This window comes from Balaenoptera musculus, chromosome 5 (genome assembly GCF_009873245.2).
Source record: "Balaenoptera musculus isolate JJ_BM4_2016_0621 chromosome 5, mBalMus1.pri.v3, whole genome shotgun sequence".
Taxonomy (NCBI): Eukaryota; Metazoa; Chordata; class Mammalia; order Artiodactyla; family Balaenopteridae; genus Balaenoptera; species Balaenoptera musculus.
The window spans coordinates 69648457-70225172 of NC_045789.1; the positions used below are offsets into that span (position 1 = coordinate 69648457).

General features: G+C 37.3%; 3 protein-coding genes across 5 annotated transcripts; 1 reads left to right on the forward strand and 2 right to left on the reverse strand.

The window, feature by feature from the left end:
• Window positions 1-436: 436 nt before the first annotated feature.
• On the reverse strand, window positions 437-390552 carry GABRB1 (gamma-aminobutyric acid type A receptor subunit beta1). 3 transcript variants are annotated; one of them, XM_036853537.1, is made up of 9 exons: window positions 390176-390552; window positions 389922-390013; window positions 389411-389478; window positions 259761-259981; window positions 89834-89916; window positions 21315-21452; window positions 21057-21209; window positions 17931-18175; window positions 437-2326 (listed from the first exon to the last, which is right to left on the reverse strand). In XM_036853537.1, the coding sequence occupies exons 1-9, from the start codon at window positions 390253-390255 to the stop codon at window positions 1982-1984; spliced, it is 1425 nt and encodes a 474-aa protein (XP_036709432.1). In that variant the 5' UTR covers window positions 390256-390552; the 3' UTR covers window positions 437-1981. The 3 variants fall into 3 exon arrangements, with proteins under 3 accessions (XP_036709432.1, XP_036709434.1, XP_036709433.1); XM_036853539.1 differs by having other exon boundaries at window positions 1982-2326; window positions 17937-18175; XM_036853538.1 differs by having other exon boundaries at window positions 1982-2326; window positions 17937-18175; window positions 389895-390013; window positions 390176-390306.
• Window positions 390553-424112: 33560 nt separating this feature from the next.
• GABRA4 (gamma-aminobutyric acid type A receptor subunit alpha4) lies at window positions 424113-489066 on the forward strand. Its single transcript, XM_036853015.1, has 9 exons — window positions 424113-424361; window positions 424765-424883; window positions 439954-440021; window positions 440993-441213; window positions 441386-441468; window positions 444128-444271; window positions 445724-445876; window positions 452844-453103; window positions 486577-489066. The coding sequence occupies exons 1-9, from the start codon at window positions 424276-424278 to the stop codon at window positions 487108-487110; spliced, it is 1668 nt and encodes a 555-aa protein (XP_036708910.1). The 5' UTR covers window positions 424113-424275; the 3' UTR covers window positions 487111-489066.
• Window positions 489067-552215: 63149 nt separating this feature from the next.
• LOC118895780 (ribonuclease H2 subunit B-like) lies at window positions 552216-553306 on the reverse strand. Its single transcript, XM_036853310.1, is given in 3 exon segments — window positions 552216-552380; window positions 552382-553090; window positions 553092-553306. Coding segments are annotated over 3 exon segments (1032 nt in total). The 5' UTR covers window positions 553280-553306; the 3' UTR covers window positions 552216-552245.
• Window positions 553307-576716: the final 23410 nt, after the last annotated feature.

A 576716-nucleotide genomic window follows, 5' to 3' on the forward strand; every position in this document is an offset into this window, starting at 1 on the left:
TACAACTGAAAACTTAAATGAAATTTGGTCCCAATGCCCGATTCATTTCTCATAAAACCACTGAGATAATTTTTCCAGTTAAAGCAGGGTTTTTATATTCTTACTAACATACATTAGCTATAGCATAACCATGTATTTATTTGGGGGTTCTCTTTTCCTCTTGCTTTCTAAAAGAACACCTCATAACTCTCCTTGGGTTTATCTGTAGAAATTCAGCTTCCTCTTTTCAATTAAGTTTATAATCTCTAGCAGCTGATGCTGTTGTAAACATGGGCCCTCATCACAACCTTAGGGAGAAAGCCAGATGGTCAAACAGAGGCAATCATCCCTATTATTACCTCAACTCTTATATCACATCCATAGATGAGGTCCCAAATCGCCTTCATGACTGTTTGGCCAACTTTGGGTTTCACTCAGTCTTGAAAATGAACACATAGAATTCTTATATGCTCAGGCTGAACACAAACACAAAAATAACGAGGCTTTAATGACATCAAATGAGATGAATCTCAACTCTAGTTGGTTGGATATGGTTAGAATTGTGTGCTGGGCTCTTGAGGGATGCCCCTTCTGTGACGAGCGAAGTAATCCATGAGCAGAGATGAGGCAGAAGCAGTAACGACTGTAGACAAGGGCTGTACTTTCAGAGCTGTTGTAAATGTTTGACGGCTCAGTGATGTTGTTGTTATTCTGTGGTTTTGCTGTTTTGAAGGTTTTCTTTAAAGTAGAAATCTGGCGTTGAAGGAGCATGATACCAAAAGGGGTATATGTGCATTTCCTGAAGCATTCGTTTCATGTGTTGGAATGCAGAGCTCAGAGAGCAGAGGCATAACATGCTAGCCGAGGAACTAGCAGTGTGCAGCTGCCTTGTCACCATTAGATACTGCTCTCTGGAAGGCTAAGAAATATATACTATTTGATTAAAGATTTGGCAGTTCAGGTAACTGCCCAGGCACCCTTTTCACAGCACATAAATCTCGCCTTCCTCATGGAAAGGACAATATTTTTCCCAAGGAAAAATTTCTTACCACCCTCTTCTTCAAAGCCCACCTGCCCCTGCCCCCTTTCTCTCAATCTCTCTAAAGGAGGAACGAGGGCAATGTGATGCCATGGCTTCATGACACAGCGTCAAGTGATTCCAGGCTAAGGAAGTAATAAGTTCAGGGCTGCTCATCTGAAATAGCTTAAAAATGGTCACTGCCCCCCAAACTCCTTATACTTAACAAGAAAAGAAAAATGTTCCCAGTGGCTACCAGGTTGGACTCTAATGTTAATTTTAAATCTGCCTGGAAGTCTGAGAAAGAAGCATTTTTCAGAATATCCAGTTTAAAGCTGAGGTGAAGATGGCAGATTGGGTTTGCACAACCTGGGGCAGCACTTGCCAGTCTCTCCCTCTTCCTCCGTGGAGCTGGGACCCCCTCCTACAGTGGACCTGGGGCAGCTTGAGGGTGGAGGGGAGTCTTCCTTCCTCTTCTAGGCTCCTTTTTGTTCTCCCTTCTTCCTGGAAATCTGTAACTTATCAATGGCTTTGTTTTGTCTTCTGAGATCCTGGAAATTGTGTTGTTTTTTGGCAGCATGAGATTGTTACAGTTGACCAGGAAGCCATGCGCACAGAGAGCTGGGTCCTCTTTTCATTTTCACTTAAAAAATAATCAAATCCAGGGCGGCTAGAACTGCTAAAGATCTGCCTATCTAATTTCTCTCGTTGTGTGTATTTGTTTGTAAACATGGCAATTAACAGAGCTCTGAAAGAGCCAATAACCTGGACCACAGTAGACTGGAAAAAAAATAGAGTTTTTTTGTTGTTGTTGTTTTTGAAGTAAACATGGTGCAGTAATAAAATTGATATGCAAGACCTAAAACCAATTGGATGACTGAATCTCTTACCTCAAAAAGCACAGCAGTACCGCTGCTGGGGACCTGTGGGATTAAAAACTAAGAGAAGAGGAAAGTAGTCGTTTAGGAACCACGGGGACCGAACTTAGTGTACATAGTAAAGCCAATAAACGACGTTAAAAAGAGAAAAGGTGATGGGGAAGAACATTCGGGACCACTTGTCTATGGAATTCACATCAGTCAAGTCGGGGATTTTGACCTTGAGCTGCGAGGCGCGCCTGCGGAGGCGCCCCTTGCTGTGGGCGCCGTGCCGGTCCAGCGCGCGCCCGTACGCCTCGCGGCTGCTCAGCGGCTTGCGGTACTGGATGCTGGCGCTGTCGTACGAGTACATGGTGGCCTTGGGGTCGCTCCCGCCCGTGAGCACTTCCGAGCCGCTCGTCTCGTTCCTGATCTCCAGGGTGCTGAGGAGAATGTTGCCGTGGGCGTCCACCTGGCGGAGAAAAGACGGGCTCAGGCACAGCTGCCCGGACGTTCGCGCGTTTTGGTTAACCTGTAACTGTTGATACTGCGTGGTGCTCCGTACACACCGTCTTGCTAGACATCTGGCTCTGTGCGCCTCCTGGACATCTATCTATCTACCTGCCTATCTATCATCTATCTATCTATCATCTATGTATCGAATCCATCATCTATCAATCCGTCTAATCTACTGTTTATCTATGATCTAATCCATCATCTAATTTACCATCCATCTGCCATTTAGCTAATCTAATCCATCCATCCATCTATCATTTATCTCCACTCACAAAACAGTATGTGTGTGTACGTGTGTGTGTAGAATATATAATTTTATATATTATATATAAAATATGTAATTTTTGTTTTTAAAAACTACCATTTATCGAAGCCATATAAATACATTACATATATACATATATTTTGTAACAAAAATGCCATAGGTATTTGAAAAAATAGCATATATATGTTTATATACATGACATTTTTTCTTGTTACAAAGTGATATATGGAAACATTCAAAACTATAAGCAGTCAGGAAACAAAAAATAAAAAGTAAAAATTCATAATTTCACCTTCAGTGTCGATTATTTTTAATATATTGCTAAACTTCCAGTCTTTTTTTAATTCATATATACTTAAAAACACAGGCTCACCTAGTATATTTTGCTTTGCAATCTGCTTTTGTCAGTTAATAGTATAGCCTGGTCATCTTTCCACATTAATAAATATTCCTCTGTGACAGCGTGTGTTCATAGATTATATGGATAAACCATAATTGAATCAATCTATTTTTAGGTGTTAAGGCTTGCTTTACTTTTATACTATTAAATAAACAAGCCTGCAAAGAAAACCTTTTAGCTAAGTCTCTGTGCATATCCATAGTTATTTCCTCTGGCTAAATTGCCAGAAGTGGGATGGATGCATGGGTTGAAAGGACATGCCTGGCTATACTTTGACTTTTGTGTCTCCACTGTTGTTCACTGTTGCTTCCTACCATTCCAGTGATACCTAGCCCACGTTTCCTGGTTTTTCTCTATGCTATGCCCAGATAAACACTTTTGGAACTGTAGGAATCGTGAGTACCTTTGGCCTACGATGTGGCTTTAACTTCAAGCTGATCTCCTTTGCAAACTGATTTACCTGGAGGGGACATGGCTCATTCATACAAATGAATTTGAAGTACTTCCAAGGACAATACAGGCAGCTGTGTTTAAATTTAGAGTTATTAGCACAGTGCCCGACTTACAGTCCGTGCTTTTAAATGCTTTCTAATGACCTTGATCTCAGTAAACACTTGTTGAAAGCCCTAGGTTTGGGTAGGCAAGCAAAGAACCTGGTGACAAAGAAAGAGCTAGAGAAAGGCTTGGGAAGAGGCAAAGACAAATGAGAGAAAGAAAAGTACAAAGGGTGAGATGTGATGGTGGTACACATTGCAGATGAGATAACTAAGATTTATTGAGTGTCCACCATCTGCCTAGCATTATGGTAGATGCTTCACATATATTACTTGTTTAATACTTACAACAACAAACCACCTCCAGTTTATGCCCCAGTAAGTGCCAGACCTGAGATTACAACCCATGTCTTGTCTGATTCAATGCCCATGTGCTTTTTTAAAAAAATTTATTTATTATTTATTTTTGGCTGTGTTGGGTCTTTGTTTCTGTGCGAGGGCTTTCTCTAGTTGCGGCAAGCGGGGGCCACTCTTCATCGCGGTGCGTGGGCCTCTCACTATCGCGGCCTCTCTTGTTGCGGAGCACAGGCTCCAGACGCGCAGGCTCAGTAGTTGTGGCTCACGGGCCCAGTTGCTCCGCGGCATGTGGGATCTTCCCAGACCAGGGCTCGAACCCGTGTCGCCTGCATTGGCAGGCAGATTCTCAACCACTGCGCCACCAGGGAAGCCCTGCCCATGTGCTTTTTACTAAGAATGAAACACTTCACAGTCCTCGGCCATCATCACATCCTGCAGTGAATTTAGTGACGCAGTTGATAGCTTTAAGCTTCAAGTTGGTTGGAGAAAGAAATGGTGACTGAATCTGGCCTCTGTCTCTCCATTCTCACCTATCATCATTTCCCTCTGTGAAGCATTTTGCTGTAGTCTAACTAGGCTACCCACTGTGCCCTCATTCGGGACATCTACTGGTTTCTTTATTCAAGGAGTTATTATTAATTTTTGTCACTGTTGTTAGTAACTACTCTTTATCGAATCCTACTGCGTAATTTATCAGTTATTTTTCAGACACTATGAAATCTATAATATTATCCTAGTTCAGCAGATGGGGAAACCGAGGCTCAGACAGGTTAAGTAAATTGCCTAAGATTTAACAAATAATAAGTACCCAATTTGGAATTCAAACATAGGATACTCTTTGTCTCAAGTATCATTTTTTTCCTCTTTGCACGTTAATCAATATGTTTTCTTCAAGGCTCAATTTAAATTTTACTTCCTCTGTGGACCTGTGCACCTTCCCTGATCATAGCGACCTCAAGAATTTTCTCTCTCTCCAAACCTTTATTGACTGCTTACTATGAGCCAGCTACAGTGCTAGTTGTCAAGGATGTGTGTGTGTGTGTGTGTGTGTGTGTGTGTATATATATATACATATATATATATATATATATATGTATATGTATACTATAGTGTAAATCTATGGTTAAAAAAGTCATGCATATGCAAGTTTATGTTACTAAAGAGGACAGTAGGGTTGAAGTGACAAGGAGCAAAGTCCTGGATTCATTAGAGAGGGGACAAGTAAGTTAGAAGATTAGGTGATGCACGTGATTTGCTAGGTACTGTGGAATGGTCAAGAGAATCCTTAAACATGGATTTTGTCCTTGAGATAATAATCTCCTTAGAGATACAAGAATATGACATAATATTGAAAGTGACAAGACTTTTAACCAAATGCTAAATGATACAGTATAGACCATGATTAGGGGTGCATGAAAGTGAGAAATCATTAGGGTTCATGGAAGGCTTCATGAGGAGCTGGGGCTTGTACTGAATCTTAAAGGATGGGTAGAGGATAGAACACAGGATTGGGAGTTGAAATCTGCGTTCTCATCCTGGTTTTGTTATTAACTCAGTTTCATCATCCATAAATGAAAGGTTTTCGCTAGGTAATCTCAAGGGCTTGTTTCTAATTTTTGGCAGATTTTGCTTATGGAGAATATTCCAGGCAGAAGAAAATACTTGTAAAACAGAATCACTTGATCTGTGCTGTATGCATCATTAAGTTACATTATTATGAAATCCCTCTTAAGTAAACAAGTTGCTAGAATTTAGAATTAGCCAATGAAGCACAGAGATGCTCCTCATTAAGCAGAAGTCATGACAAACAAGGTACATTTTATTAAGATATTTTGGTTAACCTTGGTGCAGGCTCAGAGGTACTTATAAATAGCATGAGGTTTATTAGTTTGTGCAAATCCCTCTAACTATTCTGTCATCAACTAGAAATCATAGCTTTAAGTGGTTTGACATATAAAATAATGACTCCCTTTCTGCAGCTACCCATGAAAGCTGATTTCATTACTGTATAGTTAAATCAACACTACCGTGTTCTTTATTTGGAAAAATTAGGAATGTTGTACAACTGTTATTGCCCATCTCCATTCTCTCTCCTACATAGTCTAGGACCTTTCCTAAAAGCTGGTGTTACAGGGTGTGTGTGTGCGTGTGCATGTGTGTGTGATTTTCTGTGTGTGATGGTGTGCACGAGCATTTCTTCAGAGGTATGAAATTTCGTCCTCCACCCTCCAAGATTTTGCTGCCTGGTGGGGTGGGGGTATAGTAACCACGTCACTGCTGACACCAGCAAGTTTCTGGTTGGCTTCTCCTTAACCCCTGCCCTTAGGAGAAGAGTAGCTTTCCCTTTGCCTCAGCCATATAAGGACACCCAGGGGATCCTGATATCCACAGTCAGCACAGCTTTCCCAAAATAATATCCACGGGGAAAGTGGCCAGTGCGTCTTCGTGTCGTCAGAAGCAGCAAGGAGCCATGCTGGGCATTGCTTCAGCACCTGCAGTGGTGACGCTGCCTCATTGAACAAGGAAATATTGACATCTGAGTTGGGCATGATCCAGACATCGAAGATTTTCAAATCTTGAAACACAAGGAAGTGAGGCAAATGAAAGTGTTGACACACTGGATTTCTAGGGCAGACACAGCCTAACAGATTTCCTAAAGCGTTGCTGATTTTGGAATAACTGTTCAGTGAGATAATCATTCCCCACCCCTCATGCTGCCGTAGAGGAAGAGACCTGCCACTCCAGTCCCCGGGAGACAAGCTCCGGGAGGAACACTTCAGGCTCTTTCACTGCTCGCCACTGACCATAGTGTCTTATGGACATATTTTTTTTAATTTTTATTTATTTATTTATTTATTTATTTATGGCTGTGTTGGGTCTTCGTTTCTGTGCGAGGGCTTTCTCTAGTTGCAGCAAGCGGGGGCCACTCTTCATCGCGGTGCGCGGGCCTCTGACTGTCGCGGCCTCTCTTGTTGCAGAGCACAGGCTCCAGATGCGCAGGCTCAGTAGTTGTGGCTCATGGGCCCAGCTGCTCCGCGGCATGTGGGATCTTCCCAGATCAGGGCTGGAACCCGTGTCCCCTGCATTGGCAGGCGGATTCTCAACCACTGCGCCACCAGGGAAGCCCATTATGGGCACATTTGGAAGGAGGGCATACGTGGCTCTGAGCCTCCTGGACTCTTCTCTCCCTCTGATCTGCCACCAGAGAAGGTGCAATCCATTTAGGACCGTGCATGTTAAACCCACTGCCTTGGTGGGTAAAGCCTGCAGTTGTTCAGGGTTCTGGTGATTGGGGAGGTAAGTCTGTCTAATATTGGGGGGTAATGACTTAATTATATGACCACGTAATCCTCAAACCAACACCACGGATTCTCTTTGTTTTAAGTTTAGAGCATCACTCAACCTAAATTTAGAGAAAAATGAATATAATTATTATTAAGGCTTCAGGAGGGCCAATAAATAATGCTTTCTCTTCCCCTTCAGATAGATGATCAACATGCAAGATGTCTAATAAAGGGAAGCAGAGAACGTGGCTTTAGATCTGCAGCCCCAAGGTCTTGCTAATCTTTCATCCTCTCCCCACTTCCTATTAGACAGTTATATTCATGGGTTACAAGAGGTAATTTTAGGTGTAGAATGGATAAATGTTAAAACGTTAACAGTTCATTCATTCCCTCACTCATTTATTTAGTAAGTGTTTATTGAGTGCCTACTCTGTGTCAAGCACTGTTCCCGACACTGATGAAGGAATCAGCCCCTCCACAAGCAATAGGACGTCATGTCCCACGTTTTAGAATTTCAGGGATCTCAGTTAATAAAGCTCCTTAATCTTGTACACTCTCCTGTACAAACCCTGTGACTGCTCCCATCTCCTACTGGTTCTAAATGTTTTACTGGACAAATACTGTGACCTTTTTCAAACTCAGGTTGTTAGTTCTCTTTCTAACAGACTTTTTGAAATGCTTTCAATTGTGACCATGGGATCTATCTTCTCACTGCCTGCTGAGTCTTTCTCTCATCTTCCTCCTGAAGGTCCCTCCTGAAGATTCTCCTGACCACAGGCAAATCTTGGACGGGCTCACATATGAGGGCGCACCTGGGATTTCACTGCATAAAGACCTGAGATGGGGAGAGACAGCTTCTGGCTGGTGAACCCTCTCTTTCTTTCCTGCAGTACAGAGGTTCTCAATTACAATATCTTGCTTTTAACTTCTGAGAACGCAACAGTCTTGGGAAGATAACAGTGAACAAAAGAGATACGGTTCTTGAGTTGGCGCTTATACATTCTTATAGAGGAAACAGGCAGTACCCTCTTTCCCCATAAAATTTGTTTTCAAAAATTGAGTAGCATTATGAAGAAAACGAAACAGTGGTATATATTGCTTTTCATGTATTTAGGAAAAATCTAACCAGCACACTAACTTGGTTATTTTGTATGTTTTTCTTAATATTACACTCATCCTATGTCATTATAATGAGTGACAAATTTAAAGTAATTCACATTTCCTTTTTTTTTTTTTTTTAAATCCTGGACCTTACTACAGGACAGCCTATACATGGATGTTTAAAGGCATCTCAGTCTTCAAATGGCCAGATCAGAACTTTTGATCCTCTCTCTTGTTATCCAACTGGTTCCTCCCCCAAGTGTCCCACTAGAGTGTCGCTCCAGGAGGGCAGGGACTTTGTCTTATCCACTACTTCCCAAGACCTGAGAAAATTGCTTGGCACTTATAGGAGCAGTCAGTAAATATCTACTGAATAAATGAATGATAGTACAGGGGGTAAAAAGGCATGATGGTTAATTTTATGTGTCAACTTGGCTAGTCTATGGTGCCCAGTTATTTGGTCAAGCACTAGTCTAGATGTTGCTGTGAAGGTATTTTGTAGATGTGATTGACATTTTCAATCAGCTACTGTAAGTAGAGGAGATTCAGCTTGATGATCTGCATGGCCTCATCCTAACCCTTAAAAGTCTTAAGAGCAAAAACTGAAGTTTCTCAGAAAAGAAATTCTGTCTCAAGCCTGAAACAGAAATCCCACCTGAGTTTTCAGCACACTACAGATTTTGGACTTGCTTTCTCTACAACTGCACGAGACAGTTCCTTAAAATAAATATCTTCTTCCGTGTATGTTGGTTCTGTTTCTGTTGGTTCCATTGGAGAACCCTGACTGATACAAAGGGGATGGCAAAAATCAGGAGGGTGACTAAAGCCCAGGAAACACTGACATGCTGGCTGTATTTCTTCCCTCTATAGAAACCCCAGGTGAATGTACACGTTTATTTTCTAGTTTGGGTTTCACTTTTCTCCCATCCGTCCCATCTCATTCACCCTCCCCTTCTCTCTGCCTCCAAAATATCCAAAGGATGTCTTAGACTGGGAAAAATGTCACTCACTGAACTGAACTCTTCTGGATATTTTCAATAGGGAAATATACCAGAACTCATTTCAGTGTAATTGGAATAAAATATAATCTTGTTTTCAGTGGCAGTTTTAAAACCCTGTTAAGAAATACCTCTGGCCTCAATCTACTTTGCAAACAGAAAGTGATTTCCTTACTGTTAACCAATTCAGTTAGATCCCCATTTACTGAGTGCTTCTGAAGTACAGAGCAGGAAGCCAAGTGAAGTGGTGCTGGCCACGGAACGGGCTGCCCTCCAGAAGCCTACAGTCGAATGAATGAAGCTGTCCAGTGTGCTCAGCTGCCTTCACCTGCAGAGCACAGAGAGCCACACAGCCACAACCTCCGTCTGCCCATCCCGCTCCTGTAACCAACCGCATTTGTGATGTCACTGTCAGTCATTAGCTCTCAATGACTCACGCACATATGGCCACCTTATCTTTGATAAAGGAGGCAAGAATATACAATAGAGAAAAGACAGCCTCTTCAATAAGTGGTGCTGGGAAAACTGGACAACTACACATAAAAGAATGAAATTAGAACAGTCCTTAACACCATACACAAAAATAAACTCAAAATGGGTTAAAGACCTAAATGTAAGGCCAGACACTATAGAACTCTTAGAGGAAAACATAGGCAGAACACTCTATGACATAAATCACAGCAAGATCTTTTTTGACCCACCTCCTAGAGAAATGGAAATAAAAACAAAAATAAACAAATGGGGCCTAGTGAAACTTCAAAGCTTTTGCACAGCAAAGGAAACCATAAACAAGATGAAAAGGCAACCCTCAGAATGGGAGAAAATATTTGCAAACGAAACAACTGACAAAGGATTAATCTCCAAAATTTACAAGCAGCTCATGCAGCTCAATATCAAAAAAAGAAAACAACCCAATTGAAAAATGGGCAGAAGACCTAAATAGACATTTCTCCAAAGAAGATATACAGATTGCCAACAAACACATGAAAGGAAGCTCAACATCCCTAACCATTAGAGAAATGCAAATCAAAACTACAATGAGGTATCACCTCACACCAGTCAGAATGGCCATCATCAAAAAGTCTACAAACAATAAATGCTGGAGAGGGTGTGGAGAAAAGGGAACCGTCTTGCACTGTTGGCGGGAATGTAAATTGATACAGCCACTATGGAGAACAGTATGGAGGGTCCTTAAAAAACTAAAAGTAGAACTACCATACGACCCAGCAATCCCACTACTGGGCATATACCCAGAGAAAACCATAATTCAAAGAGAGTCATGTACCACAATGTTCATTGCAGCTCTATTTACAATAGCCAGGACATGGAAGCAACCTAAGTGTCCACCGACAGATGAATGGATAAAGAAGGTATGGCACATATATACAATGGAATATTACTCAGACATAAAAAGAAATGAAACTGAGTTATTTGTAGTGAGGTGGATGGACCTAGAGTCTGTCATACAGAGTGAAGTAAGTCAGAAAGAGAAAAACAAATACCGTATGCTAACACATGTATATGGAATCTAAAAAAAAATTTGTTCTGAAGAACCTAGGGGCAGGACAGGAATAAAGATGCAGACGTAGAGAATGGACTTGAGGACACGGGGAGGGGGAAGGGTAAGCTGGGATGAAGTGAGAGAGTGGCATTGACATATATAGACTACCAAATGTAAAATAGATAGCTAGTGGGAAGCAGCTGCATAGCACAGGGAGATCAGCTTGGTGCTTTGTGACCACCTAGAGGGGTGGGATAGGGAGGGTGAGAGGGACACGCAAGAGGGAGGAAGTATGGGGATATATGTATATGTATAGCTGATTCACTTTGTTATAAAGCAGAAACTAACACACCATTGTAAAACAATTATATTCCAATAAAGATGTTAAAAAAAAATAGATGACAAGATATGCTCTCTGATGACATTGTTTGAACATATGGGCCAAAAAACTCCCCCACCCCTCTTTTTTTTTAAGCTAGTTAGATTTTATTAAGCCAGTAAGTTAGATTTCTCTCTCATTCACAAAAGAATCCTATCTGTTTGATTATAGAAGAAATTGGAGACTAGATGCCAGAAAGAAGAAGAGAGAGAGAGAGAGAGATTTTGAGATTCCTGGAAAGGAAAATTAGACTCTTAGGTTGCTGAAGGCCCTGAAGATTAGCTAAATTAAGCCATGACTAGAGAACAAAACATGGACCAAGCCAGATTTGGGCAGGGGTTTGAGGTCTAAAGAAGTTCATGAACTGTTAACACAGGCCGTCATTAGAAATCAGAGGCCCTGCCTGGATTTCTCCAGAATCCAAGATACTAAGTCAGAATGGTTAAAGTTTCATTAAAGGCTGATGGCAAGACAGTGATGTGGGGTGGAGCCCAGGCTCAAAGTCTAATATGCGTATCAAGCTGGTCCAAGCTAGACTTGAGAGAGCTGTTTACATTTATGAAGACTGTTTTCACATGCATTGTGTATCCTGGAATTAATCACAGTACAGAGTTTATTTACATTTAGAAAGTTATCTGAAGGTATAGATGATTCACCATAGAGAATAGGAATGGGAGGAAAAGAAGCCAGATTACAGTATCAACATCTGGTTCTGAAGGGAAAAATTCTTTCTTGACTTTTGGGGTTCCAACTGCCCATCGGGTATGACTCTTCAGCAGATTTCACCAGTGTCCCCCATGACTTAGAATGATTTTGAGTCAGTCTCTGGTCACAGACCACCCATGCAACCATTCCATCTTAGGTGGATCTATTTGCAAATGGGCAGGCATTGTGGCCAGCAGATACAACTATATTTGCTCCAGGTTAGTACAAAAATGGCCCTGAAGTAGCTTACTTACAGCTTAGTTGTACTGAGTAATCTATCTTTCAAAACTCTAAATTCCATCTCTAGCTTCAAATGATACCTGAGGGTTTTGTGAATCTATTGTCTTTATCACATTGGAGGTTGAAACTCTCCTAATGTCTCTCCTAATGTCTGGATTGAGCACCTGTACTCATATAAAAAGATGCTTCAGTGCAGTGGTGGAAATATAAATCAAGACAAAGCAAGCACTTCTGCAGCTTCAGTATAGATACCCTTGACAATACTGCCCAGCCAAGGCTACCAGAGTAATGTGTACTAGGATACTTGGTACTAGGGTACTAGGGTACCAAGGCCGATATTAGGGATCCCTCAAATAAAAATTGTCTGGGACCAACCAGAACATATATGTCATTTGAATTCAACTGTTTATAAGCATCTAAAAGGAAAGGAGAGGATCATCTAACCATTATAGTAAAGAAAAAATATAATATTTTCTATTTCTTAAATTTAACCAGGGGGTAACATTTTTAAATACCACTTAGGTTACATCACTAACTTCACTGCTGGAGATGATGCACTGAATAGATGAAGTGATACACTTGCTTTGTTATTGACTCATTGTCTGCCTGAGCCCCTGGTTTTAGAATAGGATAAGGAAGTCAGGAACTGGAAAACCTAAGCAGCTACAGGCATGATTATAATTTCCTTGAGATAGTACTGGTCTATTATTATTCCATCTAAATATGAAGAAGTTTATAAAATCTTATCCATAACATTTTTTGGGAGACTGTATTTATCTGATGATATATCACTGTGATTCAGAAAGAATAGCAGAGGTTGATAGAAAGTATGCTTGAAAAAATATCAAAAATCAAAGTGATAGAAACAGTAAGTAAGTTTGGAGAAGAAGCTAAAATGGACTATAGATAGTCCCCCTTTCTTACTTATTATGAATACATAAGAATTTTATAAAACATTGTGATGTAACACTCAATACATTGTGTGGTATCTAAGAACTCATCTTGAATGAAAAAGGCCTCTCTAGCAGTCATTCATTCAAAAAATTCCTATTTGGTATTTTCTCAGTTCTAACCACCAAGGAAAGAACAATAAACATAATAGACAAGGACCCTGGTGCCTATCTTTGGGAAGCTTGGAGATTAGCAGAGAGATAGAGGTTACAAAAATAATTACACAAATAAAATAATTACACATATACTCGATATTGTGGTAAGTCCTAAGGTGGAAAAGCACAAGATGTCATGAGAACAAATCACAAGGGTACAAAATATAAACCAGCAGCAGACATGTCAGTTAAGGCATTCCTGAGGTAGTAGCAATTATGGTAAGAACTGGGACAATGGAAAAATTGAGAGAAGGCCAATATTACCTTCAATCATACTAATTTTTTCTTCTGTGGTATAAAATCTGATTCTAATCCATCTAATAAAATTTTCAATTCTATGATTTCCACTGGGTCTTGTTTATAGTCTCAAATCCTAGTCTGATACTTCCCATCTCTTCATATATTATGTTAATCTTTTCCTATGGACTTTATTTTAAGCTTTTAATTTTGAAATTATTGTAGATTCCTAGAAAGTTGCAAAGATAGCACAGAGAGAGCCCAGGTACCCTTCACCCAGTTTCTCCCATTGATTATATCTTACTTAACTATTGTACAATATCAAAACCAGGAAACTGATATTGGTATAGTGTGTATAGTTCTATGTAATTTTACTACATGTTAGAGGCCCATAACCACCACTGCAATCAAGACACAAAATTATTCTACCACTGCAAAGATTTCCCTCAAGCTACCCCTTTATGATCAGTCACACCCATCTCCCTCTCCCCACCACTGTCACTAAGTCCTGGCAACCACTAATCTGTTCTTCATCTCTATAATTTTGTTATTCCAGGAGTATTATATAAATGTAATCATACAGTATATAATCTTTAAGATTGGCTTTTTTCACTTGGCTTAATGCCCTTGAAATCCATCCAAGTTGTTGCCTGTATCAATGGTTCATTACTTTTTATTGGGCTAGTACCCCACAGTGTGAATGTACAATAGTTTGTTTAACCATTCACTATTTTAGGATATTTTGGCTAATTCCTATGACCTTCTAAAGATATTAATTATAGTTATTATTATTACTTATAGCCCTTATCTTTTAACCCAACATCTAAGATTTTTGCAGGTCTGTTTTTTTGGCTAAATTTCTTTCTCTTGACTATGGGCATTTTTTCCTATTTCTTCTCATGTACAGGAATTTTTTATTATTATACTAGACATGTTGATGATGCACTGTAAAGACTGGATTTTGTTATCTTCCCTGATGATTTCTGGGTTTTGTTCTCAAAGGCAGTTAAATTACTACTGGATCCCCTAGAATGTGTAGACTTGGTTTTATGAGTTGTTAGAGTGAGTCTATTTTAGTTTTTCCCTTAACTCAAGGGGAATCTCTTATTCTTGTGACTTAGTCTTTACTCCTAAGGGTTTTAGTGGAAAGCCTAATGTATTTACCAACCAGTCCTAAATGCTGGATTCAAACTCCGAACCTTGACTTCCATATGGCGGGTAACAGCTGAAATCTCTGTTCATTCCTTTTTTTTTTCCAGCTTTTCAGCTGTTGTTGTTGTTGTTTCTCCTTCTGGATTTCTTGGCATTTTACCTGTACATGTGTAGTTCAGGGATCAACCAACAATTCATGGGATTTTGAATTTCTCCTGTGGCTTCACTTCTTCCTAAAATTTCCAGGAACTCTGGAAGTATCAAACTCCATGCTCTGATTTATCAGATCAATAAAACTTCAGTTTTTTGGCAGATGTTTCACTGTCCCACATGCCCCTAGACTGGCGCCTGGCCTCAGGGGAAAAGCTGTATAAACACTGATTTCACACAGTGGAGTTCCCTTCATTGGAGAGTTGATTCTCTCCTAGTTTTTGCTTGTTTTCAGTTTCTCTTCCATGTCTTCAAGCAGATTTTTAAAACTTTTGCTCAGGGTTTATAATTTTTAATCTCCAGGAGGGTTAGTTTGATATAAACTACTCTGCCATGTCTTCACGTGATCTGTTTTTGAATTTTGGCATAAAGTTGTCTATTTATGTTTCTGTGAAAAGCATCTCTGGCATTCCTAGTCTAGCTTTCCATGGATAAAAATACATCTTTATTTTCTTTATGTGTTTCATCTTCTGACAGTTGAGGGATTTTTCTATGCTTTCTCTTGGAATTCCAATAAAATAAAGTAAATTCACCTGGAATAAAAGTTTCCTGATTTGAGATCCAATGTAACATTACTTTGTTTAAGCCCAGTGTTGTTCAAACAATCTGCTTATAAAATAAAGATCAGCTAGATGGGAACATCCTACTTATCTATTAGCTAGTCACTAAGGCCTCTTCAGAGCAGTATATATTATGCATCTAGATATCATATGGAATAGGAGGCTTTCCTCCAGCCTTTATTTGTCCCTTAGCACCTTAGAACAGTTCTCTGATATCCTAGGGTGAAATCAAGGCAAATGCCCAGAGTTTGGTTAAAGTTTGTTTTATAATCTCTTTACTTTATCTGAATAATTCGATTTCAGTTTGCCCGACCTTTCCATTTAGTTACTGACTCTGGACAACGTTGTTTTTCTAGCCAATGGAAAAGCCCTGTTTTCTTCATTTTACCTCTCCAAATTCTACCTATCTTTGAGGGTCTATCCAGTACATATTTTCTGAATTTTCCTACCAGTGTACCTACACCACTTTATTTATCTATGTAGGTCTTTCGTCATGATATATCAGTGCACATTCCAAGCTCTACAGGGGACCAGCTAGTAGGTTTAGAAGCACTTGAGATGGGAATGGGAGTAGAAAAGAGGTGCTCTTGAAAACTACTGCTAAAGTACTTTTTTAAAATACTTTTTTTGCTAAAGTATCTTTATTTATTTTTGGCTGCGTTGGGTCTTCGTTGCTGCGCACGGGTTTTCTCTAGTTGCGGTGAGCTGGGGCTACTCTTCGATGCAGTGCGCGGGCTTATCACTGCCGTGGCTTCTCTTGTTGTGGAGCATAGGCTCTAGGCGTGCAGGCTTCAGTAGTTGTGGCACACGGGCTCAGTTGCTCCGCGGCCTGTGGGATCTTCCCGGACCAGGGCTCGAACCCGTGTCCCTTGCGTTGGCAGGTGGATTCTTAACTACCGTGCCATCAGGGAAGCCCTTCCTTTAAAAAATTTATTTTTATTGCTAAAGTACTTTTAAAGCTGGTATGGCTACAATCAGATAATAGGAAGCTTCAACCTTTCTTCAAGATAAATGCTGTCCTGTCTTATTTTATAATCCATTCATAACTTTCTTTCCAGCCAGATCAGAAGATTCTCAAGGGCAAGTATCATGCCTACTCCTTTTCCCATAGCATTGACCATAGTGTTTTATACAAGAGCATAAATTTATTTGAGTGTGTTGCTTTGAATTTTGCCCATTTGGCTGAATCTGTATGTTTTCCTCGTTTGTAATTTTCTAATTACCTGACAGTGTTTGTCAAATTTTGATATCCTACTAAAGAGCATGAACAAACACCTTGAAGATTCATTATTTGACTTCTTCCTGATTCTCCAGCCACAACTCAAATTATTCTCTTTCTCCCTCACTTCCTATGTTCTTGCTGCATTGGTCTTCTCTCAGTCCTTTAACACGTCACACAATTCTTTGCCTAGAATGGACATGGCACGGTTGCGGCTTCCATCACTTAGGTGTCACATCAAATGGTAATTCCTGAAAGCGGTCTTCCTGATCACTTGGTCAAAGTTCCCTGTTCCCTTGAACCTGACCCCAAACATTCCCTTGCCCATTACTCTGTTTTACTTTCTTTGTAGCACTTCCTATTACCTGAAATTATGCTCTCGACACTTGCTTGTTTGTTTACTGCCTGTCTTCCCACGTTAGCATCTAAACTCCATGAGAGCAAGGAACTTCGTCTCATTCAGAGCAGTACCCCCAATGCTCAGAACCGTGAATGAATATTTGAGTCGTCACCCTGTGTGCCATCTTGAAAACAATTTGTCATGGATCCAGTATTTCAATGCACATAATTGTCAAATGATTTCAGTGAAAAATGCCACAGAAGTAGAGACTATAGGGATTTTTTAAAAGAATAAACAAAGCGTTATTTTAATGCACAGTGAGAACACAGGTCATAAGATCTACCAGTGAAAAGCAAAGGAAAAATACTGACAGTGTCTTGTATATAATAATAGCTAATACTTATTGAGTTCTTACTATGTACTAGGTATTGTTCCAAATAATAGACTTTAAAAGAAGTAACAAAACTCATTTAGTCCTTTTGATAACTGAGAGATAGGTATACTATAGTAATCTCCATTTTATGGTTGATGACACTGAGAACAGAGGTTAGATAAGGAGTTACATAGGTTGATTGGTCTGAAGTTCTAAAGCCAGTAAGTGGCAGACCTGGGAATTAAATCCAAGCAGTCTGATTCCATTCTGTGGTTGTAACCACCGTGCTATAGTGCCTCATTGCCACTTAGGAGTAAGAGTTTGTTCACTTTAGTTCTCTCATTTATTTATTAAGTAGATCTGGAATTATTCTTTTGTGTATAGTTTCACAACTATATAGTTTAAAGTAAAGAATAATGGACTTAGGGTTGAGTTGCAGGCCCAGGTATATTATTAATCTATGTAAACTTCAACCTAACATCTTCAATTGTCAATTTTCAAATATGTGAAATGAAGGGTGGTCGGAGCCTTCTTAAAGATAAACGAATATTTCATAATTTTTTTCTGTTATGAGAGCTCTGGGCACCATGCTGCTGCTGAATTTCAGAAGAAGATTGTTAAGAATATTTAATATATTACCTGGACTTTATTCATCTCCAGTTTGTTCTTCTCATTAGCGCTCTGGTCTTGTTTGCCAGCTCCTTTTTTCTGAGGGCCTTTTCCAAAGAAGATGTAATTTACAAAGGCATATTCCAGCAAAGCCAGGAACACAAACACAAAGCAACCCATCAGGTAAATATCAATTGCTTTGACATAAGGGATCTTTGGCAGGGTCTCCCTGAGGTGAGTGCTGATGGTTGTCATTGTCAGCACCGTGGTGATTCCTATGAAACAGAAAGACACAGCTTAGCTGAGCGCACTTGTTAAGTTCCCTTTTTAAGACTGAGAGGACAGATGCCGATCTCTTGTTGGTGCTCCAGAATGATGGCAGTAATGCGATAAACCACGGGGCAAAAAGGGCAGACAATTTGAAAGACAAAGCTGCAGGCTCCCTACGCAGTCCATAAGTAAATCATAAAATGGGATGCTCTGTGAGTGTTGGGTTGAAAACTGTTTTTTTAAAAAAAATAATGCACAAAGGAAAAAGAAAAGTAGAGGGAAATATTCAAATCTCATTGATATGCCCACTGCTTACTGTCAAATGTCCCTCATTCTGCTACATGCCACATCCTTCTTTCCTTCCTTCTCTCAGCATCTCTGTCATGTCCCTCCTAAATCTGTCCTTGTAATACTAATCACCACAGCACTCACTACCGAACTGAAAGTTGGTGACCAGTTTGAGGAGACCTATTTCGTCGCATGCAACTGTAATACACTCAGGTCACAGGGTCAGTACGGTCTTTTAAAATTATAATGCATCATTCATAGTGAGTCAACATGAAAAGAAGAAACAAATAAGAAAGTTCATGATTTGCATCAAGTATTTGATATACGTATTTTAAAATATAACATAATCTTATTGCTTTTTTTTTTTTTTTTTTCAAATATTACCTCTAGTTCCTTGATTCCAGAGACTAGAATGAATTAGTTCCCCGGAGTCAGGAAAAGACTTCCTAAAAATTCAACTTGTTAAAGAAATTTAAGAGTGTAGTCTTTTTAAAAGGAAGATTCTGCTTTGTCTACTTTGTTAAATATGGCATTCTTAACAATATAATGTTTTTGTGTCTGTATAATATTTTGTGTTGATTATGGTATGAAATGATAATTGGGAAAAATAGGAAGTGATACTTATATCTAATACTAAACTCTGCTGTAATACTAATATTACACATTTGTATAGTGTTTTTACAGTTTTAAACACTTAAACAGCTATGAATTATATGGCTGTCATAACAGCCTGCTGAGTGTGATAAGGCAGGTATATAATTCCCATTTTATATCTGAGTAAACAGAAACTCTGAGATTAGTTATTTTGCTGTAGATCACCCAGCTAGGGGCAAAAAGCAAGGAGGTATGAAGCAAAGGCATTTAAAATAAAAGCAGAGAGATGAAAAAGTAAAACGTGAAACTTGACGGAGGTCCTTAAAAATTAAGATAGGAAATGTGAAATGGATATTGAAGACAAAGGAGAACTGGCAAAGGGAATGTAAGTTAGAAAATGAAAAGGGAAGAAAATAGTTTAGCACTCATTTGCCAGCCAGATTATTCTATTCAGATTCCCTGATTTGACTACTAAACTTCAGGAGAACAGATAAAGTAGGAAGTCAGAACTACCATACAAAAGTTTAAAATAGTTCAGATCAGTGATAAATTTAAATGTCTGGACTGATATTAAATGTCATCATGAGTTGTCCTATTTATTTCTTTGAATAAAGTTTTAAATTTCCCCTAATATAATTCTACCTAATGTTCTGTACAGAAGCAATAATTCATTAAAATCTACTAATTCCACTTCTGCTTCTACTCCTTGGCTTAAATTTTTTAAGCAAGAAGGGCTAGTAAATAAATGTCTTTTCACTTAGATAAGTTTTTAAATACCTTAGGTTTTACATTTCAAAGAACAGGTTTATTCAGCATCTCTATATGCTGACACCTCTAATCAAAATATTATTAGCTTTGAGGATAGATGTGTAAAGAGAGCCACAATTCATGACCTTGATAGTTCATATTCTCTGCTGTAGACACTGTCTGATGTTTTTTCTTTAACCATAGCGTATACACATATTCATGTTCATATTCAAATAATATGTGCAGATACATGTGTATGATATGATAAATTATTTGTCTTCTTTCCTTAGTCTTGTAATGTTCAAAGGTTGATAAGGGGCTGCCAGCACTTGACTCTGTGAGCCTTATATACTCAACCAATAGAGATGGGCTATAGAGTTGACAATTAGTCTAGGGGTGAAAGGGTATATGCTGATCATCTAATCCAGTTCCGTAGTCTCAGAAGAGAAGAGCTGTATATGTTAGCTTAGTAATAAATGATGTTCTTTTGCATGTGTGTGTGTGTGTCTGTAAATAAGCCCCAGAAAGTGATAACTGAAATGGCTCTAGGGTTAAATACGAGGCAGACCCACACATACCCAGATACATCAGACAGACCTTACATATTCTAACTTTCCAAGGAATCCTTTAAAATCTCAAATATAACCTTTTAGCTTACAGCAATTACTCAACCATGGCAAGACTAGTTCTGAATTCTGTTTCCCCGGGAAGGAAACCATTTTTTATTCTGTCCTGATCACAGATCATTAATATAGCTGATGAACTGTCTGTGCCTTATTCAAGTAGAAGGAGCTCTATTTAAGGGAGACAGAGTGATACAATTTAACTATAGTTAATATTTGAAAGATAATATTGACATGGCTTGTTAATGGTCACAAGGTTTAGCTTTCTCCAAATCCATTTGAGAATAATGCAATAATGTTCTCCACTGTAAAGAGAAGGAACCAAAGAAGAAATCACAAAGTTAGTAAAATATTAGTGTAATGAGAATTTTAAAATATTCTCTAAGAAGCACTTATATAGCGTTGAGTGTACTCCAAGATTTGTTTTTTATTTTGGTAAAATGATAAAAAGATATTACGTTGTAAAACATTCACCCTGTAAGTGCTTACACATAGATGTTTTATTATCCAGCAGTCTTATGGTAATCTCATTCTCTGGCTCTCTGTGAGAGACACCCTTGCCTGTAATTCTCATCATTGGTTGTTGTTTGACGTTAAATCCCACCAGCTCTCTGTAGTGCTGGGGATGCATTACCTAGTGCGACTCTGGCTGCAGAGGCATCATAGTTGATCCAAAACGACACCCAGGACAGAATTGTAATCAGTGTGGAAGGCATGTAGGTTTGCAAAATGAAGTAACCAATGTTCCTCTTTAGACGAAAACTTAGTGACAGTCGTGGATATGCCCCTGAGTGAAAAAAATAAATAAAAGAAAATAAAATCAGATGGTCCTTTGGTGGGAGCCATCTCCTTTCTCATCATCGCTAGTTCATTTTGGGGGAGACATCCTCACCTGTTGTGAACTCCACCTTCTTGGACACCATCTTATAGTCAACAATTGAAAACTGAGGAAGCTCAATTTTATTCACTCCTGTTACTGCTCCTTCTCCTCCATTCCAGTAAAACTCAATGTCATCAGTGGTGTAGCCATCTGAAACCAAGCAACAGCAGAGTTAAATAGAATTCAGTTGGCCTAGAAATTCATTTTGAAGACAGTTGGGGATTTGGAGAGAAATTTCCCAGCAATTGATGATAAGATGATTTTGCTTTAAATTGGGATAACATAAGAGGTTTCATGTTGAGTGCTGTTTCTGACAGGCTGGTTGTGGCTGCCTTGAGAAGATGGATATACTTGGCTGTACTGAACATAACCTCTGTGATCATTCAGTGATATCTGATATCACTGCTGCATATTTATTCTCATTGTGTCCACTAACGGGCACTCTTCGGTTAGATTGAGGGATGCCTGAATTCTAGGTGCCTGGGCATAGATTTTGACTATGTGTTATTTAACAACAACAAGTATAATAATTGAGCACATATTTGTTAAAAGGGGAACAGAAAGGATAAAGGGATGGAGTATAATAAAAGATCAAATTAGTACGGACCCATTAAATGATCAAGACATTCAAAAAAGAGTATACATTTTTCAAAGAAAATTAGGTAAGCTTCTCTTTATAGCCTTTGATTGTAGCTAATATATAGGTGAACATTTTAGGAAATATGTGAATTTTTGATCATATTTTTATATCTTAATACTTATGGTAGTGAGGTTTAAGTAATTTAAGGCGAATGTGTAGAGGATTGTAGATTGTGGTAGAAGGATCTATCTTAAAATCTATTTCCCCTTCCATTTCTGCTCCCAATTGCCATGGGTCTGCTTGGGTTATGGTCATATATTAGAGTAGCTTGCATAAAAAATGTATTAATATATTAAAAAATCTAAAAATCATTTAAAACATATAGAAGGCTTTATATTTGTATCTTTCTATCTGCTAGAGACAAAAAAAGATCTTTCTAAGGTTATTTCCTATTTTTATTGACCTCAAATAAAAAAGCATCAAATCCTTTTCCATTAGAATTACTAGAGCTTATGTTTCAAAAGTAACCATATAGGGCGTCCCTGGTGGCACAGTGGTTGAGAATCTGCCTGCCAATGCAGGGGAGACGGGTTCGAGCCTTGGTCTGGGAAGATCCCGCATGCCGCGGAGCAACTGGACCCGTGAGCCACAACTACTGAGCCTGCGCTCTAGAGCCTGTGCTCCGCAACAAGAGAGGCCGCGATGGTGAGAGGCCCACGCACCGCGATGAAGAGTGGCCCCCCGCTTGCTGCAACTAGAGAAAGCCCTCGCACAGAAACGAAGACCCAACACAGCCATAAAAAAAAAAAAAAAAAAGTAACCATATAATGTAGTAGGTATTTTGCCTACTAACTTTTGATTAAACCAGAAACATTTTCTCAAGAGATAAAGAGTAATATATTTAAAATTTAGAAGTTGAATGCCAAGTGCCAAAGAATCACCAACAACATATCACTGAAAGAATGTAAGAAACTTTAAGGTCTTCTTCCTTTTTATTTTGAGGGGAAATAAAATTATCTTCACTATATTGCTTTAAACACTTCTAGCTTCTCTTCAAAAAGCTCTTTTTTGAATTCTTATCCCTGAACTCATTGCACTCACAACTGTCTTGTATTTGTTACTTTTGCCACTCTATACAGGATATTATTTACTATAATATGTTTCAATTTGTTTTATTTTATTTCTCTTAAAACCATCTTCTTCTAGTTCAAGAACTTGCCCTTTCTTCAAAGGGTAATCTTTCATATTCAGTAACCTATTTTACAATGACCCAAGTAGAGCATAGCAATGGAAGATATTTACTTTTAGATATAATCTTCGGTGTCTGAGAGGCTGTGAGACCCTCGATACCCACTGGACTTAGAGCAATTTACATGGAACTAATTGGCATGTTGGGGATTTCCACCAAATTTGGGTATGGCTCTGTAAGACTGTGATTCTTAACATCTCTTTGAGAATCTGATAAAACCTTCTGAACTCAAGAGAATGAGAAGACAAGCCACAGATTGGGTGAAAATATATACAAAAGACACATCTGATAAAGGACTGTTATCCAAAATATACAAGGAGATCTTAAACCTTGACAGTAAGAAAACAAAAAACCTGAATAAAAATGGGCCAAAGACCTTAACAGACATCTCACCAAAGGAGATATACAGATGGCAAATAAGCATATGAAAAGATGCTCCGCATGACATGCTGTTAGTGAAACGCAAATTAAAACAATAATGTGATGCTACTGTACACCTATTAGAATCGTCAAAATCTGGAACACTGACATCACCAAATGCTGGAGAGGATGTGGAGCAGCAAGAACTCTCATTCACTGCTGGTGGAAATGCAAAATGGAACAGCCACTTTGGAAGAGAGTTTGGCAGTTTCTTACAAAACTAAACACGCTCTAATCATATGACCTAGCAATCATGCTCCTTGGTTTCTAGCCAAAGTAATTGAAAACTTGTGTCTACACAAAAACCTGTACACAGATGTTTACAGTAGCTTTATTCATAATTGCCAAAACTTGGGAGCAACCAAGATGTCTTTTGGTCCTTTGATACTGTCATACACATAGGTAATGGTATATTGCTCAGTGCTAAAAGGAAATGAGCTATCAAGCCATGAAAAAACATGGAAGAAACTTACATGCATATTATAAAGTGAAAGAAGTCAATCTGAGAAGGCCACATACTGCATGATTCCAACTATGTGACATTCTGGAAAAGGCAAAACTATGGAGACGGTAAGATCAGTGGTTGCCAGGGGTTGGGGGTGGGGAGGGATGAATGTACAGAACACAGATCTTTAGAGAGCAATAAAAATACTCCGTATGTTACTATAGTGGGAGACAAATGTCATTATGCATTTGTCTAAACCCATAGAATGGACAACACTAAGAGTGAACCCGAAAGTAAATTATTGACTCTGGGTGATAATGATGTGTCCACATCATTTCATCAATTGTAACAAATGCACCACTTTGGTGGAGGATGTTGATAACAGGGGAGGCTATGCGTGTGTGGCAGCGGGGAGTATATGGGAAATCTCTGTACCTTCCCCTCAATTTTGCTGTGAACATAAAACTGCTTTAAAAAATATTCTTAAAAAAACTTCCGAAAAAACTCTACAGAAAAACATATATATAATACATATGTATAGATAGGTAAATAAATACAATTTGATGGTAATTTCAGAGAATCATGGCTTCCCCTGGAGCCCATTTAAGTGTTCTAGAATAAGAACCTCCTCTCAGAGGGGAAATGGTTAGTGGCAACACGACAGCTTAAACTCAACCCTGATGCTCTTCCTTCCACTTCCGATACAACTATGAACTTCTAAGCCCAGCATGAAGTGGGATCTGGGGAATGTGAGGTCTCAGCTCTGTCTGGATCTAGTAGACAATGATGTCATGGGATGTTTTTCCCCTCAGGGATAGGAGAGAACTGGGGGACTACTGGCATGGGGTACTTGGATGGGGTTAGAACAGTGAGATTAAGGAAGAAAGCTGGATGCAGGGATTTGGGGGGACTATTAAATGAAGTCTGCTGCCACTTGTGTGACTATTTGGAGGAACTGCTGTTTTCACAGTCCTTTAATAAGATGTAGGAGAGTTTAAAAAGTGGGGAGAGAGAGGAAGAGAGAGAGAGAGACTACCTCCTGGTGCATCAGTAGGGGAATGACAGCTTGCCTGGAGCCCACCATGCTTTTCATCTAGCTAGAACACTTTCCATTTACAGTGCTCTGGCAGCTGGGTCCCAATCCCAAGGGATATTCAAGAGAAACACAACGATATTTATAAGAGAATCCAGTCATCCTACAGAAGGAAAACAAGCATAAGGTCCAGAATAGATGGCTCCTCGTGAGAAGAGCTGGTGGAGGAAGCAGATGATAGTTTGAACTTTTCATTTCCCATCCTTATTCAAAATTTGGAAACATATAAGGATATCTGATTAGAGCACAAAAACGTCCTTACTTCCTTGTACTAAAACCCATCGTTTTTAATTAAAAAAGAGTGTTAGATAAATTGAAAAGAAGATGGCCACTGATGAGGCCAGATTAGTGGATTGGAAGACAGTTTGAACAAAATTATAGAGATTTGGAAAGCATAAGGGCTTTGAAAGACTCATCTAGGAGAGCTAACATATGAATAGTGGGCATTCTTGACAGAAGAAGAGGAGCCATAATACACAAAAAGAAAATACAAATTTCCCTGAATTTAATAAACTGTTTTGCATATTGAAGGGCTCATTATATTATGTTACCCTGATATCACTCCTGAACTCCAAGGGTAAAAGAATAATTTTACAATCTTCCAGACACAAAGTACAAGGTATTTTCACAGGAAAAACTATCAGACTTCTGAAAGGAAAGGATTATAGAATAACAATTCAGAACATCTAGAGTAAAAGCAAAAGGACAGCAACTCAGAGACTCAAGAGTCCCATTCCCCGCCAAAATACCACTTCTTTCCAGAGAAGAATTCCAGAGAAGAATATATCACCCAGGGACCTGTTTGAGGAAATTATTCTACAGAAGACTCCAGTCAAACAAATGAATCAGGATGGATAACTAAGACATCATCAGGGAAAGCTCATTGGAAACAGGAGGGGTGTAAAGAATTATAAGACTACTTTGCTCAAATCTATGCAAACAAATTTGAAAATTTGAATAAAATGGATAATTTTCTCGTAAGAAAAGCATTTGCTAAAGCCCAAATCAGGAGAGGCAGAAGATCAAAGTAGCTTGATGTTACCCCCTACAAACAAATAAACACCAGACTCAAACATTTAAGACTGATAATTCTATTTCTACTTAAACAGTTCTAAAGTATAGGGGAAAAATGAAAACTTCCAAATTGTTTTCATAAACTAAGGAGAACATATTAGCAAAACAAGATCCAGCAGTACATTAAATAACAATGCATAACTAGTGGGGTTTATTGTAGGAGTGCAAATGATTCAATATTAGAAAATCTAGTAATATACTTCATTATATTAACAGATCTAAGGAGAAAAAAGCATATGATTATATACACAGGTGCTAAAAAGGCATTTGACAAAATTTAATAGCCAGTCTGTTTGTTTTGTAACAAAACAAACATCACTCAATAAATACGCATAGATGGATATTTCCGTAACATGGTAAGACATATCTATCTCACGCTCAAAGCCAGAATCACGCTTATTGTGGAAACACTAGAATATTCCCATGAAAGTTAAGAACAAAATAAGAGTGTCCACTACCATTGCTATTATTTTTAACATTGTTCTGGAAATACTAGCCATTAGGGAAAAGAAAGAAAATTGAACTATAAAGTTGGAAAACTGCTGGTTAAACTATTAAGATTTGTTAACTATACAACTGTATATCCAGTAAACCCCAAAGAATTCACTGAGAGACTTTTACAAACAATAGAATTAGTATGATTATGGGGTACAAAATTACTACACAGAAATGGGTAGCTTTCATATATAAAAACAAAAATTTATAATGGAAGAAAAGACCCTTTTTAAAATAGAGACAAGAAATATCTAGTAATAAACTTAGAAACAGGCAAGACTTATATGAAGCAACATTTGAAACAGTTTTGAAAAGCACAAAAGAAGCCTTGAACAAATAAAAAGACATACCATGTTTTGAATAGGAAGACTCAACATCATTAAGTTCGTTTATAACTTAATGTGATTGCCTAGTAATACCAATGAGCTTTTCGTTTTGGGAACTAGACAAAGTGATTCTAAAGTTAAAATAAACAGATTGGAAAATCTAAGACAGCTCTAAAAAATAAGACTCCTGGCTTTGTGCTACTAACCTTAACTTGACAACCAGGCACTAACCTATTTGTGTGTCTTACTCATTCAATGAGTAGGTATTTATTGAGTGCTGACTATGTGCCAGGGGGTGGAAAGTTACCCTGGCTACAGTGGTGAATAAAACTGACATGGCTCCTGCCCTCTTGGAGCTTGCATATTTCATGTAAATTGTTACATATTTCACCACAAAATTCCTTTCTAAATCCTTCTGTATGGATTGGCTTTCTTTAGCATGTGTTTTAATCTTCAGGAAAGCTTTGCAACAAGGTAGTGGATAAGATTTAGGTAGCCTTATTAAATGAAGTTAAGTGATGTCAAAGGTGATACTTGAGGCACTCCTTTTGTTGGTGTAGCTCATACAGTATAGATGGCTCTGGAACCAGGAATCCTGGTTTTAGCTTTCTGTGGTCCTGGAGTCAACACATGGCAGGAGCTACCTGACTACCAGCTTCCCGATTGTGGTGAAGCCATCAGTCCCCTTGGAGGGCCAGTCTGCACTGTGATACTGGAAGTCATTTCTAGTTGCCCAGCCTAGAGCCTACTACTTCTGTCTTTTAATTTTGTAAGCACCACTTCCTTCTATTGAATCTCTTTCTGCTTAAGCTAGCCAAATGGACTTCTGTTATATGCAGCAGAATCTGGATTGATACATTCTCTTTCTCTTCTGGGGAAGAATTATTTGCCCCAGATTTGGAATTACCAGAGCTTTCCAGGAAAACCTCTGTTGGCTTGTGCTGGTCATTCATGTGCTGTTTCTGTGCCTCGCCTGCTTTCTATACTCTGCTCTGTACCCCTGGGGCTGGGCTTCCTGTCTCTCTGGCTTCCTGTTAGATGCTGCCCCTAGGAAGAATAGGCTAAAGATTAGAAGGTAGAAGGAGGAGGCGAGGCTCTTGATTCTGTCTCTGGCAGTGTGGCCATGTTGCTGGTGATTGCTGCCAGGGCAGTGGGGTGATTCCAGACTCTCACGGCCCCTCTTCTGGAAACTCTGCAAACAACCAGAACAGCATTTCTAATAGGATCCAACAAGTTCAGGCTCATGGGCACTTGTTTCTGGCTTTTCCGCCTTTAACACACTTTTTTCCTTCTCTCTTTTGCTTTTCCAGCTCCTCCAACCTTTGTAACCAATTCTCTCTATTAAATTCCCTATTTGAAAAAACTTGAGTGGTTTCTGCTTTCCAGTGAGCTCCTGTCAGTCACATAGTGTATCTTATCATGCAAATATTTCATCTGTTTACATAGCTTTGTGTTTGTCTCTGCCTTTTGTCTCCTTCATCTCTCATTATATTATACACTTTTTGAAAGCAAAGACCTTCTTTTATTCTTTAAAAAATTTCCTGATGCCCAGAACAGATTCTGTCCACAGTCATGTATCCAATATATATTTGTGAATAAATGACTTTGTGAATGTTGTTTGCTGCTTAGGGGTCTATGTTTATTGTCTCAGACAGGTAGCCTGATATATAACTTACTTGGTAGCATTCTTGAGCCAGATTTATTCCTTGCTTAAAGTGCTTCTACTCACAAGGGCCTTACAGGTGGGTCTGGGCACCAAGAAAATGGAAAAAGCTGCTTATTAATTTGAGGCTTACTGAGTAACTAGGTGATAAATTACAACCTCAGTCTGATCTTCAAATTGTAGGATTCTAGGGGAGAACTATGTAAGCAATATCTAGAGTTGAAGGACCAGAGATGTTTCGCCGTTTGGGATTGAGAGGGGAGAAGACGGTGGGTGAGCCCAAACCTCTCACTGTCTTCTGCTTTTGCAGGGCAGCAGAGCCCTTCAATGCCATGCACAAAAACAGAGCTGGAGTATGGCTATCAATCAATGTGAATCTTAATAGGATTCAACGATTTATACAGTCAGTGGTCTGGGTCTGTATTCCCAAGCTCACTGGCACTTTGTTCAACTAAAACCCTTTAGGCTTAGTGTCCAAGGTACTGAGATAATTACAGATGATTTTGGGGAAAAAAGAATGCTCACTCCATTTCAGGTGGAAGTGTGAGTTCTCATGGGAACAATAATGGCAGCTGGATCCAAAGGGGAGAGCCTAGAAATAAACTATTATTCAAAGATTACACAAGAACATTTTGCCACAGAGAGCAAACATCAATTTTCTCACACCCAAGCAACCTATTTACCAAAGGTTTCCTTTAGGAACCAGTGACTTCATACAGTGTCTCAAAGCCCGAACCCTTGGATACCAAGGATATTGTTTCCTAGCAACAATAACTACACAGAAGCTCTCAGAATTTCCTCTCAGCCCCTGGGGACTTCTTAGTGGGGCAGAAAGTACAGATAAAATTAAGTTGAGGTCATTGGTTAAAGATGCATGGAGCTAGTACAAATATACAAGCATCTGGATGTTAGTGTTTCTCTTTGCTATTTGAAACACTCTATTTTTGATGCATTTTTCTAACCTGGAAATAAAAATTACTCCCTGTCCTGCTTAATAGAGCTGGGAGGATGGTCTAAAATTGTACTGAAATGTGTTTTAGAGAATGGAGAGATTTAAGCTTCTAATCCACGAGTGGACATGAGTAAATGCATTCCCCTTTGTGGAATGGCCATGGCCTCATCTCAAGTTTCACAGTGTGGGGCTTGATTGACTTAAGCCAATTGTTAAAACACCATCCCCTTTGCTATGGTGACTGGCTAAGGGTTAGGCAATAACCCAGGTCTAAAATAATTAGGTCATAGCAGGTCCCCTGCCCAAATTAATTGCTTGGAAATAGGCATGTGACCCAAGTTGGTCCAGTCCTAGAGAAATCTAGGACTTGTGTTCAAAAGTGGGAGGAGAGAAGATTTCCCTCTCTCTTTTAGCTGTTGGTAAACAGGAAATGCTGAGTGGAGAGTGGCCAGTCCAGCTATAAGAGCCAGTATCTTCCCTTCCTGTTTACATCAGTCATTACTAGCACCTAACTGAAGTCACACTCATGATCAACATTTCAGCTGACCTACTGAAATAAATTTAGTAGTCTTCTACTCTCCACTTCCTCCTGCTCCTTCCATGTGGGGGCAGAAATATTAGGAGTTTATCAATATCTCTGCTCCAGGAACTGTGTAGATCCTTCCTCTTTCAAGGTTATTAGATATTTGTAATGGTGCATCTCAGAAGCAGATAAGAAAGCCAGTTGGGTTTAATCCTTCCCGTGGCTCCAAATCTGCTATAACATTTATTCTAAAGGCTACTTGGGATTCCTTTCTCACCCATCTCTGTATCTCCTTGGTATCCTAAGAAGCAGTAAACCGACCATGGAAGCCAGATTTTTAAAGCATTCTCACAAGTATTAAGAAACTGTAGGTACAACAGCAGAAACTAACACAACATCGTAAAGCAACTATACTCCAATTAAAAACAAACTAAACCAAAAAAAAAAAAAAAAAGAAACTGTAGGTACAAATCTTTGCAACAAACCACTTAATAATTGACTCCTACCTGACGACCCACCATTTGAGTGGTCATCCTGTCCCTAGGGATGGACCTCTTGATATTTTCTTAGTCAACTCAATAGTTAATTACATTTCTGGGTAATCATTAGAAAATACGTCCTTATAATAAGTAAAAATTCACCTTCTTGGAGAGCATTCACCAGCTGATCCTTGTCTACCCCTTGTGCTAATAGAAAATAAACCCAGTACATTTTCTACATGACAGTACTTCCCATTTTTGAGGACACGTCTCACGATCCCTTTCAGTGTTTCCTTCTTCAGGCTTTGGTCTTTCGCAGGATGTACTCAACCTATGAAGCTTTTCTCCTCTCAGTAGTTTCCAGTTTGCTGATATGCCCTTTGAAGCATGGAAGCCCCAGGATGAGAGGTGGCCATGTCTACCTCGGCTCTTCTCCCTCCTTTGGATTTATCTGGAAAATTTTCCTATTGTGTAGACTCACCCCCAAGATTAATCCTGTCCTGGTTTAATCTGACCAAACATAGGAGGCCATGGCACCTCCTATGTTTGGCCAATATGTAAATTTCCAGAGTGACTTTCCAAGAGTCCTGCCCCTTCATACCTGACTGCTTAATACCACAGAGTCCATTAATCCTTGTCTACGCTAGATCATCCCCATTTAAAGACTTTTAGATCCCAGGTACTTTTGTTTTTGGAGACACCTTCCCATGTTATATTAAATACATTAAAGTGCATTCACATCCCATGTTAAACCTAATTTACATGTCACTGTAAAAGCACTGGATTGCAGCTGACTTGTTAACATAATGTTATATTAGTTTTAATATTGTAGTTTTCCTTATGCATTTTGGAGCCAATAATTTAAGACCCTTGATAAACTCGTAGTATGTAGACATTTTGCCTATAGTGCTTGTTGGCAAAATGGCTTTGCTGGAGCCCAGATACCAACTGGGCTCAAGTGCACTGCTTAAGATCTCTTTCCATGCATTCTTTATTTGGAATATATCCAGCTCCTCTTAAATTTATGACTGATGGGAATTCTGCTGTCATCGTCAGATCTTCTGACCCTGATTGTGGCTTGTCCTGATTTCTAAATTGGCTACCACCTGGAACTTCTCATGATGAAATTGTCTTTCAGGTTGTACTGCATGCAGTAGCTACCCCCTTGGGTTGTTCAGGTGCCCTCTCTGAGGCTGAGCCTCTGTCTGACCCTGTCTGGCCTCCTCTACCATTTTTCTGGCCCCATGCTGATGGGGTTCATATATGCTTTCCAACATGCCTGTCCAACTCATGATATTCTTGGCGTAGCCAGCTAGTGAAGAGCAAGAATTTTCTTATTCTAGTCACTGGTCTTCTATTAAAGCAGCACAAGTTCAAATTAGCTTTTTGACAGTCACATTACTTTTTCTTCCTTGGACTCAAACATAGGATCTAATATAGTCCCCATTAAATTTTATCTAATTCAATTTGACTTGCTGTTGAGGTGTTTTTTGATCTTTATTTGCTCACCCTCCTGGTTTCATGTTCTCTTCAGGTTTGATAAACATGCCTTTTATCATTATTCCCTTGACTGAGACAAATGTGGGACGGCAGAGACAAAGACAGAGCCCTGTTACAATCTCTTGGCAATACTCCTCCAGGTTGATAATAAAAGTCTTTAATCAGTGCTTTGCTGGGTGGCACCATCATTTATTCATTATATTTTTTATAATTAATTAATTAATTAATTTTATTTTTGGCTGCATTGGGTCTTCGTTGCTGCACGCAGGCTTTCTCTAGTTGTGGTGAGTGGGGGCTACTCTTTGTTGTGGCGCATGGGCTTCTCATTGAGGTGGCTTCTCTTGTTGTGGAGTACAGGCTCTAGACGCGCAGGCGTCAGTAGTTGTGGCTCGTGGGCTTCAGTAGTTGTGGCTCGAGGGCTCTAGAGCATAGGCTCAGTAGTTGTGGTGCACGGGCTTAGTTGCTTCGCAGCATGTGGGATCTTCCCAGACCAGGGCTCGAACCTGTGTCCCCTTCATTGGCAGGTGGTTTCTCAACCACTGTGCCACCAGGGAAGCCCCCCATCATTTATTCATTTAATATTTGCCTAATAGTTTTAACTTTGAGTCTGTATCTCTGTATTTATCACATTTTCCTGATTCAGTGATTTTACAATCCTATCAAATAAGGAAGTGAGGTCTATTTTGACTTGTGTTTGGAGAAATCGAGCTGCTTCCATAGATTACTGAGCCCTCTTCTTTGGGATCCAGGACTAGAATATTTCCCAGACTGAATCAAGTCTCATCAGCCTAAGTGTCTTTGAATTTATCTTTCTTACCTTCTGGAACGTGGAATGGTGTATTCCATTCTGTCAATACCAATAATCATTAGGTATACTGATGATGTGTAAGCTTATGATAATCACCTTCCCTTCACAATGTCCAGCTTCCTTTAATATGTGCTAATGGAGCTATATGGCATTAATTTGTGTGGGTGCATATGTTTTAGGCAAATTATTGGTTAAAAATTAGAATCAGCGTTGCTGTATGCCCAAAATCAGTGGTGAAGTAAAAGATAATCACACCTGGAAATGCTAAAATCTTACTATTAAGTGTTTGTTATATGTTTTTTATCAATAAATGTTTCTCAAAACAAACAGCTACTAGCTATCTACATTTTTTTTGTCTTAATAGTCAAAGGAGAGAATATTTTATGTCTCAGAAAAAATCCATATCCAACTCTTTCTAATTTGTATTAATTGCGAAGTAGATTTTTCTGGGAAATCTATGGTCAAATTTTCTTTTATAGTCTTGAAACCCTTTTACATTATCTATACATTTAATGAACATCCCAATTTTTTGGACCCTCCCTACTTAAAAAAAATAATTGGGGCGAAAGATGGAAATAAATTGTGACTGTTAATGCTTGTTCCTAAGTTATGCCAAATCTGGGCACAACTTTCTCAAAAGATAAATTTTACAGTATGGCAACAATGTCAACAACAAAAACCATGTACTTCTTACAAAGTTCTGTGAGAAATCTCTGTTCCAAAATTGAGACAGTCTTTTGCTTAATATTACTGTATGGAACAGAGAAGGCCTTGCCTGTTCAACTCAGCTCAAATGAGGTCTTGGAGTTACTGGGATTGGATGTCATCTCTACCCATAATTTCTGCTCTGATAAAAAGGAACATCAAAACCCCTCTCCACTTTGAAACAGTTGTTTGGTTGGGGGAAAAATCCATTATGCCTGTTTTCTCCAAGCATTGGAACGACCATATTGACTTGAACATATGAAAAATGAATTAACTGCATAAGGAGAGAATCTAAACCAGTGTGTTAATATAGGTGTGGTTTAAGATTGTTTAACAGTCCTATTTAAGATTGGATATTGTTTAAGAATGCTTGATCTATTAGACATCCTTAAAGGTGTGCATCCTTGTTTTATTAAGAAGAATAAAAAAACAAAATCAGGCCTAGTCTAGAGAAGGGAGTCGCCTCTGATTATGACAAGCACCCAATATGCCACTTGTGCCTTTATCTTCTAAAGTGTGAATGACCTTCAAGGAAAAATAAGACCAGGAACAAGTAAAGTACAAATGAAGGTGATTATCCAGCTAATTCAAATGCAATATTATGTGAACCTTTCTGTTCTGGCAATGTTATTGTTGGTCTGAAACTCTAGATTAATAGCTTAGATGATAACCCCACTTACCTAATTTAATTTTTATGACCACATTGCATCATAAATATGGAAAATTATTCAGAATATATTCATGGTATTTTATTTTGAAGAGTTATGTGCATCTTGCTTGCTTGTGAATCCACCCCTGAGTGGTTACCGAGTTTTGCTTTGTTTTAATTCTTCTTTTCTTTTTTGTAGAGGGTCACTTTTCACTGAGAAATTCTGATGATAAGAAATGGTGATTTGTCAATAAAATACATTCTTGGAGAACTCATTAAAAACTTAAAAAAACCCAACTCAACCAAACCAGTTATGGTAAAATATTTACAATATGAGGTTAAGAGAAAACAAACATAAGAAAAATGTATGTGTATGTGTATGTGTATATATAACAAAGGATATGTATGAAAATAGTTAATAGTGGTTATCTCTGGATGTTAGGATCATGGGTTTTTCTTTATTTTAAAAATTTTATGTGGTGAACTTGTAATGCTTTTAAAAATAAAACCCCAGTAAATTATTTTTATGTTCTAGAAAATGCCTAAATATTGTATGAACTTCAAATCTGTGAAGATTATTTGAATGACCTGTAGAGGGCACTCAAGACCTTCCAGATTCATAGGGAGAGACAGGATACTGTCTGAAAATTTTATTCCTTTCAGTTGCAGGAGTTTTGCATTTTTCCTATTTTAGCTTTGGATCACTGATTCTCACAAGGTTCTATTTTAAAATTCATTTATGTTAAATAACACTAGTACAATTCTGATTAATATACCTAGTCACAAATTCATATTTTTAGCTAGAAATATCTGTTTATATTTAAATAATGCAACTCTAATTGTTACTAAAATGATTAAAACAAATGACCTGTTTTGGTATATTTAATGCTTGAGTTGTAATCTTTTCACTAACATCTTCAAAAGGACAGTCTATGCTAGTTTAGCTATGCATATGAATTAACTAATATCTATGTGCAGCAAATGCACCTATTCTTCACATCCTTATTATTATTATGCAGCTGGTAGCAATAAAATGCATTAAATTAAAAATTAGCCTTCTATCAGGTCAGAGTTTATTTTCAATTTTTATTTTATTAACTAAGTTGCCTAGTTCCTGATTTCTTTTAGCTATAATCTATGTATTTTAGTCTCATATACCTTATCAATCACATTCAGATGCCATTAATTGAGACCCACTCTATTCAGTTTCTAAACCTGATGCCTTCCCCATTTGTGGATGCAAAGTATGTAGTCCCTGCCCTGGGTTTTCACAAATGTGTTGCACACAACCTATGATAATAATACAGTACCAAGCTATAGTATCTAAAAAAGGTGGATTTTATTTTCCAACAAGATAGATTTTCTCTGGCAATTCTCAGCCATCTTCAAATATTCCATGTTCTTTTGGATTCCCTTTAGGATCAGGTTGGATAGCCTTAGCAACTAGGAGGCATGTGCTTTTGTGGCTCACAAACTATGATATGTTCTTGTACAATTTCTTGGCTTTTGAAATCATGTGAATAGAATGTTGAAGAGCTGACAGTTCACAGTTGTTTGTATCTACAGCTTATCTGCACTCATTCCCAAGTGCTAGATTGGTGTCACAGAGGTTACTGTGGTAGGCTTTTTGGGCACATTAATATCTGTGTTTTAAAAAATTGCATCGTGTCTGGGCATGAGGGAAAAAAAAACCTATCCGATTATTACTGGTTTTGCTGGAATTGATTTTTCACTCCGTGTAACTTGGCAGTTACACTGATGAAACATGTGGCTTGCTGCCATTTTATTTATGTTGAGGGCTTTATTTCTGATGCCCATGAAATAGGAAGACAGGCACATATAAACTTATCTTTGAAGCTGCCTGGTGTAGAAGTTTGGGAACAGCAGTTAGGAAAGGGCATTGTTGTAATGTTATTGCCTGATCTCAGGCCAGGGAAGAGAAACAGTGAGTATCATTTTCACTTTTCACAGGGGGGAAATAAAAGTACAGATTTCCATGATCTGATTGGGAAAGCGAATGCTTCCAAGTTTCTATCTGTGGAAATGGGGCCAATAATCTGCAGTACCTGACTCACAGGGAAGATAAAAAAAGGTTGTTTTGGGCTTCCCTGGTGGCGCAGTGGTTGAGAATCTGACTGCCAATGCAGGGGACACGGGTTCGAGCCCTGGTCTGGGAAGATCCCACATGCCGCGGGGCAACTAGGCCCGTGAGCCACAACTACTGAGCCTGCGCGTCTGGAGCCTGTGCTCCGCAACAAGAGAGGCCATGACAGTGAGAGGCCCGCGCACCGCGATGAAGAGTGGCCCCCACTTACCGCAACTGGAGAGAGCCCTAGCACAGAAATGAAGACCCAACACCGCCAAAAATAAATAAATAAATAAATAAACTCCAATCTCTAAAAAAAAAAAAATGTTGTTTTTGCAAAGTTAACAGCTACAGAGTGCTTCTTAGAACAGGGGTTCCCAACCCTGGGGCCGTGGACTGCTAGCAGCCCGTGGCCTGGTAGGAACCGGGCCGCACAGTGGGAGGTGAGCAGCGGACAAGAGAGGGAAGCTTCATCTGCCGCTCCCCATCGCTCCCCATCGCTGGCATTACCACCTGCACCATCGCCCTCCCCTCCCCCCACCCCCGTCCGTGGAAAAATTGTCTTCCACGAAACTGGTCCCGGGTGTCGAAAGGTTGGGGACCGCTGTTAGAAGCAATCATCATCAAAATACTTAGAAGCATTACACAAGCATCACCTGTCACTTCAGGATGAGTCTATAACATTGTTCTCAACTGAGGGTGATTCCCCCTGCCCAGGGGACATTTGGCAACATCTGAAGGCATTTTTGGTTATCACAACTTGGGGGACGGATGCTACTAGATCCAGTGAATAGAGGCCAGGGATGATGCGAAATGTCCTACCATAACCAGCCCAATGCTCCACATGAATTATCCAGCGAACCTGCCAATAATGCTGATGTTGAGAAACTCTGGTCCTTAGCTAGATGGTACCGTGGTTGGTAGAATAGGTCATATTAAGATTATTGGTATTGGCGATGTGACAAGTGGTTTGCAGTGTTACCCAGATCTCATTCTAAGCCGATAGCTCTTTTGGGAAAGAAAGATATAGAATTGTTCTGTCCTCAAATAGCAAATAGAATTTCTTTACTTATAATCCAAGGACCTCATGCCCACCCCTGGCCAAGACAGTACGATCGTGGTTACACACTACTGGGGACTGGGTAGAGGAAAAAGAGACCCTTGGGGAACCTGACTAACAAGCATGGCAGATTCTTGCCTCTTTGGTTTAAAATAAACTAGCCTGAAAGTCAGAAGGATGTCTACATATGCGAACTTTCTGAAGAATTCTTTTCACCCTGAACTCCCCCAACTACATACACTAAAGACACTTCAAGGAAAAGAAGAGGGGGGAAGAGAAGAAGAGAGGAAAAAAGAGTCAGGTGTGAATTGGGGAAGCCCTGTCTGCCTCTGCCCCTTCAAGCTGGGTTCTGGGGTTGGGGTATGACGCTAGACAGCCTCTTTAAAGTTCAGGATAGGAGTGGAGCCTGCACCTTATGCTGAAGGCAATCAAGCATTGTAGGAAGAAGGTTTTTCATTCCACTATTTAGGACAACAGCATGCTCTGTTAAAGCTGCAGAGTGCTAGAGACAACTCCATCTGTTGTTTCTTGTGGGTTCTTAATAGTGAGGGAGGATTTCAGAGGGTTGCTGGTGGCAGATGTGCACTGGCAGAGAACCTGTGGTCCCATAAGACATCTCAGGGTTACTTCATTGGAAGGATACAGCATGGACAGTTCCCACCAGGGCTCAAAGATTCAGTTAAGTCTTGGGCACATTGCTAGCGCTATAAGAGCTCGGTGGGACTTGGGTCAGCACCCACAGAATGTCCAGTGGCCATTGGAGTGAGACCTGATTTCACCTGTGCTGTGACCCAGACAGGACCAGTTATCTCTGAAGTCAGAGGCTGGCCCAGGAACCAACAGATTGAGCATGAAAGTAGAACAACCCCTCCCTGACCCCCTGAGGTGATGTATCCATAAGCATCTCCAGAGCTTAGACTTATCCCCAGGGGGAGGAGTGGCACAAAAGGGAGACAGTGCAAACAGACCAAGGCACATCCCCTCTGCTCCCCTGGCATTTGCTCTGGTGCCCTCCGACCTCCCCATCAATGCTGGGGCGAAGAGCAGGAAGAAAGAAACAGTCCTGGTGTCACCGCAGCTACACCGGAAGTGTCTGAGGAAGTGCTGAATTTGAGAGAGTATGTGGAAATTACTAGATTAAGCCACACACTTTAAAATTAAATTGACACACTTTGGTTTGTAGACTGAAATTTTTACCTATTTTAGCTGTACCTATGGGAAAAAAAATTACAGAGATTACGAAGTCTAGTGTCTCGCTCCCACTCTCCATACAATATCTAAAGGCCATATTAGAACTTGAGCAAAAAGATGTACAGTTAGATTCTCATAAAACAACATAGCTGGGGCTTTAAGAGTAGATTGGATTATATCAGTTTACATTCCCACCAACAGGGTAGGACGGTTCCCTTTTTTAAACTGGTACAGCCACTATGGAGAACAGTGTGGAGGTTCCTTAAAAAACTAAAAGTAGAGCTACCATATGATCCAGCAACCCCACTCCTGGGTATACATCCGGAGAAAAAAATAATTCAAAAAGATACATGCACCCCAATATTTATAGCAGTGCTATTTACAATCTCCAGGACATGGAAGCAACCTAAATGTCCATCAGCAGAGGAATGGATAAAGAAGATGTGGTACATATATACAATGGAATATTACTCAGCCATAAAAAGAACAAAATAATGCCATTTGCAGAAACATGGATGGACCTAAAGATTGTCATACTGAGTGAAGTAAGTCAGACAGAGAAAGACAAATATCATATGATATTGCTTATATGTGGAATCTAAAAAAAAGTACAAATGAACTTATCTACAAAACAGAAATAGAGTGACAGATGTAGAAAATAAACTTATGGTTACCAGGGGGTAAGGGAGAGGGAAGGATAGATTAGAAGATTGGGGTTGACATGTAATAAGGACCTACTGTATAGCACAGGGAACTCTACTCTATACTCTGTAATGGCCTATATGGGAAAAGAATCTAAAAAAGAGTGGCTTTATGTATATGTATAACAGAATCACTTTGCTGTACACCTGAAACTAGCACAACATTGTGAATCAACTATACCCCAATAAAAATTTTTAAAAAGAGTAGATTGGGTTACATTTTCTCCCCAAAGAATCTCCATTAGATGAGTGCTCAATTTCCAGAAGCTCATGTTACTAACACATGGATTTTAAAATAAAATTGTACTAGAAGAATCCTTTATCATAGTCTTTTTATGCTACATTTTCAGATTTTTCAGCCGTATTTTGGTTTAATCCATATACTGCTGACCAAAGGACCATGAAACTGAAAATAATGGTACCCACTGATCTAGACTGCTTTGAAGCAGCCGCTCTGCTTATTAATTTTCATTCAAAAGGAAGATTTTGGCTAGGTTACTTTTCTAGAGCTTAGAGCAGGCAATGCTCCTGAGAATTCTTTGAGAAATTCCATATAAATATTAATCCGTAAAACCCCACTGCTTGGCTATCTCTTCGCTGTTGAAGATGACCTTTTACTAAAAAAAGTATTAGCAGGCAACTGTTTGTTGATACCTGGTTAGATGTTCCATGCAGCAGACCTTTTAATTCTGAGGCAAGCAATACACATTATCACAAGAAATTTCGGAGACGTTATTATATTAAGAATATGTAGGGCAAGTTAGAAATTCTTCTTCAGAATAAAACCTGGAAATAAATACTAGTGATTAAATAAACACCCTATATCAAAAGAATCCATGTCCTCTTGTGATCATATTATTGCTGCCATTGATTTAGTGCCTTTTATGGGTCAGGTCTGGAGCTAGACATTTTACATACATGACCACTACACTCAATTATTACAAGAGCCGTTTAAGAACAAATTATTAGCTCCATTATAATCATTAGGACACTGAGGTTTAGATGGTTTAAGGAACACGGTCACAAACCTTGTTAGGGCAGCATTTCTAAAATCTTTCTTCCTCACCACACTGCCTAGTTTCATACTTGTTAATTTATACAATTTGTTCATACTTTTTGTTTCATACTGTAGAAAGAATTAGTTATACCCTACTAGGTTGAACCTTATGAAAGTGCTGAGATTTGACCTTTTTTGGACCCAGAACAGGAATTTCATATGCTTAATCTTAATATAGTATAGTATGCACTGGCTCAGCTTAGTTAAAATTGTGGGAGTCTCTGGACTGCTTTTGATCCATTACCCTATTCATATCTCAGATTGTACTGCTGGTCTGTAATCTTGAATAGAATGAAGTATTTGAAAAGTTATGCATAAGTCATTTTGAATCCATCACCCCAGAAGGAAAAGATGTCAAAGCAGTTCTGGTGTGATGGAGAGAAACAGACATGGAATCCAAAACCTGGATTCTGGTCTCAGCTCCGCCACTTACCGCTTATGACCTTTGCCGAGGTGTAGCCATGCTGAATCTCAGCTACTTTCTCTGTGAAACGAGGCTAATCATAACTATCTCACAGAGCTGTGAAGAATGAATCATTTAATTAAAAAGAAGAGTTTTTATTGCGTGCCTACTACACCCAGGCATTGTGATGAGCTTTTGGTGTAAACAGATCAATAACATTTTTACCCTGCCTTTATCCCAAATGAGTTCATCGTTTTAAGAGAGCTAGGAGAAATAAATACGATATGATGTTAAAAGCGCTAAAATAAACGAATGTACAAAATGTTACAGAAACAGGGAGGAGGGAATGTAACACTCATCCACTAGAGCATCTGAAGTGTGTGGAAAGCTCATGTGTCTTGTTCATACTCTAATAAGCCTTTACTAAATATTAGTTGAATAAATGAAGGATTCATGGGATTTGAGGAAGAAGATTGGAAATAAAACTTCACTTTCTTTGCCTCTTTCATGTCCTCACTGCCCTCTCACTGCTCAAATCATGTCAGCCTAGCTGGTGTCTCCCTCCTCCTTTCATGAACTTCTTTCTGCAATAGCTTCTTTTTTGTCTTTTGGCAATTCAACAAAGAAGAAAAATATATTCCTGGTATGATTTTAAACTGGCAAGACTAGGAAATATTTCAAATGCACAGCAAAGAAAGCAAAAGAATGAAAAGGCAACCTACGGGATGGGAGAAAATATTTGCAAACCATATATCTGGATAAGGGGTTAATATCCAAGATATACAAGGAATTCATACAACTCAATAGCAAAAAGCCAAACAACCCAATTAAAAAATGGGCAACAGACCTAAATCACATTTTCTCACAGAAGACATAGAAATGGCTAATAGGTACATGAAAGGGTGTTCAACATCATTAATCATCAGGGATTCACAAATCAAAACCACAAGGACATATCGCCTCATACCTGTTAGAATGGCTATTATCAAAAAAGATAAAAGATAAGTTTTGGTGAGGATATGGAAAAAAAAAAACAAAGAACTCTTGTGCACTGTTTGTGGGAATGTAAATCGGTACAGATTTTATGGAAAATATTATGGAGTTTCTTCAAAAAATTAAAAAAAGAAAATACCTTATGATCCAGCAATTTCACTTTCAGGTATTATCTAAAGCAAACGAAGTCAGTATCTCAAAGAGATATCTGCACTCCCATGTTCATTGCATATCTATCTATCTATCTATGTACCTACACACACATATGTATACACATACACACACGAATATTGTTCAGCCTTATAAAAGAAGGAAATCCTGCCATTTGTGACCACACAGATGAACCTGGAGGACATTATGTTAAATGAAATAATGACACAGAAAGACAAGTATCACTTGATCTCACTTACATGTGGAATCAATGGCTTCTTAACTTCCAAATCAACCGGGCCCTTTTTACCCTCTAACTTACCTGATCTCTTAGGTGTATTTGTTGTTGCTGATTACATTCTCTCAGAACCTCACCTTCTGTCACTTTTTTGAAATGACATTTCTGGGTTCTCTTCTTGCCTGTCTCTGACAGTTTCCCTTCCTCTTCTTGGGGTTTTCTCTCAAATCAAAAACTGTGATGTTCCTTAAGGAGCATCCTACAGTTCTTGGATAATATTTCCACTCTTGGTTTTAACTATTGATGATGATTCCAATCTTCTTTCCAGGATATAATTCTCCTTTGAGATTTAGACTTCAAATTTCCAACAATCTGCCTGTCATCCTCAGATGAAAATTCCTCACATAAAACTCAAAATGTTCATCATCTCATCTCCCAAACATTTTGTCCCTCTTCTGGAACACCCACACTCCCGGTTCATGGCACTATCATTCACCTAGTCACTTGTGGGAGCCATCCTTGATTCGTTCTTTTCCCTCACTTACTGTGAATGATACTACCAACATTTGGTTTTCCTCCTATTCCTGGAAACATGGAAAATCACATTTCCCAGACCCACTGCAATTAGTCAGGGCCATGTGACTAATTCTAGTCAGGGGGTTGTAACAACCTCAAAAAAATGACAGATATTACTTCAGGCCAAAGACAATGTCTGAATGTTCTTTCCTTTTCTGTAACGACCCAAGAAACACTCTCTCTGAGATGGTGTTGCTACAAGATTATAGACTCTCCATCCGTTGGGTCCCTGAGTAATTCTGTGGAGCAGAATCCCTCCTCCACGTCAATTTATGGTAGACAGTTAATGTAAACAGGGTAGAAACCTTTGCTGTATTAAGTCATTGAGATTTCGGTGTGTGTTTCTGACTGCAGCATGACCTAGCTTTCCCACTGATACATTTACCTCATCTGATACATAAAAACTTCTTTCAAATTTGCCCTTCTCCTGTCTCTATTATCTTACTTCTATTCATGGTTGCTTTCTTGGATTGCTTCCACAGTCTTCTGGCTGGGTTCACTAAATAGTCACATTTGTATCTTTTCAGATTCAACTTCTGCACATCTACCAGCATGTTTAATTTAAAATACAAATATGACATTGTCACTCCCAGCTTGAGTCTTTTAATGATCCCTCATTACCTATAACAGTAATTTAAAAACTTTGTTCCCTGGAACAGGTAATTGGTGTTCTGGAAAAAGAAATTCCTAAAAGACTAATGTCTCTGGGTTCAAGAAGATTGTGTGGTAATACACATCATCTTAGAGGTTTGCAAATGCACTGCAGTAGGATATCAAAATATCGTGAGGTAAAGACATTAGTATAATTTGTTTTAAATAATCCTTTCCCCCAATTTTTGGACCCCTAGGCATTTTAGAAGAATACCTTCTAGTATCAGAATATCAGAATATTATCTAAGCTCTTCCCCTGGCCCCAAGGCTCTTTATGATCACCCTCTGTCTGTCCCTTGAGCTTCTTTTCCTACCACCTTCTGCTACACCATGTATACTTCAGCAACATTAAATGTGTACAGATCTTGCAAACACTGTCCATGGAAGAAATTTGCATTTGGTAGTGCTATTTACTTCAACTGGAATGTTATGGCCCCATGCCAGTCACTCATATACCTTACGGTTAGTCTCTCAGACTGAGTTCAGAGGATGTTTGCTGCAGGAGGCTGTCATGTAAAACCTAAAATTAAGGCTCAGTATTATGTGCTGCCTTGACATCTCATGAAATCGGGGTGGGGGGGGCTTTGACCTGCTCCTGTGGATAAGATACCCTAGACAACTAACCCTCCTCATCATGGGTACCGGGCACAGGCCCTGCACTTCCCTGAGTAATGGGTTTTTGTTCCCTGCCCACTTGTGGAGTTGTTCAAAGAAGCCAGTCATATCCACCCCACTCTGTGGAAACCCATCTCTCCCTCTTAATACTACAAAGCCTGTCTCCCACAGCCCCTGATGCTTCACTCTGTGCTGAGTGCAGCCCTCGTGTGGTCTTGCATGGTATATGGTGTCCTCCCCTATGTGACTCATAAACTGCTGTTGATCTCTTCTGTCCACTGTCAGGTGTCACATGTTCAGCTACCCCCAATACCGTAGGGCAGGAATCCCTCTCTTGCCAACAGAAAGAATAGGAGGCAATTAAAAGAGAGATCTTCCTATACATCTTGTTTCACAGCTACCCTAGTTCAGTCTGTCCCCATAATCACTTTGAATGTATCTTTCTTTACACTTGCCACCTTTCACTGTATTTATGTCTTTATGTGTCGGTCTCTATATTAGATTGTGAACTCCTTGATGTCAGACACCAAACCTTACTTACCCAGTGTCTTGCACATTGTTGCCACAATGCTGCTTGTGAATCTGGTGAAAATAGTAACTAATGTATCTTTTGAGCACTTTTACAAGTCACAGCTCAAGGCTCTACAAGGTTGGTATTGTCCTTAATGCTAGGGATGAGGAACTTGAACCTTAATTGAGCAATCTGCCTTAAGACCACACGACATGTTAAGAGGCAGAGCTGGATCTTGACCCAGGTATAGCCCTTAAGACTGTCATCTTTATATGTAGACAGATGTAATACTCAGTCACGGAATCTGTGATATGCCAAATGGCTTGGTGATGTGAGAATGAAACTCATGCAAGTGAGACTTTCCCTTTGTCCTCAAGTTGGTGAATAGATTCTGAAACCGCAGCAAAAGAGGCACAAAGTACCTTGCATTCTGAAGATAATCACAAACAGGTGGAACTACATGTCCCTTCTTGGGTATCCTGGGAGGCAGCAGACATTGTAATTTTAATCACCATTCCCACACCAGCCAAATAAAAAGGAGAGAAGGAAGAACAGAGAAAAGAGGGCATGAAGAGAAAGGAAGTAAAGGAAGAAAGGAAAGATTGAGAACATTGTCAGAGTGTGAGTTGTCAGCTAGTAGAGAACGTTAAGCCTTTCTCTTCACTTCTTTAAGGGGAGAAAAGGGAAAACCATTCAAAGATTGGGAATACCTGCAAGACAGGGACACCCTGCACTTCATTTCCCTGTAGTGATTGTTTCCTTAGGTGCAGACTCCCTAATAGGCCCCTGTGCCTGCAGGGAAAAGGCTATGAGATTGCTACCCTGGTAGAAAGAAAGAGGGTCAGCAGAGGAGGAACCCGCCTTCCACTATTTGGCAATGTTAGGTTTCCAGTGGCTCAAGTGGTCCATCTATGAGGGCTGCCTGCAGGGCAAGTGGACTCAGCAGAGAGAAGTTTGGTGATTCCCAGGGTCAGGGTGTGTGTGTGTGTGTGTGTGTGTGTGTGTGTGTGTGTGTTTGCATGTATGTGTGTGTATGGGGGGGAAGGTTGGGGAAGGTGGTAGTTGGTGGTGATAACTGTTTATCTGCGTATCAGGGAACTGTGTAATGCAGAGCCCCTACACCTCCCCAGAGCTCACTCATGTACCCAAAGAGAGAGGCAGTCCTTGGATGCCTGTCGTACAGAGGGCATGTTTGGTCAGATAGGGTTAGCTGGAGATGCACTGATGTCTGGCACAGGACTACAATCACTCAGCCAGTAAGCAGCAATTGTTTTCTTCCTTTATGTACCTTCCTCCCCCCAGGATCTAGTCCCAGAGAGGAGGGCAGGGTCACAGTGCAGACCTCATCCCTTTCCTTCCTGCAATTCCTTGAGCTACAGGGTGCAAAAGGGGGATGGGTGGGAAGAGACTGGAATTTTAAACAGGACTGAGTTTTTTGGTAAATAAATGAAAGTGGTCAGAAAGTTATGAATCTGGCTTGAGATGCTACGAAAGAGAGCTTCATCAGCACATAGGGGGCCAGGACTGGGGGAAAAATAGAACTTCTCTGTTGTATCCAACAAGTTCTGACTGTCCAACTAACTAGTCACCTAAGCAGACTGTTAAAGTGATACCCTGGATTGCTTTACAAAGTGAATTTAATGGAATCGGTGGAATGTGGAAGAAAGTTTTGTCTGTTCCTTAGGGGAATGTCTCAGAACTCGTTCCCGTCCACTGATTATGACCCACTTATAAGCAGCTTGACGGTGTCCTTGGGAGGTCGAGGCCCAGAATTTAGTGGCAACTACTTGCTTCTACTGTAAGGGGGACCAAGACAAGCCGGAAGACAGGCCGCTGAGCACTGCTGTCTGTTTCTAATATCCTAGATGTTTACCCACCTTGGAGCACAGAACACACCTGCCCATCACCAGGTGTGCCCAGAAACCTCCCAGAAACCCAGAAGTCACAAATATTGTGAAGTTTCTTTCATCATTAGCCTTAATTTTAGCCAATTTAACCTTTAATTTATCATTATTCCAAGCATCACCTGAAGCCCCTGGTGATATATCCTTAAATTAAAGGTGAATTACTGGCATGCCGAAAGATTTGCTTACCAGATTTGAAACAACTGTTGTTGTGTAGCTTGAGGACAAACATAAAATTATATGTGTGTCTTTTTTATGATACAGGAAATCAGGTTTGGGTCAGTTACTTAGGAAATTGAAGAGAAGCATCGCTATGATATCTCTATATTTAAATTTGATTTTTTTGCTGTTTCTTTACTGTGGGCTGTAAAATACAGTAAAAAAGGAAAACAAAGACTGCAAAGATAAAGTCACAAAATAACCACCTCTTTTTGCCTGTTTTATGGTCAGTCATTATTCTTAAAGTTATGAAAAATAAGCATTTTTTTTTCCTATTACCATTTTATAGAATGCTGAAATCTTCACTTGTGAGTGTTACTATATTTTCGTGAGACTAATCATCACACATGCTTAAGAGGGTGCAAGGTTAAGCCAGAAGAAGTTCTGGGTAGGGAAAGTATATTAGAACTAGAAGGGGATTTGGAAATTAACTCTCTCACTTTGCCAAGTAGAAGCTAAGGCCCAGAGAAATTAAGACTTGGCCAAGCTCACACGATTAAGTTGAGGAATGGTAAATTTGAAATTAGAAAAGAGAATTAGATGAGGATATGGATAGATTTGCCTGTTAGCTTAATAACTGTTGCTGCAAACTGCTGCTGGTTTAATTCCAGGGATGTAAACTTAGCTGAGGAAATTAACCTCTTTTGTAGAAAAGAGGATGTGTGTGTGTAAATAGAAAAGAAAGAGAAGGGAAGAGGTAATTATTGCAACTGGGGACTAGACACTGCAAGAATCATTTGATGTTTTAAATGAGTCTAACTCTTCATCTTACCAAAAGGGAAAACTGAAACTCAGAAGGACTGTGCTTTGCTCATGACCACATAGCTGGTTAGCGGCAGAACAAGGTCAAGAACCTGGTCCCCAGACCTGTGCTCTACTCCTCAACCTAACTGTCTATTATTCCTTCTCTGTTAGCATTGAGGACAAATTTTAACATTCCCTAAAAGATTTTAGTGAAAATTTTATTTCACTAAAAAAAGACCAACTTATACAATGTTAGTTGTTATAGACTACTGAGATTATTAGCTTTTATAAGAACCTAGACTAAAGGTCTGAAGCAATGTATGGTGAGAAAAGCAGGCCATAGTGTGGATAAAAAGCACATTGCTGACTACAAGAAGCAATGTAAGATTTGAGGGAAGAATCAGAATTGCCCTAGAGCAAGGTTTCTCAGTATTGATGCCATTACATTTTGTGTTTGATACGTGTCTGTCATGGGGGTCTCTCCTGTATATGTAGGACGTGTAGCAGCACCCCTGGCCAGTAGTACCTCCCCTCTCCTGTTATGACAGCCACAAATGTCTCCAGACATTGTCACATGTCCCTGTGGGGGGAAGCAAAAGTGCTCTGGTTGAAGAACAACAGGTTTGGAGTATTAGGCCTGAGCCCATGGGTGCTGGGGAGTAGATAATACCAATTAGGTCAGGGCCGGGAGACTGGAGAAAGGGAGCGTGGCAGCCTGTGACACCTTCCATTACAGGATATTTATATATTAACTCATTTTTAGGCAGCATATACCCCACAAGCTGTGATCGTGATGCTAATCATGGGATACATTTGTAGGTGTTGACAAACAAGGGCTTCAGGTTTCTGGGTGGTAGTAGTTGTATGATACTGGGCTTGGAGCATCTACTCCAAGAGCACAAGCTACTTTCCTGATGCCCATACCTAACCATGGCTGACAACCTGGGGTACTAAGGTCCTAGTTAAGAAGGCAACTTTACCTGGGGTAGTAGAGATGGTGCAAAGGAAATTGGTCATCCTCCACTTCCTTTTCTCCTACTTCCTGTGACCTAGAATGGGGGTGTGATCAGCCAGCCTTGACCACGTGGATAAGGGCAATTGCTTATGGGATGGCACAGCCAAAAAAAAAGAGAAAGGACTCTGGGTCTCTGGACATCCTTTTGGAGCAGAGTCACTTACTTGCCCTGGACCACCCACCTACCTCTGGACTGTTATCAAGTGAGAAACAAGTGTCTTGTTTGAGCCGGTAAATTGTGGGGTTTATTTGTGCCAGCAACATATTCCATGTCCTACCTAATATACACGGCAACATGACAAGATGAACACCAAGGAGATTAAGGTTGAATCTGGATGGGAACTACAGAGAGCTGCCCAATGGCACAGCAAAGGGATTCTTTGGAAAGAAGAGCCCATGAAAAGGAAAGCATAAGATTGACTTGATTAGACTTTTCCTGTATTTGTCGACTCTCTTCAGGTGGAAGGTCAATTATTCACACTTTCCTTTTCTGGAATAGTTTAGGGTCCCTATGAGCAGATAAGAGAAATACAGTGAAGTTATCCGTCTTCTGTCAGGTTGAGAGGTCTGCCTCCTTAGAGCTGCTTTTTGTAGATAGAGGGAAGCTTTGCCTTTAGCTATAAATTATGTATTGAGCTTCCATTTTCTGTCAGTTCCTGGGGTGGTATGCGGATGTGGGATGCAAAGAGGTATCAGATGTGGTAGCTCCCGAAAGGTACTTAGAATCTAATCAGGGAAGCCTGACCTGTATTGAGAGACACATGCTATAATGTGGTATATGACAAACTCACTGGTCAACAGTACCGTTTCTAGAGAATAGTGCTTGACATGAGTTTTGAGTGGCAGGTAATAATAATGGTAATGCCTACTAATTATTGAGCGCCTGACATGTGCCAGTAGTTCTTGGAGGAGCAGAGAGGAGGATAAAAGACATTTTAGGTGAGGGAATAAAGAGGCTTGGAAGGAAGTCAGAATGTACATGGTGGGTATATCCAGGTCTTGCTGAAAGAAGACTTTATGCAGTAGTGGGTTTGGGAAACATTAGACAACCTTGGTACCACAGATTATAATTCCCTTACAATGCCACAACCTAATGTCACAAAATCTCAGAAAACATTAGTTTAAAAAGCAATAGAATTTGAAACTTGATAGCACATGAAATCAGCTAGGTAAACTGTGAAGCCTAAGACACAGTGCTATTTCTCCATGGCAGTATAAGCCTTCCAACTTTTCATCATGATAGAAACTAAAGGCAAAGAAAAATTATAAATGCTATCTCACGGAGGCGTCCACGCCTGCTAAGTAATATCATTCTTCTGTTATTGAAGAAAACAAGGAGGAAATGTTTTTAGGAAGTAGGGGAGATGTTCAGGATCTTTCCTGTCCCCACCTTATTCTATTCTCTTAATGCTATAGGACACTGTAGTGATGGATGAAGCTGAAGATTTGTTTGGAGCCAGACTGTGGATCTTAAATGCTTGAATTTATCCCATGGACAATGAGAGACAATTGAGGCTTTGAAAATCAGTGGGTAGCATAATGAGAATGTCTTTATAGAGAAATTAGTCTGGTTGCAATGCTTAGAATAAACGGGTGGAGGACAAAACTGGGGGAAGAAATGCTAGTTAAATTTTTTTTTGATAATAATTCATTCTGATGTAATTTGAGAGCCATTAGGGAACATTCTGCTTACCTGGGTGAGAGATAATTCATCTTCTGGCAGAGATTAGTTCTACAGATTCATCTGCATGCACACTGAAGAGATCTGGGTCCTGGGAAAATGGCTCAATATACAGATGTGTTCGGATGGAGGAGGAAGTCAGACACATTCTAGATGACGCAATGGCTTTGATGAGCCCTGGAGGTATGTCAAAATGGGGAGACCTATGGGCAGCCTATGGGTAGTAAGAGAGCACTGAAGTTAGGGTGGCAAATGCCAAAGTTAAATTTGCCTATGCCATACTTTTACCTACTCTGTCAATTTGCATCCCAGCAGGAGACAGATGGCACACTCAATGTTGGGGAGTTAATAAAAGGGCTATTTACAACCTTGAGGACAAGACTAAGAGAAACCAACCAGGGACGATTAAGCATCCGAGGGCTAGCAACTGGCAGGGAGCCAGTTACCAACCACTCCTAAAACGGAAGGGTCAAGAGGAGGGAGCAGATTGTCTGTGCCCAGAATCCAGAGGGAGTAGCTGCAGGGGAAGGCCATCAGGCAGGAGGCGTGGGCTTGCTAGGGGGATGGAGTCAATCCATGGGAGTGAGGGCACCACAGGAGTAAACACCTCAATCTCGGTCTCTTCTCATTCTCCAGTATCTTGCCCATGTCTCCCATTGGTAAAATCAACCAGAAGGCTGCGGGTAAGCAAACCCATGGACACAGCCCATAAAAGTCAACCTCCCAGAGCACAGAGCAGAGTGGAGAAGGGTAGAGAGAGATAGTGGGATGGGAGGGAGGTGTTGGGGGTAAAGCAAAAGGGAAGACACCTAACATAAATCTTTGTGGTGCTGCTAATCACCAAAAACCAGGATGAGAAGGAAGGATCCTTGTGCAAAATACCTCTCCAATGGGCTTTCTTTAAAAATGAAAGTTATCCCAGAAAAGGTAGAATTAAAGTAACTTAAACTAAGTGGTAATTAGCTAATGAATGAATGATAGATTAAAGGGTTGGAGGATATTGAAAGGATAAACAAGCAGGTGAAAAAACCAAAATAGACTCTATCTTCTGCAATTTTACACAGGGCTAGACAGACTTCAGCTGTCTGTGCAGATGGGAAAGCTGAGCTGAGGATTAAAGAAATATAGTAATTTGTTTTCAGATGAGGACTGGAGAGGTGGAAGGAGGGATAGGAACCAAGGATAGATTTTCAGCACGTGGTTTATAGGAGTTTGCCTCTTTCCCTTCTTTGGCCCATTGCTTTTGTTTCCTTATTACATCAAGAACACAGGCTCAGGTATAAATCAGCATCTCAATATTATTTTAGAATTTCTTGTTGCCATGGTGTATGTTGATTACTTAATTTCCCCCTATTTCCATTTTAGTTTGTTTTGCTTAATTCTTTATGACTCTTGTTTCCCTTGTCTTCACTTTCTGTCTCAAATTCTTTTTTTCTATTCTATTTTAAGAAGAAAACTTTTAAACAGTCTTTAAAAGACTGTTTTATGCTCAACTTCTAAGTATTGCTTTTAACTTGGATTTGCTTGTCTTAGCTTTGATTTTTCAGCCCTCTGACTTTCATGTTTCTAGCTTGTTATTTCATTGGTTCTAGCCCTTTTATGTTTTTTTATTTATGCCGGTTTTATTTTTAATCTTTTAACCTTCTTAATTTCACATTTTGATTTATTTTTATAATCTCACTGGTTTTAGTTTTTCTTTTCTTCTAGTCTTTATTGAACTCTATATAGTTTAGGCTAATATTTTGTTTATTATATCGTCTTTTAATTTTATCCTTAGACTTAATTTCATGCTTTGATTCGCCCCTTAAATTTCTTCTCTGCCGGGATTTCCCTGGTGGCGCAGTGGTTAAGAATCCGCCTGCCAATGCAGGGCACACAGGTTTGAGCCCTGGTCTGGGAAGATTCCACATGCTGCGGAGCAACTAAGCCTGTGCACCACAACTACTGAGCCTGCGCTCTAGAGCCCGCGAGCCACAACTACTGAATGCTGGGCGCCTAAAGCCCGGGCTCCGCAACAAGAGAAGCCACTGCAATGAGAAGTCAGCGCACTGCAACAAAGAGTAGCCTCTGCTGGCGGCAACTAGAGAAAGCCCGCGCGCAACAACGAAGACCCAACGCAGCCAAAAATAAATAAATAAATAAATAAAAAATTTCTTCTCTGCCTTCATCATTTTACTATAATGTCCTTAGTCCTTCTCCTCCCCCTCTCCCCCACTTCAGGCAAGAAGCTTGGCAGCATGAAGGAAACCCATATAATAAATTGAACGGTTTGGGCGTCTTCTTCCCCTCACCTGCCCTGTAGTCACTTTTCTACTATCCCTTAATGACTTCTCAGTTCATTAATGATAATCTGCTCCAAATCTTCACTCCAGAATTCTCAAAAAGAAAAAAAGTCCACAACAATACAGCCTTTTCTGGTCCCTTCTCTGGTGGTTATGGTCCTGTCAGTCATTTTGGCCTGCTATAACAGAACACCGTAGACTGGGTATTTTATAAACAACAGAAATCTATTTCCCACATTTCTGGTGGTGTTAGCAGAATTGGTGTCTGGTGAAGGCCTGCTTCCTGGTTCATACACGGCCATCTTCTTGCTGTGTCTTCACATGGTGGAAGGGGCAGGGGAGCACGCTGGGGTCTCTTTTATAAGGACATGGATCTCATTCATTAAGGATTGGTCCTCCTGACCTAATCATTTCTCAAAGGCCCCACCTCCAAATACCATCACACTGGGGATTGGGTTTAAATATAAGAATTTTGGGGGACACAAATATCCAGTCCATTGCGGATCACAAGGGTAAAGCTTTTGTTATGTTCCTTTCTTCCCACATGCAATTTGGACTGTGTGATTTTAGACTATTTTTTATCTCCAGTGATTAGATAAGAGTATCATTGGCGATAAGATTAGTCTCTTTCCTCCCTTGATCTCAGAACTGTTACTAAGGTCCTCAGCTCATAAGATAGAATTTTCTTCTGTCTTGATTTAGTGTTTTGGAAGTTAAGCATGATTGATCCCAATATCTACCTGCCCCTGTCAAGGTGAACACTGTTTCTCTTTTACAGTCTTCTGTTTGTTTATTCTTTACAGCCTACAGTGGTATTAATCACCTATGGTGCCCTGAGTGCCATGACTGCCAGGTGGTCTGATGGAGCCTAACTTGCAATCATTAGGAAAGGAGCAGCATTACTTCTCTGTGAGCTGTTTTTCTCAAGATGGGCTTATTAACCTAAATAGAAAATTATCCTCTAGTTCATCCTTACCAAACTTTACTTTGAGATGTACAGAACCTGTTGTTCATTCTATTTCTATTCTATACTGGTAATTTGGATACCAGAATGACAGATTATACTATAATAAGCCCCTTTCTGCTTTCTGATATCCTAACAATGACCTGGGAAAGTGGTCATATCTCCTTTTTAACTCTGGGATAGCTGTTTCAGCATCCTGTGATCCGAGTGAAATTAGAAAACAGGGAAGAGTAAGATGAACTGATTTTTAGGCTTGGGATCTGTCCTTCCTGCCCCCATTAGCAACACACACAAAGCTCGGCTAATCTCTAATTATATGCCATGGTATATGGTGGTCCATGGTGTGTGATATATGACATGGTGGTACAGAATATAGGTTCTGGAGGAAGGCCGGGTTTGAATCCCAATTCTCACACTCATTAGATTGTGCTACTATGAACAAGTTACTTTAACTCTTTCTGCCTCCATTTCTTTATCTCTAAAATAGGAATAAGTTAAGATGTAAAGTGCTTACCACTTTACCTGGCACATTATAATTTTTCAATAAATACAAACTCTTAATATTATTTATGACTCAGTTCAGGAGTCTCCATTTCCATGAAATATTCCATGAGTGACCCCCATGGACAAACACACACACACACACACCCCAAGGCTTACATACATATGCTTTTCTTTCAATCTGGTGCTTCATATACCCCTTCTACATAGCACTTTGTGCATCTCTCTATATAGCATTTTACAAGGTACTAGTGACATGTTTACATGTATTCCTTTTTACATGTATTCTTTTTCTGTTATTAGATAAACATCTTGAGGTCAGGAATTGTGTCTTTTTTACCTTTATATTCTCAACATTGAACACAAGAGCTGGTACACAGTGTGTGTTTAATAAATATTTAATAACAATTGATGATGAATGGTTGATGCCTGAGAACTTTTAAATAACCACGTCTTAGGTGCCTTACGGGAAAGTTTCTTCTTTTTACTTCCTAAGCAACAGATGGACAAAACCTAAACTTTTATATGAACCCTGTTCTGTCTTCTGAGAACAGGATAAGGCTTCTCTGTAGTCAAAATCAAGGCCAGGTTAATGGATCTCTATATGAAAGAAAAAGAATCTCCTAGGACCGTATACAAATTTATGATCATTTGAACTATTCCTTTCTTTGAAAATGTTCAAATATTACAAATCTGTGCTTGATCAGTAGTTTAGAAATGTGGGAAGATTTTGAGATACTGTCACTAGAGATTTGACTTTGATGTCTGAGGTCATTCCCTTTATTCCATTATCTCTCACTTGCTGCCACTCTAATCCCTCTCTCTGCGTCACAGCAGAATTTCTAGAGTTGTCTACAGTTCCTGCATTGCTTTACTTTCCATTCACCCTACTCTGGTCTGACCTCTGGTCCCATCACTCCCAAACAGTTTATGTTAATACCGCTGTGACTCTTACTCTCATTTTGCTATATTCAATTTTTCAGTCCTCATTTTACTTGACTTCTCAGCAGCATTTGACCCTGTTGTCTTTGCTTTCCTTCTTCAATTCTACTCCCTTAGCTCCCCTGACACCATTTCTGTTGGTCATGCTCCTACTTATTTGGAACCTCTGTCTTATAATTCTTTGTAGACTTATCTTCTCCGAAGGCTGGGTCCTGGGCTTTCCTCTCTTCTCACTTATTTTATATTTTGTCCCTGGATGAAGTATCCAGGCCGGTGGTGTTTTACAATTCTCTTTGCCTTGATAACCTGCAAATGTATACATACAGCCTAGACCTCTCCTCTAAGCTTCAGACCCATAGTCTCACTGTGAACTTGACAACTTCAGTGGATAACTAAAGCCACCTCAAGTTCAATATCTTCAACATGATCCCTTGATCTCCTCATCTAAACCTGTCATACACAGAGTTGCACTAGCCAGAAATTTGAGAGTCCTCTTTGACATTTTCTTCCTTATCTCCAATATCTAATTAGCCATCATTCAAAAAAATTTTAACACAGGAACATCTCTTGAACCAGTTCAATTTTTTCCATCTTTACTGATACCTCTGCTTTTATCATTTTTGGCTGATGCTACTGCAATATTTTTTAAACTGGTCTAGTTGCTTCTACTCTAGACCTCTCCAAACTGTTTTCCAGGGTGGCAGCCAGACGACTGATTTCAAAGTGCACATCTGTTCACATCACCCCTCTGCCTAAATTCTCTCAGCGGTTGCCCACTTCTCTCAGGACAGCATAGCCCCCAAAGCCCTGAGTAGAACGCTTCCCTGCTTCTCCAACCTCTTCACCTTCAGGCTCCCCTCACTCTGACGCTGGCCACTCTGGCTTCAACTTCAGCTCCTCAAACACCCAAGTTTCTACTTGCCACAGGTCCTTTGCATGTGCTGTTGTTTAGGCTAGAATGTGCAATATTTTTTATGCCTGTCCCTTTGCCTAGGTTACTATGAATCCATGAGATATTTTCATAGGCATGTTTTCATTAAGTCCCCAGAAGAAATTTCTTTCTCTATTAAGGCCTCCTCCCCCCAAAATCATTGGCATTCTCTTGACCTCCTTGTTTTATTTTGTTTTATTTTAATCTTTTAGACACAGTGAACCATATAATGTACCATGTTTACTTCTTGCCACTAGTTTCTTGAATGTCTGCCCTGTATTGTGGTTACTGGCCTGGGTTCTGCAACCAAATTAACTAGGTTTGAATTCTGGCTCCTGTAGTCACTAGCTGTTTGATTTTTGTCAAGGTACTTAACATTTCTATGATTTTATTTTCTCATTTATAAAATAGAAATAATAATACTTATTCTCAAAGGGTTGTTGTGAGAACTAAATGAATTAACAGGCACAAAGCATTTAAAATAGTGTCTGGTGCATAACAAGCACTTAGTAAAAATTGGTGGTTTTATTATTTCCTATCTCAGCACAGCTTGAATTGCCAGGGTGCTTCATGGGAAGGTGACTTTTGGGTCTTAATTGGATGGGTTCTTGACCCAAAGCTCTATTTTGCTTTGCATGTAATAACACATATAGTATTTGATGAATAGTTTTGATTATTCAAATTCAGGTTCTAAGGAAATATATTAGACTCCCCATTGTAATGATGGATATTTTATATTAAAATAGGAGAGATGCTATTTGTAGGACTAACTATAAAGGCATTATGATTTGCTCCATAGAACTGTATAATCAAATCAATAGCAGAAAGTATCTTTGAAGTAAGGTTTTATCTTCACTCCCACCTCAACAGAAACATGGCTGCACACTGTAATTAGAACCAGGATTAGAGACACATTGTATTATCAATACAGGTAGTGCCTTCACACTTCTTATATGAAATTAGCTCTTTCTTTCCTTACATATTTTAGGAGACTGAGTTTCATTTTTATTTTCTAACACCAAATAAATAGGAAAAAAAAATCAACTCTGAATTGCAGTACTCCTGCAATCAATCATTTGAAAAACACATGGGCAAAGAATCAGGTTATTTCTTAGGTTTTAAATCCCCCCAAGATGATCTTTTTACTTCACTCTTTGTATTCAGAAAAAATGATCTTCCTTATCTCCCATCACAGATGTCTCCTTAGCTATAGACTCCACCAGCAGAATAACAAGAGGATTTTCAAGATTATTTTGCGTCTGTTCATTTTTTTTTAAAGCTTTCCTGCAGAGGGGCGAAGCAGCCAATGCCTCTGTTGTACATTGTGTGACTAGACTTGAACAAATTAGGTGATTCCCTCCCACGCCACCACCCATGTCGGTCAATGTAACAGGCTCCCAGAGTGAAACAAAATACAAATTCATTTTTACTTCATGTCTGATGCAGAAGGTACACAGGCAGAAACACAGATCACTATTTTATTTAAAAAAGAGATCACCATCTGCTTTGTGTAGGGAGAAATATTTGGGTCCCGTCTAATTGTGACAAGTATTTTTAGTTTAGGATCTTTTGACAACAAATTACCTTCAGTTTTTCTTTAAAGGGAATATATAGGTTTGGCTATTAAGAGAAAAGCAGAATGGGAATGGAAGCATGTTTTTGTCTGAAATTTTTAATAAGGTAACGTTGGACTTAAGAGCTTAGCCTTACAGAAAATGGTGTTAAAAACAAAGTAAACAGTAAGGGATTGAAAATCTTTGGGTAATCCCCACAATTCCCTTAAGGATTTAACTCAGTTAGTTAGCTTCACTATTTATGACTGTATTTAATAATGGTTCCTTGATTTTACAGAATGATTTCAGCACAATTTCTTCACTTTGGGTCATGTTTTTTCAGCTCATATAGTGCTCTCTAAGATCACTAGGCATGCTGGGAAGCTGATTTAACTTTTAGGCCAATCAAGGACCATTTAGATGAAATGAACTAATGAGTGTACAGGTACTTTAGAAAGTACAAAGAGTTCTACAAATGCAAGATGGTTTGGCTGCTATTAAATAACTGATGGAAGAGTTACGGTGGCTTTTCCAAACACTGACCTTCACTTGCAACCACTGAATAACAAATCTCCAGTTGAAAAAAATGACAAATGTTCCCACCACTATGTTCACTGCTAATAGGTGTACTTCAGACCTCACAATGCTGTCTGGCCCCCTTGAGGTTTGAAACCTTTGCAAGAGCTGTGAGATTATAGCCAAAATTCATCAGTACTTGAAGGAAAAGAATATTTTCAGTAGCTGCTTCACTGTGCCATAGTGCAGTTTATTTCATTTGATTCTCCTGATGGGTTTAAGTACTGGGAAACTGTAGGGCAACCAGTTCTTGTACTTCTGGTGGGAAGCACAACCTAAAATTTCCTTGTAGCTGGCTATCACCATTTCTAAGCTATTTAATTAAGACATAGGAGACTTTGGTTACCCATAATATTATATTATGGTTACCATTTTGATGGTGGCTCTGGGCAGGACTGGTCTTTTAAAAACTGACAGAGCCCCCAGATGCACTATAGATATATAACCCAAACTCAGAAAATCCCTGAGACTACATGTACATTTAGAACACTTTCCAAAATGTTGTGTTGAAATTATACTACTACTCTTATGGGCTGAATTATGTCCCTTCCAAAATTCGTATGTTGTAGTCCTAACCCTGAGTATCTCAGATTGTGACTGTATTTGGAGATAGGGTCTTTACAGAGATAGCTAAGTTAAAATGAAGTCATTAGTGTGGATCCTAATTCAGCATGACTGATCTCCTTGTAAGAAGAAGGGATTTGGATGTAGACACCTGCAGAGGGATTTTTGCTCCAGACCACTTCTGGACTTGAGCTGCAACATTAATCCTCCCCTAGGTCTCTGGCCTGCTGGCCTGTCCTGCAGATTTCAAATTTGCTAGCCCTCATAATTTCATAAGCCAATTCCTCTCTCTTTCTATATATGTACACACACTCAATTCATTTTGTTTCTCTGGAAAACCCTAATACAACTACCTATAGATGTTTACATTTAAAAAAAATATTGAGTGCAAACTACTCCTAAAGTATACATTCAAGTTTAGTGGATGAGTGAATAGGTTTTGGAGTCACACTGGTGGGTTCAAATCTTGGCTCTGCCACTTTCTAGCAAGATGTCTTTGAGCAAGCCACTTAATATCTTAGTTTCTTCATCTGTAATAGAGGAATTATTGGGTTGCAGTGAGAATTTAAGGATTAATATGTTTTCAAAGCACTTAGCAGAATTAAATCATAAGCTATCACGATATGCTAGTTATTAGCATTATTGTTATTATTTATACTTTTTTTCAGTCAGGATTCTTAGTTTTAGGCAGTAGGAACTAAGTTTAAATACAAAGGAATTTATTAAAAGATGTTGGGGAGCTCACATATTTCCTGAGAGTGTCAGGGAACCAGGCTCTGAGGTGAAAAGCCAGGAACCACTGCTGAAATGGACGCTGTAGAACTGATCCTATGAGGCCCCACTGCTTCTGCCCTGGACATTGCTCCTACCATCAACAGCACTGAGCCTGGAGACCAGAACCACTCCAGCAGCTGTGTTATGGGGCTGCTCTTGCCATGATGGATTCTCTGTGCTCCTTTCTTCTTTACATCACTAAATTTTGATTTGATGTTTGCAGTAAGTATGAGTGAGTGAATGATGGAACCTACGTCTGTCTCATGCCCAGATGAAAGGAATGCTGGGAAAGTGAGTATCAGCTATTTTCAGTTTTGATAGTGAGAGACAGGCTCTGCTTTATAGATGGGGGTGGGGCAGAGGTATGGAAGGCATAGGAGTGCTGGGTATTCAAAAAGTGACCAATGTTCACCACATATATGAATGGACGTTACAATCAGCTGACCACTAGTCACAGAAACTCTTCTTTTTTTTTTTTTTAACAATTCTTTTCTAATCCTCTCTCTGTTTCCTTCTCTAACCACTGCTGCCTATGATAATTCCTAAACTCTTACTCCTAAACTTCTTACCCTTTTTGTATGTATTGACTTGGTTTAGGAAATTTGGTGTGGTAAGTGTGACATGAGATGTCTAGCACTATTTTATTGCCTATGAAGAGATTTCATTATGATGGCTAGGGAAAAACACCTCATTACAAGAGAGAAAGGTATTGAGAAACATGAACTTTGGAGTCAGAAAGAACAGGGTTTGTATCCTGCCTTTCTGCTTAGCACTATAGTGATCACTGGCATTTTTTTTTTTTTTTTACGGGTCTCCATTTCTCAATTTGTAAAACAGGAATAACGGTACATTGCTGATCCTGAAGGATATTTGTGAGAATCAGACATAATGTACATTGTGTAGAGTAGGACTGGGCAAAAACAGGACCTATTGTAACAATTTTCAGCCTTCAGGGGCATCAAAAAGACCAATGAAACAATATTTTTAATCTGATTTTATCAGATTTTTACCCACAAGATGACAACAACAAATAAATGTCAATTATTTTGAGTGGTTTCTTTTTTTCTGGGTGGCATTATTATTGAACATTACATGATGGAAACTTTCTGGATAAAAATACCAGTTAAAAAATAAAACTAGATCAACATCTTCCATGGCATTTTTATTAAGGTTTATGACCCACTCTCCCCTGCCAAATCAAACCAGCACCTTCATGACACAAAGGTCATCTTACCTATGACAGATACTTTCCAAGTACTAAACACAGCATTTTCTCACTTCTCCCTTTGTCTTAAGTATAAATGCAGCTAGAGAGGGTGAAACAGGAGAGAAGGGGGTAGGCAACAACCTTTAAAAGAATGATATAGCCATAGGACATGACAAAGACTGATTAGAAACAACTGGGTCCAAGATGGCAGAAGATTCGACTTCCAGTAGACCTCGAGCCTCATTATATGCTCACTGTGATACATTAGCATGCTAAATGACACACCCAGCAGCGTCATGACAGTTCTGAGGCCAACCATAAAAGGTCAAAAAGTGGGCAGCGGCCCAATTCCTGGAAATCCCTGCCCCTTCCCCCAAATCCTCTCACTCATTAGCCTATGAAATTACCCAACCCATAAAAACTAACCACGCCATATTTCAAGGCTCTCTCACCTTCTGAGATGGCCCACACTCTGTCTGTGGAGTGCGTTTCTCTCTAAATAAATCCACTTCTTACCTATCACTTCCTCTCCGAATTCTCCCGCGACGAGGCAAGAACCTTAAATTCACCAAGAACAAGGGCATGGTAGAATAAATTGAGTGGGTATGGTCAGGCAAGAAATATTTGCTTAAAATTTGCTCCTTAGAAGAGTGTTTGGAGACCAAATTTGGAGGAGTAGTGGATCTTCCTATAATAGCAAACTGACTTTCCTAAATACATACACATCAGAGTTGTCTTGAAAAAAAATTTTTTTTTACATCCTGAGAATGAATGTGAACAAGACGTATCTATTTGCTCCTTCCTTTATTGAAAGAGTTATTTAATGAGTATTTGTCAATTTCTGCTATGAGCTAGGTACTTTGCTTGGCACCTGCTAAAGAGGAGGAATAGAGGCAGGATCTCTTTATTCATGGAGTTTTTAGACGAGTTGGGAAGACAAATGACAATATTGTGATATATAAGATATACATATTTGATCATTCAAATGACCAAAATATATTTCACATATATTTTTTGTCTTTGTCCGTGGTTCCTGGCTCACAGCTCCCCAAACCCTTGGAATTTCCTTAGTGATAAGAGCCATGGGAACATTTTTATAATAATTAGCCCTTTGTCCTTAGTTCTTGAAACCATAAAAGTGAAATGGGGGTCTTATTATTTACAACAAGATGCTTCTCACCACAACTAGGTTTATGTTAATGAACTGAATTTTGGAAAGCACCTAAGGATGGAGGCTGGTTGCCAGTGGAGCCAATCATGAGATTAGAGGGTTGGAACTTTCAGTCCCACCCCTCCACCTCAGGGAGAAGACTGGAGGTGGAAGTTGAATCAATCACTAATGCCAATGATTTAATCAATCATGCTTATGTAATTAAGCCTCCATAAAACCCCAAAAGGACTGGGTTCAGAGAGCTTCTGGGTTGGTAAACATGTGGAGATTCAGGGAGAGTGGATGGAGACAGTATGGAAGCTCAGGGTCCTTTCCCCATACCTTGCCCTATGCATCTCTTCCATCTGGCTGTTCCTGAGTTATATCCTTTTATAATAAACTGGTTATCTATCATTAGTATGGCAAATGTTGCTCAGAGTCCTGTGAACCCTCTAGCAAATTAATTGAACTCAAGGTTGGGGGGATCATTGGAACCTCTGATCCATAGCTACTCAGTCAGAAGCACAGGTGATAATCGACTTTCAACTGGAATCTGGGGGGGGTGGGTGTGGGTGGGGGGACAGTCTTGTAGGACTGAGCCCTTCACCGGTGGGATCTGCTGCTATCTCCAGGGAAATAGTGTCAGAATTGAGTTGAGTTGTGGGACATCCAGCTGGTGTTGGAGAATTGCTTGGCTCTGTACTAGTTGCTTTACATGCAATTCATCTTCACAAAAAACCTATGAGATGCACATTATTTTATAGACGGGGAAACATAGGTTTAGAAGGGTTAAGTAACTTGCCAAAGGTGACATAACTAGAAAGTGGAATAGCTGTGGGTTCTGTCTGATTGCAGGGCACAAATTCAACCACTGCTCTACAGCCTCATAAGAGAAGTCCATCCTTTGACTCATACAGTTGATGAACCAAATGACTATATCAATTGAAGTGTACAGCAGGAGAACTACTGCTCCCTCAGGGTACTTGATGTGTCTGCACTGACAGTGCTAACAGTGTCTATAAATTAGGAAAACAGTAATCAGGCTTACCAAGTTGAAATTCAGGGACAGAAATGGTTCTGTAATAGGTATAGCCATGGATAAGGAGGCAAAAGCCATAGAAAGAAATTCATCGCCTTGCTGAATGACCCCAGGAAGTCTTTAGACCATACTGTTCATTCGTGGAAACTGAGTCTCTTCATTCTGAAAAGGTATGACCAAAGTCTGGAAAAGTAATGTAGAAGTATACAAGAGGAGAGTGAACTTATTTACAGACATCTAGACAATCAAGGAAGGGTTCCTTCTGTTTGAAGATGATACTGCTATGCTACTAAGTGGTGAAAAAAAGAAACTGTGGGAGCTAGAAAGCAGAGGGACAAGTGGGAAATGTCCTAGCACATGCAAGAAAACAGAACCTAAGCTGGCAGTGGGGAAAAGTTAAGAAGCACCCAATTTTCATTACAGAGTCTCAAAAAATCTCAGCAGTTGAGAGCACCAGGTACCTTAAAAATTCGGGGTGATGTGTCCAGCAATAGGGAATTTCTTAACCGTAGTATATCCCCACAGTGGAACATGATGCAGAAGTAAAAAAAGAAAAAGAAATGGGGAAGAGAGCTATGATAAGATATGGAAAGATGCCCAAGATACAGTGTTAAGTGAAATAGCAAGGTGTAGAATGATGTATATGAAATGCCACTTTGGGGAAAGTAAAATATATATTTGTAGCTGCTTGTATTTGCATAAAGAGACCCAGAAGGATAAATCAGAAAATAATAAAAATGATGAAGGAAAAGGGTGAATTTGGAAGGAGTGGGGGGCAGTGAGACTTCCCAATATTTATGATTTAATTTTGTTTTTATTTTTTAATTATGTAACTGCATTACTATTAAAACAATTTAAAAGTAAAGTGGTGTACAACACATTTCCGATAAAGGACTGGTATCCAAAATACATAACGAACTCTTAAAACTCAACACTAAGAAAACAAACAACTCAATTAGAAAATGGGCAAAAGATCTGCAAAGACCTCACCAAAGAAGAAACACAGATGGCAAATAGGTATATGAAAAGATGCTCAACATCATATGTCATTAGGAAACTGCAAATTAAAACAGCAGTGAAATACCACTATATACCTATTGGAATGGTTAAAATCCAAACACTGACAACACCAAATGTTGGCAAGGATATGGAGCAAAGGAACTCTCATTCATTGCTAGTGGGTATGCAAAATGGTACAGCCACTTTGGAAGACAGTTTGGCACTTTCTTACAGAACTAAACATACTCTTATACTATCCAGGAATTGCATTCCTTGGTATTTACCAAAATAGGTGAAAAACTTATGTCCACACAAAAACGTGTACATGAATATTTATAGCAGCTTTATTCATAATTGCCAAAACATGGAAGAAACCAAGATGTCCTTCAGTAAGTAAATGGACCAACTGTGGTATATCCATAAATAGAATACTACTCAGTGCTAAAAAGAGATGAGCTATCGAGCCAATATTGCTGAGTGAAAGAAGTCAATTTGAAAAGGCTACATGTTATATTGTTATAGGCTTAATGTTTGTGTGCCTGCAAAATTCATATGTTAAAATCTTAATGCACAATGTGATGGTATTAGGAGGTGGAGTCCTTGGGAGGTGATTAGGCCATGAGAGCAGAGCTCTCATGAATGGCATTGGTCCCCTTACAGAAGAGGCTCTAGAGAGCTCCCTTGCCCCTTCTACCATGTGAGGACACAGAGAGAAGACGGCCACCTGTGAACCAGGAAGCAGGCCCTCACTAGATACCAAATCAGCTGGCCTCATGATCTTGGACTTCCCAGCCTCCAGAACTATGAGAAATAAACTTCTGTTGTTTATAAGCCGCTCAGTCTATGGTATTTTGTTAGAGCAACCCCAAAGGACTAAGACACTTACGATTCCAACTATATGACATTCTAGGTGTCTTCAGATTGAAAGTCCAATCTGATACTTAACATGATCAAAAAGGCTCACAATAAGGCTCATCATTATGAAATTTAGAATCTTGAGAAGCAGAGAGCATATCCTAAAATGATGCAAAGGAAAAAACTATCCATATATAAAGATTCAAGAATCAGAATAGCATTGGCCTTCTCAGTAGCAATATCAGAAGCTAGAAGACACTGAAATATTGCCTTAGAAAACCCAAGGGAAATTGATTTCTTACATAGGAGTCTATATACACAAAAATTCAATCAATTTTCAGGAGTGAATAAAGGCATTGCCAGACATGCAAGGTCTCAAAACGTTTATCTTCCCTCAGCCACTCTTAGGAAGCTAGGGGGGAAGGCTCCACCAGGATGTAAATTAAGGAAGAAGATGATGTGGAATTCAGAAAACAGAGGCTCCCCTACAAAAGGTAGACAAGAAATTCCTAGGATGATGGGAAAGGAGATCTTAGGGTGAGAGTAGTGCAGGCGGACCCAGAGAGCAACCAATTAAGATGGGAGCAAGAGAACACAGAGTTCTTGGAGAGACATCCCTAGGAAGATTAATTGGATATATCACCTGTGTGTTCAAGAAGAGACGTACACCTAGAACAAAGAGTTTGTGGATGACTGAGTAATGGTAAAGAGGCTAAGTTGTACAGGAAAGTGAATTTAGTCATAGTATACTAAATAGCCTACCTGTGAATAATGTTCACAGAGTTGTAATAATATGAGCATTGAATGTCAGAATAAACAAAAATTGTAATATAACCTGGAATTATATGACAAATATTAAATTTTTACCAGTTATTGGTCTGGTATGGGCCACAAACCAAAATATACTGGACACTGTCTAAAGCTGTGTCGGGTATTACTCCCTTCCTTGTTGGATTGTGGTAGGAAAATATCTGGGAGGTCTAGGGGTGGTCCTGGGCTCGAGAGCTTCAAGGCAATAGCTATTTTCCAACCTAAAGGGAAGTATTTCAATATTTTAATACTAATGGATATTGATTGATCAGTAGACACCAATATTAGGGAGATGAACAGGAAAGAAGTATGTGTATGTGTGTTAGTGAGGGGATATGGGAGTGTGTGAAAAACGTACAAGGTATTAAAGTGAAAAACCAAGAATTAACAGTGTAGTGCTATTATTTAGACATGTGAAGGTACACATTAAAACAAACTGAAAGAGTTGAAATCAGTGACTGCTGGTTAATGGGAGTGGAGGGAGATGGGTTGCAGAGACAAACAGGAGACCGCTGTTTTTATAATAGACCTTGGAAAACTACTGCATTCTTAAACCATGTACCTGTATTACTGATAAAAATAAAAATAGAAAATGAATGCCTACTATGTACCAGTCTCAATGATATTTCAAGATAAGTATTGCCATTCTCATTTTACTATAAGGAAGAAAAAAATAACATACCAATTCATCTCTCAAGGTGGTAAAGGGAATATTCTTTTACATATTAGAAGACAAATTCAAGGCATTTATATCAAGAAGGCTTACAAAAGCATTCACTTAAATTAATTAAAGATTGATCTTGATTCACCTTAAAAATAAGTTAGCAATGATTACGTTATGTACTTGTGAGGGAAACATCAAAGGAATCACTTAACATGAAATGTGTCTTAACCTCACTGTCAGAGAAAATACTTAAGTGGGAGGAACTTTGATGGAATTCATTATTACATTTTTATATTTTTAGTAGTTTTGGCTTAATTAAAAAACATTGAAGAGAAACTAGATAGAGAAGTATGCCAGGAAAGATCTCTGAACTTTCTATACTTTCTCCTTATTAAACACTTACTACTGTGACAAAATAAACAAAATATCCAAAATAAGCAGTTCCAAACATGCAAACCAAAAAATGTGAGTGTAAATATATCAGTAAGGCAATAGGCAAATTAGAATGTACCTATATGCTCAGAATCTAGAAGAAAACAGTACATTAAAGAAGATGATATCAATATGTATGGTGAAGTTAAAAGGAACAAAATCAACAATTTGGATATTGTTTTGCTGGGGAAATATAATAGACACTCTTGGCCTAAAATGGAAGGATTAGATGAAGATTAGATGAGGGGGGGACAACTTTATTTGACTAGCTTTGGAAACAACCTTGTGATTATCTGGTTCATGATTTTCCTATCTGACACTATAAGTCTGTAGGGCAGAGACCTATGACGTGATTTTTTTTTTAACCATCATGGCACCTAATATCATAGCAACAGAATAAAGTACTTTATCTATTGATTAAATGAATGATTGTGGAACACACCATAGCACTGAGTTTTCCACAGAACTGTGAAATTTGCAAAATCAGCATAATCTCTAACTTCTATGCATTTCCTAAAATAAGGAAATAAACTTTTATCTCATTCTGTTTCACTCTATTCATTCACTCCACACATCATTATTGAAGGAATTCTCTGTGAAAACCTCTTAGTTGGGCATCTTTTCCTGAAAGCTAGTGCAGGAGAAACCATCACTTTCTTTGCTCAAATCATATGGAAGTTAACTCTCTACATTGATGAGGATCATCAAATGTTTTAATTCACAAGCTATGAGATGACCATAAACTCAGGGTTGATTTGTTATCATCATGTCATTAGCGCTCATAGCACTCTGAATATATTGAAAAACATGTGATTATTTTTCTGGATGGCATGCATGCTAGTTCAACAGCTTACAATACAGTCATAATTTGTTCTGATTTCAGGTGGCAACTATTCTGTCATATTATTATTGTGATGTCAAGAAGGCATTAACATTTATTGAGTATTTATATGTGGTAGACATTTTCTTAAAGAAACCTCATGAGGTTGAGTATTGTTCTCCATATTTCACAGAAGAAGCAAATGAGACAGAGGGTGGTATAACGACAACCTGCCCAGGTAGCAAATCTGGGCTCAAACCCAGAGATGTTTGATTCTTACACCATGCCTTTTCCACTATGGTATAGAGGAGTTGGCCAGTAGGGCTTGTTATCTTTGCAATACATTAAGGCCAGATATATTAAAGTTGTACACATAAATTTAAGTTACTTGAGGAAATGTATATTGAAAATCCCACCTTTAATAGATTTAGATATATATTAATTAATGAATGCCTTAAAACCTCATTATATATATCTATAGTCTAAGCCCAAGAGGAAAATACTTTGAATGAAAAAATAAGAACTGATGTAAGGTAATAAATTAAATATATTTTTTCAAGCATGAAGTTAGTTGAGACCAATAAAGCATATTGCAGTCATCCTGCAAAAGAATTTCTTATATTCTGAAAAGTACAGGTTATTATACTATAATATCCTTAGCATTTTCATGGATACAAAGTCAGAAAGTATTTCTAAAGTTGATAAACAACTTACAGAAGCAAAGTCAGTACATATGAGAGGACTATAAAGTGTGTATGTTTATGTAAATAGATTCTGACATTTCATAATTTTGTTGAAAGAAATATATCACAAAGACTGAACTGACTAAGGTCTGAGAGTTAATATCAGAACTGGAATTAGAAATCCATGCTCTTTGCTTTATTCCAATTTGAACTTGACTAGAAGTTTGTGCAATGTTGCTGATGAGACAAAGCCATATATATATATACATGCATATATATATATATGTATATTTCAGGTTAGAGCTTATTGAACCCAGGGTTTACTTTACTTCGTTTCTTTGGCTTCTGCAACTCTGCACTTCATGGTTTTCTTCCTATTTCTCTGGCTGTTCCTTCCTTGTCTCTTTTCCATTCTTATCTTATTCTACCTAATCATCAAATATTGGAGTTCCTCAGGCCTCCTAACTCTTCATTACTTACTCTGCGTCATCTCCTCAGGGAAATTCACCTATGCCTATAGCTATAATTATCAAAAATATTCAGATGATTCACTAATTTATATTTTCAGGGTAGACCTCTCTCCGTGCTTCGGACCTATATCATACATCAAGAAATCAAAAATTAAACTTGTGATCTCTTCCTTGCCCCCAACTCAGAATCCAAAGCATTCCCATTATTCCCATTTTGGGTGAATGACATCCTCATTCATCTACTAATCCAAGCAAAAATCCTTGTTAATCGTAGGGGCCATTTTTTGTTTCTCTATCTTTCTCATTCATATTGAATTCTTCACTAAGAAGAATTTGTTTTTCCTTCTAACTCTCCCTTGCATCCGTCTACTCCTTTCCATTTCCATCCTGATTCAAGCTAGCATCTTTCTTTCCCTCGTCCATTCTGATAGTCTTCAAAATGGTTAATCTTCTTTCTCTACCTGCATCTTTTCTCAATACCACAGCGAGAGTGATTTTTCAAATACAAATCTGATCATGTTAACCCGCCTTCCCCCAGCTCAAAAATCCTCCAGTGATCCACTCTTCCTAGGATAAATACAAAGCTCTTTTTCTTTTTTTTAAGACAAAACTCTTATAAGATCCTGCAAGGTAAGTCCTCTGCCTATATTTCCAGCTTCAACTCACACCATGGTCTTTCTTCTCTTGCTGCTACAACTGCATTAGATTTATTTCTGTCCACCATGTTTGCCAGGATCCCTCCTGCCACAGGGTCTTGAATTTGATGTTCTCTCTGCCTGGACTATATTTTTTCTCCTGTTTGCCTCATTAACTCCTTACTCAGCATTTAGATCTATAAACAGTACGTATATTCTCAAGGAGACTCTCTTGACCACCATAAGTCCAATCCCCCTCATTTACCCTCTAATAGTATAAAGTACCACTAGCGCATAGCGATGTATTGGTGTAAGTCTTTGCTAAATGCCTATCTTCCTCCCCTACCTGGACACTCCATTAGGGAGGGTAGGGACCCTCTCTCCTTTTGCTCACCACCGTCATCTAGCACAGTGCCGGGTACCATCCAGGTGCAATGAATACTTGTTGAATGTATTACTGAAATAATTAACTAGTTAACCAAATATTTCTGATTATTTGATGCCAATTCTAGAAACTATGTATGTTTTTAAGGGAAGATACTCAATTGTTCAGAGAAGGGAGGAAGTCACATATTTTGGTAAGATCAGATGTACATTTTAATAATGCAGATAAATGCTTCACCAGGCACTAAAAGACAACAGACAGATGGAGGGTTACACTTATGAGAATGCTGAGTGGCAATAACAGGTTGGAGATACCCTACTGACACTTAAGAAGATTTCAACAATTTCTCAGTCTAACCATGAAAATTGGCAGTTGTGCTCGTGTTCACTGCTGAACTCAAAGAGGTGGCGGGCTGAAACAGATCAGTAAGTTTGATTTTAACCTGGTTATATAAGACTCTCTGTATGTGATTTTTCCCCCTCCAAACTATTAACAATTATCCTTTAATATTCTCTGGGTCCTTAGGATGTTTTCATTATAAAAGCAGAAACCCAACGTCTAGTTCTCTAACCATATAATTCCACGGTGGACCTGACTGAATGTGGTAAAATGTTTAGGTTTCTTTTATACCCAGGCTCATTTCTTTTCTCACATTTTACAACTAATTGTTGACCTGCCCCAGAGCAGACAGCAGGGGCAATGTTCAGGAGCATGATGTTGTGAACTGGACGGCCTGATTCTCCATTAACCAGCTGCAGAACTCTGGACAGCTCATATTTGGTATCACCCTTCAGGATCTCACATCCAGAATTAGAGGGTTGGGCTAATGATTCTGCAGGTCCTTAGTTAACCTTCAAATTCCCTGATTCTTCACCAAGGAATTGCGCTTTTTTTTTTTTTAAATTGGGCTTTACACTGCCTAACAAAGTACTTTAGTAATATAATCTAAAGTAATGGCCCCTACAAGGCTTAGAATCTGTATTATGTAGAGGTTAAAAACACTAGCTTTTTAAAAAAATTTTTAGTATATATTTTTTATTCGGCAGCACCGCACAGCATGTGGGATCTTAGTCCCTTGACCAGGCATCGAACCCGCGCTCCCTGCAGAGCAAGTGCAGAGTCTTAACCACTGGACCACCAGGGAAGTCCTTAGAACGCTAGCTTTTGAGTCGGAAAGACCTAGGTTCAAAACTTTGGCATTAATGAGCTGTGTAACTTTAAGCAAGTTACTTAAAGCTTATGAATCTTTGTTACTACATCTAGAAGCTAGTGATACTTCTTTCTTCATGGAGAGGTTGTGAGGACAATATGAAATACGTAATACATGTGAAACACAATACCTGGTACAGCGTTAGCCTACAATGAAGCATTAATGTAATTACAACTTTCACTTAGAAGAGATAGTGCTTATGGCTCCCTCTGACCCTATGTTTGCTCTCTAGTAAGACAGACATCATTTTCTGGTATGTACGAGATGTGTCAGGTTGCAAATTTCTGAGCCTCATTTTGGAACCAGAGTCCATCAGTCATTCTCAGCCATTCTCTGAATCAGAGCAGCTGACAGAATCTTCAGTGAGGTCATTATTTTTAGCTTTGGAACCGTTAGAAAGTCTGCAGGGGATTTTCACGGCATTCAACAAATTAGCAAAGGTCATCAAAACAAACCCACTTACTGAATTCATGGGCTTGAAATCCTGTCAAACCAGTGCTGTCATATCAAATTAAAGAACTTTCTACTCGCAGTATTGCTATAAAAAAATCAAGCTGAATTATGTTTAGATTTGCTCCATTGTTACTGCATTTTAAAGTCACACATTTTGATGGCAAACCAACTCATCTCCTATCTGTAACCCCCTCACCACGTGATCATGTGATTCTTTCAACCTAAAATTTCCTCACTTCTCTTCTCTGTCCATCCCAGTTCAAGTCCCATCTCTTTTCGAAGGCCACTCCTAAATTCTCTGACCTGTGGTCTCAGGCCTGCTTTGCTCTTGACTGAGAACAGGCCATATATATATACTTTAAGTTAGGTGGGTGCGATTTTGACCTTATTTGGCCCTGTACAAAGGCATTAAACGTGACAATTAGGTTCTTTCAGTTTTACAAATGCCCTTAACGACACTCAACTCTGCTTGGTTGATTAACTAGCTTGTGGAGTATCCATCACCCAGCATGACAGACTATACACACCACTGGCTCTTGACAAATAGTATATATACCACGAGCTCCTTGCTTTCCCTATCACCACAAATAATATTTTGGAAGAAATACTTTGGGGTCAGGTAATTGATCCATTCTCTACATGCTTTGAATGATGCCTTTGAATCAAGCCAGACCACAAGACTGCTGGATCCTTCAGCAGCATCATTTTGGATTTAATAGAACTGCTTTACTGAATTGTACTTTGGTGTTATGCCAACAGAGCACGCCGGTGGATTGTGTAAGGAAGAACTGGATAAAACTCCGAGCCCTCTTTCTGAATACTTACTAGAGAAATACTACAGAACAGTAAATTAGGTTTGGTTTTATGGACAATTTGACTCTTATAAGTTGATTGTGTTTACTTGCTTTGGCCATTAGAAAACTTAGTGATAAATCTGGGGTCCATTTCTCTCAACTGTATGGTCCACCCTAATAACAGGTTTTGCTTTATTATTTTTCCACCCATAGTTTCCCTTTGTCCTGGTCACCGCAACTGCTTACTCTAATCCTTTTACACTGAAAGTATTTTTTGTGAAGTGCCTCACATCTTTTGTAGAATAGGTAGAGATTAAAAATAAATTCTTGATCTATTCCCTTAGGGAATTACAGCAATTACAGCTTACAGACCATTATTTTTCAATTATTTCCTGCTTTGTATTTTTCTTTCATTGTTTTATGTCTCCATAACTTGGTTTTAATCCAGAGAATATTCTTAAAATTTTCCTATACTCCCCCCACACTGGCAGCATAGCATGGGCTCACGGAATCTTTAAAGCTGACTTTTGTGCACAGGTCTGCATCTAGGTAACTAGCTGTGTGATTTTGACCTCAATGGCACTGAGACTTGAGAATTACATTCTCCTCATCTGTATCTGACAGAAGTGGCCTAAATAATCTTCAGTGTCCTCTTCTAGTTCTAAGATTCTGTCAGAATTGCGTGAGTTCCCTAAAAGGATTTTTGTCAGACACAGATATTTTAAGACAGATCTGACTTAATAAACTACTCACAGATATGGATATGACCAAGTGACCTATTTATTGCAGAAAATGTCCATAAAAAGAAGGATTCTGTCTAAGGGAGATTTGTTCACTTTTTCATTAACAAAGAAGAGGACACTTCCAGACACTTTGGTTCAGAATTTAAGCTGGAAGAACAATTACAAGTGGGCAATAAAAATGATTTAGAAGGCCTGGGCCTTTTTAATTCTGTAGTTTCACATCTAGCAAGTCCTGATTCCAGTTCTTTTAGTACAAAAGAGGCAGTGGGATGCTGTAAAAGGACCCTAAATTGAGATCTAGTTTCAAGTCCAGGATTGGTCTTTAATAAAACAATGGATTGCCCCTCTCTGTGTCCTCAATTTTTCATTAATGAAAAGAGAAAAATTATCTGCCCATACCTGCAAGATGATTTGTGAGGGTCAAACAAGACAATGCTAGAGAATACCTTTCAGTAAGTACAAAGTGCTATACACATTTGCATATGTGAGCATGGCCATGAATCAAGAAATGACCTCTGATGACTCAGTGGGTATTTTGGATTGCTTTTATGACTGAATTGGGTGGTTTTGGGAAGTTGGTTGTTAAGATGGCTGAGCCAGCCTCAGAACCTTGATGTTACCCAAATTTGTGAATGACTCAACAGCATATAAATCCTCCCCCAAACGCAACTTCAAAGGAGTTGAGGACAAAGTCCTATCAAGATGTAAGCATGGTCCGGGTCCACGTCTGTTTTGTTCACAGCACATAAAAAGATAGAATCTAATATTTGTCGATTACATGGCGGGGAAGCTGGATGAATGATGAGGTACCCTCCCTGGCTGTGTGGCTTGCTCCTTTCCTATGTCATTTAGGGGATAGGATTCCAGGTTGTGTTTCAGAAAACTTATAAATAGTGAGACATGGAAATCTGAGATCACTTTGACATGCTTGTGTTTGTTTGTTTATTGTCAACTTGGCATCACCACCCCAAGTATCATTGAAGAGAAGCTGGAAACAATTTTCCCAGAGGTCTCCTTCCCCAGGATAGAGTTTGCCAAAGAGAGGCATTGGTACCAGATTTGGAAGATGGCGGAGGAGAGGCCATTACTTTCTGGGGACAATTGCTGCCAGATGCATGGGAAGATGAGATTCAGTGACTTGTTGGGGAGCCCTTGAGGACCTCTACCTTGCTACAGAGACAGAGATAATTGGTGGGGCTTCCGAGAGATCCTGAGTATTGCAGCACCTTCACTGCTTGGGTACTCCAGGCTGAAGTTGCTGAGGTTGATTTCTTTCACCTCAGCTCATCAGCTTTTCCAGTCTTCCTGTATGCTCTTAGTTCCCTATATTAAAACCTTCTATATCTTGAATATATTGAGTGGTTCTTCTGTTTTCTTGATAGAAACTTGACTAGAAACAGAACCTCAAATGTTAAATTTGGGAATGTTAAGCTTCAACTAAATGCATTTATATACACAGAGTTATAATTAGCACCTTGGGGAAAAACCGTTAAGATTTTTTTAAAAAAGCCATCTAGGTATTATTTAGTAAACTATTGCTTTTCAACATTCAGGAATACCTTTGAGACCTAAGAAAGTCAATGAAGTTTTCCAGAGTGTCTTATTTTGTTCTCTTAGAAGAATTTGGTTCAACAGGGCATAATTTCCTGTAGTGGAAAGAACAGAATTTAAACTCATATGGCCCATAATTTAGTCGGGGCTCAGCCACATTTTAACCCTGTCTATTTGGCAAATTCGTTTAACTTCTTTTGGGCTTGGGGACTGCATCAGCGTGATGGGAGCCATGATAACTATCTTACTTTTCTTGAGAACCCTTGAGAATGGCATTCATGCGTCTGTACAAATGCTACTTTAGGAATGTATTCTTTGGGGGACTCAAATGAAAATGTATGAAAGCATTGTGTGTGTATACATATATATGTATATATATATGTGTATATATATACGTATATATATATATGCTATTATTCTCTAGACTCACATTCATATTTAGTCAAATGCAAATAATGATGGAGATTGATAAAGGTTCAATAAAAGCAACTTCCAGAGAAGTGACGAACTTCTACTATGCCTGAGTGTAATTATTATGGTGATTATATGCACACCCACCTCCAGGAGACTTAGCCCAGTGTGGCTGTCAACGTACAGGGCAGTGACTGAGAGAGGACATCATACTGTGGGGCTGAGACTCCATGGGACAATGGAGGGAACCTTTATTGCTCCAGTATAAGATAGTTCTCAGACCACACAGAATGGAGGTGTGAACTGTTCTCCACTTAGAAGGTCACTGTTGCAGTCTCATCTTACCTTGAGCATTGGGAAGGGGAAGGGGCACATCAAATAAGCTTCCCAAAATCACTGAGATAACTTCTAATTCTACTTACTCACTGGCAGTGACGTTATGCTGAAGTTATTGAATGATCATGGTTAGGGTTTCACATATGTGATTTATTTAAAGCAGACGCTGTGTTTTCATTGCACTGAGGCCAGACAGGACAATGGACTGAGCAAGGGGAAGACTGGAGCCCACAGTTTGGAATGGCTGAGTGTCTTGGTGGAACTGAACAACTCTTTCAATACCTATGAACCGTAGACACACTCTGGCTTATCTCTCCTTGTGTTAACATGATTGGATTTGCATAACTTCCTGATCCCAAACAGTGTGCAAATGTGTCTGCCTCTACTCACACACCTCTCCATCCCTCTACCCCGTCTTTCTTTTCTTCAACACACTTGTCACAGCATATCATACTCCTGCATTATATTTTATACCAGCGACTTTGTTTTGATTTTTTTCTATCTGTCTATAATAGATTGCAAGGTACATCTGGACAGAGATTTTGTTCTGCCTGGAATAGTCCATGATAAATGATAAGGATTATAGAAAGTGTGTGGGTGAATAAACATTTGAATTATTAACCAAGTTTTTTTTTTTTTTTACTTGACATTCTACTTGATTCCCCAAACTCTTAAGTAGAGACTGTTAAACCAACAAAGGGACATTTCTGGAAAATTTACCAATGGTTGGACATCCCCCCTTTCCTCTCTTAAGGAAATGGAGACTCTACCTATAGTTGTGTAGGGGCCACAGTTTTTCAAATGCAGCAAATAATGGAGATTTCCTTCCTGAGAATTAGGGAGAGGAATTGTGGGCCAAATTCTTTGTCACGTCACTTCCTTGTCTATAAAGCAGGCTGAGAAATCATCTGCATGGTACTTCATAGGTCACACAATAGAATGTTGAAAAGTGGTCTGTTTAGCAATGAGATGCACAGGAATATGCTGAAACCAGTAGCTGTATTTAAGCTGTCAATGTTAGGGAGAGAGATGTGCCCACAGAGTGTTTTTAAGTGATCCCAACTTAACGTAAAAGGAATTGAGTCACTGGCCTGTGAACCTGACAAAAAAGTGCATTGGACTTTGATGCTAATTTAAAATAGCAACAGAATGTTGCTGGTGGATGAACTAGTTTCTAATAATCTAACTCTCTTGAGAATGGCATTCATGCATCTGTACAAATGTTGTTTTAGGAATGTAGCCTTGGGTGACTATGATATAGTCATCTTGCCATCCTAGAAGTACTGACAGTGTCAGGAATGGTGCATGCACAATAAACACTTGCATATGATGTAAGAATCAGAAACCTCTGGGAACCTAGAAAGAGGCAAATAGAGCCAACAAGAGACACGTGGTTGCTCCTGGCCCTCTGTCATCAGTCAGCTCAAGAGGCGAGGAGAAGAGGGCTTTGATTGGTTAGTGATGTACAACATCAGGTTTTAAGGTGAAAACCAAGAGATAGGAGAAGATGGTTAGAAATGAAGAGGGGACAGCGATGAGAACATTGACAACAACAGTGGCAACAATCAGAATGGTAAGTGTGACAAAACGGAAGAAAGGAGTACTTACAACTAATACAAAAGTTGAAGCAGTTCAGAATTCTCTGACAGCAAATAGCTGATTGCCCTGCACTCCGATGATGGCTATGACCACCATTTATTGAGTAGTTAAAATGTGCTAAGCACTGTACCAGGCACTTTACAGGTAAGGCCACTTTCTCTTCTCCTATCCTCCTTTACATCTACTGCATTTAGATTTTCACTCCCAGAACTCCATGTTACCAAATCCAATTATCAGTTCTCAGTTCTTGGTTAACTTGTTTTATCATATGTATTTGACCCAGATGATCACCTCTTTTTTTCTAGAATATTTTTTTACTTTCGTTCCAGAATACTCTTCTCTCTTAGGCTTCCTCCTACCCCACTGATCACACCTCTCAGTCTCCTTTGCTGATTTGTCTCTGCCACTTACTAGATGTGAACATGGACAAATTAGGTGATGCCACTGTGACTGAATTTCCTCATTGGTAAGATGGGAACAATAATGGTACCTATGACAGAGCCATGGTATAATTTAAATGAATTATTATATGTAGTGCACTTGCAGATAGTAATTGCCATACTTGAGTTTTCTATCATCTTCCTAAACTCTAAGTATTGGTTTGGCCAAGGCTTAGCACTTGGACCTCTTCTCTAGCTACACTAATTACCTTGGTGATATCATCTAGATGCATGGGTTTAAGTACATATAGAAGCTCATGAATTGTATACTTACATTTCCAGATAGGGCCTCTACCCTGAACTTTAGACTTTCAATTGAAAACTTGAATCTCCACTTAGATGTCTAATAGACAATACAAATTGAGTATGTCCAAAAATTTTTCTGGGCTCTACCTGATGCTGTCCTCAATTTGGTTGATGGCAAGTCCATTCTTCCATTTTTTCAGAGGATTGAATCAGAGAAGATCAATTTACTTATAAGGTAGATCTTTACTGGCTAAGAAAGAACTTTCCACTAAAAGGTGCTTCTCATGGGCTGGTGTCCTGTGTAATCTTTGTCATGTTTAAACCTTCTGCATGCATTCATACCTCCAGGTGTACTCAAGCTACTGCTCACCTTGACCAAGGTGATACTGCTCACCTTGACCAAGGTGAGCTTGGCTTGACCCAGGTGGACTGTTTTTTTCACGATCTACATTTTGGCAAGTGAATGTAGTATCTGAGACATCCTATCTCAGCACGCTTTCGCTTTAGCTTTTGCTATTTATATTCTAGCACTTCTAGTCATATTATTATTCGTAGTAATATTTATAATATTCAATCATTGTTATTCAATAATTATTATTGTTCAGCCCCAAATGGAACAAAATATGGAATTTTAAATACTGCTCATGCATGAAATTCTTTTCAAAGTAAAATTTTAAGAAGAGTAACTATGACCTGGTATCACAATAGCAGAAGGATACTTCTTAAACTTCATGCAACCTAGGAAGAAAATTTAGTTTTATTATAACTCTACATACTGGTTAGGAAACTGTGAAAATTTAGCAAACTCAGGCTTGTCCCTTTGATTATGCTACTAGATTAAAGGTTTGAAGTAAATAATCAGTACATGCAAAAATCATAATCGTTTTGCATTTCTTGGGGGAGACACTTCCTAATACTTCCCATCTACAGTCAGATGACAATTAAGTAAAATATCTTCCCTCTAAAGACCAAGGTACTGTTTTGGCATGTATAGCATGTACAAATTCAAAGAAGAAGAGATAAAATAATGGCAGAAACAGCGAGAATAGGGTATTACATGTAAAAAACCTGCGTAACTCAGTAACTGGACATTGCATGAATGCAGGTGACTTGAGAACCAATCACCATGGCAGTAAGGATGGAAGAAGGTGATGAAAAGGTGACACTGAGGACCTGGACAATGGCTGAGATGTTGAAATGAATGATTCGTGAAGGGCTGTTACTGATCCCTAATGAAGAGACTATGTTACTTAAAATGAGAACTCTGCCAGGAAAATGCCTTTTTTTTTTTTTTTTGAGTTATAGAAATATGCCTAATTGACTAGAGATAGACATTTCTTTTATTGACACATTAATTATGTAGAAAAGGGCCTTCATCTCTCCACCAAGGAAGACTCTTAAAAAAGTAGGTCTTAAATTAAGGTCACCATGAGGATCAGAGTACAAGTCCTTATACCTCCCTTTGCTTCAGATGAAGCTAGAGCTTCATCACATCATGAAAAATGATCACAATTATGACCCTGAATAATCAGAAAAGAATAAATGATTTTTAGAGTTCTCTATTGAGAAAGATTTGCGTCAAAATAGTTAAAGTCTAGCAAACTTGAGTTCTTCAGAATGACTCGTTAAATCCCAGATCTCTAGATAGTGAAGGTATAACTCTATGCTCCTTCCACTAAAAGGTCTAGTTTGGAGACATGAAAATCAAACATATGGATACCAAGGGGGAAAGTGGGGGGTGGGATGAATTGGGAGATTGGGATTGACAGATATACACTATTGTTACTATGTATAAAATAGATAACTAATGAGACCCTACCATATAGCCCAGGGAACTCTACTCAGTGCTCTGTGGTGACCTAAATGGGAAGGAAATCCAAAAAAGAAGGGCTATATATATATATGTGTAGCTGATTCACTTTGCTGTACAGTAGAAACTGACACAACATTGTAAAGCAACTATACACCAATAAAAATTTTAAAAAAATAAAATCAAATAGAATATTATTTATTATTTTTTCCTTCATTAAAATTAAATCCTTTCTAAGTACAAAATATTCAACCAAATATTATTTTTAGTGTGGGCTTAAGAGTACTAATGACCTACCACAGCTGGGAATCTTCCATATATTAAAGAGTAAGCCAGGAATGATACACGCCCAGGGTGCCTAACAGCATCTAAGCTGTTCAGATTTCAGTGTTTGGGAATTATTCAGGTCATCTGGAAATGACTTTTCTGCCTCAGTTAATTTAAAACTCAAAACTCTTTTGAATCAAGTGCTGAGCAACCACTGTGACAACGGCTAATTATTTAAATCTCAGTAGGAAGCAAACAGGCTGGGAAAGCAGATTGAGGAGGAACACAGGTGAGACAGGGTTTTTTGCTTTTCTTTTTTTAACTTACTCCAGATTCTTACTACTCAAAGTGTGGTCCATAGGCCAATAGCACCAGCATCACCTGGGTATACGTTAGAAATGCAGACCCTCAGGCCCCAGCCCAAGCTCATTAAACCAGAATGCATCTTAACAAGATCCCTGTAAGCGCATGAATGTTTGACAAGCACCTCGGGGAACATATCAGACAAGTGATGGATTTCCACTCTGACAGTTTTTAAGGTAAGAGCAGGTGACCCTTTAGCTCTACTCAGTGAAATTTCTTGTCTGAATTGTAGGTCTACGTAATCCCAGTCCTGGGAATACGATCTATTTGGAATCAATGCAGTCAGCTAGTGGGAGCGCTACGACAAATCTGCTCTTTTCACACAATCAAATGAGGACAGTCAGTGCCTATGAGACCGGGTGTGGGAGATGAAGATGTACACAGAAATTATTGTTTCATTTTTTATGGTTGAAAGAAATGGACCTTGCTCAATTTTGGTTTGATAAAACTATTCCTGTAAAAAATACTGTATGATATCACTTACATGTGGAATCTAAATAATTACAACAAACTAGTGAATAAGACAGAAAAGAAGCAGACTCACAGATACAGAGAACAAACTAGTGGTTACCAGTGGGGAGAGGGAAGGGGGAGGGGCAACATAGGGGTGGGGGGAAAAAGGGTTATTATGAGATTACATGAAATCATGTATGTGAAACTTTTGAAAACTGTAAAGCACTATAGAATTTAAAGAATCTTTCATTCAATTAAAAAAATAAAATAAAGTGAAATAAAAAACAGAAACAAACAAAAAACTATTCCTGTAAAGCCTGTTGCTATGTATTCATTCAGGAGTAAATGGTTAACTAATTTTTTTTTTTAACATTATAATGTTACAAAAACAGCTGATGCCAATGCCTCTCTTTCCCAAGTAGATAACTCCATTTACCACAGCATCATAATACAAATTAAAGTTTCACTGAGTGCATTCATACCAATATATGGTATATATATCAGGGCTTTTAAAATAGAGTAGCATCTTGTAACAACTTGACTCATTACATGGATTTGAAAATCTGATTGAAGCACTTAATTCCAATGAAAGGCAGTGTCCCTTGGTCTACCTATTTATGTCAAGACATGCACCTTTAAAGGAAAAAAACAATGGAGTCTTCTGCCAGAGGGGATAAAGGAAAGAGTAGTTTAAATTTTTTTCCTTTGATCATTTCAGTGATTTTTTTTTTTCTTTGAAAGAAATTGTGCTATTTTCTGTTCTTTGCTGTACTTTCTTCTTTCATTTTTATGTCTCCATTCTGTTTCCCATTTAGAGAGCTGGGTCTATTAGAAGGGATGGTGAAAAAAATTGAAAAGCAAAAATTTAAAGCATGACAGCCTTAGAGCAGTGGCAGTCATACATGGCATATTAAAATCACCTGGAGAGCTTAAAAAAGTGCTTGCCAAAGGGCTCGTCTTCTACAAATTCTGATGTTATTGGTCTGGGGTGGGGTCATGATATCAATATTTTTAAAAAATCTCCCTTTTAAAACCTTTGATCTTAAAGATAAGAAAAAAGCAGTTTAACATGGAAATTGACACTGAAATGAAAACTAAATTATCTATATTAATTATATGGTTCCTATATGGATGTGGTTCACAGAACAAACCAAGTCAAGACCTCTCAGGAATATGTCCATTGTCAAGGTTATAGATGTTCATGAACCACAATTATGAGTAATGGATGGACTTTGAAACTACAGCACCACTGCAGTCAGTTAAGCCTAACACTGTACTAAAACGATTTAGGGAAGCGTATCTCTAGCCGTTTAGAAGAAGAAGGGTTTCTGACCATTGTATGATCTGTTGCAATTGTAGAAGTGACTTGGTAAAATAAAAGTTTTTCTTAAGTTATATCAACGTTCAGCTTCGTTGGCAAGAATGTCAGAAAATAAATGCCCATGTAGGAACCGAATTGAGACTGATTCAGCAGAGAGGAGAAGGACCAATTAAAACCTGCTTTGTTTTCAGGTGTCTGCTTTGCATTCAGATAGAGCATACCCCCAAACCACCCAACTCCCACACAGTGGGGAAGCTAGAAAGGAGTTTTCTGAGGACAGTATGAAGGGGGGGTAAATCGTTCAAGTCAGATTGCTTGAGTTCAAATCCCTTTTGGACCACTACAGTTTTGTGACCTGGGCAAGTAACTGCCTTGGTGCTTTGATTTCCTTCTCTGTAAAATGGAGTAAAACAATAGGGTTCTGGTGAACGTTCAATAGGAAATTTTTGTTAATTGCCTGGCCCATAATATATAGTCAATAAATATTAGCAGTCATTATTATCAAGTTTGGATCCTAAGTGAACCAAAGCCCTCAGTTTAGCAAGGGTGTCCAGTTCTAGAAGATCAAAGTTCCATTCAAAATTGTGTCTTTAAGTGTTTGGTTAATACCTAAAACCTTTAGACAAAACAATACCCTTTATTTTGACTTCCTCTTAGGAAGCTAGTAGCAAAATGGTCATCCATTAGAGCATCAAGAAGAGAAGAAATTTCCAGAAATCTAAACCTGTAAATCAGAGATCTCCTCATCCATCCACATAGCCACTTATCCATACATGGAAAATAAACTTAAACTGTCGATAGGGTAGAAGTGAACAGCTAAATGGCTAACTTTATAGACAAGTTGATTATGAAACTAATTTTAATAAATGGAACTCCATTCCCCCACTGGCTTTTATTTTCTAACTTTAAAAGATCAGAGACTTTTCAGAAAGACTGCTTTCCCACAGTTTCAAAAAAGCAGCCTGGAAAAAGGAATAAATTAATTCAGAAAAGATTCCTGTCTTCCGTACACCCACCCCTCTGCTCAACAAAAAAGCTATGGGCACTAAAATTCATTAACAATTCTATGAACATAAATGTGAAATATTCATTTTCATTAAGTAGTCTACTGAATATGGCAAAATCAAATTTATCTAAGGAGATATCCAATGCTGCTAATTTCCTTGACAATGGAAACGCAAGGGAAGCCATGAATCATTCATGAAGTTCAATTTACTTCTGTTATTTTTGGTGTTTAGTATCCATGAATAGAAAGTGTGCAGCATGTTGTAGATGCTATTTTTAAGTTATTGCAGATCAGAATTAATGATGTGGAAGGCAGCAATAAAGTAAGAATGATTCAAAGGCTTTGCTTATAATTGTCCTACATTTCATATTTTTCTTGTGAGTATTTATGTTCATGTATTCATAACTTTTTTTAATGTTTTAATATCCTTTATAAATCAGGATCACTTTATAACCAGTATCTCAGGCAAGCACATAAAGTAATTTACTGGTAATGTAACTAAATTGAACAAACTCCCAGAGTGCTAGATTTTAGGGCTGAAAGAGATCTTTAAGGTTATATAATTAACAGCCCTCTCAATGAGGAATGTTTTCTACATTAAAACTGGTAGGTGGCCATTTCCAATTAATTGAAGTGTCTCTGTTGGCGGGGAAGTCTTTCTTAAGGGGGGGCTTTTTTCATGAATGGGCCCTTCTGCTCATTGGACAGTATTTTTTTTCAATTCTACATCTACCTTCCCGCTACTTCTGCCACCTGTCTGCTCGGTTGCTGCTGTACCACCAGCACTTACTTATTTGCACACAGAGTTGCTTGTGGTCACCACTTAAAAAATGCTATTTGAATTGAATGGGTTCAAATCTAGCACTCTGGGTGTTATGCTTAATTTTATGTGTCAACTTGACTGGGCCACACAGCGCCCAGATATTTGGTCAAACATTATTCTGTGTATTCCTATGAGGGTGTTTTTGGATGAGCTTAGCATTTAAATGGCTACACTCCTTAATGTGGGTGTGCCTCATGCAATCACTTGAAGGCCTGAAATAGAACAAAATGACTGACCCTCTACAGGGTAAGAGAGATTTCCTCCGGCCTATCTTTGCACTGGGACAATCAGTCCTTTCCTGCTCTCAGACTCAATTGAAGTATCGGCTCCTCCTGGGTCTCAAGGCTGCTAGCCTTCATACTGGAACTATACCATCAGCTCTCTAGTTTGCTGACTCACCCTGCAGATTTTGGGACTTATCAGCTTCCATCACTGCATGAGCCAATTCCTTGTAATAAATCTCGTTCTCTCTATCTGTATACATCCCATTGGTTCTGTTTCTCTGGAGAATCCTGATTAATACCCTGGGAAACACCAAACATAAGATTTCTCTTCTATGATAGCATTTAAACATTCAGAAATGGCTATTATGCCTCCCTAAAATTTTCTTCCTAAATATCTTGGTCTCCTCCTCTGAAGGAAATTATCTTAATATGGCATTAAGAACTGGGCACCATTCTCTACGTGTGACTTTACAAGAGCAGGCTTTTGTAGAACTGCTCCTGCCTCATGTCTGGACACTATACTTAATGTTATTTCCAGGTGTTAATGTAACATATTATATAATGAAAACTTAGCATTTCAATTCTGTAAACCTCACATTTTCTCAGGGAATTTTCCACACTTAAGTTAGGTCATTTTATTAGACACGTTTTTCTTATCACTTGCTATTTTTGTGGACAAGGAAAAAAATTATTTTGGAAATAAACATGACTATGGCTTGACATTCTGTGTAGATGTTGCTACTACCAAGACATTGAAATAAATACAATGACAATATTCTGAGACTAAGAGATGGATTGAATAGATGCTTCATTAAACTGAATACATTAAGACAATGCCCAAGTTAAAAGTTTCCAAGCCATTTTTTTAAAATAAGAAACAAGTATAAAAATAACCAGGTATCACTAAATGTTACCTTTGTTTGATAAATTGGTTGTGGCTCAGGTGGGAGGGATGTAGACAGTTCATGACTGAAGTGAAGCAAAAAGACCCTAGTGGTTTATCACATTTACCAGCCTTTGAAAATTCCTAAAATAATTAAAATGTTAGGTTTTCCCCTATCTGGCTCTTGGTTGAATATTTACAATCTTAAATTTTTGAGATGGTCTTAAAGCATGAATATAAAATTGTATAAATGAAAGAATATTTTACTGCAAGTCAAAAAATACCTTCCTTAAATCATATCTGAAAAAAATTAAGACTAGACTTATCTTTCAAAATTCAAAAGACTCAAAAAGTTTGGAGCCAAGAAATTTAGCATACACTCACTTCACAGATATTTAATGTCAGGTACTAGGCTGGGTTTTAATTATTGTGTTGTGAACAAAACAATGATCCTTTCCTTCATGGAGTTTCTAATCCAGAGAGGGAAGAAACAATAAACACAGAAGCGAACAAACACTACTAAGTGCTATATGGGAAAGTAACAATTTTGAAAGAGAATACCGGGTGTTCACTAATTAAGGTTGGATTCTCAGAAAAGCCTTTTGTTGGAGGTGGCATCTTAAATGAGAACTGAAAGATGAGGAAAAGCTAAAAGAACCATCATGGGGAAAAGCATTTTAACCAGAAGGAACAAGATGGTGAAGATAATGAGATAAAAGAAAGATCAGTCTGCAAGAAACAAAGAACCTGTGGTGCTGGAATTTAGTGCAGTAAGCAAGGGAAAGATGGTTTCAGAGGAAAATGGAGATATTGAGGAAGGGTCAGTCACTCAGAAGCTTGTAAGTCAAATTAGGAAGTGTGGAGAATTTTCCTGGTGCAATGAGAGTCTTTGAGTATTTTAAAGCACAGAATAATATGATCCAATTGACATCTTGCAAAGACGACTCTGACTACTGGGTAGAAAATAAGTTGGAGGGAGTCAAGGGTAAAAATAAGAGGACCAATAGCAAGACTGCTACAATGATTCCGGCAAGAAGTCATGGTGGTTTAGAGAAGATTGGTGGCAGTGGGCTGGAGAGAAATGAAAGGCTTTGATAAATATCTGGCAAGTAGAATGGATGGTACTTGACAATAGATTGGATGGGAGGAGGGTGAGGGAGAGGAAGCTGTCAACAGTTAATCCTAGGATTCTGGCTGGATAGTGAGATTAAGGAAGCTGGAAAGGAAACTCACTTGTGAGGGAAAAATTGATAATAAGTTTTGAGAAAATTAAGTTTAAGATGCTTTTGAAACATCAAAGTAGATATGCCAAGAAAAGTGCGATGTGCATCAATCTGGAGCTGAAAAGAGATCTGAGCTGGAGCTATACATTTGGAGATCATTGGAATAAAGATGTTATGTAAAGAGAGATCCTTTGTGACCTTTCTGAGAACAGTGTCAGTGGACTTGGGAGATGGGTAGGCAGGGTCCAGATTACAGTGGGTTGAGGGGAAGTTGAGGCCACAGACAACAGATATATACCATTATTTCAAGTAGTTTTGAGAAAAAGGAAGTAGAGAGATTAGGAAAAGCTGAAGGGGAGGTGGGAGGGTAGAGTAGAGATGTTTTGTGACGAGAGGAGTTTTCAGCTTGTTTTTAGGCTGTGAAAAAAGAGGTAGCAGAGAGGGTGAGACTGAGGATGTGAAAGATCAGGGCTGGAGGTGTGTGTGAATTTGAGAAAATCAATTACCAGAGGAGGAAGAAAAGGGTCAGGGTCAGCTTATAAAAGGAAGAGGAGCATCCCTTCCTCTTAAATACAGGGGGCTAACTTAGAATGGTGAGGATATAAGGGCATTTAGAAGAAGACGGGTGAGACTGCTGAGAGATTTCGGAACCGAAATGGATTCTATTTTTTTGGGGGGGTGAGGGAGGTACTGAGAGGTGGCATTATCTGCTGACAGTGAGGGTAAGATTAGGGTTGAGATTTTCTTCAATAGTTGCTGCAGAAAATATATAGGAAGAGGCATTAGACTCCTTCATGATTGTTGTCCCAAAGCCTTTCTATATTTCCATGAGGCTTGTGGCTATCAAACCTTTATGTGATAGCTTTATTGATTTCAAATTCCAAATCCTCTTAATACTAAATTCCTTGATTGATTTTTTTCCATGTGCCATTAACTCATTTTATAGCATCCCAGGGCTATGAAGCTATTAATGTGCTCCAAGTTCAAGGAAGTTTTCAATTTAACAAGGCTTTATGGCCTTCCTCATTTTACTAGAGTAGATGATGTTAAAGAAAGGCAAAACATCTTTAATTTGTCTCAAAGGACCTGACCAAGAAAAACATTTCCCCATCCTTGGGATTGTAATGGAAGAGAATACAAACTAGTAAATTTCGTAAGGTAGGTAAAGTTTCTACTATATTGGTTACAAAAGTATGATTGGTTCAATCTTATATTGGTGAAATGTCTACTTTATCATTCCTTTTCCCCAACTGACACTAGAACCACTCATTTGTAATCACTTTAAAGCTCAGTTATGGTCTTCATAAAATGACAGTTCAGGGAAATCTGTTTCAGCAAATAATGTTAACACATGTTTTTTCTTGAAGAGTTAAAAAATAGATGGATAACAGATTCAGTATTTATTAACACTTAGCAGCATATCGATTATGTACTTAGGCAGGAATAAGTAAAGCTCATTTGGACTCCATATAATTGCCATATGTTACTTTGTCATTTGAAGTTATTACCCTTAAGATTTAAGATCTCTTTACATTGGTTTATCTATTGTTAAGAAGGGATCTTAAGGAAAGTATTAGAGCTAAGCAATGTTGTTATTTGAGGCTTAAATTTTTTTTTTTTTTTTTTTGGTAATGTCAATGGAATCAGGACTACTTGGTTTCCTGCACCCACAGACTACCCTTTATCCACAGTTGCAATCATTTGACCCTTGCCCTGAGCTAAATTCTGCTTCAGCTTCTGGGATCGACTCTAACCTTTATCGGGGATAATTTCAGGAAATATAGACCAGTCTTTGGTTGATTCAGCATCCTCAATCTAGCTGGGAGTTGTTCTGATTGGTGCTATACTTCTAATCATTGACGTTCTGCTTCCTTGCTCAGCAGTTGATTACAAGATTCTATTATAGAGAATATATTACCTGGGCTTGAATCCTCACTTTACCAGTATCCTTGCCTTGTTGCCCTGGGTAAGTTATTTTACTTCTCTGAGCCTCAGATACATTATCTCTTAAATGCTGTTAGAAAGACTTCTGTTACAGAGGTGTTTTATTAATGCTTAGCTTTTGTCTGGCAAATAGAAGGCAGTTCCCTGTTTTTTCCCTTTCCCCCAAGTTCCTGTCTTCATACACTCCTCATTACACAAATTCTTGCAGGCCTGAGTTTCTGCTTTGCTTTAGGTAAACATCTTTAGGGACTAGAGTTCTGTGATCTACTGCTGGATCACTTTATGATGGTCACTGTCTGCCTACAGTCCTATATATTAACTGATCTTAGGGTCCCAGTTACCATGCCTCATCCATCTGCCCAGATAACTGATTGCATCTTACTGAATTGCCTCAATGATTGTCATATGCCTGGGTCACTACTTATTGCCTGACACCATATCTTATGATGACTTTGGACTCTCTGATTGTTTTGGCACCCCTCATCCCTGCTCTGCAAAAGTTATGTTTAATTCTGCCTCATTTATAGTTTTGGTCATTGTACGATATGATAAATGGACCTAAAAGTCATCTATTTTCTAATATGAATAGAGAAAATTGCCTTCTTAAAGAAAAATGTAAACCTATAATAATAGAAAGACTCAATATGCATTATAACATAAAATATGCATTTTGGGAGAAAATGTTGATAATTTTAGCACTTGTAATTTATGCACAGAATCAATTCAAGTACTCATCAAAATTCATTCTTCAAGTGAATGATGTAAACATAAGATCTTGGAATTTTGACAGACTGTCATATCCTTCCGGCATAGGCAAAGGTAAAAAATCACAATCAATGGAAGAGAGGTCAAGGGTAAAAGATAACTTATATGAATGAGCATCCTTGTCTTTCCATGTCAGTTTCAAAAGCTAATGATTTACTTGCTTAGATAAAGTTCTGTCTTATTTATGAAATATTATTAACCAGTAATAAATGACTGAGTTTGTATTTCATTCCTATAGTTTGAATTTGGTTGTCATTGGCATTTAAACCAAAAGTCACCATTAATACTTTCATATATTAATAACTTTCAGCCAATGTATTTATATAATACATTTTAAAATTAGAATATTAATTAAAGAATAGCTCATGAATGTTATTCATTCCAGGTTCTAGTGGTACTAGATTAATGTCTAGGTCTGAATCTATATATCTACATAAGCATCTTTATCTATTTCTATGTCTGTATTCAGTAAAACTAGAAAATGAATGTAATTACTTAATAATCAGACAATGGGGAATACATTTATTGTTTAATAATATTAGAGGATCACCTGGAATTTTCCCATTTTTCTTTACCATTTTGATGTTTAGATCTGGAAAGCATTTTAAATGATCTAAGTAAGTATCTGTCTATTCTCACATTACATTAAGTGGCATTGCAATGCTCTTAATTACCTATTGCACTTTCTGTGCCCCTGAAAACCAGGAAATAGCCTTGGCCTGGGACTTCCCTGGTGGCGCAGTGGTTGAGAGTCTGCCTGCCAATGTAGGGGACACGGGTTCGAGCCCTGGTCTGGGAGGATCCCACTTGCCGTGGAGCAACTAGGCCCGTGAGCCACAACTACTGAGCCTGCGCACCTGGAGCCTGTGCTCCGCAACAAGAGAAGCCGCGATAGTGAGAGGCCCGCGCACCACGATGAAGAGTGGCCCCCGCTTGCCGCAACTGGAGAAAGCCCTCGCACAGGAACTAAGACCCAACACAGCCATAAATAAATAAATAAATAAATAAAAATAAAATTAAAAAAAAAATAGCCTTGGCCTGGTATTCACAATACATGGGATCAAATGTCTGCACGTTGATGGTTGAGAAACAATGAAACCAAGATAATCAATCAGATTAAAACTTAGTGACTAAAATATTCTAACTGCTAAGAAAGCAATCAATGAAAAAACAGCTCAAGAGGACAAAGCTAAACCACAAGCCTCATGAATACCATTTATCTTCTTGTTCTTCCCATGAAGAAAGACAATTGCACACAAGACTTTACCATAGTGTTTTTCTAAAAGACAACAATTTACAGTCCTTCAGGCGGACAGACTATAGAGCCAAAAACAATCTCACAAAGTCTTTTCACATTGAAATATTTTTGCTCTCTTATTAACGCAGCTTGGGTATTGGAAGGTCTTAGGAGAAATTTGATTCTGAGGAGAAAGCATGAGTTTATAAATTGTCCAGCTAAAATAAGTGGACTTTCCTTAATGGTTCAAAAAGATAATTGCATTGAAATGAACCTTAAGCCTCCAATACAGAGGAAAATGTTACTGTGAACCCTTTGAAAAGTTGGCAGGGTAGTGTAGCTAAAAATATCCCAGTATCAATTACTCAGTACAAGGTGGAATTTAATTGGGTCAAGCAAACATCCCTCTTTTTTGTTCCCCTGTCCAAGTAACTCACAACTTTCAATCTCCAGGGTGCAGTTTTGTTCATCCAGAGGGTATCTTCGTAGATCCATCATACACGCAGCTGTGGTTGTGATCCTGTCAGAGTGAGAGAGAGAAAAGACAACATCATAATGACGATGACTTTCAGTTCCAGGCTTCCCAGCCCTGAATCATGCCTACCAGTTGGCATCAAAATTTTGTGATTAAAAATTCTGAAAGCAGGCAGATTGAATTTGAGTCTTTCTTTGCTGCTCACTAGCGGTGAGAGGTTGAGCTAGTTAATTTATCTCCAGGAGTCTCAGTCCCCTTATCAATCAAAAAACCAACTGCATAGAATGGCTGTGAGGATTAAAAGAGATAATACATGCGAAGCCCTGAGCCCAGTGCTTCATACTTAGTAAGTGCCCCACAAATGACGGCTATTATTATAGCTATTATTATCCCAGGCCCTTCCTTTATTTACTAGCCTCCTAACAATGTCTTTGCTGGGATCTGCAGCAAGTCTGGCTTTATGAGGAGGAGAACATCTATGTTGTGTGTCAAAGCCCACCTTCCTCTCCTGCTACAACCTAATGATAAAACAACAAAAGCAACAGCAACAACAAAATTCGTCCTTCATGGCTTTTGATGCCTCACACTCCCCACTATTAGGGACATTTGTCAGATTCACCTCTGAGGCCCTGGTCTACCTATATTCAGTAGAGAGCATATAACCAGTAAAGAAACATTATCCTAGGATCAGTGTTTACACCACATTTACCAACTCCAGTTTAGCTTATGTATCTATGCAAACCCAAGGATCCTGACTCTAGATATCCTACCTGGGTTTCCACTATCCCTCTGTTTTCTCATGCCTGGGCTGGTTTTCTGGACTGTGGTGTCTGAGAGTAACTTAAATTCACATGGCTCGTCCACTCATACAAACATTTGATATCACGCTGGAATTGACAAAATACTTCTCTTAAAAAAAACTATTTACACGGTCCCTTTTCACAAAGTAATGTATAATCAAAATTTTAAAAATTCAAAATTCAAATTTAATAATAAGCTTCCTTTCTACCTTAAGCCCCAGGAGCTACAACATTGGAAAATTTCCATACATACTCTGAATGCAAATAGAAGCCCAGCTATATCTCCTTATGGGGGAACTTCTTAAGAAGACTACCGCATACCCTGTTCTGAACCTAGCTTGTTTTCATTGACAGTGCATCTTGGATTTGGTTCTATGTTAGTAAATAATAAGCTATTTGTGAAAAAATTTACTACAGTGTATTAAGTTGTATGGAAATGCCATAATTTATTTGCGTAATCACCCTGTAGGGGGCATTTATGTTGTTTCATATCTTTTACTTTTACAAATAAAGATGCTGTGAATATACTGGTACACTCTACTATATCTGACTACATTGACTGGCTATTTCTAGAAAGGGAATTGTTGAAAGAAAAAAGGTATATGCATTTTAAATTTTGCCACATTGCTGTTCATAGAGATTGAGCCAGTTTACGCCCTCATCAACAGTGTATGTAAATTTGACAAAGTTCTTTTCATACCTTTGTTTTTTGAGGCTGTCAAGGCAAGTTATTGTTTTGGTCATTTGTGTTAACCTGACAGACACCTTCTTCCTAAAAACATTACTAGGAATAACCCTAGACCTTCCCAATTTCTCTTTGGCTTTCTTTATGAAAGATAAAAGTGAAGATCCTCTTTGAAGCCTTTCTTAGACAGGATGTTGGTCAATTAATCAGATTGATTTGAGCATTAGGCAAGAGCAAAAGGAATTTTAAAGTTTAATTAAAAATTTTTTAAAGTGTTTTACAAAAACTTTGAAGACTGGCTGTATTCCAGAATTTAGGACATAAAAGGATTTTACTAGATTACTTTTTGCTTCCTGCTCCCATAATCATATGACTTGATTAATTTTTTCATTTCACAACATGTCATGAATATCTTTTGTTGTCTGAAAATACAATTCCACCACATTCTTTTTATGGTCTGCAAAATGTTTCAAACACACTCAATAAGCCAACACAATAAATATTTTAAAATTGCTTAAAAACATCATCTCTCTACTATATTCTTTGTTTAATAGCTGCTTATGAATAAAAAATTGTGAAGATGTGAATATTCTCTAGGAATTACTGAAGTGTGGCCATCCTTATGATCTTATGAAGTAGTCAATTCTTTTCAACCGGGATAGTTTTTACCAACAGGGGACATTTGACAATATCTGTAGACAGTTTTGATCGTCAGGCTGGGGGTGGAGGGTGGATACTGGGCATCTAGTGGGTGGAGGCCAGGGGTGCTGCTACACATCCTACAGTGCCCGGGACAGCGCCCAACAATTAAGAATTATCTGTTCCAAAATGTCAGTAGTGCTATGGTTGAAAAACACTGCTAAAATGGTGCTTTCAAACATTTTTCCTCTGAGGAAAATTATAATAAAATGAAATCTTATAGAGAACCTCAACATATAAAATACAAATGAAATAAGTGAAAGCCATATGTTGTTAATATAGATTTGCCATATAAGTTCAAATGTTGACATCCATTTTAATGAGCACACACATTTGAAAGCAGGAATTATGATGAGAATTATGGTCTTAAATCTCCCTCAGCACCAATTATTTTTGTGTTATATTTTATTTGTATGGTATTGAGAAAATCCTAACAAACAGGGAAACACTTGCTTCTAAAATCTTACATGACCAGGCATGGGCTACCCTGAATTAGGGGGGAATATTACCCGTCTGCTTTGTAACTGCTGCTATTATCAATGGCACCTTTGCAGATGGTTCAGATACATTAATAGGTGGTTGGTCTCTAGTAGGTACTTAGCAGTGGATTAAAAGGAAGCTTTACCTGGTGTTGCATGCTCCGCATAAGCTAACCGGGCAGCACAAGTTAATATTATGATGGTCTTGAATGCATTAAAATGTGGCATAGGCTCTAGGTCCATCTACCTCGTCAGAAAGAGAAAAACAAATACCGTATGCTAACACATATATATGGAATCTAAAAAAAAAAAAAAAAAGGTTCTGAAGAACCTAGGGGCAGGACAGGAATAAAGACACAGACGTAGAGAATGGACTTGAGGACACGGGGAGGGGGAAGGGTAAGCTGGGATGAAGTGAAAGAATGGCATGGACATATATACACTACCAAATGTAAAATAGATAGCTAGTGGGAAGCAGCCGCATAGCACAGGGAGATCAGCTCGGTGCTTTGTGACCACCTAGAGGGGTGGGATAGGGAGGGTGGGAGGAGATGTAAGAGGGAGGAGATATGGGGATATATGTATATGTATAGCTGATTCACATTGTTATACAGCAGAAACTAACATACCATTGTAAAGCAATTATACTCCAATAAAGATGTTAAAAGAAAATGTGGCATAGGACACATTACAGTGTACATGCTTATAGTTTAAAAATAATTATAATATTTAAAAATAAAATTGAAATAAGATATGTGTGGAACTGTTAAAGAGCTTTTGGGATACTTGATAACATCATTTGAGCTCCACTGGTCAGCTTTCCTCATTTAATTGACATCATTTTTAGACACATGTCATCTGGTTAGTTAACCACATCATATGAAAAGCAGGACATGCTGAATCACTGATTCACACAGTATAAGGCTCCAGAGTTTTTACAAAGCAATTTGAAAAGTCAACAAAACATTGTCTGTAAAATGAATAACGTGTCTCAGGTGTTTGGGTACTACAGTTGTAAGTGGTAAAAAAACAGCTTTTGGAAAGCTTAACTGAATTGACTGTTGCTATCTATCATGATCGATCTTTTCAGCAATCAGTAAATATGAGAAATTTAATTGATATCACCTTGGGAAACTGCACATCACACCAGAAGCTTGCCCATGACCTGATGATTTTTCAACAATGATCGCCTGTGTGAGTTCACTTCTCCTGCCCCAAATCCCATTAAGATACCAAAGAGAGTTGAGTCATCACAACACAGAAAGAGAGGAAACTTGGAACTTGAGCTGCAGGAAGTGCCTGACTTTCTCTGTAGAGCACTGACCTTAGTGAAACAACTTCCTTCTTGGGATCTATCTTTTCCAAATTTTGAATTCTCAAGAGGATGTCATTGGCTCAACTTGGATTAGGTGCTAACACTCCCCAAATTATTTATTAAGGGCTGGAAGGAAAGCTACACACATACAAATATGGTCACCAGGGACCTGAAAGGGTCTCTTATCTAAGAAGAGAGGGATCATTGAGACTCACTCAGACAGGGACCCCTCTACAAGTAGGTACTCATAAATTCATGATGTGGCCCACAGAAATTTATGCAACAGAATGTCAGTCTCTGCTAATTTAAGAGTTTGGCATTTCTAGATTTTGTAATATGTATGAGTGAGTTGACAATCCTGAGCTCTTTGTGAGAAAAATTACTAAGCCAGAATTCCCAGGTGCATCAAGAAAAAGAGAGATGTCCCCGGGCAGAATGCTGTCCAGCTCTTGTCTTCTGGGTGTGAAGCAACAATGAACATCTCGAAGAATGACTGCTCCCTGTGTTCCATTTGTTTGCCTTGCCTAATGCAATTGCTCAGCAGTGGTTAGTCACCTCTACAACTAATTAACACATCTTCATGGAAGTGTTCTCACATCGTGGCTAAAGCAGCCTGGTATTCAAAATCTTCTATGGAGTCAAAGGTGCCAAAGATCACAAAACTGGATAGGTTGAGGGCTTCGAGACTGAAGCAATTTTTTGAATTTTGTTTTTAACTGTTCACACTCAAGTCATTCATTCTCAGTGTGTGAAAATATGATTATTGGCTGATAGCAAATGAAAGTATAATAGAGTAGAACCAGCGAAAAGCAAAAGTATTAACTGACTGTTTTTCTGAACTCAGACTTCCCAGAGGTACGGATTCATGACAGCGTAACAGTCATGTCTTCTTTCAAAGACATTTAGAATGACTTACATTATCATCCAATTTATTGACATTTTGACGGCTAGGTCAGAACACTGTAATAGGCTGTTAGTTAGAAACTATGGTCCCACGATACTTTGGAATGAACGGAAATCATGTTGCTGTAGTATTTATGTATTAAGGTGTATGCTGCAAGGTCACTGACCCTGAGTCACTGTAATCACAACTCATGCGTATTTGATGTCTAAGGGTAGCATGACTCTCATTGCTGATAAGACACGTCTAGGAAGTCCTGGCCCTTAAGTAGCTTAAAACTTAGCTACAAACACACACACACATACACACACATGCACGCACACACACATATATACATATGGAGTGTGCACTTTTGCAAGTAAGAATGGGGACTTAAATGAATGAATTATGTATGTATGGTTGAGATTTTCCTATAATCTTCAATCTTATAGTGATGAGCTCTAATTTTTAATGTGATCTCTGTAGAGCATAGCTGTACAATTTAATAGAATCTATATAAAAGGAATATGAGAAAGGAGAGAGGAAAAAAGCCTGAAAATGCTATATCCTAATCACACTCCTAAGATTGGTGAGATTGATAGTGAGTAGCAGTATAAGATTGACATCAGTATCACTTTGTAAAGTTTGTTTGAAGAATGTCCCATGGCTTCCTTTGGCCTCTAGGCTGTACCCTTAATCCATGCTAGACTCATCCCCCAAAGAAACCAATGAAAGATGAAGGATGGGTTAGCCTAAGTCATGACCAATGAGTACATAGATTTTTTTCCTTAGCTAACACTTACTGAGTGGTGAAAAGAATATGTATTATCTTCATAGTTGGCACCAAATTTTATTTTAGGTAAGCTACTATGTTTAGGAAAATACCTTAGTATTGGAAGGTGAAATCTTGAGAGCATGAGACATGAATGATAAACAAAAGGAGATAAACTGCTGTGAGATTTAAGAGGAATTAGGTGTGGGGAAGCAAAATGATGGAGTAGCAAAACATTTTGAAGAATGGTACTCAATTTTAAGATTTTTACATTGCTCTTATAATAAGTTTTTCTTTATTTACCTAAACCACGTTCTCTCCCCAGCAGCCCCACCCCAGTAAATCCTTATGCAAATGTTTTATTTTTATTCTTGTAAAGTGGCTGAATTCCATATCTTGACAGCATTCATGGAACAGTAGTCTATAAGATAAACCAATTCAGCAAAACCTGAACTTCAAAGCTAGAGACGGCCAAATCATGAAGCCCTTTGGGAAGCCTCAGCAACCCTGGGGAAGGTGTTGGACTCCCACAAATAATGGGTTGCATGTTTAAGCTACTCTTACCTAGATCTTAAGGGGCAGAGTGATCTTAGCTAATATTATGTTAGAATCCTATATAGTGCTAAGCACCATATTTACTGTATTGGTTACCTATTGCTCTTGTAACAAGTTACCACAAATTGAGTGGCTTAAAGCAACACAAATTTATTCTCTTACTGTCCTGGAGGTCTGAAATTCTAAAATCAAGGTTTCAGTAGGACTGTGTTCCTTTTGGAGGCTCTACAGGAGAATCTATTTCCTCGCCTTTTCCAGCTTTTAGAGGCTGCTTTGCATTCCTCAGCTCATGCCCCTACCTCTATCTTTCTCCATCATTCCAATGTCTGCTTCTGTCCTCACGTCTCCTCACCCTCTGACCCTCCTGCCTTCCTTGTATAAGAAGCCTTGTGATTACACTGGGCCCACCCCAGATAATCCAGGATAATCTCATTTCAAAATCCTTACATTAATCCCATCTGCACAGTCCCTGTTGACACCTAAGGAAACATATTTACAGGTCCTGAGAATTAAGACGTGGATATCTTTAGAGGGCCATTATTCCGACTACCATACATGCATTATTGAATTTATTATTTACAAAAGCTTTATTATGTTGATGTCATTTTTATGCCCATTTCAAAGATAAGGAAACTGACATCTGATGAGGCTAGAAAAAGTTTCCAAGTTTATATAGTCTGTAAATGAGGTTCAAATTCAGATATGCTAGACTCAGGAGCTAAGGTTTATTATCTTTCCAGTTATTATATTCAGGCCAGATAAATCTAAGCAGAGAACAACTGGTTCAGTAAAATTTCTCCCACAAGCAGTAAAACAGATTAAACAACTAAGAGTTGAACTTACTATAAGTTTTTGGTGTTCATTTAGTTATCAATAATTTAGGACAACGTTTGTCAACTCAATAATGAGTATAGACATGATAGAGGACTTATTAGGAATCAGGTAATACTATAAGCATGGCGGTTACAACAGTTAAAAATATCCAACTGCACCTTCCTGCTGTCATAATTTTTGTTTTGTTTTGTTGTTTGTTTTTTAGTACTGTCAGGTAGCAGAAGATAGAGGATAGAGCCATTGTCTACTGGTTTAAAGAAATAACCAGGGAGGATATGCTTATCTCTCATTTGGGACTACTAGCTTTGCCATTTTTCTAGAAATACAAATATCTCACATTAGAGAAATGTTTACATTATCAAGAAAACATGACAATCACTCAGGAGGGAGAGAGTTCAATCTTACACTTATTTATTTGGTGTGTCTGGTTGGTTTTTGGACGCCTTAACTTAAGTTTGTTGTATTCCATGAACAGAGGTATTCTGCAGGTGGATACAGGGTAGAACAGGCAAGAAGAAGAGGGTTATTATATGCACATACAAGTTCAATGCTTGGTACATAATAGTCTCTCAATTAACTATAGCTATTATTATTTTTAAACTATATGCTTCTAAATACATACACACATGTAAGATTGCTAATACAAGTGCATTGTAAGATTAATGCAGGGTCATAGTAAAACACCTGAAAAATACAGAAAATTATAGATAGAATAAAAATGATCCATAATCTCATCACCACAATCTGATTATTAACTTCCTTTCTTCTAAGTATATTGTTTAATAAAGTTGAAATTACATTGTATTTAACCATTTCATTTGCTGCTTTTTGCTTGAACATTCCTCTGTTGGGTGACATCAGAGGGTACTCTTTGGTGATGCTTTAAAAAAAATCTACACTGAATAAATAGCATTCTTGTTGCTCCTCTTATATTTTTATTTTTTGATTCTACTTTCTTTTCTCCCTCTGTTTTGTACTCTTTGTGCTGAATGTTAATGACACTCTTCTCGGTGCAATCCCAAGCCGTCATTTTCAGGTAATTAGCTACATACCAAATGTTGTGTAAATGGGCTCATTTTTATTCATTTCTGTTGGAAGAGAGTGATTCATGAACCACTTTGTGAATATGAAAAGCTGTTCATAAATCAGAGCAGCCTGGGGCAGGGGAACAACAGCCACAAAAAGTACTCACAGGGCAATAGTAATTAATAGACCCTTGTCAAGGACCCAGTGCTAATCTCAGTTATGTTTATGTCTCGCTGAGTTCAAAATAGACTATTTTCCCCAAATTATATCACTATATTCATATATCTGTGGAGTATAAGAACATGTGTTAAATTTCTACCATGCTTAATGTTTCCTAGGAATAGTTAGCTGAGATATGTGTTAGGTGGCAGAAAAACCAAGACTACCCCTTCTAAATCAGAGCATCTTTATTACATCATCTTGATCATCAGCAATTTCTGTAATAGACAAACTGTGAGGAATTAAAATAATAATAAGCCCGTAAACAAGCGAAATGGACTTAGAAATGATAGTAAAACTCAAATTCAAAGAAAATGTTTACTTCTGATGGAATGCCGTGACTTGGTAAGTGCAGGATAGTTAAATAAGAACTCATAATTAGGAGACAAAGCAAAGATATGGGTCTTCTTTCACAGCTATTCATTTTTTTTTTTTGACTTAGTTGCAGAACTGCTCTGTTGCGTTGCCACATGGTGAGTTCTCTCAGAATAAAGAGGTGACACATTTACTGAGGGGTAATCTGAGTAATCTTGAAATGGTATTCCTGAAGGAGTGAAATAAGATTCTAGAGTGATAGAGCATTAAAATACTGCATTGTCTTAGGACAATGGCTTTATGTAGGGAAACAAAACAAAGCAAAAAAAAAAAAAAAACCCAAACAAATACAAGTAAGGCAGTAGTATAAATTATGCAAAATTTCCAGCTCCCCATGAGAATAAGAACGGGGCTTGGGACATCATCCTTTTTCTTTTTAAACAAGTAACACATTAAAAAAATTCTGAAATTTGTGGGGAAATATTACTTCTAATATGACTACTAACAGCATTGTGGTATATTTATTTTCACCCCCTCCTTCCCCAATGGCTGTGGGACTTTTTGCATGCTTGTAACCATGTTTAGGATTCTCTCTTCTTCCCTTTGAATCTTAATATATAATAATCAGGATTGCAAATCTTTCAGTGGGAAACAATATACTGGACATTTAAGTGGTTTTCAATTTTATTAGTTTAAATGAAAGCTAATAAACACTTACATGAATATATGGATTTTTCATGTTTTGGATTAATTCTTTTTTTATAACATCTTTATTGGAGTATGATTGCTTTACAATGTTGTGTTAGCTTCTGCTGTATAACAAAGTGGATCAGCTATATGCATACATATATCCCCATATCCCCTCCCTCTTGCATCTCCCTCCCACCCTCCCTATCCCACCCCTTTAGGTGGTCACACAGCCCGGAGCTGATTTCCCTATGCTATGCGGCTGCTTCCCACTAGCTATGTATTTTACATTTGGTACTGTATATATGTCAGTGCTACCCTCTCACTTTGTCCCAGCTTACCCCTCCTCCTCCCTGTGTCCTCAAGTCCATTCTCCATGTCTGCGTCTTTATTCCTGCCCTGCCTCAAGGTTTTCAGAACCATTTTTTGGTGCTTTTAGATTCCATATATACGTGTTAGCATATGGTATTTGTTTTTCTCTTTCTGACTTACTTCACTCTGTATGACAGACTCTAGGTCTATCCACCTCACTACAAATAACTCAATTTCTTCTCTTTTTATGGCTGAGTAATATTCCATTGTATATATGTGCCACATCTTCTTTATCTATTCATCTGTCGATCGACACTTAGGTTGTTTCCATGTCCTGGCTGTTGTAAATAGAGCTGCAGTGAACACTGTGGTACATGACTCTTTGTGAAGTATGGTTTTCTCAGGGTATATGCCCAGTAGTGGGATTGCTGGGTCATATGGTAGTTCTATTTTTAGTTTTTTAAGGAACCTCCATAGTGTTCTCCATAGTGACAGTATCAATTTACATTCCCACCAACAGTGTATGAGGGTTCCCTTTTCTGCACACCCTCTCCAGCATTTACTGTTTGTAGACTTTTTGATGATGGCATTCTGACTGGTGTGAGGTGATACCTCATTGTAGTTTTGATTTGCATTTCTCTAATGATTAGAGATGTTGAGCATCCTTTCCTGTGTTTGTTGGGAATCTGTATATCTTCTTTGGAGAAATGTCTATTTAGGTTTTCTGCTCATTTTTGGATTGGGTTGTTTGTTTTTTTGATATGGAGCTGCATGAGCTGCTTGTATATTTTGGAGATTAATCCTTTGTCAGTTGCTTCATTTGCAAATATTTTCTCCTGCTCTGAGGGTTGTCTTTTTGTCTTGTATGTGGTTTCTTTCGCTGTGCAAAAGCTTTTATGTTTCATTAAGTCCATTTTTGTTTATTTTTATTTTTATTTCCATTTCTCTAGGAGGTGGGTCTAAAGGATCTTGCTGTGATTTATGTCATAGAGTGTTCTGCCTATGTTTTCCTCTAGGAGTTTTATAGTATCTGGTCTTACATTTAGGTCTTTAATCCATTTTGAGTTTGTTTTTTGTGTATGGTGCTATAGAGTGTTCTAATTTCATTCTTTTACATGTAGCTGTCCAGTTTTCCCAGCACCACTTATTGAAGAGGTTGTCTTTTCTCCACTGTATATTCTTGCCTCCTTTATCAAAGATAAGGTGACCATATGTGTGTGGGTTTATCTCTGGGCTTTCTATCCTGTTCCATTGATCTATATTTCTGTTTTTGCGCCAGTATCATACTGTCTTGATTACAGTTGCTTTGTAGTAGAGTCTGTAGTCAGGGAGCCTGATTCTTCCAGCTCCGTTTTTCTTTCTCAGGATTGCTTTGGCTATTTGGGGTCTTTTGTGTTTCCATACAAATTGTGAAATTTGGGGTCTTTTTTCTCCCATTTCTTCTGAACCATGTGGCTGACAGGGTCTTGGTGCTCTGACCGGGTGTCAAGCATGAGCCTCTGAGGTGGGAGAGCCGAGTTCAGGACATTGGCCCAACAAAGACCTCCTGGCCCCTCGTAATATCAATCGGCAAGAGATCTCCCAGAGATCTCCCTCTCAATGCTAAGACCCAGCTCCACTCAACGACCAGCAAGCTCCAGTGCTGGACACCCCATGCTAAACAACTAGCAAGACAGGAACACAAACCCACCCATTAGCAGAGAGGCTGCCTAAAATCATAATGAGTTCACAGACACCCCAAAACACACCACCAGACATGGTCCCCACCAGAAAGACAAGATCCAGTCTCATCCATCAGAACACAGGCACCAGTCTCCTCCACCAGGAAGCCTACACAACCCACTGAACAAATCTTACCCACTGGGGGCAGACACAAAAACCACAGGAACTACGAATATGCAACCAGTGAATGAGGAGACCCCAAACACAGTAAGTTAAGCAAAATGAGAAGACAGGGAAATACACAGCAGATGAAGGAGCTAGGTAAAAACCCACCAAACCAAACAACTGAGGACGAAATAGGCAGTCTACTTGAAAAAGAATTCAGAGTAATGATAGTAAAGATCATCCACAATCTTGGAAATAGAATGGAGAAAATACAAGAAACGTTTAACAAGGACCCAGAAGAACTAAAGAACAAAGAAACAATGATGAACAACACAATAAATGAAATTAAAAACACTCTAGAAGGAATCAACAGTAAAATAACTGTGGTAGAAGAACGGATAAGTGACCTGGAAGATAAAATAGTGTAAATAACTACCACAGAGCAGAATAAAGAAAAAAGAATGAAAAGAATTGAGGACAGTCTAAAAAAAGAATGAAAAGAATTGAGGAGAGTCTCAGAGACCTCTGGGACAACATTAAACACACCAACATTTGAATTACAGGGGTCCCAGAAGAAGAAGAGAAAAAGAAAGGGACTGAGAAAATATTTGAAGAGATGATAGTTGAAAACTTCCCTAATATGGGAAAGGAGATAGTCAATCAAGTCCAGGAAGCTCAGAGAGTCCCACAGAGGATAAATCCAAGGAGAAACATGCCAAGACACATATTAATCAAACTACAAAAAATTAAACACAGAGAAAAAATATTAAAAGCAGCAAGGGAAAAGCAACAAATAAAATACAACGGAATCCCCATAAGGTTAACAGCTGATCTTTCAGCAGAAACTCTGCAAGCCAGAAGGGTGTGGCAGGACATATTTCAAGTGATGAAAGGGAAAAACCTTCAACCAATAATACTCTACCCAGCAAGGAACTCATTCAGATTTGACGGAGAAATTAAAAGCTTTACAGACAAGCAAAAGCTAAGAGAATCCAGCACCACCAAACCAGCTTTATAACAAATGCTAAAGAAACTTCTCTAGGCAGGAAACACAAGAGAAGGAAAAGACCTACAAAAACAAACCCAAAACAATTAAGAAAATGGTCATAGGAACATACATATCGATAATTACCTTAAATGTAAATGGATTAAATGCTCCAACCAAAAGACATAGACTGGCTGAATGGATACAAAAACAAGACCCATATATATCCTGTCTACAGGAGACACACTCTAGACCTAGGGACACATACAGACTGAAAGTGAGGGGATGGAAAAAGATATTCCATGCAAATGGAAATCAAAAGATAGTTGGAGTAGCCATTCTCGCATCAGACAAAAGAGACTTTACAATAAAGACTATTACAAGAGACAAAGAAGGACACTACATAATGATCTACGGATCAATCCAAGAAGATACAACAATGGTAAATGTTTATGCACCCAACATAGGAGCACCTCAATACATAAGGCAAATGCTAACAGCCATAAAAGGGGAAATCAACAGTAACACAGTAATAGTAGGGGACTTTAACACCCCACTTTCACCAATGGACAGATCATCCAAAATGAAAATAAATAAGAAACACAAGCTTTAAATGACACATTAGACAAGATGGACTTAATTGATATTTATTGGACATTCCATCCAAAAACAACAGAATACACTTTCTTCTCAAGTGCTCATGGAACATTCTCCAGGATAGATCATATCTTGGGTCACAAATCAAGCCTTGGTAAATTTAACAAAACTGAAATCGTATCTAGTATATTTTCCGACCACAACACTATGAATAGACTAGGTATCAATTACAGGAAAAAAACTGTAAAAAGTACAAACACATGGAGGCTAAACAATACGCTACTAAATAACCAGGAGATCACTGAAGACATCAAAAAGGAAATCAAAAAATACCTACAAATAAATGAAAATGAAAACACGATGACCCAAAACCTATGGGATGCAGCAAAAGCAGTTCTAAGAGGGAAGTTTATAGCAATACAATCCTACCTCAATAAACAAGGAAAATGTCAAATAAACAACTTAACCTTACACGTAAAGGGATTAGAGAAAGAAGAACAAAAAACCCCCCAAATTTAGTAGAAGGAAAGAAATCTTAAAGATCAGATCAGAAATAAATGAAAAATAAATGAACAAAATGATAGCAAAGATCAATAAAACTAAAAGCTGGTTCTTTGAGAAGATAAACAAAATTGGTAAACCATTAGCCAGAGTCATCAAAAAAAAAAAAAAAAAGGGCAAAGACTTGAATCAACAGAATTAGATATGAAAGAGGAGAAGTAACAACTGACACTGCAGAAATACAAAGGATCATGAGATTACTACAAGCAACTATAAGCCAATAAAATGGACAACCAGGAAGAAATGGACAAATTCTTAGAAATGCACAACCCTTCGAGACAGAACTTTTCTTCAGGAAGAAATAGAAAATATCAACAGACCAATCACAAGCAGTGAAATTGAAACTGTGATTAAAAATCTTCCAACAAAGAAAAGTCCAGGACCAGATGGCTTCACAGGTGAATTCTATCAAACATTTAGAGAAGAACTAACACCCATCCTTCCCAAACTCTTCCAAAAAATTGCACATGAAGGAACACTCCCAAACTCATTCTATGAGGCCACCATCACCCTGATACCAAAACCAGACAAAGATGTCACAAAAAAAGAAAATTACAGGCCAATATCACTGTTGAACATAGATGCAAGTATCCTCAACAAAATACTAACAAACAGAATCCAACAGCACATTAAAAGGATCAAGTGGGGTTTATCACAGGAATGCAAGTATTCTTCAATATACGCAAATCAATCAATGTGATAAACCATATTAACAAACTGAAGGAGAAAAACCATATGATCATCTCAATAGATGCAGAAAAACTTCTGACAAAATTCACCACCCATTGGTGATAAAGCCCTCCAGAAGGTAGGCATAGAGGGAACTTTCCTCAACATAATAAAGGCCATATATGACAAACCCAAAGGCAACATCATTCTCAATGGTGAAAAACCATTTCCACTAAGATCAGGAACAAGACAAGGTGCCCACTCTCACCACTATTATTCAACATAGTTTTGGAAGTTTTAGCCACAGAAATCAGAGAAGAAAAAGAAATAAAAGGAATCCAAATTGGAAAAGAAGAAGTAAAGCTGTCACTGTTTGCAGATGACATGATACTATACATAGAGAATCCTAAAGATGCTATCAGAAAACTACTAGAGCTAACCAATGAATTTGGTAAAGTAGCAGGATACAAAATTAATGCACAGAAATCTCTTGCATTCCTATACAGTAATGATGAAAAATTTGAAAGAGAAATTAAGAAAACACTCCCATTTACCATTGCAACAAAAAGAAGAAAATACCTAGGAATAAACCTACCTAAGGAGGCAAAAGACCTGTATGCAGAAAACTATAAGACACTGATGAAAGAAATTAAAGATCATACAAACAGATGGAGAGATATACCACGTTCTTGGCTTGTAAGAAAAAACAATGTGAAAATGACTATACTACCCAAAGCAATCTACAGATTCAATGCAATCCCTATCAAACTACCACTGGCATTTTTCACAGAACTAGAACAAAAAATTTCATAATTTGTATGGAAACACAAAAGACCCCAAAAAGCCAAAACAATCTTGAGAAAGAAAAATGGAGCTGGAGGAATCAGTCTCCTGGACTTCAGTCTATACTACAAAGCAACAGTAATCAAGACAATATTGTACTAGTAAAAAAACAGAAATATAGATCAATGGAACAGGATAGAAAACCCAGAGATAAACCCACGCACATATGGTCAGCTTATTTTTGATAAAAGAGGCAAGAATATACAATGGAGAAAAGACAGCCTCTTTAATAAGTGGTGCTGGCATGAAAAGATGCTCAACATCACTAATTATTAGAGAAATGCAAATCAAAACTACAATGAGGTATCACCTCACACCAGTTAGAATGGGCATCATCAGAAAATCTACAAACAACAAATGCTGGAGAGGGTGTGGAGAAAAGGGAACCCTCTTGCACTGTTGGTGGGAATGTAAATAGATACAGCCACTATGGAGAACAATATGGAGGTTCGTTAAAAAACTAAAAATAGAATTACCATATGACCCAGCAATCCCACTACTGGGCATATACCCAGAGAAAACCATAATTCAAAAAGACACATGCACCCGAATGTTCATTGCAGCACTATTTACAATAGCCAGGTCATGGAAGCAACCTAAATGCCCATCGACAGATGAGTGGATAAAGAAGATGTGGTACATATATACAATGGAATATTACTCAGCCATAAAAAGGAACGAAATTGAGTCATTTGTTGAGACGTGGATGGATCTAGAGACTGTCATACAGAGTGAAGTAAGTCAGAAAGAGAAAAACAAATATCGTATATTAACGCATGTATGTGGAACCTAGAAAAATGGTACAGATGAGCCGGTTTGCAGGGCAGAAGTTGAGACACAGATGTAGAGAACGGACATATGGACACCAAGGGGGGAAAACTGCGGTGGGGTGGGGATGATGGTGTGCTGAATTGGGCGATTGGGATTTACATGTATACACTGATGTGTATAAAATTGATGCCTAATAAGAACCTGCAGTATAAAAACACAAACAAACAAAACAACTAATACTAAACTTTCATTGGGTTATTTGTATGGAAATATGTTAATATAAATGTTTCAGACATTACATGAAATTTCTAAAAATTTTATATGTTCTGGTATAATGTTATAAGTCATAATCCTAGTTATTACTTTAAAATGTATATCTCAGAAATAAAAAAAAAAAAAGTGGTGCTGGGAAAACTGGACAGCTACATGTAAAAGAATGAAATTAGAACACTCCCTAACACCATACACAAAAATAAACTCAAAATGGATTAAAGACCTAAATGTAAGGTCAGACACCTTCAAAGTCTTAGAGGAAAACATAGGCAGAACACTCTATGACATAAATCACAGCAAGATCCTTTTTGACCCACTTCCTAGAGAAATGGAAACAAAAACAAAAGTAAACAAATGGGACCTAATGAAACTTAAAAGCTTTTGCACAGCAAAGGAAACCATATACAGGATGAAAAGACAACCCTCAGAGCATGAGAAAATATTTGCAAACGAAGCAACTGACAAAGGATTAATCTCCAAAATATACAAGCAGCTCATGCAGTTCAATATCAAAAAGCAAACAACCCAATCCAAAATTGAACAGACCTAAACAGACATTTGTCCAAAGAAGATATACAGATTCCCAAGAAACACGTGAAAGGATGCTCAACATCACTAATCATTAGAGAAATGCAAATCAAAACTACAATGAGGTATCACCTCACACCAGTCAGAATGGCCATCATCAAAAAGTCTACAAACAATAAATGCTGGAGAGGGTGTGGAGAAAAGGAAACCCTCTTGCACTGTTGGTGGGCATGTAAATTGATACTGTCACTATGGAGAACAGTATGGAGGTTCCTTAAAAAACTAAAAATAGAACTACCATATGACCCAGCAATCCCACTACTGGGCATATACCCTGAGAAAACCATAATTCAAAAAGAGTCATGTACCACAATGTTCATTGCAGCTCTGTTTACAATAGCCAGGACATGGAAGCAACTTAAGTGTCCATCAACAGATGAATGGATAAAGAAGATGTGGCACATATACAATGGAATATTACTCAGCCATAAAGAGAAATTAAATTGAGTTATTTGAAGTGAGTTGGATGGACCTAGAGACTGTCATACAGAGTGAAGTAAGTCAGAAAGAGAAAAACAAATACCGTACGCTAACACATATATATGGAATCTAAAAAAAAAAAAAAAAAATGGTTCTGAAGAACCTAGGGGCAGGACAGGAGTAAAGACACAGAGGTAGAGAATGGACTTGAGGACACAGGGAAGGGGAAGGGTAAGCTGGGACGAAGTGAGAGAGTGGCATGGACATATATACACTACCAAATGTAAAATAGATAGCTAGTGGGAAGTAGCCACATAGCACAGGGAGATCAGCTTGGTGCTTTGTGACCACCTAGAGGGGTGGGATAGGGAGGATGGGAGGGAGATGCAAGGAGATATAGGGATATATGTATATGTATACCTGATTCACTTTGTTATACAGCAGAAACTAACACACCATTTTAAAGCAATTATACTCCAATAAAGATGTTAAAAATATATATACATTTCTTCCCATCTTTCCTTTTCTATCACCACCCCACAAACTAAAAATTAACAAAACAACCCCTCCCCTCAAATATACTTTATTCACGAAGCATACATGAGCACATGTATGGATTGCTGAAGTCAAAATATAGTCTCCTCATCAAGGGAAATGATATATAGAGATTTGCCTATGTTATATTAAACATAAAGTGATTCCTCTCACCCTTACCGTTGAGAATAATGACATTCGTTTTGACCATTTTCAGGTGTATGGAAAACCCGAATGTTCCAATTAACTCTGGTAATTAATTACTCTGAATAAAAACTGTTTTAGTACCTTGACCATTTAAATGAATAAACAAATGGTACAGTCCTATTATCCCAATACTGCATAAATTATAAGTGCATTTTAGTAGAGACATTTATCTTACTGAGTAAATTCAAAATACTGTACCCAATAAATCTTATTCTTAAATTCTTTTTTTTCTTTTATTCTTAAATTCTGATTATTTATTAAGAAAATATTGTGCAGTAAACATATAGAACTTAATTTTGAATATTTCATGTATCTAATAATATGGGTTTAAATAACATGATGCCTCATAGTAAACAATTTTTGAATTCTGTATTTTAAAAAATATTTGAATGCAGTTTAGTGGTTTAATATTTCTGAATTTTGTACTAATTAATCACCAATAATATAACAGTAAGTGGTACATTTGAAAACATTCACAACTTTTAATATCACTTATGTAAATAGAAGGAAGTATAAAGAATATATTAAGAATCATTTTTTAAATTTCACTTTCAAGTTTTCCACAAATTGTTATATTTAATAGAGAAGTTTACATGCTACATTTAATAGTGCAAATAGAAATATGAGAGTGGAAAGAACAGCACTAGGTACCTTGCACATATGTCTCCTCAAATCTTCACATTATCCCTCTATGTGGGAATCGTTTTGGGTTTAGAAGAAAAATTTGTTCCATTGGATAGGCAGATGCATTATGACCATAGTTTTGTGTTCCTAAGTTTACTCTTGACCTGTGGCAAAAGTGTAGATCTGAATTTATAAGCATTCTGTGTGTATTTGTATCTGTAATTCAGAAAGGACTTTACCTCTCCTTTTGTAGGGAAAATTGTGAAAGATTTTGAAATGAACCAGAAAGATTACTGGACATTTTGTCTAGAGGTCAGGGTCATCTCACCTTTCATTGTCTAAGAGCTATTTTGCAATTTTGTGCATTGTAGAAAAATGATAGTAATGCAAACAATTCTTATCCATAGAGTTGCAATGGCAGTTGATATTGCCCTGTGGATACTGGCCAATTTTGCCAGTTTGCAACTATTCATGAGTTTCAGTATACTATGCCTTTTCAGTATATCTACTCCTTGGATTCTCCTTGGAACTGTTTATAACATCTAACTAGTTCTCTCATTAATTAATGGGTTATTGAAATCTTTGACATATGTTTGTTTTATATTTTTACATGATTTTATCTTTTTAAAATGATCGCCCTTTAACAGTTTTGGAGGTAATCTATCAAGATGACCAATGGATTTACCTAACTGAGGCAGATAAAATATATTGCCAAAAAAGTGTACCTTACAGGCCACTTAAGCTCAGGCATGTCTTTTCTTTGTTCCCAGGGGTGAAATATGTATTTATTGTTTCATTTTAAGGTGAAACCCAAGAATATACCTTTGCTGACTCTTTTCTCTTTTTTTCCCCCTCATCTACTGATTTTTCTCTTTTGTTTTTGTTTCTAGTTTGCTTACGGCCAGTAAGTTATTCCCCATTGGTGACAGCAATGACTGAGGATTTGGTTTCATGGTCTGACCATTTAATGATTTCTGTAAATAGGTTAATGGATAATAGAGTTAGAGTTCTATACTCTGTTGGATGAGAGACAGCAGAGAATCTGGTTTGTTAGTCTTTTTTGTTTGTTTTATCTATTTGTCCATTTTGAGCTCAAGTCAGTTAAGAGTCTTGTGCCCAGTGGAATGGAAAGCAGCTGCTTGATATCTGGAACATGAGTTTTTGTGTTTCTATATTTACTCTCAACCTGTGGCAAAAGTGTAGATCTGAATTTATAAACACTCTAAGTGTCTTTGTTCTATAATTCAGAAAGACCTTTATCTCTCATTACACGGGAATACTAATAAATTAGATTATAAAGTCCTAATGTAATAATGCTTTATTCTAATTGATTTATTTAGATAAATAAGTGCTAATAAAAATCAAATGCTCCTAAATTCCCAGAAAATAAGGAAAACTGTACTTCAAATATTTTAAATGTTCTAGACTTAAATAAAATATTTTTTATAAAAGTTAACTCAGAAACACTTTAAGGATACAAGTTTAGCTAATTAAGATAAATCTTTGGTAAATGGACCTAGTGTAATAATTTTGGTTTAATATAAAACAGCCATGTCTTTTCTACTTTATCAATATTAAGTATAATATAAGCATACAGTTTATTCTGATCAAATATGCTGACATTAATACTACATATTTCTTAAATATGATTATGAAAAATGTCAATTTGTGTTCAAATAAATTGAATCACTATTCTTACAAACTTTATTTCAACAGTAATTATGTTTTGTAATATGTCAGCTTGGAGATAATTTTCATGGTGTCTAGCTTAAAGCCTTGGGTTGATATTAAATTGAGCTAATTAATGGATAATCATTGGGTACCTAGATAATTTCTAAGTAAATACTCAAACACTGATTACTAAGCATAATTTTAAATTTATATACCTTTGCTTCTTATTTTTTTGTGCGATGGAGTGGCTATAGCTTTGGGGATGTTAATGAACGTGTTTATTTTTGCCACTTTAAAAAGATGTTAAGAGGATGTATATGTCTGTAAAAAGTTGTGTTTTATGTGTTCATGAGCTCTGCTAGTCTGCTGAAGTCCTTTTGAATGACAGACAGCTGTCAATCTTGCACTCCCTACTTTTCTTTGTGAAATACGATTTCATTTCCTTGGTTAAAAGCTATAATTTATAGGACTTGCTGAGACTATTCTAGGAGTAATAGTGACAAAGAAATACATGTGTATATGTGTGTCTTTATTATTCAAGAAAAAAATAGTTTTGTCCTAAAGCCATGGTACTCAAATTTTTTGGTCTCCTGATCCACTTACACTCTTAAATATTATCAGTATTTACCACAGTTGAAATTTAAACTGAGAAAAATTTTAATATGTATTTATTGATTCATTTTGAGAGAGCAGTGATGAATGCATTACACATGAATATCTTAGTGTTATTATGAAAATGGTCCTGGCTGCATAGACCCCATGATAAAGAAGCACTGCACTAAAGTGAAGTCTGTGTACGTTCCAGAATGTGAAAGAGCATGATAAAGGACGAACTCAGAAAGTGAATTTTATTTGCTTTGATTTATAACACCTGAGTCTGAAAATAAGCTATGAAGTGTATTAAAATTTTAGCGGAGTTTGATTGATCTTCATGGGTTTGCTTACTTGACTTACTGATTAAATGCCTTTTATACAATGTAAAAGAGTCTATATCTGTATCATCTATATCTGTATCTAATCTTTTACATGCAAAACTATCTTGTTTTCCCAGAGGGCCTCTGAAAACATCACAAAGTTATTTTGTAAGAATTGCATGTGAAGAGTTGTCACGTAAGAGGATATGCTCATCCTGTCCCCAATTAAATTTGGAGAGGTAAAATGTTATTAATAGTAATATTTCAGGAAGTGTAAACTTTATGGAAAGTCCCTGGAAATTTGTCCGAGCCCTTGCTTACCGTTATATGTATTAACCTCGGAGAAACGTTACTCAAAACTCTTACCAAATAGCTCTCTCTAGTTTTCCTATTTTTATCAGAGTCCTTATGATGCTTTGCCTGAAGATATTAAACAATAAAAGTATAGTATTTTCAGTCATAATTTCAAGTATTATTCACAGTGTTTACTTTTCCACAATCTTCTTTCATTAATTTTAGTCGAGCATCTTCTAGACAGTAAGGTCTCATTCTGATCCCACATGCGCTATGGATATGTACTTCTAGACAAAATTTCCAAGTAGAGACGACAATCTTTCAGCATTTACCACTGTGTTTGGAGGCCATGTACCTCACTGCTTGATCTTCCTAATCTCAGCACAACTGAGTCCTATTCCCTGAAGGCTCCCAATATTCATTGCCATCTCATTTCTATTTCTGGGTAATGCAAAGCTATGACATAGTTTAAATCGGGGATCTATAAAAATCTCAAGACAAAAAATGGTTGAAGCACTGGTGGGGTCAGGGTTTCAGGTAGTTTGCCTCTTGTTATGATTTAACTCAGCAACCTAGTCTATGGAGAGAGGCAGTAAGGCCAGTAAACTGTCACATAGCACAGCCAGGTTTCCATCACTCATTCAGTATTCTTCTATAATTTTGACAGTTGAATCTACTAATTGGTAAACTAAGCTCCTAAAAATAAGTCGTACACTATTTCGGGAGTAGCCAGTTTACCATAGAGAGCACAGATAAAAGAGCAATAGAAAAGAAATTCCATGTGGATTAACTAATTTTGACTAATTTTAGTTAAAATTTAACTAATTTTCCCAGACCGCAGGCTGAAGGTTGAGAACAGAATGCATAGGTTGTTCATATCATTTGGTCTGTTACAACCCACAAGAAACCTCCCCCACCCTCAGCAATAGTAGCAGCAAAGTCTTCGATTTGTGATTTCCACCATTTCAGATTTGACTTATAAGTGTGATGCAATGAGATTGCTACATGCCTGTTGGATCTTATTTCAGAGATAATGCACTATTTTTTTTTTTTTTGAGTGAGCTCATTTAAAGCAATAGTCTGAAGATGGAAAACTGGCAGAAATAAAGGCTTGTGAAAATGTAGCATTTCTCTAGTTTTCACTCAGACAGAATGGGGAATTGAAGGGTTTCTGTGGACCAATGGTCTCTGTTTCACATCATCACAGATGATAATGGATCCTCAGGGAAGAGCCAAAGAATTCCTCTGTTGCTGATGTGCTTGTCTCCTTGGCTCAGAAAATAAAAACTCAGCCAGAACAAAAAACCTGTTGTACTGATTTCTTCACTCACTCACTCACTCATATTTATCTATCCTTTCTATGCCAATCACTGTGCTGGTGAATGTATGTGAAACAAATACATATAAAATACATATAAAGTATATATAATGTTAGAAATATAAGATATCTATGTAATCTTTGTGGTTGAGAATGTGAGTTCTAGGTAGATTCCCTGTGTTTACAGCCAGGCTCCTTTAGCTATTGATGTTAGTCAAATTACAAGTTACCAGACTTCTCTGTGACTCAGTTTCCTTCTTCCTAAGATGGCTTAATACTAGGATTAGATAAAATAATACCTGTAAAGTATTTTAAAAATTGCCTTGAAGGGCAAGGACTCAATAAATACTTGCTATTGTTATTATGATTAAATTACTTACCACAGGGAGCTTCCAAATCACTAAACATTTCAGTCATGGAGCTAATACGTTCCAGGAGCTGCTAGACCCTAGGAAAATATCACTAAGATGGAAGTCCTAGCTTCAAGGTACAAATAATACCATGGGTTGTACAGACATATCATACAAGTGCTATGTGATTGGTATTATAGTAGATATGTGTATAGGGAATGTATTAGCTACCTCTTGCTGCATAACAAATTACCTCAAAACTTAGTTGCTTAAAACAACAAACATTTGCTATCTCACAGATTCTGTGGGCTAGAAATCTGGGCTTGATGTAATTTGGTGTCTCTGTCTCTAGGCCTTTCACAAGTTGCAATCAAGGTGTTGGCTGGGACAAAGGCTCAACTGAGTGGGGACCCACTCCTAAGCTCACTCAAATTGTTGTTAGTAGGATTCAGTTCCTCACATGCTGCTGGACTAAGGGCTTCAGTTCCTTGCTGGCTGTTGACTGGAGCTCTCCCTCAGTTCTTTGTCGCAAAGGCATTTTCACAGGGCAACTCTCAACTGGTTTCCCTTAGAGCAAGTGAGAAATAGCAAAAAAGGACCAGCTAGACAGAAGCAAATCTCTTTGAAACCTAATATTAGAAGTAACATCATATCACTTTTGCTATGTTCTATAACTCTGAAGTGAGTCATTAGGTACAGCCACATTCAAGGGAAGGGGATTACACATGGTGTGAATTACTAGCAGGTGAGACTCCCTGAGATCCATTTTAGAAGCTGTCTACCACAGGGTACAGTGCTGAAACAAAAAGTGGAGCTGGAAAGACTTTAAATGTAGGACCAGTATGATCTGGGTTTTAAAGCATACATGATTATTCACAGAAAGGTGTAGGGGAACAGCATTCTAGGTATGGAGAACAAAACATGCACAAAAGCATATGAAAGAATGAGATGTGATAAGTGTCATGTGAGAAATTATCTTGATACTTCCAAGCACACTAATACACAAACCTCCCAGAGGTCATGGAACAGCTAAATTAAAATATTCGACTCACATGACATATTAAGTCAATTTAAAATAGAAGTAAAAAACAAGGAGAAAGAAATGGGGCAACACACACTTAGGATAGGATGCAAGTAGGTGTAAGAATTTCACTATCTGAGTTATGGGACATATAATGTTCATATATCCTCTTTCTCTTTGCCACCTCAGACTTCCCCACTGATGGTGTAATTATGAGGAGCAGAGTTCAGGTTCAAGCAAGATAGTCCTCAGAAGGTACACTGGGCCAATGAGATGGAGGGAGAGATATGGGACATATATATCTCCATGGTTATGTCTAAGCACAGCTGTGTCTTGGAAATTAGTTCACAGAACAGCCATGGGTTTTATTTGTATTTCTTGGGTAGAGCACATGTGGGGCTAGAAAAAGTGTTTTTGAGTGTTACTAATGGATGACAAATTTGGGGGCATTGTAGTTGTCAATTGATTATCAAGACTTTAGTCTTTCTATCCATTTCTATCTGTAAATAACATTCTTGTTTGTTCTATAATGTTTTTCTACTTATTTTTTCTGTGGTGTGTCATACATGTTATCAATTTATTGTCTATATTGAGTGCATCTTATGAATTCTGACTGTGTTTCACAAGCTACTTGCTTATTCATTATCTATACTTAATTATCCTATGAATTTTACCTATACCTCATAAACTACTTGCTTAACTTACTATTTATGCTCAATACTTCTTATGACTTTCATCTATCCTGTTTGTTTTCTTATCTTTATAGTACAATTGAATACAGTATATGCAAATTGATCAGGGGACTCGAAAAATTCTGGTTCAGGTGGAGCACAGGGGGCTTGCTAAAGAAAGGCAGGTGATAAACATAGGGCTTTGAATGGAAACATGGACTTTATTTTGCAGGCAATGGAGAGTTGCCAAAGGGTGGAAGGAGGAATATAACTTTATTAGAAATATCACATATACATATGTAAATAAATGAAATGAAAGTAATATATGATAAATTCCCAATGAGTAGCTCAAATAAGATGATGGATGCCTTTCAAGGTAGACAAAATGATGTCCCTCTGGTGTCATTTGTGTAGGCTTCAGGGAAGATGTAATATGTTAGAAAAATGGTTCTCCAAAGAAATTAAACACTTTTTAAGTATGTACCAGGTGTAGTATGATGTTTTATGTCTTATTTAATCCTTACAACCAGCCTAAGAGGTAGGTGTTATTTCAGACATGAAGGATGAAAAAGATCTAGTGAACTGGCTGAGGTCAAACAGTTAGGAAATGCAAGAGTAGGGATTTGGACTTAGGCAGTCTGATGCTAGAGTCTAGCCCTTAACCCCTTGTCAAAAACAACTTTCCACTGTTGGTGCTGGCAGTGGAAGTGAAGACAAAGCAAGGAGGTCTAAGAAAGTAATGGTTGGTAGCTGGCTAGTAAATGCTTTGGATAAACTGAAAGACAAAAGTAGAATTAACAAGATGCTTATAAATAAGTTGTGAAATAATCCTTCATATGCTGTATATGGAAATGTAACCATTGATATTAAAAGCCATCTTAGTGAGTTCTCAGGCAGTAAAAAAAATCTGTATAAACAAGAACTAAAACTTCAGTTACAGTCTTGTCAGGAAGCTGCATAGTAAACATGAGACTCTTACGGGAATGTGATCTGGAGAAAAACAAGCTTTTGTCTTTCCAAGAACTAGGGACCATTTATCTCTCGTGTAAGTCAAGGGTCTTTGCTGGTAGTGAGCGTAGCACACCAGTCAACTACAACCCTTATGCAGTGCAAATTCTCAAGTTCTACTGTACATCATTTATTTCCATAATCTCAATTAAAAAAAAAAACTAGGCCACTTTTATTTCAGAACCTAGAATGAAATCTTCTCTGTAGCTACTCTCACATTGTGTCAGAAAATTTACAAGACATTTTTAGAAACAGGCAGACCTACTTGCACACTCTGATAGTAGAGACCCTTATTTTGTGGGATGCTGACCTCCAAACTCTGTTGTCCATTCTAAAATGTTACCATTCCCATGTGCCACAACTACTGAGCCTGTGCTCTAGACCCCCCGGGTGATAACTACTGAGCCCCCGTGCCACAACTACTGAAGCCCGTGTGCCTAGAGCCCGTGCTCTGCAACAAGAGAAGCCACCACAATGAGAAGCCTGTGCACCACAGTGAAGAGTAGGCCCTGCTCAACGCTAGAGAAAGCCCGTGAGCAGCAACAAAGACCCAACACAGCCAAAAATAAAAAATAAGTTAAAAAAAAAAATGGTACCATCTGACACAAAGTGCCATTGTTTTATATTTTTTTTTGGTTAAGTATTTTTGAAACCAATTAACTCTTTTCTTTTTTTTTTTTTTTTTTTTTTAATTTATTTATTTATTTTTGGCTGTGTTGGGTCTTCGTTTCTGTGTGAGGTCTTTCTCTAGTTGTGGCGAGCAGGGGGCCACTCTTCATCGCGGTGCGCGGGCCTCTCACTGTCGCGGCCTCTCTTGTTGGGAGCACAGGCTCCAGACACGCAGGCTCAGTAGTTGTGGCTCACGGGCCTAGTTGCTCCGCAGCATGTGGGGTGTTCCCAGACCAGGGCTCGAACCCGTGTCCCCTGCATTGGCAGGCAGATTCTCAACCACTGCGCCACCAGGGAAGCCCAACTCTTTTCTTAATTACAGAATTAAAGTTTCATTTAGCCCCTGGGAGCAGTCTGCTCTAAGAATATCTTTGTTTAATTATAAGACTGTTTATTTTGTGCTTTCACAGTCCAATCTTTAGGGCACTTAGATTCAAAGAACTGACAAGAAACAAGAGGGAATACCAAGTATGGCTGCTCTTTGACTTTGGTTATAAGATCTTGACAAGAGAACACAGCTGGAAAACCACTTTAGTTTTGGTCTTTAGAATTTCTTAGAAAAAACAACATTAATGGTACATGAAAATTAATATTAGTCATTCAGAATTATATGATATAAACCCTATAGAGAGAAAAGGAAAAAAAGTAATTTCCTGCTTGGAAGAAGGGAAATAAAAATTACAGATATTCTTGTCTACATGGTAGGAGGTTGAGGTAGTATGAACATTGCAGGTTGAATATTGAACTAAACTTAGTCATTAGAAATGACTAAATGTGTAGGAGAAAACGCCACTACACTGACATTTATAAAGACATGCATTGGGTGCAGAGCTCTTTTTGGTTTAGTCTTACTTTGTAGAGTTTACATTAATTCTGTAAATTAGTTGTACTCCACCTATAAAGTCTCTTTTTTCATGTAAGGTAACATATTCATAGGTTATGGGGATTAGGACCTGGATGTCTTTGTGGGAGTTATAATTCAGTGTACCACAGATGCTTGACCTTCTAACCCTGTGGCCTCACAGTTGGGATCTTTTAAATAAGAATTTAACAACAGGTATGGAGTACATACTGTAATATAAATCTGACACTTTGTTTTATATTGAAGTATAGTTGATTTACAATATTGTATTAGTTTCAGGTGTACAGCATAGTGATTCAATATTTTTTATAGATTATACTCTATTTAAAGTTATTACAAAATAATGGCTATATTTCCCTGTGCTGTATGGTATATCATTGTTTATCTATTTTATACATAATAGTTGTATCTCTTAATCCCATACCCCTATCTTGCCCCTCTACCCATCTACCCCTCTCCCCACTGGTAACCACTAGTTAGTTTTCTACATCTGTGAGTCTGTTTCTGTTTTTTTTTTTTTTTTTAACATCTTTATTGGAGTATAATTGCTTTGCCATGGTGTGTTAGTTTCTGCTTTATAACAAAGTGAATCAGTTATACATATACATATGTCCCCATATCTCTTCCCTCTTGCATCTCCCTCCCTCCCACCCTCCCTACCCCATCCCTCTAGGTGGTCACAAAGCACCGAGCTGATCTCCCTGTGCTATGGGGCTGCTTCCCACTAGCTATCTATCTTACGTTTGGTAGTGTATATATGTCCATGCCACTCTCTCACTTTGTCCCAGCTTACCCTTCCCCCTCCCCGTATCCTCAAGTCCATTCTCTGGTAGGTCTGCATCTTTATTCCCGTCTTGCCCCTAGGTTCTTCTGACCATTTTTTTTTCTTTTTCTTTTTTCGATTCCATATATATGTGTTAGCATACGGTATTTGTTTTTCTCTTTCTGACTTACTTCACTCTGTATGACAGCCTCTAGGTCCATCCAACTCACTACAAATAACTCAGTTTTGTTCCTTTTTATGGCCGAGTAATATTCCATTGTATATATGTGCCACATCTTCTTTATCCATTCATCTGTCAATGGACACTTAGGTTGCTTCCATGTCCTGGCTATTGTAAATAGAGCTGCAATGAACATTTTGGTACATGACTCTTTTTGACCTATGGTTTTCTCAGGGTATATGCCCAGTAGTGGGATTGCTGGGTCGAATGGTAGTTCTATTTTCAGTTTTTTAAGGAACCTCTATATTGTTCTCCATAGTGGCTATATCAGTTTACATTCCCACCAACAGTGTAAGAAGGTTCCCTTTTCTCCACACCCTCTCCAGCATTTATTGTTTGTAGATTTTTATATTTCTGTTTTTCTGCCAGTACCATACTGTCTTGAACTGTAGCTTTGTAGTATAGTCTGAAGTCAGGGAGCCTTATTCCTATAGCTCTGTTTTTCTTTCTCAAGACTGCTTTGGCTATTTGGGGTCTTTTGTGTTTCCATACAAATTGTGAAATTTTTTGTTCTAGTTCTGTGAAAAATGCCAGTGGTAGTTTGATAGGGCATTGAATCTGTAGATTGCTTTGGGTAGTAGAATCATTTTCACAATGTTGATTCTTCCAATCCAAGAACATGGTATATCTCTCCATCTATTTGTATCATCTTTAATTTCTTTCATCAGTGTCTTATAATTTTCGGCATACAGGTCTTTTGTCTCCTTAGGTAGGTTTATTCCTAGATATTTTATTCTTTTTGTTGCAATGGTAAATGGGATTGTTTTCTTAATTTCACTTTCAGATTTTTCATCATTAGTGTATACGAATGCAAGAGATTTCTGTGCATTAATTTTGTATCCTGTTACTTTACCAAATTCATTGATGAGCTCTAGTAGTTTTCTGGTAGCATCTTTAGGATTCTCTATGTATAGTATCATGTCATCTGCAAACAGTGACAGCTTTACTTCTTCTTTTCCAATTTGGATTCCTTTTATTTCTTTTTCTTCTCTGATTTCTGTGGCTAAAACTTCCAAAACTATGTTGAATAATAGTGGTGAGAGTGGGCAACCTTGTCTTGTTCCTGATCTTAGTGGAAAAGGTTTCAGTTTTTCACCATTGAGAACGATATTGGCTGTGGGTTTGTCATATATGGCCTTTATTATGTTGAGGGAAGTTCAACATAATAAAGGGTTTTTATTAGGGTTTTTATCATAAATTGGTGTTGAATTTTGTCAAAAGCTTTCTCTGCATCTATTGAGATGATCATATGGTTTTTCTCCTTCAATTTATTAATGTGGTGTAGCACGTTGATTGATTTGCGTATATTGAAGAATCCTTTTATTCCTGGGATAAACCCCACTTGATCATAGTGTATGATCCTTTTAATGTGCTGTTGGATTCTGTTTGCTAGTATTTTGTTGAGGATTTTTGCATCTATGTTCATCAGGGATATTGGCCTGTAGTTTTCTTTCTTTGGGACATCTTTGTCTGGTTTTGGTATCAGAGTGATGGTGGCCTCGTAGAATGAGTTTGGGAGTGTTCCTCCCTCTGCTTTACTTGGGAAGAGTTTGAGAAGGATAAGTGTTAGCTCTTCTCTAAATGTTTGATAGAATTCGCCTGTGAAGCCATCTGGTCCTGGGCTTTTGTTTGTTGGAAGATTTTTAATCACATTTTCAATTTCAGTGTTTGTGATTGGTCTGTTCATATTTTCTATTTCTTCCTGGTTCAGTCTCGGAGGCTTGTGCATTTCTAAGAATTTGTCCATTTCTTCCAGGTTGTCTATTTTATTGACGTATAGTTGCTTGTAGTAATCTCTCATGAACCTTTGTATTTCTGCAGTGCCAATTGTTACTTCTCCTTTTTCATTTCTAATTCTATTGATTTGAATCTTCTCCCTTTTTTTCTTGATAAGTCTGGCTAATGGTTTATCAATTTTGTTTATCTTCTCAAAGAACCAGCTTTTAGTTTTATTGATCTTTGCTATTTGTTCCTTCATTTCTTTTTCATTTATTTTGGATCTGATCTTTATGATTTCTTTCCTTCTGCTAACTTTGAGGTTTCTTTGTTCTTCTTTCTCTAATTGCTTTAGGTGTAAGCTTAGGTTGTTTATTTGAGATGTTTCTTGTTTCTTAGGGTAGGATTGTAGCGCTACAAACTTCCCTCTTAGAACTGCTTTTGCTGCATCCCATAGGCTTTGGGTTGCTATGTTTTCATTGTCATTTGTTTCTAGTTATTTTTTGATTTCCTCTTTGATTTCTTCAGTGATCTCTTGGTTATTAAGTAGTGTGTTGTTTAGCCTCCATGTGTTTGTATTTCTTACAGATTTTTTCCTGTAATTGATATCTAGTCTCATAGCGTTGTTGTCAGAAAAGATACTTGATACGATTTCAATTTTCTTAAATTTACCAAAGCTTGATTTGTGATCCAAGATCTATCCTGGAGAATGTTCCGTGAGCACTTGATAAGAATGTGTATTCTGTTGTTTTTGGATGGAATGTCCTATAAATATCAATTAAGTCCATCTTGTTTAATGTATCATTTAAAGCTTGTGTTTTCTTATTTATTTTTATTTTGGATGGATGATCTGCCCATTGGTGAAAGTGGGGTGTTAAAGTCCCCTACTATGATTGTGTTACTGTCGATTTCCCCTTTTATGGCTGTTAATATTTGCCTTATGTATTGAGGTGCTCCTATGTTGGGTGCATAAATATTTACCATTGTTATATCTTCTTCTTGGATTGATCCCTTGATCATTATGTAGTGTCCTTCTTTGTCTCTTGTAATAGTCTTTGTTTTAAAGTCCATTTTGTCTGATATGAGAATTGTTACTCCAGCTTTCCTTTGATTTCCATTTGCATGGAATATCTTTTTCCGTCCCCTCACTTTCAGTCTGTATGTGTCCCTAGGTCTGAAGTGGGTCTCCTGTAGACAGCATATATACGGGTCTTGTTTTTGTATCCATTCAGCCAGTCTATGTCGTTTGGTTGGAGCATTTAATCCATTTACATTTAAGGTAATTATCGATATGTATGTTCCTATGACCATTTTCTTAATTGTTTTGGGTTTGTTTTTGTAGGTCTTTTCCTTCTCTTGTGTTTCTTGCCTAAAGAAGTTCCTTTAGCATTTGTTGTAAAGCTGGTTTGGTGGTGGTGGATTTTCTTAGCTTTTGCTTGTCTGTAAAGCTTTTAATTTCTCCGTCAAATCTGAATGAGATCCTTGCTGGGTAGAGTAATCTTGGTTGTAGGTTTTTCTCCTTCATCACTTTAAATATGTCCTGCCTCTCCCTTCTTGCTTGCAGAGTTTCTGCTGAAAGATCAGCTGTTAACCTTATGGGGATTCCCTTGTGTGTTATTTGTTGATTTTCCCTTATGCTTTTAATATTTGTTCTTTGTATTTAATTTTTGATAGTTTGATTAATATGCATCTTGGCATGTTTCTCCTTGGATTTATCCTCTATGGGACTCTCTGTGCTTCCTGGACTTGATTAACTATTTCCTTTCCCATATTAGGGAAGTTTTCAACTATAATTTCTTCAAATATTTTCTCAGTCCCTTTCTTTTTCTCTTCTTCTTCTGGGACCCCTATAATTCGAATGTTGGTGCGTTTAATGTTGTCCCAGAGGTCTCTGAGACTGTCCTCAATTCTTTTCATTCTTTTTTCTTTATTCTGCTCTGCAGTAGTTATTTCCACTATTTTATCTTCCAGGTCACTTATCCATTCTTCTGCCTCAGTTATTCTGCTATTGATCCTTTCTAGAGAATTTTAAATTTCATTTATTGTGTTGTTCATCACTGTTTGTTTGCTCTTTAGCTCTTCTAGGTCCTTGTTAAACGTTTCTTGTATTTTCTACATTTTATTTCTAAGATTTTGGATCATCTTTACTATCATTATTCTGAATTCTTTTTCAGATAGACTGCCTATTTCCTCTTCATTTGTTAGGTCTGGTGGGTTTTTGCCTTGCCCTTTCATCTGCTGTGTGTTTCTCTGTCTTCTCATTTTGCTTAACTTACTGTGTTTGGGGTCTCCTTTTCGCAGGCTGCCAGTTCGTAGTTTCTGTTGTTTTCGGTGTCTGTCCCCAGTGGCTAAGGTTGGTTCAGTGGGTTGTGTAGGCTTTCTGGTGGAGGGGACTAGTGCCTGTGTTCTGGTGGATGAGCCTGGATCTTGTCTTTCTGGTGGGCAGGTCCCCGTCTGGTGGTGTGTTTTGCAGTGTCTGTGGCCTTATTATGATTTTAGGCAGCCTCTGTGCTAATGGATGGGGTTGTGTTCCTGTTTTGCTAGTTGTTTGGCATAGGGTGTCAAGCACTGTAGCTTGCTGGTTGTTGAGTGGAGCTGGGTCTTGGTGTTGAGATGGAGATCTCTGCGAGATTTTTGCCATTTGATATTACGTGGAGTTTGGAGGTCTCTTGCGGACCAGTGTCCTGAACTTTGCTCTCCCACCTCAGTGGCACAGCCCTGACACCTGGCTGGAGCACCAAGAGCCTGTCCTCCACATGGCTCAGAATAAAAGGGAGAAAAAAAAAAGAAAGAAAGAAGAAGATAAAATTAAAATAAATAAAATAAAATAAAGTTATTAAAATAAAAATAATTATCAAGAAAAAAAATTTTTTAAGTAAAAAAAAAAAAACCAGACAGACAGAACCCTAGGACAAATGGTAAAAGCAAAGCTGTACAGACAAAATCACACACAGAAGCATACACATACACACTCACAAAAAGAGAAAAAGGGAAAAAAATATATGTATTGTTGCTCCCAAAGTCCAAGTCCTCAATTCAGGATGATTCGTTGTCTATTCAGGTATTCAACAGATGAAAGTACATCAAGTTCATTGTGGAGACTTAATCCGCTGCTCCTGAGGCTACTGGGAGGGATTTCCCTTTCTCTTCTTTGTTCGCACAGCTCCCAGCGTTCAGCTTTGGATTTGGACCCGCCTCTGTGTGTAGGTCGCCTGAGGGCGTCTGTTCTTCGCTCAGACAGGACGGGGTTAAAGGAGCAGCTGCTTCGGGGGCTCTGGCTCACCCAGGCCGCGGGGAGGGAGGGGTACGGAGGAGGCGGGGCGAGCCTGCGGCGGCAGAGGCCTGCATGACGTTGCAGCAGCCTGAGGCGTGCCGTGCGTTCTCCCGGGGAAGTTGTCCCTGGATCACAGGAGCCTGGCAGTGGCGGGCTGCACAGGCTCCTGGGAGGGCAGGTGTGGAGAGTGACCTGTGCTCGCACACAGGCTTCTTGGTGGCAGCAGCAGCAGCCTTAGCGTCTCATGCCCATCTCTGGGGTCCGCGCTGATAGCCGCGGCTCGCGTCCATCTCTGGAGCTCCTTTAAGTGGCGCCCTTAATCCCCTCTCCTCACACACCAGGAAACAAAGAGGCAAGAAAAAGTCTCTCGCCTCTTCGGCAACTCCAGACCTTTTCCCGGACTCCCTCCCGGCTAGCCGAGGCGCACTAGCCCCCTTCAGGCTGTGTTCACGCCGCCAACCCCAGTCCTCTCCCTGCGATCCAACCGAAGCCTGAGCCTCAGCTCCCAGCCCCGCCCGCCCCGGCGGGGGAGCAGACAAGCCTCTCGGGCTGGTGAGTGCTGGTCGGCACCGAGCCTCTGTGCGGGAGTCTCTCCGCTTTGCCCTCCGCACCCCTGTGGCTGCGCCCTCCTCTATGGCTCCGAAGCTTCCCCCCTCTGCCACCCGCAGTCTCCGCCTGCGAAGGGGCTTCCTAGTGTGTGGAAACCTTTCCTCCTTCACGGCTCCCTCCCCCTGGTGCCGGTCCCGTCCCTATTCTTTTGTCTCTGTTTTTTCTTTTTTCTTTTGACTTACACAGGTACGTGGGGAGTTTCTTACCTTTTGGGAGGTCTGAGGTCTTCTGCCAGCGTTCAGTAGGTGTTCTGTAGGAGTTGTTCCACACGTAGTTGTATTTCTGAGGTATTTGTGGGGAGGAAGGTGATCTCCGCGTCTTACTCTTCCGCCATCTTGAAGCTCTTCCTGTTTCTGTTTTGTTATATACAGTCATTTGTTTTATTTTTCAGATTCCACATATATGTGGTAACCTACAGTATTTGTCTTTCTTTGTCTGACTTATTTCACTAAGCATAATAGTCTCCAGATCCAGCCATGTTGTTGCAAAGGCAAAATTTCATTTTATGGCTGAGTAATAGTCCATTGCATATTCACCACATCTTCTTTGATGGATAGACATCTTGTTGATGGACACTTAGGCTGCTTCCATATCTTGGCAATTGTATGTAGTACTGCTATGAACATTGGAGTGTATGTATCTTTTCAAATTAGTGTTTTTGGGGGGTTTTGGATATATACCCAGAAAGGGAATTGCTAGATCATATGGTAGTCCTAGTTTTAGTTTTTTGAGGGACCTCCATATGGTTTCCATAGTGGTTGCTCTGATTTACATTCCCACCAACTGTGGACAAGGGTTTCCTTTTCTCCACATCCTCACCATCATTTGTTATTTGTTTGTTTGTTTCCTTTTTTTCTGATGACACTCATTCTGACAGGTGTGAGGTGATATCTCATTGTGGTTTTGATTTGCATTTCTCTAATAGTTAGAGACACTGGGTGTGTTTTCATGTGCCTGTTAGACATCTATATGTCTTCTTTGCAAAAATGTCTATTCAGGTCTTCTGCTCTTTTTAAATTCAGATTGTTTGTCAGTTTGTTTGTTTGTTTTTGGTATTGAGCTGTTTATATAGTTTGGATATTAACTCCTTATTGGTGATATCGTTTGCAAATGTTTTCTCCCATCCAATAGGCTTTCTTCTCCTTTTGTCCATGGTTTTTTTGCTGTGCAAAAGTTTTTAAGTTTAATTAGGTCCCATTTGTTTATTTTTGTTTTTATTTCTTTTGCCTCAGGAGACAGATCCAAAAAAATATTTCTACAATTTATGTCAAAGATTGTTCTATGTTTTCTTCTAGGAGTTTTATGGTTTCAGGTCTTACATTTAGGTCTTAATCCACTTTGAGTTTATTTTTATATATGATGTGAAGAAATGTTCTAATCCCATTATTTTACATGTAGTTGTCCAGTTTTCCCAGCACCACACTGTAAGTTGCCAAGCCAGGATTTGAACCTAAGAACTATGGCCAAAGTATGTTTTACATAAGTGCTCTTGACATTTACTTTTACTATCAACCACTACACTCATGCTCACAACAAGAATAATTCAAGTAGGATTTCTCCATATAATAAATTGGAAATTTCAAAATGCTCTTTTTTCTCTTTTCCCTCCAACTTCTTTTTTAGAGAAATTAAAAACCTATATGAAAGTTGAAAAAATTGTACAGTGAACACCTGTTCTCTCCCCTTAGATTCAACAATTGCTAACATTTTACCACATTTGCTTGCTCATTCTCTTTCTATTCTTGTGTGTGTTTGTGTGTATGTGTGTGTATAATCATACAATATATATAGTATTTCTGTGAACAATTTGAAAGTAATTGCAGCCTTCATGATGGTTTACTTCTAAATGCAGTACCATGAATCCTTTAAGAACAAGGATATTTCACACTACAACAAAATAACACAACCATTATTACATGCAAGAAATTTAACTTTGAACATGTTTCATCCATATTAAAAATTATCCAGTTACCCCAAAATGTCTTTTATAACTCTTGCTTTATTTTTTTTTAAGGAAAGTCCAGAATTGAATCAAGGACCAGATATTGTATTTCACTGCCATGACTATTTAGTCTTTTTAGTTTAGATTAGGCCTTTGCCCCTTTTTTCCCTTTCTGGACGTTGATGTAGTTGAAGAGTTCAGGTCAACTTTCTTATAGAATGTCTCACAATCTGGATAAATTTTATTGTTTTGCAAGATTAGATTTAGGTTTAACACTCTTAGTATGAAAACTACTTAAGGGATATGTACCTCCCATTGCTTCAACTCAAAAGTCACTTAGTATAAATTTATATTATTATTTTAAATGCTAAGTGAGACTACTTGGTTAAGGTACTGTCCACATCTCTCTTATCCAGATCATATGACTTATCGTTTGAACAACTTTTTCATCTAGGCTCAACTTCTCTGAATCCTAGAACAGACATTGCTTGGTGGTACACACTAAACCTGTTGCCAACCTCTCCCTGACTATCTGGGGGACTCCAATTCCTCTAAGAGAGTCAGTTAAATGTAGCAAGGCTGGGCTTCTAGGAAAGGTTTGGCCCTCCTAATAAAAGGCACTGATAGCATTGGCATCAACCCTCCTTCACTCTTTTCCTATTGGATCAAATGCAAATGTGGTCAAAAAGCAGAAAGAATTACAGAGAGACTAGTTCTATTGCCCTCATTGATTTGTTGAACCAATGTCCAGAGCCATCTACCTTTAGACTTTATTGTGTGAGAAAAACAGACTCACTTTTGTTTAAACCTAGTTCAATTTTCTATTTCTTGCAAGAAGAATCCATCCTAACTGACTGAATCCATCATGGTGAAGAACACTAATCCTGGAATGAGCAACTTGACTATCCATCTGTACACTTTGACCAAATACTTAAAGACAGTGTGGCACAGTTGTTCAGTACAGTTCCACCACAAATGTTTCATCAACCTCAGTCAGACCATGAATTCAATTCTACATTCCTTTCAATTACATTGGGTGAATTCTCTCTCCTATTGAACTCAAGCAGCTATTCCAAATCGTCTTTATTCTTCTTAAGTTCCCTGGATTATAGCCACCACATTTGGGACATTGCCTGACAGGTAACCTCAACAAGAATAGGGATCCTCTTCCCTTCATCTACAGTGCTTGCAGTATGTCCATCCTTGGCCTTCTGTTTGAGGTAAAACCCTCAATTGTTTCCACAATTCGATCCCCTGTCACCAATGCCTGGACTTTAATCAGTCAATTATTTATCCTGTCTTTCACACCTCTACGTGCCCTTTTATGAAATAGTTCCTTCATTATAGCTTATAAACATGTTCCAAGCTCTGCAATACAAAGAGACACACAAATAAACAAAAACCTGCAAATAATGATAACAAAACGATTCTCTTGGCCATGCCTCCTGTTCTAGCTACTGCCTTCCCTCTTTCCTTCCTTTCTTGGAAGACTGTCTTCTCACTTGGAAGAAGTAGCTTCTCTTACCACACAACTCAATCACTGCAGTTAGCCCTCTGCTTTCAGAGGTCACTGTCTGACTGTCTTACTGCCAAATCCTATGGCCAATTTTCAGCTCTTACCTTATGACTCTCTCTGAAGGACAAGACTTGGTTGATGACTCACTGCTTCATAAAACTCTCAGTTCTCTTGGTTTATATTCTACTGCTTTTTCTGGTTTTCCTCCCATTTTTCTGACTTTCCAGTTTCATCTTTTTTCAATGGACTTCCTCTGTTTTGTTTATTCCTCAAATAATGACATTCCCCTCAGTGTGCTCTTTGGCCCACTGCTCTGCCTGTATACATCTGTTCTCTAAGTAATGGTAGGTTTGATTTAGTGCTTGCTCTCCCCTGCTCTGCATTTGGCAATTCTTCCTGACTAATGGCCTTATTTACCAACAGTGGCCACAATCCCACCACTAAATACTTGGGTGTGGATCTACAGAAGTAATGTCTCAGCAGAAGTAACATATTTTAGTATAATTTTTCCCCAGCTCCTGTTCATTTTCCCACACTGGCTGCTGAAAGTATCTGGCTTCCCAGATTCCCCTGTAATCTTCAACTTGTCTACTCACCGTAGTGCTCCAGGACATTCCATTACAGACTTCTCTGATGCTCCAGACTTCCCATCTGGAATCTAACTTCCACATCTTCTCTCCAAAATGAGTAAGGTCTTATTCCTTTAATAAATCCCTTACTCCCAAATACTCATAATAGCCTTGTTTGTACTGTTTGACATCATCACCTAACTAGACATTTATGTGAGAGAGAAATAAACTTTGCCATTATTTAACGCAGTGGGTTTTTGAGTTTCTTTGATACATGAATCTAATCTGTATCTTTATTAATCAGAGATAATGGTGATTATTATTTTGGACATATTGATTTGAGATGCCTACTGACATTGAAGTGGAGATTTTAAATAAACAGGTGAATCATCAAATTTGGGCCTGAGAGAGAGGTGAGGGTTAGAGAGAGAAACTTGGAAAAGATCAGTGTATCGATGATATTTCAAGCCATGGAACTGGTTGTAGATTGAGAACAACATTTAGCACTGAAGGGGAATCCTACATTCACAGATTTGGCAAAGGACAAATGATCAGTCAGGAGACTGAGAAGAAGTGGTCAGCCAGTGAGAAAGATATAATTAAAGGTTAGAGGGTGTGACATCCTTGGAGCAAGAGAATATGATGGTTTAAGAGAAAGGGTTTGAGTAAATGCTCCTGACAGGTCTAGTAAGATGAAGACTGATGACTTTCCACTGACATTAATAAGATGAAGTTTCACTGATCACCTTGATAAATGGGTTGTGGGGTGAGTAGAATATCCTGAAGAAGTGGAGGCAACTCTTTCAGTGGCTTTTGCTATAAGGTATGGGGTGCTAGCTGGACTCTGCAGGGGATCAAAAAATATGTTACAGCATGCTTGTGTTCTGTAAGGAATAGTCCAGTAGAAAAAGGGAAAGTTTGTGATGTGGGAAAGAAAGGGGGGAATTGTAGAATCAAAGTCCTTGAGTGGCCAGAGAGGATGGGAGCCAGTGTGGAGGTAAAGCCCTTGGCCTTAGATGACTGAAGCAGATACACTTCATCCATCATAGCTGTAGGGTGTCAGTGTATGTGGGGATATTTTCAGAGTTTGGTAAATTTGCTAGTGGAAAAATGTGGTAGTTCTCTTCTGACTGTTTCCTTTTATTAGTGAAATATAGGCAAGAACAATTGCTGTAAGTGGGGTGGGTATTGAAGACTTGAGGAGAGAAGAAAAGATGTGAAATAGTTGTTTCAGAGCATTGAAGAGTCATTTTAGAAAATGTAGTAGGATTACTGGACAGTGCTGAGGGCTTCTTAGAGTTTGGTTATACATTTATAATTTGATTAGTTATCACAGTTAGATTTTTCCCTTAATCATGTTTCTCCATTCATAAAGGCATAGGGTAATTGTGTTTGGTCAGGGTTGGAGATTTTCTAGGCAACTATTATGGGACAGGAATAAGGGAGTTAAGTATATATGTAAATGAATAATCATAGTGATGAATAATGGATTCTAAGCTCAGGAAAGAGGATATTGAACTCGTTGGGAGGAGGGTTGATGGATTTGAAGGTCAATGGGTTTGATATATTATTGAAGGGCTTTTGTTAGAAAGCTGGGAGAAATTAGAGAGAGATAAGTTTACCGATTCTGCGAGCTAGCAGAGAGAAAGTATTAGGAGTTTGATGCCCTTCAGAAACATTCTCAGGTAGTGGCAACACAAAGTCCTATAAGCTGGTTGTTGCTATAGACACCAGTGTTTCCCAAACTCTGGTTACACGCACACAGTATTCACAACTTTTGTCATATAATTATAATAAAAATAACAGTGATAATTAATTTGTATTCAGTATTTGCTGTATGCAGATTCTAAGCATTAAATAATTTAATCCTCACAATAACGTTATGAGGTAGATACTATTATTATGTCCATTTTACAGATAAATACAAATAAAATCACTGAGGCATAGAGAGCTTAAATAACTTATTAAAAAGTCACTTTGTCCCAGAGTGTCTGGTTTGAAGTGTCTGTCCTAACCAGTATATATATGGCCTCCTAATATTTGTACCACTGTGCTGTGATTTTCTCATTATTTTCTTTTAATAGACTCGTTATATTAATACATTTAAAAAAAAAATTCACACCATTACAATGAATAAAAATGATTTATTGTAAATAATAAAACATAAGTGTAAGATGATCATAATAAAAATAAAATGATATTATCCAATTCCAACTACTCAATGCTATATACCAAAGGCTCAGAGGGAGTGGCTTGCTTTCTATGTATTACAAAGAAGATCAGCAATTGTTGGAGGGAGACAAAAGCCTTGTGCCAGCTGGGAAAAATTACAAAAGACTGAAATGGGCCAAAAAGATAACCTTTCTATGCTACCTCAGCCTTTCATTGTTGTTTGAGTTACTTTAAAACTCAGTAAGTTGTAGAAAATAATGATAATGCTAATGCTTCTTATCCATAGAAACACAAACTGATTGTATCAGGTGAATTGAAATTGATTATTGCCTTGTGAATAGACCCGTTTTGCTTCTCTTTGTAATTTCATGTCAGTATTCCTTATTTGTCTATAGATGTGGAGTCCTTTGAATCTTCCTTTGATCTGGTTGCAACATCTGACTGGTTCCCTAGTTACTCAATGTTAACTCTTTCACATGTGTTCATTTTATATTGGTAGAAGAGTCATAATTTTACTTTTACAAAACCTATCTTTCAACACACCAGATTTTTCTCCCTTTTGTAATCAGAAAGATTGGTAAGTTTTGCAAAGGGAATAATTTCCTTACTGAGTGGTTCAATACTATTTAATATTATTGTCATTTAATGTTCCTTAGAATTCACTCTCTAGGCAAAAGTCATCCAGTGTACCACTGTCACTAACAAGCATCTCACACTTTGACAACACTGAACTGGATTACTATTTCTCAGGCTTGGCTGCGTTTCACAGTCACGTGTGGAAGTTAAAAGCTGCAGCTACAACAACCAATTATATGTTGTTGTGATCTTCAAGAGCATATATAGTTGAAAAGATGAAAGACAAGCAAACATTAGCCAAAAGGTATATATGTGCTAGGATGCATGAGGGGCTTACAAGCTGCTAGAAGAGGAATTGACCCAGGTTGGGGGTGTGTGGTAGAGGCTTCTTGGAGGAGGCTGGAGGTAGGACAAAGAACAGTGAGTCAGGCACTGATGGACATGTTATAACATAAAGTAAGAGCGCACTGTGCAAGCATCTAGAACCACAGAAGAATGTGTGCTTTTACAGACTCACAGGCATAGAGAACAGACTTGTGGTTGCTAAGGGAGAAGGTGGGGTGGGGGAGGGATGGATTGGGAGTTTGGGATTAGCAGATGCAAACTACTGTATATAGAACTGATGAACAACATAGTCCTACTGTATAGCACAGGGAATTATATTCAATATCCTGTGATAAACCATGATGGAAAAGAATATGGAAAAGAACATATATATATATGTATATCCGAATCAATTTACTGTACAGCAGAAATTAACACATTATAAATCAACTATATTTCAATAAAATAAATTTTTAAAAATGCAAGAAAAAGCAGGAGCAGGAATGAGAATCCAACTGAATTCTATTAAGATGTACATTAAAGAGATTTGCAGGGGACTTCCCTGGTGGCGCAGGGGTTAAGAACCCGCCTGCCAATGCAGGGGACACAGTTTCGAGCCCTGGTCCCGGAAGGTCCCACATGCCGCAGAGCAACTAAGCCCGTGCACCACAACTACTGAGCCTGCGCTCTAGAGCCCTCGAGCCACAACTACTGAAGCCCACATGCCTAGAGCCCATGCTCCTCAATAAGAGAAGCCACCGCAATGAGAAGCCTGTGCACCTCAACGAAGAGTAGCCCCTGCTTGAGGCAACTAGAGAAAGCCCGCGTGCAGCAACAAAGACCCAACGCGACCAGAAAAAAATTAATAAATAAATACTAAAAAAAAAAAAAGAACTAGTGTTAAAAAAAAAAAAAGATTTGCAAATGGAAAAAAAAAAAGAATGTGTGTTGTTAGAGAACAGGAGCAGTACAGCATGATTAGAAAATGAATTTTGATGTAGCAATTAGAGATGCGGTTGGGAAGTGGGTAAAAGGGCTTTGGCAGCCAGTGGCTTTCAAACTTTTTTTGAATTCGCTCTCCAACAAGAAATGCAAATAGATACATGTATATGTATAACTGAATCACTTTTCTGTACACCTGAAACTAGTACAACATTGTTAATCAACTATACTCCAATATAAAATAAAAATATAAAAAAAGAAACGTACCATACTAATCAAGATATTAATATTAGAAACTGTGGGGAGAGGGAGTATTTGGGAAAGAAACACTCTGTACTCAACTTCCTGCAAATCTAAAACTGTTTTAAATATTAAAGTTTATTAATAAAAAGATACATTTTAACTAATCTGATTGGTTAAAAAAATAAATGTATTTTACCTTTCAACTTAATACAACACACGAAAAAATTTAAGAAAAGTTTCATGAAGCAGCATTTACTTATAATGCACTTTGCTCTATTCTGTCCTATTCTATTTCATTCATTTGTAAAAATGCTTGTCATCACCCACTACATTTGTTTTACTCATTAATGAGTGGCTGCACTTTGACCATCATTGGGTTTTGTTTGTTTATTTACTAAACTAAGGAACTTGGACTTTATCTTGAAATGTTTAAGCATGGAAGTGACCTGATATTCAAATGCTCAGTATTTGTTTGTTGACTGACTGAATGATTGAATCCTTCCATCCATCAGTCCATCCACCTATTCATCTATCCTTCCAAACATCCCAGAGAAAGAGGGCGGATTAAGGACTTTTCTATGAGCAGATCACACTTCAGTTCGGTTCCCCAAGTGATTCAGAAGGGAAGATGCAAATAAGAATAATGAAAATGAGCAATATAGTAGCCAGTGCTCTGGCTGCAGGAACACCCAGTACAGCTTGTGCTTGCTGACCCCCAGAGGCCGTCTTTAATGAGCAGCGAGACAGTTCATCTGAGTCACGAATTGTCACCATAGCTTCTGTTTCCTTAGAAACAGGGCAACTGGTGAAGCCCTTGGCTCTAAAAACCACGGTAAAATATCCAGTAGCCAGATGGTCTGGCAATTGAAATTGTCATGCCTTTGTGAGCATTTATCATGAATTGGCATCACATGAGAAAAGAAAATCTTTCAAGTGCAAATGGAGCAGGGATGGAAAAGTGTGATCAGCAGGGGTCTGTTGGTAATTGGCATTGAGGTGCAGGCGAAAGGCAGAAACTTGGGGACCTAACCCAGCAATTCCCAGCTGACTTCTGTTGTCATTGTTCCTGCTGCATTCTCACTCATCGAGCCCAGCACTGTGAAATAAATGCTGTTTCCATCCTCACTGTGTCTAGGAACAAATGAAATTTTGAGCACTTTCAAATCCTTCTTAAAGAAAATGAATTTCTTACGTATCTGCTGCAAATGGAAAATGCTAATCACCACTGGCCAGGAGAGACACCAAGTATTTTATATTCCCTGGCATATATTTCAGAGATTTCTGTGCTTTGTCAATGCCCCCGCTACTGGCAAAATACTTACTAGACAATTATTTCTGAAGACGCCATGTTATGACACTCAAGCAGTAGTAATGATAACTTGTAGTTATTAAGTGCCTACTATGTGCCAGACACTGTACTAAATACTTAACCTTATGAAAGCCAGTATAAGCTACATACTAGTATTATTGTCATTTTACAGATGAAGAAACTGAGATTTAGAGTTATTTAATCTGGTTAAGTTTACAGCCACTAATTTGAGTGCAGGTAGCATACAGCCTGTGCTCTGAGCCACTATACAGCTTTACCACATCTACCCAAATATAAGTGGTAAGATGTAGAAGCTTTAGTGTAGGGCTTTGTAAACTTTGTGTGTCATGGACCCCTTTTACTGTCAAGTTAAAAGTATGGATGTCTTCTCAGAAAAGGTATAGATGCAAAAAAGCAAAGAAAGGATTACAAAGGCAAACAATTATTGTGAAATATAATCAACATAATTTAAGAAATATAGTAGTATATATGCTTCTTTGGTAATGTCTTAAATAAGATCAGACTGTGGGTCAAATATCCAGCATAATTTTGAAGCAGTAGAGTCATTTACCCTAATTTTCTTTCTTTAAAAAGCAGAAAAACTTTACTGATTTTTCACACTTAAAAATAATACATTTTTGTTGTAAAAATCAAGCAATACAAAAATCTCAAAACTGGGAATTTTATCTATAATCTCACCTTTCAGAGAAAACTATTAACACTCTGTTCTATATCCTTCCAGGATTTTTTAAACAAAATACTTCTAAAATATACGTATGCATAGTACTTTGCAAACTGCCTTTTTCACTTAATATATCGTGACATTTACCCAAATTTTCAATGATATATTGAATTACCTGCAATAATTGTAATTAGATAGAAAATCTGGCGTACTAGTGCTTTCTTTTGGTTAAAAGTCACAAGTACTGATAATTCTATTAAGGTCTGTTGCTTACATTTATCATGGAAAGAAATGTTAAATTTCTAATAGAGGTTAGTGAAAATAAAAATGCAAATCTTTCCCAGCCAAGTTCAAGGACCCCTAGAGTTCTATCCATGGGGTTTTTTGGGGATCCATGCATACCAGATTAAGAGCCCTGGTTCTCCACCTGGGGCCATTTTGTACCCTCACCACAGTGCATGGGACCTTTGGTAATGTCTGGAGACATACTTGATTGTCATTTCAGGGATAGTATAACTCTAACTTCTAATGAGTAGAACCAAGTATGCTGTTAAATATTCTATGATGTGCAGGATATCCCCACAGAACAAAGGGTATCCAGCTGCAAGCATCAGTAGTGCAAAGGTTAAGAAACCTTGCTTTAGAGCATGAAGATTTGGCTTTGAGTCCAAAATGCTGAGACTCATAAACTGAGTGATCTTGAAAAATATTTCCCTTCTGAATCTTGATTTCTTGATCTGTAAAATGAGGGTGTTAAGATTTATATCACAGGACTTTTGTGAGTTTAAATAAAATAGTGTGAAGGTGTGTAATAAAGTAATGTATCACTCACGTTGTTTTCAAACTATGTTCTTTTGAGTCTTTGGATCACACAGGGTCATTTCAGGGGATATTTCTGAGGACTTACGAGGAGGCTACAAGGCCAGAATTTCAGGCATCTAACCTCCACTTTAACCAGAGAATTTCTGCTTTTTATTTATTTTATATATTACATTTTTGTGAAAGATTATTATTGAAAAAGAAAAACCCTTTGCTTTCAATGTAATGCTAGACATAATTATTAAATATATCATGATAACCAAATATAAGAAAGGATTATTTATTTAGCATTTAATCCCTTGGACATACATACTAATGCAGGGGTTATGTTAGCTAGCATTAGTTTTGGTCAAAGTTTGAACACAGCAACTTGAGAAGAAAAATACACACTCAATTTGCTTCCATGTGTCATATTTTGGTGATATTTTCTTTACACAAGCATTGAAAACACATCAGATAAAAGTAGCAAGACATTCATATTTCAAAACCACCTTTCCCCCTACTGCTGACACAGAACAGGACTTTCTCTTTCTCTGTTTCATGCATATGGTAATCAGTCCGCTTTCCTTTGAACTAGATAATTGTAAGAATCACAGAGTACCCAAAGCCTGTCCATGTATATTTATGTTCACTAACACAGTTACACAAGGGATCCGCAGAAATACTACTGGTTCTGTTAGTTTAAATTAAATTCCTTAATCAATCCCCTGAGAAGTGTTATCCAGGAGGTAACTGCCGAATGTGCATGAATCTTTTATGTGTTTCGTTCTGTAACAGTTTTGGGAGGTCTGCAAATGTGAATTTTGCACAACAAAAATGGGTTGCTGACATTAGACAAGGCATCCAGTGGTTTCCAAATCTTGGAAACCTAATAACACAGGCTCGGCACAGCGGAGCACAGATGCCATGAAGTTTCCTGACTTAACCTCCCTGCATTCACCTCCCTTAAAAGTAGCAGAAGCTAACATCTGCTGATTGCTTCCTTATGCCAATACTTGATTATTATTTAGTTCCCAGAATAGCTTTGTGAAGTCAGAACTATCACCATCACCCACTTATCAACTGAGGAAACCATCGCTCAGAGAGGTTGAATAATTTACCCAAGGTTACTTAGTTTGTAAGTAGCTGAAGGAGGATTGGAACCCAGATCTTTTTGATTTCAGAGTACATGGTCTTAGCCACAACTAGAGACTGCCTCTCCTAATATAACCCTTCACCTCTTCCCTGCCCCAGCAATGTGGTGACTATTTAAGCACTGCATTTGCAGTTGGACTAGGGGTGGGATTGGTTACAAGGGGCTAGACCACTCTGGAATGCTTGCTTCTCTGTTGCTCTCTTAACCAAGGGTAACTTGCTATAGATGTAAAGAGGAAATAAATGTCAATTGTACCCTTTGTGGTTTTTTCTGTATGTGCTTCAATGTACCCTGAAGTCCTTCCTCACTCCTTTGCCCAGGTAGCTGGATGTGAACCACTCATTGGCCTAAAAGGAAGTTGTCAAAATAGATCCAGAGAACAAAGTTGTCAAAATTTCAGCTCTTGGACTTTTCAAAGGCTTTATGTCAAGTATGACATGAAAACCTACCTAATCTAGTTTTTGACCTCCTTCCCTAGACTGAAAAAGCAATCTTCTTTAGCTGAATGGGGGTGGCCATTTGGACAGCAGGTAGGTCCAAAAGGAAGGATCCCTAAGCGTCACATAGTAGGTCGAGTTGGCCAGCAGCACTGATGATGAGACACCATGGCCTTGTGAGTGGACATGGACAAAGCCCAGGCTTTCAGTTCCCCTTCTCTTCTCCCACTGGTGAGAATTCTGCAGTGAGAACAGCCAGTGTACTGTCTTTCAAATTTCCTGTAGGAGCGATGCCTGCCTATGTGCCTAAGACTTTGCTCGACCCTCCATTTGGCTTCCTTGGATGTGCAACAATCTTCTCCACTTGCTGGAATTGAGCATTGGGGTCATGTGACACTTCTAGGGGTGATGAGGGTGTATGGAGAAAAGAACTCCTTATCTAGGCAACGTGCAGTGACTGGAACCAGTCTGCTATATCTAATAGTTCATAGAGAGCCATAGAAAATAATCCCTTCCTTGCATAGATAATTTTATATTCCCTTTAAATAGTCAATAACTGTTCTCTAATAACTGTAAGATCCCAGAGGGAGTGTAATAATAATGAGCTCCAAGACTATGGATGATCTTATACTGACTGAGGTAATTTACATACTAATTGTAAAAGCAACTAACATTAACTGAATTCTTAACTATGTGCCTGGCATTAGGTTTAACATTTGACATATATTATTGCTTATAATCTGCATAAAATCCTTATGAGATGATATTTTACAGATGGAGAAACTGAGGCTAAGTGAAGTCAAGTAAATTTGGCAGAGGTCAGAAAACTGGCAAGAGGTTGAATTTGGATTTGAGTCAGCTACTCTTGGTTGAACAAGAAGGAGAACAATAATGAAGAAGAAGGCCACATAGGAAAGGGGGATGATGGGAGAATCCATCCATTTTTCCTGAAGGAAAAAATATATTTATGTATGTATGTAAATGTTTGTATGTATATAAGTGTGTATATGCATGTGTAGAAAGAAGCTATTTTCAATATATGTGTGTACGTACACCCACAAACCTATATATACGTATATACATATATGTATACACATATACGTATATATATATATGGAGAGAGAGAGGAAATCTACCTTTAATGTTTATTCATCTACGGTCTGCTTTCAAAGAGATTTACTCTTCTGTGGGAGGTAACATCAATCTCAATAATAATATAATAATAACTGGCAGATATCCTGAGTCTGGAGGGGATGACTTGACTGCATTCTTTTATATAATGATCTTTTAATTATCTGACTCTTTCTCAAAGCTGTAAGTTTCCATCAGGCAGGCAGTGACTATAACTTGTTTATTCTTTTATTCCAGAGCCTAGCACAGCCCCTGACTAGCCCAGGGTCACCCAACCAGCCAACCAGTGGGATTCAGACTCAGGCAGTCTGACACTAGAGCCAAACTCTTAACCGTGGCTTTGCCCTGTCTCTCACAGAACGATTCTCTTCCAAACGCACTGCACTGTGATTTTAGGGCAGGGCTGCTTCTTTGGTGTGGGTATAAATCAGATTCTCCTTATATTCTGCTCATAAGTTTGGTAAGAAATAAACTACCCGGAGAAATGTTGCCTGACTCCAAGCTTAAGAACAAAGCCTAGTATCCATAGCCCCTCACATCATCGTGCCAATTTCTTATTTAGCTTGTGCATCGTAACATGAATAAATATAGCAGATTAGGATGTCCTAGATGACTAGGAGCTGCCTGGGAGGATTTTATTCGGCAGAGCCTCTGTATAACATAATAGATGGAAATGTTCAAGAATACTGCACATACATAACTGATGCATATATGAAAAAGATTCTTAAGGCTTTTTAAAGACAATGCACCATTAGATTTTTTTGTTTTCATACTTTTGTTTTCTTTCTAGGATGCTGTAGGTAGGTAATATAAATTATGGATACTCAGCTTGTGGATAATTAAGTATTGAATAAGCTACAGTTCACTGCAGTGATGATTCACATCATCTAGTTTGTGGATAATCGATTGTGGTGCTCTTGTCCCGGTTTTTGGCTCTGTTTACTGCCTATAAGCAGTCTCATAAAATTAGACTGAGGCCAAGTCAGAAAGTAGAAATAAAATGTGTACAGAGAAATTCAATATAGCACTATTTATAAAAGTGCTAATAGTCCAATAATAGATTACTAGTTAAATAAGTTTTGGCATATCTGGATAAAGGAATATTATTATAGTAGAATAGCATTTATAATGAATACGTTTTATGATTAAATGCTTAAAATATGATAGACAATGGACTATCTTGAATATTAGACATCTGGAATGAATCGAATACCCTTCCTCCTCTACAGGACAGAATTATTTTCAGTAATAATCATGAAATGTAACAAACAGTAACAATGGCCAGAAAAGAAATATGAATAGGCCAAGGTCACAGAGCGGAGCATTGACTGCTGAAGAATCATGTTGCCTAAGGAATATGCCCAGAAGAGGAGGAAGAGGAAAGAACTAGAGTCTGGAAGGACTCTTTCTCAGGAATGGTTGACTTTTGAGGATGTAGCCATCAAATTCACTCAGGAGGGGTGGGAATGCCTGGACCCTGCTCAGAGGACGTTGTACAGGGACGTGATGGTGGAGACCTACAGGAACTTGCTTTCCGTGGTTTCCACAGCACTCCTTCACCCATCCCTCCACCTTCCACATCACTCACACTGTAGAAATGATCCCTCTATTGAACTGTTGGACAACATTCTCAGGACAGGACCTACGTCACCATCTGCCACCGTGATGACTCAGAAATCATTTCCTGGAGGGATGGCTGAATATCCTTAGTACTTACACAGCTGACTCCTTCTTGCATCTCCTTTGAGGTTTTTTCCCTAAACTCCTGATATTAGTTGTATTATTATGTAATGTGTCCTCCCTGGGTGGGTGCTTGTGCTTAAGAATAAGTTGTCTCAGTCTGTAGTCCAGCTGGAAATCCTGTTTCCCTCACTACTTTGTGTGCCAGTTGGGTTAATGTGTACAAACCTGTGTGTCTCTTGCCCTGATTTGAAAAATCGTGTTAATTTACCTCAAGCGTTTTGAAACAAGTTCATGCTGTTAGATTGCTTAGAATATTGTATGTTTTGTCGTAAATACTCAAAAGTTAGTTTTTTAGAAAAAGATATGCTAGTATTCTGTCATGTTTTTCATGATATGCCTTTGTCTGCATTATATCTTGTTTGCTTTTCCTTTGCAATTTTTTCTCAGCAACATTGTGTCTGATCCCAGTTAATGAATATAGAACGTGCTCACTGTTTATTCCATATATTTTGGAACCATTTAACTAGATAATAAGGGTACTGCATAGGTAGGGGTTGCTCTACTTGTTGGCTGTTGGAAAAATGGAGACTATTTTACATATTAATTTATAAGTGTGATTTACAGATGATGGTCTTTCAGCATGTATTATGCAATACTGCTGTCATGTACTACTAAAAAAAAATATGAATAGTAAAATTCTTCTAATCTTGAACTCTTCATGTGATTACATACCAATATAGAAAATAGACCAAAATAGAATTTAAAAAATGAATATTATAATACAAAAAAGAAAAGTAATAAATTAATATTTTTAAACTATTTTTTTGGAAGGAAGTGGGCAAAAGCACATGGAGAAATACTTCCAGAAGACTGAATTCCCTGTTTCAGAGGATGATTTGCACATAGAATGACAGAACTGAAGTAACTCAAGTTCTATTACTTTACAACCACTGTGCCACAACTGTTTATTTCAAAGCTATTGTCTAAATGCAGGGGTGTACAGGACATAAGACTTGAATACATGAACTACCCTCAAAGTGAGCTCAGATGATTCTGAACCCTATGAAACTTACTTTTGGGGGGAGAGGAACACAGTAGCTAATCCTCTGTCATGGACTACACAAGGAGTCCTTTGAATTAATTCCCATGTAGATCACAAAATTAAAGTGTAAGAACTAAAATGTGCTAATTTGAAGCTTAAATATATATATTATATAAGTAAAACCCATCAGTGTCCGCACTAATTCTTTAGAAATTAGACCAACAAAACATATTTTTGGAGAGTATTTTATTCCTGATATTTAGAATCGCTGGAGCATTGTGATAATACAAAGCATGCTAAATTTTAGTTGGTTTTATTTATTAATTATTATTTTTAATTTCTCTACAATGCCCTTCCCACCCCCTTATTGGTTGCACATGGGGTGAACTACTTCTACAGTTCTACTCCTGAAATTCCATTGATGACAAATCTCAGGAGGAAAAAAGGATATAAAATTGTGTATAAGAGATACTGGTAAAGGGCCTTTGAGATTCCCTTCTGCACAAGGAAAGCTGAAATGGTCCATGAGGTGTCTGGAGTTTCTGCCATTTGTGATATCTGAAACTAAACATGTGACCTGGGCAAGGATGGAGTAAACCAGGTAAAGAGATGCTCCGTATTGGATAATGGCCAATGGACCAATCAGAGCCTCTTTCTAGAGAACTATGAATGCCACTGCTCAGATGAGATAGGTTTATTACATCTGAATATTCATGAAGCTATTGTTTTGGTTCTTTATGGAGTCAGTCTTAGAGGCACTGCCACGCAAGTGGTTATCTACTATGTGTCTTTTTGTTTTTGTTTTTGCTTATTATATACCCTCCATTATCTCTGTGGGCCAAACTTAAAGAATGGTTCAGTTAAAAAAGTGAACAAACAAAATAGAGATATGATATAAACACTAAAAGAGAATATATAAAATATTTAACAATGGTTAGGCTCTCTGGGTTGTAAGATAATGGATATTTTATTTTTCCTTAGCTTTTTTCTATATTTCCTATATTATCTATCATGAGCATGTGTTGGTGGCTTTTCAGGAAATTTTTTTTTTATTAGAGATAACTATATTTTCTATTTTCATCTTGATTTGCTTTAAAAGGAGAGAAGGAACCACCTTTATATCTATAATTCCTTGCACAGAAGTAAGTTCACTTTCCTCTGGAAAAACTGAGTGCATAATAAAAGGCTATAACCTGCTGAGGTTAAACACAGTTTATCCTGGGCTAGTTATCTGAATTTTTATTCCTATGCTGTAGGGTAAACAGACCATTTGAAGTTTTTCCAGGTTAGTAAGAGACCAAGATAATGGTAAGGTACTTACCTTGGACTAGAAAGGTGAGGTGGGTTAGTGCTTTTAACAATCTCTTGCCTATACGGCAAGGTTATTTTTGAAGACAAGAGTACCGAATGTTCCAAGTTCCCACAGTTGTCATGGAAACCTTTTTAGCTAGCTGAATAGGTTAGCAGTATTTTATGTTCCCCACTCTGTCAAATACAAGAAGACATGATCCCAGCTTTGCATTACTAATCAGAAAACTTCTGTTTTCAAGTCTTCTAGCCCTTGATTAGTCACATTTTCTTAATTTTTTTTTTTTCCTTTTCCACAACATAAAGCAACAGGCAGTTTCTCTTTCAAAAATCATTCCCACTTTAGAAGCAGAGCCAAAATTGTGACTGGGATGACCTTGTTGTGCTTGGGAGTAATGCTGCCAGCAGCTCTGAAAGGCTCCTGCAGGTTAATTTAGGCTCCTGCTGAAACTCTTCTGATTTGTACTGACTTTCAATGGTTTCCTGGAGGTAAACTCACTTGCTAATAGGCAGGAATTATTCCTCATTTTAGGAGCAACAGTCTGCCCACACCAGCATATAAAGCACAGGTAAGCTTTAGGAAAAAGGCACCCTAAGGCTAAAACCAAAACAGCCAGGTCGCATGGGTAAATTCAGATCCAGCAAGTCTGACTTTTTCCTCTTATACGTCTGCAACAACCCTTCACATTGCTTTGGAAGGTAGAAGTCGTCTAAGAATACAGAGGAAAATTGGAAAACTAACAACGGCGTTGCAGCAATAGACTGACCACTTTGAGTAACTAGTTAAAACTGGAATTTGTTGGGCTTCTTTAAGTGTCACCAGACACAGAAAGCCTTGTTTGTGTAGGAGGGAGGCAGCTGACAAGGGTACCGGTACCTTACAGCATCTGGCTTGTTAAGTAGTGTATAAGTAACAGTTAAGTATAATGTAATAATCAAGAATGTGGGATTTCCAGCTATGTGAATTTGGGGAGTTCATCTTGTCTCTTGGTTTCTTTATTAGTACAATGGAAATTACCAATAACACCTATCCCATAGGGCTGTAGTGAGGATTAATAAGTTAATACATGTATACTGCTTATCAGCCCTGACCACAATACATGCTAAATAAATATGTTTGGCAGGATAAAGGCATGAGGGGAAGACAGGAGTAATGGGAAACAAAGATGAATAAAAAGAGACAATAGAAAACAAAGAGGGGAAAATGACCATGGAAGGACGAGGTGCGTCTGGCTATAAGGTAGCATCATTACCAGTTACCTCAACTATTGGATGTTGCCCAAATTTCCACCCCAGCCCTAGACCGCACTGGACCCTATCTCTCATTGGATGCAACTAAATGAGACAAGTTGACAAAATTTGTTGGACTGACACAGTGGTTTTCATTATCTAATCATGACCCATTATTTCATGATCTGCTTTTTGTTCTTAAATATTTGAACATCTGTTCTACACTCAAGCAATGATGCTTGCCAAAGAAACCTCAAGTTAATAAAGAAGTGCATAATGAAAACCACTCTTTCAGTGGGGCCAAAGAGGTTGGGAATTAGGAGGTTTCAGCTTTGCCATAGCAGAGTTATCTTTCTTCCGGGAATTTAAATAGTGAAGAAAAATACATTTGTACATTCTTGCAAGCTAAAAGTAATAAACTGACTGATGCAAATGGATAAAAAAGAAAGCAACTTAAATGTCACTGAGTAAACCTTGAAGACTGCATAAGACCAGACCAAATTCAATTACCTTGGAAACCATCAAAACAAATTGTAGCACAGATCACAATTCTAATATAAAACTAAAAAGTGGATGCCAAATGAGAAGCTAGGCATGAAAATAAAATAGCTTGTGTTCATGTTTTTTATGAAACATAAGTTTTCCTATACTCATAAAATGATTTTTTTATACACACATTTTGATAATTTTTGAAGACTTTTGTGTAATAATAAATCATAATCTGTGTATTGTAAATTGTATTCACTAATCAGTCACGTTATGCCAATACATGTTATGAAAAGTTGCCTAGTAGAAAAGATGCCTACTCCTGGCGGTTGATAATAATGATTATATTGTGTTTTAATATTATAGTGTATATTGTTCTGCATTTATTCTTTTACTTTTTTCATGTGGCTCTTCTCAGTCAAACTACACACTCCAAAAATCTTCTTATTCTGTATTGAGCACAGAATGTCAGGTAATAAATATGGTACAAATGAATGAATGGCTAAGTAGTAGGCATTATGATTTGAAGAGCTTAGTGAACAATAAAATAAAATATTCTCACTTCTTAGAAATGAGTTAATTCTTACTTAAATCAAATTTCATTTTTAGCAATGTAATACATGCACATAGTGAAAAAAAAATTAAAAAATTTAAAGGAAATAAAGCAGCTCCTGCCCACTCTTTTCCATCCTTTAAACTAGCTCTCTAGAGAAATAACTTTGAACCATTCTAGCTTTTTCTTCTGGTAGTAACTTTAATATTCTAAATATTATGCTTCTACCACTGTTTTTCCACAGGCAATTCTCTGACACCAACTTAATGTCTCACAATTCAGTTGAATCTGGAGTTAGTACAGACCTCACAGGTTGAGGGCCTCAGTCCCAGAAGACTGCTCCCACTTGCTCCCACTTTCAGATGTCAACTGCAAGTCCTGGATGTCCCCAAGCCCCCCACACTCTTCCTGTTTGGCTACAAATTTGGAAGTTTCCATAACCCTCCACCAGGTCTGAAAATTTGCTAGCACAACTTACAGAATTACTGGAAGTGCTGTACTTACAATTACAGTTTTATTATAAAGAATACAAATCAAGAGCAGCCGAAAGGAAGAGATGAATGGGGTAAAGTCTTGTGGAGGGAGAAGGGAGGACCCAGAGCCTCCACGCCCTCTCCTAGTAGAGTCTGGGTGTGCCACCCTCCCAGCACATTGATGTGGTCACCAACACAGAAACTCCCTGAGCCTCACCGTCCAGAGTTTTACCAAGGTTTCCTTATGAAGCATGATTGGTTAATGTCACTGGCTACAAGATTGAACTCAATTTCTGGAGGTCGTGAGATGGGAGTAAAAATTCCAATGCCCTAGTCACTTGGTTGTTTTTTCTGCCAACCAGCCCCCATCCGGAAGCAATTTAGGAACCCAACCTCATTAGCATAAACTCAGGTATGAATGAAAAAGGCTTTATATGAATAACAAAATACACTCCTATCACTCAGGAAATTCCAAGGATTTTTTGAAGCTCTGTGACAGGAACTAATGAAAAACACCAAATAATATTTATATTTACATATTTATTGATTGATTTATATACATTACATGGTATAATATATATATGTTTATATATTTTTACTACTATTTGATTTTTTATTGCCTTCCTTTTATCATAGTTGACTATTTAGCTTTTTTATACCCACCTCCATTATTTTTTATTTGTCCATATAATTTTTATATATATGTATATATATTCATATATACATCGGTTTAAATTAGAGGTTAGTGTTTGTATTATTATTATTATGCTTATAAAAGTATTGTTCACTGTGAACCAATGAACAACGTACCATAATTGTATTTCTTTTCTTGTACAAGTTGCATTCTTCTTTGATTTACTAATTGCCTCATTTTAAAAATTCTTCTGTTTTTATATTTTTTCAAATTCCATTACTGTTTGTCACATGAATATATATACTATTTTAAAATACTCAACCAGCGCCCCCCACTCCATGCCCACATCCCAGTCATCCCCTCCCACAGCTCTCTTTGTTCAGTGTAGGCTGGTGGCTTTCCAGGTTTGGCACAAAACAGTCATTTTCAGACTTCTCACACTTCATTTAGTCTTTCCTGTTAGGTTCTATAATCTCACCTATATTGCATGTGTTTCTTTGAAATTATTATTATCATTATTACTGTTATTACTATTGTTATTATTAGTACTTTTATTATTTTAGTTGTTTCATTCTGCTATAGCAAGAGCTATAGCAACAGTCTAAAAATATATACAGACGAAGGTAAATTTTTCTAGGTCTTGAATATCAGAAAATTTTGTTTTTCTACTTTTATATCTGATAGATGATTTATTATACTTAGAAGGTGAAATCATTTCCCCTCAGAATTTTTAAGGTACATCTCCACTAGTAACTCCAGATTCTAGTTCTGCCTATGAGAAGTCAGATGTCACTTTGATCCTTATTCTTTGCGTGTGACTTAAACTTCCTTCGCGGGAGCTCTCAGGAATTCCATCTCCAGGAGGCTGTAATTTCATTCTGATGAGCTTTGGAGTGGGTCTTTTTTATTTACTGATCTGGGAATTTGGGGGATTCTTCCAACCTGAAAACTAATTTTTTCCAATCTTTGAAACTTTCCTGAATTAATTTGATAATTTCCTTCCTTCTATTTTTTTTTTCATTCTCTATGGAACAATTGTTTTGATGGTTGGCCTCTTAACACTTGAATTTCTGTTTTTTTCTCTCTCATCCTTTTTTTTTTTTTTGATTTTGATTCCACTTTCTCTGAGGTTTCCTTGGATGTTCTCTCTACTCTTTTACTGATATTTTTTCCCAAGAGCTATATAAATTTTACATTAGCTATCTTTCTGTTCTTTAAAAAATAGTATCCCATTTGTGTCTTATGAGTACAATCTCTTCTTAAATACCTCTCTTTTTGTAATTATTTTCTGTCCCTTGTACTGTCTGTTTTCTTCTAATTTCCATTTCTCTCTTCTGTCTCTGATGTAAAAGGATTTCTTCATATTGATGTTACTCTTACTCTTTGCTGTTTGTTCATTTTAAGAGTGAGGCATTGAAAAGAGGGGCATGACTTCTCAGCTAATGGTCTGCATTTGAGACTTGCCTTTTGGCAAGTGTTACTAACGATAAGTTTCCTCTGAAGTTTTTCAGAGACAAATCCTTAAGCAGTATATATACTCTGGGATGCCGTGGTCTACGAGCAGATGTGTGAGAATGGAGCTGGGAGTTCCAGCATGAAACTATGGAGATCTTTTATTTAATTCCCTGCTTTCTGTTTAGTACCTCATTGAGGCATCACATGGGGATCATGAGTCTAAATTCTCTGGTTCATTTTCTTGAGAGAATAAAACTTTCTGGCCTTTGAAAGTTGGGGATGGATATTTGCTTGGCTGCAAAATTTGCAGGAAGAAATCTGTGTCTAACTCTTCTTTATGAAACTTTTCCACCTACTCTGCTCTCTTTAGCCCTAAGCTTTACCTGACATTTCATGGAACACTGTGCACCATTCTCAAGTAAATTTTGGGTTCTGAGGACTGTATCTTTTGCTTCATCATTATGTCTTTGTATAGACACATAGAATTTAGTTTTCTCTTCTCAGCTAAGCCAGTAAGCTATCCTTCATCAACTTCCTACCTACAAAATATTTGTCCATATTCTTTTCTTCCTTCCTGCTGTTGTCTCCTCTCCAGATTTTTGTTTGTTTGTTTCATCATTGCAGATTTTTACTGTTTTATTTCTCCTCTTTCATTTTGGTAATATTAAAAGAGTGGGCAGAAACAAACTCTCATGTTCATTTCTCCATATTTAACCAGAATTCGAAAAAAACATCCACATTTTTGAAATGATTTAGTGGTTTGATATTTAGGATGCCTTCAAAATGAAGTGCTGAGTCAAACATGCATTGACTGGTCTCTGCCTTTTCCAAGAAAATATTAATCATCTGCCCTTCATGGTGACCTTTTTACTTGTTCTCATACCAGAGAAGGTGACCACCTAATGGGTCATTTTAAGAGTTCAAGGAAATCTCCCTTGTCTTCATTAAATCTCTTTATCCATGCTTCACATCAGATTTAATTTTGCCTTAAAAATTTGATTCTTATTAATCATTTAAGCTCTTTCTCATTATTTATAATTTGGAATAAATGTCAATCTTTCTGTAAGGTTTGGTAGGAGTTGGGGTTCAGAATATTAAGGAAGTGAGCCACAAACAGTGGCGTGCGTATCACCAGAAGGGGAGTGGTGGTGGCCTCAGCCATGACTGGGGATGTTTGCAGTACTTAAACCCAATGTTCCTCTGGCACCTTTCAGTCCTGGGTTTAAATCCAGCCCCAGCCACTTGTGATGTGACCTTGAACACATTATTTAACCTTCCATAGCCTCAATATATATTGGTGTTAATAATACCTACTTTGTAGGATGTTGAGTAGACTGAATGAAAGAATAAACGAAAAAAAAAATTAGGATGTTGAAAAGATTGAATAAGATAATAAATGACAAAAAACCCAAAATTTGGAACGGTGCCTTGCTCATAAAAGGGTACGTAAACATTAGCTGTTTCTAATATACAAACATACCTTACAAGTATTGCAGAAAAAATTACTTGTTACTTTTGAGACCAGGTTTGGTTTGTTCACTATTCTTACAATTTTTGTGGGTTTTTTTCCCCTTATTTGCTGTGTTTATGTTTATAAACATGGTAGATCATCCAAACTGTTAACCTTAGAATTTCGGGTTAACTGTACCTCCACCGCTCTAGGCTAGGAAAACCTCCTGCCCAGTGTGAGGGTCAGACTTATCTGTGGCTGAAAGTAAATAAAGGCATGCTGGGATTGTTAAAAGTGGCTGTCTCAAAGGTGGATATCTGTTGCTGCATGAGCAGTTTGGCTGTGGGGACTGAACTGATCACATCAATGGCAGCAGTGAAAGTCCTGTTTAAGGCTGCAATCCACTTAAGTAGTCAGCTGCCTATGGGCATGACCTGGAATAGATTCACTTGATTAGAGCTAAGGGAGCAGGCAGAAAGTTAAGTAGGGTATGGGAACTAAGGCATTTTATTAATTGTTTCCGTGTAATTTGTTAGAATAGAAATTTACTAAAGTGATAATAACCCTGGGCTTAGAGGCAAGAGATCTAGATGTTACAGTGCATTGGTGTATCACTCGTTTCCAATTTAGTAAGACACTTTCTGAGAAAAGAAATCGAACTGTTTATGACTATATATATAGTGATTATCACAGTGGTTTTCTAGGAAATTGAATTTTTTTGTGCACAAAAAATATGCTAAATATTGTAATTCATTAGGGAATCAAATTTTGATCAGTAAATTGTCATTCTTTTGAATTTTGAATTTTTGAACTTCTTTTGTATTGTATATATATTTGTTGTCACTTCGCAATTTTCCTAGAAAAATTAGATGATTTATATCTAGTAACTTTCATTTGTTCTCATTTTCTCAAGTCCTTACTATTTTCTCAATGGTGGTCACAATTGTCATTTTTCAATATCTAGCATTTAATTTAATAGCGACATCCTCATAGCTTTTGATTTCTGGGTTAAAGAACTAATATATTTAAATGTAAAATGGTAGGCACATAATCTAAACTTATCTATGGTTAGGACAGGATTATATCGTTAAGAAAACTATCAGAAGCCTGTGGAACTGTTATCTTGGCTACGACTGCACTCACTCTTCTCTGAACTCTGATTAACAACTCTAATCCGTTCTGGAAGGTTGAACATCCATCTGTTTTCTGATGATTTCATGTATATTAACTTTCGTTACATATAACTGTATATATCACTGTATATGACACTCCATAATCGGGAATATGATACCGCACAGTGCAAGAAAATGAGTTCTTTTAACTGAACAGGACATGAACGTGAGAGAATAAAAGAATATATTCTAAAGTGCTGCTTTTCATCCTCTAACTGTACTTTCACCCATTAAAACATTGTCACCTACATCATGTACAGGTTGTTAGTTTAAACAGCCTTTTCAGAAACCTTGCAGGAGCTTTGACTCCATCCTGTCTCACTTTGTTCACCACGCTATTTTAATTGCTTGTCTTGCTGCTGGAAGGAGCAGGCACCGGAGTGAGGTGTGAGATTGAGAAAAGTAAGGGCTGCCACTTAATATCTTTGTAATGGCGGTACTTTAGATCCTATTTTTAAACAAACTGTTGCTCTCATATAAAGGTGTTGAGGACTGACTGGAGAGTCTTCTTTTCTTTCCCAATTAGGATGAACTGGTCAAGAAGTCAAAGAATGAATTTTCACCAGTCTCTTTTCAGGTGGTTAGATTTTCTTGATTTGCAGAAATCTATTTAACTAGATGACCCTTCTTTGCCCTTCTCTGCACTCAGTTCCAAAATAGGGGAGAGAAGACACTTCTTACCAATCCTTCTCTCTCCTCCTCCTTGTCCCCCACAGAGCCCTCTAAACGACTGGTGCCTAGAGTCAGACTGTGGGATTTCTAATTCCTGCCTCCCTTACTGTTTAGTTGTGTTCTTTGAGCAATTATATCAGGCAGGGTTCCAGTGGGAAAGGGACAGCACACTCAAAGCTCAAAGTAGAATAATTTGATGAGAATTTCATAAAGGGACTTATTTTAAAAGTGTAAGCATCTTGTAAGGAAACTATGAGGGATAGTGTAGTACCCCAGTTCTAGTAACAGAAGAGATGTAACTATCCCTGAGCCCAAAGGGAAGAGGGGAAGGATTGATTTCTCGAACCAGGAAGGAGAAAGCTGTGTAAACAGGGCCACATACAGAGGATCTGTGACATTTTGTTGAGGAATGTAACCAGTGTGAGACAACATTCAAGGAGGAGATAAAACTTGACCTCACTCTGTTCTCTACCTCTTAGTCTCCTGCTGTGTTCTCCCCTTGGCTACATCCAAATGAAAGCTTGTCAGCTTCCTGGGGCAGAAAGCAGGTAGAAAAAAATGTAATGTAAAGTAGATTTGGAGGGGCAAATGGGAGATTATCTGAAACAGCAAATGATTTGATCTGTAAATCACGGTCTCTTCTTCTGTAAAGTGGGGCTAACTATAGTACCTACATCATAGAGTGTAGTGAGAATTAAATAAAATACTAAGAGTAGAGTATATAGTACAGTTCCTAGTGCAAAGCAAGCACTGAATGCTCATAAACTATCATTCTTATTCTTTGGGAATTTTTTACCAAATGGGTAAAGGTTACCAAAGTGGTCAGTAGTTGATTGGAACCTACTAAGTTCTTTCAAACCTGTTCTATTTTATTATGGATTCAAATATGTGAAATAATTCAAAATAATTTGTAACATATAGTTAGAAAAATTGTAGCTAATATGGTTTATTATAGATTGAGTCTATAATCTATAGACTTATAGATTATAAGTCCTTGAAGCATTGTGAATCCTTGAAGAACATCTTCAAACTATGCTTCTTCCATCCTTTTACTTCATACATCTTCAGGTTCTATTTCATCTTCATGCTTACTCTGACTTAGCTCAAGCCTCTGTCATCTCTCCATTGGATTATTACACTCACTTCTCAACTGCCCAACTGGACTTCCAGCTTCCCACTCCCCAATCCATTCCTACAGTACCAATTCTTTTAAACTGGGCCTTCGACTAAACTTACATCCATCTCAGTAAGTGTCCAAGTTGTTTGATGATCTGGGTTCTTTCTTTCTCTTCTGGCCCATCTCTGGCTATGACCTCATTGCACTACTTCATCAGTAACAAACCACAGTCCCAGCAGTCCCCCAAAGTATCATCCTATTCCAGTGGTTCTCAAAGTGTTGCCCGAGCCCAGCAACATTAAGATCAACTACAGAGTGTTAGAATGGAAAATTCTTGGACTCTATCTGAAGCCTATTAAACCAGAAACTCTGGAGAAGTGACCCAGCAAACTGTGTTTTTACAAGCCATTCAGGTGATTCTGGTGCACACTCAGGTTTGAGAGCTCTTCCCATGCCTCTTACTCTTGGATCGTGCTAGTAATCTCTTCCCGGAATGTATATTCTGCTTCCTTCATGTCCAAGACTTATTTCAGGCATCAAAGAATCCAGGATTGACTTGCTGATTGGTTGGTAACAGATTAATGTTAGTTTCCCTGAATCAAAATAATTATTTGTTCAGATAATGTCCGTGTTTGAACAGAATGAACCTCGTTCTTATGGTAACTTTTTAAGAAAATAGTTTTGTACAAATATTTATTCAGAAGGGTTGATACATTCGTTAGGAGAAAGGAAGGAGTTTTTATGTATTCAGGTTTCTTCTGAAAACATGCCAGACTGTGATGAATAAGTACTCCTTATCTTACTAATAACAGTTAATGGTTTGAACTCTATTTAATTGGCCTCATTTTATAGATGAAGAAACGGAAGCTCAAAGGGGTTATGTAACTTGTTCACAATTACAAATCTAACAAGCAGCAGAGCCAGGAGTGGAACTCAGGTGTGTTTGACCTCGAAGATCAGATATTTAAACATCATATTATCTTTGAAATACAGAGAAAGCAATTGCCTCTATTTTTCTCTCAAGGCTTTCCTTTTTTAATTCAAGCAAAGTAGAGAGAGAAAGGAGAACATTATTCTCTTGCAGACAATGGAGGATAGTTCCAGTTGGTCACTACGCAAATGGAAGACTTGTTATGATGTGATCTAGTGTCAGTTCTCTTTCACAGTGTCATGACAAACTAGTTCTTTCAAATGATTACATACAACGTTTGCTACAAAAAATATTTAAAATAATAGGTTTTATTTATGACTTATCCTTGCATACATTGAGAAGGATTCAGGGTTATCTATAAAATAATGTCTCTCCCAGGTTCTTGCATTTCAATATGCTTTTGCAAAGGGAAGAGAGAGAGGTTGGCAATACAGGTATTGGGAAAGGTATTGTGCAAAAATTACAGCTAATTTGTGGGCATGGGAACATCATCCATCACTATGGATGTGGATAATCCATCATCCATTGTTCCAGCAAGAGAAAAATGTCAGATATGACTTTATAGAATGGATGAGTATATAATAGGGTGGAGGTAGGTGGTATTAGGGTTACAGAGAAAGCTTCTCCCAATTTTGTTTTTTACTAAAGGCAGGGAGATTCTCTGATAGTAGATTCTCTGGTGCAGAAATGGCATGACTCAACCTTCTTGATAATGGGTCCTAGACTAAACTAGAAGAGAAAATGATCTATCACATTTACAAAATGACCACTTTAGAGTTTCCATACTTTCCTCTTTCTAAGATAAGATGCTCCCTATTGTCAGTGCAATAGCCTATATTTTTATTTGTGAGCATTGTTAGCTCATTTACTACCCAAATCTCAATAAAGTCAGAGATATTATTCATTTTATGGATCACATTAATGAGAAGTACCAGTATAATCAATAAAGTATACAGTTACCACTTCATTAGCTCTTTTGCTAAAGAAATTTCATTAAGACATTTTTATGGGAAAACATGACTATTATAGCCTTTTCCTTATGTACTGGAAAACTGTGTCCTGAAAAACTGAGCTTCAAAAATCCCTTTATTAATTTTCCTGTATGCACTTCACATAGATTACCTTAATGATTTCATTTTACATGTTTTATCTAATCATCTTAAGTTCATCCTTGCAAAAGTAATGGGACCAATCAAATTAAATTGTTTCTATAATAAAGTAACGCGGGTACTGTTCAAGACATTATCCCTTAAGGCATTTGAATATACTTGATCATTGGAGGGGAACAATTTGTAAATAAAACTAAGGAAATGGAATTAGAGGACAAGAGACATTGCATCCCCAAAAAGACAATGATAATGGTGAAGATGGGCAGTTTAATTATCATTATTACTCTACAGAGATATTTTTAATAATAAAAAAAACATGTTTTCAAAGTCACCTTCTTGGTTTGCCATTCCAGAGTTTCTTCAACTGACAATCAATTTTCTTCATACATAAAATTCATTTCTTTATGCTTTAATTAGAGCTCATGTATTACGAATGGGGTTCTCTGTGGACAAAAACAACTAATAAACTTCCCTTCCCTTTTAAATTCCTCATATGCATAAGGATAAAAATCATACCATCTCTCAGCCTTCTTTCTTTATCTTCATCACTGTATAGTAAGTTTGTTTAAGAGTCCAGAACCTGGAGCTATACAACCTAGCTTCAAATCATGGTTCCCCACTTCCCAGGGGTATGACTGCAGGCAAGTTTTTAACCTCTTTGTGCATCACTTTGCTCATATGTAAGGTGGGGATAATTATCGTTTCTATTTCCTGAGGTTACTGTGAGGATTAAACAGTCAATGTATATTGACTGTACTGTCTGGTACATACTAAGTGTTATAAAAGTGTTTGCTATTATTATCATTTTTATTATGACATTGTCTTTGAGTTTCTGCAAGTAAGTTCTAAAAATCTCCCATTTTTTATTTTCAATAAAAATAGTACGTGGACACGGTAAGGAATCTGAACAATAGAGAAATGTGTACAATTAAAAGCAAAGGCAACTACTGGTAATAGTTTCTCAGATATTATTCCAGAGTGTTTCTATGTTCCCTTTTTCTTCCTTCCTTCCTTCCTTCCTTCCTTCCTTCCTTCCTTCCTTCCTTCCTTCCTTCCTTCCCTCCTTCCTCATGAAAACACCATAACATGCATAATGCTTCTCATTCTCCCATATGTAAAACTATGGTGATTACAACTAACACTGTACCTTGGTAAGATGGTCTAACTATTTAGAAATTTTGTACCATCACTTTCTAGACTTTGTCAGTTGCTTTCCATGTAGTACACTGCAGCTTTCTATCTGGTCTCACAAGGCAGTGCCATATTGAAACATCAGGACCCTATGGTCTTTTTCCCCAGTGTCCTCCGCCTGCCTTCTGTCTGTAGGAAAACTTTAGTCCAAGAATAAGTTTAATCAGAGAAGTGAGAAAAGGAAAGGAAAACAGTCAAACAAGTCCAAATAATAATAGTTTAGTCATTAAGCAAAGTCAAGGGCCTTTAGTTCTCAAGGGCTATAGATAATATTCTGAGCTGTATCCTGTGAGATGTTCGGTAGACACTGAAACTCCCACCAGGTGGAAGAAGTTACCTGCATGATGACCAGACTGTAGCCATGACATAAGCTGCCACAAATTTGAGAACTGGCCTCAAAGAAATGGGAACAAACCGACCCTGGAACTGAAGATTAGTACTCAAAACAATCAAGATGACCCTGATCAGAGCACTGCAAGACCAAGTTCAAGATGAATGTCAGAGCTGACTGGGCTGTTTCTGCATGTAGCCCCCTTCTTCCATCTATATGCCCCCTGAAACTCCCCTTTAAAATCTCTTGCCCACTGATTGTCAGTGGGGAGTCAATCTTTGGACATGAGTCCACCCTCTCCCCCGGTTGCCAGCCACTGAAATAAAGTAAATTTCCTTTCCACCAACATTACCTCTCGAGTATTGGCTTTTGAGCGGCAAGCAGTCAGAACCCACTTTCGGTAACAATATTGTTGCCTCTGTGTCTGGATTGTTGTCTGGTGAAGCTAGCCCTCAGCTTCCCTGGTTTCCTGGAGACTGGTGGATCTTGCTCCCTCCTCCTCTCTAATTCCTTAAAAAGTTTTCCAGGGAAGAGGAAAACTGTCAATTCCTTATATGATTGTTGTACATGATGAATAATTGAACATCAGCATCTCCTACTCGTTCTCTGAGTAACTGAGAGGTTAGGATTCAGAAAGCAAAAGTGATAGACTATCCGAAAAATTTTAATACTGGCCACTTGATACATTTTTATTACTAGTTATATCAGAAAATAGTGCATTTTACATTTTAGAATACTGGATGCAGGAAATACATTTTTTAATGAATCTAACCTATGAAAGTTCTTACAGAAAATACTAAATTTAAAACAATGACTGAGACATGTAATTTCTATCCCTTTGCATAATCAAAGGAAACAATCTGTCTTCTAAATATTAACACGTATCTTCATAATTCACCTGTCACGGGCTGAAAGGGAGAGTTGGAGGTAAAGTTCAGAAGCCCTTGGGCATCACCATGTGGATGAGGATAAGACCGTTCTGGAGGAGAGTTTTGTTCCAGCATGTAGGAGAAAGTAAGCCAGTGTTTGTCAACATGCCAATAAAGGGACAAAGCAAAGACTGTTGGTGGAAGTTCTTCTACAAGATTGATGTAAGCCTGCAGTATACAGAGGGTCAAGGTGAAATCATACCTACAGTGTGCCAGTCTGCTAACTTCACAGTCAGGTGGGGACTTTTGTAGTTTTCTCACACAGAACTGTGGGCAAGGCCACATAACCCAACATTCCAGTCATTAGCCAGGGTTAAGAGCACAATGATCACTTAAATCGGCTAACACGCTCTAAAGGGAAGGAGGAGTGAAAACACCACTCATTCTACAATATTTTAACACTTTTCCTCTAAGCCCAAATTACTTTTGGAAAAAAATGTCATTTTCAGCCTGAAAGCTCTGTTGTTGCCACCCACCACAAGAAATCACTGTATACAGATTTTCAGCTCCTTTCACTGGAAAGATAATCGGTAAAACCATAAATGATGCTGTAGAGCTAAAACACAAGACGAAAAGTAACAGCTTTCTGAACTGCAAAAGTCTGAAACTGATTTGAAGGGATACTTTCAAAGGCTGTTTCATTATATACCAAAAAAAAGCTAGATTCTATATATCTGGTTTTTCTGTGGTTCTTTCTAGTAATATAGACCATTTTAATGAATATGTATAATTCATGGTTCTTTTATGTAGGAACTGGAGGCCGGAAGAGGAGGAACAGGAATGGGATCAGGGAGTAGGAAAAGAAAGGCAAGGACAATAATAGTCACAATAATAGTGACAGCTAATATTAATTGAATATTATAATATAATATGAATATACTACGTGCCAGATGCTGTGCTATGCCCTTGAAAGGCCTGACACCGTCTAATCTCCACCAGTTCTATGAAGTTGGTATTATTGTTATACACACGTATGAGAAGAGAAGGCACCAAAATTTAAATTACTCGCCTGCCTTTCCGTATATTCTGAAGTTGTGAAAGGAGAGGTAACTTTATATTCTAGTACTTGGTGGTTCTAGATTCAGTTCATTTCACCACAGGAATATCTTTAGGCATGAAAGAGGAGAGGAGAGTGGGGCTCCATCACCTTTTCCTTCCCATCTAACTTTTATCTGCTGTAGACATTCAGGGAGACTGCTCCTTCTCTAGCTGTAGCCTTAGGTCAATACAATGTTCATACCCTCCACTCTTGAAAAACTGAATTTCCCATTTATTAAATATGCATGCACAGTGTATAGATACAGTTTATTTGAAAACACAGCTTCCATCGCTGAGAGAAATATCCTGATAGTGACTTTGGCAAAAGTAGAGGCTTCGAGAGGTGTTTTGGGATCAGTCAAATTTTTGACATTTTAACCCACTTTTTAATACTTTTACCTTTTATGCTCTTGCTGCCTCTCGCTCTGATAAAAATAGCTTAGAAAATTTTGAGATCTGGAAATGATCTCCTAGTAACTGTCTGCAAAATTGGGAATCATAGTCCCAAATAAGAAATAACCACAAACATGCTACTCAGACAGAGCTGCAGAGTCGGATGATGGCAGCTCCTAACAAGGCCAAAAACGGAATAAATTGCCTCTTGATCTCTCCACTGAGAATAAATTCATGTAAATCCGAGGAAGCTGAGCTGCTGCAGCTAATCCACCATGTGTAGTGACTAATTTTATTAAGTGAAATACAAGAAAAGGAAAGATCCTCGCAGTAGCAAGGTGCACAAAGATGACTGTCTTGGCCTAAGCGCTGAGCCCTGTGGCAGTACAGAGTGAGCAAGGCCAATTAGGTTGGCTCATCAGGCAGTGCCAGGGCAGAGAGTGAGGACCGGTGCTGAGCTGCTGCTGGAAGGCTCCAGAGCACAGGACTGCATCCACTCTGTGCGCATCGCTGGGAACGTGAAAAACAACCATTGCCCTCGACTTGGAGGAAACCTTGCTCCAGAGAAGATGGATTGACTACACTTGGAAAAATTCACTTTTCTCAAACTGAAATACTTAAAAGTCATTACCACTGAAAATTCAATGCTTATAATTTCCGGTGAATCAGTATGCTAAGTTCTTTTTCTATTAGGAGTTGCAAATTCAAAGCCTTTCTGGATCAAGCAATATAAGTAAACAATATTAAAAAATAAAGCTGTAGAAGTGATGGGGCCCATTGTTAACTGGAAAGGCCAACTGCTAATTTATTTTTCCCCTAAAACAGTACACCAGTATCTACTAAAGTGAAACATAAAGGCCTTGCCCTCATCTCAGCCATTCTATTCCTAATCATATCCTAAGTAAATATCCAAGAAATATGACTGTATGTTCACCATAAGACATTTAAAAGCAGATTTATTTATAATTACCAAAACCTGGAATTAACCCAAAGATATCCACTTTTTTTTTTGAATTTTTGAATTTTATTTTATTTATTTTTTTATACAGCAGGTTCTTATTAGTTATCCATTTTATACATATTAGTGTATATATGTCAATCCCAATCTCCCAAAGGATGTCCACTTTGACATAGAAAAATGGATAGAAAGTGTGGATGATGGATAATTAAAATGTGGTCTATTCATACGATGGAATATTACACAGCCATGAAAAAGAATGAACTACTGATGCATTCAATAATATGAACAACTCTCACAGATATGCTGATTTGAAAGAAAATAGATGCAAAGGGTTAATGAGTATATGATTCCGTTTATGCAAAGTTCATGAACAAGCAAAACCAATGGGTGGTGCCAGAAGTTAAAATAGTGGTTACTTCTTTGGGTGGAGTATTGTTTGGGAAGGGTTACAAAGCATGCTCTACAGTGCTGAAAATATTTACTATCTTGATCTGAGTGTAGATATATGGATGTACACGTCTGTAAAACTGCTTTGATATTGGCTTTACTGTATGTATATATATTACTGTATGTATGTCATACTTCAATTAAAACGTTAAAAAATACTTTATGACAGAACAAAACAAAATGATACAAAGAAAATAAAGGCTGTCCCAGACAAATAAAATAGTCTGAGCCACAAATTTGGTTGCTGACCATGAACTTATATCCCCAACTAATGTTTCTAAATCTCTTCCCACCATAGTTGAAGACTAAATGTCCCATCTTTTAGTTATTGTTTCCCCTTTTGGGGAAAGAATTAGGACAGCAAAAAACTGGTATTTATTTAATATTTATATTGAGTCTTTTATTCTTTTTATTTGCATGTTGTTTAATCTCCACATATATGTGAATTTTCCAGTTCTCTTCTTGTACTTGATTTTTGCTTTCATACCAATGTAGTTGAAAAAGATGCTTAATATGATTTCAATCTCATTAAATTTATTAAGACTTGTTTTGTGGCCTCACATACCCTGGAGAATGTTCCATGTGCACTTGAGAAGAATGTGTGGTCTGTTGCTTTTGGATGAAATATTCTCTCTATATATCTGTTAAGTCCATCTGGTCTAACAAGCCTTTGCTCCACATAACTTTATGTAAACATTCCCTAGCATTGCCATAGATCATACACTTGTTATTTCATACTATAGCATTTTATTAATATACTCTTTACTTGATTATCCCACTATTCTTCAGAACTTAGAATGTTTTCAATTTTTCATTCAGAATAAACAGATCCCCTTGGTTTTCCATTCTCAGCTTATCTCTTTAGGTATATTCTCTGAAGTAGAGCTATTCAAAGGCCATAAGTGGATTCTCAGAGTCTGTTTTAACGCCATATTACTTCTGAAGGGCTGGCTCTATTCATGTTGTCATAGGCAATTGATAAGCTACTGTTCTGTATTTCTCATTCATGTACTGTTTTTGATCATTTATTAAATAGAATTTGTTTACCATATACATTAATCTCAGTTTTCTCTATACTTCGAATCATGAAAGGTTGTCAATTAATTATGTTTATCTGTTATGTTTTCTGCATTCTGCTATTTTTATTTCATGGCATTTTGCCTTACGGAAAGTTTTCTTTATATGTAAAGGCATATATATTTTGTCTCTAATAGCCTTCATTTCTTTTTGTTTGTTTGTTTGTTTTGTTTTTCTAAATGACAAATACCTTTTATATATATAATTAAATTTATTTATTTATTATTATTTATTTTTGGCTGCGTTGGGTCTTCATTGTTATGCGTGGGCTTTCTCTAGTTGCGGCAAGCAGGGACTACTCTTTGTTGTGGTGCGTGGGCTTCTCATTGTGGTGGCTTCTCTTGTTGTGGAGCATGGGCTCTAGGCATGCGGGCTTCAGTAGTTGTGGCCCGCAGGCTCTAGAGTGCAGGCTTAGTAGTTGTGGTGCACAGGCTTAGTTGCTCTGCAGCATGTGGGATCTTCCTGGACCAGGGCTTGAACCCGTGTCCCCTGCATTGGCAGGCAGGTTCTTTACCACTGCGCCACCAGGGAAGTCCAACCTTCATTTCTTAAATGGACTGAGTTTCTCTTCCTTCTGTTATCATTTAAGTATGCTACTGTATTTCCTTCTATAGTTTACAAAATAAACTACAAGTTTTTTGATTCAGTTGTTATTTATTGTAAAGTAAAATGTGAAATATGAGTCCAAAGTAATTACTCTCCATATGAATATTCAATTATATAAAAAAACTACGAAGTAATATTACCCATTGCTGTGTTAATTTTGCTGAAATGCTCATAAAAGAATAAATGTATTTAGTGACCACTTAGAGGGGTGGGACAGGGAGGGTGGGAGGGAGATGCAAGAGGGAGGGGATATGGGGATATATGTATACATATAGTTGATTCACAGTGTTATACAACAGAAACTAACACAACACTGTAAAGCAATTATACTGCAATAAAGATGTTAAAAAAAAGAATAAATGTATTTGAAATCTTGATTCTTATTCCATTGAACATTTCCTCCTAATTTTTAAAATCTAACAACATATGGAGTTCTATTACAATATTAAAACATTTTGTAAAATTAAGAAGCAATTTATCATCAATCATCTGTGGGTGACCTTGGATGTCTATCTATCTATCTATCCTCTACCTCTACCTATCATCTATTTTCTTTGTTCTTCTTGCCACCTGCCTATGCATTCATATATTAATATTTTGAAGGTAAAAGTAAGGGTATTTGCCTTAATATGTCTTAGGCTATCCTATGGAACCTGGAATTGATATTTTATTGCATTTATCCATCAATTTAAAGTAGTATAACTTAATTACATTGTCTTCCAAATTAAGACTTTTATCTTCCATTTTCTTCAGTCACAGTGAACTGTTCTTTGCTCTCTGTTTCCAAAGACCTTACTCATAGTTCTCATTTGCAGGTTCTCAATGACTGCTGCTTAAGGATGGACCGAAAATAGAGAATGTAGTAACATCAAAATTTATGACCAAATATAGATATGTTCATAGAGTGAAGGAAGAATTTCAACTGTGCATGTGGCAATATCAAAACACATTCTCAGATCTAAGATGTTAATGTGGTAAAGGGAGAATTTTTCGTCCTTTTCAAATGCTCTGAATTAGGTAACATAAGTGTAAGCCAGCAATTTTACCATCAACAAAGTCTTACAAAACAGAAAAAGCAAAGAAAAATTTTGTAGAAGTAGAAAATTGACTCCTTTCAAAAATGAAGCCAAGTAATTAAATAGAGCATTTCTTTTTGAACTTGGAGAAGCAAAGCAAACCTCAAGTGATGGAGTTTCTGGCATATTTTAGAATGAAGAAACATTGCATTATGCTTTGGCACCTTAAGTTTTATTATGTTCTTATGAACAACTGCATAGTTAGCCTTCACTGCTAAAACCAGTGAAGAAGATGCTCTATGGTTTAAATGGTCTTATTATTTATCAGGTCACACTTCAAGTAGTATTTTGCAGCAATCATAGGTTTCAAAAAGTAAATATTTCTGGGAAAAAAAGAAGACAATGGAATTTATTCTTCAAGAGTACATTAGTAATGTTAAATGCAATTTCTTGACTGGCCATTAAATACTCTTATCTGAGGTTTATAAAGTATAAATGTCTAATAAACTCACTATCTGCACTATTTGATACCATAGCATTTTTTTAAATTGAAGTACAGCTGGTTTACAACATTGAGTTAGTCTCTGGTATGCAGCAAAGTGATTCAGAATATATATATATTCTTTTTCAGATTCTTTCCCATTATAGGTTGTTAAAAGACATTGAATATAGTTCCCTGTGCTATACAGTAGGATCTTGTTGTTTATATTATATATAGTAGAGTGTATATGTTAATCCCAAACTTACCCCCACCCCACTTTTTCCCTTTGGTAACCATAAGTTTGTTTTCTACATCTAAGAGTCTGTTTTGTAAATAAGTTCACTAATATCATTGTTTAGATTCCACATATAAGTGATATCATGTTATATTTGTCTTTGTCTGACTTACTTCACTAAGTATAATATTCTCTAGGTCCATCCATGTTGCTGCAAATGGCATTATTCATTCTTTTTTATGTCTCAGTAATATTCCATTGCATATATATATATATATATATGCACACCACATCTTCTTTATCCATTCATCTGTCAATGGACACTTAGATCGCTTCCATGTCTTAGTTATTGTAAATAGTGCTACTAAGAACATTGGGGTACATGTATCTTTTTGAATTATGGTTTTCTCCAGATATATGCCAAGAGTGGGATTGCTGGATCATATGGTAACTCTATTTTTAGTTTTTAAAGAAACCTCCATACTGTTCTCCATAGTGGCTGTATCAATTTACATTCCCACCAGCAGTGGAGGAGGGTTCCCTTTTCTCCACACCCTCTCCAGCATTTATTTATAGACTTTTTGAGGATAGCCATTCTGACTGGTGAGGTGATACCTCATTGTGGTTTTGATTTGCATTTCTCTAATAATTAATGATGTTGAGCATATTTTCACACATCTGTTGGCCATCTGCATGTCCTCTTTGGAGAAATGTCTGTTTAGGTCTTCTGCCCATTTTTTGATTGGTTTTTTTTTTTTAATTGAGCTGTATGAGCTGTTTGCATATTTTGGAAATTAAGCCCTTGTCGTTTGCATCATATGCAAATATTTTCTCCCATTCCGTAGGTTGTCCTTTCATTTTGTTTATGGTTTCCTTTGCTGTGCAAAAGCTTATAAGTTTGATTAGGTCACATTTGAAAACATAGTATTTTTAAAACACCATAAAAAGTAATTAGCATGTAATTTCTAAAGGGTACTGCATATCAGATTTCACTTTATAGATTTGTCAAGAATCTTGTACATAGACATAGATAAATTAATTCTATCTAGTGGTGTGAGTTGACATAAATGAAGAAATTACAGTACAATTTGGTAAGTTGGCACTTACATATATATAAGAGCTAAAAAGCTCTGAGAACTTAGAACAGGAGCAACTGACCATTCCTTGAATAATAAGAAAATGCTCTATTGAGAAGTTACATGCATCAGGAAAGAGACTTTGTTTAAAAAAGTAAAATCCTGAAAAAGTTTGGATATGAGTGGGGAGTTAAAGAAGTTCAGTCTCAGTTGTACTAAGTGTTTGACAGAGTGGCAAAAAATGATGCTAGAAAGGGGCTGGGCCAGACTGCAAATCCCCTCACATGTGAAAGTGCAGAAGTTAGAATTTTATTCCAAATTACTGAAGGTTGTACGGGTTCAGTGATGTTTTTGAGTAAGAGAGTGATGCCATTAGCTTCATTTTGTAGGGCAGTGACTGGCAGCAGTGTGGAGAATTGTCAAGAATAGAGAGAGACAATGAGAAGAAGATGGTATAAAAGCATAAAAATGGAGATGATGATCTGAGTTATGGCAGAGGAAGTGGGGATGGAGACAAGAAAAGTAATTTGAGAAGCATTTTTGAGGTAGAATATGAAGAATTTGATCACCCATGGGATATGTTATGAGGAGTTGAATTTATCTGATGTTTACCTGAAAGACAGGATAGATGTGGGTACTCATATCGGAAGTGTATTTTCCTGGAGATGGCGCAGCCTTGCAGGAGAAGCTTAAGAATTCCATCTTGGAACTTACAATGTGCATCAAGTGCTAAATCTGAAACGCCTGCAGGGAGTCCAGATGGGGATATGTGTATTACATTTGGGGTTCAGATGATAGATCGGAATTTTTTAGCAAAAAGGTGATTTTAAAGTCACAAAAGTAAGTGATCATGGAGGGCTCAGATAAGAGGGTTGGTATAGAAACCTGGAAAAGATTAACAGTGGATGGCACAAAAACAGAAATATGGATCAATAGAACAGGATAGAGAGCCCAGAGATCAACCCACGCACATATGGTCACCTTATTTTTGAGAAACGAGGCAAGAATATACAATGGAGAAAAGACAGCCTCTTCAATAAGTGGTGCTGGGAAAACTGGACAGCTACATGTAAAAGAATGAAATTTGAACACTCCCTAACACCATACACAGAAATAAACTCAAAATGGATTAAAGACCTAAACGTAAGGCCAGACACGATAAAACTCTTAGAGAAAAACATAGGCAGAACACTCTATGACATAAATCACAGACAGATCCTTTTTGACCCACCTCCTAGAGAAATGGAAATAAAAACAAAAATAAACAAATGGGACCTAATGAAACTTAAAAGCTTTTGCACAGCAAAGGAAATCATAAACAAGATGGAAAGACAACCCTCAGCATAGGAGAAAATATTTGCCAATGAAGAAACTGACAAAGGATTAATCTCCAAAATTTACAAGCAGCTCATGCAGCTCAATATCAAAAAAACAAACAACCCAATCCAAAAATGGGCAGAGGACCTAAATAGACATTTCTCCAAAGAAGATATACAGATTCCCAACAAACACATGAAAAGATGTTCAACATCACTAATTATTAGAGAAATGCAAATCAAAACTACAATGAGGTATCACCTCACACCAGTCAGAATGGGCATCATCAAAAACTCTACAAACAATAAATGCTGGAGAGGGTGTGAAGAAAAGGGAACCCTCTTGCACTGTTGGTTGGAATGTAAATTGATACAGCCATTATGGAGAACAGTATGGAGGTTCCTTAAGAAACTAAAAATAGGACTACCATATGCCCTGAGAAAATCATAATTCAAAAAGAGTCATGTACCACAATGTTCATTGCAGTACTATTTACAATAGCCAGGACATGGAAGCAACCTAAGTGTCCATCAACAGATGAATGGATAAAGAAGATGTGGCACATATATACAATGGAATATTATTCAGCCATAAAAAGAAATGAAATTGAGTTATTTGTAGTGAGGTGGATGGACCTAGAGACTGTCATACAGAGTGAGGTAAGTCAGAAAGAGAAAAATAAATACTGTATGCTAACACATATATATGGAATCTAAAAAAAAAAAAAAAAGGTTCTGAAGAACCTAGGGTCAGGACACGAATAAATACACAGACGTAGAGAATGGACTTGAGGACACGGGGAGGGGGAAGGGTAAGCTGGGAAGAAGTGAGAGAGTGGCATGGACATATATACACTACCAAATGTAAAATAGACAGCTAGTGGGAAGCAGCCGCATAGCACAGGGAGATCAGCTCGGTGCTTTGTGACCACCTAGAGGGGTGGGATAGGGAGGGTGGGAGGGAGATGCAAGAGGGAGGGGATATGGGGATATATGTATACCTATAGCTGATTCACTTTGTTATACAGCAGAAACTAACACACGATTGTAAAGCAATTATACTCCAATAAAGATGTTAAAAAAAAAAGATACTTGGAAACTTGGATACAATATTTTTAAAATACAGTGTGCTGTAATTATGACCATCATCAATTTGTTGCCATGGAAAACCTTTATTGAAACTCCAACAGAGTTGAACATGGATATAATGCTGAAAACTTGTAAGAAATTCTAGTTTTCTTTATCATGCCTGTGTCTGGAAATAAAGTCTGACAATAGGCTCTATAGTAAACATAAGTGTCTGCTATTATGTTTCAGGCATGTAGCAAACATGGTTCGTGTACTCAAAGAGCTCACAATATTTCTCTGGTCAATACTAAAGGCTAATCCAGTCCCTCAAATCATTGGATTTGTCAGTCTCCAGGGCTTACAGTTCCCAGGTAACTGTTGCTTTGTCACTTTGTGTTGTTCAGTAGTAAAAAGTACCATATAATAGACTAATTTCCACTGCCTTCCAGTAAATTTTGATTTCTAAGTACATTTACAGCAGTAAGGAAGTGATTTATCATCATAAAAGCAGAACATTTCCAGCTCTTAGTGATTGCGTCATAGATTTCTAGACCATTGGTGACTATTAACATGGCTATAATTATTTTTTTCAACCTCCTTATTTTACAGATGAAAGAAGTGAGGCCCAAAGAAATCAAATGACTAACACAGAGCGTTGCTGTGATTTGAGTTAAGCATATGATATTTCCATTTGCTGACAACCATGATTCTCTTGAAACAGCTAATTTATTTCAAACGTCTCTTATGGAAAAAAAATCAATTTTACTAAACATCATGCACTGTGGCTTTAACATAAAAGGCCTTAGTTATTAGTACATTGATAGGAATCTTCCAGGAGCTTCTAAAGCCTCACCAATGCCAATGTGGCTCTAGGATGGAACAAAGGATTGGGATTCAAGAAATTTTGCTTCTGGTTCAGCATTCTGCAGCTTATCCCTAGTCCTAGAGGTTCTGTTTTTTAACTGTAGACTGAACTGGTAGGTGTAAAAGACTTTAAGCCTTTTTACCTTATAAATCCAGACCCGCTAAGAGGCCCAGTCTGACAAAACCCTCAAAATGAGGGTCCATTATATGGAATTGGGCAGCCCTTTGGCTGCCTTCCATTGGATATTCAGAAGTTATTCCTAAGACAATAAAGGGCAGATTCCAAATAACAGCCCCCATTTGAGGTCTTTTAGAATGTCCTCCCCTCCCACAGTAACACAAATGGGTTCCACTGGAAGTTCATTCTTCAGCATACAATTGGTGAACACTCACAGTGTTCCAAGTGTTGTTTTAGATACTGGTATTTCTAACCAACAGAATGGAGACCTGTCCTCACATTGTTATGGGATGACAGAGACTCATGAGGGAAAATACCCCACAAGTTCAATGTTAAGCATTGGTATTCGTGGTTTCTTTGATTCGACCCATGAAACTGTGTCCCTGCTCAGCTAGCTTCCTTCAAATGATATCTCTCTGCTCAGGTCAGAACTAAATCTGTGTCATCATAGTCACTGAACTTTTAGCCTCTCCAGGGGGGGCCACTGAGTATCCTCTCTCTCCCTGCTACTATATCTCTCCAAATCCCCCTGTCACTGAGGTGCTTGAGGTCCTTCTTTTCTCTGTGTACAGATTTGGGTGGTCGTTTGTTGGAGAAGGTCATTGAGAGGACATGACAGCTGGACCCAGGCATTCAGAGGCTCCACACCCCCTCTCCATCCTTGAAATGTATGTTCTTCTCGCCATTCCCATAGTAGGAGCCACTTCAAGGATGCAGCCTTGAGAGAGCAAGGTATTGTTGAGACCATCTGGACTGAATATATGACTGAACCCAGTTAAGGCCTCTATATATACTTTTAAGATTCTGGTGGGCAGGTGCAGAGATCTATTCACCTTGTGGCCGCCCAAGACAAGCTTTGTAAATAAGTTCCCTTGCTTATTAACACTGTCACTTACCAATCTGGAGTGGTCTGCCTCTTTCTTTTTTTGGTCTCTCCTTGCCTTCCATGTATGGGTGTCAGTTTCAGATATCAACCAGGAAATTTCTGATTTTGTGAACCAACATCTTTTTATCACTTTCCAGAGGTATCCATAACATTATGCTACTGGCCATGGTTTATGGAAAGATACAATGGGCGCCCCCTCCAGCAGCATTGCCACTGCCCACTTCAAGCTCAACTTCCTTCTTTCCTGTCATCCAATCCTTCCCCACACCACATACTCATGTAAATCATTGGTAGCAACCTCTTTCTTTTAGTTAGCCTCAAGGCTTTGGGGAAATGAAAAGTAGTTCTTCAATGAAATATTTGGGTTTTCTATTTTTTATAGCAATTAATAATATATTTCCTAAAGAATTCAGTCTTTATTATAGCGACAATAATTTATTTTGTCAAAAGTTACCTGGGCTTCCCTGGTGGCGCAGTGGTTGAGAATCTGCCTGCCAATGCAGGGGACACGGGTTCGAGCCCTGTTCTGGGAAGATCCCACGTGCCGCGGAGCAACTAGGCCCGGGAGCCACAACTACTGAGCCTGCGCGTCTGGAGCCTGTGCTCCGCAACAACAGAGGTCACGATAGTGAGAGGCCCGCGCACCGCGATGAAGAGTGGCCCCCGCTTGCCGCAACTACAGAAAGCCCTAGCACAGAAACGAAGACCCAACATAGTAATCAATCAATCAATCAATCAATAAATCTTAAAAAAAAAAAAAGTTCCCTTCAAAAGGTAACACAATCTAAGCAAGTATCACTTGTAAAGACAGTGTATTAGTTTCCTATCACTGTTGTCACCAATTACCACACATTTGGTGACTTAAACCAACAGAAATGTATTCTCTTACATTTCTGGAAGCCAGAATCCCGAAATCAAGTGTTGGCAGGACCACACTCCCTCCTGAGGCTCTAGTGGGGAATCCCTTCCCTGTCTTTTCTAGTTTCTGGTGGCTCCTGAAGTGAAGCATTCCTTAACTTGTGGCCCCATCACTCCAGTATTTGCCTCTCTCTTCATATTGCCTTCTCCACTGTGTGTGTCTGTCTCAAAACTCCCTCTGTCTCTCTCTTATAAAGATACATGTGATAGCATTTCAGGCCCACCTAGATAATCCAGGATAAGTAACTTCTCTCTAGATCCTTAATTTAGTTACACTGTTTGCAAAATAAGATGATTTTCACTCTTTTGCCATATAAGGGAATATTCATAGGTTGGGGGATTAGGAAGTGACTGTATCTTTGAGGGGGCATTACTTGCAGCCTACTATAGACATTATGATTATCAAAAGTCCATTTTTGCTTGGACATACTCTTTTACTTGCTATCAATCAATACAGAATGATTTGACACTTGGGTCACACCAACCAATCAGTAAACTGTACCTACCTAGTGCACGTGGTACAGTCAGTGCCACATAAATATTACTTCTTTCTTTATGCCCTTTCCTTGTCATGCATTGGGCCTTTTCTATTAAATAAACTATTACTATACTGAATGGGCTTTCAGCAAGAGTTTCATTCATTCATTCAATTTTTTTTGGCAAACGTGTTGAACATCATACAAATGTCAGGTTTGAGTCAAGCACTTCAAAAAATTTAGTTCACTTAATTTTCTCAAAAGTCATTTGAACTGGAGTTCAGCGTAGTGATTAAGATCTAGAGTTTTGAAGTCAGACAGACTGGGTTTAAATCCTGGCTCCACCTTTTAGTAGCCATGGGAAAATTATTTCACCTCTCCAAGTATCTTTTTCTTCATCTGTAAAGTGGACATATGAGTATCCACTTCACCAGCACAGTGCCTGGCTGTGCTATATAAATGGTGACTGTTGTTATTATACTCATTTGGGGAAGAAATCGGGCTCATTTGAGGGGTTAAATAATTTGCTCAGTCTTACACAGAAGAGTCTGCCTTAAAGCCCGCATGCACTGTCCACTGTTCACTGCATCATGCTAGAAGAATCTAATTATAACTCAACCTCACTGATAGAGTGTTTCTGTGGATTGCAGTCTAAGGTCAGAAAGAACCTATATTACATAATATTATATAATGTCACAGAGTTATGTAAATATCTCTGGTGAAGGATAATTCCCTTAAAAAAACACTATCAGACACTTGTCCCTGAATTAAGCATACATTAACCTCAATTCTCTCCTTATGTGTAATGGATTAGAGTTTTTAAAGTCTCTTTCTGCTCTTCTTCTCCTTCATACTTCCTCCCCTCTCTCACCCACCACACTATGGGCACATACACCTATGCTGGCAATAAGAAAGTTCTAGGTGTGTCTCCACTTGGACTAGGCTTGTAAGACCCACTACACCCAAACTGATGATACCTAAGGCACAATGTAATAGAGTTAAAAAGTGTGTTTGATATTTTCCATTTGCTCCTCCAGACCCAGTCTCCACCCTTTACCTGCTCCCTTCCATGCCCCAGGATGCTACCCTGCATGAACTGTTCAGAGGGCTCCCATGCCCCTTTGGGTTCTTTTTGCATCTGGTTAATGAGTGGCAGCAGCAAGAGGTTGGAGGAGGGCAGTGAAGCCAGGGTATCTATTACTCCAGCTCTCTCCTTGTGGGCTTTCCCAGTTGGCGGTGTCAGGTGGCCCTCTTATAAAGCCACTTTCTCCCTCACCTCATCCTTCAAGTTTAAGGGTCCTCGCTATTGCTAGTCCCAGGCACTGCTCTATCTACATGCTGGTTTCCTTAACTCTGCCTCACCTTTGAGGAGTCCCTCAATTAAACTCTATGAATAACCGACTTTGAATGTGCCTTCTGTTTCCTATCCTGGCAGACACAGGAAGTTTGAATATTATTTAGGGGTTGGCTGCTCCAGAGGGTGGAGCAGGGGCCTTGGATTTTCAAATGACTTCTAGACCTGGAGAAAGATCCTCCAATCCCCAGTGTTCCCTGGCTTGAGATACAGCATAATAAAGCCATGGATATGACAGAGAAACATGTTAGCTCAGCCCTAAGCCTGAATCTGAAAAAGGTTCTTGGGCTTGACGTGGGAGGAGAAATAGTGTAAAAAGATTTATCATAGTGAAAACACTATGGTGGGAGTAGATAAAATTATTCTGTTCGTTTTTTTTCCCATTAAATACCTGGTCCTGGTACCCTCCCTAAGGGCCTGGATCAAGTGTGCTGTTTTCCTTTTTCTTTTTTTCAGGTATTAGAGTGGAATGCTTAGGGGTAAAGAAGCTTGTGTGAATCCCCCTAGTTTGATTTCAGCTCTGCCGTTTACTGGTTGCATAGCCCAAGACAAATTATTTAGCCTCACTAAAACAATAGCTGTTATCTCACATTGGCCATTAAGAATAAGAGCATGAATCCATGTTGTAGTGGATAAGTGTGCATCACACAGATTTTCCTTTAAGACCAAAGGGCTCATCTACAGGTCCCTCTCCAGGAATTGCTCTTCAGTGAAGTGAACTGAGTGGCCCAAATTTCTGCCCTTTCACCAGGGGCATCTAATGACTGCTCAGCACCGTGGGGAAACACAAGGTCAACTCTGAAAGCTCGTGTAACTTCGATCATCCTGTGGAATTAGCCAAGGCCCCTCTTGCCACTGTCCTGCAGATCAACTTGCCCCTCTGCCCAGTCCTATTTTATGATATCATGTTAACCAGCGACAAGTAGCGAGTACTTTGAGGACTTTGGTAAGACACATACCCTCCAAAGGGTGAGTGACAGACTTACAGGTATCCAGGGAGCTACCACATCAGTGAAGTTTTACGGGTCTATTAGTCTAGAATGAAAGGACAGCCGCTCCAATGTAAAAGGGATTATTGCATCTCGCATTTTTCACCACTGAGAATGAAGGAAAATACTTGGTAGTCTTTTCTGCATTCTGGTAGCATATTCCATGCATGTGGGACCCGTGGCCCTTTTTCTTCTCTCCAATTTCTCCCTTCTGGAATGGGAATGTCTCTCCTATGCCTGTCCCATCATTGTATTTTAGAAGCAGATAACTTGTCTGGTTTCACAGGTTCACAGCTGGAGAATTTTGCCTCAAGAAGAACCATGAGTCTCTCCCATACTTGATTTAGATACTATTTAGATGAGATTTTGGACTTAGTGTTGCTGGAATGGGTTAAGACTTTTGCGCTATTGGGATAAAAATGAATTTATTTTTCATGTGAGAAGGACATGAATTTGGGAGGTCCACAGGGTAGAGTGCTATGGGCTGAATTGTGTTACATCCAAATTCATATGTTGTGGCCCTAAACTCCCAGTACCTCAGAATATGACTGTTTTGGGAGGTAGGGTTTGTAAATAGGTAATTATTTTACAATGAGGCTGTTAGGGTGACCCTAATCCAATCTGACTGGTATCCTCATAAGAAGAAGAGATTAGAATACACACAGAGAGAGATATATGTGCACAGGGGGACAACCAAATAAAGATGTAGTAAGAGGGCGGCCACCTGCAAACCAAGGAGAAAGGCATCAGGAGAAACCAAACCTGCCAACACCTTGACCTTGGACTGCCAACACCTTGACCTTGGACTGCCAACCTCCAGAACTGTGAGAAAATAAATTGCTGTTGTTTAAACCACCCAGTCTGTGGTATTTTGTTATGGCAATCCCAGCAAACTAAGACACTCTCTCTCTTCCAATTTGGTCACTATGGGGATACAAAAGCCCAATCCCATTGGTTTGATTGAGGACAAATCTAAGCTCAGAGCCATCTCAGTCCCAGGGCTCCATGAGCTGAACTAATTACTCTGTTGCAACTGAATCTGTAGTCAGCTTCTGGGTAAGAAGTCAAATTTATACATTTCCAGGGCTACTCCCATTACCCAGGGATGGACAACAGTGCAGGGATTATATCCATTCATTCAGCACCTGCTTTTAAGCCTGGTACCAGGTAGTGTGGACACAATGGGGAGTAAAAGAAGAAACATTTCTACTCACAAGAGTTTACATTTCAAGAGTGGGGAAATAGACAAAAAAAAAATAAATGAAATATATTATATTGTCAGGTTGAAATAAATGCCATGGAGAAAAATGATTTAGTGAATATGCAATGCTGGATGGTGAGGATTATAGTATACTTGGTACCAGGCTTAATTGCAGGTGTTGAATGAATGGACATAATCCCTGCACTGTTGTCCATCCTGGGTAGTGAAAGCAGCCCTGGAAATATATGAGATTGAATTCTCTCCCAGTCCACTGGGATGGGGGTTTGAAGTTAGATTTATCCTGATTTAAAGAAAATAAAATACTTGATAATATTTGATAATTAATATTTGTGGTCATATGTTCAGACCCACTGCATAAGCAATGACTTGAAGAAACTTCTGTGGAAGGGTGAAACATATAAGGTTTGCATGAACTATTAATTTGTGCTGAAAGAGTTCTCTGTGATTAACGGAGACAATGAGAATTTAAAAGGGCAATGATAACCATACAAATGGAATCAGATTCTATTTTCTAGCATCCCAAACAGAGCTACTTTTACCTTCACTTCACCTAACCTGTGTTTTATGAAGATTACTTAACCTCCTAGAATTAGCACAGAATTATTAATTCTGGGCCTAAGACACCTAGAATTGCTGCAATTAACTTATCGTCCTACCCAATTCTTCAATTTTTCTCAAAAGAGAAAAGAGATACCTGTGAATTTGAGCCTTGCTAAGGAAAACAGGGAACACGTCTCTTCCATTCTGAGTTAAATCACACAGAACTAATCCCATCCCACACTTAAAACAAATCAAAACATGGAAAACCGCTATCAGTACTCCTTAAATTGTTATGGGGACACATATTTGCCTGAAAATTTGATATGAACACTATGCCTGAAATCTTTACTCCCCCAAATTTGCATCGTCACACAGTTCAGTCTCCAGTTCCAGGGGCTGTGGACTCCTGGAGCCTCTGAGGCTGGGGTTGAGAACCTCTGCTCCAAAGTAATACAAACACGCCAATATTATTTTTAAAAACATAATGAATGGAAAGATCAAGGAGATGATTTTCTTCAGGTTATGATAACATAGAGAACTTTCACTAATGAGAAATGTCTCAAAGACAAGGAAGGGCAGGCTGGGGTTTTGTATAGGGTCAAAGATACTCCTTGACCAAACTTAAATTAGGCTCCTCTGAGCCCTCTTCTCAAGTAGACCCTTGACCTTTGCTTTCTGTGTCTGTTATTGTTGAGTCTAGCTTTAACAAGAATCCTGCTAAGTCAGCTAAGTGGAACACCCCAACCTTGATATCAGAGCACCCTTGATATCTGATCAAGTCCCTCATCCCCACCTTTGATGTATAAGTCATTGTTTTGCTTTTAGCAAGAATCCTGTTAGGCCAGTTTTTGACATGAATCCCCCTACCCTTGATGTTTCCTCTTAGCAATTTTACATCTGCTGATCCCCTCACTCTACTCCTTGGCTACAAATCTCCATTTCTCCTTGTTGGAATTGGAGTTGAGCGCAATCTCTCTTCCCTATCGCAATAGAGTTGACTCCTATTGCGATAGTTTCGATTAGAGTCTTGTTTTAATAGGTGCAAGAATTATTTTTCTTTAACAATAGGCAGATAAACAAGGAATCATCTGGAGTCTTTTGAGAGTCATGAGAAAGAGTGGACAGTGAGTCTTATTTGAGTCACACGGGGAAGGGTTCTTTGTGATTGACCATTTCCTGGAGCAAAAAATGGTGAGGGGACTTTGGAAAGCAAAATGGTGAGGGGAAGATTTCTCAATGACTATCCTTTTCTGGGAGCACAGGGCTCAGGTCCAGTTCAATATTTTCAATTTATGAAGTCTTTAAATTGTTGTTATGAGAATTCAATTTTCAATACTACCAAATTTTATAGATTTAGCCAATCGATGAAGAAATTATGTGGAGATTTTAAAAAGTCTTATATGTTCTCCTCAAAACTAGGTGATAGTGACTATAGAGGAGAGATTTATAAGAAATTTGTTATGGATTAGGACATCACTTCTTGCTTTAGTGGAAAGGAAACTCCTGTCGGGGACAGACCTCTCAACTCTTTGTTGTCTATGGTTTTTCACCCTTCTCCATTCTCTGTAAGAGTTGTCTTCCAAATGTCATAGTCCAAACATACAGAATATTAAAAGAAAAAGGAATCCATAATCACGTGGGCTAGAACCCCAGCCTCTTAGACCATGGGCACTTTCTTATAAAGAATCCTGAAGCTCCAAAGTCTACAAGTCTGTGCTTGAATGTTCCAAAAGTCATGTCCTTCTTAATTCCCTTCATAGCTCTTCCTTTACATAAAATAAGTAGAAAAAGCACATCAATCTTTAGTATGATTTGTAGTTGTCAGGCTTAGTATAAAAGAATAAAAAAAAGTCAAAATAAAGAAAAATATTATAAACAGTTTATAAGCAAGATATTAAATAACAGTTCATTAGTATGGTCAGATATATACGTACGTATTTTATTTCACAATGTCTCTCATCTACCTACCTTCCAAATTCAATTTTTGGAAAGGTAGTATTAGGTTTTCCTTCCTCCTAACTTTATTGTGTATGCATGCACATGCATCTATAACAAATGAAAAATACTAGTGTAGGCACTGCTGGAAATCCTATAGTAAAATAAGACATTTTTAGTTTTCATAATTTACAATCTAACTGGGATGGGAGTTAAGGAAATTAAAAACAAAACTCTTACAGTTCAGAGAGGTTTGGCTTACTGTTGCAGATAGAAACAAAGAAAGAAGAGAGAGAGAGGAGGAAGAAGAAGAAGAAGAAGGGGGAAGGGGAGGGGGAGGAGGAGGAGGAAGGAAGGAAGGGTGGGTGCAGTCTGCTGCAGAAATGCTCCCACTGGGGATATCAGAAGAATAAGCAATTGCCTTGGGGACATTGCTCTTCCTTGCCAACTGTGGGAAACGTGGGCAATCACATTGCTTAAGGTGAGTGTGGATGGCAAGATGTCATTTGATTTCACTGAGGATCTAGAAGGAATGTATTCTAATATGCAATGTATGAGAGAAATAACTTATTTAAGATTATATGGAGTATTTGCAAATAAACTTCAGATTTCTTCGAAGTACGCAATTTTTAAAAATCTTAAAACTATAGACCTGAGGAATATGGAGGCTGTATAGGTTACCTATTACTTTGTAACAAATTACTACAATAGTTAATGGCTTAAAACAACAACCATGGGCTTCCCTGGTGGCGCAGTGGTTGCAAGTCTGCCTGCCAATGTAGGGAACACGGGTTCGAGCCCTGGTCTGGGAGGATCCCACATGCCGCAGAGCAACTAGGCCCGTGAGCCACAACTACTGAGCCTGCGCATCTGGAGCCTGTGCTCTGCAACAAGACAGGCTGCGATAGTGAGAGGCCCAAGCACCATGATGAAGAGTGGCCCCCGCTTGCCGCAACTAGAGAAAGCCCTCGCACAGAAACGAAGACCCAACACAGCCAAAAATAAATAAATAAATTTAAAAAAAAAAAAAGATGAAGTCTGGGTTATGGGCTGGGCATTGTCTACCAATGTATTTATTAAAAAAAAAAACAAAAAACAACAACCATTTTATTTGCTCACAATCTGTGACTCAGCAATTTAAGATGGTCTGAGCTGGGCGGCTTTCTTATTGAGTGTCCTGGAGTGATTTATGTGCTGCAGTCATCTTGTGGCTTGACTGGCTAGGTGGTTGAAGATGGCCTCATGCACAGGTCTGGTGGTGGATTCTGGCTGTCTGCTCATCCCTTCATCTCTAGCACAATAGTCCTGGATTCTTCACATGGTGGCAGCATTTTAAGAGTTCAAGCCCTAATGACTAGCACTTTTCAAGCTCCTGATTGCTTCATATTTACTAACATCCTGTTGACCAAAGCAAGTCACATGGCCAAAGCCGGAGTCAGTGTGAAAGGGGATACACAAGGATGGGGATACAGGCAAGCAGGACTTAATTTGGACCATTACTGTAACAACACACCACAGAGGCACATCTAGTCAAACCTCATTCTTCATGGATTTTGTATTTGTGAACTTGCCTACTTGCAAAAATTTATCTGTAACCCCCAGATCAAAACTCACAGTGCTTTTGTGGTCATTTGTGGACTTGTGCAGAGCAGAGAAAAATTTGAGTTGCCCAACATGCATGTTCCCAGCTAAGGCTGAATAAGATGATGAGCTGCCTTCTCGTTTCAGCTCATATTGTAAACAAGTGTCCTTTTTGTAATATATTTAGTGTCATATTTTTCATTTTTTTGTGTTTCACTGGTGATGTTGCTATTTAAAATGGCCCTCAAGTGTAGAGCTGAAGTGCTGCAAGAAGGCTGTGATGTGCTTTATAGAAAAAATAGGTATGCTAGATAAACTTCATCCAGGCATGAGTTATACTGCTGTTGGCTGTGAGTTCAGTGTTAATGAGCTAACAATATACATTCAATATGGTGTCTTTAATCATCAATGCACATTAAATAAGGTTACTATTGATTGGTTGACAAAAATGTTGTAACTAGAGATTCACAGGAGCCTAACTCTGTATTACTTCTAAGATCAGTGACTCAATATTTGTTAACTGGGTGTTTGTAAAACTTTATAGAACGTAACTACCATGAGCAATGAGAATTTACTGTATATCAGCTCCTATCTATTGTAGTTTAGTGGGTCTATATTATTTCTAGGAAAAGTTAAAGAAAATCATAAGCCACTCTTGATAAATTAAGCAATAACGGAAAGGATCAAGTGACAAGCCCAAGGTGAACTGAATTAGTTCAATTCCAAATCAGTTTGATAAATAGTTATCAGGCATTTATATAAATTGGGCAAGGTAATGTTATGAGTAGGTGCTAGGGCTGGGGATAAAAATTTGAACACTTGGTTTCATCCTAAAGAAGCTCAGAATCTAGTAAAGGAAGTGAGGCAGTGGGAAATGTGATTTGGGCTCGAAAAGAATGTTCACAAAGTATTAAGGAAGCCCAAAGATGAGAAATGAATTTCTCTGGTAAAATCAGAGCAGGATTCATGGAAGAGATGATATTGAAATATGGATGGTATTTTGATAGACAAAGATGAAGGGAAATGAGATTTCTTTTTTAAAGAAAGGAACATCATGAACAAAAGATATGTTGGAGAGAGGATAGGAAGTTTGGAGCACTTGGAAGGTGAGACTGTATCATGAAGTCCTAGTGCAGTGGTTGCATCGAAGGTGGTAACAGCTACAATTTATCTAACGTTTAATACCACTTTTTAAGCATGTCATATGCATTATTTCATTTTAACCTCACTACAAAATGATGAAGTATAGTATTGGTATCATTTCAGAGGTGAAGGAACTGAGGCAAAGACAGAGTAAGTAACTTGCCTAAAGTCACAGCACCCTTCCCTCACATAGTCCTTTCCTATTACTCTAATAAGTCTAAGCTAACTCTTGACATTCTTGCCAAGGGTATTTGCACTTGCTAATCCCTCTCCTGGAATGCTCTTCCCCCAGCTCTCAACCCAAGTGTCAGCGGCTTAGACAGGTCTTCCCTGAACAACCTATCAAATCTTGAAACTAATTATAATGACATATATTTATATATTATATACTTGTGTTTGTCTCTTCAGTCATTTATTTATTCATTTACTTGTCTGTCTGCTTTATTCACAATTGTATCCCCTGTACCCAAATAGTAGTAGACCCTCTTGGTACATAGTAGACCCTTCTTGACAAGTATTTATTGAAAGAATATGCAAGTTCTGTGAGAGCAGAAACCTTGTATTCTTGCTCACTTTTGTATTTCCAGCTCCCCAAATAATTTCTGGAACATTATAAGGAGCTTAATCAACACTTATGGCAACAATGAAGTAGTAGAGCCAAGATTGAAACCAAGTCTCCCTAACTTAGTAAAGCATATAACCACTAGTCTGTTGTGGTTACAGATGCATGAGGTCAGAAAAGATGAGTTGGATCTAGATCGCGAGGGGTTTTCAATTCCATATTTAATAACTTCAACTGTAATACATAGACAACTGATGATTTCTGAGGAGAGAAGTAATCTAATCAGAACTATGCTCTGATCAAAAATTCTCTTTGGCAGTGGTTGGATTAGATGTAATAGGAGAGAAGGATCCACAAGAGGGTCAGGGAAAAGAGCTAACAGCATATTATCATAAGAGCCAGATAAAGAGATAAAAGGGGCATTAGAACCCCGAAGAAGGGTGAGAATTCCACAGACATTGGAGAGTATTCATACACAGTTTGTGGATGAGAGGTAGAAGAGTAAAGGAATAAAAGATAAACATGAGGTTCCGGGCTTATCTGAATAGCAGGCCCATGATGGCATTTACTGAAATTGGGAAGACAAGGTTTTAGGAGGGATTCAGAATCTGGGGTGGGCATGCTTATTTTTGCTGCTTGTAGAACCTCTAAGGAGAGAGAATTATTAGGAAGTAGGAAATTCAGGAGAAGCTATGCTGGGGGCATAGATTTGGGAACCATCTGTTGAGAGGCAGTTAATGAGACCATGACTATAGATGATCTGTCGAATTGTAGCAATTGCATAAGAGGATAAAGAGCATATGTATGAAGAATGCCGTCCCTGAACAGAAGGAAGCAGGAGAATGTGAAATAGAGGCATCAAAGTAGTGTCAAGTTATGATACTGTCCCAAGGAAAGGGTGTTTGGATGAGTAGGAGGTCTTTGAAAAACCATAAAGAAGCAGGCTTATGAATACTGGAATGAGAGATCAGATTGCAAGAAGTTGAGGAATATTTGGTGTCTAAAAAAAAAGATGGGATGGTAACTCAATGGAGGAAGTTTTTTTAGGAGAGGAGCTCCTTCAGAGTCATTGCTTGAAGATATGTTTTGTGATTTGGGGACAGAGGAGGATGAATAACATAATGGTCAGATTTGGGACGTGGAAAGTTGGCATGACAGAAATTGAAGATTATAAAGAATTCTATGTTTCTGATGAGAGCAGTTCTGACATGACTGATCATGAAATCTAGGCTTGGGTAGGAAGATAAGTAATTTTTGATGGACGTGATAGTCTGAAAGAATTGAAAGAGATCCAGATCAAAGGCACCCTGGAGATGAGGAGTAGATTCAGTAAGATCAAGAAACAAAGAAATAAAAACTATAGCCTGAGGGTTGACTCAGAGAAGGGACTTTCTCAGGTTTTGATTTTGGAAGTAGAGTAATTCCAGGTATGTTGATGTGTGTATAAAATAAGATAGAGATGACAGACACTATATTGAAGAGCTTGAGGAACAGGGTTTAGGGAAGCATTTACAGCATAAATGTTGAAGTTACCAAAGGACCAACATTAAAGAACAACAACTGAGAGGGAATTGAAGGGAGGACCACAAGCTAAAAATGAACAACACTGAGTCCAAAAGATTTTACAATGGCCCGATTGTAATGAATGAGTTCAGGCATGATTGCTTACAAGGTTTACAAGGCAGTTAATAGAAGCAGGTGAGAGGAATAAAAATTAATAACAAAATAACTTCTTTTCATGCTTTATATTTACATCCATGGAACATATAGCTCAGGCTAGGTACTTCTGTACCTAACTAGGTACTAGGCTAGGTACTTCTGTACCTAGCTTCTGCAGGGAGTGTCATATCTCACATTTGATATAGTGGAACTCTGGAAAGCTATGACTGTTTCCTATTAGCTTAGCCAGATCCTTATAAAATTATGTTCAGTGAATTGAACTTTAATATTATATCATCAGATTTTAACAGTCACCACAATTACACAATGTACCATAAAATATTTTAAAGTATATTTTTTATCAATACTTACATGTTCGATTTCATCTGATACTTATAAGAATCCCACAAATACTACTCTTCTTTTTTTTATAATTTTTAGAAAACTTTATTGGAGTATAGTTGATTTACAATGTTGTGTTAGTTTCAGGTGTACAGCAAAGTGATTCAGTTACACATATACACATATTCATTCTGTTTTCAGATTCTTTTCTCATATAGGCTCTCACAGAATATTGAGTAGAGTTCCCTGCTCTTCTTTGTTTTTTTCCCTGCTCTTCTTTTTAAAATGAGGAAATGAAGCAGAATAAGAGGTTGTTAAAAACTTTCCAGAGATCACTCAGCTCATTAATCACAAATAGCACCAAGTCTTAAACCAGTTCTATTGACCATAGACTCCATTTTCTTTCTACATTAACTTTTAGAATAAAAGAGTGCACAGTGATAGAAGTTTCTCTAGGCCCAGACATGTCACGTCTACAGAGAGAATAAAAGCCACTCTTTTCTATCAGAGTAAGAGAAGCAGATGAGAAAGCAAGTAACCCAGGGACGGAAATGAGGAAATAGAGAAACATGCAAAAATTCCTGTGATTTGATTATAGAAGCAATGCTTGAGCTTTAGCATTCAAACATGGAATTTGTGGTGTCCATGGGTTGCTTCTTTTGTTTCGTTTTTTTTTTTTAAATGGGATTTATTTATTTATTTATTTATGGCTGTGTTGGGTCTTCGTTTCTGTGCGAGGGCTTTCTCTAGTTGCGGCAATTGGGGGCCACTCTTCATCGCGGTGCGCAGACCTCTCACTATCGCGGCCTCTCTTGTTGCGGAGCACAGGCTCCAGACGCACAGGCTCAGTAGTTGTGGCTCACGGGCCTAGTTGCTCCGAGGCATGTGGGATCTTCCCAGACCAGGGCTCGAATCCGTGTCCCCTGCATTGGCAGTCCGATTCTCAACCACTGTGCCACCAGGGAAGCCCCCATGGGTTGCTTCTAAGTCATGTTTCTGGCTAAATTCTAGAGAGTGGCATGAGCTGGTAGAAGATATCTATGAATAGTATCTCCTTCTTTCCTTTGGGAGTTATCTCCCAGGGGAGGTCTTTAATTAGAAACTCAGGCCTCAGTGAGATATGGGGTTCTGAGATAAATACTCCTTGCCAGTTTTGGGTATAAAATAATATAAATTATTATAATTTATATAATTATTATAATTATATAACAGATATGAGGAAATATAGAGAATAAAATAACAATCCTGTATTCATTCATTCTCCATATGAGATATGTAGTACTACAAACAGAGTTGAAAATCCCTGTATACCTGTTTTCTATCACACTGCTATTCTTCATCCATTCCTGGAATTGGTGTTTATCACTTTCTAAATTGTCTTCATTTTTTAAGTTATACATTCATAAACTATATAAAATAATTTTAAAATTTATATGAATTGCTCCATATTATACATATGCTTTACAATGATTTTTAATAATATTTATGTATACTGACATCTGTAAACCTAGCTTGTTTATTTTATCTGCAGTGTAGTGGTTTTTTGTATGATTACATCACATTTTGTTTTTTGCATTCTCCTGTTGATGGATATTTAGGTTGTTTTCAATTTTTTTCGCTATTAAAAAACAGTGCTGTGATAAGCATTTCTTTGCACTTGTTTTTAAACACGTGTGAGAATATAAACTTAGAGCTAGGATTCCTGGGTTGAAGAGTGCATAAATTCAGCTTATTAGATATGAATTAGTTATTTGTCAAAGTGGTGGTCCCACATGTATATTCCCTTCAATAATGCCTGAGAGTTCCTATTGCCAACATATTATTGTCAGACTTTTAAAAAACTTTATCAATCAAATGGGTGTAAAATGTTAACTCTTCAAATACCAGCAGAGTTGATGCTCTTATTACATGTCCATTTGCCATTGGAATTCTCTAATTCTCATTAGAAATCTATGAGTGATTTTTGACTTTTGGCCTAGATATGGCTCTGTTCAGAGTTATTATTATAATGAATTATTTATATTAATGAAAATGGCAGCAGATTACACATTACACATTACAAAGAACACTGTTATTGAATGACAAGGTGGTTCCTCTGATGGTCAACATTATCACCAAGGTTAATTCTAGGGAAAAATGCTTAAGAAGACCCGTGATTACTTCCCCATCACTTGTTTTCTACAATCACCATGATTTTTTTTCTTAAGGGAGTATAAAACAATAGTATGTCACTTTATGATTGGTCTCAGACACAGGCCAAAGACACCTTTTCCTCTCTGCTAGAGCAACACTAAAATATTAAACACAGTAAAATTAAATTACCAATATGAGATAATATAATGAATTCTGAATGAGCTGAAGGGTGAAAAACAATGGAATCACTCTGAAAAGACTTGTTTTGAACTGTAAAACAGAGAAAGTTTCTCATGAAATCTGGCAGAGTTTTTCAACTTTCTTCTCAAGGCATGATATTTATTCATGGTTTGCTTTTCCTATTTATTTCCAGTTTTTAACTTGGAGAGCCTATTTTTCTTTATGACTAATATATTCCATTCCCATTTGTCAATAGCAGACAGGCTCATCAGCCATTCATTGAAGGTAAAACATTTCATAGAATGTGATATCAGCCACTTGAAATAATTTATGCAGTTGCAAAGCTCCTGTGTGAATAATTTTAGACGAACTGTGTCATCCAATATGAATGAAGAATTTGACTGAGCTGGCTTTGGAAGAGGTAGTATTCATTCCTACATCAAGACCATTCTAGGTTGTTTGAGCATCTACCCAGTGTGAACAAAACATCTAAGGTGGGCTTATTCCCTATAAATAAGTTACTGTATTGACCTAAATGAATTTCAGTAATTAAATTGATCAGTTTATTGAAATCTATGGGGAATAAAAATCAAAATTAACGATTCTTTTAATGATACAATTAATTCATTCTTATCCTCATTTATAAAAATAGAGAAACTCACTATCTTATGGTACATCAAAGTATATTAGCTTTTTACTGATTCAGGGTATACCGTATTTATTTATCTATCTTTTCATTTTCTCCCTCATCTACCTAGCTTTGTCTTTGGGAGTGGTTGCTGCACAGTAAATAAATTAATTTACAGTAATGTTTCCTGAACATTTTAAACATACAATTGAGTTATCTACAGGGAACTTTTAGAATTAATATGAGAGCTTAAGGAGGTTGCTGGATACAGAACCAACTTATACAAATCAACAACAATACAGATACATAACTAATTATAAAATATAGTAGATGAAAAAGTTATTCATTTTCATTAGAAACATATACTATAAAGCATCTAAACATGTATGAGTTTTTACTATATACTGTAAAGCATCTAAACATGTATGAGTTTTTTCTTAACAAAACATGTAAGAAAATCTTACATGTTTTACAAAATCTTACAAAACATGTATGAGTTTTTTAAAGAAATAAAGTTGGAAGAAATGATGGTAATTATAAGTTAAAGATAATAGGTCAAGTATCTTATAATACAAAATCAATTACATCAACAAGAAGATGGAGGAAATTTACACATAAGGTAGACAGTTCAATGCATAGATGAAGCAATGTTATTCTTGATAATTCAGAACTGAACTATACTTATATGAGCCAAAGGTAATTTTAGTACTATATTTAGCAGCTACAGTTGATACAGAGCAGTTGTCTACATCAGCTTATTTTAGATTTCCAGCTTACTTTTAGAATTAGGTCTGGCTGAGAATGACAGGAAACATAAAATAACAGTGGCTTAAAAATCACAGGTACTTAGTTCTCTCTTCCTTAAATGCAATTTGCAATTTTGCATTCCTAGAATGATATGGCAACTCCACAATTATCAAGAAACCATGATATTTCTATCTTGTTATTCTTCTATCTTGAACATGTGGGACTTTCACCTCCTAGTTTAAGATGGTTGCTTGAGCTCCAACCATTATGTTGGTATTCCATCCAGCAGAAAGGAGGAAAGGTAAATAAGAGCGTAGTCATTTCTTTTAGGGATTGCTACAGAAGTCACACCATGATTTTTTAGTTATATACCATTGAGCCATACATGTTCTATGACAATACTTTGCTATAAGGGAAGCTAAGAGGTGTAGTCGTTACTTAGCACAGTCATATGCCTAACTAAAACAGGCTCCTATTCCTGAAGAGGAAGTAAAGAACAGATATTTGGGGACTTCTACAACTCTCAAAAACAATACTGATTAGCCTTCTACTATTACAGAGAAGTCTGTTGACTGATGGCTTTAGAAACAAAAATGAGGGTTGGAGAAGACACTGTTGTTGATGTGGATGGCCTTTACATTGAGATCAATTTTGGAAAAGAGTTTTTAAATTTAATAATAAAAATATGAGTTAATACAATATCTGATACTTGAACACTTTTCTAGCTATATTTTGCATAAAAGATATTGCTGTTAATATCTGTTCTTTCAAAACACAATTGGAATTCTCATTTCCCATGATACAGGGTAGCCTTCTAAATCCGAGTTTCTCCAGACATTTTCCAAAAAAAAAATACAGGTTCCCAAGGAGAAAAGAGAAAATTATTCAGAACCTATGCCTATGATCTGACCAAGAGACAGAGAAAACTACAATTTACACATAAGTAGGGAAATATTTCCAGAGCAGTGGAGCCAGCTACAGAGCCCACGCTGGAACTGAGAGCCATGTAGAGGCTGCAAGGAAGAGAGAAGAGGGCAACGGGGCCTAAGGGTGACAGAACGCAAATACTATTAACTCTAGACAAGAGGGGTCCCACCATAAGGTGGAAATATTGAGGACAAGGCCAAGACTTGAGAGCTCAGAGCGCTACAGGGAAGGAGACTGAAAGTAGACACAAGACCAGAGGTTGGAGTCTCATTACGACACTATATCTGCAGACGGGGAACAACCTTAAAGACTTGGTGATGAAGAGAAAAAAGGGGGGAAAAAAACAGTGGAAATAAAGAGTCTTACCAAAATATAAAAGAATCACAAAGTAAGAAAATATACGAACACTTTCTATAAAGAACAAAAGAAAGCACTCTTGATTTTAGAAGGTGTACTTCCCAACACTGACAGAAGAAAGCTCTCTTCAGCTAAGAAATTTATTAAGCCACCCACACTACTATTTTTCTGAGCCAGAAAAATATAAGACATATCACAATGAACAGAAGATGGCAATCAAAACTAATATAAGAAGAAAATAGAAATGAGAATCATACAATGTCAGCTGATAAACAGTCCCCCCAAAACCTACCATGAAGCAGAGGAGAACAGTAAGAAAATTCCCCGGCCTGAGTTAAGTATTGTTTAACATTTTCAGATGTCAAAATAGATTTTGAATGAGAAATCAGGTATTTAGAACAGAAATCCACAAGGAGAGAGAAAAAGAGAAAGAAGGAGAGAAAAATGGGGAAGGAAGAAAGAGCAAGAGGGAGTAAGCCAGAGGGAGAGAGAGACAGGGAGCACAAATGTGAAAATATGTTAAATATTGATGAGTTTGCTGGTACTCAACTTTGAACTTTTGTTATAGAAGTGAAATTTTAAGTTAAGGTACACACATAGACATAAAGCATTTTATTTCTAGTATGTGCCAGCCACTGCTGGGGCTACAGAGGGTATCTGGCCTCCTAGAACTCAGAAACCAATGGGGAGATAAACATACATGCATTAATCAATTAAGCAGACAAAGAAAATTATCTTTACTGACTATAGGAAAATGCCAGATCCTAAAAAAGTATAAAGTGTATGGGGATGGGTATCTAATTTATACTGGGAAGTAAGGCACAGCTTCCCTGAAGAAGTGCTATTTGAGATGAGACCTGAGAGGTGAGTAGGGTTTAAGCATAAAATAATGAAGGGAGAAGAATTCCAGGCAAAAGGGATAGCATTGTTGCATACTTTGCCTCAGGAAAAATGTTGAAGAAGATTTTATGAGTGTAATCAGTTTTTATGAGTGTAATCAGTTTTTCCTCTGATACATACATTTGTGGCTCCTGCCACCTGGAGATTGAGTTAAGAGGGGAGTGTGAAGGATGTTAGGGCAGGTTGGGGGGTAGAATTTCTATTTTATTTTTTATACTTCTTTACTGTTAGGCATTTAAAGTAATGAGTACATATATCTTTTGTAAGAATAATTAAAAATTACAAATAGTTTCACAAAAGCAAGATTGTTGGAGGTCCTCTGTTTGCCCCATGGACCTCCCTTCACTCTTTACCTGGCTGTGCATCGGAGAGTCCAACATGCATAAATGTTATTAGTGGGCTCTCACTGCCTTCCGGCTACTGGTTGGGTTTGGCCAGTGGGAGACTCAGGTAGGAGGTCAGAGGCAGGAGAGCATGAGGACAGGGTATTTATTCTTCCAGGTCCTCCTTGGAGGGTCTGCGCCATCAGCTGTGTCTCTCTGAAGAAGAGTGACATTTTACATCAGGTGCCCTCTCTATACAGCTCTCTCTGAGCCCTGATCACCTTCCCCTCCCTTGCATCTCAGGTGTGGTAGGCTGAATGATAGCCCCCCAGGATATCCATCTTCCCTGGAACCTGTGACTGTTGCCTTGCACCATAAAAGGGACTTAGTGGGTGTGATAAAGTTAAGGACCTTGAGATAAGATTATCCTGGGTTATCTTGATGGGCCTTCATTATCATCATAGGGGTCCTTATCAGAGGGAGAGAAAAGGTGATGTGATGTGAGGACGTGAGCCAAGGGATGCAGATGGCCTCCAGAGGCTGGAAAAGGCCAGGACGTGGATTCTCTCCTAGAACCCACAGAAGCAACTGTTCCCTGTCAACATCGTGACTTAGCACAGGGAAGTTGATTCTGGATTTCGGACTCCTGGAACTGTGTGATAATAAATTCCTGTTATTTTAAGCCACTAAGTTTGTGGTAATTTGCTACAGCAGCAGTAGGATACTAATACCCAGGCCTAGCGTGGTAAAGGCTCCTTACCTGGCTTTTTTTATTATTATTAATTTTTATTGGAATATATTTGCTTTACAATGCTGTGCTAGTTTCTGCTGTACAGCAAAGTGAATCAGTTATATGTACACATATATCCTACATGGCTTTATTAGCCCAGGTTAGCACACCCTCCCCTGTTGGTGATCCTAAACTTTGTCCATACTTGATAAGTAATACTTATATTAAACTATCCTGATTTACCCAGTTTGAGTGTGCCATGTCAGAAACCTCTATGAGTTTCTTTTTTCTTCACTTTTAAAGGTTAGGATTATCATTAATAATACCTATCACACAAGATGGCTGTGAGGGCAAATGAGCTGACGAGGTAAGCACATGTTTTAAAGTTGTAAAGTAATGTAGATCTGTCAGCTGAAAATGTTTTACATGCTCCATACTGTTGGGTTCCACTCTCTTGGAATAGATCATCAAGCTAGAGTGAATAGATAAAGGTGTCATAGACTCATATTCTGCCCAGATCCAAATCACAAGAATAGGTTCTGATTAAAACTCTCGGGACAAACCTGAAAAGACAAATTAATCTGATGATGTGGGAAAGAAATAATGTCCAAACACAGAAAACATCAGCTGGTTAACTAATGCTTTAAAGCTAAGAATCTCTTGAGTGACAAAAGGGCTCAGTGTTCTGCCACTGGGGATGGTTTGCTTATGTCTCTGAGTTTCTCACATGCTGTCTCTTTATCCAGAATGCCCCTGTTTTCTTCTCTGCTCCTAATTCCTACTTGTCACCTCCTCCTGGAAGCCATCCATGATCCATAGGCTGAGTTAGGTGTCTACTTTCAACGTTCCATTAGCCCCCTGTGATTATCTCCACTTTGCTAATCAAATATTGGAAATGTCTGTTAATCTCTCTGTTTCTCACCACTAAACTGTGAGTTCTTTCAGGATAAAACTATGTCTTTTATCTCCATGTCCTTAGCACCTAGCATGGTGTCTGGTAATAGCAAAGCCTCAGTAAATATTTTATAAATTCATTGTGAGTGAATGAGTGAATAATAAGCAACATCTAAAGTTATCTACATCATTATTGTATAAATCACTATTTATACAATAAACATCACTCTTCCTGGTATTAAATTTTATCCATTCAGGAGTTGACATTAACAGCTTTTAATAGTACCCACTAGTCTTATTCCAGACTTCAGAACAAAAATAATACAGGGAAAATGCCACGATGTAAAAATAGTTACCTTAAATGGAACAGCCAAACATCAGAATCAAACAAATGCTCATATGAAATTGAAAATCTCTAAATCCTTGAGAGACTCCCCTTCCGCTATCTAAATTTAATGTGGATAATTTGTCGTTCTATAAATACATTCCATTTTTTGTTCATTCATATGTTTTACAGCCTCTGTGTATATTTCAGCTCTTGGCTTTAGTGAGTGTTCAAGCTATAAGGTTAAATAACTTACATAGATTTTCTATTGAAATAGAGTGGGCCAAAAGTCTGGCGCACATATTTAATATACAGTATTTCTCAGACAAGAGTGACAGGATCCTACCGTTAATAAGCATTCTATTGGGAATTCTGCACTCCTCCCTTCCTGATTTGTATTTTATGGCACATCAATTGAGTAATAGTTTAAATGAGTAAGGTAAACAGAGACCATTTTGGGTCTGAAAGAAGTAGTCAGACTTTGATCCATTTCTGTTATGCCATCAGCAGGAAATTATGCTTATTTTGAAAGACTATGCTTTGCTCTTGTTTAAAAAGACCACAAATTTTGGACTGTAAATTTATATACACAGCCAGTAAGGAAGGTATATTGTAGCTACAGAGGCTGCAAGGGGTATCAGGAAAGCAAATATATACATCTCCACACATGTGACTGATGACTGGCCCACGAAATATCTTACTAGTCACAATACTGAACACTTTTTTCACTGAAATGCCTTTTTTTTAATCAGTGAAGAATTTATTTTATTTACTGGGCTCTTTCAATGCCATTCATTTACTGGGTCATTTCTAATTCATTGATGCATTTAGCTAACACTTTTTTGTGCATCTCTTGCAGGCCCATTACTTTGAAGGGAGGAGACAAAGAGCACATAGCCCCTGCCATTGTGAAGTTCACAGTTTACTAGGGGAGACTGACAAATATGCCAAAAATTGTGCAGTGTGGTGACTATTCTGAGGGTATTGTGGATGTTGTATGGTATAGAGACAGTCTAACAAGGGGAGTGTCAGGAGGTGTGGAATGGATTACTGACCAACTTGGGATATAGAAGCAAATTTGAGTCCAAACTTGTGAAATGTGAGGTTAGATTTAACAGCTCTGGACTTTCTCTTTCTTTAGTGAAAAGAAAATAGTTGAAGCTCCCAGGTTATAAAGTATCCAGGGATATTTCAGCTAAGGGGGAAATGGAAAGGTCTAAAAATAATCTAATAGCGAATGCTGTCAAGGTTCTGATGTGGTGGTCTGAAGTGATGTCTGAATTACTGAAGGGACAGGCAGGCAAACTTGAGCAATGTTGTCCTTGTCTTCAGCACAGTTACATCCGAGGAGACAGGAGGCGTCAATATCGAGTCAGTTCTTCAACTCTCAATAACTTATAACATGGATGGTACCAAGAGCTTAGCAAAGTAGTTGGTCTTAAGCCTTAGGGTCATGCTTGCCTTCCCAGAATGGATCTATCTCTAGGGTAGAAATGAAAATGCCACAAGAATATACAGCATGCCCAGAAAAGAGCTGGAGGCAAACCTGAGCAATTTATGGGATTACGGCAACGACGGCTCTCCCTCAAGTACCGCATCAGCCTCTCCGTGTGGACCGTAAATCCTCTCACCTTGCTCACCCTTTAGTGGCTCACATTCACCTGAGCCTCAGAAAATATACTTTTTGTTTTTTTTAGGCAGTTTCATTGAGCTACAATATACATACCGTATAATTCATTCAAGTGTACCATTCAATAAGTGTTTAGCGTAAATACCGTATGCTAACACATATATATGGAGTCTAAAAAAAAAAAAAAAAAGGTTCTGAAGAACCTAGGCGCAGGACAGGAATAAAGACGCAGATGTAGAGAATGGACTTGAGGACACGGGGAGGGGGAAGGGTAAGCTGGGATGAAGTGAGAGAGTGGCATGGACATATATACACTACCAAATGTAAAATAGATAGCTAGTGGGAAGCAGCTGCATAGCACAGGGAGATCAGCTCGGTGCTTTGTGACCATCTAGAGGGGTGGGATAGGGAGGGTGGGAGGGAGACGCAAGAGGGAAGAGATATGGGGATATATGTATACATATAGCTGATTCACTTTGTTATACAGCAGCAACTAACACACGACTGTAAAGCAATTATACTCCAATAAAGATGTTAAAAAAAATTATGGTAACATAGTACTTAACAAAATTTGCCATTTGAGGCATTTTTAAGTGTATACTTCAGTGACATTAATTACATTCACAATGTTGTACAACCATCACCACTATCTATTTCCAAAAATTTTAAATAATCCCAAACAGAAACTCTGTACCCATTAAGCATTAACTCTGCATTCCCCACTCTTTTCAGCCCCTGGTGACCTCTACTACTTTCTGTCTCTATGAATTTGTCTAATCTAGAAGTTTCATATAATTGGAAATATACATTTGTCCTTCTTTGCCTGGGTTATTCTACTTAGCATAATGTTTTCAAGGCTCATAATGTTGTAAAATGCATCAGAACTTCATTCCTTTTTATGGCTGAATAATATTCCATGGTTTGTATATACCATATTTTGTTTATCTGTTAGTGGACTTTGGGTTGTTTTTACCTTTTGGACTTTGTGAATAATATTGCATGAATGTTGGCATACAAATCAGAACAATCCATTTTTATAGTCATTATTCATTTACCCTAAGTAAATCTATAGGCTTAATAGGTTAAGATTTAAGTAATTCTCCCAAGGTCATTGAAGAAGTCATAGTCAGGAAAAGTATGTAAAGACTGTATCCCCATTATGCTCTATTTTCTAAGACTGACTGACTTCTCTAGGTTAAATATATAAGTACAATTTACCTGGGTACACTTGGGGCTAAAATGAGTTGGAGTTCCATGTATTACGGAGCTGTGACATATAGTGGAAAGCTGCATAAATGTAGTTGAATATCTGGCCAAATAGGTGAGGAGAAGCCCCTTCTAAATCAGTGTGTATAATAGGCTGCTGTGAATGCTTTCATAATGTAAAAATACTGCACATTCGAAATCACTGGATCAAGACATCAGCATAATACTTTCAATACCTGCAATATCCAAATTTTATACAACAAAGGCTGACTGCTAGCTAACTTTTAGTCCGTTGTATATAGAGCCTAAAAGGGATTAAGAGTATGAGAATTGTGAAAGCTGCATCCAATTCTGATTCACTTGCTTTTCTCTCTGGCATAAGATGCAGAACATTATGGCAAAAGTACATGGCAGGGGCTAGCTTTGGGAGGACCACTATCTTTGCATAGTTTTCCATTCCCATTACCTAATCAGAGTTCACATATTAATAAGTAAACAAAATCAGAAGTTGACATTTTAAAGAAAAGAGAAACAGAAAAGCACAAGTTAAATGTAATGCCACGTTAACATCAAGTTAATGCATTGCCTAGATAGATAAATGAGCTAAACTTATGTGGGGTTTGTGCAAATTGTGTCATGATGCTACAAGTTTTGGCATGTCCTGTCAAAGACATTGGTATACTCTAGTGAATTCTAATTAACTCTATAAAAATCTTGTTCCCTCCTTCCCTGTCAAGAAGGAGTTAGGTCTGAGTTCATCTCAAAGTACCATAGATTGCTGGGAAGATGGAAAATCAACTCACAGAAGACGTTGTCATGGTGGCTGAATGCCTTTCAGGCTTCTGAATAGGATTTTAAATTCAGAATGCTTTTTTTCTGGAGTAATCTGGGAAATACATATGCAGAAGTTATAATTCAATAAAATGAAATCTATTCTCTAAATTTACAGAAATGCAGACTATTTGGCCCTGTGTTAAAGTGCTTGTGTGTTTGGTTGTGAGTTAGACTGTGTGGGTTGTATATTTGCTCTTTACTACCTCTGTGACTTTGGATAGGTTACCTCCGTCCTTCAGGTTCCTCAGTCAAATGAGAAAAATAATAAAACCTAGATCTTTGGTGTTGTGAAGGTTTAGTCACATGCTTTATACATAGTAAGCAGTAAAAACAATGTCAGCTACTTTGCTTTTCAGTGGTAATATTCATTACACTTAAAAATAAAGATTAAATAAATGTATTTTAGATATTTTATTGGCCATTGTCTTTAGATATGGTTGCAAAAGTTGAACAGGACTAGATATATCTTTGAAAGAAGTGTGAGATCATTGTGTATTTAAAAAGCTCAAATGCCATCCAGCTCCCATGTAGAGAAATCCATTTCTGCCCTTGGCATCCTTTACTAGAATTATTTATAGACTGTGATAGGATTTAGAGCCTCCATGAATTTTAAAACAAGCAATGAACACAAACCTAGCACCAAGCATTTTTACCTTACCTCTTTCACCCCTGCCAGGTGAACTAATCCTTCTTTCTTAACTATGTTTTTCCATCAGAGTGTCTGAATAAAAAAGATTGAATAAGCCCCGTCCTGGCAAAGGGAAAGCCTATAGTCTTTAGGATAATTCATGATTTTGAGACATTGAGTGTTGTTGTTTTTTATCCTGTGATCCTAATGCTCACATGTGAAGTCTTTTATTAAGAAAATCCCCATGGTTCTTTTGTAGTTAAGCCTACAAGATTTTAGCTAGCTCTGGGAATATACTCTGTGCTAGTTTTTTCAAGCATTCACAAATGAATTAAGCAAAAACCTGGAGAATGGTAAAGACACCTCTGACTAAAGTCACTTTCCCCCAAACACCTTATGTTTAGCAAACTTCCCTTAAAGAACTCCTTCAAAAGGGTTTGGTGTAACACTACACAGAAGATATTTTCTTCTCTAACATTACTCTTCCTTGACTCAAAATTGCAGAAGGTCAAAAAGAAAAGAGGGGTTGGGTTATAATGAACAAAGCAAACTGTTAGCCTCTGTTCTAGATGGTAACTGGGACGGGAAAAACTTCAAGAGTCTGTAATACCAAAATTTAAGAGCGTGACCTCCAGAATCATCCCCACAAGGCATTTTGTAGAATTTCAGAAGATATTTCAGAAGATATAGAAACCTTGGACCTAATTGCTTTTTTTTTTTAACATCTTTATTGGAGTATAATTGCTTTACGATGTTGTATTAGTTGCTGCTGTATAACAAAATGAATCAGCTATACGTATACATATATCCCCATATCCCCTCCCTCTTGCGTCTCCCTCCCACCCTCCCTATCCTACCCCTCTAGGTGGACACAAAGCACCGAGCTCATCTCCCTGAAGCAGCTATGGGGCTGCTTCTCACTATCTATTTTACATTTGGTAGTGCATATATGTCAATGCCACTCTCTCACTTTGTCCCAGCTTACCCTTCCCCCTCCCTGTGTCCTCAAGTCCATTGTCTATGTCTGCCTCTTTATTCCTGTCCTGGCCTTAGGTTCTTCAGAACCTTTTTTATTTTTTTTTAGATTCCACATATATGTGTCAGCGTACGGTATTTGTTTTTCTCTTTCTGACTTACTTCACTCTGTATGACAGTCTCTAGGTCCATCCACCTCACTACAAATAACTCAATTTCGTTTCTGTTTATGGCTGAATAACATTCCATTGTATATATGTGCCACATCTTCTTTTGGATTGCTTTTTAAAATCTGAAGTGGAATAAAGATATGTTCAAGTGTTTGCTTTGGACAAAATTGTTAAAGGAAAAAATGTTAAGGAAAAATTGAATACTTAGACATCAAAGGTGTCTCATAATTCTTACAAGCCAATATATTTTATGAAAATGACATAAACCAAATCTAGACATGTGACTTAATCATATTTAGTTTCTTGGAGCTGTATGTATCTCAGAAAATGGGGAAATAATAGACAACTTTTATCTTCTCTGCCACATTTTTTCTCTATCTTGTTATAATCTTGGTACCTTCTTTCTATAAAAACTATTCTCACGAATGAATCTGGTATCAATCAGTGTAAATTTGCATTAACTTTCTCAGGTGTATTTGGAGGTTAAGCCTTGGAATTAAAAGTAGAGTCTATAACTACAGGGATTTCATACACCAGCAACCTAATAAGACTGCCTTTGTGTGCCTGAGTGTGCGTACACATGTGTATCTGTGCGCATGTAAAATGGTGAGTAGAGGAAATGCAGAGAAGCTGTCCTTGAAACCCACAAGGTACCCATTTACCTTACCTATGTGTGAGGTTGTTGATTTATCAACAGATTAAAGCCCAAGATGAGGGAAGAGTTTGATTAGCTGTTTGATTAGATGAACAATTTTCTTGATGGATACACTTGGGGACTTCTCATGGGAGGAGAGTGAGAAGAATTAGCCTCTCAGATCCCTTTTAATCAGGGTAAAACTACTGAAACAGGGACTTCCCTGGTGGCACAGTGATTAAGAATCCGCCTGCCAATGCAGGGGACACGGGTTTGAGCCCTGGTCCAGGAAGATCCCACATGCCACGGGGCAACTAAGCCCGTGTGCCACAACTACTGATCCTGTGCTCTAGAGCCCCCGAGCCATAACTACTGAGCCCACGTGCCACAACTACTGAAGCCCACGTGCCTAGAGCCCGTGCTCTGCAACGAGAAGCCACCGCAATGAGACGCCTGCATACCTCAACGAAGAGTAACCCCCGGTCGTCCCAATTAGAGAAAGCCCACGCGCAGCAACGAAGATACAACGCAGCCAAAAAACAAAAAAAATACCCAAACAATAATTTAAAATATTTGATCTGTGGTTTAAGGTTCAAGCATAACTGTAACTTAGTAGCTCTGGAAATGCTAAAACATTTGCCCAATCTGTACCGATCTTCAAAATCAGACAGAGAAATCACAGTGTGCAGCCAGTTGTGAGCAGAGACACCAGATCACATGTGTGCCAAGTGTGTAACCACAAGTCCAGGCCTGACTTGTTACAACACTAACTATGTAAGCATCCAGTTTGGATAATTTAATCATCTCATAAAGACCACAGTGATTTACCACTTAAATTCAGATGCACCTGCTTCCTTTGAACCTGAAGGCCACACTCAGTTTTCTCTTTCTCAGCATCTTCCACAGCCCACAGTTTCAAGAGGAGAGTGCAAAGTACAGAGAAATCATTGAGCTGGCTTTAACCCAGCTCTTTTATTTTTTATTCTTCAGACCTGTCTAAGGTCCTCTGAGGTCTTTGCTTTCATTTTCTCAACTCTAGAAGGAGCAAATGGAAAAGACTCAGAGCAGCATGGAGTTGTTCCAAGAGCAGTGCTGTGAGCATACATTTGTCCTGCTTGGGAGTGAGGTTTCGCCTCCAACCTACGCTCTGAGGGGGCAGCTGTGATGTCTCCATGGGATGAGAGAAAAATCAGTATGCATGGCAATCTGGTGTTGTGCCCATAGGACCACGGAGGGAAGATATGCTGCGTGCCACCAGTGTGTCACAAATGAGGGTTGCCACCAGCACCAGGGCACCTCTGTGTTAACACAGTCACTGCAAGGAAGGAATAATGGTTGTAACAGCAGAAACAGGCATTCCCATTTCTTCACCCCTCTCTCTTTTTGCTTGCTTCAAAAATTTCTCCTCATCCTTCTGTCCCCACCCCATCATCACTGCATATGTCTCAGTATTCAGCAAAGAAGTGGATTTTGGTGCGGAGAACTCAGTTACTGACTGAATTAATAAAAACGAGAGACCTGCTCAGATTTAGGGAGAGGCAGTAAGTGACATTTGACCAGCGGATGTGAAACATCACAATGTTTTTACACATTGAGCAACTCCTTACAAAGTGGAAGCACACAAATTGCTTCCTGTAGTGAGAGGGCAGGACAGGAGGCAGATTTTTATTTTTTTTATTTTTTAGATTTAATTAATTCATTAATTTTTGGCTGCACTGGGTTTTCGTTGCTGAGCGCAGGCTTTCTCTACTTGCCGCGAGCGGGGGTTACTCTTCGTTGCGGTGCGCGGCCTTCTCATTGCGGTGGCTTCTCTTGTTGCAGAGCGCGGGCTCTAGAGCGCAGGCTCAGTAGTTGTGGCACACAGGCTTAGTTGCTCCGCGGCATGTGGGATCTTCCTGGACCAGGGCTCAAACCCATGTCCCCTGCATTGGCAGGTGGATTCTTAACCACTGCGCCACCAGGGAAGTCCCACAGGAGGTAGATTTTTAAAGTCATTAAATGACTTGGGGAAGGGAGGCAGAGAAAATAATTTATCAAATAGTAAGAATTGCTTGGGATTGTTTATTTTCTTAAATGACATAGTCTGCCAAGGAGTGCCTATGGATGACATACTTAAAAGCCTACAGAACCAGGCTTTTTCTCCAGGATAGTCTGCTTACAGGGCATCCACAAGGAGCTGGAGGCAGCAGAGGCTTCATTTCTTTTCTGTTCCAAGCTTTGTGTGCTTTTTTTGCAGATGGAATTTCTCCTTAAACTGTAACACCTTATTAAAAATGTTTGTATTGGCTGTTTGGTAAATTCCAACCAAAAATACAAGATAATAGGCTGTATGAGATTGTCTCCTTTATCATTCAATATTTTTTTATCCTTCCAAAATTTTGGATAATTTCATTTTCATAAGATTTAACATATTTAAAAGACATTGTATGGTTTAAAGCAGGTGATTTCAGACATATTTTAAGAAGAACAATTAGCCATTAAATTTGTTCAAGGTAAGGGAAACATTTCTTCAATTAAATATCAGTGATTTATACTTGTTGAAATGTAGTATGTCTAATTATAGACATGATTTTAAATTATACAACTGGCTAATGGCTACACTAGCTAGCTAATACATTATTAACCAGCCCGGCTGCTCGAAATGCAAGTAACAGGGAGAAATTAAGTCTGTGCATTATATTATGCAAATTATTTCTGTTAAATTAATGTACTAGAGATGACTTTCTGAAGATGTGGTTAACATTGGATAAATTTAGCTAACGTTTTGACTGTAGGTATGTCATATACACTTTTATTAAAGTAGCACATATTCCTTGAATAAATATTTATTTCCTGGCATTGTGCAAAGCTCTGGGCATCCAATTGTTTGGAAAGAGCTTTTGAATTCAGGGGTGACACCTCTATTATTAATGGTATTCATCCAGCAGTCATTCCCACAACATAAGGTATACATATATAAAACTCTGTTTTGGTCTTTGGCTGTAATAATTATAAATGAAGTGTGTCAAAGACAAGCCATATTGCTCTACAGGGTTGAATGCCTTTACTAAAAACAAACAAATAAAACAAAAAAACTATACCATTATGGATAAACCCTTTCTAAGTAAGACTCAAATTCCATCTTCTTTAAATACCCATTGGATGATCTATCCAACGTTACGGTCAGCTCGTGGACCTCTTCTCCAATAATCTTGTCATTTGCCCCCATCCCAGCTACTCACTGCCAGAGTCACACTCTTGACTGTCATGATCAATAACTGCATTTCAAATGCAAACATAACTCTCCCCAGGTGCCTCCTCCTACTTTTCGATTTGGTCTTTCTAGTGTTTCACTTCCAACAATTCTTTGACCTCACCAGGACAACAATACACTGATCCTATCGCATTTTCAGAATGTTTTATCCCCTGTATGTCTTCATTTCCCTCTGTGCTCAGCTTAATTTTTAAGGTCAGTCATTATAATCACTCTTTTACATACATCTCAAATTCTCTTACCAATCTCTCCCTTTGTTGAATTACATTGGCTAAAGTATAGCCTTGGGTAATTCTTTATATCTGCTAACTCCACGCATCCATCTGTGCAGCAAAAAAATGGATAGAGAAAAACAAAAATCAAGTTGATCAATCTCCTTTAAATTCATGACAGAATGGGCCTAATTATGCTACCTGACCAATCCTCCTTTCTTTACCTAGTCTAGGTACTTTCCATTTTTTTTCTGGATGATTCTTTCCTTCTTCTGGCTCGTTCTCCCAACATTGAACATTTCCCTCCAGTTCTTACTCTCAGCTGATGCCATACCTACCTATTCACCTAGAAACTAGAAGGCATCAGAAGAGAACTTGCACACACTCTCAGACCACATACTCCTTCCCACCTGCTTCTGTTCTGTAGACTTTATCTTATCTCCTAACTGCAGATGATCTGTATGTGTCAGCTACCTAAGACTGGTGCAGTGGACCCCAGTCCTCCTCACCTAAAACAAAGACACTACTGCCTTCTTTCTCCTGCACCATCTGCTTTTCCTTTAGTACTGGGTTACTGCCATTTTCAAATAATCATGCTTCTAGCTACCATCAATTTCCCTTTCTCTATGTTTCTCCAGAGCACTTTTATACAAAATATTTTTACTTTATTATCTAGTTAGATACATAACCCCTCCAATAAAATGTAAGTGACACAAACACAGGGATTTTTATATCTTTTGAACACTGCTTTGTCCTCAGCATGTATAAAACAGTGCCTAGGACATAATACGCACTAAGTAAACTTGCTGAATGATTAAATTAAAAGGATGATTCAAATAGGGCTTTCTACGAGCCAGGCACATGGTAAATTATTTGCATAATTTTCTCAGTTAATCCACACATTGATGTTATAAAGTAGAGATTCAAATCCCCATTTTCCAAATGAGCAAACTTAGGCTACCAAAAGGAAAAAAGTGTGGCTAAGCTGGAATTGACAGTCAGCACTATCTTACTCCAAAGCTCACAGTCTTAACTACTATACTTCAGATAATGCCCAACATTCCTCATGGCCATTGACATCACCATGTTTCATTAAACAAAAGTTGAAACAAATGTACCACTGCCTCATGATGAGTGTGTTTTTCTTTGCCTGTCACTCCCATTTCTCTTGTCCATTCAGAAATCTGGAAAACAAGCTTCTAGGGTTCTTTCTCCACTGCTGGTTTCTACCTATGTTAGTTTTCTATTGCTCCTGTAACAAATTACCAAAAAATTGGTGGCTTAAAACAATACAAGTTTATTATCTTACAGTTCTGGAGGTCTGAAGTCTGAAATTGGGTCTTAAAGGCTAAAGTCAAGGTGTTGTTGGGATTATGTTCCTTCTCAAGGTTCTAGAGGACAATGTGTGTCCTTGTCTTTTCCAGCTTCTAGCTGCCACCCACATCCCTTGGTTAATAACCACCTTCTACCTTCAAAGCAACAATGGCTAATTGAGACTTTCTCATGCTTTATCACTCTGATTCTGACCTTCCTGCCTCCCTCTTATAAGGACCCACTGAATAATCCAGAATAATCTCCCACTTCAAGATTTCCTTAACTTAATTACATTTACAATTTCCTTTTGCCATATAAAGTAACATATTCATAGGTTCTGGGAATTAGAACATGGACATCTTTGAGGCAGAGCATCTTACTGTCTACCATAGTCTGCCCTCTTGTCCACAAAGATTCACATTCATTACAGATGTAAAATACCCATCTCAAGGTCTCCGAATGTCTCAACCCATTTCAGCATCAACTCAAGTCCAAAATTTCATCTGGGTCTCATCAGCTCAAAAGTTCATCATCTAAATCATCAAAATTACTTATGTGTGAGTTCTGGGTATGATCCATCTTTGGTAAGAAATTCTATCTGTAAACGCGTGAAACTACAAAACAAGTTATCTGCTCCCAAAATGAAATGGTGGGACATGCGTAGGAAAACAGTAATAGATATTGTCATTCAAAAAGAGAGAAAATGGAAAGAAACAAGGAGTCACTGGCTCTAAGGAATTTAGAAAAACAACCAGGCAAGTTCCATTAGGTTTTAAAGCCTGGGAATAATGCTCAGTGGCTCCAGGCTCCACATTCTGCACCCAAGGCCCAGTCCCAGAATTATCCTTCTTTTATCATGAAAGGTAGCAGTGGTTGCAGCTGAGTATCAGCTTCTTTCTTGCCTTAGAATTTTGGGAGCCTCTTTCATTTTGTCTTCTCTCTGTTCCTTTTAGTCCAAGCTGGTATATTGTCTGCTCATATAAAATTCTTGAGAGTCTTGTAGATCTCTTATGGAAATTTACTCCATTAGAGAAGAGGCTCCAGTAGACTGAACTAATTGACCAGGAATGATATTAGTTTATGGAGTACTTCCTTGGGCCTACTCCTGCCAGGCAATATTTCTGATCCCAAGATAACATCTCCCTATGCCCTCTCATGATATTCTGATTTATCTGAATGGGAGGCTGGAAAGGGGGATAAAAGCAGAGTGGAGGTGTGCTGTGATTAAAGTTTATTTATGGTGACATTTTATACTGGGAAATATATGCTTTACAAAATTTAGGCTTGAAGGTATAGGCAGGCACATTGAGTGACATACCCAGAATGGAAAAAACATCACAAGTTCTTTTATAAATAAAATCATTCATAAGATTACAGGAGGCTTTTGTATTGAATGACACCATGCAAATGAACAAAATAGTAAAATATTAATTTTTCTCAACAAACATGTATTGAATACATATTATGGGCTGGGCATTAGGCTAGGGCTTAGGAATAATAAGGTAAACAAGACTTGGTCTTTTACCTCAAGAAGGCTTATATTTCAGCAGAGGAATCATAGCTTTTATATTCAGACATATTGTAATATGACTTGGAAAGCACTATGATAGAGTTATGAGCCCAGAGCCTGTAATATGGCAGCAGCGCTATTGACTCAGCCTGGGGAAATGGACAATTTAGCATTATTTGCCTTCATCAGATTCAGTTGTGAATATTAAGGAAAATCAACAGTTCTAATGAGCCACTCCATTAGGTCGACAAATATGGGCCCGCAGATGGGGCATATATACTGTGCCACATTGCCATTAATGAATTGGGGGCAGATTGTAAGGGATCAGAGCCTGGAAAATGCAGTTAATAAAATGGAGTAATCCAGGAAGAATAAAAGCCAATGAACAAATCCACTCAAATGATACAAAACCAACTATAGATTAAGCATACATACAGAAAGTTGTAGGTTTTGCAGCAAAACAAATTATATAGAATACTACACATAGTTTTTCCACATTTGATAATGCTAGATGCCTCAGAGAACTTCAGCACTTCTCAGTGATATCAGACTACCCCCAGAGGACACCCAGCTCTTTCTGCAGGTTATTAGAAGAGCCCAGGCCAAGAGGTCATAAGCTTTGTTCTAAAAAGCTCTAATTTTCTGTCCCAAATAAATTACTTAAATCTCACTGTGCCTCAGTTTCTTATCTGCAACTCAACAAGTACACACTGAAAGTTTATGTGTGAAGCACATAAGGGCTATAAGTAAGAAGGAATTGTGATCACTGCCCTCAAGGAATTCCAGTGAGAGTTAAAACAAAGAAACAAAGAAATGCTCTACAATGTGCTTTATGTAAAAGCTATGTACAAATTACAGAAATAATACTGAGAGCATATTTATTCTGACTACACCATAATCTGATAGATGAAAAGTACTTAAATTTTTATTTTAAAAAATACCATTCTGATAAAAAATGTTTCATACTAATACCCAGATTTTAACTCATCTGGGCATATATTTTCCTAGAACTCTAACAGCATGTCTGAACCTTGTTCTAGTTCCTACACACACACCTTTCTCTCCAAGACACCTCTATTCTCTGGTAAACTAGAACACCAAGGGGTCTTTGGGAAATGTCTGGGTCTATTCTGGGAGAGAAAGAAGATCTTTTCCACTATTTTTTTGTGCCCATTTTGATCCTTGTTTACATATACATAGAGCCCTCAATCCTCTACCTGGTCTGCCCCTGTGGCAGCGTGCAGGATTCTAGGTTGGATCTAACCAGTAATGGATCTCCCTGGTACTTCTGCTATGGGCATGATGATCAGTGTATGAACCCCGTGAAGACCCAGTCTCAAGTACTTGGGCCTTGATGGACTCTGAACACTTCTGAAAGTCCTTGAAAATGAATTGTTAGTGAAGCTGATCTTACAACCCAGTCTGTGAGAATTCATTTAAATTCCATGTATGAGTTGTTCAGTCTGACAAATAATCTACTTTCTACCTAAGAATTATCTCTTAGGGAATATTTGATAGTTTATCATCTCACTTGTTTAAATCCATAGCCCTTGGTTTCCAAGGTTACAACCCAGTTTGGGGTGAGATGGGGTATCTTTTAAGATACATTGTTTGGTAAATAGACAGCTGTTAATGGAATCGATTTTGTTCTAAAAGTCTTAAAATGTTCACTACTATTACGCATGTTTTGAGCTTTCCACACAACTAAGAGTGTCTATCAAGGTCTGCTTTTAGTTTCCTTATTCACTCTGTACTACAGAAACAGTATTGCCTTTTGGGTCAGAGAAGGGATGGCCATAGACTTTGACATTAGACAGAGAGTGTTTACTATTGAATCACTGGTGACCATAGGCAAATTAACTAAATTGTTTGTCTTAATATCTCAACAATAAAATTTTTTTAAAAATCATGTTTCTTCACCTATTGCTGAGAGAATTAGATGAAATAATTTGGTAGGGTCTTTGACAGAGCCTTGAAACTACTAAGTGCTTAATGTTAGCACTGTTGGTATGTATGTATATATGAATAAATGCATACATACATACCTACCTATATGAAATCATTGTACTGCATTCAGAGGCTTGAGTCCTAGTGAATATATGAAGATATTGGGATCCAAAATTTTAATCTTTACCAAGATTTAGACAGTTTTAATTTTTTTTTGAATTTTATTTTATTTTTTATACAGCAGGTCCTTATTAGTCATCAATTTTATACACATCAGTGTATACATGTCAATCCCAATCTCCCAATTCATCACACCACCACCACCACCCACTGCTGCTTTCCCCCCTTGGTGACCATACATTTGTTCTCTACATCTGTGTCTCTATTTCTGCCCTGCAAACTGGTTCATCTGTACCATTTTTTTGGTTCCACATACATGCGTTAATATACGATATTTGTTTTTCGAACTTACTTCACTCTGTATGACAGTCTCTAGATTCATCCACGTCTCTAAAAATGACCCAGTTTCGTTCCTTTTTATGGCTGAGTAATATTCCATTTTTTATATATACCACGACTTCTTTATCCATTCGTCTGTCGATGAGCATTTAGGTTGCTTCCATGACCTGGCTATTGTAAATAGTGTTGCAATGAACATTGGGGTGCATGTGTCTTTCTGAATTATGGTTTTCTCTGGGTATATGCCCAGTAGTGGGATTGTGGGGTCATATGGTAATTCTAGTTTTAGTTTTTTAAGGAACCTCCATACTGTTCTCCATAGTGGCTCTATCAATTTACATTCCCACCAACTGTGCACGAGGGTTCCCTTTTCTCCACACCCTCTCCAGCATTTATTGTTTGTAGATTTTCTGATGATGCCCATTCTAAACTTCTGTGAGGTGATACCTCATTGTAGTTTTGATTTCCATTTCTCTAATAATTAGTGATGTTGAGCAGCTTTTCATGTGCTTCTTGGCCACTGTAGGTCCTCTTTGGAGAAATGTCTATTTAGGTTTTCTGCCCAGTTTTGGATTGGGTTGTTTGTTTTTTTAATATTGAGCTGCATGAGCTGTTTATATATTTTGGAGATTAATCCTTTGTCCATTGATTCATTTGCAAATATTTTTCCCATTCTGAGGGTTGTCTTTTCATCTTGTTTGTAATTTCCTTTGCTTTACAAAAGCTTTTAAGTTTCATTAGGTCCCACTTGTTTATTTTTGTTTTTATTTCCATTACTCTAGGAGGTGGATCAAAAAAATTCTTGCTGTGATTTATGTCAAAGAGTGTTCTTCCTATGTTTTCCTCTAAGAGTTTTATAGTGTCCGGTCTTACATTTAGGCCTCTAATCCATTTTGAGTTTATTTTTGTGTATGGTGTTAAGGAGTGTTCAAATGTCATTCTTTTACATGTAGCTGTCCAGTGTTCCCAGTACCACTTATTGAAGAGACTGTCTTTTCTCCATTGTATATCCTTGCCTCCTTTGTCATAGATTAGTTGACCGTAGGTACGTGGGTTTATCTCTGAGCTTTCTGATCTGTTCCATTGATCTATATTTCTGTTTTTGTGCCAGTACCATATAGCCTTGATTGCTGTAGCTTTGCAGTATAGTCTGAAGTCAGGGAGTCTGATGCCTCCAGCTTCGTTTTTTTCCCTCAAGACTGCTTTGGCTATTCGGAGTCTTTTGTGTTTCCATACATATTTTAAGATTTTTTGTTCTAGTTCGGTAAAAATTGCCACTGGTAATTTGATAAGGATTGCATTGAATCTGTAGATTGCTTTGGGTAGTATAGTCATTTTCACAATATTAATTCTTCCAATCCAAGAACATGGTATATCTCTCCATCTGTTTGTATCATCTTTAATTTCTTTCAACAGTGTATTATAGTTTTCTGCATACAGGTCTTTTGTCTCCCTAGGTAGGTTTATCCCTAGGTATTTTATTCTTTTTGTTGCAATGGTAAATGGGAGTGTTTCCTTAATTTCTCTTTCAGATTGCTCATCATTAGTGTATAGGAATGCAAGAGATTTCTGTGCATTAATTTTGTATCCTGCAACTTTACCAAATTCATTGATCAGCTCTGGTAGTTATCTGGTGGCATCTTTAGGATTCTCTATGTATAGTATCATGTCATCTGTAAACAGTGACTCTATTACTTCTTCTTTTCCAATTTGTATTCCTTTTATTTCTTTTTCTTCTCTGATTGCTGTGGCTAGGACTTCCAAAACTATGTTGAATAATAGTGGTGAGAGTGGACATCCTTGTCTTGTTCCTGATCTTAGAGGAAATGCTTTCAGATTTTCACCATTGAGAATGATGTTTGTTGTGGGTTTGTCATATATGCCCTTTATTATGTTGAGGTAGGTTCCCTCTATGCCCACTTTCTGGAGAGTTTTTATCATAAATGGGTGTTGAATTTTGTCAAAAGCTTTTTCTGCATCTATTGAGATGATCATATGGTTTCTATTCTTCAATTTGTTAATATGATGTATCACATTGGTTGATTTGCGTATATTGATGAATCCTTGCATCCCTGGGATAAATCCCTCTTGATCATGGTGTATGATCCTTTAAATGTGCTGTTGGATTCTGTTTGCTAGTATTTTGTTGAGGATTTTTGCATCTATATTCATCAGTGATATTGGCCTGTAATTTTCTTTTATTGTAGTATCTTTGTCTGGTTTTGGTATCAGGGTGATGGTGGCCTCATAGAATGAGTTTGGGAGTGTTCCTTCCTCTGCAAGTTTTTGGAAGAGTTTGAGAAGGTTGGGTGTTAGCTCTTCTCTAAATGTTTGATAGAATTCACCTGTGAAGCCATCTGGTCCTGGACTTCTGTTTATTGGAAGATTTTTAATCACAGTTTCAATTTCATTGCTTGTGATTCGTCTGTTCATATTTTCTATTTCTTCCTGGTTCAGTCTTGGAAGGTTATACCTTTCTAAGAATTTGTCCATTTCTTCCAGGTTGTCCATTTTACTGGCATAGAGTTGCTTGTAGTAGTCTCTTAGGATGCTTTGTATTTCTGCATTGTCCGCTGTAACTTCTCCTTTTTCATTTCTAATTTTATTGATTTGAGTCCTCTCCCTCTTTTTCTTGATGAGTCTGGCTAATGGTTTATCAATTTTGTTTATCTCCTCAAAGAACCAGCTTTTAGTTTTATTGATGTTTGCTATTATTTTCTTTGTTTCTATTTCATTTATTTCCGCTCTGATCTTTATGATTTCTTTCCTTCTGCTAACTTTGGGTTTTGTCTGTTCTTCTTTCTCTAGTTCCTTTAGGTGTAAGGCTAGATTGTTTACTTGAGATTTTTCTTGTTTCTTGAGCTAGGCTTGTATAGCTATAAACTTCCCTCTTAGAACTGCTTTTGCTGCATCCCATAGGTTTTGGATCATCGTGTTTTCATTGTCATTTGTCTCTAGGTATTTTTTGATCTCCTCTTTGATTTCTTCAGGGATCTCTTGGTTATTTAGTAACGTATTGTTTAGCCTCCATGTGTTTGTGTTTTTTCCGGTTTTTTTTCCTGTAATTCATTTCTAATCTCATAGCGTTGTGGTCAGAAAAGATGCTTGATATAATTTCAATTTTCTTAAATTTACTGAGGCTTGATTTGAGACCCAAGATGTGATCTATCCTGGAGAATGTTCCGTGTGCACTTGAGAAGAAAGTGTAACCTGCTGTTTTTGGATGGAATGTCCTATAAATATCAATTAAATCTATCTGGTCTATTGTGTCATTTATTTATTTTCATTTTGGATGATCTGTCCATTGGTGTAAGTGAGGTGTTAGAGGTCCCCCACTCTTATTGTGTTACTGTCGATTTCCTCTTTTATAGCTGTTTGCAGTTGCCTTATGTATTGAGGTGCTCCTATGTTGGGTACATATATATTTGTAATTGTCATATCTTCTACTTGGATTGATCCCTTGATCATTATGTAGTGTCTTTCCTTGTCTCTTGTAACATTCTTTATTTTAAAGTCTATTTTATCTGATATGAGTATTGCTACTCTAGCTTTGTTTTGATTTCCATTTGCATGGAATATCTTTTTCCATCCCCTCACTTTCAGTCTGAATGTGTCCCTAGGTCTGAAGTGGGTCTCTTGTAGACAGCATATATATGGGTCTTGTTTTTGTATCCATTCAGCAAGCCTGTGTCTTTTGGTCGGAGCATTTAATCCATTCACGTTTAAGGTAATTATCAATATGTGTGTTCCTATGACCATTTTCTTAATTGTTTTGGGTTTGTTTTTGTAGGTCCTTTTCTTCTCTTGTGTTTCCCACTTAGAGAAGTTCCTTTAGCATTTGTTGTAGAGCTGGTTTGGTGGTGCCCTATTCTCTTAGCTTTTGTTTGTCTGTAAAGCTTTTGATTTCTCCATCGAATCTGAATGAGATCCTTGCCGGGTAGAGTAATCTTGGTTGTAGGTTCTTCCCTTTCATCACTTTAAGTATATCATGCCACTCCCTTCTGGCTTTTTGAGTTTCTCCTGAGAAATCAGCTGTTTACCTTATGGGAGTTCCCTTGTATGTTATTTGTCATTTTTCCCTTGCTGCTTTCAATAATTTTTCTTTGTCTTTAATTTTTGCCAGTTTGATTACTTTCTGTCTCGGTGTGTTTCTGCTTGGGTTTTTCCTGTATGGGACTCTCTGCACTTCCTGGACTTGGGTGGCTATTTCCTTTCCCATGTTAGGGAAGTTTTCAACTATAATCTCTTCAAATATTTTCTCGGGTCCTTTCTCTCTCTCTTCTCCGTCTGGGACCCCTATAATGCAAGTGTTGTTGCGTTTAATGTTGTCCCAGAGGTCTCTTAGGCTCTCTTCATATCTTTTCATTCCTTTTTCTTTATTCTGTTCTGGAGCCGTGAATTTCACCGTTCTGTCTTCCAGGTCACTTATCCGTTCTTCTGACTCAGTTATTCTGCTATTGATTCCTTCTAGTGTAGTTTTCATTTCAGTTATTGTGTTTTTCATCTCTGTTTGTTTGTTCTTTAATTCTTCTAGGTCTTTGTTAAACATTTCTTGCATCTTCTTGATCTTTGTGTCCCTTCTTTTCCAAGGTCCTGGATCATCTTCATTATCATTATTCTGAATTTTTTTCCCAGAAGGTTGCCTATCTCCACTTCATTTAGTTGGTTTTCTGGGGTTTTATCTTTTCCTTCATCTGATACATAGTCCTCTGCCTTTTCATCTTTTCTATCTTTCTGTGAACGTGGTTTTTGTTTCACAGACTGCAGGATTGTAGTTCTTCTTGCTTCTGCTGTCTGCCCTCTGATAGTTTTAATTTTGAGCATGAGGTGATGGGAATATTTAAAAACTAGGAATCATAATTTGGGATATTAATTTATATAGTTTTGTCACAATTACCATCCCCTTCCCCTACTCTTGCCCACCTAATATTCACAGTGAAACTAATGAAACTTCCACTAAGGCCTCTCACTTTTATTGGACCTTTTCCAACACCCTAGAAGGAGTCTAGCAATTATGTATAAAACTGTACAACTTTGGGGATCCTAAAACCTAGCTATACCTCTGCCCTGGCCTCAAGCCACATCTTCTTAGTCTGTGGTGGTGGCTGTTAAAGATCTCTATATCCTTTAGATGCTAAGTGTACCACATCTTAAAGAATCACAGGTCAAGATCTCACTTCCGCCAAGTCTTCTATCTTTGAGTATATTTACTGAGACCTACAGAGACTCTTGGAAAGGCCCCCATTCAACAGGTCTTCAAAAAAAAATCTTATTAAATGTTTAAGAATATACTTGTATTTGGTAACTTTTGTACATTGATGTGCTCATTTGAATAACACCCACCTGATGACTCATCATGGGAAAAATAGTATTTGCCATAAGAACTTAGAATTCTCAGTGTATTATTAAAATAAAGCAAGCCAAAGGAAAATTAGAAGTTTAACACAGCATTTCCAGAATGAGGAGAAGAGCTGCAATAAGCACAAATGATAGCTTTATCTATTTTCACTTATTTTTAATAACAGAAATGGCAGATGGGAAAGGAGAAACAAGAAGACTGGCAGAAACAACTACTTATTCTAAATAGAGTTTAGCCAATGAAAAATGTAAACTTGTTAAATAGAATATGTATATTATTGTGTGGTCCTTAGGCTGGCTAACGAAACACATCCCAAATTTGGAATACATGGCTCAGGCTGTTTTCTCATTCCAGGCAAGGAGATCATCTGACAAAATGACGTCAATTCTATTCTGCACTGTTGATCTTATGTCCTAGTTTAATCAGTTTGACATGAATTTTACAAGAAATAAAAGCAGTATATTAATGAGCTTGAGATGAGAGTGCCAGAGTCAAAGCACAAGTCATTTTATAGTTAATGAAACTGGTGAAAATTTAAAGAGAAGTCGAGTGTAGTTTAATGCTGTCATTTTCAAAATAATCATCTGTTGTATCTCATTCTTGGATAGTGTGTCTGCAATAATGCATTTTTCATGGAATTTAGCTGCTAAAAAGGAGCTGCTGACCTTCTCTTGGTCATAAAACTGGCACATAGATATTAATCACATTTTGCATAATCTTTCCTTATTGTTGTTAAAGTATGAAAATCCCAACTCTCCAATGAAGAATCATGGAATGGGGCAATAATTTAATTTAAATCCACTACACACACACAAACATATATCTATCTGCAGTATCCCCTTTACACAAAATCATTATATTGATAAAGTAGATTTAGACTAAATGCTTTCAGTGTAGACTGTTATTTAATTGTGGAAAACACTTTGTTTGATTGATTGATTTTAAACAGGCAAGGAAGATTTTATTCAAGACTTTTGCCGTAGAGGAAAGAGGTTGAGCATAACTTCATTGAAAGAAAAGGTGGGAGAGTTTTTAAGCCCTGAGTTTAATTAGTGGAAAAGTACTAGAGGACTTTTTGGGGAGGTTGTTCAATGTTCTTTAGCCATCTGTGTTTCCTAATTGGCACTTATGCACGTTATGCTCTTACCCTCCCATAGAGGCTGGGAGATAGGGCCTTTGTCTTTCTTTATGATTACATTTCAAAGGGATGGCTCCCAGGTCCTTGAGAAAGACCTTCCTGGGGAGACATTTAGATAACACCTTCAATAAAAGGCCATGTATGTAGAATCTGTTACTTGCTAAACTCTTTACATATATGCTTTCTTTTAATTCTCCCTCCAAACTCTAAGAGGTACTTGATATGAACCCATTTTACAAATGAGGAAATTGAGCCTTTGAGAGATTGTCAATGCTCATAGATTGTATTGAACTTGACTCTAAGTCCCAATTTCTTCATTTGTAAGATGGGATAATATCACATATCTCATAGAGCTTTGAGGAGAATAAAAAGCTCATGTTTATTTATGCCATGCTGGCTCCATGTGGATTGCAAACTTCGTCCATACATAGTTACTCATGTGGGCTCTGAAGCCTGAGCACCTCGTTTTCAATTTCTAGCTTCTTCACTTCTTAACCATGTAAACTAGAAGTTATTTAACTGTTTTTAATCCCATTTTTCTTATCTGTTAAACGGGAATAAAATTAGTACTCACAGCGTATTGTCATAAAAATTAAATGAGTTAATACATGTAACTCAGAAGAGTACCTTAGAACTTCAATCTGTAAAATTTAGCTATAGTTAATATTGATATGGCCTTTTGACTATTGAATCCATTACTAATTTTATCGTCCTCAATTTTGATTTTTAATGAATTTTACAATAATTAAATACATTGCAGAATCTACTTTGGGGGACCACATGCATAGAATATAATCTTGGAGAGTCTAATCTTTTATTTCAAGGTGTCTATCATTTATATGGAGGAAGAAACATAACATATTTAATTATAAATGAGTAATAATTCAAAACTGCTATGTATTTTTTAAAATTATGTTATCTTAAGATGGAATCTGTTCTGTTTTATTTTGTAAGTGTTCAAACTTATTTTAATCCAGAAGGCACTTCAAATATTTTTGGAAATAGGTAGTATGAACATCTTAATTAATATATAATAAATAAAAATATATAATGTCTAGTAACTAAATTACAGAGTAGAATGCATTTTGAAATATTCTTTTAATTTTTTTCTACTCTGTTCAAATTTCAGTGGGACTGAATTGCTTTTTCCTTTTTTTCACAAAGAAATATATTCATTGTGCTTTGAAGTCAGGTGATTCCCCTTGAAAAATGCTTGCAGTAGCTTTCAAAAGCTCATGTAGAGGGATAATCATCAGTACAAATGCTACACTCCTTAGTTAGTGCAGACAGATTTTGGTTTTCACACCATTTCCCATCAGGCTGTCAGTGAAGTAGGTATTAAAGACACAGAGACCCAGTGTCTCTCTTTTAAGAACCCCTCTCAAACATACAATTACCTCTTATTCTGATTCTGATGTGGTAATACGTGAGCCTTAAAAGAAAGATCCAAGAACAACAACAACGAAAAGAGAATGCGAATTATAGCTTGGTAATAGTATAGGTTCATTGAATGAAGAGCTTATATGCTTAAAGATCTTTAAATGACTATGTATCAGAATTTGTGATTTTTCAGTTTGTGAATCAGCATTCTATCTATGTGATTGGTGGTCTTCTTGCATTATGGGTTTGGGTTTTCATTTAAATTACTGGAGTTCAGTTTTGCTATTAATTTGATAGCTTAACTCTTTTGTCTGTTGCATTTTTAACTTAGCTCATGCAGGCGACTCTTTCTCTTTTCTTCACTGAAACATTCAAATATATAAGACCCTAAAATAAACCTCCAACTCACCTGCTTCCAGCCTCTTTCCTAATAAGGTTTTTTCCTGTCATGGCCAGTCTTCAAAGAGTAGACTTAATTTCCTTCAAAGTGTTCTTTAACTTCCACCACCTGACTTAAAACATTCTTTATCTAGGGGCATTAATAATTTACTAATTATCAAATCATTGACATTTTCTTAGTCTCCTCCTGCTCAGCTTTAATTTATGCATTTAACAAATATTTATGATGTATGGCTCTGTACCACGAGTCATGCGTTCACTAATCACTGACAGTGATTGAAATTGGTGAATAAGGAAGAAGTGAGCTCCTACGTTTATGGAGGTTATGGGGTAGCTTGAGAGGTGAAATAAAAATGGGGGATCTATTTTAGGTAAGATGGTCATTTCTTAGGGGGTGACATTTGAGCCGAAAACTGAAAGATGAAACCCGCTGTGTGATGTGAGGAAAAAGTACACCAAAAACGGAACAGATAAAAGGGCACTGAGGTATGAAAGAGGCAGGCAATTTGGAGTAACTGCAAGAAGAAAACTGGAGAGGGGGGGGTGCATTTGCCTTACTTGTCCTTGTTAAATCTTGGAAACATCAGTTTAGTGACATAGCTCTCTGCTGGTTCTCTGACCCTCTGATCATCTTTTCTATTGGAGTTTTTTTTTTAATTAAATATAGTTGATTTACAGCATTATATGAGTTTCAGGTGTACAGCATAGTGATTCAGTATTTTTATAGATTATATTCCTTTTAAGTTATTACAGAATAATGGCTATAAACCCTTGTGTCGTGCAATATATCCTTGTTGCTTATCTGTTTTAAACATAGTAATTTGTATCTCTTAATTCCATATCCCTATCTTACCCTTTCCCTCTTCCTTCTCCACACTGGTATCCACTAGTTTGTTTTCTTTTTTTATATATACAGTAGGTTCTTATTAGTCATCAATTTTATACACATCAGTGTATACATGTCAATCCCAATCTCCCAATTCATCCAACCACCACCCCCAGCACCCCACCACTTTCCCCACTTTGTGTCCATACGTTTGTTCTCTACATCTGTGTCTCTATTTCTGCCCTGCAAACCAGTTCATCTGTACCATTTTTCTAGGTTCCACATATATGCGTTAATATACGATATTTGTTTTTCTCTTTCTGACTTACTTCACTCTGTATGACAGTCTCTAGATCCATCCACGTCTCTACAAATGACCCAATTTCGTTCCTTTTTATGGCTGAGTAATATTCCATTGCATATATGTAACACATCTTCTTTATCCATTCATCTGTCGATGGGCATGTAGGTTGCTTCCATGACCTGGCTATTGTAAATAGTGCTGCAATGAACATTGGGGTGCATGTGTCTTTTTGAATTATGGTTTTCTCTGGGTATATGCCCAGTAGTGGGATTGCTGGGTCATATGGTAATTCTATTTTTAGTTTTTAAAGGAACCTCCATACTGTTCTCCATATCAATTTACATTCCCACCAACAGTGCAAGAGGGTTCCCTTTTCTCCACACCCTCTCCAGCATTTGTTGTTTGTAGATTTTCTGATGATGCCCATTGTAACTGGTGTGAGGTGATACCTCATTGTAGTTTTGATTTGCATTTCTCAAATAATTAGTGATGTTGAGCAGCTTTTCATTTGCTTCTTGGCCATCTGTATGTCTTCTTTGGAGAAATGTTTATTTAGGTCTTCTGTCCATTTTTGGATTGGGTTGTCTGTTTTTTTAGTATTGAGCTGTATGGTCTGTTTATATATTTTGGAGATTAATCCTTTGTCCATTGATTCATTTGCAAATATTTTCTCCCATTCTGAGGGTTGTCTTTTTGCCTTGTTTATGGTTTCCTTTGCTGTGCAAAAGCTTTTAAGTTTCATTAGGTCCCATTTGCTTATTTTTGTTTTTATTTCCATTACTCTAGGAGGTGGATCAAAAAAGATCTTGCTGTGATTTATTTCAAAGAGTGTTCTTCCTACGTTTTCCTCTAAGAGTTTTATAGTGTCTGGTCTTACATTTAGGTCTCTAATCCATTTTGAGTTTATTTGTGTGTATGGTGTTAAGGAGTGTTCTAATTTCATTCTTTTACATATAGCTGTCCAGTTTTCCCAGCACCACTTATTGAGGAGACTGTCTTTTCTCCATTGTATATCCTTGCCACCTTTGTCATAGATTAGTTGACCACAGGTGCGTGGGTTTATCTCTGGGCTTTCTATCTTGTTCCATTGATCTATGTTTCTGTTTTTGTGCCAGTACCATATTGTCTTGATTACTGTAGCTTTTTTTTTCTTTTTTTTAAAATAAATTTCTTTATTTTTGTTTATTTTTGGCTGCGTTGAGTCTTCATGCTGTGCGCAGGCTCTCTCTACTCGGGGCGAACAAGGGCTACTCTTGATTGCAGTGCGCGGGCTTCTCATTGTGGTGGCTTCTCGTTGCAGAGGACGGGTTCTAGGCCCACGGGTTTCGGCAGTTGTGGCTCACGGGCTCCAGAGTGCAGGCTCAGTAGTGTGGCACAGGGGCCTAGTTGCTCCGTGGCATGTGGGATCCTCCCAGACCAGGGCTCGAACCCTAGTTCCCTGCATTGGCAGGTGGACTCTTAACGACTGCGTCACCAGGGAAGCCCTACTGTAGCTTTATAGTATAGTCTGAAGTCAGGGAGTCTGGTTCCTCCAGTTCCGTTTTTTTCCTTCAAGACTGCTTTGGCTATTCGGGGTCTTTTGTGTCTCCATACAAATTTTATTGACTACCTTTTTCCATCCCCTCACTTTCAGTCTGAATGTGTCCCTAGATATGAAGTGGGTCTCTTGTAGACAGCATATATATGGGTCTTGTTTTTGTATCCATTCAGCAAACCTGTGTCTTTTGGTTGGAGCATTTAATCCATTCACGTTTAAGGTAATTATCGATACGTTTGTTCCTATGACCATTTTCTTAATTGTTTTGGGTTTGTTTTTGTAGGTCCTTTTCTTGTCTTGTGTTTCCCATTTAGAGAAGTTCCTTTAGCACTTGTTGTAGAGCTGGTTTGGTGGTGCCAAATTCTCTCAGCTTTTGATTTCTCCATTGAATCTGAATGAGATCCTTGCCAGTTAGAGTAATCTTGATTGTAGGTTCTTCCCTTTCATCACTTTAAGTATATCATGCCACTCCCTTCTGGCTTTTAGAGTTTCTCCTGAGAAATCAGCTGTTAACCTTATGGGAGTTCCCTTGTATGTTATTTGTCATTTTTCCCTTGCTGCTTTCAATAATTTTTCTTTGTCTTTAATTTTTGTTAATTTGATTACTGTGTGTCTCGGCGTGTTTCTCCTCAGGTTTATCCTGTGTGGGACTCTGTGTGCTTCCTGGACTTGGGTGGCTATTTCCTTTCCCATGTTAGGGAAGTTTTCGACTATAATCTCTTCAAATATTTTCTCTGGTCCTTTCTCTCTCTCTTCTCCTTCTGGGACCCCTATAATGAGAATGTTGTTGCATTTAATGTTGTCCCAGAGGTCTCTTAGGGTGTCTTCATTTCTTTTTATTCTTTTTTCTTTATTCTGTTCCACAGCAGTGAATTCCACCATTCTGTCTTCCAGTCATATATCCGTTCTTCTGCCCCAGTTATTCTGCTATTGATTCCTTTTAGTGTAGTTTTCATTTCAGTTATTGTATTGTTCATCTCTGTTTGTTTGTTCTTTAATTCTTCTAGGTCTTTGTTAAAACGTTTCTTGCATCTTCTCGATCTTTGCCTCCATTCTTTTTCTGAGGTCCTGGATCATCTTCACTATCATTGTTCTGAATTCTTTTTCTGTAAGGTTGCCTATCTCCACTTCATTTAGTTGTTTTTCTGGGGTTTTATCTTGTTCCTTCATTGGTACATAGCCCTCTGCCTTTTCATCTTGTCTATCTTTCTGTGAATGTGGTTTTTGCTCCACATGCTGAAGGATTGTATTTCTTGTTTCTGCTGTCTGCCCTCTGCAGAAGTTGGTTCTTTAAAGAAGATTGATAAGATTCTTATTCCCTCAGCAATACCCTAGCCGGAACACTGAGACCATGGGGATGCTTATCCATGGCATTGACTGGACAGAATTCATAATCTCTCGATAGCATGGTTCTAGAGAGGATCCACTGCCAGCTGCCGATTCGGTTCCTGCAGGGCTCCGGTTGGTCCAGCTACTTTCCACTAGTTTGTTTTCTATATCTGTGAGTCTGTTTCTGTTTTTTTTATATACATGTCACTGTTTTATTTTTTAGATTCCACATATAAGTGATAACAGAATATTTGTTTTCTCTGTCTGACTTATTTCACTAAAAATAGTGCTCTCTAGGTCCATCCACATTGTTGCAAATGGCAGAATTTCCAGAATTTCATCCTTTTTTATGGCTGAGTAATATTCCATTATATATATATGTATATGTATATACATATACATATATATATACACACATATATATGTGTGTGTGTATATATATATATATATAAAATCTTTATCCATTCATCTGTTGATGGACACTTAGATTGCTTCCATATCTTGTCTATCATAAATAATGCTGCTATGAACACTGGCGTGCATGTATCTTCTGGAATTCATGTTTTCTTCTTCTTTGGCTATATAACCAGTAGTGGAATTGCTTGTCTGATCACCTTTTTTTTAATTCTCCAACTTGTCTTGTATGTGGACATTATTTTCCAGGAGAGGGGAAGAATATGATGTGGATCATATTTTGCTGAGAGTTTAATGCTTAAAACAGACCTAAATTTTGTTTTAAAAATCTGAAAATTCAGGGAATAAAATGTACAATGTCAGGCCAAGGAAAAATTTCATCTATAAACTGGACCTGGGTCCAGAACCTGCAGAGCTAACAATCAAACATCTGTTACATTCATTGGCACAGATTGAATTTTCTATGCTCAAGTCCCGTGTAGTGGTTTAGAACCATAGTGGTTTAGTATCTATACTCAAGATATGGTCCCTGGAATCTCAGGCCTCACCTTAGACACATAGCACTACTGAGTCAAAATATGTATTTTCACAAGATCCTGAGGTGATTCAAATGCACAAAAACCAAACTCATAGAAACAGAGAAGAGATTGGTGGCTGCCAGTGGCAGGGGTTGCAGGGTGGGGCGGAGAGTGGTCAAAAGGGAAAAAACTTCCAGTTATAAAATAAATAAGTCCCAAGGATATTATGTATGGCATTGTTACTATAGTTAATGATACTATATTGTATACTTGATGGACCTAGAGACTGTCATACAGAGTGAAGGAAGTCAGAAAGAGAAAAACAAATACCGTATGCTAACACATATATATGGAATCTAAAACAAACAAACAAACAAAAACTGTTCTGAAGAACCTAGGGTCAGGACAGGAATGAAGACACAGATGTAGAGAATGGACTTGAGGACAAGGGGAGGGGGAAGGGTAAGCTGGGACGAAGAGAGAGAGTGGCATGGACATATATACACTACCAAATGTAAATTAGATAGCTAGTGGGAAGCAGCCGCATAGCACAGGGAGATCAGCTCGGTGCTTTGTGACCACCTAGAGGGGTGGGATAGGGAGGGTGGGAGGGAGATGCAAGAGGGAGGGGATATAGGGATATATGTGTATACGTATAGCTGATTCACTTTGTTATACAGCACCATTGTAAAGCAATTATACTCCAATAAAGATGTTAAAAAAAAAAGTTCTCATCACAAAAAAGCAAATTGCAACAATGTGAGATGGCGGATGTTAACTTAAGTAATTGTAATCATTTTACAATATATACAAATATCACACCATTAGGTATTCCTTAAACTAATACAATGTTTTATGTCAATTATATCTCAATAAAACTGAGAAAAAAGGAAAGTTTGAGAACCAGGGAGACCGGGAGTCAGGCTGGCTGGGGTTTAAATGCTAGTCCCACTTCTTGTTACCTAGGTGACCTTGTCCACCTTAACCTTTCTAAATTTTAGATTCAATATCCTTTCTCTTTTTGTTTTAAAGTTGGGGATTTTAAAACCTTTGAAAATGGTTGTGATGTCTTTCAAAAGCACATACAGGGGAATATGTGCAGGTGTTGACAATGATCAAGTCTGTTGGAAAGATTTAAAAAGATAACATGTATAAATCTATTAACACATGCTGTATGTTGGTTTACAGTATGTGCGCAATACACAATAGTTAAACTTCTCTTGTTTGCTAAATAAATTAAAATTAACTATCAATTTAAGTAATTTAGATAGAGTTGAATAGGGTTAGCAGAGAATGGATGGGTAGTACTTATTACCTCAGCTGTTGAGTAAGCTGCTGGAAGATGTACCATACAACACATACAATTATTTTCTTAACTAAATTTTCCCAACGATGGTGCCAGCTACCTCTTTAGAGAAATTGTGTCAGGTATCTTCACACTATTCTATTCCTTGAACCTAGTAAATGTAGAAGACTAAGGGAATTAGATGAAATAAGAAATCACAGTTGCTTCTAGTTGAACCATTTGTTCTGGCTTTATCCTACGTTGGAGCGAGAGCAGACTAAGGTGGCCTGGAGTGTTTTTTTGCATTTTCCAATGCAGTCGTCCTGGGTCATGAGTGCCAGCACAGCCCCTTCTTACCTAAGATGGGCCATTTGACACCCGTGAAAGGCTTATGGGTGTCCCCCTCTTTGCATTAGAATGTATTGTACAATAGAGCCTGAAAGCTCACTGCATTAAAAAAAACAACTAAACTGATTCAACTAAAAATTATTTATTGAGCACTTATAGTTCCTGGCTGCCAGGTTCTGGGGAAAGAAAGATGAATAAGGCCAGGTACTCTACCATTAGGAACTCATAATCTAGTGTGTTACATGAGACAGACCTTTTCAAGTCTGTGGATAAAGAAGTCTAGCTTCTAACAGAACTCCTGTTTCAAAATGCATATTGGCTACTAAAACTCCAACACAGCCTCACCCTTCTTATACTGCATCCTCCATGTTACTCCCAGAAAGGACCTTGTTCAAAAACAATTCTGAAACTGTCATTAGACTATTTCCTCAACTTGGATTGCTCATCACTACCATAACACTATGTATAAAGACCCCACTTCTCCTCACAGGCTTGATTCCTGCACTTAACCCACTCAATGTATTCTCCATCCACTCCAAGACTTTCCAAGTACATCCATTGCCCTGATAGCTGTTTCCTGCCCCTGACCTCTTCTTTTTTTGGTAAGCTTTTCAGCATCCTTCAAAATTGAGCTCAAATATCACCTTCTTAAAAAGTCTCTTTAGGCTCCCCTGGTGGTGCAGTGGTTAAGCATCTGCCTGCCAATGCAGAGGACACAGGTTCGAGCCCTGGTCTGGGAAGATCCCACATGCCACGGAGCAACTAAGTCCACGCTCCACAACTACTGAGCCTGTGCTCTAGAGCCTGAGAGCCACACCTACTGAGCCCTTATGCCACAACTACTGAAGCCTGTGCGCCTAGAGCCCGTACTCCACAACAAGAGAAGCCACTGCAATAAGCCCATGCGCCGCAACAAAGAGTAGCCCCCTCTCCCTGCAACTAGAGAAAGCCCGGGTGCAGCAACAAAGACCCAACACAGCCGAAAAGAAAAAAAAATCTCTTTGCTCTTCTTCATTTTCCTTGGAAGACTTAGGCTCCTGTTTGTTTGTGGTCCTATTCCATTTTGTATATTTCGATTCCCAGGATACTTTGTACAATGTTCTGCAGTTATCTCTTTCCCAGATTTTCTCTCCATCTAAAATATATGTATCACTCAATTTTGTATGTCTAGCAACTGGTAATGCTGCTGGCACACAGTTGGTGCTCCATTAAAGTTTGTTAAATGGATAACCAGAGATTAACTACATAGGGTACTTGCTTGATATAGTTCGACACTTATCGTAACCCCCAAACACAAAGCAGGTTGAATTTATATAAGTGAGGAAGTTACTGACCTCAGCACAAAGGAAGTCTGAATATTTTATTTGGGTATGATCAGTGATTGTTAAACATGTTAACTGATGAAATGTTATTATTGGATAAAGTCTACCTTGGCTCAATAATATACTTTTATACCTTTTAAAGACTCTTTTGGACCAGTCTTCAATGTCACACATCATAGCAGGGGAAACAGAGGGAATGGTTTCCTGATTTTTCTTCTAAAGTATATTGAATTTCTGACAAACAGCAAACTCAAAGAGTAGCAATATTTTTTGATATATAAGAATTTTCAGAGGGAACTCTTGAGCACAGTCCAAAAAGCGCAGCATCATTTAACTTGGCACCCAAAATATAATTTTCCCTTTTGAAGGTCAATTAGATTTCAGGTGAAAAATCAACCAGAAACACACCTGGTGAACAAAATGGGTTATCAATCTAAAACAAAAAATACTATCTTGCATTTTTAAAAACCTCTAACATGACTAAAAAGTAATGAAATCAACCTCATCGAGTGGTTTGTGAACTAGTTCTAAACTAGGTTTGAAGACAAACACGTGTCAGCGTCTTTTTTTTAAATGTGGTTAACTTGGCTGGGAAGATGCTCATTTAGATTTATATTTTGCGTCATAGTTATTTATTCAGTTTGTTTATCTAGCTCATATTTCATCCAACAAATACTACACAAGTGCGCACCATGTACCAAGCATGATCTAGTCACTGGGACTACAGCAGTAAACAGAGTTGGTGTACTCAGGGAACTGATCATCTGGTGTATGGAGACAGGGATCAGAGTACAAAACAAGGACGTGATTTGAAAAATGGTTGTAATTGCAAATCAAGGCAAGGGGAGAGAGAGTGATTAGAGGACCTCTGTGATCACATGGCACTAGGGGGTCTGGGTGAAGGAGCCAGCTTTGTGGACTTCGGGAGGAAGAGTCTTCTAGGCAGAAGGAATATTAAGAACCAGGAAGCTAGTCAGGAGTCAGCTTGGGGTATAGGAGCAAGAAGGCCTTTGTGACTGGAGTAAAGTGCTTGAAGGTAAGAAGTAGGAAATGAGGAACTGTGGGGGTCTGATTATGCGGTGTCTTATTTTGGATTCTTTTCTGAGTGAAGGGGGAAGTCATTGGAGGGTTTTTAGTAGAGAAGTGGCATGACCTGACTTCTGTTCCAAGCATCACCATGGCTGCTGTGTGCCTAATAGATGGTGGAGGAGGGGCTAAAAATGTCCAGGAGGAGTCCCCACTAGGGAAGGTCCATGAAATGCCATGCTAAACTGTGCACACACCTGTATGTGTGAAAACGCATGGATCTTTATTTTCATGGAGGGCAAAGGTTATTTCTTATGCCAGCTTCTCAGAAGTATCTGTGGCCCTAAAGCACTGCGGCTGTAAAGGAACTGTGGCAGCCACATTCGGTTGAGAAATGATGGTGGTTCCAACTAGAGAGGGAGCAAGAATGTAGGTGACAACATGTAGTTGGGTTTATGCAGGATATACTTAATTTATAGTCATCCTTAATGTGTATAGGCAGTGGGTCCCCCTAAAAGAAGCATCTATTTCCCAATTGGATTTAGTTAGTTTAATTTCTTAATAATTTGGAGTGACTTGAAGTGAAAGTTGGACTTGCGTCCGCGTTTGCCACTGGCAACCTGCGTGACCTTAACATCTATCGACATAAACTTGCTTATCTATAAACTAGATTGCTGTGAGGATCATATGTAACTTGCGGGTAAGTGTGTTCTGTAGGTTAGAGAAGTTGTTTAGTACACAGGCTGAATGCAGTGCTGAAAGCACTAGAATCACACAGTTCCTACTTCTTTGTAGTAGTGCCTCCAATATTTACTATGTGTGCAACCTTTTGAAAGTTATTTAACAACCTTCTGGGCTTTATTTCCTCATTTTTTAAAATTAAAGTATAGTTGATTTACAAGGTTGTGTTAATTTCTGCTGTACAGCAAAGTGATTCCGTTATACACATAAATACATTCTTATTTTAATATCCTTTTCCATTATGGTTTATCATAGGATACTGAATATAGTTCTCTGTGCTATACAGTAGGACCGTGTTGTTTATCCATTCTATATATAATAGCTTACATCCACTAACCCCAACTTCCCACTCCATCCTTCCCCTAACCCCTTCCCCCTTGGCAACCACAAGTCTGTTCTCTATGCCCGAAAGTCTGTTTCTGTTTCATAGATAGGTTCTATTTCTTCATTTAAAATAAGGATATTAATTTACCTCAGAGGGATTCTGTGAGAATGCAATAAGATAATCCTGTTTTTTTATAGTGCCTGGCATATAGCGAGCATTCAATAAAGTCTAGTATTTTATTCAATTGTTAGCTACTATAATTTCATAGTTTGGATAAAGCATCTCTAAGAGCTAATCAACAACAATGCCAAAAGTGTCTCTCTAATAAGGGGACTTGCTATAAGTAATATAATGGAATTAATATTGTCTTCTTTAGTTGAAGATGTTATTGCTTAGTAGGATGTTACGTTTAAATTATTTTTCCATGATAGATAATTTCTGAGCTCCATGGTTATTGTCTGTGCACAACTGTCACTTTGGGATAGGTGGGGTCTCTTAAATATTCAGAAGAGTAATTTGGTTAGAAATATGCACAATTTCAAGAGACCTCCAAAATGCCTAGACCATTTCCATTGATGTTTTTTGTTACCAGACACGAGACCCCCTGAATTGTTACGAATGCTTTTCAATTACATTTGAGACCACCCAAAAGTTTTCAGACAAATTTCCTCCATAAAATAACCTTTCTAATTTTAACCAAATTAAAAATTACAAAGAGGGACCTTCCTGTGATTTGGGGTCCATGTTCTGCTGGTGTGCTCAGGGTACACTTACTGACTTTCTGACAGACCACTGAACCATCATTTAAGCACAGTGATTACAAGGGAGAGCTCAGGGCTTCCTCCCCAGGTTTACTTGAGTGACGTATGTTTTGAAACACTCTACCCACCGATTAGTTCCTTGACTTTGTAAAACTGAAGGCACAGTCAGGAAGTCTTAGCCAAAAATTCTATTGTTGGAATAGAATTTAATGCTGTTATGACATTTTGAGAGATGTGCTCAGTGTTGGTGCAATATTAAGAATTCATGAGGTATTTGAGAAGACATTCAATTAAGCACTTTGGGGACCTTCTGGAAAAAGCTATATATAAGCCAGTCATGACCAGTTGACGCTTTCCCTTGGTTAAGTATAGCACAGCCACACATGGTGCTCTTCCCTGAGACATCTGAACAGAAGGACCACGTTTCAAAGAGATCAGCAAGCCGCTGCTGTCAGCTCTCAGGGATTCTGGCCCAGCACTGAAGAGCTGGGGTTTGCAGGCCTATTTTTGATGACTGTTGTCATCCCTTAAATTTTTTAAAAAGGGGCTTGAAAACCACCATTTATTGAATTCTTACTAGCTGCCAGTTGCTTTACGTACAATGATACATAATATAAAATCTTGTGAGTCGGTGTTATTAGCAACCTCAAGATGAGGAAACTGAAATGCTGGGAGAATGAATACAGGTCTCCCCAACTTTTTCAAAGTTCATTTTATGCCCCTTCACTTTTATGAAAGATCTATCTCAGTTCCCACTTTTGCTAACTGAAAGAAATCCGAAGAGGATTTTTGCTTTTACAAAAAAAGGCGAAGAAACAAAAATAGCGTTCAGCGAAGGTTCTGCAGCAACCTATAAAGCCAGCCACATCTGAGTAGAGACGGAGGTACCAACAAGCCCCTTCCCTGGGAACTACACTCGGCATCTCAGCATCAGGCCACCATCGCTTTGAACTGTGTTTGTGAGCATGTGCGCTTTATCTCGATTGATTTTGTGCATCTGTTAGCAAGATGTGTCCTAAGCTAATTGCCTCCTAGCTTACGAGAGATTTCATAGGAACACTCTACTTTCAGAGAGCAGGGAAACCTGTACTCTGAAGTTTGCAGGTAATAAGAAGAATTAGAAGTTGAACACAGTTTTGTGTGATTCTATCACAGTGTTTAATAATACAACACACCATCTTTTACACCAAGGAGAGTGAGAAGTGAATGATTCCATTTAAATATCCATATATTATCAGGAAGTTTTAATGTTGACCTTTAGATTTGAGGCTGAAATTTAATTCATTCCTTTATATGGCTGATTTCACATAAGCTGTGACCTTTTACTCCACAGTGGAATGGTGGTACAAACATTTTCTAAGAAGCAGTAGTCTTAGTTTCTTCTAGGACATTATTTAGGAAGGAATAGGATTAAGAGAAGGAAGGTCACCTTTTTCCTGCAAGAACTGGAGGAGCTCTGCAGTGATCCTACCCGCTGTGAATAATCTTGTGAGGAAGTGTGCCCAGTGGAAAAATGGAAGGATTTTGTTAACGTTTATGTTCTAAGGACTGGCCATTATTATAAAAGCACAGAGATGAGCATTAAGAAAATGACTCCTTGGCAAACGAAAATGAAAAGAAAATTGTGAACATGAGCAGAACATTCTTTTAGACACCATGTAAATAAGCCAAAGTAAAAATAAATCTAATGCCTATTTTAGAGGAATAAAAGCAGGTATGTTAGGCCTGCTGCCTTGTAACCCAAGTCATGGCTCAGGAAGAAACAAAAAGTGAAACACATAATCACAGTACAACAAAGTAATCATTTTGTAGTAACAAGATGGATCTCCAAGTCCTAACCGGCTCTCCAACTACGCTGCCTAAGACATGTAATATTAAAAAACCCTGCATGTCTGTGATTCTCTGGTCTCATGATTCCCTCCTGTATCAAGGACCACCAAGGCCACCCAACTTTAGTTATATCATCATAAAGGCTGAGGGAGGCACCTGGGAGCCATGGTCACTCATGCCGTCATGTATCCTTAAGGTTTGCTGATCGAGGAGCAAAACCAGGTCAAAGTAACCTCAGCTGAGTAGAGTTTATCATTCTGTCTACACTTGAACTTGGATTGGCTTCTTTTGTCTGATCTAGTTCACGGGAGTACAACCAAAGTTGTTAAAAGTATATCAATTAAACTGGGGAAAAGACTGAGCTGGACAGGGCTTGACATTGCTTCCGTGCAGTGCTACAAGCTGTTCTACCACTACTGTGCGTGACTCACAGTGAGGTGGAAGTAAGGTTAGGTGGAATACCAAAGTTCTTATTGTTTTGGGGGAAAATCCAATTTTTCCTCTCTCCATCCAACCATTCATTCATCCATGTAGCCATTCATTCATTCATTTATTGATTAAAAACAAGATTACATATTTAAATATACCAATTGTTAAGGAGATAGAGAAATGTATAGAGTCTTTGCTATCAATAATCTGGATAATACAGTTGGAAATGTAACACATACAAGACTGATGAAAGAAAAGTCATTGCTTGTGTTAGTTATGAGATGACTAATGACTAAAAGGATTGCTGTTTTGGTAGAGTGGTGGAGTTATAGAAAAAAGTGGATGATAAAGGGTGGTTTCTTCCAATGCTGTTCTGGTGTCTAGGAATGGAAACAAAAGTAAATTATAGAATAACCAAGGGTGGCCACTAGCCTTCTGGAGAGGGTGGAAAATTTTTAAATGTAGTGGAGAATCATGGCATCCTGGCTGAATACGAGTGTAATGTAGGTGAATTGGGAAGGGGCCAAGAACTGGAGTAACTATTAAGGCAGAACTTCCAGTTGAGGGCTTGTGAAAAACTGGGTGAAGAGGCTAAAGTTACAAAGCATGTAGACCAATCGTAGACTTTCTGGAATGTTTTTGATATGAACTGAGGTGGAGGTCAATAAACTGAGAAGTTAAGTGGTCCATAGTATTATCTGTTTGGATGTAGAATCCATTGGATTGAAGGCAGAATAGAATGAAAAATCATAACTGTGAGTTATGTGAGTTGTTTTGGAAGGTATCTATACCTTCATGGGGATACAGGGCAACACTAGTAAGGGTTGAAAAAAGGTGGTGTAGACAGATCTAGAAAGAGAGGAGCCATTTAATTGTTTAGAAGCAGCAACCGGGAAAAAAGAAAATATCTACATGGCCCTCCACTTCCAAAGTTTAGTAGAATGAGGAAAGGTTGGGGTTCCATGGAAGAAATGAATGGATACATCATGCTTTTAGAGGAGTAGCAGATCATGGGTCCAGAAGACAGAGGGAAAGATGATTACTTTCTGTGTCAAGTAATGTTCCCTGTGCAAAAAAGAAGCAAAATTTCTTTCTTTTTAAATATCAACAGAAGTCTATAACATGGTTGTTACCATTTGGTAAACATGAGATTCTATGGCATCATTTGCTCATCAATTAAAATCATTAGAAAATATTTCTGATTCTTTATTTGAAAATCTGAATGCCATGATTTATTTTCTGTAGTGTGAATCCATGACTCTCTGCATCTCATGCTTTTCTGTAACATACCATCCTGAAGTTTAAATGGCATTGCATTAATATCATTATATCAGTAGCATACCTGATTATCACACCCCCCCAAAAAAAATTGCCCCAGAAGTTCTCACAATTTTCTGGGATATTCTAGGAAATGTCTCCAATATTCCCATGAACAAGTCCTTTTAGCCTCCAACACAAGGTCACTCACTTGTGGGTGGAAAATTATCAGTGCCCTTAACCATAGGATCTAAGAAACTATGGGGGATCAAACTATGCCTTCAGTGATCCCAAGATTTATGTCTGGGTTGAGTTTTTGTTCTGGTTGGGGCCACCATCCTAGACCACATTTTACTGTAGAGACAAGGGAAGGGCTGGAACCCTGGCCATCCTATCAGGCTCAGAGCCCTGAACTAAGTAGCTGTAAGCAAGATATGGTTATAGCCACTCTCTTGTATAAGTTTGGGGCTGAAGCTTCCACATGAGTCCCCTTCTGTGAGGTCATCAAAACCCAGGATGCTTGCCGTAGCACTCTCCCACGGAAGATGAGCTAATAAGCAAAATTTACCAAAAACACAGAGATAATAAATACTATGAGTAAATAGTATAAATAGCTTACACTTGAGGAAATAGTAACCATAACCATAATAATGACCACAATAGCAGCTAGTCATGAGCACTAATTATGTACCAAGCATAATTAGTGTGTATATCTATCTCTCTCTATACATATATCTCATTATTGTCCTAACAACCTTATGAGATAGATACTATTACTATTACTTTCACTCTCTTATGGGTGAGGACAGAGATATTAAGTAACTACTCAAGAGGAGAAAAGTTCTAATCTATGGAACCAGAATTAGAAGTCAGCATCCAAGTCCAGTATTCATATTTTAGCCACTGTGTTCTATTGCAATCTGAAAGGCCTTCAGTTTACATATAATTAGTATACATATTATTACATATATTATTATCCTTAATAGATAAAAGAGTAAAAGCACAAATAAAATAATAAAAATTATTCAGGTTGTTATAGAAAAGAATCATTAGAAAACACGGACATTAAAAATATGGTTTTTGAAATAAAAGTTCCAAATAATGAGCCAAATGGAGCATTGAACACAACTGAGGTCTGAATTGTTGAACTGAAAAATTAAGTTGAGGAAGTGCCCCAGAATTCAGTATAAAAAATAAAAGTATAGAAATAATAAAAATATTAAGAGAAACATAAATAGAATAGATCCAGAAGCTCCATCATAAGCCTGACAAGAGCTATAGAAGGAGAGAATAAGGAGAGTGGTGGTAAACTAATATTTTGAGATATGATAACTAAAAACTTACCAGAATTAATAAAATATGAGTCTTCAACTTGAATAAAATATCTTAGAATGCTGAATATGCTTAAAAAGAAAAAAAATAACCACCAAAAACCCTCACACCAAGGCACATTATAGTCAAAGCAAGTGTAGAATCGATGACAGAGAGAAAATTCTAAAGCATGACAGAAAGAATGAGTTTTTCTTTTTTTTTAAATTAGCAGTAATACAATTCAGAAGACAGTGAAAATGAACTTTCAAAGTTCCAAGTAAAAATATCTTTAAAAGTAGAATTTTACACTCAAAGTCTAATTCAAGAACCCGGATGAAATAAAGACATTTTCTGATGTATAAACCAGACTCTTGCTGCTTATATTCCAGCAAGAAGGAAAGTAAAATGAAAAGTTAAGTCGGGGGTTGAAAGAAGCAAGTGTGAACAACAAAAATTAGTAACACCTGTTGGTAAATACCAGTAAGTATTGATTCTTAAAATACCATAGTAATAATGATAAGTTTATGTGCTCAAAAATAAGCTGTAATCAAAATTCCTGACAGTAAATATTGTAAAAAATACGGAGGACAGTTAAAGCAGAGGAACTTGTCATATTTGTGAAAGGACCAGAGATGGAGATTAATTTTCAATTTTTCTAGAAAAAGATAAATTTAAATATGGTGTTCAAGCATCATTTGTTTAATTTAAAAATATAAATGTGTGTGTACGTCCATCTAAAAGGATATCATTTCTCTTAATCTTTTAAAATTCCTAAGATAAAAAAAAACAAAAGTAAAACAATAACAAAAATAAAATAACACACCAGTGATTAGTTATTAGGTCTGAAACTAGGCCAAACTTAGCATCTCATATATAGTCTATATAAAATTTAGAGGCATTCATCATCACTTTACCCTGACATGGCCAGATTCTTGTTCTGGCTAATAAAATTATAACTTTGAAAAAAAAAAACCCAAATCCTGGGTTAGAGACTATATCAATAAATTAATTCACCAGATGATTTATAATTATGCTTTGACCATTAGATTTCTAGGAAATATCTATCATTTATTGACTTAGAAATATCCTATACCTAGGAAAAGTTAAATATTTCCTTTAATTATTTGATTGGATTATGATTGTTTCATTTGCTTGGATGATTTACTTTTTGTAAGTTTTGTTTTCCATTGTCCCCATTACTGCTGAGACTGGAAGACAGGAGATTCTAAGCACATAGGGAACCTGTATTATGAACATTGTTGACAAGTCATTCTGGATCAGATGATCAAATAAATGAATTTTGTTTAATTCTAGGAGATTATTTGGGGGTCTTGGATTGAGATGTCACAAGTTTAAAAGTGAAAAAATCATGTCTATTTTAACCCAAGGTTTGTATACAAATTAGAGTCCAATGATAACAAAAATATGTATGGTCCTAGATCAGGGCAGTTGCCATGCCAGTATCTCATTCACAGATATTTACAAAGTGAACATTAGAAAACTCTGCTATTTCCATAAGGTTTCCTAAAATCAAAAAGACTTTGGATGGCCAGAGTATTGAGAGCTTGACACACAGCATATGCTGCCTTTTTTGAACACTCTATACTTCGTTTTAGATGATTTAATTCAGGATTATGAACTAAAGGAATAAGCTGAAGAAACAGCACCACACAAATGTATGACTAGAATCATTTGGAGTGATTGATCACAGACAAATTCTACAAGTTGGCTAATGTCCTTCAATGAAATGAACATTGCTCAGATTAATAAATAATGTGCAAGCTCTCAACAACCCCTGATGAAAATACTAGTCAATAGTTTAATAATTAAACTAGAAAGAGAGCAGATGATATGGACACAATAAATAATTTGTCTTTAGTCTTTCAGACAGATACTAGCTCATAGCCAGGTAATGATACTTCCACAGACAATGGGATGAACCTCCAATACAATGCCAGGTACTGTTCTGGTAAAGTTCACGGACATTGTAGAAAAGTGTCCTTGGATAAGTTATCTAACCTCTTTGCACTCTAGTTTCCTCATTTGTTGTAAGAGAAAGTATAATATTTCCTCCTGGAACTGTTGCAAGTCTTAATGAAATTATAATTGTGCTTTGAAATTAATATAACTTGATAAATAGTAGCTGTTACTATTGCAATAGTTATTAGTTCCCATCCAAAACTATACAGGACTTAATAAGATATTTAGAAGGAAATCATAAAGCTCAAGTGAAGAGAAATCTCAGAAAGATAAACACGTTTAACTGTAAACTTACAAATGTTAAGCTGATTCAAAGAGAATTTAAAAGGTAGCAAAATAACAATTTGGACGTTTGCCTTCTCTAGAATACAAAGAGTATGAAAGGCATTATGAAACAAATGACTACTTTTTAGAGGGTATTTGGTATTATTTTTGTCTTGCGATGTGAATACCTTATGACATTCTTATTATTTTTTAACATTTATGTTATTTTCTCAGAAATATTTTCCTCCATTTAAACATATAACATCTTAATGTTTTGCTTCAGTTTTTAACATGACTCTTACTACATCCAAAAAACAGTATTTCCAGCCAAGTAAGTCAATGAGAAAATAGAGTATGCACAGTACAAATTTACTTTGGAACGGATTTTGCTAGACTACATCTTTTCCACTAGGTGAGCAGCTCTGTGACTACAAAAGTACTTGTACAAAAGTACGTTCCCTATATCAGGGGGTCTCTTTCTTTGCAAAAGAAGTTTTAGGCAGAAAAAAGGAATGTGACTTAACACCTGTGCTACTGTGCTATTGTTTTGTGCGTCTGTGAAAGGGGACATTTTAAAAATGTATGTTAGCCATTCTTTGTCAGCACCTGAACTCTCAAGAAAAAAATAAATAAAATAAAAGCCCCTGTCCGCTACCACATGGGTTGGAATAGAGTGTCTGCTCAGAGCATCAGTGCTCTTAGTGCCAGTCTTAGGATTTCGATTCATTTTCTACATGGGGAGGAGATGATTTAACCATGAGGAACATGTCTCCTATGCTGGTGGGTGATGGATGAAGAGGAACCCTAGAAACGAGATGCCTCACTCTTTTTTCCCAAATGGTGGCAGCTTCCTCTTCTTTTTGTTTAATGATCTTGAAACATTTTGTTACAACAGACTTAGTACAGTACCTTGTATGCGGTGATTTCTCAACAGTATCTGGAGAGTGAAGTATTAAACGCATAGGCTAATTGATTAGCTAATGGATAAACCATATCTCTTATTTCCACTGAATAATCTTAGGATGGAAATAATAACCTCGCTAATAGTAATGACAGTACTTATTTGTTGAATTTTTACTAATATTCTAGGCTCTATACTAAGTGTTTCAAGTGCATTTTCACCTTTGATTCTCCGAAGAACCCTATGAAGTTGCTACTATTTTCAGCTTCCACATTTCAAAGGAGAAAGCTGAGATTTGTAAAGTTTAAGAATACTGCCAAAGACTGATCATCTAGCTTGAGGCAAGGCCAGGTTAAACCTTGCTGTGTCTTACTGCTAAGTGTTTGCTTGTAACCAATGCCTAATGCTGCCCTCCCAGCTCTTGAAATCAGGCATAGAGCAATAAGCAGGGCATGGTCACCTCAGAGGCTCAGATAACTTAATTAAAATCACCTCTGACTGTTTGCCATACCTGTTGACTTAGCCTGGTATTATAATTCCAGAAGAAATCACATTGCTAGTACTGTTACCTGTGATTTTGTTCCTAAAGCCCTGGTAGAACAATGAGCAGCTTCAATTCTGTTTCTACAACATTTGGAGTGGAAGGAAAATACAGGATATACAACAGGGAGGGAACACAGTTTGTTATGTCCCAGATGCTCATCAGTGGGTCTGGCTTATAGAGGAGGATTAAGATCACCTTAAATTAGAAACTTTAACCTTATCTTAATGGATGGATCCCAAAGTCCTAGCAGGTGCACCATAATTCAGAGTCTAGGCTTGTTTGATCTCAATGCCAATTCTTGATTCCCTTAATAGAGTTAGGGAAAGGGAAGACAACCAGGGAATAGAGTCAGTGCACAGACTGGTGAGCACATAGGTAACTCTTCCCAAATTCGTTCCTGTAGCTACTGAAGGTCAGAAGGGAAAGATTTCTCCAAAATAATTTCAGACCCTGGGGTATTCCGCAGATGGCCTTGTTAGCACTACACCTATTTGACTGAATATTAGTTGTCTATTTTCTTTAGAGCACACCATATAGGCTAATTATTTTGCTGTTGTTTCCTTTTGATTCTTCTCAGACACTGAAAACAAGTAAAACATCCATTTAAGAAAAAGTAAATGACTTAAGAGTGTGGCCCATCAGTCTCACAGTTACGAAGTGGTAACATTTAAAATTTCTTGACAATAAAGATGGAGATAAAAACAGAACATGAAAGTGGAACCTGGAACAAAGCAACTTATTATACTACATTTTCTCTATATTAAACCATAAATGCTACTTTCAACCATAGTCCCTAATTTTCTTAAGCTTCTTAGCAGAAACCAAATCTCTTGGCACCTCATTTGGCATGCGTATTTCTAGATAAAAGACACAAAGGAGGCTGATCTTCAAAGACTCTTTATCTTTTTCTAAAAATGGCATCCTTCATTGCCCTTTTTATATGGGGTGAATAAAAGTGACTCTATATTTTCGGCACATATGGTTTCCTTGGTACAGAATTATCCTGTGACACAAAAGACGAAAGTACATAATACTTGAAAATAATGAGCAATAACAGACTTTCTGGCACGAAGTTAATGGCCTCATTCTTCTGTGGCTCCACTAATCCAATGACTAAAAAAACTCAGAGCATAGAAAAGACTGAAATGCCTCTGTTGTCCAGTTTGAACAAACCCAGCTTCTAAAGGGCTAGGAGCAGATAGCATCAAAGGTAATCCAAATGATTCTATAAGGACCATGAAAGAGCCTTCCATTTAACCTTGCAAACAGCAGCACCTCCCAAGGAAGTGGGACAACACTTTCTTAACCCACGGAGCAGTCCCTAAGGATAGGAATAGCTACCATTTATTGAGTGCTCACTATATGACAGGCCCTTTGCTATGCATTTTAAATGCATTTCTCATTTCGTTATATCAGCAATCATGCCCCATTGGGCTATTATGATCCTGTTAAAGAAACTGTGGCATAGACAAGTTAATGGACATGTCCAAGGTCATATACCTGACATATTGGAGAATTACATGATTATATCCAAGGACTGGCTGCCTTCAATATCCATGCTTTCAATCTCTATGAATAATGTTTCCCTTAGCTCTATAGTAATGTGGAGCTATAATGAACCTAATAATCCACTTAATCAACCTCACACTCAGGGCTGGAATCCCATTTGTAGCATCTTTGACGTGTATTTGTACTCATCCAAGCTCTGTCTAAACATTTTTAGTAATGGAGAGGCTGGTGTGAGAGAAGGGCAAGAGAAAAACAAAACAAAACAAGCAAATAAATTAAAAACACTGTTCATCTCACTTCACACACATTCATTCATACAAAAATCTGAAAGATGTACCACTACAGACATTTTATAAATGAGGAAGTTGAGAGGTTCAGAGAGGTTGGGTAACCGGTCCTAAGGCATGCAATCAGTAAATGGTGGCATTGTTCTTCTGATTCTAAAGCTCAAGTTCTTTTTCCACCAGCCTACTTATTTTTGGAGAGATACTAGTAACAAGGCATTAATTCCATTTTTGAATGTAAGATAAATGTTTATGGTGAACTTTTTTCACATTAGGTTGACAAAAGTAGACAAATGGAACTGATATGTTCCTTGAAAGTTTCGCATGTTGGCCCTTGATCTTCTGTTGGAAGCAACACAGTGTACGTCTAAGCTTTCTTTGAAATAGCAGATTTTCAAATACTTCAGGTGAGTTATCATATTTCTCCCCTATCTAGGCTTGTTTTCAGCCTAGGTAAAATGATATCCCTCCCTAGTTCCTTCTACATTTTCCTCCTGTTTTCTTCAAATATTATTTAAAACCATAGTTTCTGTGGTCTTACATTTTAAAACACAAGCAACTATATTGGCATCTCATCTGTGGTTTTAAAGATAAAAAGGTCTAAGAGTGATAATCTTCAGAGTGTTATTTAGAAGCTCATTATCTGCATAAGGACAGAGTTCCAAGGATTTTGCCATCCTAGTTGTGTTTCTCTGGATCGTTAATGTTTTTCTCAAAGTGAGTTATCCGGCACTGAGAAAAATAGTCTAGATGAGACCTCACCTTGTGCAGAACCCTGTATTTCTGTTAGAATAGTAGCTAAGCATTTAGGCCATGAAGTTAGATTGCTTGGCTTCAAATATTGTCTCAGTTACTTTCCAGCTCTACAATCTTAAACAAGTTATTTAACTTGTTGGTGCTTCAGTTTCTCCATTTTAAAAGGGAGAAAATGGGACCACCTATCTTAAGAACTTATTGTGGTAATTATATGCTACCATCACATGGATCTATCTATTGCGTTTGTACCCACAGACTCTGCCTTCTCTCCTATTACAATGAATGAACTGTTCATGTTCCCATCTAAAGCTAAGCTTCCAGTTTTACAGTAGATGCTGTACCTTCTTGCCTATTTAAGGACATTGCCTGAGTATCTCTTTACTCTCTCTCCTGAATTATCAAATTTCCCTTCTCAAATGTATCTTTCTCAACAGCACACTGATATGTCCGTTATTTACAGTTCCACTCTTCCCTTTCTCTCCTGAATCTATCCCAATTAGACTGCTTCCTCTACCATTGCTCCCAATTTGGTCATGACAGTCACCAATAACCCTCAGGTTACTCAACTGATTAGCAACACTTGACACAATTGATTACTCTCACCTTCTTAAAACACTCTCTTCATTCAGCTTCAAGGAAACCACACTCTCCCAGCTTCCTTCCTACTTTCACAGGCTGCTTCTTTTTAGTTTTCTTTTCTATTTTTCCTTTTCTTCCTTGCTCTAACTCTTGGGGGACTTCTCCTTCTTCCTGACAGTGGGTCTCATCTCTGTTCCCTCTATGCTCATTCCCTTGGTGATATCATTGAGACACATGACTCTAAAGGCCATCTATATACTAATGACTCTGAATCCAGATCTTCCTCCTGGATCTCAAGTTTTGCATCTAACTGCCAAGCAACCTCTTCACTTGCATGTCTACAGGCATTTCAAATATAACATCCTGCAAACAGAGCTTAGCTTCTCCCCAGAAGTATTTTGTCTACAGTTCCTCCAACTCTGTTATTTCAGTTCCTCAGGTCAAAACCCACAGAATCATCACTGACTATTTTTTTCATAACCTACATCCAAACTATGGGCAAATCTATCAGTGCACTGATTTCTACTCCTATGAGTAACTAAATGACTCTGTATGATTTGCTAATTGTCTTCTCTTTAACAATTCCTAAATCATGTTCACTTTAACCATTCCAGATGGAATATAAGTCTTCTTACCTGACTGGATAGAAGTCAGATAGAAGTTGAATAGTTCTATTTACTCTGGTCTGTTAATATTACATCATCTGAGCTAAACAATGAGTATGATAAATACAAATAAGTTTGGACTCTTGAATTGATCCCATTAATGAGATACAATATTATTTCACTTGTGTGCTTCCTTAGCTAAAAGTCTTTTACAACTCTCACTTGGAATATACATTTATAGCTATTTAATGAAATAGAGGAAAAATTAGTTATGTGTGTGTGTTACACCCAGTTTTGACCAACAATATGATTCACAAGTTTATTTCCCACTCTTATCTATTTCCAATAATCACCTTCAAGGAAATGATTCGCCACTACTTTAAATGTAGCCAAGGGTTCAAATTAAACTCCTAAAGAGAAGTTGTGAAAATACTTTGAAGGCCATAGTCTTGATGGACAAAACATATAGTTTTCTAAAGGAACTACCCTGAAGAGAAAACACTCATGCACATACTTACAGACTGGTAAAAGAGAAGAAATATCACCCATAATACTGTACACATTCCTCATATCTCAACATGTTTTACTCTCACTCTTAGGAGGAAGCCCTCTACACATGAGCTACAGCAGAATCTTAAGCTTTAGAATTAACCTTTTTCATGTAAGGCTTTCATTTTCATACTGTTTCTAAATATTTTCATATAAGGGGTAAGCTTTTTCCTTAAAATTTAGCAAACTTGACTACACAAAAACCATACTCAGGGAGATATAATTAAGAGCAGGATTGAGGTTTAAAAGTAGATAAGTAAAATGGTAAGTGTACCGTTTGCTCAGTATATGCTAACTGTAGTATGCACTGTGCAGAAAGAAATATAAGAAATAGACTCTATTTTCAAAAAGATTATACAGTTTGCAGGGAAATGAGATTAACACACGTGAGACAATAGCTAATTGCAGAAGACATTTCAAAATTGCTCTTTTGAAAGAGGTTCCAAGTTCTGTATAATTATGGAGAAGGAGACGACCTATGAGGGTTAAAGTAGTTAGAGAAGATTTTAAGAAAGAAGTGACCCCTCAATCGTGTCTTGGACTATGAGCAATTCACAGTTAAAAAGAAAGCGGAAGACTTTTCAGTGCTGAGTTTAAAAGAAGGGGAACATCTGACCAGAGGCTAGGAAATACGAGTCAGTCTAGTAATTAGGGAAAGTGAAAGGAAACCCACACTCGTGGTATAAAGCCTCATGGTTGGGCAAAATCTTAAATGAGGTTTTGTGGCAAGGGTAATCTAATTGTGAAGTGTCATGAATGTCTGGAGAGAAGCTTGGTGTGGTGGGTAATTGGGACTCAGTAGGGTCCTGGGCAGGAGAGTGGTGTCATAAAAAGGTGCTTTATTAAAAAAAAAAAAAAATCTGCTAGTGGGCTGCAGGATAGAACTGAAAAAGAAGAGAAGAGAAGTAAGAGACCAGGTAAAAAATTCCAAAGTAAATAATACATGAGTGAGGTCTTTGTGAACATTCTCTTGGCCTAAGGCATTTCTGAGCAAATGCAATAAATATAATTTAAAAAATAACTTTCATAATTTTGAGTTTTATGGATTTTTTAATCTACAAGTGACTCATAGATATAATGTCACAGTTGGAGACATTTAATTAATAATTCTAATTTTGATCTCAGAGATTTCTATTTTGGAGCCACTAAGCTTTGCTTTTCACATCTCAAATATTTTCACAAAATACTGAAAAGCTGGTAGGCCCTGGCATCTATGCCTGTCCTGCCTGAGGATAAAATATTCTTAAACTTGAAGAGATGAAGTTCTTCTTTCCCAGGATTGTTCAGAGTTTTTAACTGAGAGGGTAGAAATGTTCATAACACCTTAATTGGCACTTATTAATCTTCAGGATTCCACTTTAGTTACGGAAGTATAATTATCTAGATTTTCAAAGCAATCTGTTGTTTAGATTCTAGACCAATACATTTCTCCATCTTCAGTAATCCTTTGATGCTTAAGAAGACCGAAGAACTCTGCTTTGCACAATTTTATCCAAGTGGGAAAAAAAAAGAGTAAGAATGTGAGGATTTAATAAAAAATAACAATCTTATTTACATTATTTGCTGTTATTATTATTGAAGTGTCTACCACTACTTTGCAAATAGAAGACAATGGAGCAGGTAGCTCTATTAGCTCCACCTCTTTGTGGTTTCATTACAAGTTGGCTTTACCTTGATAGCTCCATCCCTGTCTTTATTAAATGAAGAGGAAAGGCTTAGGAAAGATAACACTAAAATTTTGCTAGAAGGTATAGAAAAACAAATACTAATTGGTTGGACAAAGAGCTGCTCCATGAATATAACCTAGCATGCTCTTCTTGGGGAAACAGTATTCACTGTTTCCAAAGAGGGAGGGAATAGTGGGTCGTGTAGGAAAACATTTTTTTTCCCTCCAAAATGTCTTTTGTGGGTTGAGACACTCATAAGGATGAGGCATTATTTCTAGTAAATATGGTACTCATTTTTCTATTACTTCTTTTAGATGTAATGATAAAGCTAATAAAGATGTATTAGTAAAGCTAATAATACAGTATTAGCTTTACTGTAAACATACACTATTAATGCCATTGAGATTATTTGATTTGACATTAAAAGTAAGTGAATATTTTTCTAAAAGATCTAGTCTTAGAAAGTATGTTCTATTTTGTTTTAATGGCACATATTCTTTCAGAAATCCTCTGTGATATTTCTAATGTAAACTACTGCTTGCATAATGGTGAAGAGATGCTGCATCCTCCAGAAGCATCAAGCTACATTCATTGTTCCACATGTGGAAAGCCCTAAAGTGATAATACTACTTAAAAATAAGAAATGGCATACCTGGCCTAGCATTATCTCTGATAGATAAATCAAGGTAGAATTTTAGGTTTAGGAAACACACTCTTCTTCCCTTTGGTGTATGAAGTGAGATGTTGAATTGCAATAGAGCCAGCTGGTGGCTTCTTGGGGTGGCTTTTTCACAATCTGAAATACAGAACACTGAAAGGGAGGTTAGCTTTAACTTGGTACCTCAAGAAGTTAGTAAAGAAAACTTAGGCCTTTCTTTCATGATGATCATTATTATGTCAACAGCATATGCCTATTTATGCGTAGATATACCACAAGTTTTATACAAGCTGTCAGTGCTCACCTGGCCCTTACTTGGTGTCAGAGAATTTCGTAAGCTCTTTACTTCTATTAACTTATTTAACTTTATTTTATTTGTTTTTAATTATTTTTTTTGAAGTTTTGAATTTAATTTTATATATTCATTTTTTATACAGCAGGTTCTTATTAGTTATCTTTTTTATACATATTAGTGTATATATGTCAATCCCAATCTCCCAGTTCATCCCACCACCACCACCTCCCCCTCCCACTTTCCCCCAATGGTGTCCATACGTTTGTCCTCTACGTCTGTGTCTCCATTTCTGCCCTGCAAACTGGTTCATCTGTACCATTTTTCTAGATTCCACATATATGCGTTAATATACGATATTTGTTTTTCTCTTTCTGACTTATTTCACTCTGTATGACAGTCTCTAGATCCATCCACGTCTCTACAAATGACCCAATTTCGTTCCTTTTTATGGCTGAGCAATATTCCACTGTATATATGTACCACATTTCTTTATCCATTCGTCTGTTGATGGGCATTTAGGTTGCTTCCATGACCTGGCTATTGTAAATAGTGCTGCAATGAACATTGGGGAGCATGTGTCTTTTTGAATTATGGTTTTCTCTGGGTACATGCCCAGCAGTGGGATTGCTGGGTCATATGGTAGTTCTAATTTTAGTTTTTTAAGGAACCACCATATTGTTCTCCATAGTGGCTGTATCAATTTACATTTCCACCAACAGTGCAAGAGGGTTCCTTTTTCTCCACACCCTCTCCAGCATTTGTTGTTTGTAGATTTTCTGAGGATGCCCATTGTAACTGGTGTGAGGTGATACCTCATTGTAGCTTTGATTTGCATTTCTCAAATAATTACTGATGTTGAGCAGCTTTTCATGTGCTTCTTGGCCATCTGTATGTCTTCTTTGGAGAAATGTCTGTCTAGGTCTTCTGCCCATTTTTGGATTGGGTTGTTTGTTTTTTAAATATTGAGCTGAATGAGCTGTTTATATATTTTGGAGATCCTTTTTCAGCTGATTCGTTTGCAAATATTTTCTCACATTCTGAGGGTTGTTTTTTTGTCTTGTTTGTAGTTTCCTTTGCTGTGCAAAAGCTTTTAAGTTTCATTAGGTCCCATTTGTTTATCTTTGTTTTTATTTGCATTACTCTAGGAGGTGGATCAAAAATGATCTTGCTGTGATTTATGTCAAAGAGTGTTCTTCCTATGTTTTCCTCTAAGGGTTTTATGGTGTCTGGTCTTACATTTAGTTCTTTAATCCATTTTGAGTTTATTTTTGTGTATGGTGTTAGGGAGTGTTCTAATTTCATTCTTTTACATGTAGCTGTCCAGTTTTCCCAGCACCACTTACTGAAGAGACTGTCTTTTCTCCACTGTATGTCCTTACATCCTTTGTCATAGATTAGTTGACCACAGGTGATTGGGTTTATCTCTGGGCTTTCTATCCTGTTCCATTGGTCTATATTTCTGTTTTTGTGCCAGTACCATATTGTCTTGATTACTGTAGCTTTGTAGTGTAGTCTGAAGTCAGGGAGCCTGATTCCTCCAGGTCCGTTTTTCTTTCTCAAGATTGCTTGGCTATTTGGGGTCTTTTGTGTTTCCATACAAATTGTGAAATTTTTTGTTCTAGTTCTGTGAAAAATGCCATTGGTCGTTTGATAGGGATTGCATTGAATCTGTAGATTGTTTTGGGTAGTATAGTCATTTTCACAATGTTGATTCTTCCAATCCAAGAACATGGTATATCTCTCCATCTGTCTGTATCATCTTTAAATTCTTTCATCAGTGTCTTATACTTTTCTGCATACGGGTCTGTCTCCTTCGGTAGGTTTATTCCTAGGTATTTTATTCTTTTTGTTGCAATGGTAAATGGGAGTGTTTCCTTAATTTCTCTTTCAGATTTTTCATCATTAGTGTATAGGAATGCAAGAGATTTCTGTGCATTACTTTTATATCCTGCAACTTTACCAAATTCATTGATTAGCCCTGGTAGTTTTCTGGTGGCATCTTTGGATTCTCCATGTATAATATCACCTCATCTGCAAACAGTGACAGTTTTACTTCTTTTCCAATTTGTATTCATTTTATTACTTTTTCTTCTCTGATTGCTGTGGCTAGGACTTCCAAAACTATGTTGAATAACAGTGGCGAGAGTGGACATCCTTGTCTTGTTCCTGATCTTAGAGGAAACGCTTTCAGTTTTTCACCATTGAGAATGATGTTTTCTGTGGGTTTGTCATATATGGCCTTTATTATGTTGAGGTAGGTTCTCTCTATGCCCACTTTCTGGATAGTTTTTATCATAAATGGGTGTTGAATTTTGTCACAAGTTTTTTCTACATCTATTGAGATGATCATATGGTTTTTATTCTTCAATTTGTTAAGATAGTGTATCACATTGATTGATTTGTGTACTGAAGAATCCTTGCATCCCTGGGATTAATCCCACTTGATCACGGTGTATGATCCTTTCAGTGTGTTGTTGGATTCTGTTTGCTAGTATTTTGTTGATGATTTTTGCATCTATATTCATCAGTGATATTGGTCTGTAATTTTCTTGTTTGTAGTATCTCTGTCTGGTTTTGATATCAGGGTGATGGTGACCCCGTAGAATGAGTTTGGGAGTGTTCTTTCCTCTGCAATTTTTTGGAAGAGTTTGAGAAGGATGGGTGTTAGCTTTTCTCTAAATGTTTGATAGAATTCACCTGTGAAGCCATCTGATCCTAGGCTTTTGTTTATTGGAAGATTATTAATCACAGTTTCAATTTCATTACTTGTGATTGGTCGGTTCATATTTTCTATTTCTTTCCGGTTCAGTCTTGGAAGGTTATACCTTTCTAAGAATTTGTCCGTTTCTTCTAACTCTATTGGCATAGAGTTGCTTGTAGTAGTCTCTTATGATGCTTTGTATTTCTGCATTGTCCGTCATGACTTCTTCTTTTTCATTTCTAATTTTATTGATTTGAGTCCTCTCCCTCTTTTTCTTGATGAGTCTGGCTAAAGGTTTATCAATTTTGTTTATCTTCTCAAAGAAGCAGCTTTTAGTTTTATTGATCTTTGCTACTGTTTTCTTTGTTTCTATTTTATTTATTTCTGTTCTGATATTTATGATTTCTTTCCTTCTGCTAAATCTGGGTTTTGTTTGTTCTTCTTTCTCTGGTTCCTTTACGTGTAAGGTTAGATTGTTTATTTGAGATATTTCTTGTTTTTTGAGGTAGGATTGTATTGCTGTAAACTTCCCTCTTAGAAGAGTTTTTGCTGCATCCCATAGGTTTTGGATCGTCATGTTTTCATTGTCATTTGTCTTTAGGTATTTTTTGATTTCTCTTTGATTTCTTCAGTGATCTCCTCGTTATTTAGTAATGTATTGTTTAGCCTCCATGTGTTTGTGTTTTTTATGGCTTTTTCCCAGTGATTGATTTCTAATCTCATAGCATTGTGGTCAGAAAAGATGCTTGATATGATTTCAATTTTCTTAAATTTACCGAGGCTTGATTTGTGACCCAAGATGTGATCTATCCTGGAGAATGTTCTGTGTGCACTTGAGAAGAAAGTTTAATCTGCTGTTTGTGGGTGGAATGTCCTATAAATATCAATTAAATCTATCTGGTCTATTGTGTCATTGAAAGCTTCTGTTTCCTTATCAATTTTCTGTCTGGATGATCTGTCCATTGGTGTAAGTGAGGTGTTAAAATCCCCCACTCTTATTGTGTTACTGTCAATTTCCTCTTTTACAGCTGTTAGCATTTGCCTTATGTATTGAGGTGCTCCTATGTTGGTTGCATATATATTTATAATTTTTATACCTTCTTCTTGGATTGATCCCTTGATCATCATGTGGTGTCCTTCCTAGTCTCTTGTAACATTCTTTATTTTAAGGTCTATTTTATCTGATGAATATCACTACTCCAGCTTTCTTTTGATTTCAATTTGCATGGAATATCTTTTTCCATCCCCTCACTTTCAGTCTGTATTTGTCCCTAGGTCTTAAGTGGGTCTCTTGTAGACAACATATAGATGGGCCTTATTTTTGTATCCATTCAGCAAGCCTGTGTCTTTTGGTTGGAGCATTTAATCCATTCACATTTAAGGTAATTATCGATATGTATATTTCTATTACCATTTTCTTAATTGTTATGGGTTTGTTTTTGTAGGTCCTTTTATTCTCTTGTGTTTCCCACTTAGAGAAGTTCCTTTAGCATTTGTTGTAGAGCTGGTTTGGTGGTGCTGAATTTTCTTAGCTTTTGCTTGTCTGTAAAGCTTTTGATTTCTACATCGAATCTGAATGAGATCCTTGCCGGGTGGAGTAATCTTGGTTGTATGTTCTTCCTTTTCATCACTTTAAGTATATCATGCCACTCCCTTCTGGCTTTTAGAGTTTCTCCTGAGAAATTAGCTGTTAACCTTATGGGAGTTCCCTTGTATGTTATTTGTCATTTTTCCCTTGCTGCTTTCAATAATTTTTCTTTGTCTTTAATTTTTGCCAATTTGATTAGTGTGTGTCTCGGCGTGTTTCTCCTTGGGTTTATCCTGTATGGGACTCTCTGCACTTCCTGGACTTGGGTGGTTATTTCCTTTCCCATCTTAGGGAAGTTTTCGACTATAATCTCTTCAAATATTTTCTCTGGTCCTTTCTCTCTCTCTTCTCCTTCTGGGACCCCTATAATGTGAATGTTGTTACATTTAATGTTGTTCCAGAGGTCTCTTTGGCTGTCTTCATTTCTTTTCATTCTTTTTTCTTTTTTCTGTTCTGTAGCCATGAATTCCACCATTCTGTCTTCCAGGTCACTTATCTGTTCTTCTGCCTCAGTTATTCTGCTATTGATTCCTTCTAGTGTATTTTTCATTTCAGTTGTTGTATTGTTCATTTCTGTTTGTGTGTTCTTTAATTCTTTTAGGTGTTTGTTCTTTAATTCTTAGGTCTTTGTTAAACATTTCTTGAATCTTCTCGATCTTTGCCTCCATTCTTTTTCTGAGATCTTGGATCATCTTCAGTATCATTATTCTGAATTCTTTTTCTGGGAGGTTGCCTATCTCCATTTAGTTGTTTTTCTGGGGTTTTATCTTGTTCCTTCATCTGGTACATAGTCCTCTGCCTTTTCATTTTGTCTATCTTTCTGTGAATATGGTTTTTGTTCCACAGGCTGCAGGATTGTAGTTCTTCTTGCTTCTGCTGTCTGCCCTCTGGTCAACTTATTTAACTTTAATAATACTCCATAAGATGGGTAATATTGTTACCTCATTTCTATAAATGAGGAAAAATCATTGTAGATGGAACATGGATAAGCATTTTAAAATTATAATAAAATTCTTAGCTGAGATGTATTTTAATGTCTATTAAAAAATAGTTGTCTACATACAGGGGTAATAAAAGTTTCCATTAAGGGCTTTCCTGGTAGCACAGTGGTTAAGAATCCACCTGCCAATGCAGGGGACACAGGTTCAAACCTAGGTCTGGGAAGATCCCACATGCCGCGGAGCAACTAAGCCCATGTGCCACAACTACTGAGCCCAGTCATCACAACTACTGAAGCCCATGCACCTAGAGCCTGTGCTCCACAACAAGAGAAGCCACCTCAATGAGAAGCCAGTGCACTGCAGTGAAGTGTAGCCCCCATTTGCCTCAACTAGAGAAAGCCAGAGTGCAGCAACAAAAACCCAACACAGCCAAAAATAAATAAAAATAAATAATAATAAAATAAAATAAAAAACTGAATACTAAATAATAAGAAAAATTTTAAAATAAAATATATATGTATATACATATATGTATATATGTATATACACATGCATACGTACCTAAGTGAAAAGCGAGTCAATGTTTTTAGATGATATGTAGTTGTGGCAAAAATCATGGAAGTGGTACTAAAATACTGTAGTTGGAAATGATGGTTTCATGGAATAAATTGAGGTCCTAGAGAAGATTACTTTAAACATTTTGCAAATAAGTGGTGTCATTTGTAATATTATAACTAGGATCTAAAATTCATAGGATATTTCTAAGATATTTGTTTTTCTTTTCCTTTTTTTGTCTCCCTTTCCTTCCTCCCTCCCTCCCTTCCTACCTTTCTTCCTTTCTTTCCTCCTCTTTTCTTCATTCTTTCTTTCATGCGCTCTATCATTTTTCCGTCTTTCCTGAGTGTTCACATTAGATATTATTCCACAAGAGATTCAATCAAGTTAAGAATTTGAGGAGATGCAGTTCTTTCGTAGCTAATTTATGGTCACTGTTTTTACTTAATCTTCTACATTAATTTAATTATGGAGGTTTAATCATAATCATCCATCCACAGGTCACATGACCACACAATAGCTACGGTAACTGCATAGTTATTTAAATTTCTCATTTAGTATTTGAATTAGTCACAATACTGTAGCTATGAAAAAGGAGACCCTAACAAAAATAAATGAATCATAAAGTTTTTCATATATATACAGATGAATAAAGAACATTAAAAATGAAAACTTTGAGAGGGAAAATAGCAGCCTGTTCACTGGAGAACATTTTAAATAGCTCTCTCTGTACTCCACTGATGAAACTCTAAAATATAAGTGTGAGGGAAATAACAATACTGTGCTCTTTGGCGGCAATTATAAAAAGTGTCCCCAGGCATTCTGTCTAATAAAGTGAGCTACCTATTCTTTATGCATGCCCTGTTTTTTCTCTCTTCCATTTGAAGTAACAAGTTTCTCTTAACAGGATGCATTTTTCAATATCTGCCAGTCCTCCTCTGCAAACACTGCATCTGCCCATATATTTATTCTCTGCAATCGACCCAACAATGTTTTTTGCCCAGTCCATCTCACAGTAAGTCCTGTGTGATCTGCCCAGGACTGTTGAATCTAATCATAACTGCCTCTACACAGAAAGTCTGTAAGAAAGAGAAGTCTTTTTCTCAGGGTGTACAATCAATATAGAAAGCTAATATGAAACATTGAGGAGCCCCAAACTGCTTTAAAAATCAATAATGGTGGGGTTTTGTTGGATCTGTACTATGAAGATAATTACCTCTACTTTTTACTTGGCTTCCTCATGAAGAACAAGGCAATAATCCTCCAAGGAATAGTGGGAAACTCTGTTTTTCTTTTATATTCAATAAATGTAACCATTGATTTTATTCTCATGCACAACCCATGGTCAGACAGTGTCAAGAACATCAAAAAAATCAATTCGGAGTGGAGCTAGGTAAGCAAATACAATAAGGGAGTTCTCAAAATCCCCATCAGGCCACAAGTTTCTGATAAACATTTGATTCACTTCTGAAACCTGAAGCTTAGAAGCTTCTCTTTGGGATTTGGAGTCACTGGTATGTGTTAGAGAACCTGACAAAGTTGTGCACATTTCATAAAGCGCACACACTTGGCAGAGCTATTCCCATTTATGCTGTGTGCCCTCTCTAATTATTTTCATTTCTACAATGGTAAGCAACAAAAGCATCTTACTTGGATAATTGTCTTCCTAGAAATGATCTGCAGGGAAAAAAATGGCTTAACACAGGGCAGTAACAATAATGTTGGTATTTTTATCTAAAAACTATTATGTATAGTATTAGATATATACACACATACACACACATATATTACATATGACAGGACAAAGTGAATAAATAGTCACGTTAATACATGAAGAATCAATGTTTTCAATGAAGAGGAAAGGAAACAAAGTATAAAATCAAAGAAGTTGAATAAAAGCCCTGCAATTCTAAATTTGAGTTAGAAATATCAATATGAACTCATGATGTATTTTATCCTCCTCTGGGACAGAGAATTTACAAGTTGATGTGTCAGAAGGCAAGGACGCTATCAGTGACTATTGAGGTCATGTTGAAAGAACTCAGGCGTCAATTTAAAGGGTCTGCCACTGGCCAAAGATAAGACAAACAAGATCAAAAATAACAATAGCTGCAGTGGACTGAAACAGACATACCTGTTATAACCTGTGACTTCATAATGATAAACACACAAAAAATAACAAAATGGCAAACCTCAGTGGTCATATTTGGGGGGTTCTAGAGAAACAACTTGTTGTTTTGAAAACTGCTAAATAAAAGGAAACAATCAAGCATTTATCCTGCCTTCACTGTACTAACTTGACCTCCAGATTACCATTTGGTGAGGGAAAATTCTTTAGAGAATAATCTAGTTAATAAATAAGGAAAGAGTGATAGAATATTGTCATTATGTAAACTCTAAATAAGTTTAGGCAAAGATTATCAGTGGCTGGTAAAACTGTTACTATTTGGGCTGAATTGTGTCCCCCTAAATTCATATGTCAAAATCCTAACCTTTAGTACCTCAGAATGTGACCTTATTTGAGATAGGGTCTGTATGGAGATAATCAAATTAATGTGAGATCATTAGGGTAAACCCTAATCCAATATGACTGGTGGCCTTATGAAAAAGGGACACACAGATACACCTGGAAGGAAGGTGACACAGGGAGAAATTGGTCATCTATATGCCAAGGAGAGGGGCCTGGAATAGATCCTTCCTTCACAGCCCTTGATAGGAACCAACCTTACTGACTCCAAAACTGTGAGACAATAAATTTCTGTTAAGTCACTGATTTTGTTACAGCAGCCCTAGCAAACAAATACTGTTACATAAAAATTAATGGAATTATTATAATGGATAAGTCAGGTTGTCAATGTCTAAATCAGCACATCAATGTTCACATCACAAAAACAGAGACAGGCAGGCATTCTGGGTCTCTAGATAAAAGTACATAATACAACTGGTTTATGAAGCACACTCACCAAAGCACAACAAAATAATTCAAATCTGTTTAAGTCTCAAATATGGGGCATAAAAGAACACATTTACAACAAATGAATGTAATCACAAAAAATAGCATGGTTTCCTAAGAAAAAAAATTTCTAGGGAGAAAATAAAGGAACAGGAAACATTTAGAGTAAAAGAAATTTTAGATAAATTTACCAGCCAAATGCAATGTGTGTACCTGTTTGGACCTGCTTTTAAAAAGTTAATAATAAATTATGAGACAGGAAAAATTACTTTAGCTCTCCTAGTGTTGGTATCTGTCAAATTAGCATAATAATAGTACAAAGTTCATAGTGTTGTGGTAACGATTAAATATGACAATATAGGTAGATCACTTAGCATAGTGCTTGGTGTATAGTATAATTTCAATTATTTATATACTTGGGTATTGGTTGAATTCCTGATACAATTGCTATCAATATTAGTTAGAATGATGTGATAGGTACATCTTAGTCTGTATCTGCTTACGGTGTGTGTACACAATCCCACATACACACTCTGCGACACACCTATGGAGTCCCAATGTGAGCCAGTACTGAGCTGGAAGCCCTTTCCTTACACTACCCATTCCATTCCCCACTCTCATGTAGCCCTGAGAAACCAACTGGCCCTGGCCTCACCTTTGGTAAGAGATGCAGGAAAATAACATTGTGGAAGTTTGAAAGAAAAGCCAAGGCAAGGGTTAGGAGAGGAAGGCAAAAGGAAGAACAGTTAAAGGAGGTTAAATACGCCACTAAATGTCTTCACAGAATTAGGTTGTTCCATGCCTGACATTTTTGAGGAAAGATAAACACAGTCTTTCAGCACCCACAGGGCTAAGCCTCAGAGACAATCAGTGTTTTCAGCCAGCTGGATCATGTTTGGACAAGAGGCAGAACACATCTGGTCATTAATAGTGATAATGGATCTCTGGTTAAAAGCCATCATTTAGATATATGAAATGTTGCAGCTGACAACTGTCATGAGTCAGGTGACTGTATCTTACAAATTTTCATTTCAATTTTTCAAACATTTATTTGGTTTGAGAAAGGGGATACAAAGGTGAAAGAAATAGAGTTTGTATTTTCAACAAATATACAATCTTGTTTGCATCACAGGAAAATAACTCCAAGACACAAAAAGATAAAACATCTTAAGAGAGTTACATGTCTCATGGACCTTTAGGAGATTAAAATGAAGTAAGGTATCAAATGAGAACGAGTTTTTATCTGGTTGGGAATATTGTAAAAGTCCTCATGGAGAAAGTGGGATTTGAGAGAGGCTTTTAAGAAAAGAAGAGAGATGGGAGAAAGTGGTGAAGTGAGGAAACTGTCAGGGGATAGAGAAGGGAGGGAATTTTAGCAGGGCTGGAGGGTTGCCAGATGAAATACAGGATGCCCAGTTAAATGTGAATTTCAGATAACAACTAATAGTTTTTTAGTATAAATATGATCTTGGCAAATTTGGGACATATTTGAATTTGAAATGCCCTAGATTTGTTTAGAGAAATAAGTAAATGGTTTTATAAAAGTTTAGGCTTCATGGAGGAAGGAAATGTTTGAAAGATTTTGGTCATATGCAGAGGGTCTCAGATTCCATATAGGAGAAGGAAAACTTAATTTTATGGGGACTGTAGTGACATTGTTAGGTTTTTGTATGTGTGTGTATATGTGATTGATATGAGTACTATAGGAAAAATACTATGACAGTGATGAGAACAAGTAAAATTAAGATAGGAAGCTGGCCAGGAAGTGACCAATAGTGGTGATGTTAATTGAGGTGACGGAAGTGGCTTGGGAATGGAGATGGTCGAGATAGAGTGGAGTAGAAGCAACAGATTGCATCTTGGGACAAAAGAGATATAGAGTCAAAGATGCCTACAAGTTTATGCTTACTGACCGGGAGGACGATGACTTTTGTTAGCAGCTGTGCAAGGAGGAAGAGCTGGTTTTAGGAAAAACAGATAATATGAAATAGGGGTTATGTCAGGAATAACTGGCAGGGCAAGCACCCACATACAGATGCTCAGTAAGTGATTCCAAATATTTTTCTGAGCTCAGTGATTTTATAGTCTAGATATTTGATCTGTTAAATTCAATGAGTTGTTCAAAATTCAAGGAACCCCTCTAGTTCACAATTAGAGGCAACAGAAGAAACAGTGATAGAACAGCAAAAAGACAGAAGAACAAGAATAATGAAAAACTTGTGCTGAATCTTGGAAATCCTACAGTCAAGGTCAATCATCACTCTTAAATCATTCAGAGAGGGACTTCCCTGGTGGTGCAGTGGCTAAGAATACGCCTGCCGTGCAGTGGTTAGGAGTCCGCCTGCCAATGCAGGGGACTTGGGTTTGATCCCTGGTCTGGAAAGATCCCACATGCCGTGGAGCAACTAAGCCCGTGCGCCACAACTACTGAGCCTGCGTTCTAGAGCCCGCGAGCCACAACTACTGAGCCCATGAGCCACAACTACTGAAGCCCATGTGCCTAGAGCCCGTGCTTCACAACAAGAGAAGCCACCGCAATGAGAAGCCTGTGCACCGCAACAAAGAGTAGCCCCTGCTCGCCACAACTAGAGAAAGCCCGTGTGCAACAATGAAGACCCAGCACAGTCAAAAATAAAATAAATAAAATTAATTAATTAATTTAAAAAAAATCGTTCAGAGAAGTCAAGACTATAAACAGAACCAGCAATGGCTCTGGTAAATTTTGACAGAGCTGTTTTAGGAAAGGAGCATGGCTGGGAGCCATGTTTTTGGAGCCTAAGGAGTAAATGGGTGGTGAGGAAGTAGAGGAAACCAAAGCTATTTGAGGAGTGGTGCTTGAAGAGAAAATCAGAGAGAAGGAGCCAGCAGAGGAAAGACTGAAGATTTAATTAAAAAGAGGAGCAAATTCTGAAGGGCGTCCAGCAATAAGATAAATGTGTATATGGCGAGATTAGCCTTAGAAAGAAGAGAAAATCTTCCTCAGAGTTAAATGGAAGGAAGGGAGGAAAGACAGAAGAATTTTAAGGATTTGAACTGTGACATTGAGGGAGTTGATATTTAGTCTCCACTTTTGAGTAAGAAAGGAAGTGACATTATATGCCTTGAGAGGAGCAGGGTGGAGGGCTCGTGGACCATGGATGTAAGTCCCATCTCCTGCCACATCTTACAGCACATCTCAGACATCCATCCTTTATTTAGATTCCTGGCAAAGTGGAATAGGAAGTAATCATGATTGCAGGGTTATTCCTTGGTGTGACACATTTTGTCGCAGCAAGGGAAATCTGAGAGTAAGAAGCACAATGGAATGTAGTTTCTTCTATGTACTGAATGCCTGTTGCACAGTAGCCTGGCTCTTCTAGAAGCACCAGACCCCCATCAGACATCACTCTGTCATTTTAGAGTGTTTACACAACTGTGTGCCATCTCTGGGGTATAAAATATGATTTGACATAGTTCACAAAAATAGCAAACAGCTAACTCTATTCTTGTGCCTTTATATAAACTAGGTTATAGCATCTCATATTGAGTTTGAATATAGCAAAATTTGATTCAATTTATTGATATGGTCTTATGATTATGGAGTCCCCAGTTAAAGAGGCTTTCAGGTGCGTTCAGAAAATCCCATTGACCCCATAATTGTTAAAAACAACCCATTAATGCATGGTATCATTTCATGATGACTATATCTGGACTTATGGATGAGGCAGGAAGTTTCATTCTCCTGATTCCTTGTCTACAATAAGTACAGCCATAAATATGTCAACACCTATGTTATACTATAAGGATTTTCTAGTGCCTGTGTTTAGGAAGTGATATATGGCGGTTATTCCTGAAAAGGCAACTACAAAGAAAAAAGTGCCAATTGTGCTTTCTAAGCCTAGAAAATGTTATATCAGAGGAATGAATATGAACAAGCCATAATATAGGATCATAGAAGCACTGAAATTTAGATTTGACAGAGAATTTAGGGATGATTTTGTCTAATTCCTTTCTCTTTAAGGCTGAGTTATCGAAAGCCAAGAGAGAGGAAATAGCTTACTGAAGGGCACAAACTAGTCAGGCTACATGTTTCTTTGACTCAAAGTCCCAGGTGCTTCCACTCTGTCACAATGACAAATTTCTACAAGGTTTCTGGAGAATTATTCCCAGGGCCAGAATAGTGGGTGTATTGTACATACTGGCACTCAGTGAATGTTTTCTTAATTGGACAGCTGTATCTCTGTTCTGGTCACTGACACACCTGGGAGTTAGAGAACCACCCTCAGCACACAGCTTTTCCAGTACCTAGTAAGGCAATATCAGGCACAACAACTTTACAAAAATATAACAACTTAGAATTTACATGTATTAACATATTCATTATTTCACTAGAACTTCCTTAGTCCATTGTTGCACATGATAAAACTAAGGGTCAGTAAATTTATATAACTTATTTAAGGTCAAGCAATCAGAAAATGGTATAGAGTTTGAGCCCAACTTTGGTCCTCTGACTCCAGTTATCATACCAGTTATACCTCATGGTTTCTCCGGGATATTTATAACCACTAGGGAAAAGAAAACCAAATCTGTGAGGGAAGAGGTAGAGAGGAATATGGGAAGGAGGGGAGAGATATCAGACTGGTGTGAGGCTCTTATGAAGACAGCCAATGCCAGAAACAGATCAGAGTCCAATAATAGATGAAGCATTTGTGTTTTTCTTGGAGAGATCTGTTGGCAGGATCCTAGCTACAAAGGCCTGGGTTGGCTCCAAAAAGGAGAAAGCAATGCTATGCAACTTGGAAGAAGGTATTGACTTTAAATGCATCTGAAAGACAGTGGGGTGAGAAAAGCACAGGTATGGGAATCAGGAAATCTGGAATTTAGTCCTAATTCTATCATTTGTTGTGCCCTTAGATCAGGCCCCTCCCCTTTTTATGCCTCAGTTTTCTCATTTTAAAATGAGATATATTCAAATTCATCGTTCTCAGATATTTTTCTTCCTTTGCAGCATTGCCATTGCTAGAGACTGCCAATAATTTAGAAAATGCCTGAAGTGAGACTCTATAAACTGAGACTGCAACCCACATTCTTGCTTGCAAAAAATTGAGTTGTCTTTTTTTTTTTTAACAAAACAACTTTTTATACACTTTTGAGTAATCACATACAGTGAATATACCTGTAGTCGATCAGCCTGCTAAGTTGGGTCACGGAATTATTCTCTTAGAAAACTTTAGAAGGATAATTCATCACTTTATACCTTAGTTATATGTGATAGAAGCTACATAGGTAATAGAAAAATTACAACTGATTTCCATTGTATGAACCATCACTAATGACCACCACTGCCCTTGGATGAGTAGATTTCATCTGTAGTAATATCAATACACTCAAGGGACTTGTTAGTTTATTTCACCATTTTTCTGAGAAGATTTTAGGTCAGAGATTTTTAACTAGAGTTGACAGCTCCTGGGGTACTGAAAGAGTGGGAAAATTCCAAAGATCATTTTGCCAGCAACAACTGAAGCTATTTTACTGTGCAAATGAAGACCAAAGCTATCAACTAAATAGCCAACCATTAGGATAAGTTCAAAAGTTATATCACAGGGAGGACCTTCAAGATGGCAGAGGAGTAAGACACGGAGATCACCTTCCTCCCCACAAATACATCAAAAATACATCTACACATGGAACAACTCCTAGAGAACACCTACTGAACGCTGGCAGAAGACCTCAGACTTCCCAAAAGGCAAGAAACTCCCCACGTACCAGGGTAGGGCAAAAGAAAAAAGGAAAAACAGAGACAAAAGAATAGGGACGGGACCTGCACCTCTGGGAGGGAGTTTTGAAGGAGGAAAAGTTTCCACACACTAGGAAGCCCCTTCACTGGCGGAGATGGGGGGTAGCAGAAGGGGGGAAGCTTCGGAGCCACGGAGGAGAGCGCAGCATCAGGGGTGCAGAGGGCAAAGTGGAGAGATTCCCGCACAGAGGATCGGTGTCGACCAGCACTCACCAGCCTGAGAGGCTTGTCTGCTCATCACCAGGGTGGGTGGGGGATGGGAGCTGAAGCTCGAGACTCAGAAGTCAGATCCCAGGGAGAGGACTGGGGTTGGATGCATGAACACAGCCTGAAGGGGGCTAGTGCACCATAGCTAGTCGGGAGGGAGTCTGGGAAAAAGTCTGGAACTGCCTAAGAGGCAAGAGACCATTGTTTTGGGGTGCACGAGGAGAGGGGATTCAGAGCGCCGCCTAAACAAGCTCCAGAGATGGGCGCGAGCCACGGCTATCAACATGGACACCAGAGACGGACATGAAATGCTAAGGCTGCTACTGCAGCCACCAAGAAGCCTGTGTGCAAGCACAGGTCACTATCCACACCTCCCCTCCTGGGAGCCTGTGCAGCCCGCCACTGCCAGGGTCCCGTGATCCAGGGACAACGTCCCCGGGAGAACACATGGTATGCCTCAGGCTGTTGCAACATCACGCTGGTTTCTACCCCGCAGGCTTGCCCTGCATTCTGTACGCATCCATCCCTCCCAGACTGAGTGAACCAGAACCCCTTAATCAGCCACTCCTTTAACCCCCTCCTGGCTGGGCAAAGAACAGATGCCAGAGGGTGACCTACATGCAGAGGCAGGGCCAAATCCAAAGTTGGACCCCAGGAGCTGTGCGAACAAAGAAGAGAAAGGGAAATTTCTCCATGCAGCCACAGGAGCAGCGGATTAAATCTCCACAATCAACTTGATGTACCCTGCATCTGTGGAATACCTGAATAGACAATGAATCATTCCAAAACTGAGGCTGTGGACTTTAGGAGCAACTGTAGACTTGGGGTTTGCTGTATGTGACTGACCAGTTTCTGATTTTCATGTTTATCTTAGTTCAGTTTTTAGTGCTTGTTGTCATTGGTGGATTTGTTTATTGGTTTCATTGCTCACTTCTATTTTTTTATTACTTTAAAAATTTTTTTTAAACTTTTTATTCTAATGATGTTATTTTATTTTATATTATTTTATTTTTCTTTCTTTCTTTTTTTTTTCTCCCTTTTCTTCTGAGCCGTGTGGCTGACAGGGTCTTGGTGCTCCAGCTGGCTGTCAGGCCTGAACCTCTGGGGTGGGAGAGCCGAGTTCAGGACATTGGACCACCAGAGACCTCCCGGCCCCACGTAATATCAATTGGCAAGAGCTCTCCCAGGGATCTCTGTCTCAATGCTAAGACCCAGGTCCACTCAACAACCAGCAAGCTTCAGTGCTGGACACCCCAGGCCAAACAATTAGCAAGACAGGAACACAACCCCACCCTTTAGCAGAGAGGCTGCCTAAAATCATAATGTTCACAGATACCCCAAAACACACCACCGGACACGGTCCTTCCCACCAGAAAGACAAGATCCAGCCACACCCACCAGAACACAGGCACCAGTCCCCTCCACCAGGAAGCCTACACAGTCCACCGAACCAACCTTACCCCCTGGGGGCAAACACCATAAACAACGGGAACTATGAACCTGCAGCGTGCGAAAAAGGAGACCACAAACACAGTAAGTTAAGCAAAATGAGAAGACAGAGAAATATGCAGCAGATGATCCAAAATCTTGGAAATAGAATGGAGAAAATAGAAGAAACGTTTAATAAGGACCTAGAAGAACTAAAGAGCAAACAAACAATGATGAAAAACACAATAAATGAAATAAAAAATTCTCTAGAAGGAATCAGTAGCAGAATACCTGAGGCAGAAGAATGGATAAGTGACCTAGAAGATATAATAGTGGAAATAACTACCACAGAGCAGAATAAAGAAAAAAGAATGAAAAGAATTGAGGACAGCCTCAGAGACCTCTGGGACAATATTAAATGCACCAACATTCGAATTATAGGGTTTCCAGAAGAAGAAGAGAAAAAGAAAGGGTCTGAGAAAATATTTGAAGAGATTTTACTCGAAAACATCCTTAACACGGGAAAGGAAATAGTCAGTCAAGTCCAGGAAGAGCAGAGAGTTCCAAACAGGGTAAACCCAAAGAGAAACACACCAAGACACATATTAATCAAACTATCAAAAATTAAACACACAGAAAAAATATTAAAAGCAGCAAGGGAAAAGCAACAAATAACATACAAGGGAATCCCCATAAGGTTAACAGCTGAGTTTTCAGCAGAAACTCTGCAAGCCAGAAGGGAGTGGCAGGACATCTTTAAAGTGATGAAAGGGAAAAACCTACAACCAGGATTACTCTAACCAGCAAGTATCTCATTCAGATTTGACAGAGAAATTAAAAGCTTTATAGACAAGCAAAAGGTAAGAGAATTCAGCACCACCAAACCAACGTTACAACAAATGCTAAAGAAACTTCTCTAGGCAGGAAACACAAGAGAAGGAAAACACCTACAAAAGCAAACCCAAAACAATTAAGAAAATGGTAATAGGAACATACAGATTGATAATTACATTAAATGTGAATGGATTAAATGCTCCAACCAAAAGACATAGACTGGCTGAATGAATATAAAAACAAGGCCTGTATATATGCTGTCTACAAGAGACCCACTTAAGACCTAGGGACACATACAGACTGAAAGTGAGGAGAGGGAAAGAGATATTGCATGCAATTGGAATTCAAAAGAAAGCTGGAGTAGCAATTCTCATATCAGATAAAATAGACTTTAAAATAAAGACTATTACAAGAGACAATGTAGGACACTACATAATGATCAAGGGATCAATCCAAGAAGAAGATATAACAATTGTAAATATTTATGCACCCAACATAGCAGCACCTCAATACATAAGGCAAATGCTAACAACCATAAAGGGGAAATCGACAGTAACACAATAATAGTAGGGGACTTTAACACCTCAATTTCACCAATGGACAGATCAACCAAAATGAAAATAAATAAGGAAACACAAGCTTTAAATGACACATTAAACAAGATGGACTTAATTTATATTTATAGGACCTTCCATCCAAAAACAACAGAATACACTTTCTTCTCAAGTGCTCATGGAACATACCCCAGCAGGATAGACCATATCTTGGGTCACAAATCAAGCCTTGGTAAATTTAAGAAAATTGTAATCATATCAAGTATCTTTTTCAAAATGCAACATTATGAGGCTAGATATCAATTACGGGAAAAAAACTGCAAAAAAATACAAACACATGGAGGCTAAACAATACACTACTAAATAACTAAGAGATCACTGAAGAAATCAAAGAGGAAATCAAAAATTACCTAGAAACAAAGGACAATGAAAACACGACGACCCAAAACCTATGGGATGCAGCAAAACAGTTCTAAGAGGGAAGTTTATAGCAATACAACCCTACCACAAGAAACATCTCAAATAAACAACCTATCCTTACACTAAAGCAATTAGACAAAGAAGAACAAGAAACCCCAAAGTTAGCAGAAGGAAAGAAATCATAAAGATCAGATCAGAAATAAGTGAACAAAGAATGAAGGAAACAATAGTAAAGCTCAATAAAACTAAAAGCTGGTTCTTAGAGAAGATAAACAAAATTGATAAACCGTTAGCCAGGCTCATCAAAAAAAAAAAAAAAAAGAGAAGACACAAATCAACAGAATTAGAAATGAAAAAGGAGAAGTAACAAGTGACACTGCAGAAATACACAGGATTGTGAGAGATGACTACAAGCAACTATATGTCAATAAAATGGACAACCTGGAAGAAATGGACAAATTCTTAGAAAAGCACAGCCTTCTGAGACTGAACCAGGAAGAAATAGAAAATATGAACAGACCAATCACAAGCCCTGAAATTGAGACTGTGATTAAAAATCTTCCAACAAACAAAAGCCCGGGACCAGATGGCTTCACAGGCAAATTCTATCAAACATTTAGAGAAGAGCTAACACCTATTATTCTCAAACTCTTTCAAAATATAGCAGAGGAAGGAACACTCCCAAACTCATTCTATGAGGCCACCATCACCCTGATACCAAAACCAGACAAAGACGTCACAAAAAAAGAAAACTACAGGCCAATATCACTGATGAACATACATGCAAAAATCCTCAACAGAATACTAGCAAACATAATCCAACAGCACATTAAAAGGATCATTCACCACCATCAAGTGCTGTTTATCCCAGGATTGCAAGGATTCTTCAATATATGCAAATCAATCAATGTGATACACCATATTAACAAACTGAAGGATAAAAAACATATGATAATCTCAATAGATGCAGAAAAGGCTTTTGACAAAATTCAACACCCATTTATGACAAAAACCCCCCAGAAAGTAGGCATAGTGTGAACTTACATCAACATAATAAAGGCCATATATGACAAACCCACAGCCAACATTGTTCTCAATGATGAGGTTGAGTTGATGAAAAACTGAAACCATTTCCACTAAGATCAGGAACAAGACAAGGTTGCCCACTCTCACCACTATTATTCAACATAGTTTTGGAAGTTTTAGCCACAGCAATCAGAGAAGAAAAAGAAATAAAAGGAATCCAAATCGGAAAAGAAGTAAACTGTCACTGTTTGCAGATGACATGATACTATGCATAGAGAATCCGATAGATGCTACCAGAAAACTACAAGAGCTAATCAATGAATTTGGTAAAGTAGCAGGATACAAAATTAATGCACAGAAATCTCTTGCATTCCTATACACTAATGATGAAAAATCTGAAAGAGAAATTAAGAAAACACTCCCATTTACCATTGCAACAAAAAGAATAAAATACTTAGGAATAAACCTACCTTCAGAGACAAAAGGCCTGTATGCAGAAAACTATAAGACACTGATGAAAGAATTTAAACATGATACAGACAGATGGAGAGATATACCATGTTCTTGGATTGGAAGAATCAACATTGTGAAAATGACTATACTACCCAAAGCAATCTACAGATTCAATGAAATCCCTATCAAACTACCAAGGGCATTTTTCACAGAAGTAGAACAAAAAATTTCACAATTTGTATGGAAACACAAAAGACCCCAAATAACAAAAGCAATCTTGAGAAAGAAAAACGGAGCTGGATGAATCAGGCTCCATGACTTCAGACTATACTACAAAACTACAGTAAGCAAGACAGTATGGTACTGGCACAAAAACAGAAATATAGACCAATGGAACAGGAAAGAAAGCCCAGAGATAAACCCACACACATATGGCCACCTTATCTTTGATAAAGGGGGCAAGAATATACAATGGAGAAAAGACAGCCTCTTCAGTAAGTGGTGTTGGGAAAACTGGGAAGCTACTTGTAAAAGAATAAAATTAAAACACTCCCTAACACCATACACAAAAATAAACTCAAAATGGATGAAAGATCTAAATATAAGGCCAGACACTATAAAACTCTTAGAGGAAAACATAGGCAGAACACTCTATGACATAAATCACAGCAAATCCTTTTTGACACACCTCCTAGAGAAATGGAAATAAAAACAAAAATAAAAAAGTGGGACCTAATGAAACTTAAAAGCTTTGGAACAACAAAGGAAACCATAAACAAGATGAAAAGTCAGCCCTCAGAATGGGAGAAAATATTTGCAAACGAAGCAAGTGACAATAGATTAATCTCCAAAATATACAAGCAGCTTGTGCAGCTCAACATCAAAAAAACAAACAACCCAATCCAAAAATGGGCAGAAGACCTAAATAAACAATTCTCCAAAGAAGATATATAGATTGCCAAAAAACACATGAAAGGATGCTCAACATCACTAATCAGTAGAGAAATGCGAATCAAAACTACAATGAGGTATCACCTCACACCAGTCAGAATGGCCATCATCAAAACATCTACAAAGAATAAATGCTGGAGAGGGTGTGGAGAAAGGGAACCCTCTTGCACTGTTGGTGGGAATGTAAATTGATACAACCACTATGGAGAACAGTATGGAGATTCCTTAAAAAACTAAAAATAGAACTACCATACAACCCAGCAATCCCACTACTGGGTATATACCTTGAGAAAACCATAATTCAAAAAGAGTCATGTACCACAGTGTTCACTGCAGCTCTATTTACAATAGCCAGGACATGGAAGCAACCTAAGTGTCCACTGACAGATGAATGGATAAAGAAGATATGGCACATATATACAATGGAATATTACTCAGCCAGAAAAAGAAAGAAAGTTGAGTTATTTGTAGTGAGGTGAATGGACCTTGAGTCTGTCATACGGAGTGAAGTAAGTCAGAAAGAGAAAAACAAATACTGTATGCTAACACATATATATGTAATCTAAAAAAAAAAAAAGTGTCTGAAGAACCTAGGGGCAAGACAGGAATAAAGACGCAGACGTAGAGAATGGATTTGAACACATGGGGAGGGGGAAGGGTAAGCTGGGACGAAGTGAGAGAGTGGCATGTACATATATACACTACCAAATGTAGAATAGATAGCTAGTGGGTAGCTTCTGCCTAGCACAGGGAGATCAGCTCGGTGCTTTGTGACCACCTAGAGGGTGGGATAGGAAGGGTGGGAGGGAGACGCAAGAGGGAGGGTATATGGGGATATACGTATGCATATAGCTGATTCATTTTGTTTTATCCAGATAACTAAGGCAACAATGTTAAGCAATTATACTCCATTAAAGATGTTAAAAAAAAAAGTTTTATCACAGATACATTCCTTTCACTTGCATTTTGTTTTTGGATATTGGACACACATTAATTGTAGACTGTTGGCCCTTACCTACAGTTTTAGCTTGGCATTGATGCCATATAAAAGGATTTTAGGGTGCTTATGAATACTCTAAAATAATAGGAAAATTTCATCAGCTTCTCAAAGGGATCACAAAGATTAACAAAGGTTAAAGAACCACCACTCTTCGCATCCTACAATAACATGTTACAATTCAGATATTTCTTTGGTAAAACTGGTAGCTGATATGAACTGTAGCCTAAAAGTTTTAATCAATCCTTTACTACCTGATGGTTCGTAACAGACCTCTATAAGTGTATAATACCTCTTTTATACTTGATTCTTTAAAAAAATAAATGAAACAAAACACACTGTGGTGCAAAACATTGTTGATAGAAATTAAAGGTAACATAAACAAATAAAGATATATTCATGGTTAGAAAACCTGATAATTTTAAATTGTCAATTCTCCCCAAACTGATCTATAGATTCAATGCACTCAATTATAAGCCCAGCAGACTTTTTTGGGTAGAAATCAACAAGTTGATCCTAAAAGTTATAGGGTGATGCAAAGAACCTAGAATTTCCAAAGCAATTTTAGACAGTCAGTATAAAGTTGAAGGACTTACATTATGTGACTTCATAACTTAACAAATAGCTATGGTAATTAAATAGTGTGATACTGTCTAAGGACGGACAAAAAGAACAGTGAACAAAATAAATCCTAGAAATAGACCCCCAATTATTCAGTCAAAGGTACCAACACTATCTGAAGGGAAAAGCAAAGTCTTTTCAATAAATGGTACTAGAATAACTGTATAGCCATATGGAAAAAAATGAACCTCAATCCCTACCTCATAAGAAACACAAAAATTAATTTAATGTGGATCACATACATGAAAATAAAAATGAAAACATAAGAGATTTAAGGGAATAAAATCACTTTGCATCTTCTAAAAGTCACCACAAAATATTTTCCTATTTCTTCAAAATGTTGTTTCTCAATTCCATTTCATAATTAAGTAGCTATACAGAATACCTAGAACACATTGTAATTGAGTCTGTGTGGACCGAAGATAATCAAACAATTGGCTAAAAAAAATTATGTAACTTCTAGAATAAGCTGGATGTGAAATCTGTCTAACAAAAACACATATTCTTATTACTATGTTTATTATTTGAGGGTCACGGCAAAAAAATTCACTTTCCTTTGATGGACAAAGTTGTCTAGATTTAGCTCGAATTGTTCTAAAGAGATTTTCTGAACTTTAATATAATTTTATTATAAAGATTAAAGAGCCTATATATTCACCTACTTGCCTTTCTCCCCCTCTGTCCATTTCCAAGAGTAAAAATTAAACAACAACATGAACAACAACAGTAAAACATGCAACACAAAGCTGTTTACCGGAGTCCGTAGAGAACTGTTCCATCAGGATGCAGTCGGATCATTCGATTTTTCACTGTAACCCCATGCACAAATGATTTCTTGTCATTCAGAAAGTAGGTGTCTGGTACCCAGAGTTGGTCAGCTACCCTGTTGTCTAGCGTGAGGTTTAGTGGGATTCCAGAATAAGAAAGCCTTTTGTCTTTCCAAGACTGCTGGAAATACATGGTGAGTGTATAATCCTGCAAAAAAAAGGAAACCGAAAAAAGAATTTTACCGTCATCACCATCATCATCATCATCATCATCATCATCATCATTATCATCATCTAAAAGCCTTTTTGGTAAGAATGTGATAGCATGTGGTACTGTGGATACCTAGAGACTCACCATTCTGTGGTCACAAAGCACCGAGCTGATCTCCTTGTGCTAGGTTGACTCACCAACCTCCTCTACAAGGTTACATTTGAATATATTTAAATTTGCACCTCCAAGTATAGGGCAACCAATAGGTTAGAAGTACTAGTGCAATAATTGAATGCATGCAGAAGCATTTGCACCAATATAGAGTAAATCCATTTAATTGAATTTTAAGGTTTGACGTTAAGGTAATGATATCATGGGGAAGGCTGTAAAGGGAAGTTGTACCTATAGACTCATGTTCACAAAAATCTACCTCTGGATATTGTATTTATAGTACTGCTTGATTCAGGAATTGGTTTGAGTTCAGAGACGGGTTTGTACTCGAGTTTGTTTCCCCATCTCTTGTAAAAGGTTACACTAAGGACGTACCTTTGCACTTCTCTTTCTGCCCAGATTTCCCCTGGCAATGAGAGACAGGAAGATTTGGGCTCAATAAATGTGTCAAGCTCACAGGAGAGGAATGGTGAAGATTATCTTAGGCTTTTGTTGTCTGTTTTTAAAGAACTCTATTAATACAAAGTGTAATTGTCCATTAAAAGAATAAGAGGTAGCAGTAAAATCATAAAGACTTAAGATACAGTCCCAATATCATAAAAACAGAAGGTTCACTTTTTCTTTTAAAGGATATTTATCTGTCAATAGCTTTAGCTGGATGCTTTAGCAACAATTAAGAAAACATGTCATAACTCCTGCACAACTCTGTGTACTGCCATTGTTATATATACCACTGTTTGGGAAGCATTGGTTCCGATCATGTCTTACATCTGGGCAAACTGAACTTCATCTAGATACCTATATGGATATTTATGCATTTCTGAAATATCTTAAATGATAAGACAATATTTGTTCTGGATAATGAGTTCCAATGTCCTTTAACCACTATATTCAAGAATGCTTACACTGTTTACTCAGAAATAATCTTGCAATAATTCAAAGCCATTCTTTCTTGTTCAATGACAAGGACATTTGCTCTTTGCTACTAATCATGCAATATCCTTTTTATAGGTCTGAAACCTCCTTCCACCTTACCTTCATTTAACAGAAAAAGAGAACCCACAGGGTTATACACAATTCTCTTCTCAATTGCTAACATCTGCATTTGCATCCTCTTCAAGCTCTTAACATCATATCTTTTTGGAGGACAATGAATTGAACAGATTCTGGGCCTTAGATTCTAAAACACCTCCATTCCAAAATCTACCACATGTAGAGCTATGTAACCATGAGCAACTAACTTAACCCCTTATATGTCAGATGTCTCATTTCTAAAATAAAAATAATAGCATTTTACTTGCTTATTGAAAGCATTACTTGGGAGAATTATGGTGCAAGTACTTTAGAAACTAACATGCTAAACAAATATATTGTCTTCAAAAATTGTTTGTTGTTATTTAAAGATGAATATCATACTTCCAGATTATTTGGAGTGTACGTATTCGTTTTCATAAGCATTTCCACTTTTAAAGAGATGTTTATAAAAGAACCTGTAGGAAGAAGGACCCTGGTAACCATGAAAGTAAGCAATTGTCTGTCTTGTAAGTCTTGTTTTTGGGGTCTTGTTTGTAAATCAGACAATGTAAGAAAATGAATGACTAGCTCAGCACAATCAGCAATGGGTTACATGTTCCGCTAACTCACGCTGAATATACATTAGCCTCCCTCTCGTGAGCGCTACAGAGGAGTTCCTTCACAATGAGACTAGAGGCAAATCCTTAATCCACATTCTCCTCAACAAAGAAAGTTTTAATGTGTGATGAGGAAAACCTTATTATAAAATACAAATGATTATAATGACAAATAATACTCTAATAGCTAATGTTATAATTAAAATGTTTGTGGTAAGTAAATAATGGAGATTGGAAGGAGAAAATAATGTAAACATGAGTGATCTCTGCATAGATTAAGTAAGTGTGTGTGTGTGTGTGTGTGTGTGTAGACTTTTTCCCCTTCCCTTTCTGGAAACTATTTTGTTTCCTGTAAAGAGAGAACTATACACAAGTAGTGAGATCTTTGCTCTATACAACTCACTCTATTTTCAGTAAATATTGACTAAACATCACACCATGTTTCTCAGTTAAAGCAGTAACTTACCCTGTTTGCAATAAGAAGTCATTCAGTGGAAAGTTTATGGATGCTAGTCTTTACATGGGAAGTGGTGATGTGTAATAAGCATCTTTCAGGAGTTTTCTTCTTATTCATTTCTAGGGTTGTTATCTTAATCTGGGACCTGATTCTATGATAAATGGAAATATGGACCAGTGATGTTTGATAACCTTAAAAAACTTTTTTGAAGCTAATGATAATTGTGATGATAATGATGCAAAATGTGGAAGACCTAAAACAGAGCAATTATATCCTTACTATGTATATTTTACCACATGCATGACAATAATTTCCTTCTAGAAAGTGCTCTGTGCTCTGTGGTTTTCACAACCTTGTGAGATAGGCAAATTCTCCCTGAGAGAATTTATCATCTATATCTCTGGGAAACTACATACTGAATTTTAAATAAATTATTTTTTCTATCTGCACCTTAAATATTAATAGTCACATCTGCATATAATAAAGCCTATGGTATCATTTTGGTGTATTCTATTCTTAGATGGAAAAGAAAAGCTTAAAATTACTGTATTTTGCTCTCTGTTACAACAGATTTTCTATTAATCCTTCATTAGCCTAAAGTGCAATTACTCCAGGGAGGATGGAAAGTTTTTGGAAAGAAATAAAAGGTATTAATACTTTGGCCAAGAATGCTGAAATCATTTTTCTTCAAGGTGTGTTAAGTGTTCAACCAGCTTTCTCAAGTGTGCAATCTACTCCTTGAGAGAAAGTGTGACATACTTAGAAACTATGGGCCATAGGGGACTCGACACTGAGGCAAATTAATGGGATTAACTGGTATGAGATTGCTAATGAAATTCATCAGGCTAACTCAGGCATGAGAGAATTTGATTCATTGAGGAAAAGCAGGTTAGATGATACCAAATTAGTAGCGCACAATTAAACTCCAAAAACCATACTTTTTAAATCTAAAAATGTTTAAAAAAATAAAAATATTTCTAATAACTCAAAGCAATTCTTTGGAGAATAAAGGAAACATTATTTATTTACTTACTTATTTTTATTAAAGTATAGTTGATTTACAATATTATATTAGTTTCAGGTGTACAACATAGTGATTCAAAATTTTTATAGATTATACTCCATTTAAAGTTATTACAAAATATTGGCTATATTCCCTATGTTGTACAGTATATCCTTGTAGCTTATTTATTTTATACATAGTAGTTTGTACCTCTTAATCCCCTCCCCCTAACTTTCCCCTCCCCCTTTCTCCCTCCCAGCTTGTAACCACCAACTTATTCTTTATATCTGTGAGTCTGTTTCTGTTTTGTTATATTCATTCATTTGTTTTACTTTTTAGATTACACATATAAGTGATAGCATACACTTAGCATTCCAAGATATGGAATCAACTTAAATGTCCATCAACAGATGAATGGATAATGATGTGGTGTGTGTGTGTGTGTGTGTGTGTATATATATATATATATATATATATATATATATATATATATATATATATATGCAATGGAATATTACTCAGCCATAAAAAGAATGGAATTTTGCCATTTGTAACCTGGATGGACCTGGAGGGTACTATGCTTAGTGAAATAAGTCAGATAGAGAAAGGTAACATTCTTTTCAGATCAGTAGTTTTAAAATCTGGGTGATTTTGTCTCCCAGAGGACATTTAGCAATGTCTGGAGACAGTTTTAGTTGTTACAACTGGGAGTACCATGTGTGCAACTAACATCACAGAGAAGAACAAACCTGACTCCATATTGGATCTATTCTTTTAGTTTTAACCTTTGTGCTCTGTTGCCCATCTTAGCATGCTAGCTCTGCACCTTTGTAAAAGAATGTTTCCTATAGCTTGGAATATACATAATAGCCCTTTCTTCATGTTCTGCCTCCCAGGCTTGACCTTTAAAGGTTTAACACTTTTCCATTCATATAGAGGTAAAAAGTTGGATTGTAACTCAAGTAAGATGGTTCTTTGGGACACTAGTCCGCCATCTTCTCAGTTTTCTGTCTTTCTGAATGAAGTAGCTACTCCTTGCCCCAACACCTCGTCTCTCAATTTATTGGCCTGTCGTGTGGCGAGAAGTAAGAGCTTGGACTCGGTAACACTAGCATCTGTGGGTAAAGGCCAGGGATGCTCCCCAACCTAATATACTGAACAGTGCATCCCCTACAACAAAGAATTATCTGGCTCCAAATGTCAGTAATGTCAAGGTTATGAAACCCTGCCTTAAATGAAAATATCTTCCTTTTTAGTATCAGTCAAATATTTCAAAATCCTTTATCATCAACAACATGTCTACTTGAACTTTTATATATCCCTCAAAACTTTGTGTAAGAGATGCCAGCATTAGATGGTTTACAATTTGCCACTTCAGCATAAGAAATCATTTGATAAAAATCCATTAATTATCTAACAACAGAGGAGGGAGAAAGAGTTATATGGTTTAGGCAATACACTGAGGTATGCATTTTATCAGAATGAGCTCTAAGAAGACTTCATAGTGGGCTGGAAAAGTGAAGTCTCTTATTAGCTGCCTCCATAGTCAGTACACATCTCAAACTAACTTGATAGTGAAGAGGCAAAATATTGCTTTAACATCTAGTAACATTGCATGTGCTCAGAAGGATCATGTGAGCAATCCCTCCTTTTCAAACTGTTCCCAAGAAAAGGGAGAACTTTCATATATATATATATATATATATATATATATATATATATATGAAAGAACCAAGGCCCTTGCACACATTTGCATTTTATCTTTCACTGATTTGATTGTACATTATACATCATAAGGAGTCCCAAGCACAAATCCCTGTTCCTTATAAAACTTTTATGCCAGTTCATTGAACTCTGAGATCCATTCTTTCCAAAGCTAAAGCTGCTTTCCCCAAAGGCTGATATAGTAGAGCTGTGCATCACTTCTACAGAACCTTCTGTAATGGAAACCGTCATGCCTACAGTCCCTGCTGACTGAGCATGACCATGTTCTATATCACATGATTCTGCCCTCCTCACACCTTGGGAATGAAGAGTAGATGTCTAAGTTAAGACCAGCTGGTCCATAGGCAGGTGATAAAACTGTGCCTGGCTCAAAAAAATGAGATGGACCAAGCAAAGTCCTCTCCCTGAAATTTGCTATTGGATAAAGGATCTGATACAGGAGCTGTGGGACCAAGTGCAAAGGTCATGACATAGAACTAGCGCTGCACTGCTATTACGAATTTATAAGAGAGAAGAGACTATGAATAAAAAGAGGAAGCCAGCTTGCAAAAGAAGAAACAAATGGAGAAAGATGCGGAAAATAGCCATAGGAGAAACAGCATCATTAGCGAATGAGTGACCAAGTTCATAAATACTTTCTGCTTCCTATTTCTAGTTCTCCTGAGGTCTGAACATGTTTAATACTTCAACCTCTTATAAACCCTCTCTGTATTATTACAACAAACTTCACTTTCCTTGTGCTAATTTGATTCCATCTTTATTTCCTTCAACCAAAAAAAGCCATAATAATTATGCTGATTGATGTCCATACCAGAATCTCATTAAGCAATAATTATACATATTAAAAAACCCAGAAAACCTCAATCATCTGGCCCATCTCCCTAATTTCAAGAAAGGGAGGTATTATGAAAATCTGAGACTCGGAGATGTTAAATGACTGGAAAAAAGTGGAGGGAGACATATTTGATCTTGTTTATTAACCAAGAGAGCAAGGAGAGAGAAGGAAAACATATTTACTTCTATGGAGAAAATTCCCTGTCAAACACAATGACAGTTATCAAGAAAAGTAACCTGGAAACTAATGTATATGCTGGCAATAGGTAGTACTTCTTATAAGGATAGGTAAACAAAACAAACAAATCTCACACAACTTGCATCTCATGAAAACAAACTTCAGTGAAAAATTGCCTGATGAATACACCAATTTAGGCTGTAATTAAAATGAACCACACCACACCTGTTTCTAATGCAACCTCTTGTCTAAATGAATGCTTTGTGTATCAGTGTCACCGTTAAGTATATTCCGCAGCAGAAATGCATCACTGTATCTCCATATTTTCTGTTAATTTTTAATATTTTATCTATCATCTAGTATTATGCTATTAATATATATTTGTTGTGCTTGCTCCCTAGCCATGTTTGGTTACAATATCTTTAAAATACATGCATTCTCATTGCCAAGCCCATGTTCTTATTTTTTATTGATTTTTTTTCACTAACTGTGGCCTGTACTATGCCTCAGAGAACATAATCTTCTTTTACCTTTGTCTCATCCTAATAGCCCCATTTGGTTTATCCATCTGTGTAGTCAGACTTTTTTCAGTCTGGTGTTGTGTTCTGAACTATTCTGGAATGAATCAATCTTGTGGATGAACAAAAACATTGAGAGTTATGGGCTTATACCGATGAGAGTCATCTATGGAATCACATGGGCTCATATGACACTGACATGACAAACTGAGTACAAACTTGTGTTCTGATGCCAATGAACGCAGAGACTCTCAATATATAAAACTGAGACTATATAATATAAAAAATTTCAGCATTGTTGATCTAATATCTACTTTAGAAGCTGTAAAGATTCATTTTTCTTAAAATAGGAAAACGCTTTTTTCTATACAATGAATCCAATTTCTTGAAAAGGATATGATAAAATTTGTGTTTCATACAGTGACAGTTTAAATGTCATATTCTAGAACCTAAATAATCAGAAGCGCAAATAATTAAAGTTGTTTCCATGGTAAGATATATTGAAATGTTGGGCCTGAAGCAGGGAAAATTTTCTAGAAACTTCTAAGTCAAAAGATCTTAGGTTATTAGAATGACTAATTCATTCTGTCAACATGTCATGATGGTTGACTAGATTGAAAAAATTGTATTACGCCAGAGGCTGAGGAGAGAACGTTGGGTAATACATCTTCCCTGCCTGCCTCCTAGGAGCCCCTAGGCTAGGAGGTGAGACTGAGCATTGTTCATTTCCAAGCTGTCTCCCTGGCCTCCATAGGCTTCTCAGTCCTTCCATTACCTTTGTAACCAGTTCTCTGTGTGAAATTTCCCCCACCTCAAATACTCAGAGAACTCAAGAGTGATTCCACTTTTCTTCATTAGTGGCTGCCTCCTGCAAGAGACAAGATTATTGAGTAGGAGGTTAGCAGCTTAACAAGCTCTGGCATTCTCCTAGAGTACAGAGAAGTCAGAGTTAACACAGCACTAAAGGGGAGGTGGAGGAGAGAAAATAGAAATAGTTAAGGCAGAATTTGGGGTGACCTTTTGATCTGGGAGGATAGAGAGAAGGGGTCATCAAGGATGACTACAGGGTTTCTGACCCAAGTGAATAGATGGATAACAATAGTAAGAATTGAAGATTTGGGACTGAAAATGACTCATTTATTTCGGGCTACTTTGAGTTGTGGGTGTCCGTGGCACTTGCACGTAGAGGTGCCAAGTAAGTAGTTATGAGCCAGAATATAGGAAGGCAGGGCTTAGGGAGAAAAAAAGCTAAGTGAGTCATGAGGGATAGATGCAGCTGTGGGAATGGATTAGCTCACCATGGAGACAGTAGACGGTGAGAAGAGGATAGCACCCCTGGGGAAATTTGATTCTGGGATTAGTCACTCTTTTGAGTTCTCAGAACTCTCCTCTTCTACTTTGATTGTAGTACTTATTTTGTAATTATTTCTCAGTCCCACTAGACTTGGAGCTTCCCAAGGGCAAACGTTTATATTTTTAGACCCTAGCTTAGTGCACCAGTGATAGCAAGTGCTCAAATATGTTAACTGAATGTGAAATAAGTAGTGCTGTGTGTTTGGGGCACTGATATCAGCACTAAGTTATGTTAGTGTCAACTCATCTTAAACTTTGAAATATTGGTTACCCTTAGGTAACATACGTGGGGACTCTCAGTTAGCTAAAATAATTAATAATCCAGAATTTCCATTCTCTAACAACTCAAGATTAATGAGTCCATAATTCCCACGAATATAGGAAATTGATAAATTTCTGGGAGATGATAAAAGCATATGGTGTTTAAAAAAAACTTACTCGTTAGGAATGAATTAATAGTGACTTTTACAAAGTATTAATAGACATATTTTGAATTATATCAAATGAAATTTCATGATAGTTCCAGGAATAACTTGTCATTTTGGAAGTATTAGCTTATTTATACTAAGCTTTAAAATAGATCTCTATTCAGGGAAACTTTCAAGCTCATTTACAAGTTAGTCAATATTCAAAATTCTCAATAAAATATTAGATTGATGATTAATTTATCAGGAGAATGATTCATAAACTACTGACATTTAAAACCACATAATTAATTATCTATGACACACTAAGTTTCTTCAAAGTTCCTAGTTCCAGAGGTTCATAGAAAATTAGTTTCCATTTTCCCCAATATCTAAGTAAGAATCGAAATAAAATCAATTTCCTGGAGGATCTAATGCAGAATGTGGTGGTTTTGGCTGACTATCTTGAGTTGGACTATGAACGGACCAGAATGAAACCAACATGTGGTATGCACGGCAACTTGAAAATCCAAGCTATAGGACTGAGCTAAACTGGGAAAGGATAGGAGAATCAGAATTAAACCAAGATTCTATCAAAACACACACTACTTAGAAGAGATGGAAAAAAAAATCTGTGATCATTTTCTAGTGCAGGAAGGCAGTTTTCTCTTGTGATTTGTGATCCTGTAATGTGTATAGAGCTTAAAAGGGAGCAGTCAATAGCAAAAATTCTAGGTCTGGTATTGTATTCTTGGAGGAGAATGAGATCTTAGGAACTCTTAACTAAAATTAATAGGGTGGAATAAGAGGGATTGTTAAGGGCTACAGGAATATCTCTCTCCAGAATCAAGCACTTTCTGATATCTCTTAGAGCTTTAACTTGCCTTCCCAGGAAGGTATCCTTAGGACACTTTCAAAACCCTTATTTTCAAACTTCCTAACGGGAAGATGGATTTCCTTCAAATTATCATCCTAAAGAGACAGTAGATAATGATCTTTGGGGAGTCCCTGGGAAACTCTCAAAATAAAATAGGCAGCAAATTATAATGCCCAAATATCAAGTTTATTACATTCACTCTCTTGTTCCATCCTCTCTTTTCTGTACCGTCTTGTGTTTTTTGTTGTTTGTTTGTTTGTTTGTTTAATTTTCCATTCAGAGATAATCACCATCAACATTTGTATCTATTTTTTTCTATCTACTTTAAAAGAAATAAGATCATTCTATATATATTACTTTTTATCATAAGCAGTTACTTTTTTCCACAGCTATTTATTTGTTTGTTTGCTTGCCGATTTATTTATTTTTCAGCAATCTCTCTTCCTGCATTGTACTTTCTTTCACTAGTTAGTAACTTGGTGAGCAACCTTTTATATGTTTGCTTATGCTTATGCAATTATCTAGGAACATATATACGTATAGATAGAACTTTTGTCATTGTTTTTTAAAAATAGCATCATATCATATTCACTTCTGTGAATCTTTCTTTTTTAACATTTATTGTGTTACACAAACAGACTGAAAATCTTTGGACAGCATCTTCTGTGACTTCCATATTTTGAACTTTAGAAGTTCAGGAAGGAGTTTTCAGTAACGGTTCTATATAAATAATGAATGGAGCAAGATATCAAGGGAAAATTCTCCCGAGATTTAGATTTCTTTTTTGTGCAGCAATCGTAGAAAATGGCCTACTTCAAATCAGATAAAACTGTTTACTTTTTGAGAAAGGAAGATTTTGGAACCAGGAGACACGTTGTTTTCTTTCATATTACATGGCAGCTTATTAAATAGCTTAAAACAATGGCTACAATAATAAAATATTTAATTTTCAGGAAGAACAATACATTAGACAAGACGTGATTTTAGGGCCAATCTCCTTTTAGCAAACCTTCATTCCTTCCTAACATTTTAGTCTCTTTTTAAATAGGGTGTTTGTTCATTTAGGGTCTACTTTCTCAACCTCAGCACTATGAACATTTTGGATTGAGTACGTATTTGATGTAGGAAGCTGCATCTGCGTATTCTGGGATGTTTAGCAGCACCCTTGGCCTTTATTCACTAGATTCCAGTAGCAGCCCCCAAGTCATGGCAATCAGTGATGGCTGCAGACATTGCCACATGTGCCCGGGATGGTGGGGAGGGGAGCGAAATTCTCCCTGGTTGAGAACCACTGATTTAAGGCCACCATAGTCTGTACCTGCCCCTTCTCATGGGAGCAGAGATTTTCCTTTTGTCTTCTTTCCCGATTACCTTGTCCCTATTCCTTGGGTCTCAATTATACTTTGACACGTTTCTCTACCTTTATGGGGAGTGCAAAAAAAATAAAATCTATTTATAGGAATTACACTATAGCTCTTCTTCCTCTTGCTACCTCAGCCTCACAGTAGGACATAGAGCTTGTGCGGATGAGGAACAGAGACTAGATTTCCACATCATTCACCCGATGGACAGGGTGTGTCTGTGCAGTGCACTAACTGTGTAAATATCCCTGGTGCTCTGCTTATAATATTATAACATGGTGTTTGTGAATGGATTATGTAGACCTCAGACATTAATGTCTGCATAGTGACAACACAATAATGGGTGGTTGTGTTCCCAGGCCAGTCTTCAAAAGTCAATTTACCCATAAATCAGTCGAGATCTCTGAATGGTAATTTCTTAAATTCTGGGACCTGGTAATTGGAATCTATGCAGTACAGTTTTAAATGAGGAGGTAAAACAGAAAGAGAGCTGGCTTTCCTTCCCCTGGTCCAGTTTGATAAAAACTATTTTAAATCAAAATGGTTTACCTTTGATATCTATGCCATTAATTCAACTCCCTAAAACCTATATTTATGGAAGTTCCCTGAAATCATTCCATCCTTATTGAATCTTTCTTTTCTTAATAACTCAGAAATTCCTCCAAATCAATGGGTAGAGATACAACTCATTCCATTTAGTGGCTACACAGTATCCTGTAACATGGAAATTAGTCATTATTTTGTTAATGGTCATTGAAGTTGTTTCAGGTTCTTTTTTTTTTCTTTTATTGGGGTATAGTTGCTTTACAATGTTGTGTTAGTTTCTGCTGTACAGTGAAGTGAATCGGCTATATGTATATATATATCCCCTCTTTTTTTGATTTCCTTCCCATTTAGGTCACCACAGAGCAGTGAGTAGAGCTCCCTGTGCTATAGAGTAGGTTCTCATTAGTTATCTATTTTATACATATTAGTGTATATATGCCAATCCCAGTCTCCCAATTCATCCCACCCCCTCTTTCTCCCCTTGGTGTCCATACATTTGTTCTCTACGTCTATGTCTCGATTTCTGCCTTGCAAACAGTATGGAAGTTCCTTAAAAAACTAAAAATAGAATTACCATATGACCCAGCAATCCCACTACTGGGCATATAACCTGAGAAAACCATAATTCAAAAAGACACATGCACCCCAATGTTCACTGCAGCACTATTTACAGTAGCCAGGTCATGGAAGCAACCTAAATGTCCACTGACAGATGAATGGATAAAGAAGATGTGGTACATATATACAATGGAATATTACTCAGGTTCTTTTACAACTTAAAATAATGCTGCAATAAATCTCTCCTCTCTCTGTAGATAGGTAGATAGATGATAGATAGATATAAATACCACAAGTACTGGTGTTTTATTGCATCTTTTGTCTTATATGATGCCATGTTCTGGAGCTTAATATAATAACTTGCTAAACTAAATAAAAATAAAACCACAGGCTGCTCCTTTGGTACAATCGTTTTCTAAATATTGAACTAAATTCAAACTTATAGAAAGCATCAACTAAGGCCTTAAAGTCAGGTTTACAGAATCAAGGAGCTACATAAATATCCATATCGGCCACCTCCAGTGGCTTAAACTCATTGAGCGTCTGTTCAAACTTCTGTTAACCTTTGACTAGATCTGGCACATATCGCTGCACAGAAGGACTTGGCAAACTTATACCACGCAGTGACCAAAAAAACCCCCAAAAAACCCCCCAAAACACACTTTGAGAATTCCTTTGGCAGTGTAGAAAAAGTGGTTTGTGAATTTTAAAGCTAATAATTCTGGTAAACTTAATTTTCCTCTGATACAGCTTCACAGCCATCCTTGGACCTATACCAAACATGCATATCTTAGTAGATTTGCATTAAGGATATAGACTAGACCTAACTAGGAATAAAACCTCCAGGCTAACACTATGCTAAAACAAACTGAGCCATCAACTAAGTCTTTGGCTAAAACAGAACTGGGAGAGTTGGAATCTAGTTAAAGATTCAGTGCTCATTAGTCCTGGGATCTTAGAGCAAATTTGTCAGCTAGCCTTACAATCTCCTTACCTGTGTGATGGGAGGCAAAAATGTCAACAAGATTGTTGAAATGATGAAATGAGTGAAATAATGTATATAATAGTCTTAAAAAACTGTAAAACTATAATTGAATAAATAAGGAACATCAAGTAGCTTCAAGCATGTTACAGAACAACGCATTGCCTAACATATATTTTCATTCTCTTTGAATTATTAATTTTTTCTCCACTAAATACTGAACAATAAGAGCTGTCTATTACTAAATATGTTTAGGTATATGACTGGTAATTTACTAGGTGCTTTCTACATGTTACATTGTTTAAACCTCATTAACAACCCTATGAAGTTGAAATTAATATTTTTTTATAGAAGAGACTCTGAGTTTAATTAATATTACTTAACGTTCCTTTTTTATAGAAGAGACTCTGCTAGAAAAAGTTAAAGTTGCAATTTGAACCCAAGTCTGTCTGACTTTAAATTCCTAGTTCTTTCCACTGTACCACATAAGCAATAGCTTAAACATGTATCACAAGCACAAAAGATTTTCCTCCTAGGACAAGACTTTTATCTCTTGCCTAAGGCTGACTTCTGCCTTGCTTTTTTATGGATGCCAATTAATCATTAACATTCAGTTCTAATGTAGACTTTTCAGCCCTCTCTGATGTTTTATCCATGAACTCCCGTTCATCAGCTGGTGACGGTAATGAACGCGGCTGCCATGCTCTTATCTGTGTGCTGTTGACAACCCCACGGAATGCTAAATACGGTCAATCGTTCATCACTGCCCTGATGATTCTTCAGATGTTAGCTGAGGGAAAGACAACATTTTTGTTCCATAATAATCTTCGAGGAGTGCAGGAAATAGAGTAATTTTCTTTTAGTGTGATGCCGTTCACATTCAAAAGCCTGCCAAAGTATTTTACCACTTTCAAATAAAAGCCTCCTTAGTCATGAGTTATAGTAGCGGCTATATTTCCCTTGTTAAAAATTATTTCTAAGTGACAGTGAGATGAAAGGCAAACATGGTAAGTACCTACAGGTTAAGAATCTTTTAATTAAGATTGTGTGTGCATGACAACATTCTAGTAGAAGCGGGGGAGCATAAACTGGTTGAGGGTAGGGGTACCACGGTTTACTTCTATGCCTCGAGCACCAAGATAATGGGATGCTGAATGAAAGAACCATCCATGGCCCAAAACAATATCGTGCCCACCCACACTTAGATCTGGTCTTCCATCTCCACCTCTATTCTCAGTGAATGGTACAGACATCTACCTTGTGGATCAAATCAGAAACTAGGAGTCCTGACTCTTCTCTCTGCCTCGCTTTCCACATTAAATAAATCAATAAAACCTGGCCTTTCTATTTCGTAAAATCTATATATACATATCTTTATTCTGTTTACAGCTGCTATGCTCTAGCTTGGCCTTTATCATTTCTCACCTGATTTATTGCAATAGGCTCCTGACTAGTCATCTGCATTTATGCTTGCTCTTCTCTAATTCATTTGTTGTATGGCAGGTAAAGTGGTATTTCAATTTTTTAAAATTGCACTTATAAGCATGTTGCTCCCAAGGTTAAACTTTAATGGCTCCTCGATGTTATGAGGATAAAAATACAAATACCCTAAGGGCAAATGATGTGCTTCCTCTATTCCTCTCTCTCCAGCCACACTTCTGACTTGCTTCCTCTTTGACTCCATCATCCAATTCTTCAAACACATGCTGTTTTCTCTTGCTATGAAGACTTCTGGGCCTGGAACACTCATTCTTCCTCTCTTGCCTCTTTGCCTGGTTATCCCCAACTGATGTAGGCCTCAGACTGGAGGCCCCTCTCATCTGCTCCCGTAGCCTCATCTCATCGTAACTTGCATCATTCCACAGGAAACTGGTTCGTGCCCTTCTGTTTCCTCTACTAGACTGTGACCCCTATGAGAGTGTATCTATCTGGTGATCCCTCAGTGCTGAGTACAGGGCCTGCAGGTTAGTGGGTGCCCAACAAATATTTGTTGAATGAATCAATACATGATTAGAGTGAGGAAGAATCCTGAAGCAGGTAGCTAAGTCACAAACAATTAAATTTTGTAATAGAAGTGAAACATACAATGAGTCTGAATGGGGATAGAAAAAGTAGGGGAGGAGTAGAGATAAAACACTGAAGGGAAAGAGAATGGATTTAAACTGCTGCTGTGGATATGGGAGATGAAGCCAAAAATGCAAGAAAAGTATCAGAATTTAGGGAAAAGTTGATGTATTTGGGTTGGATATTACTTTGAAGTGCTTGAAGTGGAGATTTAAATATATTAGTTGACATAAAGTTGTAGAAAGATATCAAGGGTACAGATTAATGAGTCCTCACCAACACTGTGGCTATGAGATTAAATGAGGTCACCAAAGTGAATTTAGAAACTGAGGCAAGACAAGGGCCTAGGACAGAAGCTTCATGCATATCAGTCTTTCTTCTGCTGGCTGAGGGCCAAAACGCTCTTTCAGTGTTTGAATCCAAGGCAATTGATCCCTTATCACTCAAGGGTGGGGATGGGATATTAGTGATAATGAATACTCTCAGTATCAAAATCTATAGATAAACCCCCAAACCCATAGTAATGAACTTTCAATCTTTTGCTGAGAAAACTGTTTTCTCATGTAAAGTATAAGATGTAAATGACTAGTAATACTCACTTTTTAAACTATATTATTTTATTAATTTTTAGTGTGCCTTATCCATCCCCAGGGGACATATGTGTTTCAAAGTTAGGGTTCAGCAACAAAAATGACCCAGAAAAAAGAAATCGCCTTGAATAATTTACTACCCAGTCAATCAAATTTCTAATTAAATTGTGGTGTCACATTCCAAAACATTCATTTTAAGGATATTTAAAGGATATTAGTCATATTCTAAGCTTTATATAATTTTTTTAAAATTAATACATTACCTTAAAAAAATTCATGTGGGAAACCTGGTTTGCTAATGAGGATGAATCTGAGGATTTGGAGAAGTGGGTTTTAGACCTATGGATAATCTTTGGCAAATCAAATTCCCAGACAAGGAGCTCTTACATCCAGTAAAATGAATAGGTTGGCTAGATCAACTATTCTCGCACTCAATGTACGTAATTACCATCACGACTGCTTGGACTATTGAGTTTGATTCTGAGGAGCATAGTCCTGAAATCTACATTTTTTGATGGATTCTTTCAAGGAGATTATTATGTTATTAGTTCTCAGGTCTTAATTTGAGAAACAGTGAACTGGGTATTCCCTCAGGGTTCTTCAGAATCCTAAATGAGCTATGTCTATTTTTTCATTAGTCCTATGAAATCTGTTCCTGTCTCCATTTATATCATTTTCTATTTGGTCAATTTCCATTTCTACTATCTTTGCACTGCAGCAAAAGGAATGTAAACCTGGAAAATTCTCTTAGTGTTTCCTGTAAAAACATTTTCATGAATTCTAAAGGAGGAAAGGGGGAGATCAAGAGAAAGAGAGTTCTATTATCTTTAATTTCTGGTACTGGGTGTTTTCCTATCCCTCCAACTTACTTACTTCCGGTTTTGCACATTTGTTTCTAAAGCATGTAACTCTGAAGCATACTGGAAATTGGATCCCCAGCTCAGATGTGAGTGGAAATCAAGGATCAGCAAGTAGTGTGGCCTCTAAAGTGATATCTGCAAGCATAATGCAGAATTTTATTTCTGAAGAGCAGTGTGAGTTCCCTTCAATTTTCCACACCTCCTCTGGAGCCATTTCCCCATCCCAAACATGGGAGAGACTGAAGGACAAGAGAAATCTTGTCTAGAAATGTCATAGAAAGACTTAGGGGCGGGGGGGAAGGCTATGCTGATGTATTTTCTCATCTGCATGGAGTAATGTGTATTTTGGTACAGTGTTAAAAATCCTCAAGCAATTTCTCTCATGTCACAAGTTTAAGGCGTTATCTATGAATGAGTCAGCCTCGGAGTTGCCATGGTAATGAATCTCATCCCTTTGGAGTCAGTCCCTCAGATGTTGCCACTGAAATACCTTAGTTTCAGGAGGATCTAAAGTTCCCATTGCATTTCAATATTCATTATGTTATACATGCAAGATTACCTGACTAGAAATCACTTTTAGAGATCTATAAATAGACATGCTACATCAAACTTGTTTCTTCTGCAAGATGAAAGAAAAGTCCACAAAAATCCTTCCTGTGCTCACAGCACATCTCTTTCTCTCTCCCTCTCTTTTTCCATCCCCTTTCTTGAGTATAAGTGTGTGCATATATGTGTGTAATCAATGGCCTTCATATTTGAAATATTTGAAGAGGACACTATGGACAGCAGTCATGAGCCCCAATTTTCAGGGGAGTGGTTGAAAATACTAGTGGGTTGACACACTGCAACTGTACAAGAAGGCAAATGATGCTGTAGTTTAGTGTGGTGTCACCATGGGCAGCATTTGTGAGGTTTCCTGATTCATATTCCAGGGAAGATCTGCTTGGCAGAAGAAAATTGCTTACAGTTGCCATACCTCCAAAAAACAGAAGTCCAGACTCTTCTTTGTCAAGCAAGGTTCTCAATAATCTGTCTCAACCTACTTTTCCAATATTGTTTGCCCCTTGACTACCTGCCCACTCAAGTGTACCCTCCTGCTGACACAAAAGGCTATTTCCTTAACATTCTAGTATTTTTGCATATCTCTGTCTTTGGTTGTATTTGTTTCCTCTTCTTAAAACTCAAAATCCTACTTACCTCCAAGGCCCAAGTTGGTACCAGTTTCTACAAAGAATTCCCCAGTCTCCACTCCAAGCCAAATTAATCTTCCCCCTGCTCTTTGTTACTTTGTTAATTTCTCTGCTACAGCATTTACCCATTCTACTCAGTATGGTCATGATTTGGCTTTTTTACCTGTATCCCCATTCTATGCTTTCAAAGTTGTGGCCCATGTCTCATTCATCTTTGTATGCCCACAGTATCTAGCACATAGACACCAGTAGATGTTTACTAGACTTAGTCATAATTAGAGTATAGGATTTGGAGTCAAATAGATCTGAATTCAATTCCAGCTTTGTCTTTTACAAACTCTGTTACCAATTCACTTAACCTTTCTGAGGTCCAGTTCCCTGACCATTAGTTTGGAATTAATCAAGAGAGTAAAATGAAAAGCTTAGGATAGCACTTAATATACAGTTATGTATTCAACAAATATTCAACAAATAGTAACTACTGCAAGTGTAACTTAGAGATACCCAAAGAGGTTGCTTTATTTCAGTTGTTCCCACGATACTACTGGGCGTCCCTTTGTGATTGTTATACTGCACGTAAAATAGTCCTCTGAGGGTGTGCCATGTCCACAGCCATTATTTTTTGTACACATTTGACCATACTCTGATCACACAACTTCCCCAGGCTAGCCACAACTCTCCGATGGAAAGAAAGACCTTAAAAAGACTGGGCGGTGGGCTACGAATTGTCCTTGAATATTCATTCTGCGTATTATATATGCTCTGTACTGGATAAAGACTCTTGAGTTTGAAGGTAGAGACACAGGCAGTAGTATGGAGCAGAAACAAAGACACACAGAGACATGCAGAAAAAAGAAAAAAAAAAAAAAAAGACTAGCAAGAATTGCTGGTGAAAGGGGAACCAGAAGTGCTTACAGATAAGGTAAAGAAAACAAGCTGCTGAGTCCCGTGAATGGTGTTGCTGGGGATCTCTGGAACTAATTGTGGATCCTGAGCTGGGTCCTATTTTCCAGCAAAGCTCAACTATGTGGGTACTAAGACTGTTATAAATTCTTATAGATGCCTCCACATATCATCCACTCAAATAACAGGAACCCAACTCTTCTCTTTACAGCCTGAAAGTGCCTAGCTTAAGATCTCAATAGTTTTGATTTAGACATGTCTACTGTTTGAAACGTATCCCAAGGCAATCACTTATTCATCTATGAACTATTTTTTGAATAGTTACTATGTGCCAGGCATCCCGCTAGGCACTAGAACCCCAGGGGAGTCACTCCCTCCCTCCTCTATGCTATTCTTATGCCTTAGTATTAAACTTAATATACTAAATGGCACTTATCTATTTACATGTCTGTACACTTCCTAGACTCTGCCTTCCAGGAAGGCAGTGTTCATGTTTTTTGTTTTTCTTTTACCATGTCATGCATGATGTCCAGAACATAATAGGTATTCATTAATTATCTTGGATATTTGCTTTGATGAATAAACTGATCAAACAATGCTAAGAGTGATTTCTTGGTGACACTGATATGAGTTTTTGAAGATGGTATATAATATAGAGATTCAATCTTATCTTATTTCTAGCTATGAAGTTGTGAACATGCACCTTTCCCCCACCACCCAAGCTTTTATGTTGATTTGGCATATAAATAAGGAATTTTGAAGTTCTATGTGTCCTAGAGTTCTCTTATTTATGTCCCTTTATTGAAGTCTTTAATCAAATAATTTTGTTCTAAGTAGAGTCTGTCTCATGAGATTCTTGGCATCGTCAAAATAAGGACTTGAGGCAAGCATCTCAGCTATTTCACAGAAACTATTTTTTTGATACAGTGCCATTGAAGACATATGATGTACTTATGATCCGTTTAGCTTTTCCCACTCAGCAACACCAAGGAACAATGGCGCATCCCCATCGCTTGTAATTCCCCCTCCAGATATTAAAAAATGAATGTTGATTTCAAACTCTTAAGGACAGAAGCCTAGCTGTAATTTCTAAAGGGCTTCTGTTGTACTTCATTGTAAGACTATATTATTTGAAAAATTTGATTATAAGATTCAACAGTGAGAGGATTTCTGAGAAAATTTTGACAAGAGAAATATCCAATAAAGTACTGTAAAAGTTACAACTGGTATTCAGAAGAAAGCCTTGAACTAGGTAAGTACTTTCGGTCATGGTGCTTACAAAGTGAGAAGAAATGGGAACATTTCTTGAGCATTTACAATGGACGAGATACTTAGCTATCCACTTTTTATACGTTATCTCACATAGTAGTCTTAGCAACTAATAAAAGCAGATATAATGTTAATAAAAACTGAGGTTCAGAGACATTTAAAAGGCTAGTTGTAAATGTCTGAGCTGGGTTTTGAATCCAGGTATGCCTGGCTCCAATGTTGTACATTTTCTACTACACCATGCCTCCTATAGTGGGCTGAATGGTGGCCTCCCAAAACATACGTCCATTTCCTAACTCCCAGAACCTGAGAATGTAATCTTATTTGGAAAAGGGGACATTGAAGATATAATTAAGTTAAAGATCTTGAGATGAGGTCATTCTGGATTATTCACATGGTCCTTAAAGCCAGTCACGGGTGTCCTTGTAAGAGACATACATGGGAGAAACACAAGGGAGAAGAGGAAAAGGTGATGTGAGGATGAAAACCAAGCTTGGAGTGATGCAGCCACAAGCCAAGGAATGCCTGAAGCCACTAGAAGTTGGAAGAGACAAAAAAGAATTCTCCCCCAGAATTTTCAGCACAGCTCTGTTGACATCCTGATTTCAAGCTTCTGGCCATCAGAACTCTGAGAGAAAAAATGTTCTGTTGTTTGAAACCACCTGGTTTGTGGTCATTTATTATGGCAGGTGTAGGAAACTAACACACCTTCTAAATCTGTTCTTTTGAATTTTGTATATTTTTTGGATATTTACTAACATAAGTAGTCACTCGGTCAGCCTTATCAGTAATATTTTAGTACTTAGAATTTTAGGTTCTAGAATTTTAGCTCCTATGTGGAATATAGAATTTATCATGTCCCTACCTTCAGTGTGGTCAGTGAGAAAAGATGAATGCACATAAAACAATTAATGAACAGTATTTATTCATATACTGAGGGATATTTATTCAGTGAATATTGTGCAGCAATGATAAGTTTTAAGTGCTAAACATGCAACAATGAATAAGATAGAAAACTTTTCCATTCTCAATGAGGTTCCAGGGAGAAACAATGGCTAGTTCCGGATTCTAAGACAGGAACAAGCTTGGTGGGCTAGAGGAACAGAAGGAGACCTACCTTGTATTAAGTTTTTCAATGGATGTGAGCTGACTTTATTATTGTTATTGTTATTATTCTTTACCCAACTAGCACCCAAGCAATATATTTAGAATTTGCTGACCAAAGAACAATGTTAGTTTTTTAAAAATATATAAATGCAAACACGAAGATACAGGGTCAGTCTGACCCAGCAATGAACGAGGCGATTGCTTATGGGGTCCAATATAGCAAGCATCTCCAAAATGTTTTCTCCATCTATGTGTCATGCACATGTATACATGTGTACATCTACCCTATACGTAGTATTCTAGGGAAAAAAATCACACTGAAAATGAATGTACCGTATTACATTGTTTTGTCCCTATGGTTTACTCTAAAATCTTTACCTAAAAGTGTTTGTGCGTATGTGTGTGTTCCTCCTGTCCAGAAAGAACAATCAACAGAAACCCTTGACATTCTAGAACAGGACACCCTAAAAGGGAAGGGAAATAATACAGGCGAAGAAAATGAGAGCTACCATGGAAGACACATTTTATGCAATTCACATTGTGCCTGAGGTCAGCACTGCTGGAAGGGCATTGCTCACTCAATTGACAAGCTACAATAAGAGAGAAAAAATGTGGAATCCTTGTTTTTAGTGACATCCTCCTTGCTTCCTGTTTTGACCTGCCAGACACTGGGTGGGGGAAGCATTTTAGTTGGCTGCTGTTACCCCATAACATCTTAGAAAAGTCCTACCAGAGTACTGCTGCTAAAAGTATTGGTACAGACTTTCTGAATGCTGTTCACAGAATATTTTTAGTTTATAATGAAAAATACATCTGCAATTCCGGATCCCAGCAGGAAGGTCAAAGAAATCATGCTTTCCATGAGGACTAGGTGATTATGAAGTTGAGATGATTTTAATAGAAGGAAATTGATAAAGGCAAAATGTATTTATTTTATAATATACAAGCAAATGTTAATAAAGGAGACTGAACATCATTGCGTCAAGTGGTAGTTATTTACCTTTCACATCCCAGGCACCATCTTTGTTGTCAATTTACTTGGGTATCATCTTTGACTTTGTCTTCTCCTCCTTCACTCAGGCCACCCACCAATCCAATCAATGACAAATTTCCTTCATTTACAGCTTCTAAACACAGTTGACCCTTGAACAACGCTGGGGGTTAGGGGCACTGACCCTCCATGAAGTTGAAAATCCGCATATAATTTACAGTCCATGCTCCATATCTGCAATTCCTCTGTATCCACATTCTGCATCCTTGGATTCAACCAGCCTCAGATCATGTAGTACCACAGTATTTACCACTGAAAAAATGTCACTTAAAAGTGGACCTATGCAGTTCAAACCCATGTTGTTCAAGTGTCAACTGTACACTTCAGATTTATCCCCTTCTGTCTTACTTAGTGCCATAATCCTAGTTCAGGCCACACTCTCCTCTCTTTTGAATAACTGTACAGTTCTAACTGGTTTCCCTGCCTTCAATTCACCCACCTTTCAAATTCATTTTTTCACATTATCCTCAGAGTAATCATGTTCTAAAATGAGAATCTGATCATGTCTGCACTTTTCTCATATGGTTTCCCATTGCTCTAAGTATTAAATTCAAATGTCCTGACATGATTCCTCAGACCATTTATGATATATTTATATGCCCAGTCTCATCTCTCATTTATTCCTCCACCTTGAACTCTACTCTCTAGCCATGAAATCTTATTTGTTATTTATTGAATGGACCATCTTATACCATTTCTCTTATACCATCTCTCTCCTGTTTCCATTCACTAACATTCTGAATCTGCCTCTCAGCATTTCTACTTCTCCTTGCCTTCGCCCCAACCCTGAACTACACTCTCTGCCTGTGCCTCCTCTCCATCTCCCATTACTTAGTCCTAAATTGATGACATCAACTTAGATGTCCCTTCATCTGGGGATAACTCCTTCACCTCACAAGAGTGGAGGTCTTACAGCACCCTGCACTCAGCTTTATTTTACATTTATCATGTTTACTGAAATTACCTGTTTTCTTAATGTCTTCCCTCTATAGTGTAGGCTCCCCTGGGGATGGAATTATATTTTATTCATCCATTCTTTCTAGCATCCAGCTGATGCTTAGCTCATAGTTATCATTCTCAAGAAGTATCTTCTGAGTTAATGAGTCAGACAAACAAAACAGTCATTTCCAAGGGAGGATGGTTATAGAATCTGCTCCTGTATTATGTGAGTTATTGGTTCAGGACCATCTTTAAATGGTTGGTCACTTACTAACACATGGTCTTGGGATGCTGTTCGGTGTGATAGATATTTATATTTACTTAAATTCACGTGCATCGCCAGAGAAGAAACCAAGTATTCAAGATAATAGGCTCTTTAGTCCTAGCTTAAAAGCTATTAATAAAGATATGAAGTGTTTCTGAGAAATGATTACCAGCTTCAGAGAAATCATCATCCTCTGCTTGTCATGCAGACTAAGAAGCAGAAACTTATGTATAGAGAAAAGAAGGAAGGAGGCAGGCAGACAGGAGCAATTGTGAGAAATGGAACAGGAGGCCTGATGGATTTTCAATACCAGGTTCCATTCCTTCCTGGAGGCCCACTACAGCCCCTGCATAGGGCTGGAATTCAGCCCAATACACTAGTGCAGCAATATCAGTTTGTTTACGACTGTAGTTCATTCAAATTGGTTGGCACCCATGCTGTATTCATTTTTTTTGTATTCATTTTTAAAAATTTTCTACCCTCCAGTCTTGCTCATTTTAAAAATATCTTTCTTACAATCACTCTAAAGAATTGAAGATGAAATATTTGATACACAATCACTGGAGGAATATTTAGGCTCTTGGCATAGAAGTCTGAGATTTGGGAGTTGTTAAATAATTTGAATATCACATGTGCCTCTATATCCATACAAAAAATAGCCCCTTTTTTTGATAAACTAGCTTACGTTGGTTCTGGTTTTTTAGAACAAAAGATCTCTTAATCACACAGTTCAGATTAAAGAAATAATGGGCTGGGACTTCCCTGGTGGTACAGTGGTTAAGACTTCGCCTTCCAACGCAGGGGGGGTGCTGGTTCGATCCCTGGTCAGGGAGCTAAGATTCCACATGCCTCATGGCCAAAAAACCAAAACATAAAACAGAAGCAATATTGTACCAAATTCAATAAAGACTTTAAAAATGGTCCACATTTTAAAAAAAGAGAAATAATGGGCTAAAGTATACATGACCCAAAGTAGAGGAAGAGGAGGGGGTTCCTTCTCTTGGTGGGAATTAAGAAAAAAAATGTAGTGGGAAACTTGAATGTCAGAGCTAAATAACTCATAACTTGTATGATCTGATTGCCCATTTTGTTTTACATGTTACCGCCAATGGACTATTTTTACCTTATACCTGGCAAATGTGATCATTGCTAAGATAATTCTGTCCTTTGTTTCATGGTACAAAAAAAAGAGTTTTAATAGCCCTTTTGGGATTTTCCAAATTTCCCTGGCATCTAACCTGCTTGGAAGGTGTTCCCATCCATTTCTCTAACTATTATAAATTTTACATTTGTATGAAGCAAAGCCACCAGAAAATTACATATTTTGATCAGAAATTTTCCACTCCAATAGAACTAGTCTTTCTCAATTACATTTCCTTATTATGTCCTTGGACCTGACATGAGAGATAAAGTAAGAAAAATGCAGACAAAAGAATTGATATAAATTGCATCTCACAGTATTCACAGAATGTATGCTTCCTTTTAAGTATCTTTTTGCTTTTTATGCATCCTGGGATGAGTGTAAAAGTGTGCTTTTTCTTATTTGATTTAGCTGCCAGGAAAATAGAATTGCAGTCTTCTACAACTGTATAGCATGAAGCAACCTGTGTTTCCATGCAATATTCTTATCTCTGTTGTTCTACTTTTATTTTCCCATAGCCCAGATTTACTAATTTTTTTAATTGAAATATAGTTGATTTACAATGTTATTTTCAGTGTACAGAACAGTGATTCAGTTATATATATATATATTTTTTTTTTCAGATTATTTTCCCCTATAGGATATTACAAAATATTGAGTATAGTTCCCTGTGCTATACAGTAGGTCCTTGTTGATTATCTATTTTATATATAATGGGCTGGCCAAAAAGTTTGTTTGGGTTTTTCTGTAAGATGTTATGTGAACTCTTTGGCTAACCCAATAGTAGTGTGTATATGTTAATCCCAAATAGTAGTGCTACTTATTCTTTTTAATTGTATGTATTTTTGTTGATTTTTTTCATATCTTTCATGGTCTACACTAGAACTGACCTATTCAAAGTGTAATCCCTGGACATAAAATATTAGCATTACCTGGGAGCTTGTTGAAGATTCAGAATCTCAGACCCTACCCAAGAGCTGCTGAACTTGCATTGTAACAAGATTCAGGTGATTCATATTCACATTAAAGTTAGAAAATACCTGAGTAGAGCATTAAGACTAAGCTAACTTAAATTTATTGTATCTAAGTTGGTGGTCAAAGTTATGTATTGGTGTCAGTACTGGTAGTTTCAAATTATGGACTTAAGTCAATTAGGGAGTTGATTAAAAATGAAAATTCCTAGACCTCAGCCTCAGAGACTTTGATCCAATGGGGCCAAACTGAGACCCTGGAGTCTATATTTTGTCAAGTTCTTCAGGTGATTGGGATTCAAACACAGGCTTACACCGTAAGAAATCTTCACTTTCTCAAGGATATGATGTCAAAATACCAGGATCTAATGTCAACCACTATAAAGCTTCCTCAGTGGTTCTAAGATGGATAAATAGAGGTGGATAAATAACGTAAATTTATAAGTTGGGGGTGAGTTATAAGCAAAAGGACTGAGATGATAGGGACCCTATAAGCAATAGAGACTATAGGCTCAAGGCCTTTGTTATATGTCTGCTTTGCTGAGGTGAGAAAAGTTAGAGCTGATGTATTTATTTACTGTTGGGAACTGTTTTAGAATCATCACTCTCTCGAAGCCTGACCATTCTCAGTGATATGCTTCTAGGCCTGCATGAAGGATTCAGTATGTGGGGAAAATGATAGAAAGATTCACAATCCTGATCAATTAAAAAGGTTAATTTACCTTTGCAAAGAAATCAAATGCACAAGTGAATGAAGGAGTAGAAATAGTTGGAAAGTGTAGAAGATGCAGTACAAGGAGGTTGGTCTTTGAATTATTATTGTTATATTTTTACTGTAAATGTTTGGGAGCCATTGATTTAAGTCATTCATGGTGAATTAGTCAGGCCTCCTTTAATTTCAGTGGAAGAAATCCAATTCAAACTCATTTAAATTTAAATAAGGGAATTCACTCATTTTCTTAGCTGAGAGGACCAAAAGGAACATCTTCCTATTTAGGGCTCGGCTAGATCCAGGTATCAAATGATGTCGTACCTCTGCCTCACTCCATCTCTCAGCTTTGCTCATCTCTGCTTGTCTCCATTCTCAAATGACAGAGCTTCATGCACCGGAAAGATGGCTTCTAGCACTGCCAGTAATAGCTTGTGATTTCCAAAAGAATTTTTCTTGACAGCTCTCGCAAAAGACCCTAGGAACCTTCTCACTGGTCCATCTTTGGTTATATGCTTATGTCTCAAAGAATCACTCTGGCCAGGCTGAGAAAGAACTCAGATTAGTCAGGCTTGGGACATGTCTTACCTTGTCAGCCCTATCAGAACCACATGAACTAAAAAGGATTACTAAATCAGAGGGGCAGGTGATTCCCCTAGACCAAGGGGCTCTGGACAAATATATGCATGTCAACTGCAGTGGTCATGCTGAATTGGCTCAATATCTTATGATACTAATCGATGAAGGTCACCCTCAAGACACTGATTCCAAATCAGTCTCAGATTAATAGCCATTAATACCATTAGTATTAGACTAAATACCATTTATGTTCCAGGAACCTTTCAATATTTTTTCTAGACAGCCCACTTCAATACAATGGACATAGCTAATTTAAATCACAATGGCTTTGGTATACATGGATATTTCTATTCCTGTAGTTTCCTGGATCAAATTAGTTTTTGTATTCTTTTGTTTATATATACATATATTGAACTGAAACAGATTAAATTCATTTTAGTTGCAAAATTCCCTAAAGTTTAATTTGATTTACTGGTTACATATTAGTGTATGGTTCAAATTTTAGTAGAATTTGCGAGAAGATTGGTCAAATAACCAAATGCCTTAAATTCTTGTCATTAAGTAAGAAGGGTTGACAAGCCTCTGATGGGTGTCACAGTCTATATAAGCCTGTTTGGAATTAGGATACAAATGTTGTTGTTGCTCATTGCTAGCAATGAATTTTGTTTAATTAGCAAATAACATTAAATGTTTCAAAATAGGCAATCATCTTCATGGCAACTTCTAGTTAATGGTGCCCAGTTTATGCATCTCAACAGGACATGGACTTCTATACTAGATGGACAGTTTGGTGAACAATAATAAATATAACATTCCATTCTGGTTGACAAAATCTACCGTTTCTAAAATTTTGCATAAGATATCTCACCACCTGTCCATTCTGATCTAAGTCCTTTAAATGGACTGCCATTGTTGTGGAGCTGGGGCTCTAAGTGTGCGGGCTTCACTAGCTGTGGCACATGGGCTCGGTAGTTGTGGCTGGCGGGCTCTAGAGCACAGACTCAGTAATTGTGGCGCACGGGCTTAGTTGCTCCGCGGCATGTGGGATCTTCCTGGACCAGGGCTCGAACCCATGTCCCCTGCATTGGCAGGCAGATTCTTAACCACTGCACCAGTCAGCCCACACCCATCATGCTAGAAACCAAGCAGAGGCTTGATGTGGACAATCATGACGTTCTCTGGTACTCACCAGTCCACCTCCAGATCTCTGTCTCCTGCCATTCCTTCTCCCCTAGCTCTCTGATCCCTGGTTAGCCCACGTTTTCATACTTCACTTCCTGATATCTACCTGAAACCTCCCTTTCCCTTATCTTTCTAAAGGTCATTTTGGAATGGCTTATCAAACTTTGACTCTCCAAGTTAACTCTAGGGGAGGACTTGGGTATAAATTAACCTTCACAGCAAGTTAGCTTCCTACATCCCTTTCCCCCCATTTTTATATAATAAAGTTAATCCTACTCTCTCTGTCTCTCTTTGTATGATGATTTTAGATTATTTCTTCACAGGTGGTTGATTTTAGGAAAAAAATTGGTTGGAAACTTTGCCCTCTGCACTGTGGGCTTTGCTATCATGATGTTGTTCTTAGTAAGCTTATATGTATAGACACTAAATAATTTTTTGTTAGTTTCCAGTCGCTTAATAAAATTAAAGACCAGATTAAAATAGCTCTGATATTTTAGTTTGGAGAGATAAAGTATGTATAGATGGGTCTATGGATATCCATATGGCTACCATGTGGGTATAGAGGTTGTGATGTTATTAAAAGTATAGAAGAATCTGTAAATTAAACAAGATTTTATGATCTAGCCCTATGAGAGGGGGTTGAACACACTCTTTTATTTCCCTAGAATCTGCAAAACTTTCCATTTCAGGGAAATTATAATGGTCTTCCCTAATCTTCTAGATAAATTCAGTCATTTTGATTTATTCTTTGTTTTAATCAGTTATTTTTATTTTTTATCTCTGGAGCATAGAATTATCTTTGTCCTCATGTCTCCCTAGGATTGTCTTCATCCATTCTTTTTTTTTTTCTTTCCTCTTTCATTCAACAAAGGCTACTGAGCACTATTATTTTTTAGGCTCTGCAAGTCACTCAAGGTAATCATAGTGTAACAGAAGGTATGACAGAGGAAAGCCTAAAAGTTGCATATACATATAGGAAGGACACCTGTTTTAGGGAAAAAGAAGGCTTCCTAGAGGTGGCATTTGACCCAAGTTTTTAAGGCTGTGGCATTTGATCCAAGTTTTTAAGGCTAAGTAGTAATTATTCAGAGGAAGAGAGGAGAGGCTGTTTCAGGTAAAGTATTCAGCATTTTTAGAAGGGCCAGCATGTTTAATAACACAGGAGACTTGGGAATTTTGAGAAGTAAATATGTCTGTATCATAAGTTAGATTTAAATCTGAAGGCACAAGAGAGACAGTAAATAATTTTTATCAGGGAATGCTTTGGTCAGCTAAACACTTTATAAAGATCACTCTGATAGCACAGTGGTGCAGAAAACAGATTAGAGAGGGAGGTCAAGGAAGCTAGAGGCAGAGACCACTAGTTGACTGAGTCAGGAAATGATATAGACTTACACCAAAGAATAGGGAGTAGGGATGGAGAAAAGAGACATATGAGAAAGATACTAAGAAGGAAGCATCATTGGGATTTTAGTGACATAAGATCTGACAATGGAGCTTTCGCTTATTTCTCTTCCAATCACTGAAATGTCTCCAGTGGCTTCTCTTCTTTTTCTACACTTAGACTAAGCTGTGCAGAAAGTGAAATCCCTGGTGCTGTGGCCTCCTTCTATGTCTGTTTCCCCTGGGAGTCAGCTGGACTGCCATAGATTTGTCTGCATGAAAGATGACTTAGTGTTAATAGCACTGATCTTTCTGTCTCTTTAACCAACTGCTGGTAGACTACCTCTCATGACCATGCTGGCAATTTCTGAAGGTTACCATGATAAAATGGAGTTCAACATCTTCCCCCCTAAAAGTAGCAACTCACCTTTATCATTTAAAAAATCCAACAGTCATGCTCTAGATTTTTCCAGAATGATGATATTTTGTTCTTTTTTACTATTGGTCCCTATACTTATTACATCCATTAAACATTCTAGTCTTACTTGTCCTTCATTGCCTTTCCAGCCAAAACATTTTGCTAATGCCCCTTTCTGCCCTTTTCCACATAGTGTGCTATACATTAGGAAAGTAGAAAGCTTTTCTTTTTATCACTACTTCAAGGCTAAACTCAAAGTTTTTAGGAATGTAAAATCACATTTATCTACAAGTTTGACAGAGAATTTTTTTGCAATAGTTAATAGTTTTAAATTCTTAGGATGTTCACCTATTAAAAGAATCTAATACAATCGTGTATGCAAAATAAATAAAATTTTATATAATAAAAATTTTTTTGGTCTTTTCTCCAAGGACATCTATCATTGTTTTGTCACTTGTATTTGAGAATTTAAATTTTATTTCTAGTTACTGCTGCTTTTATCAGATTCATATATTGGTGACATTAATCTATTATCTTGTTTTCTTTTCCTATCTATTTTTTTTCAAACTAAGCTAGTTATGGGTGGTTTTACTGTGTATATTACATGTGATATAAACCTACCCCCTAATTATTAGTAAATAGAGGGTACAATTACCCAGTGCTTGTCCTGATAAGATAAACAGCACTAATCTTTTCCAAAGTACAGATGAAATCTGTAACATAACCTTTATTTTCAGCTTCGTAGTGATTCAATGGAGTATGATTAGAAACAACTGATTATTAACCTATTGTTAGAAATATCCTAAATTACTAAATGTACATGTAGAAGGGATGCCTTTAAAAAAAATTACAAATAGCAATGATGTTATGAAATCAACATCGGTGGTTTTAAATCTCCCTATAATTATTTTGAAGTATTGAGATATTGACTGAGTTCTTGAATACAGAAATAAAAATGAGAGATTAATACTCCCCAAAACCTTCTTTTACATTCTTACCATGTAAAATACCACATTTTCATGCTAAAACTAGTGGATAAAAATTGGATGAGAAACAGGATATTTATGTAGTGCCAAAAAATTATTTTGCAGTTGCAGAGAGGAAAATTCTAACTTATAATGGAGAAATCTGGAGGCCTTCACCTTAACCAAATGGTCAAAGATAATGTCACCAGTAATAGAACAAACAAACTTCATGTGCCTTCTGATGGAATGCAATGAGAACACAGTCTTATTTCTGTAACATCTCTGTCAAAAATGCATAACCTGAATTTAATCATGAGGAAACATCCAACAAACTCAAATTGAGAGATAGTCTGTAGAATAGCTTGCCGGCCTCTTAAAAAAGTTGAGATCATGAAATACAGAGACTGATGAATAGGTCTATGTTAAAAAGACATGATCACTAACTGCAATCTGTGATCCTGAATTAGAAACTAGAATGGGAAAAATATAGTTAGCTATGAAAGACCGTTGAATTGAGGAAAAATTGGGACAATTGAGGAAATTTTAATATGAACTTTGGAGTAGATAGTAGCAAGGTGTCAATGTTAAATGTCCTGATTTTGATAATTGTACTGTGATTATAAAAGGAAATAGCCTTGTTCTTAAAAAATATACACTAAAGTGTTTAGGGGTAAAAGAACACAATGTCTGAAATTTATTCACAAATGGTTCAGAAAAAAAAGTGTGTGTGCATGTGTGTGCAAAGAACAAATATAGGAGGAGATAGGCAAAATGTAAACAAAATGGGAATTCTTGGTATTCTTGAAATATTTCTGTAAGTTTGAAGTTATATCAAAATAAAAAGCTACAAAAATATATTTCCTTTTATCTATCATAATTTTTATTTTTAAAAGAATGCTAGCGTGTTCTAATACTCTAGCACTTGGTGAAAGGTCTTTGCATGTTTTATTTGTTTGCATTTTATTTTAATTAGTATTTGTCAAAAGAATTTAAATACATTTAAAATGTACCCATGTACACTTAAAACAATAAAACAGCATGGAAGCATTTTCCCTGCCCTGTTTCCTCCCAGACTTTTAACCATTTCAATTTTTAGTTTTGGTAGATGCTTCCAAACTTCTAAATAACATGCCTATTTTTTCCTCTCTTAATTTATCAATTTAGATGCCTTCTACAGACTTCTTGCTATTGTAGACTAAGATTTAGCTCACATACATGTTCTCTTCCTCACAATATAATTGTGAAATTATTTTTAGTAATCTTTGAAATTGAAATGTTTTCTTATATTTCTGTTACTTATTTTCTACACTGTCTCTTGATTCCACTTTGTAAAATAAGGATATTTACATACTGTGTCTATCTCCATGTCTCCTCCAAACCACCTCCCAATCTCTGTCAGCTGTAGTTTTGCTCTCCCTAGACAGGGTTGCTTTGATAATATTTACATTACATTCAATAGGCATAGTTAAATCTCTTGTATTTTGTCTATGGATTTAGCCTAAAAAATAAAAATTGAGAAACAGTATCTTTTTTCTCATGGTTATGAGAAAAAGCAGAGCCAAGTAGTGTGCTATGGTTATGTTTCCCTACCTCATGTTCAAATATCTAATCTCCAGAGCTCAGAAGAATGCCCAACGATTCTCCTTTCCAGCACAGCACCAGTAACTCAAAATTGTGCCAAATTTCACTTTAGCATTATACTTTTTTGTATGATCTTTATCCCCAGATTGCCTTTCTGTGTGGGGTGGGTGGGTGTGTGTTTGAAAGATGGGACAAGAAAACCATATTCCTAATGTCTCATAGCTTCTGACTCATTGGTGGCTTGGAATGCATTCCTTTTTTCTAAAGAACACTGGCTTTTAGCTTAATTGTTCTTAGAGTTTTTAGTTTTCTTTCTTTTTAATTATATTCTGTGCTTTTAACCTAATCTTAAATTCTTTCTAAGTTCCAATAATATTTTCTTTTCTCTAACTCCATCCCTCTTTTTCACCTCTTTTCTGGAGTCTTCCATCAGCTTGATCCTATGTGGTTGGTTCCACTTTAGATTACTACAGAGATGTCTTTATGGGATTTCCCTTCACTGCTTTTATTAATCCATGGATCCCAAATACTTCTTTCCCTTTTAAAATTTACTTCGTCAATTTTCTGATGAACATTCTCAAGTGATTTTTCTAAGTAAGGGTTTCTTTACGTGAGATAGATCAATTTTAAGCATTGAAAATCTTGAAATGTCTTTCTTCTCTTAATTTACTGATAGTATTTCTGGCCATCCAATTTTAGATTTCAAACTATTTTCTCTCAAGACTGAACTCAATTATCTATGTATGCTAGCATCTTGTGTTGCTGAAAAGAAATTTATGATTTTTTATGATTCTCATTCTCTAGTGGTGACCTTTTTTTAATGTTGTTGTTGTTTTGTTTTTTCACTTCACTGGGGGCTTTTAAGATTTTTTTCTTTATTAGTGTTTTGCAGTTTCACAGTGATGTTCCACATGCTACTTTTAGCACATGATACTTTTGTCATTTATTCTTCTTTATATATACTAAAGATCTTGAATTTAAAGATCCATGCTTTTCTTCATTTCTAGAATGTTATTTAGTTTTTTTAATTAAGAATCTCGTTTCTTTCATTTTCTTTTTCTGGAATCTCTAATAGTTGAAACTTGAGTCTCCTGGGCTAATGTTCTTTATCTTTTATTCTCTTTTTTTAAACTATATTTTGGGGAATTCCCTTGATTTTATTTTTTCCTTGCTTTGGCTTTCTCTTTAAATTTCAGCTGGTATATTTTTAATTACCAAGGGCTTTTTATTGTTTTTGTTCCTTGTTCATAGCATCTAGTCCTAGTTCTAAGGATGTAATATCTTCTCAAACCTCTCTAAGGGTGTGAATTAGATTTTGTTAAAAATTTTTATTATTATTTTCTTTGTTTCTCTTTGTTTACTCTAGAGAGTAAGCTGTTTCTGTTTGTTCTGCTTGATCATTGTTATCTCACATGATTTCTTCAATTATACAGCAAATTTTAACTGACTATTGTGTTTAAGAATGAAGTAAATAAACTGACTGGAAGTTTGTGGACTTGGGTAAATTGATGGGAAGGTGGGCATTATGTTGGGAAACCCTCATACACACAAAGCACAAACATCAACACTACAGTAGTGGCTACAGTGTGTTTTTGACCATTTATTCATTCTTTAGAGAACTCCCTTTCTTCACACAACCAAGCTGGGAATAAACATCTGGCTACTAGATACTCTACATATTGTAGTGGGAAAGTATGAAGTTGGGGTGAAGATCACAACAGAAGTTCATACTCACAGTTCAATCATTCATTCATTTAATCAAACCCCAAACTGTTATTAACGGTCTACAAATTAGTTAACCAAACAGACAAATTGCTCTTATGAAAGTGACTTTTTTTTTCGTAAAAGAGGCATTGAACAAATAAGAACATAAAAATATAATATACTAGGTACTGTGAAGAAAATTAAAGCAGAGTAGAGGACATACAGAGTGATGGGTTTGAGGGAAAGGCAAGATATAGTCGTTGTTTAGATAAAGTGGTTAAGGAATATCCCTTTGATAGAATGGTATTTGAATAAGGACTTGAGAGAAATGAGGTAGAAAGACATGGAGATATTAAAGGAAGCATGTTGTAAACAGAGGGATTAGGAATGCAAAGCAAGATGGGATTTTTCCTGAAGGAATTATAGATACTTCTTATTCTTGCCTTGGAGTCTCTCTGTGGTTCTGCAGGCATGCTGACTTCCTACTCAGTGGCAGGGTCCTCAGAAAATATTCTAGATGGTGGCTATTTCCATCTAGCTTCATCAGCTACCCTTATTCATGTACTTTCCTTCATTCCAGAACTTTGTCGAGATTTTTAGTTCATTAATGACTCCATTCTCCGTTCATTGCCATGATATTTTAGTTTATAAAAACTTTTTAATGAACTCTTTAGGAATAGATTGGGCTCAGATTGCCATATTGAACTAAATTAAAAACCAAAAAACCCTCTCTTAAAATGGTCTCTTATCCCCTTTTTAAAGCTATTTCAAAACAAGTCAAAAAAAAAGTTAACATTTTCATGAGGTTCTAAACCAGCCTAAGGGCATTGGAGGATTTTAATAGTAATGCTAAGATGAGGATATGTGTCATTATGCTATCTCTCACATCAACGGGGAAATATCAAGAGAGAAAGTTAGTATATAATGTATAAACAGTGATTCATATTGTCAAAAAGGACATAAAACAAAACTGTTTTAAAAAAGCAAGAAATTAAAACTGAATGGTAATCTCCCAATGAAATCAACCCAATGCCATGTTTTATGAATTGATTTTTACCCTTATTCAATATCACCATTGTTAAAGATCCAATAAATATATGACTTAATGAATCAAAGCAAATAAAATAAACCTAAGTTCCAAATATATGAGAACTCATTAAACTTCTATTTCTGAGGCAGTAGTCCAGAGGCTGCTTGTCAAATTAAACTGTAAATTTTAAAAAAAGGAAAAGAAAAACATTATATCTAAGTGTGGAATTCTGATTCTATAAGCTATAAAAAATTGTTTTGCTCTGCCAGAGAAATCAGTAATGGTTTTCAGGTACTGTACTTGTCAGCTAGTAGACAACCAGTGTCCTGAAATCCCTCCTGATAGTCAACCTTATCTGAAAGTTCAGTAGTTTACACAGGTTCCTGGAGATTTGGTAGCATAATGGAAATATAAACTGGGCCATAAAACCCCAGGTATTTGTTCTTTCATTGTTTCATAACACCACATGGCTCATTTGAAAATAATAAATATTTTCTACATCCATACTCTGGCAAATTTGCCTACTCCCTCTCTAGCATTGCAGAGACAGGTAATGATGAAATCTAAAGTAATGTATACATTACATAAAACTGACTTGCACTCAAAAATAACAAGACTCTCTAGAAGGAACACTAGACTCAAGCAATCAGAAAACAGTCTCTGTTTTTTTTTTTTTTTTTAGCATCTTTATTGACGTATAATTGCTTTACAATGTTGTGTTAGTTTCTGCTGTATAACAAAGTGAGTCAGCTATACGTATACACGTATCCCCATATCCCCTCCCTCTTGCGTCTCCCTCCCACCCTCCCTATCCCACCCCTCTACGTGGTCACAAAGCTCCGAGCTGATCTCCCTGTGCTATGCTGCTGCTTCCCATTACCTATCTACTTTACATGTGGTAGTGTATATACGTCAGTGTTACTCTCTTACTTCATCCCAGCTTACCCTTCCCACTCCCGTGTCCTCAAGTCCACTCTCTACATCTGCGTCTTTATTCCTGTCCTGCCCCTAGGTTCTTCAGAACCATTTTTTTTTTTAGATTCCATATATATACGTGTTAGCATAAGGTATTTGTTTGTCTCTTTCTGACTTACTTCACTCTGTATGACAGACTCTAGGTCCATCCACCTCACTACAAATAACTCAATTTCCTTTCTTTTTATGGCTGAGTAATATTCCATTGTATATATGTGCCATGTCTTCTTTATCCATTCACCTGTCAATGGACACTTAGCTTGCTTTCATGTCCTGGCTATTGTAAATAGAGCTGCAATGAACATTGTGGTACATGACTCTTTTTGAATTATGGTTCAGAAAACAGTCTCTTTAGTTCTCTTAGAACAACAGAGTTTTTGTGTGAATGTGAGCACACAGAGGCTTTTAACCATGAGAGCGGAGGTGGTTTTGCAAAATCATAGACAGACCTTCAGCTTTGCTTTTAAGCCACGTGTTAGTTGACCACTGGTCAATCTTCAGTAGGCTTGTTTCCTGTAATTTCTCCTAAAGGACATTAAAAATTGACTTGAAACTAGCTTTCTGGAATATGACACGAATTTCTTCAGTCAAGAAATATTTATTGAGCCCCAACTATGTACTGTCGACTGAAAAAAACGCACAACCTAAAAGTTGAGAATTATGTCTTATTCGGCAGACAAAACTGAGGACTTCAGCCTGGGACACAGCCTCTCAGATATGTCGCTCTGAGGGCCTGCTCCGAAGAGGTAAGGGAGGAGTCAGGATATACCGAAATTTTTGCAACAAAGACCAGGTAGTCGGAACATCAAAAGATTATTGTTAATTAAAGAAAACCAGATATCTCAAGTTAAGGAATTTAGTGCTTTTCTATGTATGGGAAGATGCAAGGGTCTGGGCTCACTGAAATCATCCCTTTGATATGCACCTCAGCTCTCTGGGGCCAGTATCCTGAGCTTTCTCATCCTGAGTCCCCTCAGGGGGCACAGTGGTGGGGTGGGGTGGCGTGGTGACTGCAGCGGTTGACTGCAGGATGGCAGGCATCTTGTTTCTATCCTGAGTGCCCTCAGGTCTCACCTTCCAGGCAGCTGTACTGTGACGGCTGATAGCTGCAACATCCTTTGTTTACTGAAAAGACCAGGCAACATTTTTTTTCATTGACAGTACCAAACACAGTGCTGAGAGCTGGGGATACAGTAATGAGTAAAACACAAAAGAGTCCCTGTCATTTTGGCCCTTAGAGCGTATGGGATCCCTGCCCTCATTTCACTTATGACCTACTGCAGCAGACAAGCACTAATTAATAATTACACAGCTAAATATGTAAATTAAATGGTAACTAGTGTCATAAAAGAGAAGGCGTATGCCTCTCTAAAAACATGTAATAGGAGGATTTGACCATTCCTGGTTGGGGATGTGGGTGAGTAGTCAGGAAGATTTCATAAAGAAGGCATATTTGACAGGAGCCAGAGTAAATAAAAGTAAGGCAGAAGTAGGCTTTGGGCTGAAAGGACAAGCTGTGCAAAGGCCATGTTGCAGTAGGGAGCATTATATTTTCCAGGAACTGAAAGAAAAGCCATGGTAGCTAGAGCCAGACATCATGGGAAAAGGAGCATGCAATGACTTGAGGCTGCAGAGATGAGCAGGGGCCAGTCCACTTGGAGCTGGTTAAGGTTTGTGGTCTTTATCCTGAGGGCATGGCTTCTTTTAAGCAGTGAAGTGATGTGATCCAATTTGCATTTTGGAAAGAAAACCCGTGGCTTGGTGTAGGGGAGAGACTGGGGGGGCGGGGAACAATAGGTGTACAGATCAGTTAAGAGATTATGCAGGAAGCAATCATCCAGGCAAGCGATGTGAAATTTTTAGCAGGCTTTTCAATATACTTCTCAAAAATCAGATGCTTAAAAATGAGACAATGATTTATACACTTGGAAAGTAAAGCTAGACTACCTATATCGATCTATCTGTCCACCTATTTCTACATTTATCTTCCTACTTTAATTCTTTTTTTCTTTTGGGCTGACCTCTTTTCCATTCCTGGAAGGTTGATTATCTCTTCTTGCCTGGAGTCTTTGAACACCTGGTGTATCCTTTTCCAGGGAAAGTTTTTCCTTCTAATCACCCTTTGGCCTTAGTTAAGTATCTCTTTCTCCAGGAAGCCTTAAATTTAGTCTCAAAATCCAAGATAGCTACATTTATGATGACTCCCATTGCACCAAATAGGTTGTGGTACTTAATTATTTATAACTGTTCATCTAATTCTAGTTTCTCTCTTTCAGCTCTAAGTGCCTTGAAGGCAGGAACTATGTCTATTGTATCACCATTTTATATTATGAACCTATAGCACATGGCACATCATAGAAAGTGAAAAAGTATTTACCAGTTAAATAAATGTAATACAATACACTTACTTGACAAGACTAAATCTGCATTTATCTTCAAAATATCCGGAGCTTTTTGGGGTGACAGTGCATATTGGTATTTGGTTTATGTTTTTTGGTGAGAGGGGCATCTAATTTACTTCAGTTTTGCATCTGCTTTGCTAGTGATTGTCTATCATGCTTCTTTTATGGTGAATACTCTGGAGAGCAGACGGGCATGGACCTGCAATTAATTGAAGAGGATATTTAATTTCTGTACCTTTGGGTAGGAGAGGAGAGAGAAATGTAGGTGGATAGGTGGGAAGGAATGAAATATTTGGAAAGAAATGATGTTGGAAGTTCACTGCCTATGGAATGATTTTGACATTGTGTACCTGTGATCTGCCTTTTGGCAAAAATATCCTCATGGAAAATCCAAGCACTACCAATAGCGCTGCTTAAGCCTCAAGGTTTATGAGACATATTAGCTCACTTGGAGATATTCCATTTTTAATTGTCACACACTAGGGCTGTTGCTATGCTGTGGCTACTTTGCAGAAACCGATGATTGTGCCAAGAGTTGAAATTTAGCTACAGACCCCCAGAGTCACCCCCTATTGGAGTGAGGCAGATTTCATCCATATGAATATGACTTTCCTCTTAAAAATATGAGAAACCAGTCTTTTTTTTTTTTTTTTTGGCTATAAAATCCATCACAACAACACTGAATAAATATTTATGAGATGAGAGAAATATACTATGATGTTTTAGTCTATTAAAGTATATTCTATGCCTGGGGAAATTCATGACTAGCATCAGGAAATCATTAATTCTATGGCTGGTCTAAGAAGGGTTGCCCCAATCTCTTTTCCCAAATGCTAGGAAAAATTTACAGCAGCATTATTTTGGTGCATTAGAAGTCTTGGTTAATTATGTATATTTATATTGCTGATGCTATTTTATTTTTCTTTAATACCTTTAGCTTCTATCACAATAAGTAGGTTGCCAGTAGGCTACTATTATTCACCAATATACAGTTTTGTGCTCAAGCAATTTACCTAATCAAGTGAATATAATCAAACCTGCACTGGTGTGACACAGACGGAAAGCAGTAGAAGAGACGGCCAGCGGCTGGCAAGATCAACAGAGAAAGAAAAGTCAGGAGTCCCACATAGTGATATAAAGAACTAATTTGTGGCACTTCTCCCCTTCCCAGGGAATAAAGGTTTTGCCCCGCCCCCATCAGGTATGTCTGAACATTCCAGAAGGGTGAAAGCGCTAAAATATGATAACTCTCTGAAATATGACAAAACAAGAAACTTATTCATGAAATCAGCTCCATGATATGTTTTCTATACACTAGATTAGACTTGCCTATTCTAGAGTTTCATATAAATGGAATTATACAATACCCAGTTTTTGCATCGTTTCTTCTGCTCAGCATGTTTTTGAGACAAATTAATGGCTCTTCTTTTACTAATGATATTGATAAGGTGTGTCTTATATTTTGTTTTGATTAGTTTAGGTAGATTAGTCTAGGTACAGGTTTTTCTGATTCATTGATTTTCTCTTTATTATTTCCTTTCTTATACTTTATTTGGTTTAATTTTCTCTTCTCTTCTTAGCTTCTTAAGATGGAAGCTTAGACCATTGATGCAAGATCTTTCTTCTTTTTCAGTACAAGCATTCAAAGCTTTAAATTTCCCTCTCAGCTCTACTTTAGCTAATTCAATATTTTTGATTTGTGGAATTTTCTTTTTCATTTAGTCTAAAATACAACTACTTTGGATTTCTTACTTTTAGAGTTTAAAGGTTGCATCTTTTTTCCATTACTCCACTTTAACCTATCTGCATCTTTATACCTAAAATAGATTTCTCATAGAGATTTTTCTGAAACTCTCTGCTTTTTCATTGCTGTGCTTATATATGGTTTATATTTAATGTAATTAATGATATGGTTAAGTTAAAAATCTATCTTATTGCTATTTGTTTCCTCTTCTTTGTTTTTTTTTCTTTTCCTGCCTTCTTTTAGATTAATTAAATTTTCAGTATTCTATTTTATTTATTCCATTATTGGGTTACTAACTATTCATCTTCATTTAACTTTTTTAGTGGTTGCTCTAAAGATGTTCTACAGTATAATATGCATCTTTAATTGGTCACAGCGGGAGGCAATATTTTAAATCTTATTTTACAGATGAAATGACTAGAGGCACAGAAAGCTTTATATGCTTGCTCAAGATCATACAGCTTGTAAGAGGCAAAGAAAATGTTGAAAGAGAAATACGGAGTTTAGCCTACATGGGGTTACTTATGTGCAGCACAGCATATACGCAAACGGATAGTGAAAAAACATGTATGAACGACAGTAGAAGAAAGAAAATACATAGCAAAATACTTTCATGGCTAATGAACTCATTTGTGAAGAAAAAGATAAGGTCTTAGAAACTGTGGTACCAGTGAAGAAAAGAAGAAATAATTTCCTTAAACATTTTTCTGTTTATTCTGCGGGCACTGTTGGCCATAGAAACTAGTTGATGCCAATTTAATTTGTATATCCAAATGTTCTAATACTAAATGATCTCATATATATCTCCATATATATTTGTGTTATAGTCCTTTTCTTTAGTCCAATTTTAGTCCTTTATAAAGGATGATCAATATGAGCATATTGATATCATCTTTACATGTTTGACCTAAATAAAATTCTTCACTCTACTATTCTCATAATTAATATTATAAATTTTTAATCCATACAAGATACTGTAATTAGGAAATGAGACTTAATATAAGAAGGCATTCCTGTTTTTTTTCCTAGTCAAACTGTATCTGATTTTGGCCTATTTTTATAACTTAAAAATATCATGGAAAGGGACAGCTGTATTCTGAACGTGGAAGCAGAGGCTAACCACCCACATAGAAAACATTTTTAGCACCTCATCTAGCTTACGCAGAAATGGAGGCTCACTGTAGAAAAAATAGCTGGGAAAAAATATGTATTTTGTTTAGATCCCTTATTCCCTCCTTTCTGGTGGTTCAGCTTCATTGCTGATCTTCCTGTAATATTTGCCAGTGTGTTCTTCTTCCTCTGACTCAACCTGTGCACAGCCATTAGCTTAATCTTGTGAAGCTTTTCACCTATTTGCTCAAAAATTTCCGGGAGCTTATCTGCTAAATAAATAACAAGCTTCCTAGCATAGCATTAAAAAGCTCCACAGTCTGATACTTAATTTGCTTTCCAGAATTCCCTCTCAATATTCTATTACATCAACATCATAGTCAATGTGAACCCAGTGATTTTTGCCATTTTAAAATGTATATTATGTTTCTCTGCAAGTCCAGATTTAACATGCCGTTCTCTCTGTCTATAAAGCTCTTCTAATGCCAACAGCCAATTTTAGAATCCTACCCATTCTTCAAGACCATGCAGTCTCTTCAACAAAGTCTTTTACAAATGGTCCCTCAGGTTTTTGATCTCTTCTATTAATTACTTTAAAGAACTGATAGACCTAGCTGAAGCCCTTATGACCTCAGGTTGTATAGTTAGGTTATATAGCTTTTCATTCTCCTATTGATTTATTTATGCATATATTTTTTTTTAATCTTGCTTTTCAGGTTTTAAATTCTTTGAATAAAAGGAACTGAGTTTATTGCATCTTTAGCCCAGAATAATGTCTCTTATACAGTGGTTGTAAATAAATTTTATTTTAAAAAGTGAATTTCAAAATACTGGATTTACTGAATAAACAATCCCAAGGGATGTTTATGATGTCCAAACGTTGCAGGATTTGAAGAAGTCAGGAGAATTCTGGGTAATCGATCTATCAGCTCTCAGACCATTGTAGAATAGCAGCCCCCTTCTTTGGTATGTTGATATGGAGAGTGTGGCAGCTATTTAGCTATTGTTTCTCACTTCCCACCCCAACTTTCTGTACTCAGACTGGGACTCCATTAAACACTTTACAGCATTCCCAGCTCATTCATCTCTGGCTCTGCCAGTGGAGGGAGCTAGAAAGAGGTTGCCAGGCTAGAGGAGAGAGAAGGAATGTGCTCTTTCCCATGGGTTTCCTGTGAGCTCCCTGCCCACTGTGGATCCTGTGAGCCTCACCTCAGCAAGACTTCTTCACCCCAGCAGTGACAGTTTTGTCCTGTGACAGCAGCTCTTGCAGTTTTTCCAGCACTTGCTGAACCTGCCCCATTATGCTGTCCCTCAGAGACACCAACCCCATAGGGCCCCTCCTCCGAGTGTCTGAGCTTTAATAATTCCAACCTCTTCCCTTACTTCACCAACCATGGGGGTAGTAGCTGCCTTCTGAAATTATTACATTCATGATATCTTAGAATTCTCTTTTTACTCTTTCAGTTGCTTAGTGTATCAAATGCAAAAGGAAGACTTTTACTGCAAAAAAACGAAGAACCAAGCTGTCTTAAAGTTATTTCACTCAGAATGAATTCAGCAAATTGAGATTCAACATTGTCAACTAAAATTTTAAACCTCTCGGCAGAAGAGTGTTTCCTTGACCACTGACGATTCCGTTTTCAAGCATAAATCCAGTTATTTGATTTTGGAGGTACAGCTCTGGGCAATATGATCGTAACAGAATGATCACACATTAAATGCTGACAGGGCTTCCCCAGAAGCTCTGCTTTAGGTTGTTTGTGGAGTCCAAGAGCCCAAACAGTAGTCAGGAATGGAATTAAAGGTAACAGACATCATGGAAATGGATTACAAAACAAGAGAATAGAAATGCCTATTTTTTCAATTCACAAGAAGATCATGCTTAACAAATTTAGATTAATTAACTGTTAAAAATTAAATCTTTAAGAAATAAAATGTTTTGAAATGTATTCAAATCAAATGACATTGATTATACATATTAGGTGTTTATTTAGTGTAATTATTTATTTTATAAGTCCCTGCTATAAGGAAACCACTGCAAAATTCCAAACAAATGTTTTCTTTCCCTTACATAAAATAATTTAAATATGACTATACTTGAGGAAAATTGGTTTGTATATACATCCTTGGAGATGAAATCCATTTCTACATGCAAGATATATTTTCATAAACAAATATCTAAGTACATCTTGTTTAATGGCATTTATATGTCTGAGTTATTTTTATTCTAACTTCATTGATTTACATGCAGTTGTCCAGCTTTCCAAAACCACTTGCTGAAGAGACTCTCTTTTTTCCATTGTATATTCTTGCCTCCTTTGTTGAAGATTAATTGACCATAGGTGTGTGGGTTTATTTCTGGGCTCTCTATTCTATTCCCTTGATCCATATGTCTTTTTTTGTGCCAGGACCACACTGTTTTGATTACTGTAGCATTGTAGTATTGTCTAAAGTCTGGGAGGATTATGCCTCCAGCTTTGTTCTTTTTCCTCAGGATTGCTTTGTTAATTCTGGGTCTTCTGTGGTTCCATATAAATTTTAGGATTATTTTTTCTAGTTCTGTGAAAAATGTCATGGGTAATTTGATAAGGATCACATTAAATCTGTAGATTGCTTTGGGTAGTCTGGGCATTTTAACACTATTAATTCTTCCAGTCCAAGAGCATGGTATATCTTTCCAATTCTTTGAATCATCTTCAATTTTCTTTATCAACGTTTTACAGTTCTCACTGTATGAGTGTTTCACCTCCTTGGTCAGGTTTATTCCTAAGTTTGTTTTTTTTTAATGTGACTTTAACAGGGAATTTTTTTTTTTTTTTTACTTTCTCTTTCTGATATTTCATTGTTAGTGTAAAGAAATGCAACATATTTCTGTATGTTAATCTTGTATTCTGCTACCTTGCTGAATTCATTTATCAGTTCTATTTGGTTGGCCAAAAAGTTTGCTCGGGTTTTTCCATAAGCTGTTACAGAAAAACCCAAATGAACTTTTTGGCCAACCCAATAATAGTTGGGGTTTTTTTTGGTTTTTTTTTTTATTTATTTATTTTTGGTTGAGTTGGGTCTTCATTGCTGTGCGTGGGCTTTCTCTAGTTGTGGTTAGCAGGGGGCTACTCTTCTTTGCAGTGCACGGGCTCCTCATTGGGGTGGCTTCTCTTGTTGCAGAGCATGGACTCTAGGCATGTGGGCTTCAGTAGTTGTGGCTCGCAGGCTCAGGAGCGCAGGCTCAGTAGTTGTGGAGCCCAGGCTTAGTTGCTCTGTGGCATGTTGGATCCTCCCCGACCAGGGCTCGAACCCGTGTCCCCTGCATATCTTAACCACTGTGCCACCAGGGAAGCACTCCAATAATATTTTTTGTGTGGAGTATTTAGGTTTTTCTATATAGAGAACAATATCATCTGCATATAATGACAATGTTATCTCTTCCCTTCCAATTTGGATACTTTTATTTTTTTAAATTAGTTTTTAATTATGAACTAATTTTTTTGAAAGTTCATAATAAATTAACATATTTCCATACAAATAACCCAATGAAAGTTTAGTATTAGTTGTTTTGATTGTTTGTTTTTTGATACTGCATGTTCTTATTAGGCATCAATTTTATACACATCAGTATATACATGTCAATCCCAATCGCCCAATTCAGCACACCACCATCCCCACCCCACCGCAGTTTTCCCCCCTTGGTGTCCATATGTCCATTCTCTACATCTGTGCCTCAATTTTAAGAATTTTTTAAATTTATTTTTATTTTTTTAATTGAAGTATAGTTGACATACAACATCATATATTATGAACTATTTTTAAAGTTACAGAAAATTAGAGTGGATAAGGTACTCTGAGGACTCATCCAGTTTTATTAAATCTTAAGAGTTTGATATATTTTGAATATTTAGAGTAAATAATTACCAATTTAGTTGAAGAACCTTGCATGCCCCAGAATCCATTTCCAAATTTCATTGCCAAAGCAACTGTAAGGTGATTTTCAAGTTTTTCTTTAACAGGTATGCTCTTATACTATTACTTTATGTATTCTAAAAGTATATATAATTCTTTTGCAACTTTTCATACATTACATAAGCTATGTCATACATTATATATCATTCTGCAACATATTTTTGCTCAAAATTTAATTCCTGAGATTTATATATGTTGATATAGGGTAGCTCTATCTCATACATTCTAACTGACTTCAAGTGTTTCATTATGAGTATGCCACAGTTTGTTAACCATTCTTCTATAAGGAGCATTACAGTTGTTTCCAAAATTTTCTTAAACAAACAATGTTGCCATGAATGTTCTACCATATGTCTCCTTGTGTTTCTGAGTTCAAGTTCTCTTGGGTACAGAGTTGGAAGTGGGATCCCTTGGGTGGAATGTTATACACATATTCAGCTGTACTAGATATTGTCAGTACAAGGCTTGTACAAATGAATACTACTTCCTGCAGGTATGAGCGCTCCTGTTTCTCCAGGTTCTCATCAATATTGGTTGACTCCTTAATTTGTACCTACATGATGGATATTTAATGATGTCTCATTGTTTTCCTTTGCATGTCCTTGATTACTAGTTACACTGAACCTCTTTTCAGGTGCTTATTTTGGCCACAAGGGTTTTCTTTTCTGCAAATTACCTTTTAAAATATGTTACCTAATTTTCTACTGAGTAGTTTTATATATTCTAGATAGTAATGCTATGTGCTTGTACACACTTTGAAAATCTTCCCTCAGCTTGAATTTTGCTTTAACTTTATTCCTGGTGTCTTAGGTTGAAGTTAAAGGTTTAACTTTGGGGACTTCCCTGGTGGCATAGTGGTTAAGAATACGTCTGCCAATGCAGGGGACACGAGCTTGAGCCTTGGTCTGGGAAGATCCTACATGCCATGGAGCAACTAAGCCCATATGCCCCAACTACTGAGCCTGCACTCTAGAGTCCACGAGCCACAACTACTGAGCCCACGCGCCTAGAGCCTGTGCTCTGTAACAAGAGAAGCCACCGCGGTGAGAAGCCGGCGCACTGCAACAAAGATTAGCCCCTGCTTGCCACAACTAGAGAAAGCCCAAGTGCAGCAACGAAGAACCAATGCAGCCAAAAATAAATAAATAAAATAAATAAATTTATTTTTTATAAAAGGTTTAACTTTGATGTGCTTAAATGTAGCAAACTTTTTATTTTATGGGGTTTTTTTTTTGTATTTTGTTTTAAAAACTATTTTCTCTTCCTGAAGTCATATATATTTGCCTCTATTTTCTTCAAAATTTGAATGTTTTGCTTTGGGTTTTATGTATATGAAACTTATTAAGGGTATAGTTTGAATAAAAATAGAATTTTATACTATCTCATATTTATAATCATTTTTCTAGCACCTTTTATTGAATAGTCAATCTTTTCTCCTCTGAGTTGTAAAGATATCTTTATTATACACCAAACGTCCCATGCGTGTATAGATAGGATGTTGTTTATTATAATAAAATATTTTTGTTCCTTTGTTTGCTTCTTCCCATATCAGTATCATACTGTCTTAATTCAGTAAATTATAAGTTTTAAAATCTGGTAGTTTTAAATCTGGTAGTTTTAAAATATGCCTGTACAGCTCGCAAGTGTTACTAAAAAAAAATGAAGGCTTACTTTCTATCAAACACTTATCCAGTCATTTCATCTCCAATCAGTTCCATGTCTATTTTAATTAACCCTCTCTCTTTCTTATCTTTCAGTGTATATGACAACTGCCCAAATTGCAAGTTGTGGTTGGTAATATCTGAGGCAGATGTTTGGCTTAGAAATGCATCATCCAACTGGCATATTTCTGTTTAGCTAGTCAGTTTGTTGGCACGAGTTTCTGATCTTATTTTTGGAGGTACTTGGAGATATATATGTGCATGTGCTTTCACGTATATGTCAGGGTGTGTGAGTGTTTGAGTGTGGGTGTGTGCACATGAGTATGTGTGTGTGTGTATGAACATGCATTCTGAGGCTACTACTTCAATAATAACATCATATTTATTCTTAAAAAGGGTTGAGAGAGTATTTTCATTAGGGTCACAAATACATAACTAAGAGTCATGTATGGAATTCTGAATATTGCTTTTATTTCAGATGATTTATTTTTTATTACATCTGAGAGAACAGTATAGTAACTGGCAGATCAACAGAACATTTGACAGGGTTTTAATTCATTTCGAAAAACAGTAAAATAATTTTTATAAACATCAAAATACCCATAAAAGGGGAAATTGACGGTAACACAATCATAGTAGGCGACTTTAACAACCCACTTTCACCAAAGGACAGATCATCCAAAATGAAAAAAAACATAAGGAGGAAACACAAGCTTTAAATGATACATTAAACAAGATGGACTTATTGATATTTTTAGGACATTCCATGCAAAAAACAACAGAATACCACTTTCTTCTCAAGTGCTCATGGAACATTCTCCAGGATAGATCATATCTTGGGTCACAATCAAGCCTTGGTAAATTTAAGAAAATTTGAAATCGTATCAAGTATCTGATCTGACCACAATGTTATGAGAGTAGATATCAAATACAGGGAAAAAAATCTGTAAAAAATACAAACACATGGAGGCTAAACAATACACTACTTAATAACCAAGAGATAACTGAAGAAGAATCAAAGAAGAAATCAAAAAATACCTAGAAACAAATGACAATGAAAACACAATGACCCAAAACCTATGGGATTGCAGCAAATCAGTTCTAAGAGGGAAGTTTATAGGCAATACAATCCTACCTCAAGAAACAAGAAACATCTCAAATAAACAACCTAACCTTACACCTAAAGCAATTAGAGAAAGAAGAATTTAAAAACCCCAAAGTTAGCAGAAGGAGAGAAAACATAAAGATCAGATCAGAAATAAATGAAAAAGAAATGAAGGAAACAATAGCAAAGATCAATAAAACTAAAAGCTGTTTCTTAAAAAAGATAAACAAAATTGATAAACCATTAGCCAGACTCATCAAGAAAAAAGGGAGAAGACTCAAATCAATAGAATTAGAAATGAAAAAGGAGAAGTAACAACTGACACTGCAGAAATACACAGGATCGTGAGAGATTACTACAAGCAATTATATGCCAATAAAAAGGACAACCTGGAAGAAATGGACAAATTCTTAGAAAAGCACAACCTTCCAAGACTGAACCAGGAAGAAATAGAAAATATAAACAGACCAATCACAAGCACTGAAATTGAAACTGTGATTAAAAATCTTCCAACAAACAAAAGCCCAGGACCAGATGGCTTCACAGGCAAATTCTATCAAACATTTAGAGAAGAGCTAACACCTATCCTTCTCAAACTCTTCCAAAATATAGCAGAGGGAGGAACACTCTCAAACTCATTCTATGAGACCACCATCACCCTGATACCAAAACCAGACAAAGATGTCAGAAAGAAAGAAAACTACAGGCCAATATCACTGATGAACATAGATGCAAAAATCCTCAACAGCATACTAGCAAACAGAATCCAACAGCACATTAAAAGGATCATACACCACGATCAAGTGGGGTTTATCCCAGGAATGCCAGGATTCTTCAATATACGCAAATCAATCAATGTAATACACCATATTAACAAATTGAAGGATAAAAATCATATGATCATCTCAATAGATGCAGAAAAAGCTTTTGACAAAATTCAACACCATTTATGATAAAAACCCTCCAGAAAGTAGGCATAGAGGGAACTTATGTCAACATAATAAAGGCCATATATCACAAACCTACAGCCAACATCAGACTCAATGGTGAAAAACTGAAACCATTTCCACTAAGATCAGGAACAAGACAAGGTTGCCCACTCTCAGCACTATTATTCAACACAGTTTTGGAAGTTTTACCCACAGCAATCAGAGAAGAAAAAGAAATAAAAGGATTCCAAATCGGAAAAGAAGTAAAACTGTCACTGTTTGCAGATGACATGATACTATACATACAGAATCCTAAAGACACTACCAGAAAAATACTAGAGCTAATCGATGAATTTGGTAAAGTAGCAGGATACAAAATTAATGCACAGAAATCTCTTGCATTCCTATACTCTAATGATGAACAATCTGAAAGCGAAATTAAGGAAACACTCCCATTTACCATTGCAACAAAAAGAATAAAATACCTAGGGATAAACCTACCCAAGGAGACAAAAGACCTGTATGCAGAAAACTATAAGACACTGATGAAAGAAATTAAAGATGATACAAATAGATGGAGAGATATACCATGTTCTTGGATTGGAAGAATCAACATTGTGAAAATGATTCTACTACACAAAGCAATCTACAGATTCAATGCAATCCCTATCAAACTATCAATGGCATTATTCACAGAACTAGAACAAAAAATTTCACAATTTGTATGGAAACACAAAAGACCTTGAATAGCCAAAGCAATCTTGAGAAAGAAAAACGGAGCTGGAGGAATCAGCCTCCCTGACTTTGGACTATACTAGAAAGCTACAGTAATCAACACAGTATGGTACTGGCACAAAAACAGAAATATAGATCAATGGAACAGGATAGAAAGCCCAGAGATAAACCCATGCACATATGGTCACCTTATCTTTGATAAAGGAGACAAGAATATACAATGGAGGAAAGACAGCCTCTTCAATAGTGGTGCTGGGATAACTGGACTGCTACATGTAAAAGAATGAAATTAGAACACTCCCTAACACCGTACACAAAAATAAACTCAAAATGGATTAAAGACCTCAATGTACAGCCAGACACTATCAAACTCTTAGAGGAAAACATAGGCAGAACACTCTATGACATAAATCACAGCAAGATCCTTTTTGACCCACCTCCTAGAGAAATAGAAATAAAAACAAAAATAAATAAATGGGACCTAGTGAAACTTAAAAGCTTTCGCACGGCAAAGGAAAGCCTTAACAAGATGAAAAAACAACCCTCAGAATGGGAGAAAATATTTGCAAATGAAGCAACTGACAAAGGATTAATCTCCAAATTTACAAGCAGCTCATGCAGCTCAATATCAAAAAAACAAACAATCCAATCCAAAAATGGACAGAAGACCTAAATAGACATTTCTCTAAAGAGGATATGCAGTTTGCCAACAAACACATGAAAGAATGCTCAACATCACTAGTCATTAGAGAAATGCAAATCAAAACTACAATGAGGTATCCCCTCACACCAGTCAGAATGGCCATCATCAAAAAAATCTACAAACAATAAATGCTGGAGAGGGTGTGGAGAAAAGGAAACCCTCTTGCACTGTTGGTGGGAATGTAAATTGCTACAGCCACTATGGAGAACAGTATGGAGGTTCCTTAAAAAACTAAATATAGAACTACCATATGATCCAGCAATCCCACTACTGGGCATATACCCTGAGAAAACAATATTTCAAAAAGAGTCATGTACCACAGTGTTTACTGCAGCTCTATTTACAATAGCCAGGACATGGAAGCAACCTAAGTGTCCATCGACAGATGAATGGATAAAGAAGATGTGGCACATATATACAATGGAATATTACTCAGCCATAAACAGAAACGAAATTGAGTTATATGTAGTGAGGTGGATGGACCTAAAGTCTGTCATACAGAGTGAAGTAAGTCAGAAAGGGAAAAACAAATACTGTATGCTAATACATATATATGGAATCTAAAAAAAAAAAAAAAATTGTTCTGAAGAACCTAGGGACAGGACAGGAATAAAGACGCAGACATAGAGAATGCACTTGAGGACATGGGGAGGGGGCAGGGTAAGCTGGGACAAAGTGAGAGGGTGGCATGGACTTATATATACTACCAAGTGTAAAATATATAGTTAGTGGGAAGCAGCCCCATAGCACAGGGAGATCAGCTCGGTGCTTTGTGACCACCTAGAGGGGTGGGATAGGGAAGGTGGCAGGGAGACACAAGAGGGAGGAGATATGGGGATATATGTATATGTATAGCTGATTCACTTTGTTATAAAGCAGAAACTAACACACTGTTTTAAAGCGGTTATACTCCAATAAAGATGTTTAAAAAAAAAAAATAAGCCTTAGGAAGACTATGTGGTAGATAACCTTATAATAGTTAACATTCATTGATTGTCTCCTGCATGCTAGAAACTTTCTGATGTTTCTTAATCTAAAATATTCCTAATCCTATACATATCTTCCCTTTATCATACAAATGATGAATCTGGAATTTATGTAGTCTACATAAGTTTCTCCCAATATATTTCATAATTAAACCTTCTTATATAAAAAGATATTTCATAATCCAAGAGTATTTCATAACCAACCCTAATTATTTAAGAAGATTTTTTGTGTGGTTCTTTAACAGGAATGTTTCCTGGAGCCTAACACCAAAAAGTAGCCCTATAGCTACTAGTGGTATAGTGGTAGTGCTATTCAGTGGTAGAACCAAAGATATGTCAAAACTATTGTCATTTCTTGAGCTCTAAGACAATCATAAATAGATTACTGGGTGGGAGTTTGAGAGTTGAAATGTGCAGATGATAAAAACATATTGATATTTGAAAGGGTTTCATAGAGGAGAATGTATCTGAACTGAATCTTGACAAATGGCTCATCCAGCGGAAAACAGCATCCCTGCCAGCAATCAGAAAGGCTGAAGAAGACACCAAGGGCAGAAAGGCTTACTCATGCGAAGACCTGGAGACCTGATGGGGCATGTCAAATGGGAACTCTAAGTACTTTTGTGTGGCTGAACGCCATCTCTAATGTACATACTTTGATGCCCATGGACTTTAATAAAAACTCAGCCATTTTTCTAAAAAACTCAAGAGAACTTGCTTCTCTCATAACATAAAAATATAAAAAATTTTAGTGATCCTCCATTATACAAAAAAGTGATATTTTCTGAGCTTTCTAACAGCTTACATTTAATTCTACATGCCCAGAGAAAAGCTCCAAACCATCAGCATCATAACAGTAAGAAATATAGGACCAATAAGCCATAATATCTAATCAGAAATCCAAGGAAAAATTAGTAATTGTATATCTTTTAGTCTCCTAGCTTTAACAACCAAACTAATTTACTAGTACATGTTCTAAAATACTTAGCAGTGGCAATTCTGCTGACTTAGGAGAACAGATAAGTAGAGAGAGTGAATGAAGACAAGTCAGAGCACTAAACATTAGGGTACAGTGATATTCTCTGCGTGTCCAAAGACATAATTTGAAATGGTTTTTATACATCTTTGCTGCCAGGTTAAGCACTGGCAGATGTCTGTGGCAACTCTTTTGTAAGTGAATGATATTCCATATTAAGGGCTATCTGCAGGGAGCCAATTCAAATAATTGAGATGAATGGCTCGGGCTAGGAATGAACTTCTAAATACTTCACCAGCAGAACAGAAAAATAATACTTAGGAAAACAAAACAAACCTTTGTCTTTATGGAGACCGTAAATACTGCCTTAAGTAACTAGCTGTAGAATATATCAATGTTGGCAATTTATTTTGTTAGAAAATGCTCAAATAAAACTAACAGTTAAAAAATCACAGGCTATTTGCAAAAATATTTTCAAAGGTTGAAGCTTGCTTTTCCTCAGATTAGCAAGACAAACCACCAATGCTGTGAATGGCATATAGGGGTTAAATGTAGAAAATATTTTGAAGTTGTCCTTGGCAAAATGACATATACCAACTATCATGGTCATTCACAGTAAGAATAAAATCAGGTAAACAAAAGCGGAAGCTAGAAAATACAATACAAATAAAGGCATAGTAGCATGTGGCTTGTTTCAACATTAATGTGAAATTGGATCAAATTTTTAAGGAGATGAGAAATGATATTCCTATCTCAAATAATCAGAGAAATTTCCATTTGCTGTAACTTTGTTTTATGGTACTCTGTTAACACAGTACTTTTGTTTGATTAAAAAATCTTGATATGTCAGAAAAAGTCTTTTCCAGTTTACTATTAATGCATTATAAAAAGAGTATCCTTTTTTCTTTTCAACATCAAAAAAGCATTATGTGAAAATAATTTTCAGTTGATTTTTTAACAGGGATGTTCCCTAGAATTTAATGCCAAAAGTGAAAATCAAGTGTACTAATCAAGATTTAAAGATGATGTAAGTTAAACATCTCTTTTAAAAAAAAAACAGTATTTTTATGTTTTAATCTACTTTTCCAACTCATTTTTGTCAAGGTCTTATTTATATGAAGTGTTACCCTCCTCTTCCTCAAAAAAAGAAGGGCGGGGGATTAAAAGTACTTAAAGCATCCAACAATGTGACAAATAAAATAAGTGAAAAAAAGTCTGGAAAATATAATTCGGCTAATACCCTAAATTTTTAAAAAATCAAAGGTTGATTGTTACTTAGATTTGTGAAGCCAAGGAAAGGGAATAATCAAAGATTCAGAGTAAAGAAAACTCACATAAAAGAGTCAGTGGTTTGAGAGATAAGGTGAAAGTTTCTATTGTAGGTGTATCAGCTATTAGTGTAAATGTTTGCAATTAGAAATTTGTCCCTCAAACTGATGAGATCCATGAAAGCTGGAGATAGTAAGCTTAGAGCCATCATCAGAAAGGAGTGACTGAGATCATTAGACTAGTTGGGATTTCTGAGAATTAATTACATAATGGAAAAAGAATGTCTGAGAACTGAAGACATAATTGGATCCCCTCTTATTTAGAGGGCTTAAGAGAAGAAGATGGGAGAAGTCAGACAAGGAATAGAAAAGCTCTAGGAGAGAGAAAAGGAACATCAGGAGACAGCAATGGCATCAAACCTGAAGCTGGAGAGAGTTTCAATCAGGGCCATGTGACCTGTGCAGTCACACAGGGCCTAGCGCTTACGAGGTTGCCATGTTTGGTTTAACACTCTGTTTTCATGGTCTCTTGTCAAGAATTTTCAGACGAGGGGCCCTGAATTTTCGCTTTACACTGGGCCTTGCAAATTATGTAGCTGGTCTGGTTTCAGAAATCAAAGCTGCTTCCCAGTCAGCACGGAGAGCGACTAATAAATGTCTCCCAGGATTCTCATGAAAATACCTATGATTACATGAAAACAGACAAAGAGCTGGCAATAATGCCATAAAATAATAGAGAAGAAAAGCCACATGCCAAAAATCTGGGCAGAAATTCAATTATCTGCCTCCTTGATGAAGATGAATAGAAAAGTACATTCCTGGACAACGTAAGTAACATTGTATGCCCAGAATCACACTCAGGCAGATGGCCACAAAAAAATATAGGTAGGGATAGAGATGAACATTTTGATTCACTGACACTTTTAGTACCTAACCTTGGTATGAAGAGACTGACAAGACCAGAGAGCAACAGGCCTTCTTTCCTTAAATGTTTAGAAACTATATTTAAAATGATCCAATGCCAGGGCCCCACACCTTCTGAGCCAAATACTTTTTCCCAACCACTGCAGGTACTCCAGAAGTACTCTGAGAATGACCTGTGCAGGAAGTGGAGGGTGGCAGAGAGATGTGGACACTTCTCTTGGTACACCCTGGATTGCTTAACGGCCTGAGGAAACCATCACAGATAGGGGTAAAGACTGTAGATGGCAGGGAACACTGTATGCTGCTGGGAAGATGGGGTAGAGCATTTCAGAACCAAGGAACCGCAAAATGCATGTGCATCTCTAACTCAGGTAGACAAACCTAACCATTGGAGTAGAAGAGACTGAGGGCTGTCGGGCATAACAAATTGCCAAAACGCTGTGGACCTTATTTTCTGAGCTAGAGAGAAGAGGAGGGTGGACCCTACTGACCACAGGAAATCTAAGGACACTTTATGTAGCCTGTTATTGAAAAACAAAACTGTAGGGATCTCTCTCCTCTATGGCTGAATAAATTGAGTAATCAAAAATGATACTTGGAATTATTAGAGAAATGCAAATCAAAACTGCAATGAGGTATCACCTCACACCACTTAGAATGGGCATCATCAGAAAATCTACAAACAACAAATGCTGGAAATGGTGTGGAGAAAAGGGAACCCTCTTGCGCTGTTGGTGGGAATGTAAATTGATGCAGCCACTATGGAGAACAGTACGGAGGTTCCTTAAAAAACTAAAAATAGAATTACCATATGACCCAGCAATCCCACGACTGGGCATATATCCAGAGAAAACCATAATTCAAAAAGACACATGCACCCCAATGTTCATTGCAGCTCTATTTACAATAGCCAGGTCAGGGAAGCAACCTAAATGCCCATTGACAGACGAATGGATAAAGAAGATGTTGTACATATATACAATGGAATATTACTCAGCCATAAAAAGGAATGAAATTGGGTCATTTGTTGAGGCATGGATGGATCTAGAGACTGTCATACAGAGTGAAGTAAGTCAGAAAGAGAAAAACAAATATTGTATATTAACGCATATATGTGGAATCTAGAAAAATGGTACAGATGAACCGGTTTGCAGAGCAGAAATTGAGACACAGATGTAGAGAACAAATGTGTGGACACCAAGAGGGGAAAGCGGCAGGGGGTGGCGGTGGTGGTGTGATGAATTGGGCGATTGGGATTGACATGTATACACTGATGTATATAAAATGGATGACTAATAAGAACCTGCTGTCTAAAAAAATAAATAAAATAAAATTCAAAAATTCAAAAAAAAAGGTACTTGGGAAATTTGGATTTATTTAGTCAACAAAGAACTTTAATTTCCAGGTTGTGCTTTGCTAAATTGACAAGGTTTTTCTTTTATTAATCTGAAATTTGGCACAGCTAGTGTAATGATACTAGTTAAGGACTTGGGCATTGAATGTTGAGGGAAAAAAAAAAGGTTACCCTTTCATGAATATTCTCTCCTCTCATGTCTCTAAAATTTACCAATCCTTTAAAGTTGGCTTAATTTCCACCTCTTTTCTGAAGTTCATTTTGACTAATTCTGTTGACTTATTTCCCCCTTCTTTGAATTCTCATTGGCTATATTGCCATTTATCCTTTACCATGTGGTTATGTTTTATCATATGGATTGGGCTATTCCTCATAATTTTATGTTTTCTTTCCTTGCAGTGACATTCACCTTCTTCAGAAAAGGGGTTCTCTCTTCTGTATACACTGCTCACCCAGCCCTCCAACTCCATCTAAGCTTAATTTAGAGGTAGACATCTGAAAACGTATTGTAGCTGAAGAGAGGACAGAAAGGGCTAAGTCTAAGAAAGGGAGTAAGAGATAAAAGAAAGCTGGATACAGAGATAGGATTTTTTTACCTTGGATAATTTTATAATTATATGTGCTTATAGATTCAGAGGCAAACATGTGATTAACTTTCTTAATAAGAATGTAGCTACATTTTGCGAGTAAGAATATAAGCTCCATACGGACAGGATTTTTAAATTTTCACTGCTGCCTCCCCAGTACCTAATACAGTGTCTGGCATAGGGCAGGTACTCAATATTCATTGATTAAATTGAATTCTTTGGTTGAATGGTTAAATGGATGGATGAATCATGGATATTGGGTACACAATACAGAGAAGGAAAGGAACTGACAGGTGCTGTTACAGTCTATGCATTATTTCCTTTTCATCCTCAGGCTTACGAGTATTTTTTAAACAAATGAGGCTCCAAAAGTTTAAATAACTGGACCTAGATCACATAAAGTATTATAGGGAGGACCTTACAAACCAAACAAGACCTGCCTGACCCCCTCCAAAGGTCATGTATTTTCTGCTATGTGGTAACAAAATAGTAGAATACTAGTTTTTATTCACTGCAGAAAGCAAGAGAAAATAGGATATACAATATTCCAAATGATTTTTCAAATTAGCTGTAAGTAAAACACCCTCTGGGATTATTTGATTGCATCAGACTTCTAATAAGGATGTATCTTTTTTTTTTTTTTTTTTTTTTTTACTTATTACTTATTTTTGGCTGTGTTGCGTCTTCGTTGCTGCGTGCGGGCTTTCTCTAGTTGCGGCGAGCGGGGGCTACTCTTCATTGCTGTGCGCAGGCCTCTCACTGCGGTGGCTTCCCTTGTTGCAGAGCACGGGCTCTAGGTGAGCGGGCTTCATTAGCTGTGGCTCGAAGGCTCTAGAGTGCAAGCTCAGTAGTTGCGGCGCACGGGCTTAGTTGCTCCGCGGCATGTGGGATCTTCCCAGATCAGGGCTCGAACCCATGTTCCCTGGATTGGCAGGCAGATTCTCAACCACTGCGCCACCAGGGAAGCCCAAGGATGTATCTTTGACAGACAATGGAATGGCAGCCTAGGCACCAATTTCAAGTTTACAATTCTGCTGCCCCTTCCTTAAGTGAGACTCAGAAAGATTAATCCTAATTTGAAATCAACTCTGATATCTTAAAAGCATGAGTCTGTGTCTCTCCGAAATTTACATTTCTGTTTTGGTCCTCACAACAGACTTTTTAAATGGACACATCTCACTCTGGACTGTTTCCCCCCAAGAAGCTTAATAATGCCAAATTATTTGGGAGAAGTTGTGAAAAGTGCTCTTTAACTGCCAGTTATACCCTCACGTTTTAAGTCATAGACTATAAGGTGACATAGTAAACTGAAACTAATTTTTACCTAGAAATTCTTCTAGTTTAGTATTGCCAGCTACAATCTTTTGAGGGACAACTGAAAATAAGTATATCACTTTTTTTTCAAATCACAGTGAGAGATGTACGTAACTAGATCCAATTTATTTTTGTTTTTATAGGAATAAAAGATTCTTGCTTCATGTTATAATACCTTTTATTGTAAACCTTAGTTTTCATTTGTAATCTGAATTCATTTGCCTCAGAGTTGAAACTCACTCAGCTTCTTCAGAGAAATATAGGTTAAAAAGTCCCTGACATATGGTGAGAGCTCAGCAAATATTTGGTGACGAAACTGAAACTCATACACTTTCATACTTTGGCAATTGATTCTCTAAATGAGGAATTAATATTTTTTTTCTTCTTTTAGATTCCACTAATAGAACTGATGATATTTAATAAACCATCACTCTACCAGTATCGAAGCAGGTATTTCCCAAACTTGTCTTTCATTAGTATTTAAAAAGATTTTAATTGAATGAAAATCAAATCTAATCTTATTTACAATGAATAAAAATATTTCTCACTTATAAAACAGATTCCCTTCAATGCCTTTTGGAGCAAAATATCACTATGGTTTCTTGCAACTGACTATAATAGACTTGTTTAATTAACACAATGTTTTTAAAAAATTTTTGATTAAGCAAAGATGACAAATATATATCAAAAATAGTATTATTTGAAATATGTACACTTAGGCCTTTTGCATCTTTTCTGTTGTACAATAATTCGATTAACAAAAGAAAAGATAGCCTTGTCGGTGTTCAGGAAAATGAAGTTACCACTACATAATGGGAAATGACTTTATTTAGAGATAAGCATATGTAAGTTTAGCAGTGTCTCTTGAGATTTATACATAGTTAAAAATTTATTTAAGAGATACGCTGAAGAGAAATATAGTGAAGGTGGAAGAGTGGGTGATTATCTGGGTAAATATTTTATACTATTAGATTTGGCCCAATATCTTTAAAAAGTGATTCCTAGCAACTTGCTGTGTTCCCAGAAGTAGTCCATAAGCTTTAGTCTCAACCCACTGACTGACCCCTTAGGTTACCATCTATTGCTGAACTAATTCATTTCATTTTTATACCTTAACTAACAGCCTTTTTCTTGACACTTAGTATCACGCAGTTAGTCCTTAACCTCTGATTTCTGGCTTCCTTCTTCCACTACAATGTTAACCTTTTCATTTTGTTGCTTCTGGCCACTCCATTTCAGCTCACAGGGCCTTACACATTGACACTAGTTTGAAAACTAGTGTGTCACTAATAATAAGGATCTAGAAATGCACAACCAAAGCCCTGGTTTTATTCTTGGTTTTGAAAGAAATAAAATTCTCAAAAAATCAGACACGAGCTACTGCAGGTTTCAAATCCCATCTTTCATCTTCTGTATGCAGACAACTCCCAAAGTTAGACTTAACTCTCTAAATCTACCGCTCTCATGAGTTTCAGGGCCCCAAGAAAGATGCCTGATAGATAGTTCCCCTTATATATCCTTTTAGCCTCTAAAATTAAAAATATCTGAAATCTTATATATCACATTTTCCCTATCTTCCACCCCAAGCCTGATGCATGCCCTCACCTGTAAGTCCCTATTTTTTTATTCTTATTTTTTTAATGAAGTAGAGTTGATGTACAATACTATATAAGTTATAGGTGTACAATACAGTAATTCACAATTTTTAAAGGTTATACTCCATTTATAGTTATTATAAAATATTGGCTATAGTCCCCATATATACAGTATATCCTTGTAGCTTATTTTACACATAATAATTTGTATCTCTTACTCCCCTACCCCTACATTGCCCCTCCCTCCTTCCCTCTCCACACTGGTAACCACTAGTTTGTTCTCTATACCTGTGAGTCTACTTCTTTTTTGTTATATTCACTAGTTTGTTGTATTTTTTAGATTCCCAGTATAAGTGATATCATACAGTATTTGTCTTTCTCCATCTGACTTATTTCATGTAGCATAATACCCTCTAAGTTCATCCATCTTGCTGCAAATAGCAAAATTTCATTCTTTTTATGGCTGAGTAGTATTCCATTGTATATATATACCACATCTTCTTTATCCATTCATCTGTTGATAGACACTTAGGTTGTTTCCCTATCATGGCAATTGTAAATAATGCTGCTATGAGCATTGGGGTGCATGTATGTTTTCAAATTAGTGTTTTTTGGGGGTTTTTTTTCGATATATACCCAGAAGTGGAATTGCTGGATTATATGGTAGTTCTATTTTTAGTTTTTTGAGAACTGTAAGTCCCTATTTTTATTGAGACATCATTATTTTTCCAAAGCAACCTGCATTCAAACCTCTGGGTCATCTAGCATTTCCCTTTCTCTCCAATTCTACATGAAGTTTAGGTGTTTGTAAGTTTCAGATAAAGTCATATAAAACTATGTGTATATGGATGGCAAGGCATAGTTTTTTGTTTGCCTTTTTTTTTATCAGATTCTAACTGAACGTTAATGTTAAAAGGAACTTTAATGTTCACCTAAGTTACCTTCCTCCATATTATTTGCCCTGTCCTTTCCTTTCCCATTGACTCACTCACAAGCCAATAATTTTTATTACAAATAACCTTCTATCTGGTCACCCAGCCTGTAGTCTTTCCTCACTGTAGGCCATCCTTCAACCCACATTCACATTAATCCAAAAATAAATCTGATTATATCACTACTTTGCTAAAAAATAACCACCACATTTTAGAGTGCGTTAATGTTGACAAATAACTTTCACATATTATTTCATTGGAATCCTCACAGCAATCTTAATACTCAAAGTAGCTCAAAGTCATAAACAGTTTCTTCACTCCTCACACATCAGGAAGCAAATGCTTTTTAAAAAGTCCATCAGGCTTTACTCCAGCAGCTGAGTTAATCTCTCCAGACAATAGAGAAGGTAGATCATCTGAACTCTCTGAGAAATGATGTTTATTTTTCCCATGATCCACTTTATTGTCCTGGCTATTAGGAATGCATCCATTTTTTCAGGAATTAATTTGTCAAAAAAAAAGACTGTTAAGGTAACACCTATAATGAAATTATGCCATTGTTTCACTACTTCCTATAATAAAAATGAATACTTACTAAAGAGGGTCCTCATACAAGCCAAAAGCAATAATCACAATGATTATAACAGGTAACTCTAAACTAATTAATGTGACAGTATAGCTGAAGAGCAATAGCTTATTTGGTAAAATTTTATTAGATGGAAAATTCTCTTAGCTTTTTCTTTGTGATTAATAGTTATTACTGTGGATGAACCTCTGAAATTCATAGCCAGAAATTTATGGGTTTTTTTATTAAAGAAGTAAGGAAAAGTCAAAAAATCCATAGCCTACTATTTACATCAGTGTGATTCTTGTAATCTGTGTATTTACCTGATGACTTTAGAATTATTTTAGCATAAAACCATGAGGCATCTACTCGAGAAGTTTTTTCAAAGTTTCTTCTCTATTGATCCTTTCCCGTTTCTTTCACGGATATACTTATTGTTCAAAAAGTAGAAAAAAAGCCTGGATATTAATTCAGATGACTACTGAGATCTAAGCTAAAAGTGTTCTTTAAAAAATTCAATGGTCTCCTCAACCTTTTTGCAGAATTAATTTTCAAGTGTCCGTGAAATTCATCTGAGGGGATTCTGATTGTCAGAGGTAGCAAGGCAAGTTCAGAGAAGATGAATAGCATGTCATGAATATAAAATTATAAAACTGTGCATCTGAAGTGGATTCAAAGTGGATTCATTTAAATTGGAAAAAAGAGGAGATTTGGGTTATTGTAAGCACAATTGCTGGCTTTCACATCATGGAAAATAAGAACAAAACCAAAATATTGCCCATCAAAAATATCTTAACCTTTAACAGCTTTAATTCATTTTTTCTAGGTTCCTGTGTCATTTTCAAAGATAAAACAATACCATCTAAAAGCTACTCTCTTATGAAATTTGGTGTCTTTCCAGTTTTTTGAAAATTCTAAGTTTTAAGAAAACTCTGTGGATATTTGGAATCACTGATAGAAAGCTATTTTTGTTTTTCTCCAGATTGATTTGCCTCCTATTCTACAAACATTAGCTGATTCTTACAGATCAGTATGTGCCAAACATTGTTCTAAGGGCTTTATTTATGTTAACTCATTTATTTCCTACAACAACCCTAAAAGGTTATTATAGGAATTAAACTAATATTGTTAGCTTATGTCACAGATGAGTGCAGAGAGGTTAAGTAACTTTCCTAATGTCACACAACTAGAAAGTACTGCACTCAAGGTGTCATTATTACTATGCTGAAAACAATGATACCCAGTTGAAATATTATTCCTTATTAATATTCCCAATTCTAGTGACTACAATCAATATTTTAATAATCTCAGTGGGACAGACAAACTAGAATTTGTCCAGAGGCAGGTTATCAAGTTGGTGAGTAGCTGAGAGAGGCATCAAGTAGAGGCTAGATATCAACCCATGAGAATTAGCGTAGTAAGGGTCCTACAGGCTCTATCCAATTCTAAGAATCTAGGATTCCAAGTACATCACTAAATTTTGATGATGATCAGCTGCATAAAGAAGTCATCATAAGAAAAAGAAACAGGGAATATTCTGTATTTCCACTGAGCTGATGTCCTTGGGCCAAATTTTGTGGAGTACATTCAATGGCTGCCTTGAAAAGCTTACAATTCTTCCAATGCTCTTTCGTTGGTAAACAGTAGTTAGAATTTATTTTCCTCCCCCAAAGAAGGATTTTTCACAATAATATTCCAGTGGGAAGTCTTCTGTATACTAAAAAGCAACAAATCACCATTGTGTGATAGAGAATAGAAGACATAGCAATAAGTAGGATGACCACTCATCGGAAGTTTGCTTGGCTTATTTCTCTATAGATGTATTACATGTTATAGTTGCAAAGGTGATTATGTACAATTCTTTCAATCTTTCTCTTACACCCCCCAACAAATTACATTTTTAAACACTTTCATTATTATTCCAATTTAATCACTATGATTCATTTGGTCTTAGCCATTGACTAGTTTCTATATAGAAATATAAAATATGATTTGAATTTCACTGGAAATAACTTGAACTAGTCTAAACTTTCCTGTGTTGAATAAAAACAATATTGTAGGGGTTTCCCTGGTGGCACAGTGGTTAAGAATCCGCCTGCCAATGTAGCAGACACGGGTTCAAGCCCTGGTCCGGGAAGATCCCACATGCTGTGGAGCAACTACTGAGCCCGCGCTCTAGAGCTCGTGAGCCACAATTACTGAGCCCGCGAGCTACAACTACTGAAGCCTGCGTGCCTAGAGCCCATGCTCCGCAACAAGAGCAGCCACTGCAATGAGAAGCCTGTGCACCGCAACGAAGAGTAACCCCTGCTCGACGCAACTAGAGAAAGCTTGTGTGCAGCAACGAAGACCCAACACAGCCAAAAATAAATAAATAAAATTTTAAAAATGTATAAAAACAATTACTGTAGAAAGATAATTCCTTTAACCATACATACAATGATATAGTTGAATAGAATAACATAATAAAATAATCTAATAAAATTATTTCTCAGTCTAAGTATTAAACTCACTCCACAACAGTTTTAACACAAAGAAATATGAGTTCAATAAAATAATCTGGGTTGCAATAGGGTTGCATTACAGTTTTTCAAGATATCTATAGAAAGCTACCACTTTGGAAAAGATTTCCACCAAAAGACTATAAAGTATCTTTTTAATATTTCTGGAGGCCATAGGTTTGTTTTTCACATTTGGCACTGAGAAATAAGTAATAATAATGATTCTAGAATGTCAAGTACAGAAAAGACTGTTTCCCTCCTTGGTTTCTACTTATTCATAGCTCGTATATAAACTACTTACTTTAAACTCAATGTCTTGAACTTCTTCATTGGAGTTCCCACAGATGCAAATTATCCCCTCGCTCCTCACCTCCATCTACTCCACACACCAGCCTCCAGGCTCATCTGCCTTCCTCCAGATCTCAAAGAACATACAACAACTCACCCAGGTGTCCACAGGGGAAATTAGAATTCATCCTCTAATTATTGCAATAATCTCTTGACCCTCCTTGATGCCAGTCTTAGCCTTCTTCAATCCAGTCTTAGGAGTATAGCTAACGTACAAATTTGATTATCCTACTCTGATGCTTTAAGTTTCTTGTCCCCCATGTACTGGCCCCTGCTTTTTCCTCCATACTCATCTCTTAGCACTTTCTGGCCCTTTATGTTTCTGCTACATTATACGGTTTGAAGTTCTCAGAGCTTGCCATTCTGTTGTCCCCTTCCTTCAAATGGATAACCCCAACCTGTCCTTAGGATTCAACTTGGACCTCACTTCTCTGGAATCTTTGCCCAACTCCTTAACCCTAGATCAGCTGAGATAACTTCACTCTTCATAGCTACTCCTATATGGTTCTCTGTACTCTTCCATTTTATTGTAATTCACACTGCATTCTAATTTACCTATTTACTTGTTCGTCTCCACAAAAATCTCTTAAACTTCTTGAGGGTGGCTGCAAGATCATGTTCATTCTTAGATCTACATGTCTTGGAAGAGTGTCCTTGAGGATAGATACCATGCGGTTAGCTGTTACTAAAGGTTTGTTGTTGAATAACGTTAAAAAAAGCAAAATATTATACCTTGATTTTAAATCCCAACTTCCCTCCCTATTTGCTTCCCTTAGCTGCCAACCCTATTTGTAAATGCAGATCAGCAAGACTTGTGAAACTGTGAAGTTCTTTCATCATGTACCTTCATAGCCAAGTCCTGATGACATCTTGCCAAGTGTTGGTTGACTCCTGAGCATTTCGTTTTTCTCAATTTCTGGAGTGAAAACTAGCTTCTCTGCTAATTAAGATGGCAGACTGGAGTTTATCTGCAGTTCCTACAAAGAACAGCACCCTCCCCCTTCCTATCTAGAAATACACTTCATAGATGAAGGAGGTGCTTTTGTAAAAATGCCTTCCTAACTTCAGAGAAAAAATGGGCACCCATCTGCCATTTCACTCTCTTTCTGAAATAAGCATTCCACATCCAAGGACCAAGTTTTCAAAACCAGAATATAAAACACTCTATACTTGTACATTTTCTCATCATTTGATTGGTTGCTTTGGCTCTTAAAATAGAAATGTGCTTTCATCTTGCTGTGATGTTTACTGCCATGACATCTGCATGGTTTTTCACACACAGCACTCTGCTGCTAAACAGCATGGGAAGCGGGTCAGCAGAGATGCTCTCAGGCAGAAGTGATTTTTTTTCTCTTTAGTTCTACTGTTAAAAGAAGCTGTTGATTGCAGCAGTAGTGAGGAATTTAGCCCAAAGAAAGAAGGTTAAAATAAAGATACTGTGCATCTTAATAAAATGCAGCTTACAGAAATTGTATATTGTACATATTCCATCAAAATGGAACAAAGTAATGGTAATTTCCACTTAGAGTTCTTTTTCTAATAGTCCTCTTTTTTCCCATTTAAAAATCATCCGCAAGGCAAAGCTGCTTTTAACTCTGCATTTCTCTTCCTCTTATTCTGAAGCTACTGCATGACACATTCCTCTCCTGCAAGCCTAGCTTCTGATTCTATGGCAATAATCTGGTTTCATGCACGATTCGTGCATTCATACATGAATTCAACAAATATTTACAGGGCGTTAATCACGTACTGTGCATTGAGACATATGCTGGGGCATGGAGTTGAGCTCAAAAACACGTGAGTGCAGACAGTCCCTGCCCTGAGGGAGCCCACTCTAGCAAAGCTGGACACCATGTAAAACTTTCCTTATATGGAGGACTAAATCCAACCTTTTTAGCACAGCATAAGAAATTGTTCACAATTTCACTGCAACCTAACTTCCGAGCCTCACATATATCCATCCCCCATATGTATCTATGCTACAGACAGTGTCCTATGTTCAGATCCCCTTCATATGCATATGCTTCTACACCTTCCTGACTTCATGCAAGCTTACCTCTCTTTCAGATATACTTGCAAGTCCTCTCTGCTATATTTTAATACCTACTTCTTAATGTCAACTCTTTTAAGGTTTCTTCTTTGATTCTGATCTTTGGGTAGAGTTGGCCTCTCATGGTTGAGTATTCCCATAGCTAAGAGTAGATGCTTTCTACTTTTTACTTTTATTGTAATATGCATATATATTATATATGTATTGTTTTATATATATATATATATTTGGTTCTCTCCCTTACCCTTTACTACATTATACTTTAAGTACTCTAATATATATATATGTACTGTTATTTATATATATATATATATATATATTTTTTTTTTAATGGGTTCTCTCCCTTACCCTTCCCATCCCTGCTTTCCACAACCTGTGGTGGCAAAAGTACAGTGCAGAGCTGACTAAAATGTTATTTAAATCAATGAAATGCTGTGGGAGCACAGAAATGAATAATTGATTCTAGATGAGGAATCAGGAAAGACTTCCAAGAGGAAGGGACCTTTTCACTTAAAATTGCACCAAAATTTAAAAGTAAGTGCAAAATTATTTGTATACAAAGCTAATCAAAAGACTCATAATACTAATTAAGAGGCCAGGAAAATGACACTATATTGACACTATATTGCTCCTTTTCCTCAAGAACCAGCTTTTCTTTGCTGACCTTTTTTTCTGCTCAGACCCTGTATCTTAAAGAGCAAAACAGTCTCCTGAAATAAAGACACATTTGAAATCTGTATCAGTGGTTTTAGTCTCTTAGATATAATTTTATAAATTAATAATAGACAAACATGATCCTGCATGAGTTATTATCCTCAAAATGTTATTAAATAAATATTCCTTAACAAAATTTCCTCCAGAAATAATTTTATAATTATTTGATTTTTTTTGCACTTTCATTAGAAATAGGTCCCCATTCTCTGAAAATGTAAAACAAAATAGCATTCTCTTGAATTGTCTCTTAAGTCTTTGAAACTCTGAGCAATAACTTTAATATAAAAAATAACTGAAATAAGTCTACATAATCTGATTGCTTTATTATATTTCTCTTTTGATAATCTCTAAATGTGGTTTCCAGAGTAAAATATAATATAAATATTCTTAAATCAAACCATGTAGGCAAATTTACAACTAAATGCCTCTTTTGTAATCACTAAATAAGGCATTTAACTAAGAATGTTGTTTACAGAAAAGTGTTTGGTTGACTTTTGTAAAGTGAATTTAACGCTCATTAAAGCAGAGTATTGACAGCCCTAGATATCTCAGTCTTGGGCATACTTGTGGAAGTGAACACAATTCTTCCTTCATCCTATAGTGATTTCCCCAAGTTTCTTGCTCAAAAACTACCCAGAAACCCTAGAGAAATGTCTCTGCAGGTGTGCTGAGTGAAGATTTTTTAAAAATCTCAGCTCTGAAATATATCTTGCTTCTGTAGCATCTAAAGGACAGCATGGGGTTCTGAAGGCCGCAGACAATGAGTAATCCATTCACTCAGAAAAGCTTTTTAGTATATTTTTTAGCATGAACTTTATTTGTATTTAAGAGGAGAGGTACAGTTTTAATGATCACTATGAACTTCCATCAGCAGGTAGACATCTTTGTCTAGCTCAAGGGAAGGGCAAGGAACTGGGTTAGAGATACCTTGCCATTGGGGGCATTCATAAGATATGTTCCACTACAGTTCATATTCTGTCCTTGGAGAGATGGAAATCAATCACTACATTAGTGACTCTCAGTCTTTCTTTTATTTAATACACCTGAGGATTATGACCAAACTCCTATTTCCCACCAGGTACAGTGGCCTGAGGTCATGATGTTGGTATGTTCCTACTATTTGAGAAACACTGTTCTGTAACTTATTTAAATGTTTTCTCCTTTGATGGAATTGTCACACCAAGATGTAGATTATTTACCATGGCTGAACCTATACAGTCTTGTTACCTATATTGTCAAATGTGAAAGAGAGTAGAAAGTACTTTGCCCTGCCCCAGAAGCCAGAATTATCACCAATGGAGGGAAATCACTGAAACTTAGCTTTTCTTTTTTTTTTGATACTTAGCTTTTTTTTCCCCTTGAGTGTACAGAGCTGCTCAACAATAAGACACAACCAATAATGTAAAGAATTGCTTCTATAGAGCTGCATTGTCTTTCAATGAAAATTTTAAGAAGATACTAAGTGATATCTACCTGGGGTTATTCTAGAAAAAAGAACATGGTCCATTGGGAAAATCCTGATTGGTATCACAATACTAAGTGTCACAATACAGTACAACATCACAGTACCTCACCTCCCTCACTAGCACATCAATTTCTTAAACAATTATTTAACCTTAGGCAATTTATAGAAACCTGACTCATGGTGAGTCAGTCAATTTTTAACCTACACATGTGTCTATAGTGTTGTGAGATTAACATGATATAATGAATATTAATGCTCATTTTGGAACCTAGTCCTATTGGATGCTATGAAATATAATGCATCTTCAGCCTTATGTTATAAATCAGTCTCAATACATTACCCTGTTAGGACTGTCATTTGGAAAAACTTAAACAAAACAATAAAATAACATTCGGTAGAAACCCTAATTAGGGAAAGAAATAGTTCCAAATGGCAGATAGCAGAAGGGTTTGGAGTTATTCCTCTGTGAAAATGACAACATTCACTTATAAAGTTTTATGATAAAATGCCAACCCAGTAATGAGCTCTTTGAACTAGGTACAGTAAATCAATACCCACCCACAAAGTAAATGATACCTATATTGATTTGGGGTGAGACAGGGAGACAACTCCAGGGAAGCCTTGGCAAATTGTAATGAAGCCGAAATGGAAATAAAGGTAGAAGGAAGAAAAAATTCGACTGAAAAAACACTTTTGTGTGTGTGTGTGCTGACAAACTACGTTCCAGATTACCATGCTAATTTTTAGTAATAGAGAAATGAATGACAGCAGTTGTGTCCAATGCACTTCAAGAAAAGGCTGTGGAAAGACAGCTCATGTGCCACTAAGTATTGAATATATCCCAATTTGACAAGACCAAATGAGTGCTACAGTGTGTCAAGGCAAATTTCATAATCACAGACACTAGTGCATTGCTAAGTTTTTGAGAAATAAGCTGGAAGTACTGAGAGATCTTGGATTAGAAAAAGACTAATCATAAATCTAAGTAACACAAGATTAACTATAAAATTCCTGGTTTGTGCAGAAAGTCATATGTTGTTTTAAAAATCTTTTACCTGGGTTCCATTGAATATAAATGTCATTATGAGATCAAAAAGAGAATAAACATCTAAAATTATTCCCTCTTTTAATTCTAATATCATTTTTATTCATTTATTCAATAAATATGTATTAAGCACCAATTACATGCCAGACAACATTCTAGGTACGGGAGAATCAGCAATGAATAAAACAGAAAAACTCCATGTACTAATGAGCCTTACATTCTAATGGAAAGAGAAAGATAATGCACAACAGAAATAAGTAAAATATATGTAAAATGGTTTTGTATATTTTATGTAATAGTGACGTGACAAAAAATAAAGCAAAAATATTGAAATTGGGTGGAAGTGGGAGGTTTCAATTCCAATTTATTTGTGGTCATGGAATATTCTCTTAATGGGAGTCACTGTGACAAAGACCCAATAAGGTATACAGGCGAGTCCCCAACTATCAAAGTAAAGAGATTTTTAGTCACAGGGACACCAAACCCCACATCCTGAAGCAGAAGCCTGCCAGGTGAGTTCTAGGAAGAGCAAGGTGGTCAGTGTGGCTGGAGGAGGGGAAGTGAGAGGGAGAAGAGTAGGGGATAAAGTCACAGGAAATGATGGGACAGATGGCATGGGGCCTTGAAGGCCATGATGAGTTTTGCTTTACCTCCGTTTGAGATTGGAAGCCACTGGAGGATTCTGAGCAGAAATGAGACATGATATGTTTTTTTTTTTTAATAGGGTCACTCTGGATGCTATTTTGAGGAGAGAATGTAAGCAATCAAGGGCAGAAGAAGGGAGACCCAAGCTTATTAGTCACATTGGTTTTCTCTTGCTGCTGTAATGAATGACAAGAAACTTCGGAGCTTAAAATAGTACAATTTTGTTATCTTACAGTTCTGTAGGTTAGAAGTCTGCACACGTTTCTCTGGGCTAAACTCAAGGTGTCAGGAGGGCTGGTTCCTTTCTGGAAGCTCTAGGGCAGAATCCATTTCCTGGCTTTCTCCAGTTTCGAGTGGCTGCCCATATTCCTTGGCTCGTGACCTTTCCTCCACATTCAAAACCTGCAAAGCTGCATCTCTCTTAATGTTCTTTCAGTGGAACGGCTCACTCTGACTCTGATCATTCTCCTTTCTTACCACATGCTGGAAATGTTCTCCATTTTTAAGGACGCAGTGATTAGATTGCATTTACCTGGGTAATTCAGGATAATGTCCCCATCTCAAGATCCTTCACTTAATCTTATCTGCAAAGTCCCTTTTGCCATCTATGGTACCATATTCACAGGTTCTAAAGACTAGGACATGAGCATCTTTAGGAAATGGGATGGAGAGACATGATTCTGCCTACCACACACATTTACCACAATCTACTTTTTACTTATATTATTCTTATTTGTGCATGTACCTTGTTTCCATTACAAAACCACTTATTCTCTGCAGGATTCGACTTGGTGATTCTATTTCACCTCGGTAGCCATGTCTCGTTTCCAGTGCCTGGTCCCTTCTCGGCTGGCCTGTCTCACTGCCTACTTAGCTTGCAGTTTTCATTCTAATCAGCAAAAGGTAAGGCAAAATAGAGTAATAATAGAATCCCAAAGACTTCTAGGATCTAAAATCAACATAGGGTATAGGAAGCTGTATTTACTCTCCATGCATAGGAATTTTTATATTCACACTGGCATGGTCATAGAAAAGGGATCCCTGAAGATATATGAAAGTACGCGAGACCACCATCAGTGTGAAGGCAGGAGGACAGACTATATGACATATGGAGTTGTGTTTCCAGCTCTAGGACTCCATGACAAAAGTCCCTTAAATAGAATAAAAATGGGCTCACTAAAAGCAAAGTGAAATATTTGTCATTAGTCTACTCTAAGCATTTTATATTTTCAAAGATTTTTCATTGTTCCTCAAACATATGGTTAGTCTATCAGATGTTTTCCCCCCCACGATAAAGTTTAATATAAAGTAATGATTCTCATTTAAATTCCAGGTAAGGATGATCCATGGCTTATGGAATCTGATGCATGTGACTGATCTTTGGAATGAAAGTCCTCATTAAGTTATCAAAGATAATAGTCACTTCCATTGAAGAGTAAGCACAATTTGCAAAGAATACATTAATATCCACATCTGTGATATTTTGAGAGAGAGTAACTCAGCAGTGACAGCTAGTGAAAATGACTGAAAAATGTGAAGATTAAAAGATCAGTATGAATCAAGAATCAGTTTATGAATTTCATGAGTCATAAGTGTTCGCAGTGTTTCTGCCAGGCCTCACCAGCCTGCAGGTACAAATGGTATGGGGTTCAGAGGTGTCATTGTGTTCCAACAGCCCTTGCTCCCCATTTGCACATACATGACACCTCCTCCTTATAAACTTCTCAAACACGCACTTGAACCAGGCTTCTCAGCCGCAGTCTTTATTTGCCAAGCAGAGTACTTTTCCTCTTTTCTTGTCCTGGACCTCTTTTCTGGGAACTGCAGAATCGTTCATGTGTTGTCTCATGAACACAGACCGCTGGCGCCCTTGCCAGGTACGGCCACTGGGGGGCTTGTGGTACTTCTGTTGGTCTGTCATGTCTGCTGGCACCTGCCTAACCCCACCATCGCTTCTGGGACATTCAAGTTGCCAGAGTTGTTTAGAGTTTTATCAAAATGAGAAAGTGCATTTATTCTTCCTTTCTATGTAAACTCTGTTAAATATTCTTTTGAAGGGGTTCCAAAGCATTGTGCCTTGTGTCTTACTACGTTTAGTGAATGAGTGAATGACTTTTAAGTTTGCGTTTAGCAGTCCCATTCCTTACCAAACCCTCAGACAAATACTGTGCTGTATCAGGGATATTTTTTCTAAGCTAGGTTTTTCTGCCTGACATTTTTTTCCCTTGCATCTTCTCAAATTCTCATTCAAGTTGGCCCCTAGCAGGTGTGGTTTACCAGTTCAACAGACACACTCCGGACTTTCAATCCTAATAGGAGATATAGTTTAAGCTAAAGCTTGGACCCTCTACACATGTAAAAGACTTAGATTAATTAAACAGTGAAGTCTTAACAATTATGTGATTAGAATAAAACATTTTTTCATTCCTACTTTTTCAAAACCATGTTTAAAAAATTTTTGTTTCCTAGCATGTTTTTTTCAACTACTGCCCAAAGAGCTGCTCTGGTTGAAAGAGGATAAGTCTCTATAAAACCAGTTGTTTAAGATAATGGTAAGACCTGAGGTGGGGCACTGATCTCAATCATTATTTGAAATAACAGAGCAGTGACTACAGTTAAACTGTGAATAAAGTCAGAAACTAGTTGTGCCAACTGATATCTATAACATGACCTCAGATTCACATATTCCTTCCTTTACTTATTTGTTCATTCAGCAAATGTTTAATAAATTCTGAAGACGTTCCAGGCCCTTCCGAATTTCTGGAGATTAATGGTGAGCAAAAGCAAATGTAATCACACAAATTAAGGCATAATTACAGTGACAAATGCTATAAAGAAAGGGGCTATGAGGGACTGTGGGGAGAACAGACCCACAGTGTGGCCAGAGGAAATATCTCTGAGGCAGAAATAATTGAACTGAGATAGGTGGGATGAGTGGGATTTAATCAAGGGAAAAAGGGAAAGAAAACATAGCTCAGACAGAGACCCCAGTGTGTAGGAAGGCCCAGAACAAAAATCCGAAAGGAGGCTACGTGGATGGGGGGCAGAAAGGGACCAGGGAGGGGCATTGTGTTCAGTGAGGCTAGTGGAGAAGCCGGGGAAGAACAGGAAAAGAACATGAAACGACTTGGAAGAATTTAGTCTTTATCCTAAATGCAGCTGAAAGTCAGAGGAAAAATTTAATTTATGTCTAGTAGGTGGGATGTGGGGAGGGCAGGAAAAATCTGCAGGACTTGGTAATGAACTGGAAATGGGGAGGAGAGAGAAGACCACGGTGACTCCTAGCCTTGAGGAACAGAATGAATGGACTGTTGTGGCACTCATTGGACCAAGAGGCTGATTGGAGGGGAGAGTCATGAGAAAGGTTGTTTTTTTTTTAATTTTTATTTTCTATTGGAATATAGTTGATTTACAGTGTTGTGTTAGTTTCAGGTGTACGGCAAAGTGATTCAGTTACACATATACATATATCCATTCTTTTCAGATTCTTTTCCCATATAGGTTATTACAGAGTATTGAGTAGAGTTCCCTGTGCTATACAGTAGGTCTTTGTTGGTTATCTATTTTATATACAGTAGTGTATATATGTTAATCCCAAACTCATAATTTATCCCTCTGCCTGCCTTTCCCTTTTGGTAACTGTAAGTTTGTTTTCAACATCTGTGAGGCTGTTTTCTGTTTTGTAAGCTCAGAATGTTACCACTTTAACACAGGGAGGAAGACTGTCATGTAAAGAAATAACTTGACCCTGTTATCTTGATATTTATCTCTCCCTTCTGAACCTAACACAGGTTCTGATATTCAGTGAGAATTTAACAATGAGCTATTACAAGGTTTCTCAAGCTTAGCACTGCAGGCTTTTCAAGCAGCACAATTCTTTGTTGTGGGAGCTGTCCTGCGAATTGCAGGGTGTTTAGCAGTATCCCTGGTCCCACTAGATGCCAGTAGCAAGCAGCCTTCTCCTTAGATGTCACAACCAAAAATATTTCCAGACACTGCCCAGGGTCCCCTGGGGGACAAAACTGCCCTGTGGGATAAATGAACTGATCATATTAAAATGTGATTAGTGGGGGCTTCCCTGGTGGCGCAGTGGTTGAGAATCTGCCTGCCAATGCAGGGGACACGGGTTTGAGCCCTGGTTTGGGAAGATCCCACATGCCGCGGAGCAACTGGGCCCGTGAGCCACAATTACTGAGCCTGCGCGTCTGGAGCCTGTGCTCTGCAACAAGAGAGGCCGCGACAGTGAGAGGCCCGCGCACCGCGATGAAGAGTGGCCCCCGCTTGCCACAACTAGAGAAAGCCCTCGCACAGAAACGAAGACCCAACACAGCCTTAAATAAATAAATAAATAAAATGTGATTAGTGCTATTATTGAGCTGTACGCAGTGGGACCAGGCTATAAGAAATCTATACTCTTTGAGGAGATAGGAGACACTGCCTGAAAAGGTCTCATAGAAAAGGTGATACTTGGGGTGGCCCATGATGAAAGAGTAGAAAAGAACTACGTAGAAAAAAGCCATTCCTGGCAGGCACACGTGTATGCCTCATGCTGCAAGACGTGCAGGCTTGACTGCTCACCCCTGTGATACACTGGTCCATAATTTCTTGTCCATGCACTCCTATCTTTTTGAGGTCTCTGGGTAAAGTTTGCTTATATCCACACCTTTATTGTATTAGGTTCTCTAATCTTTAGTAGTTAGAGAGACAGAACTTCTTTTTATTTCCCTGAAGGCTTGAGATCAATAGAAAGGGTCAGCATAAGCCAGGGTTCCTGTCCTTAATTCTTGAGGGAGAGAAAAGATAATCAGGGTGAGACCACACCAACTCCAAAATATTCCAATATGCTATGGCTAATAATTTGCCCAATGTTGTGTCTGTCAGGTCAGCTGCCAGGAAAATATCCATCAGTTTGATTTTCACCCAGCTTCTTCACTTTACCTTGTCTTCCTACCATCAGATTCCAGTTCTGCACAATTCCTGGATTTGAATGTTTCAGATGACTAAGAGGAAACACTGTAAAATGGCTCTGTATGACAAATTTTATGCAATTTTGTAATCTAAAATAGATGGGAGTCTATTGTGGGAAAGGCTGGTTACAATTGATTGTATTAGACATTTTCTATTTCATGAAATTAATAGCATGTCATTCAAACTTCTTTGCTAACAGGATATAAAAGTAAACAACTTACTTTCAATTTCCTACCCCTTAGATGGGTCATGTATGGCATTAATAACTTTCCCAATCATAGCAGTAATTGTTTTTACATTCAACTAAAAAGTCTAACATTAGCAGTTTCCTGATTAAAAAATGTACTGAAGGAAGAATAGTCACAAATGTGATAGAACTAAAATGACATTAGGCAGAAATTATTCTCTAGAATTATCAAAGGAAGACATGTGGTTTCTGCCCTAAATCTGCTACTTGCAAATAATTTGATAACAATTGGGATATTTGTACTACCTACTTCCATATAGTTTCTGTTATCCTTCCAGATTTCAATAGTATAAAAGGTAACAATAGTATACAGAGTAATAATTCTTTTTTATTCATCAGACAAAACTGACCATATATCTCATTATTGACTATCTGATTATGTGATTATAAATATATATATCTCATTATTGACTATCTGATTACGTGATTATAAGTAATATTAGAATCCTTAAACACTTTATTATTTTCTCCTTTATTTATAAAACATTGTATGTTTCAGACCTTCTATTTAAAGCCTCTTGATGCTATATGTTTTTTTAACATATATATATTTGATTTTCATATATTCTCCACTCAAACTCTGTGAAAGAGTAGGAATTAGTATTCTCAATTTCCTAATGAGAAAATAGTCTCAAATGGTTACACATAACCCACTTCAGGCTGGCACTTTGAGGTGAAGCTGGATTAGAACATAGCTCTTTGGTTCCCAAAGTCAAGGCTTTCCCCCATAAGCTCATGTACTATTGAGAAAAGGCAGATTATGGGGACTTGCTGGGGCAGAAAGGGAGAATGATGAACTGCACTTTTAGGAATAAAATCTAAGGACACAGTCCACTGAATCACGTTAGAACCTCAGAAGTACAGAAATGGCTGGAGAACAGAGATCCCCAAAGGGAAAAACATCTAAGTTTTTAAAGATCTTTCCTTCACCTCTTTCCCCAGTCCAATGTTTGTGCTTGTGAATACACATGAAAATTTCTTTGTGCTTCAAAAAGAAAAACTGGAGTATTAAAGACAAATATAAGATTAAAGACTTAAGTGTAAGACATGACACCATAAAACTCCTAAAAGAGAACATAGGCAAAGTATTCTCTGACATAAGTCATAGCAAATTATTTTTTTTTAGATCAGTCTCCCAAGGCAAAAGAAATAAAAGCAGAAATAAACAAATGGGACCTAATCAAATTTATAAGCTTTTTCACAGCAAAGGAAACCATGAACAAAACAAAAAGACAACCTACAGACTGGGAGAAAATATTTGCAAACAATGTCACAGCCAAGGGATTAATTTCCAAAAATATAACAAACAGTTCATATAGCTCAATACCAAAAAAGCAACCCAACCAAAATAGGGCAGAAGACCTAACAGACATGTCTCCAAAGAAGACATGCAGATTGGCCAGTAGGCACATGAAAAGATGATCAACAACTGCTCACTATCAGAGAAACGTGAATCAAAACTACAATGAGGTATCACCTCACACCAGTCAGAATGGCCATCATCAAAAAGTCTACAAATAATAAATGCTGGAGAGGGTGTGGAGAAAAGGGAACCCTCCTACATTGTTGGCGGAGTGGAAATTGGTGTAGCCACTGTGGAAATATATGATCCAGCAACATCCAATTCAGATATTCATCTAATTTGAAAAGATACATGCACCCCAATGTTCACAGAAGCACTCTTTACAATAGCTAAGACATGGAGCAAACTAAAAGTCCATCAACAGGTGAATGGATAAAGAAAATGTGGTATACACACACACACACACACACACCACACACACACACACACTGGAATATTACTCAGCCATTAAAGAATCAAATAATGCCATTTTCAGCAACATGGATGGACCTGGAAATTATCATACTAAGTGAAGAAAGTTAGACAGAGAAAGACAAATATTATGTGATATCACTTATATGTGGAATCTAAAAAAGAGTACAGATAAATTTATTTACAAGACGGAAACAGACTCACAAACATAGAAAACAACTTATGGTTACCAAGGGAAGGGAGGGAGGGATAAATTAGGAGTATGAGTTTAACATATATACACTACTATATATAAAATAGATAAACAATAAGAATCTACTGTGTAGCACAGGGAACTATATTCAATATCTTGTAATAACATATAATGGAAAATATCTGAAAAATATAGATATATAAAAGTATATATACATATAAAAAACTGAAACTAACAATATTGCTGTATACCTGAAACTAACAATATTGTAAATCAGGCTATACTTCAATTTAACAACATTTAATTTAAAACAAAGAAATACAATCTTACACCTCCAAGGACATTGTGTGTAATTAAATAAGGTTTAAAATTAGGCAAGCAGTCCTTGACGTCCTCATTTTATTGTAAAGGAAAATATTTGGTTTTTAAAATAATAAAGCATCTTATTTAAAAAAAGAAAAGAAAGAAAGAAAAAGAAAATCTGGAGTAATCAGATCATGCCCATCACTCTAGGCTTAAGTATAAAGGTTACATAGCCCCCTCACCCCACTGGTCAAAAAAAAAAAAAAAAAACAACTCGGTAATTGGGAACTAGAAGGAGAAAAGAAAATGGGGTCTCTGGTTTTCATATAAGGCAAAGAAGTCAGTTGAGATCTGGGAAAAGACTGTGAGGCTGAGCAGAGAAAGCTTTGTATTCTTTGCAGGGATAATCATATTGCCTTCTCTTTCCCCAAATACAAAAATCTTATTTTTATTTTTTTAAATTAATTTTTATTGGAGTATAGTTGCTTTACAATGTTGTGTTAGTTTCCACTGTACAGCAAAATGAATCAGCTATACATATACGTATATCCCCTCTTTTTTGGATTTCCTTCCCATTTAGGTCTCCACAGAGCATTAAGTAGAGTCCCCTGTGCTATACAGTAGCTTCTCATTAGTTGTCTATTTTATACCTAGTATCAATAGTGTATATGTGTCAATCCCAGTCTCCCAATTCCTCCCACCCCCTTTCACCCTTGGTATCCATACATTTGTTCTCTATGTCTGTGTCTCTATTTCTGCTTTGCAAATAAGATAATCTATACCATTTTTCTAGATTCCACATACATACAATGTAATATTACTCAGCCATTAAAAGGAACAAAATTGGGTCATCTGTCGAGACTTGGATGGACCTAGGGAGTGTCATACAGAGTGAATTAACTCAGAAAGAGAAAAACAAATATTGTATATTAACACATATATGTGGAATCCAAAAATCTTATTTTTACAAAGTCAGGTCCTGCAAATATTGGCTACAGCTAGGAAATATTACAGTTAATGGATCTCTTTGTGAAGTCATGCAGGCTGATGGAATGATGGTCAGCAGCTTAGTCTTTGGATGGGCAATAGCAGCTGGTGGTTCAGTGGTTAATGCATCATTTGTTAAATATTGAATACAATAAGAATTCCATGCTTATGGGTCCTTGTAACGTCAGCCGGACTTCTCAATGACACAGCTGCAAAGTAAAGAAACCAGCTCTTCTTCAGGGTTCCAGGTTGGAGCCCACATGGTTCTTCCATAGGTGCTTCCTGCTTCTCCAGCCTCATTCCTACCACTTTTCTTCCTCTTCCTAAGCCTGGCCATGCAAACATGCCAGGCTCTTCCACTAGGATTCATCACTGGCTTTTCCCTAGCCTAGTACTCCTGGTCTTTACATTTCTAGGTGCTTCTCCTTCTCCAGGTCTCAGTTTAGAGTCACTTCCTTAGAGAGGCCTCCCTCGTCTCCCCATTTAAAGTCATTTTTCTTTGACCCGGATGTTCCTATCTCAGCCTCTTATATGCAGTATTGCATTTGTTTATTGTTTGCTCCCTTCCATGAGGGCAGTAATTATGCTCCCTTAGTGTTCAATAAAAGTCTGCTGAAGGAATTCTAATGCCTCACATTTTTCTGAAAGTAGGAAAAGCAGTCAACTTTCTAATTTTCAAGTGCATTCATGGAGTGGATATCTTATACAATTTCATGTTTCTTGCCCTCCATCACTTCCTCTAACCACCATAGTAAATAAGAATTAAAATAATACCCAGATTAACACTTCCATGTAATATCATGACATATAGAAATTACCATTTTAATATACGTATAATTAAGAAGGAACTATTTCTCCCAGGCCCTAAGTAGGTTCCTAGGATGCAAAAGCAACGCTAGCTTCTTTGTATCCAAAGTTTGCTACCTCCTATTGAATGGTATGCTAAATGCTTTACACACATTTTCTTCCTCAGTTCCTCAAATAATCCTACATTAAGTTTTATTATCTTCATTTTTCAAATGAGGAAAACAAACCCTAAAACATGATGCTAATTTGAGAGAGTGCTTGTTTGTTAAGATCTGTCTGACTGCAAGCTCTTTTCACATACTATGCTGTTTCCCCAAGGTACTTTCAAAAGTTTATTCAAAGGAAAGTTTATAATATTATGGGATCATGTAGGATTAATAATCACAGGGCTTTAAACTAGATATTCTAGGATTTGACCTTCCTGTCTGGGAAACCCTGAAAATCAGGTATTAAGACTAACATATTTTATTATGTCATATGTCTGGCATTCTAGCTGAGCCTAAATTGAACTTCAGATACATCCTGGCATGTCTCATGGGTTGGTGAGGTCAAAAGATTATCATCTTTCCCCAATGTCTCTTTGCTTGTAGGGAATTATACCTGTTTATTTCCAGTAGAGAAACTTGCTTGTGAGAAGGGGAAGTCCTTGGGCGCTTGCTTGAATAGAGAGAAAAATGGTCAATAGGAACAATAGCCTGGCTTCATTACTGTGATGATTAATTTTGTGTGTTGAGCTGACTGGTCTCATGGATGCCGGTAGGGCTAGTAAAACAATATATCTTGGTGTGTCTGTCAAGGTGTTTCTGGAAGAGATTAGCATTTGATTCAGTAGACTGAGTAAAGAGATTCGCTCATTCAAATGTGGGCAGGCATTATCCAATCCATTGAGGGCCCCAAGAGAACAAAAAGGCAAAGGAAGGGCGAATTCTCTCTCTTCTTGAGCTGAGCTGCCCATCTCCTACCCCTGGACATCTGACCTCCTGGATCTTGGGCTTTGCAGCTGTGGGACTCACACAAACACCTCCCCTGCTGTGCAGGCTTTCAGAGTAGGACTGAATTACACCACCAGCTTTCTTGGGTCTCCAGTTTGCAGACAGCAGATCGTGGGACTTCTTGGCCTCCATAGCTGTGCAAGCCAATGCCTATAATAAATCTCCTCTAACTTATATCTATGTACATCCTCTTTCTTCTGTTTCTCTGGAGTTCCGTGACTAATACAATGACCCTATACCATCCTCATGGATTAAGTAAAAACCCTTTGGAGAGAATTAATTCAGACAAAGGTTGAAGGCACTTCGAAAATCAGTGAAGTGTTTTATGAGATATGGAAGCAGCATTTCCCCACTTCCACGTGGGATCAAGCTTGGTCCCAGCAGCCTGAGGACAGAAGGAAACCTAGGAACATTTCAGTGCTTTGAATATGGCAGTCATGGAGGCATCAGAAACAGGACTGAGGCTGTTCCAATAGCCTCCCGGGCACTGAAGACTGTAGGGCCCAGAGCAGGCTGCCCCCAAATGTGCCTCAATGGCTACTGATTACTTTGAATTAGTTACTTAAGAAAGAGTCAATGCAAGAGGGACACTCTGACCCTCCTCCCTGGCTCCCTAAATCAGGAAATAAATCTGTCACATGAGAGGGCATTCCCTGCATCTGGAGGCAGGAAGACACTCATCACCACAGACAGGGAATTTGGGGCTGAATTTGTTACTTATTAAATTTACTACCCTAAGCCCAAACTCTGTATAGATTCTTCACTAATGAACCACCCCGAACCAAGGCTTCTTTGTCCTATCAAGTCCTCACAAATTTTTTGTTTCTTTGAAAAATATAAGAGCTGCCCACTTTGTTCACTTCTTAGGTCCCATTTCTATGAGACCGCCATGCACATCTATCAAAATTTGTTTCTTAAATCTGTCATGTGTCAATTCTATTATTAGTCCAGCCACAAGAACTCGAGAGATGTAGAGGGGAAGTTTTTCCCTTCCTGACAAGACCACTAAGAGGACTGTCTTGGAAGAAATGAGAACCTATTTGAGTGATGACGTTAGACACCCCTGTGGACCGCAAGCCATGCTACAACACAGATGTGGGTAATGAGCCAGTGAATTAAGAGTAGTATAATCTGACAGGTACAGGAGCATTTGTATTCACTCCATAGACCCGCGCTGTGATTTTTTGCCCTAGTGTTCAGCTTGGTTTAGCAGGTCCATTACTGATACTTCAATGACTTTTGACTTCTTCATTGGTGAAGTTCTGAGTTCTGATTAGCTGAGTGTTTGCAATTTCCCTTTATAAACGAATAATTTTCAACAGTACTATCCTTTATCTAGCATTTGCCTTTTTCATGTGTGTAAAAAATCTTCTAATACAAAAGAATGTATTAAAGATTTGGTTTTCTTTTAAAAATATGGGTTGCTTTAAAAAAAAATCTTAAGAACTATGTAACCAATGACTTTCCTGAAGGAAACTAAAAAAGACTTTTGGTAAGGAAAATTCCATTTACAATACGAAAGAACCATTAACCAATTCCCATAGACCACATATTTATCTTTAAACAATTAAATGTTTGACTAAGAATCCTCAACATCGGAAAAGTGGAAGTGGTTATCTTTAAAAATGTCACTGTATTATTCTCTGAATACTTTGAGTTCAGTTAATTATAAGAACTTTTCTTCATTTAACATAGTTTAAATGTTAATAATTTAAATTATTTAAATCAAAGCTGTTAAGACCATGGGGATAAAAGAGTTCTCTCCAAATTGTCTTTATGGAAACAGTATATTGGCATGGCAGATTGTTACAGTAAATCACTCCTCTCTGTCACATCCTTTGGCAATGTGACATGCTATGCCTGCCACCAAGAGCTGGAGTCTATTTCTTCAACTTCTTGTATCTGGGATAGTCTTGTGACTTGCTTTGACCAATAGAATGTGGCAAAAGCAACGCTTCGAACTCTCCCAGGCCTTAAGAGACCTTGCAGCATCTGCTCTAGCCCTCTTGGAACCTTGGGTCACCAGGCTGTGGAGGTGACAGGCCAGCTGGAGGTGACAGGTAGAGCAAGCCCGAATTGCATATGTGAATAAAACCATCTCCATCATATAAAACCTTCAATTGAGTCATCAGATGACTGCAGCCACAGGAGTGACTCCAGATTAGACCAGCAAGAGAGTTGCCCAACCCAGAGAATCATGAGGAAAAAAGCTATTGTTTTAAGACACAAGATTTTGGACTGATTTGTTATACAGCAACAATAACTAAAATAATTCAAAATAATCTTTCCTTCCCTGAAAAGTAAAATCTCCTGAGAAGTGAGATTTTTTTTTTCAATTTTGCAAACAGCCTGCTGTTCTAAATTTGTTATTTACACTAGTTCAATATACTGTTTCAATCTCTGTCAAGTGCCAATATGGTAAGTCATAAGCAATCTGTGAACTGATGAACACAGAAAATTAAGTGTTGCATTAATACAAAGTGAATGTTGTTTACTTGTGAATCATTTTCACTTGTTTTAGAAGCCAAAAAAAAAAGTGTTTTAAAGATTAAAATATAGACATAGCCACAAAAAAATCTAATATAGAATATTGCCATAGATTCTTTTCATTAAACTTCCAATATCAAGAGGGGGAAAATATTATATAATCAGTTGACACACATTTATTGTTTTAATCATTTATTTTATTTTTTAATCACCTGTCAATGAATAAAAATATCAGATCTAGATGGAATTTTAGTGATTATCTAATAGTGACAAGTCCAACTTCTTCATTTTAACGGTGAGGAAACTGAGGGAAAGTGAGTTAGGCGTCTTACCCCAAATCATGTAATAAGTTACTGATAGCCATCTCAAATGAAGAGAAACAGAGACTCACAGGTTTATAACTTGCCCACCGTCCCACAGTTAGTAAGTGGCAGTTCTCGCTGAAATTGGTTTTGTTGATGTAGAACCCAAGAGCACAGGCCAGTTTAACAGTGAAATGGAGGGTGAATACCTGCCTCATCTTGAAGGGGACTTTTCCTGGCTCTGCCAGGGAACACTCTGGCTGCCTGAGCTATGTTATTTATGACTCATTCTAAATCCCTTAGCACCAGAAACAGAGTTAAGCCTGAGGGATGAGAAGCTCAGAATCAGGCAGTGTGAGAAGCCCCAAACTAATCATAGGTACCATTACAAAATTCTATTTTGTGCCAAGTGCTATGCTAAATCCTTCGATGAATTGTATAAACTGACTCTAGGGAAAGATTATTGATGTCAGAGCTGCTTATTCAGTGCATCCAAACACACACACACACACACACACACACACAGAGAGAGAGGGAGAGATCCTGCATCAGAGATGCTTTGGTATCTTGCATTTACCTTTATTGGGTGTTGACCTTGAAATGAGAGATGGGTAAGCCTAGTTTGAAGGCCTATGTGAGTATAGATAGTAATCAAGTTTAGCCAGTTCAGTGGTGCTAGGTTATACTGATTACCAGTTAAAATCTAGAAGACAAAAAAAACAGCTTCCCTGTGTTTACCTTACAAAGCCAAAACCACATATTGGCAGAAGCATTCCCACAGAAGGCTGAAATAGAAACAGCGTGACATTTGAGTACAACACATTCTATTTATTTAAGCTGTAGTTGATGTTTGTCCTTGAGAATTTTAATTTAATTTGTCCACCATGAAAGAAACCATAGCTACTTTACATTCATATTGATGACTTACTCTAAGAATTCCTTTTGATTAAAAAATGATCAGTTTTAATTTAAAGGAACCAAACTGTATTCCTTTTCTAATTTTTTTCTCCTTTACCGCTGAGATTTTTTCCTATGAGGCAATACGATGTTACAGCCCATACCCAGGGCTTGGGAGACAGAGTGAGCTGTCTGAGGGCCTAAAGCAGGTGCGTGATTGTACCAGACTCTCTAGTGATGTATGTCTTTGATCAGAAAATGAGACTAGGTGAGCAGAGGCTTGGGGAAATCCAGAACAATTATTGAGTGGTGAGTAGTAAAAGTGAGTCAGGGAGGTATCTTTAACAGGTCCTAGGTTCCCAGGGCGGAAACCAAAATTCCAAAGGACAAGTAAGCCAGGACTTAGTAAGCTCTGGTGCAGGGCAAGGAGATGAAGAGTTTTAGGGTGGGGTGAGGTAGCTAGCAATGTGATGGAGCTGCTTTGACCAACACTGGAGTGCCTGACCAAAGACACAGCGAAGATCTGAGAGAGGACGGCCGGCCCTGTTTTCACCACTGATCAGTTTGCCTGGAGGAGCCTCTAACCCCAGGACTTAAATGTGAAGCTTTTGATGCACATTCGTTACTTTATTCTGATAATCAATGGGAAAGTTGAGTGGCATATATAATCATCAGCTTTAGAAGAGCATACATTTCACAAAATACGATATTAAGAAAAGCTGCCGGTTACTACAAATTAAAAGGAACTCAAGTTTTGCCTCCCTTGTAGTAATATATAATACATATGTATGCATTCATGTGTGTAACTAACAACAGTCTCAAGAATGTAAAGTCTAAAACATGCAATGGGAAGCATGAGTCGGTGTCTCCCACCAACCGAAATGACCTGCTTTGTAGAGCGGAAGACATTATCAAGGCCTGCATTTCAAGTCATCATTAAATCACTGAGAATTCATCTATTACAAGACTAATGGTCTCCTAAATTCATCTAGTGCTGTATTTATTCAGGTGTGCTTGCCGAAGGCTTGTTGGAAGTAGGGTAATCTATCCTTTTTTCTTTTCCTTTGTAAAAGCGTACTATCAATCAGGACATTTCTGTAGCACTTTAGCAGGAGAGATCAGGGTAGCCTATTATTCATGAATATCTGATAATTTCACATACCCTATTGCATCTAATCTCTCATTACAGGCAGTATTAAAGTGAATTCCCTGATTTCCCCATAAGCTTGGCCATCTATTGAATTGGTGATGTCATAGAAGTTCAGAATGACCTATTTATAAAGACAGAACATTGTGATGAACAAGATCGTTCCTTTAGAAATGAGAATCTAGACATTCTCAGATATTTACGAAATGAGGTGCTAACTATTCTGCATGTATCAATGAAATACACTGCACAGTATTTTAGGGAAGAGAGACCTTAGAAATAATATATCTCAACACCCGTATTTGAAATTAAGAAACGAAGACTCACAGACATCAGTGACGTGCCAAGGTATGGGGCAGAGCACAGACTCCCAACCCATTACACCTCCTGCTGTGCTGCTTTCCCTCCAAATGAGGGACATGTCCTACATATGTGAGGCAAGATAATTTTAAGTCATGTAAGAAATAGCAGAGAATGACACAGTGAACAAATTACTCTCTTTTTAAATATCTTGCAATACTTCTGGTTTACATCTGGTAGAAAGCCTAGGTATAAAACTAGTGTAATTTTCGATGCTCTGTAATAGCTACTAGTCTCTGATTTTAACAAAGAGAGTAGGTCAGAGACATAGCAGGCAGCAGTATCTAGCTAGAATTTAATGGCATTATTTTTATTGAATTTATTTTTGAAGTTATCTTCTATTTCTCAAAGTATTTTCCATTTACAGCAGTGATAGAAAGTTTCGTTTTAAAAATAAATTAATTTTGGTAACAAAATAGAGTTGATATAAAATATTATGTAAATAATAACTCAAGTGATCCTCAGCTTTTGCAAAAATCATGAAAGTGACATCAGATGACTAGAGTTGCATGAAACCATTTATGTCAATATCATTTATACCACTAACTCTAAATTTATAAATTCTTATTTATATTTGTAGAACTTCATGTATTATCTAAAGTGATTTGCATCTACTTAATAATTTTGTAAAATAAGCAAGCATTACCCTCTCTATTTTACAGTGGAAGAGAAATAAAACAACTTATATATGATTACAAAACAAACGAATGAGAGAGCCCCAAGAAAAGTTAAATTCATTTTCTCCTGAGGTTATTCTGCCTGGTACACAGCCCACTCTTGTAGCCAGAAGGAATCTTGTCCCACAAGTCAATGAAAATGAAAAGTTTGCTATACAGAACAGCCAGTAGGTATTGAATGGATTTTCGTGGGTTCTAATATCTAATACTAGGAATAGCCATTGTAGTACCTCCTGTCTAAAACATTCAATTCATTAAAATTGGATAAACTGAGATTCATTAACCATTGAGTAAGAGGGAGACAAAGGAAGAGATATACTTTTTAAAGTATAACATTATGATTCTTTTCTTTTTTGACCATGACATCATGGGCAGGTTTATTTGGGTTTGTTTATTTGCTTGTTGGCTTCCAGAAGGTGAATGTACCCCACACAGGGGAAGTTTGATGTAGACAAACTTCTGGTGGCAGCGAGACCACATCAGCACAACTTCCCGGATAATAAGAGCTGCTTTAACACTATGATTGTTGAACACAAAATCATGCACCTTATTGGAATGTTTATAGAACTGCACAGAGAAAATGTATTGCATAAAACATAGAGACTACATAGAAACAAATATAGTAATAACTGTGTGAATTGGACTAATCACCTGCCTTGTGTCAAGTTTCCTCAAGCTACTTTATTATGCATTATCTCATTGAAGGTTATCTTAATTCTGTAAATGAAGGAAATGAATTTAAACGCCAGGCCTAAGGTCTATTGAATAGTGCCTCAATATCTTCATAAACGTGCCTCCAATGCTATATCCCCATAATGATCTGAGGAAAGAAAACTCTGATTTTTTGGCTATGGCTGATCCATTAAATACTTTGGGTTTTAGTTCTGGACAGATTTTCAAAGGTATCAAAGGCTGCATTATGTCATCTTAAGCTGGGGTGGTTTTTAATTCACAATATTTCATTCCTCAGGATCACCATTCATTGCAAAACATAATCTTAAGGATTAGACTTAAGTCCTCTTCTCTTTCATCCCTGCTTTTGGATACTGTTTAAACTATAACAATACATCCACCTGATGTGCTGATCTTGCATATTGAGTGGGTTTCACACTATCATTAAGTATAGCTAGAGCAGTTTGATCCGTAAAGACAGACATCTAGGCAAATCCCCTTTGTGCGTAACCACAAAGCTGTAAATGGGAGTGTGATTGGAGAGATGCCATCCAGCTCCTCTTGTAGCCTACACATCTTCCCCACCAGACTGGTAGAGTGTTCACAAGACCTTTAGGGTCATTGTTTTCATTAAGAAATTTGTCTCTTGAAGGTCTTATTAAAAAGAACAAGAGTTACCTAGGAGAGATTACACGGCAGTCCATGCTAATGTGTTCATTTATCATAATACACTACATTTCTATGACACTTAATACTTCACAGATTTCTCTCTCTCATCTTCCAAACTCCTAACATTTCAAAACTGACAGAACACTATTATTAGTTCCATTTCACACATGAGGAGAAGGACGTGTCTGCCATTTGCCATGTATGTAGCGCTAATTACTGACAAGACAGGGCCCTAGATCTTTATTGAGTGGCCACGTCTCTTTCTGTGCAGAGAGTAGGATCCTGAAGAAATAGGACTCTGGACACTTAGGATGGAAAAGAGGAACTGGAGGATAAAAACGTTTGGAGACTGTGGGCCAGAGGGAGTGACCGATAATAAGTCATTGCCAAAGAAAAGCTGGATATAGGATGACAAGGAGGAGGGGCCTGGAGATGAAATTATAGTATTCTAGGGTGTTAGAGCTGAAAGATATTCTCAGGCTCGCTGATCTCACAAACTAATTTTACAGACGATCCAAGTGAGGGCTGTAAAAAAAGACTAAGAAAAAAACCAGATGACACACAGGAAGGAAAGAACCGAGCTGAAATAAAAGTCAGGCCTCCCAGCTTCATATACCATGCTTTTTCATGCACCTTACACCTTTGTTTAAGGATGGTATTTTAGAAAAGATTTAAATTAGGTTATGATCTTTTTCAATGTAAGTAGTGAAAAGTTAGGGTGTGGAAGTGGCAACTGGTAGGAAAGGGAAAGAATGTGAGGCAAGAGAAAAATGTGAAAGAGAAAAAAATGATAATGAGCCACCTATACCTGCAAGTAGCCCTGCGTCCCTTAAATTTTTCCAGTGACTGATAATACAGCAATATCTCTAATCATTAATAAAAACTTGAGCTAATGAGACTTTGAAAAAACTGGCCTTCAGGTCTTCGATAAGCTAATTTTTAGCAAAAGGCAAAAGTGGAGCAAAGTATCTCATGTGGTTCCCATAAACATTTATTTCGAAGGGTGTGCTTATTCTGTAGTCAAACTCTTCCATGAGTGATTGTGTTTTTCTCAGCATGACTGAGAGAATGTGAAGTATTTTCAGTGAGTGTTTTGACAGTATATACTCAGCAATTGGTAAATAATAGAAAACTTGCTGATTGTACATACTACTCCAAATATATTTGCCTCAAAGGAACATAATACAGATGACATGGAATAAGAAAAATGGCTATTCTATAGATATTTCATGTTCCACTTTAGTTCATTATTTTTGTTCCCTGCTCCAGGTAGATGGTAAGGAGGTCACCCTTGTCATGTGGACTGCTTAATGCATATTGTGTGTAAGACTTCTTAGAACAGTTTGTGGCCTAAAGTCTTTAAAGGACCAGTCTATTCAAAAAACAAATCTAGCTCCCAACAAGCTAGAGTAAGTGAGTAAGTGAGTAACTATTAACCTTCTCCAGAAACTCAGTTCTTTAAATTGGGATCCAGTGATGCTCATGGTAAGATGTACCAACTTTTGGGACTTGAGTACATTTCAATTTCTGATAGAATTCCATTGTACTTCCAGGTTTATGCAACAAGCTTTGCGTTGTGCAAGGTTTGCTTGGGGAGAAAGTAGAAAGGAGGTGATACTTAGGGACTGGCTATGGAAGTTAGGGAGAAAAAGAACAGGCTCAGTTGGCTTGGCAGATGGCATGTCACACTGAGATGATTTTATAGCCTAACTTATGACCTGAGAGGTAGTTAACTCATGATTTGGTCTCAAGCATGGGATCCCATCACTGGGTCAAGTAGAAAGGAAAGTTGTCTTTGGTCTGTTTCCAAAGCAGAGCCTAAAATGGGGCTTCTTGGAAAAACCATTTTTAAGAGAAGGCACTCAGAAGAGAAGCAAGAGAAGCAGGGATAGGATAAGAAAAATAGCTAAGCAAGTATGTCATCTCTGGTGGAGAAAAGCCTTAGTCTGTCCCACACCATGGAACACAAATTGCACTAGGGAGTTGGTCCCACCTTGAGGTCAGGAAGCTGCATCTTTAAAAATCATTGACAGTTGGATGCTGGGACGGCGGTGGGTAACCTCCCAGTTAAGAATCCTATTGGACCAAGGGCAATTCTCCAGAGAAGGGGGCTGCTGGGAGGCTTTGCAGCAACATCCGTGGCTGCTTGGGAATGAATCCATCAGCCCCCTGAAAAGGGGTCCTGTCTGGACATCAACAGCCCAGACTGGGGCTGGTAAACCAATCCAGTTGTAGGAATGACTCACAAATGGAGCAGCCTGGACTCCATATTAAGAGAACATATGCAACTCCTGTTTGATATAAGCTGGTTTGTACTCAAGGGACATCTAGCTGGTCTAGTTATGAAACAAAGCAGTGGGAATTTCCAGGCAAGTGGGTCATTGGGTCAAGAGCTTCATGGGAGCAAGACTTCTACCAATGGCTGAAGGAGCAAGACAGACACCAGCCTTTGAGTAGGAAAGGGAGGACCAGGCCCAGATAGGAGGTCAGGGCTCTACATTGCTGGAATCAGTCAAAGGAGACAGTCAGTCCCACATGGGAAACTGGAATGCAAACCAAGAAACAAGACAAGATGACATCTCACCGGGGAAACAGAGTGGAGATTAGGGAAAGTTTATGACTTGGTGAACACTCAAGAACATGGAGTTAGTTCCTCCATCCACACAAAGATTACAGAAGTAAAACTCATTCCAGACCCTACTGGCTGGTAGATTTTCATCTACAGCTATAGAATCATTTCTGGATTGACCCAGGCAGACTCTATGGGGTATAGGTTGCCAGGTTTTAGTGACTCCTGCATTTTTGGAAAAGGGAGATGACAAACTCTTGGAAATCCCAATTCCAGTATTATTAATTATCCACTGCCAGCAGATGCCTTCATAGATGTGCTGTATTTCCCCTCCATTTTTCTTATGCTGTTTTCACATATTTTCTAATATTTTATAGGACCCCATATTGATGTGGCAAGTAGGGATTTCTGTGAAGAACAAACATATTTTAAAAGATAAACTCCCTTGTTACTGAAATAGGTATAAAAATATACCACCTAAAAGAATTCTCTATATATCACAAACATGCTGGCCGGAGGATGGGGTGCAAGCTTAATTCCTTCTTTGACTATTTTGGAAAGATTTAACACTTGATTCACTTACTTGATTCACCAGTTGTGACAGAAAGACCAAGCATAGACTGCCTATTCACCTCTGGCATTCATGAAAACAAATCTACTTGGACTGCAGGCTTTATTTCTAATTGCACCACTAAATTAATGACTATCATAGCATCATGTATGTGTCTCCAATTTCTGTATATTTCAGAATTAAGTTTAAATTCTCATAACATTTGCAAAATCTAATTCAGCTGGTACCTGTGGAATCGGGTGTTTCTTCGGTTGGGTCAGCAACTGAATGGAAAAAAAAAATCACAGGATGCTTCTGATTTGCTACCACAAGAACATTCCCAGTAGCTTTCCCTGCTCTCTGATTTCAACCGTTTCATTCTATGTGCTAGTGGCTCCTCGGTGAAACAGAAACGACTTAGCCTCATATTGGCAGCAAAAATCCTCATGGAGGCCATTTTTAATTCTGGAAGAAACTTGCTCTAAAAACAGCCCTTCCTTACCAGACCTTGGCAACAGAGGAAGGAAATTCCTCCATTTCAGTAACATAGCTATTTTAAGTGATTTGCCCTTAACTGCTGAGATAATCCTGAGATCTTGCTAGTGCCACATCTGCCATTTAGTTACTTTTGGTGTGGTGCACAGAAAAGTGGTTTAAAATTCAATTAACAATTGCATCCTCATTGGTAATTGTAATTCTTCCAGCTTTAGCTCCTTTCCATCTTTATATGACAACTGTTTATCCATGTTCTCGATAAGACTCAAATATCAACTCTTCCAAAGTTTTCCTTGTGTTAGTTACTCCTGCCTCTGAACCCTTTTTGCATGTTGTGTATGCCCTGGTTAATAGTAGTAATAATGACAATAGTTAACATCTGTTGAGCACTTCTTATGCACCAAGCACCATACCAAGCACTTTATAGCCATGATATGGCTTAATCTTCAAAAGAATTCTATGAGAAATGCAATATTAGTAGTCTTATTTTACAGAAAACGCCCTGCTTCGCACATCTCTGCCCTGGCAGTCCCTACCTCCTTATTTGGTATCTTAGAGCAAGTATCTTACAAAGTTTAATGTGAGGAAATCCAACATCAGCCTTGCATGCTACAAGGAGGATTTATTTTTCAGGAGCCACAAAATAGCTTAAGCTCTTTAATTTGTGCCACTTTCAGACACAAGCTTCAAAGATATATTTGAGCACATTGTATATGTCCTTTAATTTGGTTCTTTTTTATACAGGTATTTTAAAAAATATACTATTGTTTAGTCTGTTTGCTTGTAATGATGCATTTCTATATGAAATGCATTCATTGTCCGATTTTTGCAGAAAAACTATTGTTAAAGTGCCACTAAAAATCTTTGAGTAGAACAATGTCATTTATAAAATTATATCTGAAGAAAATTTTATTTATCTTACTCATATTCTATGTAATTTAGAAATAATCCAATGATAGCTTGAAATTAATAATCCCAAAATAAAAGAGGTCAGAGATACCTATTAATTTTCAAAACAAATAAGGGTAAGAGAAGCAGTCTAGGTGGTTAAAACAGCTGTTGCCATTAAGAGTCTGTATTTAATTCAATTCTGGATACTCTTTGAGATTAACTGTATTTATCTGTGCTTTAATAGCTGTTCTGATAAATCACAGTGTATAGGTTTATAATAAGAACTGTCTAAATTAAAAAGACAAAAAGGCTGTAAGTGTGCTAAACAACAGAAATGTTTAGTAAATACTCAATAATGGTGTCATGTCAGCATTTAAAATCACATTAACAATGCCAGATAAATTGTTACATTAACTTAAAGTACTGCCAAATTGGCTGTATAATTTCTGAATGTTATTTAATTAAATTGGTGACAACACATAAATAACACAGATTTCAAGAAACCTATCACAAGAGAAAACAGAAACCAGCTTACTACATCCATCTGTATTTTTTAATGTGATACAGTATATAGCCAAGTGCTGTAGAAATACCATTCCTAGAAACCAAGAATAGATGAGTAGGTTAAAATTTACAGCATTGCCTGATCATTATGCAAACTTACATTGTCAGGTAGACATTAGAGAGATATTATCAAATATGATATGACATTGTAAAGGTTGCATTTAGCTAAATATTATAGAAATAAAATAGCATATTCCTTTATGATGCTGCTTATATAGGATAAACTCTGCTGGGAGCCATAGTAGCAAACTAACATTTCCTTTTTCTCCGGTAGCTATAGCCTTTGGTAGCTTGAAGCATTGTTACTAAAACATGTTTAGCTTGAACGTGTAACCTGCTGTGAGTTATAAAATATTAAACTCTTAACTTTTTCCCTTAGACTGTGATACCAAAGGAAACCCTCAACAACGTATTTTCCAGAATTGTAATCCATGCGTAACCTCTATGGTAAATGTCTTCGGTTACTTAAAATGGTATACCCACAGGAAGACACCACCTTTAAGAACTGCAATGTAATAATAATCTTCTTGATTGAATAAATATACTTGAGAGTCAAAGTTTGCTTGAGAGGGCACAACTTAAAAAAGAAACCTGAAGGTTTTTCAAAGTAGGAAAGTATGCTCTGTTTCTCCTCAGTCAAGATGACTTTGTGCATTGTATCACTTCAACTTGTTTTTTTATATTTTATTGATGACTAAGACATTATGACTTCACTTCCCGCATGAATTGTAGAGCTGTTTAAGGTAATTTACAATCACATGGTGGTTCTCAAGATATTCTAACCTCAGCTTCATCATCGCCATCCCCTTCATCACCCAATTAAAATAGAACAGGTATTTTATGCTTTGCTGAAAAATAGGTTATATATGTATTATGTTTCTACTAGTTGGCTTGAGCGTTAAGAATTTAAAAATGGAAAAGAGTTCATTCAATATATATCTACTGAATGCCTTCCATATGCTTGGCACCGTTCTAAGCACTGGGAATACAGCAAAGAACCAAATAGATACAAATTCCTGCCCTCTTGGAACTAGCATTGTCTATTGAGGAGAGACGGGAAAAGAAAACAGATAAATGAGAAAATACATAATCTTTCAGGTGACAGTAAGTTCTACTGATAAAGTAAAAACGAGATAATGAGGATAAGAAGTGCTGCGTGGGGACGGAGAATGCAGGTTGGAGAGCGTGTGTTGTTTTATACAGGGTACTCAGGGAAAGCCTCACGGAGAAAATGGTACTTGAGCAGAAACCTGAAGGAAAGGAGAGAGAAAATCATTCAGGAATCTGGGTACACACATTCCTGACAGAGAAAACTAGTACAAAGGCCTTGTGAAGGGAGGGCATGGAATGTCTGAGGAACAGGAAGGAAGCAGGTAGGACTGGGGCCACAGGAGTACAAGGGAGAGTGGGAAAAGGTGAGATCAGAAAAGTAGCTAAGGCCAGAATGATTCTGTTGGCTAAGTTAAAGTTTGGAATTTTATTTTGAGTGAAAAGGGAAACCTTTGAAATGTGGAAACAAAAGAGGGACATGACCTGACTTGGGGTTTAAGAGGGTCTCTCTGGCTGCTTTGTTGAGTATTATGGATTGTGGAGGTTTGGTACAGAAGTTGAGAAATTAGTCCAAAAGTTTTTGCCATAATCCAGGACTCACAATAACAGTGGATGTGAGAAGTGTTCAGACTCTGAACATAGCAGGAAGGCAGAGCATTTAGGACTTGCTGAATGATCTGATATGGGGTGTGGAAGAAAGGATGATCCCATGCAATGGATAATCTGAGCAGTTAGAAGAATGGCATTGCTTCTTTCTGAGATAAAAAAAATATATATATATGGAAGTAAAAGTCTAGGTCACAATGGGGGTTGGGAATCTGGATTTGTTTTTGGACATGTTAAATTTGAGATGCACAACAGACTTCTACATGGAGATATCAAGTGGTAGTTGGGTCAAGAGTCTAGAATTCATGCTTGAGATCTCTGATTTTGAGAGTCCTTAGAGTGAAGTTGATATTTAAAGCCATTAGACTAGGTGAAGTCACTCAAGGAGTAGGTTGAAGGAGCAAAGATCTGAAAAATGGCCCCTGAGATAATCCAAAGTTTAAAAGTTGGGAGATAATGAATAACACCAAAGGGAACTGGGAAGGAGTGGTTGACAAGGTAGGGAGAAACCTAGATTAATTGGTATCCTGGAAGGCAAATGGACAAAATATTTCAAGAAGAAGGGAAAATCCAATATTCTTGCTAAGATGACTGGGAATTGACCATTAGGTACAGAAACATGGAAGTTTTGTTGATCCAGACATGAATTGCCTTGGTGGAGTTAGTAACTTCAATGGGTTCAAAAGGAAATGTGTGGAGAGAAATTGGAGGTACTGGGTATAGACAATATATTTAAGAATTTTTGTTGTAAAGAGAGAGAGAGGTGGGACCGTATTAGAGATGAAATTTACCATGGAAAATAGGAAAAAGGGAAGGCTTTTTTTTTTCTAAATAGGGAAATGGAAGATTCTAAAGAGGTGGCAATGTGAAGGATTATGATGGGCAGGCTTGGAAAGAAGACATTTCTAGTTAGAACAGCATATTTAAAGCACAGAAGTATTTTAGGAACAGCACCGACAGACGCGGCTGGAGAGTGTGGTTCCTGGGGGTATAAACTGGAGTGAAGAAAAAAATACAACCAGAAAAGTAGGTGAGGGTCAAGTTGTAGAAACGATTGCGTATTGGCTGAGGAAGTTAAAATTTAAGTGATGTGAAAAGAATCTGCCGAGGTTTTTCAACAGGTATGTGTTTTTAATGGTAACTCTGGAAGACTGGATTGGAGTGTACATTGGGGGATTGAACAGAATGGGTGAAATAATTAGAAAATAATTCCATTTTTGAAGAGGAGGGACGGAGGCCTCAATTAGGAGGTAGAAATAGGACAGATCTGAGAAACATTTTGAAAATAGATAATCAGGGATTAGGGGGAAAGGAGTTGGATGACAACAGCAAGGTTTCTGGAGGGTTTAGGAAGACTGATAATGCTTTTACCGAGAGGAAAATATGGGTTTGGGAAGAGTGTAGTTCTATTTCATGCCAGGTTTCCTGGTTCAAAGCTGATCTAAATTAATCCTACATAAGGAGATTCTATGCATAAAAATAGGATGGGAGGAAAGGAGGCAAAACTTAGAGAACAGATTAGATTGGAACAAAAATCCAGAGTGATAAAAAGGCAGACTTGGAGAAATCTTCATTTTTTGTAGAAAACCAGGACTCAGCATCTCTCCCTGTTGTTAATTGTTTCACCTTCCCAAATTCAGGGCTTCTTTGTTCTGGAAACCTGAGCAATGGCTCTCAGAGCCTTGACAGCTGATCCGTACATCTTAGAGCTGATTTATTAAATTGGGTCACTCAAAATAGAAGGCACTTTGTTGAGATACAAGTCTCAACCACTTAACACACTTACCCTAACACACAATAGAGATACACGACTAACAAATAATTGGGAACCTATTGTGTCTCCCTTCCCCACCAAAAACCTTTTTTAAGATAACTAAATGTTATTTAACGAATAACTTTTTCAATGTCGATTTTTACTAAGGTTAACCTGGTTTTTCAAAGCTTAAATAATTCTGAGATCCCAGATTCATCAATGGTTTCATTCTTTTACATATTTCAGATGGGGCCATCCTCTCCTCGCTCATTTCTAGCGTAGAGATAACAAAGCAGAAGAACCCTCAGTTATTCAGTTTGCAGGAGTTATTCAGTGTTTGGCTAAGCAGAAGTCTGGCAAACTTTGATTGCACCCAACAATGTTGAGTTCTCATATCAAGAGGAATTTAAAACAAGGGAATCTCAAGACACTGCCATTCACCACACATTGGGATTCTATTCTGAAATATCCAAAGGGTTTATTTTTCTCTTGTCTTAAAGTTCTTTACACAATACTTTCTTTATCTTCCTTCATGTTTTTATGATGTCAGTTTGTGAATGGAACTATCATTGTGAGTGACGAGCTGCCTAGTTATCCTGGGAGAACTGAGAAATTGCATAGCTTCAACAAGGAGGCAGTTTTCCAACTTTTGCTAAAGGGAAAAAAAAATCACATGTCTGCATGAAATAGTGCCCATTTGAGTGCAAGGGGGAAAAAAAACCCTTCATTATGCAAGAGATGAAACATTGTTTTTATTAAGAAGGGTTGTTATTGGTTTGAGGCAGCGCTGCACACTGGTGTGTGGGTTTTAATGTGCCATTTTTCTTTCTAACATCTACTGCTATTTAAAATGTCACCAGTTTTTCCCGGTGGTGAGGTAAAACCATGGGAACGGCATTCAAACCCCTTCACAGAGTACAGGCCAATTTTAACAAATTCATAGTTAAAACCCAGCCAAATCTCTTCTTGCACTGCCAAAGTCCTTCCTGTGTATTTCCCAATTAACTATCCTTTCTGGGAGGAAGCAAGCTTCTGGAGATGCCAAAACTGAGTCACTAATGTCTTTATAGCAATGAGACCTTTCTGTTCTCATACCATTTTCAAATACCCTAATCCCATTGGCCTTCACAAACATTTTGAAAGATAAAGCACCTATTATTTCATTCAGTGGATATTTACTGAACACCTACTACATACCAAAGACTGTTCTAGACTCTGGGGATGCATCTGTGAGCAAAAAAAAAAAAAATGTCTTTGCAGTCACGGTGCTGCCATTCTAGCAGGGGAAGCAAACTATAAGTGAATAAATAAGTAGGTACCTACTCTAATAGTAGGTTGATAAATGCTATGAAGAAAAATAAGGAAGAGGAAGAGAAGAGAGACTGACAAGGCTTGCTGTTTTAGTTAGAAGACACAGAAAGGCTTCCTTGAACTAGGAACATTTAAATGGAGAACTAAATGAGGGCATAACATTCCAGGAAAGGAAAAAGCAAATGCAGAGGCCAGAGGCAGACCCACCTTCAAGCTAATGAGCTGAAGCTTCAAGACCCCTCATTTGATCAGATCCTGCCAAGGCCCTAGGAAGCACCCTAGCCTAGTGTTCCACAGGGTCATATATTCCTTATGAGATTTGCACAATATGGTATGTTGACCACATTGGTTATGTTCACTGTCTCTTTTGATTCCTACCCCTCCTTCCACCATTCTTCCCTCCTTTCTGTCAGGTAGTGTTGGAGTAGCTAGTAGCATTGTTGGGATCATGAGGAGACTAATTCAATTTGGTTTTAGTGAGTTCATGTGGTTTGCGGTCACTTTTGATTTAAGCTGTTGCTAGCTTCCCACTGTAGGAATCCAAGTATACATCTACATCCATTGTACTGAGGTATAGCAGCCAGTTACTTAACAAAAATACTGTTAGGATGTTTGTCAGATTATCCAAATTTGTAAATTGCAGTGATTTATTTTTCATTCTAAACATTCATTTTTATATCTAATTGTTGTATTCTCTTACCTAAAACACATCCCCCAAATTGTATGTGTCAGGCTCGCAGAACCTGTTAGACCCTGAATGGGAAGTATGCTTGGCATGTTCAACACCTACGTGGATGGAGGTCAACAGGGCTTGAGAAAAGTGAGTAACGGGGAAATAGATGAGAGATGAGAAAGGTTGCCAGGGGAATTCCTTTTAGGATCTTAGAAACTAGTATAAAAATCTCTGACTTTTGGTTTAAGTAAGAGAGGGACCCATTAGAGGGTTTTAAATAGGGAAGTGATATTGTTTGGATTCCACATGTAAGTGATATCATACAGTATTTGTCTTTCTCTGTCTGACTTATTTCACTTAGCATAATGCCCACGAAGTGCATCCATGTTGCTGTAAAAGGCAAAATTTCCTTCTCTTTTATAATAAAACAAAAAAGAAGCAGACACAGATCTAGAGAACAAGCAAGTGGTTACCAGTGGGGAGAGGGAAGGGGGAGGTGCAATATAGGGGTAGGGGAAAAAAACGGTTATCATGGAATTATATGAAATCATGTTGTGTGAAATTTTTGAAATTTGTAAAGCACTATAGGATTAAAAGAATTTTTCATTCAATTACAAAAAAGGTTTCCAATAAAATAGAGAAGGGATATAATATGAGTGGTGTTTTGGAAAGAGCCCTCTGATCCCATATAGAGAATGGATTTGAGGATGGCAAGATTGGCAGCTGGGAGACCAGTTAGGAGGCTTTGCAATGATTCAGGAAGGAGATGATTTGACTTGGATGTGGGTGGTAGTCATGAATGTGGTGGAAGTGGTCAAATTTCGGACATATATGAGGGTATACCTGACAGAATTTGCTGATGGGTTGGATGTGAAGTGTGAGAGAGTCATAGATGACTCCAAGATTTTTGGCCTAGGTCACTGAGCCAATGGTGGTGCCATATTGTTGAAATCAAAAACACTGAGGGAAGAACAGGTTTGGAGTAAACTCAAGATTTTGTGTGTATAAAAATTGAAATGTTCTCCATACATCCAATTGGAGATATTGGTTTCATAAATTTCAGTCATCAATGTACTACTGTTGGTATTTGAAGACATAGGCTGGATAAGACTACCAGTAGGTGAGAAAACCAAGACAGAAAGAGTTGAAGAGATATGGTCAAAGACTCATTGTTTACTATGAGAACACCAAGTCTCTTGACTTCAGAGTGTTCTTTCCATACACAATTTCTATGAGAATTAAAAAGATAATAAGGCAATCTCCTTAATGTTATGGAAAGAGTTAGAAAATTCTGCTTTAGAGGAAGAAAAGTAAAATATTATAATCTTTCTAGGATATACTTAAATATTTAAATCAAGTCATGTCACATAACTAATTTAAAATAAACTGCCTCATCTGTTTCACTGAGTTTTCGCAAACTGGCATTTAAAATATACATACCATCAAAGAACATTCTAGGTAGGCCAAATTTCCAAAGAAAGTCATAGTATTTTTCTTGTGGAAACAGGTTTCCAGTGTGCCAGCAAAAACACCAAGCAATAAATTAATCTCTGGCTTGTCAAAAAAAGACATTGCTTCAAGCTTGACCTGAAGGAGTCACTGGAAATCTGATGGGAATAGATCAGAATTGGAAAAATCCTTTTGAGAAAATGACCCTGTCTGGTTTTTGCTCTGTTCTTAGTGGAATTTGGTATAAATGGCTTACAAGTGCCCGTTAATGTGATGCAGTTCAAATGCTATCAGCTGTGTCACATCAGATTGGAGTGGACTCACCAGGACTTCGAGACCCAATAAGGTGCAAAGCGGCATAAATGAAAAAAACTCATAATTCTAAATAATGCAGTAAGGTCTCCAAGGAGAAGATAAATATGACTTTGATCTACCCTGGCAGCATCATATCTGTCACTATTACAGAACGCAGAATTCAACGTGGGAATGAAAAATAAGAATGGCTATTACCATTTGAGAGTTGAGAGGGGATACATTGAAACCAGTTTCATGTGACAAATTCTGCTGAGGAAAAACAGCACACATTACAAAATGAATCAAAAGAAAGTATTCGCAACATAACCACAGAGTGATGAGCATTTAGGGGAGAAACCATGGGTTGATAAATTAGATTCTAAGAAGACCACCTCCCCAGAGGAATTACTCTGAAGATGAGACATTTTCCTGCACTGAGTTAAATGCTTTCTATGTAGCTCCTGTGTGAGTAAAGAAAAGGCATTTTGGATTTGGCCTTGCTCAAGACATGACTCATTTCTTTTAGTTCAGTTTATTCCTCAAAACTCTGTTTGAGCAACTGCAGATAATAAACCCGGCTAGTAGCAGAAAAGCAAGTTATTTTCTTGGTAGGATCTACTAAGAAAGCCCAACTGCTTCCAAATTCCAGCCTGTTCCTTTTTCCCTCACCGTTTGAGTCTAGCAAGCAAAACGTAACAATTTTAGTTAACTCTTTATCTTGCCTACATGACTCCTCAAACCTTTGACTGAATTATTTTCATAGAAGAGACCAATAATCCAACAACAAAGCTCTATACACGTACTTCACTTGTGTTAGTTTCCTTAGAATGAATGGTATAGGGAAAAATAAGGAAAAAGTCATTTTTTTCAGAATCAAGTTTCACCCTGGGAAAGTTGACAATTCAATTACAGATATACAGATTTCCAACCCAAAGGGAAATTCAAATCACATGTCAAAGCCTTTTGAAAAATAGGCACATATGAAGCATTATTATATTACTAGCAAAATATTTTTTAATAAATGGATTTGATAGCCATTTTTTAGTAATCCTGTGTTTCATAATGTTGGGATAGAAGATTAAATATGTTTATTGTAGATTCACCATGGGACATTAATTCTTCAATTGAAACCATAAAATCCTGGAATTGGATATTTACTTTTAACAGTAAAATGCTTAAGATGAATAATAGTATGATTTATCCAACCAACTATGAATAATGTAATGAAGAACAAATGGGGAAACAGTGAGGGCCAACACTGTATGTTCATTTTAAAGTGCCATCTTTCTTGTGCAGCTTACATGACTCATTCTAAGGCATTTCCATATTGGAAATTAATTGAAGCTGCTGAATCCACTAACACCAGCCTGGCAATCTGGCCCCTGTAGAGATGAGTGTCAAGGTGGGAAATTCTGAGGGGCCACAATCATGCCACTGGCTTCAGGAGAGACATAAACGTTAAAGAAGAAATGCGTTCTACCACACTGCAAACTCACTTTATAATTCTTTACTTGTATTTACTGTAACTGAAAATGACATATGGAAGTTAATTCCACTGAGAGAAAAACAATCCTCACCAATGTAAATGCAGAAAAGTTCAAAGGGTTGACTTCATTCTGTAGTTATAAGGCAAATCCCTGGAAGCTGAGATATTTCGGTGGGGTTTTTTTCCTTTCACTCATGGATGACAAAACAACAGTTTACTTGCTCTGAGATTCAGCATGTGATGACGACATTACACTCAGAGTCTGGCGGGCCTGTATTTATATACAGCTCCCTTACTTTTTGTGTAATGTTGTATTTGGTTTACAGATTGTCACCTATGTAGAATATATGTTTACCATTGGAGGTCATATTTCTTTCTCTTTTTTTTTAACATCTTTATTGAGGTATTTGCTTTACATTGTTGTGTTAGTTGCTGCTGTATGACAAAGTGAATCAGCTATACGTATACATATATCCCCATATCCTGTCCCTCTTGCGTCTCCCTCCCACCCTCCCTATCCCACCCCTCTAGGTGGTCACAAAGCACCGAGCTGATCTCCCTGTGCTATGCGGCTGCTTCCCACTAGCTATGTATTTTACATTTGGTAGTGTATATATGTCAGTGCTATCCTCTCACTTTGTCCCAGCTTACCCTTCCCCCTCCCCATGTCCTCAAGTCCATTCTTTGCGTCTGCATCTTTATTCCTGTCCTGCCCCTAGGTTCTTCAGAACCAATTTTTTTTTTTTTTTTTTTTTAGATTCCATATATATGTGTTAGCATACAGTATTTGTTTTTCTCTTTCTGACTTACTTCACTCTGTATGACAGACTCTAGGTCCATCCACCTCACTACAAATAACTCAATTTCGTTTCTTTTTATGGCTGAGTAATATTCCATTGTATATATGTGCCACATCTTCTTTATCCATTCCTCTGTCAATGGGCTCTTAGGTTGCTTCCATGTCCTGGCTATTGCAAATAGAGTTGCAGTGAACACTGTGGTACATGACTCTTTTTGAATTATGGTTTTCCCAGGGTATATGCCCAGTAGTGGGGTTGCTGGGTCATATGGTAGTTCTATTTTTAGTTTTTTAAGGAACCTCCATAGTGTTCTCCATAGTGGCTGTATCAATTTACATTCCCACCAACAGTGCAAGAGGGTTCCCTTTTCTCCACACCCTCTCCAGCATTTATAGTTTGTAGATTGTTTGACGATGGCCATTCTGACTGGTGTGAGGTGATACCTCATTGTAGTTTTGATTTTCATTTCTCTAATGGTAAGGGATGTTGAGCTTCCTTTCATGTGTTTGTTAACTATTCTGGCAAATAGAAATTCATGAATTGTACAGAATGGAGTTTGTGAATCATTTCTTAAGAGGCTGATCCCAGAGAGCTGTCTTTTAAGTGTATTTATTTGAAGAAAGCAGAAGATAGTAGAAAAAAATATACGTAAGGAATCAATAATGAGTCCATACTATGGTGCTTGCCTGGTGCCATTAACAGAAATTGAGAATACTGGAAATGCTAATTTGGAAAAAAAAAAAAGGTTATAAGTCCATTTGTGGAATAGTGCATTTGAGAATTGGTCACTTTTAAAATTGGAAATGACTAGCAGGCAACGGAATAAAGGGCTAAACGTGTGAAGGATGGGTCAAGGCCATGGCTACGTATTTGTAAGTCACCAGCACACAAGTTATATTTAAAGTTATAAAATTGGATGTGATCTCTAAGATGGATATTTTAGAGGGAAGACTTGGCCTTCCACAACTCGTCTTTGGCTATCAGAGACACAACACTGGGCTCAGTGTATTGTAGATTTTATTTAGTATCATATTTCTTATATTTTTTTCTTAGGTTTTTATGTTGCACTGAGAAAATATCTTTAGAACTATACAAAAGTCTCTACTAGTAAATAGCTTTTAGATCAGGCAACTACACTAATAGAAGTAACATTTAGGAACTTGGCATATAAAGCAGAAAATTCAAAAGGCTTAGTCTTACCACAGGATGTGATATACCACAAAGCAAACTCAGGGGTGAACAGTATGCTTTCTCACCCTGGTCAGCCACAGGTGAATAAAACTGGCCTGTGAAAGGACTAGGAAGTGATTCCTATTTGGAGTAGTCCTAAACCTTCCATAGCGTAGAGAAATTTTTCTAAGACCAAATTAACTCACAGCACTCTTCCTCGATTTTGCTTAGCATAAATATTAAAGTGGTATTTGGGCCAACTGAACTGACACTTTTCTCCAAGATAAATTAAACTCAGCTTCAAAACTGGATATTGCAATCTTCTCATTGAATACAAATTAATTAATTAATCAATTAATAAGATGGATCTCAGCGTTGGTCTTCAGAAGGCACCACCATTGTATTTATTTTCTAACTAGAAAATGTGCCATTTATTACTATGCTTTGTTTCCTGCTTTAAATACAGTTTTCTGTTTCAAAAAATTATCCAAGTTCCTTAGTGAATAAAAATGTATATTCACTGGGCCAGATTAAAAATGACAATTACAGATTCTTCATAAACATAGAAGAGATTTCAAGGATAATCTAATAGAGTTGTTTTGAAGCCATTGGAATGAAAGCTTAGTAGAAATTGCAATATATAAAATAAGTATGGAACTGCCCAATTGAAAAAGCATCCACCATTAGCTTCCTTGGCCATGCATGGCCCTCAGGGCATATCCATGAAAATCCAAGGGACATAGTTTGAACATTCCTAGGTAATCTAACCTTCTACTGGACGTGTGAATCATCTCCCAGCGTGGATGCATGAATATCCAACATTTGGAAAGTCCCTCTAGTGGCGTATCTCACAAGGTCTACCTTGTCAAAGGCTTTCTACATTTCAAATTACTTCTACCGGTGGTTCCTTGTCTACAAGGCATCTGTTTATTTTTTAAAAGATCTGTTTATGTCTGAGAGAATTCAGGTTGTTTAGTCACTTGTGATTTCCACTGGTAGAAACCATATAGACTTTTTCCCAACGGACTATTTGCTTATTTGTTCAATGACCTGCCTCTATGTACAGGTCAGTGATTAATAAGAGCTTCCTGAGTGATGATGGACCCTTCTGCACAGAAATGAACATTTTGTTCTCTAAATGGAAACTCTAGGTCCTATCAGCATCTCACGTCTCATGAATCCTTGGCCTTCTTTAACCTCACAGGCTATGTAAAACTATGTCCTAAATGAGTTACCTGCCTACAGATCTGTACATCTTTTTCAGGTGGTAGTTTTTACTATAGCCTATTTTCATGGAACATCTGTGCCGTGCATTGTGTGGGCTCCAGACTCCTGTCTCTTGCTCAGATTTTTGCCCTTGATCATTATTTCATCACTTTCCCACCATAGCTAGTCATTCCCATCAGGAACCTAATACTTCTGTCCTTGATATTCTGTATATGATCTCCAGCAGGTGACACACTTGTGCAGAAAAGCCGTGCATAGCAGTCATAGTGTTTGTACTTGCTGGGTGAGACCATTGCCAAATTGCTGACCTTATTTGCACAAAGGGTACTCACTCCTCTCAGGAGTGGTCTCAAACTCACAGCTCATCATAAGAGAGGAGGAGAAAATGTGGATTGATTCTGGAAAGTTCATTATGATGTAGTTCGCCAGGGTGGGTGTGTGAGATGGTGACGGATTACCTAACTAAGGTTATTGTTTATTGGACTTCAGTTGTACTGGATGTGCACTGTATATGTTACTTTCTCAGAAAAAAAATTCCAGTTGTGTTAATATGCAAAATATGCACATCTTTAGTCTAAGCATTAAATGTGTTAGAATCGTCCTATCCAGGCTCTTTCCTCATGGCTTCAAATTTATGCGAGATGTTCATATTTAATCCTCTGTTTTGCATCTAACCTCAACACTCTGGAGAAATTATTTTAAATGATAATAATCATCATCTTAATAATAATGCAGTGGACTGCATGGTATTAAAAAAGCTCACAAATGTCTGCTTTTTAATAGAAAAATCTATGGGCCAGAATCATTAAGGAATCATATCTTTTCTTTCCAGATTGAACACTCATTAGAGACACACTGAGAGAGATCTAGGTTCCTCAGTTCATTTTGTCTCTCTCTTATTGTGACTGGCGATGTAAAAGTAGAACAAAGGACTATATTTGCGACCACGCCTTATGGTCTCATAAACCATTTCTCAGTCTCTATCCCTCTCTCCTTTTTTCTCCTTTCCCTAGTTCATTTCAGCCAGTTCGGAGTTGGTAAAGACCCCATCTGGATACCAGTTCAAATCCTTTTCTTTCCTTTCAGTCCTTCTATGAATTATTTTAATCAGCAACCTTCCCTCTTATAAGTTTATACCCAGGCTTGAGTCGTTTGGGCACTGATCCCAACTAATTTGTCCATTTTGAATATGTGTTCCTCTGGGTTTCTTTCTCACCATGTTTGACTTGGATGATCAAAGTGAAGGGAAAGGGATTGGCTGGCATGTCTATCTTCATATGTCACCAGAGACTCCACTTTCCTCATCCAATCCCCTGACATGTTAGGGTCTCAGGAGTCCTTGCACAAACCCAGATGTGAAAAGTTGGGAAATACAGTATCTATTACTACAACCAAACTCAAGTGAAGAAAAAACACTGATTTTGAAGAAATGTTTTCTAAGCTGAGTTAGAGAGGGTGACTTCCCAAAAGAACATAATGAAAATAATGGATTTTAAATTTTCTTCACCAAAGAAAAAGGAGGCAGATTTTAAGACCTCAGAGAGAATGGTTCTTCCTATGTTTCTATGGCTTTGTTTACAATCAATTTAAGCTCTATTTTTCAATAACGGTAGGAAGTAGGTAGAATAGAAAGGGTGCCACCATTGTTTCCCAGACTGGGTCATATATAGAATAAGAGTTGGGATCTAGATGTATTCACAGAGCATAATCAATGCCATCCGCCTGGAAGATACTTAATACATGTTCATCCATGATTTGAATTCCTTGGTCTAGGATTCACCAGCATTAGCATTAGAAATATCGCTATTAAAAACCCATTCTTGGACTTCAGCCCTTGCATTTGTCAGAGCCAAATGCCCTTAAGCAGACTCAGAGAATAAGCCTTCTCAGTGGATTGAATATGGTTATAAATGAGTTTCGTATCCAATCTTGAAGGCAGGCTTTTATTTTTTTTCTTTAATAGAGGGCTAGGTATAAAACTGAAAACTCTGAGTGTCCACAGAAGGATGAGAAGGGCAAAGCTTAGATAAGAGAAAGTAGGAATAAAAAGAGAATTTTGCTCAAGGGTCTCTTGATCTCTAGCTGGTAATTTTTCTGACTTGTGACAAACGGTATCTGTTTGGGTGCTAACAATGATTCCAGCTCTGCCACCTTGAGAATCTCACCTTCCACCCCACATCTCTGCCTCTGTGGGGTGTGTGTGTTGGGGGGGTGCTATATAACTTAAGATCAGCAAAAAAAATAAGTTATTCCATTTTGGGAATGTAATTAGCATTCCAAACAATATTTAGACAAAGCGCATGCCTATGTAAATGGTGTCTGCTTGGTTATCACTTGAGCGCCTTCTACACCAAAACAGGTCATTAAAAGCCCACTACTGAACTCCTTCAATCTCAACTCAATAGATAACTGCATTACTGGAGAACATTTAATTCCAACCCATAATTAAGTTTGGCAGCCTGAAATTATTTGAGGTTAACCTTTCTTCCCTGAACATTTTGAAATTCTTCCAAAACATCTCTGTTCCAGATTCTATGCTACATATTCATCTATATTACCTTTCTTCCCACAAACAAATCACTTTGTTAAGCAGACACAGGAAGTATCAATGTCTCATTTCCCCTCATTGATGGGTGGGAATGTTGGTTTGGAAGATGCACGTTTATGAAATTTAGAAACCAAATATATATGAGCTCATCTTACTTACCCCACCCTTCACTTCAGAAATGAGGAATCTAGAAGGTAGACCCTGTAACAATTCAGGGTCTGCAATTATGAATAAAGTATATTTCTTCTATTATAGTTACTGATTAAAAATAACTTAAATCACCTTTTTATTACTATATACAACATGTGATATAAATTTTAGAAATTTCATCCATAAACTGTTAATGATACAAATGAAACTCCTCCTGAACTGCTTTTTAGACCTCAAACCTACCAGGCAGGCATTATCTGTTGATTCTCATCAAGTCCTTCTGTCCAACACCCACTGCTATTCAAGAAGGTAAAGCAAACAACATTATGCCTAATCATTACATGAAAAAAGAAGTGCATCTGAGAGAGTTCAACTGCTTTTCTCAAGATCACGTGGTAAGGCACAGCCTCCAGACTCTGGTCAACTGCTCTTTCCTCTGAAGTACCTAGACTCTTACTTTCACACCTATGTTCCGCAGGTCTCCCCTGCCTTGTCTTTTGAGTTTTCAAGCTGTAGGACTGCCTGTAACTGTTACAGAGCATCATAACCAGTTCACTCAGGAGACATTTGTATGCATGTATGTCAGGACAAAAAATTGGTAAATGAAAGGTCAATTTTATTTCCTCCAAAATATGGAGGAAAGAATTTTTTATTATTTCAGTATCCTATTACCATAGGCCATGGGCTTGTTTTTCCATCAATCTTAGATTACTCTGCTAAAAGAATTATTAAAGGATAGAAAAAAATATGTGAAATGTGATACTGGTACTCAGAATGTTTGGAGTTTAGGTAAGAGAGAAGACCAACACACATGAAACAATCAGTGAATAGTATGAGACTAAATTCCATAGAACCTCTGAGGGAAATTCACTTCAGGGCAGCCTTTTTGGTTGTGTTCTGACTCTAGGGCTGTGAGAGAGACACTGTGAGGCTCAGCCCAGATCTCACTTCCCTTTCAGGACTGAAACACTCATTCCTCCAGCTTCCAGACATGGCTGACGTCTCTCGGCCGAGCCTCTCTCCAGCAACATCCCAGCTGGAGACTGTCCCCACTCACGGTCAGTCACAACTCTTTCTCAGGGACAGCCCATATCGTATGGCTGGTTGATGTTGGAGTGAGTGGATGGGGGTGGGGTATGAAGACCCAGACCACATACCTCAATTCTAGATCATTCTGAAGGGTCATTCTAGCTCCCAAGTTCTCCTTGGGGTTAGTTATGCATTTGTAGCATCCACATAGTAATTCAACTTCACCAAGGTTTCACCTCTCCCTTTGATCAGTGAATACTGCTGCCCTCACTCCCCAACAGGAGTTGTTCCTGACAGCATTCTCTAATACATCCCTTTAAACAGACATTTCTATCTCCTTGTTTCAGAAGAACCCAACCTGCACCAGGGTCACATCCCACTCTTCCCTTTTTTCTCATTCCATATTCAAATTTCTTCTCTGATTTCCACTGGAGTTAACTGCACCCACTAAACTCACCTTGGTCCCAAATTTCTCTCTCCCCCTCCTCTTCTGCCTTCTCCGGACATCTCAATTCAGTCCACATATGGAAGTGTTCTGTCTAGCTTTCTCATTTACCTCCCTGGATTTATCGTAACATTATGAATCTTCCTGTCAACATGCCTATCCCCTAATGGATGACCCAAAATGTTTTATCCTAAACACTGCAAAATAGAGTCTGTCTTGCTAGGGGCCTCAATGCTCAGGAACAATGGTGGCACAGGGCAGCTGCTTTCTGTTTCCACCAGGATAGCTGGTTTCAATCACATGGTATTTAAGTTCACTGAATGCTTTGGAAGCTAATCCACAAAGGATAGATACGTTGACAGGAAGATTCATAATGCTACAATAAAGTCAGGGAGGAAAATGAAAGAACTGAGCAGAAAGTTAGAAAGCATGGTATACACAGAAGGATCAGCAGAGCCAAAAAGAGGCCAGGAACAGGGTATGTGTCTCTGATGAATTCAAAGCATTGGTTCAGAATGTTTAGGCTTCACCACCTCTGATACTTAAAAGGCCACAGCACAAACTGGGTCTTAAGGCACACTGTGGCAATAGAAGCTCTGTGCTTCTGAGACTGTATGCAAAACAGTTTTAAATTGGTGGTCCATATGGTTTTAATTAATTGCACATATGCTACAGTGTTTGAATTGCTAGATGGCCCCTCTCCCCACCCCTTCAGCCCCATATCTGAATAGGCACATCCATATCCACCCATGAGTTTGCAGCCTCTGTGGGAGATCAGGTAGGAAATCGGGGAGGAAACAATGATCATGCCTTACTACCACAATCTTGTCTTTCTGCGCCCTCAGTTCAAGTCTTCCCATATTCTTTCCCCATAGTGGCATGGCCTCCATATTGTTTCTGTGAAAAGAAGGGACTCAGGTTTATTCAGCACCCACTAGATACCAGATTTTCTGCTTCCTATATGGTGGTTTTAAGGACATTTTGTATACAGCTAGATGTCAGCTGGCATCCTTTGAGACTGAAATAAATTAACCCAAGCCCTTTATCCTTGTACTATTAAAAGTCCAATGTTTTCACTGGGATTTTTGTACACGTCCAGATACATCTTCACAGTCACCTCTGGCTCAGATTTCCAGTTTCCTCTGAACTCTTATTATCATTCTGGTCTTAAGTACATGACTGTTTTCTTCCCTGTACTTCATGCTGACCCAGATGTGGAACTCAGCACCGCAAAACCCTCCAACAAAGTATTTCCACGAATAGTAGACTTTTTAGAAAAAGTGGAGAAACAATGACATTTTCTATCACAATAATAAAAAATAACATAATATTGAATAACAAAATCTCTGTTTCTGAGTCCCTCAGCCACTCAAACACTGGGAATTATTGGCTGAGAACTTCAATGTTTTGTCTAGTTTTTCAGCATTTTTGGTTCCAGTGTTCCTCTTCATCCTGACCCTCCATTTTCTGTTCTGTCCTCAACTCTTCTTGTATTATTTCTTACTCAGAGAATTTTAGCTCCTTTCCCCTTCTTAAATCTAGACATATATTATTTCCTAAAAGTCATTAACATTTCCCCTAAACAAAGAGCCAGTTATTCTGGGTCTCACCATTCAGCACCACAGAGTAATTGGTGGAGACTTTGAAATCCCAATCTTCTCTTTCTTCCCCTACTCCCCGCCATTCTCAGCAAGTGGAAAGGGCAGCCCAAAGACTTATTTCCTACCGACATAAACTATGCCTCCCTGCTTGAGAAAGAAGAAGTCTTGGTGAGTGTGAATGGCTTTTCTTTTTCTTACCCTAACATCAGAGACGAAGATATTAACAGAGAGAGCATTCACAAAGACAGAGCCAGAATCCAGGGTGGGCCAAGTAACGACCCATCCCTTTTCCACCGTGCTGCTTTTCCAGAACAGATGGTGGCCAGAGGAGGCTCTATTAGCTATTAAATTAAGGAAACACAGGGGAAAAGAGGGTAGAAGGGAAGAAAAATAGAAGTAGAAAGAGGAATTATTAATGATATTGAAATTGAGTTTGTCATGGAAGTGTTTATTTCTTTCCTGTATTGTGAGAAGCAAAGAATGTGAAGAGTCAGGAAGTAGAACGGCACATTGTTGTTAATTTGTTCCTGAAAGTAAAGGAGGCAATTTGGGGAAAAATAGTCTTTCTCGGGCTTCCCTGGGGCGCAGTGGTTAAGAATCCACCTGCCAATGCAGGGGACACGGGTTCGAGCCCTGGTCTGGGAAGACCCCACATGCCACGGAGCAACTAAGCCCGTGCGCCACAACTACTGAGCCTGCACTCTAGAGCCCGCGAGCCACAACTACTGAAGCCGCGTGCCACAACTACTGAAGCCTGCACGCCTAGAGCCTGTGCTCCGCAACAAGAGAAGTCACCACAATGAGAAGCCCGCACACTGCAACAGAGTAGCCCCCGCTCGCCGCAACTAGAGAAAGCCCGCGCACAAAAACGAAGACACAATTAATTAATTAATTAATTAATTTTTTTTTAAAAAAATAGTCTTTCTCCCAGTGCTGAATGTCTACCTATAGCAAGGCATTTCCAAAGAAACTGTCCAACAATGATGATAGGCACGTATCTCTAGACCCTTTTTGAATTTAAATTTCATCAAAATTATTCCTTGCTTCCCTGAACTGTTTGCATTGGCCTTTACTTTTCCCTTTGTATCTGGAACTTCCAAAACAAATAAACAAACAAACAAACAATTTCTTGGGGATTTCTAATCAGCGTCTCTTAAAAATACATATATTTACTGGCTGACATGAATCTCTCTTTTCTACTAACTCTCCAATAAAATCAGAAGTTAAAGGTTACAAAATAATGTACTGGTCTGGTAATTTTGATTATGAAAGACATTCTGAAATTGTATATATTCAGACCTCAGTAAAACCCTCAACACATGATGCCTGAAACTGTAACTTTTCCTAAAGCCCACTTTGTGCTGCCCCCATCCCCCTACGTCAAGAACTTAGTATTACCCTTGAACTAAAAAGGGGAAAAGGGGGGGAGGGACAAATTAGGAGTTTGGGATTAATATATACACACTATTATATATAAAATACGTAACCAACAAGGACCTACTGTATAGCACAGGGAATTATATTCAATATCTTGTAATGAACTTAAAGAATATGAAAAAAATAGATATATATGTATGTGTAACTGAATCACTTTGCTGTACACCTGAAACTAACACAACATTGTAAATCAACTATACTTCAATTTAAAAAACAGAATAATTAAATTTGAAAAAAAGAAGACAGAAAATATTTACCATCTTAAGCACTTAAAAAAAAAAGGTAATTAAGTTCTGGCTTGACCTGACCTGTGTGTGCCTGAACCTGTGTGGGACCCAATCTTCAGTGACAGCAAAGGCACAGTTAACTGTGTCCTTGCTCAACTCCCCACTTAGACATAAGAGCACAGGTTATTCTTTAGCTGTGAGGGATGAACAAATACAGCAAGATCTATATTGGTGATAAGAGCACTATGCCTTATATAATACAAAAAAAAGTAAACCTGAAAGCCTGTAATGGCTTTAGCAGAATTTAAACAGCCTAACTTTGCATTTTTGAAATACAGAAAAACAGTTTATTTCAAGCAAGTTGTTTCTCCCTAAACTATGTTCCATGAATGTCTTCTACTTTATAAATATACTGTCCTTCAGCAGTAAATCCTTTGCTTTTTATTTCTGTAGAAGCAAGCCAAGTGATTGTTATATTGCCATCATTTCAACCAAGCCAGAAGAAACAGAGATTTAAAATTTTTCTAATACGTGTCTTTAATTTTTTAAATAAAAGTATTTAAAATGTATATTTCTCCAGGAGACAGAAAAATGAAAAATCTCTCCTGTACGCTATGCGGTAATAATAACTTGCTATTTTAACCTCAAGATGCCAGCTGCATTTCATAATGTAATTTCCCAGTTCTGAAAGAACAGTGATGAAATGATCTGACCTTTACATATTCCTGTTTGATTTCTCTCTCAGTGTTCAGTCAGAAAAATAAGAAGAGCTAAATATACCTGAGCCTTTTCTGTCTTTTCTACCCAGAAATGGGTTGTCTAATTAGCTTCCCTACTCTCCCCACCAAGAAACAATTGGCATGTTCCCCTTTTTGTGGTTGATCCCTGCCCCCATTGGAGAATTGTGAAGTGGAGGGCAATTCTTTCTTTCCACTGGCAGGAAATCTTGTAAATTGAAAAATAACAGATTTTAGATTTTCTGAGTCTTCATCTTGGACTCAAACAAACAAATCACCCCTGCAAGCAAACCTGACAGGAAAATTGCTGTGTTGCCTGTTTTATGGGCAATGACAAGAATGGCAATAGAGAGAGAAACAAGAACCTGGGCTCCCACCAACCAACCCTCTCCTTTGGTGAGAGTCATTTTTTTTAAGTCTTCCATCATGAGAAGATTAAGAGGTAAGGTTTTGTCCAGGGAAGTAATCCCGCTGAACTGGAGCAAGAATACCTACTAGCCAGCATGCTTATGTTTATTTTGAGGCCTGAAATTCAAAACTTGATTCTTTTAGGTGGGATGCTGCCTGATCCTTCACTTAGAGAAATAAAATACCTGTTTATTAACAGCATAATTCAGACCAGAGTGAACTCTGAAATGGAAAGAAATGACTGTTGGATAAAATGATAAGAGGAGTGTGATATTGTGATTTATAATAAGAAATTTATGTTTGGTCTTCCTGCTCCCTACCCACCTCAGCTTTTGGCAAACAGCTTGTAAAATTCCTTCAAATTTCTAAGGGCTGAGAGCAAGAAAGGTGTGTTTTGTTATGTTAATGAGGTGATGTTTGGAAAGCGCCAGAAGCGGGAGGTTAATTCAGAACAGCCAACTGAGTGATTAGAGGATTGCAACTACTAGCCCCGTCCCCTTACCTCCAGGGATAGACAGGGGCTGGAGACTGAGTTCAATCTACAATGGCCAATGATTTAATCAATCATGCCTATGTAATGAAGCTTCCATAAAGACCCAAAACGACAGGGGTTCAAAGCTGCCCAGTTGGTGAACACTTGGAAATTGAGGAGAGGAGTGGACCTGGAGAGGGCGTGGAAACTGTGCCCTTTCCCCATACCTTGCCCCATGCATCTCTCCCATCTGGCTGTTCCTGAGTTATGTCATTTTATAATAAATGGTGCTCCTGTAAGTAAAATGTTTCTCTGAGTTCTGTGAGCTGCTCTAGCAAAAAATAATCAAACCCAACGTGGAGATTGTGGGAACCTCTGATTTATAGCCGGTTGGTCATAAGTACAGGTAACAACCTGTTCTTGCAACTGGCATCTGAAGTGGGGGAGGGGACAGTCTTGTAGGACTGAACGCTTAACCTGTGGAATCCAATGCTATCCCTGGATAGATAGTGCCAGAACTGAGTTGTGCTGTAGGACACCCAGCTGGTGTCCAGAAAATTGCTTGTTGTATGTGGGGAGCCTCTCAGCGGCCCCTTCCCCAACACACACACACACACACAATGGAATTGGGTCCCAGGACCCAAAAGAGGGGGTTAGATGTCTGGCTCTTAAGTCAAATAGGCTTGAGCTCCAAACACAACCCTATCACAAATCAGCTTTCCTGGTTTCAGTTCTTTATCTGTGAAATGGGGATATTAAATATTCCTATCTCAGGTGGCTCTTGTAAAAACTGATGTCAAGTATTTATTGTGGCACCCAATACATGGTACATTTCATTATATTTTAATAACTATTTCTATTCTTGACATTAAGGGTTGTCTTTTTTCCTGTACTAAGTACAGAAGTATACACAGACTTGAATGCATTATATTTATTTATTTTTATTAATTAATTAATTTTTGGCTGCATTGGGTCTTTGCTGCTACGCACGGGCTTTCTCTAGTTGTGGCGAGCAGGGGCTACTCTTCGTTGCGGTGCGTGGGCTTCTCACTGCGGTGGCTTCTCTTGTCACGGAGCACGGGCTCTAGGCACGCGGGTTTCAGTAGTTGTGGCACGGGGGCTCAGTTGCTCCGCGGCATGTGGGATCTTCCCAGACCAGGGCTTGAACCTGTGTCCCCTGCATTGGCAGGCAGATTCTTAACCACCACGCCACAAGGGAAGTCCCTGAATGCATTATATTTAAATTCAATTCAACATGATTTTACTCAACCTGCCCTGTGCAAAAGGCACTTTTCAGGCACAGTCTTCAGGAAGCTCTTGAACACCCTTGGCATTTGAGGATTTAACGTCTTCTGAATCTCCTCTTCATAACCACCATGAAGGTTAGTGACATGGCAACTTTTTCGGAAATATAAGTTTGAGTACTGTGCATTATAAGGTCAATAAGTTATTTGCTCCAGAAAGAGCCATTGAATTAATGACAGTCCAGTCAAGTGCCCTGTCACTGCCTCTAAGTGTGTGGTTGTAGTCTTCTTCTTGAATTATACATACTCTAAATGTGATCAAAATGTGAGGATTTTTGACGATCTTACAATAGATTGTTTGTAAACATCAAGTAAAAATCTTAGAAGTTCAAATTCCTCAACTGCAAAGGGCCTTAGAGAAGTGTTCTTTCTCTTGTCACCCTCTTGTCTTTGGATAGAAGAGCCATATAAGCCAATTAGGACAGATATAATTATCTTTTTTTATTCCGAAGCTTTCTAAGGACGGACACTTCCCAGATACTCTTCGTAGCTGCTTCCAGCATCTTCTCACTCATTACAGTCAAGATGTTCTTCCTTATGTCCAATCTAAACTTTGCTTCTTTCCTCAAGTTAGTTCTCTCAGAAGGGGCATAAAATCCATTCTCTCTTCCTATTTTCGATAAGTACCTAACACAGTGATTTAAGTGACATCTTGCATGCAAATAGGTCCAAGGTGATTTAAATAGGTGAATGGATCAAACATTTTTATAATCCTGAAGATATAAATCAAGCTACTCCTTAATCTTTACAAAGTTTAACTCTGGCCTAAATAATATTAATTGCTAATGCGTTTCACCCTAGGACCTATTTTGCTAAGTATTAATAATGTTTCCTAATTTTTGAAACATATGTTTAAATGTTACCAGAAATAATGATGTTTTATGATCTAACTGATTTATGGCCTAACTACCACACATAGATGCTAAAGCCAATCTACCTGGGTGCAAATCACAGCTCTATCACTTACTAGCTGTGTAACTTTGGGCAAGTGTCTTAACTTTTCTATGCCTCAGTTTCCTTAGCTGTAAAATAGAAATAATAATGATGCATACTTCATATGGCTGCATTATGAATTAAGTGGGTTAATATTTTTAAAGTACTTAGAATTGTACCTGCTTTGTAGAAGTACACAATAAGTATTATTATTATTACTACGACTCCAAGATGATTTTCTAGGCCTTATGACTCATATCTGATTAGTCAGTAATCTTATCTCTACAAACTTCTTCATACTATTTTCTCTCCCTGGCATATCCATCACCTTCCTACCTAGATTATTCTCCTCTTGAACATCTCAGCTTGGTTGTACTTTCTCTGTCATGTTATGAGTTGAGATCTCATTTTTAGGGCCCTTTTTTTAGTGTTACTTGTGGTCAATTATGACCTCATGAAAATAGTTATCTTTTAATAACTTACCTTCTCAATGAGAGTCTTGGCTGTTCCTTGAAGGAATAAAGTAAATCCTACAATATTTAATAATGCTTCCCAATTCCTAACAAGTCCCTTTGCTCTTATAAAACTATTGGTAAGTAAAGGTGAGCTCGTAGGTGATGTTTTTATTTGTTTGATTATCTCAAACTTTAATATAAAAATTCTTATTAGGTTATCTCATCCACTCTACCTAATTCCATTGTTGATATTCATATAAAGCACTCATAACAGTGCCTGGTACACAGTATGTGCTCAATAAAGAAGAAGAAGAAGAAAGAGGAGGAGAAGGAGGAGGAAAAGAAGATTAAAAAGAAGAAGCAGGTTATAAATAACTTATATTTTCCCCAGTCAGACAACACATTATCTCATTAAGCCTTCAATGACCTAAGAAGAAAATATAATTTATTCCCATTTTAAAGATGAAGAAATTCAGACTTTAAATGGCATAGGATGATCATAAATCCTGACTTTCCCAGGACAGTGTTGGTTTACATTTCTTGACCCTGGTAATATTAATAGTGTTCCCTTTCATTCGCAAAAGTTCATGTTTGGACCGTAAATTATATGATTACTCTAAAGTTAACTAATGCCAAGGTAACAGGACCTGTAAGTGGAGGGGTTATAATCAAAACTAGAAGTCAACTCCAGAGCCCTAATCCCTTGGCTAAGCCCATGGAAAACCACGTATCCCATTTCTTTCACATACCAGGGAGTAGCACAAAATGTGAAATTTAGAGAGGTATTGGGGACCATACACAGATTGAAACTTTAAAGTTTGAGAGGTCTCAGAGTGACACCCAAGAGAAAATAATCAGGAGGAAAGGTGTGGGAAACTCTTTCCATTTTTTTCTATCAGATGTCACAGAAGAGTTTCACGATTAGAAGTAGTACTGTGTTAAAAAAAAAAAAAAGTAGTACTGTGAATTTCAACTGCCTGATGAAAATCCCAGTATTGAACAAAAATATTATCATATTTGATTATGCAAGATGTGAATTCATGTTATTCCTGATGTCCTGGCATTAAAGAGGGAGAAATTCATTACAAGCCTGGGAGATAATAGTAAAATAATTTTAAAAATAGCAGCATTTAACATTCATATAGTAGTTTACAGTTTATACATCACATGTACAGACCGTATATTTGACTATGATTTATCTATTTTGATTCTCATTGCTCCCTGAAATAAGTAGAGCAGAAATTATTACTTCCATTTTACATGGAACTGAGAATCAAAGGCATTAAGTAAGTCACGAGATTCATACTTGAGAGTATAAATTAGGATACAACATCATCCTGACATTTTAAAGTGATTTAAAATTATTCAAATATAACTCGACAGAAGAACATTCAAGGGGAATGTACTTAAGGAGAAAAACCAAAATTATATACACCAGATGGGGAGTGTCTGGACTTGAAAAATTGCCAGTGTGCTTCCCACTAGACACTGATTTTATTTTATTTTTTATTTTTTTAAATTAATTTTTATTGGAGTATAGTTGCTTTACAATGTTGTGTTAGTTTCTACTGCACAGCAAAATGAATCAGCTATGCATATACATATATCCCCTCTTTTTTGGACTTCCTTCCCATTTAGGTCACCACAGAGCATTAAGTAGAATTCCCTGTGCTATACAGTATATTCTCATTAGTTATCTATTTTATACATAGTATCAATAGTGTATATGTGTCAATCCCAACCTCCCAATACCTCCCACCCCCACCCCCTTTCCCCCTTGGTATCCATACATTTGTTCTCTACCAGACACTGATTTTAACTATAAGATTCATCAGGTTATTCAAACTACAAGATGTTAATGCCACCTGGCCCAGTCAGCATGGACACTATGCCTCCAGAGAATGGAGGTGAATTTGTTGATTTCACATTTTAGGCTACAAAATATTGGGTATCGCTGTCAGATCAAGCAAAATGCTTTTCGAGTGCAAAGGATCAGTGTGGACAGCACAAATGCTGTCTCAGCACATCTCAGCCATTGTTTTGAGCTGTTTCATATTGGCTCCTGAAATCAGGAAACTGCTGATTCTGGGGAAAGTATGAAATAAATCCTGTTTCCTGCCTTTCCTCCTATCCTTTTCTAGTCTCTGTCTCTTTTTTTTTTTTAACTGCACAAGATATGTTTATTATTATTATTTTTTTTTTTGAGTCTCTGTCTCTTAAGCAAACCTGTTCTCTCATTCAACCATTCATTCACACACTGGTATAAATGCAAGAAATAAAGACTAGCATCATTAGTGCCTCTCTCAGGTGTTATTTGCATTTAAGCAGGAATCAAAGCAGAAGATATCAAAATCTGATGATTGCAGGACTTCCCTGGAGGTGCAGTGGTTAAGAAACCACCTGCCAATGCAGGGGAAACGGATTCGATCCCTGGTCCGGGAAGATCCCACATACCGCGGATCAACTAAGCCCATGCGCCACAACTACTGAGCCTGAGCTCAAGACCCCTCGAGCTGCAACTATTGAGCCCACACGCTGCAACTACTGAAGCCCACACGCCTAGAGCCCGTGCTCCACAAGAGAAGCCACCATACCGCAACGGAGAGTAGCGCCCACTCGCCGCAACTAGGGAAAGCCCGCACACAGCAACGAAGACCCAAAGCAGCCAAAAAAAAAAAAAAAAAAAAAAAAGATCTGATGGCATTTCAAGCAGGTAGCTTCTGAAATCACCTTCTGTAGGTGCTCCCTGCCTACAGTACTGAAAGGGTCCCACATTTCCACTCAAAAACAAACCTCCACTCAGTGAGACTGAATAGTATTGAAAAAGAATAATGGCATTTGTTTTGTTTGAGTTTGGGCTCATATATCTTTGCCCATTTTGCAGAACCAAAAGTGCAAATCCTTTAAAATGTGCGAAAGCTGAATGGTAACTAGGCAAAAACATAATTCACCAAGATATGTTTATGTCCGATGACTGTGATTTTTGAACACGGTAGGGCATAGGTCATCTGTAATCTCTCATGTCATCCTGAAAGTCATTTCTTTCCACAATTGCAGAAAACCAGGTTATAAAATCCCCTTCACACTTCATGACAACACGGCTTGCGGGGGTGTCTCCCAAAATGGGGTTGACATAGATGTAGGAGATAGGCACCAATAACCCACCAAAAACTGGATACGACTTTTCAGTTATGTGAGTACCTTCCACTCCAAATTTTTCATCTCGTCTTCGTCCTCCCATTTCCAACTTCACAACTTCTAAAAATCAGTTCCTGCCACATTTAGCCAAAAGTTTGCAACTGACTAACATTAACCTTCATACTGAATCTTCTTCGTCTCTTCTCATCAGCCTCAATTCCGCAGTCGGTTTGAACCGGGATTTTTGCGCTCTAGGTTGTTCCTTCGGGATGTGCTGAATTGTGTGTGTGTGTTTGTGTGTTGGGAGTGGGGGCTAACAGAGAGGTGGTGATGTCAGTGGAAAGAATCTCTTATCTCCATTTAATGTGGTAGTTGATTTAGCACATTTACTGGTTATGACAAATTACTGTGTGAGTGTGGAAGTTTCAGACAAAAGTTGATGTTTCAAAGCAAACATCCACGTTTGGCTAAGGATACAGTTACAGCAGAAATGACTAGATAGATAGATGTAGATAGATATAATAGATATTATATACATATATAGTAAATATATATATTTCTGGATTAGATATATTATTTACTTTATATTTTCAAATTTGATAAATTTCCTTGGTTGTCTTTTAAAGTCTAACTTACCTCATTCAAAATCACTCCAAATGGCTGAGGCCTTTTCATATGCTTCCCTTTATGTTTGATTTTCCCTCTTTTTAAATGCCATTCACTTTGTAGTCAGCAGTCCAGGTATTCTTTAGTAATTTCTTAAATGTTTCCAGAAATATTGAAAGTCCAGGTACCAGCATACAGATGACATTTTGAAAAATGAAAATAATTCACTAATTTTTAAAGATGATGAAAGTTATGTGTGTATACATATATATGCATATATATGTATATATGTACGCTGATATTTGTCATGAAATGATTTTGTGTCTGTAAAACTGGCTGTGCCATGTGATAAAGTTGTTTCTATGGAAACGACTCATGATTCATGATCAACATAAAAGAAAATTACATATGAAGGTATAAGGTAGACCTGACAGAGAAACTATTAATTTCTGAATTAGAAAATTTAAATGCCATTATTACTAACACTTTTTACAGCTAGAAAAATTCTTTTATAATCCTAATAAATGTTATTAAGTCCCTATAATGTGCTAGGAGCTACATAGAGAGCATAAAGAATATAATCCTAAACTTCCTGTAGCTTACATGGTGTTGGCGGTGAGGGGGTGGAAGACAAGGTTAATAGAAACCTTATACAAACAGAAAGAAGATCATTATGTTATATTGGGTCTTTTGTCTTTTCAGAGTCTTGATTTGTTTATATGCCCTACACATTCTTCCTCCAGCAGATTCCTCTTCCATGTGACTACAGCAAAGCTCTATAGAAGGAAGATGACTTCCTGTGGGTGTTGAAGTAGATCTAGATGCATCTGGGTGGGAAAGACATTGCAGGTGGGAGGAGGGAGAAATGATGGCCTTTGACATGAGAAAATGTTCTAGGCACAGGTAGGATTTCAAATAAATGTCATTGAACTCTCTCTATGGAAACCACAAAGCAGTTTCTCTTGACTAGAGAATTGTATATCATTGTCTTGAAAATAATAGATCAGAAGAAAAAAATCTCCCCATGAGTCACAAAGGGTTAGAGTAGGCAGGGACCCTGAGTTTTCAACAAATCTGTTCCCCCGCCTTCAGGAAGGATCCCAAATAAACCTTCTCATTCAAACAGGATTCACTCCTAGCAACTTCCCTGATTAATCCATTCAGCAACCAGAAAGAGACATCTGGCCTCTAACTTTCCTGCTGCATCCAGAGGACCTTAACCCATACTCTTTTTCTGCTGTGGTAGGGACTGCTAACAGCTACCTTCTGTTTGAACCCTCTTTTGTTTGAATCTATTTCTCTAGCTGCTTCTCTGCCTTCCTTCCCTAAACTTGATGACACACTCTATGAATACGCCTTTGCTAAAATAGGTATCCACTTTCCCGGAGACCATCTGTGGGGATAGGGCTCTGTTGAAATCTTGTTTAAAATCATCCCCACCAAGCCATTCAAATGTTTCAGCTCTTCTGCAAAGCTCCTGGGAGTCACTTTTGAATTTCCTGGCAGCTAAGCTTCATTTCTGTTGGTCCCACTTGTGCTGTCTATTATAGCCCGTCTCATTTCATTGCCAAATACACTTTCTACAAGAACTCACACTGCTTTCATGTGATTTCCCATGGAAACACAGTGTTCCAGAAGGACTCTGAATCATTTTAGGGATGTGATGGAGAAGAGAGCAGATGCTGTGTAAGTGGGTTCCACACACATCTTTTTTTCCCATCTATATGGTTTTATAAAAGCAACTGAAACAGTGTACAAAAGTCACTTCTCTGGGTGAATTTGAAAAGTAGGTTCTCAATCTTATCAGGGTCTAGGTCCTCCTAGATAAAGAACAACGTTGCTACAGATTAAAGTTGACTGCACTTCAGTCTCTGTCTTTGGTCAGCACCCTTTCTCCATATCTCTAACTGGTTCATTTCAGCCACCACATTTATGCACCCAGGATTTCTCCCTGTAGAACCTGCTTTATATGTGAATAGAACTAGAAGGGTCACCAAGAAATTAGTCTTTTTCAGGATAGGTCCAACCTCCAATATTCTACCTCAGTGTTCCCACAAGTACCTTGCAACAACATGCTCTGACTTTTTTTTTTAAATTCTGAAAACATATCTACTTCAACGGTGAACAAGATGGTTGGTGCTTCTTTTCCTGTTTCCCTCCCTGGGCAGATGGTGCCATATGTGCCCATCACTCAATATGGAACCCATAGGGCATCATAGGCTCACTGCCTCTCTAACTTCCAACATCTAACCGGTCATGAAATCCCTCTGATTTGCCTCTGTTTGAATTTCTCTTTTTTCCCCTCTTCTTTTCTATTCTGAAGGCCACTGTTCTCCTTGAGGCATTTATCATCTCTCATCTGGACTCCGAAATACCCTCTAATGCTTCTTAACTAGGAATGTGGGCCCCAGTTTTAGCCTTCTCTACTTCATCTTCCACGCAGCTATCAGAATGATCTATCTGAAACGCAAAACGTAGCACCTGTTAAAACCTGTAGCAGGATTCCTGTATTTCAGGATTAGGATTCATTTCCTTAGCATACGCATTCCAGCATCATTTCTTCTTTCTGTCTCTCTGTCTCTGTTTCTGTCTGTGTGTGTGTGTGTGTGTGTGTGTGTATTTTTAAAGTGAAAATTTTAAATGTTTAAGATTTTTAAAAAGCAATTCGGGCTTCCCTGGTGGCGCAGTGGTTGAGAGTCTGCCTGCCGATGCAGGGAACACAGGTTCGAGCCCTGGTCTGGGAGGATCCCACATGCCGCGGAGCAACTAGGCCCGTGAGCCACAACTGCTGAGCCTGCGCGTCTGGAGCCTGTGCTCCGCAACGAGAGAGGCCGCGATGGTGAGAGGCCCGCGCACCGCGATGAGGAGTGGCCCCCGCTCGCCACAACTGGAGGAGGCCCTCGCGCAGAAGCGAAGACCCAACACAGCCATAAATAAATAAATAAATAAAAATAAAAAATAATCAGGTACTTATTAAAAAAAAAAATCAAACAATTCAGAAGGGCATATTAAGAACAGTTAAGTATCCCTCCAAGTCATACTCTTAGTCCTAGTTCCACTTCCAAGACACAACCACTGTTACTCATTTCTTGTACATTCTTCCAGAAGTGGTCAGCGCATATACAAAAAAATATGTATGTTTCTAGAAAGGCTTCTTTTTAGACAAGTGAGAACATTCAATAACACTGTCCTACATCTTGCTGTTAACATCCTGTCTTATTTCTTGACAATCTTCCCTGTGCCCTTTAAGTTCTCGCAGTAGTGAACAGCTTATAATTCCCAGAACACTCCATACTGTTTTCAGGCATACTTGCCAATGCTGATGCCTTTCCTTTTGCTTGGAAGGTTCTTCTTCTCATTTGCAGCCTACACATGGTGCTCACTACTATTCCTCTTTAGGAATTAACCTTTCACCATGCCTTAGAAACTGCTCCTCTATGCTCCCATAGGACGCTGGACATATATGTCTCTATCAGAGCCACTACCACATTGTTTTAAATAACTTGGTTTCTGCATTCTCCTCTACGCTGTAAAATATTTGGCTAGCCAAAAAGTTCGTTCGCGTGTTCCCATCACATCTTACACAAAAACCCCAACGAACTTTTTGGCCAACCCAATATTTGAAGGTATGAAACATGTCTTGGTCATTTTTCCATCCCTAGCACCCAGTTCAGGGCACGATAAAAGACTAAGTGTTCAGTAAGTACATGTTGAACCAAAACATCCCATGACCAAGGTAACTATGGATGTTTCAAAAATCTTCCAAAAGGGAAAAAAAACTTTACTTCAAGAATAGAGATTTTAAATATTTTTTTAAAAAAGACTATAAACCCCACAAGGATAGACACCCTATCTGCTTTATTCACTAGAATGATTGAATGCTCCTGGGAAAATGCCTTTAATCTTAAATATACAATACGATGACAGTTTTATTGGGGCTGTAAGAGGGAAAACACATTAGGCACTTAATAGAGGGGTAGAAGAAAAAAAACTATTAGTGGAAAAACAATGAGGACTATGAAGATTCTAAGAAGGGGATACTGGGCTCACTAAAGAAAACCCATTGATCTTTCATTCTTCTTCTGACCAGCCTTTTTTACTAAGTTATCACCAGTAATAGGAATTAATTTTAAACCATTTCTTGAACATTTCTGTCAAGGGCTAAGTAATAGATTGTTATGTGCTACTGACTATAACTTCCTTCAACAATCATCAGTCAAGAGACTTCATGAAATGCATGATCTTCTGAAAACAGAAGTATTCTAAAATGCGGAAACTCAATCCTGGTATTACAAAAAATAGGATTCACTCCGCTGAAAAAGCTCACGGGGAAACTGTATTAACATTTAATCAACAGCAAACATATACCATTCATCCTCCTACTATCCTTAAGTGTGGTAATGTCATTTGAGTTATTGAAACTCAAATCATTTGGAAATATTTAATACCATTTTTTTTCTTTTGTAATATTTTACCTTCCCTAATAAGGCAAGATTTGATTCATGTGTGTTTTGAGGGTGCTATCAAGACTTTGGGGGCCTGCCATGACAAAAAGCACCAAACATTTACAGAATTGACACTAAGTGATGGTCAGCGGAGATGAACACTGTGGCTTCACCCCTTGCTCCCAGACCACCTGATGGAAAGATTTTAGGTGCGTTGGGCAAATCTTTGGGATATCCAGATCTTGGAAAATAAAGGTTTCCTTCTGTTTCACATTAAGTGTTGAAACATTTATTAGTTTGGCAATAGTTGAGCAATGTTCCCTGTTTGAATACGATGGACAGTACCAGATGGAAATACTTCAAATATGGTCCTGGCTCCTACGCTTAATACGATATAAACCAGGCATCATTCAAGTCTCATTTTAAAGACCATGGATTCAACATTTCTTGTTGCTGTCTTTGGGAATGTGTTTAGGAAAAAATGGATGATAAAGCTATGACCAATTAAAATGGTAATCCAAGGGGCCCCAGATTGCACACAATCATTACCGCAACGTTCCCAGGAGATTACCGGAATTGGCACTCAGTTGGAATTTAATAAATGCTTGTTGACTGACACATCTAAAAGGAGAACAAAATGGAATAAGATGGAATCTAACAGGAGAATACGATGAAGAGGAAGAATCTTGATTTTAACAGAGTCTAAAATCTTTAATAGCCTAAGTTTATATGGTAGATATTTGAACTGGAAAGAGGTTTAGCAATTGCGTCAATTACCTTCATTTTACAGAGGAGAACCCTGAGGCCTGGAGAAGTCAAGTGACTCGCTTAAGGTCTCAAAGCTAAATGCCAGGAATATTTTTTACTTGCCTCATAGATAGGAGCCAGACTCTTGCAGGCAGCCTGCCTGGGTTCAAATCCTTCTTCTGCCCTTTACTAGATCTGTAACTTCTGAGCAAGTTATTTAATCTCTCTCAACTTGTTTCCCCCTCTCTCCACCTCAGTTTCTCCATCTGTAATGGGGGATGATAATTCTATAGCCTTAAATGAGCTACTAATATAAAGCATTTGATAGCCATACCTTATACATAGGATGTGTTCAATAAATGTTACTGTTTTCATTATAGTACACACTGTAATACCTAGTCTGGTCACATAATCCTAAGAACACAGTCCATCAAATGTGACTGCAAACTTTAAAAAACCTGGATAGGCTTGCTTTGATGTGGCTTAGAGTATAAAAAGATCTTTCTGTTATCTCCAAACAGAAAGGCAAAGGGAAGTTTTTCCTCTCTTAGCTTCTCCAGATGGTACAATATTGTAACCCAGCACCTAAAAGTGAGACCTGGTTGATTACTCATATAAGAGAAAAACGTATTTATATCTTTAACTGCTGATATCTGTTCATGCCTTTAAATGGTACTGACCTATTTGCTCTATTTGCAAAGGAATTCTGTTATAACCTCAGAGAATTTACTGACAGCAGCAAGAGTATGTTTAGGTTCTTTTACAAAGCTATTGCAAGCTCCTAGTGGGGTGAAACCCAGTTTGCAATGTTCTTCATTGTGAAGAAGAGTCATTGTAAAGCAGCAGGATAGTGTTGTCCGAATTACTGGGCTTGGCAACATTTTCATAGCCATCATTAAAGGCTGGTGGACTCATAAGTATTGACACAGTTAGGAGGACTGCTTATTAGTTTAAGTCAAGCCCTATCAGCCTTATCATCAACTGTTACACTCAATTTTCCCTTTTGAGCACAGCTACCTGTTTAACTACCTGGAAATTAACTTGAAACCTTGGAAAAATATCATCCTTAGAGAAATTTAAGAGAAAAAAAGGTTCATTTCTTAATAATGTTAGCCCTTAGAATAATGTACTACAATCTTGCTTCTCAAAGTGCTGCCCATATACCAGCAATCGGCATCACCTGGGAGTTGTTAAAAACGTAGGCTATCAGACCCCATCCCAGACCTCTGAATAAAAAACTGCATTTTAACATTTTGAGATCCCAGAGTGATTCAGATACACATTAAAGAATGGGAAACACTGGCTTAGAGAAAGTGGTGACAGGTGGTTATTGTTTGGTGTCACCAAGAGGATGGTAATTAGACATAACTGAAGCATATACCAGAAACCTCTGGAATCAAATATTAAAATAACAGTGGGATTTAACAGTAGTGGACATTTCGTAAATAAAATTTCTTTTTCTTTTGGGTATTATTTAGAAAATTGGCTCATTTTAATTTTTATTTTTTTGTCGGGCGGGTGTTTTTATTGTTAATTTTAATGCCTATAAGAGCATTCACTATGGCATCCATGCATCATAAAGGAAGGAAACAATGAATACACAGTAGCTATCCATTCCTGGGAACAGCTTGGGTTGAGACCTCCTTTGAGTTAGGAATCAATAGATGTCAAGTTTTCTGGGGGTGGTCACTCAGACCATCACGTCTTTAGATCAGAGGCAGAGAGCTCTGTGGCTGGAACTCCTCCTTGATGATCAGGAGCTGCCTCTTTAATAAGAAGGAACGGCTAGTCATTGGAATCTAAAATACAAGGGTTCAACCTTTTGTTTGCAGATAGTTAATATCTTGTTCCCCCAATCTACTACTCTGAGAGAAGACTTACTTACTATTATCTGTGTTTTATTGGGCTTATATTAGCAGGTGTTAGTGGTTATTTTAAGGCAATTTCTGGGGGCTACTGTCTCCTTTTGTTCCAACTGCCTCCTATTCCTCTTCAGTCATCCGTGTGTGTGTGTGTGTGTGTGTGTGTGTGTGTGTGTGTGTGCGCGCACGCGTGTGTGTGTAGGTATACAGCTGGGCAAAAATTGTTAAGAGAGAAGGTTCGAGGAATTTAATTTAAAATATATGGAAATCATACTAGTTTTTTTAAGATGACTGTTTAGAAGATAATAGTATATAGTCACTATCATAGGCACAATACATCCCATGATGCCAAAAGAAAAATCCTTCCTAATTTAATGAACAATATTATTGCCTGAAAAGAAAACTCTTGCTCTCAAGTATGGTTTTTTTCCCTGCGTGAGAATTATTCTTCAGCAGTTTTCCATTCACTGCTCAAAACCAACAATTATTGATTATAGAGATTCTTGACTATAAAAGCTCTCTCTCTCTGTCAAATTTGGGAAAAATATTTTAAATCCTGAAGGACGTGAATCAGAAAATACTCTTGATGTGACGTTAGTCTTTAATAAAACAGACAATGTTAGAAACCAATCTGGAATTATATTTCACTTAGCGTAGCATAGGAAAAGAACAAAAATTAACAATCTAGTTTTCAAACCCATTAATGTAATGTACAATTATGTGATTTTCCCAGATGTGGAAATGGGTGGATAATAATGGTAATTAATAAAAATATAAAAATGAGCATTGTTTTAGCAATGGATTTTAATCTGAATTTTCTTTAAAACTACTTTTATTATATTTGATGTCCATTTTTATTTCTTGTTAATTTTGTTGAAAATTTCCTATTAAATAATCTCAGAAGTTACTGCCTATCAGGGTTCTGAAACATGCTTAATATAAAAGCAATAAGTCTTATTTCCCATTGACATTTCAACCCTACTTTATGATCTAAAAATCAAAGCATATCATAGACAGTGCTCTTAACCAGGGCTAACTATCCAGATTTTGCTTATATAGAACCCTCGATCCTAAAATTCCTTTGTTTCCAATTTTTTTGGAGTTATTTCCAATCTATGTATTCCCATGCTTTGTTATAGATGATAGAAGAAAAAATAAACAGTGGGTCTTGTTGGTAGATTTCATTAAAAAGAGAAGCAAGGAAGAATAAGTAAATCAAGGTTTATTATTTTTCTATATTCAGTGGTTTCTATTTTCCCACCATGTCTCTAACACTATTGTGGAAAGGTAATGGGTAATTTAGTAGAATATATTTTTTAAAGGTTTATCTGTTGGGTGACTATTTTAAAAAATCAAGTACATATACACAGTACGGTGAGTAAATAGATTATATTATTCCATCATTAAGAGCTATTTCCAGTGGTAGAGCAATTAAATTAATTATTTTTTTTCTGAGCTTCTGTATGAATTCAGTTGAACAACTGATTATACAGAGCTTTTTTGTTATGGTGGTTGTTTTGGTTAAACAGCAACTTCCCTATTCGATCCAGTTTTGGTTTTGTCTTTGGTTTTAAACTGAAAAGTTGTTTGTAAATATAGTCAACAGAATTATACATTTTAAAAATTCTGAAAAGCATAGTACTCTAAAAAGCAGACCACTGGCAAAGGCACTGTTTGCCTTTTGAGTTTTCTGAATCTTCTCCTATTTTATAAATTATCTGTGTGGGTACTTACCAGGTGCCAAAATAAATGACTGAAAAGGAAATTATTATCATCATTTATCTACATGATACAAACAACTTAAACTAATTCACTGCCTAATTTATCCAGTCGCAATGGCATGGATTGGGTATGATTTGTATATGTGCCCATGTTATTACATTCCCCAGTGTTTGTCAATAGTTCATCTTGGGTGCTTTGTGGTAGTGACATGTATGTGAGAGAATATTATAAATGAGTCTATTAAAAATCTTTTCCAAGTCAGAGAATATTCATTGTGCATTGATATTTCAAAATTGTTTTTCTAATACAACCATCGGAGATATTAATTTAAAATAATATTTAAAATAAGCTGTTTAAAGCAGGGGAAGGTAAAACTTTAAAATACAGAAATTTAATAGTCACACTTTTTATTCTAATCCTACTCAATATATTTTAAATATATGTATTTCTTCCCTGACATATCTAAAAAAAAGAAAGAAAAATTCTTAAGCCTTAGCGTGTTAAAACAAAATGACTCACTAATAATGAAATGAAATGACAATTCAATAGCCTCTACAAATATAGAGTGATAAAACCCCCAAAGGCTTTAGTCTTTAAATTATTCAGGCTGTCTAAATTTCTGCTGCCACAATATTTTTTTTCGCACGTGGAATAAAAATGGCATTTTGCTCAGGTAGATCTAGCTGTTCCCTGGGTGGCTGGTTCTAGAAAATCAACAGGCTTTCCCCCCTGCCTTACAAGAAGCAACAGTTAGAAACTCTTAACTAGAAAACTGCTACCCCACAGTGGTTGGAAAGCGCCAATAAAGAAAGTGACAGCTATGATTTCAATCCATTGGGATCAGGTTCAGAAAGGCAGGAGGAAAAATGAAATAAAAGAATGAAATGAAAAAGAAATCTTTGCAATGAAAAGATTGCGCTATGCTCCCTAGGTTACTATCGCTCTCCCCCTCCCTTTTTACTCTCCTCCCCCCTCCCTTTTCTACTGTCTCTTTGATCATCAGGCTTTTTCGGCATGCTTGGGTTTATAAGGCAAAGAAAAGCAATAACTCCAGCCATTCGGTTTGAACTTAAACTCGCAAGATGCAGCAAGACAAATTCATCAACCCTCACGTGGGAACAATACAAGCCTCTCCCCAGAATTTGGCTTGAGCACTTTGACACCGTTGTCTCAGCCTGTTGCTCCTGCCACTCGGTGTGCTAGAGCCTGGTAAGAGGGAGGGAATGCTATGAAACCTCATCTGTGTGCTTGGGTGCTTTGTGGAGGGCCGTGGGTGGGTCCGGCTCACCGGCTGCCGGGACCGTGCCTGCGGAGTAGGCGGCCGCGGACCACCGTGCGGGAACCCTCTGGTGCAGGCCGCCCGGCCGCCGGCAGGTGGTGCCCTACGCCCCTCAACACCGAAGGAAACCCAGCGAAAGTACCGCTGACTCCGCCCCACCGGCTCTGCCGGCGCCACAGTCACCGTCCTTCCCCAAATAGTGCGGAGCACGTTTCCTCCGGAACACCGCAGTAGCCCGTGTGTGTGTCGAAAATACAAACCAGGCCCGGCAGGGTGTGTGTGTGCCAGAGTGGGGAGCGCGCGCGGAGCGGGATCCATGGGCCGGGGCGAGATGACCGCCAACGAAACGCAGAGGGCACGGGGACCGGTCCGTTTCGCATCTGCGTAAGCCCGGCTGCCGGGCCAGTCGCGAGGCCACTCACCATGTTCACTTCGGAGACCATGTCTATGCTGGCGACATCGATCCTCATCCCGACGTCCACGGGGGGCCCTACCGGGGAGGTGGGACACATTATGGGCATAATCTCAGAGTGGCCGCAGGCTGGGGAGGGTCGGGGGCTTCCCTGCGCTTACTACATTCTGAATGGGCTCCCGCTACCCACAGCCCTCCACCCCCTTGCCGGGGACAGCCTGGGAAAACAGGTATGGGCACACGAGTGATGCAGTGACTATGCAGAGGGTGTGTCGGGCCGGGGGAAGGTCAACTCTGCCTGGGGTTCATCCACCTGCGACTGGGGCTCCGGCGTGGTGTGTGTGTGTGTGTGTGTGTGTGTGTGTGTGTGTGTGTGTGTGGCCAGAGCGTAGGGCGTAGGGCACGCTTACCAAAATGACATGCTGCTGCTGCTTCTTTTTTTTTTTTTTTTGACATTTGTCTTTGACAAGAAAGGAGAACTAGATATGGGTTACAGGTTGAAAAAAAAGATGAAGCATTACCTCCAAAGTCCGGCCGCAAGCGAATGTCATATCCTTTGAGCAATCTATCCACTGTCTCTTTCACGTATGACATGTTGCTGGGCTCATTGGCGCTGAAGGGAAGAAGTACGGACCGGATTCAGAATGAGCACAAACTGCGAGCAGACATAAAAATAGACAGGCACACCTACCCCCCAGATAACGAGCTACATGATCCAGCAAGCATGTAAAAAGAAAAACACCAAGAAAAAAGACATTCAACAACCGCAGCTCACCTGTGTGCACAACAGACCATGGCAATCATCACAGGGAAAGAGAGAAGCCCCAAACTCTCTCGATTTTGTACTGTCCACATTACTAACTCTGATTAAAGAATTGTCTTTTCTGCGAAGATTCAAGGAATGCAACTTAGTCGGCGGCAGGGCAGTAATTCCCGAATGGACCTGCGCATGCGCAGAGGGTGCTCACTACCAAAAGACACCTTGTGCCTTGCAAACAATATTCCTAGTGGAACAGGCAACAGATTTCAATCCCTTTAAAGTTCCTGTTTGTGGTGCTCCGCGTCCTCCGCGTAGTAAAAGATACCCTGCTGTTTCCTTGCTCCTGCATGTGTATACGGATCTTTCTCTGTGCACTGGAGGTTGCTATGCTCATTTCCTTTCTGCCTTCAACCTAATTTTTTTACTCAGTTCCCAGGGATATGGCTTAGGCTGCCTGTGATTGGCATATTTCGTTGACAGTCACGGTGGTCTTAGAACCGGGAGTCTAGAGGCGAGGCGGTTCTCTCTGGTTGCCTGTGTGTTTGTGTGCGTGTGTGTGTGTGTGTGTGTGTGTGTGTGAGAGAGAGAGAGAGAGAGAGATGGGGGTGAGGGGGCGAAGTGAGTGGAGAGGGAGAGCCACAGAAGAAGGAAACTCAGGATGTATTTGAGGAGTCCAGGAATCAGGTCCGCTTGAGAGGAGTCTTAGCACGTCTGGTTTACTGCCGTCCTTCTCTATGGGAGGAGGAGGAAGAGGAGAGGTTCGACTTTTGCGCTCGCTCCCCTGCTCTCCCACTTTTCTTCCCTCCGCCTTTCTTGTCTCACCAAGCGAGAGAGGTGGGGTAAGCAAGCCAGAGGCAGCATCTCGGGCAGGCAATCCTTTTTCTAGAGCCATTCGCCTCAAGTCCCACTTTTCTTCTAGGTTCTAGTAAGGAAAACCTCTTTTTTTAATTGCCAGCGTGTTAGCATGTATTAATAACCCAAAACAGGACCCTGAAACACCCAGAGGGTCTGGCCTCTTTGCTATTAGATTGGGGTTCTGTAGGAGCAAGAGTTGTTTGAATTAAGTTAAATTCAGTCAGTGCAATTCGGTAGAAGCCATTGAGCACATGTGAGGCGGGAGGCCCTTTGCCAGGGGTTGGTTCATCTGTTTAATAGTATATATTAAATCTTTACTATGTTCTGGGTATTTTGGGACTCAGAGATGACTGAAAAAGGGTTCCCGACCTAGAGAAATTCACAGACTGATAGGGGAGATGGACATAAATATAAGTAAATTCAATATTTCTCTAGATAGTTTATATAGTGGCAGGAGGGTTGTTACTTCTACCAGAGAGAGGCAGATATGTTTTGTGGAGCAGAAAGCTTTTTGCCAGAGCAGGGAGGGAGGGGCACTCCAGAAGGAGGGAACAGCATGTGCCAAATGACTTGAAAGAGACTGACAAACTATGAGACTTGAAAGCCTGTGGTCTGCTTAGATAGCTGAACCCTGAAATACTTGAGCAGAATATAAAAGGAGGGAGGTAGCGATGGAAGGTGGTGAGTGTGCAAAGGGAAGCTGAGGCCAGAAAACAAGGAAAGTTACATACTCCACTATGCAAATTTAAGCTTCTGGGAATCACTGACAGTTTTAAGTAGGGTCAGGGTCAGATTTAGGTTTTAAAATGCTCTGATAGAATAATCATGATAAAAAGGATTAACATTCATCAACTGTGGACTATTTGCTGGTTATCATGCACATTACATAGATGATCTCACTTAAACCTTATAGCAATGCAAATGTGGTAGATATTATGATGATTATTTATTATTAGTATTCTCATTTTATAGATGATGATACTGAGAACAAATCAAGGTAATGTAATTCATTTAATACCAAACAGCTAATAAATGGTGGAATCAACATTTTAACCCAGAATCTATCAACCTATCTGCTCTATGCTATTAAGCATAGACCCCAAGAGGAGGAACCAGAGAGAGCGAAAAGAACAAGGAAAAAGAAGGGATATCACAATAGCCTAAGCAAAAGAAACTAAAGTCAGATAATGTTTAGCATAGAGAGGAGGTGATAGACTAATGCAAGATTTCAGAAATGTAATGGAGACATAAAATAGTTGGAAAGATCAGGACTTGGAGACTTTTGAAAGGGGCCTAAAGAATTGTACATACATTTACACATGTGTAGACCTTGACATTCTACATATACATTAATTTCATTTTCTCATTTGAGCCTCATGACAACCTTAAACACTATGGCCATTTCTTCTGGGACCAATGTTAATCATGTTTCTTATTTTTTTTTATGTATTCTAGGTGGCCATAAACCCCAATAATTCTTTTTTAATAACCACCAGGATTTTATTTAGCAGTGTTTGCCAAAGGGTCAAGATTTTATTCTAGAATTAAGGAAGACTATTGGTGACTTTGCATACTTGAATTCTAATGTTTAACATGCCCCAGTTGGGATCAGTTTCACTGAATTTGGCATTTAAATTATGCCTTCCACTTATATAGAAGGATACTACAAGAAGTCATAAAATACTCATGATCACATCTGTTATTGGGATACTATTGAGGATGGAGCCCACTGTACCCCTCAGTATCATATGTGTGAAGACCTCTGGGAGAAAATTTTTCCCAGACCCTAGTACTCTGCAAAGTGTTTCGTTTCCTGAATAGCTTGTATATTATGGGCAATAAGAATCCTAAAATTCACTCACTTCCTTATTCGCTTTGGCCACTGGGAATCTTAGAATTACAGGTACAATTCAGCTTTAATCATTATGTAAGATCTTAATGACCTGCATATTGATATATTATATTTCTCCCTGATGCCTTAGAATTCTAAATTTAATTTTCCTTTGTCATTAATTGAAAAACAGATATGTTGCACAAATATATATAGTGTGTAAACTGTCTTGAATAATTTTCGGAACTAAATGGGAAAAAATAAATTCAAGATAATACCGAGAAATAACTAAAAATATTTTTAAATTTTAAACATCACAGATCCAGAAATAGTGCAGGATTTGTTATGGCTTGAAAAAGCCAACACTTATTTCCTCTGTGAAGTTGCTTGTTTTATCCCCAAACCAATCCTCTTAAATAAGACCTTCCCCCCTTCAAGAATCAATTCAATTTCCTTTTTTTTTTTTTTTTGTGAAAGCTGCTCCTGAGAGCCATTGGTCATCCTATTATCCTCTCCTGCTAACTCTTACTGAAACAAAAAATTATTATCCAGCTAGGATGGAAGTGCCTCAAGATCAAGAAACGTTACACATGTTACAAATATTCTTAGTGAATATCCTTACTGATAAGAATTGAGAGTAAGCAGCTTGGAATTGCTACTTTGAATTGGGATCAAACTTGAAAATGCTGGTTTCACTTTCAAGTTAGTCTTGCTTATTTATTTATTCTCGTAAATACTGAGTCCAGACAAATTATGTACAGGCTAAAGCTGGTTTTGATAAGCTATATCAGAAATACTGTGTAGCTTTAATGTAGATGGCACACTTTAAGGTGAGGATTAATAGAGATTTTGTTAAAAACGATATAATAAACATTTTTATTTACTGTTTAAGAATATAACTAAAGTTTACCTTCATTCAGTCTTGCTTCAATCAAATATATTGAGCATCTATTTTGTGCTCAGCAAGTATGAGACTCTGCAGTCATAATTAATCCATTATTACCTGTCCTCCAGTTGGCTTAAAATCGTATGTAAATGGATATATCAGGCTGGATATATGTGGAATGAAGGTGATAGTAATTGTTTGGAAGTACTACAAAGCAGCTTCCTTCCCATGAGTGAGGATGAAATGAATGCCCACCCTAGCTATCCTCCATTCCCCAGATATTGACTTCAGTATACAAAAATTAAGTATGTAATAAAATTAATGTTTCAAATTAGTGGATAAATGACAGTTTTTCCAATCAATATCAGCAAAATTATATCTTTGGAAAATAATAAATATAAATACTTTCTAACACTTTTTGCTAAACTAAGTTTCAGTTGAGTTAAAGACTTAAATGTAAAAAATTAAACCATAAAAATAATAGATAGGTACCTATAATATAATCATTCAGCATTTAGTAAATGATTATTGAACATCTTTTCTCTTGGATGTATGCTTACAAAAGGAGAAAAATTAAGAGAAAATGTTGATAGAGGTGAATATATAATTTTAAAGTTATTTTAAAAACATATACTTGAAAAGTAAAGTAATTAATCATAATACTTAAGAGGTACTTCCATTAAAGTAGGAATAATTAACATTATAATAGAGGTATGATATTGCAATGAGACAATAAACTTTTTTAAAAAAATAGAAAGGGAAGAAATTAAACTTTCCTTATTTCCACATGGTGAGTTTGTCTAGAGAGAAAATCCGATAAAGTCTCCAAATGTATAAGAATATAGTAAGAGAGTTAAACTAGCCTTCTGACATCAAAATCAAATAACGTTTAAATACATGTTAGTAGTATTTTCATACACAGCAGTTACCAAAAAAAAACAAAACCCATAATAGGAAAACTTATTCTATTACAGTAATAAAAAATATTCTAATGTATCTAGGAATAACTGAAAAAAGTTTAAGAGTTTTATAGAGAATCTGTATAACATTATTGAAGGACATAAAATAAGACTTAGATAAGTGAAAACTGTGTGGCTGGGAAGATTCAATATGATAAAGCCATCCAAAAAAAAAAAAAAGACAAGAAAATCTGCAAGAAAAAAAGAGGGAGTATATGGGGGCACTTGTCTTTGAGATATCAAGACTTGTTGAGCTATTGAAATTGAAAGAGTTTGTGTTTAGTTTTGGATTCATGTAGAGATAGTAAAAAAGAAAATAAACCAAATAAAGAGCATAAAAATATTCCTCTATTTTAGGAAAACTGGGAAAGAATGAGCTATTCAATAAATGCTATGGAGACAATTTATTATCCATAAAAGGGAAAAAAGTAGATTTTTACCTAATTTCATGCATGAAAATGTATTACAGGTGGATACATAATTTAAACATAAACCAAAACTTCAAAACTTTAGGAAATCTGTATAGGAAATATATTTATGATTTTGGTGTAGAGAAAGATTTAAAGATAAACGAAAGTATAAACTATGAAGGGAAAAGTTAATAGCGATAACCACATAAAAATGTAACCTTTAAATCAAAGACCCTATTAATATAGTGAAAAGTCAAGTCACACAGTGAAAGAAGGTTTTTTCAGCAAATTTAACTGCCTAAAGATTAGTATGAAGAATTTATCAAAAAGGAAAGATCTCCTCCAAGTAAATAAAAGAGAAAGAAAATAAAGACAAATAGCCACTCTAAATGAGGAATTGCAAATTAAAACAATGATATGCCATTTCAAACGTATCAGATATGAACAATTTAAAAATGTCAAATATTGGTTAGAAATGCTCATAAACTTTCAGGAGGCATATAAATGGATCTGAATACTTTGTAAAGCAATTTGTGCATATCTGATAAAGTCAAAGATGCACATGCCATTTGACCCAAATTTCTACCACTAGGAACACACCATAAAGATATGCTCGTGCAGTCTAAGAATGCTGATCGCAGCGTTGCTTTTAATAGTGTAAAACTGGCAACGACCTAAATATTTATTTATCTGTTGGGAATAAATAAATAAGCTATAGTTACATAATGGAATGCAACACTCAAAATATATAAATATCTATATGCTTTTACACAGATAAATCTCAAAATAAAACATTATGCAAAACAAAACAATAAAAAGAGCTAGGTATGGAATGAAACGAGTGTGATAACATTAAGTAAAGTTTAAAATATTTAAGTGCAAAAATCAGAATATGTATTATTTTATGTGTACAGATATAGATTTGAGGTAGGTAGATAATAGACAGATAGATAGAAAAATAGACAGAGATCTATTGTAAAAATAGACAACAATGATAGGAAGGGTACTAGGTTTTAGGATATAAAACATACTTCAGGGGCTTCCCTGGTGGCGCAGTGGTTAAGAATCTGCCTGCCAATGCAGGACACACGGGTTCGAGCCCTGGTCTGGGAAGATCCCACATGCCGCGGAGCAACTAAGCCCGTGAGCCACAACTACTGAGCCTGCGCATCTGGAGCCTGTGCTCCGAAACAGGAGAGGCCGCGACAGTGAGAGGCCCGCGCACCGCGATGAAGAGTGGCCCCCGCTCGCCGCAACTGGAGAAAGCCCTCGCACAGAAACGAAGACCCAACACAGCCAAAAATTAAAAAAATAAATAAAAAAAATAAAAAAAAAGAGAGATTTGTGCATTTCCAGATTAAGATGAGGTTATTTAAAAAAAAAAAAAAAAAAAAAAAAAAAAAAAAAAAAACATACTTCAACTGAATCTATAATACTTTATCCAAGAAAAAAACATGATATGTTTTGATTAATGGGTGTTATTATTCTACTCTTTCTACATTTCTAGGTATTTGAAATATTTTATAAAAACTAATTAAAACTAATAAGTGACAAACTGGGAAGATATATTTACAATTTATATTTTTAAAAATATGAAGTACCATTTTTATTCACTAGTTTGTTATTTTAAAAGGATTTAACCTCAAGCATCATGAATGCTGTAGAGAAATATAATTTCATACACTTTGCAGGCAGGATAAATTACCACAATCTATCTTAAGGATAGTTTGTAATACTAACAGCCATGCAATATGCAATTTTCTGAATCTGTGGAATTTGTATTCTGTTTAATTGATCAGGGTTTCTGATTTAACCTAATATTTTATATATATATATGGTACCTTATATGTATGATATATGATATATGTATCATATATATTATATATAAACTTAGTTATATATATATCACATTCAACTATAATATATATAATAATTACTAATATATGTATACATTGTGAAATGCTTGCCACAACCAAGTTAACATATCCATCACCTCGCATAGTTACCTTTGTGTGTATGTGTGTAATGAGAACACTTAAGATCTACTCTCTTAGCAGATTTCAAATATACAGTACAATAATTATTAACTATAATCACCATGATGTACTTTAGATTCCCAGATCGTGCTCATCTTACAACTGGTGAAAGGTTACAAACTTTCATTCATGATATATTTTTATTACAATCACTATTAGTAAGGTTTGAATTTTGGTAAGGTAGCCACACTATTTTTGAAATACATATCCTTTGTTATGCTTTCACACTTTATTTTGTAGATTAAGTACTGTATTAATTTATTAAGATTATAAAATCTGTGTAACTTTGTTATTACAGTAACTCTACTAATTAACTTAAGTAGTATTTTTATCTGTGCTAATGGAAATAGTTTCATTTCATTTTTTTGCATATGAATTTATTCTCTAAAAGTTTATTATTTTCTTATAAAAAGGTCTTCTGTTTCAGGCTATATTAATAGCCAGTTATTTAACAGACTTTTAGCTGCTAATATGAAAAATGTCTTTTTTTTTACTTTGTATTTTTCACCCTTCTTACTCATATATTATAATGTGGACTTTTGAGATTAAAACTTTATCATGTAATACAGCCAGGTACATTTTTATCTCTTTTTCATTTTACTTTTAATCATCATGCTATAACAATTTTTAAATTATTTTATCATAAATAAATTCATATTTTATTCTTTTCTTATGTTTATACTTCTTTTTAATTTCTTCTCAAATTACTATTTCCAATATTTCTACTATTTCCAGTATTTGGAGTGACTACAAGGCTATTCTCTTCTTGTTTTAAACAGAATTCTACCCAAATATATATTAGATTTCTTGTTTAAAAATATACAATCTTATTAATAAAGTTGTTCCAAGTTATTGCTTTTATTAAAAATACTAATTTTATATGTTTTAGTAAGAATAGTTAACATTTTTATAAGCTTATTACTTACCAATTCTATTTTAAACACTTGACATTTTTAGTGTTTATGATACCTTATAAGGTAGTGATACTATAATTAGTTCTGTTTTACAGATGAAGTCACTGAGACACAGAAAGTTCATTAATATATCCAAGATCAAACAATGAAATGTTAGAGACAGAATTCAAATTTATGTAGTCTAATGACAATCTATACTCTTTACCAGTACACTATTAATTATAAAAAAATATTACCACTATAAAATACTTTTTTAACCTCTATTGATATAATTACATGATTTTTGCAAATTCTCACATGTAATTAAGTGCATTTAGGGTTTATCCTATGGTATGAGTGATTCACATTTTTAGAACAAGCCAGAATTAGAGATATTTTTTCTTTAAGCACAACAGACCTGTGCTCCCCAAGTGGAATGTTGTAAAGAGTCACTCTGAAAACTGGAAGTGCTCGGCATGTTGTGACCTCTGGCTGACCAATGTGGACCTGTGGGTAGAAGAAAATCAAAGAGAATGACTATTCAGGTTGCTACCAAGGAGATAACTGCTTTAGACAGTCATTTAAAATGTTGCCATTCATAACTCTGTTAATATGTAGAGATTTTATTGTTATTTTTTAGTAGGAACTATTTATACTTTTCATCTTATTTCATAGACTAAATTTTCAGTACCTGGAATTAACTGAAGGACAAAAGCCAGGCTATTACCCAGGTGAACAGTTTTCTATCTAAACATATAGCCTTAGGGCTCATTCATTTACTCAAAAATATTTTTAGAATTATAAAACAAGGGTTTCCCTGGTGGCGCAGAGGTTAAGAATCCGCCTGCCAATGCAGGGGACATGGGTTCGATTCCTGGTCCAGGAAGATCCCACATGCTGCAGAGCAACTAAGCCCATGCACCACAAGTACTGAACCTGGGCTCTAGAGCCTGCGAGCCACAACTACTGAGCCCGTACGCCACAGCTACTGAAGCCCCCGCGCCTACAGCCAGTGATCCACAACAAGAGAAGCCACCACAATGAGAAGCCCTCACAATGAGAAGCCCTCGCACCGCAATGAAGAGCAGCCCCTGCTCGCTGCAACTAGAGAAAGCCCGGGCGCAGCAACGAAGACCCAACATAGCCAAAACTAAATAAATTTTAAAAAATTTATAAAACAATAAAAGAAAAAACTAACAATGTAAACACTTCTGAATTACTATAAATGAAAAAAGAGCATTCCATACTACCCTGTAGTGTTAGAGAATTGAAACTTTCTGCTAGACCTTGAATTCACTGAGTTAAGTGCTTGGGAGAAGTTGGGGCAGGTGGAAAACACAAGCAAAGGCTTCAGGTTACACAGTTTATGGCAATAAAGGAACTGGTGGTATTTCGGGGATAACTGAACATTGTGGGAGGAAGAATGAAGGGAGGAAGGGGAGGAAGAACAGGAATGAGACCAGAAAAAGAAAGGAGATATGGTTGGAAAATAAAACTGTATTTTTCTGCCCCATATTAAATACACTCACCACTACTAAACGGAGATCAAAACATTACTAACATATTTTTATTTTGTTGTTATCAAAATTCTTCCAATTATTTTAAGAGGAATTTGAAGGAAAATTGGGAAAACCTAGACGTTTGGACTGATCTTAGAATGATATAGTGACAGTGTAATTTGTTAATTAAAGAATTAATCATTTTCTGAGTGAAGAAGCCAAATTTATAAAACCACTCTCCCTCTTGGAGATAAAATCTAAATCATCCAACATTTTAAGCAACAAAATGTTTTCTTCAGTCAAAAGTCACTTCTACTCTCTGCTAAAGCTGAATAAATATGGGGTGGAATATCTGGAAGTTGCAGGGCTCCTTCACTTCCTGTAATGAGAAATGTATTAACCATAGGCATGGAATGGTTCTAATGTGGGTTTAAGAAATGAAATACTGTTTAATATGGACCCTCACATATAACTGTGGATAGATAATCAAAGGTCAGCCAATCTTTAAGGAAAATCAACATCATGAAAAAGGAATAAATTCCACAAGCAGAAAACTAAATCCTCATGGAAAGTAAGACTACTTTAAAGCAAATATAATAGCTTGAGAAAGATTTATGTATAGACAGAATACCCAATAAAATGAATAAACTGTTAGGCAAAAACAAAGGTCCACAATAACAACAATAATAAAAAACTGGGGATCTAGGCATTTGAAATGTAATTGCAAATTTTAAAAGAAAATTTGATAGACGAATAACACAACTGAAGATTTTGTTAGTGAGTCAGATAATAGAATCAAGTAATTATCAAGATTGCATTGCAAAAAGACAAAGAGTCGTTGAAAAGAGATTCAGAAGTTACATAAGGAAAGAGTAGAGGAAAAGGAGAAGAACAAATAGTAAAAGAAATAACAATGTCCCAGAAGTGACAAAAGTTACTAGTTTTATAATTGAACAAGTTCATTAAATGTTAAACAGCATTAATCAGTCATGTTCTGGTATATTTTCAGAGCATCTTGGATAAATTCAAGATTGTCTTGAGAAAAACCATATTATTTTCATGGAAAAGAAAATAATTTGTCATTCTTATTGGCATATTTAGTACCAGAAATTCTTTATTTAACAAGAGAAAAACAAAGTTTATTAACCTGTGCATCTGAAATTATTATCAACAAATTTAGTAACAGAAATCAATGAAGCAATGTTTTTAAAATTCTGAGTGAAAATGATTTTCAAGTGCTAATTCTGTACTCTCACAAACTAGCATTCAGTTGTGTTGACAATATAAAGCCATTTTTAGACATAAAAGGACTGAGAAAAGTTTGCCCCCTACAAATCCTTTTGGCAAGCATTACCTAAGGATTACTACAGCAAAACAAAACATCAATACGAAAAAGAGGAAATTAAGACAAAATTAAGTGGTATGCAAATAAACCACTAAACTAAGTTATTCCTTAATTTTACAGTTAAATGCAGTGAAATTGAAAGCAATTGTTAAGCAATTATTCTGAAGCTATAGGCAAAAAGTACAGAAATTAAACATTTATGAGTTAGAGGAGGTGCCATGACGTTGACTGGTTGTGATGAAATAAGGAGGAACAGATATTTTGAATAAGCCATACTTCTTCTAAAAATTATGAATTAAAACAAACTACAATTTAATGCTTACTACGTGTCTATCACTGCTGTAATTCTTTTATTAAGTCATTTATACCTAACGTCTTTAAACTCTGGCAACATTGTCTTCATTTTTCAGATTTTTTAAAGGAAGAACAGATTCGAAAAGCAACTTGCTGTTGGTCACACAGCTTAGGTATGACAGAGCCAGGGTTCAAGCTCACAAAGTCAAAATCTAAAGCCAGTATTATTAACTACTGTGCTACAGTGCTTCTGATGGAGAAAAGGTGGAGCATAGACAGTGAAATATCCAAAAGTTGGTGAACAGATAATGAAGAATTTCCCCAGAAGACAAGCAGTAACTAAGGTAGTAGTTGAGTAATAATGAGGGTAGGACACCTGAGATAAGACCACATATGATTGAAGATCTACACACCTGCAGAGAAGCTAAAAATACAACCATACTGTGGGCTGCCATGAATGCCTTCCACTTCCAAGTTCATCATGATATCTGCTATTACTAGTGGTCTCAGCATTTCCTGTGTGCCCACATGACCCAGTATTGTGGCTGGGATTTCTGTGTTCATCACTATGATATCCATTCTCACAATAAAGCCACTCAATCAAAGCTCTCTGAGGAAAAGAAGCTTTTTCTTTAATTCACCAATGCATATCCCTTGTCTAGAATTTTGTCTGGCACAAAATATATATACAATAAATATTTGTTGAATGAATGGATAAATAAATTCAACAATATTTATCGAATGTCTAATATGATCCAAGTACTATTCTAAATACTAAGTATACAGCTCTGAACAAAACAGATAAAAATACACCCTTGCCATCATGGAGTTTATATTCTGGTGAAGGAAATGGACCATAAGCAAATATGTAAAGTATACTGTATATTTAGACAGTTACAGGAGAAAAAAATTGTAAACCAGGGAATGAAAACCTGGGAAGGGATGTGTTTGCTGAAACGTTAGAAATGGTCGGCAGGGAAGACCGCATTGAAAAGATGACATTTGAGTAAAGAGCTGCAGATAGAGACAGAGTGAGCCATGTAGATGTAGTGAGGACAGCCATTTCCAACAGAGAACAGAAAGTGTAAAGGTCCTGAAGTGGAAGCGTGTCTGGTGTGTTTCAGGAGGCCAGGGTTGCTAGGGCACAGTGAGAGGCAGGAAAAGCAACCGGAGGTGAGTTAGTTACAGGATATATTCTGAGTAAGACGGAAAGCCTGTGGAAGAACCTGATGTGGACAATAGCACAGTCTGACTTGCTTTTTAACAAAATCACTCTAGCTACTCTGGAATGCAGACTTCTGGAGAGTAAGGGGGAAGGAGTTATATCACTAATCCAGGTGAAAAAACTATGATGGGGTGGTGGTGATGAGAAGTGGTCATATTCTAGATACATTTTGAAGCTAGAGTTAACAGAACTTGCAGACTGGATATGGTATGTGAGGGAAAGCGAGGAATTAAGGATGGCTCCAAAATCTCTGAGCTGAACGGATGGAAGAGCTGTCATTGTCCGAGACAGAGACTGTGTTGAGGGACAGTTTGGGAATGGGGGTTTGTGTCATAAGTCAGTTTGGGACAGGCTAAATTTCATTTATTTGGATGACTTCACGTCAAGGAAGAAGTCTTGGCTGGACATATAAAGTTGAAAGCCATCAACATGTAGACAATATTTGTTATGGACTTAATTGTGTGCTCCCCCAACATTTTTATGTTGTGGCCCTACCCTCAATGAGACTGTATTTGGAGATAGGCCCAGTACTTTCAAGAGTAAATTAACGTTAAATGAGTTTATAAAAGTGGGACCCTAACCTAATAGGACTGGTGTCCTTATAAGAAGAGGAAGAGACACCAGGAGTTCACACACAAAGGCCAGGTGAGGACACAGCAAGGAGTCAGCCATCTGCAAGCCAAGGAGAGGGGCTTCAGGAGAAACTAAACTTGCAAACACCTTGATCTGGAACTTCCAGGTCCATAACCATGAAAAAATAAATTTCTGTTGTTTAAGTCACCCAGTCTGTGGTATTTTGTTATGGCAATCTTAGCAAACTAAGATGACATTTAATGTCGTGGATTGCATAATTTCACCAACATTGTGAGTATACGTAAAAAAGGAAGAAATTCAAGGTCCCCTGGGGCTTTTCAATCATTTGAGTTTGAGGTAGATGGAAAGGAACTAGAAAAAGAGACTAAGAAGGAACAGCAGGTAGGAAGAAAACCAGGAGAATTTGGTGTCCTGAGAGCAAAGGTAGGAAAGTATGTCAAGGAAAAAGAAATGATTAACAGTATCAGCTACTGCTAACCAACATGAGGCCACAACCAATCTTTCATTAGTCAGATGAGAAAACGCATATTTTTTCCAAAATTAGTGAATTTTGAGGTCTGTTTCAAATTATTTTGATTCAACCTAATTAATATTTTAAAGCTAAACCAATATCAGAATGGAAAGTCTTAAAATTTTCTTTTCAGAGAACATAAATTTTCCTTTTTAAAAGTTAGTGATGTCTATAAATTTTATAAATTGACAGTAAAGAGCCAAAAGATGAAGAAAATTCATATTCTAAAATTGTAAATATCCAGTATTAGCACATTATTTTGTTGTGGCATTTGTTTTATTGCTAAAAACTAGAAACAATAAAAATTCAATAATTGATTACATGAAAAGTGGTTCTTTGTTAAAGAGGAAAAGGCAACTTATATTTATAACAGGAAAAATAGAAGTATGGGTAAAAAATAGGGAAAGTGGTAAGAGATTCCATTTTGAAAAAGTCAATAATTAAAATCTGAACTTAACAACAAATTAATTATTTCAGTTCTGAGAGAGAATAAGTAGTTATTCCAACCTTATTTTAACCTCTCTTTAGCAATCTATGATGAATATACACAGGGCCCTAAAGCAGTGTTAATATAGCAGTGTGCAAAATTTTAGTTTAGAGTTTAGTCAGGTGCTATGCATGAAATAATCACAAAGGTGTTAAGTCATCAAGAAGTTAAGTATCTTGCTAATATTCCACAGAGTTAATAGCCAAACAGAAGTCAGTGTGTATGTGTGTGCATGTGCATGTGTCTGTGTATGTGTAAGGAATACATTATTAGATTTTAAAGTATTTTATTTTTATTTTTTGCTATTTATAGCTACTCTTTCCTATTTTATTTATTCATATTCCTTTTTGTTTCCAGTTGTTTCTTATTTATTTCTTTGTATTTAGCCCTTAGGTGGTTTCCTACAGTGGTTTTCAAAGTACAGTTCTCCTAAAAGGCATCTCATATTTCCTCAATATTTCCCTGAAGTAATACTGTATGCAGTATTCACTTAAGAAAATGTTCATTAAAAAAAAAAAAAAAGAAAATGTTCATTTTTTATTTTCCCAAGAGTTTGAGTAAATGCATGAATAATGCAACCACCAGCATCATTCTTATGAAAGTATTATGGAAGGTGTGCATAATATTAAATAGTTGCCAGAGTCATGAAACTTTTCTCTGACAGTTATGTCATATTTAGAGCATGATGTCAAATACTCCTTTAGACTCATTGGATGCTAACACCAGCAGGAAAGTTAACAATCCAACCCAAAACTCTGTTCTTAAGGTGAGAAATAGTGAGATATATAGCAACTATGTGATATGCACAAGGCATCTAGTAACTTACAGGCCTAGAATTCCATTCCAGGTCATTTAACTCCAATCATCACTCTTTCCAAACATCTCATTATCCTTTCTTCAGTTAAAAAAATAGTACTAATTCTGGTGCTACTCAACCTGCTTTTAAAACAGTCTATGCTATTTATTAAGAATTAAATTTTCTAATAATAGCAAGTTGGACATTTTAGCACCTAGTTTAAAAACTGATTCTACTCTCACATCATATCGACCAAGGAACATCATTTTGTTCATTAAATTGTCTGCATAATAGAAATTTTGTCACCTAGGGGATGGTAAAGAACATTTCTGGATTTGATTTTCCTTTTTTTCAGAAAATTGTTAAGCAAATTTGTAATTCACTATGTGTCACTATGTCATTTTAGCGATCAATTCAAATGATCATGGTTTTCCAAAAATTGCTATTAAGTCATTATTAAAAGAGCTTGAACATTTTTAAAATTATTATTTATTTATTTATGGCTGTGTTGGGTCTTCGTTTCTGTGCGAGGGCTTTCTCTAGTTGTGGCAAGTGGGGGCCACTCTTCATCGCGGTGCGCGGGCCTCTCACTACCGCGGCCTCTCTTGTTGCGGAGCACAGGCTCAGTAATTGTGGCTTACGGTCCTAGTTGCTCCGCAGCATGTGGGATCTTCCCAGTCCAGGGCTCGAACCCATGTCCCCTGCATTGGCAGGCAGATTCTCAACCACTGCGCCACCAGGGAAGCCCCAAAGAGCTGGAACATTTTTAATGATGTGGAAAAAATAATAGAAATAATAGGCTTGGCTTTTCACTCAATACCAATAATATGAATTTTTATAGGGCAAAATATGAAGCATTTTAAAAGAATCTTGGCTTTTTCAGCCTGGTTCATATTTTATGGAAGACAACATGCTATATTTGGGGACATAGGGAATCACGACCCTATCTTTTGCCTATATTATTTATATTGTTTTTCCTTCATTGAACTCCTCCTCCATTACCATGTACTTGATATTTAATTAATGATGAACAGTTCTCATTTTCTGTATAAACAGCAGCAAGACTTTTACATGCTGGATTCTATCACTGCAGTGCTTTTCTTCCCATCTCATCCTGGAGAATATCAAGATGTAATTCTCCCTAGTACTCCTCCAGCTGCTGTAGTATTTGGTTAAAACCTCTATTTGAATATTTTTGCCATAGTTCTATAGTTAGCTGGATATATTTTTTCCCTGCTAGGTTGTGTCCTCTAGGAAAAATACTGTGATAGTATATAGCAAGAAATCCTGGTATTGATACATTGTAGGAAATCAAAAATATGTCGAATAAATGAAGAATGGGATGAATAAAAAAGATAAGAAAGGGCCATATGAATGAATAGAAAAATCTTAATGAATTGTCTTGTTAATCAGAGAGAGTAAACATATTGCAAAACTAACCGATGCCTAGTCCTGGCTTGTATAGTACACTGATAAACAGCAGACAAATCTCCGCAAATTAAAGCAGACAATTAATGGCAACACTTTCTAACTAATGCTCTGAAACCATTTGTTGTTGTTTTTTGCAACTCAGGAGTGACTGTGACATGTCCCAAGCAATACAGTGTCAAGAAGAATGTTACGGGTTACTTTTTGGCCAAGATGATTAAATATCTAGTGTGCTTTCCTTTCTTTTCCTCTTCCTCCCACTTCAAAGAAGCTAGAAAAACAGAAGTCTAAGATAGAGGAACCAGAGGATGGAAAAGGCTCAGATCCCTGAGTCAGTACCTGGAGGAAATCTACTCAGAATTTAAATGAGTAAACAACATTGGACCTTACATGAGGGAGAAGTAAACTTTTAGCTTATTATGCTGTGTATTGTTTGTTATAGAAGCTAGAGTTAATTACCATGACAATGTATAAAAATGAGTAATCTCAAAAACATAATGTTAGTATAAAAAGCAAATTGCATACTATATATAAAAATATTAAAAGCATGATAAATAATGTTATTTTGTATACATATGCAATAATAATACACAAATATGCATGGAAAGAGAACTACATTTAAAGATGGAAGAACAGCTGTAGTGGAGAACTCAGGAAGTTTCAATTGTTTCTGTAATGTTTTGATTTTATTAAACAAGTTCTGAATCAATTTTGACAAAATGTTAGAACTTAGTAGAGCTGAGTGTGAAGCGGTGGATGTTTGTTATATGATTTTTTCATGATTATTTTCCTGTATTTTGAAATATCCAAAAATCAACTTCTAATGATTGGGAGGAGTTCAGAGAGAAGTCTATAAATCATGAAGAGTTGGGGAGAAAATTTGTACACATTCATCAAGCATATAAAATTAGATTTAAGCACAAATCATAAAACTTGAAAAAAAGGATGTCTTTTCTCTTAATGGAGAAATGTATTTTACTTAGAAAGTATAAACATATGAGTTGCCCCAGAGTTGGAACAGTTTAAAAATACAAAGTGAAGCAGGGATTAGTCAAATTCAGAAATCCCAGCACAAGTTATTGGAAGACACTCACCACAGAGAAGAGGTATGCATGCCCAAAACAGATCTCCATGGGAACAGTCTGGCCCTGGCGTCTGGGACATCTCTGCTTTCCAGTCAAGCATGATCATTTGGCCTCAACTAGGACCTACTCTCACCCATTCCTGCACCTAGGTTTAGCCCCAGGCAAGCTGCACACAATGCAGATGTCCTTGGCTCAGCCCCACATCCATCTTGCTGCCAGTGTTCTTAGTATTTGCTGCCCAGGCAGTTCACAGCTGGGATGAGTGCCTATTGCAGCCCCCTCAGCCCAAGTCAGGACCACAGTTGCAGGCTTGGTATGTGTCTGCACAATCAAGCAGGAAAAGAGTACCTTGATCACATCTCTGGGTTTATTCCTGCAGCAGCAATGGATAAAATTGTGTTGGTTCACAAACTGGCCCCCTTACAAGGAGGGCAAGGAGAAGCTCAAGAAAAAGGCAGAGTGCTCCAGATTGGTAGGTGGCAGTGCTAATAAGCAAGGGAACTTACATGCGAGGCTTGTCTTGGATGCTGCAAGAAGAGTAGATCTCTGCACATGACCCCCAGAATATTAAAACTTTATACAGAGGTCTTAACAGGGTTCAGTCACGTATTCCATCCAAATGGTCTCAACAACCCTTTACTCTCTCAAGCCTATGTCACTGAGACAGCTCCCAGTGTGGGCACAGTGGGCAGAATGTACATTTCAAGGACAGGGAATGGGGGAGAAGCCGGGGTCAACTGGCGGTCCTGTCCTCTCCATGACCTCCTCCAACAAACTGGAAAGCCTTTGAAGTTTGCCGAAGCCTCCTGCATCTTCTTTTGGAAGCTTTCCCCACTCTTTTACATTTCCTTTCATTTGTTAGGTGCCTCAGCCACCTTTGAACTCCATTCACCAGTGAAACTGCAAATTGTCTAAAGCCCTCATTTTCACTTTGACTAAAACTTATTCACACCAATGTGTTAACTCCCTAATGTTTTAACACTTTTAAGCTTTTGACCTCTAGCTGTAGAAAGACTTTCTCTCCATCAATGGCAATGAGTTAAAAAAAAAAGTGTCAGTTTCAAAAATTGAATACTTTAGTTATTAATATAAAAATTAAATATGTTAGTTATTAATATAGCTAACACTTTGTTAGCACTCACTATGTTCCAGGCACTCTTTGAAATGTTTTAACATGTATTAACACATTTAATCCTTGTTAGAAATTCTATAAAATGTCACTGTCATTATCCTTATTTTGCAAATGATGAGGACAGAAGCCCAGCGTAGTGAAGCGATGTTCCCAAGGCCAAACAGTTAACTAATGGGGGAGCCAGGATTAGAAAAGGTCAGATAATAATATTCCAGCTTTGGGGAAGAAGAAACAGGAACTTTGCTACACAAAAATATAATATGGTGATGCACGATAATTTCACCACAATAAATGGTGTGAGGGAAATAAGCCAATATTTCAATTGATTAGTTAACTTATACTAACAAAATAATTTCTTCATTGCTTATCATATTTCCTTCGTTAGTATGCAAAACAATGATTGCTGTGTAATCATTAAAGGAACACTGGAGTAGGAGACAGGGAATTGATCTAGATAATTTTAAAAGTTCTTTCTGCTCTAATAGTCTGTGAAAGGGTCCTGTTAGTTTTTTGGCTATATTTTATTACAGTTTGTTGCTCTGATAACATAATCAGCTGATCACATCTTACGCATTTAAAAAAAAGAAAGCCTTTGTCCCAAATGTCTACTGTTCAGTGTCTTAGTTTTGAGCCCTATTATTCAGCTGACTGTGAGCTGACTCGTGAGTCTAGATACCTGCTGAACAGTCATTCCACTTCAGACAGGGACTCCAGTGCTGATTCAGCTCTGGAAATGATAGCGTGTATTCAGATGAGAGGCATCTGGGGTCCAGTGGAAAGGGCTAAGAATAGCCCACTTGGTAGCAGTGAGGTGGCAAAGCTTAGAAGACACTGGGAAGTGGAAATAGGCTTGGGACAGAGATGGAAAGAAAAACCCAGATAGCAGGAGGAGGACATGAACATCAGGAAGTGTAAACAACAAATTGGTCTCAGTGAAGACTAATAACAAGCATCGTAGTGAAACCTAACATCAAGAAGAGTGTGTTCACACAAATGATCAAGGCACATCCTTGTGAGGCTGAACGACAAGCAGCATCAGATGTCCAAGTTGACATGCTGAGAGTTGTACCAGGGAAATCTATAAATAGGGGAACTCCAGCCCAGGAATCTAGAAATTATGCATAGGGGGATTCTACTCCCTGGGCAAGGAGAATAGAACAGGACTCAGGTTCAAGTCTAAGCTACTAGTGAGAGATTGAGGCTCAGAAAATAAGGCAGAACTTGGGAGTAAGTTCAGAACCATATAAACTGTGTGGTAAGTTGAAGCCTGGTCCCAGAGTGTTCTGATGGAGCTGCTTACATGAATCTTGCCTCAGATATTCTTTCAAATGAGAGATTTTCAATCTAATCAATACTTTCAGACCTAAGCACTCCTTTTTCTTCTAGTTCCTCATGTGAGAGCCCAGCAAGAGTTGATTTTTGTTGCAGCCATTATGTCAGAGGAAGGAATGTGAACCTGTTGCTTGCAGGGTTTATGGAAGAGAAATGCCAATGCACTTCCTGCTACATTGCCTTGCTACTGATGAAAGGGAGGTTGAGACAGAGTGTACCACTCATTGAGAAAGCTTCCTTGAGTATGCACCAAAGCTCAGACTAAGAATTTGGAACCGAACAGCCACAGTTATCCAGAGGTAAGCAGAAGCCTAGTTAAAGTGTCAGCAGTAGCAGCCAAATAATTCTTGGTTTATCTGCAAGGGCTTGGGCAGCCCATCCAAATGTCTTGATTTGAGAGCTACTAGGCAAATTATTTTTTAAAAAATCTTTTAAAGGACACACATCTATTTTTTTAAAAATCTACTGAATTTGGATGAAACCTACAGTATCTTAACAACTTTGGTTTTACTTTCTTTCTGGTCCATCCTGGAGACCACCCATCCTCTCTTATATCAACCTGTCTCTGTCAATACATGATGTTTTTAATTCACTTGTTCTTATCCAGTGGACCAACCCTGAAACCCTCTAACTTAAATCACCTCAACCAATTAACTTCCATTTCTACAATCAAATTACAGAGCACAATTAGTGACAATCCATAATTATGTGGATTGGTATGCTTACTGGCATATGACCTCTGACATAATCTGGACCCCTAGGGCCACTCATTTTATATGCCTCTTGTTAATCTTAGTAGATGGTGTTGATTAATAGTGTGGAGTACATTAGCTTTAGATGTTATTCCTTAAAATTATATAAATAAACCGTAGAGTAAGTACATTATATTAATGGTATTTTTTATTTTTATTTATTTATTTACTTATGGCTGTGTTGGGTCTTCGTTTCTGTGCGAGGGCTTTCTCTAGTTGCGGCGAGCGGGGGCCACTCTTCATCGCGGTGCGCGGGCCTCTCACCATCGCGGCCTCTCTCGTTGCGGAGCACAGGCTCCAGACGCGCAGGCTCAGTAATTGTGGCTCACAGGCCTAGTTGCTCCGCGGCATGTGGGATCCTCCCGGACCAGGGCTCGAACCCACGTCCCCTGCATTGGCAGGCAGAATCTCAACCGCTGTGCCACCAAGGAAGCCCTATTAATGGTATTTTTTAAAGTCCTGCTATAAGGAAAAATACGTTATTTTTTCCCAAATGATAGTCCATATCAGAAGTTTAAAAGTTTCCATTCTTTTTGTTCTAACATAAGCTTTCTACTCATCTCTTTGTACAATCTCATCTACTCACATGGCTTTATTTACCACTTAAAATCTCCAACGTGTATTTTAGGTTCAAAACGCTGTTCTGAACTTAAGTGACGATTGGATCCCCTTGGATGTCTTGTAGTTGTTATCTCCAGTTTCCTGCCCTCCCACCTCCTGTGTTCTGTATTAAGCAGCACACCCCAGCATTAACCAAAACAAGAATCTGGGAGTCATTTCTTGTCACCAACAAATGCTAACAGTGCCTATCCTGCCACCTAATATTTCTCTAATCTTTCCACTTATTTCCATCCTCAATTCCCATGCCACTGTCCTAGTTCAGAAAACCAGCCTCATCTATAATATTGCAAGCACCCCCTAATTGGCCTCCTTGCCTCTAGAGTTTCCTCACTCCACACCATTCTTCACCCATGCTAACTCTCCTCACCTCCCATCACCATAGTCACAACCAGAATGACCTTTCATAATGCAAATTTGATTATATCAATCCCGAGATAAATATCCTTTAATGCTTTCCCAATGCTGTTAGGATATGAACACCTTAGGACAGCTTAAGCCTTCCCATGACCTGGATCCTGCCCATCTCTCTGGCTTCTTGTTCCATCTCCCTCAATTTTTCTCCTTTCTCTAGAAGGAGTTTCTTGTTATCTATTTGTTATTAATTTCTAGCATAACTTTACAACGGTCGAAGAGTACAGTTGGTATGATTTCAGTCCCTTGACATTTGTTTTGATTTGCTTTAAACCCCAGCATGTGGTCACTTGGCTCAATGTCCCATGTCATTTGAAAAGAATACATACTTCGCAGTTGTTAGGTGGAGCAGTCCCCTATGTTTTTACGGTCCAGTTTGTTAACTGTGCTGTTAAAATCATCTATATGTTTACTACGTATGTTGTCTGTTTGTTCCATTATTTTTCAAGAGAAGTATGTTAAAAACTCCCACTATAATTGGATCTTAATTTTGTCAGTATTTCCTATAGTGTTTTTTAAGGCTATAAATTGAAGTGCAAACAAATTCAGAATTATTATATCAGTCTGGTGTATATATGTCTTTTTCAATATGAAGCATCCACCTTTTTCTCTAATGATGATCCTTGGAGATTGTTTCCTTTATCTGATACTATGACATGTGAAAACATGGGGGTATACTTTACCTAAAAATTATTTGTGTTCTTACTTTTTAAAAAATTTATTTATTTTATTTATTTATTTTTGGCTGTGTTGGGTCTTCATTGCTGTGCACAGGCCTTCTCTAGCTGCAGCGAGCAGGGGCTACTCTTCGTTGCGGTGTACGGGCTTCTCATTGCACTGTCTCTTCTTGTTGCAGAGCATGGGCTATAGGCAAGCGGGCTTCAGTAGTTGTGGCGTGTGGGCTCAGTAGTTGTGGCTCGCGGGCTCTAGAGCGCAGGCTCAGAAGTTGTGGCGCACGGGCTTAGTTGCTCCACGGCATGTGGGATCTTCCCGGACCAGGGCTCAAACCCATGTCCCCTGCACTGGCAGGTGGATTCTTAACCACTGCGCCACCAGGGAAGCCCTGTGTTCTTACTTTTAAAGTTAGTCTTTTTTAAGTGACATACACTTAAGCTTTATTTTTGCTATTCAGTCTGGCAACCTTTGTCTTTTAATTGCAATATTTACTTTTAAATTTAATATAACTATTGGAATATTGGGTTTAAATCCATCATCTTACTACCTTTTCTATTTGTCCCACTTATTCTATGTTTCTGCTTGGATTCACATATTGCAATATTTTGTGTTACAAGCAAAGTCAAATATGTTGAAAACAACATGTTAATTATAGAACCTTATGCCAAACACAGATATAATACTTTCAATGCTTAGCCTTTATAATGCCTTATTTTAGAAGCAGTTTGCCTGCAGGGCACATTCTTTATCATAATTAAAGTCATTGTAATCAAAACCAAGTGAAGCAATTTGATTTTGGAGTGATTTTGTATTCACGATGTGAGACAAAGTATAGAGGTGGTAGATGTACCAGACCCATAAAAGTACAGAGTTCTATCTTTATGATTATTACAAGGTAATTTTTATACATTTTTCATTTTTTACTGCAAACTTTGTGGGGTTATACACTCTGGAATAATGAAATAAATTATACTATGTTAAATATCTTTTCCAAGAGCTAGGCTCTTTCAGTATAATATAATGAGGGGGCTGTTTGTGAGGGTTAGCAAGCCTTATGAAATTTCTGGAAGCCAATCTTAACCTAAAATCAAAACGTATTGTCATTATTTGATATGGAAGGGAATAGCAATAACACATCTTTTATTATAATTTTGTTGTGAACAACTCAGTTGAAAGGATTCCATTTCAAAGAAAAATAGTTTGATTATAACAAGCAAGGAGAAAACAAAAAAGAAATCATTGCTTCTTCATTAGATGACTTGAAAAAACGTATCAAAATTTCCCCAAATCAGATACTTAAAAGTTTCAAATAATTTTTTTAAAAAAGAGCAAGAAGAAAGGAAAGAAGAGAATCTTTATACTCTTAGAAAGGGCTAAAATGCTGAGAGTTGGCTGTAAATAAGTTGAGTAGGGGGCAAATTAAATGAAGACATTGCTTAACTGAACTCCATATGCTGCAGCTCGCCTACCTTGAGATTTAGGTAAGGAGATTTGATAGTCATCTCAGAGTCATTGGTTCCTAATTTTAGAGAATTTGCAGAGGGAGAAGCAATGTTCTCTGTGACAGAAAAAAAAAAGGCATTTTTAGTCCTTGTATCTTCAGAAAGCCTTTTAAAAAGCTGACTATAAGTTAAGATAGGTCACTGATAGTCTCTACTTTATGAATACTGAATGTTTGCACTGCTTCACTACTTTCACTTGAATTCCTCTTTCTTTTAGTATCAAAGGGTTCCTTTCCAGAGACTGTGCTCAAATCATATCTGCTATGTTTTCAGCATTCACCAGATTCAAAATTTTACTGGATGGTTATTCTTCACCAAGAAATTCTTTTTTTTTTTTTTTCTTTTAATCACTTGGGGAGAGTTTCTGGCTATGGGACATTAACCTCTGGAACCAAGAAGCCAGGTGGTGTTTGGCCTCAGCCCAGGACTGCCCTTGGCTTAGACTAGCCAAGTGACTGGCTCTACCTGCTTCCTGGCCTCTCAGCATCCACTATTTATATTTATATCTTAGCAGAAATTACAAATAACTACATGCCAGACCCCGTGGGAAATGCAAAATTATGGAAACTATAAATGTTAAGCCTGAAAATGCCAAAAACTTTTTTCCCTAAAAGTATAATTTCTAAAGCTGTAAAAAACTGGATGATATGGCATCAAATACATATTCACAGAAGAAAACTAGTTCTGGATTTTAACCAGCATATCTTATTAAAAACACATTCCAAGAGACTGTGTCATCTGTTTTTACAGTGGTATCACATGGTTTTGATTAAAAAACAAGGTATGCTTGGAGCATCTCAAATACCTCCTACTCAGCCCTAAAGTATATACCCCTTAATAGTCAAAGATGCCAGAAATTATGAGCTCATTGTGTTCATAATCTTGACATGCATGCCTTACTATTTTCTTAGGGTAAATTCCCAGAACTGTTGGCACAAAATCAAGCACTTTAAAAAATGTAAATATACAGTTGACCCTTGAACAACGGGATTGGGTGGAGAGGTTTAGGGGCATGGACTCCCCCCATGCAGTGGAAAATTTATTTATCACTTTATAGTCAGCCCTCCTATATGGCAGTTCCATATCTGCAGGTTCAACCAATGGTGGATCTTGTAGTACTACAGAACGTATTTACTGAAAAAAACCCTGCATATAAGTGGATCTGTGCAGTTCACACTATGTTGTTCAAGGTTCAACTGAATTATCATATTGTCCTATAACATAATTAATGATTTCCTAAATTGCCTATAAATATGTGTAGTCTAGGTCATGGGCCAAGTACAAAATTCAGATCCCTAAAGGGGCATTTAATTTTTAAAGTCCAGTTCTCTAGAACTAAGATTTCTCCTAACAGAAGTCAGGGATTAAACCAGTAGAATAAAAAACTCACTGATGACTGTCAGATGATAAGGGTTCAAATACTTATTCTAGTAGTTATTAGCTGTAGAAACTTGGGAAAGTCAAATATTCTCTCTGAGGCTCAGTCTCATGCTTAAAATTTTGTGGCACAGCTAGGTGATTTTCTGGTTCTAGTTTGGCTTTGTGATTCTGTGATGGAAGTGGGAAATTTAAAATGTCAACGTGGGCATTTACAGTCTCCAAATCTCCCTCTGTCCTTGTTGCAACTGTCTGGTAAGCCTGAAATGTGAGAGGTTTCCTTTGGTTTAAATTTGCTAAAGAACAATGAACTTCCTGGACTCATTCCTTACATAAATACATATTGAATGCTTAGAACTTGGGTCTTACAATGATAAGTAGGGTACCATCCCCTCTCTTGAGAAACTCAAGCAGTCATGAATAAAAACCATTACACGAATGATTAGCAGATGAGCAACTGTCTGTAGGGATGGATAAGTGAATCTTCAGCTAGGACGGCACAGGTAGACTTCTCAAGTGAGGTGCCATTTAAGTTAAATTTTTAAAGATATATAAGTATTTACCAGGCAGATAAAATGGAAAAAGGTATTTCTTTGGCAAATGGCATGTGAAAATACATGGATGACCAAAATATTTAGTAAATCTGGAAAAATAATTCCATCTAATTTATCACTAAAAGAAAAAAAATTGCATTGTCTTTTTCTGTTGTAAAACAAATACGTGATTTGGAGATCTTATGTTACTCATAAATCGTATTTGTCAAACATTCAACTTCTGTCCATTGTAGATTGTTTCCAATAAATAACTTTTTATGGTATAATTTTTTTATTGTAAGGAAAGTTCCAAATCCTTCTTTGGTCTTTATCCTCGTGGCTTTTTAATACTTATCAATAATACTGAGGTTCTCTCTATTCTTAAGTACTGTACTCAGTTCCTCTAACTTTCTTTTAAAATTATGGTTAATGCCACTTCATGCAGTAGCCACTAGATGGTAATGAAGAGCAGTGTAGCTTCGTAGTCTTCTGAGAACCAAATATATTACCACTGTGTCATGTTACGTGTTCCTGTGCTTGTTTGGAAAATTTAGTTCCAAACACTGTGTTGGTTTGATGGTCAGCCAGTATACACCTGTGATACTTCGACTATTTACTTTGTGTGAACCTGATTTGTGTGTTAGATTCCTTATTGAGGATTAAAAAAAATACTGAAAAAGACATACAACTACCTGACATTATGCTTTTCTTCAAAAGTTTTTGTTATTTAAACAATTTGAAAGGGCAAAATATTTGTGTCTATAATGATTAGTGAAAATAAATACATCTTTAGGCTAATTTAATTTTTCTTCTGGTTATGAATATATTTGAAGTAGGAGTCTCTTCATATCACAAGTAAAAAAATGATAAAAATAATGCAAATACATACAATAAAATTGCATAAAATACACAATGTATTCCACATCTTTACTACTTGGGCTTATTTAATTGCCAAATATTTTCACTACGTACTGTTTTTCTTAAAGTTTGCAAAGCAAATAGTGATATTTCTTCAAAGGCTTAAGCCTTTTTTTCCTTAAAGAAAGCTAAAAAGTGTTTTATTTGAATAATTGTACTGTACATATTTTTTTTTGCTAGTGTTATATATTCTCCGAAATTTCTATAATGAACATATATTATTTGGCTGATTAAAAAATCAAAAAGACAAACACAACATTGTAAATCAACTATACTCCAATAAAAATTTTTTAAAAATCAAAAAGACAAAATTAAAATATAATGATTCATTTAGAACCTCAATTATGGCTCATGTACGTTTAACATTTGTACATGCTCACATATCATAAGTGAGTCCTTCCCTGTGTCACAAAAAACTGCCCATCCTAAGAACAACAATGGCAATAAGTTATTATAAGATAACATTCAGGATTCTATAATAATTTCATACCACTTATTTGGGGAAGGATTTAATGGCATTTGAAAGGTAAGAAAATAATTACTTGTTGAATGGACACAGCATTCAATTTTTCTCAGACCCAAAAGATTCAGTAAACATTTAGTCTTATATCCCCATACCACTTGTGTCAGATTAGGGCTCTGCAAATAAACAGAACCAATAGGGATTGAGAGAGAGAGAGAGAGAAAGAGATTTTAAGAAATTGGCTCACACAATAATGGAGGCTGGCAAATTCAAAATCTATAGGATAGGTTGGCAAGCTGGCAACCCAGGGAAGAGTTACAGGTTAGATCTGAAGGTCTGCTGGTAGAATTCCCTCTTCCTCTGGGTAGGTCAGTCTTTTTCCTTAAGGCCTTCAACTGATTGGATGAGGCCCATCCACATTAGGGAAAGTAATCTTTACTTAAAGACTTCTGATTTAAATGTTAACTTCATCTAAAAAGCACTTTCACAGAAACATCTAGAATAAATTTTGACCACATATCTAGGTACCATAGCCAAGCCAAGTTAACACATAAACTTAACATTCACACCACTCATATAAAATGCTATTCAATTTTTCTATGAAATATTTCAGGCACAGAGAAAAGTATACGTGATAACTAGTCTTCAAAGATGGCCACCCAATGAACCATGCCTCCCATGTGCATCCTCTTTTTATGGATGTGGTTTGGTCCTATAACTTGATTTGACCAATAGAATGCAATAGTGGTGACACTCTGACTTCTAAGACTTGTTCTTAAGAAGTTTTGCAGCTAAGTCTGACTGTCCTGAGACCATCCTGTTGTGAGGAAATCCACGCTAACTAAGTAAGGAGGCAAAAGACAGAGATCGAGAGAGATCTAGTCAACCCTCCAACTGTTCCAGATATCCTAGCTGTTGTGTCAGTCACGTGAAGCATTAAGCTATCTTCATAGACAGCTCGGTCAAACCTTCAGAGGACCACAGCCCCAGTTGCCATCTAACTGCAACAGGGTGAGGCACCTCCATGGAGAACCACCAGCTGAGCCTGGTCAAACCATGAACACTGAGAGATCATCATACATTGTTGTTTCAAGCCAGCGAGTTTTGTAATGGTTTATTATACAGCCATAGATGGTCAGAACAATACCAAAAAGTAATATAATGAAGACTCAAGTCCTTACAACCAGATTTATCAATATTTAACATTTTGCCGTATTTGCCTCATTAGATAAATAATTGAAGTAGCCAATGTTCCTCTTCCTATTCTATTCCTTTCTTCAGATAGCCATTATCTCTAATTTGGTGTTTATTTTTTCATGCAGGTTTATCACTACATGTATACCCATAAATAATGTAAAACATTATGTTTCATGTTTTAAATTTTGTATAAATGATAATTTTTTGAAGGTATTATTCTGCCACTTATTTTGCTTACATTATATTCTTGGCATATATCTATATTGATATATACTTGATTTCCTTAATTTTAATTGCTTTATAGTGCTTCATTTACACCACAGTATAATGTATCCATTTCCCTGTTAAAGGATATTTAATCTGTGGCTATTTCCCCACTATTACAAACAATATACTATTGTGTAGGTCCCTTGTTGTGAGTATGTATGAGAGCTTCTATGGGCTATAAAACAGGCATGGGATGGCCTCATCATAGGTTATGATCATGTTTAACTTATGTATACGTATTGCCAAACAGCTTTCCAAATTGGTTGTACTAATCCCGTATTACACTTGAAACAAGACAATGAAGACAGAGAAAAACAGATACTGTATGATCTCACTTATATGTAGAATTTAAAAACTGAACTCATAGAAACAGTGTAGATTGGTGGTTGTCAGGGGCTGGGGGTGAGGAAAATGGGGAGGTGTTGATCAAAGGGATTTCAAACTTTCCATTAAAAGAAGAGTAATTTTTAAGGATCTAAAGTATAGCATGAAGACTATAATTAACAGTACCATATTGTACACATGAAATTTGCTGAGAGTAGTTCTTAAATGCTCTCATCATACACACACACACACACACACACACACACACACGCAAGGTAACTCTGTGAGGTGATGGATGTGTTAACTAACATTATTGTGGTAATCATTTTACAATATACACATATATCAAAATAAAACAATGAAGATAAAATTTATCAAGTGGTTCTTCAAGGAAATGGAATAAAATCTTGACCCTTCCATTTTCTGGTCATGTAACCACGAGAAAATTATTTAACATTTTGAAGTCTCAGTTTCCTTATCTATAAAATGAGCAAAATAATACCTAACTGTAAACATATTTTTCTGAAGAGTTAAATGAGATTAACTATTAATAAAGGATAATTGCTATTATTATAATAAAGATTATTATTATCATCATTACTATTGACATTAAAAAATCACATATGTCTTTGTGGTTTAATGAATTTAAAAAATCATTACATGCACATTACTTTCATTTTGTTTACTATATATAGTTGAAGGCAGATCACCACTGTTATGTGCTGAATTGTGTTCCCGTCAAATTCATACATTGAAGTCTTAATCCCAATGCCTCAGAATGTGACTCTACTTGGAAATAGACATTTTAAAAAGGTAATTCAGTTAAAATGAGGTCTTTAGGGTGGACCATGTAAGGTCTGGTGTCCTTACAAGAAGAGGAAATTTGGACTCAGATGCACACGCATACAGAGAAAAGTCCATGTGACACAGCGAGGAGACAACCACCAATAAGCTGCAGAGAGAGGCCTCAGAAGAAACAACCAAGCTGACATCTAGATCTCAGACTTCTAGCCTCCAGAATTGAGAGAAAGTTAACTTCTGTTAATTTAGCTAAAAAAAGAAAAATAATCAAGACAATATACTTATCATACGATAGGCACTTGGCAGCAAATGTAACGCTATGTTTAATTTTGAGCCCTATTGGTTATGCATAAATTGCCCTTGCTAATCATGACTATTAGATGTTGAAAAAAAACTATCACTCTATTTTTTTTCAGAAACTTTGAAAATACGCACATGTACATGAATGCAATCAAGGGAATGTTCCTTCTAATACTTAGTACTTTGTATAAAGTTTATAGAATATTCACACACAAAAAACAATCTTGGTTCTTTGGAGTCTGGTATAAAATAGTATCTCTGTAATTACTCTGAGAATTCGCTGCAGAATTCAAGGTCTAACAAATAAAAGAATGCTTCGTGCATCATTAGTTATTTGCAAATAAGCCTAAAAGTATTTATTAAATTCATTACTTGGATTCCAAGACCTTAAAATGTATTCTTTCTACTTATTATAAACTATTGGACTTTCAAATGACACAAAAGCTGATATTAGAGAGCTAGTATTTCCTATTATAGTTTAAATTAATGTGGGATCTTGGAGACTCTTAAGTGTGGATATACTTTCTTCAATGTCCAACTTGGTCATGGACAATCACAAAAATATTCAATTAATAATTTAAAATATTTACTATAATAGCTGACTTTCCAATTTCATGTATAGAAATTATTTGGATAAGATACACATATTGCTTAAATGTTATTTTCTTTCAAGTAATCACATTGGAACAACTAAATGTGCATTAACCTATGGCCAAGAAAAATAAACACTTATTCTGAAAGTAGTAATCAGTTATGAAATATTTATTCAAATAGATTCTGTTAAGGTACCCCAGCTTATGTCATTTTTAATGTAGTAACCATTAAAACAATAGACACAGTATTGGGATGTCTTAATAATAGAGATAAAAATCTACAACTAGACAATAATAACAGATTAGAAAACAGGTAAATTTTCATAGAAGTGTTGTTTTAATACAAATGAGGAAAGGCATGATTAGAGAGCATCAAATCAATTCTTCTCACCTGTCCTAAATATATAGGACAGAGAAATGCATTAATGCAAAAATAATCAATAGCTTCTATATTCTAAGAATTGAACTATTTCAACTAGATGTATATCCACAAGCCTTCAGAATTTAAAGCAGTAATTCACATCATTACCCTGTTCCAATAGTTAAAATTGGTTCAATCTTTTACCAAAAATAATTATAGAAAGAGAAACAGGTTGAACTCTTACAAATTACTCATTTTATTACCACCCCAAATTTTTGTGTACCAATCTAGTTGCCATTTAATAAATTGATAAAAATCAGGCTGAGTACTTTCAAAGGAGACTCAAGATCTACATAATAGTCTATAGAAACTGGCAATTGATAACTTTATCAAATGGGATAGAGATGTTTGTCACATATTAGTTACAAATGTTTGTTTGCCTGTTTGGTTGACTGTTCTATTATATATGTCACCTTTTACATTAAAACATTAGTCCATACTATGGGTGTTCATAGCCTTTGAGAATCTGATAACAGTTTTGTAGAGTCACACAGAAAAAATGCACATGCTTACATGAATACAAAGTTTTGTATTAATTTTCAGGACATTTCGTAGGCATTGTGGACAAAGTGTCCATCCTAAGACTTTAGCAGTAAGGTGATCTGTATTACTTGCATCCCACCATATCAAATGTAGACCTTTATGATACATTTTTAATATGTTGCTGACTTAACATAATAATGTTTGGGGGTAGTGCACTTGAATATAGCAATCAAAGACTTATGCCAACTTTAAAGAAGGAAGTTATAGGTACAATTTTAATACCTTCATACTTCTACACAGCTATATACAGGAAAAGTTCACTCACAATCTAGGCCATAATGGATAGGAGTTTATATGGAAAATAATAGAATATTTAATGATATTTGTAGGTGAAAGTAAATTGTAATTTTTTTGAATACTGGATTTATTTTAAAACTCATAGAGACAAGACATATATATATATATATACATATAAAAGATTTTAGACAGTAAAACTCAACATATAACTTTAATAATACAAAGGTAGCATAAATGAAAGGCTATGTTATAAAATAAAATGAGATATAAATGTCTCTACTGTTTTCTTCAGCTGATCTTAAGTACTATATACCAGTTAAGAAAAATATAATTGGAAGTAGCTATATAAAAGGAGGAATCTTCTTTTTATCCCTTTGAAGGTTTTAGTTTCACATACTTAAAATTGGAATTTTAAAGATAATTTGTCTTTAACTATGTGGAACTTTTTTTCCTAAGGCCATTGTTTTCTATTCTTTATATATATATATATATATATATATATATATATATATATATATATATATATATATATATATATATATATTTAAGTGGAATTGTAAGGAAAAGTAGAAAATACTGAATTAGGTTTTAGAGAGTATAGGAAAGCACTAAGATTGGAGAAATAATATAGTACGATATAATAATACTATAATGTATTAGCAACTTTTAAGTGGATAATCTGAGGCGACAAATGCTTTCACGGCATATTTGGGGAACACACTAGTATTTCCATTTTTTCTCCAAGAGAGTGAGCTTGAATTTCATCCAAATTAATTAAGATGGGTCTGGAAACAAGCGATTCATTAATTCGTTTAATTGTTCATTCAATAAATATTTATTGTCCTTGTACTAGGTGCCATGCACTGTAATAAGAGAAAAAATAAACTCAGATAAACAAAAATCACCCAGCCCAGGCCCTCAAGCAGATTACAGTCTTTAAGAGAAGAATGATACAGATAGAATTAGGATAAAGTATAATAAATGCCATGAAGGAAGCAATATACAATACCATGAGAGTACATACCTTTGGCTATTATGCACTTTTGGCAATCAGAAAAGGCTTCGTCTTTGCAAGAAAAGCTTTAACCAGAAGATTGAAACAAACAAACAAAAATAAACAACCAAAACCCCCATACTCCCTTGGTTTGATTGTTTCCATATCAAATCAGTCCACCAGTCATCAAACTTTGAACAAACCGTCAAAAGTCCTAAACAGAACATAATTATTGGTAGTGACTGGTTCCAGGGACCTAACTTTACAGAAATTACTTAGGTCATTGATCCATCATATAAACATTTCCATATGCATCACTATTAAGGTGAAAGACACCTCTTCCCCTTGGAACCAATAATTAACATTTTTGAAAGTTCTATTGGAAGTGCTTATCTCTGTTCAATAAAACACTAAAGTTATGGTGCTTAGTGTTCCTTTGCAAGTCATTAGTGAACTGTGAGGCTTCCCTTCTATTTTAATCTCTCTCTCTCTCACACACACACACACACACACACACACACGCACACACACACACACACTCTTTCTCTTTTCCTGCTCTCTCCTCTCCCTCTCTCCAGCCATCCTTTCCCCCTCCCTGAAGCATTCTGGAGTCAGCTCTGTTGTGAAAGAAAAAGAGTGTCAACTGTCTCAAGAAGTGAAAGTGATTTTGACCAGATGTCCCTTTTCTCCACCTCTTTTCTGCCCTCCAGAAAAAGGATGGAGCAACAAAGCAGAGGGCCTGTGCGTGCCAGGCGGCTACGGGTACCGTGAAGGAATTTGGTATCTTTGCAGCAACAGCTTGGCAAAGGAGTTGACTACAGAATGAGGCTCAAGTCCACTTCCTAACGGTTTGGCGAGAGCCCGCCCAGTGAGTTGCAACCCCTTTTACCAGGAAGAATCTTCTTTCCTTCGGCGCCCCCGAACACCTGAAGGAGAGAGTCCCAGAGGTTGTTTCCGTTCAGATTTGATCCCCTCTCCCTATCCTGGTCTCCCACTCCCCACGCCCAGCAAGCCCGGCCATGTCGCCCTTTCTCCACCTCCAGCCTTGAAAATGGGTACAAACAGGTCCTCAAACAACCTAAAGAGAGAGGAGCTTCCAGCGTTCAATCCACATCCCAGCGGGAGGCAGAAGTGGAGCCTAAGCTTTGCTGTGGGAGGGGACACACCTGTGGTGGGGCGTTGCGAGCGCGAGGAGGGGCGGAAGCCCGTGGTTCTGCTGCCTGGGGTTAAAGGTCGGAAAAAACTTGGCTCAGCCCTTCGGTGCCAGCGCCCCAGGGTTAACCCCAGCAGGCTCGGGGTGCGGGCACGAAAGGGTGTGAAGGGTACATACACAGCTCTCCATACACTGGAGAACTCGGCAAGGAAAGGAGGAGGCGAGGCAAGGCAGGAACCGCCTCCCCGGCCCGCGTGCACACACGCGCCCACCGCGGCTGGGGCTGGCTGAGCGCAGGCGAGTGTGAGCGCGGGCGAGTGTGAGCGCGAGTGTGCGCACAGCCGCGGAGAGCCTCTGCCCTCGCCTCGCACCCTGCTCAGGGCATCTGGAGAGCCTGGAAACCTGAACAGGCTTAAAGTATGGCATGTTGCAAAGATGGTTTCTGCCAAGAAGGTACCCGCGATCGCGACGTCCTTCGGGGCCAGTTTCGCCCTCCTGCACTTCCTGTGCCTGGCGGCTTGGTGAGTTCCCCGAGGTGCTGGGGGCCAGGGGAAGGTGGAGAAGGGGCCAGCTCTGGGTCCCCTCTGGCCGCCAGCCCCCCCATCCCCCTCCAGGGCGAATTAGACCCTCTGGTCTCCGCTGTAAGGTCAGCGGCCCGGAGCCGGGCTTTGCTCTGCCCACGTAGACGCCGAGAGCAGAAGGGACGCGGGGTGCAAGAAGTGTGTGGATATTGGGGTCCGTGTGCGCGGGGTGCGCCTTTCCTGACCATCTCTCTCTCTCCCCCATCCCTCCGCCCTGCCTCCTTTAGTTTGGGGCAAGAGACTCTTTTCCTAGAAGATAAATCTGTTTCCACCTGTTCGCTGATCAATTCTTAAAATAACCCCCTCCGCCCCTGTTTTTTTTTGTGTGTGTGTGCGTTTGCAGTTTAAACGAATCCCCAGGACAGAACCAAAAGGAGGAGAAATTATGCCCGGAAAATTTTACCCGCATCCTGGACAGTTTACTCGATGGTTATGACAACAGGCTGCGTCCTGGATTTGGGGGTATGAACGATTTCAAACGCGCAAGTGTGTCTTGTCTGTCTCTCTCTGCGTCTGCCTGTCTGTCTGTCTGTGGGAATATCATTAGGTATGCGTCGCGTGCAAAAATGAAAAATCTCTCAGTCTCTCCCTCTCTCCCTCTTTCCCTTTCCCTCTCCCTCTGTCTCTTTTCTCTCTCTCTCCCCTCTTTTCATGAGACCTCTGACCAGAAACCCGCCACCCCCCCCGTACTTTCCCATCTCCCTGCCCCCTCAGAAGCTTGGCCTCTCCGGAACACTAATTACCTTCCGGGACCTGACTGCCGGGTGGGCGAGGTTGAAGGGGAAGTGTCCAAAATGGGAGCTCGAGGCTCAGCTGCCCTGCTGCGCTGCGCCCCGAGAATGGACGGCCCCCTAACCTGGCCACTGCTCAGAGCAGGTTGCACTTGACACAGCTGATCCGAAGTCCCCTGTCCTCCCACGTGGAATCAGTCCCTCTGCCAAAACCTCGACCCCGTTCTGCCTCGGACATGAATCAGGGGCACAAGCTGCCTGCTGTCCTAGAGAACCCAGTCCTTTCCTATTCTTTTCTACCTTGGGATGAAAGTTTACTTTATTTGGAGGGGTGGCATTTACTACCCTCCTAAGACTTTGGAGTCAGGGGTATTTCTGCTATATTTCTTCCTTCAGTAAATATGTATAAAGGGTCTAATAGAGGCACATCCATTAACAGCACTGTTGTTCTTTTCCATATTCATAGCCCCTTTGCTTATGTAATGAGAATCTATGTGGCAAGCCTTGTGCTAGGCACCAGGTTCACAGAAATCTCAAGATATTATTCTTAACCTCAAACACCCTCTCAGTCCAGTTCAGAGAGAGAACATGTGTCTTCACCCAAAGTGTTGGCCCATGGCTTCTGACCACCAAGTTCCTGTTCTTCCCACTACTCTGAGCTAGTTACCCTCTTGGGAAATGAGTTGAATAAGACATAGGCTCTATCTTAAAGGATATAGATACTTTACTGTTTAACCCTCACAGCAACCCCAAGAGAAAGCTATTACTATTCCTATTTTACAGATGAAGAAATTGAGGCTTGGAAAGATAAGCGACTGGTCCAAGTTCACAGTTAATAAGTGGCGTGGGCAGGATGTGAACCCAGATCAGGTTGTGTATTTAAAAGACAAACCCATGAAGACTGGGATGCTATCAGATACTCTGTGATGAGTATCATAATATTAGAAGCACTGAAGCATTTCATTTAAGCTTCCTATGGAGGGTGTTTAAGAGATAAGAAGATGGGGAGTGTAGAAGGTAAAAGGGAGCAGGATATTCCTGGGAAAGAGGACAGAATTAGACATTATTTCCAAGGTGTTTGGTCCCAGCCTATAAAGAATTGTTGGAAATAAAAAAGAAGTGGATAGATTAGAGCTGGATGAGTCTTTAGAGTCTGTCTAGTCTTGTTCTCCTCATGTAACAAAGGAGAACACTGAAGATTCAAAAGAGAAAGTGATTTATACAGGGAAACATAGCATATTAATGATAGGCTGGAATCCGGTATTCTGGAATCAGGAGCCACTTTTTTTCTGGATTTTATTGAGAAGGTTACAGGGAGCCATTGAAGGTTTTAATTCAGTTTTTGTATGTTGACAGTGATAAAGATGGATGAGAAGGATGAAAGATTCTCTTGGTTCTTTTCACGTTGCCTCTCCAGGGGTAGGATGCTCAGCACCGCATTTGGCTTCATGCAAATCTGAAAAGAGGCTTCCTTACAGAAGTGAATCATTTGTCAATGCACGATCTTTCATAAGTGACTGGGAAATTATCACTTTAGATTAAAAATAATTTTGTAGAGAAGGTTTCAGATGATGTGATGCCATTTAAGGCTATATTATATCAATAAAAGACGATTTATCTGCCCATAAAGTTTTTAAGCTTGACCTTTCAAGTAAAGAAAAAAATGATGGAAGTATGAAATCTCATGTAGTTTAAATATTCATTAGTGAGTTTTGATGTCCCTGAACCTAAATTAAAGTGAAAAGTTATCATTGAAATCATATGGTTTTATTATTTAATGTTGAAAATTAAAATCATATCTACGCAGTTGGTTATAATGCAAGTTATAATTCAAAAAGAAGAAGGGATCCATTGGAGTTGCATCTTTTTTACCAACTACCCTCTCCCATGATAATATATAGACAATAAAATGAATGAAATCAACCTATGTAAGACATTGCTGGATTTTGGTTAGCTGCAGTACTGCTAAAATGTTTCAAGGGCAATATTAGTCATCTTATTTGTCTCTGCCAAGTGATCTTCATTGCCCACCTGGAGATCCTTTTATAGCTTTATGGGAAGGGGTTGAATTCACGTTACTTTAAGTGTTAGCAGTTGATTAATTGTTAATAACTTACCATGTAGCACAATTTTGGGGGTTGTTGCTCATAAATATTTGTGGTAAATGTAATTCATTTTTTAGAAGTGGGTCATTCTCTGTAAATACGTAGTATTCCAAATGTGACAGAGGAATAGTAATTCTCACCTGCAGAAAATGTGTAATCTGTTTACAAGATGTTATAAATGAGCATCACTGAAAATAATAAGAAAAATCATTGCTAGCAGAGACTCTTGGATGCCACAGGTATGATCCCTTCTTTGACATTTTATACTTTGTGGAAAGTTTGACATTTTATAAATGAAATGAAAACAATTCAGATTTTGACCAGTGTGCTATAAATACAGATTTACTCCCTGGTTCCTTTAATCCTACTTCTGCTCTCTGTAGAGCATTTACTTTATATCTGTTTATACAACTTAGCAGTGTTCCATATAAAATAAAGCTAAAAGCAAAGATCTGAATTGAAATTGGAAGGTTTGTGATTGCTCAGTAGGCCAGGCAAGGGTTGAAATAGATTTGGAAATGAAATTATATATTTTTAACTCAGCAGCACAGATTGCAATGGGGAAGTAAAAGGAACTGAAATGGTTCTTGCTTTTCATTCCTCCAGGATCTCCTTTCCCTTGTCTCCCACATTCTCCATTAGAGAAGGAAAGGGGAAAGGTGAGAAGGGAAGGAAGGAGGCAGAGTGAGAGAAGCTAGATTGGGACATCTGAAGGGGTAGAGTTCTTCCAGCCGTTGACAAATCAGTCTGCTACCATCCAGAAGTAGCTTGTACCTGCTTAGAAGCAGCACACAGTAAACCATTCCACAAAGGAGCTAGAAAATCATCCCCTTGGCTCGTATCCACTTTCAACACTGTTACACACCGTCTTAAAAATGCCCAGCTAAGGTACTAACCACCAGGAGATAACTTAGGAAGCCAGCCCTTACCCACTTCCATTTATTGAAGGATTATACAACCTTTTGTGCATGTCAGTCTTTTGAGGCAAATGATCTGGAATAATAAATGCTTCCAGATACATATAAACAGAGATGATTGCCTTAGATCATCTTCTACAGTCTCCCTGAAATGGCAATGGAGCACTAGGGTCAGTTTTGCAAGGTTGTTCACCAACACAGTAGGACTTCAGATGAGTAGGGTTTTCTACAATTTTGAAAACATTTTCACATACAGTGTCTAATAAGATTATCACAACAAGGCAAAAAGATAAGCAGGGCAGGCATCATCCTTCTGTCAGAGAGGAGGCTGAGAAAAGTCCCAATGAATTACCCAATAACCCTGTAATTGATAAGTAATTGACAAGCAATTGACAAGGCCGGAACTCACTTCTCACTCTTTAAACCCTTAGGCAGCTGGTCTTCTGCTACAACCACTTGTAAGACTTTTTTGCATCCTTCTGTTGAACAAGAGTCAAATTTTCATTAACAGACCTTCTTGTTACTAAGTAGGTCATTAAAATAAGCAAAACTACATTTCCCCCAGAGGAGTGAAATAAGAACTTTTATTTTAAAGCTCTAATAACATTTTAAAATGGAAAAGCAAACATTGGGGGAGTGTATACACTTAGGTAAATTTGGAAGAATTTTCCCAAAGAAATGAAAACATCTTTGCAGTGTTTTCAAATGATCTATATCTCAACCTAAAAATTAAATTGATGTGCCATGTGCTAGCTTTATTAATTGAACATTGACAGAGAATATATTTTTTAAAGTATATAGATGAAATGAACACTTGAAATGCCCAGGGCAACAGAAAAATAAAGCTTCATTCTCTTCTGACTTGTCACGTTCATTCATTCATTCATTCATTCATTTGTTGAACTAACAGATAGTGAGAGACTGTTATGTGCCAAGAACAATGTTAAGTTGTGAAGATATAATTCTGAATCAGATACAGGCTAAGCAGTGTAGAGAGATAAAAATAACAAGGAAACAAATAACAAAGTAAATAAAGACAATGCTGTGGAACAATCCAATAGGATGCTAGAATAAATTGGGTGAGAGATCTATTTCAGATACAGTGGACAAGGAAGTCTTTTAGGCTAAGACCTAAAGGTGACAGACATGGAACGAGTAAGCAAAAGTCGTTCTCAGGCAGCAAAAAAAGCAAGTGCCAAGATCCTAAGGTAGATAATAAATTAGTGAGATTTAGACAGTGAAGGGTGTCCAGTGTGCCTGGAATCAAAAAGCAAGAGGAAGAATCTCACGGGACTAGCTTGGAGTTGTTAGCAGAGGCCAGATCATACAAAACCTTTGGTAAAGGAGTTTCCTTTTATGAACCTGGACATCATTGGAGATTTTTAGGTGGAGGGAATGACGTGGTATGACTTAGATTGTAACATGATCCCTCTGGCTGCTCCATAAGAAAAAGAAAGGCTTAGATATGAAGTTGGAACAATATTAGAAGCAAGAAGACCAATGAAAAAACTTTTTATTCCTTGGTTCTCTCCATTAAATTAATGGTAGCTTGGAATAAGACGGTAGAGGTAGCAAAGATGAATATAAATGGATAAAAGTGAGATATATTTTGAAGGTATAATTCAGCAAAGAATTGGTGATGGATTCCATATAGGTGGTAAAGGAAAGGGAGAAATCAAAAATGACTCGTGGATTTTTTTAAGAAAATGGACAGAGAATAGTGTTATTTAAATTGGAGAGGATTGGAGGAGGAACAGTAATGGGAGGGAGGGTGAAATCAAGACATCCCTGGATATGTTAAGCTTAGGATACATGTGTGGCATCCTAGTGATTGTACTTGTCTGGGGTCATCAGTACGTAATGCTGTGAGAATAGATGTCTAGAGAAGAGTATAGAAAGAGCAAAGAGCCCACAGCCAAGCCTCAAGGAACATTGACAACTGAAATAAGGGAAGAAAACGTAGAATTGTCAAAGGAGAATGAAAAGGAGTAGGCTGTGATATAGGTGGGCACTAGGAGAGTGTGAGTTACAGTCAAGAGAATGGAATATCTTAGGAAGGAGGGATGAGACACCTCTCAAGTTCTTCTAAGATATTAAGTAAGATAAGAACTGGCCACACGGAGATATTTCATTTTATTCACTTTCATCAAAAATTCATTGAGGGGCTTCCCTGGTGGCGCGGCGGTTAAGAATCCGCCTGCCAAGGCAGGGGACACAGGTTCGAGCCCGGGTCCGGGAAGATCCCACATGCCGCAGAGCACCTAAGCCCGTGTGCCACAGCTACTGAGCCTGCGCTCTAGAGCCTGCGAGCCACAACTACTGAGCCCACGTGCTGCAACTACTGAAGCCCGCGTGCCTAGAGCCTGTGCTCCACAACAAGAGAAGCCACCGCAATGAGAAGCCTGCACGCCGCAATTAAGAGTAGCCCAGCTCGACGCAACTAGAGAAAGCCCGTGCACAGCAACGAAGACCCAATGCAGTCAAAAATAAATTAAAAAATAAATTTGTAATAATAATTTAAAAATTCATTGATCATATAATATACGTCAGGCACTGTTCTAGGATGGCACTGGGGATACACTGGTGAACAAAGGAGACACTGTTTTCTGCCCTCCTGAGCTGATACTCTAGTGAAAGAGACAGAAAAGGAGCAACAGTAATAAGCCAAATATAGAGTATGTCAGATGTTGATAACTCCTATCGAGTAATACAAAGCAGGGGAGGAGGTTGCAATTTTAACTAGAGTAGTTAGGAGGGAGAGACTTGAATGAAGTGATATTTGTTTTTTTTTAATTAATTAATTAATTTATTTATTTATTTTTGGCTGCTTTGGGTTTTCGTTGGGGCGTGCAGGCTTTCTCTATTTGCAGCGAGTGGGGGCTACTCTTCGTTGTGGTGCGTGGGCTTCTCATTGCAGTGGCTTCTCTTGTTGTGGAGCACAGGCTCTAGGTGCATGGGCTTCAGTAGTTGTGGCACGCGGGCTTAGTGGTTGTGGCTTGTGGGTTCTAGAGTGCAGGCTCAGCAGTTGTGGCGCACAGGCTTAGTTGCTCCGCGACATGTGGGATCTTCCTGGACCAGGGCTCGAACCCATGTCCCCTTCATTGGCAGGCAGATTCTTAACCAGGGAAGTCCCTGAAGTGATATTTGAACTATGATTCATAAGAGCATAAGCTGTATTTGGGTGGGGTCTTCTGGTTAGAAGTAACTCTACGTGCAGACATGGTAAGCATGGAATTGTCGCTGCAGTGAAGGTAACAGGGCTGAGGAGTAAGAAAGGGTCAGTGTGATATAAGGATGAGGTAGTATAAAGCTTTGCAGGCTGGTGAGAACTTTGCTTGTACTCTGAATCATATCAGAAGTAAATGGAGGGATTCCATTAGGGGCGAGACCTGAACTGGTTAATTTTCAAAGGCTCACCTTGGTTGCTGGATTGGAACAGTGAGTCTGGGTCAAGGGCAACTGCAGAAAGGTTTTTAGGAGCAACCAGGCAAGAGATGATGGACATTTTGACCAAGTTGGTGGCAGAGAAGTTTGTAAAATTGTAAGAAATGGTTGGTTTCTGGCTATTTTTCAAAGTTCTAGTCTACTGGTGACAGCTAGAATATGGGATGTGAGAAAAAGGGAGGTGTCAGGTGTCACCCCAGAGTTTGGGACTTGAACATCTAGAAAAATGGAGCTGCCAAGACTGTGGCAGAAGCAGCTTAGGGATGTGGCTGAACAATTTGTATGTGAATATGTTACGTTTGAGATGCTCATTAGATGTAAAGTGAAGATAGGCTTGAAATTCAGGGATACTGGGTATGTCAATAACGTATGGTATTTAAAGCCATAAAACTAAAGAGATCACCAAGGAATTAATGGTGATAGGGAAAAGGTACAAATTTTGAGCTCCGAAGTCCCCAGTGTTAAGAGGTGGGGAAAGAGGTGGAGGAATCTCTGTCCCAGGAAGACTGAAAAGTAGTGACCTTTGAGGTAGGAGGAAAACCTCAAAGAGAATGTACATACCAGATGTTAAGTAAAGAAAGAAAACAGTATTGCAGTGTGGAGCAGGTTTGGTCGATTATGTCTAATGCTCCTGGCAGACAAAGAAAGATAAGAACATAAAATGGACCACTAGATTTAACAATATCTACATTTTCAGTAAGTTTGACAAGGGCAGCTTTGGTGGCATGATGAAGGTGAAAGTCTGATTGCGTGGGTTCCAGAAAGAATGGGAGGAGTTTCTTTCTGGGCATTTGTACAGAGGAGCAGAGAAATGGGCTGGTAAATGGAAGGAAAAAGTAGCATCAAGAGAGCTTTTTTAAAAATGAGAGAAATAAGATTTTTTAAAAAGTTTGTGGGAAAAGTGCTGTAGATAGGGAAAAACTGGTGATATTGACAAAAGGAATTTTAGTGGGTCCTGAGCACGAAAACTAGATTATAATAGATGATGGAGTGAATAGAAAGGAGAGAATTCCAGACAGTAAGCATAGGGTTTTTTTCCCCCAGAAGTTTAAATACAAAAGAGAAGAGAAAGAGGGAAGGTTGCCTTTTTTAAAGCTGTTTGTGTACCACTGGAAATAGACAAGTAGAGAATAATATTTGAGTGGAGGGAAGGGATAACTGAACGAAAGATGCCTGTGTGACAAGAAGAGACTATAGAATCCAGAACACAAATTTACTTTCTTATGCTCTTAGTTTAAGAAGAAAGATGTACTGGTGCTAATATATATTTACAGGTTCTTTAGGGCAAGAATATGCAAAATGCATTTGTTGTTTCCTAAAATAAGCACTAAAAATCTAGATATAGGTTATCAATAACTTAGTGGACATTTAGATGATATTTCACTGGGATGTTAGCTTTCTTTTATATGAAAAAATACATCAACTTGCATTTCGTATATCATTAAACAAATAGCTGCTTTATTGTCTAGGCCTTTTTTATGTATTTATTTTAAAAAAGCTTCCACTGCACAGAACTGGATTCTGGATTAATAATCCGTGGCTCATGACACACTCCCATGATTGGTCCCCATATCTGTGGACCTTCTTTTTATCTATCCATCTCTTCATTCATTTACTATAATAAAATAAAACCAACTTAAATAATTAAACCTTGACAACTTACTCTGCTATATGGTCTCCCTCATCCTATTTGCCTGTCTTCCCCACTCAAAGTAACCACCATTCTGAGTCCTTTTTAAATTATTGCATAGCATGGGACTTCCCTGGCGGTCCAGTGGTTAAGATTTCGCCGTCCAATGCAGGGGGTGCGGGTTCGATCCCTGGTTGGGGAGCTAAGATCCCACATGCCTCGTGGCCAAAAAACCAAAACATAAAACAGAAGCAATATTGTAACAAATTCAATGAAGACTTTAAAAATGGTCCACATCAAAAAAAATCTTTAAAAAAAATAAATTATTGCATAGCTTTATTTGACTATCATTTTAGCTCAACTTTACTTTTTAATAAATTGAAATTTTTAAAATTTAATTGTTTTGAACATGCTATTTACAATCTTTTGATGCTTTTTTCACTTAATTGTGTATTCCTAAGACTCATTCTTATTGTTGTGTATTGCTATAGATCATTCATTTTGACTGCTGTGTGATACACTCATTGCACAGGAACCAGCTGATTCATCTGCTCTGTTGGCAATAGGCATTTTGCTTGTTTCCAGGATTGTGTTGCTGTGAATATTCTGGCCCAAATTTCCTGCTGTAAATGTGCAAGAGTTTCTTTTGCATATATATCCAAGAATGGATTTTTCTGGATCTTAGTGTAAGTGGGAGTTCAACTTGATGAGATAATGCCAAACTGTTTTCTATGGTAGTTTTACAAATTCAAACTCCCATTTACAGTGAATATGAGATTCAGGATCCACAAACCCTTCAACACTTTGGAAAAGAATATATATATGTGTGTGTATATATATATATATATATATATATATATATACACACACATACATATATATGTGTATATATATACATATATGTATATATATATATACTTGAAATGGTATTTTAATGTGAAATGATTTGTATTTTTCTGATTTCTAATGTGGTTGAACATCTTTTCAAATCTTTATTGCCTACAGGAATTTTCCTTCTGTGAATTGCATTTTCATCTTTGGCTCACATTTTAGTGTTGTTTTTAGTACTTTATTTATTCATTTATTTGATGCCTTTAATATTTAAAAAGTAGAGCTGGATTGATAGGATCATACCATAAAGGAAGCACTAATCTTTAAGGTCATCTAAATAAAGCTCTATAGTTATTTGCTTTCTCAACAATATCAGTAGACATCTGTTCCCTGTTTAATATGCAGGAACGCTAGTTTTTCTATATTTTGTAAGTGACAAAGAGAATTAGAGCCTTATTTAAATATTTCACTAAGATTCCTTGCTGTTGCTGTACCTCTTAAGCACTTTAGGTCTCTTGATTTGGGAAGACACATTAATAGTGTTTTGTAAGATGTAGCTGGATGCATGGATTTAGGGGACCGAAAACCCAGAAATCTTTCCTCAAGTGCATGGCTGGGGAGGCAATGTGAAGAACAGGGAATGAGTCGTTTCAGCATCTGCAGAACTGCTTAAGTCTCTTTCCTGGGTGTGATAGCAAATTGGATCCTATTATTGGAGAAGAAATTAAAAAGTGATATTTTTGTCCAGGTCTCTACAGCTGAAGTAAATAGTGGGAAATTTTCTGAAATGTTAATTGCCTTCCCACTTTCCAAGCAAGTTAGATTCATTAATAAGGTGGGAGTATTCCTCTGCATTTGATCCTGGTGGTGTTGGCTCCTTCTTTCAAAGACTGTTGAAGATCACTTTGCCTTAGGAACTGTCCACTATATTTGGGGGATTAAAAACTATTTCCCTATTAGCAAAGTAGTAAGATTTTAAAATAAAAGATGTCTTTTATGTTACACAAATGCATAGAAAATTATGAGAAGTCCTTCCAAGCTGAAAATTATCTGCTTTCTATGTAATTATGCTCTTAGGAGGGTTGATTTGAACATCCTAAACAGCATTGTTAGAGGAAGCGTCTCTAAGAATTATTCTTAATTGCATAGCGACCGTGATTCATTGAAAACTGATTTATTGGAAACCTATTACATGTAAGGCCTGGGATTTGTTCAGGGAGAGGATATAAATATAAATAAAACACGAATTCTACTTTAATCAGGAAATATTTTTAGCTTAACTGATGTAACAAATGAATCCCAGTACTTTTTCCTTTGGGGAGATTTTAAAATCACTGCTGGAATGATATTAGGAACACAATCAAATACATAGTTTTCACTACCTAGTATGTGTAAAGCACTATGCTCATTTGGGATTTCCAAGAGGATTAAGATTGGTCTTTGCTGTTAAGGAGAGAAAGACTCAAACAGGCTACAGTAAGAATAAGGGCAATGCATAGGAAGAGCTGCAGGAACGTAGTTCAGAAACTACTCATGAAACAAAATGGGAGAGGTAGGTATGGCATGTTATGTACTAGATAGAAAATTATATGTAAGTAATTAATGGTTGATTTATTATTTAATGATATAATTAGCATAGTAAATCTAGAACATACTTTGTAGATCAATCCAGGGGGTTATAATTCTGGCTCTGGAATATAATATTTAACCTCTGTGAGCTCAGTTTCCATGTCCATAAAATTCTCATGAAATATCATCCCTGGAGGGTGTTGTGAGGATTGAATGAAATAGCATATAGGAAGAGCTAGTATCCTGCTTGGCACATAGTAGGCCTTAAATAAATAGTAATAGTATCTCTGCTTATTGTTCTTTGGGAAGAACCCCATTTCTTGAGAGCAGTTCCACACATACATGCCCCTTGATCTGTCCACTCTCCATCCCGACTGCCACATCCTTAGTCCAGGACACCATCATCTCTCACCTGGCCTAGTCCAGCAGCCTCTTAGAAAAGCCTTCTTCTACTCTTGCCTCCCTATAACTCACTGTCCATACAACTGCCAGAGTGATTCAGATCATATATTTAGATCATATATTTTCCTTACATCAAACCTTTGATGGCCTCCCAATGATTACGGGATACAAATCAAACTTCTTACCACAGCCTATATACAGAGGCAAAGCTGGACTGCATATCAGAGGGAGAACACTTGGGGAAAGAACACAGGACAGATGATTAACCTCTGTGTTCATTTGCTTCAGCTTCCGTAACAAAGCACCACAGACTGGGTGGCTTAAATAACAGCAAATTTATTTTTTCACAATTCCGGAGGCTAGAAGTCCAAGATCAAGATGTCAGCAGGGTTGGTTTCTTCTAAACTCTCTCTTCTTGGCTTGTAGATGGCCGTCTTCCCTCTGTGTCTTCACGTGGTTTTTCTTCTGTGTGTTTCTGTGTCCTAATCTCCTCTTCTTATAAGGGCACCAGTCTTATTACATTAGGGCCCATCCTAGTGACCTCATTTTAAGTTTATTCCCCTTGTAAGGACCCTATCTCAAAATATAATCTCATTCTGATGTACTAGGTGCTACTTCAACATATGAGTTTAGGAGGAACATAATTCAGCCCATAACAACCTCTCACATGAAGATTTATACAAGTTTAAAACAGTGACAATAACATACATTATAAATATGTTGCTTAAAACATACCACTTTCAGAATATGGCCAGAGAAGTAGGTGCTCTGTCCGAGCCTTTCCCCTTGAAGTTCTCCTCACCTGAAATGCATTCTCTCAGCTCTTCCAAAGGCTTGTGATTATCATCCAGATCTCAGTTTAAAAGTCACTGCTTTGAAGAGTGGCTAAATAGTCTAGAGTGGCTTTCCCAGACTCTCACTCTGTTACTGGCCTCTTTTGTTTTTCTTATGAATGACAGCATTCTTCCATTTAATTCATTTCCTCATTATTTATATTTTCACTCCCCCAGTAGTATGTTAACTCCCTGAGGCAGGGAACTTGTGAGTCTGGTTTACCATTGTATCACCAGGGCCTAGCATGGAACCTGGCATACAGCAGGTGGTCACACAATAAATGTTGACTAAATGGGTATCCGAATGAAATTTCTCTACCAATTATACGTATTTAGGATCTCATTCAATCTCAAAGACCTTTGTGATCTTATAAAGCAAATACTGAATAATGTCACAAATACCAAGCAGTTTTCAAGAATCATTGAAAAAGTAGTATGTTATGTAAGAATTTGAAAAGATTCATTATTATCATGGAATCATTGTAACCTTAAGAATTAGCATAAACCCACACACCTTAAAATAAATGTATAAGGAAAAATCTGATTGGCCTAAATCCTCCCTCTCCTACCCTTCCCCCACTTCAATAGAACACCTATGGTATTAATATTTTACAGGACATGGTTTGGTAAATAAATAGTGTTCTAGAAAACAGATAAATGCTTTCTGTGAACTGAAGTGAACAGCATCACCTAGGAACTTGTTAGAAATGCGAATTGTCAGGCCCCACCTTAGACCTAACCTAACAGCAAGTCTGGGGTGGAGTCCAGCAAACCTACCTTTAACAAACCTACCAGGTGATTCTGATCCAGTTAAAGTTTGAGAACCAGTATCCTAAATTGATCTTCAAAGTAACTGGATTTCTCAAGATTCTCATCAAACAGTCCTGTTGTCAGGACCTACTCAACCTTATTTGTTCTGAGTAACTTATCTCTCCTTGTCTGGACTTGCACTGAAGTAGTGTTTTTAACACTTTAGCAGTTGTCCTTAAGAAACAAGCAGAGTGATTTTTCCCACTTTTGAATCTTTTTGAATGAAATCTCTATCTACTAGGGTTCAGCACAGATTACCTATCTATTCCTGAAACACTTTGGCTTTAATAAGCTTGTTACTATCATATTTTTGTTGTTGTTGTTTTCAATGTCTCATTCAAATAAAAATTCAATTAACTTCTCATACTTATTCTCTCTGTTTTCCAAAGGTGTTATTTTTTAAAAATGAAAACTCATGGCAGATCAGCCTGATCTCTACTTTTTCTCTCACTATACTTCCAAAGGATATATTTTTCTTAGGATACTTATTCAAAAAAAGAATTTTCTTTCTCCTTCAAACTATTTTTCTTTATGTGGCTCAATCTTCACCATATAGAGGGAGAGATTCTCATTTGTTTTATGAGGGTAACTTTAGACCTAGGGCATTAAGCTATCCCAATTGTTCTTTGTCTTTTTTGGCGTTAAGTCCAATTGCCCAACCATTATTCAAGGGAAATAGTCCATCTTGATAGCAGATGTTATTCTTTCCAGTATGGAATAGGTAGCCCCTGGACATACAGTGTTATAAACCATCATTTAAGAAATGATGTTCAAGATTGCAACAATTGGGGCTTCCCTGGTGGCACAGTGGTTGACACTCTGCCTGCTAATGCAGGGGACACGGGTTCGAGCCCTGGTCTGGGAAGATCCCACATGCCGCGGAGCAACTAGGCCCGTGAGCCACAATTACTAAGCCTGCGCGTCTGGAGCCTGTGCTCCGCAACAAGAGAGGCCACGATAAGAAGAGGCCCGCGCACCGCGATGAAGAGTGGCCCCCGCTCACCGCAGCTAGAGAAAGCCCTCGCACAGAAACGAAGACCCAACACAGCCACAAATAAATAAATTAAAAAAAAAAAAATGCCACCTCAAAATATGCCACTTTGGCATAAATATGGTAAAAAAAAAAAAAAAAAAGATTGCAACAATTTAAAATGTTTATTAGTAATTAAAATTGATATGTATAATAACAATTGCTATCATTATTGAGCACATTATGTTCTGGAGACTGGGACAAGTGATTTACATGTATTATTTCAGTTAATAGTCATTAAAACCTTTACCTCTGATGATATGTGACTTGACCAAGATCACACAATTAGAAAGTGTTAGAGCCAAAATTGAACTCCAGAATTTCTGATTTTAAGCATCGTGCTAAACCCAGATTGCAGCAACTTTCCTTTGTCTAAGATCTGTGTCAGCCCATTGTCATGATGCTCCCACATTTCTCTTCTGCCAGGCACACCCATATACTTGTTCCTGAACCAGTTTTATTTAGACGTAGGAAAGAATCTCAGTAGTGGCCATTATTGGAAGAAAAGAGAAACTAATACCTGATAAGTACTTTTATGAGAGAGTAACTGTGTTCAGGGTCTCATAGGAGCAATTTCATTTGATCTCCGTCAACAGTCTTGCCTGATAATTATGGTTGCTGCTGTTGGGGAGTTAAGTAACTTGCCCAAAATCACACAGCAAGTAGGTGGTAGAGCATAAATAGATCTAACTTTTAGGAGAGCTTGACTTTGGTCCTAATTACCAGTGGATGCTTTACCTATTGTTAAAGGTGACATGACTCATTTTTGTGTTTAAGGTATTTACCAATATCCTTAACTTGCCAAAGATGCATTCCTTACAGCCATTATGGTTTTTCTCCTCCTCACTCTTGTGGTTAAGTTCCCTCTTTTTAACAGCTCACTTCTTTACTAAAGGCCAATCAGATGATGGACTAAAAAAAATCACAAAGGCTAAAAGCTTTTGTTCCCTGCACTGCCTGTTGTAACAGTGCCCAGGGGTGATGTATCTTTGAAGAAATAAGGTTCCTGGTAAGTAACTGGGGTTTCTTTTTGACTGTAAGTAAACATTGCTTTCTGGTTTTGTTGTTCTTTTGTCTTCATTTTTTGTAGAGCTGCACTGTCTCACTGAAAATTTAAGATGCTCGTAAAAACATGATATATAACCTGTCTTTACTTTTTAATTATCAAACCCACCTTGCCTATAAGATTGGTAATTATTTTTTCACACTTATTTACTTCATACTTACTAGGTCCTGTTACAGAAGTGAAAACTGACATATATGTCACTAGCTTTGGACCTGTTTCTGATGTTGAAATGGTAGGTATTTGGGAAATTAAATGTACTTTTTGAGGTTTGAAAAAAACATGCAGAAAAGAAGGCAATTAGCATTTATTTTGTAATCGATCACACAGAGCTAGAAAGTCGAAGAACAACCTAAAAAGTTTACAAAAGTAAGACGTTGAACTTGAATTTCAGCTCTAACATTTGAGTATTTTTTGGTTTGGAATCATTCTCAACAAAGAAAAGAACGTTCTATTACTAGTCCCCATAGTACAACATGTATGTAGTATGTTTTTCCGTTAGAAAATTATTGAGGAGGAGAAAATTAGAGAGTGTAATTAGTTTTGGTATGAAACTATATTGTAGTCCTAACTGCATTTAGAATTCCTTGTTGGCCCAATTGCTCACTACCCCTCCCCCCACTTCCATCTCTCAGGCATAAAGAGCTTAGAACATCAAGCACTGGTCAAGATAAATTTGTCCATTCAGTTGTGTTCTCTCACATTAAAGATTTTCAGTTTCCAGGTCAAAGAAACTACTTAACTTTTTTCCTTGACTCTAGGCAAATGTTAATAAATTCTGTGGTCATAAAATTTCTCTTACATATTTTACTTTGCCTTAAAGAGATCCCTACAATTTTATGATTAATTATGCAGTGATATTTGTTACACATTAACTAATTTGGCCACTTGATTTAAAACAAAGTACAACCGTAATTACCTGGTGCTGGTGGTTTTATTAAATTATAGTAATTATTCTTGAATGATTAATATGTATGATTATTTATCTAACAAATGTAGAAGATTAAGGTATAAAGATGGACATAACATGCTTTAATTGCTGACACTCTTTTTTGCTCCATTCATTTCTTAAAAAATTTTGCTCCTATTTGTTTTTATTTGGGGTAGTCTTTTTGGAGTGGGAAAGAGGCTAGAATTTAATACATTTTTCTGCATATTTATGTGTAGTCATCTGTGATTGAATATGTCACAAACTAATTTCCCTAGGAATACACAATGGATGTGTTCTTCAGACAGACATGGATTGACAAAAGACTAAAATATGATGGCCCCATTGAAATTCTGAGATTGAACAATATGATGGTAACAAAAGTATGGACTCCTGATACTTTCTTCAGGAATGGAAAGAAATCTGTCTCACATAATATGACAGCTCCAAATAAGCTTTTTAGAATTATGAGAAATGGCACTATTTTATACACAATGAGGTAGTCATTTTTCTTTTTTTCTTTTTATCTTTTTAACACTCTTTTTTCCTTTCTTCCCTTCCTTCCTTCCTGTCTTTCTTTTTTTCCTTCCTTCCTGCTTCCTCATTGAGGGATCTTTAAATTACTTTTAAAGAAAGTGTTGATTTTGTTTAATTGCCTTTTTCCATCATAGACTCACCATAAGTGCAGAGTGTCCCATGAGATTGGTGGATTTCCCCATGGATGGTCATGCATGCCCTTTGAAATTTGGGAGTTGTAAGTTACAATAAAAATGTTGTTAGAATTTATGATTATCTCACGCAAGCTGATATTTTTATATGTGCATGATTTTCCATAGTCCAACATTTAAACCACTGTCCCTGACAACAGCTGTCCAAGGTTTGACTTACAGGAGACTGTTTATTATCTAATATATTTAAATAAAGAACTAAAAACAACCCCTTTTCCCCCAAAAAGCAAAAATACATTTCTACTTACCTAGCCTACCTAGATAGCCTAGGTAGATTGACTCATAATTAATAGGTTGATGATCCGTGGTGAAATTTAGGGGCCTCTGAACTCCATGTGTTGGTGGTGTAACATAGAAAGTGTAAATGATTTTTTTGTTTTTGTAATTTAATAGTTTCTGTTACAAGCAGAATCCTTTATGGCAGACTTGAAAAAAGCAGAAGAAGGTTTGGGGCTTCCTGACATGACATAGGTTAGAATAGCATAAGCAGCACTCTTAGTATAAAAGCGACCAAAGCATGACCAAAACAGAGTAGGAGGTGTGGTCTGATATGTAGACAGAGCAAGACAGTATAGTGCCTTATAGACCACATTAAGGAGTTTGGATATTATTCTAAGTGCTTTAGAACACCTTTGGAAGGATTTGCTAAGGGGTGTGGCACTCTTTGATTGACATTTCACAATTTCACTTCAGCTTTTCTACCTAGAAAGGATTGTAGAGATGCTAGAGAGAAGCAGAGAAGAGTTGGAGGCTGTATGTGTTAATATGGATACAAAGATGGTGGTGGCTTAGACTAGGATGGTACCAGAGATGTGAGACAGATGGATTTGGGATATTTTGTGGACGTGAAGGCAAGAGGATAAAATGAATGGGTAGGACAGAATATGGAATTCCTTTCCCCCCAAGCTGCGTTCTCAGAGATGGCAGCAAAATGTGATCGTCTCTTCGAATGTCTGCCTCAAATATTTGACTCAATCAGAATCTACCAAAAATAGATGCTGACTTTTACTATTGCTTCACATTCTTAGTCTCACTGATTGTGAAACTGTTGCCTGCTGTTATCATTGCTCATTGCTTAACTTAATAAGACTCGGCAGTCACCATTCTTTTTATAATCCCCAGTAATCACAATATTCCGTTGGCCTAACTTGAAGCTAGAGAAGGTCCTTTGCTCCCTGACCAGTGATTTAATGAGAGAAGATAAAAACAGAAAAAATATGTGGACAGAAAGGTCGATCTTACTGGGGCCAGAATTTAAAACTATTTGTGCTATAATTTAAATTTCACCCAAGATAGCTCTAATCTAGGGAAAGTCCTTTCCCACCCATCCACCACCCCCCCGCCCCCAGATCTCATGGAACACTCTTCAGAGTGACTTGAACATAGGTGGTCCTCCATCAGGGTTTGTATAAAATAAAGAAATTATTCCTTGGAAGCTGATGATTCGGGGTTGAGAACTGAAAAGAGAGGCCCATCATACTTATCAAATAAAGATACTTAATTACTTTGGAAGGAGAAAAATAACATTTAACTATGTTTACAATTCATAGGCATGAGAAAAAGCAGGGGGAAGAATGGTTATAAGATAACCAAGAGTAGGATATCTGATTTAAAATATCATGCAGGATCATAGCATTCTGGGACTTTAAATGTATGATTAAGCATAAATACACTTCAGAAGATAAACCTTGACACACAATTGTATACTGCTAAATGACAACACAAGCCTTATAGTTTGTTTTGCAAAGTCGCTTATAAAGATAGTCTCCCTAGGTATCAGTTCCTTTTGTAGAATTAAACACTTTCACTGAGGACCTACTGTGCTCTAGGCCTTTTAGGAAGGTTTGCAGAGGGTAGCATACAATTCCTCTTTGTCCTTCTGAATTCATTTGTGTGTGAGCCAAGCTATCTGTTCTGGGTAGACTGGTAAGCAAGCAGCTGGTCTCCATTTGTACTGAACACCAAATAATAGAAAATGGGCTTGAATTGCCGCTGGGAGGGATTTGTTGAAGATGGAAGGGAAAATGTTCTGATTGTGAGAGTTTAACGGTAGTGGAACTGGTTGTGTAAGTACATTCCCTGGAGAGCTTTATAAACAGCATAGCCAGTTGTTACCGCAGAGTGGTTCCCAAAAAGCATGGGTATTGCCCAGAGGCAGAGTCTGGAATAGGTGACCCCTGGAGAGCTCTCTCAACAGTAGGATTTGCTCTTTTTGTTTTTTTTTGTCGTATTATTATAGGCAGCATCTGGTACATTTCTAATTGGCAGAGCTGCATTAGAATGGAAGAAGTCGATATTGGTCAAATACTGGAAGTGAGTTAGAAAGGAAGGGAGTAGCAGTTGGACAGTACTTTTGGAGGGTTTATTAGTTCTGCTTTTCAACTGTTTATCCTATTAGTATGGAAACATAGCAAGTGCACTGATGCATACATAGCATTTTAGTTGCCTTAGGTGTAGTCTCCCCTCCAAACCTTTGGCATAAAAATAAGAAATATGCCCAGTTGCAAGGCTGTTTATTTAATCTCTACAATCTTCTCAATCTTAAACGTGTTTGAATAAATCATAATGATTCTTGTTTTCATTTATTACATCCTTCCTGAACATGTGTAATATTCTTAATCGTTGACCATCAATGCTGATGGAAAAGGAGCTCTGAATCTAACCACATTCTGTGCTCTCATCCAGATGCCTATCCGAAGAGTGAGATGATTTATACGTGGACAAAAGGTCCTGAGAAATCAGTAGAAGTTCCAAAGGAGTCTTCCAGCTTAGTTCAGTATGACTTGATTGGGCAAACTGTATCAAGTGAAACTATCAAATCCATCACGGGTGAGATGTTTAACAATTTGAGTCAATATGCTACCTGGCATTAGCAATGGAGTTTTGTCCTAGCTTCTTCATTGAAATATCTTGTGTTTTCAGGGGACAACTAAAAGTTTCCAGAAATAGAGTTGATGCATAAATCACAGTTCAGACTTTCTTTATTTATATTTAAATCTTGTTTTAGTTTAAAATAAATTCTGAGTTGGTGACATGTGAGAAGTGAGCTGGTTCTCTTATTCAGAAACAAAAGCCAATAATCAAATATATCAAAACTATTTTCAACAGAATTCTGAGGCGGGAAATCTGACCATTGATTTTTGAACACTGGATTTCCCTGTTTTTTGGTGCTTTCCCCAAATCTTTTTTTTAAAATCTCGCCCAATTTTTGTGGTGCTACGCTACCCTCTTTTCAAAAGTAAAAGCAAAATATAAAGCTTAATTATAAAATATATTAAGGGTGTATATTAAAGCTGTCACATGAGTAGATGGATGATTATTATTGATGATTCTTGGTCTGTACTTGCTTTGGAGATATGAATGGTAAGAAGCATAGGATTTAGTTTTTGTCATATTTAATGGGGAAAAACAGCTAATTATTGCTTGTTCTAAAACTATTCCTTACATACACATATCACCAGGAAAAAATATTTTTTTTGAAGACATTTCTTTTCCAGCCTGTAAGTGGGATTAAAAATACATTTTGGGAGGATTTCAGTCTTCCGAATCTTGGGCTTCACAGTCTGAGAATAAAGCTACTGCTTCCTAAGGAACTTTCTCAATACGTTACTTTCAGATGTAACATTAAAAATATTATCAAAAGCTACCAGAAATCTTATGGTATATTTGCTTATTAGCTTTTTTAGGTTTTTGTCTAAATGCCACTAAAACATGCCTGAACTCAGGGATGTTACGTATGGCTCTATGTTATATGTGTTTCTTTGTATTTTTCTTCACATATACCACATTTAGAAATAAAGCTCTTTCCTAAAACTAAGACAGTAAGGTAACCTTTCCCTAAGCATATATGTATATATAATGTATACCTGTGTATTCCAATTCTTTCTAAAATTAAGCTTTATATTTTCATGTGTGTGTGTATTTTCATTTTTTTCTAGTGATTTTCCATAAAAGTTAGGTCTAAATTCTGCTCTAGAAAATGCTGAAAATGAAGGCTAATCGCTTTAAAATAGAAAGCACTGCAAGAATTTTTATAAAGTTATAGCCCAACTTATTAAATTGCTTAATTACTACATGCAACAGAAATGTTTTTCTGTGTAATGACGTGCAGTATCATTCCCCCCCTAGTTGGGAACTACATATTTCTCAGTGCTTGTGTTGTTACGCAATCTGATACTTTCTTTGCCTAGAATACTGTTTGTTAGTCTGAACTATGATTATAAAGCCATGAATAATTGCCCGCAGAACCTATAATGTATTTTCCTCATGTTTCATTCGCAGGTGAATATATCGTTATGACGGTTTACTTTCACCTCAGACGGAAGATGGGTTATTTTATGATTCAGACGTACATTCCATGTATTATGACAGTAATTCTTTCTCAAGTTTCATTCTGGATAAATAAGGAATCAGTTCCAGCTAGGACTGTATTCGGTAATTATAATCATTTCTTGGGTATTTTTGTCCACCTTACATTTTGATCATGGGAATAACCTTTAGATATCATCTCTAACAAAATATTAAACAGTAATATATCTGGCTGTGCTAAGTAAAGAATCACATAAGGTTTCATTTTTATCAGCCAATACAAAGTAATAAAGCTTGAGAGGATATGGGCAGTCCATACCTCCCTTTGGGCTCCACCAGATTTCCTTTATTGAGAACTAGCAGGTGAAGACCAAGTGTGAATCTGAATATAATTTCACTTTGGGTGATGTTCTTGGGTTCCTAGCTTAATGCTGTGTAATTGAATTAAAAATCATATCTATGTGTTGAAATGAAATGCATTGGGAGCTTAAAGTAAAACAAATAAAAGTCATGGATGAATGAATTTGAAAACCTTAGAATAATTTGCCTTTTAATGAAGAGGAACAAAAGGCAAATGGTTTAAATGCATGGAATTGGAAGTATTATATGCTTAGTTTATTAGCTCATTATTATATTCTACCTACATCTTTTTTTTCAGAATACTACACATTTTATTCTTTTTGTTTTTACAGTGGCTTCCTATATATCATATTCTTAACCATATGAAGTCCAGAACACCTGAGTTTTAAATTTTTATAGCTGAAAATAAGCCTTTTGCATATCAGTCTTGCTTTTAAATATTAAAATTAGTTATAATGATATTTATTTAATTTAACGTATCTCTCTATTCTTTTTCTATTGATTGTGAGTGGCAAAAGCATTCAGTTATGGGATGAAAATGATCAGAATTGCTCTGGAATGGAGGCATAGTCCTCACAAGAGATGCCAATTTCCCTTTGCTTTTTCTACTTGGTAGAAAGCCAAATAGAAGCCGTGGTATAATATCCCTCATCACACAATAGCTGAAGGGATGCTGGTGAGAAGGAACTGGAGAGAATGGGAACTTCTCATCCCACCCCTGATCCATTTAGAGAACTTCTGATATAAGGGCATCTTAGTGTTCTCAGTGGACCTGAATGTGGGGTGTTTGCCACGGACACCCTCCCCCACCCCTTTAGGTTCACTCAAGAAGGTTTTGGAATCCTACCAGGGATACTCTTAGAGGAGGTCAGTGCTGGGGGTAGGGTGTGACCTCACGAAGGCAGTGAACAGGTGTTATGGCACTACCTACTTCGTAGAGTTGCGAGGGTTCATTGCAAGTGTTGAGTAAATTTTAGCTATTAAAAATAGGTGTGAAAATGAAAGAGAAAAAAACACATCTAAGCTTTGGACTCCAATAGGTCAGGTTTTAAAACCCACATCTGCCACTTATTTTCTCCATCCATAAAATTGTGATAACACATCTCTCCTTCATAGACTAGTAAAGATTTAGAATTATGTGTGGTACTCATTACAGGGTATATGGAGCACTTAGCACATATTAGTTACTCTTTCCCATATGCTCTATTGCGTAGGGGAGATTTATTTTGTTATGACCTGGTTTCCTTGATTATTAACTGATTTAAAAGAAAATATGCATTATTATGTAATGCCAGACACTCTGCTAAATGCTTTTTTTAAAAATGAAATACATTTTATTTGCAGTGTTGTGTTAGTTTCAGGTGTACAGCAAAGTGACTCAGTCATATATATATATATATATATATATATATATATATATATATATATATACATACACATATATGTATATTCTTTTTCATATTCTTTTCCCTCCGAGGTTATTACAAAATATTGAGTATTGTCCCCTGTGCTATAAGTAGGTCCTTGTTGTTTATTTTATATATAGTAGCATGTATATATTAATCCCAAACTCCTAATTTATTCCTCCCCCGACTTTCCTCTTTGGTAACCATAAGTTTCTTTTCTATATCTGTGAGTCTGTTTCTGTTTTGTAAATAAGTTCACTTGTATCATTGTTTACATTCCACATGTAAGTGATATCCTATGATATTTTTCTTTCTCCGTCTGGCTTACTTCACTTAGTATGATAATCTCTAGGTCCATTCATGTTGCCGACAAGGGATTAATCTGCTAAATGCTTGATGTCCATTCTCTCATTGAGTGCAGTGAGCGCTCAATTAACCTTGGGTCTACACATCATGTCCAGAGGCAGCCTGACTGGGCAGGAAGTATCTGCTGAGGCTGAGAACCAGATCAAAGTCCCTTAACTTTTCCTCGTAGAGAAAATATTAATATTTCAGGAACTATCATCATTGAAAATAAAATTACTTTTACACATATACCATCTTTTTTCTATGTTCCTAAATAATTTCTAGAACAGATAATATTGACCCATTAATGATGCCTTTGATTAAGAGGTAGTCATGTCAAAAGTGCAGACTCTGGAGAGAGACAAAAGTTGTAACCCCAAAGTCTACCACTTATTAGCTGTGAACCTTCAGTGAGTTATTTCTGCCTGTTTCCTCATGTGTTACAACAGGATACATTGTTGCTACTACATAGTGTTGCTAGGAGGACTCAATGAGTTAATTTGTTTTTGTTTTTGTTTATTTTGGGATTTTTTGCTTTTTTTAAAATTTTTATTTATTTTTGGCTGTGTTGGGTCTTTGTTGCTGCGCACGGACTTTCTCTAGTTGTGGTGAGCTGGGGCTACTCTTCGTTGTGGTGCTCAGGCTTTTCAATGCGTTGGCTTCTCTTGTTGTGGAGCACGAGCTCTTGGCGCCCGGGCTTCAGTAGTTGCGGCGCATGGGCTCAGTAGTTGTGGCGTGTGGGCTCTAAGGCATGCGGACTTCAGTAGTTGTGGTGAGCGGGCTCTAGAGCACAGGCTCAGTAGTTGTGGCACACGGGCTTAGTTGCTCCGCGGCATGTGGGATCTTCCCGGACCAGGGATCGAACCCGTGTCCCCTGCATTGGCAGATGGATTCTTAACCGCTGTGCCACCAGGGAAGCCCCCAATGTGTTAATTTGGATAAAGCCCTTGGAACAATGCCTACCACACAGTAAATACTATTTTTAGTGTCATTGATTACTATGACAGTTCACGCTGCCATCTCCCTCATTTGAGAATCACTGCTTGATACTATAATGTGAATGTTCTCCATATTTTCTAGTTATTGTGATTGGTTGATAAGCTTTGAATGCTTTCTTGGTTGATTATAAATCCATAGCCACTGTTTTGTCCCATTTGTCCCCAAATAATAGAAACTTCCAGTGGTATGGGGAGAGATAGCATTGATTATATATTATATTGCCCACCCAACATTTCCTATCCAGATAAGATACTGTAAGGAAATTAAGTAGCATATGGTAAGGATACTGGTAACATTAACAATAATGATGATAAGATTTGCCATGTACTGATAGGGGTCATCTTATTTAATCTTCACAATAACTCAGCAAGGTAGGCATTATTAATTTCATATGGCTAAGGATATAGACTCAAAGAGATTAAGAAACTTGTATAAAGTCATATATTTAAGCGATAGACCCAAGACAATTTCTGCCTAACTTTGAGAACTCTCCCATTTCTGCTCTGCCTTTCTTTCTTTACAGGGGGTCTGGGGACATGGGGGCTTGTGGAGAATTCCAGAGCTGCTGAGTGAAACTGTATGGCTGTGTGCTGAGGATACTTTGTGGGTAGCTTTTTCCATTTGTTCCTTTCTGATTGTGCTCTTGTACCAAGATATTGGTTTTGATTGACCAGGGAAATTATGCCCAATAATTAAGTCTTTTAAGACCTAAGATGTGTCAGAATGGTAATTATTAAATTGTTTATTGATGCTTTCAATGATATTTTCTTAAGGAAGTTAAGTTTTCAGTATTTGCGGGCACGTAAGCACTCTTTCATTTGAGATTCAGGTAAAACAATTAATTCTGGTCTAGTATTTATCTTTCCTAATTCTCATTTTCCTCTTCACTCAAAGAGAGAATTTTCTGGATCAGGGGTGTCTTTCAAGATCATGCAAAAACAAAACAAACAAATATCAGTGTAAATATGAGAAGTAGAGTGTGCTAAATTCTCTGGAAAGGACTTCTATCTCTAAAGTTGTATGCCTCTAAGTTTTCTAATTATTCCAGTATAGTAAAACATGAAATCTGAGTAAATGCCAGCTGGCATATGTACATCATTACTAGTTCATTTTCTAGGAGTGGCTAGCCAAAAATTCACTCTTGTGTACAGTCTTAGCCTACTCGTACATGTCCTCTTCCAGCTTCTGGGCCAACCAATATGGTGCATATTCAGCACTCTAAAAACAGGAACTGGCGTCAGTACTTGAACGTGTCAAAAAAATTCCATGGTTATTAAAGTGCTTCCAAGGTAGATGTGGTTACGGATGTACTATCTTCCTCGATGCAGAGGAAGCATGGCTTCTTATCTGAAAAGCTGGCATCTGTTTGCTATTGTGTTGGTGTTTATTTAAGCAAATGTTCCACCTAAAAACAGGTGTAATAAGCCCATTCCTGTTGTGCTAGTGCTTTCTTAAATTTGAACTCCAGGCAGAGAAACTTTTTAATGTCTAAAGGGATGGCAACTTCAAACACTCAGCCAATTGTTTATGCCAGTTACTTTCCTAATTTTGCCAACAGTCATAAAATAGGAGCCATAATATCTGAAGGGGCTTTCTACAAACTTTAGAATCAAGTTTACCCTAGACAATGAAAGAGAGATGGAAAGCGGCCACATATCCAATGTTTTTGCGTTGATGTCCATACATTATTTAACATCTTCATCAACCTGGTGATCCACGCTCCTTAACATTCAGAAAGTAATTTTTGGATTCATGGCTCAATAATTGAATTAATATTCTGCTTACTTAGCATTAATAATGGAATTTCTTCTCATACTGCAGGAGAAGAGGAAGACCACTACTTCTGGTCCTCAGGAGAAATCGTTCTATTACCAAAAAAAATGTTCAAAGCAACATGGAGAATCTTAAGTTGCTTATATTTGAGTTTCAGTTTCCTTTCTGATTATCACAGTATGGTCTCTGTGAAATTTTCTGAGTTCTGAGCAGTATTCTTATTTACACTAAACTATTCATTTTATATTTTCAAGTGCTTTCAGCACAATTTCTATGCTATTAGAGGAAACATGCTTAATAAAGTTGTAGAACATTTTTGAATTCTTAATAGGCCATTAAACTTAAGTTGTTATGAATAAGAAGAAAAACTTTGATATATCTTAAATTTTGTAGCTAAAATTTTTCAGAATTAATTTAGGGTTTATTCACATATCTCACAATGAGCATGGGAATGGTGCCATTTTCCTGAGATTTAAAATAGAGGCCTAAAAGTCCTGAGGTCTCTTTTTGAAACAAAGTCTACTAAATTCACAAGATTGCATTTTCATAGGTATTTAGGTATTTATATATTTGACTGAATAAACACATTTTAAAATCTGTTTTTGACTAATAAAATGCTAAAAATAGCATGAGAAATTTTTTAAAGGGAATGCAACCAAATTCTCAACTTTCTTCCTCTGTATAGTTTATGGAATGTTTTTGAAAGATCCATAGCTCAGAAGCTACACAATTGCTCTAATTTTTCATGTTCTAAACATTGACAATTCAGAAGGGACTAGAAAGAAAATGGATTGGTGAAGAGCTGAAAAACGTATTTTTATTTACAGTGCATTTATCATGTGCTCGGCACTACGTGAAATATGGTAAATCCTGAAGCAGTGTTAGACATTCTGCCCTTAAGAAGTCTATGCTCAATCAAGTAGTGGAAACAAAGCTCACACAAATGGAACAATTAGGGAACAATACAAGGCAGAACATAATTAAGTGCTGAGTTGAGAAGACAATATTATTTCTCCCTACATCAAAATATTATTATTCTTTTATTATTGCATGGGACTCACTATTTTTTCAGTTTACCATGTGTTATTTGGCTTTCAGCTACGGATTGGCATGGACTGGATATAGTTTATGCCTTCATCATTGTTATCGTTGTCATCAACACCATCCCCAAACACCTGGGTGTGTCAATTCAAGAGATTTCCTAGGCATTACATAGAATGAGTTTAAATGGATATGGTAAATCTCCATGTAAATTTCCAAGCTTAACTACGTAACATGGATTAGGTACACAGAGAGACAAAGATTCAGAAAGGGACAATTGTGCAAATATTAGCATCCTTACGTAATGCATTTCTCTGTAGTTTCAGTGGCAAGTGGAATTCTTCCATTGAGAATGGGGACTGACTTTTTTCCCAGGCTGAGGAGAAGGCTTTTCTGGAGATGATATGCTTCAGAAGCCTATTGATGTGTGAGAAGTACCTCTATTCTTGTTGCCAATATTTTCCTGCCAACCAGAAACTGATGGCCAGTAGATGTCCAATATTTTTAAAGCCAAATTATTCTAGAAGTCTATTTCTCAGGAGTATACCTATGTTGTTTTATATAAATTAAGCTATTTTACAACTAGTAAATTTATTATTTTAATTCAATAAGTAATATTCAGGTAAAGACTATAAATACATATAACTTGTGCTTTTTCTGATAGAGATTCTCAACAGCAGTGGGCCATGCCTACCCCAGGAATTCTGATGCTTCAATTTTCATTGCTACCATCTTCCCACTCCTGGTTGAGAGTCAGTGCTTCAGTGAGTCACACTTCCTGTTAGGTGTGTGTTGAGTTTCTCAGGTACATTGGCCCAGGTACTAACATCAACCCAATATATGTTAGGTGCCTTACATACTTTTAATCTTCATTGTAAACCCAATAAGTGGGTATCAAATGAAACCAGTGAGTTTTCCTAACTTAATCCAACTCACACTGAGCCAATGATTAGAAGAGCCAGGATTTGAACCATATCTGTCTCTCACTCCAAAGCCTGTGCCAATTTCACTGAACCACTATGACTGGAATCTTACATCAAAGATGGTTTGGTTTGAGTTATTGTAAACTTTGTTACCCTCACCCCACCAAATTTCCAGGTCTTTTTGTTTGTTTTTTTGCATTGAAGTAACCATAAAGTATTTTGTCTCTTTGCTGTTTTGCTTTGAAGGAATAACCACAGTCCTCACCATGACCACACTGAGCATCAGTGCACGGCATTCTTTGCCCAAAGTGTCCTATGCGACTGCCATGGATTGGTTCATAGCTGTCTGCTTTGCTTTTGTGTTTTCGGCCCTTATTGAGTTTGCTGCTGTCAACTACTTTACCAATGTTCAAATGGAGAAAGCCAAAAGGAAGACATCAAAAGCTCCCCAGGAAATTCCAGCTGCTCCAGTGCTGAGAGAAAAGCATCCTGAAGCACCTCTGCAGGTATTTGACTTAATATCCTTTAGTTTAAGATTTCAGCGTCTTGGTCAAATTTGCATTGCTGGGGAAAAGCTAAGAAGTTGAAGATCCCAATGACAATTTGTAAGTCATTTAAAAATCCAGAAAAATATTAAAGGATAATCATGCATTTAAACTTTAAAACTGTGATTAGTGGCTTAAAAGTTAAACAGCTCTGGATGAGCTTGAGGTACACGGCTAGTTGTCTGAAAGTTCTTTTCAGGATTAAAAAATTTTTATAGAGAGGGGCAAAATCTTATGTATGCACTTAAAAGCAACCTGTGGATACCCTTAAGTGGATTGGAAAGGCATCTCAGTAGAGTTCATTGAACAAAGTAAAGCAGCAGTTCTTAACATAGCTGCACATGAGAATGATCCCATGGGGCTGTGCCCTTGTATGGAAGAAGAAAACAAAACCAATAAATAAGAAGACCCATAGTTGTAGGTTATGCACATCCAAGACTGAGAATTCTTGTCCTAAAGAGACATATCTAAAAGGATATGAAAGCCTAATGAGAGCTACTGTAATTTACATTGGGCACATAAGTGATTCTGTGATTAAAAAAATTAAAAAGTGACTTCTTCCTCATGGAGGCCAGTTGTACAAAACTAGCAAGATCCTCATGAAAATGAGAAAGCTAACAGCCGTCCCTTCTTTCCTCTCCTCCTCTTCCTTCTCTACATCCTCTCCCTCCTCCTCTTCCTCTGATACTCTGCTCTCTGTCTCTTTTTCTCACTCTACTTGACTTCCTCCTTGAATCAACAAAATGTCTGTGGTCACATGCACAACCTTATTGTGGTTACCACAAATGGTAGTCTAAAACTCCTTTTGTCTACATGTGCCCAAATCAAAATATATATAAGTCATCAACTTTATTCTCTATAGGTGATAACTCATTCCCTTAATTATTCATACACGCATTCATCCTTTTTTTTCACTCATTTAACAAACAGACGTTTAGTACCAACTATGAGCCAGACACTGTTTCTGGTCTGAAAAGCAAGGGTATCCAAAGCCCCATGACAAATATCTTACTCTATATAGCTTATCTTTCAGTGTGTAGAGGGACAGACAATTTAAAAACATATATAGTAAAACACTTAGGTGTGTTAGATGGTGATAGTGCTATGACAGTGCTGAAGCACCAAAGTGGGAAGGAAGTGCTGGGGCCTTGTGACAGGGGTGGGATTCAGTTCAGAGACCAGGCAGGCAGGGAAATCCTGCCATAGAAGATGACAGTAGAACAATTAGGTTAGGGATTTAACCTGGCAAGGATTAACTGTTAAGGCTCCTACAGTTTATAGCTCTCCTCCCACAGGGCTCTGGACACTGGTTCTCTAAGAATGGCATGTGAGCAGATAGGAAAATTATTGTCCTTCCATTAAGTAAGTTTGGATAGCTTACATTTTCCTCTAAAGGAATCAGTTTCAACAAGAGTTTCAAAATTATTAGAATGAATTTTGTATACTATTTTCAGTCAAAAAAGAAACCCCTGATTATCTACAGTTTTATTCCCTTTCCAATTCCCCATAGGTAATTTTATGCCCTTTCTGCCTTTTACTGTTATTTCATTTGCTTTGCTTTGTTGTGTTGAGGCCTTGGTAGAAGAATTCTATTTACTCTCCCTTTAAAAAAATTATCTTGTATTTACTTGTTTACTTTACTTTTTTTTCTAATTACTGACAAGATTTATTTTAATTTCATCTTTCTGCAGGTTAATGTTGTTACTCTTTTTTAGCTTCTTGAGTTTAGTTCTTATTAATTTATTTTCACTGTTTCTTATTTAATAATAAAGTTTCCGTTATTGCAATGAGATTTGCTTTGCATATGGCATTAGCCAATTCATAACTTTTGATATGTTATATTATTATAATTATTTGCTAAGTATTCTGTAGTTATACTGCTATTTTTCTCTACAAGCTCAGAATTATTTGGAAGATAACGTTAAAGTTTCCAAGTGGGATTTTGTTTATTTGTCTCCATTGTATTTTTCGTTGTATCACTTTATGTTCAGAAATGTTACTTGTACAAATTTGAATGTTGTTGATATTTTCATTGTGCCCTGAGTTATGCTAAAAGCTTATAAATGTTTGATGGCAATTTAAAGGAGTTGACTGTTAGTTATTCAGTTAATTTTACCTAAAACATTATTATTTCACCCTCTTAATAAGTCACTCTTGATCTTTCAAATACCAAGAAAGTTATGAAAAATTCTCCCACAAATATTATGAGATTCTGTTAGTGCGTTTTGCATTTTAACTATTTTTGTTTTATGCATTTTGATGCTTCGATATTCAACATGTAAAGATTTATAACAGCTCTATTTTCATATCAATCTATTAATTTAATCATAAAATAACCTTTTTGGGGAGATTCCATATAATGCCCCTTGAATTCTATTTGATCTGATTTTATTATTTTTTTTTAATTCTTTCTTAATATTAACTTTTGTAGTATATTTTTATTGCTAAATTTTCCTATTTTCTCTTTTCTCATGTACTTTGGAAGCTATATATCATATTATTATATAACCAGTGGTTATCTTTAAGTTTTAAAATGATATATTGTAACTTACGATTTTCTAATATTGTTGAAATTATAACATATACTGACTCTTCCATGTAGCTGTTAACTCCCCCCAACCCCAGGATTGCTCAAGTCTAAAGATTCTGCATTTGGAAATATTTTATATATAATTTTTTTTTCTGTTTATAATGAGTTGATGTAGTTCCCTTTTCATTTTTGCAAGGTGAAGAGGCTCCTTGCACTAGTGTTATAATAGTATAAATACTTGAAAGTACCTCTTAATCAGCAAAAAACCATTCTGCAGAATTTCCAAAGGTGGGATGAGAACCAATAGTTCCTTGAAACATATCTCTTGACTACTACAGCATCACTGGCGAGTGGTAGGTTGAGTGCATCCAGTTGGCTAAGCCCACTCTTGGCAGCATGGGCCACATACATGCTGGGTGCAAATGGCATAATCAAGATTAAGAAGATGAAATTTGTTTGTGAAGGGCATAGAGTCATAGTATTTAAGGGTTGAGAAGGAGTTTATAATAAATCTCATCAAAATATTCATCATATGTTTCATGTCCTCTACAGTGTGTAACCATATATGTATCGTAACTTAGATTGCCACAGCAGTTTCCTGAAGAATATCTATGTTCTACGGACAGTGATTAATGGGTTGGCCCACGCATCCTCCAGAGTACATATTGCTGCCAGAGCACAGCTGGCTTGGGAGTGTCAGTTGTCATTGAATAGTTCAACTTTGAAGATTGAGAACACATTAAAATTGAGGAAGGGAGAGAGAAAGAGAGAAAAAAATATATATAGATAAATAGGGAGAAGGAAATCAAGATGGGGAAAAAGTGTGTTAAGAGCAAAATTTTAAAACATGTTACTGGAAGGAAATATTCTAATAATCTTATGAAGTTTGGAGTTTCAGTAGAGATTCTAATCAGACAGCTGAAATTTGCTTATTCTAATATGTGTTCCAACTTGTATGGCTATTTGCTAATTTGAATGATGCTGCTTTGTTTAAACTGTGTTTAAACGCCTCATTTGAAATTGTCTTCAGTCTGCACAATACTTGATAATTCAATAGTCCTTTGTGTTAGCTCACTAGTGGTTTGATTCATTGTCACCATATGTGACCTATGGACTGTTAATGGCCTGACAGAGGTTTATGGTGACCATTTTTATTTCTTGGGAATTGGAAAGCTTTTGGTTTATGGAATATTCATGAAGCAAGGAGAAAAGGCCAACTGGAAGACTCTAAGAGCAGCTATGGGCAGCTTGAGTATGTCTTTAGGCATCTCAGGAGGCAAAGCAGCTGTTTTGCTTCTGCTCAACATCACCGTAATTCTGCCTTTGACTCTGTCCTTCCAATATTTAAGTTGAGCTCTAGTCTTGCAGTTCTATCCTTCCATACCCTTACTACTTCTTAGAGTACCTACTCGCTCACTGACTCAGGTGATTTGGATTAATAGGATGATTTGGAAAATAAATAACTATAAAATAAAACGTGGAGATTTCTTAATAAAATCATACTTAAAACTTACTTGAAAATATATTCTGTAGCCCTTGTTCAGTCAGAAAGTATACATTAATGTATGCATGTTGTATGTTGTGAAAAAATCCAATGATATAATGACTACAATTACTTGGACTTTTAAATTGTGTCAGGTACTATGTGATATGCTTTACATGTGCTACTTAATTTCAAGCTCACAGTAACTATTTTATAGATGAAGAAACTGAATCTTTTTTTTAATATCTTTATTGGAGTATAATTGCTTTACAATGGTGTGTTAGTTTCTGCTTTATAACAAAGTGAATCAGCTATACATATACATATATCTCCATATCTCCTCCCTCTTGCGTCTCCCTCCCATCCTCCCTATCCCACCGCTCTAAGTCTTGAAGTTGTTAAGTGATGTAATCAAGATAACACAACTAGAAATGGTAGACCAAATAGAATAGAGCAGTGAAGCACGTTTAATGAAGAAGCTAATTAGTTCGCGTTTAGACACGTGGAAATTTCCAGAGTGGGACATTTTCTTCTATTCCATGAAAACGATGACTTACTTTTTTCGAACTACAAGTGCGTATTTCTCCACTGTGCACCTTTCCTTTCCCATCTACCTAATTTCTTTGTCTATTTCCATTTTACTGTAACTATTCTTCATGGACTTCTCAATATTAAAGCGTTCATAGATTCTTACAAGGGTATTTGTAAAATTAAAGAGCTATTTGCTCTGCTTAGAGTCTTTAAGAAAAAGATGATACAAAAAAGAAATATAAACAATTCAAGATACACCTTGGATTCAATAATTCAACTGTACTCATGAGAATCTCCTTCTTTACTATCCATCCTTCAAAGTCAAACTCTAGCCCTATTTCCCAGATGAGGATCAATTTGATAGAACTTAAGGATGCCAAGGATATGGTGTCAAGTATCCACATCTACAAAATAATAATAGAATCTGCCAGAGAGACTGATAATGAAGATTAAATTACATCCTGCATGTAAAGTACATGGTACAGTGCTTAGTACCAAGTAAATAATAGCTGTGATTATTATTTTTTTAAAGTACAGTTGATTTACTATATTATATTAGTTTCATTTGTACAAACAGTGATTGAACATTTTTATAGATTATACTCCATTTAAAGTTATTATAATATAATGGCTATATTCCCTGTTTTGTACAATACATCCTTGTAGCTTACTTATTTTATACATAGTAGTTTGTATCTCTTAATCCCCTACCCTCATCTTGCCCCTCCCTGCTTCCCTCTCCCTACTGGTAACCACTAGTTTGTTCTCTATACCTGTGAGTCTGTTTCTATTTTGTTCTATTCATTCATTTGTTTTTTAAAAAATATTTATTTTATTTATTTATTTTCCTTATTTTTTTTGGCTGCATTGGGTCTTAGTTGTGGCACATGGGATCTTTGTTGAGGCATGCAGGATCTTTTCATTAAGGCGCACGGTCTGCTCGGGTTTCTCTCTAGTTGTGGCACACAGGCTCCAGGGCGCGTGGGTTCTGTAGTTTGCGGCATGCTGGCTCTCTTGTTGAGGTGTGTGAGCTCAATAGTTTTGGCGCATACGGGCTTAGTTGCCCCGTAGCATGTGGGATCTTAGTTCCCTGACCAGTGATCGAATCCGCGTCCCCTGCATTGGAAGGCGGATTCTTTACCACTGGACCATCAGGGAAGTCCCTCATTCATTTGTTTTATATTTTAGATTCCACATATAAGTGATACCATAAAGTTTTGTCTTTCTCTGTATGACTTATTTCACTAAGCATAATACCCTCCAGATCCATCCATGTTGCTGCAAATGGCAACATTCTTTTTATGGGTAAGTAGTATTTCATTGTATATGTATACCACATCTTTTTAATCCATTCATCTATTGATGGACACATAGGTTGCTTCCATATCATGGCAACTGTAAATAGAGCTGCTATGAACGTTGGGGTGCATGTATCTTTTCAAATTAATGTTTTTGTTTTCTTTGGAAATACACTCAGGAGCAGATTGCTGGATCATATGGTAACTCTGTTTTTAGTTTTTTGAGGAACATCCATACTGTTTTCCATAGTGGCTGCACCAATTTATATTCCCACCAACAGTGTACAGGGTTCCCTTTTCTCCACACCCTCTTCAGCATTTGTCATTTGTGGTCTTTTTGATGATAGCCATCTGACAAGTGTGAGGTGATGTCTCATTGTGGTTTTGATTTGCATTTCCCTGATGATTACTGTAGCTGTGATTATTATTATCCTTTATTTCCTTAAGCATCTTCAACATTTAAAGTCTGCCTCACATAATTTATCACTTATAATATCCCGAAGTATTTTGCATACATTGTTTCATATGTGATTGCTCTATTTACCTACCTAGATGGTGAGCTTCTTAGTAAAATTGGTTATGGCTTCATTCTGTCGTCCCATACAGCCCATAGCACAGTGTTTAATAGTCACAGTTGTTTATTATAATGAGCCAACTATAGGAATTGAACAATAGGAAATGTGGGGCCTCTAAAAACCAATTATTTATCAACAATTTCCAAAAACATTTGTATTTTATGTAAAATTCTTCTGTAAATGTGAACATTAGGTGGACGTTAAGTAGTGAGCTAGAGCTGGGTCACTGTGAGGATTGAGAACAGCAACTACTCATTCTGAGACACACTTGTCAGCAGTTGGACTTTGCTAGTGGACAACAACAGGGAACTGAGGACGACACTTTGAAGAACAAAAGAAAGCAAAACAAAAAGCCTCTGTAAATCTACAAGTGCAGCTATGCATTATGAGAAAAGCATAGTTTGTTGTCCTTGGGTCATTTTAGTCACCTCACTTACACAGGTATCAGTGCCTTTGACACCAGTGTTAAATACAGTGATATCCCCGTAAATGGTAATACACAAGCTTCATTCCCTTTTAACAGGCTCTACAAACTAGGCCAGTTTCAGATTTTCATTTCAATCATTCTCAAAACTCCTCTTAGAAATGCTGTGCTTTAAATAGTTTAAGCTAACATGCAAAAAACTTTCATTTTTCCATTTATCCTTATTTCTCTCTTTCTTAACTTAGTTTAAAATCTCTTTCCTTGGCAGTTTGAACAAGGACATGATGAAGTATTGTCAGTTCACTTGACATTTCGGTGTGTTGGTGACAGAAGTTTAATGACATTCTTTGAATCATATAAATTGTACCTCCCGGAAGCCATACCTTTTTCAGTACAGAATGTTCTGTAGTTAGTAATGCTCTTTAGGCAATGAGTAATTGTTTAATTGCACAATTATTAAACTGGGCGATTTAAGTGTCAAGAATATCAGAATTATGTTTCATTTCCAACCATATTTTTCATATGGTAGTTTTGTTATGTGTCACATGCTGATTTGTGAGAAATCGTCATTTTGCTAAGGCAAGAGAGCAAATCTCAGGTAGTAATTTAACAAGTGTTTACTGAGCAACTACTATATACTAGTCACCATGCAAGGCACTGAGGATTCAAAGAAGACAAAACCTGGGCACTTAGTCTAGTGAAGGAGACAGGTTATTAATCTTGTAAGTGACTATATGTAGTATATAGAAGTATGGTCTGAATCTTCGTTTTAGAATACTTCAGGCATGCTTATAGTAGTATAATCTTACTCTCAAATATTCACTGCTACCTTAGACGTATGTGCTGAAATACAGATCTATATATCCAATTACATACTGGGAACCTATTTTATTTATGGCTTCTTTTATGGAATACCTATCAAGTGTCAGTAGGCTGGGAATACTCTGAGGGTAGTGGGGAGGTTGACATTCAACAATTAACTTCAAATAGTTAAATAATGATAAATGTGAAAAATGCTATGAAGGAGAGGTAGAGAGGGTCATGATAAATTACATCAGAGAGTTAATTTGAGACTTCAAATTAGCCTTTGAAATGCAAAAAGTGACAAGGTAAGGGATGTCGTTTAAAATGACAAAGGGAGGAGAAACGATCAAATTTAGTAGCTTATTCAAGCAATATTGTGCATATCTTGGTAATTGTTGGTAGTAACATCACACGGGAAGAAAAATGCCAACATTAGCATCATAATTGAATGGCTATTTTCTCCTCCAGAAGGGGAAATGCCATAATTTCAATGCTGCATCAGGAAGGCTTGATGTACTGCTAGTGTTCAAGGAAGTAGTAAGGCATCTTGTAAACCTAGTATAACACAGTTTAGGAGTGTGTGTGTGTGTGTGTGATATAGATATAGATTAATAGTAAACTTGTCCATTTATTTTCATGTATTCTGTGTTTACAAATATCATGACAAAGGAAGAAGCTGTGAAGCGTATTTACATAGTACATAGATTGGGGGAGGTAGCTTGTCACCATCATCATCATCATTGTTATTTATTTATTGTCTTCTATGTGCCATATATATATATGGTGCGAGTTGCTTTACATGTGTTATCTCTAATCTCCACAATACACCCTGAGATGAGTTGTGTTGTTATACACATAGTTTTATGGTTGAGGACACTGAGCCTTGGTGAAGTGTTTTGGACACTTTCAGATGCACCGTGCTGTCTCTCACCTGGAGAAAACAGGCAGGCATCAAGGGATTTTGTCTCTACTCTCAGTTTTCCAGTGTAGCTTTGATCGCACAACCCAGTATTTGAGTTTGAATTTCTCTGTTAGATGACAAAGTTAAGCAAGATTATATCCAAATTCCCTTCTAATTTAAAAACCTGTTACTACAAACTCATCCACTATCTATAACTAATGCCAGCTTGCTTTATACTCTTTAACATATGCTTACTTTCATAAGAATGGATTCTAGCGAGGATGGTTCTTTTTGGGTTCACTGAGACAGGTCAAATTAAATATTCAGATTATTTTATGCTCACCTACACAGCAAAAATCCATACTGTTCCAACAGCAATAAGAGCGTCAACTGATCCTGTGTTTAGTATGCACCAGAGAGTATTTTAACTATTTTACATATATTCACTTATATAATTGGCATAGCAATCCTGTCCCATTTTCATCCTGTTTTATAGATGACTAATTGAGGCACAGAGCGGCCTAAGTGATTTGTCCAATCACACACCTCCTAAGTAACTGAACCAAGATTTAAACCCAGATGGTCTGGCTCCAAAGTCTAGGTTTACAGCCCCTAGAAATTGCCGCCCCTCCATTGTAACCTCATCCCACACTGCTGACCCTCTGCTGTGCCTGCCCTCACACACTCACTCCCCAGCCCATTCCTCATTTTTCTGAAGGTTGTCTTAATGTTCACATTGTTGAAAGTGTAAGCTGTACTATAAAACTCTACCCCATTTATAAACAAGCCCTATCCCTTAGCTGGTGGTTCAGCTTACATAGAAGCCAAAGTCTCAGAAAATTAGCCACACTCTCCAAACTTCTAGTTTTGCATAAAATATATGTGGATTTTCTCAAGGCTAAAAATCACCAATTGATTGAGGTCATTTTGACTGTAGACCAATCCATAGTTTTCCCAATTTTTGGACATTTTAAACATCTAAAAATGTTAAAAAGAATTTCTTTTATTTTTGTCTTGAAATAACCGATCTGACATGCATTAATATATTCAATCAACAATATTTATTTACAACATATGTTCAAAAGAATTCTGTTGTAAAGGTGGTGAGAAAAATTTTAAAGAATTTCAAAAGATAGTTTTTGCCCTAAATGAATTTATACTATGTCAGGTGACAGTATATTGATGTAAATAATCAAGAGGAATAGGTATTCTGTAGGCACCGAGAGATGTAAAAACTGTGCTGAACTTTGGGAAGGGCTGGTAGGAGAACTCAGCCTGGCAGTGAGGTGTATTTTACTGATGGTCAGCAGACAAAGCAGAGTAGCAAGGAAATAAGCCAACTCATTACTATAAATATCATTAGTTTGGTTTGTGATTTTTATGAGCTAGCTTGAGGATCACTGTAGAATTGCTATACAATTAATAAACTTTTACCACATTGTTGGCATTTTTATTACTTTTCCATTTACTCTGTTCCTTCTCCAGCACACCTGGCACAAATTTGCTAAGAATCTAGCAGTTGCTCAAGAAACACCTACTGATTGGTTTCATTCCTCCTATAACTGAGATAGATGCTCAATTGTCAGGGATAGCAATATATGAAGGAACTGTACGTTTCCCCAGGTGAAATTTTTGTTATTAAAATTTTTTCTTAATGGTGTTTCGAATTATTATTAATTTGGTGATCTTTTTCTGTGTTAGCAATGTGAGTGGGCCAGCACTTCTTTTTAGAGGGGAAAAAAATTCAGTCAGCTTCAAAAATATACAGACACTTGAAACAAATTCCCTCAATGTTTAGCTATATTTTCCAGCAAGTTCTCTTCCCTAAGCTACTGAGTGAGATTATTCATTCCTTCTGGTTTATTTGGCTAAGCTGCCAATTTCCCTTTTGCTATTTTGAGGGGCTAATTTTCCCACAACATAATATACATCGCTAAATCTCCAGCTTTTCTCTCAGCCTCAGATAATTTAGAAGTTTCAAGATGCATCAGTTCGGGTATTACTTATTTCATTTCATTTAAATAAATCAGAGGATATTATGCATAAAAATGTCTTTGGCAGAAGGAAATTATTATGTATTTTGGTCAATTTAAGGAGAGGGCATTTTCTACTCAGATTGTATGGCATGGTGTGTTTTTCTTAATATTTTCTAGTATCTCACCTTCCAAGAGATTCTTACCCTGCCTAACTTTGAATAATACATCATTTTCTTTCACAATGTCTCTTTTGCTGCTTTTATTTGTGAGCCTGAATTTTCACATTCCTCTTGCTTAGATATTCTGTAGGATTCTATTCTTTCTCCTTCATTAGCTCTTTCTTGAACTTTGACTTTAATTTTTAAAATCTACTGTCTTCATATAGACAACTAGCATGGGCATTTCTTTAGTCTCTCCAGCGTCATGACTCCCTAATGATGTAGTCCTGTGAATTTAGCTTCTCTCTCAAACTCTCTCTCTTTTGGGAGTAGTTTGGCTAAAGGAGACTTCTTTACTTACTTTTATTTACTTTTTGTTTGGCTAATTGAAAACAGTTATAGGTTCCATAGTCAGAGAAAAGTCTGTCTTTAGGGGATTCAAAGAGGACAATGGGGGTGTGAAGATGAGGTTGGGGGTTAGTTTCCCTGTGAATGCTTTCTATTTTTGCTTCCCTAAAAAGTTTTTACCAAGTCCAATCAGTTTAATGTAGATATCGAGGGGTCACTTGAAAGTAAAAAATTGTACCATGAAAATTTTAGATAAAGGGAGGGAGGTAGGGAATGAGAAGGACGCCCACCATTTAGCACATCTGCACTTTTTCTTTGACCAGGTTGTTGGCACTTGAGGATTAACATTTCCAACATTTCTTGGCAAAAGGTGGTGAGAACTCTGTATCCAAAGAGCAGAAAGTCAACTCTTCATTTACAAAATGAGTGTATTATTGTCTCCAGCTTATCCAACTATGAACACTTGTGTATATCTGGGATTATTAGTCTGTTGAACAGATTTTTATTTTAAAAGAGAGCAATTTGAAGAATACAAACTATAAGACCAATGCTTAACACAGAGCCTGACACCCAATAGATGCCCCTCCAATATTTGTTGACTGAGTCAATGAATAAAGGAATGAATGCAATGTGGTCTCTGTAAAATATTACTACTAATAATAATGACCGGAAAGAGAAGTCCTAAATGACAACAATAACAGAGAAAACTCCCATAAACCCATTCCAGCACTGTGTTTTTATTTTTGAGGCCCACACAGAGCTTTGGGATTCCATGAAGCAATGAGCCTGTGATTTGTTTTGAGAAAAGCCAGGTTTTATTTGGTTGAACCATGTAAAAACACCATTTTTGCTGGTTAAAAACAATTTTTAGAAAGTCAAAACTGGTCTTTTGAAGTGAAGATGAGGCCAAGATCTGACTTTTAATTTCCTTTATCAGCTGCCTCTTTTTGACAGCAAAACAGGTAATTAGTAAGAAATGGTGCTAGTGATTATAGTGATTAGCATTTTAAATTTATTAGTTTATTTGTTTTCAAGACAAAGATTGATTTTGGAGCTGAGAATGTCAAAACTTTGGAGCTGTACTCCTGGTGCCTGATGGGGGCACATCCTCTGTGGGCATCTTAATGCTCTCAGTAGGATTGTTTTGTTGGTTTGTTTATTTAATTTTGACTTGAAGCCAGAGGAGCTTCAACAGGCACTTTCCTGTGTGCTGAGCTCATTCTTGCTGCTTCTGCAAGCAAGAAACCCACTTTGCTAAAGCCTTAGCTGATCCTGAAAAATGTTAACATGCTTTCTGCTTAATGTTTGCCAACGGGCTGATCTAAAAATGGCACCAAGGAGGTTACCTATTATCCACAGAACAAGAATACATTTCAGGACAGAAATAGATTATGGGTCAATGGAGACTTGATCTACTGACAGAAAGTTATATTAGTATCCCTAAGCAATTCATAAAAATAGGAGATTGTATAGGGTGAATCCTGTTTTTTTTTTTTTATTAAAAAAAAAGACTCTCTCCTTTAGTAGCTTTCAATATTTAAGCTCTTTTTCTCTTATTTTTCCACAGTGTTTATTTGTTGAATTGCATTCATCTTTCAAAACTCCATAAATCACTCATTTTTGCACATTTGCAGTGGGTTTGTACCATAGCCAGATTTATTTTATCAAACTCATTACTGCATATACTTTAAAGACATGTATTGAAGCATCAAATTAGATAGAATTTGGGATGATTTAAAAATCATTTTTTAAATGGAACATGCAATTATTTTCTATGTGATCTTCAAGTTCCTAGCAAATTGGAAATTTTTGTTATTTTTTTCATTAATGTATGATGGATAGATTGACGCTCTCTTTGCCTGTAACTATGCAAGTTTCTGCCTGTTGACCTACCAGTAAACATTTGTTCTGGACAAAATATCCTGGCTTGACCAATGGAGTGTATGGTTACCCTAATGATGGAGCAAAAGTCTTCCTCTAGCACTGAAAATTTGCTAAAGTATTTCAGTTAAATGTTTTCCAGATAACAATCTGAATGTATATGACTGTAATATGCACGCTAAAATGGAGTCAAAGGTTAAAATTACAATCCATAGGGAATTTCAGAACCTCATGAGGCAATCTGAGATAATTATTTGCTACAGTTAACTACCTGGTTACTATCCAGTCATTCTGTAGCCATTAAGTGGAACTAGCCACTCACAGTATTAGAAATTAGAGCATCTAAGTTATGTAAAATCTTAGTGTCTAACTTCCAAGACTCATAAAATTGAAGAAAACAGAGGAGTAAAAAGGATCTCAAATCTTCATTGTTTGTGTAAAGTACGGGCCAATTGTTCTATAATGTAAAACAGTTAGATACTGTTGCTTTATTCTCAGAGATTTTATTATTGGAGTGTCTTCCTCATTTTGGAAAAAAAAAGATACATAAAGATGTAAAATTTGGGGCAGAAATATGTAGGGTGAAATCAGAAGTATAAAAGTTAGAAGAGAAATACTCAATAAGATATCTCTTCTTCTGTGTTACTTGCTGGGCTCTGCTTTGTGTATTACCTAAGCACTTCAATTTTTAGGGTTTTTTTCTGTGAAGCACTAATCGAGGAAATCCTAAAGTTTCAGCATATATGTTGGCCTGAATGAGAATACATGCTGGACTTGTACTGGGAAGAGAGGTACAAATCCAGTTGTCACATTCTGGATAGAACACTGCTGTTATTTGGGATTCTGAGATTCTGCCGGATAGACCTGATTTTGCACTGAGTAGTATAACCTGACTCGTTATAGAGCTGTTCATCTCAGCAATAGCTACATTAAATATGAACATTGTATATGTTTATTCCAGGCCAATCTGCCAGCACAGTAGAGCTAGCACAATCATACACTCTCAGCAAGGCAAGCAATGAGACAGAATTTGTTGTTGTTTTTTCACTAGCTCACCATAATGTGCTTCCCCAGTTTGAATGCTTTCTGCAATCTGATTATTGTGTTTACTCCGTGGTGTTCTTTCTTCATGTCATTAATATCCTATTTTCTGGCTGAGGTTCTCTTTATTTATGATAATAGTTTGATAGGTTTCCAAAGGATAAACAAGTGTGATTATTTTAATGGTTCAAGTACAATTTGGAAGTTGAGTGGCGGTCTTATGGCTGTTTCAGATCAGCCAGATGTGTTCACGGCCTAGGCCCCAGCTAGGTTCACTACTAGAACAATTTTAAAGGGTGCTGAGATGATAAAGACATTAGCCAGAAGCCTGCTGATATATTGATGGTAGATGATAGATTAAGATGACAAGAACATATGTCCAAGTGGACTATGTTACCCCTTGTAACAATTCATTCGATGCTACCATTTCCACATATGCGCTCCCCATGCTGAGCAGATACACCTGCGCTGCCGTTTCCACGTATGCGCTCCCCATGCTGAGCAGATACACCTGCGCTGCCATTTCCACGTATGCGCTCCCCATGCTGAGCAGATACACCTGCGCTGCCGTTTCCACGTATGCGCTCCCCATGCTGAGCAGATACACCTGCGCTGCCGTTTCCACGTATGCGCTCCCCATGCTGAGCACATATACCTGCGCTGCCGTTTCCACGTATGCGCTCCCCATGCTGAGCACATATACCTGCGCTGCCGTTTCCACATATGCGCTCTCCATGCTGAGCAGATATACCTGTAATTCAGGTCGGAAAATCCCAGTTATCCAGGTACCAAAAAGAACCAAAAAGCTAAATTAGGTAAAAGCACTTTTTGGTATACTGCATAGTGCCAACCTATATGCATATACCACAATATATTTAGTTTTAGTGCAAAGCTAGTTTTTATGATACCAGAATGCTTCGAAAGCTGACAATGCATGAGTAAAAAGGGACTCTCTGTTAAGGACAAAAATTTAATCAGAAACTCATTCCAAAGTTTAATTTCAGTGTTCAGTTTTGTTGTTTTTTTTTTTTCAGTAATTCAGCAAGCTAACATTAAAAGTTGCTCCAGTCCTCTTTTTAGACTGATCATTTTAACTGTTCCCTCCCTAATTACTCCACCAAGCAGAGAGAAAGAGCCTGTGAAGCCTGGCTCCCGGGCTTTTTAAGAAATTAATGAATATTGCGAAAATTGTGTTGTGCCAGAAATCATTTTTCAAGACGGCTGCAATGAGAACCCCACCCCCACCCCACCCCTGCTACAGGCTATCCATTCCATATGCATTTCTTACAATGTATGGCGGACTCTTTGTTCCCTCACCCTTGAACCTGGGTGGACCTATGACCACAGTAGAAGTAGTGCTTTATGACTGTGAGGCTGGCGACTCAGGACTGCTTTCTTGGATCCAGTCACCATGCTGTAAGGAAGCCCAGGCCACATACAGAGACCACAAGTAGGGTATTCCGGCTGACAGTCCCAGCATCAATGGCCAGGCATGTGAGGGAGGTGACTCTAGTACCAGCTGCTTTGACTGAAACCACATGAGAGACGCTGAATGAATGAGAACTGCCTAGCTGAGTCCAGCCAACCTCCAAACCCACGAAAGATGGTGTTAAAATGATTGCCATTGTTTAAAGCCATGATCATTTGGGGTGATTTGTTATGCAGCACTAGGTGGCTGGAAAACACATCTTTTAAGTCAGACATACTCAAGTCAAATACTGACTCTTCCTCCTGCTAATGAGATGATGTCAGCCAAGATCTCAAATTTCTCTAATTCTCTTTGTTCATCTTACAGATGTTTAATCTGGTATACTGCAGATGCTCAATCAACATGAGTTTCCCCAATCTCCTCCCTCCCTCCCTCCTTCCTTCCTTCCTTCCTTCCATCTTTTCCTTTTTTGCTTGCTTACTCCTTTCCTCCCCTTCCTTCCCATGTAAATTCAATGGAGTGCAGCTGCTTTTGTGGTAGGCCATTTTAAACTGGAATATGTTAGTACCAGGTGTGGATTTAATTGGACCTTTACTTAGAATGCAAGCAGACAGAATTCAGGAGGCTTTTTTTTTTTTTTTTTTGGTGAAAACTGCTGAATCACTTGTTCCAAAATCGCCATAAAATATGCTCAGACCTTCCACAGACAGTGTGTGTGGTATGATCAAGTGCCTTGGGGGAGTGGGGTAAATACATTTTTAAAAAAGGAAATGTTTCCATCAGTTCACAGTGAACATTATCTGAATTCAGTTCAGGCGAAGAATATCTTAAAAAGCTAGATAAAGGAAATGAAGGCATGAGCAACATGTTATTTGTAGGAATGACATACATTATCTCCTTGGCAACTGCAGGGTGGCATGCAATTTGGCAGTCTATGTTGTGTCATCTTGGATGCCTGGAAGTCACTGTTTCCTATGGAAACAAAGGAAAGAACAACGTGAGAAAAAGAGTTCTGATTTTAGTATGCTGAGAAAGTATTTTAAAACCGAGGGGCCAGCAGGCTTTCACTACAGAACCAGAACTCAAAATGGCATTAAATTTTCATTTATTAATTCCACAGTGCTTTAGAATATGGATGAGATCCAAATTTGCTTTGGCCCTGCTGAGCTTTTTATTCATGCTTTGTGGTCAAATGATGACTCCAGACATTTGTGTGGAACTTTCAATGCCCTGGAGTGTAGTAGGTCTTTCAGAAACATTAGGACGTCAGCTTATGCACGTTCATTTGTTTACTCATTCAACAAATATTTGTCGAGTGTCGAATTTGTGCCAGGCATTGTGCTGGGTATTGAGGCTACATGGACCCTTTGCCTTATGTCTTACCGTCATCTTGTCATATCCATGGGATATTGTGGTAGTTCTTTATTTGAAGTGAATCAATAATTTAGAAAACATTCATTTAGCCCCGGCCTGGAGAGCCTATTATATCGGAGCCAAGGGAGAGCAGAAATGAACCACACGGCTGCACGATATTTGATGGGGCACAGAACAGTTCTCATCATGGCTTTTCTTTGGTCAGTGATTTTGGTGAATTTTCCTAGGTACAGTCAACTTGTTTTCATCGCCAGCTTCCAAGTGAATGGCTCCAAAATATTTATGATAGCGACTCATGCTCAATATAATTTCATTTGGTAGGTAATTTGATGAGAATGAATGTCTTAAATGAAGGAAATTCAGACTGCAGTATAGCTGGCTAGAGTCTAAAAGTTTCCACCTTGATGAAATTCAAAGAAGTATCAGCATTATAGGATGCTACAAAGGCAGCCCACATGGTTGCAGTGGGACCGCTTGATCACAGCAGGAGAATGAAACGGCTGGTGAGGTGAGATTAAAGCATGACCTCGGTGTTGCCAGTGTTACCAATGGGCTCCTGGGAATCCTTCCACAGTAGTGCTGGAGAAAAGGACTTGAGATTCACTGTGGAATAGAAGCCTGGATTCAAGAGTCAGTTCTTTCCAAGGATGATCTTGCCTTTCATTAATCTGTTTAGTGTCTCCAAAGCATGGCCTTTCCTGCTTATTCTACATCCACTCCCAGCCTCATCACAGCAGAAGCTGAGGCATTTATCCACATTTCTGAGACCTATAAAAGAATGACTGTGAAAGAGACAATGTCCACCAAAGAGCCTCACAAAAGAAGCCTCCCAGACTGACTATTCTAAATAGTGATTTCAGGTGTTCTAGCTCTGAGGAGTCGAAGCCATATGGCTGATTTTATAATTTCAGTATTAAAATTAACGACCAGATTTCGCTTCCTGGATTTTTCCTCCCTAGGGTCTTATTTTACTATGTCCTCTCTAAGAGCAATATTTTAGCTTAGAATTTTCTTGGGTTTGTGGATATATTCATGGAAGATTTAAATAGCATTGCAGCTGTACAGAAAAGCTGTTCTAGTGTGTGCTTTGAAAATCAGCTTTTCAATAACTGATAGCTTTAGAACTGTGATTGAGAGGAAAAATCCAGTCCTTGTTAAACAAGCTATTTCAGCTACTGGCTCCGTGTTTCAAGCAGTTTGAAGAAAGAGTGGCTTACGACCTCATCACTTTGCTCCCAGAGGGGCAGCTTGGTGCCCATGGCCCTCATGCATTTCCTGTGTGGCAACGGAGGGCACGGAGAAGGTGGGGCTAGATCCGGGAGGTGACTCTCTTTTGCTCCATAACGATCATTCAGCCATACTTTTCAACAGGCAAATGCATGAAATGGGAGAGGAAAGACATTTAATTCTGGTTATCAGTTAATATTCCAGGATTGACTCATTAAACAGTCCATTAACTACTGTAGTGGCCCAGGAAGTATAATCTGGATAGAATAAATGACTGTCATCTGGTTTTCAAGTGGATTTAAATGGGCTGCTTTTGGCTATATAGCTTTGCCAACTACCTATCTCTAGGGACACATTGTGTGAGACTCATTTTTGCTGTTTTGAGTGTACAGGAGTGAATGATTTTGTTGTTGATTTATTTCAATACAGTTTACTCATCACTTACTTAAATATTATTTAGTCATTGGACTTATTTTGATTGAATGCTTCTTAGTTTTTGGTACTGTGCTGGTCAGTGGGGAGAGGAAACTGGTAAGGCAGTGTTGCAGCCCTAAAGAAACTCACAGTTGGGAGGGGCACTCACGCAGCGTGCTGGATGCTAGGCTAGGAAGAAGCATAGGATACCGTGTGAAGATGTCACAGTCCAGATTAGCGTCTCTGTGGTGGGAGATTCTGATGAGGGTGGAGGGGCTGTCAGGTTAAACTGCTCAGAGGAAGCAATGGCTAAGTACTATCTCAGAAAACACAAAAGGGAGGCAAAGGTGATAGAAGATAGGGAGTGAGAAGAGGATGTGACAAGACCCTGAGGCAAGACAACACAGCTCATTCTTGTAGAACTAAACGAAGACATCCTGGCTAGAACACAGGTATTTTAATTGGGTTCCCCCAAAGCAGACTTCGTTGCAAGGATTTGTGTGCAAGCAATTTATATTTGAACTGATCCCAAGATCACTGTGAGGAAAGTGAGATGGCAAGGAAGACAATCCAATAAAGTGTTCCTAATGAGCAGATTTACCACTGTGTGCTCATCGCGCCAGAGGCTCTCCCAGAATACGTGTGGAACCCACCTCAGAATTGTCCCGTTGGGTGGCAGAGAAGTTGAGGTACTTACTTATCAACTCTTATCTCTGGTTGATTAGGTTTATTCAGGAGATGTTAACTTTCTTCTACTTCTGGTCAAACCCTCTCTCCCATTCCAGTCAAGCTCCTGTAGACAGAGCTCCCCTTAGGGGAGAAAAAGATGGTAAGACATCAGCCTGTCTGGAGTGATGTCTGGGTAAACCAAATGAATACAGACCAGGCACTCATAGCATATGCTACACTAGGGTACCCAGAGTGGTTAAGAGGAGGGTTTGGGAGTAAAGGGGAGATGTAGCTGGACTGGAAAGCAGGATCCAAGTCATGTAGAATGTTACGTCATGTAGGTGTGTGTGTGTTTAGAAAAACAATAGCGTGCCAACTGAAAGACTTTAAACAAGGAAGTGGCATTATTGGTGTTACACTGTGTAAATATTATTTTACACATAATAGAGAGTAGAGAGAGGGAATGTTCATAAGGATATGAGGTCTGAGAACTTTAATAGCCTCTGAGTAGCTAAGTGAGAAATGTTGAATGCCTTTCCATGGCTTTGAAGAAAAATAGGAAGATTGGAAAAATACTGAGGAAGCTGGATGGAAAAGAATAAGGCAGAAGGAGGCAAGAATCATTGAAGTTTTGTGGCTTGCAAAGCTAACTGGAGCATGTGCTAGTCTCTAAGATCTAGCATGTTTGTTTGGATAAATGTATTGGGTTCATTGGATATGAATAAATTTGTACATAGATTTGACTTTGGTCAAGAGGGTTCCTTAAGGTTAAGAATTTGGGGCTTTCCCCCCACCTTTTTTTTTAATTAATCTATTTATTTATTCATTTTTGGCTGCATCGGGTCTGTTGCTGCACGCGGGCTTTCTCTAGTTGTGGTGAGCAGGGGCTACTCTTCCTTGTGGTGCGCAGGCTTCTCATTGCGGTGGCTTCTCTTGTTGCAGAGCACGGGCTCTAGGCTCACGGGGTTAAGTAGGGGTGGCTCACGGGCTTAGTCGTTCTGCAGCATGTGGGATCATCCCGGACCAGGGATCAAACCCGTGTCCCCTGCATTGGCAGGCGGATTCTTAACCACTGCGCCACGAGGGAAGCCTTCCCCTACTTTTGTATCACCAGAGCCAAGAACAGTGCCTGACATACAAATAGGCACTCAATAAATATTTGTTGACTAATCAAATGAATGAATGAATGAATGAATTAAAAGTTTGTTATGCCCCTAGTACATGTCCTGCTGGAGATATGGGTCTTCAGGTTGGAGAAAAATTTGGGAAGCAGACATTGATTTTAAAATATTGATATAAAGATGGTAACCTAAGCCACTGGACAGGTTTATTTATTTACCTGAAGACTGAAAAAACAGAGATGTCTGAGAGTTGAACCCTGTGGAAAGGTGACAATTTAGGATTGGGTAGAGGAAGAGCATTCCACACTGGAGACTGAGAAGGGTAAGGGGAACGTACCTAGATTATGGAATTTATAGGACCAATTTAAAGAAGGAAGAAGTGATAAGCAGTGTTAGATGCTGCCAAGACAGTATGTACAACGCAGATTTTAAAAAGTGTCTACTGGATTAATCCACAAAGAGTTCCAAGGGAAAGATGGGAAGGGCAATAAAATAACAATGGGTTGAAGAGTAAATGACAGGTGAAGAAGTGGAAACATTAAGTGTAGACAATTTTTCCCTAAACCTGCAGTGATAGAAAGAGTGGCAGCTGGAAGGGATCAAAGGTTAAGGAGTTGTGGGACTTGATATTTTCATTTCCTTCTTTGTGATATGAGAAAAATTTTGGTATGTTAGATGTTGAGAAAGTGCCAATATTTTTTAAATTGCTAATATGATTAAGTAGAACAATATGCACAGGATTGTTGATTTTATGCTCTCTTCAAATATCCATCAGCCTAGAAGGAAACCTCTTAAATAGGAATCCTCAATTATCTCTTCCTACAGTTGGCAGATTTGGGCAAGTTGGGTTTTAGCTAGTTCTTATTATTGCTGCAAGGAGTGGAGCTAATTATTTTCACCTAGGAATAGAAAGTAAGATGAATTTTGAAGAGAGCACAAAATGTAGGGTTCCCACACATTCCCAACATTTTCTGAGGTGGATAGTTACAGTATTAATTTAACACTTAGTTCTGTTGAAAAAATACAATGAATATCTGAGTATAGAAATAATGGAAACTTCTATTATAATATTTTATTTCACAGTGACTATCTACATTTTTGTCTTAGACTATGGATAACAATATCAAAATAATATTTAACAAGTATTGATCACTTACTGTGCTTCAGGTAGGGTGTTAAGGACTTTATGAATACTAATTCATCAATAACTCTGAGTAGTTATCATTATTATCCTCATTTTACCCAGGAGAAATACATAGCACAGAGAGGCTAAGTAACTTCCCCAAGATCACACAGCTAGGATTTAGCAGAGGCCAAAGCTTGAATCTGCCTGATTTTAGAACCTATGGTTCTGACACTGGTTTTTAACTACCAATATACTGCCAATAAGGATGAAAATGAAGATAGATATTTGGTAGCTTTTGGTTTTAGGATTCATATTATAGGTGTCTATAGAGGGCACATTTCTCTTCCTGCCTACCAGATACTTGTGTCTTAGTTTCTGGCCTGCTTGGCTGAAGTGGTTACGTTGGTGATATACATTAATGTGCTGATGAGCCATTTGCCATAAATTGCAACTCAGCTACTGGTTTAATTCCTGCTAAATTTGCAATCTGCCTTTACTGAAGTGCAAAATTTCCTTTCTTGTCGTAAAGTGGTAGAACATGCAAAAGAGTCTAATACCTTATTTTCTAGCTCAAGTAAAATTATCTAGGCTCAGAGAGAGTTTTAAAATTTTCACTTTGGAGGAACAGCTGTTTCAGCACGAGAGCCTTATTAAATGTCGAATGGTTTTGCTAATGCCTCGTTGGAAACTACAGCTGATAGCATGGCACTTACTCCTCAGGACAAGTCAAATTATTTCCTGGAGAAAATCAAAATGGCTTCAGCTGTTTAGGGGGTTGTCGGTTTGACAACTGGTGTGGTAGAATATCAATTTCTTCTGCTGACTTAATATGCTGTTTTACTATGGATGGAGATTTGTAATGAATTGTGTTAATAGGATAATTCAACATATGCTTCATGACCAATTGACTGTGTTTCCATTTGTAAAGACTAGGGAACGGGATTGATTTTTAAAATATAAGAGCATATACAATAGGTGCTTAATGAGTACTTTTCTGCTACATACACATGTGTACACACATTAACTTTATATGTAATTTGGCGCATGCATTGCTGAACTTCATTAACTTTAATTATTTGTAGATACATGTTTGAAGAATCATTTTCAAGTCAGAAACTAGAGCTAGTGCTTATGTTGATATCTTCCCTGGGTTACAATTAAAGTTGAAATTGCAGTTTCCTATGCATGGTGGGGGGATGTTTTAGTTTTTCCATATATTTGAGTAGTAATTTTGTAAACATCTTTTGAAAATTCTATATTCAGACTTAAGGGGAGGTCTGTGGAAGGAAGCTGGGGTACAGCTTCCTTCTTGTAGAAGAACTTCATAAAAATGTGTTTATCATATGGAAGATGCATATTTTGAGTGGTGATGCTGGTTCATTTTTCAAACAACCTGAAGAGAAGTTTTCTTCAATTAAAAAAGAAACTTTGCACAGCTAGATTACATTTGTGGTTAAGATAAAATTTTCTGTAAAATAAATCATCTAAATGTGGACCTATTTATAAATATTTATTTAGGCCTGAATGTAGAAGTTATATGGGATACAAAGTCATATCCATAAGCACATTATGACAACTAAGCACCAAAGAAATTGAACGAATATCAAGAAAAACAGGAGCAAGAACAGTTCATAAAAACTCTACAATATTTACAGATACTGGAAAGGAAGGATTAATCAGAGGAAGATTTTTCATGGGATAATGTGGACCAAACAGTAGTACAGTATTTACCTTATAATAGAAACTAAATAAATGTAACTAAAATCCAAATCTGAAAAACCAAGCTGTTCGTAAATGTCACTTAATCTGGTTTGGGTTGTGTGGACATTTTTCAGGTAAATTCTTTTTTTGCTTTCTTTTAATCCCATTAGTGTAGCTTTTTAACATAGCAAATTAACATATTTGCTGTTGTAAGGAGCTTCCTGAAGTGGCTAAAATTGTTAGTTTGGGATGCAAATCATGACTCTAACCCATTTTAACTGTCTGACCTTAGGAGAAGTACCCAACTTTCTTAGGCTTCAGTGTCCTCATTGGAAAAATGAGAATATTAATACTATTTCCTGGGTGGTTGTAGATGGTGTGTGAGGTTATTTGTGAAAACCATGTAGTGTAGTGCTTGGTCCATAGTAAGTGCTCAATGCATTGTAGAGATGTTGATAAAGATTCAAGATTTCTGTCTGGCAAGTGCTAATATCAGACATTAATTATTTAGAGTAGCCCCTGAATGGGAAGCATTGCCTAAACAGTCTATTTCAAAAAAATGTAAAAGAAAAGAAAAGGAAGATTTTAGAACATCCTCAAGGTATCTCAAATTTTAACTGACAAGGAAAGTTATTGGTCTTCTTTATCCTTGTACCACTGAGGGAACTCTTTGAAAATTGTTCCCACCAGCCACTTTGTTCCCTTTCCCCACAGTCCCTCTTCCCCCTTACTTATCCTAAATTTCAGCTTACGTGTCACTTTCACAAAGAGGCTCTCCCAGCCATCAGGCTATGCCATGTACTCCTTAATTTAAAAAAAGTTTCCTTGATAGCATTTATTGCTTGTTATAACTTTTTAATAATTCCTGGCAGAAGTTGCAAGGCCTATACTTTTTCACCTCTGTATTCCCAGTTTCAACAAAGTAATTTGAAAAATTGGACACTCAGTACATACTGTTGAATGAATGAATGAATTGGGTAAATCAGTACCTTTAGTAAGTCCTTCATTGCTTTTGAGCTTAAACGTGGATCTTCCATTACTCGCTTCCAGCAAGAGATGAAGCATGGGACTTGAGGCTTTTTTTCCTAAAAATAAATCTATTAAAGCTATCATGAATGTTTAGATTCAGTAGGTAAACATTATCTAATATTTCAAAGAAATTCAGCCCCCTTTAGGTAAGATTCGTAGCTCATCAAAGACTTCCTTACACAGCATAGCTATGATTTTACAAAATGACTTGGATGATAATTCTTGAGCTTTGGAATTTTCCCCCCAAGCAGAAGTATAATGAAGATCTGGCCTTGATAAATTATTCCTTTTTAGACATTGCCCCTGTTGCCTTTGCTGATGCAGATAAAATTATGACTCAGACTACTTGCTATGCCAACCTCCTATAGGGTTGGCAGGGATCTGAATTTTTCTGGATGGCTATTTATTATAGCACAGTTTCATTATGATCAAGTCATATCAAGTCTATATTAAGAAAAAAAGCATTGTCCAAATGGTTTCTAAGTTCAAATATAATTTTCTGAATATTTTAAGGCTGAAACAAATCATTTCCATAGGATGATTGCTTTAAAAAATGAATTTATTTGGACACCCAAGTTAGGAATTCATAAACGTAGTAAGATTTCTTTTGCAATATTTTATCAGATATCTACTTATATTACCCCTACTTTTAAGGATTTAAAAAATATTCTTAATATAAAATGTGAACAGAAGTTATAAATTGTTACTAATGACATTTTTCCAATATTTAAACAAACGCATGCTCTGAAATCCACAACACATGTACACACACTGTGACATAAAAGTCATAATCTGCAAGGGAGGCAAAAATATTTAGGGAAAAAATATTGGATAGTTAAAGAAGGATCTGGAGCTAAATCCGAATTAGAAGGTTAAATGAAAATCCCAGTTAACTGAAGTCCTCTGATTTGGGTGAAGAAAAGCTGAAAGGAACTCAAGAGGTATCCTGGGAGAACTCATATGCAGACAACTTGGACAGTTTAGAAAGATGATGTAGATGCCCCCTGGTGGATATATGGAAGTGTTTTCACTCACCAAGGACAAGTAAAAATATTACAAAGAAATCAATGCTTAATTCCTGTCAAAAGCATCTCAATTTCTCTACGTGTCTAGTATCTTAACTCTACCTAGGATTTAGAGTTATCAGAAAAGGATACTGGAGAAGAGAGAACAGACTAGAAACAAAGAAAATATCTGAGAAGAGAAAGCTGCAAGTTTGTTTAGGTTTTATTTTTTTCCTATGAGAGAGTTAACATTCACTATTTAAAAATCTTAAGATAATTGTGTCTTAAATTTAAATTTATTAAAGTTAGATAATTGTCTTAGTCTCCTCAGGCTGCCTTAGTCAAATTACATAGATTGGATGGCTTAAATAACAGAAATGTATTTTCTCATAGTTCTAAGGGCTAGAAAATCCAAGATCAGGGTTCTGGCAGGTTTGGTTTCTGGTGAGAGCTCTCTTTCTGGCTTGCAGACTGCTGCCTTCTTGCTGTGTCCTCATATGACACAGAGAAAGAGCTCTCTGGTGTCTCTTCCTCTTTTATAAGGACACTAGTTTTATCTAATCAGGGCTCCGTTCTTATGACCTCATTTAATCACACTTCCTTAAAGATCTTATCTCCAATATAGTACCCCCCACCTCAAAAGGGGACACAGTTCAGTCCATAGCAATGATTAAAACCTCTTAATGTTTTTTTTAACCTTCTTTGACATTTGTTGCCTTGTACTATCCCCAGTCTGGTGTCCTTCATTGTCCCATTTCCTACTTCCAATTTAAATGTGGAAGAAAGTCCTTTTGGCTACTGTAATTGAACTAAGAGATAAAGTAAAGAGTGCCAGACCAATAATGCCAGACCAATATATCCACAGATACAATTCTTTTTAACATTCCATTACATTTAGAAAGTGGGCCAGCCAAACTGAGTTGCTGAAGTTCTAATCATGAGCCAGTGTTCTGTGTATGTCTTTTCATAGCATGTTGAGGTGTGAATATCATCCTGTGGGTTGGATTACAACAGTTCCTCCGGTCTTTGCTGTTTCCCTGATTACCAGTTTCTAGACTTTACTGATAGGTGGAAAGTTCCGGAAAGAGATCAGTGATGTGATACGTTAATACAATGAGATGCCTTTTTTAGACAACCCACGTCTTTTCCAGACATTGAAATACCTGTGGCTGTAGGTATTTCCTACATGTAGCTTTGACATATGGTTGTGGCAGCTGGGTAGTTAAAAGCATGTGAGCTGGATGCCGGGTGCAGAAGAACCGCTCAGTAAAAATTAACCATTGTTGTTGCTGCTGCTTTTTTCCTAGATGAGCTTTTTATGTTTGTCTTACACCATCAGTTATAGGATTTGCTCTAGTGTTAATCCTGACCTTTACAATGTCTAAAATGTATTTTAATTTTGTTAATTGCATTTTATATTTCCTTGTGTTTATTCTTTTTTTTAAGTTTAATTTTATTTATTTATTTATTTATGGCTGTGTTGGTTCTTCGTTTCTGTGCTAGGGCTTTCTCTAGTTGTGGCAAGCGGGGGCCACTCTTCGTCGCGGTGCGCGGGCCTCTCACCATCGTGGCCTCTCTTGTTGCAGAGCACAGGCTCCAGACGCGCAGGCTCAGCAACTGTGGCTCACGGGCCCAGCCGCTCTGCGGCATGTGGGATCCTCCCAGACCAGGGCTCGAACCCATGTGCCCTGCACTGGCAGGCAGACTCTCAACCACTGCGCCACCAGGGAAGCCCCCTCCTTGTGTTTATTCTTATTTTAGCCAGCAGCATTCTTTTCATGGCTGACTTCACCACAGACTGTCCTTTGCTTCAGTGGTCCTCCACCTTTCTGATTATTCAAAATGGTGGCCTTATTTTTATAGAAATACAGAAAAAATATTCTAAAATCTTGTCTATAATGATTTGTTCATGAGTGACATACTTTTTTATTTTGGAGGAAGGATCTTGTTATCTGCCTTCTGGATTATTTCTATATAATGTTCTGTTGATGCCTATTATGTACTAAGCGCCTTACAGGCGTTATCTTATTTATTCCTTATGAGGAGCTACCGTTATTACTCCTGTTTTAACAAGGACTTTGAGGTTTCAAGAGGTCAAGTAACGTGTCAAATATCCCACAGCTAGTAAATGGCAAATACAGTGTTCGAGTCCAGGTCTGTCTGATTTGACGGCCCACGAGCCTAACTATTTAGCCCATGTTTCCCGACTTCTGATTCCTGATGACTGGCAATAGCATAACTAATAATTAAGACTTCCTCCACAAAGGCCCTGAGACTGATCCCAGGTTATTCTTATGAACACCTGGCGTGACTGTAATGCTGCTTATTGAGCGAGAGAAGAGTCATCCAGCTCAGTGTTGGCATTTGGAGAAAGTGAGTGGAGTGTGCTTTGCCCTCTACCCTCTCCAGTGTTACGCTGGCAGCGTTGGTGAACACAGCTCCTGGAGCATTTCCAGGTAGCATTCTGGTCAAGTCCAAGTCTGCTTGATCAAGCTGAGAACTTCTGCTCTGACTGGTGAAGTCTCCGACAAAGAAATTTCCTCCCCTAGAGCCATGTATTTATACAAAGCCTTGGCAAATAAAAAGAAGCCCTAGGAATGACTATGAAGCAAAACTCACTACAGAATCGCGTATCTTCAAGAAACCCTACTATTTTAAACTTTCAACTTCTAAATATGTAAAGACAAAATGAATGCATTCTGTAAGACATTGTTCTCTGGTAATTCCAAATTGAAGACATAAATTTCTTATCCCAGTGCCAGATATTGAAAGTAATATTTCTATAGCTTATGGAAATCCAAATGTTGAATTAAATGCTAACATTGGGAGGAAATGAAATACAGTAAATAGAGAACTGGGCGTTTTCATTTCTACATTTTATTGTTCAGTGTGTAACAATTGATGAAATATTTAGCATGTTTATTTGTAGGGGATGTTTTTCATTTCTATGTGGTAGCGGCTTTTAAAAACACTACTGATGGTCCTCTGTAAATCATTACCTTGGGGTTTAGTTCCAGCTGCTCTACCATAGTTGTTTATTTCCTTATTAAATAAGATGTGAGGCTAACCCCTGAAGCCCTGTCAGAAAAGCCTTGAATAAATGTCTTTGCATTATTGGATTTTTTTTTTGGTATGTGAATCATTGATATTCTAGAAGATAAACCTGTTCATTATTAGCCTTGTTTGTTTTTAATTTAGAAGGGTTAAATTACATTTTATTAAACTTCATTAGCTTCTCAAGCAAGCAATATGAATGTAGCTTGCATTCTGCAAACCTCGTCATAGTCACTTTATCTCGTTGCTGCTAGAGTAAGTAGTTGAGTTGAATTTTCTTTTTGCAGTTGATAAGACTTCTTTAGAAATCGTGTCAGATCACAGTCATGATTGACGAATTACTTGGATTCGCTCCTGTTTGCCTGTTGCTGCTTTAATTTGTTGGTAACGTTTGAATCTACCACCTCGCATCTCTATCCCACCAGTTTCCCTTGCATCTGACTATTGTGACTAATGACAAAATGATTTCAAACTAAATCATCTTTTAAAATTCAAATTAAGCTTAGGTGCTTTTCTTGTTTGGAACCACTGTGTGTCTGCTGCATACTGATGGAGCCACTGTACACTCTGTGTGAAACATAACATCACTCTGTCGCATTTGTTGTTCCAAAACTTGAAGGCTGTATGAATATTATTCCCAGTGAGTCCCGTGCCAGGTAGCTCAGCAGATTTTTCAGTCCTTTCATAGTTTGTCATCATGGAAAATGACAACTACTTTTTACATAGTAGACCTTGCGACATCAGTGTAAAATAACTTGAGTATCATTTGGCTGCCTGGCAGAGAACAAAGATTTAAGCCTCAAATCAGTCTAATTCTCTTTTCCATATATAGGTTATGATATTTAGAGTGTTGAGACTTCTTAGGCATTCTTGGTCAGCCTTGGGATTGAGTCAGGATAACTTATATAATTTAGGTACTACCTGCAATATTCTAGAAATATGCCCATAAACAAAGAAATAGTAATCCGAAGGTCAGATAGAAAGTTTCTGACACTTTCTCTTTAATTTGAAAAAAGAATCTTGACTCTGTATTATATCCATTTCAGTGAAATTTATTAAAAAATGAAGTAGGTGCCTGCTGTGTGCATTAGCCTGCGATGATTAATAAGATAGTTTTACACTCTAGAAGTTCACTAATACTTTAAAACTGGGAATAAAAAGATTTGACCTTTGTTTTCAGATGTTAATCCTAGTGGCACACTTCATACTGCTCCCTCCATTTTCATAAAGTCTGGTGCTTCATTGATTCTTTTTTCTGGCCACCTTGGACTGATCCTCTCTCTTTGACTTGGGATCACTGTTTTCTTCAGACATATTCTTCAAGTCTATGCTTACATTTCTTTGATACTTATAACTTGCGTAGCAGTGGATGTTGTCAGAATATAATTTTCAAACCATCAAAAACGTGTCATGCAAATATGGAATGAACCTGTATCAAAGTTTTATCTAACTCATTAATTAAGGAGTAATTAAATAGTAAAACTGGTTCAAAATCTTTTTTGAAAAATGCCTAAAAGTAGCCATTAAATTTCTTTCAAAAAGGGATACTAGAATGAGATTACTAGATTAGATACAGAAATAGTTAATATCCTTCAGGGCATCAAAACCATAACCTTTGGGGCTCTTTTCTACTGAACAGGAATCTATACGTTAATATGCAACTTCACAGTGTTTGGGGTCAAATCCGATATTAAACAGCAAACTCAAACTCAAGTATCTTCCCCTATAGATTTAATAATCCTTGGGTGGACTTTTTAAACAATACTCTATACTGACATTGCAGGGACATGCTGTACTCCTTTCTGATTTCCAAGTCTTGAATAATTTTTTAACATTATACTTGACTATTACAAATACTTGACTGACTCAAATATATAGGTGTAGTTTATCAAGTTCCTTAATGCCTCGTCCACATTTGTGCATCCAAAGGCTGTGCAACATGGCAGAGCACTCGGTAGGTCACTCACTCTGTGACTTTCATCCACCATGACACTTCTGCTGTTATTCTCCTCTACTGTAAAATGAGAAACTGGAATAAGTTGATCGCTAGAATCTCTCCTAGCTTTAAAGTATGGTTATTCTTTAAGAATGGAATTATAAAGGGCAAAATATCTTGGTCCTTTAAAATAACATGGAATAGACAATAGGGTCCCCTAATGGTCTTTGATGAATTCTGGGCAGACTAGCTCTCTAATTATCCCAGAATGTCTGAGAAACTTCCCCTGACAAGAGGTGTGACAATAGCTCCTGTTAGGCCCTTGATTTAATTAGTCTATATATGTTGTCTAGTGCCACAATAATGCTTCATAACAAACAACTACAAAGCCTCGATGGCATACAAAAAAAACATTTATTTTTGTTTTCAAGTCTGAGTCAACTGGGAAGTTCTGTTGATCTTGATTAGGCTTGGCTCAGCAGTTCATCATTTCTGAGCTGGGACAAACACAGGTGTCTAGTGGTCAGCTATCTATTGGGTGATGTAGGATAGCCTCACTAGGATGACTGGCTCTGCTCCAAAGGATCTCTCCAGCAGGCTAGCCCAAGCTTGTTCTTGTGGTGTTGGTGGCAGTGTTCTGAGAAAGAGTGGAAGCAAGGACTCATAAAGCTAAGACTCAGAAATAACACATCCCCACTTCCACCACATCCAGTTGGCCAAAGAAAGTCATAGGAAGTCTGTGGGGAAATAGAGTCCATTTCTTGATGGGAGGAGAAGGGGAAATTCATTCTACAAGGGGCATTAATATGGAGAGGGAGAACAAATTGGTGCCATGTTTGTATTCAATCAGCCATATTAGAACATAATTCACAGTTGGGATTTCAGGATGTTCCAGAAGGATTCTGATCTAGAGGGAAGGAAGACAGGGTCCTATAAGTAAGTGTTCTTGTGCTTCCTTCTGGGGTGCAGTTAAGTCACTTAGAGTTAGTTTCATCTGTTAAGGTCTTACTTTTAAAATTCATTAGGCAGGATTAGAGCAGTCTTAGGGGGTAATTATTCCATATTACTGAGGAAAGGCCCTTCTGAGGACTTTACCAAATGCTACATGAATGTTGAGATTTTCCATTATGTCTGGTAGGAAAATGCACTCTTCCTGGCTTGGTATGTGCTAGGTACCATTTCTTCTAATCCTTTCAGGTGGTTCTTTTTGCCTTGGGTAGTTACACTCAAAAATGGGTCTGTGCTTAGCAAAATTCTCAGTGGGGACTCTTCAGATTTTTTGGACTTTTCTTTTCGGCATCAGCTTCTCTGGTACCTTTTCCTGTGAACTCTAGCCACCTTGATTTCTTCACCTTCTCAGCTTCATCTCCTCAATTTAGGTAGTCTGTCAGATTGTTCCTGGATTCTCCTTTCCCGCTCTACAGCATGCAAACTCAAGTTTTTTTCTTCTCTCTCAATGATTGTGTCCTATGTTGTCTAATGTCCAATGTCTTCAAAAACATTACAAATGTTTTTAGTTTTTTTTGTTATTTCGTGCAGGAGAGTAAATTCAGTCCCTGTTACTCCTTTTTGGCCAGAAGTAGAAATCTCCAATTCTTAGAGTTTAGTCTGAGGGAAAATATGAGTTTCTAAAGATTATGGGCAACCCAACTTTTGGTGGAAGAGGGCAATATGCAAATATCAGACTATATTTGAAAATATATATTTCTCTCCTGCTTATCCAATTGGTCCTTTATTACTCCCTTCCCTTCTCTTCTTGGTATATTTAGCATTTTGCCACAGTTTGACCCATCATTCTATTTTACTTTTTGTATATTTTTGATTGTGTCGTGTGTGGGTGTGCATTTTATCTTCCTAGTGATAGTGTAAACTCTTTAAATGTTGTGGATATACCTTATCCTTCTTTATATTTTTCACCATGTGTATAACATTTTAGAATTAATTCTAATTAATTGATTATCCCTTTCTGTAAAGAGGGACTCAAAATCTGAGGATTAATTAGGTGGTGTTTACAACGTGCTTTGTAGAGGAAAAGTACAGGGTAAATAATGGTACCTTTAACTTTTAGGTTGATGTCAATTTTGGTTTCACTTGTCTCCACCTAAATTGGCTGCCATATGTTAGACTACAATTTCTCATGAGTTCAGCTGCAAACTAGAAGAATATTTCAGGCTGACATGAAGAATACATTCTAAACCTCTCAGAACCTGCTATGGCTCTGCATGTTGTGAGGCTTTTTCTTCTTTCTCTACTCAGGGAACTTGAAGCCATAATTCACAAGCATATAAGATATGGATTGAACACTTTCAACCTGCTTTATAAGTGTAGTATTGAAAAAAAAATTTGGGAATCATTTGAGCAATTACTTTCCTTCATTAGTATGGACAGTCTATAGTTGGCTATATGGTTATTTATCATGCCTGTCAAAATATAAGAATTAATTTTAATACTGACCACCTGTATTCAAATGCAGTCTTTTTCTACAGATAAAATAATTTTATGGAAAATAGTGAATTCCATTTTGATTTAAACACTCTTTATTGGCAAATAGTTTGAACTCAGATATTTATGCAATGATATGGTGTTGCTGTTTATACGTATGATACAACATTTTATTTAAAAATGATTTTCCTTTTTTTTGGCTGTGCCACGTGGCATGTGGGATCTTAGTTCCTGACCAGGGATTGAACCCACGCCCCCTGCATTGGAAGCATGGGGTCTTAACCACTGGACTGCCAGGGAAGTCCCAAAAATTGTTTTCCTTTGTATTCGCATTACTAGTTGCGGTGAAAAACTAAAATGCATGAGGATTTCTAGACTTTATATAATAATGTCTATGTAAGATTATGAAAATAATTCCCAGGGATTTGGAAATTAAAGCTTTTGGAGCTTCTGTCTTTTTTTAAGGAATGTTATACACATGTGGATGGTTACTATTGTTTTTATTCTGTGCACAAAAATAGATATAATTCTTCCTGTTTATAAAGCAAATATGTACAAAACTCACTGAAATGTATACAGCATATCAGAGAATATTATTTACAATAAAACTCAACAAAGAAGTTGTACAGCTATCATCATGAATTCTTAAAGTAAAATCAAGTATAACTCTAGCTTATAGTCCTAAATGCCTAACCTTTCTATAGATTTAAATTCTAATAATTTATAAGAATGGATAATATTTTGAAACAGCAGATGTTTGATTCAGAGTTTCACATATATATATGTCCTTTTTTAGTTAGGTATTTTTAAGCTTTTACATCAAGTTGAGTGACTATAGCATATTAATAAAGGTTTATTTTATGAAAACAGCTAATTTGTAATTATTTGACCCATTTAAATTTTGTATAACTCTACATAAAATCACATAGCCAATATAATTTTTAATATACCTTTGCAGAACTCAAATGCCAATCTGAACATGAGAAAAAGAGCCAATGCCTTGGTTCACTCTGAGTCTGATGTTGGCAACAGAACTGAGGTGGGAAACCATTCGAGCAAGTCTTCCACGGTTGTTCAAGGATCTTCTGAAGCCACACCACAGTCTTACTTAGCTTCCAGTCCAAACCCGTTCAGCCAGGCAAATGCAGCTGAAACTATATCTGCCGCAAGAGCAATTCCATTTGCTCCTCCTGCTACTCCTAGTAGAACTGGGTACGTGCCCCGACAAGTTCCAGTTGGATCTGCTTCTACCCGGCATGTGTTTGGATCCAGACTGGAGCGGATTAAGACCACCGTTAATAGCATAGGGGCTTCTGGGAAGTTGTCAGCCACTACCGCTCCCTTGGCTCCACCGCCTTCTGGATCTGGCACAAGTAAAATAGACAAATATGCCCGCATTCTCTTTCCAGTAACATTTGGGGCTTTTAATATGGTCTATTGGGTTGTTTACTTATCTAAGGACACTATGGAGAAATCAGAAAGTCTAATGTAATTTTGTTGCTATAGTAGTTTCCTAAAAGGTGATGAACTTCATGCAGAATGTCTTTTTAAATGTTTTTAAAGATAAACAGTTGTTCTTCACTAAAATAAAAATTCCATGTAAGTTTTCCATTTAAAACATTCAAGCCAGTCATTGGGAGAGTTAATGAATTCCTCAGTGAAGGGAAAGTGAGCCATCTTTCATTTCAGAAAAATGATTTAAATAGAATCAATTCAACATTCAAATTAGACAGGATACAGACCATCCTGGAAAGTTGGGACAAGAAAAATAGGGCTATTCGAGATCCATGGTGCATATTTATGCGTTGAAATTTGAAAACAGACTATGACATTTTCTAATACACACCATGAATATCAACCAGCCACCCTAAATTTCCCAGTGGCACTGCCCTTAATCAGAATTATCGAGTATGATATGCGGTGACCTTCGGAGATCCTCTTAGTATCTTCAAGAAAAGGACTCTCCCTGTTAAATGAAACATTTTTAAAAGGAAAATGGAACACAACGAATACTGACCAATAGAGTGAAACCTCTGCTGCAACAAAGACAGAGACCAGGGAAAACGTGTTCCCTGCCATATGTTGGCCAAACAGGACTTAACAGTTGACTTGAAAATTTGTGCTTTGAGCCAAAGTTTAACTTATTGTATGAATTCCTTTTGATAATAGTTCATTCAGTTATGTATTCTTTCAACATATAGTTATTCAGAGCCTACCACGTTCCAGGCACTATGCTAGACACTGTCTCTCTAGATAAGCTTATTCACCTTTACCTGCAATGTTACTCAAATAGTAGAACAGTCAGCGCATGCTAATGAACCATCAACTAGCAGCAGACACTGCATTCTTTAATGGAGGAAATTTATTTAGAGTCTGATGACATATTCAAAATATTTGTTTCTCCTATATTGATAGAGGATAACAAGGGTATTGTTCATATAGCCACTTTTGAGATTAGTACACATTAGCACAACTTCAGCAATTGACTTCAAAGTATAATGAAAATGTGGTACAGATTGTTCTCTAAGTGAAAAGCACTGTGTACCTCAAAGTAGAAATCTGGGCACTGTAAGACCTTATAGATTACCTGTCTCAAATTTGATCAGAATCACAGAATATAATTTGATTAGAATCACAGAATCATCAGAATTAGGAATCCAGTACAAGGCTTCTTAGATGCTTTTCCCAACATAGATCTATATCAACTGGTGAAATGCTAAGCTTCTAGGGAGTTTTTGTGTCCATAGTTCTGTATTTCTGGGCAGTTCTGTGTTTATTTTGGAGGGGGGGAGTTTTTGTATAGTTTCATAATGAAGGTGAGTATTTTAAAATTAAAAGAACAACAAAGGACTGGAGTAAAGAAAAAAAATTATAGCCAGGGCGTAGAATACTGCTGACTCTGTTATGCAATTTAGCAGGATTTTCATGAGCTGATTTTTCTTTTTCATTAGGTAGGCTTAACAACTTAATTGAATTTCTTGCAGCAGTCCTAGGCCACTAAATCTGGGTCTAGTTTTTTATTGTGTTACTTCCAAGATTTTTCTTCTGTACTTCTCTCTTCCTGATCTAGGGTATGTGAATGAACGTGTTCTGGAAGTTTGGGGAACATTTTGATAGAAATGGCCACCTTGCAAACAGGATCTCTTATTCTTTAGAAAAGAAATCATATTAATTAATCAGCATTAGTTGTTTAGTTGTTGCATTGCCTTGGAATGGTTGTATATGAGACCTGTAAAATGTGCAAACGCTAAATATTAATTGTGGGTCATATCTGAGAATTCCTTCTTGGCTATGTCTCTAGGTATTTCTTAGAATCATCAGTAATTTTAAGGCTGAGGAATACTTTAGAAATCATCCAATCCAAACCCCTCATTTACAAATTGATGCCAGTAATATGAAGCCCAGTAAAATTTGTATATATGTATATATTTAATAAAGAGTACTTATACAAAAAAGCTGATAATAAATTATTTCATGGATGTGGCTAGATTTCTAGCCTTGAGGACAATGTTTGAAATTGTGGTTGGAAGCTATGATTGGTCTTTATTCCAAAAAAATGACCTTATTTCTTTGGTAAGGAATATACTCCTTGCTTGTCTGTTAGCCTATTCTTAAGAAATAGTTCATTGGCTTCCTTTTTTTAAAAGAAATTCTTCTATAAATTTTTACAGATTTTTAAAGGGATAAAAATAAATGATTTTAGATTTGTAGATCAGTGATACAGATGGAGTCACAGTTTTTTCCTTACCTTTGTATTAGAAAAAGATTTTAAAATAAATCAGGTGGCCAAAGAGAAAGGACAAAACTTAACCAAGGATTCTTAATTGTTAATTGGAAGAATAAATTGACCAGTATGTTTAATTATTCGTATGAAAAGAAATTATTTCAATTGCACACAGTGTTAGTAATAAAAACGCATAGTTTGCTTTCCTTAACTCAATTCCATCAAATTAACTCAAAACTAAATTTTTTATTTTGGTCACCATTTCTCTCTTTTCAGTAACTCAGAGCTGCATTAAATGGAACACTTTTGTGAAGAACCAGTCACTTTTCACTATGAGAAAACTTCACAAGAGTCATTATTAGAGCCTAAGTCCTGGCAATTTGTGAAGAAGAATGGCTGAGAATGATACCTTTGTATGTCTCTATCTTTTAAAGATGAAATTCAGAATTGTTTTCTTTAGTACCAGGATGTATATTCTAGCTTTCAACTCCAAGTTGGCCACTAACTGCTACATAATAACTTCTAGTTTCCTCCAGGCATGACTAAGGATGATAATATATTTACATGATTAATCCACAGTTGAAAATGACTTGCATTTGTGTATATACAGAGCATTTGAATAATGTGTACTTTAAATTGGACCTCACAAATCTTGAATTCAAGTTGGCAGAGAGTAGAGTCACCCTTTTTCACAGATGGACATGAATCATAGAGAAGTTAGTGACAAGGATAAAAGCACTGAGCTGGAATGAACTTTGAAAGGTCATTTTTCAATCATTTAAAAAAATCAAAATTTATGCAAAAATTGATGAGGAACAAAATACCCAAATTTTAAATAAATATGGGATCAGTATTAATAAATTTTCCTTTTGCATCAGGCTCTAATATTACTTGGCATGGCATTGGTATAGATGGTGGAAAAAAGGATGCATGTAATTTTATGACTGTTGATGTGGAGAAAAAAGAGTGATGGCAGGGAAGGCACCACAGAGATATTAACTGAATTTTGTAGAATGACTGGGAGTTCTTGCCCCTCTGCCTACTCCCACAAGCAACAAAAGCACATTTGTACCACCATCTGAAGCTTGAAAAGAGATATAGATTTGGAACTTCAAGGGGAACTCTTACTACAAATAGTTCAGGGTATTGAGAGGGAAGGTGAACGTGGGAAGTGAGAGTTGCTGATGTTGGAAAGACCTGCTGGGGTGGATTAGAGAGAGTTTTGTGTAAATTACCTAAGAGATTAGATGTGATCCTGGATTAGTGGCAATTTATTGAAAATCTTGCAGGATAATAAGATGAAAGTGAACATGCTATGCTTCTGTTTTAGAGAAATCATTTGATTGCTGTATGAGCTATGGAATGGAGGGCCATGAATCTAGAGGTACTACAAAAATTGAGATATCTCATTTTTCTTTTCTCTCTCAATTAATCTTTGCCTTCTAATTCTTTTTTTAATCCCAGTGACTTCATTGTCATTTGTAAAAATGCTATGAGATTGTTAAAAATAAAGATAGGTATTGCAGAAAATTAAGAACAGTCTCAAAATCCCACCATGGAGAAATTGTTAATATTTCATGAGTATCATGCCAGATACTTTCGTATAGATGTTTGTTTTGAAAAGCAGACTGATTGATTAAAAGACAGAATTTTGTAAATTTAGGAGCCAAATATGCCATATATGAATGCTGTTAAATAATTTTAAAGCATTAAATTTACCTTTGTCTAAATTTAAGATAAAAATATAAGGGTAAAACTTAAATTATTGAAATTTTTATAGTGTTTAATCAAAGCAGAAGATCTGATGGACACCATGTCTTTTTATCCCAGATTTCAGTCTCTATTTCAGGAATTATTTTTTTCCTATTATGTGTCTAAATGATTTCTTTCAGAATGTTCTTTTGTTTCCATATCTCCTTATAGTATTCTCTACAATCACTTTTATGTTTTTAAACTTGTTGTCAACTTTTGTCAGCCATAACCCAAGTGAGTTTTCAGTTGTGTTTACTCTGTTTTATAATCTCTAAAATAATTTTCATCTTCATAATGGTTTTCTTCTTTTCCCTTGCTTTCTTGGTCTGTGCCACTTCATTTTTTCATTTCTTTCTGCTTGTTTTTATAATCTCTTTATTCAAATATCTCTTCTTTGAGCTTCTCACTCTCTTAATGAGATCATGTCTATAATTTATTTGAGACTACAGAGAACTATTGATAAAAATTTTTCCTCTGTTTCCTGAAAAAAAATTTTCCCCTGGTATGAACTTCATCTGCTTTTCCATTGTGTTTTTGTTCTTTGCCTATGTTCCAGGCTGGTTTCTTTCTATTAATCACTGAATGAAGCCAGCTATTTACTGAACTATAGTGTGGGAAGTGATGGGAGAATGAATCAGATCAGCCCACAGCAGCTATTTAAATTTCAGGTTTCAAGCCCACCTCCCCAAATCTGTTTTATCTTCTGCCCATGGACCATATTATTTCTCTGTTGTTGACATCTGGATGGTCTATTTGGCTCACAGTGTAGAACTCTCAGTTTTACTTTCTCTGTGTTGTTAGTGCTTTAATGGTTATTGCCACTTCTTCCAACTTTCCCACTGTAATGCCAGTAATCCATATCATCCCGCAGGCTGTTTCACAGCTATCAAGTAGAGTCCACTGGCAATTTTTTCTTTACCCCCATATTCTACCATTTGGGAATAAATAACTGGAAACCTATGCTTTTCTCTTGCCTTTTCATACTCCATGTCATGGTGGCTTCAGTCTTTGGAGGACGTCTCAGGACCCTAACACTCAGTAAGATCTATATCCTATCAGGACATGTGTGCCAGTCAATATTCTTTCTCCTGTGAGTGCAAATGTCTCTTCATTTGAAAGCTATTTATTATCGTTTATGGTCAATTACTTGTAATTACAGATACGGTTTTCATTTTTCTTCCCAATTTTTCATTATTATGCTATTTTTGGAGGGATTTCATAGCAGAGGAGTGAGTTATAAATGCTTTTATTTCACCCTTTTAAATTGAATTCATCTATCATTTTTATTTCCATTAGATCAAGGTTGACCAGATTATCTTTTGCTGATATCTTTTACCAACAACCAGAGCTATGTGGTTTTTCCCTTCTGCTTATCAGGTGTCATTGGATTCAGGTATTAAAACTGGATTAAATCTGTGATAATACAGTTGATAGAAAGGACTTCCCTTTGGGAAAGGAAAAGAAACTATAATAATAGAAAATAAATATTTAATATTATTGCAGTTAAACAGTGGCTGACATACTCTTTCTCAGCCGTTTGCATCTGTGAATGGTAGTCTGCATTCCATCTTTGCAGATGTTGGCTGATATAATGGAGCATGTTTGTTGTCATTTTACTATTATGTATACTGTTTCCTAGTTCAAACATACAGTAAATCAGGGCTTTCATTTTTCAAGATACATACAAATTATTGTTGGTTGATAAGGTAAGGCTTTATGATTTTATCAAGTTTCACTGTAAATTGAATCAAAATCCAAAGTTTTCATTCAAAGCCATGCTCTATGTTATAAGACATTGAATGGCCATAGTAAATAAGAAGTTAAATTTTCCCCTGGTTTATCCTTAATGATGAAAACTTAACAATTTTCTGCTAAAAATGTTGAAAACTGAAGAAGAAATATAGTGTTCTGTTTGGATATTCAAGTGGAATATTTCATAAACCAAGGAATAAAAGCTTATCTGCTTGCCCTCTGAATAACTTTAAGTTGTTTGCTTCATTGTACAATTGAAAATATTCCTTATCATGAAAGTAAAGAACAATAATAATACATATTTTATTATATCATAAAACCTAATTTTGTCATCCTTTGAGCTTCATTATTCTTGCTCAACCAGAAGAGCAGATAATAAAGTATGATATTTAAACAGTTCAAAATTTGGTAAGAGATACAGGTGTTTTGATTTCATGGGAATACAGTTTTCTTACAAATTACACATTTCTGGAGCTTATAGCAATCACGTTTGCCCCCCTGAAATTGATGATTTTATTCTATGTAAGAGTATTATAAATTATAATGAGGTAAATTATAATGAGGAGCACATAGTCATTATGATTTTGTTTTGGCAGATTTATTTTGAAAATAGGGATATTATCAAATGTTGGTTTAGTATTTTTAAATAATTCATCAGAAAGTGATTTTTTAAATTCTATCTCTTTAAGCAAACTTCCCTTGCTTCTCAAAGTTAAACTTATTACTGGTGGTAATGAACTTCCTTTGCTTCTTAGAAACAAAATTTATACCTGAGCATAGCATGGGAAATAATTCAGGTTTCAACTTCTACTGGAGAAGGAGTATTTAAGGTAATAAGGATTAAAATTTCCATAAAATTTGATCACAGATACTTATATTTTAAGGTACATATATTGGAGCTAAACTCTGGAATCACTAAAATACAAACATTGTATCTATCTAATGCAATTTTTCTATTTCAATTTAAAACAATAAACATAAATATCTTTGGAATATTTGGGGAGCTTAAGAACTTATTTTTCTGCATAGAAATATCCTTCCTTTAAATTGGTCACAGTATCGTTTCTGACATAATATTTCACGTTTGAAGCCCTGTTTTTACTTACCTTTAATTCCCTGCATGACCAATACCATCATCTAGGTTGTAGTTTTGCGAAATTCTCATGGTTGGGAAATTTCTTTGTGGGTGACGTGGATGAAGAAAATTTATAAGGCCCATGAGATCTAATGTGACACAATAAAAGCCTTTATGTGGTTTTGATTAATTAAAAGGGTATCAATTGTGTGTGTATTTTATATATATATATATATATATATATATATGTATACACAAAATTTCTTTTCTGATGAGTCAAAATGAATAAAGTATAGCTATCTATGACTTAATACTAACTTGTGAAACCAAAGTTCTGAGAAACTGAAGAATGCTAACTTATAAAAATATGTGAGCTTATGTTTTTAAATATCTAGCTCAGAATATTAGTGTAATTATTTTGATGAGATGAAGCACTTTGAATACTTCTGATGGTTTTTAATGAAAATTTTGTTTTTGTTTTTTTAATATTTTATGATGTACCATGAAACATTTTTAATGTAACCTTTCTTGTTCTAAAACAATGGTTTTCTGAAGAAAAATTCAGCTTTTTGATTAATATCTTTAAAAAAGAGAACATACCTGAGAGAAAAAAAGTTGACCACAGATTTTCCACAGCATACACACACATGTTTGTGTATGATGCACACCAATAAATTACATAGTGTAAGTAGTTTCCTTTTTTGTTGTTCACTTTTACGATATATTAATTAAGTCCCTTCATACTTAATTGTATTTGTTCAGTTAAACATGATTCTTGTTATGGACTGAATGTTAGTGTCCCTCCAACATGCAGATGTTGAAACCCCACCCCACCATGTGATGATATTAGGACATGGGGTTTTAGGAGATAATTAGGATTAGATGAGGTCATAAGGGTAGAGCCCTCAAGAATGTGATTAGTACCCTTATAAGAGTCAGGAGAGCTTGCTTCTTCTCTCTGCTCTCTGCTACATGAAGATACAATAAAAAGCTGGCAGTCTGCAACCTGAAAGAACCCAACCATGCTGGCACCCTGATCATGGACTTCCAGCATACACACTGTGAGAAATACATTTCTGTTCTTTAAGCCACCCAGTCTATGGTATTTTGTTATGGCAGCCTGAACTGACTAAGGCAATTCCCTACTCTTTTTTTTTTTAATTTTTAAATTTAATTTTATTTTATTATTTATACAGCAGCTTCTTATCAGTTATCTATTTTATACATAATAGTGTATATATGTCAATCCCAATCTCCCAATTCATCCCACCACCACCACCACCACCACCCCCCCGGCCACTTTCCCCCCTTGGTGTCCATACATTTGTTCTCTACATCTGTGTCTCTATTTCTGCCCTGCAAACCGGTTAATCTGTACCATTTTTCTAGGTTCCACATATATGTGTTAATATATGATATTTGTTTTTCTCTTTCTGACTTACTTCACTCTGTATGACAGTCTCTAGGTCCATCCATGTCTCACAAATGACCCAATTTCATTCCTTTTTATGGCTGAGTAATATTCCATCATATATATGTGCCACAACTTGTTTATCCATTGATCTGTCGATGGGCATTTAGGTTGCATCCATGACCTGGCTATTGTAAATAGTGCTGCAATGAACATTGGGGTGCATGTGTCTTTTTGAATTATGGTTTTCTCTGGGTACATGCCCAGTAGTGGGATTGCTGGGTCATATGGTAATTCTATTTTTAGTTTTTTAAGGAACCTCCGTACTGTTCTCCATAGTGGCTGTATCAATTTACATTCCCACCAACAGTGCAAGAGGCTTCCCTTTTCTCCACACCCTCTGCAGCATTTGTTTGTAGATTTTCTGATGATGCCCATTCTAACTGGTGTGAGATGATACCTCATTGTAGTTTTGATTTGCATTTCTCTAATAATTAGTGATGCTGAGCAGCTTTTCATGTGCTTCTTGGCCATCTGCATGTCTCCTTTGGTGAAATGTCTGTTTAGGTCTTCTGCCCATTTTTGGATTGGGTTGTTTGTTTTTTAAATATTGAGCTTCCTGAGCTGTTTATATATTTTGGAGATTAATCCTTTGTCCATTGATTCATTTGCAAATATTTTCTCCCATTCTGAGGGCTGTCTTTTCGACTTGTTTGTAGTTTCCTTTGCTTTGCAAAAGCTTTGAAGTTTCATTAGGTCCCATTTGTTTATTTTTGTTTTTATTTCCATTACTCTAGGAGGTGAATCAAAAAAGATCTTGCTGTGATTTATGTCAAAGAGTGCTCTTCCTATGTTTTCCTCTAAGAGTATTATAGTGTCTGGTCTTACATTTAGGTCTCTAATCGATTTTGAGTTTATTTTTGTGTGTGGTGTTAAGGAGTGTTCTAATTTCATTCTTTTACATGTAGCTGTCCAGTTTTCCCAGCACCACTTATTGAAGAGACTGTCTTTTCTCCATTGTATATCCTTGCCTCCTTTGTCATAGATTAGTTGGCCCTAGGTGCGTGGGTTTATCTCTGGGCTTTCTATCCTGTTCCAGTTATCTATATTTCTGTTTTTGTGCCAGTACCATATTGTCGATGACTGCAGGTTTGTAGTATAGTCTGAAGTCAGGGAGTCTGATTCTTCCAGCTCCATTCTTTCCCTTCAACACTGCTTTGGCTATTTGGGGTCTTTTGTATCTCCATACAAATTTTAAGATATTTTTTTTCTAGTTCTGTAAAAAAATGTCACTGGTAATTTCATAGGGATTACACTGAATCTGTAGATTGCTTTGGGTAGTATAGTCATTTTCACAGTATTGATTCTTCCAATCCAAGAACATGGTATATCTCTCTGTTTGTGTCATCTTTGGTTTCTTTCATCAGTGTCTTATAGTTTTCTGAGTACAGGTATTTTACCTCCTTAGGTAGGTATATTCCTAGGTATTTTATTCTTTTTGTTGCAGTGGTGAATGGGATTGTTCCCTTAATTTCTCCTTCTGGTCTTTCTTTGTTATTGTATAGGAATGCAAGAGATTTCTGTGCATTAATTTTGTATCCTGCAACTTTACCAAACTCATTGATTAGCTCTAGTAGTTTTCTGGGGGCACCTTTAGGATTCTCTATGTATAGTATCATGTCATCTGCAAGCAGTGACAGTTTTATTTCTTCTTTTCCAATTTGTATTCTTTTTATATCTTTTTCTTCTCTGATTGCCATGGCTAAGACTTCCAAAACTATGTTGAGTAATAGTGGTGAGAGTAGACATCCTTGTCTTGTTCCTGATCTTAGAGGAAATGCTTTCAGTTTTTCACCATTGAGAATGATGTTTCCTGTGGGTTTGTCGTATATAGCCTTTACTATGTTGACATCGGTTCCCTCTATGCTCACTTTCTGGAGAGTTTTTATCATAAAAGGGTGTTGAATTTTGTGAAAAGCTTTTTCTGCATCTAGTGAGATGATCATATGGTTTTTATTCTTCAATTTGTTAATATGGTGTATCACATTGATTGATTTGCGTATATTGAAGAATCCTTGCAGCCCTGGGATAAATCCCACTTGATCATAGTGTATGATGCTTTTAATGTGTTGTTGCATTCTGTTTGCTAGTATTTTGTTGAGGATTTTTACATCTATATTCATCAGTGATATTGGTCTGTAATTTTCTTTTTTTGTAGTATCTTTGTCTGGTTTTCGTATCAGGGTGATGGTGACCTCGTAGAATGAGTTTGGGAGTGTTCCTTCCTCTGCAATTTTTTGGAAGAGTTTGAGAAGGATGGGTGTTAGGTCTTCTCTAAATGTTTGATAGAATTCACCTGTGAAGCCATCTGGTCCTGGACTTTTGTTTGTTGGAAGATTTTTAATCACAGTTTCAATTTCATTGCTTGTGATTGGTCTGTTCAGATTTTCTGTTTCTTCCTGGTTCAGTCTTGGAAGGTTGTATCTTTCTAAGAATTTGTCCATTTCTTCCAGGTTGTCCATTTTATTGGCATAGAGTTGCTTGTAGTAGTCTCTTAGGATGCTTTGTATTTCTGTGGTGTCCATTGTAATTTCTCCATTTTCATTTCTAATTGTATTGATTTGAATTCTCTCCTTCTTGATGGGTCTGGCTAAAGGTTTATCAATTTTGTTTATCTTCTCAAAGAACCAGCTTTTCATTGTACTGATCTTTGCTATTGTTTTCTTTGTTTCTATTTCATTTATTTCTGCTCTGATCTTTATGATTTCTTTCCTTCTACTAACTTTGGGTTTTGTTTGTTCTTCTTTCTCTAGTTCCTTTAGTTGTAAGGTTACAGTGTTTATCTGAGAGTTTTCTTGTTTCTTGAAGTAGGCTTCTATTGCTATAAACTGCCGTCTTAGAAATACTTTTGCTGCATCCCGTAGGTTTTGGATCATTTTGTTTTCATTGTAATTTGTCTCTAGGTATTTTTTGATTTCCTCTTTGATTTCTTCAGTGATCCCTTGATTATTTAGTAACATATTGTTTAGCCTCCATGTGTTTCTATTTTTTACAGTTTTTTTCCTGTAATTGATATCTCATCTCATAGCATTGTGATAAGAAAAGATGCTTGACACAATTTCAATTTTCTTAAATTTACCGAGGCTTGATTTGTGACCCAAGATGTGATCTATCCTGGAGAATGTCCCGTGTGCACTTGAGAAGAAAGTGTAATCTGCTGTTTTTGGATGGAATGTCCTATAAATATCAATTACATCTGCCTGGTCTATTGTGTCATTTAAAGCTTGTGTTTCCTTATTTATTTTCATTTTGGATGATCTGTCCATTGGTGTAAGTGAGGTGTTAAAGTCCCCCACTATTATTGTGTTACTGTCAATTCCCTCTTTTATAGCTGTTAGCAGTTGCCTTATGTGTTGTGGTGCTTCTATGTTGGGTGCATATATATTTATAGCTGTTATGTCTTCTTCTTGGATCGATCCCTTGATCATTATGTAGTGTCCTTCCTTGTCTCTTGTAACATTCTTCATTTTAAAGTCTATTTTATCTGATATGAGTATTGCTTCTCCAGCTTTCTTTTGATTTCCATTTGCATGGAATATCTTGTTCCATCCTCTCACTTTCAGTCTGTATGTGTCCCTAGATCTGAAGTGGGTCTCTGGTAGACAGCATATATATGGGTCTTGTTTTTGTATCCATTCAGTGAGCCTGTGTCTTTTGGTTGGAGCATTTAATCCATGCACGTTTAAGGTAATTATCAATATGTATATTCCTATTACCAGTTTCTTAATTGTTATGGGTTTGTTTTTGTAAGTTCTTTTCTTGTCTTGTGTTTCCCACTTAGAGAAGTTCCTTTAGGATTTGTTGTTGAGCTGGTTTGGTGGTGCTGAGTTTTGTTAGCTTTTCTTGTCTGTAAAGCTTTTGATTTCTCTGTCGAATCTGAATGAGATCCTTGCCAGGTAGAGTAATCTTGGTTGTAGGTTTTTCCCTTTCATCACTTTAAATATATCATGCCACTTCCTTCTGGCTTGTAGAGTTTCTGCTGAGAGATCACCTGTTAACCTTATGGGAGTTCCCTTGTATGTTATTTGTTGTTTTCCCTTGTTGCTTTCAGTAATTTTTCTTTGCCTTTAATTTTTGCCAATTTGATTACTATGTGTCTCAGCATGTTTCTCCTTGGGTTTATCCTGTATGGGACTCCCTGTGCTTCCTGGACTTGGGTGTCTATTTCCTTTCCCATGTTAAGGAAGTTTTCAGCTATAATCTCTTCAAATATTTTCTCGGGTCTTTTCTCTCTCTCTTCTCCTTCTGGGACCCCTATAATGCAAATGTTGTTGCGTTTAATGTTGTCCCAGAGGTCTCTTAGGCTGTCTTCATTTCTTTTCATTCTTTTTTCTTTATTCTGTTCCACAGCAGTGAATTCCGCCATTCTGTCTTCCAGGTCACTTATCCGTTCTTCTGCCTCAGTTATTCTGCTATTGATTTCTTCTAGTGTATTTTTAATTTTAGTTATTGTATTGTTCATGTCTGTTTGTTTGTTCTTAATTTCTTCTAGGTGTTTGTTCTTTAATTCTTCTAGGTCTTTGTTAAACATTTCTTGCATCTTCTCAATCTTTGCCTCCATTCTTTCTCTGAGGTCCTGGGTCATCTTCAGTATCATTATTCTGAATTCTTTTTCTGGGGTTTTATCTTGTTCCTTCATCTGGTACAAAGTCCTCTGCCTTTTCATTTTGTCTATCTTTCTGTGAATGTGGTTTCTTTCCACAGCCTGCAGAATTGTATGGCAATTCCCTACTCTTGTGTGAATATTTTTATTAAATTTTCAATATTTAAAGTATATAGCCCCTTTATTGTGTAGTGATTTGTGCTTTTTTTTTTAAATTTCTGAAAGTCTCATTGATCACCAGATCCTATTTCCAACTGAACTGAATACTAGTTAGAAAGTACCTGCCTTTTATTGTCAGTATTGGTAATAGAGAGGTGTAGCTAATGTAGAAGAAAGTTGAAGTCAACATCAAACAAAGCTATTCTCAAACACAAGCATGAATAGAGAGGTAAGAAAAATAAGTTAATGGAACTTATAGAGGTATTATGACTTTTCAAATTGGATGACATCAATTATTTAAATTATCCTAGTTTCATTTGTTTTAAACTTCTATGAATAATTTCTACATAGCTCATATTTAAACATTAATTTTCTTTCTAATTTGTAGCAGAAGCTCAATGCTGCCCACTTGGTTATGAGAATAAACCCTGGGCTGGTTCAGTAATTGTGAACTTGCTTACAATGTTACCTAATCTGTATTATCATCCTCTGTGCATTTTGAAAATTAATCACTCTCCTGAGGTAAATTATATGATATTCTTGCTATTATATTCTAGTATGTTTTCTTGATGTCAAATATGCATCTGTCATGTGAATTCTTAAATGTTATCCCTCTCGTTTTATTCTGGAGGATATAAATAATGTTATTCATTTAACCTTGTTTGGATTATGTTCTCATTTAAAAACTCTTCAGTAACATTCATCAACCTGGTATTCTAGACAAACGAATTCAGGAATCTGTATCATTACCATTAAGATAATTGCTAATCAGTGCTATCTTTTATTAAGTAAAACCCATATGTCTGCTTGTAGAATATTATTGTCAAGATGTGCCATGTGCATTTATCAGTTGAAAACTAAACAGATTGATACATGTGTACTCTTAACAGAGGGATATATCTCAGTTGGCATTTATTCCAGCACTCTGATACATTTCCATTTCTTCCTTCGGTCTCCTGCATTTTGCCTCCTCACTCACTAGTGTAAACTTATGGTGCCAAAACTCCTTCCCTTATAGTTTATGGTGTTCCTACCAGTGTCATGGAGAGAAAGTAATGAAAAATCCTGTCTTCTCCTGAATGCAAAATGGAAAGGGTAAAGTCATCATTCTATTTTTGTGTATTTTCAAGTGCATAATTTTCTAACCAATCCATCATATAATATATAATACTCCCCCATAAATGAGAACAATACATTCTGACTCATAAGTAAGGCTCAGTCTAATGTTTCTTTTAGCAGAAAAGCAAATGTGAGGGGGAAAAGGTATTGCTTTTTATTTAGGAAAAGGAAGCATTGTGAATAGAATAATACCTTCTGGCCACTCTAAGAATAAACCATAGAATTGAAAATGCCCTGTAGAGACTGTGCTAACTGAATTATTTGAATACATCCTTCAAAGAGCAGATCTAAAATGCTGGCATGCATGATAAAGGTTGAGTGATATGTAATCCATTTTTCATTACACAATTACTCCTTGCATTTCTGCTCAAGTGGTGGCCTTATTTAAGCTCCTTGATCTCGCATCTCCAGCCCCACCCATTCTACATACTGATGTCAGAATATTTCGGTTCATTTTACACTTACCTTTAAGTCTCTGTTGGTTGGTTCTCCATCACCTTTGGAATAAAATATTAATCCTGACCATTACATTCAGGGCCCAACACAATCCAACTCTGATGTCACCTTCATCCCCTCCTTCCACCTCTTCTACCATCTAGCAACCCAGGACAACATGAAATTCTCTGAACATATGCATGACTGTACATTGGTGTCTTTTCAACCTATATTCTTTGCCGTGATTGCCTTTCTTCTACTCGTCTTGTTGACGAACTCCTATAAATCGCAGCACTAATATCCCTACTCACTGAGTGCATTTCTGATTCTCATTAGTAGAATTAACTCCTGGCATTTCCCCATGTTTCCTACATCTATTTTTGTAGTAACTTTCATATGAAATTATGATTATTTGATAACACTTGTTTTTTTTCTGTGAAGTGACTATATTTGGATAATCATTGAAGGGACTATGCTCCCTGATCACAAGTTCAGTTTTATCTTGTAAGTTTAACAAGATTAAAATTAATATGCCCATTGCCTTATAACAAACTGAGGATCATAGCATAGTGCTTGGCTGTTTATAGGTTTAGTTTATTTTATAAACTGAATTTAGTTGACTGCTAAAGAGGACAGTATGCCAACAATAGCTTTCACTTTATTTATACTTTTTGATAAAATAATATGTAATTATTTAAAAGAAGTAGGATAAACAAATTCCTTCATACAATTCCAATTTAAGATTGTGTACTGTGATTAAAACACCCATTTTTTAATGTGGAAAGGTTCCCCCCCGCACAGTTTTATTGAGATATAATTGACATACAGCACTGTTTAAGTTTAAGGTGTACAGCAGCATAATGATGACTTACATACATCATGAAATCATTATCACAATAATTTTAGTGAACATCCATCATCTCATATAGATATAAAACTGAGGAAATAGAAAAAAAGTATTTTTCCTTGTGATGAAAACTCTTAGGATGTACTCTGTTAACAACTTTCATCAATAACATACAGCACTGTTAATTATATTTATTATGTTCTACATTACATCCCCAGTACTTATTCACCTTACTTATCTTATACCTAGTTTTTACCTTTTGACTGCTTTCATCCAATTCTCGCTCCACCTCGCTCCCCACTCCTGATAACCACAAATTTGCTCTCTTTTTCTATGAGTTTATTTGTTTGTTTTGAAGTATAATTGACCTATAATGTATGTTAGTTGCTGTTAAACAACATAGTGATTCGATATTTCTATACATTTCAAAATGGTCACTAAGTCTGGTTATGTCATCATACAAAGATATTACAAAGTTATTGACTATATTTCCCATACTGTACATTTCATACCCATGACTCATTTATTTTGCAGCTGGAAAGTTTGTACCTTTTAATGTTCCTCACTTATTTCTTTTCTCCCCCCATGTCTCTCCCCTCTGACAACCACCTATTTGTTCTCTGTATCTATAACTCTTTCTGTTTTGTTATGTTTGTTTGTTTTGTCATTCAGAATCCACATATAAATGAAATCATATAGTATTTGTCTTTCTCTGTCTGACTTATTTCACTTAGCATAATACCTTCTAAGTCCCTCCATGTTGTCCCCAATGGCAAGATTTTATTCTTTTTTATGATTTATGGCTCAGTAATATTCCATTGTGTGTGTGTGTGTATGTGTATATATCTTCTTAATCCATTTGTTTATTGATGGGCATGTAGATTGCTTCCATGTCTTGGCTATTGTAAACAGTGCTGCAGTGAACGTAGGGGTGTATATATCTTTTCTAATTATTATTTTCATGTCTTTGGATAAATACCCAGGAGTGGAATTGCTGGATCATATGGTCATTCTGTTTTTATTTTTTTGAGGAATCTCCATACTGTTTTCCATAGCGGCTGTACCAATTTACATTCCATCTAACAATGCAGGAAGGTTCCCTTTTTTCCACATCGTAGCCAACACTTATTATCTGTAGTCTTTTTGATAATAGTCATTCTGACAGGTGTGAGGTGGTATCTCAGTGTGGTTTTGATTTGCATGTCCCTGACGATTAGTGATGCTGAGCATCTTTTCATGTGCCTGTTGGCCATCTGTATGTCTTGTTTGGAAAAATGTCTATTCAAATCCTTTGCCCAGTTTTTAATTCAGTTGTTTTTTTGATGTTAAGTTGTATGAGTTCTTTGTATATTTTGGAGATTAACCCTTTATTGGATATAGTATTTGCAGATATTTTCTTCCATTCAGTAGGTGGCCTTTTTGTTTTGTTGGTGGTTTCTTTCACTGTGCTAAAACTTTTTAATTTGATGTAGTTCCATTTGCTTCTTTTTGTTTTTGTTTCCCTTGCCTGAGGAGACAAATCCAAAAAACTATTACTAAGACTGATGTCAAAGAGCTTACTGCCTATGTTTTCTTCTAGAAGTTTTATGGTTTCAGGTCTTACAGTTAAGTCTTTAATCCAGTTTAAATTTATTTTTGTGCATGATGTGAGAGAGTAGTCCAGTTTGGACAGCTACGTGCAAAAGAATCAAAACAACCATTTTAAAATGCTCTTAACTAAAGGTATTATCCTGATTCTATAATTATAATTCTGACATTTAGTTGGTAACAATTGGACAGAGACTCAGACCTGTGTATTTCAAAGTTGTTGTCGGGTTGTATGTTTTTACTAAATAATAAATATAGCTTTACTGTTCTTGACTGTCTTTTCCCCACTTGCTACTTGGTAAGAGCATATTTATAGAAAACAAAAAGGATCAGCTTCACGCTAATATCATGGTTGAAAACTTTTTATATCCCCTGAGAACTTTTGTTTGCCATTTAACTGTTCATTTGTGATTCTTTGACAATAATCATTCTTTGACTTAAAGTCATGCCTTACTCAGACAATACAAATTGTTTTGCAATAAATGTTCTGATAAGTAACTATAGGTTAGAATCGGTTCCACTGGTTTTAGAAGTAGAACACTGACATTACATTGTCATTCTATGAAAACCTTACTTTAGTGCTTTGCTCATGATGTGTACCAAACTCCTTCCTATAGTGACAGTAGGAAGAGAAAAATGGTATCAAGGAGATAAGAGAGTGAGAAAAATTAGAAACAGTGGTAAGAAGTATGTTGAAAGAAGTTCCACAATAGTTTTTAAAGTTGGCCAGGAGTAGAATGAAAAGAAATACATTACAAAGAAGGGATGCCGTTCTACCACTTTTAGATCAGTTTTCAAATCTTATACAATTAAAAGTTAACCTTTTTCCACAACAATAAGTTGGAGAAGACAGAATGAGAAGAGTCTTTTTCAATTAATATAATGTGATACATATTCAAGCTTGCTGCTGTTCTTATTTCTGAATTGTTTGTGCAGAAACATAGGTGTTTAGTGGTGTGGACACAATCATAGGTGTTTAGTGCTGTGGATACCATTTTTGTTGCTGATCTAGTGTTGGTTGGTTTTGTGGATATAAATGCAAAAATAAATCAGTCATTTCTCCTACCTGATGGCAAGAAATGACTTTCTTAGAATACAAATTGATCTTTATATTATTATGTAAGAATAATTTAAAGATAGAAAAGAAACTGTGGAAATAAAAACAGAGTAAGGGAAGAAATACTCTGAGGATATGAGGTACATAAAAGCAAAATTAACACTTTTAATTTAAAAAGTGATCTGTTGTATTCCTTGTGTCAACATGCCTTCATCTTTGGGAATTCTAACTGCCCCTGGCTATGAACGCTTCAAGAACAGACTACATGTGGTCTAGTATTTTATTTTACTTTCAATGTTTCAGTATTACTCTTAAGACTACATGATGTACATATGGATGAGAGCTTATATAGCCATGATTTTTATTCACTTGTTTTTCTCATTTGAGGGAAGAAGCATGTCTGGTACTATGTAAGTAATGGAAACATATGTATATGATATAGATATATTTTTGTATTAATAGTAATGCTTTTACTTTTAAATTTAATCTTTATAGTGTCTTCATAGTTTATATACATCTTGCCATCTGATATGTTGAAGCTGAAAGTATTTTCAATGAGTTCAATGCATGCTGGCATAAATTATTAAGCAGGCACGCACACACACATACACAAACGCACAATATTGTAAATAAGAGACTACAAACTGAGATACGTAAGGTGACAATATACTATCTAAAGGTAGGTTAACATAGTGCTGGTCTAGGGGCTCTAGGTTCATATATCACTTAGTAGTGTGTGACGTTAGGCGTATTATTTAATCTCACTGCTGTTTAGTTCTCTCATCAGTCAAATAAGGATAATTACCTCAAGAGTGATTTTGATGTTTAAATGAGTTGATTCATATGAATATGTTTTGAAAAGTACCTGGCTCATAGTTAAATGCTCAATAAATGATGGGTTTTATTCCCAGTTATCAATTGAGACTTAATGAACTTCCCCAACACATTTGGTGGCTTAAAACCATAATTTGTTATTTTTCTTTGTTGTTCTCTTGGCTCAACTGAGTGGTTCTCACTTGGAGTCTCTCATGGAGTTGCAGTCAAATGGCAGGTGAGGATGGAGTCATAGGAACTTTTTTTTACTCACAGGCCTGATGCATGGACTGAGAGGCCTACAGTCATGGCTATTTGAGGACTTCTCTCTGTATTGTGGCTACCTTGTGCCTTCCCATGGCATGGCAGTCTCATAAGTCACATTTCATACAGGGCAGCTAGCTTTCCCCAGAGCAAGCATTCATTGATAGAAGTGGAAGCAGCAAGTCTATTAACGTCCATCCTACAAACTGGCACAAATATGGCACAAGTGCCATATTCTATAGGTCAAAAGAGATTCCTCTCAGATTCAACAAGAGGGGACTCAGACCTTACCTCTCAATGGGAAGAGTGTCAAACAATTGCAGGCAACTTTAGTCTGTCACGCATATTAACATTATTCAGTGGCCTATTTAATGAATACCAATGTTTCATTACTTCTTGGCAGTTGATAACCTCTGTGGAATTTAGATACATTTGCCCTAGATTCTCCACACTGAGATATTTTAAAAAACACAGTATTTGGATAATTATAATCAGTACAGAATTTTGGCCTATGAAAAAATAACCCCAGCCTTATTCCCCTTTGACCTGTGTTATTTGGTGTGCTGTTGTGTGCACTGCCATTGCCCAATAGCCAAAAATCAGTCCAGAGGACAGGACATAGAGGAAGAAACATTTGTCCTTCAATAAAATCCATAGAGGATACATATCTCTACACTTATAGCACATGGAACAAGATTGTGAAGAGAATCATACATGTTTCTCTCAGCAGGGTGTAAAAATTAGAGGTCATTCAGGTTCCAGGGAAAAGAATTACCAGGGCAGAGTGGCTTCTTCCTAAACCTTTGCTAAAAATGGCAGTACAATTAAGGAAAGGGACTCCAAGCTTTGGGATTGTGATGTGGAGATATAGCCTTCTACTGCTATTATACCATCCCCTTAACCATCCCTTAATTTAGCTAATTGACTCCAGACCTTAGTGAGCTGGCAGTTGAGCCAGTTAAGTGGCAATTTGAAACAAGGAAATTTTTAAATTAGTTTTTGAAGTGCAGTATCACAAATTTAGACAAGCATTTCATATGATCTAGATAAATGGAGATGTCAGTTCTGTCAGATAACCTGAAAAGTATTAGTTATAAAGAAAATAAAAACAAAAACTTGCCAGGAAGCATAGAGTCTCTCAAGAAATTGTGTGTGGATGGTCAAGCTGTAAGGCTGTGTAGCTTGGTATCATAGACTAAACACATCTTATAAGTGCTAATATAGTTAGATAATTATTCTAAACTTGAATCATTTCTTGACCAAGACATTATTTTATGACATTTTCTCCTGAATTCCATTGTTTGTTTCATTTTTTATCCTATTGAAATCATACAATTGCAGTATGATGGTTGTAGAATCACAGCACAGCAATTAAAAATCAATTTCCAAGTAAATTAATTTATTCACTTGGATTTCTTAAACACCTTGAAGTATATGCATATATAGAAATGAACACTTCTTAAAATTCCCCTTTACGTCCCATCCATTTCCCCATATTCCACAGTTATTCCCTTATCCCTGCCTCCAAAACTCTCCATAAATGCCTCCCCAAGACCTATATCATGCACTTCTCATCTGTTTTACCCTTACTGTTTTCCATCTAGCTCTCTAGTTGAATTCTTCCTCATATTCCATTATGAAGAAAAGAACCAATCTGGCAATTGACAAGATTTTCCTTAGAGATTTCCAATCACTCCTTCTCCCCAACATGGATTTCTTAGTGGGATCTATACTGAGAAGTGGGGAGGGGCGGTCGGTATTCAGAGATAGAGGAGAGAGAGTTATGGGAAAAGAAGAGAGGCAAGCATAGTGTGCCACTTCTCACTTCTGAGATTCAGCTCTATGATTGGACAAAACAAAATCTGTGTAGTTAGAAATAACTATCAAGGGAGGGAAGTAAACAAAATATATGTAGTTTGTTTAGAGAAGATCTTCTCAAATGGGACTCACTTCCACTCCTTATCTGGAGAGTTCTGAAGGTGTCAGGCTCACAGAAGCATGCCACACCAAAGAATGTATAGCCTATTTCTTGGCATCTTGTCAAATATAGTATTTATCCCAGATTTTTAATTTTTGATGAAAAATAGTATTTACATTTGTATTAAAATAAGTCAGGGTGGATTTGTTAGCTCTTGACCTTATTCTTTTGGCTTCTGTCATGATCTCATTTAGAAATGTGTGAAACATGTATAATAAACAAAATTCTGATGTTAACACATGGTCAAACCTCAAAGACAACCCAACAGCAGATTGTCTCTGGTTCTGATCTTTCCAGACCCAACATAACCAAGATCTTTCTCTTAAGAACATTATGGAAGACATTCGCTAATAAAGCAATCTGGTCTGGGACACTAGCAGCTCAGGACAGCTAGGAAAGCTTGGTCATGGTGAGCAAACGATCTGATGCTGTTCTCCTTACCGTCCAGTTGGGGTACCATCCAGCTGTGGCCTGGTTCATGCACAGGCCTTTGAGAGGCAGGGGGCCTCCCTAAGATACCAAAAGGTGGGCTCAGTGGAACACTACAGATAAGGGTACCCAGAACATGCCTGCGCAGCTGAGGCTAACTTATACTACTCTTGAGCTCAGACACAGTAGGCTGAATTTTCTTAGAGCTGTTCTGTCATTTACTATATACTGTAAATACATAAGTATTTTATTGTTCAGTAAAACTTAAATTTTGCAATAAGCCTTTTCATGAGCAATGAGATTGAAAAAAAGGAAAGTGCATGTTTAATGAGATTTTAGATACTAAATTTCTGTTTTTAAGTGAGTTGATAAATAATAAGTACACAGAATATGTGACTCTTTGTCATCCACCATGAGAACATTAGTGATATCACTATGAAAACCAGAAGACATAGACTTGCAGAAGAATCATCAGCATCTACTTCAAAGGTTAGTAGTTATTTTAAGAAGAGTGTACTGGAAGATAAGAAATTAACACACACATGGCTGCAGAGGGTACATCTACATATAACATTGTGAAATAGACATTTTTCCTTTAGAGTAAATGACTATTCATCTAGTTAGTTTTTCTTATTTTGAATCCCCAATTTTCTAGTGCATGTAGTTTGAGACATTGGCTGTTACATAAGGCCAGTTTTATATTGTTGCTGTCAGATGCTTCAAGAAGAAAATAAGTTAAATAACTTCCCATGCTTTTTTTTTTTCCCTTTCAGCTCATGGAATCACATTACAACTTGAAAATTCATTCCTCAGAAGTAAAATGTCTGCTATTTTTGTGAATGTTATTTTGTATTAAGTTAAAAGGATTATATTTAAAATAAAGTTACTTACAGTAATATGAATTTAAATTCGGCAGGGCATAAGGTCACAGTAAAAAATAAAAATTCTTGTTGAGAAATGTATGCAGTGACTACATTTGCAAAATTGCCTGTGGTGTGTACATAATTCATAAATGCATTCAAACTGCAATTGACTTATAAACTGTAATTGTCAAACTTCACAAATATTGTTATAATGCATACAGACATACCTCGTCTTATTGTGTTTCACGTCATTGCGTTTTGTAGAGGTTTGTGGCAAATTGGAGGTTTGTGGCAACTCTCTTTGGGGCAAGTCTAGTGGAGCCATTTTTCCAAGAGCATCTGATCACTTCATGTCTCTGTGTCACATTTTGGTAATTCTTGGAATATTTCAAAGTTTTCATTTTATTTTACTTGTTATGGTGATCTGGGATTAGTGATCTTTGATGTTACTTCTATGACTTGCTGAAGGCTCAGATGATGGTTAGCATTTTTTAGCAATAAAATATTTTTAAGTTAAGGTATATACATTGTTTTTTAAAAATATAATGCTATCGTACTTTTAACAGACTACAGTATAGTGTAAACATAACTTTTATATGCACTGGGAAACCAAAAATTTTGTGCAACTTGATTTATTTCGATATTTGCTTTATTGCGGTGGTCTGGAACTGAAGCCACAATATCTCCGAGGTATGCCTGTATATAGTTGGCCGTCAGTATCTGCGGGTTCCACATCCACAGATTCAACTAAACACAGACTGAAAATATTTGAAAAAAAAAATTCTAGAAAGTTCCAAAAAGCAAAACTTAAATTTGCAATGCACGGGCAACTATTTAAATAGCATTTACATTGTTTTTGATATCATAAGTAATCTAGAGATGATTTAAAGTATATGGGAGAATGTGCATAGGTTAGGCTATATGCATATATGATGGCATTTTATATAAGGAACTAGAGCATCCATGAATTTTGGTATTCTTTGGGGGTGGAGGGGTCCTTGGAACCAATTCCCCATAGATACCAAGGTACTACTGTATATAACAATTTGATGAACCAAACTACAAAACTCTTTGTGATAAAACCAGAATTGAGTACCAAAAATAGAAGAAAAAAAAAAGACTCAAACATAATAGCATATGTTTTTTCTCTTTGGTTGCTCCTAAATAGAATTTTATGAATATTTAATTCTTTACAAATACATTTTGTAAATAAATTTCAGTGGTCTACAGAGCTACTCAATTTTTTATTAACAAAATTTACAAAATTTTGTTGCATTGTTTTAAAATCATTTAGAAATTTTAATTAAACAATTAAAAATTGTGCTAATAAAATTCAGGTTTTGAAGATTTTGTAGACTGCAGTTATTGAAAAAAAGTTTGTGACACAAAGGAAGACATTTAAATTTACCTCTACAAAATCAAGGAATAACCTAAACAAGTTCAAGTGAATTTTAAATTCTGTATAATATTGTTGCAGGAAGGGGAACCCCTCCAGGGCCTGAGAGTGGGCTCTTGTCTAACACTCAGAAATGAATTGTTCGAGGAGACACACATGCTGACAAAGCAAGAGACTTTATTGGGAAGGGGCACCCGGTCAGAGAGCAGGACAGTAAGAGAACCCAGGAGGACGGCTCTGTCACATGGCTCGCAGTCTCAGGTTTTATGGTGATGGTATTAGTTTCCGGTTATCTCTGGCCAATCTTTCTGACTCAGGGTCTTTCCTGGTGGCACGCGCATCGCTCAGTCAAGAGAGATTCCAGCGAGGATTCTGGGAGGTTGGTAGGACATATGGACTGGCATCTCCTCTCTCCTTTTGACCTTTCCTGAATTCTTCTGGTTGGTGGTAGCTTGTTAGTTCTGCATTCCTTACCGGGATCTCATGCCGTGATTACTATGGTGCCTGGCCAGGGCTTGGCGGTTTCAGTCAGTGGTTCCCCTAACAATCTGAGATTTAATTTTGAAATTCTCTAATTGTTCCTTGGGATATTTTAACCCATGTGAAGAATCTTTTGATGGAGCTCCTATTATAACAGGATAAATTCACGTTCTTAGAGAAATAAAATGAACTTTAAAAGGCTTTCCAATTTGCAGCATCTAAATTTGGCAAAACCTTCAATAGGATCATAAATAATGGAAAACTTATTTTATGAAGCTTGTGTCCTACGAATGTTTGCTGAAGATTGTTACTTGGAGTAGAGGCAGAAAGACAGTACTTGGGAAAATATTTGGACTGAAAAATTTACATATTTTAAGAAAAAATAGGAATGAGATTTTGTTTAGCATAATTTCTCTGAGTTTTTCTTAAAGTTTTATCATCCACAGTGAAGAGGAAAGATGTCAAAATTTCCTATATCTCAACCATAAAATACATATTTGAGAAGACTGTAGGCAATTAAAAAAAATTTTTTTTAAAAATAATCTCAGCTTTGGTTTGTTTGTTTGTTTATTTATTTATTTATGGCTGCGTTGGATCCCCGCCGCTGCACGCGGGCCCTCTCCAGCTGCGGCGAGCGGGGGCCACTCTTCGTTGCGGCGCGCAGGCCTCTCACTGAGGTGGCCCCTCCCGCCGCGGAGCACGGGCTCCAGGCGCGGGCTTCAGTAGCTGCGGCTCGCGGGCTCCAGAGCGCAGGCTCAGCAGCCGCGGCGCACGGGCCCAGCTGCTCCGCGGCACGTGGGATCCCCCCGGACCATGGCTCGAGCCCGTGTCCCCCGCATTGGCAGGCGGACTCCCAACCACTGCGCCACCACGGAAGCCCTAAAAAATTTAAAAACAATAACACCGTATTAAAAATGTATTCTTCAGAAAGATATTAGTGACTATTACAGGCGATAAAGGCTCAAACACTAATTAAAATACATTAATATGTGTGAAGAATTATCATTCTGTTATTTTTAATGTTCATATAATAATGAAGACATTTTAAAGTTTTGCTTAAATATAGCTGCTTTAATTTTTAGAAATAATTTTATTTTACAAAATGAATTTTGAATTGCCCTCTGTATAAATCCATCAATATAAAATCTCAAAATTTTATAATTTTAATTTTATTGCCCCCTTTCACTTTCAAGGGTCATAGTTTGGAAAACATTATATGGTTACCATAATTAACAACCTGGCGTGTTCAGGAGAGGTCAGATACACTACAAGACTTGTAGCTCACTCTCTGGTTACAGGCAAAGTTCCCTTGCGGCCCAGTGGGATTAAGATATAACAGAAAGAAAGAAACAGTGAGTTTGCCAAAAGATTGCTGTGATATGGAAGAAAAAGATTCCCCCCGGGGAGACTATGCATTATGTAGAGGAACGGGAACACCTTTCCCAATGCTGTTTCCTTCACTGTGGAGGGACATATATGAGAACAACACGCCTAAAGCTTCTCCGTCTTTTTACTTCTTCCCGTGGAGCCGGCAATCAGCTATCTGATTGGTCAGTTTTGAAAGAGAACGTCTACGTGTGTGACCCGCCCCTTCCTTTCCTCTTAGGGAGGAGCGGTCTCTAGAAAGTGCCCACTTTACTCCGCCCCCCGGCACGCAGTAAAGTTGACAGGTGCGGAATTTGCCTGTGCGCCATCTTGCCGTTGGCTGCTGTCCGTGACGTAGTTGGTAAGTCTGTCTAATTCTGGAGTTTAGTATCAGCAAACCTGCCGTTATGAGCCAGAGTCTTCGCTAACATTTATAAGGAAATAGTTTGGTTTTCCTGCTGCGTTATTTTCTTTTTTTTTTTTTTCCATTTCTCTCTGGGTAAAAGAGAGACGTTACCCGCGTGACCCTCCTCCACCCCAACATCTAGGATATGGAGTGGGGATAGAGAGAAAACGAAAAAAGAGGAATTCTCTGCTGTAGAGTGTTTATGGAGTAAAACTTTGGGCATGCTTATGGCATGGCTGGAGTGGGAGGTGTTAAACTTGGACAGTTTTTGACTAGGCGCTGACCACATGTTTTCAGCTGTAGTGGGTTGTTGCAGTTTGTGGCGATTTTGTTGACGAGAGAGTGGCCGGTTTTATATAAGCAAACACCCATTTCTGTAGAGGCAAGTCTGCAGGCTCTGGGCTGTAAGCAAAGGCAGGCAAGCTTTGATAGGCTCAGCAAGCAAAATCTGACCGGTACCGCTGAGATATCCTTTTTAAATACATCCTAGCCAAATAGTTGCTGCTGCTTGACCATAAATTCTGCATACCTGATTTTTTCTAAGGAGCCTTGCCTGAGACAAGGGTTTAATTATAGAGAGTCTTTTCATGTAGTGGCCTTTTTTAGGTCTCAAAGTGTTTCTGCTATATCCAGCGGTATCTGCAGGATGTGTTTAGTGCCAGGCTTAGGTTGGTGACAGAGAAAGTCTGCTGAAATTCTGATTATCTTTTATATATATATCTATTTTAAGATTTATTTATTATTTATTTATTTAGGCTACGTCGGGTCTTAGTTGAGGCACGCGGGATCTTTCGCTGCGGTGCGCGGCCTCTTCGTGCACGGGCTTCTCTCTAGTTGTGGCGTGTGGATTTTCTCTTTCTCTGGTCGTGGCGCGCTGGCTCCAGGGTGCGTGGGCTCTGTAGTTGTGGCTCGGGGGCTTAGTTGCCCTGTGGCATGTGGAATCTTAATTCCCTGACCAGGGATCAAACCCAAGTCCCCTGCTTTGGAAGGTGGATTCTTTACCATTGGACCACTGGGTAAGTCCCCCTTTTATATTGTTTTGAGTCTCCTTCAGAGTCAAGAGAGGGAATGTTGGAGGAGTCCTGTGACTTGTTGGTAAGTTTTAAAGTTGCTCCTACCTCTTGATCTCAGGTGGCTCTAAGTTTGATAATTTCATACAGTCTGACCATGACTTTTCACTGCTGAGATTCAAACTGTGACTCTACCCATAGGAGATTGATGGACATCAAAATTAAAAAAAAATGGGGACCCTTGCTGTAAAGAGCATATAATTTCTTCTTAAATTCAGAATGAGAAACAACTAAATAAAATTATTGGAAAAACAGTGGCTAAGAAAGCAAGTCAAAAAGGCTTGTGCTTGGGGTGCTCTGGTTCTAGTAATGGATTTTGCTTAGGAGTTTGCGATGTTAGAGTAATTTAAAATTTGTGCTTCATGTTAATATAGAACAATGGAAGAGTGGAAACAAAAAGAAAAATAGGGTGGAGGAAAGTAAAACTTTTTTTAGAAGAAAACCTGAGAAATTAGGGAGTGAATTGATAAAGGTGACATAAAAAGTGACACTTTGAAGTTCCAGTAGACATCTGTAAGAGAGAAGTGGAGATTCAAGAGGATCTAAATGCTGTACAACACAGTATTGGAAAAGGGAGAGGTGTTTAGTTGTTACTAGATTGAAATAGGGTCCCCAGGTCCCAAATTAATCAAAAATAGAAAGAGGCAAGATCTCAAATGGTATGACTCCTTCAAAGAGAGTCAAGAAACAGGAAACCATTGAGAGGTCACAGATAAGAAATGATGTAAAATGCATTAGAACAGAATCTTAAACAGTGAGAAAACTAGGAAGATACGTAGAATACACCAAGTATCATTAGGTGATTTTCAGGTAATATAGTTTTTGTAGGTTTGCAGGGAGGTATAGTTTGTGCCTCAAAGGAACATGCCCAAGAATTAGGAATCAAGACAAGGCTCAGCAAGATAAGGCATACTGAAAGGAGCAAGGCAAAAACATGAGTTAAGTTTAAGCTTGAATGGGCTTGATACCAGTCTGATGGGAGAAAAGTTTTTTTTGTGGAATTATCCATCTCAGGGAAGTGGAGGAAAAGAGATTTGTTTAAACAGTAGATACTTTCAGTAAACTCAGAATTTAGTGATTTCATCTTTGATGGTAGAAATGATTCTGGAATTTAAGAAACAGGAAAAAATTAGGAAAAAACTGATGTCTAGAAAAGATAAAAAGGAAGGCAAGTATTCATTTCCAGCAAACAGCAATAATCCTTTATATTTTGGAGAGGAGAACAAATTAATAAGCAGGGTAAGCCATTAGAAACTCAACTTCCTAAACGGATTAAATGGTTAAAAAATTAACTAAAACTTTCTGAAAGGCGTAGGAGGAGAGAAGAAAATAAAAACTAGAGGCATATTTCATTGCTGCAGAAAAATATGTAGCAGAAAAAAATGCTATTCAAGGTGTGAACAATTCAGTGATGAAAGACACTGCCTACAGGAGCATATGGAAGGGGTATTAGTTCTCCGTGGGCCCCTAGGGTCTCGGCTTCAGAAGCATCAATTGCAGCTTCAGTTCAAGAATCTGTTGAGAGTGATTTTCCAGCCGAAACAAATGGGATAAGAAAGAAGCCCTCCCTGAGAGGCAGGTTTCACCAGCTTAGCAATTCTATATAACAAGAGGCAGTGGAAAGAGTCACTGTGGTATAGGATTGAAAATATCTGCTTCCTGGAGATAGTAGGGCTTGTTTAGAATCTCCACTTCCAGCAGTACCAGAGAGCCAGAAACTGGGAGTTAAAGGAGGGAACAGAAATGAAGAGGTTTTTAAAATATGTCGCAGAGGGAAAAATTGTACTTCAAATAAAATCTGGTGATCTTGAGTGCAAATTTTTAAACTTTTCTGGAAGGCAGGAATGTTTCAAATGTCATTCTCTCAGAGAGGCAATGGTATGCTAAGTGCATTTTGCTCCCACTTCCCCCTTTATGCTCTTACTTCTGTTCTATCCCCTGTAAGTTTTACTTATTTAAACATTTCTGTAATACTTAGTAAATGCCCAATACTGTCCTATGTCCTTTGCAAATGTTAACTCATTTATTTTATGTATCAATCCTATGCAGTAAGAATTCCTATAATTTATATTTTATAGATAGGTTCAAAGAATTTAATTAATTTGTAAGTGGAACAGACCCAGGCAGTCTGGTTTGAGTCAGACTAGTTAGGTAAACTCTTTAGTAGGTCCTATATTATGTATGCCTCCTGTGTCATTTTCTAAATGCAAATGCATGCAAATATGAATATATATTCTTAATTTTTCCTTTTCTCTACAAAGGAAATCAAATTTTATACACTGTTCTGTACCTTGTTTTTTTCTCTTAATTGCGAATTCTGGAAATATTTCCATATCGATATGTAGAGAGCTTCTCATTCTTTTTCATTGTATAAAATATTAATATAACTGTAGTATTAATATTTTGTTATGTGAATGTATCATAGTTTATTTAAATATTCCCCTGTGGATGGACACTTGGGTGATTTCCACTCTTTTGCAATTAAAAATAGTAGTGTGGTAATAAATAAGCTTATATACTTGTCATTTTTGGCAGGTGTATCTATAGTATAAATTCTGAGAACTTGAATTGTTGGATCAAAAGATAAATGCAGCATTGCATTGTTTATTGTTATGCTGTTTATGCAGCATTGCATTACATTGTTGATATGTAGCATTGTTTATATATTGCCAAATCCCGTAAGTCTGTTACCATTTTGCATTCTGCTTACAATGTGCTTCATCATAGCCTCATTAACAGAGTGTTATGAAATGTTGAGATTTTTGCCAATCCGATAGGTGAAACGTGTTACTTCAATGTTGTTTTAATTTGTATTTATTATTTAATAATAAGATACGAATGAGTTAAATATCTTTCCATTTGTTTAAGAGTCACTTGAATTTCTTTTTCTGTGAACTGGCTGTCGTTTGCCCTTTTTCTAGGGAACTTTTTGTGTTTTATTTCTGTTTGAAATCTAGCTGCTCTTTTTATGAGAGAGATGGACCTTTTGCCTCTGATGTGAGTTTCAAATGTTTTTTCCCATGTCAGTCATTTGTCTTTTGACCCTGTTTATTTTTTTAATATAGTAAAATATATCAATATTTTCTTTTATGGGTTTTGAGTCACATTTAGAAATGTATTTCTCCAAGTTTATAAAGGAATTTGTCAGCTTTAGTACTTTCGTGGTTGCATTTTTTTTTCCTTTATACATTTAAATCTTTGATTCTTTTTGAGTTTATCAGTGGTCGTGGAGTATGATATAGATTCAACTTTATTTTCTTCCAGATGACTATCCTTTGGGCTCTTTAAAATGTGGCTAGTAAAAACCTGTCTTTGACATGATACAATTTATGAATCCCTGAAGGAACTATACCCATTTCAGATACTGGGAATGCCTCTGACTGAGAGGAAGCAGAAAAAGAAATTCATCAACATGAGTTTTGGACTTTCTCCTAACAGTCTGATTTTAACATTTTCAAGCTGCAGCTCACAAAGGCATGAGAATTTGACCATAGACGTTAATTCCTTTGAACCTTAAAGTTTTTTGTATTTGACCTTTCAAGGTGATCTAATGTTTGGACTTTAATTTCTCCTTGGGAGTTTAATAATTTAAAGAGGTTACTTTCAAATTTGGGATATGTCTATAACGTCAGAATTTTATTCTTAGAATTTAAGCCATTTGATATAATTGATATAATTGCAGGACCTCTGATAGAAAGCGTGAAAATTTGGAATAAGAAATAGAATTGGGAATAAATTTTCAGCTCTAGATTTAGAATGACTACAGATTTAATTTAGTTAATGTGGTTTTTGACCTGTTTTGGAGTATTCTGGACTCGAAAATCTAAACTGCCAACAGTGGTTCCAGAAGGATACCCAGAATCATAGTTGGGGTGGGTGACTCAGTGATGGGAGCAGGAATGTCTTGATAGGCTGCTGATTCCTTTCTCTCGGGGGAAGCCACTCCCCTAGCTGAGCTGAAGCTTAATGGTAAAGCTCAGTGGTTTAAGAGAACAGAATGCTAGAGAATATTGGTGTATGGGAGGGATTGTAGAATGCTTCCTCCCTACGTCTGATGTTTCCTTTATGTGTAAGATCCATTGTCATAACATGTCTGGCCTTTCAACCTAACTTCTTCCTAAGTAGTTCAGGGAGTTATTTGATTGTTGAATTGAGAAGAAGAAACTGGGAGCCCCTTTATCTCAGCTTGTTCTTGGGATTGAACTGTCCTCCGGAAGCTGCTCTGCTCTTCCATTTTACAAGGGTGGGTGAAGGACTGTCTCCATACCGTATTACTGAGACTAAAAGGGAAACAGCATAATTTTGGATTCAGTGCTAGAAAACATGTTAATGGATAAACCGCACTCTCCACCATCTGCTTTAATCAGACACAGAGGTAATATTTGGATCTCCCAATAAGCCAACTAATTTGTATTTCTTAATTCTTCAAAAATTGAGTAGGAGTTCCAATTATTGACCTTCCTCACTTCCATCTCCATCAAGGTGGGAAGTCCATGATAAGGACAATGGAGTGACTGAACTGAAATTTCAGATGCTATATTGTGTCTCATAACTGAGGTGGGAATCAAGTCAGCAAGGACATCACCATTCAGTACACTCAATACATGCTCAGTAGCAATCTATGTTTAATAGCTGTGTGGAGGGAATATATGCAAGTTATATCTCCACAAGATATCTCCAGAAAAATGAGCAAGGATCATATGCATAGCACCCTTGATACCTTAATTTTACATATACCTTTTCTGACACCAAAGTGTGAAATTACAGGAAAGTCTAAATTTAAAAACCAAAATTGAAGTTTTGTGTTAGGCTAAGTTTTTAGAAGCAGAAATAATGAGACGTAGAAATAAAGTAAGTTATATGTTATACACCTGAGTGTTTAGAACTGCTAAGACTGTAAAGTCACATCACGTTGAGTTTTGGGTTTTTAATATTCATCTTTATTTTATTCTGAATGAGCCCTTGGATACTTTGTATCAGTGACAGATTTTTATTAATAATAAAAGCACCATCCCCACCTCTGCCCTTTGCCTTATATTTCTGGTGACACAATGAGAGCCAAGTCAGTTGTTCCACTCAAGTAGCCAAACTGTCTGTAGGCAAAGAACATATTTTTTCTCTGCTTATGAAGTGGTAAAGAGGTAGCTGTCTTCCTCCCCTCCTGAAAGAGTCTCCTTGGAAACATGATGGGCCTGATTCGTAATTATAATACTTTTGTATGTAAATAAAGTCTCCCCAGAAGCCAGATAGCCTTGTGTATCTCAGACTAAGAGGTGTCTCTAAGTCCTGGGTCTCATTCCTCCTTGAAATGTAAATACCTAGGAATACTCCCCTCAGTGCTTTCACCCAGTACTTACAGACCTATGCTAGAATGTAACCCTTTGGCTTTGGAGGAGATAAATTTTATTATCCTTCTGGATCAGAGCAATTTAGTACCATCATGAGGGAAACAAATGGCTACAGATTTAATCCTATGATATATGAAAATGTTTCTAGGAGAAATGAAAGAAAGGATTCCCTAACTTTATAATGAATTCATTTTCATGTGGCAGGAGGATTGGACTTTTTATAGGAAATCTTTTATTTCCCACACATCCCTTACATGATTTTTCTGTCATTTCTGCTGGATAAAGATGTTAATACTATACTTGGGACATAGCAAATAATTCACAAATGATAGCTATTATAATAATTATTATGCTTATTATTTTAAGATCTCAAAAATGCCTATATCCATGTTGCAGAATCATTAAAATTTATATTACTTTTTTTTTGAATTTTATTTTTTTATACAGCAGGTTCTTATTAGTTTTCCATTTTATACATATTAGTATATATATGTCAATCCCAATCTCCCAGTTCATCACACCACCACCACCACCCTCCCCGCCGCTTTCCCCCCTTGGTGTCCATACATTTGTTCTCTACATCTGTGTCTCAGTTTCTGCCATGCAAAACGTTTCATCTGTACCATTTTTCTAGGTTCCACATATATGCGTTAATATACGATATTTGTTTTTCTCTTTCTGATTTACTTCACTCTGTATGACAGTCTCTGGATTCATCCACGTCTCTACAAATGACCCAATTATGTTCCTTTTTATGGCTGAGTAATATTCCACTGTGTATATGTACCACATCTTCCTTATCCATTTGTCTGTCGATGGGCATTTAGGTTGCTTCCATGACCTGGCTATTGTAAATAGTGCTGCAATGAACATTCGGGTGCATGTGTCTTTTTGAATTACGGTTTTCTCTGGGTATGTGCCCAGTAGTGTGATTGCTGGGTCATATGGTAATTCTATTTTTAGTTTTTTAAGGAACCTCCATACTGTTCTCCATAGTGGCTCTATCAATTTACATTCCCACCAACAGTGCAAGAGGCTTCCCTTTTCTCCACACCCTCTCCAGCATTTGTTGTTTGTAGATTTTCTGATGATGCCCATTCTAACTGGTGTGAGGTGATACCTCATTGTAGTTTTGATTTGCATTTCTCTAATGATTAGTGATGTTGAGCAGCTTTTCATGTGCTTCTTGGCCATCTGTATGTCTTCTTTGGAGAAATGTCTATTTAGGTCTTCTGCCCATTTTTGGATTGGGTTGTTTTTTTTTTTTAATATTGAGCTGCATGAGCTGTTTATATATTTTGGAGATTAATCCTTTGTCCATTGATTCGTTTGCAAATATTTTCTCCCATTCTTAGGACTGTCTTTTCGTCTTGTTTGTAGTTTGCTTTGCAAAAGCTTTTAAGTTTCATTAGGTCCCATTTGTTTATTTTTGTTTTTATTTCCATTACTCTGGGAGGTGGATCAAAAAAGATGTTGCTGTGATTTATGTCAGAGAGTGTTCTTCCTAATTTTTCCTCTAACAGTTTTAGAGTGTCTGGTCTTACATTTAGGTCTCTAATCGATTTTGAGTTTATTTTTGTGTACGGTGTTAGGGAGTGCTCTAATTTCATTCTCTTACATGTAGCTGACCAGTTTTCCCAGCACCACTTATTGAAGAGACTGTCTTTTCTCCATTGTATATCCTTGCCTCCTTTGTCATAGATTAGTTGACCCTAGGTGCGTGGGTTTATCTCTGGGCTTTCTATCCTGTTCCAGTTATCTGTATTTCTGTTTTTGTGCCAGTACCATATTGTCTTGATTACTGTAGCTTTGTAGTATAGTCTGAAGTCAGGGAGTCTGATTCCTCCAGCTCCGTTTTTTTCCCTCAAGACTGCTTTGGCTATTCGGGGTCTTTTGTGTCTCCATACAAATTTTAAGATTTTTTGTTGTAGTTCTGTAAAAAATGCCATTGCTAACTTGGTAGAGATTGCATTGAATCTGTAGATTGCTTTGCGTAGTGTAGTCATTTTCACAATATTGATTCTTCCAATCCCAGAACATGGTTTATCTCTCGATCTGTTTGTGTCATCTTGATTTCTTTCATCAGTGTCGTATAGTTTTCTGCATACAGGTCTTTTGTCTCCCTAGGTAGGTTTATTCCTAGGTATTTTATTCTTTCTGTTTCATTGGTAAATGGGAGTGTTTCCTTAATTTCTCTTTCAGATTTTTCATCAGTAGTGTATAGGAATGCAAGAGATTTCTGTGCATTAATTTTGTATCCTGCAACTTTACCAATTTCATTGATTAGCTCTAGTAGCTTTCTGGTGGCATCTTTAGGGTTCTCTATGTATAGTATCATGTCATCTGCAAACAGTGACAGTTTTACTTCTTCTTTTCCAATTTATATTCCTTTTATTTCTTTTTCTTCTCTGATTGCCGTGGCTAGGACTTCCAAAAGTAAGTTGAATAATAGTGGTGAGAGTGGACATCCTTGTCTTGTTCCTGATCTTAGAGGAAATGCTTTCAGTTTTTCACCATTGAGAATGATGCTTGCTGTGGGTTTGTCATATATGGTCTTTATTATGTTGAGGTAGATTCCCTCTATGCCCACTTTCTTGAGAGTTTTTATCATAAATGGCTGTTGAATTTTGTCAAAAGCTTTTTCTGCATCTAGTGAGATGATCATATGGTTTTTATTCTTCAATTTGTTAATATGGTGTATCACATTGACTGATTTGCCTATATTAAAGAAACCTTGCAGCCCTGGGATAAATCCCACTTGATCATAGTGTATGATTCTTTTAATGTGTTGTTGCATTCTGTTTGCTAGGAGTTTGTTGAGGATTTTTGCATCTATATTCATCAGTGATATTGGTCTGTAATTTTCTTTTTTTGTAGTATCTTTTTCTGGTTTTGGTATCAGTGTAATGGTGGCCTCATAGAATGAGTTTGGGAGTGTTCCTTCCTCTGCAATTTTTTGGAAGAGTTTGAGAAGGATGGGTGTAAGCTCTTCTCTAAATGTTTGATAGAATTCATCTGTGAAGCCATCTGGTCCTGGACTTTTGTTTGTTGGAAGATTTTTAATCACAGTTTCAATTTCATTACTTATGATTGGTCTGTTCATATTTTCTCTTTCTTCCTGGTTCAGTCTTGGAAGGTTGTACCTTTCTAAGAATTAGTCCATTTCTTCCAGGTTGTCCATTTTATTGGCATAGAGTTGCTTGTAGTAGTCTCTTAGGATGCTTTGTATTTCTGCGGTGTCTGTTGTAACTTCTTTTTCATTTCTAATTTTATTGATTTGAGTCCTCTCCCTCTTTTTCTTGATGAGTCTGGCTAATGGCTTATCAATTTTGTTTGTCTTCCCAAAGAACCAGCTTTTAGTTTTATTGATCTTTAGTATTGTTTTCTTTGTTTCTATTTCATTTATTTCTGCTCTGATCTTTATGATTTCTTTCTTTCTGCTAACTTTGGGTTTTGTTTGTTCTTCTTCTCTTGTTCCTTTAGGTGTAAGGTTAGATTGTTTGAGATTTTTCTTGTTTCTTGAGGTAGGCTTGTATTGCTATAAACTTCTCTCTTAGAACTGCTTTTGCTGCATCCCATAGGTTTTGGATCGTTGCGTTTTCATTGTAATTTTTCTCTAGGTTTTTTTTTTTTTTTTTTAAATAATTTCCATTTAATTTATTTATTTATTTTATTTTTTTCACACACACACACTGTATTTTATTTTTACAAGAGATAAATAGACTGACACCAAGCATTGTACATGGATGACCACAACAAAAGCAACAATGATTGCAATTACCAAACATGAAACACACTCATACTATGTCATAATATTGACATTCAGTCCAGTAATCCTCCACTGTAACAGCTCCTTTACTTTGCAGTGAAAATTGATTTGTATATTCTTTGCCTCTGAGTCCTTGTTGGATCTTTTTTTTTTAATTCAGACAGAAAGTCACAAAAATTATACTCATCCTCATCAGTTCACTCAGTCCCATGTAATTAATTTTTTTGTTCATCTTGATCTTTTGTTAGCACTTTTATGAGTTCATCAGTTTTTCATTAGAGTTCTGAAAATGCTTATTCATTCAGTTCAGCAGTACAGTCAGTTACCAGAAACCTGTACTTGTCAGAGTCTTTTCCATGAATTTCTTAAAGATGAAACCCTTTTGTAGGAACATATTTGCAAAAGCATCAGAGTACACACAGAACTGTCTGTAAATGACAAAAGACTTAAAAATGACCACAGTTAAAAATTTGATGAAAGTTCATAATAATGCAGTTGACAAGAAAATTAGTTATTTCTGAGATATACATTTTAAGGTAATAACTAGGATTATGACTTATAACATTATACCAGAACATATAAGATTTTTAGAAATTTCATGTAATGTCTGAAACATTTATATTAACATATTTCCATACAAATAACCCAATGAAAGTTTAGTATTAGTTGTTTTGTTTGTTTGTTTTCTTATACTGCAGGTTCTTATTAGGCATCAGTTTTATACACATCGGTGTATACATGTCAATCCCAATCGCCCAATTCAGCACAATACCATCCCCACCCCACCGCAGTTTTCCCCCCTTGGTGTCCATATGTCCGTTCTCTACATCTGTGTCTCAACTTCTGCTCTGCAAACCGGCTCATCTGTACCATTTTTCTAGGTTCCACATACATGCGTTAATATACGATATTTGTTTTTCTCTTTCTGACTTACTTCACTCTGTATGACAGTCTCTAGATCCATCCACGTCTCAACAAATGACTCAATTTCGTTCCTTTTTATGGCTGAGTAATATTCCACTGTGTATATGTACCACAACTTCTTTATCCATTCGTCTGTTGATGGGCATTTAGGTTGCTTCCATGACCTGGCTATTGTAAATAGTGCTGCAATGAACATTCGGGTGCATGTGTCTTTTTGAATTACGGTTTTCTCTGGGTATATGCCCAGTAGTGGGATTGCTGGGTCATATGGTAATTCTATTTTTAGTTTTTTAAGGAACCTCCATATTGTTCTCCATAGTGGCTGTATCAATATACATTCCCACCAACAGTGCAAGAGGGTTCCCTTTTCTCCACACCCTCTCCAGCATTTGTTGTTTGTAGATTTTCTGATGATGCCCATTCTAACTGGTGTGAGGTGATACCTCATTGTAGTTTTGATTTGCATTTCTCTAATAATTAGTGATGTTGAGCATCTTTTCATGTGCTTCATGGCCGTCTGTATGTCTTCTTTGGAGAAATGTCTATTTAGGTCATCTGCCCATTTTTGGATTGGGGTGTTTGTTTCTTTAATATTGAGCTGCATGAGCTGTTTATATATTTTGGAGATTAATCCTTTGTCCGTTGATTCGTTTGCAAATATTTTCTCCCATTCTGAGGGTTGTCTTTTTGTCTTGTTTATGGTTTCCTTTGCTGTGCAAAAGCTTTGAAGTTTCATTAGGTCCCATTTGTTTATTTTTGTTTTTATTTCCATTAGTCTAGGAGGTGGATCAAAAAAGATCTTGCTGTGATTTATGTCAAAGAGTGTTCTTCCTATGTTTTCCATTTTTTGATTTGTATTTGTATTTGATTTTGTATTTTTTGATTTCCTTTTTGATTTCTTCAGTGATCTCTTGGTTATTTAGTAACTTATTGTTTAGCCTCCATGTGTTTGTGTTTTTTATGTTTTTTTCCCTGTAATTTATTTCTAATCTTACAGTGTTGTGGTCGGAAAAGACGCTTGATATGATTTCAGTTTTCTTAAATTTACTGAGGCTTATTTGTGACCCAAGATGTGATCTACCCTGGAGAATGTTCTGTGTGTACTTCAGAAGAAAGTGTAATCTGTTGCTTTTGGATGGAATGTCCTATAAATGTCAATTAAATCTATCTGGTCTATTGTGTCATTTAAAGGTTGTGTTTCCGTATTAATTTTTTGTTTGGATGATCTGTCCATTGGTGTAAGTGAGGTGGTGAAGTCCCCCACTATTATCGTGTTACTGTCAATTTCCTCTTTTATAGCTGTTAGCAGTTGCCTTATGTATTGAGGTGCTCCTATGTTGGGTGTATATATATTTATAATTGTTATATCTTCTTGGATTGATCCCTTGATCACTGTGTAGTGTCCTTCCTTTTCTCTCGTAACATTCTTTTTTTTTTTTTTTTAAATTTTGTAGCTACTTTTATTTTTATTTATTTATTTATTTTTGGCTGTGCTGGGTCTTCGGTTCGTGCAAGGGCTTTCTCTAGTTGCGGCAAGTGGGGACCACTCTTCATCGCGGTGCGGGGACCGCTCTTCATCGCGGTGCGCGGGCCTTTCACTATCGCGGCTCCTCCCGTTGCGGGGCACAGGCTCCAGACGCGCAGGCTCAGTAGTTGTGGCTCACGGGCCCAGCTGCTCCGCGGCATGTGGGATCTTCCCAGACCAGGGCTCGAACCCGTGTCCCCTGCATTAGCAGGCAGATTCTCAACCACTGCGCCACCAGGGAAGCCCCAACATTCTTTATTTTAAAGTTTATTTTATCTGATATGAGTATTGCTACTCCAGCTTTCTTTTGATTTCCATTTGCATGGAATATATTTTTCCATGCCCTCACTTTCAGTCTGAATGTGTCCCTAGGTCTGAAGTGGGTCTCTTGTAGATAGCATATAGATGGGTCTTATTTTTGTATCCATTCAGCAAGCCTGTGTCTTTTGGTTGGAGCATTTAATCCATTCACATTTAAGGTAAGTATGAATATGTATGTTCCTATTACGATTTTCTTAATTGTTTTGGGTTTGTTTTTGTAGGTCCTTTTCTTCTCTGTGTTTCCCAGTTAGAGAAGTTCCTTTAGCGTTTGTTGTAGAGCTGGTTTGGTGGTGCTGAATTCTCTTAGCTTTTGCTTGTCTGTAAAGCTTTTGATTTCTCCATCAAATCTAAATGAGATCCTTGCCGGGTAGAGTAATCTTGGTTGTAGGTTCTTCCCTTTCATCACTTTAAGTATGTCATGCCACTCCCTTTTGGCTTGCAGAGTTTCTGCTGAGAAATCACCTGTTAACCTTATGGGAGTTCCCTTGTATGTTGTTTGTCATTTTTCCCTTGCTGCTTTCAATAGTTTTTCTTTGTCTTTAATTTTTGCCAATTTGATTACTATGTGTCTCGGCGTGTTTCTCCTTGGGTTTATCCTGTGTGGGACTCTCTGTGCTTCCTGGGCTTGGGTGGCTATTTTCTTTCCCATGTTTGGGAAGTTTTTGACTATAATCTCTTCAAATATTTTCTCTGGTCCTTTCTCTCTCTCTTCTCCTTCTGGGACCTCTATAATGCGAATGTTGGTGCGTTTAATGTTGTCCCAGAGGTCTCTTAGGCTGTCTTCATTTCTTTTCATTCTTTTCTTTATTCTGTTCTGCATAAGTGAATTCCACCATTCTGTCCTCCAGGTCACTTATCCGTTTTTCTGCCTCAGTTATTCTGCTATTGATTCCTTCTAGTGTATTTTTCAATTCAGCTATTGTATTGTTCATCTATGTGTTCTTTAATTCTTCGAGGCCTTTTTTAAACTTTTCTTGCATCTTCTCTATCTTTGCCTCCATTCTTTTTCCTAGGTCCTGGATCATCGTCACTATAATTATTCTGAATTCTTTTTCAGGGAAGTTGCCTATCTCCACTTCATTTAGTTGTTTTTCTGGGGTTTTATCTTGTTCCTTCATCTGGTACATAGCCCTCTGCATTTTCAACTTGTCTATCTTTCTGTGACTGTGGGTTTTATTCCACAGGCTGCAGGATTGTAGTTCTTCTTGCTTTTGCTGTCTGCCCTCTGGTGGATGAGGCTATCTAAGAGGCTTGTGCAAGTTTCCTGATCGTAAATTACTTTTAAATTCATTTATTTCACTTTTAAAATGAATTTGTGGTTGAAGTTTAGGTGGGATGTCTATCTTGAGTGTTGAAATGTTCAGAGAGGTATCTACATTTTTCTCATGGAATACCACTGTTTGATTCACAACTACTTTTTCTCCCTCCTTGGTGAAAGAGTACCTCCCACCCCCACAAACATACATATCTGTACAGATGTTATGTATACACACATACACACATGTGCATGTCTTCAAGTGCACTTAGGTTTCTCTTCTCTCCACAGCTTTATCACACTGGATTTTATGCCTTCTAAGGCATTGAGACTTATTCCCCACTATTTGCTAAACCCGATAGTTGGGAGATGATCTCTTATTCACTTGCCTTTTTTTTTTTTTAATTTTTTTCTTCCTTATGGTGAGAATTCTTTTTTTTTTTTTTTTAATTTGTTTATTTATTTTATTTTTGCCTGTGTTGGGTCTTCGTTTCTGTGTGAGGGCTTTCTCTAGTTGGGGCGAGTGGGGGCCACTCTTCATCGCCGTGCACGGGCCTCTCACTGTCGTGGCCTCTCTTGTTGCGGAGCACAGGCTCCAGACGCGCAGGCTCAGTAACTGTGGCTCACAGGCCCAGTTGCTCCGCGGCATGTGGGATCTTCCCAGACCAGGGCTCGAACCCGTGTCCCCTGCATTGGCAGGCAGATTCTCAACCACTGCGCCACCAGGGAGGCCCCACTTGCCTTTCTTAAATCATGTTTTAGATTCTAGTTATAAGGATTCAAATTCATTTTATTTCCTGTCTAATACGGTGACAATTTTTCAAATAGACAGGGTACAATAATATCTAGCTAGAAAGACAAAGCTACTTCTGGTGAAGTGGAAAAGAGAGTATTGTAAAGCTATAGTAGTTGAAAAAGGAGAAGGATCGGGACTTCCCTGGTGCTCCAGTGGTTAAGAATCCACCTTCCAATGCAGGGGACTTGGGTTCGATCCCTGGTGAGGGAACTAAGATCCCACATGCTGTGAGGCAACTAAGCCCATGCGCCACAACTAGAGAGAAGCCCACACGCCGCAACAAAAGATCCTGCGTGCTGCAACTAAGACCCAATCCAGGCAAAAATAAGTAAATAAATATTTTTTTAAAAACCTAACACAAATTATTCTTAAAAAAACATAAAAAGGAGAAGGATCACTATAGGTTGGAGGATTGATAATATTTATTGGAGGAGATGGTACAGGATTTGGACCTTGCCTTTAATGAGAAGTAAAGAAAGAAGACAGCATATCAGGTATGGAAAATAATATGAACTAAAGCCATTTCTTGAACACACAATAAATTTTTTCTCTAAGAATAATGAAATACAGCGATAAACAAGAAGTGGTGAACAGCCCCCCTTTTTTTCATGATTTTACAGTATAGTAATTTTACAGTACACTGTGATTCATTGATTACTTCTATGTTTAGGGAACAGAAGGAGATATGCTGTCAGCAATGAACCTGTCAGGTTAGACCAAAGAATTTAAGATAGCTGCTACACATAATGTAGGATCAACAGAAATTTTAAACCAGAAAGTGAAAGAATGAGCAGCAGTACTTTAGGAAATTTGGTCATTGATAAATTGAATGGAGAGAGTCTTGAGACAGGAAGACCAGTTAGGGAAATAGGTGAATAATCTAAGCAATAAATGATGAGAACATCTAACTTAATTTTGACTTTTTGAACAGAGAATTCAAAAGAAGAATCAACTGTTCTTTTAGATTTAATTTATGAATGGAAGGGAAGAGGTAATTCAGAGCTTCAAGACTTGGAAAAAAGTATATAAGTTTGGAAGAGAAAGAGGCAAATTCTTCTTCATGCACATGTGGATGTTGGTCAGTGGCTATATACAGGAGAAAAATCTCTATGTAAATAATGAACATATGTTATTGGAATTCTAGGCAAGAGATGAAGGTTTGGAATTCACCAGCCTAAAGGTGGTAGCAGTCATGAGAGTGAGTAAGCCTTCTAAGTCATAAGGCTAAAGAGTATATTTTAGAGGAATAGCTCACAGAAGGTTAGGAGAAGAAAAAGTGAGGTGAAGGTCAGAGAACATAGCCAGTATAGTTAGGGAAGCTGAAAAAATTGCGATGTCAAGCTAATGTGTCATATGCTGCTCTTAGCCTATTGATAACTAACTTGGCTGGACCGGCCTTTGCGGTTCTTATTCAGATTGCAAGATGTCCTCAGCAATAACTAAGGAAACTTTGAAAAAAACCAAAGCTTTATTACTTACTGGTCTTGGAAATTACATGGCACATGTGGGGCCATGCAGTGAGGGTGCAGTATGAGAGAGGGAGCTGGGGGGTGGGTGGGAGAGCTTGCTCAAGGGCATGGATTTGGGATTCTGCTTTTACTGGGGTTGAGGGTGGGCGCCTAGGGTTTTGCAGGCTCACTCCTTACTAGTGAATTTAAATATAAAAGGAGGAATTTAGCAGGAAGAGAAAAACCAATGGGCCCAAATGGGCAATTATCCAAATCAACCAAGATCTTCAAAACAAAGGAGCCTGGGTGAGGCCTTGGTCTTTATCTAGCTATGTGACTGACAATGTGTTTGAGATTGTCAGGGCTTACACTACAAGTGGTGAGCTATATCAAATTTTCTTGTGAAGTAAAAGAAAATGAAATCTGAGAAATTCTAATTAATCTTCAAGTTTAAAGTATTACCCAAGGTGGGGTGGGTGTGAAATGAGGAGGCCTGAACTCTTATATCCATATAAATTTGCACATTAAAACACCACCCATTATTGTAGAATGATTTGTCAGATAAATTGTGAGTGAGCTATTTAGTTTGAGCAGTGGAGAGGGATTGGGGGTAGCAGTATGGGTGGTGATAGGAGGGCAGTGCTGAGTTGGCAGCCATAGGGGTTATCCTGAGGTGTGCTTGAGAAAACAGAATACTTGTGTAGGGGAGGAAAAATAATTTCCTTTACCCTTCTAGGTTCTTGGCTGAGACACCCTCTATAATAGAAGAGAGATTAACAGGAGAAAAACAAATTTAATTTAATTTTGTACATACATGGGCCCTAAAGATATGAGACCCAAAGAAGTGACCAAAGCTGGCAGCTTTTATACCTTTCAGGCAAAGAAAATGGACTGAAATAAAAACACACAATGTAAAAGTTGTGAGTTAAGTTTTATTCAGGGACCTTATTGAAGACTATAGCCTGGAAGACAGCCTCTCAGATAGCTGTGAAGAACAGCTCTGAAGAGGTAAGGGAGGGGCCAGGATATATATGAACTTTTTTGCTGGGAAAAACCATGTAGTCAAGCATAAAATAGATTACTGCTAATTACAAGGAATAGACATCTCAAGTTAATGATTTTAGTGCTTTTCTGTGTATGGGAAAATGTGAAAATACGGAATCATTGAAATTTTTCCTTAGGTGTGTGTCTTAACTCTCTAGGGACCAGCATATCCAAAGCACAGAATACTTCCTGTTTTTCTCCATCCTGAATTCCTCTGAGTGCACTGTCAGTGGGCACTGCAGTGGCAATGGCTTGATCCTTGTAGAACTGGAATGGCAGGCAATATTTTTTCTGTTCAGTGCCCCCTGTTGGTCATAAATTTGACCAAGGTTTGGGAGGCATTTCATGACTAATTTGTCCCATGGCCCTAGTAACTTACTCCTAGGTTAGGGGAGGATCTTGGTGATAGGCCATTTATGTGCTATATCTGGATTAGGCCCTGTTAATAAACTAAAATTCTCTGGACCACCTGTCTTACTGGTCTGTTATGATCCATGAATTGCTTTTCCCTTGTTGCTTCTTCCCATATCTAGTGTTGCATAATTATAATTAATTTTATGTAGAGCTAAATAAGTGATCAGTTGCCTCAAGACATTTAGCCATCATTAATTTTGTTGAAGGTCTGGTTACACAATGGGTAATGCAAGAGACAAAAATCTAATAAAATAGACAAGATATAAGTAATATAGCTAATAACACATTAATAAGGTCATAGTACAGCAGAGTGAGACACAAAGCACAAACAGTTTAAAAACAACAAGGAGAGAACAAGTTAAAACAATGATTAGTATAACTAGTTGCAGTCCGGATCACAGTAAGCCATCAGGTCCTGAGAGGAGCCAGCTGGAGAAGCCAAATTCTGGAGGGCTCACATAGAGAGAGAAAGATAAATGTTTCATCTTCATTTATAAAGGTATACTTTATTAACTTGCTATAGGTCATAGCATAAAAAGAAAGGTTTTCTGGAAAACAAAGATTAAAAGCCAGTAATATTTCAGACAAAAAGTCGTAAAATTATAAATCATATTTATCAGTTCATGCAGTCCAATTTAATTAATTTTTCTTTCACTGGATGAAGCCATAAGGTTTTCCATTAGAGTTTCGTAATTTCTTACCTAGTTCAGCGGTATGATCTGAAAATCACCAGAAATCTGTATTTGTCAAAAATCCTTTTTATGAGTCTTCTTGAAGATCTTAATTTTTATAAAAGCATCTGAGTAAAATAATAACTGTCTATAAATGATGAAAGACTTAAAATGACATGGTTAAAGATTTGATTACAGTGCAGTTGAAAAAGAAATTTGGTTAATTCTGTGACATACAGCATTTTAAGGTAACTACAATTATGACTGATAACATTATACCAGCACATACCAGATTTTTAGGAATTCCATGTAATTTCTAGAATATCTATATTAATGGCATTTACCCATGCCATATAACCTAAGAAGGTTTATTACTACTTATTTGACGTTTCCCAGGTAATTGAACATACTAAATAGACCTAATTAATTTAATATCTCTCTTTGGAATGTATCAGGGGCCCTCTGAAGCATCCCAAAGTTAGCTAGATGTCAAAAGAACATTTAGAATTTGATTTGAGGAAGTTTGTCAAAGATAGCAAAAGGCTTAAAAACACTTGGTCAACTAGGATCATAGGTCATTTGAAACAGTACTTATTCACTCACCCAAAGGGACAATAAAAGATTTGAAAGGCAAATACAGAAAGTTACAGTGAATTAAAAGGTACAGAAACTTGACACTGTTATCAAAAGCAGATCAATATTCCAAGAAAACTTTGTTCTCTTAACACAGAGAGGGAAACAAATTCTAGCCTTGTACCAGCTTATTTTTACTATTAAAACTTATTTACTCAAGGGGCTTCCCTGGTGGCGCAGTGGTTGAGAATCTGCCTGCCAATGCAGGGGACACAGGTTCGAGCCCTGGTCTGGGAAGATCCCACATGCCGCGGAGCAACTAGGCCCGTGAGCCACAACTACTGAGCCTGCACGTCTGGAGCCTGTGCTCCGCAACAAGAGAGGCCACGACAGTGAGAGGCCCGCACACCGCGATGAAGAGTGGCCCCCACTCGCTGCAACTAGAGAAAGCCCTCACACAGAAACGAAGATCCAACACAGCCAAAAAAAAAACCAAAAAAACCCCACAAAAAAACCAAAACTTATTTACTCAAATTCTATTCTAATCTTAGCCAATCAAGACCATGCACAAAACTCTTTTTTCAGGGTTCCTTTCCCGCAAACCATCTATAACTTTCTTATTTACATTCAGATTTTGTCTTACATTTTCCCTTTCTTTTTCTCTCTCCAGGACAAAATCACTTTCTTTTCCCTTAACGAAATGCATTTCCATTCCTTATATCTTTTTTCCTTTCATACATAGATGTTTTTATTACTACTTTTAGTATTTTAATTACATATATTAGAATTCTTAGTTTTTAAAAACCTTAATTTCTAGTGAAAACTAAGAAGTAAACAATTATGAACTGCTTTTTACAGTAGCATTCTGTAGGTTGGCAAACATAAATATTGTTTATGATTTCTAAAATGTACTTTTTTAAGGAAAAATTTTCATTGTGGCACCAAACATTTTTATCAATAATCCTAAATATCTTTAGTTTTTCTCCAAACAGAAGCCTATGTTCAGTAATTAATGTTTCGGTATATTATTGGGTTGGCCAAAAAGTTTGCTTGGGTTTTTCTGTAAGATGTTATGGAAAAACCTGAAAGAACTTTTTGGCCAACCTAATATTTTATTTTGGAATGATCTAGATATTTAATAAATTTCCATCATTTAACTTAACTTAGCAAAACTCTATTTACCAAAAATCTGAAGAAACTATTTTTTAGTAGGCATAGCATAAAACATAATTATTCTTAACAAGTTCACCTAAAAGTTCTTACCCCATTTATATCTATTTAATTCAGTTGTTCTCAGCAATTATGTTTAGATTAGCCATGAAAATTTCATGAGACAGTAGACCAAGTCAGCCATCATGCCAAGCTAATTTTTTTTTTTTGCTCATAAACAGAGATAATATGACCTTTTTGACTTTTAGTGAACATAGTTACAATAAAAGTAAGACATGTCTGTATTAACTAAACCAACAAACTTAAACTTTAATACCACATATTAATTTAATATTGAATATTTCTCAGATCACATGAACTTGAAATTCATTTGGGTTAGTTTCTATTACATTTAGAAGTATTTAATTTATAAGCACTTACTCTTAAGTCAATTAAATAGATCTCTTTTATAAATTAATTTTGATAATGCTGTCCAGAGGTAGAGAAATATCAAATTTATAACATACAGACATATAAACAGACATAACCAGCGATCTCATAGCTTCATTTCAAAACTTAATCATGAATCAGGGATTACAATATAAACTTACTAGTTTATAAATAACATTTGGAATAAGTTAAATTTATTTGCTCAGATGACTAAGGCTTTTTACTATTTGTGGAAAGGACTTTTAAGATTTTTATTTGTCCTTGATAAATCCTTAAGTAAGCTGTGAATTAGATTTTGAGTAAGGAAGCCTTTCCAGTAGTTTGTACTTTTAAAAAGGCCTCTTTTCCTCTTTTTTTTTTTTTTTCCTTTGGTTTACCTGATTGAGTTAACTAGGCTCAGTCTCAGGTCATTGTGGGCTGTATTTACATTTCTGATTTGTAGAGATTTGCAAGACAAACACAGTTGCTTTTAATTCCCCAAAGAACTGGTCTGCTGCCTAAATGATAGCAAAAAATTGATTTGCCCAGCTACATTTTCTTTAATTTGCTTTTTTATATCAGTGAGAATATTTCCAACTAAATTGGAAATCAAGAGTTCTATGTTCTAGAACTTTAGGGTTCATTTTATCAAGCCTTCAAAAGTTTGCACAAGGTATTCAACTCTTTCTGAGTGCACAAATTAAACCCAGAGCAATTCACCTTAGAGGCAAAAAACATCAACAACAAAAACCCCTCTATTATTGCCTTTATTAGCCCCTGAATATTAGTCCCCAGTTTTTACTTCATATTGTATGGGCTCAGGTAACCCTATTGGTTTATTTTAGAATATCTAATTAATATTGCCAGAGGGGCAGGTTTATATGCCCTGTCTTATAATACCAGGCAGGGGAGCATTCCCCAGTGAGACTTAATAATCTGTCCCACAATATTATAATTAGGTAAAAGAGATTTAACCATCTTATATATAAAGCCCGTTCAAATGCACTGATTTTTATAAAATTTCATCTAATTGTCTCAACTCTTATACCTTAATTTTAGCCTCCATTAGGACCCCACCACCAAGTCTTATTCCTACAAGGAGTCCCAGAAACTTTCCCTTTTATCCCCTGGCCATTTAACCTAATTTTGTATGAAAGGCATTGGGGTCCTCAGTGAGGAGTCGAGCCAAGGGACCCAGACCCTTTTGTCAATCTTTAACTTGATTAATTGGCCTAAATGTTGTACCAAGCAATTGCTGGTCTGGTATCTCAGTGTAATTTTTTCTTTCAGCCTTTTAAATTTTTTCTAAACTGGGGTTAAATAGAGCGGACTTGTTTGGGGCCCTTTAATGCTGGATGAATAGGGGGTCCCTTTGGACCATTCAACCTTAGGTAGTGTTGTATCACAGCCTCTGTTTTTATCCCATCAATGTCCATTTTATTTATCTCGTTTAAAATAATCATCTAAAGATTTCCATCCTGTTGGGATGAGTCCCTTTAAGAGTTTCACCTTGTTGGGAAGAAATTGCTTGACTTTCCCCTTAGCTTCTTCCTGTTGCCTTGTTAATCATCTTAGTTAACATTAATTAACCTAATGTTTTTATTAACATCTGTAAGACTTATTAAAAGGAAGCTGAGACCACAAAAAACGCTTCCCAAACCATTCTTTTTTTTTGGTTAGTTTGTTTTAAAATAAGGGAGTTTTGAAAAAAATTATTTATTTATTTATTTTTATTTATTTATTTTTGGCTGTGTTGGGTCTTCGTTTCTGTGAGAGGGCTTTCTCTAGTTGTGGCAAGTGGGGGCCACTCTTCATCGTGGTGCGCGGGCCTCTCTCACTATCGCGGCCTCTCTTGTTGCGGAGCACAGGCTCCAGACGCGCAGGCTCAGTAATTGTGGCTCACGGGCCTAGTTGCTCCGCGGCATGTGGGATCTTCCCAGACCAGGGCTCGAACCCGTGTCCCCTGCATTGGCAGGCAGATTCTCAACCACTGCGCCACCAGGGAAGCCCCAATAAGGGAGTTTTTAAGGTTAGCCAATTATATTTTTTTGTATCCACCTTTTAATTTATTTTTTTCATAGGTACCAATAAAATAGCTGTTTATAATGAGAACTCTCTAGAAATTTACCAATTTAGAAGTACTTTTCAATTTAAAGGATCCATTCTCTGGCCATTTGCAAGTAGTATTAATAGTGACTCAAACCAATAAGGCACAAGAGGCACCCCACAAGAGAGTGCAAAAGATGCAGCCTCCACAAGGTCCAGAAAGATTACTCCCCTAAATAGTCTAAGAAAGTAAAGGCCTTTGTTGCACAGGTGGATACAACAAAGGTTGAGATGAGGCCTTTGTTGAGATGAGACCCCTTTTGACAAATTTCCCTGAGAGCTGGCACAGTCAAAGAGACTGCTCAAAATCCCAGTCTATTCAACTGGCTACCAAATGTTCACCTTAGGTGTACCTTCCAAATAGCAGAGACCAAGCTCTCAAAACACAGAACAGAACACCTAAGAAGATCAGGTAGAACATTTACATCTCAAAGGCATGGGGAGAGAAATGCAAGTTCCTCCTAGAAAGGTTTTTCTTCCTTTAAGATATGAATTCTAGAAAAATGTTTTATCAAGCTAGCTTTCTTTAACTGTGTACACAAAAACCAGTTTGGGAATGTCAAAAAGAGTCCCATCTTGGCCATTTTTAAGGTGAGATTTCCTTAGTTCCCAATTAAGTAAGTACTTGCAAATATGTTTTGTATGTATTGTACATGAATCTGGCTGGGGTGTCAGGTCCGAGGCTGGCTTTCTGATGCCCCTCATTTAGGAAAGATGTTAGGCCAGCTTCCTACCTAATTACCCAGTCCAGATGGCTTAGTGTTTTTTAACTGAGCAAACCCCAGTATCTTTCAGCTGGGGGGCACCCCCCCAGTATCTTTCAATTGGATAAATCTTCCTCAGTGTCTCTCAACTGGGGAGTCAGGTATCTTTTTATTCATCACCAAAAAAAACTTGGCATCATCAGCCCATAGCAGGAGATCTAAGACCTAGGAGATATTTGCCCAGTCATCTAGACTCACTGAGGAGGTGGACTAGAACAGGTGACCTCTGCTGGTACCAAGGCTCCAGATCCTGGTGGAGTTCAGGCAAAGGAGAGAATTCTGTTCTGGGTCCCTTCACAGTCACCAAAACTGTTGACTGAAAAACACACGACATAAAAGTTGTGAATTAAGCTTTATTCAGGGACCTTACTGAAGACTGTAGCCCAGAAGACAGCTTCATAGATAGCTCTGAGGAGCTGCCCGCCAGAGGTAAGGGAGGAGCCAGGATCCACATGAACTTTTTTGCTGGGAAAACATGTAGTCAAGCACAAAAAGATTACTGCTAATCATCTCAAGTTAATGATTTTAGTGCTTTTATATATATGGGAAGATGCAAGAATATGGGGTCATTGAAAATTTTCCTTAGATATATGCATCTTGAGTATCTAGGGGCCAACATATCCAAAGCACAGGATGCTTCCTGCTTTTCTCCATCCTGAATTTCCCTCAGGGTGCACTGTCGGTGAGCAACTGCGGTGGCTAATGGCTTGATCTTCGTAGAACTGGAACGGCAGGCAACATTTTTTTCTTTACAAAACAAATTTGTGAAGAATTGGCAAGGTGAAGAAGTCTGAGCTTAGGGTAGTAAATTAGTGAGGAAGAAACAAGTTTTGTTTATGTGGCCTTCTTGGCTCTGAATTCCGTATCTCTAGTGATAAGAATGTCTCTCTATCTCCTGGTTCAGGGAGGATACCTTTCTTATGGAAGATTTATTTCCTGCTTTTCGGGGGGACAGAGGGTCAGAGTGTCCTTGAACCAGCTATTTTTTAAGGAACTTTAATTCAAAATAATCAGTATGCCAAAGGGGCATATTTTAGGGTGGCCTGCCCTGCACTCTATCACTTGAGAGTGGATGGTAATGGGCTGGTTCCTAAATTAGTGCCTTCTAGTACTACTGGGGGTAAAGAACTACTTTGTTTCTTAACAGAAGTCCAAGTGATATTTCTCTGCCTTAGCATTTTCCTGTTACAGAGAGAAAGAATCCCAACTGAGCTGATGTTGAATTGTTATCTTTTTTACATGGATAAAAATGAGAAGAAATATGAAGATATATCAACTCCTCTTCTGTTTAAAGACCCAAAACAAGAGTGGTGGTAGGGGAAGGCAGGGGAGAAAGGAGTTGGAAACTTAATTTTTACAAAAAAGCTAGCAGTTCATGACAGGGCCCACAGCTTGAGTGGCCTGTATTTCCAGACGGTTGCCCCTGTCTTGACCCTGTTTGTTTCTGGTTTTGTTGTCTGTGTCCCTGGGGTGAAGCTAAGGACAAAGGACAATTGGGAAGCCAGCCATGGCCCACAAAATAAGCCTTCAATTGTCATTTTAATGTGTCTACCATTTCACCTTAATTTAATTTCCCTACCTCCAAGAATATATCTTGTTTTGTAAGTTCACAGGCTGACACATCATCCAGAGAGACTATTTATTTTTCCTATCTTTTTCACACAAATGCTGAGATTATTCTTGCAACAGTAATCAAGATCTTCTGTCTTTGGGTTGCAAAGAAAATGCATTCAACTGTACTTGAAGGAGAAAATTGAAATTCAGCAACAGATGATAAAGCATATTCTCCTTCTCTTTCAATTCTGTCTGCTCATATCAGCTGAACTGCATTAATAAAAGCAAAAGGGGACTGTTGCTTGCTATTGGCAAAATATACAATATTCAATTGCCCAAAACTCTGTATTAGGTGTGTTGTGGTTTACTCCTATTATGGAACCTTGTGCTTTTAGTCCTTTTTTTTTGGTCAGTGCTAGCATGGTGCAAAATGAACTACGACAGTAGTCGCTAGAGGACGGTGTTTCCCACTAGCTTTAATAGCAGAGCTACTGTGAATTTTCTAGAAATACAATCAAATCTCAAGTATTTGAGATTGCCTTGCCTATCTGCTTGCTGTAACCTTTTTACATTACTGGTGTAATTATTTTAGGAAACAACTCTGTAGATTTATTAGCATGCTTAATGCTAGCTTTAATTATTTATTGCATTTATTGGGTATGCAAGTCATGAAATTGCCACTGGGTACGTTTACGAATAACACAACCACCACAATAATAAAAGGCATCCAAAAATAAAAGTAGGTTGGTACCTCTGAGAGAAAGATTTCCATAAATAAAGGACGTACTGCAGATTTTTCTTTTTCCGCCGTCAGACAATCTCATGGGCGTGCCAATTGTGAAACCATAGTCAAATTTATAGAAATGCATGGGTAAGGACAAAATAAAAGTTCATACTCATATACACTCAAAATAATTCTTTTTAGCCAGCCCTGTAACAGGAGGCCAGTGGCTCAAGTATAGGCAAAATTTTGAAGTAGGAATAGTTCAACTTTAGGTGCCTTTAGACTCGTCTTTGTGTGCCTAGCAATATCTCCTTCTCCAGAAGACTCATTAATTTTCTCTCCCCTCCAAGATTATTTATGCTCAAGAGGAGATGAAATGCATTAACACTGAGGTTTAAATGATGATGGGGGCTCTTTGAGACCAAACAGCCCTAGCTTCAAGTCCACTTTTTATCATTTTCCAGCTATGTGATTTTAATGAATACTTTTTACCTCAAGGAGGTGAGGTTTTGGTGCAATTTGAGCTTATTCAATTTGGGGGGTTCTTTTTTGAAAAATTCAAAACTATGTCTATACATTTAGGTAAGAAAGTGAATATTTATAATTACACATTGAAAATGACAAATAAAACAAAATTCAGAAGAATAAATTTAACTTGGTATTCACCAACCATATTTGTCCATAAAAATTTTTCCACAACAGTAAGAATACCTTACCAAAATAACTAGTGGTCTTGGGATACAGTGACCTATTCTTATTCTTATTTTCTGAAGATGTAGGGGCTACTTTGATTTTTCTGTCCTTCTAATGAGTCATTTTTCTTTCTGATAATGGAAATTGATGTGGGTAAGAAGGGCAAAGTTTTGGATGAGTCAGGCACCATTGAGCAAATCATCTCTTCAAGTGCACTAAGCTCTATCTTTCATATAAAGTGGTGGCAAGTCCCCAAAGTAACTCCTATGCAAGGAATGCATGTCTTTGTGTGCTTCAGTTCCTGAATCATGGCCAAGCCAGTAAACACCTCTTGTAAGATGTATCATAAAGTCCATAAAGGATTATAGAAATAAAGATACATGACAGTGACTTAAAAGATGCCCACCTATGCTGTTTGCCTATATTAACTCATGTGACATTTCTGATAAACTTGTCCTACTAACATTATGAAAGGTATCAGTGAAGTCTGATACCACGTGTGATACTGCTTTTCTTTTCCTTTTAGGCTATATTATAATCTCAATACCAATAGTCCCTGCAGTTAGTATCAAAGTCAGGAAGACTCACAGGCTACTGGAGTTAGCAGGAAGGAGTACTTGACCCTCTTGGGAGGAAAGGAGTTCTTCCTTTTCCATTGATGCATTAAGTAGGCTGTTCTTTGGAACCTTTGGGTTGTACTCGATAATAGTCCTTAATATTTGCCTCTCCTAAAGGATGCCCAACAAAGCTAAAAATGAATTTAACTGAATAGGGTGAAAGAGTAAGGAAATAAATGAATACATAAGAGGTCCGTTGGCACAGAGCTGGAACAAAAGAAACCTACTTACATCTGAGATTCATTTTCTCTTCACTGCATCAGAATAACATGCCTAAAATTTAATTTGGTTTTACAATGCTCACAATCAAGCTTGGCTTTCAGGATGTGTTATTCTGAAAAATCTGTGGTGTCTTCAGCCTGTGCTGAATCCAGTGTCATTCACCAGTGACACAGGCAGGAGAAAAGGGGAAGAAGCAAGAGTAGGCTCAGGGTAAACAAACTAATCCATAATGGGGTAGCACTGTATTCACTAGTCTACTACATAGATTTCAAAGGGACGGGGGAAACTGAAATTTGATGTAAGCTCATGTCTTTTCTCCAAGTCCTCTGAGATCAGAGACAAGACAAGGAAAGTTTACGTAGTTGTCTTATTCAAAGTGCATTCTCTTAGACACTTAGTTCACTTGGCTCTGGGGGCGTCTGTCTTTCTTCTGATCTTCTTTTCTCACTGCTTCTCCCTTTCAGTCCTCTCTGTTGGATCCTTTTCCTCATTCTGGCCTTAAATGTTGAAGCATCCCGGGACTCTGTCCCTGGACCTCTTCTCTTCTTTAGATACTTTCACTCCCTAGGTAATCTTTTAATTACCATCCTGACACTGAAGGCTCCCCAGGTTCCATCTCTGACCTGAATCTTTCAGACCCATATCCAACTGTCTACTTAAACCTAACATATCTGAACTTGAATTCTTGATTTTTCTCCACTGTTTCTCTCAGCGTGTTCCCCATCAAGTAAATGATAACATTTGGTTGCTCAGGTCAAAAAATTTGGCATCACCCTTGACATCACTCTTCATTTCATATCCCACATCAGCAAAACTGTTGGTTTTACACTTTCGAAATTTATTTTGAGTCTGACCACCTCTCTCCATTTCTGTTGTCACCACTTTCATTCAAGCCACCGTCATCTGGAACCTGGACGTTTACTTTATCCCTCTACCCCTTGTGTCTACTCTTGCCTCCATTTAGCTATACTTCATACATAGCCAGAAAGATCCATTTAAAATGTAAATATGCTATTACCTTCTGAGTAAAACCCTCAAATGCATTCCTGTCACACTCAGTGAAATAAAAAATCCTTATTCTGACCCAAAGGCCTTACATTATCTGCCTCCAGACTCACTAGTTTCTATCTGTACTCACTCTTCTCCAGCTGCTCTGCTACTCCTCCATGCTGGAAGGACTTTACCTCAGAGTCTTTGCACTTGCTGTTCCCCCTGTCCAGAATGATCTTCATCCAAATGTCCACGTGGTTTGCTCTTTTATTTCTTTCAGTCTTTGTCAGCTTGCCAGAGAAAACTTCACTGCCTGTCCTGCTCAAAGTAGCACCTTTACCCTGCTTTATTTTTCTTTACATCTTTATTTATTGTCTACATCTCCCAGTAGAATGTAAGATCTATGTGGAAAGAAATGTGGCCTGATTTGTCTTTTATATGCCCCAAGTCTCAAATGTCCTGGCATAGTATAGGCATTGAATAAATATTTAGGGAATGAATTGAATAAGGTGTCATTAATGCTCTAGGGGCTCCATTTGCTTTAGAGCAGTATCCTTTCTGTTCCGTAGTCAAATCCATTATATTGATAGTTCCCAGCCAGTTGCCAGACCTGGCTTTTAGCAGCTAATCTGTACTAGAACAGAAGCCAAATCCTTGTGATTATGAAAACATGACATGTACTGAGGAAGGCCTAGACTTAGGCTACATTTCTACTCAGACACACCAGAGTAACATAAAGCTTCAGGACTCATTACAGATTCTACTTAATTGGGGCTTAAGTCTGCTATCTTACAACCTTCAGCTAGAGCCATTGTTTCTGGAGTTTGGCTCAGTTGGCTGTGCTGGTTAGAGGTTTCAAGGCTTAGGTGAATTTCTTTAAAAAATGCTGCTGGTATTTATTCCTTTGTGTAAATCATTTTTTTTCCCTTGTAGTAAAAGTAACACAGACTAGATTAATGAGGAAACATTGGAAAAACAACAATTGTAGAAAAAATTCCACTCCTCAGAAACAACCATTCTTAATTTTTTTTTAATAGATCTTTATTGGAGTATAATTGCTTCACAATACTGTGTTAGTTTCTGTTGTACAACAAAGTGAATCAGCCATATGCATACACATGTCCCCATATCCCCTCCCTCTTGAGCCTCCCTCCCATCCTCCCTATTCCACCCCTCTAGGTGGTCACAAAGCACCGAGCTGATCTCCCTGTGCTGTGCTGCTGCTTCCCACTAGCTATCTATTTTACATTCGGTAGTGTATATATGTCCATGCCACTCTCTCACTTCGTCCCAGCTTACCCTTCCCCCTCCCCGTGTCCTCAAGTCCATTCTCTACGTCTACGTCTGTATTCCTGCCCTGCCACTAGGTTCATCAGTACCATTTTTTTTTTTTTTTTTTTTTAGATTCCACATATGTGTGTTAGCATACGGTATTTGTTTTTCTTTTTCTGACTTCACTCTATGAGAGACTCTAGGTCCTTCCACCTCAATACAAATAACTCAGTTTCGTTTCTTTCTGTGGCTGAGTAATAGTCCATTGTATATATGTACCACATCTTCTTTATCCATTCATCTGTCGATGGACATTTAGATTGCTTCCATGTCCTGGCTATTGTAAATAGTGCTGCAGTGAACATTGTGGTACATGTTTCTTTTTGAATTATGGTTTTCTCAGGGTATATGCCCAATAGTGGGATTGCTGGGTCGTATGGTAGTTCTATTTTTAGTTTTTTAAGGACCTTCCATACTGTCCTCCATAGTGGTTGCATCAATTTACATTCACACCAACAGTGCAGGAGGGTTCCTTTTTCACCACACCCTTTCCAGCATTTATTGTTTCTAGATTTTTTGATAATGGACATTCTGACCGGTGTGAGGTGAAACCTCATTGTGGTTTTGATTTGCATTTCTCTAATGATTACTTATGCTGAGCATCTTTTCATGTGCCTCTTGGCCATCTGTATGTTTTCTTTGGTGAAATATCTATTTAGGTCTTCCATCCATTTTTTTTTTTTTTTTTAATTAATTAATTAATTTATTTATTTATGGCTGTGTTGGGTCTTCGTTTCCGTGCGAGGGCTTTCTCCAGTTGCGGCAAGTGGGGGCCACTCTTCATCGCAGTGCGCGGGCCTCTCACTATCGCGGCCTCTCCCGTTGCGGAGCACAGGCTCCAGACGCGCAGGCTCAGTAATTGTGGCTCACGGGCCTAGCCGCTCCGCGGCATGTGGGATCTTCCCAGACCAGGGCCCGAACCCGTGTCCCCTGCATTGGCAGGCGGATTCTCAACCACTGCGCCACCAGGGAAGCCCCCATTTTTTAATTGAATTATTTTTTTTTTGATATTGAGCTCCATGAGCTGTTTGTATATTTTGGAGATTAATCCTTTGTCCATTGTTTCATTTGCAAATATTTTCTCCCATCCTGAGGGTTGTCTTTTCGTCTTGTTTATGGTTTCCTTTGCTGTGCAAAAGCTTTGAAGTTTCATTAGGTCCCATTTGTTTATTTTTGTTTTTATTTCCATTACTCTAGGAGGTGGGTCAAAAAAGATCTTGCTGTGGTTTATGTCAGTGTTTTTCCTATGTTTTCCTCTAAGAGTTTTATAGTATCTGGTCTTACATTTATTCCATTTAGAGTTTATTTTTGTGCACGGTGTTAGGTAGTGTTCTAATTTCATTCTCTTACATGTAGCTGTCCAGTTTTATCAGCACCACTTATTGAAGAGGCCTTCTTTTCTCCATTGTATGTTCTTGCCTCCTTTGTCAAAAGTTAGGTGACCATATGTGTGTGGGTTTATCTCTGGGCTAAAATACTGTTCCATTGATCTATATTTCTGTTTTTGTGCCAGTACCATACTGCCTTGATTACTGGAGCTTTGTAGTATAGTTTGAGGTCGGGGAGCCTGATTCCTCCTGCTCTGCTTTTCTTTCTCAAGATTGCTTTGGCTATTCGGGGTCTTTTGTGTTTCCATACGAATTGTAAAATTTTTTGTTCTAAATCTGTGAAAAATGCCATTGGTAGTTTGATACGGATTGCATTGAATCTGTAAATTGTTTTGGGTAGTATAGTCATTTTCACAATATTGATTCTTCCAATCCAAACACATGGTATATTTCTGCCTCTGTTTATGTCATCTTTGATTTCTTTCATCAGTGTTTTATAGTTTTCTGAGTAGAAGTCTTTCGCCTCCTTAGGTAGGTTTATTCCTAGGTATTTTATTCTTTTTGATGGTAAATGGGATTGTTTCCTTAATTTCTCTTTCTGATTTTTCTTTGTTAGTGTGTAGGAATGCCAGAAATTTCTGTGCATTAATTTTGTATCCTGCAACCTTACCAAATTCATTGGTTAGTTCTAGTAGTTTTCTGGTGGCATCTTTAGGTTTTTCTATGTATAGTATCATGTCATCTGTAAACAGTGACAGTTTTACTTCTTCTTTTCCAATTTGTATTCCTTTTATTTCTTTTTCTTCTCTGATTGCCATGGCTAGGAGTTTGAAAACTAGGTTGAATAATAGTGGCGAGAGTGGACATCCTTGTCCTGTTCCTGATCTTAGTGGAAATGCTTTCATTGTTTCACCATTGAGAATGATGTTTGCTGTGGGTTTGTCATATATGGCCTTTATTATGTTGAGGCAGGTTCCCTCTATGCCCATTTTCTGGAGAGTTTTTATCATAAATGGGTGTTGAATTTTGTCAAAAGCTTTTTCTGCATCTATTGAGGTGATCATATAGTTTTTATTCCTTAATTTGTTAATATGGTGTATCACATTGATTGATTTGCATATATTGAAGAATACTTGCATTCCTGGGATAAATCCCACTTGATCATGGTGTATGATCCTTTTAATATGTGGTTGGATTCTGTTTGCTGGTATTTTGTTCAGAATTTTTGCATCTGTGTTCATCAGTGATATTTGTCTATAATTTTCTTTCTTGTTATATCTTTTTCTGGTTTTGGTATCAGGGTGATGGCTTCATAGAGTGAATTTGGGAGTGTTCCTCCTTCTGCAATTTTTTGGAAGAGTTTGAGAAGGATCAGTGTTAGCTCTTCTCTAAATGTTTGATAGAATTTGATTGTGAAGCCATCTGGTCCTGGACTTTTGTTTGTTGGAAGATTTTTGATCACAGTTTCAATTTCATTACTTGTGATTGGTCTGTTCATATTTTCTATTTCTTCCTGGTTCAGTCTTGGAAAATTGTAACTTTTCAAGAATTTGTCCATTTCTTCATGGTTGTCCATTTTATTGGCATATAGTTGTTTGTAGTGTTCTCTTATAATCCTTTCTATTTCTGCGGTGTCAGTTGTGATTTCTCCTTTATAGTTTCTAATTTTATTGATTTGCATCCTCTCCCTTTTTTTCTTGATGAGTCTGGCTAAGGGTTTATCAATTTTGTTTAACTTCTCAAGGAACCAACTTTTAGTTTTATTGATGTTTGCTATTGTTTTCTTCATTTCTATTTCGTTTATTTCTGCTCTGATCTTTATGATTTCTTTCCTTCTACTGACTTTGGGTTTTCTTTGTTCTTCTTTTTCTAGTTGATTTATGTGTAGGGTTAGATTGAGATTTTTCTTGTTTCTTGAGGTGAGATTGAATTGCTATAAACTTCCCTCTTAAAACTGCTTTTGCTGCGTCGCATAGGTTTTCGGTTGTTGTGTTTTCATTGTCATTTGTTTCTATGTATTTTTTTATTTCTTCTTTGATTTCTTCAGTGATCTCTTGGTTATTTAGTCGTGCACCGTTTAGCCTCCATGTATTTGTGGTTTTTACAGTTTTTTTTCCTGTAATTGGTTTCCAGTCTCATAGCGTTGGGGTCAGAAAAGATGCTTGATACAATTTCATTTTTCTTATATTTTCTGAGGCTTGATTTGTGACCCAAGATCTATCTATCCTGGAGAATGTTGCATGTGCACTTGAGAAGAAAGTGTATTCTGCCAGTTTCGGGTGAAATGTTCTATAAATATCAATTAAATCTACCTGGTCTCTTGTGTCATTTAAAGCTTGTGGTTCCTTATTTATTTTCTGTTTAGATGATCTGTCTGTTGGTGTAAGTGGGGTGTTAAAGTCCCCTAGTATTATTTTTATTTATTTATTGAAAATTTCCCTAGTATTACTGTGTTACTGTCGATTTCCCCTTTTATGGCTGTTAGCATGTGCCTTATGTATTGAGGTGCTCCTGTGTTGGGTGCATAAACATTTAAAATTGTTATGTCTTCTTCTTGGATTGATTTCTTGATCATTATGTAGTGTCTTTCCTTACCTCTTGTAACAGTCTTTATTCTCAAGTCTATTTTGTCTGGTATGAGTATTGCTACTCCAGATTTCTTTTGATTTCCATTTGAATGGAATATCTTTTTCCATCCGTTCACTTTCAGTTTGTATGTGTCCTTAGGTTTGAAGTGGGTCTCTTGTAGACAGCATATATATGGGTCTTGTTTTTGTATCCATTCAGCCAGTCTGTGCCTTTTGGTTGGGGCATTTAATCCATTTACATTCAAGGTTATTATTGATATGTATATTCCTATTACCATTTTCTTAATTGTTTTGAGTTTGTTTTTGTGGGTCTTTTTCTTCTCTTGTGTTTCCCGCCTAGAGAAGTTCCTTTAGCATTTATTGTAAAACTGGTTTGGTGGTGCTGAATTCTCTTAGCTTTTGCTTGTCTGTAAAGGTTTTAATTTCTCTGTCGAATCTGAATGAGATTCTTGCTGGGTAGAGTAATCTCGGTTGTAGGTTTTTCTCTTTTATCAGTTTAAGTGTATCCTGCCAGTCCCTTCTGGCCTGCAGGGTTTCTGCTGAAAAATCAGCAGATAACCTTATGGGGTTTCCTTTGTATGTTATTTCTTGTTTTTCCCTTGCTGCTTTTAATATTTTTTCTTAGAATTTAATTTTTGTTAGTTTGATTAATATGTGTCTTGGTGTGTTTCTCCTAGAGTTTATCCTGTATGGGACTCTCTGTGCTTCCTGGACTTGGATGACTGTTTCCTTTCCCATGTTAGGGAAGTTTTCCACTATAATCTCTTCAAATATTTTCTCAGACCCTTTCTTTTTCTCTTCTTCTTCTGGGATCCCTATAATTCGGATGTTGGTGCATTTAGTGTTGTCCCAGGTCTCTGAGATTGTCTTCAATTCTTTTCATTCTTTTCATTTTTTCTTTAATCTGCTCCTTGGCAGTTATTTCCACCGTTTTTTCTTCCAGCTCACTTATTCATTCTTCTGCCTCAGTTATTCTGTTATTGATTCCTTCTATTGTATTTTTCGTTTCAGTTATTGTGTTGTTCATCTCTGTTTGTTCTTTAGTTCTCCTAGATCTTTGTTAAACATTTCTTCTATTTTCTTTATCCATGCCTCCATTCTATTTCCAAGATTCTGGATCCTCTTTATTATCATTACTCTGAATTCTTTTTCGGGTAGATTGCCTATTTCCTATTCGTTTATTTGGTCTTGTAGGTTTTTTTTTTTTTTTTTAAGAATTCATCCCTTACTCCATTTCTACATTTTTTAAAAAAAATTTATTTATTTATGGCTGTGTTGGGTCTTCGTTTCTGTGTGAGGGCTTTCTCTAATTGCGGCACGCGGGAGCCACTCTTCATCGCGGTGCGCGGGCCTCTCACTATTGCGGCCTCTCTTGTTGCAGAGCACAGGCTCCAGACGCGCAGGCTCAGTAGTTGTGGCTCATGGGCCTAGTTGCTCCGCGGCATGTGGGATCTTCCCAGACCAGGGCTCGAACCCGTGTGCCCTGCATTGGCAGGCAGATTCTCAACCACTGCGCCACCAGGGAAGCCCGGTCTTGTAGGTTTTTACCTTGCTCCTTCATCTGTGACATATTTTTTTGCCATCTCATTATTTTTTCCTTTTTTTTATGAGTGGGATTGTGTTCCTGTCTTACTGGTTGTTTGGCCTGAGGCTTCCAACACTGCAGTTTGTAGGTTGTTGGGTAGAGCTGGGTCATGGTGCCTAGGTGAGGACCTCTGGGAGACCTCACTCAGATGAATATTCCCTGGGGTCTGAGGTACTTTATTAGTCCAGTGGTTTGGACTTGGAGCTCCCACCAAAGGAGCTTCGGCCCAACCCCTGCCTTGTGAACCAAGATCCCACAAGCCGAGCAGGGTGGGGGAAAAGAAAAAAAGAGAACAATCATAAAGTAAATAAAATTAGACTAGTTAACTAACAGCTATGTTAGAAAAAATATAAAAATAAAAGTATAGATGAAACAACAACTGGAAGATAAAACAGAACCACAATAGTAAAAAAGAGGAAGAGAAAAAAAAAAAGTGGAAAAGGCATTGGCTGTGGAGGGCAGGGCCTATGCAGGGTTGAGGTTTGGGCAGTGGGTGGGGCCTATGCTTAGGAAAAGGGCTGGAAAAGGTGGATGGGTGAGGGGTTGGGGCTTAGGCTCAACAGAACAGAAGGGGCCCAGGCTTGCCCCTGCCTCTGGTCTCAGATGGCAGGAGACCCCACCTGGGAGACCAGCAGGCTTCCTGGGCTTGAGTGGGTGGGGCAAACGCCCTCCACTCCTCTCCCGCTCCTCTGGTCCTGGAGGGTTCCTCCCACCTGCCTCTCCTGATCTCCCGGGCCTCCCTCCTATGCCCCCTGGTGGGGGGCTTTGGAGGGCAGGGGACCAGCCTGGGAGCTCAGCAGGCTTCCCATGCCCGAGTGGGTGGGGCAAACGCCCTCCGCTCCTTTCCCACTCCCCCCGCCTGCCTCTCCTGTTCTATTCTGGCCTCCCATCTACACCCCCAGGATCAACCCAGCCCGGAGGGGACCCATTAGGGCATAGGACCCAGCCTGAGAGTGGGGCGGACTTCCCTGGCCGATTGGACAGGGGAAACGCTGGGCCCGCTCCCCCCCCGATCTGAGCCCCTGAGGGCCCCTCCAGGTGTGGGAACCCCTCTTGCCTCTCAGCCACCGCTCAGGGGCACTGGTCCTGTACGGCCTCCACTTCTTCTCCCCCCTCAGTCCCCCCCACATCCTACTTGTTCGCTTGGGGGTTCTTCCCATCTCCTTGGGCGTCGGGGTCCCCCACCAGCGTCTGGCAGGCACCCTAGTTGCGGCAACCATTGTTAATTTTGATGCATTTCTTATTATTTCTTATTTCATTTTAGTGTGTTTGTTTCTGTTTGTGTGTGTGTGTGTGTGTGTGCGCACACGTGCATGTTTACACAGTTGGAGTAAGCCAACAATATTTATTGAGCACTATTTTTATTCAGAGCCCTTTGTTCCTGTCCTAATAATCTTATTAAAAAATGAGGGGCTTTGACTTTCTGTCCTCATTGTGAACTACTCCTCAGGAGGCATTCCTTTCACATGAAATTAGACTTCACTCTTTCCATGTTACCATTACCCTGTGCTGAATGTATGTTTGTCCTTTTTGTTATATCTATCTAGGCTCTCTCCCTCTCTGAGAGATAATACAGTGGAAGCCTGCTCAGACATGTTGGAACGATATTGGAAAACAGAATTCAGTCAGTGAAAACAAGAGAGTAAAGTATGTGAGAGTGTCCCTGACTTGAAGAAGAGTCAAGTAGTGTTGTGGTGTCAGGCTTGGTGGATATGGGGAAGAGTTGAATGCTAAGACTGTTTTGTGACGGAAGCTAAATCCAGGGAGCAGATGGCAGGTCTAAGGCCAGACCTAACAAAGAAGATGTTAAGTCCTAGCCAGAGAGAATGCAGATAATAAACATAGTGGATGATGGAAACTTGGGGACTTATTATAAGGGTGGCTGAACTAGTTCTACCAAATGGAACTAGTTCTACCATATATTAATTAATTAATATATGATCATTATAGGAACACTAGAAAGTGCAGATAAGTGGCTGTCCACTTACTTTAAAATATCTTTTGGTGCTTGCTTTGTGGTATTAGTTGTATCTAGGGTGGAGATTAGGGGAAGAGAGAGAATTGGGAATTGGAGGAAGTATATACAAGAGACGAATAGGGAAGTACATCATTGCAATGTAATCATTCAAGAAGAAATATAGTGATCTGTCATCTTTATAAATATAGCAACCTGTCCATCACTGCTACTTGACTTGTTATGTATTACTTTGGTGATTTGAATTAAATCTATTATTTTTAGAAAACACTTAAATTCATAAATTGGCATTAACAAGCTGGAAATAGACCAGGATTTAAATGTGGCTTATTTCCTATCATCCTAAAAGAATTCATCGAAGTCTTGGTGGAATGCAGTGTCTAATACCTGAGGGCACCCCTCTGAGATACCGAAGTGTTTGCCTCAGTGGAAAGCGATGAGCTCTTGTGGCCCCTTCTAAGGGACACCACTTTGCTACTCCCATTGTGCTCCGAATGCACAGTACCCAGCATGTGAGTTATTGCTTATCAGGAAAGCTCTGATTGTCACTGTGAAATGTTGTTCTCTGGATGTTTAAGTCATTAAGAGTGGTGTCAGCACAGCAAGCAGGCCTTCCATTTTGGAACGTTGATGCCTTCCGCAAGGGTTGGCAGTCTACTGGTTCTGGCCTGATTAATAGTTCCAAACAGGAGTCAGGCATGTCCAGGAGGTGGCAAAGAATCCCTGGACCAGGCTAAGTTTTTTTTTTTTTTTTTTTTTTGCTTATTTATTTATTTATTTATTCATTTATTGATTGATTGATTGCTATGTTGGGTGTTCGTTTCTGTGTGAGGGCTTTCTCTAGTTGTGGCGAGCGGGGGCCACTCTTCATCGTGGTGCGCGGGCCTCTCACTATCGCGGCCTCTCCTGTTGCGGAGGAGCACAGGCTCCAGACGCGCAGGCTCAGTAATTGTGGCTCACGGGCCTAGTTGCTCCGCGGCATGTGGGATCTTCCCAGACCAGGGCTCGAACCCGTGTCCCCTGCATTGGCAGGCAGATTCTCAACCACTGCGCCACCAGGGAAGCCCCAGGCTAAGTTTTTATTCTTCAGTCTGCCTCTAGGGTGCAGAGGCTAACTCTGCTCCTGTGAGGTAATTAGGGAGGAATCAGGTAGTAAGACTGCTTGCCTGCTTGGTATGAATTGTCAAACAAGACTCATTTGTGACTCAGTTGTCTTATATCTGTATGAGATATTTACTTTGTAAAGTAGTTTTACATACATAAATAGATGAAACCTCTGAGTCCTGGGTGGCAGGCAGTGTATAGATGAAGGACATAAGACAATCTTTCCTCTTTTTTAGCACCTATCACTTTTTTTTTTTTTTCTCCTAATACTCTTGGGCTTGGAGGACATAGTATCTTCCTATGGAAAATGCACATGAAAATCTATGCCCTAAAATGCTTCTCAGCAAAAAATGAACACAATGAAACATGAAGAGTCTAGAAAGAAGAGATGAGATTCACACCTTCCCTCCCTCCCTTCCTCTCTCCTTTCCTTCCTTCCTTTCGGTTTGATATATATTAAACCCTCCTAGACTGAGGTACACTTAATGGTTCTTGCCTCTTGCTAGAATTGTAATGCTAATTTTTTTTTTTTTTTATTGTCACACATCAGTTTATTGAGGAAATTGTGATGTTAGAGGTTAATTCTATTCATTTGATTACTTTTCATGATGTCAAACAGAACTCCAGAGTCCACAAGCCATGAAGTTACACAATTACTTTCCCATATTTTGTTCAGGAAACACAAAAATCAAACACAAAGACATGTTCAAGTGAATCTGAAAATTGCCCCCGTCCTACTTTTTTTCAAAAGGTGGTAATTGAGGGTTAGGAAGTACAGTGGAATGGAGGAAGGATGAAAATGGGACATGTAGAAGGCAAATATTTTTGCTCAATTTAATTTTCAATGTTTCAAATCTTTCCAATTTTTTTAACATGTTTCACACCAAAAAAGGAATCAATACTTTTCATTCCACTCTTGTCAACTTTAGCCAAAGCCTTCTGAGCTGCAGTCATTTTGCTGTTTTTCTTTACAGTCTTCAAATCTTTAGTGTTAAACTTAGTGTAATCTTCTTTTGCTTCTACGGGCTCATCTGATAACTTTACTTTCTTTGATGGAGGGTTTGGCACTGAAGCTGGACGTTCTGGAAGCTTTAAATATTTAGATAAGTCATCACTTAATTCTTCAGGGATGTAATCAAATATCAGACCATGGGTATAACAAATATAATCCTCTTCCTTGTCACTGGAAACCGGGTCACCAGAGAAAAATGCAGTAGACTGTACCCGGGCAGCGACATTTACATTATTGGTTTTTAATGCTGCCATAGTCTGATTAACCTTTTTTCCCAGCCATTTTAATGTCTTCTCTTTGCTGTACTTGTAATATTTCTTCTTGTCTATTTCTTTCTCCTCTGTCACATGTGGAAGTAACTTCTCAAGTTCAGGAAGTTTCAGCAACAGGATGCAATTCGGAAACATGTCATCCATCACAACTTGATCCAGGGGCTGAAACTTTCCCTCTCTATCAGCCTTTATAAGGTAGTGGAGAAGCAGAAACAGAGGGTCCATGGGTGTGGCAAAGTGAAGAAGAACTCCTGATTCATTTATAAACCAAGAATGGTTTTTTTCCTTGAAAACTTATTTCAAACAGCTGCGGTAGACACATATTGAACAAGTAAATGGCTCCTTCCCCTGAACATGGGTTAACCAGTTTTACAAACATAAGCCCACTTTTCATCTTCTTTGAAGCATCTTTTAAATACTCTGGGACTAGGAACACGTGCCGCCGGGCGCGAGCCCCTTCTCCGCAGTCCACGTCTCCTGCCATGCCGCCCGTTTGGTCCCGGTGGCCGCAGGCCTCTGCTAATTGTTTTTTAAAAAGCCAATTATATTTTCATGTTGGTGAGAAAATGTCTGCCTAGAGTACAAAACACCTGCTTGTGATATTTTTTTCCATACCAGTTAACAGTTCTGTCCAGTAGGTGGACTCCTTCATGTACAGATAGGGGTTTTCTTTTTCCTTTAATAAGTGTTCTTAAATTTGTGAAAAGGCTTTTCCTCATACTGAACTCTTGGTTTCACCAATTTATTTTCTGAAAGACTGAAAATAGATTCTGGTATACTGCCTATTCCCGTTTGAGAAATAACTTCATCTTTGGTTACTTTTTCTTTTGTTTTATTTCATTTTTGTTTTAGTTTATATCTTGACATTTTAAATTTATAAATCAGAGCCCCTTTGCAGTGACTAAATTTACCATCTGCATTGGATTTTTAAAAAATAAACTACATTTCTGTGCTTATATTCATCACAATATACAAATGTGTGAATAATTATGATTAATATATATTGACACCAAGGACTAATAATTATATTTGTTGTGAGAATAAATCTGTTTATAGTCTCCATAGTTGTTTTCTTCACATTGTTCTGGAGTAAATGTTTTTTTATAATGCTTTTTTCAACAGGGAATCTGGCACATGAGTCATTTTTAAGCCAGTCCCTGAAATTTACACTAGTTACTACCCCTAGGGTCAGATGTCTTTGGCAGTTTCTCTATGGCCGCTGGGACAAGTGCAGATTCTCATTCTGGGTTATGAGTCTGTCTTTGTCCCTAAATCCTTACCTTTCACCCCTGAAATCTTTTCACCAAAGATTTTCTTTGAAAATCTTATCATACCATGTACTTATAGACACTGAGATGTTGTATGCATGATGAAAATTCCAGTAGTTGATTCAATACTTTTATTCCAACATGAAAAAGAAATCTCTTGACCTGGAAACCCAATTTAGGAAAAGCTTCATTTAGGTAACCTTTGTGTGCTACTTCTCTGTGACTGAGCCAATGATGATAGCATGTGACCTGAAACCAAATTTCTCTCACAATTCATTGCGTTTTCATATATTACAGGTTCTACCTCCAGTGAAAGATCAAAATGTCAAAGATAAGTACAAAAAAAAAGGCAACCTCTTCCCTGTATAATCAAGGCCAATTTTGCTGTTTTTTTTCTAGATTGTAAATTTGTTGGAAGAGTTGTATCTTATTCATCTTCATATTTAGCCTAGTATCTGATATCAAACATGGAAGCATAACTGAACAGAATGTGTTCTGTTACTTCAAAAATTGAAATGACTTGGATTAGAACCTTCTATTAAGCAGAATAATTAAGGATGTCATTACAGAACAGAAATTTTTAAAAAAAAAAACCCACACACAGATATTTAAGATAGGCAGATATAGTTTTGAATCATGACTCCTTTTATTAGCTGTCTGACCCTGCTCAAGTTATTGAACCTCTTGGAGCTTCAGGTTTCTCAATTTCTAAAATGGGAATAACAGTACTTAGAAATAATCGAGGACAAGATATTATATAATTTATCCAATAATATGTTATGAAAAATGAAGACTCAAACCCAGCTCTTCTGATTTCTTCTGTATAACATTGAAAATGTCTTTCTATCCTTTAAGTACTTAAAAAGGACAGGGATTAGAAAACTCTCCATACTAGTTATGATAATCCTGTTCTAGGATGATATAGGGAGAAGAAAAAAGATAATACTGGAAACTTCATTCTGAAAGCAGACTTAAATTTTGAGACCTTTCTATGGCCTGAACTTTAGTGTCACCTCCAAATTCGTATGTCCTAATGCCCAGTGTGAAGGTATTAGGAGGTGGGGCCCTTGGTGGGGAGCGGGGGAGGTGCTAAGGTCATGAGAGTGGAACCTTCATGAATGAGACTAGTGTTTTTATAGAAGTGACCCCCCCCACAGAGCTCCCTAGCCCCTTCCACCATGTGACAATATAATAAGAATGTGACAGAAGAGAACCCTCACCCAACTATGCTGGCACCCTGATCTTGGACTTCTGGCCTCCAGAACTGTGAAAAGTAAATGTTTATTGTTTATAAACCAGCCAGTTTATGGTGTTCTGTTGTAGCAGCCCAGATGGGCTAAGACAGACCCTGGCAAGAACTTTAAACCTGATATTCAGGCAATGTAATTAAATGTTTAACATTTTATAAGTTGGTAGATAAGAATTATTTTTAGAGAAAATTTTAGTGCAAAAAAATGTGGAAAGATAAGGAATTCTGAAAGGACCAAATCAGAGAGATTATTTTCTAAATTAAGTCAACCAAGATATATGCCAAGATATTAAATCTATGAAGTAATTTCAAGAAAGCATGAAGAAAAGGAAGAGTTGGAATTGTCAAAGTAATTGATAGTGTCTTTCACATGGTTAAATATTTTCTTCTAGAATTAAAAATTTTAATCCAGATATGATATCAATTTAATTATACTCAGGATTGGTACTAGCCTTACCTAGGATTCAACTGTATGAAAATATAACACACGTTGATTTTTTTTTTACCAAAAATTTAAGGTAGAGATTTTATTTCCCGCTGCCTGTCAAAAATAAGAGGAAACTGACCTTATTTTTTATAAAATTATAACCTTCAGATTAAGTTGCCCAAGAGACCGAGTGAAGGATATTTATTAAAAGTCCCTTCCCCATTGCAAAACTAGGAATAGTACAGGTATGCAATAATAATAATGATGATTGCAGACAGAAAAAGGGTTAAGAACCAGGGCTATGGGACTATTCAAGGAAACGGACAGGGTCTACTATTTGATTTTACTCTTCTCTGCAGGCCACTGTATCAAAAGGCATTCAAAGGATTGCTTTCTTTTAGGCTCTAAATATCCTTTGGGCGTTTGCAGATCTGCATGCTACATTGGAAAAACCTCAGCTTACAAGATGTCCTGTTCAAGCTGTGCTGTAAAAGCAGAGGAAGTAGCGGCCCCAGGCTTTCTATCTTTGTCAGGACTCGTCTTGAGATGTTAATGTAAAAGTTTACAAAACTAAAAGTTGAATTACATCTCAGGTTCAGTTGGATCTGTTAAAATGGCTTATGGTTCAGGGTAATTTATCAGGTTTATGTATCTATTGGCAGAATTTATAGTGTTGTATAGACCACATACAGGTGGAGTTGAGGAAAGAAATCAATCTTTGTCATCCCTTAGTCTTCTTTGTCTTTGAGATGTGGCAGGAGTAGTGCTGAATAAAAGCCAAGTAACCTGGGAATCCATTCTTTCTTTTAGAGTGACTTGGGATAAGATCTCAGTTCTCACATAGGTGTTATTTATAACATATAGAGTTTAGAAAGAAGAGAGCTTTGGTTGTCAAAGAGATATTTTTGTTATCCTGGGATACATACATCTAAAATTCTAGGACTTTCAGTAAAAATTTTCTTCATAGCTTCCAATCAGTTGCACCAGCTGCTGCTTCAGAACATCTCTTGATCAATACTGCCCGTGATACTGGAAGGAGAGGAGAGAAACTTTCTATACAGTAGAAGTGAAATCTCTGTTAAGAGATACATACGTCTGGTTGCTGGCCCAAATTTTTGAACTGCTCCATGTTTTCTAATATTTATTGTTAGATCAAGAATGTGTATTTTTATGGTGTTTTATTTATCTGAAAACTTTTTATGACTTTTCTAGTTAGCAAAGACAAAATCAGTCCACCATATTTGAACTTCAGCCAGTCATTACCAGGCTAGACTAACTGCCTTTCTGAGATGATTTTTAAGAAATAGATTTGGGGGACTTCTCTGGCAGTCCAGTGGTTAGGACTCCACACTTCCACTGCAGAGGGCACGGGTTCGATCCCTGGTTGGGGAGCTAAGATCCCACATGCCCTGAGGCGTGGTCAAAAAAAAAGAAAAAAAGAAAAAGAAATAGATTTGGAACAACCAAAGTTTTACTAATCAAAAATCAGTTGTATTTAACACTAATTAGGTGTAGTGACTTTTCAGAGTAAAAAATGTCGCATATATTTTCAGCATAGATAAAACTACACACTCCTTTTTGGTACTTGCATCAACCTGCCCTGCTCTAGTTTGTTTTATATACATGTGGGTTTACATTACTATATTTTAATACATTTTAATAATTTTCAGAGTATCTATTGTTAATGATTTTCTTATAGAATCTCAAACTTAAAAGAGAAATTGGAAGCACAGTACAAAGAATGCTTTTTTCCCCTGAACCATTTGTAAGTTACTAATTTGATTCTTTATCATTCCCAAATGCTTTAGTGTTTAAACCCTATGAACAGGGACATTCTACCGCATAATCATGACACCACCTTCAAAACCAAAATATCAACTTTGATACATCCAGAGACATCTCAGATTCCATTCAAGTTTCACCCATTGTCCTAACTGCATCCAGCAAAAAATCCAGCTAAAATTCTCATATTGTATTTAGTTATTTTGTCTCTTTTGACTTTTTCAGTCTGGAATATTTCCATGATTTTTTCTTTGACTTTAATGACCCTAACTCTTTTGAAGATTGCAGGCTAGTTATTTTGTAGAATGTTCCCTCAATATGAATTGGTCTGCTGTTTCCTCATGATTACATTCAGATTTGTCAGGAAACCACAGAAGGAATGCTTTCATCTTTTCATTGTATCCCATCAGGTGGTGGTGCATGGTTTCAGTTTGCCCCATTACTCATGATATTCACCTTGATTACTAGATTAATGTGGTGTCTGCTGTATTCCTTCACTGTAAAGTAACTCTTTTCCCTGTTGTAATTTATATTTTGTGGGAAGGTACTTTGGAACTGTGTAAATATCCCGTTCCTCATAAATCTATTGTTTAATTTGTTAATTTTTATCAATATAGACTAGAGGCTTTCTATTTTATTTTTTGTGTTCAAATTGTTCCCAATTTGGCAAGCAGTAGCCCACTTAAGCCAACTTGTCTGTTCTTAGGATATGTGCCATTATTTGAGCACTTCCTTTCTGTGGCTTATCTTTAAATTTTTTTTTCCAGCTTTATTGAAGTATGATTGACAAATAAAAATTGTATTTATTTAAGGTGTATAATACAATGATTTGATATATGTATACATTGTGAAGTGATTACTACAGTCAAGCTAATTAACATATCCATCACCTCACAGTTAACTTTTTTGTGTGTGTGTGGTGAGAAGACTTAAGATCTACTCCCTTAGCAAATTTCAAATATATAATACATCATTATTAACTATAGTCACCATTCTGAACTTATCTTAAAACTGAAAGTCTGTACCTTTTGGCCAGTGTCTCCCCATTTCCCCCAAGACCCAGGCCACAGTAGTAACCACTCTTCTACTCTCTGTTTCTATGGACTTGACTTTTTTAGATTTCCTGTGTAAGTGAGATCATGCAGTATTTCTCTTTCTGTGTTTGGCTTATTTCACTTAGCGTAATGTCCTCAAGGTTCATTTATGTTGTCACAAATGGCAGGATTTCCTTCCTTTTTATGGCTGAACACTATTCCATTGCATGTGTATGTATATCTTTATATGTATTTATACATTACATATATAAATAATATGTATTTATATATAAAATATATATTTATGATAAATTTATATATGTTATATATAAGATGTAGATATATGTATGGATAAAGAAAATTTGGTTTACATATGTAATTTTCTTTATCCATTCATGTATTGATGGACACTTAGGTTGTTTTTATGTCTTGGCTACTGTAAGTGATGCTGCAATGAACATGAGAGTGCATATATCTCTTTGAGATATGGATTTTATTTCCTTTGGATATATACCCAGAAGTAGAATTGGTGGCTCATAGGGTAGTTCTATTTTTAATTTTTTGAGGAACCACCATATTGTTTTCCATATGACCAAGTTACATTCCCACCAATAGTGTACAAGAGTTCCCTTTTCTCCACATCCTTACCAATGCTTACCTTTTGACTTTTTGATAATAGCCATCCTAACTGGTTTGAAGTGATATCTCATTGTGGTTTTGATTTGCATTTGCCTGATGATTAGTGATGCTGAGCACCTTTTCATATACCTGTCGGCCATTTGTATATCTTCTTTGGAAAAATGTCTCTTCAGGTCCTTTGCTCATTTTTTAAATTGGATTATTTATTTATTTATTGCTATTAAGTTGTATGAGTTCCTTATATATTTTGAATAGCCATATTGGATATTTGTAGCTTATCTTGCACATTCTGTGTCTCAGGCCCAGAGTCAGCCATTTCTTCAAGTAGCCTGATTCCTTTTAGTGGAGAATGGTAGAAGCTAAGACCCAGGAGTTAGGTGTACTGATTGCTTTTGGAGTGTCAGTGCTTCCAGGCCTTATAGTGGATTAATGTAGGGAATATAGATATGTATAACACACATACAAACACACTCTCATTTATGTCAATAATTTTTCCTCTTTATGTAGTGAAAACCATGAGTTCTTAGTACAACCAATACCAGTCCCAAACTACCAGATTTATTTTAGTTTTCTCCTTTTGCATATGTTTAACTCTTATCTCTGATTCTGAGAAACCTGTCTCCTGGTTTCTCCCAGGAAATATATTGTCTTTAATATACCAATTTCCTGTCTTCCTTTTCAACTCCTACCCCACACAAATGTCCTTCTCACCCTGTTCCAACTCTGACTCCCATGTGGGATGTCCTCTTCGTTCCACTAGGGATTCTATACCGCATCCTAAGTCACTCTCCATAGACCAGCTCCTTGCCCCATTTGGACTCTGACATCCAGTGCTATGCTGCCCTCACTTATAAATATTCTCCTCACTGCATTTGGGCTCCTGGTTCTCCCTGCTGGACCAGCCTACATGCAGAAAGATCCTTCTCGCTGTGCTCGAGCTCTGACACCACACACAAGGCCACGCCCATGAACAGATGCCCTCCTCATCTTGCTTAGGTGCTGGCATCTCAGGTCAGGCGCCTTCCCACAGGAATCACTGCTTACTCTGGCTCTGAGTGCCTGTGCCGAGCTTCTCCTCCTCTCTCTTGCTCGGATGCTTCCCCAACTCACACCTTACTCCAGGTTGCCCTTCCATGTGGATGCCCTCCTCACCCAGGTCAGACTGATACTCCGTCACACGGAGACTTCCTCTGTGGACACCCCTGCATCTCATTTGTGCTCTGATACACTGTTCTGGGTTTCTATTTGTACCCTTCTCACAGCTGGAAAACATGTCTATTTTGCTCTCCTCCTATATATGTATTTTTTATATGTATTTTTTTAACTCCTATTTTAGAAAATCAAAAAGCTTTCTTTTTAAGAGAATAGAACTGAAATGTATGTTTGAAACTCTGAAAATCAGGTGGTCCTCTTCTCTTTATGAAGAGAGTTACCAAAAGATTATTTAAATATCACCATTCAGTATATTTAACCTATTATTTTGTTTATAGAAGTTTGAGCTCTACTTGACCATTTTTACAAGAACATAGGTTTGCCTCATTCACATATCTTAGAGAATCATTAATCTATCCTTAGGTGACACTAGAATTAGTACAATTGCATTTTGTAAACCCTTTTTTAAAGATTTTGTCGAGTCCACTTTGTGTCCTTATATACCTAGTGTGTTTCCAGCAATGAAAAAAGCACAGTGGGTAATAGAGAGATAACATAGGGCATATCACATCACCTCAAGCAGCTTATGATCTTTTTGGACTAGCAATAGTTCCAAAGGAGAAACAATGCAGTGCAGCATATAAACTTCACTGAATAACATAGTCTGTTGGTAAGTATGGTGTACATTCCAAGAAAAATATGGCTTGTGGACTGGAGCAGTTGAATTTTCTCATAGGAAGTGTCTGAAGTGTTCCCACTTCAGTTGGCCCTGGAGAGTAGATGGGATTTGGACAGATGAAAAGATGGGGAAAATAGAAGAAGCATGCATCAGGAAAATCACAGGTAGAATAAGCATGGCTCATGGGGGGATGCAAAGGAATTTATTCTGATGGGAGCAACAGTAAATTGGGAAGTCATAGGAGGTTAGATTGATAACTAAAATGGGATACTATTTCCCAGGGCTTGGAACCTGTCAGTACAAAGAGTGTGGGCTTTTCCCATAGTCACTAGAACCACAGTAGGATCTAGAGCAACATTATGACATGATGAAAGTTGTGTTTTAGGAAATTTAATCTAGAGGATATTTCTTGTGTGGGTTAGAGTTGGGGAAAACTGTAATTTAGTCAGTTAAAAACAAGCTGGAAGTGTTTAGGGCCTAGAATTCAGCTATGATACTGAGGATGGAAAAGATGGAACAACTCTGAACTCTTTCCAAGGACAACTGAGAACACAGTGAAACAAACCAACAAACAAAAAATGAAAGGTTAAAAGTGGCTTCAGGAGATATCAGGCAAAATGAGTGGTCAGTGCATTCTCTGAAAGTAACCTTAACATCTAACATTTTGCACTTTCCATTGGATTTAAAATGCCTTTCTTTAATTTCCTGGTTTAGTAATTATTTTATCTCATGACTTTCCAGAAAATCTGCAGAATAGCCATTTAAAAAAGCAAAATAGAGAGGAAAATTAAAAAGAAGAATTGGTAATGAATGGTTTGAAACACATACATGAGCAGAAGTTATCTCTATATGCAGTGTAGCAGTTACCCACAAGCAGGTACATGTTTGAGATAAATTATTCAGCCTTAGTTCCCAGCCATAGTCTTGGAAGCAGATGGAAGGCTTGAAGTATTTTTAATAAGCATTTAGTTAGATGTAGGATTGAACCTGTAATTTTCAGAGAATACTTAGGAGACCAGCCAATATATCAAGTCGGGAGCACTTTGGTTAAACAGTAATATGATTATGTCTATGTACAAACAAACACGTAACAGAAGAGACGCAACCAGCATAGAACTGCATGTGTCAGTCTTACAAAATACACAAAAATATCAGTGCTGAGAGAAATTTCTAGAAAACATCTGCTATGTTTGCAGATATTTGGCCAAGTTTACAATTTTTTTTTTTTAAAGCATCATGTCTAAGTCTGCATAGATAAAAAATACTGTGTGCTTTCAGAGGGTATTAGGGACTATATAAAACCTACATATCAAAGCATAACCTTTATTTAGAAATATGATTAATATAGCTGAGAATACATTCTGCTCTTGGAACCAAAAAAATAGACAAAAAATCAATATGATGGGCCATATGTTGTTTGGTAGTTATAGAAATGGAATATAAAATGAAGGCTAGTTAATTTTCAGCTTGTTTGTTTTTTTAGTTTTGTATCTTCTGTTGCAACTGAAAAAAGTATATTCCCAGTGAAGATTTTAGGGGTGAAATTCTACTCACTGCTTCATTCCTTTGGGATCTTCTTGTATCTTCACTGCAACTAAAATAACCTCATCTTTGCTTTAAGTATATTTTGTGAATCTTAAAAGTATCACAAATTTAAGTAAATTCCAACTTTTTTCCCCTCCCAGCTCTGTTGCTCTTACTTGAATAAAACATAAAATTAAATGTTTGATTTTGGTTGTATGTTGTAAATTATGCATTGACTTTAGTTTTCACAGAAGCATGAGCCAAATGTATTTTTTAAAAGGGAAAAAATAGATGGATAAGCTAAAGTTCCAAGACTCAGAAAAGAATTGCTTCAATTTGATTTGAGACACAAAGTAAATTGTAATCTGAAAGAAAAATATATTTTTCTCTTTATGGTTTATAATATTTTGATCCATTTACCAACTGGACATCAATTTCAGTCCCCTGATAATCTGACCAAAAGAATGTGACTGTGGTTTAAATAAAGAAGGAAATAATATCACTACTAACAGATAATAGCAAAATTTATTGAGCTCCTGCCATAATTTAAGTGCATTCTACTTTATTTTCTATTTAATTAAATTAACACCAAAGCTCTATGAGATGGGTAGCATTGCTATCCCTATTTTAGGCATAGAATGAGTCAGTAAATTGTCCAAGTTTCCACAGCTAGGAAGAGGTGAAGACATGAACTCAGACTCTGACATTCTGACATTTGACTTCATTTTCTTTACTCATGCTATAGAACTTCTCTATTTGACATAATTTGTGAAGAATGGCCTTTCTGTGATAGAAATGAGAAACGGAGATATGTATTCCCAAAAATCAGATAAATTGAGGGTACAATATGTCATTAAAGACATAGTATATAATAGCAGTAGCCACCAGACATGACTCTTAGGTTATCATATTTAATTAATAATTTTTTACTTATTCTCTTTCCCCAGCACCATTTTCCAGAGGAGGAAGCTAGAGCTCAGATACAGTATTTACCTTCTTCAGGATCACAGAGCTTGTAGATGTCAGATTCAGAATTTGAACACAGATCTCTGACTCCAGAAATCTGAGTTCCTTTTGATAGGAATCTGTGAGTCCAAAAAGAGGGAGTAGAAGAGGCAGTTGAGTAAGGATTTAGGAGAAATGGAAGAGGCTGTGTCTGTGTCTAAGAAAAAGGAGGAAGCCTGGTAGATCGGGATATGGATTGTTAGGGTGGAGACAAGCTCATTGGCAGGACGAGACCACATTTCTGGTGAGAGACAGAGGCTTTCAACAATCTCACGCTTTTATGGAACCCAGCGTGAGGGCTCATTCGTCTAACCGTGCATTCCCCATCACATTCATCCACATATGTTAAGGACAACACACTATCTCTGAAAGAGCATTTTTTCTGTGCTAAGTTAGCAGATCTAAGTTGAGCTTCTGGCTCTGCCAGCTACTGGATAATAATCAGAGGAATATCGTACATACACAGTTTTTAAGCAGTAAGCAGCATTCATCTTTCAAGGTTGGGATAAGGGGCGATCAATGATGTTTATAAAATGGCTTTAGAAAAGTGGTCAGCCTGTCCTACATGTTAGTTACTGTCATGACTAGTTACGTTGATTTCCAGAGTTTTAAATTTATTTATATATCTGAGGAATAAGATACTTGCATGTCAATTGCTTAGGGCTAGGGCTGTGATTGTCAATCCTTACAATCCCCAGAACCCAGACAAATTTACACACACACACACACACACATACACACATACACACACACACACACATACACACACGGCACCCATCCGAATCTTCTAGAACTGGGGGGAACAGCTGTAATGTTTGAAAAAGTCTCCTGCTCCTAGGAACTTCTTAGATATTCCTCTAGGGTGTGTCTAACTATACCAAACCAAATAATTAGGTAAATTTGAGATGCAGTACTTTAAAGCTCTAGAATAATATCTATATCTTTTCTCTTTCTCAGTTTAAAATGTATTTAATACAGAGCTAATCTTTTCATGAATGAAAATGGCCTGAAACCCACATGCTGCTTCAGCTGGTTTATTAAAATATCTTAAAATATAAGTGATGCTGCAATATTTTCTTAACTTTATTGGGAAGTTGGGGGAGGGAGGCAAGGAGGGTTGTGGTAAAGAAAGTTAACAAGTTACATTTCTGTTTCCCGAATGTAATTAGTAGTCTTTTTCCTCCTCACCTTTGTATAAGCCATTTCTTATACAAAGGTTCTTATAGCAATGTTTGAACATTGCTGCAATTCTTCCCTACTCTGACCCAACTCTAGCTAATTCCTCCATTTCCTTTAGGGGGTCTGCAGATACATACATACATATATATATATATATTTTTTTTTTTTTTTTTAAGCTTATAAGTTATTTTCTTAACTGAGCCAAGATTTGAAAAATTAAGAGACTTTACATTTAAAAAAACCCCAGCTTTCCAGTTTTGTTTTTTTTTTTGAAGAAAAATATCAGAAGTTCTAGCAACACTGGACTATCTCTCCAAGGCTAGATCTGAGATACATAACCTTACTCATGAAAATATTATTTTGAATTTTCCCACAAAGTTTAGGTAATTTAAAGGGGGATAGTACAATTTGATTTTTAAAGGAATCAGTCTTCTTTTTGTGTTTTTGCAATTAACAAATTATTTGTTTAAGAAGGTAGACTAGTTTCATTGCAGTGATCAGGGCAGTTCCTAAACTTTTGTGGGGGCAGATCATACTGAGATATCAGTGTAAGACACTTTGTAGGGCGACTGAGTAATCTCCAGATGAAATTAAGAAATGTAACTTTAAAATAGTAATGACAGTAAAGGTGGTTGTTGATCATTGCTTGACACTGAAGACTAACGTGAATAAAAAAAGCAATTTCTTTAAGTTTACTAGCTTTCGATGTTCTGTTTTGTGGTGAATGTTAAATTAAATATTATTTATGTATTATATATAATCCACTTTCCCTGGTTCCCACTGTGAAGTGTCTACTGACACCAGTGCAGTTTCCAAGTTAGTCTCTAAAAATACCATGCTCATGCCTTCCTCCAGCATTCACATGTTGCCTCTAACTGAAACCATTTTATATCTCCCTTTTGGGTACCCAAGTCTTACCTACCCTCCCAGGTCTAAAGTACAGTTCTCTTTTTTCATATATCCTTTTTTTGATAAAAAATGTTGCCTATTAGAAAAGGATATGGACAGACATTGGAGGGCGACAAACCTGGTTTTGAAACCAAATCTTCTGCTTATTGTTATGTGACTGTGTAGACATTATTTAGCTTCCCTCATCCTCAGTTTCCCCGTAAAATTGCAAATGTTGGTGTAATAATTGCCTCCAGCTTTATGAGAAAAATATTACAGCATGTTAAACATCTGAAGAATCATAAAGTGTTAAATTTTTTTCTATAGCGTTTAATAATCCAAAGATTGTAAAGTAGCAGCTCACAGGATGCATAGGCCTCAGAGTTGTGTTTATTTGATTTACACCATGTTTAAAAACGTTTAAATAATTTCCAACACTAGAAAAAAATAATAGATATTTTACATAAACATCTAAATTCTTGTTTCTGTTTAGAAAATTAGAAGATCTGGGAACTCTGGACCTCCATTACCAAATGGCAGCAATCCATGGGCAGCTTTTCTGAGAAAACATGCTTCAGTGTGGCTCAGTATCTACTTTGCCCATTGCACTTACTTGCCTTTCTTGGGTCTGATTATCATTTGAATTTACTATCCTGGAGTTAAGCCATTTATTTTTGTATTTGAATACATTCTACCTTTCATCTTTAACTATATGTATCTTATTCTATAGTGTATAAAAATACCATATATTTTTATACACTATATTCTATAGTGTATAAAAATACCACATTAATACCATATATTTTAATGTACCTTATTATATATAACATCTTATATGTCTTATTCTATTATATATAATATATAAATTCCTAGGACAGACATGAGATTTTTAAAAAATCTTAAAAACCCTACCAGCTTCTAATATCACATCGTGAGTTAATAAATACTAGTTAAATTAGATTATAAGGTTAAAAGGTGAAAACGTGTAATGTGTCAGTGAAATTAATTTTATCTGTCATCAGTATACCTTCCATCTCTCTATGAGACTATGAAGGAGGGTACATGCAGAGAAAAGAAAAAGCTTATTTTTTTCTCTTTCCAATACTAGGATTGGTTTTTCAGGGATTTTCTTCCATTCACTGAAACTTTAATATGCATACATTCTGAAAACTCTGTTTTGATCAGTTTTTACTTCTGTAGCTCCCTCACTGGGAAATTGTACTCGCTCTTTGTTTAATTTAGCTGTTACATAAATATGTTGAAATGCTTCACTATTTCAGTTCCTGCTGTGAAAATATTTTTTAAGCAGTAGTATTAAAACACTTTTTTTCTCCCAGCTATATAGATCATAGGAATTTGAAAGCAGCAAGAGAATGTAGAGCTTATCCAGTACACCTCATGACACCACTGGGGCTTAGAAAAGAAAATGGTGTGCCCATAGCTCACCTTGAGATCGAAGAACCTCAACTAGGGCCTAGCATTCATGACTCCAGTTCAAACTGATGTTTAAATTTTAAATAGTAATTCAACTTTTTATCATGTTGTAAAGCAAACAAAATGGATTCCACTGAAATAGTTATGTTCTCCACCTCATAACCTAAATCAAGTAGTATTTATTAAACTTACTATGTGGCTTTATTTTATTCTCGCAAGAGCCACGTAGGTTAAGTATTGTTATTATCCTCATTTTACAATAGAGAAATCTGAGTGACTTGTTGAGAGTTAGACAGCTAGTGATGGTGGAGGTGAGATTTCCACTCTGGCCATCAGACTTCAGCTTCTGTGCCTGTAACCACTAGACCACCTGCCTTGTCATCATGTGCTTATTTTCTCTATTCTGTCCTGAATTTGTCATGTCCATGTTTAAGAACTGGTATAATGTTGACAGAGTTTTCGGTCTATCTGTGATTGCTTGAAGTTTAACTTTTAAAGTTAAAAGTTTCTACCTTCATTACACAGTTCTGTCAAACTGTATCTCATTGTTCCAACTATTTCTGTTCCTATTCACCATTTCACCTGTCTGTGAAATTCTGAAATTGGGAATTTTCTTCCACTGCAAATATCTCTACAGATGTTTGCCACAAACAAACAAAAACACTTTAGCTATGATGACTTTGGATGAGCCAAATAATTCTTTTAATAAGTTTGCCTCAAGCTTTTTCTCAATTACTCAAAAAATCTCATTTCCCCTAGGAGTAGTTTTGGTCTTCAGCTATTAATTTCACGCTTTGTATGAAAAGAGTGCCTGATGGGATAAAAAACTGGGCACTTTCTAGTCAAGGGAGAAGTTTCTGTTCGACTTTTTAATGTCCTTATTTTTGCAAAAGCTAAATCCAGTGCTGGATGAGACACTATGTAAGGAGACCAAAGGATTGGAACCTGGACTTCGCAGTTGAGAAGTAAAACATATGAACAACCTGGCAAATAACTTAAGTCCATATAAGGCGACCCTGAGCAGTGAAAGTCAGTGTCCCAGTCCTCTAGTGCTGAGCTGAGGTGAGTGTGTGGAATGAAGCACAGTTGAGTCGAGGGATATTAGTCAAGGGCTTTGGAAAGAAATACTGTCCAATTCTGGTTCCGTAGTCATATCCTCTGCCTGGCTCTCATTCCTCACTGATCTGTAAGAACTCAGAGGAAGCACATAATTCAGATCCTGGGCTATTTTTTTTTAGAACACTTTATTTTTCTGAGTAGACAACAAAACCTAACTTAACTGTGAATATTGTAGAACTGTAAAAACAGTATGAAAACAATATTGTCATCCAACACGCAGAGAAATCTACTGTAAACAGTTAATTATCTTCTTCTCCAGGTCCATGTATTTAACTGCCTAAACACCTCTCTGTTGCCTCTATATTATATATGTTCAACAAATTTAGGAGCATATTATCTATGTAATTTTTAGCTTATTTTTTCTCACTTAACCCAAAAGTCAGAGTAGCACAAAATATACAACTGGTTTGCATACATTTACTATTTCTCAAAAGCATGTTTTAATGCCTTTGTCATGTTTTCTTCTGTGATGATTAGTATATTTTGTTATTCTCCTATTATGCTCTTCTCCATTTTTTTCTCTCTTCATTTTTTAGTTGAAGTATAGTTGATTTACAATATTAGTTTTAGGTGTACAACATAGTGATTCAATATTTTTATAGATTATACTCCATTTAAAGTTACAATAAAATATTTGCTATATGCACTGTGCTGTACAACATATCCTTGCATCTTATTTATTTTATACATAATAGTTTATACTTCTTAATCCCCTATCTTTATCTTGCCCCTCCCCTCTTCTCTCTCTCCACTGGTAACCACTGGTTTGTTTTCAATATCTGTGAGTCTGTTTCTGTTTTGCTGTGTTCATTTATTTGTTTTATATTTTAGATTCCACATATAAACGATATCATACAGTATTTGTCTTTTTTCTCTGACTTATTTCACTAAACATAATGCCCTCCAGGTTCATCCATGTTGTTATAAATGACAAAATTTCATTCTTTTTTATGGTTGAATATTTCATTTTATAAATATTTCATTTTATATCTATCTATAGATAGGTAGATAGATCTATAGATATATCAGTCACATCTTCTTTATCCATTCGTCTGGTGATGGAAACTGAGGTTGCTTCCATATTATGGAAATTGTAAATATTGCTGCTCTGAACATTGGGGTGTATGTATCTTTTTGAATTAGTGTTTTCATTTTCTTCAGATATATACCCAGCAGTAGAATTGCTGGATCATATGGTAGTTACATTTTTAATTTTTAAGGAACCTCCATACTGTTTTCTATAGTGGCTGCACCAACTTACATTCCCACCATCAGTGTATTAGGGTTCCCTTACCTCCACGTCCTTGTCAGCATTTGTTATTTGTGGTCTTTTTAATGACAGCCATTCTGATAGGTGTGAGGTGATACCTCATGGTGGTTTTCATTTGATTTCTCTGATGATTAGCGATGTTGAGCATCTTTTCATGTACCTGTTGGCCATCTGCATGTCCTCTTTGGAAAACGTGTCTATTCAGTTCTTCTGCCCAGTTTTTAATCAGTTTTTTTTTTTTTTTGATAGTTGTATGAGCTGTTTATATGTTTTGGATATTAACCCCTTATTGGTCATATAATTTGCAAATATTTTCTCCCATTCAGTATGTTGTCTTTTTGTTGTGTTGATGTTTTCCTTTGCTGTGTAAAAGTTTTTAAGTTTAATTGGTCCCATTTGTTTATATTTGCTTTTGTTTCCTTTGCCTTGGGAGGCAGATCCAAAAAAATATTGCTGCAATTTATGTCAAAGAATGTTCTGCCTGTGTTATCTTCTAGGAGTTGTATAGTTTCTGGTCTTACATTTAGGTTTTTAATCCATTTTGAGTTTATTTTTGTATATGGTGTGAGAAAATATTCTAATTTTATTCTTTGACATGTAGCTGTCCTCTTTTCCCAGCATCACTTATTGAAGACACTATTTTTTCTCTATTGTCTATTCTTGTCTCCTTTGTCATAGAATAATTAACTATAGGTGTGTGGGTTTATTTCTGGGCTTTGTATTCTGTTCTCGTGATCTGTGTGTGTTCTTGTGCCAGTACCGTACTGTTTTTATTACCGTAGCTTTGTAGTATAGTCTGAAGTCAGGGAATATAATATCCCCAGCTTTATTCTCTTTTCTCAAGATTGCTTTGGGGATTCAGGAACTTTTGTGGTTCCACATAAATTTTAGGATGATTTGTTTTAGTTCTGTGAAAAATGTCATGGGTATTTTGATAGGGATTGCATTTAATCTGTAATTGCTTTGGGTAGTATGGGCATTTTAATATTAATTCTTCCAGTCCATGAACATGGGATATTTTTGCATTTCTTTATATTATCTTCAATTTTCTTCATCAAGGTTTTATAGTTTTCAGAGTATAGGTCTTTCACCTCCTGGTTAAATTTATTCCTAGGTATTTTTTCTTTTTGATGTGATTTTAAATGGTATTGTTTTCTTGCTTTCTCTTTCTGATAGTTCATTTAGTGTATAGAAAGCAACAAATTTCTTTATATCAATCTTGTATCCTGCAACTCTACTGTCTTCATTTATTACTTCTAATAGTGACTTTAGGGCTTTCTATATATAGTATCATGTCATCTGTTTTACTTCTTCCCTTCCAATTTGGATGCCTTTTATTTCTTTTTCTTGTCTGATTGCTGTGTCTAAGACTTCCAATACTATGTTAAATAGAAATGGTGATAGTGGGCATCCTTGTCTTGTTCCTGATTTTAGAGGAAAAGCTTTCACTTTTTTACCACTGAGTATGATGATACCTGTGGGTTTGTCATAAATGACCTTTATTTTGTTGAAATATGTTTCCTTTATACCAACTTTAGATGAGAATTTTTATTATGAATGGATGCTGAATTTTGTCAAATGCTTTTTCTGCATTTATTGATATGATCATGTGATTTTTATCCTTTTTTTCGTTAATGTGGTGTATCACATTGATTGATTGTGAATGTTGAACCATCCTTGTGACTCTGGAATAAATCCAACTTGATCATGGTGTACACTTCTTTTTACATACTGTTGGATTCAGTTTGCTAATATTTTGTTGAGAATTTTTGCATCTGTTTTCAACAGAGATACTGGCTTGTAATTTTCTTTTTCCTTTGTAGGTTTTTTTTTTTCTGGTTTTGGTCTCAGGGTAATGGTAGCCTTGTAGAATGAGTTGGGGACTATACCCTCCTCTTCAGTTTTTTGTAATAGTTTGAGAAGGATAGGTATGAGCTTTTCTTTATATGTTTGGTAGACTTCCCCTGTGAAGCCATCTGGTCCTGGAGATTTGTTTGCTGGGGGTTTTTTAAATTACAAATTCCACTTCACTACTAGTGATCTGTCTGTTCAGATTGTCTACTTCTTAATGATTCAGTCTTGGAAGATTGTATGATTCTAGAAATTTATCCATTTCTTCCAGGTTGTCCAATTTATTGGTATATAAATGTTCATAGCGTTCTCTTATGATTTTTTTTTTGTTTCTCTGTGATATTGTTATTTTTCCTCTTTCATTTCTTTTGTTTATTGGGATCCTCTCTCTTTTTTTCTTGATGAACCTTCCTAAAGGCACATCAAACTTGTTTATCTTTTCAAAAAACCAGCTCTTGGTTTCATTGATCTTTTCTATTTTTTCATCTCTATTTTATGTATTTCCTCTCTGATCTTTATTATTTCATTCCTTCTGCTGATTTTGGGCTTTTTTTGGTCTTCTTTTTCTAATTCCTTTAGATGATAGGTAACCTTGTTTTCTTTGAGCTTTTTCATTTTTCTTGGAGTAGGCCTGTATCATCATAAATTCTCCTCTTAGAACTACTTTTGTTGCATCCCACAGAATTTGGGTTGTTCTGTTTCCATTTTCATTTGTCTGGAGATATTTTCTCATTTCCTCTTTGATTTCTTCATTGACCTATTGGTTTTTTTCATAGCATATTGTTTAGTCTCCATGTGTTTGTGTTTACCCATTTTTCTTCCTGTAATTGATTTCTAGTTTCATACCATTGTATTTGAAGAAAAATGGTTGATATAGTTTCTGTTTTCTTAAATTTTTTGAGACTTGTTTTATGGCATAGCATGTTATCTATCCTGGAGAACATTCCATGTGTAGTTGAAAAGAATGTATAATCTGCTTTTTTTGGATGCAGTGTCCTGTAGATATCTATTAAGTCCAACTGGTCTAAATTGTCATTTAAGACTAATGTTTTCTTATTGATTTTCTATCTGGATATTTCCATTTATATATGTGGGGTATTAAAGTCCCCTACTATTATTGTATTATTGTTAATTTCTTCCTTTATGTCTGTTAATATTTGCTTTATATATTTAGGTGCTCCTGTGTTAGGTGCGTACATGTTTATGAGTGTTATATCCTCTTCTTGTATTGATCCCTTTATCATTATATAATGTCCTTCTTTGTCTTTTGTTATATACTTTTTAAAAAAGTCTACTTTGTGTCATATACGTATTGCTATCCTAGCTTTCTTGTCATTTCCATTTGCATGAAATATCTTTTTCCATCCCCACACTCTCAGTCTGTGTGTGTCTTTAGCTCTGAAGTGAATCTCTTGTAAGCAGCATATAGATGGGTCTTGTTTTTTTTTTTTTTTTTTAGAAAGGAATGTGTTGAATTTGAGGCTGTTGCTTTTTTTTTTTTAAATTTATTTATTTTATTTTTATTTTTTTTGGCTGTGTTGGGTCTTCGTTTCTGTGCGAGGGCTTTCTCCAGTTGTGGCAAGCGGGGGCCACTCCTCATCGCGGTACGCGGGCCTCTCACTATTGCGGCCTCTCTTGTTGCGGAGCATAGGCTCCAGACGCGCAGGCTCAGTAGTTGTGGCTCACGGGCCTAGCTGCTCCGTGGCATGTGGGATCTTCCCAGACCAGGGCTCGAACCTGTGTCCCCTGCATTAGCAGGCAGATTCGGTCTTGTTGTTTTATCCAGTCACCCACCCTATGTCTTTTGATTGAGCATTTGGTCCATTGACATTTACAGTGATTACTGATAGGTATATACTTATTGCCATTTTGTTACTTGTTATGTGGTGCTTTTTGTAGTTCTTCTATGTTCTTTTCTTCTTTTAGTTTCTTCCCTGTGGTTTAATGATTTTTTTTTTAGTGGTATGCTTGTGTTCTTTTCTCTCTAGTTTTTGTGTATGTCTCATATTTCTTTGATTTGATGAACCATGGGGTTTATATGTTGACCTATAACTATATGTAACTAATTTCAATTTCAGTTTCAATAGCCACATATGTTTAGTGGTTACTGTCTTGAATAGAGCAAGTATAGAATTCAACTATTTGTATTTTTGCATCTGCTGACTATCTTAACTGCTGCTTACTGTTAGAACTTTCATAGATCTGTATTAAGATGTCCTTTCATATGTTCTGTGATGAGAAATATCTTTGTTATTCTATTGCAGAGGTTTTACTAAATTCAATAATACTTTTTCAAACTCAGTGTGCTAATTAGGTAGCTAGTTATCTGAAGTAAATGTGAAAACCCTTAAAAACTGTATGTTGATACATACTGATGCATGTGTTATTATATATTGTACTATATCTTTTACAAATGATTAAGATGAACTAAAAAATTAATTAGTTGTCTAATTTTAAAATAATCACTCTACATTCTGCTCAGTGTACCTTACTGCTTTTATTTACATGGTTAAAAGTAGATTAAAAGAAGTAGAGTTTACTTGAATTATCTGAAAGTAAGACATTTGATTCTTCTGCTTTCAGATTTTCTAATTTAACCTATATGAACACCTATAGTTATGTAGAACTGCATGTAGCAAACCTAGGTTCTAGAATTGAAATGGAAAACATTTAAATTCGTAACTTGTAAATAACACAGAATCAATTCAATTGAAATATATCATTAGTGACACTAGTGACACTTCTGTGGGTATATCTTTTTGTATAACTCTGATTCTTGGAATTATATAGTAATATTTTATATATCCCTCAAATAAACCAATATATAATTAAAATTAATGAAGAGGTGGGGGAGAAGCCAAAATAGACCACAGACTAAAAAATTAACCTAACTACATTGCAAGTGAATATTTTAACCACACTGAAGAGAGTGGTAAAGAACATAACCAAATTTACTGTGGAGAACAGAATCTTAACTGGATACATATGACAAAAACGTGTACATAAATGCTGTAATCTAATTAGTAAAAGTGTTCCTAACAGGAATGGGTTAGCAAAGCACATATTTTATACACATATTACATATACTAGAATTTTTACGTATATACTAGAATTGAACAAATAAGTAGACTAAATAGACTGTAGGTAATGAGAGCTGGGCTCCTCACTGTTTCAGAAAGAAGTATAAATAAAGAAAGGAGGAAAAGCTAAAGTGAATCCTGAGATGTTGGATTGGAATCAGAGGTATCAATATAAATTCACTGTTTTTAATATATAAACAGATAGATAGATAAAGAAATATAGCCTGTTCTCATTATTCACAATGGTTATAATCTACAAAGTCACCACAGACAGTGAGCTAGTGAATACCAAATCATTGCTCCTGTGGAAAATATAGGATTAGTTTCCTGCAAGCCTTTGTTCACCGTATTCTCATCAAATGATCAATATTTAGCCTTGTTTTATGTGTGTTTCTGTTTAAAGACACCTTATTTATTGTTGATTCTTTAACATTACACTCACAACTAGTGGTCCTATAACTCATTTTTAATGAAGCTTATCTAACACACATTTTCTCCATAAGGCACGTCACAGCCTTCTTGTGCTTAGAAACACTAGATGGCACTTCAACATTACCCTTGGGAGCCATATTAAACAGTAAAATCACCAACAAAACGCACAAAATGCAAAAAAAAAATGGCACTAAATAGACTGCCCCAAAACACATGTTTATACTATGAAAGCTGAAACAAGAAGGCAAAAGCTTGTCTTGTTTTACCTTAGCTGCAAACATGTATGGCAGGTGACTCAAATTTTTCACTGCTCTCCACATGTCTGAGGATGACTGTGAAGGTGCTGCAAGTGTTGATGACTGTGAAAGTGCTACAAGTGCTGCAAATAAATTTTAGCCATTAGGTGATTTTATAAATACAATCAGATCAACTGTGTGTGTGTGTGTGAGTTTGTAGGCACACATATATGACCTAGCTATGTATGTTGAGAGAGTCAGAAGCCATGATGCTCAAGTAACAGTGAGTGTATACCCAACATCTAGATCTTGGTCCTAAACACCATTCTCCAGTAAAAAGGAACCAGGACTCCTTAGAGAAGTGGTTGATTATAGGCATAGGACAAGAAAAACACAAATTGAGTCTGCAACATCGTGTGGTTCCAGGAAGTAAGAAAATACCAAAAAAATAAAAATCAGTGATATTGGTCTGTAATTTTCTTTTTTTGTAGTGTCTTTGTCTGGTTTTGGTATCAGGGTGATGGTGGCCTCATCGAATGAGTTTGGGAGTGTTCCTTCCTCTGCAATATTTTGGAAGAGTTTGAGAAGGATGGGTGTTAACTCTTCTCTAAATGTTTGATAGAATTCACCTGTGAAGCCATCTGGTCCTGGACTTTTGTTTGTTGGAAGGTTTTTAATCACAGTTTCAATTTCATTACTTGTGATTGGTCTGATCATATTTTTTATTTCTTCCTGGTTCAGTCTTCGAAGGTTATACTTCTCTAAGAATTTGTCCATTTCTTCCAGGTTGTCCATTTTATTGGCATAGAGTTGCTTGTAGTAGTCTCTTATGATGCTTTGTATTTCTGTGGTGTCCGTTGTAATTTCTCCTTTTTCATTTGTAATATTATTGATTTCAGTCCTCTCCCTCTTTTTCTTGATGAGTCTGGCTATAGGTTTGTCAATTTTGTTTATCTCCTCAAAGAACCAGTTTTTAGTTTTTTTGATCTTTGCTATTGTTTTCTTTGTTTCTATTTCATTTATTTCTGCTCTGATCTTTATGCTTTTCTTCTACTAACATTGGGTTTTGCTTTTTCTTCTTTCTCTAGTTCCTTTAGGTGTAAGGTTAGATTGTTTATTTGAGATTTTTCTTGTTTCTTGAGCTAGGCTTGTATTGCTGTAAACTTCCCTCTTAGAACTGCTTTTGCTGCATCCCATAGGGTTTGGATCGTCGTGTTTTCATTGTCATTTGTCTGTAGGTATTTTTTGATTTCCTCTTTGATTTCTTCAGTGATCTCTTGGTTGTTTAGGTAATGTATTGTTTAGCATCCATGTGTTTGTGTTTTTTACGTCATTTTTTTACCCATAATTTATTTCTAATCTTATAGTGTTGTGGTTGGAAAAGATGCTTGATATCATTTCAGTTTTCTTAGATTTACCGAGGCTTGATTTGTGACCCAAGATGTGATCTATCCTGGAGAATGTTCCGTGTGCATTTGAGAAGAAAGTGTTATCTGCTGTTTTCGGATGGAATGTCCTATAAATATCAATTAATAGTAGGGAACTTTAAAACCCCACTGTCAACAAAAGATAGATTACCTAGATAGACAATCAATAAAGAAACAGTGAATTTGAACAATACAATAGTTCAAATGGACCTAACAGATATATATAGAATGTTTCATCCAAAAATA

What these genes read in the sequence shown, in the direction of transcription:
- GABRB1 (XM_036853538.1), bottom strand. Translation starts at nt 390,255, where the DNA reads ATGTGGACAGTACAAAATCGAGAGAGTTTGGGGCTTCTCTCTTTCCCT. An exon ending in ACAGTTCTCTACGGACTCCG is followed by an intron (nt 89,917 to 259,760) that starts GTAAACAGCTTT and finishes TCACTCTGACAG; the next exon opens with GATCACAACCACAGCTGCGT. An exon ending in CACCCTGGAGATTGAAAGTT is followed by an intron (nt 21,453 to 89,833) that starts GTGAGTTACTTG and finishes GCTTGGTTTCAG; the next exon opens with ATGGCTACACCACTGATGAC.
- GABRA4 (XM_036853015.1), top strand. Translation starts at nt 424,276, where the DNA reads ATGGTTTCTGCCAAGAAGGTACCCGCGATCGCGACGTCCTTCGGGGCC. An exon ending in CTGTTTCTGATGTTGAAATG is followed by an intron (nt 440,022 to 440,992) that starts GTAGGTATTTGG and finishes TAATTTCCCTAG; the next exon opens with GAATACACAATGGATGTGTT. An exon ending in AACTATCAAATCCATCACGG is followed by an intron (nt 444,272 to 445,723) that starts GTGAGATGTTTA and finishes TTTCATTCGCAG; the next exon opens with GTGAATATATCGTTATGACG.